General features: G+C 46.8%; 1 protein-coding gene across 2 annotated transcripts; it reads left to right on the top strand.

Moving 5' to 3' along the window:
* Positions 1-146,982: 146,982 nt before the first annotated feature.
* TFCP2 (transcription factor CP2) lies at positions 146,983-503,013 on the top strand. 2 transcript variants are annotated; one of them, XM_078688852.1, is made up of 16 exons: positions 146,983-147,712; positions 202,714-202,865; positions 211,744-211,820; positions 219,145-219,250; positions 236,168-236,274; positions 244,281-244,433; positions 283,259-283,369; positions 287,082-287,170; positions 333,260-333,343; positions 334,465-334,540; positions 335,168-335,261; positions 339,816-339,906; positions 341,338-341,450; positions 402,267-402,409; positions 483,664-483,715; positions 500,404-503,013. In XM_078688852.1, the coding sequence occupies exons 1-16, from the start codon at positions 147,591-147,593 to the stop codon at positions 500,439-500,441; spliced, it is 1,608 nt and encodes a 535-aa protein (XP_078544978.1). In that variant the 5' UTR covers positions 146,983-147,590; the 3' UTR covers positions 500,442-503,013. The 2 variants fall into 2 exon arrangements, with proteins under 2 accessions (XP_078544978.1, XP_078544979.1); XM_078688853.1 differs by lacking the exon at positions 211,744-211,820 and adding an exon at positions 217,786-217,862 and having other exon boundaries at positions 147,020-147,712.
* Positions 503,014-576,716: the final 73,703 nt, after the last annotated feature.

Below are 576,716 nucleotides of genomic sequence, written 5' to 3'. Positions count from 1 at the left end.
CCCCAATGATAATAGCCTCCTCATTCCTCACTGTGCCCGTGTTTACGAGCGCTGCAGATCCGTCAAAGTATGGCGGCGGGGCTCCTTCGCGGCCGGACGAGCCGCAAAACATCAAAAACAAGATCGCCCAAGGAGAAGGAGCCACACATGAGGAGTTGAATGCCATTTATTACTGGGCAACATCCGAGGCAGCATGCCCCCCAACTTCAATACAAATTGCCAGCTTGACGCGTTTCGGACATATAGCAGTCCTTGATCACAGGCTATTAAGGCAAGGAAACAGCAGCGATGATGTGTGCTACCTGATTAAATACCGTCCAGTTCCCGCCCAAATGGGCGTTGGCCGTGATGCCTGCTGGTCCTGGTAGTGCACCTAATATCGTCCAAATAGGTGCTGCTGTAAAAGTTCCAACAATGAATCCCCAATGGGTAAGTAAGGAAAGGCACACTGCTCCCGATGTCCTTGTGCCCCCAATGATAATAGCCTCCTCATTCCTCACTGCGCCCGTGTTTACGAGCGCTGCAGATCCGTGAAAGTATGGCGGCGGGGCTCCTTCGCGGTCGGACCAGCCGCAAAACATCAAAAACAAGATCGCCCAAGGAGAAGGAGCCACACATGAGGAGTTGATTGCCGTTTATTACTGGGCAACATCCGAGGCAGCATGCCCCCCAACTTCAATACAAATTGCCAGCTTGACGCGTTTCGGACATATAGCAGTCCTTGATCACAGGCTATTAAGGCAAGGAAACAGCAGCGATGATGTGTGCTACCTGATTAAATACCGTCCAGTTCCCGCCCAAATGGGCGTTGGCCGTGATGCCTGCTGGTCCTGGTAGTGCACCTAATATCGTCCAAATAAGTGCTACTGTAAAAGTTCCAACAATGAATCCCCAATGGGTAAGTAAGGAAAGGCACACTGCTCCCGATGTCCTTGTGACCCCAATGATAATAGCCTCCTCATTCCTCACTGCGCCCGTGTTTACGAGCGCTGCAGATCCGTCAAAGTATGGCGGCGGGGCTCCTTCGCGGCCGGACCAGCCGCAAAACATCAAAAACAAGATCGCCCAAGGAGAAGGAGCCACACATGAGGAGTTGAATGCCGTTTATTACTGGGCAACATCCGAGGCAGCATGCCCCCCAACCTCAATACAAATTGCCAGCTTGACGCGTTTCGGAAATATAGCAGTCCTTGATGACAGGCTATTAAGGCAAGGAAACAGCAGCGATGATGTGCGCTACCTGATTAAATACCGTCCAGTTCCCACCCAAATGGGCATTGGCCGTGATGCCTGCTGGTCCTGGTAGTGCACCTAATATCGTCCAAATAAGTGCTGCTGTAAAAGTTCCAACAATGAATCCCCAATGGGTAAGTAAGGAAATGCACACTGCTCCCGATGTCCTTGTGCCCCCAATGATAATAGCCTCCTCATTCCTCACTGTGCCCGTGTTTACGAGCGCTGCAGATCCGTCAAAGTATTGCGGCGGGGCTCCTTCGCGGCCGGACCAGCCGCAAAACATCAAAAACAAGATCGCCCAAGGAGAAGGAGCCACACATGAGGAGTTGAATGCCATTTATTACTGGGCAACATCCGAGGCAGCATGCCCCCCAACTTCAATACAAATTGCCAGCTTGACGCGTTTCCAACATATAGCAGTCCTTGATCACAGGCTATTAAGGCAAGGAAACAGCAGCGATGATGTGCGCTACCTGATTAAATACCGTCCAGTTCCCGCCCAAATGGGCGTTGGCCGTGATGCCTGCTGGTCCTGGTAGTGCACCTAATATCGTCCAAATAAGTGCTGCTGTAAAAGTTCCAACAATGAATCCCCAATGGGTAAGTAAGGAAAGGCACACTGCTCCCGATGTCCTTGTGCCCCCAATGATAATAGCCTCCTCATTCCTCACTGCGCCCGTGTTTACGAGCGCTGCAGATCCGTCAAAGTATGGCGGCGGGGCTCCTTCGCGGCCGGACCAGCCGCAAAACATCAAAAACAAGATCGCCCAAGGAGAAGGAGCCACACATGAGGAGTTGAATGCCGTTTATTACTGGGCAACATCCGAGGCAGCATGCCCCCCAAGTTCAATACAAATTGCCAGCTTGACGCGTTTCGGACATATAGCAGTACTTGATCACAGGCTATTAAGGCAAGGAAACAGCAGCGATGATGTGCGCTACCTGATTATATATCGTCCAGTTCCCGCCCAAATGGGCGTTGGCCGTGATGCCTGCTGGTCCTGGTAGTGCACCTAATATCGTCCAAATAAGTGCTGCTGTAAAAGTTCCAACAATGAATCCCCAATGGGTAAGTAAGGAAAGGCACACTGCTCCCGATGTCCTTGTGCCCCCAATGATAATAGCCTCCTCATTCCTCACTGCGCCCGTGTTTACGAGCGCTGCAGATACGTCAAAGTATGGCGGCGTGGCTCCTTCGCGGCCGGACCAGCCGCAAAACATCAAAAACAAGATCGCCCAAGGAGATGGAGCCACACATGAGGAGTTGAATGCCGTTTATTACTGGGCGGTTACTGCAAAAACAACAATGATGGACAGAATGTGGATCAATGTCACACATTCACCCCAGTCAAAAGATCTGGGCCCAAATCCATCGTTTTTCCACTCCACACCAACCTGGGTTAGACAATGGCGATATGCAAATCAGCGCTGACCCTGTTGCCCCATGGGAACAGTCCAGTCCGAACTACAAAAGCCATGTCCTTCCCAGAACGGAAACAAGCATCCGAGGACCGGCCCGGTTTCGAGCTAACACCTCTCATCAGCCCGGCTAGCTTGCTTCCAGTGGTGTGGAGTGCCTGGGACTCACGTCTGAGCATCCCCAGTACACTTAGAGCGGTTACTGCAAAAACAACAATGATGGACAGAATGTGGATCAATGTCACACATTCACCCCAGTCAAAAGATCTGGGCCCAAATCCATCGTTTTTCCACTCCACACCACCCTGGGTTAGACAATGGCGATATGCAAATCAGCGCTGACCCTGTTGCCCCATGGGAACAGTCCAGTCCGAACTACAAAAGCCATGTCCTTCCCAGAACGGAAACAAGCATCCGAGGACCGGCCCGGTTTCGAGGTAACACCTCTCATCAGCCCGGCTAGCTTGCTTCCAGTGGTGTGGAGTGCCTGGGACTCACGTCTGAGCATCCCCAGTACACTTAGAGCGGTTACTGCAAAAATAACAATGATGGACAGAATGTGGATCAATGTCACACATTCACCCCAGTCAAAAGATCTGGGCCCAAATCCATCGTTTTTCCACTCCACACCACCCTGGGTTAGACAATGGCGATATGCAAATCAGCGCTGACCCTGTTGCCCCATGGGAACAGTCCAGTCCGAACTACAAAAGCCATGTCCTTCCCAGAACGGAAACAAGCATCCGAGGACCGGCCCGGTTTCGAGGTAACACCTCTCATCAGCCCGGCTAGCTTGCTTCCAGTGGTGTGGAGTGCCTGGGACTCACGTCTGAGCATCCCCAGTACACTTAGAGCGGTTACTGCAAAAACAACAATGATGGACAGAATGTGGATCAATGTCACACATTCACCCCAGTCAAAAGATCTGGGCCCAAATCCATCGTTTTTCCACTCCACACCACCCTGGGTTAGACAATGGCGATATGCAAATCAGCGCTGACCCTGTTGCCCCATGGGAACAGTCCAGTCCGAACTACAAAAGCCATGTCCTTCCCAGAACGGAAACAAGCATCCGAGGACCGGCCCGGTTTCGAGGTAACACCTCTCATCAGCCCGGCTAGCTTGTTTCCAGTGGTGTGGAGTGCCTGGGACTCACGTCTGAGCATCCCCAGTACACTTAGAGCGGTTACTGCAAAAACAACAATGATGGACAGAATGTGGATCAATGTCACACATTCACCCCAGTCAAAAGATCTGGGCCCAAATCCATCGTTTTTCCACTCCACACCACCCTGGGTTAGACAATGGCGATATGCAAATCAGCGCTGACCCTGTTGCCCCATGGGAACAGTCCAGTCCGAACTACAAAAGCCATGTCCTTCCCAGAACGGAAACAAGCATCCGAGGACCGGCCCGGTTTCGAGGTAACACCTCTCATCAGCCCGGCTAGCTTGCTTCCAGTGGAAAAACGATGGATTTGGGCCCAGATCTTTTGACTGGGGTGAATGTGTGACATTGATCCACATTCTGTCCATCACTGTTGTGTTTGCAATTACCGCTCTAAGTGTACTGGGGATGCTCAGACGTGAGTCCCAGGCACTCCACACCACTGGAGTCAAGCTAGCCGGGCTGATGAGAGGTGTTACCTCGAAACCGGGCCGGTCCTCGGATGCTTGTTTCCGTTCTGGGAAGGACATGGCTTTTGTAGTTCGGACTGGACTGTTCCCATGGGGCACAGGGTCAGCGCTGATTTGCATATCGCCATTGTCTAACCCAGGGTGGTGTGGAGTGGAAAAACGATGGATTTGGGCCCAGATCTTTTGACTGGGGTGAATGTGTGACATTGATCCACATTCTGTCCATCACTGTTGTGTTTGCAATTACCGCTCTAAGTGTACTGGGGATGCTCAGACGTGAGTCCCAGGCACTCCACACCACTGGAGTCAAGCTAGCCGGGCTGATGAGAGGTGTTACCTCGAAACCGGGCCGGTCCTCGGATGCTTGTTTCCGTTCTGGGAAGGACATGGCTTTTGTAGTTCGGACTGGACTGTTCCCATGGGGCACAGGGTCAGCGCTGATTTGCATATCGCCATTGTCTAACCCAGGGTGGTGTGGAGTGGAAAAACGATGGATTTGGGCCCAGATCTTTTGACTGGGGTGAATGTGTGACATTGATCCACATTCTGTCCATCACTGTTGTGTTTGCAATTTCCGCTCTAAGTGTACTGGGGATGCTCAGACGTGAGTCCCAGGCACTCCACACCACTGGAGTCAAGCTAGCCGGGCTGATGAGAGGTGTTACCTCGAAACCGGGCCGGTCCTCGGATGCTTGTTTCCGTTCTGGGAAGGACATGGCTTTTGTAGTTCGGACTGGACTGTTCCCATGGGGCACAGGGTCAGCGCTGATTTGCATATCGCCATTGTCTAACCCAGGGTGGTGTGGAGTGGAAAAACGATGGATTTGGGCCCAGATCTTTTGACTGGGGTGAATGTGTGACATTGATCCACATTCTGTCCATCACTGTTGTGTTTGCAATTACCGCTCTAAGTGTACTGGGGATGCTCAGACGTGAGTCCCAGGCACTCCACACCACTGGAGTCAAGCTAGCCGGGCTGATGAGAGGTGTTACCTCGAAACCGGGCCGGTCCTCGGATGCTTGTTTCCGTTCTGGGAAGGACATGGCTTTTGTAGTTCGGACTGGACTGTTCCCATGGGGCACAGGGTCAGCGCTGATTTGCATATCGCCATTGTCTAACCCAGGGTGGTGTGGAGTGGAAAAACGATGGATTTGGGCCCAGATCTTTTGACTGGGGTGAATGTGTGACATTGATCCACATTCTGTCCATCACTGTTGTGGTTGCAATTACCGCTCTAAGTGTACTGGGGATGCTCAGACGTGAGTCCCAGGCACTCCACACCACTGGAGTCAAGCTAGCCGGGCTGATGAGAGGTGTTACCTCGAAACCGGGCCGGTCCTCGGATGCTTGTTTCCGTTCTGGGAAGGACATGGCTTTTGTAGTTCGGACTGGACTGTTCCCATGGGGCACAGGGTCAGCGCTGATTTGCATATCGCCATTGTCTAACCCAGGGTGGTGTGGAGTGGAAAAACGATGGATTTGGGCCCAGATCTTTTGACTGGGGTGAATGTGTGACATTGATCCACATTCTGTCCATCACTGTTGTGTTTGCAATTACCGCTCTAAGTGTACTGGGGATGCTCAGACGTGAGTCCCAGGCACTCCACACCACTGGAGTCAAGCTAGCCGGGCTGATGAGAGGTGTTACCTCGAAACCGGGCCGGTCCTCGGATGCTTGTTTCCGTTCTGGGAAGGACATGGCTTTTGTAGTTCGGACTGAACTGTTCCCATGGGGCACAGGGTCAGCGCTGATTTGCATATCGCTATTGTCTAACCCAGGGTGGTGTGGAGTGGAAAAACGATGGATTTGGGCCCACATCTTTGGACTGGGGTGAATGTGTGACATTGATCCACATTCTGTCCATCACTGTTGTGTTTGCAATTACCGCTCTAAGTGTACTGGGGAGGCTCAGACGGGAGTCCCAGGCACTCCACACCACTGGAGTCAAGCTAGCCGGGCTGATGAGAGGTGTTACCTCGAAACCGGGCCAGTCCTCGGATGCTTGTTTCCGTTCTGGGAAGGACATGGCTTTTGTAGTTCGGACTGGACTGTTCCCATGGGGCACAGGGTCAGCGCTGATTTGCATATCGCCATTGTCTAACCCAGGGTGGTGTGGAGTGGAAAAACGATGGATTTGGGCCCAGATCTTTTGACTGGGGTGAATGTGTGACATTGATCCACATTCTTTCCATCACTGTTGTGTTTGCAATTACCGCTCTAAGTGTACTGGGGATGCTCAGACGTGAGTCCCAGGCACTCCACACCACTGGAGTCAAGCTAGCCGGGCTGATGAGAGGTGTTACCTCGAAACCGGGCCAGTCCTCGGATGCTTGTTTCCGTTCTGGGAAGGACATGGCTTTTGTAGTTCGGACTGGACTGTTCCCATGGGGCACAGGGTCAGCGCTGATTTGCATTTCGCCATTGTCTAACCCAGGGTGGTGTGGAGTGGAAAAACGATGGATTTGGGCCCAGATCTTTTGACTGGGGTGAATGTGTGACATTGATCCACATTCTGTCCATCACTGTTGTGTTTATTACTGGGCAACATCCGAGGCAGCATGCCCCCCAACTTCAATACAAATTACCAGCTTGACGCGTTTCGGACATATAGCAGTCCTTGATCACAGGCTATTAAGGCAAGGAAACAGCAGCGATGATGTGCGCTACCTGATTAAATACCGTCCAGTTCCCGCCCAAATGGGCGTTGGCCGTGATGCCTGCTGGTCCTGGTAGTGCACCTAATATCGTCCAAATAAGTGCTGCTGTAAAAGTTCCAACAATGAATCCCCAATGGGTAAGTAAGGAAAGGCACACTACTTCCGATGTCCTTGTGCCCCCAATGATAATAGCCTCCTCATTCCTCACTGCGCCGTGTTTACGAGCGCTGCAGATCCGTGAAAGTATGGCGGCGGGGCTCCTTCGTGGCCGGACCAGCCGCAAAATATCAAAAACAAGATCGCCCAAGGAGAAGGAGCCACACATGAGGAGTTGATTGCCGTGTATTACTGGGCAACATCCGAGGCAGCATGCCCCCCAAGTTCAATACAAATTGCCAGCTTGACGCGTTTCGGACATATAGCAGTCCTTGATCACAGGCTATTAAGGCAAGGAAACAGCAGCGATGATGTGCGCTACCTGATTAAATACCGTACAGTTCCCGCCCAAATGGGCGTTGGCCGTGATGCCTGCTGGTCCTGGTAGTGCACCTAATATCGTCCAAATAAGTGCTGCTGTAAAAGTTCCAACAATGAATCCCCAATGGGTAAGTAAGGAAAGGCACACTGCTCCCGATGTCCTTGTGCCCCCAATGATAATTGCCTCCTCATTCCTCACTGCGCCCGTGTTTACGATCGCTGCAGATCCGTCAAAGTATGGCGGCGGGGCTCCTTCGCGGCGGGACCAGCCGCAAAACATCAAAAACAATATCGCCCAAGGAGAAGGAGCCACACATGAGGAGTTGAATGCCGTTTATTACTGGGCAACATCCAAGGCAGCATGCCCCCCAACTTCAATACAAATTGCCAGCTTGACGCATTTCGGACATATAGCAGTCCTTGATCACAGGCTATTAAGGCAAGGAAACAACAGCGATGATGTGCGCTACCTAATTAAATACCGTCCAGTTCCCGCCCAAATGGGCATTGGCCGTGATGCCTGCTGGTCCTGGTAGTGCACTTAATATCGTCCAAATAAGTGCTGCTGTAAAAGATCCAACAATGAATCCCCAATGGGTAAGTAAGGAAAGGCACACTGCTCCCGATGTCCTTGTGCCCCCAATGATAATAGCCTCCTCATTCCTCACTGCGCCCGTGTTTACGAGCGCTGCAGGTCCGTCAAAGTATGGCGGCGGGGCTCCTTCGCGGCTGGACCAGCCGCAAAACATCAAAAACAAGATCGCCCAAGGAGAAGGAGCCACACATGAGGAGATGAATGCTGTTTATTACTGGGCAACATCCGAGGCAGCATGCCCCCCAACCTCAATACAAATTGCCAGCTTGACGCGTTTCGGACATATAGCAGTCCTTGATCACAGGCTATTAAGGCAAGGAAACAGCAGCGATGATGTGCGCTACCTGATTAAATACCGTCCAGTTCCCACCCAAATCGGCGTTGGCCGTGATGCCTGCTGGTCCTGGTAGTGCACCTAATATCGTCGAAATAAGTGCTGCTGTAAAAGTTCCAACAATGAATCCCCAATGGGTAAGTAAGGAAATGCACACTGCTCCTGATGTCCTTGTGCCCCCAATGATAATAGCCTCCTCATTCCTCACTGCGCCCGTGTCTACGAGCGCTGCAGATCCGTCAAAGTATGGCTGCGGGGCTCCTTCGCGGCCGGGCCAGCCGCAAAACATCAAAAACAAGATCGCCCAAGGAGAAGGAGCCACACATGAGGAGTTGAATGCCGTTTATTACTGGGCAACATACGAGGCAGCATGCCCCCCAACTTCAATACAAATTGCCAGCTTGACGCGTTTCGGACATAATAGCAGTCCTTGATCACAGGCTATTAAGGCAAGGAAACAGCAGCGATGATGTGCGCTACCTGATTAAATACCATCCAGTTCCCGCCCAAATGGGCGTTGGCCGTGATGCCTGCTGGTCCTGGTAGTGCACCTAATATCGTCCAAATAAGTGCTGCTGTAAAAGTTCCAACAATGAATCCCCAATGGGTAAGTAAGGAAAGGCACACTGCTTCCGATGTCCTTGTGCCCCCAATGATAATAGCCTCCTCATTCCTCACTGCGCCGTGTTTACGAGCGCTGCAGATCCGTGAAAGTATGGCGGCGGGGCTCCTTCGCGGCCGGACCAGCCGCAAAATATCAAAAACAAGATCGCCCAAGGAGAAGGAGCCACACATGAGGAGTTGATTGCCGTGTATTACTGGGCAACATCCGAGGCAGCATGCCCCCCAAGTTCAATACAAATTGCCAGCTTGACGCGTTTCGGACATATAGCAGTCCTTGATCACAGGCTATTAAGGCAAGGAAACAGCAGCGATGATGTGCGCTACCTGATTAAATACCGTACAGTTCCCGCCCAAATGGGCGTTGGCCGTGATGCCTGCTGGTCCTGGTAGTGCACCTAATATCGTCCAAATAAGTGCTGCTGTAAAAGTTCCAACAATGAATCCCCAATGGGTAAGTAAGGAAAGGCACACTGCTCCCGATGTCCTTGTGCCCCCAATGATAATTGCCTCCTCATTCCTCACTGCGCCCGTGTTTACGATCGCTGCAGATCCGTCAAAGTAGGGCGGCGGGGCTCCTTCGCGGCGGGACCAGCCGCAAAACATCAAAAACAATATCGCCCAAGGAGAAGGAGCCACACATGAGGAGTTGAATGCCGTTTATTACTGGGCAACATCCGAGGCAGCATACCCCCCAACTTCAATACAAATTGCCAGCTTGACGCATTTCGGACATATAGCAGTCCTTGATCACAGGCTATTAAGGCAAGGAAACAACAGCGATGATGTGCGCTACCTGATTAAATACCGTCTAGTTCCCGCCCAAATGGGCGTTGGCCGTGATGCCTGCTGGTCCTGGTAGTGCACCTAATATCGTCCAAATAGGTGCTGCTGTAAAAGTTCCAACAATGAATCCCCAATGGGTAAGTAAGGAAAGGCACACTGCTCCCGATGTCCTTGTACCCCCAATGATAATAGCCTCCTCATTCCTCACTGCGCCCGTGTTTACAAGCGCTGCAGATCCGTCAAAGTATGGCGGCAGGGCTACTTCGCGGCCGGACCAGCCGCAAAACATCAAAAACAAGATCGCCCAAGGAGAAGGAGCCACACATGAGGAGTTGAATGCCGTTTATTACTGGGCAACATTCGAGGCAGCATGCCCCCCAACTTCAATACAAATTGCCAGCTTGACGCGTTTCGGACATATAGCAGTCCTTGATCACAAGGCTATTAAGGCAAGGAAACAACAGCGATGATGTGCGCTACCTGATTAAATACCGTCCAGTTCCCGCCCAAATGGGCGTTGGCCGTGATGCCTGCTGGTCCTGGTAGTGCACCTAATATCGTCCAAATAGGTGCTGCTGTAAAAGTTCCAACAATGAATCGCCAATGGGTAAGTAAGGAAAGGCACACTGCTCCCGATGTCCTTGTGCCCCCAATGATAATAGCCTCCTCATTCCTCACTGCGCCCGTGTTTACGAGCGCTGCAGATCCGTCAAAGTATGGCGGAGGGGCTCCTTCGCTGCCGGACCAGCCGCAAAATATCAAAAACAAGATCGCCCAAGGAGAAGGAGCCACACATGAGGAGTTGATTGCCGTGTATTACTGGGCAACATCCGAGGCAGCATGCCCCCCAAGTAAAATACAAATTGCCAGCTTGACGCGTTTCGGACATATAGCAGTCCTTGATCACAGGCTATTAAGGCAAGGAAACAGCAGCGATGATGTGCGCTACCTGATTAAATACCGTCCAGTTCCCGCCCAAATGGGCGTTGGCCGTGATGCCTGCTGGTCCTGGTGGTGCACCTAATATCGTCCAAATAGGTGCTGCTGTAAAAGTTCCAACAATGAATCCCCAATGGGTAAGTAAGGAAAGGCACACTGCTCCCGATGTCCTTGTGCCCCCAATGATAATAGCCTCCTCATTCCTCACTGCGCCCGTGTTTAAAAGCGCTGCAGATCCGTCAAAGTATGGCGGCGTGGCTCCTTCGCGGCCGGACCAGCCGCAAAACATCAAAAACAAGATCGCCCAAGGAGAAGGAGCCACACATGAGGAGTTGATTGCCGTTTATTACTGGGCAACATCCGAGGCAGCATGCCCCCCAACTTCAATACAAATTGCCAGCTTGACGCGTTTCGGACATATAGCAGTCCTTGATCACAGGATATTAAAGCAAGGAAACAGCAGCGATGATGTGTGCTACCTGATTAAATACCGTCCAGTTCCCGCCCAAATGGGCGTTGGCCGTGATGCCTGCTGGTCCTGGTAGTGCACCTAATATCGTCCAAATAAGTGCTACTGTAAAAGTTCCAACAATGAATCCCCAATGGGTAAGTAAGGAAAGGCACACTGCTCCCGATGTCCTTGTGCCCCCAATGATAATAGCCTCCTCATTCCTCACTGCGCCCGTGTTTACGAGCGCTGCAGATCCGTCAAAGTATGGCGGCGGGGCTCCTTCGCGGCCAGACCAGCCGCAAAACATCAAAAACAAGATCGCCCAAGGAGAAGGAGCCACACATGAGGAGTTGAATGCCCTTTATTACTGGGCAACATCCGAGGCAGCATGCCCCCCAACCTCAATACAAATTGCCAGCTTGACGCGTTTCGGACATATAGCAGTCCTTGATCACAGGCTATTAAGGCAAGGAAACAGCAGCGATGATGTGCGCTACCTGATTAAATACCGTCCAGTTTCCACCCAAATGGGCATTGGCCGTGATGCCTGCTGGTCCTGGTAGTGCACCTAATATCGTCCAAATAAGTGCTGCTGTAAAAGTTCCAACAATGAATCCCCAATGGGTAAGTAAGGAAAGGCACACTGCTCCCGATGTCCTTGTGCCCCCAATGATAATAGCCTCCTCATTCCTCACTGTGCCCGTGTTTACGAGCGCTGCAGATCCGTCAAAGTATGGCGGCGGGGCTCCTTCGCGGCCGGACCAGCCGCAAAACATCAAAAACAAGATCGCCCAAGGAGAAGGAGCCACACATGAGGAGTTGAATGCCATTTATTACTGGGCAACATCCGAGGCAGCATGCCCCCCAACTTCAATACAAATTGCCAGCTTGACGCGTTTCCGACATATAGCAGTCCTTGATCACAGGCTATTAAGGCAAGGAAACAGCAGCGATGATGTGCGCTACCTGATTAAATACCGTCCAGTTCCCGCCCAAATGGGCGTTGGCCGTGATGCCTGCTGGTCCTGGTAGTGCACCTAATATCGTCCAAATAGGTGCTGCTGTAAAAGTTCCAACAATGAATCGCCAATGGGTAAGTAAGGAAAGGCACACTGCTCCCGATGTCCTTGTGCCCCCAATGATAATAGCCTCCTCATTCCTCACTGCGCCCGTGTTTACGAGCGCTGCAGATCCGTCAAAGTATGGCGGAGGGGCTCCTTCGCGGCCGGACCAGCCGCAAAACATCAAAAACAAGATCGCCCAAGGAGAAGGAGCCACACATGAGGAGTTGAATGCCGTTTATTACTGGGCAACATCCGAGGCAGCATGCCCCCCAAGTTCAATACAAATTGCCAGCTTGACGCGTTTCGGACATATAGCAGTCCTTGATCACAGGCTATTAAGGCAAGGAAACAGCAGCGATGATGTGCGCTACCTGATTATATACCGTCCAGTTCCCGCCCAAATGGGCGTTGGCCGTGATGCCTGCTGGTCCTGGTAGTGCACCTAATATCGTCCAAATAAGTGCTGCTGTAAAAGTTCCAACAATGAATCCCCAATGGGTAAGTAAGGAAAGGCACACTGCTCCCGATGTCCTTGTGCCCCCAATGATAATAGCCTCCTCATTCCTCACTGCGCCCGTGTTTACGAGCGCTGCAGATACGTCAAAGTATGGCGGCGTGGCTCCTTCGCGGCCGGACCAGCCGCAAAACATCAAAAACAAGATCGCCCAAGGAGATGGAGCCACACATGAGGAGTTGAATGCCGTTTATTACTGGGCAACATCCGAGGCAGCATGCCCCCCAACTTCAATACAAATTGCCAGCTTGACGCGTTTCGGACATATAGCAGTCCTTGATCACAGGCTATTAAGGCAAGGAAACAGCAGCGATGATGTGCGCTACCTGATTAAATACCGTCCAGTTCCCGCCCAAATGGGCGTTGGCCGTGATGCCTGCTGGTCCTGGTAGTGCACCTAATATCGTCTAAATAAGTGCTGCTGTAAAAGTTCCAACAATGAATCCCCAATGGGTAAGTAAGGAAAGGCACACTGCTCCCGATGTCCTTGTGCCCCCAATGATAATAGCCTCCTCATTCCTCACTGCGCCCGTGTTTACGAGCGCTGCAGATCCGTCAAAGTATGGCGGCGGGGCTCCTTCGCGGCCGGACCAGCCGCAAAACATCAAAAACAAGATCGCCCAAGGAGAAGGAGCCACACATGAGGAGTTGAATGCCGTTTATTACTGGGCAACATCCGAGGCAGCATGCCCCCCAAGTTCAATACAAATTGCCAGCTTGACGCGTTTCGGACATATAGCAGTCCTTGATCACAGGCTATTAAGGCAAGGAAACAACAGCGATGATGTGCGCTACCTGATTAAATACCGTCCAGTTCCCGCCCAAATGGGCGTTGGCCGTGATGCCTGCTGGTCCTGGTAGTGCACCTAATATCGTCCAAATAAGTGCTGCTGTAAAAGTTCCAACAATGAATCCCCAATGGGTAAGTAAGGAAAGGCACACTGCTCCCGATGTCCTTGTGCCCCCAATGATAATAGCCTCCTCATTCCTCACTGCGCCCGTGTTTACGAGCGCTGCAGATCCATCAAAGTATGGCGGCGTGGCTCCTTCGCGGCCGGACCAGCCACAAAACATCAAAAACAAGATCGCCCAAGGAGATGGAGCCACACATGAGGAGTTGAATGCCGTTTATAACTGGGCAACATCCGAGGCAGCATGCCCCCCAACTTCAATACAAATTGCCAGCTTGACGCGTTTCGGACATATAGCAGTCCTTGATCACAGGCTATTAAGGCAAGGAAACAGCAGCGATGATGTGCGCTACCTGATTAAATACCGTCCAGTTCCCGCCCAAATGGGCGTTGGCCGTGATGCCTGCTGGTCCTGGTAGTGCACCTAATATCGTCCAAATAGGTGCTGCTGTAAAAGTTCCAACAATGAATCCCCAATGGGTAAGTAAGGAAAGGCACACTGCTCCCGATGTCCTTGTGCCCCCAATGATAATAGCCTCCTCATTCCTCACTGCGCCCATGTTTACGAGCGCTGCAGATCCGTCAAAGTATGGCGGCGGGGCTCCTTCGTGGCCGGACCAGCCGCAAAACATCAAAAACAAGATCGCCCAAGGAGAAGGAGCCACACATGAGGAGTTGATTGCCGTTTATTACTGGGCAACATCCGAGGCAGCATGCCCCCAACTTCAATACAAATTGCCAGCTTGACGCGTTTCGGACATATAGCAGTCCTTGATCACAGGCTATTAAGGCAAGGAAACAGCAGCGATGATGTGTGCTACCTGATTAAATACCGTCCAGTTCCCGCCCAAATGGGCGTTGGCCGTGATGCCTGCTGGTCCTGGTAGTGCACCTAATATCGTCCAAATAAGTGCTACTGTAAAAGTTCCAACAATGAATCCCCAATGGGTAAGTAAGGAAAGGCACACTGCTCCCGATGTCCTTGTGCCCCCAATGATAATAGCCTCCTCATTCCTCACTGCGCCCATGTTTACGAGCGCTGCAGATCCGTCAAAGTATGGCGGCGGGGCTCCTTCGCGGCCGGACCAGCCGCAAAACATCAAAAACAAGATCGCCCAAGGAGAAGGAAACACACATGAGGAGTTGAATACCGTTTATTACTGGGCAACATCCGAGGCAGCATGCCCCCCAACTTCAATACAAATTGCCAACTTGATGCGTTTCGGACATATAGCAGTCCTTGATCACAGGCTATTAAGGCAAGGAAACAACAGCGATGATGTGCGCTACCTGATTAAATACCGTCCAGTTCCCGCCCAAATGGGCGTTGGCCGTGATGCCTGCTGGTCCTGGTAGTGCACCTAATATCGTCCAAATAAGTGCTGCTGTAAAAGTTCCAACAATGAATCCCCAATGGGTAAGTAAGGAAAGGCACACTGCTCCCGATGTCCTTGTGCCCCCAATGATAATAGCCTCCTCATTCCTCACTGCGCCCGTGTTTACGAGCGCTGCAGATCCGTCAAAGTATGGCGGCGGGGCTCCTTTGCGGCCGGACCAGCCGCAAAACATCAAAAACAAGATCGCCCAAGGAGAAGGAGCCACACATGAGGAGTTGAATGCCGTTTATTACTGGGCAACATCCGAGGCAGCATGCCCCCCAACTTCAATACAAATTGCCAGCTTGACGCGTTTCGGACATATAGCAGTCCTAGATCACAGGCTATTAAGGCAAGGAAACAGCAGCGATGATGTGCGCTATCTGATTAAATACCGTCCAGTTCCCGCCCAAATGGGCGTTGGCCGTGATGCCTGCTGGTCCTGGTAGTGCACCTAATATCGTCCAAATAAGTGCTGCTGTAAAAGTTCCAACAATGAATCCCCAATGGGTAAGTAAGGAAAGGCACCCTGCTCCTGATGTCCTTGTGCCCCAATGGTAATAGCCTCCTCATTCCTCACTGCGCCCGTGTTTACGAGCGCTGCAGATCCGTCAAAGTATGGCGGCGGGGCTCCTTCGCGGCCGGACCAGCCGCAAAACATCAAAAACAAGATCGCCCAAGGAGAAGGAGCCACACATGAGGAGTTGAATGCCGTTTATTACTGGGCAACATCCGAGGCAGCATGCCCCCCAACTTCAATACAAATTGCCAGCTTGACGCGTTTCGGACATATAGCAGTCCTTGATCACAGGCTATTAAGGCAAGGAAACAGCAGCGATGATGTGCGCTACCTGATTAAATACCGTACAGTTCCCGCCCAAATGGGCGTTGGCCGTGATGCCTGCTGGTCCTGGTAGTGCACCTAATATCGTCCAAATAAGTGCTGCTGTAAAAGTTCCAACAATGAATCCCCAATGGGTAAGTAAGGAAAGGCACACTGCTCCCGATGTCCTTGTGCCCCCAATGATAATTGCCTCCTCATTCCTCACTGCGCCCGTGTTTACGATCGCTGCAGATCCGTCAAAGTATGGCGGCGGGGCTCCTTCGCGGCGGGACCAGCCGCAAAACATCAAAAACAATATCGCCCAAGGAGAAGGAGCCACACATGAGGAGTTGAATGCCGTTTATTACTGGGCAACATCCAAGGCAGCATGCCCCCCAACTTCAATACAAATTGCCAGCTTGACGCATTTCGGACATATAGCAGTCCTTGATCACAGGCTATTAAGGCAAGGAAACAACAGCGATGATGTGCGCTACCTAATTAAATACCGTCCAGTTCCCGCCCAAATGGGCATTGGCCGTGATGCCTGCTGGTCCTGGTAGTGCACTTAATATCGTCCAAATAAGTGCTGCTGTAAAAGATCCAACAATGAATCCCCAATGGGTAAGTAAGGAAAGGCACACTGCTCCCGATGTCCTTGTGCCCCCAATGATAATAGCCTCCTCATTCCTCACTGCGCCCGTGTTTACGAGCGCTGCAGGTCCGTCAAAGTATGGCGGCGGGGCTCCTTCGCGGCTGGACCAGCCGCAAAACATCAAAAACAAGATCGCCCAAGGAGAAGGAGCCACACATGAGGAGATGAATGCTGTTTATTACTGGGCAACATCCGAGGCAGCATGCCCCCCAACCTCAATACAAATTGCCAGCTTGACGCGTTTCGGACATATAGCAGTCCTTGATCACAGGCTATTAAGGCAAGGAAACAGCAGCGATGATGTGCGCTACCTGATTAAATACCGTCCAGTTCCCACCCAAATCGGCGTTGGCCGTGATGCCTGCTGGTCCTGGTAGTGCACCTAATATCGTCGAAATAAGTGCTGCTGTAAAAGTTCCAACAATGAATCCCCAATGGGTAAGTAAGGAAATGCACACTGCTCCTGATGTCCTTGTGCCCCCAATGATAATAGCCTCCTCATTCCTCACTGCGCCCGTGTCTACGAGCGCTGCAGATCCGTCAAAGTATGGCTGCGGGGCTCCTTCGCGGCCGGGCCAGCCGCAAAACATCAAAAACAAGATCGCCCAAGGAGAAGGAGCCACACATGAGGAGTTGAATGCCGTTTATTACTGGGCAACATACGAGGCAGCATGCCCCCCAACTTCAATACAAATTGCCAGCTTGACGCGTTTCGGACATAATAGCAGTCCTTGATCACAGGCTATTAAGGCAAGGAAACAGCAGCGATGATGTGCGCTACCTGATTAAATACCATCCAGTTCCCGCCCAAATGGGCGTTGGCCGTGATGCCTGCTGGTCCTGGTAGTGCACCTAATATCGTCCAAATAAGTGCTGCTGTAAAAGTTCCAACAATGAATCCCCAATGGGTAAGTAAGGAAAGGCACACTGCTTCCGATGTCCTTGTGCCCCCAATGATAATAGCCTCCTCATTCCTCACTGCGCCGTGTTTACGAGCGCTGCAGATCCGTGAAAGTATGGCGGCGGGGCTCCTTCGCGGCCGGACCAGCCGCAAAATATCAAAAACAAGATCGCCCAAGGAGAAGGAGCCACACATGAGGAGTTGATTGCCGTGTATTACTGGGCAACATCCGAGGCAGCATGCCCCCCAAGTTCAATACAAATTGCCAGCTTGACGCGTTTCGGACATATAGCAGTCCTTGATCACAGGCTATTAAGGCAAGGAAACAGCAGCGATGATGTGCGCTACCTGATTAAATACCGTACAGTTCCCGCCCAAATGGGCGTTGGCCGTGATGCCTGCTGGTCCTGGTAGTGCACCTAATATCGTCCAAATAAGTGCTGCTGTAAAAGTTCCAACAATGAATCCCCAATGGGTAAGTAAGGAAAGGCACACTGCTCCCGATGTCCTTGTGCCCCCAATGATAATTGCCTCCTCATTCCTCACTGCGCCCGTGTTTACGATCGCTGCAGATCCGTCAAAGTAGGGCGGCGGGGCTCCTTCGCGGCGGGACCAGCCGCAAAACATCAAAAACAATATCGCCCAAGGAGAAGGAGCCACACATGAGGAGTTGAATGCCGTTTATTACTGGGCAACATCCGAGGCAGCATACCCCCCAACTTCAATACAAATTGCCAGCTTGACGCATTTCGGACATATAGCAGTCCTTGATCACAGGCTATTAAGGCAAGGAAACAACAGCGATGATGTGCGCTACCTGATTAAATACCGTCTAGTTCCCGCCCAAATGGGCGTTGGCCGTGATGCCTGCTGGTCCTGGTAGTGCACCTAATATCGTCCAAATAGGTGCTGCTGTAAAAGTTCCAACAATGAATCCCCAATGGGTAAGTAAGGAAAGGCACACTGCTCCCGATGTCCTTGTACCCCCAATGATAATAGCCTCCTCATTCCTCACTGCGCCCGTGTTTACAAGCGCTGCAGATCCGTCAAAGTATGGCGGCAGGGCTACTTCGCGGCCGGACCAGCCGCAAAACATCAAAAACAAGATCGCCCAAGGAGAAGGAGCCACACATGAGGAGTTGAATGCCGTTTATTACTGGGCAACATTCGAGGCAGCATGCCCCCCAACTTCAATACAAATTGCCAGCTTGACGCGTTTCGGACATATAGCAGTCCTTGATCACAAGGCTATTAAGGCAAGGAAACACCAGCGATGATGTGCGCTACCTGATTAAATACCGTCCAGTTCCCGCCCAAATGGGCGTTGGCCGTGATGCCTGCTGGTCCTGGTAGTGCACCTAATATCGTCCAAATAGGTGCTGCTGTAAAAGTTCCAACAATGAATCGCCAATGGGTAAGTAAGGAAAGGCACACTGCTCCCGATGTCCTTGTGCCCCCAATGATAATAGCCTCCTCATTCCTCACTGCGCCCGTGTTTACGAGCGCTGCAGATCCGTCAAAGTATGGCGGAGGGGCTCCTTCGCTGCCGGACCAGCCGCAAAATATCAAAAACAAGATCGCCCAAGGAGAAGGAGCCACACATGAGGAGTTGATTGCCGTGTATTACTGGGCAACATCCGAGGCAGCATGCCCCCCAAGTAAAATACAAATTGCCAGCTTGACGCGTTTCGGACATATAGCAGTCCTTGATCACAGGCTATTAAGGCAAGGAAACAGCAGCGATGATGTGCGCTACCTGATTAAATACCGTCCAGTTCCCGCCCAAATGGGCGTTGGCCGTGATGCCTGCTGGTCCTGGTGGTGCACCTAATATCGTCCAAATAGGTGCTGCTGTAAAAGTTCCAACAATGAATCCCCAATGGGTAAGTAAGGAAAGGCACACTGCTCCCGATGTCCTTGTGCCCCCAATGATAATAGCCTCCTCATTCCTCACTGCGCCCGTGTTTAAAAGCGCTGCAGATCCGTCAAAGTATGGCGGCGTGGCTCCTTCGCGGCCGGACCAGCCGCAAAACATCAAAAACAAGATCGCCCAAGGAGAAGGAGCCACACATGAGGAGTTGATTGCCGTTTATTACTGGGCAACATCCGAGGCAGCATGCCCCCCAACTTCAATACAAATTGCCAGCTTGACGCGTTTCGGACATATAGCAGTCCTTGATCACAGGATATTAAAGCAAGGAAACAGCAGCGATGATGTGTGCTACCTGATTAAATACCGTCCAGTTCCCGCCCAAATGGGCGTTGGCCGTGATGCCTGCTGGTCCTGGTAGTGCACCTAATATCGTCCAAATAAGTGCTACTGTAAAAGTTCCAACAATGAATCCCCAATGGGTAAGTAAGGAAAGGCACACTGCTCCCGATGTCCTTGTGCCCCCAATGATAATAGCCTCCTCATTCCTCACTGCGCCCGTGTTTACGAGCGCTGCAGATCCGTCAAAGTATGGCGGCGGGGCTCCTTCGCGGCCAGACCAGCCGCAAAACATCAAAAACAAGATCGCCCAAGGAGAAGGAGCCACACATGAGGAGTTGAATGCCCTTTATTACTGGGCAACATCCGAGGCAGCATGCCCCCCAACCTCAATACAAATTGCCAGCTTGACGCGTTTCGGACATATAGCAGTCCTTGATCACAGGCTATTAAGGCAAGGAAACAGCAGCGATGATGTGCGCTACCTGATTAAATACCGTCCAGTTTCCACCCAAATGGGCATTGGCCGTGATGCCTGCTGGTCCTGGTAGTGCACCTAATATCGTCCAAATAAGTGCTGCTGTAAAAGTTCCAACAATGAATCCCCAATGGGTAAGTAAGGAAAGGCACACTGCTCCCGATGTCCTTGTGCCCCCAATGATAATAGCCTCCTCATTCCTCACTGTGCCCGTGTTTACGAGCGCTGCAGATCCGTCAAAGTATGGCGGCGGGGCTCCTTCGCGGCCGGACCAGCCGCAAAACATCAAAAACAAGATCGCCCAAGGAGAAGGAGCCACACATGAGGAGTTGAATGCCATTTATTACTGGGCAACATCCGAGGCAGCATGCCCCCCAACTTCAATACAAATTGCCAGCTTGACGCGTTTCCGACATATAGCAGTCCTTGATCACAGGCTATTAAGGCAAGGAAACAGCAGCGATGATGTGCGCTACCTGATTAAATACCGTCCAGTTCCCGCCCAAATGGGCGTTGGCCGTGATGCCTGCTGGTCCTGGTAGTGCACCTAATATCGTCCAAATAGGTGCTGCTGTAAAAGTTCCAACAATGAATCGCCAATGGGTAAGTAAGGAAAGGCACACTGCTCCCGATGTCCTTGTGCCCCCAATGATAATAGCCTCCTCATTCCTCACTGCGCCCGTGTTTACGAGCGCTGCAGATCCGTCAAAGTATGGCGGAGGGGCTCCTTCGCGGCCGGACCAGCCGCAAAACATCAAAAACAAGATCGCCCAAGGAGAAGGAGCCACACATGAGGAGTTGAATGCCGTTTATTACTGGGCAACATCCGAGGCAGCATGCCCCCCAAGTTCAATACAAATTGCCAGCTTGACGCGTTTCGGACATATAGCAGTCCTTGATCACAGGCTATTAAGGCAAGGAAACAGCAGCGATGATGTGCGCTACCTGATTATATACCGTCCAGTTCCCGCCCAAATGGGCGTTGGCCGTGATGCCTGCTGGTCCTGGTAGTGCACCTAATATCGTCCAAATAAGTGCTGCTGTAAAAGTTCCAACAATGAATCCCCAATGGGTAAGTAAGGAAAGGCACACTGCTCCCGATGTCCTTGTGCCCCCAATGATAATAGCCTCCTCATTCCTCACTGCGCCCGTGTTTACGAGCGCTGCAGATACGTCAAAGTATGGCGGCGTGGCTCCTTCGCGGCCGGACCAGCCGCAAAACATCAAAAACAAGATCGCCCAAGGAGATGGAGCCACACATGAGGAGTTGAATGCCGTTTATTACTGGGCAACATCCGAGGCAGCATGCCCCCCAACTTCAATACAAATTGCCAGCTTGACGCGTTTCGGACATATAGCAGTCCTTGATCACAGGCTATTAAGGCAAGGAAACAGCAGCGATGATGTGCGCTACCTGATTAAATACCGTCCAGTTCCCGCCCAAATGGGCGTTGGCCGTGATGCCTGCTGGTCCTGGTAGTGCACCTAATATCGTCTAAATAAGTGCTGCTGTAAAAGTTCCAACAATGAATCCCCAATGGGTAAGTAAGGAAAGGCACACTGCTCCCGATGTCCTTGTGCCCCCAATGATAATAGCCTCCTCATTCCTCACTGCGCCCGTGTTTACGAGCGCTGCAGATCCGTCAAAGTATGGCGGCGGGGCTCCTTCGCGGCCGGACCAGCCGCAAAACATCAAAAACAAGATCGCCCAAGGAGAAGGAGCCACACATGAGGAGTTGAATGCCGTTTATTACTGGGCAACATCCGAGGCAGCATGCCCCCCAAGTTCAATACAAATTGCCAGCTTGACGCGTTTCGGACATATAGCAGTCCTTGATCACAGGCTATTAAGGCAAGGAAACAACAGCGATGATGTGCGCTACCTGATTAAATACCGTCCAGTTCCCGCCCAAATGGGCGTTGGCCGTGATGCCTGCTGGTCCTGGTAGTGCACCTAATATCGTCCAAATAAGTGCTGCTGTAAAAGTTCCAACAATGAATCCCCAATGGGTAAGTAAGGAAAGGCACACTGCTCCCGATGTCCTTGTGCCCCCAATGATAATAGCCTCCTCATTCCTCACTGCGCCCGTGTTTACGAGCGCTGCAGATCCATCAAAGTATGGCGGCGTGGCTCCTTCGCGGCCGGACCAGCCACAAAACATCAAAAACAAGATCGCCCAAGGAGATGGAGCCACACATGAGGAGTTGAATGCCGTTTATAACTGGGCAACATCCGAGGCAGCATGCCCCCCAACTTCAATACAAATTGCCAGCTTGACGCGTTTCGGACATATAGCAGTCCTTGATCACAGGCTATTAAGGCAAGGAAACAGCAGCGATGATGTGCGCTACCTGATTAAATACCGTCCAGTTCCCGCCCAAATGGGCGTTGGCCGTGATGCCTGCTGGTCCTGGTAGTGCACCTAATATCGTCCAAATAGGTGCTGCTGTAAAAGTTCCAACAATGAATCCCCAATGGGTAAGTAAGGAAAGGCACACTGCTCCCGATGTCCTTGTGCCCCCAATGATAATAGCCTCCTCATTCCTCACTGCGCCCATGTTTACGAGCGCTGCAGATCCGTCAAAGTATGGCGGCGGGGCTCCTTCGTGGCCGGACCAGCCGCAAAACATCAAAAACAAGATCGCCCAAGGAGAAGGAGCCACACATGAGGAGTTGATTGCCGTTTATTACTGGGCAACATCCGAGGCAGCATGCCCCCAACTTCAATACAAATTGCCAGCTTGACGCGTTTCGGACATATAGCAGTCCTTGATCACAGGCTATTAAGGCAAGGAAACAGCAGCGATGATGTGTGCTACCTGATTAAATACCGTCCAGTTCCCGCCCAAATGGGCGTTGGCCGTGATGCCTGCTGGTCCTGGTAGTGCACCTAATATCGTCCAAATAAGTGCTACTGTAAAAGTTCCAACAATGAATCCCCAATGGGTAAGTAAGGAAAGGCACACTGCTCCCGATGTCCTTGTGCCCCCAATGATAATAGCCTCCTCATTCCTCACTGCGCCCATGTTTACGAGCGCTGCAGATCCGTCAAAGTATGGCGGCGGGGCTCCTTCGCGGCCGGACCAGCCGCAAAACATCAAAAACAAGATCGCCCAAGGAGAAGGAAACACACATGAGGAGTTGAATACCGTTTATTACTGGGCAACATCCGAGGCAGCATGCCCCCCAACTTCAATACAAATTGCCAACTTGATGCGTTTCGGACATATAGCAGTCCTTGATCACAGGCTATTAAGGCAAGGAAACAACAGCGATGATGTGCGCTACCTGATTAAATACCGTCCAGTTCCCGCCCAAATGGGCGTTGGCCGTGATGCCTGCTGGTCCTGGTAGTGCACCTAATATCGTCCAAATAAGTGCTGCTGTAAAAGTTCCAACAATGAATCCCCAATGGGTAAGTAAGGAAAGGCACACTGCTCCCGATGTCCTTGTGCCCCCAATGATAATAGCCTCCTCATTCCTCACTGCGCCCGTGTTTACGAGCGCTGCAGATCCGTCAAAGTATGGCGGCGGGGCTCCTTTGCGGCCGGACCAGCCGCAAAACATCAAAAACAAGATCGCCCAAGGAGAAGGAGCCACACATGAGGAGTTGAATGCCGTTTATTACTGGGCAACATCCGAGGCAGCATGCCCCCCAACTTCAATACAAATTGCCAGCTTGACGCGTTTCGGACATATAGCAGTCCTAGATCACAGGCTATTAAGGCAAGGAAACAGCAGCGATGATGTGCGCTATCTGATTAAATACCGTCCAGTTCCCGCCCAAATGGGCGTTGGCCGTGATGCCTGCTGGTCCTGGTAGTGCACCTAATATCGTCCAAATAAGTGCTGCTGTAAAAGTTCCAACAATGAATCCCCAATGGGTAAGTAAGGAAAGGCACCCTGCTCCTGATGTCCTTGTGCCCCAATGGTAATAGCCTCCTCATTCCTCACTGCGCCCGTGTTTACGAGCGCTGCAGATCCGTCAAAGTATGGCGGCGGGGCTCCTTCGCGGCCGGACCAGCCGCAAAACATCAAAAACAAGATCGCCCAAGGAGAAGGAGCCACACATGAGGAGTTGAATGCCGTTTATTACTGGGCAACATCCGAGGCAGCATGCCCCCCAACTTCAATACAAATTGCCAGCTTGACGCGTTTCGGACATATAGCAGTCCTTGATCACAGGCTATTAAGGCAAGGAAACAGCAGCGATGATGTGCGCTACCTGATTAAATACCGTCCAGTTCCCGCCCAAATGGGCTTTGGCCGTGATGCCTGCTGGTCCTGGTAGTGCACTTAATATCGTCCAAATAAGTGCTGCTGTAAAAGTTCCAACAATGAATCCCCAATGGGTAAGTAAGGAAAGGCACACTGCTCCCGATGTCCTTGTGCCCCCAATGATAATAGCCTCCTCATTCCTCACTGCGCCCGTGTTTACGAGCTTTGCAGATCCGTCAAAGTATGGCGGCGGGGCTCCTTTGCGGCCGGACCAGCCGCAAAACATCAAAAACAAGATCGCCCAAGGAGAAGGAGCCACACATGAGGAGTTGAATGCCGTTTATTATTGGGCAACATACGAGGCAGCATGCCCCCCAACTTCAATACAAATTGCCAGCTTGACGCGTTTCGGACATATAGCAGTCCTTGATCACAGGCTATTAAGGCAAGGAAACAGCAGCGATGATGTGCGATACCTGATTAAATACCGTCCAGTTCCCGCCCAAATTGGCGTTGGCCGTGATGCCTGCTGGTCCTGGTAGTGCACCTAATATCGTCCAAATAAGTGCTGCTGTAAAAGTTCCGACAATGAATCCCCAATGGGTAAGTAAGGAAAGGCACACTGCTCCCGATGTCCTTGTGCCCCCAATGATAATAGCCTCCTCATTCCTCACTGCGCACGTGTTTACGAGCGCTGCAGATCCGTCAAAGTATGGCGGCGGGGCTCCTTCGCGGCCGGACCAGCCGCAAAACATCAAAAACAAGATCGCCCAAGGAGAAGGAAACACACATGAGGAGTTGAATACCGTTTATTACTGGGCAACATCCGAGGCAGCATGCCCCCCATCTTCAATACAAATTGCCAACTTGATGCGTTTCGGACATATAGCAGTCCTTGATCACAGGCTATTAAGGCAAGGAAACAACAGCGATGATGTGCGCTACCTGATTAAATACCGTCCAGTTCCCGCCCAAATGGGCGTTGGTCGTGATGCCTGCTGGTCCTGGTAGTGCTCCTAATATCGTCCAAATAAGTGCTGCTGTAAAAGTTCCAACAATGAATCCCCTATGGGTAAGTAAGGAAAGGCACACTGCTCCCGATGTCCTTGTGCCCCCAATGATAATAGCCTCCTCATTCCTCACTGCGCCCGTGTTTACGAGCGCTGCAGATCCGTCAAAGTATGGCGGCGGGGCTCCTTTGCGGCCGGACCAGCCGCAAAACATCAAAAACAAGATCGCCCAAGGAGAAGGAGCCACACATGAGGAGTTGAATGCCGTTTATTACTGGGCAACATCCGAGGCAGCATGCCCCCCAACTTCAATACAAATTGCCAGCTTGACGCGTTTCGGACATATAGCAGTCCTAGATCACAGGCTATTAAGGCAAGGAAACAGCAGCGATGATGTGCGCTACCTGATTAAATACCGTCCAGTTCCCGCCCAAATGGGCGTTGGCCGTGATGCCTGCTGGTCCTGGTAGTGCACCTAATATCGTCCAAATAAGTGCTGCTGTAAAAGTTCCAACAATGAATCCCCAATGGGTAAGTAAGGAAAGGCACCCTGCTCCTGATGTTCTTGTGCCCCAATGGTAATAGCCTCCTCATTCCTCACTGCGCCCGTGTTTACGAGCGCTGCAGATCCGTCAAAGTATGGCGGCGGGGCTCCTTCGCGGCCGGACCAGCCGCAAAACATCAAAAACAAGATCGCCCAAGGAGAAGGAGCCACACATGAGGAGTTGAATGCCGTTTATTACTGGGCAACATCCGAGGCAGCATGCCCCCCAACTTCAATACAAATTGCCAGCTTGACGCGTTTCGGACATATAGCAGTCCTTGATCACAGGCTATTAAGGCAAGGAAACAGCAGCGATGATGTGTGCTACCTGATTAAATACCGTCCAGTTCCCGCCCAAATGGGCTTTGGCCGTGATGCCTGCTGGTCCTGGTAGTGCACTTAATATCGTCCAAATAAGTGCTGCTGTAAAAGTTCCAACAATGAATCCCTAATGGGTAAGTAAGGAAAGGCACACTGCTCCCGATGTCCTTGTGCCCCCAATGATAATAGCCTCCTCATTCCTCACTGCGCCCGCGTTTACGAGCTTTGCAGATCCGTCAAAGTATGGCGGCGGGGCTCCTTCGCGGCCGGACCAGCCGCAAAACATCAAAAACAAGATCGCCCAAGGAGAAGGAGCCACACATGAGGAGATGAATGCCGTTTATTACTGGGCAACATCCGAGGCAGCATGCCCCCCAACCTCAATACAAATTGCCAGCTTGACGCGTTTCGGACATATAGCAGTCCTTGATCACAGGCTATTAAGGCAAGGAAACAGCAGCGATGATGTGCGCTACCTGATTAAATACCGTCCAGTTCCCACCCAAATCGGCGTTGGCCGTGATGCCTGCTGGTCCTGGTAGTGCACCTAATATCGTCCAAATAAGTGCTGCTGTAAAAGTTCCAACAATGAATCCCCAATGGGTAAGTAAGGAAATGCACACTGCTCCTGATGTCCTTGTGCCCCCAATGATAATAGCCTCCTCATTCCTCACTGCGCCCGTGTTTACGAGCGCTGCAGATCCGTCAAAGTATGGCGGCGGGGCTCCTTCGCGGCCGGACCAGCCGCAAAACATCAAAAACAAGATCGCCCAAGGAGAAGGAGCCACACATGAGGAGTTGAATGCCGTTTATTACTGGGCAACATCCGAGGCAGCATGCCCCCCAAGTTCAATACAAATTGCCAGCTTGACGCGTTTCGGACATATAGCAGTCCTTGATCACAGGCTATTAAGGCAAGGAAACAGCAGCGATGATGTGCACTACCTGATTAAATACCGTCCAGTTCCCGCCCAAATGGGCGTTGGCCGTGATGCCTGCTGGTCCTGGTAGTGCACTTAATATCGTCCAAATAAGTGCTGCTGTAGAAGTTCCAACAATGAATCCCCAATGGGTAAGTAAGGAAAGGCACACTGCTCCCGATGTCCTTGTGCCCCCAATGATAATAGCCTCCTCATTCCTCACTGCGCCCGTGTTTACGAGCGCTGCAGATCCGTCAAAGTATGGCGGCGTGGCTCCTTCGCGGCCGGACCAGCCGCAAAACATCAAAAACAAGATCGCCCAAGGAGAAGGAGCCACACATGAGGAGTTGAATGCCGTTTATTACTGGGCAACATCCGAGGCAGCATGCCCCCCAACTTCAATACAAATTGCCAGCTTGACGCGTTTCGGACATATAGCAGTCCTTGATCACAGGCTATTAAGGCAAGGAAACAGCAGCGATGATGTGCGCTACCTGATTAAATACCGTCCAGTTCCCGCCCAAATGGGCGTTGGCGGTGATGCCTGCTGGTCCTGGTAGTGCACCTAATATCGTCCAAATAAGTGCTGCTGTAAAAGTTCCAACAATGAATCCCCAATGGGTAAGTAAGGAAAGGCACACTGCTCCCGATGTCCTTGTGCCCCCAATGATAATAGCCTCCTCATTCCTCACTGCGCCCGTGTTTACGAGCGCTGCAGATCCGTCAAAGTATGGCACGGGGCTCCTTCGCGGCCGGACCAGCCGCAAAACATCAAAAACAAGATCGCCCAAGGAGAAGGAGCCACACATGAGGAGTTGAATGCCGTTTATTACTGGGCAACATCCGAGGCAGCATGCCCCCCAACTTCAATACAAATTGCCAGCTTGATGCGTTTCGGACATATAGCAGTCCTTGATCACAGGCTATTAAGGCAAGGAAACAGCAGCGATGATGTGCGCCACCTGATTAAATACCGTCCAGTTCCCGCCCAAATGGGCGTTGGCCGTGATGCCTGCTGGTCCTGGTAGTGCACCTAATATCGTCCAAATAAGTGCTGCTGTAAAAGTTCCAACAATGAATCCCCAATGGGTAAGTAAGGAAAGGCACACTGCTCCCGATGTCCTTGTGCCCCCAATGATAATAGCCTCCTCATTCCTCACTGCGCCCGTGTTTATGAGCGCTGCAGATCCGTCAAAGTATGGCGGCGGGGCTCCTTTGCGGCCGGACCAGCCGCAAAACATCAAAAACAAGATTGCCCAAGGAGAAGGAGCCACACATGAGGAGTTGAATGCCGTTTATTACTGGGCAACCTCCGAGGCAGCATGCCCCCCAACTTCAATACAAATTGCCAGCTTGACGCGTTTCGGACATATAGCAGTCCTAGATCACAGGCTATTAAGGCAAGGAAACAGCAGCGATGATGTGCGCTACCTGATTAAATACCGTCCAGTTCCCGCCCAAATGGGCGTTGGCTGTGATGCCTGCTGGTCCTGGTAGTGCACCTAATATCGTCCAAATAAGTGCTGCTGTAAAAGTTCCAACAATGAATCCCCAATGGGTAAGTAAGGAAAGGCACACTGCTCCCGATGTCCTTGTGCCCCAGTGGTAATAGCCTCCTCATTCCTCACTGCGCCCGTGTTTACGAGCGCTGCAGATCCGTCAAAGTATGGCGGCGGGGCTCCTTCGCGGCCGGACCAGCCGCAAAACATCAAAAACAAGATCGCCCAAGGAGAAGGAGCCACACATGAGGAGTTGAATGCCGTTTATTACTGGGCAACATCCGAGGCAGCATGCCCCCCAACTTCAATACAAATTGCCAGCTTGATGCAATTCGGACATATAGCAGTCCTTGATCACAGGCTATTAAGGCAAGGAAACAGCAGCGATGATGTGCGCTACCTGATTAAATACCGTCCAGTTCCTGCCCAAATGTGCGTTGGCCGTGATGCCTGCTGGTCCTGGTAGTGCACCTAATATCGTCCAAATAAGTGCTGCTGTAAAAGTTCCAACAATGAATCCCCAATGGGTAAGTAAGGAAAGGCACACTGCTCCCGATGTCCTTGTGCCCCCAATGATAATAGCCTCCTCATTCCTCACTGCGCCCGTGTTTACGAGCGCTGCAGATCCTTCAAAGTATGGCGGCGGGGCTCCTTCGCGGCCGGACCAGCCGCAAAACATCAAAAACAAGATTGCCCAAGGAGAAGGAGCCACACATGAGGAGTTGAATGCCGTTTATTACTGGGCAACATCCGAGGCAGCATGCCCCCCAACCTCAATACAAATTGCCAGCTTGACGCGTTTCGGACATATAGCAGTCTTTGATCACAGGCTATTAAGGCAAGGAAACAGCAGCGATGATGTGCGCTACCTGATTAAATACCGTCCAGTTCCCACCCAAATGGGCGTTGGCCGTGATGCCTGCTGGTCCTGGTAGTGCACCTAATATCGACCAAATAAGTGCTGCTGTAAAAGTTCCAACAATGAATTCCCAATGGGTAAGTAAGGAAATGCACACTGCTCCCGATGTCCTTGTGCCCCCAATGATATTAGCCTCCTCATTCCTCACTGCGCCCGTGTTTACGAGCGCTGCAGATCCGTCAAAGTATGGCGGCGGGGCTCCTTCGCGGCCGGACCAGCCGCAAAACATCAAAAACAAGATCGCCCAAGGAGAAGGAGCCACACATGAGGAGTTGAATGCCGTTTATTACTGGGCAACATCCGAGGCAGCATGCCCCCCAAGTTCAATACAAATTGCCAGCTTGACGCGTTTTGGACATATAGCAGTCCTTGATCACAGGCTATTAAGGCAAGGAAACAGCAGCGATGATGTGCGCTACCTGATTAAATACCGTCCAGTTCCCGCCCAAATGGGCGTTGGCCGTGATGCCTGCTGGTCCTGGTATGCACCTAATATCGTCCAAATAAGTGCTGCTGTAAAAGTTCCAACAATGAATCCCCAATGGGTAAGTAAGGAAAGGCACACTGCTCCCGATGTCCTTGTGCCCCCAATGATAATAGCCTCCTCATTCCTCACTGCGCCCGTGTTTACGAGCGCTGCAGATCCGTCAAAGTATGGCACGGGGCTCCTTCGCGGCCGGACCAGCCGCAAAACATCAAAAACAAGATCGCCCAAGGAGAAGGAGCCACACATGAGGAGTTGAATGCCGTTTATTGCTGGGCAACATCCGAGGCAGCATGCCCCCCAACTTCAATACAAATTGCCAGCTTGATGCGTTTCGGACATATAGCAGTCCTTGATCACAGGCTATTAAGCCAAGGAAACAGCAGCGATGATGTGCGCTACCTGATTAAATACTGTCCAGTTCCCGCCCAAATGGGTGTTGGCCGTGATGCCTGCTGGTCCTGGTAGTGCACCTAATATCGTCCAAATAGGTGCTGCTGTAAAAGTTCCAACAATGAATCCCCAATGGGTAAGTAAGGAAAGGCACACTGCTCCCGATGTCCTTGTGCCCCCAATGATAATAGCCTCCTCATTCCTCACTGCGCCCGTGTTTACGAGCGCTGCAGATCCGTCAAAGTATGGCAGCGGGGCTCCTTTACGGCCGGACCAGCCGCAAAACATCAAAAACAAGATCGCCCAAGGAGAAGGAGCCACACATGAGGAGTTGAATGCCGTTTATTACTGGGCAACATCCGAGGCAGCATGCCCCCCAACTTCAATACAAATTGCCAGCTTGACGCGTTTCGGACATATAGCAGTCCTTGATCACAGGCTATTGAGGCAAGGAAACAGCAGCGATGATGTGCTCTACCTGATTAAATACCGTCCAGTTCCCGCCCAAATGGGCGTTGGCCGTGATGCCTGCTGGTCCTGGTAGTGCACCTAATATCGTCCAAATAGGTGCTGCTGTAAAAGTTCCAACTATGAATCCCCAATGGGTAAGTAAGGAAAGGCACACTGCTCCCGATGTCCTTGTGCCCCCAATGATAATAGCCTCCTCATTCCTCACTGCGCCCGTGTTTACGAGCGCTGCAGATCCGTCAAAGTATGGCGGCGGGGCTCCTTCGCAACCGGACCAGCCGCAAAACATCAAAAACAAGATCGCCCAAGGAGAAGGAGCCACACATGAGGAGTTGAATGCCGTTTATTACTGGGAAACATCCGAGGCAGCATGCCCCCCAACTTCAATACAAATTGCCAGCTTGACGCGTTTCGGACATATAGCAGTACTTGATCACAGGCTATTAAGGCAAGGAAACAGCAGCGATGATGTGCGCTACCTGATTATATACCGTCCAGTTCCCGCCCAAATGGGCGTTGGCCGTGATGCCTGCTGGTCCTGGTAGTGCACCTAATATCGTCCAAATAAGTGCTGCTGTAAAAGTTCCAACAATGAATCCCCAATGGGTAAGTAAGGAAAGGCACACTGCTCCCGATGTCCTTGTGCCCCCAATGATAATAGCCTCCTCATTCCTCACTGCGCCCGTGTTTACGAGCGCTGCAGATCCGTCAAAGTATGGCACGGGGCTCCTTCGCGGCCGGACCAGCCGCAAAACATCAAAAACAAGATCGCCCAAGGAGAAGGAGCCACACATGAGGAGTTGAATGCCGTTTATTACTGGGCAACATCCGAGGCAGCATGCCCCCCAACTTCAATACAAATTGCCAGCTTGACGCGTTTCGGACATATAGCAGTACTTGATCACAGGCTATTAAGGCAAGGAAACAGCAGCGATGATGTGCGCTACCTGATTATATACCGTCCAGTTCCCGCCCAAATGGGCGTTGGCCGTGATGCCTGCTGGTCCTGGTAGTGCACCTAATATCGTCCAAATAAGTGCTGCTGTAAAAGTTCCAACAATGAATCCCCAATGGGTAAGTAAGGAAAGGCACACTGCTCCCGATGTCCTTGTGCCCCCAATGATAATAGCCTCCTCATTCCTCACTGCGCCCGTGTTTACGAGCGCTGCAGATCCGTCAAAGTATGGCGGCAGGGCTACTTCGCGGCCGGACCAGCCGCAAAACATCAAAAACAAGATCGCCCAAGGAGAAGGAGCCACACATGAGGAGTTGAATGCCGTTTATTACTGGGCAACATCCGAGGCAGCATGCCCCCCAACTTCAATACAAATTGCCATCTTGACGCGTTTCGGACATATAGCAGTCCTTGATCACAGGCTATTAAGGCAAGGAAACAGCAGCGATGATGTGCGCCACCTGATTAAATACCGTCCAGTTCCCGCCCAAATGGGCGTTGGCCGTGATGCCTGCTGGTCCTGGTAGTGCACCTAATATCGTCCAAATAAGTGCTGCTGTAAAAGTTCCAACAATGAATCCCCAATGGGTAAGTAAGGAAAGGCACACTGCTCCCGATGTCCTTGTGCCCCCAATGATAATAGCCTCCTCATTCCTCACTGCGCCCGTGTTTACGAGCGCTGCAGATCCGTCAAAGTATGGCGGCTGGGCTCCTTCGCGGCCGGACCAGCCGCAAAACATCAAAAACAAGATCGCCCAAGGAGAAGGAGCCACACATGAGGAGTTGAATGCCGTTTATTACTGGGCAACATCCGAGGCAGCATGCCCCCCAACTTCAATACAAATTGCCAGCTTGACGCGTTTCTGACATATAGCAGTCCTTGATCACAGGCTATTAAGGCAAGGAAACAGCAGTGATGATGTGCGCTACCTGATATATATCAGGTGCCCTGGGTGGGGCCAGGGCACCCAGTATTGTGGCCTGGCCCTGGGGGATGGAGTCCCCGGGGTCAAAATCCTTAGGCCTCCTGAGGGCCTCAGCACTAAAGTGGACTTTTTCCCCAACCTGTAGCGCCCAAGGAGGCGCATTTGCAGAGTGGGACTTACTGGAGGTGACAGGAATGATAGTTGGCCCCCAAGGACCTTCAGCAGTAAAGTGGACCCCACGCCCCCTTTCTCCACCACTCTGCAAATGCGTCTCCTGGCACTCTACTGGTTGGAAATGAAGTCCTCTTGGATGTTGAGGGATGTTGGGACCAATAAGCCCTTCTGGTACATTCTGTTTGTCCTACACAGCAGGATGTCTACGAGCTGGTCAGAGGCCACGTCCCCTTTCTCCGCGGCCGATCTAAGTGAGTAATTAGAAAAAAGGATTTGATAACAAAAAGAACCAGTGTTCGGGAAAGGGTTGGCCCTGGAAAGACCACGAGGAACAGAGTCAAGACTGATTTGCATGTGGCCGGGTCTGAACTGGGGTGGCGAAGTGAGCTGAAGAAATACTCCATAAATTATCTAGTTAGCTAAGATACTTTAATAGAAATCCAATGTGTGTGACCCTGAAAATTCAAGCTAAGGTAGCTGGATTAATAACCAAAATGATCACGGCTGGTTGGAGGGTAAACCCTTTTTGTGGAAGCACATAACTTCTAACCAATTAAAACATGTACTCCTGGCTCCCAACACGTGGGCAGAGCAAAAGCCCATCTCCTGGTGATAATAACATAATTGTCTGGCGACAGTTGCACTGGCAAGCCAGACCATAAAAACCAATCACACAATCAAAAGAAGAAATGTTAATACCTCCCTCACCAGGTGTCGCTATCTCCTACTCCTGGGAGGCAAGTGAGAAGCAGATGGTCTGGGTCTAAATATCCACAAGATTCCACCACAGCTGACTTTTTCAAACACATGTTGCCCCATAGCTCCCCACCTCACCAAACCTAAGCCCAAAGCCGCCTGCCAGAAGTATCTCTTCAAACACGTCTCTGCCCCTTTTATTGATGAGGAGTCATCAGAGCACGAAAGACGACAACAGGAACAAATGAATTTGGAGCATGCCAAACAGGGGGAAACAGTGTAGAATGTGGCTAGAACGACCAGGGATCACAGGATGAGAGACACGTCCGAATGAGCTACAGCAGTTTGTCTGTCTGAGGCTGCAGGAGCTACCTGTGACATCTGCAGGACTACTGCAGTTTATACATGTGAAACAAAACATTGAAAGGAAAGCATCTGATGCTTTTCGTATTGATGTTTATACTCATGCCCCAGCGGTTGTGTGGAATTCAACGTGGATATTTCAGGGGGACAAAATTACTGACACTGGACATAATCTGTGTGTGCAATTCCTGCAATTATGAGTTAAACCCCCTGAATGGGGAATAACTGCGCAGACCAGGAATTACTCGCTGGATTTTTGCATGGTATTCCCTGTTCTGTAAAGCTGCTGTAAAACTTTTTTCTGATGGATACTTCTAACCATAGATTGCTCACTTTAGAATATTCCGCAGGTGCCAGGCTGGATCCAGGCATATGTCATAGCAGAGTAAACAAGCAGCAAATAATGTGAAATAAGACACAAGCAAATATACTGGAGGCCCTGCAAGAGATCAGAAAAATATATATATACATCAAATGATTACTTTGGATGTGCACTTCAACTCACTCACACATTACAAAGAAAACTGTCAGGACTCGGGCGCATGGTGTCTGCAGAAAATTAATGCGGACTTGCAACGAAGAAACACGCATCAGGATTCCTTCACGATTAATACGGAAACTACATCTCCCATGAAGCAATGGGTGCTTTTGTAGTTTCAATGGGCCAATCAAGGGCCTTATATACGGACACCGCATGTCGGACGGCATGCGTAATTCTTTAGTGATACTTTGTTTTCCCGCGAAGGTCTGGAGTTGGGATTCTTCGTATGGCTGTTTCCCGTATGATGTCAGGCTGCGGAGGGCTGAGGAAGCTTTTTTCGTTCCTTTCATGTCCGTGCCTGGCTCCAGAGAGAGGAGAGTAATGGAGCTTCATTGCCACAAAGGTGATCTTGATAAACTTTGGAAAAAAGAGAAACAGCCGCCTTTTTTTTAAATGTGTTTATTTTTTTAAAATCAGTTTTATTATTTTTCAGCAAAACATCGACAAGCATATCGGCATACATATACGCACATAGAGCAGCCGTCTTCTTGATCCATGCTGATTGGCATTTTTGACATACCGCTGCAGTGAAGTAAACGCAACGGGGTTGCTGTGATCGTGTCCTGCGCTCAGGAAACAAACTAATGTGGGGGCCCGAATTTAGTATTGACTGCTATGAGAAATGCTTTGACTTTGAATTCTCCTATATTTTTCCTCGGAGAAAAGAAGTAACTTGGGACTGTTGGATTGTTACATCTCGAATCATTCCACTAAGTACTTCGCTAATTTATGCACTTTAACTGGGACTACTTATTTCTTAATTTGGAGAAGGCTTCTGCATACCCTTTTGGATTTCTTTTTGAGGGGTATGTATGAGACCGAGTATGATGCAAACCCTTAACCCCTTGGCCGCAGCAGTAATTCCGCCGTGGCGCTGGGGGGAAGGGGGGTCGTGCGGCGCCACCATGCTTGCGACGGAACCACTCCGTCAGGAGCCACGGACGTGCTGTGCTTATGGCGGAGTGGTTCTGTCACGGATACGACCACTCACTAATTCGCCCGCACAGTGCCGCATGGGCAGAGCGGCCGCGGCATGACGGAACCACTCCGTCATGAGCACAGCCCGCCCGTGGCTCGTGACGGAGTGGTTCCATCACAAGCATGGAAGGGGTTAATGATGTATGGTAGTACATGTGTGAAGATTAATATCTCGGCTTGTTTTCTGGATTTAAGGATAGTGTATATAACATTGAGGCAGTGGCCTTGCGGCATGAAAGAAGTGAAAGGGTTGAGGTATGTGATGTTCCTTTCTTTAGCGAGTATTATTGAGAGTAGTTTCCTCCATGTGTTTAATCTTGTCTCTCTCTTCTTTCAGGTTTCTCCTTCTTCCCAGCTGTTCCCTTCCTATCCCATCCCTTGCTTGATCACCCTAAAATTCTGTTTCACACATCTGAATTGGGGGTATCAAGAGGTGGACCCATTTGATCATCGTTCGGATCTTGAGGAGTTCCTTCTTTCACCCTTGCCAGGTGAAAGCCTTGCCAAAAACATCTCAAATGATCAAAGCCACTGGCCAAACATCATAATGGCAATAATCAAAGCTCAAGCACCTCAAATGACCACAGCCACTGGTACCACATATCACAATGGCACTAGTCAAAACTCAATACTTCACCTGGTGCAAACACTGCATCTTAGCCCACTCCTGAATGGGGGAATTAAACAGCCGTGGTCAAGAGCTCAGCAACCAGGGTTCCATGCTCCGAAGTAGACGCGACTGTCCCCGTTCGGATTCCAAACTCCCAGTTTCTAAGTCATCAACCCTCAGCTTTATAATCTCAAAACACACTAGAAGGTTCAAGAGAGACCTCCCCCCACGCCAGAGGAATCTTACCAGAACTGGCCAGCTTCCAAGCAAGCATTCCCTGGCTGGATGGAGTTCCCACGCTCCCTTCTCCAATCTCGCATGTTCCAGCCTTTATCTTGACGAAGCTTACAAAGCCTTCCGGATACTTTGAACAATCTCTCACAAAAACAATCCTTGAACGTTATTAACCCGAATAACTTGCAAGCTCTGCTGTGCACGCAGAAAAGCTCAAGCAAGGCAAAGTCGGAATTCAGGATGACATGAGGCCATGTCAAAGCCAATAGTAAGAACTTCATAATTCTACCAATGTACAACACAATGCACATTTATGCACCACTGCCTTATAGCATCACATACTTCATCTCTCAATGTCCTATAGCATCACATACTTTATCTCTCAATGTACAACACCAAGCACATGTGTGCATCACTGCCCACAACACTGCACTTCGAGACCAAAAAGTACATTCCACACCTCTCTCTCCCTCTCATCCTTTCAAATGCACATCCCACACCTTCTGTTCTTGGCAAGGCTGTTCTACTCTGTGACAGCTCCCACTGAAAGACCGCAATATTACAAGAAAGAAACTTTTAAGAAAAACAGGCCTATGCAGGACGTTGTACATTCAGGCTAGGATAAAATAACACACTAAAGTCAGTTAAAATAATGGCAGTCAAAGGTCATCACAGGGTGTCAGACCACAAGAGTGCCTCTAGCACTACATTGACCTGTAGATGAAGTCCTAAAACAAAGTATGCCTAGATTTAGAATCCTTGAAAACTGAACATACCACTTCTAAATGTAAAGTGTTGCTCACAGTGAATTCCTCAAACAATGTATTATTTAGACAGGCACCCCTAATAATACCGTAGCATTAAAAAGTATTATAGTTAGTTTCCTCAATCTAATAAAGGCCTTCATCTATGTTTCTTCCTTGAGTTTACATTTGTTATTTTTGGTTTTGCGTCGTTTTTTAGCCACTTCCTTGTGTGCTGAGGACAGATGCTGTGGACAGGTGAGCACCAGAGGGATTTCCTTTAATTTAAAATAGCCCTTTATTTTCTCTCTGAAATGACGATCGGCGGGAGTGGCACGCTAACGTCATTTTAGAGAAAGTAAAAGTGAAATGAGCCAATGGGCTCATTTCACTTTCGCTACTTCGGTACTCGGGAGCATACCTCAGCCCCTTGAGCACCGAAGCACACAGGAGAGGTAACATTGTAAAGGGGAGAATCTCTGCTTAGGGATCGCCGGAGGAAGAAGATCCCAAAGCAGGGATCCAATCCACTAGACACTAGGGACAGGGAGCTGCCCCCTCACAATTGGATAGTGCTCTCCCCTCCCCCAAAAGTCTTTTTGCCTTCCCAGGACAGTTTGGAGATTCTAACCTCCAGTCTGACCCCTGGACCACTAGACACAAGGGATTTTTAATAGGGGCTTAAATGGGTGGGGCCACCCTTTTTAATTAATTGCAGCAGTTTTTCTCCCCATCGGGAGAAGATTGGAGGTGTCTTCCCCCAATCTGCCCCTGGCGGGTGCAGAAAGCCCACTAGACTACCAGGGACTATATTTGGAGGGGGAGCAAGGCCCCCAGCAATGGACTAGTTCTCCACCCCTCTTCCAGGCCCAAAAGTATTTCTGCCCCCCATGGGCAAATTGGATGTTCTAACTTCCAATCTGCCCACTGGGCGAGAGGGGCAGAAAGCCCACTAGTAACCAGAGATGTTTTAATAGGGGCATAAATGGGTGGGGGCTGCCCACCCTGGCATCGAGTCTAGCCCCCACCCTTTTTAACTAACCCCATCATTTCTCTGCCCCCGGCGGGGGCAGAATGTCTACTAGACCACCAGGGGCTATATTTGGAGTGGGGATGCAGCCCCCTAGCAATGGTCTAGTGCTTGCTCCCCCTCACCTAGGCCCAAAAGTCTTACTTCCCCCAGGATAAGATTAGAGGTTCTTAACTTTAATCTGCCTCGGGGAGAGGCAGAAAGCCCACTAGATACCAGGGATACATTTTTAAAGGTAGAATGTGTGGGGGCTGCCTGCCCAGGCATCAGAGCTAGCCCCCACCCTCCTGTATATCCCCCAGCAAACTTTCTGCCCCCCATCAGGAGCAGTTAGGAGGTATTTTTCTTCAATCTGCACCCGGCGGGGGCAGAAAGCCCACTACACCCCCAGGGATTATATTTGAAGAGGTAGCAGCCCGCCCTGACAATGGACTATGTTCCACCACCCCCAGGCCCAAGTGTCTTTCTGCCGCCCCAGGGGCATATTGGAGGTTGATACCTCCAATCTGCCCCCGCTGGGGGGAGGGAGCCCACTAGACACCAGGGTTCATTTTTTGTGGAGGAATGTGTGGGTGACCTGCATAGGCATTGGGCCTAACCTCACCCCTCAAAAGACCTGCAAGAGTCTTTCTGCCTCCAGGGGGCATAGCCACGCACCAATGGAGTAAGACGAGGAAATGGGACCTCCCAGCCGGGGCCCCATCCAGCAATATCCTGCATTGATCTTGAGCCAAAGGGGCCTCCCAGAAGCTTGGGGAAGTACCCCTTTGCCCCAGGAGTGAGGAGGCAGCAACTTTGCAGCCCCAGCTGTCCCTGAGTGGGACTTTGCGGTTGGAGCCAGTTCTGCGGCCGCGCTGACAAAATGTCGGCTGAGCAGGGCTGCTGAGAGTGTGTGCAGGTGCCAGAAAGCAAAAGAGGTGGCCCCCCTGGGCAGCGTAACCCAGGGAAAAGCAGCAGTGAGAGGCAGCCGGCCCATAGTAACACAGTGCGACTATTGTGGTGAGTTGCAGGGGTGATGAGAGAAAGCAGGCCCCTTACCTGTTCCGAGGGGTCCCCTCCCTAAAATCAGAAACATGCATGCTGCCCAGAGCTCTCAACAAGGCACCTGGGAGTAGGGTGCTGCTGGCGAGTGGGGGTGTGAGCCCACACACAGGACCCCAATAGATCGGCTGCTGATCTCGAGCAGAGGTGGGGGGAACGGCAGCCCATGGGCGGAGGACGTGTGGGGGACGCGGGGGACATATCCTCCCAGATTTTGTAGTGGGGGGACGCGGGGGACAAGGGTGGGGGGGACGAAAGAATTTCCCCTCTCTCTCCTGTCTGTGGCAGGGCTATTGGTATGTCAAAGCGCGAGTGCTTTGACGTGCTAATGGCCCTACACTTGACCTGTGACCTTCCCTTTTGTTATGCAGCAAAAGCTACAGGAATGTTTTCACACCTCTCCCTTGCCACCTCTGCTTGCAGTCTGCATTTCCAGTTCAAGGAAGAGAGGTAGTTTGTTGATTGCTGACTGCAGGACCGGCTTTAGAGTTGGTTGCGCCCATCGCGACAATCTCTGTGGGTGCCCTAACAAACTTTTTTATTTTGAGTTATGCGGGAAAACAATGCTGGTGTAATGCTTATTTAGGGACTCAGATTTATGGCGCTCTGATCACATGAGATGTAAAATGTGCTATTTACTGCATTCCTGAAAACAAGAAAGGTATTTGGGCTAGACTAGAGGCACACAAAGTAAAGGAATATGAAGAGGTTCCCAGAATGCATTAGGCGCACACTGCTGAAAGGCATTGTGCGGCACACACAGTGACAGGTGCAAGGCTACGTGAAGGACAGCTAGTGCACGTTGCTTAAACCAATGAGACTTCTAGAATGAAATGCAAAAAAATGACATCTGATGCTCTATAAAACACAAAGACAAAGAATTAGCAGATTAGGCCCTTGTGTATCAGACCATCACGAAGCAAAGGAGCACAGATGCCCAGTGGTGAAAGGAATGGAGAGTGGCTTCTTGAGTGGGAGGATACGTTCGGTTGCTATGATTTCTTAGCAGTAACATTTTGCCTAATAGCCTAACAGTCTGCCTGCTTAGACGACGCCTGGGTGGCAGGCCTGGTACTGGTGGCTAGAAAGCCTAGATTGTATTACAGAGGTCCTGGCTTTCGAGGGGAAGTCTGGGCATTCAGACATGTCCCAGGGTGTACACCCACCATTGTATCCACTTTTGTAGTTTTCTTATTGCGCAAACCTGGCCGAAGGGGATCACAGTGCTTCATGTGAACACTAGATTATAGTACACAAGTCAGATTCATGTTTTTTCCAGGTATGGGGAAATTAAATGCTTTGCCCAGAGTCACAGCATAGTGAGCCAACGCCGGGACTTCAACCTGAGTGCCCAGTTGTAAAGTCAGAAACACTATACGTTAGGCCACGTCTGGTATCCTGGCCACTTGAATTTGTCAGATGGCAGACTGTATATGCATGAAAGCGGCATAAAAAAAGTCCATTCCAGACTGTACACACCATGACAGTAGCGGAAAAATGGTACAGGGCAGACTTACACACCAGAGCAGCAGTCTAAATGTAGACAAGCCACAGCAGTGTAAAGATGGTCAAGAAATAGACTGCATATAAGGGATAGCAGTGTAGACACACATGTAAGCTGTACACCAGAAGAGTAGTGAAAGAGAGATGAGGGCATACTGTACACAGCACACTGGGTTGCTGGGACCCACTGGCCTGAAGGGCCCGTTTTCTTTCTTTCACTGGGGTCCATGACACACGATAGGCCTCTGGTAGCAGGAGAGCCATGTAAATAGGCACAGGCAGACTGTCTACCACTGTAAAGTAAGACAGTATAGATCAGAACAGCGGTGTAAAGGGGGCAGGCTGTTAAGTAAAAACATTGACAAGCAGACTGTTCACAATAAAACGTAAAGGCATGAAAAATGGCGAGACAAGGAAGGCTTGTGCATACCAAAAGACAGGAGCTGTGTTTTCAGCCACAGTGCTTTGCCTCAATTTCCTGTGATGGATGCTCTGGTGAAGGCCAGTGCTGTTCCTATCCTGTATCTGAGGGTTGCTCCTGCGCGGGCCCTTGGGCTTGTTGTCAGAAGCCCAAGGGTGCACGGCTGCTTAGACTAGCTGCCGGGCCTCAAGTCAACCATTTTTTTTTAGGACTTGTGCCCTGTTGGGAGATGTATATTAGAGAACTGGTGTTGGCGGTTGTGGGAGGCTGGCTTAGGATATGGTGCACATTCTCTGGAGTGATGCACCGTGCACTAATACAGGCAACCCTTATGGCGATTTTAGTGGTCTTTGATAACCATATAAAGTTCTCAAAGTGGTAGCTGTGAAGAGAAGGAGTGTAAAGCAGCTTGTTTTACCACAATTAATCAACAGTGTAGATTAGATGAAAAAGAACCACACAATGATTATAAAAATAAGGCTATTTATTATGCAACACAATCACTAACACATTGGTATATCTCCTACCCAGGGATATCAACAATACACACAAGAATACTTCAAAATAATTAGGTAAGTAGCACAAATCTACACTGGTGTCCAGGGGAAGACCAAACCATATGCGAAGAAAGTGGTATGCAGACTTCAAGGAGAACAGGACTTGGACCAGAAAACTCATAGGAGATGGAGACACAAGGAACTACCCAACGTAAGTACCCAGGAACCTCAAGGGACTGTGTGCAGAGTAGAAACACAGCCACATGCCCGATGGAAGTCAATGGAGAAGTCGCGGTTGTAGTTTTACAGAAGAAGGACCCTTCCCAGAGGACCCCGAAGAAACCCTTTTGAAGTTCGGGAGGTCGGAGAGTCATCCCACCCATGGATGCCCCAGGAACCAGGTTACCTGCACCAGGGAAGCCGGGTGCATAGGGGTGAATTGATGTCGGAACCTGCCATAGATGACAAAGGAAGACTTCAAATAAGACCCCTCTGAAGAAGCATGTGAAGGAGTCTGGCGGAATCCAATAATGGATTCTTGAAGAAGAGAACCTGCAAGCAGAGGGGATAGAGTCTATGCCACTAAGAAGTGACCAGGAGACACAGAAGCACAATCCCCACCGATGGTGGGAGGTTCAGGAGTGAAGACGGTGACCGTGTTTCTGCAGCTGCGAGGAACAGGAAATGCTGAGGAAGACCAGCAGCCATGCACGAGCTGTCCCATATTGGGTGTCGGTGTTCAGGTGGTCGGTGTCTAGTGGGAGGACCAACAAGCCTTGGTAGCCGCAAATGGCGTGGAAAGCAAAAAGATGCAAACATTGGGACCAGTAAGATCCAAGCGACTCACCAAGTGCAGGAGAGTCAGAGCAGGCCCTGAGCAAGCAGGGCAGCCCACTGAAGCAAAGGAAGACCCTCGAAAGGACCCACATGTCAAAGGCACAGGAGTTGCAAGAGGACTTCAGGCAGCTCACAAAAGATGGAGTCCCACGGTGCAGAGGATGCAGTGAGGATGTTGATCTTTGAGGGATGAGGTGCTAGAGGGTGAATCGTCTTGCAGCCCAAATATCTCTGGAGTGCAGAGCCAACAAGCCTTGGAAACAGCAATTCATCGCAGTGCACATGAGTTTGGTCCCAACGGCTTCGATGAGCTATACTGTCCTCAAAATTGCAGAGAAGACAGGTCAGGCCTCTAGGGGCTGTAGAACCACCACCTGTGTTGCTGGGTCGCGGGAAGTCCGTTGGATGACAGGAGCAGCAGACCGGTCAGCTTTGTTGCAGTGCCTGCAGATGCAGTGGAGTGACTCCTTCACGCCAAGGGAGATTACTACGGATGTCCTTGATGCCCACATGCCTTCTGGAGAACTTCAGTGATGCACAGACACAGACGACGCAGAAGACTTGAAGAACAGTGAGACCAGGAACAGCAGGAGCCTTTCTTGATGCAGTCTCATGTCCAGTGAAAGTCCGACGAAGTCCAAGTGCCCAAACGGTACAAGAGTGTCTTGGTTTCAGAGGTGAGTCTTGTTCCACGAAGAATCTGAGGACCTACCCACGGGGGCAACCTTAAGTACCCTAGGGAAAGGGTTGGAACGACTCGGGGGTCCCTCCCAGAGGAGGGTCTGGACAGAGGGGAGGATACTTCCCTTTTCCTTGTCCAGTTTTGCACCAGAGTGGAAACCAGGGGTTCCTGGACTGTCTCAAACAGAAGTATGCAAGGCAAGCACAAACATGGCCCTTCAAAGAAGTCTGGTGCCACTGGCAAGTGCCCCACCCCAGGCCAATACAATAAGTCCTGTATGGGAGGTGGTCAAACCTCCCTGTGACAGGAAACCTATTGTTCTACCTATCCTTGCTCAAGTTCAGCTCAGGAGAAGGAGGGCAGAATCGTGTCTGTGGTCAGCAGCACTAGGTTGCTGGCAGACCCTGAAAGGCTGTTACTTGGAGTACAGGGAAGTCATCTAAGGAGCCTCCAGTACTTGGGATCATTCTTCTAGCACCAGAGTCAGTGTTGGGGTAGGATTCCAACACGTTTGATACAAAACATGACCCGGTTCAGTGCAGCTGTTATTTAATTAGACATCTCATAATAACTGATGTCCACTATATACCTTAAAATGGCTGATTACTCTTCCAAAGCCTGGAGAATCAATTCCAGGGCCTGTAGGGGTGTCTTTCTCATGTAGGGGCACCCTCACATTTGGAACCAAGCATCCTGCCTACCATAGGGGTGACATAGTTTTTAAGTGCAGTGACCTCAGATGTAAGGAACTTATAGCTGTTTTGAGAGGTGCAAGTACTATCTCACACAGGCTGTAAGGGCAGGCCTGTAGTCAAGTTTAAGTGGACTACCACATGTGATAAAATAGATGCTGCAGCCCATTGGAGCCTCTGGTGTACCTATGTCCTGGGTACCGTAGTGGCATATACTAGCGAATTATAATGTTACACCAGTAGCCAATTGTGGATGTACCAAAGTACTTACCAGAGCCAATGTTGGGCATAGAGCACAGTTGCTGGCGTCCTGATTAGTAGGATCCCAGCAGACTACAGTCAAAACACACTGACCCCAGGAAAAAACAATGAAAGCAGATCCTACTTTCCTATACCCCCTGCCCCAAACATAAGGATGAGGCTAACCTTTCCCATTTGAGGCTTCATTGTCATAGTGGAAATATCTGGAAAGTCCATCTTTGTTGGCATTGTTACTCCCAGGTCTATGTTCCACTGAAAAGTCCATCCCCTGTAGGGAAATGGACCACCTCAAAAGTTTTAGTTTTTCGCCCTTCATCTGTTTCAGCCATAAGAGGGGCATATGGTCTTTCTAAACAATGAAGTGAGTGCCAAACAGGTATGGCCTCAACTTCTTCAAGGTCCAGACCAAAGCAAAGGCCTCCCTCTCAATAGCTGACCAACGTTTCTCCCTAGTGGTCAACTTTCTGCTTATAAAAGATGGGGTTGACCATGGCCCTCTGCATTAAATAGTGACAATACTGCATCTATCCCTATCTCAGAAGCATCTATATGGACAATGAATGGTTTGGAGTAGTCTAGACTTTGCAGAATTGGAGCAGAGCACATTGCTTGCTTCAGGTTCAATGCTAGATATGCTGCACTATAAGCTTCCAGACATGTTAAGACTTTATTCACCAGCCTCTGAAATGTGGTAGGTGCATTTTTGAAACCAAAAGCCATCACAATAAATTGATAATGTCCATTGGGGGTTGAAAATGCTGTTTTAGGTTTGGCATCCTCATTGAGTCTGATTTGCAAATAACCAGCAGTTAGGTCACATGTACTGAGATATTTGGCTGGGGCCAAAGTATCAATCAGTTCATTTGCCCTTGGAATTGGATGGGCATTAGCCCTAGTGACTGCATTGAGGCCTCTATAGTCCTCACAAAAACTCATCTCTTTCTTACTATCCTGCTGTGAGATTTTGGTACAAGGACTTCAAGACTAGCCCAAGGGCTATCTGAAGCATCAATGACTCCCAACTCTGGCATCTTTTGGACCTCTCTCCTGATGTAGTCTCTGACATGGTCAGGCTGTCTGTATATTTTACTTCTCACAGGCATGTTGTCACCTGTGTCTACTTCACGGGTACACCAGGTGGTTTGCCTGGGTGTCAGAGAAAAGAGACCAGAAAACTGAGAACCTGTCTACAATCAGCTTGCTGTTGATCAGTGAGGCTGTCTGCCAAGGCTACTCCTTCAACTGATCCGTCAACAGGGTCCTGAGAGAGGAGATTAGGGAGAAGTTCACTCTCTTCCTCCTGTCCCTCATCAGTGACCATGAGCAAGCTCATGTCAGCCCTGTTAACAAAAGGTTTGGGGCGTATCACATGAAGTACCCTGTGGGGACTTCTTGGAGTACCTAGGTCAACTTGGGGCCACTCCACTTGTCTTAGAGAGCTGCTGGGGCCACAGGCCACAACACCCACACTTCCTGTCCTGGCCGGTTAACAGTAAGTACAGCCTTTTGGTCATGTCAAGCTTTCTGAAGCTCCTGGCTGGCCTCAAGGTTTTTGCTGGGCACCTTCATATGCTCAGCCATGTAAGATTGCAGGCCCAGAACATAGTCTACTGTGTTTAGGAGGCTTGAGATGTTGCTCCCATCCTTCTTTGACCATACATAATGAACCCCTAACTGGATGTCCAAACAGAAGTTGAAATGGGTTGTAGCCACCCCTTCTGAGGAACCTCTCTGTAGGGAAAGAGAAGGCAGGTAGTAAGACATCCCATTTTCACTTCAGCTTTTTTAGGTGTCCCATGATCATACCTTTGAGGGTCTTGTTGAACCTTTCAACAACCCCATTGTCCTGTGGATGGTAGGGTGTGGAAAACTTACAGTTTACACCACACTCTTTCAACATAGCAGTGATGTAACTAGACATGAAGTTAGTACTTCTATCTGACAAGACCTTCTTAGGGAGCCCAACTCTGAAAAAGATTCCCAGGAGAGTCCTGGCCGCTGCTGGAGCTGTAGTGGTACTAAGGTGAATAGCCTCTGAATATCTTGTGGCATGGTCTACCACCACTAAGATAAAACTATCTCCAGATGCTGTGGAGGGTTTAAGGGACCTGCAATGTCTATCCCTACCCTCTCATAGAGAACTCTAACCACTGGCAGTGGGATTAAGGGGGCCTTTGTAGTGCCACCTGACTTACCACTGGCTTGGCAGGTGACACAGGACTGACAAAACTCCCTGGTGCCTCAGACATGTGGGGCCAATGAAAGTAAGAGACACGCCTGCACCAAGTCTTGCTTTGCCCAAGATGTTCTGCAAGGGGAATGTCATGTGCCAGGGTCAAAAAGAACCCCCTGAACTTCATAGGTATGACCAACCTCCTGGTAGCACCAGGCTTGGGGTCTCTACTTATAGAAAACAGGAGCCCTTCTTCCTGATAAGTCCTGTGGGACCTGCTGAATTGTCCTGCTTCCTCAGCAGCAGCTTGATGACCGAGTTGTTCAAGAGAGGGACAGGCCTTCTGCTCCAGACTGAAGTCTTCCCTTGAAGGACCCCTGACCATAGTTGCTCTGCCTTGACAGGCCCAAGCTCCTCTTGTACAGCTCCTTCACAAGTACTGAGAACATCTCCCTGAGGAGGCTGATTCTCATTGTAAGTCTGAGAGGAGTATACATTTGTATCCTTCTTGCTCCATCTCTTGGGAGCTGGCTGTCCCATTTCTTCAGGATCCAGGGCTCCCACAGTGCCTAACTTCTAGGCCGCAGCCCTAGTGGCAGCAAATACACTGGCTGAAATTCCCATCATTCTACATGAGTCATGAACTCCACTTTAGACCAGGCTGAAGTTTCCAAATGATTGCCCAGTAGACAGTACACAGGTTGGTCAGGGATGCCACAACTCTCTTTGGGCCAGTTACGCCTCCTCAGCTGAGATTGACATCTGCCATGGAATGATCTGTCCTGCTATTGTTAGCATTGGTCACTTGGTAAATCTATCCAAGTAGAATCTGCTCAGTAGAGACAAGTTTTTCTGTCACCATAGTGACACTGGCCCAATGTGTCCATGCATGCCACAGCTTCCTGACCATTGATGAGAGGCTGTTGTCTGTATTTGCCCAAGTAAGTGGGACTTTACAATAAGGGTGGTGAGCTCAGTGCCACCATCACAGACTAAAACAGCCTGAGTGGGTGTCCTGACTAGGCCAGAGTCCACTTTAGTACACAAGGTTAACCCAGCTAAACTCTTGGGGGCCCTACCAGTGCTATTGCTAGGGGCACTAGGAGGATTAGGAGTAGTAGTAGCAGTATTGGTGCTAGACTTAGGGCAATCAGCATCCTTTGCCCTTTTACCTTTTTCCTTACACAAATAGCACCAAGGTTTCTTGTTAGAGTAGGAAGAGGAATGGGACCTACCCCCAGAGAAAGATTTCGGAGGACCTTCAGAAGACTCTTCTCTTTAGATTTCTCCCCACCTTTCTTGTGGACCTTAGAATAATCTTGCTTCTTCTGGTCAGCACTACCATGAGACATTTGTTGCACTCTGGTACAGACCCACTAGTTTGCCTTCTTTACCAATACTTGGGGAGAGGTCAGATCCAATTCCACCATGTACTGGTGCAGTTGCTGATTTTGACAGTTGTTAAAGATGTGCTCCCACACAAGTAAATTGTACAGTCCCTCACAATCATGAACATGTCGTAAGAGCATTCAGTTTATTCTTCCTTTTTCGTCCCATCTTTGTTTGCTGTGTGCATGAAGATGTGAGATTCAAAAACATATTTTTTCACATTTGGTCTAATTACATTGTGAATCGAAGCATACTTGCAAACTGTGAATACATGCCTGCCTTTATCAATGTTCCACTAGAAAACTATGCAATTGTATTCTTTTAACGGAGCGTACGGTCCCCAGACAATGGTCGATTTGAATCGGGGCACTGGAAAGTCCAAAAGGCTGCCCCTGTCCCCCCCAGAAATTTAGTGTCTCCTACGCCCCTGCGGCAGCCCCCTGACTGAGATGTGTGGGTGGCACACCTGGGCAGTGGAAACCCAAGAAGGGCAGTTAGGAGAGGCAGATGGCCCGAAAACACAGAGTATTACTTGTTGTGAGTCGTGGGGGCAACGAAAAAGACCAGGGCCCCAGAAAGACCCCCTGCAAGCAGATATATCCATGTGGTCGAGAACTCTCAGCGAGACACCCGAGAGTAAAGTGCTGCTGGGGAGTGGGTGTGTGAGGCCACATGCAGGACCCCGATAGATCGCCTTCTGATCTCAAGCGGCAGCGGGGGTAACGGTGACCCCCTGACAAAGTTTAGCAGGTGTCACCCCTGGGCAGCAGAAACCCAAAAAAGAGCGGCATGGAAAAGCAGACGGGCCAAAAATACAGTGGGGATACAGATTGGGCCCAAGGGGAGCCTTCTCTGCACTGAGAGGCCCTCCCTGCCAGCGGACACCGCCGTGGGGCCCAGAACCCTCACCAGGATCCCGTGGATAGGGTGCTGTTGACGATTGGGGGGCTACATGCGGGGCCCGGATACATCCGTTGCTGATCTCGAGCAGCGGTGAGGGGAACGATGAGCAGGGGTGAGGGAAATGATGACCCCCCTGACCAAGCAAAGCAGGACATTGTGTATGGAAGAGGCAGACCCCACTCTTCGAGAAGAGCATATCGGACAGGGAGCGAGGAGGCCACTTGAGAGATAGGAAGTAGGGATGTGAATAAAGGACATTAAGCACTGACTCTCTGCTGGCGAACTGTGATCAGCAAAGGCCTACCACTCTATCAATCAATCAATCAGGATTTATAAAGCAAGGCTAATCACCTGATAGGGCATTTAGACACTTGCAGGTGCCGAAGGCTTATTCAAACAGCCGGTCTTGAGCGCCATTCAGAAATGCATGGGGAGGCTGTTCCAGGTCTTTGCTGCGATGTGGGTGAAGTAGCTTCCTCCACTTCTGCTTTGGTAGATGCAGGGAGTATGGGCAAGTGTAAGGGGGGTAGAGCATAGTCTTCTTGGTGGAAGTTCAGGCGTTGGTTAATGTAGGAAGCTCCTTGGTTGTGTACAACCATGTGTGCATGGGTAAGCACCTTGAATTGGTATCTCTTCTGTAGGGGAGTCAGTGGAGTTTCCTGAGGGGGGTGTGATGTGGGTTCATCGGGGAAGGCCGAGGATGAGTCTGGCTGTGGCATTCTGTATGGTCTGAAGTCTCTATGTGCAGCAATTCATACACAGAGGTAATTGCCGTAGTCCAGTCGGCTGGTGATGAGGGCTTGTGTTTTGGTGCATCTCGTGTGTAGGGGTAGCCACTTGAAGATCTTACGTCCCATGTGCAGAGTGAGGAAGGAGGTGGAGGAGACGGCGTTGATCTGTGATTTCATGATAAGCTTGTTGTAAATGATGATTCCGAGGTTTCTGGTGCGGTTGGAGAGAATGGGTGTGGGTTCTAGGTCTGATGGCCACCAGGACTTGTTCCATGTGTTGCTGCCGTTGCCAAAGGTCAGTGCTTCCTTCTTGTCTGTGTTCAGGTACAGGAAGTTGTTTTTCATCCAGTCGGTGACGTCTGTTATGCATCTGTGGAAGTTGGTTCTGGTGGTGGTGGGGTTGTTGGTGAGTGGAAGGATGAGTTGGGCGTCATCTGCAATATGGACTTGGTGGCGGCTACAAAAAATAGAGCCAGCCAGGAATCCTGTCAGCCCTGATCTGCTCTGATTTCAACTGATACAACACTACAAAACCCCGAAGGGTGTGCAAACAGATGTGGTGTGCCCAGCGGCCTACTCCCAGTGGTGAACCTGCTGACCATAACTGGACTAGTGGGGACCCCCCATTTGCCATATAAAGTTTGATTTAGGACACTATCAGGCTCCTGACCGATTGCAATACCCATTGAGAACTACCATAGGTAAGACCTCCAAAAAAAGGAAAGTGGACCCCAGGGCGCCGTCCTCGTTAGTGGCCAGTGAAATTAACGGGTGGCGATGAATCAACAGCCACCAATCCCGGTACTACTAAAGGGGTCACCCTTAAATGCTATATTGCAGGCAATACCTGACTCCCAGGGAGTATTGGAGTCAGAAATAGACATGATTGTGGCTGACATGGGGATCCTGTGGGATGACCAAAGGCATCTAGCAGAACTGGTCATGAACAAAGAACAAAAGCTGATGGATCCTCCCCAGACATGGAGAGCCTGAGAGAACGCCTTGCTTCAATGGAGAGTAGGTTCAGGATATTCGGATACAGAGCAGAGGATGTTGGAAATAGGACCCGGGGAAATAGTATTCATGTGATACGCCTGCCTCAATGTGCTGAGGGGCCATACATGTTGCTCTTCTTGTCAAAATTGCTGAGGGACGGCGTGGCACAAGATGGGCTCTCCCCTTTCTTTGCCTTGGAGAGGGAACACCGGGACCTGGCGCCACCCCCTCACCCTCTGGTGACCAAACTACTTCACTATAAAGACCAGGACCACATACTACAGCAGGTCAGATTGCATGGAGACCTGAAAGTGTAGAACTGTAGGGTCAAGATTTTCCTGCACTTCACTGGAGAGGTCCAAAAACAGAGGACCACATTCCTGGAAGCTAAACAGTGCCTCTGCCAGATGGGAGTCCAGTATGCAATGTTGGTTACTGCCAGGTTGCGAGTGTTCACCGCAGCAGGGGTGCAGTTTTTCAGATCACCACATAAAGTGTGGGAATGGATGGATCAGTTCCCACCCTCTGACAGTAACCTGGCTCTACTGTGATGTAAATCGGTTCAGAATAAGATGAGGCAACAGACATGGAGCATCGACAAGGTGGTCCCCTCAAGGGCGGAGGTCCAGCACGAACGGTGGAAGTGGTGTATCGACAATGAAGGAAGATGGCAATCTAGACTCTGAATCTGATCAAGGATCGATCTCTTTGAGGGGTTCAGATACAATATTACCTATATTGACACCCCGAGCAGCTGATGATTGAATTGGACTGCGTGTACATTTGGATCGACTGGACACAGCTTCCGGGTAGTAGAGGCCAATTGGGTGACCCGACAGGAACCCTGGAAGAGAATTTGGACCCCTCTGCAGTGTGGGTATACTGACCACATGATGCTAGGTGGTGAGGAATCCAGCCAGGAGGCATTGATATTGATACACTCCTCACTGAAAGTTTCACGTATGCTGCGCATGCATGTGGTTACAGTTGGAGTGCTAGTTTGGATGAAGGGATGTTGCCTACTTGTTCGGGTGTTGGGGCATTGGGATAGTTGTTGTTATTTTTGTTGCGCTGTGTTCTTGGGGGAGTATCACATACGTCCTGGATCAGGTAGGGCAAGATTCACAGTGGAGTCATCATTAGTAAAAGTCTGTGGAGGGAGGGGATAACCACTACATTATGGAGACCTCCCTGAAATATAAGTTCCTATCCTGGAATATCCAGGGGATGAACAACATGCCCAAACGGTTTAGGGCTCTTGCCTTAAGAGGAGAGGGTCCATATAGCCCTACTACAAGAAACACATCTCAATGCTAAGGAAGGATAGGTGCTTCACAGGCGCTGGCCAGGCCAGACCATTTACACCACATATTCAGCATTTTCAAGAGGGGTTCTTATATGGTGCACCCCTCGGTCCCATTTCAGAGAACTGGGGAACTTGTGGACCCGGTGGGATGCTATGTGTTGTTGACTGTCTGGGTGAGACCTGGTGGTGGTGTCTACGCCCCGAATGTAGACCAGGTTGGCTTTCTTGAGGAACTGTCCCGGGTTTTAGCACCTTATCTAATGCAATCTGTCCTTATTGGGGGGACTACTACTGTGTTGCTGACCCCACCTTAGATAGGTCTCATCGGCCATTAGGACACTCTCTGGTTATGTAAATGTAAATGTAAATGTAGTATACTTGTAAAGCGCACAGCTGCCCCAGCAACGGGGCGTCCCGGCGCTGTATAACTCTGGGGAACCCGTCCTGGCTTTCCCTGTGGGATGGTCCCTTGCTGGGAGTCCCCAAGGTGGAGCCAGGCATCCCCGGAATTGGTGGGGCCGTTGTGGAGATTAGGCAAGCTAATGCCCAGAGTTGCCGAGTGGAACCCCTGATTAGAGTAAGCACCGAAGCGAGAATTATCGAGTCCGCTGACCAAGGTCTACGACCCTGCCGCGTCGGGAATTGAACCCTGGTCCCAGGCTGACTTCTGCTCTCAGGCCTGCCGCCTCTAACCAGTGAGCCACACTACTCCACCGGTGGCTTGTAGATTTGCAGGTTGGCAGTCACAAGGGGGACTGTTGGACTCAAGGTGATGCACCCACATGATGACTACACACTATTCCTTTTTTTTTACTTTTCATTTTAACTGCATTTACACAGCACTTAGTATCCCTAAAGAGGTGTTGAAGAAACAGATATGTAAAAATAAATTGCATTACATACGCACTGGTATTGGATTCCAGCAGGATAGCGCCCGAGTAGTTCACCGTGCTTCCTGTCACCCACACCGTGTTTCTCAGTTACTCAGCCATCAGCTATGTGCTCTGGAGTCTGGCCTCCGATCAGAAAGCTGCTGTTCTTCACGCTGGGCAGACGCCGGCACTTTCCCCGCAGATTCGGATCTGAGCCGAGGGGCGGCAGCCCGCTCTCGCTGTACTGCTTCCTGACTGCTGCCGCAATTTCCCTTCTTCACTCTGTGGCTCCCGCTGAGCCCTGGCAGGCTATATAAAAAAGTACAACGCAGAGGTGCTACATGACAGCCCGAGGTGTGAGGGGAACCAAGACGAGAATTTTGCCTGCGAGCACTGGAGCCACTGGAATGGCTGCATCGGAGCTGGACTCCAAAAATAGCACCAGAGGTAAAAATTACACTGGAGGAGGTAGAAAGAAAGTGGCTCTGTGGGCGACTGGGGGGACCGCGCTTAAAGAAGGGGTGGGCTCTCAACCCTCCATCGCAAACTTGTATCCCCAAAGGGAGGAGAACGGTTGATTCAGATAATGCGGGGGTAGACCATGAAGCCCCTGAAGCAACTACAGAGCTTGTGATCCTGGGGCTGCCACCTGATGTGCGCCCCCTTACCCTATCCCGGAGGCTGGTCAAGAACTGGCCCTATGTTCTGAACTGGACAATCAGGTGGCCCGGCCCGACATTATCGCAACCCCTCTGGCTTCGGGTGATCCCAAGGGAACAAACAGCTCAAACGCTTCTGCAGAAGGTGTAACAACTGACCCTTTGGGCCAAGTTGGGAGGCCCCCAGCAGAACAGGGAAAAAGTATTCATACTTCTGCGGTCACTGAAAAGGGTACGTCAGCCGTAGGGCAGTATTTGCACTCGATTTCTTCCCTAGAGCTGGCGGGGAACACTTCTTTTCCATCACCGATGGATAGGATTCCTCTGTTGGTGGGAACTCTTCTTCAAGCGAGGATATACAGTCAGACTCAAACTGCGGCCGCAACACGAACAAGGTAGGCACCTTGCAGCGTCGGAGGACCACTTCTAACAAACGGAAAGGGAAACGGCATGAAAGTCACAGTCAATTGAAGTGGGATTTCTCTGGTTTGCAGCTTACCTTTCCTAGCGGAGAGGAACTACCCATGGCATCGGGATTGGACAGAGCCAAGGAAGGCACAGAGTTAGGAGAATAACCCTCTTTGTTGGCCATCCTGCTGTCAATTAAACAATTTTAAGAAGAAGCTTGGACGGACAATAGATAAGCAAAGGGTGCAGCCCAAAAGCTACAGGGGGGATAAGAAAACTGAACAAGACGTGCTCAGATATTGCGGAACGCTTCATGATGATTGAAAACCGTACTGAGAGCCTGGAAGTCGAAGTTACCTCTTTAAAAACGCAGAGTATCTCCCAAGGCACTTGCATGACGGATGTCATGTGGAAGCTGGAGGACCAGGAGAGCAGGCAGTGCCGGAATAACCTCTCACTTCTGGGAATCCCCGAAGGAGTGGAAGGAGACGGCCCTCAACGATTTATTGTGAAGCTTTTGAAAGGCGCATTCCCTGATCATCCCAACTGGAACTGGGACTCAGAGATACAAAGGGCTCATCAATTCCCTTTCACAATGAAAAAGCATCAACCTAACGAAGGAGCGAAGCCCAGAGTCTTTTTGGTGTTCTTCGGCATCTTTTTGCTAAGACAATTGGTTTATGAACATGCTCGTCTGAACGTCTTTGCCATCTGTTTGTTCCTTTTCAAATCAAATTCAAATTCAAAAGCTTTATTCGACAGCATTGTCATAAAAGCATTGATGCCCTAACTTATACATCGATAAGTACTATTCTAAAATACAATCACATTTTTAAAACACACATTAAATTCAAAACGCTGACGAATCATGACTAAAAGGAACACATTTACTGCTAAAAACTCACGTTCACTAGACATGATTAATTATAATCTACATAAAATCACGTTACATTTCCTCTGGCTCTATTGGCTAAAGTGCGAGTGGGAATGATCCACGCCCATCCCAGGTATTTTGCTACTGCAATTGCTAAAGGAGGGGAGCTGTTTGATTCCAAAATTCTAAGTGCTTCCCGGCACCTACGTGTCCCTAAATTCTGGCACGCTGGTTTTAACCACCTCCTTCTTGGAGAAGCATAAAGAGGACAGGCAAACAGAAAGTGCGAGATGTCCTCAACCAAGTCTTTGCAATGATTACATATATTAACATTGCTTGGGGACCACTTTTGTGTGAAAGCGTTAAGGGGCAAACTACCAGCTCTAAATTGGAAGTACAACTTTCTATCCATAGGTTTTGTAATAAAATCCCGGTATAATTCACAGAATGGAGTAAATTTGATTTCCAAATACCGGGATGTTAGCATGGAATGTTGGTTAGAGGTCAAAACAGATTGCAAAGTCATATCCCAATAAATTTTTTTCAAAATCTCCTTTGATGGGAAGGCAGTTGGGTCAGTGTTAGTCCATAAATGATCTAGATGGAGTTTTGTTAATGGGTTCCTGATCTCATTGAGCCATGTTATTGTATGGAACCGGTCCATCTTAATAATGTCCATAAGGGCGGAGGCATAATGACCTAGCTCCGGCGTTGACATTATTCGTCTCCAGAATAGTAATGGGCGCAGTCGAGCCAGGTCCTCAATCTTTTTCCTCCCCAGGTCGTACAACAGGGGAATTGTTGGTGTGCTCTGTGGAGCGCCAACCAGACGTCGCAAAAACTTGTTCTCAGCAGTAGACAAAATATTCAAGTTGGCAACACCCCACAACTCTGAGCCATACAAACAGGCACCTAGCACCTTCATACTATAAATCTCTAACACAGAATGGATTGGTTTGGTTAATGAAGATTTATGTTTAAGTGCTAGGGCCCCTGCTAGTTGATGGAACTTTAAAGCTGCTAAGTCAATATGGGACTTCCATTTCATATTGCCCTGTAGGGAGATACCAAGATAAGTAAAAGCCTCCACTTGTTCTAAGGCCGCCCCATTAAAAGTTATTGTGCCCCTAAATGGCTTTGCTGGATTCATACTCATAAACTTAGTCTTTGAAGTATTTAACTCCAAGCCCCGGATCTGGCAAAAACCCCCGAAAGCATTAATTGCCTTCTGGAGGCCACTAGGAGTCCGTGATACCAGCAACGTGTCATCAGCAAACATTAATACTGGTACACGAACCCCGTCAAGTATTGGGGCATCAGTAGGGGATTTATTCAAATAGTCCACTATGCCATTGATGTATAATGAAAATAAGGTGGGAGCCAGGACGCATCCCTGTCTAACCCCACGCTCTACAGGGAAAGAATCAGTTACCTCGCCCTGGCCCCCCCACCTAATCCTAGTATCCATAGTTATTTTCATGCATGCGGACTATCAATGTCAATAGTTCGGGCTGATACCAATTTCCGCGAGGACACTCCACAATTTTTGTCGCGGGACCAAGTCGAATGCTGACTTTAAGTCTACAAATACGGCATACAGTGGACCATTAATCAAAGTCACATTTCTCCAGTATAAAGTTAGAAAATAAAATACCTGGTCAATAGAACTTGTTAGGGGGCGGAAACCGGCTTAAGAATACATCGGCCGGTATTCCGTCCATTCCTGGCGCTCTCCCCGCAGACACCCCATCCAACGCTATGTTTACATCACCCAGGGAAAACACTTCGCCTTTGAAGGAGACCATCGGGGGAGGTGGGTAATGGCCTGGGTCCAGATTGCATGCATATTGTGGCTTAAAGAAATCTATCCATAAGTTCTTTGCAACGTTGTTTTGTGGACGCTCTGCTACCCCCCCCATCCCATTTTACGATTGACCAAAACTCTTTTTGCTTCTTAGCTGCACATGCTAATTTGAGGTCAAGCCAGTGATTTTCGTCCCAGAGCTTTTTCGCTTTGGTTTGTGCTTTTCTGTAGACATCCCTGGCCTTCCTCACTCCTTCTCTGTTTTGACTCCTAATCTCCAGACTAAGTTTCTGGCGTGCTCTTCTGCATGTTTGATCATACCACCCCTGTTTAGTGGGTGATTTTACCACCTTTTTTTGGCCTACTGGTTTTAAAAAGAAGCCCTGGATTTTAGAAAAGAGCACAGAGTGTGCCTCCTCCATAAATCTGGGGAGGTTAGGTTCGGTACAGTGTGCTTTCATATTGTTAATCTCAAAGACAACTAACTTCCTTAGATCTTCTAACATCTCTGGCTTCTCTATCCGCCTGCCCCACCTTACATGGCGTTGGTTATTTGTGGAGATAATATCCAAAGTCACTGTGCCCCTTCCCGGGCTTAAAGCTGGCACCTCCTGGTTAAATTGTATACTCAAGCACAGTGGATTATGGTCACTCTCTAATCTAGATGCGATGCTCATATCTACCAGCCTGTGCCAATCCCTCACATCCACTAGGAGATAATCTATTCGGCTTTTTGCCCTTCCATTGTCAAATGTATGGGCACCCAGTCGGTCAGACGGGGTCCGCCCATTAGCTGCTCTTAACCCCCTTGCTAAGCACAAGCTCTTCATTTGAATTGCTACCTCAGACCATCTCTTGACAAATGGCAGGTCTAACTGGGGGATTCCCCATTTATTATCCTCATCTAAGGACATTTCACCGTCCTCCGAACCCAAAGGTTCGAAGGTCGTATTCATGTCTCCACCCACCAAGATAGAAAAATGAGATGGGAGGAGATCAAGATCATTATCAAGTGCTGTTATTACCTCTGAGGTTTTTCCCCCTGCAACTCCCCTAGCATATATGTTATAAATGGCCGTCTCTTGGCCACTAGCCCAGGTAATCTTAATTGACAGGATGTCACTATTATTGAGGGATCTTTCCTGGATATTACAATACAAGGATTGGCAAACCCAGATAATCAATCCCCCTGATGGCCGCCCTTTGGGGTTCTTTTTTGCTGGGACATAAAAATTTAGGAAACCATGTCGATAGACTGGGTTCACTGCCCAGGTTTCTTGAAACATAATTATGTCATGGTGGTCTATAAATTCACACCATTCTGGGGAAATCATTTTGTTAGAAATACCAGCAAGGTTCCATGATAGAAGGTTTAGACTTCTATTATCTGGTATAGCTGAATCCTGAGACGGCACTATATTTTGCCGACTGGATACTAAGCCAAAATTAGATAATGAACTGCATGTCCTGTTGCTACTGGGATTATTAGAAGTAGAATCGAGGATCCTATCAACGTTTTCCGGAACTCCGTGCACAGAATGTACATTCACGTGGCGTTTCTCTTTGGTACCAAGCAAGACAGGCTCATTGTCCCTTTTCTCGACACTACTTGACCTAGTATTTATGAGGCTGACTGAATTGTAGTGGGCTGCAGCTTCTATCCCAAGAAGTCAGTCGCACTCATTGAGATCTGATAGAGCAGAGTATCTATTTTCAAGGGACACACCCCAACTATTTTTTGGGCCAATCGTATTTCCCTTTTTCGCCACAGTGTTGCATTTGGTTCTTAAGATTGTAGGATTCAAGATATTACCTCGTCTGGCATAAAAAAAATCTAATGTTAAAGGGATGATCTCAGCGGTTCGACGTTGGGGAGGGTATATATTCGACAGTATATTTGGCAGCACATCCGGATCTGTAAAGTGCAACACCACGCAATCCCCCCTGAATTTTTTGTGGCCACCCCCAATCCATTCCACTCTCCTTGCCTTCACTATCTCGTCTGCCAGCTGATGAATGCCCCCAGGTGAGAAAGCCATATTTTGAGATAGCCAGTGCAGGGCCTAACTCATTAGGGAGGGTGTATTTTCTATTTGCCCAGGTTTCAAATGGGGGACATTGGGCAAGACCAACACCAAGGGGGAGGCCTCCACAATTAACTCAACTGGGCCCTTCTCTGCCCTGGAATCTCCGATCTTGTCCCTTGGGCCTGTTCCTGGTGGTACCCCATTGTCTAAATCCTGACCCCCTCCCCCCGAATGAGTAGTCATAGTTGGGAGGGGAAATAAATTCTCAGTTAACCCCGGGCAGGGAACTTTTGGGATATTTTCGTTCTCTACTCTAGATGCTACTTGAGTAGGGATGTTTACCACCTCTTCTAAAGTCTGTTGTAAGAGCCCCCCCAATCTATGCACCTCCTCTGTAAGATGGTCAATTTTTGCCAGGAGAGGTTTTGTAATGGTCCTAATCTTAGTATCTAGAATATTTACTAATTTTATGAGCTGGTCGTCATCCAGGAGTATTTTTCCCCCATTTAGACCCCTTTCATTTTCTACATTTGGGGGTGTGATATCTAATCTTTTCTTACTTGAGCGTAACCCACCACGTTTGGATTAGCCCTTGTCCCCCCCTCTAGCGCCTCTAGGAGCTGGAACCGGCGCCGGGGGCTCATCCTCTAATAACACTAACTCTTCTTCATGTGTATTCTCTGAGTCCGACTCTACTAAGGCCACTATTAACTGTGTTAATGTATTATTATCGTGCTGATCCTGCAAGAAAACCTCATTGCTATCATCTGGCTCTGGTGTTTCGACAAGCATATTTTCTACCATAGACAATGGAGGGGATAAGCCCAAGCCCAGTGAGGATCTTCTATCATTGTTAATTTTGGCAACCACCTGGACTAGATAGTTGTCGAGGGTGTTTACTGCTAGGGGGGTTTTTGACTTTGACATGCTGTACAAACACAGTAGGTGACCATTTCCCCAAGAGACACACTAGATAGTAAGCAAAACAGGAAATGGGACAATTTGTTGCGCCAATATTAGAGCGTAATACTCCACGAAATCCACAATAATATCTAATATCAACAACAACAACTCACGGCTAGTAATTTGGGCAGCGTTCTTGGCCCAGTCCAGTATCTGCCAGTCTCGGACTGTCGCAGACTGTGCCGCCCTTGTCCCGGGCTTTGCTCCGTGCTTTGCCCCGCGCGCGTCCCGCTTGCGCGTCAGGTACTTCCTGCTTATAACGGGAGGGGGGCGGGAAGAGGACCAGCTGCTGCGAATCAGCAGGCGCAACGCCCGCTGGTCCTCGCAGTCCCGCAAGGGCAGTAAGTGTCTCCAGGCGGCTCCTCTCGATAACAGTGAGTCCCAGGTGATGTTGCTGTCGAGCGGCACCCGCGCAGCGGGGGCCGCGAGGAGTGGGTTACAAGATGCAGGAATGTTTAACCAGAAAGGCGGCAGGGAACCAGGTCGACCCTCTCTCAGTGACAAGCCATTCCTTTTCAACAGCTGGGCGCCAAGTTTTTTTAATGAATCCGGCTAAGCTTAACATAAATTTAAATGGCTCTTCTCCCAGCTTCACGTCAGAAATCAAGGCTCAGGAATATCTTAATGAAATCAAGGAAAAATCTGGGCACAGTTAGTTTTTTGCTTTGAAAACAGCAGTTGATATAATTCTTTGGGGGGAAAGAGAGGGGATGGTGGTATAAACAGTAATCACTCAAATTAATTTTGGCCGTGTTTGGCCTGTTGTTTAAATTGTGTTTTTGGCTAACACGGTAGGGTCGGTGGCGGGTTCCTATCTTTGGCATCCATCACTCAGGCAAGTCCTGATTACTCAGCTTTTTTTGGGAGGGGGTAGGGTGGGAGGGTGCAGAGGGAGGTGTGGGAGGCAAGGGAGGCAGTTCCAGGGTTCCACGCCATGAAGCATGTGTGTAAATGTGCAAAAATGATGCTTTGTTGTGTTTGTAGAGTGCTTTGAAATAGGTTTATTGTGAGCCTCTGGTTTGTGGCTCGCTGATTTTTGCTTCTGGGGGTTCATTCACTTTGGTTTGTTCTTTCTCTCTTTTTCTTCTTCCTTCTCTTTTTTTCTTCTTTGCTGCTTCTGGTATTTTTATCGGTCAAAGTGCAATGGAAAACTAGATAAACTATTATGTCAAATTTAGTGCATTTTAAAATTGTCACTCTTGATGTCTGTGGGCTAAACGATTTGAGAAAGAGGCAGAAGGTTTCCCAGGGTTGACAATTGTTGGGGGCAGATCGTGTCTGCCTTGCTAGAAACACACATTGAAGGGACACAGTCTGGTCTTTTAAACACACTGCAATATACTTTGATTGGAGGGACCTCACAGAGTGCTCGCGTCAGTGGGGTAGCTATTCTAGCCCGCCAAAGCAGCCTTTTCCAAATCATTCAAACTCAGGTAGACCTCCATGGGAGATGGGTGTTAACAGAGTGTAAGCACTCAATTAAGCCTTGTTTCACCTTATGCTCGATATATGGTAGCACAGCAGACGACCCCGGGGTAATTAATTAGCTTTCCGGAGAGTTGACTCACTGGCCTCTCCCCATTATAATATGCGGGGACTTGAATATTGACCTACCCTGCAATTGGGACATGGGTAACCAACGGCTTTATACAGGTTGAAAACGTAAAGTCTTACAGGCTTTGAGGAGTCTATTCCATGTTCACTGGCTTATTGATGTTTGGTCTCATCTGGGACCGAACCGCTTGGGGTATACCTATTATTCCGCCTCTCATCAATCACATGTCTGCCTAGACTACTTTTTAGTTTCTGCCTCACTGATTCAGGCTGCTAATATCAAGCTTATCTCCCGATTTATGTCAGATCATAACCCCCTAATCTTAGGAGTCCACCCGTGTGCATTGTAACTTGATGTGCATGGTTTTCAATAAAGGTTTTTGAAAAATTAAAAAGAAAAGAAAAAAAAAGTTTAGGGGTCAAGGGAACACCTTTCAGTAAAGAAATCTCGGCCTGGAGCTTTGAGAGGGCCTTATTATTTAACAAGGAATATTGTGACTATATGAAAGGCTGGATTCGGGATTTCTTGGAAAGAAATAATGGTTCTACTCAAATTGGGGTGGTCTGGGATGCCCTAAAGGCGTGTATACAGGGGGAAACGCTCCAGTTTTCACTGAGGAAGAATAAAAGGGAAAAACAGCAGACATAACAGCTCCAAAAGCAATTAGCAAGTGCAGAAGAAAAACGTATTGGGACAGTTCAACAAAAGAGGGAAATCGAGCCAGCACACTTGGAGGCTGCAGCAGTTAGAGTATCAATCAGCGAAATTTTAGCAGAAAAAGCTGCTTCCAAGTGGGCCCCTGCCCAATTTTGCGAGCAAATTGGCCACCAGTTAGCCTTGAGAACTAGACAGCACACTACGAATAACGGGGTACATTCCATCAGAGACCCGGCTGTGGGGGTAACCTCTGAGCCGGATAAAATTAGAACAGCTTCCCATCAGTTTTACCAAGCCTTTACACTGAGGAAGGCGCCGGTACAGTAGCGACTAGACAAAAAGCTATCAATAATTTTTTAGATCCAATTTTGATATCAAGTTTGAGTCCGTGGGATCGAGATTTTTTAGAAGGCTCCCCTTCTTGCGAGGAGATTGCCACCACTATAACTAGTTTACCGGATGGCAAAGCTGTGGGCACAGATCTTATTCCAGTGGAATTTTATAAAGTATTTATCGACCACATTAAAGATATATTTAAAACCCTGCTGGAACAACTTTTTAATGGCTCGGCCCCTCCTTCTTGGTCACTGACAAAAATCATTAATTTTCCAAAAAAGGTCAAACCTCCCCAGGAAATGGACGCTTATTGCCCAAAAACCTTAAGTAACGGAGACTCCAAAATTTACTCTAGCTTCCCGACTATCGGTAGTTATTGAAAGACTAGTCTCAAGATGGCAATTTGGATTCATCCCTATAAAAAAACCACTCCTGATCATATAAGGAGATCTATTATTATATTGTTTGATGCAACACAGGTAGAATGGGCTAGAGTCCGGTTTTATTCAGACTATTAAAGCCTTATATATAAATCCAGTAGCTGGGGTTGTGATAAATGGGGTGCAGACAGAACAATTTGCAATTACATGGGGGACCCGCCAAGGCTGCCCTGTTCCCCGGTGCTTTTTGCAATGTACATTGATCCTTTCACCAATTAATGAACCCGGGCATTGCCTTAAAACAAATACATAGACACGGATTTGACACCAAAATGATGGCTTATGCTGATGATTTAGCGCTCGTGACACCAGATCCCTCAAAGGCAATTGAGGCAATAGAACGTGAGGCTCTTAATTTTGGGGAGATCTCGGGCTATGCATTAAACAAGGAAAAAGCTCAGATAATGTTGAATGAGAAAATCAAATGGACAGACCACAGAATGGTTAGTAAGGCTAGAGATCTAGGGGTTAATATTCTGGCCACTACTAATACGGTTGTTGAGGAAACTCTAGCCCCTTTAGCCTCAGAGATGAAGAAGCCACTGCATCGGCTAAATAATCTACATCTCTCTCTATTGGGTTGGTGCAATGTTTTAAAAATGATTTTCCCAAATATTTTATATTTTTTACAGCTATCCCCCTCGAATTTACAAACTTAATGATAAAAAATTGTGATAATCTTTTTTCACAGTTTTTATGGGCTTACTTCCAGCCTTGATGGTCTTTAAAGTATTTATCATTCCCCAGAGAGAGTGGCGGATGGGCTCTCCCAAATCTAAAACTATATTATTGGGCCACCATCATGTAGATATGCCCCGTACTGCTGCAGGACCACCCCCAAGCACGAACGACGAAACTTCCTTCCCCGTTTGAGCTTTTAATTGGCCCAGAAGCTTGGGGATGTTTGAGGTGACAACTGGAATACGTATATTTTAAGAGAGTAAGGTTCAAGACCGTTATGGGGACCTATAAGGCTTTCACTGCAGTCCGAAAATTATTAGAGATTGGTAGATTGAATTACTATACTCCCACTAGGAATAACGAGAAGCTGCCCGACATATTTGGGGGTTATTACTTTTCAACTTGGTTCAAAGCAGGAGTCAATAAACTGGGGGCTTTCTACTCCTCTGATGGGGTTATGGCCTTCGAAGACCCTAAAATAAAATGTTGTTTTGGACAAAAAGAGTTTTTTAAATTTGGAATTTTTTACAACGAAAGGCAGGGGGGCCCGCAGGGTTTGTCAAAAGTGAGCTTATGGTGAAACTATCCGAACTAAATGCACCAAGAATTGCGCCTATTTATGGCATCCATTATAGCTTAATGCTCGATGACTTGATTAGGAGTTATGGGAAATGGCAGCTGAAATTAGACTTACGGATAATGTTTTCCTGTTAGCTCTCCACTCTGCACAAAGCGATTTACTTTCGGCTAACCTGCAAGCCCAGTTTTATAAATCGTGTTTTTCTTTGTATTACACCCCGAGTAAAATTGTGAAATGGGGGTTGGTAAAGGTACTAAGTGCCCCCGAAGTTTTGAACAGGGTGCAGACTCTGTACATATGTTTGCAACCTGTGTGAATCTTGGTCCCGTGATGGAAGATATCTCGGACTTTCTTAAGGTAGTCTTATCCCAAGATGTCTTGTTAACACCTTCTATTTTATTGCGAGTACAGGATACAATAGAAAGAGATAAGGGAGAGGCTCTGATTTTTATTACTATGGCTATACATAGGTTATGTATCGCTTCGGCATGGCTGGATTACAATCCCCCTTCTTTTCAGCAGTGGTTTGCCCGTCTACTCTCAGTTTATAATCAGGACTAAGCAATATATGCCAAGAAGGGCATTCACGCCACAGAGAAGGGATTGCTATTCTGGGAATCGCTGTCTAAATGGTCTCGCCAGCTGTAACCACAATGAGGGAAGCGGGGAAAACATTGCTGCTGAATCAGAAGCCCGGGCAAACAAACCTATAAGTACTACATACGTTTAGAAATTAATATTTAGATTTGTGCATATTCATTTGTTTACATGTGTGAGATTCAAAGATTGTTTTTGGCCTCTAGGGTGCCGCATTTGCACTTTGCACTTTTGCACAGGACACTTTACATACCGCTAGGTGCATATGTAGTTGGTTCTTAGCACTCAGCACTTTAGGACTTTGTGTGTTTCATGAACTGTTCTTGGAAAACATTTTCTACATTGTCAGCTTTCTATTAATTCAGTGGTATATGTAAGATGGAGTAATCTAAACAAAAGGATTATCTCCGGTTTGTTGTTTGCAACTGTTGACCTGTGTGGGGCTGGGTGGGTTAGGGTGGCAGGTGGGTGTGGGGGAAGATGGAGTTTTGTTGATTAATCGTATTCAGATGTAAAAGCATTTGGGTAGACTCGCAGGTTCACTCTTGCGACCCCGTTAAAGGACTCAGAACAATTGGGTAGTTTGTGGAAAAGCAAAGGGTTTGACTAATTTGACCTCATAGGTCTCTCGCGCATAGGCGATCTGTGGAACAAATCAGATATTAAGCCATTCACCACCCTGCAACAGCAATTCGAGCTCGCTGACTTGAAATTCTTCCGTTACTCATAGATCAGGCACGCTCTGCGTTCCCATCTGCAGCCTGGCACCACCCTTCCTGAATCTTCCCCACTGGAGGACAGATTCTTACGGCCACGTACCAGATAACACTATCTCATTGATATACAAAAAGTTGATAAATAACATGCCAGATCCTCTCCAATCGCTTCAGGAGAAATGGTCCAGAGATGGAATCAAGATGGACGATGAGGAATGGCAAGAGGCCATTTCCTCGCCTAGAGTTGTGGCAATACCGGCCCCCCTCTGACTAGTCCAACTTAAAGTACTCCACAGGATCTATGTGTCAGGACCCCAATCGGTACAGATGGGGAGAATGGACGGAGAGGATTGCAGATGGGGGTGTGGCCGGGTGGGTACTTTTATGCACATAATTTGGGAATGTGACAATATTCAACCCTACTGGCGCGAAGTGCACAACATCATTAATGCAGTGTTATCCACACACCTTAGCTGCGAAGCTCGTGGATTTCTATTGAATATTTGGGAGCCAGCTGATCTGAATGATTGTTTAACACAATGGGTCACTTTGGGGCTTATGCTTGCTAAGAGGAACATTGCGCAGAGGTGGGGGGCGTCTCAACCTCCTGCAGTGGGTGACTGGGAGAAAAATCTGGAAAGACGGAATACGTGGCCCGAGGTTGCCCTGAGAAGTGGGCCCATGTATGTGGCCTGTGGAACTCCTTTTGGGGGGACATATGTCAACTGCTCCATACCATCGATAGTGAAGACCCCCCCTTCACCCTAGACCTTCCAAGCAATATTTTGTACTGATTGATTGTACCTACTGTCCACATGTTGCCTGACTCATTGCATCCTCTGTAATGTACTTGATAAGCTTACGTGTGTTAATAAAAAGTTTTTTGTTTTAATAAAAATGAAAAATATACGCACTGGTATTACTAAAATCTACATTTTGGAAGCACTATTTTATTGTAAAACTATTTGCACGTTTTGCAGCTTTCTATCTTACACTGTGTATAATGCAAGTATAAAATAATGACTTGCATATTCACAGTGCTTTCTGTCATAGGCTGTGACCTTGTAGCACGAAAAATACACGTCACTATTCTCCACTGAAACAATCACGATTTAAGTCTGTGCTCCAGTCTCTCTCCAGGAAAAACATTAATCACCGGAGTTGTCATTTAAATTGATGCCTGAAAATTGCCGGGGCAATGGACAATGTACGCAGCATCAGGTGCTTTTAAAAAAATGAACATGGCACCCCCACCGGATTGACAGACTGATGGGATCTTTGCTGAGTATATGGGTAGGGGAGGTGGGTGGGTTTCGTAAGGGGGTATTATTTGGTTTTTTTCTGATTTATAGCATGCAAATAGAGGAATTGTAATTGCTGAAAACTGTCAAATAGGTCAGGATTCATCATTGCAGTACTGACTATGTAGAGATCACAACGAACAGATTACGATTAGACATGTGAAGTTTTGAATACCAAATTGTGTTATAAACAGAGTGTTATAGGATTGAAACTGTAGAGTGCCGCTTTGGGATACGAAAAAATGATGATTGTTACGTAAACTGTATGGAACTGATATGATTATAATGACTGTTATTTTGTTGTATAACGGTTTAATGACTATTCGATAAAAACATGTAAAAAAAAAACATGGCACCCCCACCCAAAATCAGCGCCCGGTGCGGTGGCACCGATCGCACTGCCCTAGAGCCAGCCCTGCTTAGGTACCTTTAGAATCGCCAAAATGTTGGACAAAAGGATGCAAATTTGGCATGGATAGCTTATGTGGACAAAATGTTTTGGAGGCCTAAGCACAAACTACCCCAAACAGTCCAAAAAAAGGGTTAATGGCTTACAATAATCATTACTATTTAAATAACATTATTTAAATTACATCAGTTATGTCAGTATGCATATTTTAAAGATATTCAATATTTACGAATTGTTATTCCAAGCATTTATTTTGTTACTTCTATTTTTCAAATTCAGCGGCCAAACATCATAAGAGTATTTACTTATATATTACATTTGTATAACCCACCATGCATAATAACGTAATTGCATCTAGGCACTAGCGAATGGACAGCAAGCAGTGAGACAATGATTTGCAGAGTGGGGAAGCCCTGCAGGGCAAAGTGGCAAGCATTCTGTGTTTAGGCAGGTGGCCAGATGTCAGAACAGGTGCCTTTTCATTTTCTTGTGACCTATTTAGATTCTAACATGAACACAAATACTCCCCAGACTTACAGTCTCCGCGGTAGTCCACAGAGCCGGCTGCTCTCGTATTCTACTTTTTCAAGAAAAACTGGTTCCACAAGGGTTTATTTACCCTGATACACAACATTCATGGAGCTATCTTTCTGTTGTCACCTAAACAAAAAGCTACCTGGTCAATGTGACAAAGTACTATGTCGGCTTTTGCCCTGACCTTTGTCTGGTGGCTTGCTGCCTTTCTTCTCTCAACGCGGCTTGTCCCGGGCACAGCTTATAAACTGTTGGCTGCAGCTCAAGGCCCTCTCCTAGCCGCTGTTGTTTCAAGAAACAGGCAAACCCAGGTTGTTTCTGTCCGTGCCTTTTGAATCCCTACCACTATGCACAAGTGCAGGCTGGGAATCCATATTGTATGTTTGCAAGTACCGAGCACTGTGGTTGGTCCAATTTGTTGTTTTTTGGAGCTTGTTTTACGCAAGTAAGTGGTTGTTATTGTATGTTTTAAGTTATTTTGTCAGCTCCATGAGGATATGTTCACACGGCATAGTATATGCTTAACAAAAAAACGTATAGCTATCACACAGTATGGGTTCCAAAGTAGCGTGCTACTCGCCGAAAAAGCACTTCAACACCCCATCAGGGGTAGCAAGTACTATGTAAATGCAAACCTTTTTCCCTTCTCTATCCCTCCACTATCCATCTCAATCCAAATAACTGACTAACATATCCACTACTCAAATTAGTTTTATATTTTCACTATACTAATTCACCACTACTCGTTTATGGGTTCAGGAGTAGCGTGCTACTCACCGAGAAAGCGATTCGACACCTCGTCAGGGGTAGAAAGCGCTATATAAATACAATTACAATACAATACAATCTCTATTCGGAGTACTTTATGCCCGAAGTGGGGCTACAGCTTTTGTGCCCCCCTTTTCTTTGAACACTCACGTAGCTGCACCTATGGTCAATGGGTACATGAGTAGCGGGTAGGGGCACGCTAAGCATCTGATTTTGTAGCTTACACATAAACACCCTTATACTACTTTAACCTATATTCGCTCAAGTGCTGAAATGGGCACGGACAATATTTGGGGCTAACCAACATTTGGACAATAAATATAAGCTAGACACAAAGCTAGTCTGGATTTTGAGCACCGGTAGTAAAATTGAATGCTAAACATAAAAAGCTGGTAAAAATTGTTTGTTGCCTTATTGCCCTTTTTTTGTGGAATGCTAAAGGCAGCACTGTTGGTCATGCACTGATACTTGATACCATCCCCTACAGTATCCAAATCAAGGGTTTGTTGGCTGGTCGTCTGGAATGGTTGAATATTGTCTGACTGGGAGAACCTTGTAGGTGGAGGTAGGCGATAGTTCCGTTCCAGTCAGTGGCGTCCACCAGTGGGGTGCCTGTGGGTTCTACCTGCACCCCGTGCTTTTTAATATACATTTTTAACCGCCAAATGATCAATCAGCAGGTAGCGGGATAGGGTTTCATTATATGCGAATGACACCCAGCTGCTGATCCCTCAGTCCCTACTGTCCAGTTTTTATCCTTTAGGTAGCGCCAGCTCCATTGCTTGATCGTACACATTGTGTTTACTACTCAAATATGGAGTCGAGGCAACAAGGTTGACTCTTGGAAGACATCATGATTAGGGATTCACCTGTAAATCTGTGTGAGAAATGAATTGTGGAAGAAATACGCAGAATGTAAATACTGACCCAAAAGACAGACGCGCAATCCCTTCATCTCATGGAGGCAGCAAAGAGTCTAACATCCCAAAACTAGTGCTGTCCCATTATGTATCCAAACAAAATGGCTGTTCCGTTATAATATCTGCAACCAAAGAAATTGTACTCATTGAATGAACGGAGAAAACAACCAGTTTATAAGGACATATTGGTTTGGGTGGTCATATCCACAATTCGGGGTGAGAATGATAGGCATAGACAATTACATTTCTTGCTAGAAAAAGAATGCTCGAACTGGCCTGCAGGCTGTGCAGGGGTGAAAGATGGCAATCTTTGCAGTCTGATATAGATTCTGAAGGCTTTTGATCAGTATAAGCTCTGGGTGCACTGCCTGTTCATACACACATGAGTTTTCAAACACTTTTGTTCTAGGTGCAAGTCAGCGAGTGGACAAACCTTAAACCACTCAATTGAGTAGAAACAACTACTACTTATCTAAATGAATGGGTTGCCGATGCACTCAATGTATTAGTATTTAGACAGTTAAGTAACACAGTAACAACAGTTCAGCACAACAAAAATGACAGAAGTATTTCGACAAAGCTCCAATGAAGGGTAAATCGAGGAGTCTTTAATGAAGTATACAGCCAGCCGACACGTGTTTCATCGCACTTGCGATTCCTCAGGGCTGAAACAAACAGATAAGTCACAATAGAGTATGTGCCTTAATATGTATATAGTTTACAGATAAGACCTTGGTATATGGTCTTTGTACAAACTTTAAAAGCTTCCTACTGCAGTGAACATACAGTGATTCACCTCGCACCTAATTGTGCCACCACAACACGTTCGTGTCGACAGTGTGTCCAATACCGATATTTCAAATGGCTGTGCTTGTAACTGGTGAGTTCGTGATGACATAAGGTGAGGGAATCTGATTGTCGTTCCTGAGAAGACTGATGTACAGCGTGTGTGACTGTTGCAGCGGAAAAACTGTACTATCCGTGTGCGACACATTCATACTACATGCATAGTGAATAGTGCACAGTGATGGAAACTGTGACTGAATGCACAGACGAACGCATACCTAGATGGCTGTGTCAACGTCAGAAGGTCTGTATAGTCAAATAACCAGTTCAAAAACACAACAAGGAGAAAAGGAAAAAAGAACCTCATCACTAAATATCATGAATTCAATCATGGGACAGGAAGGCATAACAGTGGTAAGGCTGTAGATAAAGTAAAATGGAGGCTCACCGCTCAGCTGGTGATAATTCCAACCCAGCCGGGCTCCTGACCGTTGGTGCTCGGGATGAGTATATGCGATGAGAGCTAAAATTCTTGCGTCTGTAACTAGACCAAAACGGACGAGTTACTATTAAGTGGGATTTTAATTATCCCAATTTGTTCAAATAGACGTTTCACATATGGATCATGTCTCCTCAAAATGTATGCATGGTATGTTAATCAAGATATACAACGTAATAGACCGTTCACAATCATAATTTACTCATGGACACTTCTGTGTCAGAAGTTATAGGCCTGATGTGACAATGCCTCAATTCTCCCTCCCAAACAGAATTGAGTATTTAAAAGAAGGACTTACATGTCTGTGGTGAGACCGTATCACCCCAGATCGGAGGTCATCATATATGATCTATATTGTAATCCAGTTATGTAGAAACCATCGAACAGGGTATAGTTCTGAAAAAGTTATTAGGGGCTCCGATGAAAACATATTCTATTTGTACCAATTGTCACAGTATCTCATATAAGGTGAGTGTTAGCACGAGCTTACCGATTTAGTGGTGCCAATCCGATTTGTAATGTCGGTTACGGCTCGAAAAGGACGAAAAGACCCCAAGCTGAAATAACAGCAATACACGAGTCAAGCGCATAATCCTATTAAACAGAAACAGTTCTTGCTACGAAATATCAATCACAGTATCTGTGTCAGTCTATTCTTACCCGTGTAAGGCAAAGAGGCGGCGTACAGCGTATCCTGACCTCCGAGCGGGTGTTCCTGTTTGGACACGTGACCCGCGTTACTGCTAACGTTATATACGTCACGCCGGTGCATCTTGGAAAGCTAGACTGTTTGTGTTAAAAACGATCGCGTCCATGTTGGGTTCCATGTTGGGCCCAGAAATTATCGTATCGAGTGTTTGCGTACAGAGTAATCAAAATATCATCGGTATTCTATTTGTGCCAGTGTGTATACATGATAGGATAACGAATCCTGTTACATGCATATCAAAATAGTGTTGCTCGTAATAAAGGAGACGACGGACAAACTCGGCGAACCTCCATGACCGGGTTGTGAGCCCTGTGAATGGACATAATCGCAATCCCGGTGTACATCCCAATCATACGTGGAACTAAATTACATTTCATTCATCAATTACAAGTTCACAAAAAACAATTGTATGTCTTTTTAAACACAACAGTTAGTGTCCACAATATTATTGTTTGTAAAACATAAACAACAGTATAGTTGAGTACAGGAAAGTTTTCAAAGCATGAGGAATGCACTTATTTTGCCATAGATTATGTGAATAGTTGACAATAATAGATCTGCATTTAGTGCATATGGTGCGACTTTTTATAAATTAACATTGATAATATACAAAGTAGCATGATTCAATCTCCCAGGAAATACTGCATTTCCTGGTCATAATTGAGTCCTTGTTCCACAGATTTCAAGCGCATAATCCAAGTTGCCTCAGTGCGCCTAAGTCTCAATTCCCGGTTACCCCCTCTGATGGCCTGGGGGACTGTTTCGACCCCAAAGAATTTAACAGTTTTGTTAGTCTTGTCTTTCTGGCATAAAGCTACGTGTAACGCCACAGGATACTTGGGATCACAGTTCAGTATTGCCCTTATATGTTCCATCATTCTATCCTTGAGTTGCAGTGGGACTCAATTTACTCCGAAGTGTGTTACCTCTTCTAAAGGAAATTTGAGGTCTGTCTGTAATGTGATTCGTTAAAGCTTTCTCTGATTTCAATAAACTCCAATGTTTAGTGAGACTCCTTCGTAATACCTCATGGAGTGAATTGAAGTCAGTCACCAATCTGATTAGTTCTTTACTTGTCGTAGTGGAATTATTAGTGGTAGTCACATGGAGTTTATTGAAATCAGAGAAAGCTTTAACGAATCACATTACAGACAGACCTCAAATTTCCTTTAGAAGAGGTAACACACTTCGGAGTAAATTGAGTCCCACTGTACCTCGGGACACAACACGTACTAATTGGATGACACAACATAGTCTTGGTTTTTACAAATGTGGATTCTGCAGCATGTGCAAATGGGCAAAACATGGTACAACTAAATTTACTGGTCCTGATGGTGTTACATACATTATTAAGAGCAACATCAATTGTACAACCAAGTTTGTGGTTTACATTATAGAATGTGAATGTGGCAAATTTTACGTGGGAAGCACGATCAGGCAACTCAAGGATAGAATGATGGAACATATAAGGGCAATACTGAACTGTGATCCCAAGTATCCTGTGGCGTTACACGTAGCTTTATGCCAGAAAGACAAGACTAACAAAACTGTTAAATTCTTTGGGGTCGAAACAGTCCCCCAGGCCATCAGAGGGGGTAACCGGGAATTGAGACTTAGGCGCACTGAGGCAACTTGGATTATGCGCTTGAAATCTGTGGAACAAGGACTCAATTATGACCAGGAAATGCAGTATTTCCTGGGAGATTGAATCATGCTACTTTGTATATTATCAATGTTAATTTATAAAAAGTCGCACCATATGCACTAAATGCAGATCTATTATTGTCAACTATTCACATAATCTATGGCAAAATAAGTGCATTCCTCATGCTTTGAAAACTTTCCTGTACTCAACTATACTGTTGTTTATGTTTTACAAACAATAATATTGTGGACACTAACTGTTGTGTTTAAAAAGACATACAATTGTTTTTTGTGAACTTGTAATTGATGAATGAAGTGTAATTTAGTTCCACGTATGATTGGGATGTACACCGGGATTGCGATTATGTCCATTCACAGGGCTCACAACCCGGTCATGGAGGTTCGCCGAGTTTGTCCGTCGTCTCCTTTATTACGAGCAACACTATTTTGATATGCATGTAACAGGATTCGTTATCCTATCATGTATACACACTGGCACAAATAGAATACCGATGATATTTTGATTACTCTGTACGCAAACACTCGATACGATAATTTCTGGGCCCAACATGGAACCCAACATGGACGCGATCGTTTTTAACACAAACAGTCTAGCTTTCCAAGATGCACCGGCGTGACGTATATAACGTTAGCAGTAACGCGGGTCACGTATCCAAACAGGAACACCCGCTCGGAGGTCAGGATACGCTGTACGCCGCCTCTTTGCCTTACACGGGTAAAAATAGACTGACACAGATACTGTGATTGATATTTCGTAGCAAGAACTGTTTCTGTTTAATAAGATTATGCGCTTGACTCGTGTATTGCTGTTATTTCAGCTTGGGGTCTTTTCGTCCTTTTCGAGCCGTAACCGACATTACAAATCGGATTGGCACCACTAAATCGGTAAGCTCGTGCTAACACTCACCTTATATGAGATACTGTGACAATTGGTACAAATAGAATATGTTTTCATCTGAGCCCCTAATAACTTTTTCAGAACTATACCCTGTTTGATGGTTTCTACATAACTGGATTACAATATAGATCATATATGATGACCTCCGATCTGGGGTGATACGGTCTCACCACAGACATGTAAGTCCTTCTTTTAAATACTCAATTCTGTTTGGGAGGGAGAATTGAGGCATTGTCACATCAGGCCTATAACTTCTGACACAGAAGTGTCCATGAGTAAATTATGATTGTGAACGGTCTATTACGTTGTATATCTTGATTAACATACCATGCATACATTTTGAGGAGACATGATCCATATGTGAAACGTCTATTTGAACAAATTGGGATAATTAAAATCCCACTTAATAGTAACTCGTCCGTTTTGGTCTAGTTACAGACGCAAGAATTTTAGCTCTCATCGCATATACTCATCCCGAGCACCAACGGTCAGGAGCCCGGCTGGGTTGGAATTATCACCAGCTGAGCGGTGAGCCTCTATTTTACTTTATCTACAGCCTTACCACTGTTATGCCTTCCTGTCCCATGATTGAATTCATGATATTTAGTGATGAGGTTCTTTTTTCCTTTTCTCCTTGTTGTGTTTTTGAACTGGTTATTTGACTATACAGACCTTCTGACGTTGACACAGCCATCTAGGTATGCGTTCGTCTGTGCATTCAGTCACAGTTTCCATCACTGTGCACTATTCACTATGCATGTAGTATGAATGTGTCGCACACGGATAGTACACTTTTTCCGCTGCAACAGTCACACACGCTGTACATTAGTCTTCTCAGGAACGACAATCAGATTCCCTCACCTTATGTCATCACGAACTCACCAGTTACAAGCACAGCCATTTGAAATATCGGTATTGGACACACTGTCGACACGAACGTGTTGTGGTGGCACAATTAGGTGCGAGGTGAATCACTGTATGTTCACTGCAGTAGGAAGCTTTTAAAGTTTGTACAAAGACCATATACCAAGGTCTTATCTGTAAACTATATACATATTAAGGCACATGCTCTATTGTGACTTATCTGTTTGTTTCAGCCCTGAGGAATCGCAAGTGCGATGAAACACGTGTCGGCTGGCTGTATACTTCATTAAAGACTCCTCGATTTACCCTTCATTGGAGCTTTGTCGAAATACTTCTGTCATTTTTGTTGTGCTGAACTGTTGTTACTGTGTTACTTAACTGTCTAAATACTAATACATTGAGTGCATCGGCAACCCATTCACGGCAATCTTTGCAGTATTCAAGCTGCAGGAGATGTTTTTTAAGGCGAGCTTGTATGATAGAAAGGAGACTGGAGCACGGAGAAAAAGCGACAGGAAGAGGTGCTAGTCGATTCTGGGTGTCTGTTCAATGGCTTGCTAAACACGAGCCGAGGCATTTCTCTTTCACAAAGTAAGGATCGTTTGCAAACCTGTTATACCAGCATGAAAGCACTTCTAAACCCCTGTATGCCAAAAAAACACAACGAAACCTGCACCCTCAATAATGGAGAAACTTCTGGAAGAAACCCAGTTACCAAAAGTGCCTAATATGCGCCAAATGGCACCGCTGTTTCACTATTTTACTCCCTGTTGTAATGTTCTGTGTTTCAGGATAGGACTCATTACCTGAAAGAGCATCAAACTTCGCCTGGAGCAAGGGCACCTACCTCTATTTGCAGTCCCTTTTGCAACCCTTTTGAGCAACTGCCACTCCTCTTACTGCTGCCATCCTGGGCTGGTACACATATTAAAAATATGTGTTTTGCCATAATAAAGAATGCTATTCAATTTTTATGCCTGGGGGTCAACGAATAAAGTTATTCAAAATATTTGATTTTTTTTATCAATTGGATGACTGATAAAATGAGGAAGCACTGGTGGGTAATGAAACAATATCATGAGATAGACAGATAGATAAATACAGACACTTATGAAATATAAAGAGTTGAAAATTCACGTTGGTCTGCATTTCTTTGTGTTTAAGTAACTATATATAAATTATATGTGAATAGAGATTTAAGCATGTATATTAGCTGTGTATCATTAAACCAAGGGTGCCCAACATTGGTCCACGAGAGCCTATTCCCAGTTAGATTTTAAAATAATCCCTATCCAGGTCAAACAATCAATCAGAACATTTGTAAAGTGCACTACTTACCCGTGAGAGTCTCAAGGCGCTGTGTGTGTTGGGGGCGGGGGGGGGGGGGAATGCTGCTACTGCTCGAAAAGCCAGGTCTTGAGGAGTCTTCTGAAGGTCAGCAGGTCTTGGGTCTGCCGTAGGGGAATGGGGAGGGTGTTCCAGGTCTTGATGGCGAGGTGGGAGAACGATCTGCCGCTGGAGGTCGCTCTTCAGATGCGGGGGACTGTGGCGAGGGCGAGGTCGCAGAGTGAAGCTGGCGGTTGGCGGTGTAGAAGCTGAGTCGTCTGTTGAGGTATGATGGTCCGGTGTTGTGGAGTGCCTTGTGTGCGTGGGTGAGGAGCTTGAAGGTGATCCTCTTTCTTGTTGACAGGGAGCCAGTGCAGGTCTCTCAGGTGGGGTGTGATGTGGCTGCGGCGAGGGGTGCCAAGGATCAGGCGTGCAGAGGCGTTCTGAATGCGTTGAAGTCGTTTCAGGAGTTTGGCTGAGGCTTCTGCGTAGAGGGTGTTTCCCTAGTCCAATCTGCTGCTGACAAGGGCCTAGGTGACCGTTCTTCTCGTTTCGGTGGGGATCCACCTGTAGATCTTGGGAAGCATGCAGAGGGTATTGAAGCAGGAGGATGAGACGACGTTGACCTGCTTTGTCATGGAGAGGATGGAGCCGAGGATGAACCCTAGGTTGCGTGCATGAGTGGTGGGTGTTGGAGCTGTCCTCAGTGCGGTCGGCCACCAGGAGTCGTCCCAGGCAGAGAGGGTGGATCCGAGGATGAGGACTTCTGTCTTGTCCGAGTTTAGTTTCAGTCGGCTGTCCTTCATCCACTCGGCGACGGCTTTCATTACTTCATGGAGGTTGGTTTTAGCAGTGTGGTGGTCCTTGATGAGGGAGAGGATCAGCAGGGTGTCATCGGAGTAGGAGATGATGTTGAGGTCATGCAGTCAGGCGACGTGGGTGAGCAGTGCCATATAGATGTTAAACAGTGTTGGGCTAAGGGATGAGCCCTGGGGTACGCCGCAGATGATCTTGGTAGCTCTGGAGCAGAAAGGGGGAGGCGGACGCTCTGGGTTCTGCCTGAGAGGAAGGAGGTGGTCCAGTCCAGGGCCTTCTCTTGGATCCCAGCATCGTGGAGGCGTGTGCATAGGGTGCGATGGCAGACCGTGTCGAAGGCGGCTGACAAGTCCAGGAGGATGAGGGCTGCGGTTTCTCCGTTGTCTAGCAGGGCCCTGATGTCATCGGTGGCGGCGAAGAGGACTGGGACGAGTCCAGAATGTTGTTCTCCTCGATGTAGCAGGTCAGTTGTTTGTTGATGGTCTTCTCCATGACCTTCGCCGGGAACGGGAGCAGGGAGATGGACCAGAAGTTCTTAAGGTCCTTCGGGTCAGCCTTGCTTTTTTTGAGTAAGGCGTTGATCTCGGTGTGCTTCTAGCTCTCTGGGAAGGTCGCTGTCTCGAAGGAGATGTTGATGGCTTTCCGGAGATGGGGTGCGATGGTGGTGCGGGCTCAGTTGAAGATGTGGTGTGGGCATGGGTCTGACGGAGATCCAGATTGGATGGTGTTCATGAGTTTGATGGTGTCGTCGTCGTTTATATTGATCCAGGAGAGCAGGGGACCGGTGCGGGTGGTGGTTGTGGGGGTGGAGGCCTCAGTGGTTGTCAGGGCGGGTGTGGCGTTGAAGCGGTCATGGATGTCTGCGATCTTGCAATGAAAGAAGGTGGCAAGGGAGTCACACATGTCTTGCGAAGGAGGGATGTCGTTGGTGTTGAAGCTGGGGTTGGAGAGTTCCTTCACGATTTTGAAGAGCTATTTGCTGTTGTGTGCATTGTTGTCTAGGCGGTCTCTGAAGGAGGCCCTTTTGGCAGATCTGATGAGGTGATGGTGTCTGCGGGTGGCGTTCTTGTGGGCTGCGTAGCTGTCCGGTGTTTGTTCACGGTGCCATTTCTTCTCTAGCTTACGGCAGGTTTGCTTGGAGGCCTGGAGGTGTTCAGTGAACCAGCTGGCTTTCTTGCTGGCGTAACTGTTGGAGGGTTTCTTGATTGGGGCAATGGTGTTGGCGCAGTCGTCGATCCACTGTCTGAGGTTGCGGGCGGTGGTGTTGGGATCGGTGGGGTCGGCGGGTGGGCTCCGGGCGAGGGTGGTGGTTAGCTGGTCTTCAGTGATTTTGCTCCAGCAGCGGTGGGGGGATCTGTTGGATGCGATGGTGCGTGGTGGGTTTCCTGAAGGTGTAGTGGATGCAGGGATAGTCGGTCCAGTGGAGTTCGTTGGTGTGGTTGAAGGAGACGTGTGAGCTTACGGAGAAGATGGGGTCGAGCGTGTGGCCGGCGGAGTGGGTGGGTGTTGTGACGAGTTGTCTGAGTCCGAGGTTGTCGATCAGGGTGGTGGAGTTGGTGTCGTTGTTGTTCTCGAGGTGGAAGTTCAGGTCCCCGAGAAGGATGTAGTCTGTGAAGGTGAGGGCGTGTGTGCCGATGAAGTCGGCGATAGAGTCTGTGAACTGTGGTCGGGGTCCGGGGGTCTGTAGACGAGGGATCCTCTGAGGGTGGTGTTGGGATCGGTGTGGATCTGGAAGTGCAGGTGTTCAGCGGTGCTGAGGGTGTCGTCGGTGTTGGTCGAGACTCTGAGACTGTTCCTGTGAATGACGGCGGTTCCTCCTCCTACTCCGTTGGTGCGGTCCCTGCGGGAGATCTTGTAGCCGTCTGGGATAGCTATGGCGATGTCGGGTGCAGAGGAGGGGTTCAGCCAGGTCTCTGTCAGGAAGGCAACGTCTGGGGAGGTTGAGTCGAGTAGGTCCCAGATTTCCTGGCATGTTTGCGGGCAGACCGGGTGTTGAGAAGAATGGATCTGAGGTAGTTGAGTTCTTTCCTGGTGGGTGGGTTGCTGGGTCGGATGCTGGTGAAGCTGCAGTTCCGGCAGGAGAAGTGTCCTTCGGTGCGCTTCAGGGTGGCCAGGCAGCAGGTGCGTGATCGTCCGGTGTTGAGTGCGTGGAGGGTGCTGGCGTTGTAGTGGAGAGTTGTGGCGTCTCCTGGGGCCAGGGGTTCTGGAGCTGGGCGCGGTCCAGGCGCGGACGGGCGCAGACGGGCGCAGACGGGCTTGCCTTAGGTATGTCCGCTGTGCGCGGTCGTGCAGCGGCCGCAATATAAGGGGAGGTTGGAGGGAGAAGCAGCTGGGAGGCGGGAGCTGCGAATGGGCAGCAGGGGGGTGGAGGCAGGGCCGCAGGGGACGTAGCGGTGGGAACGGCGAGCAGGGAAACAGAGGCAAAAGGTGCACAGAAAAGGAGGGGAGACGAGGGAAACAACAAAATGCACAGGCAGGAGTAAAAAAATAAAATGAGGCAGAGCGCAGAAAAGGGGAGGGAAGATGAGTGAAACAAAAGAACATGGCAGCAATCAATCAAATGAGGTAGATAACAATGAGACAAGGCAGTGCAAAATTGAGGCAGTACCGGATCTACCGAGGTGGAGGGGCCTCGAACCTGCGGCAGTGGCGGTGAAAGGCAGCAGGGGCACCCTGACTTACTGGTGGAGCTGTGCGGTGAGGGGGAGTGACCTGCCTTTAAACAGGGTCAAGGGTCGTGGCACAGCACGGCTCCAAAAATTCTTCATAACCCATCACCTTAACCCACGGAGCTGTTCACTAATTTCTCACAAATGGGCCCATACCTTCTACCATTCATTCATTCACACATTTATTCTGCTCCGAGGATTCATTGAAGCCCAAAAGGAGAGCCGCGAGGCTATAGCGGAGTGCCTAAGCTTAAGATTTATACATTATTTACACCTGCAGTTTTTATTTTAATACCATGTTTTTTTTCTATAGGAAAGATTTAAAAACCCCACTATTCATTTTTGATGGCTCAGCTAGTAAAAGTTAACTAAAGGACAACGAGACCTGCTTAATTCTCCATTTATTTAATCTTTATTTAGAGATTTTAATCTCCTAGCATGATCTCTACGTTTTACTTGAAAGAATAATTCAGTTATGCATTAATAATCCTGAAAGAAAAGGTAAATTCAAAAACATTCATTTATTAGCATGACAGTTTAGGAAAATAAGTCAAAAGTATATTACCCAGATGTAGAGACGCAGACATCAGCACATAAACAAAATAGTTCCCAAAGAAACACCTCTCTATCTCTCTTGATGTTCCCTTCTCATAGGACTTCGCACCCATTCAAAAGTTAAAGTTCCGAAAAATTTCAAAGTCCCTGCGCCATAAGTAAAATTGCGCAGACCAACAGTATCTCGGGGTGCAAAGATTACGTCGAAAAGCAAGCTCTCTTCAAAAGTCCCAAATGTCCTCTTTTATACCCTTTTTCACTAACTTATCTATCTAAATCCGTAACTCTTATGTCCTAGAATGTCCGTGATTGGTCAATTTAGAGTTGGATGAGCATCACCTCATCGCTTTACTGTTCAATTTATGCAGAGTCATCATTATGATTGAAAAATAGTGGTAGTTGTCAAAAAAGGGGAGAGAGTGATCAGTAGATCCGCAGGGCACTCGTTACCACTCAAATAAGTGGAAGGTCCAGTATCAGCCTGTGCCCCCACCAAGTCATTGTGAACAAAAAGGGTAGCTGAACCGTTCCTGGTAAAGAGAAAGCTGTGTATCAGGCGTGACCATGGGTGTGGATGTGGCACTCTTGGGCATCCATTATGTTGGAATTATTTGCCTCACACACCCGGATGAGTGTCATGCTTCATCATCGGCGTTGCTCCTCGTCGGGGAGGCGGTGCAATCCCCGACGGGCTCACCTCAAAGAGGGGCTCTTTGACGGAGATCTTTTCTTCCAACAGCCTTATGGTGAAGTGCGGGTATGTGGGCAATGGAATAAGGAAAGTAGAAGGTGATTAAAAAGTAGTAGGGAGTACCAAAAAGTACTACTTTATTCTGGGGGTCTCCCTCTACGGTTAAAAACGTGAGAACAACTAACTAAGTACCACTGAGTAAAGTATGGTGGGACTTGGTGTTGTAAATTATTTACATGGTCAACATGTTTCTCGCACTAGAAATTTTCCGCGATTCTTCAGGACCTATAAAAATGTGTACTATGCAGTCTTACAACAACATGCAGGTGTCATGTGTATAAATGCAAGCACTATCAGTGTAGTTTACCTCTGTGGTAATATCCTCTGCCTAGATAGGGGAGTAATGTAAACAAAGTTAATTGCATTAATACATAGCAAAAAAACTCAAGTGTGATCACGCCAAAGTCACACACAGGATGTTAAGCTCAAGGTGGCCAACAACATGTCTACTAGCTATAGTGAACTAGAGTTGCCAATTGGCAGCGTGCAGTGAGCATATTCCACCAACCATTCGTGTCTATGAGAGTGCTCCAAAATTAAAAACAAACTAGAAACAATTTAAAAGTAGCAGTATAATGAGGAACTTATGTACAGGTGCTTATTGGTTATAAACCATGCTGATATTGTGATGGTAAATTTCTTTGAGGGCAAGCACACATCCATCTCACCTAATGGTCTGGGGTAAAACACCACATGAGTCTTCGGCGGTAATCGAACATCAGGGGAGAGCCATAAGGTGTAGCTGCAGGGGGACAAATGTACAGGCTGAGGGGGACCGGACGGGTTCAAATGGAACAACGTCCGTTTAGATATCAAGAAAGTGGTCGTAAACGCGGGGACAAGGGTCAGAGATGTTAATATCAATACCGCTTCATGTCAGACCAAGTATATATATAAATAATATATAAATAATAATATCTATACCTCCGCTCCCCCATCTTGCAATCTAACTTGTGATCAATGGCAATGCGCGCAAGCAGGGAGGCAAACATCAAGGATGGCTCTGTGATAACAAATCGTTCCGATTAGGAACGCCAGCCCCAGTGAAGCGGTCTAAGATGTGGTATATATATAGCGCCATAGGGGGGTAGAGGTGAGGGACAGACCCGCCATGTGAATTCCGAGGGTCGCCTTACCTCTATCAGCCCGTGTTCCTGTTCCTTCACCTACCCGTGACCGCCGATCTCGAATAGGTAATGAGGCTCGGCGGCGCCCGCCATATCAACATTACGTGTTGATGGAATACCGCGGAACTCCGCCCATGAACGGGGGTCACGTGACGCGTCACGATATTGACGCCGCCATGTTGGAGTGGTAGCGATGTGCAATGTAACTGGTTGAGAATGGTGAAAGGTGGGTGGAATGGAGACGAGGGAAACAACAAAATGCACAGGCAGGAGTAAAAAAATAAAATGAGGCAGAGCGCAGAAAAGGGGAGGGAAGATGAGTGAAACAAAAGAACATGGCAGCAATCAATCAAATGAGGTAGATAACAATGAGACAAGGCAGTGCAAAATTGAGGCAGTACCGGATCTACCGAGGTGGAGGGGCCTCGAACCTGCGGCAGTGGCGGTGAAAGGCAGCAGGGGCACCCTGACTTACTGGTGGAGCTGTGCGGTGAGGGGGAGTGACCTGCCTTTAAACAGGGTCAAGGGTCGTGGCACAGCACGGCTCCAAAAATTCTTCATAACCCATCACCTTAACCCACGGAGCTGTTCACTAATTTCTCACAAATGGGCCCATACCTTCTACCATTCATTCATTCACACATTTATTCTGCTCCGAGGATTCATTGAAGCCCAAAAGGAGAGCCGCGAGGCTATAGCGGAGTGCCTAAGCTTAAGATTTATACATTATTTACACCTGCAGTTTTTATTTTAATACCATGTTTTTTTCTATAGGAAAGATTTAAAAACCCCACTATTCATTTTTGATGGCTCAGCTAGTAAAAGTTAACTAAAGGACAACGAGACCTGCTTAATTCTCCATTTATTTAATCTTTATTTAGAGATTTTAATCTCCTAGCATGATCTCTACGTTTTACTTGACAGAATAATTCAGTTATGCATTAATAATCCTGAAAGAAAAGGTAAATTCAAAAACATTCATTTATTAGCATGACAGTTTAGGAAAATAAGTCAAAAGTATATTACCCAGATGTAGAGACGCAGACATCAGCACATAAACAAAATAGTTCCCAAAGAAACACCTCTCTATCTCTCTTGATGTTCCCTTCTCATAGGACTTCGCACCCATTCAAAAGTTAAAGTTCCGAAAAATTTCAAAGTCCCTGCGCCATAAGTAAAATTGCGCAGACCAACAGTATCTCGGGGTGCAAAGATTACGTCGAAAAGCAAGCTCTCTTCAAAAGTCCCAAATGTCCTCTTTTATACCCTTTTTCACTAACTTATCTATCTAAATCCGTAACTCTTATGTCCTAGAATGTCCGTGATTGGTCAATTTAGAGTTGGATGAGCATCACCTCATCGCTTTACTGTTCAATTTATGCAGAGTCATCATTATGATTGAAAAATAGTGGTGCCATTGTTCAAGTTTTACTTCCTTCGAAGTGTCCTTTAAATTGTTATTCAATAAACTTGGCATATACTCCATGTAGCAGGCCACGCTGTCCTTGACCCATACTGCTCAGGCACAGGCAGCTCGCGCTTCCAGTCGGCGCATGCGTACTTAGACCGCTACCTCAGAGTCAAAGTCAGCTTCCATTTTTTTTTTGTCACATAGGCCTCAATTTAGGAACTATTACAGAAACAAACACAAATAAACGTAAATTTAAGAAATAAATCGTTTCTGTTTACTCCCCCTTCTAATAATATCCCAGTTAGTATTTACCTAGCTTTAAGCAACACATATGTGTGAATTTACTTACGAATCTTCATGATTTATGCCACAAATAAACAGACAAAAAGCACATTCATGCAATTTTCAATTAGATTACGACAAATGCGTACCCTTTATGACACAATATACGACAAATTAGTAAATTATGCTTGGCAATTTCATCCAAATTAATATCCCACATATATTTGTGTGTGTGCATTCTATTCTATGTTGGTTAATTTAAAAACCACACGTTTAGTAACTATTACTGTTATGGAAAGTTACTTTCACAAGGGGTATACAACATTTTTGTTTCCACCTTGCTCCATCAGTCGCTCTCTTCACCACGCAGCGGCTGCTATATAGGGGGAGGTGGGAGGGAGGAGCAGCTGGGAGGCGGGAGCAGGGCAGCGAATGGGCAGCAGGGGGGCGGGGCCGCTGGAGACGCAGCGGCGGGAACGGCGAGCAGGGAAACAGAGGCAACAGGGGCACAGAAAAGGAGGGGAGACGAGGGAAACAACAAAAATACACAGGCAGGAGTCAAAAAATAAAATGAGGCAGAATAATGAGGCAGAGTGCAGAAAAAAGGAGGGAAGATGAGTGAAACAAAATTACACAGCAGTAATCGATCAAAGGAGGTAGATAACAATGAGACAAGGCAGTTCAAAATTGAGGCAGTACCGGAACTACCGAGGCGGAGGGGCCTCTAACCTGCGGCAGCAGCGGTGAAAGGCAGCAGGGGCACACAGACTTACTGGTGGAGCTGTGCGGTGAGGGGGAGCGACTTGCCTGGAAACAGGGTCGGTCCAGTTGATACCATTTAGATGTAATATCTGTATACGTTTATCTCACGTGTCTTTCCTGGAAACATAGAATGAATGGCACTGCCCTAGCCATCCAAGACGTTTCCCGCTAGCATTAACAGTGATGATATGGAGTGGCAAAAATGCAACGCATACACTGAGTTGGGATAAACTGTAGGAATAGAGGATAATAGTGTTTTTGCTGAGCAGAGTGGGGAACCTGTTTCCATATGTTGTCAAAACCAAGAGCTGTTTATTTTGGGAAAAAGGCAATGGAGTTTGTTTTATGCACTCGTCTTACCCCAATAATCCTTACTTCACCTGCTCAATGAGTGTTGCACTCACAGAAAAAGGGCAGGCAGGTGAGGCTTTAGTGTCTTCAAATGTCTGTAAGGTGAGAGAAAAATGAAATAAACACGGCTTTAATATGAGATTCACAGACCTCGAGAATACCACAAGTATATTCCACCTTGCAAGTGGCGATGTAATTTAAGGACTAGCAAGTAACGGTTCTTTTTGTGCGTGTTATCTAACACTTTTATTGACATGAGGAAACTCGCACAGTTTGCTGTATTACATGGATGTCGATTCACCAAGATGCAAGGGGTAGCGGAAGTGACATCACAAGTTATTTTACCCCTAATTACATCATAGCAACTGACATGAAATGACCTTTGAACCATTGTCATTGATCTTGTAATATCTCACGTATCTTCTCTCTCATCTGTACTGTCTCTTTTTGTCTCTCTGACCCGTCCTAATATCACTTTCATATTTTCCACCTTTCTTTCTTGGCGCCTCTCCATTAGCTGTTTTTTCGAACTGGTCTGTCTTGTCATCACCACTTTTTCTCTCTCACTCTAAACTGCTATGTTATACCTATTTATAGAGAGCAACAAAATCACACCCGGAGCTGTATATTGGCGCTAGGCCTGTTCAAGTAATGCATCCAATCACTAAAATAACCACATATTAATTAGTCTCCTAAATCGGGTGAAATCCACACAGCTGCGAAGATCAGGAAGTTGATTCCATGCCCTTGGAGCAGTGTAAGAGAAAGCTCTGCCTCCATATCTTGAGGCACAAATCAGAGAAATAGTTGCAAGATCTAAGCGTGCCTAAAGGATGGTAGTAAAATAATTTGTCCTTTAGATACTGCTGAGATATTCCTAGTAGAGCTTTGTGGACAAGACAGCGTGTGTTAAACAAGCATTGGCATAGCCAATAGGTCTCGCCTTTGGGACCTTTTAAGTGTTTAGCCGTGCACCATTTCTTTTCTCCAGTTCAAATGAAGATTTGTTCAGATTCACCAGTTTGGTTGAATTAAATGCGGTTTAAAACTGACACACAAACACAATTATGTTTTTAAAATCAGAGCTATTGATCCCACAAGAGTATTAGCATTTAACATTTAACAATATTACAGAGCCAAAGGTAAGTTGTGGAGGCAGCAAGACACAGATGTATGCAAATAGTATACACGATGGAAAGGAAAGATGGCCGCCCATGAACTCTGCAGATAGTCGGATGTGAACTTTGCATAGATAGGATTCCGCATATGCCTCCTAATTTTCTATTCTGCAAAAAATGCAGTTTTAGAGCTTTGAGAGGTTTAGTTATTAGCGTGCGCAAATCTTTCCACTCATGAGACAGGGCCACACATTAAATCCCTAAGACACGAATTGTGTACAAAAAAACCCTCTCTCTGGTGTGTATTACACACACTTTAATCGCGCTGGCTTTGCCTTGAAACTGGGTTTCAAGTTGTGTACAGCACAAAATGAGACACATTAAATCAACAAGAAAAGGCAGATTGGACAGATGCCACGTGCTCGCTTTTGGCCTGTGCACAGAAGTGTTTTTAATTACATCCGTCATGTCATTTGTTCTTATTTTAATTGCGCTGGTATGTTGTGTTCATTATTTTCCCTTGTAATTAATCCTAGCGCCTTGGAGCGGTGTGTGCAGGAGTGTGGTCGCCCTAGAAACAAGGCACCAGCACTGGCTGGCACTGTTCTGAAGTGTTTCACAGCTCGCAAAATTAGCAAAGCACCGTCAGTTCCAGACAGGAGCAGAGATGAGGTCCAATCTTACCTTAAATCGCACCATCTGGAATATTTTAAAGGGAGACCGAGAACCACGTGCATAGCAAAACTGTCAATCAATTCTAGGCTCCGGAATTAAAATATATCGTGACCAACCAATCAATCGATTAATTGATCGTGCTCTCTATCACATGCTCTCTTTCCCTAAAGCGATACAAAAGGGGATGATGGACGGAGCGCTTGAGCAAATCAAACACTCATCCCCAGTCAACTGATCTGGGTTAAATCCATCACCATTCTTTAGCCCACTCAGCCACCCCATTTCAGACATGGCTATATGCAAATCAGTCTGACCCTGTGCCTCATGGGAACAGTGCAGCCCGAACTGCCAAGCCATGTCTTCCATGGACCGGAAACAAGCAACCCGGATCTTTTGACTGGGTGTGAGTGTTTGATTGATTCAGATGCTCCGTCCATCACCACCCCCTTTTGTACCGCTCTTTCCCTAAAGGCAGGGGCACTGGAATTATGAAATTGTGCGGCCGTGGCGATTTTCGGAAATATAGATTTGCTAGCTTTTGGCCTGTGCACAGAAGTGTTTTTAACTGCATCCGTCATGTCATTTGTCCTCATTTTAATTGCGCTATTTAGAACAAAATGGCGTCAGGCTGTCCACAGTCCGTACGGACACGCGCTTGCTGTCTGCTTTGGACAGATGGCGAGAGCAGCCATCTTTGTCCATGCAGATGCGTGCATGTAAGCCCACTGGGAGAATTGATTCCAAAAGGTTCTTTCCATGGTGAGAGCGGCGCATGCGCTACTTTCGCCAGGCAAGACCTAAAAAGATGAGCTTTCTGACTGGTAGCCAGTGGAGGGACCTGATGATAGGGGCGAAGGAAAGCCTGCAGAGAGGTTACAGACCAGTCGAGCAGAAGTATTTAGTATGAAGTGAAGTTTTGTTAAAAGGATGTTGTTGGCTGCCATGAGCAAGCCATTGCTGTAATCCAGGCGACTTATCATCAGCGCCTGGACCAGCGTTTTCCTACAGAAAGCCGGGAGCCAAGGAAAGACTTTCTTCAGGATAAGCATGGTCACAAAACAAATCTGTCTCGTAGTGGCTACATGGTTTTTCATAGACAGTTAATCAATTTTACCCCTAAGTTTTTTGCTGATTACTTGGGGCTTTGGGCGGTCCCTAATTTTGCAGGTCACTAGTCCGAAGACTATAGATGTTGCACCCTGCCAAACTGCAAGACCTTCCGTCTTCTCATTATTCAGTTGAAGACAGTTCATGGACATCCAAGAAGCAATATCTCTCATTAAATTTTGGAAGCAATGCTTAGTACTCCCAATGTCCCGTTTCATAGAGATGATCAACTGTGTATCATTGGCATATGAAATTATTTCGTAACCATACCTTTTAACAATCTGCGCCAAAGGAGCAACGTATATGTTAATCAACATTGGGCTCAACAATGATTCTTGGGGCACACCCTTGGTGAGAGGTACCTGTCAAGATTTGAAAGAGGCCAGAGTGATAATTTGGGACCAATCTTCTGGAAAATCATCTAACTACTACAGGAAAGCACCTCTGATACCGATCTCATACAGTCTGCTAATCAGAACTGCATGGGAAATGGTGTCAAACGCCACTGAGAATCTACTAGAACCAGTATAGCAGGGTCACCAGCGTCCAAAGAGACCCAAATGGAGTCAGTAACTGCTACCAATGCCGTCTCAGTACTATGGTCTGCTCGGAATCCCGATTCAGAGGGGTCACAAATTGCATAATCCTCCAGGAACACCATGAGGTGTTTGTTGACATGACATCCAAATTTCTTTCCTAATATAGGAAGAGGAGAAACAGGCCAATATTTACTCAAATGATTGGGGTCTACATTGAGTTTTTTTGTTTGGGAACCACCAAAGCAGTCTTCAATGCCAAAGGTACCTTGGCCGATTCCAGAGAAAGATTGAGCAAAGGCAGAACCGCTGGTGGTGTTCCAATAATTGAGAGGCTACAGTCCTCGGGGGACATCCATCCATCGGAGAGCCTGATTTGGTTCCCAGCAAGGCTGTTGAGACTTGCTCTGTGGGAGGAGTAAACCTATCCCAGTGTGGGGAAAGAGTGTTGTAAAGCAACATTTGGAGGTAGACAGATCCTGATTAATTGGAAATTTCCAATACATCGCCTCAACTTGTTCCTAAAAAATCTGCACAACGAGTTGCACAATTGTTAAGAGGCAAACTACAAATATGAGGGTGAACAAAATCCGTAAGCACTTTGTACAATTCTTTGGAAGAGTTACCCACATTATTTATTTAATTGCAGATACAACACGGCCTGGACTTTCTGATGAGAGCATGGTATGCAGTGAGATTAGGTTTAAAAGTTACTTTGTCATTCGAAGACTTTGAGCCTCTCCATCATGTTTCCAATTTCCTACACCCTGCCTTCAGCAGGCATATGTCATTGGTGAATCAGGAGGCATTAGGCCTAGATGATGGCAGTTTAGACATTTTATAGGGTGCGAGTTTATCCAATGTTGCCGCTAAGGCACAATTGTAGTTGTCTAGAGGAACATTAATGTTAGAGTTGTGGGTCACAGGCAACACAGCCCCAGAAAATTTCTCTGCTGTGATATTAGTCCAAATTCTGTAAGATTTTTTCTCTGTTATTGTCGCCTGCTTTGACCTGTCAGTCACAGCGATACAAAATTAGATTAAATAGTGGTCTGTCCATGTAAGGGGATCCTCGCTAACCAGGAGAGAAGAGTTTGTAAAGAGAAAGTCTAAAGTATAGCCCGCAATGTGTATGGGGAAAGTTATACCTTTTAGTCATATTCAGGAACCACATAACTTTAAATAGGCCAGGTTATGAAGCAATGAGAATTACACATTACATACAATTGTACATTACAGCATCTTGTTTCCTGGTCCCTCTTGTATTTGTGAGCCTCCCTTTTTAACTTCCCCATATTGACCTTATGGCAATCTCTCTGCGGCTCAGAACGGCTTCCCTCCAGTCCTTGTCTTCCAGGAACCTATGGTCTGATTCCCATGCTTCCCTCAAGGGGACTAGGAAGTCAGGAGAATTATTCATGATTTTCCGCTAGGTAAGGGACACTGCTTTGTCTGTTATCGGGTCAAGCAATAGCTTGTCCTCCTGTAGGGAGTATTCTGGCATTATATCCCCTTCTGATATGTGGCACCTTAGGACATGTCTTAATTGGAGATAACAAAATCTATCCGAATCCACTAGTTGGTATTCTTTTTGTAACTCTTCAGTCTTGAGCATTGTCCCCAAGCCGCTCTACGCCTATGAGGTTCCATTTGTGGAAGCCTGAGCTGCTTTACCTCCCTTAGCATGTCACTTTCCCAAAGTGGGGTCTGTCCCAATCGTTTTGTGGTCTCCCACAAGGCTTGCCTCACTGTCTTGCGGTAAGGTAGCCACCGTTCCCTATAGCATGCCGGTCTCCCCGGTATGCTGGCTCAGATAAAGTTGAGGAAACCCAGTTGTTGATAATAGTTCAGTTCAAATCTTTTATTCGGTTAACCGTTTTGTTAATCATAAAAAGTACATCACATATAAACATTTCATCATAAAATCACAATTACCGTTAATACACCTAAAAGTATAAAAATTAGAGGAATACATTTGTCCAGGAAGGTACGATTTTAAATCAAGTTACAGCGGAAAAAACATATGTTCAAGTATTCAAGGAGAATTCGTACCCAACATTTTTCGTGTGGTTATACATGATTTCAAAAAAAGAACTAGGCTCTTTGCCACATATTGTGAATCAAGATGTTGGAGGGCTAAAAGGGCCGGGCGACAGGTCCTCAATCCCATTTGACGCAGCAATGGTAGGACCCAACGCTTGCGCGTTTCTGCGTAGTAGTGGCAAAACAATACTACGTGCATATTTGATTGGGAGGAAACTTTGTCACAGGGGCACTTATCAAGGTCGCGGGACCAATTTAAGATTCTGGGGAAGGTAACCAGTCTATAAAAAATTTTAAAACGTAACCTAGTTAGTAGGTATTTTTCATAGTTAGAAATATGGTACGATAAATACGGCTGAATTCCTAAGGACACCTGAACCATCAAAATGTTTACATTTGTTTGTTTGGGGATTTCATTACACAAACGGAGATCCCTTAAATGAGAAAGACAATGGTGCTTCAAGGTTTTTCTACTCATTTCAGTGATGGAAGAGGGCTCAATGGTATACTGCGTGAGGTCAAGATCTTTAAAAAAGTTGACTACGTAGTTCAACCATGGGATGTTTTTCCAGCCCGACATCTCAAGACAGTCTAAAATGAGTGCACGGGTAAGATGACACTGTGGCTTTGTCCATATGCGGTGCCATAAGAGCACTGGTTGGCATTTTATATAATCTGTTAGGTAATCAATTCCAAGCTCTATATGGCTACCATATATGGGGGCACTCCGTGGTAAGGCCAAAAGGTACTTTAAAGAACCATTCTGGATTTTTTGGAGTTTGTCAGTATTTACGTGGCCCCAAACCCCGGCTCCATACGTAGCGATGCTCAAGCATTTTGCTTGGTGGATTTTAAGCAGTACTGAGGGAGATGGCTTACCCATTTTTCTTGAAAAAGACACGAGGGCGGAAGTTGCTCGTTGGTAGAGCAGTCTCCTAGTGACCATCGCCCTTTTCCAAGTCAGCTTGTCGTCTACTAGGATGCCCAGGTAGGGGTATTCCCTAACTCGTTCCAGCTTTGATTGGTCAATACAAAGATGTTTTGAGCTTTTTACCTTGGGCCCAGATTGCATAACAAAGGTCTTGGTCTTGTTGACCTTTAGGCCAAGTGAAAGCATAAAGTTGCAATATTTGTCGAGCTGCTTCTGGAGTTGGACTAAAGTCCTGGCAAAGAGTACGGAGTCGTCAGCATAAAGAAGTGCTGGGATTGGGCGCCTGTTGATAGTAGGTAGGTCCTGGCACCCCTCTAGCATGACTGCTTCTAAACCGTTGGTACATAGGTTGAATAGGAAGGGGGCCAGGACACAACCCTGCCTTACTCCGCGATTTACTGGAAAGGCGGGCGTTAGCTCTCCAGCCGTACCAAATCTTACGCGGGCCGAGGCGTTAGAATACAGCTCGCGCAAGAATCTGACAAGGGGTGGGTCAACGCCCAACTCTTCCAAGATGGACCAGAGCTTAGCATGACTTACACAATCAAACGCCGCGCTTAGGTCGACGTAGACCATGAATAAGTTGCCTCCTTTTACTCCAACATATTTCCCAATTAAGAGTGTGAGGTTTAAGGCCTGTTCGACAGTGCCCAGCCCCTCCCTGAATCCGTACTGCAGGTCCGTTATGATGTTCTTTTCTGTCGCCCAATCCTGTAGACGATCCAGAATTAGGCGACCCGCAACCTTACCCAACGAATCCAGGAGGGAGATGGGCCTGTAACAGGCAGGGTTATTTCTGTCTCCCTTTTTAAAAATTGGGAGCAGTATGGAGGAAGACCAAGAATCCAACAGGCCGTCTTTTAATGCTGCAGCGATTAGTTGAGTTATTAGTGGGGACCACAATTCTATATTTTGGAGGAAAATGTCTAAAGGCGCGCCATCGGGACCAGGGGCCTTTCCGCATTTAGAGGCCGATAGTGCACTTATGACCTCACCTAAGGAGAAGTTCAGGTTGATTGGGTACGTCCCTTTATCGTGCGTCCCGTGCGCTGTGGTGGAAGTTACAGCGCAGTCCGCCGGGGGGTCGCTAAAGATTTTGGAAAAATGCGCCACCCACTCGTCCGAGGATACAGCGACATCCAGGTGCTGATGGGAATTACCCTCGGATAAGAAGGGAGATTTTATTATTTTCCAAAATAGAGAGCTGTCCTTACTGTTACTGCTCTCATGTAGCTGAGCCCAAAGGTCATTTTTATGGTCTCTCTTACAGCTTAGTTGGGCCTGTTTATAATTGGATCTTAGGAGGGCTATTTTTGGTTTATCTCTGACTGGTTTATGGAGCTCCTTTTTTAGGGCATTTAGGGCTTTGCGGCACGCCGTATTAAACCAGCCTGGCTCGGTGTGGCTGCCTGATTTGCGAGTACGCAAAAGTACCTTCTGTATAACTTTCAGGATTTCTCCGAAACTAAAAAGGATATCCGAAGAGGACGTTGTCTCGTTCAAACATTTGTTTATCCAGGGGAGGGCTTTAGAAATCACGGAAGCAGATGTTTCTAGTGGGTCTATCCTTGACCACTTCACTGCATAGCCATTAGTTTTTGCCATTGACAGTGATTTTTGGGTCAGTAGGCTATGCTTTATAGTATTTGACGCCCGCGTAGGCGGTTTTAGCTCAATTTTAATAGGAAAGTGATCACCTGAAATCTCTGTTCCAGTGTTAAACTTAATAAGAGTACCCTTTAAAGAACCTGAGCAAAGTATGAAATCTATAGTGCTAAAACAACCCCTACCGTGGAAAGTAGGCCTAAATTCCACGGGGGGGTCGGTAAGTTCGTTGGCAAATGTTAAATCCATCGACATTAAAATGACATTAAGAGAATCACCCACCAAGGAGTGTGTAAAATGTGTCAAAGGGCAATCATTTTCATCAAGGAGGCCACAATCAGAGTTCGTATAATGAGAACACAATTGTACATTAAAATCCCCTCCCCAAATTACATACCAAGTAGTTGATGCCAACTTTGCACTTTGCTCGTCTATACAGTGTGAGATTTCAGAGACTAAACTTATACACTCTGTCGGTGGGAGATTATTATAGAAATTAATCAAACTATATGTTGTACCATTTTTAAAAATAATCGATAAAATTTGATAACAGGGAGTGTTGCACAGAAGGGAAATTTTCCTTACTTCTAACTTATTTGATATATATACCACAAGACCCCCCTTGGATCTGCCATGTGTGGAAGGGCTAGCGGGGGAGTGATATGTTAAATACCCTTGAATATGAAGAGGATCGGTAATCCAAGTCTCTTGAAAACACATTATTTCGTGAGAGGTAACAAAAGCTAACCATGATGCCGATAGCATTCTGGGTCGCAGACCAGCCACATTCCAGAATAATATAGGCAGAGTAGGGGTCGGTACTGGACCAATCGTGGGTGATGACCTCCTATTTTGGGACATGTTTCGATGCCTTGCTGGGATGTCATGATTAAAAGATGGCAACAGGCTTTCTTGGTGGTTGTCGCGTGGGTTGAAAGGATAAGGCAGACAACCAGCATAATCATGGGAGTGAGTGTCCACTGGATCAGGCAATGTATCCGGTATTACAGGGGACATAGATATAGTAGATAAACGAATCGGTGCGTGTGTTGGCACCGAAAAACTGATTTGCAGGGCTGGACTTGATAATATTAAGTTGGGACGCCAGGCAATAGCTTCTAATGTCGAGGACTGCTAGCTTGCCCTCGTAAACTCCTCGTTGTAATTTTCTCAGTGCAATGTGCGGAGGACCCCCTTCCCAAAGTAGGCTCCGAAGTTCTCCATCAATTGCCTTACAGAATGTGCTGAGGATTTGGTATGCAGTATTTTGCAGCACATACAGTAGGCGGGGGAGAGCCATCATTTTGAATAGCACCGCCCCTCCCATTAATGAGAATGGGAGCCGCCGCCAGTGGATCACATCATCACGTAATCACGCCAACTGCGAATTCAGATTAAGGGCCATGAAGTCATCCTCAGACTTGGCTATACGGATGCCTAGATATTTGAATTATTCCCGCTGCTCCAAGGCTACACAGGAAGTCGTAAGAGGCAGGAGTTCTACACTACTGATTTATCCCAATTTATCTGGTAACCGGTGTAACTGCTGAAAAGCTGAAATATATGGATAAGTCTATGTAGTGTCTGCCGCGGTTTGCAAGTGTAAAGTAGCACATCATCCATGTACAGGGAGCTGTGTTCCTCCCATCCACCCCAAATGTCAATACCGTAAACCAATGGGTTGTTGCACACCCACGCTGCAAGCGGTTGTAATCCCATCACAAAAGTCAAAGGGGAATGTGGACACTCTTGACGTGCCCCCCCTGTGCAACTTAAATGGTCTGGACAACGCCCCATTTACCCGTACTAATGGGTTCGCTGTACAAAAGGTTGACCCATACTCGAAATTGTGGTCGGAAATCCCATCTAGTCATTCCATCGAATAGGTGTGGCCATTCAATACTGTAAACTGCCATGCAGGCATCCAGCACCAATACCGCCGTGGCCTCTGCCGGTCTAAGTGCTGTTTCGTGCATGACTCTGAATACCCTCCGAAGTTTTAGCCTGGTGCTTCTATGTGGTATGGATCCCAACTGTCCGGGTGGATTATTGTCAAGAATATCAGCTGTAGCCTATCTGCTAGGGCCTTTGCCAGTACCTTCACTTCAAAGTTAAGTAACGAGATGGGTCTGTATGAGCTGCATTATTATTCTAGGGGTTTGTCCTTTTTAGGGATTACTGCTCTGGTAGCCATTCTTCGATCTTCTGGCAGATTTCCGCCTTCTAGTGTAGATTGGAACATGTTTAACATCGGTTGCACCACTTTATCTGCTACACATTTGTACAATTCAGCAGGAAGTCCATTTGGACCAGCCACTTTCCTAGACTGTAAGTCTCGTATGGCTCCCGCTTTTCTTCCACTGTCAGATCCCTGTCTATATCATCCCTGTCTTCCATTAAGAGTTCCGTTAGTCGGATATCCTTCAAGAGCTCTGCGCTGTCGTCTGCTTCCTGGCTGTGACCAACTGGTATAGGTCCATGTAGTAGGTTGCGAAGGCTTTAGCTATTTCCACGCTTGATTTGCTTATGGAGCCGTCAGGTTTTTGTATTTCAAGGATCCAGTTGCGATCTTTATCTCTCCTCTCTAGCCACTCTATTATTTTATTTGCCGTGTCTCTCACATTGTACAGTCGTCTTAGCATGGCTATTGTGTAAGATCTGGCTGCGTTCTCTTCCAGCTCTCTGAGTTCATATTCCCGGGGCTGCAGTTTATGCCCTAGGGTGGGGTCTAGTGTGTCCTCTCGCCCTATTTGCTCATCAAGGTCTGCTATCTCCTGCTCCAACTTCTCATGTCTGCCTCGCCTTTCTTTTCTTTGGCTCCCAATGAGTGCCTGGCCATGTTCCCTAGCCACAGCCTTGTATGCTTCCCAAAGAGTACAATGAGAACTGACAGTCCACGTATTCTCTTCGAAGTATTATTCCTTTCCCCCCTGAAATTATCAACTAACTCATTGTTCCTGAATTGCCAGAATTGTACACCAGGCGTGAGGTTGTAATCCCTAATGGGGCCCTGGGGCACCACCTCTACCGGTGAGTGGTCTGATAAGCCTCTGGCTTTGTGTTTTGAATCCTTGAACAGGCCAGCATGTATACTGTGTGTAAATATATAGTCCAGGTGGGACCCGCTGGCATGTGCCGCTGAGATATGTGTGTATTGCCTAGTGCTTGGGGTATGAGCTCTCCATAGGTCCGTTACCCCCATTGCCACCACAAAAGCTCGCAGTGGACCTGGTCCGATGGCTCTATCTGGCCTTGTGCTTCTGTCTGGCTCCAGGGAAATTATAGTGTTCATGTCACCACCCAGTATTAGGAGTCCTTGTGGCATATCAAGTGGTGTTTTGTTAAGCTCTGGAAGAGTCTCTGAGGAACGTTTCTGTGGTATATAAATGGAGCATTAAGTTGAGAGTTCGGCCCTCCTATGTCCCGGTTAAAGCCACATATCTGCCCTCGGGTCATGCCAGGCGCGGCCCATCGCAAAGGGGTTTGTGTTTTTGCTTGGTATCGCCATTCCTCATGAGCGAGATATGAATCCCATGTGGGCTAGTAACGTAAATCCATATCGATTCAGTGCTAAGTAATGGTTACCATTACTTACAGTACTCCTGCCTGGGAAGACATCCAGGTCCAGACTCCAATCTCTCCTTCCTCAGTGCCTGCCTTGCCCAGGAATCAGAACAGTGTCACATTGTCAGTCCCATTCCAACCACAGCGATCGTGCAGTAAGATGCAGATTCAAAATAAACTGAAGCCAAAAGTTCCCTCCCAACACAACCCGAAATACTTAAAATGTGGTGTTATAAATGAAGAAGAAGCTGTAATCCAGTAAGTGAAGTTTATTCTTCATAAAGGTAACTCCACCCGTCATGAACGTCTGGTCTCCGTGAAGCCGGTGGTTACAATGGCAAACGGAAAGACTCAGGCGTCCATGCGCGAGGGAAGTAGTTTGAAACATAACATAGTAAGCACGGGCCGTGGCTCGTGTATATACATTTTGAAAGGAAACAATATTAGTCGCAGGCTTTGGCTCGTGATGTAGACGCGAGTCAAGCTCACGAGCCAAACCCATGTCAAAGTGGCAAGGCGAGTCAAGCGTGAGCCAAGCTCAGTATTACACCACCTTCCCCCTTACAACAAAATAAAAAACAGAGAAAACACAGGAAATTTATATGTGTTTAATACAAGTAGACAAAATCTAGAATTTAATGAATTCGTTATACCTCTCAGGAGCCCTGATGTGCCTGCAGAAAGAAGAAACTTTCGTGTGAATAGGGGTATCTTGGTTAATGATAACGTTTGGAGGATCCAGTGAACTCTCCCTATGAAGCTGCTCTGAAGTATGAGGGTTTTGTGAGTAAGAATGGTTAGGGACACCTGAAATTGAAGGCGCATCCATCCAAAAACTCCATTCCAAATTATCAGATTTATCATTATATTTCCTATTTTTGATAATTTCTGCTTGGTGATCAGAGACTTTCACTAACTGGCGTTTGTTCCACCAACCCTTTTTTCCCAGAAAGGCTGCTCCTTTACTCACTTTAATTACCTGAACAGGTGCAAAAAATTTTGAACGTCCTTTAATTATTTTACCTGGGTTCTTGATTAAAACCCAGTCACCTGCCAGCAGGTCTACCAATTTACTATCAGAGGTGCCATCATACTGTAACTTCATTTGACACTGTTTTTCTAGAACAGTTTTCTTGATAGAATCCAAATCAATAGTTTTACTGGTAGAGTCTTGGTGCAACCAGGAAGGAAATAAAACAGAACGATTCTTTCTTCCTCTCAGTAATGAAAATGGGGTGACCCCAGTTACGCAATGAGGGGAGGTATTATAGTGCCAAACTTTTTGTTTTATGAACTCATTTACATTGTAACCGCAAGAAATCGCCGTCTGGACACCCTCTTTGATCACTTTATTCCCCCTCTCGACAAGACCATTCGACGCTGGAGAATAAAGAGAGACTTTGAGTTGTTTAATGTCCAATTTTTCCAAAAATTTGCACATTTTATCCGAGACAAAATGAGTCCCGTTATCTGTGACGATAAACTTGGGAGATCCCTCTAATTCAAACACTTTCTTGAGAAAGGTTATGGTGGAATCTGAATCAGGAGATTTAACAAAATCAAAGTACATCCACTTTGAAAAATAATCCACCAAAAGAATAATGTACTTATTCTCTTGTTGGATAATGGAATATGGCCCTGAAAAATCTATTCCAACTTTCTCCCAGGGAGAGTTAGGGAAAACCGTCGGATGAAGGGGGACTTTCAATGTGCGCCAATGTTTGTCGGATAATAAACACTCCGGGCAAGAGTCAATCAAATTTTTAACCTGTACATCTATTGCGGGCCACCAATAATGTTGTTTAATGCGCATGGAGGTTTTAGTTGTCCCCAAATGTCCTTGGTGGGCCTTATTAATAATAGACTCTCTCAATTTAAAAGGTGGGACAAATTTCTCACCCCTTCGTACTACGCCGTTCTCAACAGACAGTTCCTCAGAAATTTGAGCAAAACTGCGTAGATCGCCGCTCAAACTTCTAGGTTCAGGCCAGCAACGGGTGGTAAAATCGATAACTTTTAACAACACATTGTCTAAGGTAGTGGCTTCTTTCCAATCCTTCTCGGAAATCACATCACTAATTTCATCCACTGCATCTATAAAGGTTACGCATTCGACATCCTCCACAAGAAAATCCTCCTCATCATCCTTGTCCATAGCCATTCTAGATAGGCAATCAGCCCGAAAATTCTTGCCACCAACAATATGCTTAACAGAAAAGTTGAACTCTTGCAACTTTGAGACTATTCTCATCAGTCGTGCTGACATGGACGCTGAATTGGATTTATTAAAGATGTAAATTAATGGTTTGTGATCCGTGACCAACTCGAATTTCCTACCCCAAATGTACATTTTAAATTTGTGGACCGCCCATGCGCAAGCCAGGGCTTCCCTCTCGATAGTACTATATCTCTGTTCGAATTCTTTAAGTGCCCTAGACGCAAATGCCACAGTTTGTTCCTGACCATCAACCTTCTGTGTAAGTACTGCCCCTAGGCCTGAAATACTTGCATCCACAGTGATAACGGAGATGGCATCCTCCCTAAAGGCATGTATGGCTTTTGCAGAAATAATTAACTTCTTGATCTCACAAAAAACTTTGTCTAACTCCTGAGTCCAAACAAAACTAGACCCTTTCCTCAAAAGTTTCCTTAAAGGTTCAACTAGTTGTGAGTATGACTGGACAAACCTTGCATAATATTCTGCTAGTCCAAGGAAGGAACGTAAGGCGTCTTTATCAGGAGGGGGTTTTGCATCCTCAATGGCTCTAATGACTGAAAACTTGGGAGTGATACCTTGGTCAGAAACTGTATGTCCTAGATAATCAATCTTGTTAACTGCAAATTTGCATTTATTTGAGTGTACTGTCATATTTTTAGACATCAAAATTGAAAGTACATTCCTGAGGATAATGTTATGTTCGTCTAACGTTTTGGCAAATATCAAGATATCATCTAAGTATGCCTGTACACCCGTCATTCCTTGGAACAACACATCCATCAGCTTCTGGAAAACGCTTCCAGCAGACGCTAAACCAAAAGGGAGGCGAAGGAATTTGAAAGCTCCGAATGGAGTAATAAAAGAAGTAAGTTCTTGGGACTCCTTCGCTAAAGGCACCTGATGGTATGCTGACCTCAGGTCGATCAATGAAAACCATTTAGCGTCGCCTATGTTAGCCAGAAGCTCGTGGATTCTTGGAATTGGGTGACAGTCAATAATAATGTTCTTATTTAATGAGCGTAAATCCGCACATAATCTGATTTCACCTGTCTTTTTACGTGCGACTACAATTGGTGCGACCCATTGTGAGGAATTGATGGGGGAAATGATACCTTGTTTACACAAATCATCTAACATTATTTTTAACTCTGACCTGACGCTCAGTGGAACTGCTCTAACTTTATGTGTTATTGGTTGAGCTCCGGGTATCAGTCTAATCTTGTGTTCAAATCCTTTGACACTCCCTACCATTTTTTTGAACACCGGTTTAAATTCTGATATAATTTCTTGTACCTCTGTATTATGATTATCAACTACAGCAATGGGTAAATCAGTTTTAACAGTAGGTAATTTCCCAACTTTGATGGGATTCTCATCACCGGGGACTAAATAAAGACCCATCCTGGCTAAATCTTTCCAGCCCACGATGTCTTTACCTTTTTCTGCTACATAAATTTTAGTGACGGTCTCCCTCCCCAGACATTGGACCAATCCTTCGAAATACCCAAGCATGTTGATATTTTTCTCACCAAATGCAAGTGGGTTAACATCAGATTCAATCAATTCAATTCTTTTGTCCCATTTTTCATAAAAGGTTGAATCTCTAAGAATAGTATACGGGGAGCCTGAATCTGCCATGACTTGAAGGTGAACATTATCAATAATAGCTGTGCATAGAGGACCCTTAATGGAATCAATATCACCATTAGAATCAAGAGTTACAACAATGTTCTTAAAAGATTCAGAACATGCATCAAAGTCTACCATATTCACATTGGGGGGCTTCTTGGCGAATCTGCAAACCCCTTGAAAGTGTCCAATTTTTTTACAAATAGAACACCGCTTCTTGAGTGCTGGACAATTTGGAGCGTTGTCAATATGGTCTTTTGATCCGCACCTGTAACAAAAGAATGTTTTTTTCTTTTGGGTATTTTTATTGTATTGAATTCTGTTTTTATTAGAAATGGCACACAGAGTTTCTTCTTCATCAGAGTCATGACAGTCTATAGTATTTATTCCTTGTTTTGGTTGATCCATCACAACTTTGCTGGTTAGTGTAGAACGTTCAATGCTAAGAGCAAGGTCTATGACTTCGGTTAAGGATGGGTTCTTGCATCCCAGAATTCTCTGCTTAATCTTCCTTGAAGCGCAATTAAATACAAACTGGTCTCTAATAAATTTATCAGGGGATGGTTCGAAATTGCAAGTAATCGCTAATACTCTGAGTGCAGCGATGTATTCTTCTACTTTCTCATTTTCTTTTTGTTTTCTGGCATAGAAATTGTGTCTCTCTAGCATAATGTTAGGTTCATCACAAAATTGTTTTCTTAATCTTGCGATGGCTTCAGTGTATATGTTCCAAGGATTATCCCCACTCTCATCTTGTACAATGGGGGGTGCTATAGGAACGATACTTTTGAAGATTCGTTGGCCAGCTTGTCCCAAACAACCAAAGAGAATAGCGAACTTTCTTTTGTCAGAATAATCAGCGGCATCAATAGCAACTAAATGGTTCTCAAATAATCCCAACCACTCAGACCAAATTATGTTAGGAGTGCCTGGTTTGTCCAGGAAAGGTGGGGGTTGGGTAATATGATGCCACTGGTTATTAGCCATTTTCAAAGTCAATGCAGGAGTAAAAGGTTAATAAATATTAAAATCACAATTAATACTACCAAAGTATTCAGCTTTAAAATGAGTATATGTGATTTAAATAAGGAGTTTAAGTTTCTCAACTCATTAATAACGTTGTACATATGCTATTTCTATAACATTTTAAATATGCTAATTTAAGTTAAAAGCGTGCGTATCGCTGTTGTGATACGCTGAAAAGACACTTAATGGTTAACTGTAGTTCTCACTATGACATGCAATGGTTAAATTTAGGTCTAACAATAACGTGCGTATCGTTGAAGATGACACGCATAAGTGTTTAAAAGTAATTGTGTACCAAAAGCGTTGTATGTCGAAAGCGTGCGTGTCGCTGGAGTGACACGCAATGTTTTCAATTACAACGTGCGTATCGTTGTTGTTTTGCTTAATCCAAGGGATATTTTTAAATAAAACAGTACCTTGTCATCGTGTCTTGTCAATAGTCTTCACACGATACCTCAATAATGTTTCACGAAGGAATAACCAATGAGGTTGTTCGTTTTGAAGTAGATTGAAACCGCCCAATGAGAGTTGCTGGTAGAAGACGTTTTAGGAAAGCAACTCCGCTGATTGGGAAAGTGATAGCTTCATCCGACCAATGGAATTTTTGTCAATTGACGAGGTGCTGAATCGGGGAAAAAGATCAGCGTGGGTGGGGTGGAGTCTCCCGATCGTCGCCAAAATATGTTATAAATGAAGAAGAAGCTGTAATCCAGTAAGTGAAGTTTATTCTTCATAAAGGTAACTCCACCCGTCATGAACGTCTGGTCTCCGTGAAGCCAGTGGTTACAATGGCAAACGGAAAGACTCAGGCGTCCATGCGCGAGGGAAGTAGTTTGAAACATAACATAGTAAGCACGGGCCGTGGCTCGTGTATATACATTTTGAAAGGAAACAATATTAGTCGCAGGCTTTGGCTCGTGATGTAGACGCGAGTCAAGCTCACGAGCCAAACCCATGTCAAAGTGGCAAGGCGAGTCAAGCGTGAGCCAAGCTCAGTATTACATGTGGTTATTTTTAAAATTGGATAGAGGGAACCTGAGTAAAGAGGCTCGTCCACGCTATCATCTGGCTAAATAGCGTAGCCCAGTTGAGCGCTAGACCGCTAACCAATGGGGGTGTGTGCAGCTGCCAATGAGGAGCGACTTGCCTAGACGTGCCTTTTCCACTCAAACAGTGCATAATCACCACACTGTGGCGGACCAGAGGGTCTTCAAACAGTAAGACGAAGATTTAAAATAAACTGTAGCCAAATGTTCCCTCCCAACACAACCCCAACATTGGATACAAGGAACCCGAGTTAGGCTGTACAGACACTCTGTCTCCATTAAGCACTGGCACTTTATCACCACTCTCAAAATTGACTCCCTTCTTTCAGCTGTCATTTGGCCACTTGTCCACCTCCCCACTGGTCTTTTCACTATTCATCGTACTCTCTCACACCTATCTTTCCTTCTCTCTGAGCTGTCACTCATCATTGTTTCTAGCCCCTCTCTCAACTGTCTTATCAACCCTGTTCCTCTCCTCTCAGAACACTCATTCCTACCAGTCTCTCAACGTTCACTTGTATCCCCACTTTCTACTAGCTGCTTCTTTATTACTATTCTTTTACCTATCCTTCTCGGAGCTGAATCTCTCTAACGAGTCACACCTACCACACTCTGTCTCTCACTTGTCTATCACCAATTATCTCTTCATAATTTTTCTCTCACCAGTCTCATCTGTTTCTGTCTGTATCACATCTCTCATATTGACATCTCCTTTCACTGGTGCTCTCTGTCTGACTCTTAGCTGTCTCTCTGTCACCTATGTGTCGATCACCTAGTGCTCTCACCCGTCACTCTTTCACACCTGAGGTGTGGCCAATCACGAAAACACCAGCAGGTTGTTCAATGAGTATTTATTCATTGAATAAGTATACGCTATACAGAAAATGAGCCCAGGAGTGCACATCAAGGTTCAACAGCTTAGCTACTTCTGAAGGCATCACAAGGTTTCAATAGAAGCTGGGCATGTCATCCTAGAACATTCAATATGTCTTAGCTCATACATTATGTCATAGCCTAATGGGCTGCAAGCCAAAGCAGATAATCACTTGACTATACCACAACACCTATCTATATTCTCACACCCGTCACCTCACTTTGATGTCTTTTAAATTCCTCTCTCTCTTTCTCACTCAAACACGCCTCCCCCCACCTATTGGAGGCGGGTAGCACGGACGATCAGTCAAACACTAGGGTCGTCATTTTCGCATGACCCTCGGATATGCTTACTGAATGTGTGGGGTCCAACTGATCTGTCACCACAGGGGAAACGCTGGGCGATCATTGGTGTGATGCTGGCAAAGAGGGATATAGCACAGAACTGGGGGGCGCCGACTACTCCGACGCTGTCGCAGTGGTGCCGGAACATGGACATGCTTATGGTGACGGAGAGGGCGATTTACAAACAGAGGCTTAATCCACGCAAATGGAACAAGACATGGTCACCGTGGAATTCGTACAGGGGAGACATTTGTGAACCTTTGCCTGAGGAAGAGGATGTAGATAGCTCTGAGGAGGGTGAGGACATGGAGTAATGTTGGGACTACAGGGTACAGTTTAGAGGGGTGGGAATGCCCGGGCGTCTGACACTGAACATGTGGATGAACTGAATTCTGAACGACAATGTGAATGCTGCTTGTTATGCCTCTATTAACGCTAATGATATCATTGATTCGCGAAATGGTATGTTGACCCTGACCTTTTAAGTAGTAGGTTTTCTGTTGGGGAGAAAATGAGAAAATTTGAAAAGTTGCTATATTGAATGCATGCAGCTGAATGTTGACGCTGCGATATATTTTGATTGTGTATGCATAATTATTTTCTGTTGGCAACAATAAAAACACATTTAAAAAAAAAAAAAACACGCCTCCCCCGTCTTTTTGTCCATCTCTCTGTGGTGTAATCTTTTTATTTTTCCCTCAGTCTTCACATGCTCAGTGCCAGAAGGAAACAGCCAGGTACATGTTTACTTGGATCCAAACACCTTATAGCTGAGTGGCACAAAGTAAACAGGGCTCACCAGAACATTGTTTAACTTCTGTTTCGGTAACGAAACAAAATGAGGGCTCCATAGCACGATGATGGGCTGCATATCGACTGGCCTCCTCTTACTCTAACTATGCCCGGGGGTTCTCATCCTCATCAAAAAAGGGACGCCATTTCAGCCTATAGACTCCTGTACAGATCCGGAAGGCCACTGGGCGGTGGTACGAGGCAAACTGGGGAAGGTGGTCGTGACTATAGCTAATATTTATGGCCCTGTGGTTGACGAACCAGCGTCGCTATCCTCTTTGTTTCAGGTGCTGCGCACATGGTCGGAGTCGGCACTAGTGATTGGTGGAGACTTGAACACACACTTAGACCCACGGTTAGATAATTCTGCCCTGGCTGGCAGCCGTATGCTAAAAACTGCTAACTGTATCCGACAGTTTATGGAGGAGATGGGGTTGATTGACGCTTGGCGACTGAGGCATGTTGGGGTTATGGAAGGCACACACATTACACCGTCGCACAACACATGGTCCCATCTGGACTATTGGCTGCTGGACGGGCTGGCTAACGGCTGGGTGACTGAGGTCCGTACACTTCCTAGGACCTTATCGGACCACAGTCCGGTCCTGCTCAAATTTCAGGTCCCACATAACGTGCGTCCCCCTTCACGTGGCGGTTCCGAGCAGATGCCCTGTTAGATCCCGTCTATGATGACGCTATTAATAAGGCTATAGTCCAGTACTTCGACTTGAATGTGGGAACGGTTGACAGTGCAGCTACCTTGTGAGAAGCGTTTAAAGTCACTATACGGGGGGTGTGTATAGGCACGTCGGCAGGCATCCTTCGCGACCTGAGAGAACAAATACACGCGACCTGGAAACCTCCTATGACGCACTTCCTTCACCTGAAACGCTGGCGCACATTAGGGAAGACACTGAGGAACACAACTCCCTGGCGAAGTCAGAGATGAATTATCTATCAAACAGGTTTGTGGCGAGAGCTTATGGAGAGGGTGGCAGGTCGGGTAGAGTGCTGGCCAATCGATTGCGGGAGCGTGCATGCGCCCCTCCTATAGAGCACATAGTGGATGACACTGGTGCTGACCATTTCACTTCGGATGCTATACTGGACCAATTCCATAAATTCTACGAGCACCTCTATTCCTCTCGCGGCAGCAGGTCTGACTCCGCGCTTGCTGACTACTTGAAAGATACGGCATGTGCCTGGCTGTCAGATGTCCTAGAAAATATCTCAGCCTCCCTATTGATGAGGCAGATATGAAGGAAGCCATCATTGCCCTGCCGAACAAGAAAGCTCCCAGGCTGGATGGGCTGACGGCAGAATTTTGTAAGCGATATGCTGATCTGCTGGCGCCCCACATATTAGCTATGTATGCAGAGGCGCATAAGGTAGGACATCTCCCTCCGTCTTTACGGCAAGCGCTCATTATCACTCTACTGAAAAAGGACAAGACCCCCACCAGGTGTGAATCCTATCGCCCCCTATTCTTTATCAACATCGACGCCAAGATTCTCTTAAAAATCCTTGCCACCAAACTACATCCGCTGATGCCAATGCTGGTCTTGCCTGACCAGTCTGGCTTCATCCCAGACCGGTCTACGTCCTGGAACGTCCGGACGATTTTCGCCATGTTCCTTGTCCTTAATTCTGACCTACAAGCCGTGGCTGTGTTACTGGACGCAGCCAAGGCCTTTGATTCGATCGAATGGAAGTATCAATCAATCAATCAATCAATTTGTCTTTATTCGGTTCTTTTACACATAAAAAAACATAAAAGCGTTTTGTCATAGGAACAATTCAATTCATAACACAATTATACCGCTAAAATCAAGTCATACTAATTACTGTTTAAAAAGACCATAAAAACACCATAAAAACATTTATCTAAAATATAAGTGCAAATACAGTTTATAATGCCGTGGTAATAACAAAAAGACAATTCATGCTAAATAGGACAGGCCGAGGAACGAACAGGTTTAACAGTTACTCAAATCTCCCTTTTTCTTACCCATAATTCACGATGTGCACAGTGAGATAATTATTGAATATTATATATTTCACGCAAAGAGCACGCCTCCTTGGTTTTTCAGCATATTTAGAGATTCGAACGGTGCCGAAAAATACATTTTAGAAATTTAGCAATATGCCTCGATATCCCTTCCTGTTCCATGAACTGCAAGAATAGTAGTGCAGGACGACATCTTCTCAAGCCTATAAAGCGCAGTATGGGGACCAACCAGATCTTCCTATGTTCTTGGTAAAATTTGCAGAACAACACAGTGTGCATTGTTGTCTGCTCAGATCTGTCATCACAGGGGCAGCATGGTAGTTCTATAGACCATTTTTTACTTTCTGGAAATACCACCAAACGATGAAAAATGTGGAGCCTGAATCTAACCAGCAGAAATCTCTCAAACACACTAAAATTGTGTGTTAGATACGGCTCAATAGAAAATGTCGTTTGGATGGCTATAGAGTGTTGTACTGAAGGTTTGGTTACCTCCCTAGCCAACCTTACTTCGTCTAGATGTGCTAGGCACATAGCCTTCAGAGTTTTTCTTGGTAAGGAGCATATGTAAGACGGATTTAAGTAATATTTTTCTAAACCCAGGTCTATTAGGAAACGTTTTACGTAGAGTAACCAACCGATCTTATGGTAATGGTCAAGTGACATGCACTCTAAAATGATCCCCTGGGTGAAAAGGTTTTTATCAGTTGACCAGATACGGTGCCACAAAAGGAGTGGTTCCGTTTTTGCTATATCAGTCAGATAGGGGATACCCAGTTCATTATTGGCAGGAGTAAGTAGAGGTGCTTTTGGGAGCTACCAGGAGGAACCTCAGGAACGCATTCTCCACGGTTTGCAATATGGTGGTATTTGTATGTCCCCAAACTCCAGAACCGTACAATGCAATCGATTGACATTTAGCTTTGTATATTTGAAGCAGTTCTAGAGGGGGCCTTTTTCCCAATTTTTTCGAAAATGGAACCAGGGCCATTGTTGCACACATTAAGAGAAGCTTTCTAGATTCTACCGCGGGCTTCCAGTTGAGTCTATTGTCTATTAAAATACCCAAATATGGGTACTGGTCTGTGTTGTCTAATTTCTCCTCTCCAAGATATACATTATTGTGACTTTTTTTCCCTGGGACAATAGTCATGGTGAAAGTTTTTTGGACATTTATATGTAGGTCCAGGTTACCCATGAATTGTGCGTATTTGTTTAGGGCCTTCTGTAGTTCAATGTGGGTTCTGGCGAGTAGCACGGCATCGTCAGCATAGAGGAGAGCGGGGATTGAGCGATTTTTTACTCGGGGTAGGTCCCGGCTCCCATTGATCATTTCCCTCTCCAGCCCGTTGGTATATAGCATGAAGAGGAATGGGGCCAGGACACATCCTTGTCTCACTCCTCTCTCTATGCCAAACGATGCCGTTTGTTCACCTTGTAACCCGAATCTCACCCTCGCTGATGCGTTTATATACAGTTCGCGGAGGAAATTCAGTAATGGTAACTCAACGCCCATTTCCTCCAGGATGGACCATAGTTTGTTATGGGATACGCAGTCAAAGGCTGCTGAAAGGTCTACATACACCATAAAAATAGAGCCTCCCTTTGCGCTAACATATTTGCCCAGAATGAGTGACAGATTCAAGGCCTGGTCTGTCGTTCCTAGTCCTTCCCGGAACCCATACTGCAGGTCCGAGAGGATCGCTCCCTCCTCTGCCCATTCTTGGAGGCGCTCTAGTATCACTCTGCCCGCCACTTTGCCTAGGGAATCCAGCAATGATATGGGTCGATAACATGAAACTTCCTGGCGGTCCCCTTTTTTAAAAATGGGGACAATGATGGACTTTGACCACGACTCTAGTAAACCAACCTCACAGGATGCCATAAATACTCTTGTCACCAAAGGGGCCCATAGATCTAAGTTAAATTTTAAAAAGTCTATTGGTACCCCGTCCGGTCCCGGAGCTTTTCTACTCTTACTGGAAGTTAAGGCTGACCGCACCTCCTCAAGGCTAATATTCAACGGGATTGGATAGGGAGAACTAGTCTGCGCTTCCTCTTCATCGGCACTTACTTGTTCTGCTATGTTCTCTTGACATTTAGTAAATATTTTTGGAAAATGGTCTACCCAGGTGGTTTCGTCGATGGCAACGTCAATGCTTGGAGCCATATTATCCTCTGTTAAATATGGGGATTTGACCACGGCCCAAAATGCGGCACTATCCCTCTGTTGACAACTATTGTGCAATTGTACCCAGAGGGCTTGTTTTAGTTCTAATTTCCTTTCTTTTAGAGCAGCCTTATATTCCCTCCTTATTTTTGTAATGTCATCAGGGGCCCTATCTATTCTGTTGCGGGCCCTTTTCAGTTTAGAGTGAGCATCAGTGCATCTGTGGTTAAACCACCCTCGATTTTTCTGCTCCGACCTTTTCAATGTTACAGACAGCTCAATTTTTATTGCCTCAAGTATTCCCCTGAAGTTAATCAGAACGTCCTTGTCGGTGGTAGCCAGATCTAAACATTTCTCTACTTCGCTAGAAACCTTGTATAAGACTTTTTTCTCTATAGCTATGGGGTCAATTTTCTCCCACTTTAGAGAGAACACGTTTATTTTATCTAGGATTAGAGTATTCTGTTTTAAGGCACTCAATATAGAGTCCGTCCTCGAGTTCTGAGATGGGCGGAATTGGATGCTAAGAGCAGAATGGTCACTCAGTGTCGTGGTATGCACTGTAAACTTAGTTACCCGCTTTACCAATTCCGTGGATATGAGGATGAAGTCTATTGTCGTATATCTCCCTCCTCCCAGAAAGGTCGGATCATAGTAGGGGGAGATGGTTTCCTTGGGTTTACTATGGTGAGCCCCAGATCAGATAGTGTAGCATTTAAAGAATTTCCAATTCTGGAGTGGGAAAAATGCGCTATCTGATCCTCCTTATCATCTGTTATCCCACACATAGTGGGAGTGTTTGAGGCATATAAATGGTGATTAAAGTCTCCAACCCAGATGATGGTAGCTAATTTTACAGAGCCTCTCGTCAGAGTGGATAGTTCCTCATGTAGGTGAAATAACGTAGTCATTAACTCGCCCTCTGGAAGATTGTTATAGAAGTTTACCAATACTACGGTTTTCACCTTGTTAAAGTGAAGGATAAGTAGTTGGTAATTGGCTTCTAATTTTGTTGGGACTACTTTCAGGGCACCTAATATGTTAGAAACGTAAATTATTAGACCCCCTTTAGGTCTACCTGAGGATACTGCAATTGCTGGCCAAAAAAATGTCTTATAGCCCACTAAATGGATAGGCACGGTGGACCAAGTCTCCTGGAGACAGATTATACCATAGTTTTGCACACAATCCCGCCGGGTGACCATATCCCTTTTATTTTTAAGTCCCGCTGGGTTTCCCCCTGTCTTTATCCGCTGGATACAGATCCTGTACACAGACGCTTGAGCAAGGGTGAAGGTGGGGGGGTTTACCTCGGAACCATTGACCATTCAGCGTGGCACTAGATAGGGAAGCCCCCTATCCCCATTCCTCTTTGCTATTGTATTGGAGCCGCTGGCATGCAGAATCCGGCAGGCTCATAGAGTGGCAGCTCTAAACTTCAATAATAGACCGGTGGTCATATCTGCCTATGCAGATGACATGGTGGTATACGTGCGGGAGCTTTGGCCTTTTTTCAGGACTGAGCATAAATTGGGAAAAATCGGTTATAGTTCCCCTCACGCCAGCCACTACTGCGCCCGCGCTGGAATTCCCCCTGGTGTGGACGGTTGATCCGGTGAAATATCTAGGCGTCTGGGTCCATCGAGACCCCGCGCTCGTCATACGTGAGAACTACGGGAGGGCCTACACTGACTTTGCAGCAAATGGATCGGTGGGTCAGTCTGCCTCTGTCGTTGGCAGACCGCATAGCGGTCCTCAAAATGGTAGTACTTCCCAAATTCCTGTACCTATCCTGTAATGTCCCTATTCGCCTGAATAAACACTTCTTTGCGACGATACAGACACAACTACTCCGCTTGGTGTGCGGTGAAAAACCTCCACGCATTCGTTGGAACACTCTAACGTTACCATTTGAAAAGGGGGGTTTTTGTGCTCCAGATTTCTATGTCTACTATTTATGCGGACTGGCCCACTTTGCTTTCTTTTGGTTCTGACTGCAAGGCTTTATCTCGCATGTAGCAGTTGAGGAGGGGGACGTGGGTGATATCCCTCTGCAGGGCATCATAACACACGTTCGCAGACTCACACCTCGGTCGGAGATCAACACGATTGATGCCACAATCTCGGCATGGCAGGAGATTGGGAGGCGGACAGATAGGCTCCCTCTATATGCGCCGAATATGTATATTGCAGGGCACAGCGCTTTTTCAGTGGCACGTGAACGTGACCCGATGCGGACGCTTAAAGAAGCTGGCATTTCTGTTCTGGGAGATCTATATAGAGATGGGACCTATGTGTCAGGGGACGATCTGAGCTATATCTCTAATTCTTCACCTCAGTTCACATACATGTGCTATCGGCTGCGCAGAGCTGTGAGGGATCACAATCCCAGTTTTCCGCAGGAACCTGCCGTCTCCAACTAACTACAACTGGTGATAACGGCTGCCACTAAGAAATATCTACTTACCAGACTATACAAGACGGTGTTAACAGAACTGGTTCTCCCGGAAGACCGCAGTTTAGCTCGGTGGAATAGAGCTTTGGGGATACAGATTACGGAGGCCACATGGATGCAGATTTGCTCGATTACTGGCAGACTATCGTCTAACAGTAACTTGCGCATTATACACCTAAAGTTCATTCATCAGACATACCACACCCCCACAAAGCTACACAGAATAAGCTACAGAGACACAGACTGCTGTAGGCGGTGTGGGCGAGCCGGGGCCGACTTCGTGCATCTGTCGTGGCAATGTCAAGCTGTACACTCCTATTGGGTAGATGTTCTGAAAATTCTAGACGCCATGACAGGCCACACTCTGGACTGTACACCACTTTTATGTTTATTAGGATACGTGCCTGAGGCTAAAGGGGTACTGGGCCGGTTTGTTAGAGTGGCTCTGTTGCTTGCAAAAAGGAGGGTACTGTTCACATGGGATGGGAAACGAAGCCCTAAGGCATCCCAGTGGCTTAAAGACATGGTCTACTGCCAGGAGCAGATGCACTTATACTCGGAAGAACTTCCAAAGAACTCTAGACCTAAAGATATATGGGCCCCACTGAGAGAATATTTGCTAGCGTGCAGTGAGCAAGGAGGAGACACCGGGGACGCTGTACATGACTAACCCGATTTTCTTTTTGATTCCCTAGCTCCTGCGCTGCCCGATTCTTGTGTATGTAGGTATGATTGCCTTACTGTATATATTCAACAACCTGCAAAAGCGACCGAAAGGATGGTGACATTGCATGTTTCAGATTGCAGAGTGTAGGGACCGGGGTGGGGGGTTGATTGTTCTGTTTACAGTTCTTTATATACAAAAATTACACTGTATCTTGTAATCTCCTTGCATTCCCTCTGCTATCAATAAATAAATGTTTTAAAAAACTTCTGTTTCGGACACTGCCTTATTACATGTAAGGCTAGGGGTCCCAAGAAGGAAGCCAATGTTGCAGCTGCGACCCCTAAATAACGACTATGTTGTATTAAACCATGGCCTGTTCTTGAGGTAATATGAAATGTGCCTCAATATGACATAAAAGTGATGGATAGAAATCCATGGATTAATCAGAACCACCGGTAATTAGGGTTAGTGAATAACCTCAATCTGTGCTGTTGCAGCCAAGGATCAACCACAGGAAATTCAGTCTTGATGCCACCCAAAAAAAAATAACAGTTCCACATGGAAAAATCGGACATGGAAGAGGAACTCAGCCCAGACAAATTTGGACCTTGTTGCACCGCATCTGCGAAATGCAGCTTGAATCATTTGGCAGAGGGGCCTCAATATGCATATGTAGGTGCAGTCAGCCAACTCAAGGACACTCAATTAGACACTCAATTAGAAAGCAAGAAAATGATGGTTAGAAATGCTTGAAGTAATCTGAACCATTGATAATTACGACTGAAATGACAGGCTCTGTCTACTCTTTATGATGGGTATCCATGGCAATGATCATACACTGGCATTTCCGAGGATCCTATAATTTTAGTGGAATTGCTTGCAATTTCGTAATTCAATCAGCAGGGATGCGCCAGTTATTGTGCACCACAGCTCCGCCATCATGGATGCACCGCATTGTCCATGGGGCAAAAACATTGTGCATCGTGAAGCATCTGTGCCGTAAAAGTGGCGTATTGCTGGAGTTGGGTCGCAAGCGCGATGCAGCTCCAGTGCAAGGCTCGGGGGTGCCCTATCTAGTTGATGCTGCGTCAATCCTTACGCCTGCTTCAGGCAGGCACAGGGTTTTGACGCAGCATGGGCCTAAAAGTGACTGAGTGAAATCTTGTAGATTTCACTCAGCCACTTTTAGGAGGCGTTCCTGCGCCGTAACGCCCCCCCCCCTGCGCAGGAACGCCTACATGGGGCACAGGGCTTTACAACGTGACGCATCTCCCAGATGCGTCACGTTGTAAGTACCCTGCACCATGGCGCAAGATTTGCGCCGCCGCTGCGTTACAAATGTGATGCAACGGCGGCCTAAATGAGGCGCAAGGGGCTTGTAAATCTGCCCCTTAGTGTGCAACTTTGAAGCGCATTGGAGTAGTAAGGGGTGATATGAAAGATGACCACACATCTGTGAATGACAAGACCCCCAAAAGAATTACTGCATAATTCCAGCAGAGGTATCCTTCCTCACACTTATTGGTGCCGCTAAAGGCCGTCAAAGTGATAGTAAGAACACAATTTCAAAAATAGTTGTTGCAGTGAATAAAGCTCTGTAGCATCCTAAAAATGGAACGAGTAAACACTCTGTTGACAGAAATGTGTGAAAACATCACGCAATTTGCTACCTCTTGCTCAAAGATCAGTTGATGTTCCAAGTAGCTCAAGGAGGGCAACATCCATGCTTGATTTTTAAGTCCTATTTAAATCTAGTTTACGCAAATGTGTCCTAAATTAACACCTAAAAAAACCAAGATCACACGACCGGCACTCCGAGTTCTGGTCCAGACCTTGGTTCCACACCCACAGAATAGAGGTTTGTCTTGTTCAGCAAGACAACGCAGCACTATAATTATTTTTTAGAGGGGGGTGTGAGGGGTAAGAGGAGAGAACCCCAAATAATTAAGCAGAAAAGCAGACCAAATCCTGATATGTACCAATTCTACAAAAAAGGTCCAGCTGCATCAGTTGGAAATTGTCTTTGTTCAGGGAGGCAGGACCTGGGGGAGTATTTATCTCTTCTGAATTAACAGATCTAGCAAGTCACCAGGAGCAACATTATGTTACAACTCTATTGAGTTCCTCATTTAAATAAGCAGGTACATATACTTAAAACAGAGGCGCTCTGTGTTCCCACATTGAGCGCCCCCATCTTTGGACAACAAAGCTACTCCCATTACATCTTTTCGTTTTAAAGTGCCTGGTGATTTCTGTGTTGTTTTCTCTGTTCATCAAATGTAAGGTAGTTGGTTTGAATTCCAAAGTATACAAAGAATGATGTGCGTATTCACCAGCAGGACCATACTGACACTTGATGCAAAGGTAAACATATTTGCGCACTAAATCAATCAGAGCCTTCACTGTAACCATGTCTTGCCTGTTTCATGATGGTTTGGCAGGTTATTTAAATAAATGGAGCAATAACATTTTGTGTAAGTTAAAATAAATCAAAACAGAATTGTTTGATACATTTACAAGAAGTAGGAGAGATCTGGAAGCACTGCCACTGGGTGGTGAAACATTTAATCGACAAAAAGGTAGATTCATCAAGCATTTTTGCGAGGGCAAACGGTGCGAATCGCAAAATTCGGCCGTTTGCGCCCGCAAAAATGGCATTTGAGATTCATCAATGGGTCATGAACTCGCAATTTGAAAAATCGCAAATCATTGCGATTTATCAAATTGCGATCGCATTTAAGGAATCTCAATTTGAGATTCCTTAAATGCTATTCATTAACCTTTTAAAAATTACGAAATCGCTATTTTTGGCCGCTATTTACCACGAAGTCTGACTTCGTGGTAAATAGCGAAAACTTAGAAAAATGCAATTTAGTGCATTTTTCTAAGTTGTATGTTACACACACACATGGCCTTTGGACATGTGTGTGCGCAACATCAGTCTACATTTACATTTCAAGGGTGCTACAGGGTGTCCTTTGGACACCCCTGGCACCCTTGAAATCGCATCCTTATAGGCCCATAGGAATGAATGGGGAGTAATTCCTTATTTGCGATTAGCAATTTGCTAATCGCAAATAAGGAAGATGTAGGAATTGCAAATAAAATTGCGATTTCTACATGAATCCCGTTTTGCGAGTCTTTAATAGCGATTCCTTAATAATCGCTATTAAGGACTCGCAAAACGGGACAATGATGAATCTGGGGGTTAGCTTCTTTAAGAATAAAACCTCAATGCCAGTCATATCCTCACTGGAGAGGAATATTTTTAGCAAAAGGTAAAATGACAATGAACCCACAATTGTTTATGGAAAGCTCCTTCAATATGCGTCCTTTCCTCTGTTCTGTCACTTTGGTCAACACTGCACACGATTATGCAGAGAAACTGTCTCTTTGCAAAAGGGTGAGGCTAGACATAAAGAGACGTGCATAAAGCTTCTACCTAAAGAAATTCAGTGCATCCCAGAAGTTTAGGCGATCCTGCAACATCTTTTTGATGTACACATGGAACTCACTGAGTGATTAAACTGAGAGTTACAAGTGGGAGGGGTTCGCAAAAATGATGGCAACAAGTAGGTTGACTGTTACCACCAAAACCAGAAGTGGCTGGTCACAAATAAGATCCGAATGACAGAGAAAACTCAGTCTCACAGGATAGCTTAGTGAAAAAGCAGTGGCATTGCGTTATGCAGATTTCTTTTGTAACATTTGCGACCCTGCAACAGCAAAAGCTCCCGGACTGCAGCGTAGATGCCTACGACATATCAAAACCAGTAACCAGAACAGTTTGTTATCAGCAATATTACAAACAAAAGTCCAGACTTTAGTAGCTTATGGGACCATTGGTACTGTGAGAACGGGTAAAGAAAGATTGAACGGAATTTCCAAGATACCTTGGTTTCAACACAGAAAAAGTTGCACCAGAGTGATCTTATTCAAGCTTGCTTGGAACACTTCATGGAAAACAAAGATAGTTCTTTGAAACACCCTGCAGAATGCCCACTTAAGCAAGTGATCTGCTAATTCCAATGGGTACATGTATTTGCGTCAGATTCCATGAAGTAAAGGTACCCCCTATTAATTAAAGGCCGAAGAGAAGGGGAATGGGTAAATACAACAATGGATAACCTCTTGTCAGGCCTATCTAATTTACAAAATTGGCAATAGCTCTATTTGCAACTTTCAATATACAGCACAGAAACAACCCTTCAGATAGAGAGAGAAAGATGAATTTTCATTTAAATAGTGTTTTATGTATCAAAAAAAGGGAACATTGTCTCTCTCATTTTTTATCTTTTATGTATACAAATATTTTTTTAGTAGAACATTTTTAGTTAATTCCTCACAAAATATATGACAAGTAAATCATTACAAAAACAAAATGGAAAAAAATTGTTATTTCAGTGAGCCCCACAGAGAAAAAAGTATCATAAAATTCAACACATTCTCTCAATCAGACAGTCTCATCATTCAAACCTCTCAAACATACTAACTCTCATGTTATATACACACTAAAACAAGCTTTTACAATGCAATGGTCTCGTCTTTGTTAAAGTTAGAGCTATTGGCATTGCTCATGACATTATTTTTGTTTTTAAAACATATAAATAAATGGCATTGTCATTTACAATGCCAATAGCTTAATCTCTCGCAAATGCGAGACCTATTGCATTTGCACCCACACACAGAGCCTCACAGACAGAGCCACACACACACAGAGCCACACACACACACACACACACACAGAGCCACAGAGACAGAGCCAGAGCCACACAGAGACAGAGCTAAACACACACACACACACACACACACACACAGAGCCACACACAGAGACAGAGTCACACACAGAGACAGAGCCACACACAGAGACAGAGCCACACACACACACACAGAGCCACACACACACACAGAGCCCAACACACACACACACACAGAGCCCAACACACACACAGAGCCCAACACACACACACACACAGCCCAACACACACACACACACACAGCCCCCCCCACACACACACAGCCACACACACACACAGAGAGCCACACACACACATGAATAGAAGTAAGGTCACTTCTGCTCAGGCCCACTGCCCCAGCTCAATCTGCATTAATGGCCAGCTCAGCAAGAGACTGCGAATGACACCTCCACCTGTTGGCAAAACAGAGGTAATAGAGGCACATCTGCCTCCAGAAATGCAGCTCAGGCCCCCACTGGGCCGCTGGCACATCTGAACAGCAGAGCGTGGTTGCTCAAATCGTCCACCATGATGCCTGCTGAGACGCCCGGCGACTGGACACCATGGGAGGATGGGGCCAGCGCACAGTGCAAAGCAACAATTTGGAAAAATATGCATACCACAAAGACCAGCCGGACAAAACAGCGACAATCGCAGAACGTGGGGGTGGCCCACAGACCGAAAAACCTAAGGAGGTTACCCTGCAGGATATAATGGCCACCCTACACCAGGTACAAACGTCTATTGGTACGATCTCCACAGATATTACACTACTGCGTGCCGATGTTTAAAAAAAAAAATGAGCATGAGAATAGCGGAGGTGGAAACTACCACAGCAGCTCTTTCCACAGACACTGCGACTTTGCAGCGACAGGTGCGAAAACTGGAACTGGCGCATAAACAAATGGCGGACAAGCTTGATGATCAGGAAGGCCGCTCAAGGCACAACATTGTATGCCTGGTCGGGGTGCCGGAGAGCGTGGGGGGACCGGCCCTGGATCTATTTGTAGAAGACCTCATCAAGACTCAACTGCAGCCACGTGGACTGTCCAACTTCTTCTCTGTGGAAAGGTCCCACCGAGTGCCTGGGGGAAGGCCTCGTCCTGGGGCTATAGAATGCAAATTTAAGGGGATGACTTAAGGAGATCGCTGAATGGCTTTCCCCCTCACGCAAGTACAAAGTTCTGGGAAATAAGCACTCTGCTAAGTTGGGATGGCGGGTAGTTTTAAGTCCGCCGTGCAGGGAGGGGGTGGGGGGAGGGATCCGTTAAATGGGTTATGGTTTGCTTTGTTAGATACATTGTGATGAAATTGATGGCATACATGGTGACAACAGGGCACGCATAGCACAGGGCGCTCCTCGCTCCTACATAGATAATGTCACACGTGGCACAAATAGACATACTAACTGACGTTTTAACCACCCAGCCGTCGACCTATAGGGTGTCCCACCTTCCTTTCACTGTGATGTCATGGAATGTAAATGGTCTGGGTGACAAGATAAAAAGGCGACTGGTCCTCCAATACATGATACGCAAGGGCCCGGCTGTCACACTGATACAGGAATCACATTTAGATGGGCTCGGTTTGTAGGGCCCTGGATAGATAGGGCTTTGAAATGGCAGCATACTGAATTCACCTCGGGTTCTCAAGGGGTGGGGATTCTGATCAATAAACACTTCCCATGGATACTAACCAGGTCCTGGACGGATGACCAAGGACGATTATCAGCGATACCATGTCAGTGGGAGGGACGGTCGTACAACCTGGTATCAATCAATATCCCACCGACACTGCACAAGACAGCCTTCCCGGCCCTGGGAAAATTCCTGTTATCACTCCCGCAGGGCGAACTCATTGTGGGGGGCGACTTTAACGCTACAATTGACACATCCATAGATAGAAAACCCCCTAGGGACCCCAGTAGTGTAAACCTTAAATTAGTAGAATTTACCGGCGCCATAGGTCTCATTGATATCTGGCGAGCCAGGTACTCACAGGAGCGGCAATACACTTTCCACTCGGGGGTTCAGAACAGTCTTTCAAGAATAGACTACATATTTACATTGGCAATGGGGCTAGCACTTGCCCAGTGGAGTCTCAGACTACTTACCGGTGCTCATTACATATGCATCTTACACTCCGGGACGGTGCTGACTGTTTCCTGCTTTACCCCGCATATCTTAAAAAACTTAAGATTGGGAAAGGCCAAATTACAGCCACATAGCAATATTTCGCGGGAAACGAACAATCAGTTCCATCTCCGACGACTCTGTGGGAGGCATATAAAACTGTACTACGGGGCCATGCAATTTCCCTAATTGCAAGACATAAAAAGGTACAACGACAGATTGAGACTTTGGAATAGGGGGTATCCCAGACAGAGGCGGACCATGCCACAGACACCAGTGATACTACGCCACATAAGTTACATTTAGCACAACAGGAATACAGGACCTTTGCTTGGGAGGAGGCAAAAACTAAGCTCACCAACACGCAGCACACTATTTACGAAGTAGGTGATAAAGCAGGCAAGCTCCTAGCCTGGCTAGATAGAAGGGAAAAGGCTAGCGGATGGGTGGCGCAACTTAGGTTAGAGACTGTGATTGTAACCACAGACCCTCAGCAAATAGTTGATACATTGGCAGCCCGTTACGAAACGGTATACACACCCACGGCCACAACCACAATAGAAGACAATCTAGCCTTCCTAAAGGACATATAGATGCCCACACTGACCCATAATGCAACTCAAGCTCTGGAAGCAGATCTGACTCCAGACGAACTCGCGCTAGCAGTAGGCGCATTACATACCGGAAAGGCCCTAGGACCCAATGGTATACCTGTAAAATTCTACAAGTTAGCAACTACTCAGCTTATACCACAATAGGCTTAAGATGTATGAAGATAGTTTAGAGAAAGGGGAGTTGCCCAGGGATCAGCGCCTAGCGACGATAGTTGCAATACATAAGCCAGGCAAGCCGCCGCAGGAATGCATGTTTTACAGGCCGATTTCTTTGATAAATGCAGAAGCCAAAATACTTGCTAAAGCCCTGGCCATGAGGCTGCAGCCGTATCTCACAACATTGACCCACCCGGACAAATCCGGATTAATGTTGAACAGCAACACAGCGCTTAATCTAAGGAGATTACATAGTGTTATGGCGCGTATGCCTACTATTGAAGAAGACGCAGCCATTCTGTCCCTAGATGCAAGTTTGGCATTCGACCTTGTCGAATGGCCCTTTCTCTTCATGGTCCTACGCCACCTGGATTTCGGCCCGAGGTTCTGCGCATGGGTGCAGTTGCTGTACACAAAACCCCTGGCGCAGGTTATGGTAAATGGTCGCATCTCGGCAGACTTCCTTCTGGGAAGAGGGACGAGACAGAGCTGCCCTCCTCTTTGCGCTGGTGCTGGAATGACTGGCGCCGTAGATAAGATATGATCAGGTCATCCGTGGGTTAAAATGGGCTATGGGCTAGGAAGATCGCATTTCGCTATATGCGGATGATGTACTTTTGTACCTGGCGCCCCTGCACGTTCTATTAATTGCCTATTGGATGTATGCACGGCATATGAGCGAGTCTCGGGCTATAAAATACATTGGGCAAAATCGCTCATCTATATACTTCGCTGTCCCCCGCCGCGGCTCCCCCGTAACAGCGAAATCCAGATTGCTGACAAGGGATTCAAATATCTAGGCGTATACAGAACGTATCAGAACACGCAGTTTATTGAAGAAAACCTCACAGCCCCCTAGCGCGACTCCGCCGCGATGTCAAATACAGACGATCACTACCGTTCATGCTAATGGGAAGGGCAGCCCCCTTTAATATGATGGCACTCACCAGATTCCTTTACGTCCTACAAAATACCCCGTTCACGGTTTCCCAGCATACTTTGCAGCGATAAACACCGAAGTGACCAATCTGTTGTGGGACTGGAGATCTGCCCGTTTAGCCATGCATAAACTAGTGAAGGGCTGGTATGACGGCGGCATTGCCCTCCCCAATATAAAATTATACTACTGGGCGTCGCAGCTCACTGTAATACATCAATGGCTTCATGCACGTCAAAAGGAACCAGCGTTCCGCATGGATAGGCATCTCCTGGAAGCCAAGGGGATTATGGGGGCACTATACAATAAATCTAGGAGGACTACTCTCACAGGTCCAACGGCACACACTGTCCAAGTCTGGTTTGCAGCATGAGCGCTAGGCTGGGAGTTGGTCATAACGCAGGCCACACCACTATGGGAATACCGACAATTAGGTAAACTGCGAAATATAAAGGGATTCAGACAGTAGGACCTGATAGGCATCTCAAAGGTGGGGGGTATGTGGAAAAAAGGCGAGGTAGTCACGTTCGCCCTGCTGCATGTCACTTACGGGCTGGCACAGACAGAAACTTTCCGATATATGCAGATTAGACACGCACTCATGGGGGTAATTCCACCAGGCACACAACTGCCAGAGGCCTCACCACTAGAGGACAGACATCTGACGGACCACTTGAGCAAAAAAGCCATTTCCCAAAGCTACCGGAAAATAATAAATAATCAGCCGGACCCCACGTGTGGTTCCCAAAATCTGGACCCTGTGGTTTTCCCGATATCGAGGTCCAATACCCGTGTCACGAAACCTCCACGTACCGAGACGATTTTGGTGTCTACGAACCGATAATGATTAGGACATCATTCCTATGTATTTGCGTTACAATCGAGGGTTGCCAACACCCCTAAATCACAGTTTCCGTCCCATCCCTTAAACTCCATTTTGTGAACGGCATCCATCTTGCATCTTGCCCTCATGATAAGTCAATTAAAGGTCGAGCTTGATCCAAATAGACACGTCCACCTTTCGTGACTTTCCCCTGACCTGTCCCAACTGACTCCACTGTCTTCGGCCAAACCTGTTTAGGCAGCTCCTCGCCCAGTGGCCGAATACGATAGCATCTACGCATAACATTCCACGAACCATTCACTACATACAGCCCATGTTTCCTTCAAACACGCACCTGTCCCCGTATCTTGTTTATGGCCCTTTTATGACTGGGTTGTACCTTCCTTTATTGGTGGTTCATCTATATCTGATGGGAGTTCCCGATCCAACTGGGTAATCTATCAGCAAACTGGACATCTAAAATATGGGCTTGCTTACATGACTTCGCTCTTTGTATTGTTGTAGAAATATGTGTGTTGCCATACCATAAACTCAAGAATTCTTGCTTGAAGCCATATATTTGATATATAAGGAGACGGCTGGTTCTGTAAAAACGAACAGTCTCCCAAGAACCTACTCTCTGTGTGGTGTACTTCTGGGACACGTGTTACTTGGTAGCTACCAATAAAACTTGATCTTTGACTGCGACTAGAAGACTACGTGTTTCTGTGGTCCGGAACAAGGGAACTCAGAGGTCTTCGGGTGCTATCCCCTGACACCAGCGGGTTCCTAAAAACCCGTTACCTCAGTTGGCGCCCAACGTTGGGCGATATCAAGCGGTGACGGTCCAAGCCAGATGTTCGTGAGGAGCTTCGTGTGAAAATTACGGAGGACGGCCAGCCACTTCAGCGACCCCTGTATGTCGACGTGGTTCCGAAGGTCTTTGCTGCGAGGTTCCCCGCGTCCCGACGGCTACGAAGGACTGCTGCCCTGACTATCGCCTTGTTTTGGACCCAGTGATCCTTGGTAGAGCGAAACGATAGACGAGTCTTCTAGCGACGTCATCGATCTTCAAATACTTCAGTTAAGTATAAGTGGAGCGTCTCCTAGTCCTTAGTTTGTTCTTAGTTTTTGGTATCCTTGAGATACGACTTGATTTGGAACTTGCAAGCCCCAAAGCCGAAGGACTCGTGTATTCACGAGAAATATCGTAACAGATAATCCTTTGAAGTTTGAAGCTAGACCAGTGAGCGAAGATGCCTGGTTTTAGCAAACTTGGAAACTTGTTTTGTCTTGGTTGTAGTAAGGACTCCCAATTGGAAGATTCTTGTCCGGTTCCTCCAATTGGAATTCCAATGTATGAACTCTATGTGAAGCACGGCGTAGGTCCTATCACATATAACGAGGTATGGATAAAATACACCCGCAAGGATGGTGTTTTAAAATGGCCCCAATATGGTAGTTTCGACCAAGAAATATTAGATAACTTAGAGGTCAAATTGTTCAAGAAGAAAGCCCGGCCGGCAATGTTTGACTCTTTCCGCTTATGGCACAAGGAAGCCAAACAGAAAGAAATAAGACTAGCAAAAAAGAATAAAAGAGGTATGTCAATGGTGCAAGCTGCCGTTGCATACAGAGATAACGAGGAAGAGCAGGAGAGCGAACAGATGCTTAGGAGCAAGAAACTAGCGATAGATAAATGTTACCCAATGCTGCCAAATAGAGGAAAAAGTCAACAGGAAGGATCTGAGAAAGATCCATTGATGTCCCACCTATTAAATTCTCCGCCACCCTATGCACAAAATGCCACAGCACCTCCGCAACCTTTCGTTGCACCTTTGGTAGCTGTAATACAGGCTCCTTTACCGCACTCACCAGCTACTCTTCAGCTGGCTCCTGTTTCTTTGGCACAGCCTCCTCAAGGCTCACCGATCACATCTATTTCTCCTACCGTTCCTTCTAAAATTTCGCCTAGCGCACCTTCTAGTCTCTCTGATACTCGTTCTACGAACATTTCTGTTTCTGCTTTGCGTGACTCTGTTCTACTACCAGCTATTCCTCCACTTTCACCTTTCGTCTGGCATAAAAGGGCCAGCATTGTTACTAACTTTCCTTCACCACTTTTTCGGTCGCCTAAAACGACCCCTAACACGGAACGAAGACAATTACGAAGCCAAATGCCTGATTATCAAGAAAGGGAAGCATTGAATAAGTTAGCACGAAATTGGGCTATGGATACAGCGAGATATAATGTAGAGTCTGTCATGAACATTTTCCGTCAATGGGATGAACCAACGCAAAGATACGTCTTTGAGCAGATGTGTGTTTTCCTGTGTGAGGATTTGGAAGATAATGGTCAGAAGAGCAACCTGCAGGAGTTGTGTAGGTTACGATTTAAATTTGGGGAGGGTATGATAGTTGGTCCCGACGTTGAAAGAGCAGTAGAGATATTATTATCACATCGAAGTACAGGTGGTAATTCTGGGTCATCCTCTGACAGTGGTACGTATAGTAGGAAAAGAGCGAGACAGTACCCTATGAGAGAGGTTCCTCCGGTTTGGAGGGAAGGTGATGCAAACGCGGTTCCACCGGTTCTGCCTCATTTCCAGCGTGTATGGGTACATGTCCCCTGGAAAAGATCCGAAGTTCTAGCACTCAAGCAGACACTACCCGATCCCCGTAAAAACCCGACTGGGTATTATAAGGAGTTGTCCCAAACTGCAAGCTCATGTATAATGAATTTAGCGGATATAGACATGTTGTTTGGGAACATTGTTCCACATCCTTTATGGAGTAAGATACGTCATACGGATCATGACCAAGAATTAGGTGACTCATGGGCAAACATTGCGACTACAGATGCTAGACAAATCGGTGGTTTCAAGCCTGAGCCGTTAATAGCTGAACTTCCTGGTAGAATTATCGCATACATGAAGACAATTATGCCTGAAGTACGTGTAAACTGGGACAAGCTATCCGCGTGCAAGCAGAAGAAAGACGAGAATGTGTCTGACTTCTTCACGAGATTTGAGGAAACCTTCACTGACCATAGTGGTCAGGATATGGCTACCGAGGGTGGCCAAAGACTGTTTGTAGACAAGTTTGTACACAATTTGCTTCCTGAATTGTGTGCTAAACTAAAAGACTCAGAAAGTGCTTGGGCTGTCTCTACGTCAGCGCAGATTCTAGCAACAGCCCAGTACTATGAAAATAGGCGTAAAGACGAGTTAGACAAGGCAGACAAAAAGACGAAAGATTTGAAAACTAAAGTTCTTCTCCAACAGGCCTATCAGCCTCGTATGGCTAGCCAGCCTAATTATCAACAGAATCAGCAGTACTCTAGAGACGCGCAAGGAAACGAGCTTTCCCATCAGCGTCCTACGTATGGCCCGAATCAATGTGCGTATTGCAAAGAAGAGGGCCATTTTAGGAATAATTGTCCGGCACTTGCACGACGTTTAAACGGTGCACAAGGTGTAAGGGAAAGAGGTGTTCAGCATGCCTCTAGAGGTAGAGGCCGTGGAAATTTCACTCAGAATATAACTTCTTTTCCACCTCAGAAATCAATGAATAGCTTTGATCAACAGGGTAATTCATCGTCCAAGTCAGCTCAGTACTATGCTGACGACTATTACACCGAACACGACAATGAGGGTAACGATCGCTAGGACAGCCATGGACAAAGAGAGGGAGTTGTTTCAGTTCCAGTAGATCAGGATGGACCTTATGTCGAGGTAATTACCTCAGGAGTGTCAGAGCCATTTCTGCTGGATACTGGTGCTACAAAAAGTTCTATTATGCACTCAAAACTTCCTGGCGCACCTTTGTCTGGCGAAATGAATGTCTCAGTAGGCTTCTCTGGCGCCCCTGTTAGAAACCCGATCTCTAGTCCTGTTTCCGTTTCTGTTGGCCCCTGTGAATTAGAAGCACCCCTCATTCTTACAACAGGTTGCGGTGAAAATTTGTTAGGATTGGATTTACTAAAGAGGTTGTACGCGACTTTGTACTGTTCTCCCTCGGGAGTACAGCTTACTTTAGGGAGAAAAGTCATTTCTCCAATGTACTTGTCAAAAGAAGGTATCCCAACAGAATTGTCATCACTTCCAGATATACTATGGGCTAATGGTTCCAACGATGTAGGTCGTTTAGAGATAGCACCGTATGTCATAACTTTGAAAGCAAACGTCAGATTGCCACGTATTCCCCAATACAAAATTTCTAACGACTGCGAACAGGCATTGTTAACGATCGTTTATGATTTGGTCGATAAAGATGTTATCGAGGAAACAACAGGAAACATTTGTAACAGTCCAGTTTTACCGGTCTTGAAACGTACTGATCCTTCACAGCCCCCTGTGTATAGGTTTGTGATTGACCTCCGAGAAGTAAACAAGGTAGTTATACCGCAGTTTCCAGTCATCCCCGACATTACTGCTTTATTGACAATGGTTCCAGCTTCAGCAGCTTGGTTCTCGGTGATTGACCTGAAGAACGCTTTCTTCAGCATCCCGATCGCCGAAGAGAGTAGAGACCTTTTCGGCTTCAATTTAGGAGGACGAAGCTTCCGCTTCAAATGCGCTCCTCAAGGCTACTGCGAAAGTCCATCAATATTCAGTCAGGCTCTGAAAACACAACTAGACACAATTGTACTGCCAGATGGGTCAACATTGATTCAGTACGTAGACGATCTACTGATCGCTGCAGACACTGAAGAGATTTGCAAGGAAGCTACGTTGTCGCTATTACGTCACCTATGTGACATGAAGCACAAAGTCTCCCTTTCAAAACTGCAATTTTGACGACAAGAAGTAACCTACCTAGGTCACATCTTATCGAAGGAGGGAAGGAGACTGACACCAGAAAGAATACAGGCAATCACAGAACTAAGTGCCCCAAGGACACTGAGAGGTGTCCGAGCTTTTTTGGGCATTACATCGTACTGTAGACAATGGATACCGAATTTCTCACTACTAGCCAAACCCTTACTGTCACTACTCCGCAAAGACACGCCTAAACCTATGCCTTGGTCTGAAGATTGTCAGACGAGTTTCCGCGAGTTGCGCGATGCATTGTGTTCGGCTCCTGTGTTGGGAAACCCCAACTACAGTAAGCCTTTTACATTGTATGTCCACGAAAAAGAAGGTTGTGCATTATCAGTCTTAATGCAACTCTTTGGGGACAAACAGCGCCCATGCGCGTATTTTTCGGCAACTCTGGATCCAGTGGCTAAGGCACTGCCAAGTTGTCTAAGAGCAACAGCCGCAGCAGCTGTCTGCATTCGACAGTCTGCTGGATTAGTCATGAATAACACTCTGATCGTTATGGTTCCGCATGCAGTAGACATTTTACTAAATAGGACAAAGACACAACACCTTACTAGCGCTCGACTATCCAGTTACGAACTTACCCTGCTAGCAAGTCACATCCATATAAAGAGGTGTGATACACTTAATCCCGCTACGTTATTACCCATCCCGACAGAGACAGACAAGATTGACAAGCATGACTGCTGTTTCAGGACAGAGGAAGAGACAAAAGGGAGAGTAGACTTACAGGACACTCCCCTTCCCGAATGCAATGATACTCTATGGGTTGATGGTTCATGTTTCAAGTTGCCGAATGGTGATACGACTACAGCATATGCCGTAACGACGTTACACACCATTGTAGAGACTGCATGCATTCCCCACAGTTCTGCACAAGCTGCAGAGTTGATAGCGCTTACTAGAGCATGTGTGCTGGCGAAAGGAAAGCGAGTGAATGTGTACACTGACAGCCAATATGCCTTTGGTGTGGCTCACAGTTTTGGGAGATTATGGCGTGAACGTGGGTTCCTTACGTCCCATGGTGCAAAGATACAACATGGCCAGCTAGTTAATGAGCTCCTCGAGTCACTCACCTTGCCCCTACAAGTCGCCATTATAAAATGTAGTGCACACAGAAAGATTCAGGATGATGCTGGCCGCGGAAATGCATTTGCAGATGAGGTTGCGAAAGGAACTGCAAGGAACACAATGAATCGGATGTATGTCATGGGTCCCGCTAGATGGATTGCTGATGTAGGAATGTGTGAGGACACCATTGAAAGCGTAAAATCAATACAAGCCGAGGCCACTGAGAACGAGATGAATGAATGGAGAGAAAGCACAGGTAGATTGGATGCGAATGGTTGTTGGGTCGAACTATCGGAACACCAGCGATGGTTACTACCTAATGCATACGTACTTGCAGTGGTAACGATGGCTCACGGAATGGCACACATCAATTCGAGAGGAATATGTAAACTATTGGCCCCAGTATGGCAGAATAGCAATATCCCAAAGTACGCAGAAAACGTGGTCAGAAAGTGTATGGTATGTTTGAAGTACAATCCCGGTAGGGGAACGCCAACTCCAGCTGGTCATTTTGCGCCTCCAACGTACCCGTTCGAGGTTTTGCAGCTAGATTTCATCCACATGGAGAGGTGCAACAACCTGAAATACGTTCTCGTTGTTGTTTGCGCCTTTTCAAGGTGGGTGGAAGCATACCCCCTTAAGGACAACACCGCCTTATCGACTGCCAAAGCCCTTGTCAAAGAGTTCTTCCCTAGATTCGGTATGCCTAGAATTGTCTGGAGTGATAACGGAAGTGAATTCGTAGGATGCGTGATGAAGAGAGTGTGTGAGTGTCTAGGCATACACCAAAAATTCCACTCTGCCAATCACCCGCAATCGGCTGGATTAGTAGAATGCTACAATGGACTCTGAAACTCAAACTAGCCAAAATCCAAGCCAGTACAGGTCCTAAATGGCCTGATGCCTTGCCTCTAGCACTTTTGTCAACCAGGACGACTGTCCACTCCAGGTTAGGACTTAGCCCCCATGAAATCGTGTTTGGCCGCCCAGCCAACGTCTGGGGCGTGCCAAGACCCAAGAAACTGAGCGAGATAGAGCACCCCGTACTGCTTGACTATTTGTGCGAATTGACAACTAAATTGCGTGTTTTACACCAACAGGTTCACAGTTCTTCTCCACCAGCCTCTGACGATCCAGGTCACCTCATCGAACCCGGTTCGTGGGTTTTGTTGTGGAATTTTCAGCGCACCAACAACGGACAACCGAGGTGGACCGGACCGCACCTGGTACTACTTTCAACAAGATCTGCAGTTCGGGTTGAAGGCAAGAAGAACTGGGTACATGGGACCCACTGCAAACGGGTCCCTCTACCCCTTCCATACGACCGGTGGGTCAACAAAGGACTTGCTGACTCTGAGACAGAATCCGTACCGCGCTTCATCCCTTTCAGCGATGCCCGTTTGAAAGAAACTAGCACCGAAAAGAAGAGTGATCATATTTTGCAAGGACTTGTGTCACCATCCATGCAATTGGACACTACTGAACCTGAAACGCTGTTTGAAGATCACACCGTACCTGGGAAACGACGATACAACCTGCGGTCTAGACAAAAGAACTAATAAAAGCTTGATCTAATGTAATTTCCTTTTCTCCCCTAAGAACTATTTTTGAATTTTCAGCTCTCTCGTCCCAAGGGAACTAGCTCATTTTTGATTTTTCGAACCGCCATCCGGTTCTGCTGCTAGGGTCGCGGTTGAAGTCTGGGGAGTGCAACTGGGAAGTTCTAGGTCCACGGTTCTGATTGGTCCACGGGAGTTACCCCGGACTGAGCAGAGCGCGCTCCCTGGGAGCATCAATCAACCACCCCGGGCAGCAACTAGAGGATGGAGTTTCCAAGGGTAGAGAGAACTGTCAGACTCACGAACTTCGAAAAACAGTTATGCACGATACTGTCCAGAAGAAGATTCCTGATATTATGTGTTTTAATGTTATGTAGCATACTTGTGTTTTTTATTGGTTATACCTTGTTCGTATTTAAAGTTACCTTTTCGAATGACACCCAGACACCACCTCCTCCCACTATTTCTCCACACTACTTTCACCCTTTACCTGAACACGAGTCTGCCCGAAGACTCGAATTTGTAAACAACTCTTTCATCCAGCTTCTACACCAACACCAGTCCATAATGAACACGTCAAACTGTTGGATATGTGGACTTATGCCACACACAACCGATAAGGGTATCCCATACTTCGTTTTGCCATTTAGCTACTATGGTTCTCTGTGGGCTTTCCAGACCATGTTCCTATTCGCCCTAGAACCATACCCGACCCGTTCCGCTGCGAGCGACTCCAGTAACAAAGCACTAATTGCAGGGATAAGGAACATGAGTAGGGATATCGACACCTATCTGACAATCCCCAAAGATGAACTGAGTCCCTACACCCGTTGGAACGTGACCAAACATGGGGTTTACCTGGTCAAGAGCCAGGCAGCACAGAAATCTCGCCCAGTTTGGATAGTTCCCCACCGAGGTCACTTATGCTTACAGGGTATTGGTAGGAACCCCACAGCACAGTTAGGAAAGAGCATTTGCACGGAAACATATGTATTTGCTTCCCGAACTTCCCCGATACTCTTGGCAGCTAAAGGCACGTATTTCGTTTGCCACGACCAAGCCTACACTTGGTTGCCCCCTGATTTCTCAGGTATATGTTTTATTTCATTTCTGCTGCCTCCTACCTACACGGCCCGAGCAGATTACCACCGGACAAGGACAGCTAGAGGTGTCGTGAGTAAAGACGACACCGCGGGTCAGGAATTCGCTGACTTCGCAAAGGGTTTTCTGCCATTTTGGGGGCCTATGGTGAACAGCAGGAATATTCGCCAGTTAGCGAGGATAGTTGAATCCGCCGTGACCACAACGGCCGGAGCACTTGGCAATTTGACAACAGAGCTTCAGTCAGATCGACTTATGACCCTTCAGAACCGAATTGCCTTAGACATTATACTCGCCGATCGTGGTGGTGTGTGTAGAGTCATCCAATCCAGTTGCTGCATTTTCATCCCTGATAACGCACCAACAGTATACCAGGCCATCTCCAAACTACACGAAATATCTGGTTCCCTTCACATTGAGAAAGGGGATTGGTCCCTGCTGGGGTGGTTCTGGGAACTGATCACTGCCTGGGGATGGAAAACTTTGATTTTCATCGGGATGATCTTGGCACTTCTGTTCATGTTTTGCTTGTGTATACAGTGTGCTCCTGCACTATGTCGCCTCTGTGCTACCTCGTGTGTACGGAAGCCTGTGTCACAGGACGAGCTGAGTAGCAGAATGATGCTCCAGCAACATCTCCACGAATTTCTTCATACCGATTTGGACTCAGATTAGCATGAGTTATTGCCTTATATGAGGGCAAAAGGAGGGTCTGTGGTTCCCAAAATCCGGACCCTGTGGTTTTCCCGATATCGAGGTCCAATACCCGTGTCACGAAACCTCCACGTACCGAGACGATTTTGGTGTCTACGAACCGATAATGATTAGGACATCATTCCTATGTATTTGCGTTACAATCGAGGGTTGCCAACACCCCTAAATCACAGTTTCCGTCCCATCCCTTAAACTCCATTTTGTGAACGGCATCCATCTTGCATCTTGCCCTCATGATAAGTCAATTAAAGGTCGAGCTTGATCCAAATAGACACGTCCACCTTTCGTGACTTTCCCCTGACCTGTCCCAACTGACTCCACTGTCTTCGGCCAAACCTGTTTAGGCAGCTCCTCGCCCAGTGGCCGAATACGATAGCATCTACGCATAACATTCCACGAACCATTCACTACATACAGCCCATGTTTCCTTCAAACACGCACCTGTCCCCGTATCTTGTTTATGGCCCTTTTATGACTGGGTTGTACCTTCCTTTATTGGTGGTTCATCTATATCTGATGGGAGTTCCCGATCCAACTGGGTAATCTATCAGCAAACTGGACATCTAAAATATGGGCTTGCTTACATGACTTCGCTCTTTGTATTGTTGTAGAAATATGTGTGTTGCCATACCATAAACTCAAGAATTCTTGCTTGAAGCCATATATTTGATATATAAGGAGACGGCTGGTTCTGTAAAAACGAACAGTCTCCCAAGAACCTACTCTCTGTGTGGTGTACTTCTGGGACACGTGTTACTTGGTAGCTACCAATAAAACTTGATCTTTGACTGCGACTAGAAGACTACGTGTTTCTGTGGTCCGGAACAAGGGAACTCAGAGGTCTTCGGGTGTTATCCCCTGACACCAGCGGGTTCCTAAAAACCCGTTACCTCACACGCCAGCCCTTAAGGAGCGTGGGAGGCTGAAATGGGAGAACTGGAGGAGACAGACTGGCAGGAGGCAATCGCGTCCCCAAAAGAGATAGCAATATCTTCCAAATTAAAACTGATACAATTGAAAATCCTACATCGCACTTACTATACGCAAACACTTCTATATAGATTAGGCAGTATGGACACACCACTCTGCCTGAGACAGTGTGGCGCATCCAGCACATTTTTTCACACACTCTGGCACTGCTCGGAAATCTCACCTTACTGGGAGGCAGTTATGCGCACGATTTCGCAGGTGACTGGAGTTATGGTTCCGCCGGAACCAAAGAGATGTCTCCTTAACATTTGGGAGCCAACAGACCTCAACCATATGGCCCAAGACTGGGCGACACTGGGTATGGCATTAGCGAAGCGGAATATAGCTCAGCACTGGGAATCGAGATGGACTCCTAACCATCACCAATGGTGTTGTGACATGGACAACGCAATGATAATAGAGAAATCAGTCTATGTCCACAGGGGATGCCCCAAAAAATGGACTCGGGTGTGGGGCAGATGGAATGCTTTCCGGGGTAATATCTGTGAGCCCCCACATGAGGAATCGTTGTCAGACGTTAGTGAATAAAGGACTGAGGCGAGGGTGACTCTGCAGCTATGTTGTCAATGAGTGAGGGACAAAGCTTGCTGACTAATGTGGAAGGTACTCAACTCATGTATAATATCTTAACACCGTATATGCACCATTGAATATTATTGTAATGTATTCATTATCGTCAATTGCAAAATGCCAATACAAATGTTTTTTTTTCTTTTAAAGCAAAAAAATTAAGTAACTAAGACCATCTGGTTCGCCACCAAAACTTCAGGGAAAATAAATTTTTTCGACAAACGGAGTCCACAAAATAAATTGCACATGCCTCATACATCATGGTGCATATTACATGGGTAAACACAAGATGATGGACAGGGCGCTGAAACTTTTCAGACATTAAACCCCAGTCACTATTAGATCTGGGTTAAATCCATCATCTTTCTTCAGATCACTTCGCCACCCCGGTTCAGACCCGAAACTGGTCCCAGGATGCTTATTTCCTGTCCAGGGAGGGTCTGGCCTGGCAGTTCGGGTTGGACTGTTCCCATGAGGAACAGGGTCAAGGCTGATTTGCATATGGCTGGGTCTGAACTGGGGTGTCGAAGTGAGCTAAAGAACGACAATGGATTCAACCCAGATCTAATAGTGACTAGTGGTGAGAGTCTGAAAAGTTTCAGTTCTCCATCCATCATCTCCTTGTGTTTGAATATTACAAGGGTGACAACTTTTCAAAACGGGTTTGAAGGAGATCTTTGGAATGGAGGTACAGCTTTAACTTACCATTGCAGTACACAAATCGGAAAGTACTCCAACAAGAAAATCACACCACTAAATGAAAACATCTGGAGAGTAAATGTAGGAAAGTGCTCCTTTTAGCATGGTTACCCCCCACATTTTTTGTCTATCTGATGTACTATGACCGAGTGTGCACTAGGTCTCTGCAAATCAGGTTCCCAGTGCCCGTGTTCTTTACCCAAACTGTACCTTTGTTTCCACAATTGGCACGCCTCTGGCTCTCATGCAAGTCCCTTGCAAAAGGTACCAGTGGTACCAAGGGCCTTGTGACCTGAAAGGGTCTCTAAGGGCTGCAGCATGTATTGTGCCACTCTGAGAGCCCTCACCAAATACATACACACTGCCATTGAAGAATGTTTGTTTTGGTGCAGACAAAACTTAAGAGTCCCTGTGCCATGCCCACCAACCACTGTCTGTGGCATAGGTAGGCCACCCCTCTAGCAGACCTCACGGCCCTAAGGCAGGGTGCACTATAGCACAGGTGAGGGCACAGCTGCATGAACAATGTACCCCCACAGTGTCTGTGCCATTCACTAATATTGTATGTGCAGTGCAGCCCTCTATTAAGTACATGGGTTGGGAGGTTATCAGGACAAACTCAACATGTCCACGATGGCTTTACTGAATGCTAAGAAGTTTGGTATCAAACTGCTCAGTATAATAAACCTACACGGATACCAGTGATGGATTTATTACAAATTTACTCAGAGGGCACCGTAGAGATGCCTCCTGAAAAACGACCAACTACCTCGTGTCCAGCCTGCCAGACACACACGTTTCTGACCCCCTGAGTTTGTAGCTCATGTGCCCTTGTGGGTCAGAGATAAAGGCTGCTTGGGGTGGGGATCTACACACCAACCCCCAAGCAGGAACAGCATTCAAGGCCGGGAGCCTAAAAAGCTTCCAGCCCTTTGATGTGCTAGCCAGGGCCTTTCCAGCTCATAAGATGCCCGCTCCCTTGACCAAGCCCCACTGTTGGCGGCAAGGTCGGCGGGAAAATTAGTAATTAGAAGAGGTGTGTCCCCTCTTTGCCAGGACCACCACTAAGGTGCCCTGGTCCGAGGTGACTCCCTCCTTAGGAAATCGTCCATCTTGAATGGAAGGATTCAAACCCATCAGGTTAGGGTGAGGCCCCCTTCCCAAAGGGAGGGGACATTCTAAGGGTATGGTCACCCTAAAGGCAAGTAGCCCATTGAATACCATCTGCCAGTACCTGTAATACCCCTAAATTCAGGATGTAGGGGCAGCCCTGAACCTCAGATTTGATGGACCAAAGAAGAAGAAGGTAGACCGCTGCCAGCCTAGGAACTGAACCGCTGCACACAGAAACGCTGCAAGGCCTCCAAGAAACCCCGGAGACCTTTCAACCTTCACTGATTCACCAAGAACCTCCATCTGGGCTAGAGGCTCTAGTCCACAGTGTCCGCCAGTCCAGGTACCACAGCCGTTGAGGACCAGCACTTGTGTTGACACGACACACTGCTGTAAAAGAACTCCAAGCCCACAGTGGTAGAGGACAGACACTGGTGTCAGCGCGACTCTGCCCTGCAAGAAGAAAGCACCGCAACTGGACAGATTCCACGGCCTAGAGGGCCCACAGCTCAGTTTCCGAGAGCCCATACCCTTCTACTAGTGGTCCCGTCAGGCTCCTCCTGCACAACCGTTGCCTCTTTGCTACGATCCGATGACGGCAGAACTCCTCCATCCACTGCACATCTCTAGGACCGGGACTGCTGAGTTGGCGGTGCCAAACACTGGATCTACAGTATATTGCTGAGGATGACTGAGACAGTAAATACGTTGGCAGTCTACTGAATCCTATTTATCTTCATTGCCCTATGCTGACCACAAGGGTAAATATCATTGCCTTTATCAACTGCTGTGGTGTAGATACTGAATCCGGCACCTCTCCAGGTCCGAGTCTCCACTGACTAACACTGGGCTTGGTGACCACTGCACCCGGATGCCCCAGTGCCGCTGGTGATGTAGTACCTACCTTAAGCTGAACCTTGCCCAGTGGTGGTCTAAACCCTCGAAACTGTAAGAGTAAGTCAGGTACTTACCTGCTAAAGCCTAACACTGTTTTCCTTCAATGGGATTGCAGTGTTTTCTATCTATTGCATACAAATGTCGATTTCTTGCCAAGTACTAAATGCTACTGTTTCTGACTGACAATACAAACATATTTTCAAGACTGTAAATCATTACTACAGCTTTGCAAAATGATTCCGTCTGCATTTTGAAAAGTATCACCACTTTGAAAACGTATTTACCTGCAACGGGGAACTTCTTGGATCTCGAAATAACCAAATAATGTTTGATACAAAACTATTAGTCTGGATTTAGTATTTGAGTGTGCGCTATCATTTCTTGCCTAAGTGTGTATAATAAATGCTTAACACAGCCCTGTGATAAGCCCAACTGCTCAACCACACTACCACAAATAGAGCTTTTAATATTATCTACTTAAGCCTCTGGTGATTCACTGGACTCTGTACACACTATACATTACTTTGGTATAGTATAAACAGAGCCAGCTTCCTAGTTATTCTCTCATGGACAGTACTAGAGGAGCCTAAAAATGGCAAACGACTGATACTGCTAGTATGGTGATGGGATGCATAAAAGGTAGTCAGGAAGAAGGTAATGAACCAGGAGGATCCAAGCCTTAGACGAATGTAAAAAATAAATATATTGGGGCCATTAAAAAGGCTGAGAAACTACCACTCAGTGTGTAACTTAATTGTGTTATCAGACATATCAAGGAGCAATTAATGGTGGTATTTTCTGACATACAACTAAAGCACTGTCCAAAAGAATAGACAGGAATGCTCCAGTTACTTACCGGTTACCTTCTTTACCCTTAGTCCATCTCGTGCTTATAAGAGTAATTACAAGTGAGGTGATGTTCCCTCACAACAGGAACAAAGCAGGAGAATCCTGAAGACCACACCACCTACTCCACCTGGGTGCCATAAAGGGGGCTGGTACTCACAGCTTCTCCTGTATATATCCAAGCCACTTACCATGTGACTCAGGCCCCTGGCTGTAATCTCCTGTTGTCCCTAGGCACCTCTAACGTGCTCAAGCCCTGCGATCACATAGCTTCAATCCCTCCATTTGAAACCTTCACGATTACTCGAGCGCGACCCTCCCAGGCTGCTCGCTCGAAGGCATGGGTGGAACGTTTGGTAAACTACTTTGAAGCTGTTGAGGTCCCCGCGGCCATCCCTTGCTCCTACATCTAGGAGGAGCTGACATCTATAAAATAGTGAAGACTGTTGTCGAGGCAGGTCCCCCATGAAATGACGTCACCTTAGGAGAGGTCATCGCGGCGCACTTTGAGCCTTTTGCTAACCCAGACTACGAAAGGTTTCTCTTGCACCAGATTCGGCCACAACCAGAGGAACCAGTGGATGTCTTCCACGGTCTGCTAAGAGAACCTGCCAGTCCTGCACCTGTGGATGGTGTGGTGGCCCATATCCTCACGTCGGAACCTGTCCTGCAAACGGCAAAACCTGCAGTGTGTGTGGCAAACCAAACTGCATCTCCAAAACCTGTCTCTTGTTGCAAAGGCGATGACCTAAAGGCCCACAGAAAGTGGTCAGCACAGTGTAACCACACCCAGACAACCTATCAGATGATAACGGTGCAGCTGTTGTCCATATAATTAGAACGCTGAATACTCTCAAAGCTAGAACAACAATTAAAGAGTGTTACTTGTTTGGAAAACACAAGTATTTGAGCACATAGGAAAACAACACCTATTTGGTGTGTTTGGAAAGCCCTCACTCACCGACCTAGTCGGTGACATGCTTCTTCATCGGGCCCCACTGGGAGTGACCGAATGCCACCCCAGTGTGCTTCAACGCCAGATTTACTGCGGAGCGGGTAATGTGAAGATGTCAGAGCTAAGTGATAGACTATGTGAAATAAGGAAAAGGAGTGACGTGGTGAGTTTAAAAATTTCTTAATTGTATCAAAAATTGATTTAATGGCTGATCAAAAAGACATGTTAAAAATGTGTTGGCAAACTAGACCAACTAAGTTGAATGGTCTGTTTCCAATACTCTTAAGTGATGGTCAACATGTTTATGCCAATATCGGTGTTATTAACCTGGCATTCGTCAGGACCTATGGTGAATTAAACCCCGGCGGTATGGACACGCTAAGGCCCACCCTACCAAGGGACGTGAAAGTTAAAAGTCGTCTGAAAAAGTGCAAAAGGGGGAGGGGGGCCACACAAAATAAAAATATTGGTGGTACAAAACCCCTACTGGTCTCTGGATTAGAGACATCAAAAGTTAAAATGCACCTGTGGAAGCAAAGGAGACACACAAACAAAGAGACAAACACACAATTAGTTTATGCTCTCGAGTTTGGGAGTAACACAAATGTGACTAGTGCTCATGAGGACTGGCAAATACACACATCACTGAACTATCTGTAAAGTTAAGTGACACCGCCAGCAGGTGTGTGCTGAGCTGCGTCCCAGACAGCAGTTCGGTGTAATGCCGATCAAATTAAAAATGCCCGTGCCGGTGGGTAAAGAAAATCGCCCACCGGAGCGCGTGTGTGAGCCAATGCGCCAGGGGGGGCCAGAGGAATAAGTGACACTATGGAAAAAGGAGGCTATAGTAGTGAGCCCTTAGACAGCGCATGGCGCGTTGAATGTGTGTCACAGGCGGATCAATGGGCCAAAGGCCGGTGACCCCTCTCGCCCGCAATGACAAAGCAACAAGGCAAGGTTCTCACTTGGGAGGTGAAAGAATATCACCACATAGACCCCGGGAGGGGGGTGATGGCGTATTTGGCACATCCTGCAAAAAAACGAACAAGGGAGCAAGCTATAAAAGAAGCCATTAGAAGTACTTAGCTGATAAAGAATATGCAGACTCAGAAGCACTCCCGCCTACGACACCAGGCACCCGTGTGTGAACCTGCACGTTCCCTCTGAACCGGGTCTCGACGATGGGGACCCGGTACACAAGAGCGGAATAAGTAGCATGAACAGGGCGAGTGCGCTCGCATTTCCGGGGTGGGCGTGGCTACGTCGCGACAGCGTGGTGTACGCCAATGGGCGTGGCACTGAGGTAAACAGTGCCGTATCACTGGTAGGTAACTAGAGCGCTAAACGCTCACACTGGTACAAAACGGGGAAACTTTAATCAGTTTAATTTAGTAGACAGACGACACACGGCAGCGTGGCCGAATGATGGTAATACAGTGCACGCACTCGAAAGTTAAACAAGGGGGTGTGCTGGGATCCCGGCCAAGTAAATGTGTGATGGTTCGATCTATGTCTAGATGCCATGTGCAAAGACTAGTTATAAGTGGTGACAAAAGATAAGGAGCTACAGGTCTAATAGTCGTCCTAATTGTCAACCCGTCGAGGCTACTTAGTGCTCAGTCAGACGGGACCGCGTATACTGGAAAATAAATGGAGACTATGTGGATGTCCAGTAAATGTGGCTCAGTTAGCAGATATTGGAAGTAGTCCGCTGGCAAATAAGACACCAAGTGATGCCAATGGGCAACAGAGGTGTGTGCATGGATCTGCACGAAAAAGTAGGATGACTAGTACACAAGGGGTGCCAACGCATCGGCTACTTAATTGTTCATGGGTTTAAAGTGGGAAACCCTATTACAGACTGCAAAGTTCCAAGAAATCAGATGAACTCTATAGTAGTCAGGCGATGAACAGCGTTCAGTTACTTGAGGATTGAAGCCCAGGGTATATCATCATTGAGGCCATTGAGTTGGGTACAAAGGCGGTACACCCACCTCTGCTCCTTCTCAAAGAGTCTCTCTGCAATGTTAGAGCCCTCACTGAGTTGCTCTATGATTGTCCACCTCAAGTCATTGGTGGTATGATTGGCTTGTAAAAAGTGGTCGCTCATTTTGGTTGTGGCTTACCGACACCTGATGTTGCTCCTATGCTCACACACCCTCTGCTTGATTTTCCTTGTTGTCATTCCCACGTATCGACGCATGCAAGGGCATGTGATCAGGTAGATAACGTTGGCAGAGTTGCAATTCGTGTGTGACTTTTGCCACGAGGTTTTCCCAGGTTCCAGAGAGAGGGATTTTGTTGCAGTGGTCAGATGACACACAGAGCAGTTGGAGCATGGGAAATGTCCAGTGACCCTAGGTAGGTTCCATGTATCAGTGATACTGCGTATTAGTTGGGAGGGTTAATGCGTTAAAAATGTTGATGTTTCCCAGAGTACTGTACTTGTTTAGAGCCATTCCTCTATTTATTGATGAGAAAATTCTGAAACAACTAGAGTCTGTTTTTATTAGGTTCATATGGCAGTATGGCAAGGTTAGACGATCAACAAGCCTTACGTCCTTACCGAGGGATAGGGGCGGGATGGCACTCCCCAATCTGAGATTGTATCATTGGTCTTGTCTCCTGATCCAGATGTCTATCCTGTTCCAATCTGACACTGCCTCAGGTAGAGTAATTGGTAATCCAGACAGCCAGGGCCCCCCTCCAATTTTCAAACTGTTGTTGGGGGGGAAAGCAACGGGTCTCCTGTTATCGGAATTGGAGTATAGGTTCTATAAGAAGGCACGATTTAAGATCCTGCTTGGGGCATGGCAGGTCTGGAAAGCAACTTTAAAAAAATTTCAAGTCCCTAAAATAAACCCCTCTCTTCATCTGGAAAACTCGAGTATTTTTCCTCAGTTAAGAAATGATAGGAATCTACAAGTATGGAAGAGTCTAGGGGTTAAGACTATTGGAGATTTGATGGAAGGAGACAAGATAATCAGCTTTGAGGATATGCAGAGGAGGTATGGCCTGCCTGTAAGTCAGTGGCTTATCTATGGTCAAATTTCGCGCATTATACAGGCCTATAGGCCAAGACTGAAGCCCCTGGTAGATTTCCCAGTGATAGAGGCCTTGGGTAAAGGATCCAGAAAGATTAAAGTGGTTTATAACCTTCTGGTTTCTAGAATACAGGATGATGTAGGAAAAGTTGAAAGTGACTGGGCAATTAAATTGGGAAACCCGGATGTTGATCTGGATCTTGCACTGTATTTAAATAAAAAGATCTTTCGGGCTTCGAATTTACGTGCTCAGCATTTTAAAACAGTTTTTAATCTGTACCATACGCCGGCTAAATTATTTGCTTGGGGTGTTAGGAACGATGATCGCTGCCCGAGATGTAATAAGGGGCAAGCTGATTTAATACATATGTTCTATACCTGTGAGCGGCTGGCCCCAGTTCTAGAGGCAATTATGAAATTTTGGGAGGGGCTGCTAGGTCACAAGATCGATCTATCCCCAACACTGATGCTATTTGGCTCAGATTCTAAATTGGTTTTGACAGAGGATGAGGCCACTTTGGTTTTTATGTCGGTTGCCGTGCTCAGAATTCTGATCTTGGCAGGTTGGAAGGATGTTACAGCCCCCTCTTATCAAATGTGGATCTCTAGATTTCTAGGTATATATAATATTGAGTCTTGCCTCTATGATCTTAAAGGTGCTAAAAAACGAGAGATGAGAAGACGCCTTTGGGCCCCGGTCAAGAAATGGCTGGAGGACAGAATATGAACCTGATATGTATTGTACTGTCATATTTATTGAAAGCTCATCTGTATTTTTTTTACCCCCACACCATGTAATGTGTTTTATAAGCTGTTTATACTTGAGTGAATATTTATTTGTATCAGATGTTCTTATACCTCGAATGTGATTAATGAACTTTTGTCTTGCTGCACCATGAACTTCAAAAAAACAAACAAAAAAAAAGTATTGGCACGGCAGTAAGTTCCTTGGGCCTGGTGTGCACCAAGGAATCTTTCAAGCTCCGTCCCTTCCTGAACGAGAAGAGTGGTTTTTGCCACGTCTTCTTAGTGCTGGTGATGATTTTCCAGTTCTTATTGATGGATTTTTTCATCAGGTTGGACATGGTGCTGTAGGTGGTGACGCAGGTGAGGGGTGGTTCCTCCGGGGTTCTTTCAGATGGTTCCAGTAGAACTTCCCGAGGTTGGTTACGTGCCTGTTTTAGGCCTTTGTTCAGGATATGGTTAGGGTAACCTCTCCTTTGCAGTTCATTAGTAAGGTCGGTTGATTGTTGTTTAAAATCGTTAATGCTGCTGCAATTGCGTCTGATCCTTAGATATTGCCCGTAGGGAAGGTTCTCTTTTAACGGTCGTGGGTGAAAGCTGGTAAATTCGAGAAGGTTGTTTTTGGCAGTTGCTTTGTAATGTGTTCTGGTGGTCAATGCCGTTCCAGTAATGGTGACCACTACCTCAAGGAATACCACTTCAGTTGCGCTCACTGTGTGGGTGAACCTGAGGTACCTGTCAATAGTGTTGATCCATCTTAGGAATTCCATAAGACGCTCCATGCTCCCTTGCCAGATAAGGAGCACGTCGTCTATGTAGCGCCTCCAAAAGAAGATGTTGGCAAAGGGGTTGCTTGTGGGTAAGGTGTTTTTAGCCTAAAAAACATAGACATACAAACCTGCCACGCTTGGGGCAAAAGTGCTGCCCATTGAAGTACCAGAGCATTGGAGGTACACTTGTCCTTTGTATGTAAAAAAGTTCTCTTTGAGCGCAAGGGTGGCGCAGTCTACTATGAACTCTCTAGGAGTTGTGTATTCCCATGTAGCTGAATTTAGCGCTGCACTCAGTACTTTGATAGTCTCGTCTTGAGGAATACTCGTGTAAAGGCTCTCTATGTCTAGAGTAGCCAATATCACTGAGTTTGCTTCGAAGGACATGGTTTGTAACAGGTGGAGCAGGCTCTTAGTGTCCTTTAAGTATGTAGGAGTTTTTTAGGTCTCGCGACCTATCAATGCGCGCAAGCGCATTGAGCGGAGCGAGAATTCAAGTGCTCGAAATCCTCGTCAAACCAAGGGCTTCTTGGTGAGGTTTTCTTTAAGTTCACGTGAATCACGTGATTAAACAAGCACGCGCATCAGCCTCCCTCCCTCCCTCCTAGTTGCATTTTTTCACGGCCGCACAGCACATCAAAGGGCTTCTCCCAGCGTGTGCTGTGTGGCTTCTCCTCCCCTAATTATTCATGGCTGGCCGGTGGCCGGCCGTACTTTCAGTTTCCCGGCCGCTCTGCATTATCAGGTACGTGTTGGTGACGATTTACACAGCACTCTTGTTTTTACTGCTTCATGATGGAGGAAAAGTCCACAAACCAGCCTGCCCCCCCCTCCTCCTCTCCCCCCATCACACAGACTGTGGCTTCGACCCTGCATAGCGCTCTGCTGCAGTTCTGCTGGATTCGCGCTATATAAATATAGCATACTACCCTACAGTCCTGACTGTCGAGCGCGCTCTCTTTCTTATTTGCCTGTTCTTTATTCTTTCCTTCTTATATTCCCATCTTTGTTCATTTTTACATCATTTCCCCCATCAATTTACTCAAACCTAAAATTACTTGACTTGCTTCCCTCTCTCTCACTCCCCTCTTTCCTTGCTTTCATTCACCCTTCATAAAATATTCTCTCCTCCCTCCTTTCCTCCAAGCCAATTCTCTCCGCCCTTACTTCTTCCCATCCTTCTGGCTCTCAACCCCTGCTTCCATCTCTCCCTCCATTTCCTTCCCCAATTTTGATCTCTCCATGCCACGTCCCTCATACTTTTAGTGCCATTCCATGCGCCCCCTTCCAGGACACGCACACACATCATGCTATATGGGCCTATATGTGATACTTGGGGGCGGGGTGGGGGTATTGGCAGTAGAGGAACGTATGTATGCACACACGTTCCTTGTACCATTGTACCATAGTGTCAGCTTCTCTTTCAGTGCATTCATGCCTCCGTTATTTTAACACACTCGCGCTCCTCACCCTTTCCCAGAATACATAATGTCTCCTCCAGCGGGTAGGCACAAACAGGCAGGAACTGGCCGTGTGGACATGCTGTTCCTGTCCCTGGGTGCTTCTACCCCATTACAGGCGCACGAGCTCGCAGTATAGCCGCACCACGTGGCACAATAAATCCACAAGGTAAAGTGTGGAGCTATGCAGTAAAGGCCATGTATATTTATTGGGTTCTTGTATTTTGAGGGCTAGCGGTGGGGCTGGCCTCCTAGGGGGGCTGTCTCTCGATGTACGGAGGGAAATTAAAAATACATTTGTAGCCAAAAAGCAATTAGAACAAAAACCCTTGCCTTTATTTATTTTTTGCTTCAAAATAAAGTGTGTGCTACACAGCAGCCCCACAGTGTCGGCTTCTTTGTTTTCAGGGTTTTGCTTGTGCAATATTTATGGGCTCCCGGTGATTTCTGGGACACTTTTGTACTCACTCAAGTTCGCACTTCTTACTAAGCTGATGGCAGCGCCTACTGGTCGGAGGGGGGCTTAATGGTCAGAGGGCAAGCCGTAAAAACCGAGAAGGGGTGCCTCAGGTGAAAGGGCAAAGAGGCACATAAGAACCAAGCATTGGCAAAGCCAAGATCTCTCGCCTTTGGGACCTGATAAGTGTTTAGTTAAACAGCACAATATCCTTGGTGCAACAACATCAACTGTTGCATGGCTAAACACGTATAAGGTCCCAAAGGCGAGACCTATTGGCTATGCCAATGCTTGTTGTATAATAGGTTTCAAAAAATAGCCGCAGAAAGTGGACAAGGGTTCGAGTAGAGATCCAATGCCTGATACTATAGGGTGGCCCGGTGGTAGCAGCTTATTCTTGTGCGTTTTAGGAAGAGTATAAAAATAAGGGACAATGCCTTTGCTGGTTGATAAAAAGTCCGCCTCAAAGCTACTCCCCAGATGGCCCCTATGTGCTGTATTGAAGTGCAAGACCACAATGTTTCCGCTCTCATAGATACCAGTGCCTCAATAAAACTCATGGCCGCGGATGTCTACCACAGTCTGCCAGACCCATAGGCGCTCCATAATACTAAAGTGCAAGTGTACGCCTTTGGCAACAGCTCACCACTGCAGTTTTGTGGTGTATTCCAAGCAGACCGGTCCCATGACTCCACCCGCTGGAGGGCAAAAGTATACGCAGGAAGGGTCAGGACTCCTTCTTAGCTGTTGCACTGCCCAGGATCTCAACCTCTTACAATTCACCTTTGGCATGCATGTGCATGATCTGGACCGCCTATTGCAGGACTTCGCACCTCTGTTCGAAGGGATCGGCTGCCTGGTAGAAATGGCCATTTAACTGCACATTGACAAGTCTGTTGCCCCTGTGACCCTCAGATATCGAAGGACTTTCTTCTACCTCCGGCCAAAAGAGGAGGAAGAACTGAATCTCCTGGAGAAAGCGGACATCACTGAGCAGGTAAGAGGCCCCACCTTGGGCGTCCCCTATTGTTGTGGCAAAAAAAGCCCAAACAGCCATACGCAGTCTTGTTGATATGAGGTCCCGAACTTTGCGATCAAGCGTGATTGTCACCTTACACCAACCATAGATGGACACCATTGGGGAGCTGTTGGGCTCCAAATGGTTCACCAATATGTACCTCAGGACGGGCTGCCACCAAATCCTGTTGCTCCCGGACTACTGTTTCATTACTACCTTCTCAACCCATGCTGACCACTGCAGATACACCAGATTCAACTTCGCCATTTCCAGGGCAGTCAAATTTTTAAAAAACATTGTGAAGAACTTCCTCCATGGCCTGCCCAGGGTGCTCAATGTGAGGGACGACATTCTCGTTCATGCTCCCATGCTGGGAGAATATCTGACCCGTCTCCACACGTCTTCACACAACTCCAAGAACAAGGGCTCACGCTAAACCGCGATAACTGAGACTTCCTGCGAAAAGACATCAGTTTCTTCGGGTATGGCTTCTCGGATAAAGGCATCGGTCTCGACCCCGACAAACTAAAAGATAAACAGGAATCCCCAGCCCCTTCATCAGTGTCAGAAGTCCACAGTTTACTGGGCATGGTGACATACTGAGGCGCTTCCTGAAAAACCTGTCCGCCATCACTGGCTCGCTCAGAGAACTCACCAAGTCATCCAGCCCTTGGGTGTGGGGACCCGAGCAGGAATATGCGTTCCAACAGACTAAGGCCACCCTGTCAGTCGATATCATGCTAGTTTACTTCAACCCGCAAACACAATCACAACTAGTCCTAGATGCTAACCCACATGGCTTAGGAGCCGTGCTGGCCCAATGCCAGGAGGGCGGAGAATGTGCCTTGGTGACTTATGCCAGCCACAGACGCCCACGGAGCAGCGCCATTCTCAAATAGAGTATGAAGCGATTGCCATCCTGTAGGGCTGCAGACACTTCTATATCTACTTGTACGGCCATCCCATCACCGTCATCACGAATCACAAGCCGCAAATCCTGCTCTTCGAAGGGTCCTCATCTAGACCTCTGCCGAGGATTGAAAAGTGGATCCTGCAACTGCAGGAGTTCCAGTTCACCATGGCCTACTGACCTGGCACGCGGCTGATTTTTTGTCTAGGCATGCTCGACCAGCCACGCTCCCCTGGCACCCGGCTGATTTCCTGTCTAGACATGCTCAACCAGCCACGCTCCCCAAGACAGCCAAAGCTGCAGAAAGTAAAGAATATGTTTGGATGATTGTGGACCGATCCAAACCACTCCTGATGTCCCTGGCGGGAGTAGTAGAAGCCACCCAACACGATGATTGCTTAAAAATCGCTATCAAGGCAGCCGCCACCGGTGACTGGCAGCCACTCCAAAACCCGACGTCCTTCCGCACTGAGGCAGCCCAGTTATTCTTCAGAGCATTATACCACGACCGCCAGAAGCTGTTGGTTACTGGTGAAGGGAGTCCGTTGAAAGGTCAGAGGTTGGTATTGCCCGAAAGTCTTGCAGTGGCGTAACAAAACTTGAGGTAGCTCCCCTGCAAGGTATATGGAGGGTTCGCCTTTCCAGATTTAATCAGGAGGTCTCAGGGCAAAGTACAGTTCTGACGGGGACTCCTGCAGCTCTGGGCACCCCTGCTCTGCATGGGCCCATGTTACACCACTGAAGTCAGGCATAGAAAGCAGCACTCCTGGCACATGGAGCCCACAAAGACATTGTGAAGTCTAAGAACAGGTTAAGGATCGAAGTCTGGTTCCCGGGTCTGGACCAGAAAGTGGAAACAGTAGTGCGAATATGTCCGGTCTGTGTTGCAACTAACCCACTTGACCGCCCTGCACTGGTCATCACCAAAGCTGGCCCTAGTGCCCAATGGCAAAGAGTGATTGCAGATTTCGACAGCCTTCCTGGTGGAACACACATGGTAGTTGTGGTGGATGACTATTCACGCTATCCCGAGGTAGAAATTGTGGCGACGACCTCCGTCTCAGAAGTCATCCCAAAGCTGGAGAAGCTCGTAGCCACTCATGGCCTGTTCGGAGAAATCTGCACAGACAATGGCCCCCGTACAATGGCTCCAAGTGCGCACACTACCGGAGTTCTCATAACACCAAGCACTGCCTCACAACCCCTCGGTGGCCCCAAGACAACGGGAGGTAGAATGTCTGATGAGAACTCTCACCAAAGTAATCCAGATTGCGGTGGACAAAGGTACCAGCACTGAATTTGCCTTGTACCAATTCCTACGGGAATACAGACTCACGCCCCACCCCACAACAAGTGTCGCCACAAGCAAAGTGTGTGTCAGAAGATCCATAGTGGATACTGTTCCCAATCACCCTGCGTGGGAGGAAGTGCCCAACCACCCGAATCAGTCGGACTTCAGGAGAACCCGCAACAAAGCAGGGGGCTAAGGAAAGTCCACTTAAGGTGGGTGATCACGTTTGAGTGAGTCCGCCACCCAGGCAGAAAGATCAGACTACCCTTCAAACTTGATCCATGGACTGTCACAGACATCAAAAGCACGAAAGTAATAGCCAACAGGCGCCATGAGTGTGTCACAAAGAATACGTCCCAGTTGAATAGAGTACCTCTGAGGCCCACAACTGTCCCCAGATTTTCCAACCGGCAGGGAGACGCTGTGGCAGGTAACCCCCTTGACAACGATAGCCAGACCAGGCCATACAATCTGAAAAACTGTTCTCAACACCTTCGCCTGTACCCTCTCTGGACACCACAGACACACCACCATGGCACTTGCCCGACTCCTCGGCCAGGGGTGGCCAAGGACAGTATTGGCTGCGACTCCCAACCCGAGACGTCTCAGAGGTAAAATGACTTTGTGTGTGACTAACCAGGAACTGATGGCGGTGCTGCATTTGTTTAGTAGTCGTATCTATTCCACAGCATAAAGTAAGAGGGAGGGGTGAAAAAACGTATGTTATGTTAAGTAGTGGGATGCCATTGCAATTTCTGATATGTTCAATGTTTGTTTTGTTATCTCCTGGTAAAAGAGGAACGTAGTGCTGCCGGATGTTGGGCAACCCCATGCTATATGTTGGAAGGGGGGGAAGGGGTGGCTGTATCCTCTTGCTGGCGAACAGTCTGGCTTGGGCCAGGAAAGAGATTAATAGCCCAGGGAGCTGGGCGCGGTAAGTTCTCCGACCACCACATTAGTCACCGTGAAATCTTTAGGCCGAAGTCGTGGAGTCTACCCCCGCCACACTAAACGTAAACCCACTGTTAACACAGAAATGTCCCTACTGCTGCCTCGCCCGCCCCTCTACTAGGCACTTAAGACCGCTGCGTGTAAGCACACTAAAGCATGCATGTATATTTGGTATCACGTTTCGCCGATATCGCACTAAAGACACCCGAAAACACACTTTATTACATTTTTGATCCACGGTGGCAGAACAATTAATTATACTGTCCTCGAATATTTGTCCGAATTCCAATGCCTCCCCTCCGCCTTTGACGGGGGAAGTATAGAAACAGTGGTACTTCAGGGGTGCAACGCACGCCGTGAGGTGAGATAGTCGGGATCTTGCTTTCTGTCACCGGCTGTTGACTCGCAGCAGGAGTGTGCGGCCCTCCCCGGTGATCAGCCTACGTCGGCACCGCACCTCAGCTGCAAAGACACGGTTAACTCCAAAGAGATCGCAAACATGCCACTGGGCCCGTCTTCCGGGCCGGTAGAGCGGCTGCTTCCGGCTCTGCAACTGGGACTGTTTCTTCCGGCTGCTTAGGCCGCCTTTTCCGGGGCGGGGTTTTACCTACAACCAATGGCAGGCTTCGCGAAGAAGTGCAGCCAGCAAGACCCGCCAGTGCCGTCCTTCACTCTGCCAATCTGCATAAACCAGCCTTCCGGTCGCTGCTCTCAGCCTTCGCTCATTGGAGTCGGGTTAGAGTCCTTCATACATGGAAGTCTCGTAGAGCCCGCAGGGACAGCAGAGGGGCTCTGTGGGTTTTACATGCCCCCGCTGGGAGGGGGGAGGTAAGGCCCAGGGTCGGGAGCCTCCTGGCTCATTCTGGAGGCTGGGCAGGTATGCCTGTTGCAAAGCCCCCGTTCCTCCCTGTACACCCCGCTCCTCCACATTGATGTTTATTGAGCGCCTTACTGCTCAGAGCAGGGTTTGCAAAGCTGGCGTACACGCATTACCAGGCCACCACTTGCTTCCCAATAAAATAATCGTTACCTTTCGCCAAGTATCATTTTAGTCGTACATCGCCATTAATTGGCAGTGCTAAATCAAGCAACAAGTATGAGGATTCAGCCAGTGACGAACTGAAGGAGTGAAGTGACAGCTTTCATTTTTCTTTACTCACGTTTTTTACTTTGCATTATGATTTTTTCCGGGCTATTATCAAAAGGATTGTCTATGTAAACAATTTTTAATTATCAGAAAGGATTTTTTACTTTTGGGGCTGGTGGACGGAACTAGTGAATTAAAATGGCCTGGGCTCTCAAACTACCGCTTGCAGATGAAGTCATCGAGTCAGGATTGGTACAGGACTTCGATGCCAGTCTCTCCGGGATTGGCCAAGAGTTGGGAGCTGGAGCCTACAGCATGAGGTATGAGTTTACAAAATGTGCCAATTTTCTTTGGTATCCGTACCACTTTTGCGTACATAACTGCTAACGTAAAACATCTTCCCATTCCATTATCTCATCTGTGTCTGTGGTGAACTATTATATAGCGAGTAGTTGTCTGTTTTGTGCCATTAAATTATATACTTCTCTTTTCTGATTGATGATCTTTATTGGAAAGTTGGCGTTAAGAGCAATGAGGAAGGGAGAGAATGGCAAATCGACATTTATAATGGGGTTAATTTACAAAGCTTTTATCTTGTTTAAGTTGCTTTTACACCTGGAACAAGACAGTGCAAGTGGTTGTGATTCATTAAGGTGCCTTGTACTTGCACAAGTATGTGTTATATATTGTATTTTAATTTCATTTATATAGTGCTTACTACCCAAGACAAGGCGTTAAAGCGCCTGCTTTTCGGCGAGTAGCATGCTACTCTGGAACCCAAAAAGGATTAGTGGTGAATTAGTATTGTGAAAATTGAGTTCATTTGAGTGGTGGACATGTAACTGTTAGAATTATGAATTCCCATAATAACAATTGTATCTAATGGTATCTCTTTTATTTTGCCAGAATGACATGCTTACTATGAACTGCTTATTTTTGACTCTGGATTGGTAATTAATTGTTTTTATGTGAATGTGCTTTTATGGCTATATCTAGCCGCAATAAAGTTTCAATTGAATTGAATTGTAACTCTGTTAGTTGGATTGAAAAGGATAATGGGAGGAATGGTGGGATGGAAGAGGGAAGAGTCTAGAAAGTGTTTAATAAGAAATCATAGAAGTAAGATAAGGTTTGGGATTAGTATAAGGAGAGATGGAGGAAAGAATCTCTAGAAATCGTTTAGGCAGATCTTAGTAGTAAAATGAGTTTTGTGATGAGTCAAAGGAGGAATAGGTGAGGGAAGAATTTAGAAGGGTTGTTTTGGAAATCATAGTAGAATAATGGGGTTTGGGATGAGTCAGAGAGTGGAGGTCAAGGATATATTTAGAGCGGTATGGGGTAAATGTAGGGTAGTACATCAGAGGCAAAGTTTTTTTTTTACATTAGGAGTAAAGTAATAAATTAGATACATGAGTACGTATTTATATCAAGAAATACATATATCAAGATACATATGATCAAATTAAATGTTTATCTACCCAAGAATATGGTGTACATTTGTGATTTGTGTTGGAGTACGATGGTTATGTAGGAAAGGGCCAACTCTTGGGTAGTCTCCTGAAAAAAAAGATAGTTACCTGTGGATCTTATTTTTGGGGTGATGAATTCCATAGTATGGCTGCTTGAACAGAGAAAGATGTGCCACCTATGTTTTTAGGTCGAGCCTAGCGCATGCGCTGCTCTGCGAGACTTTATGTAAGGGCTTCAAAAATCTGACCACACACTCGTGCGTGTGCTTTTGTTTTTGTCAGTCTATTGGCCTTTGTGTGCGTCTTTCTAACAAAGACAGCACGCAATTGGGCAAAAGCGGGTGCAGGTCCAACCTTTGCTCTGCTCATGGCCTAATACTTGCGGTTACCCGCACAGGCGCCATCTGTTTTGAATTATCGTGCCCAGATGTGTGCGTGATAATTCAAAACGGATGGCGTGCTGTGGTGCGCGCTTTTTTTAAGCTTTCGCGCGGCCGCGCTTGAGCTGCTGAGTCTGGAAGTTGTAACTGGTTGTGCTCTGCCGCCTTCATAGGGATGTGTGCGCTCTGCCCCCAGAGCCAGGACTTTTGCAATGCTCCTGTAAGTGAAAAACACAGGCCACTTGTATGTCACACATGCAGAGAGTTACTTCTCCGGCTCATTCTAGCCCATCCATAATGATAAACGCCCTTCTCAGGCGGAAGTCCTATATTATTGCGTACGGCTTGTCCATACATTAGCAAGCATTGCCAGTGGAGCTTAAAAAGTAATGCAGGCCGTGCATGCAGGTCGCCAGTCACACCTTAACTCAACTTACTCCTACCGAGTGCTTTGTAAATAAGTTGCGAGTCCAGCGCTTTAATTCATACCGCAGTCATTGCTAGGCGTCTCGTATAGCAGCCGCAAGCCCCGGAGCATGCAGGAGTAGTTGGGCGCGTCCGGATTTGCCAGTGAAAGGTGCAGTGTTTGAAGGGGCTTGCAGGTCAGGTCACCGAAACAAAGCTCCTGTGACACCCGAGACAGCAGGCACGTTTTTGAATGAAAGACAAAGGAAAGAATCCAGGGCGCAAGCGTAGCACCAGGAAGGGCCCGGGCCTTGTAAAAGCACTAGCCTCAGATTGGTGGACTGCTTCCCCGACCTCTGCTTCATATAAATGAAGTGAGTGGACTTTTAAAGGCAGCAGCTCCTTAATCTCCTCAAGTAAGCACTGCATGTTTAAGACAAGTCTGACTTAATGCGGGGTGCAGCCGAATTAAATACTTAAAAGGGAGGGAGGAATGCGCTTGAATAATTGTTGTAATACGAATCAACGTTATGAGTGGGCCTCGTCATTCGTGTGTGTGCCTCTTCATTCGTGTGTGTTTGCATTTTGTTTCTGTGTGGGCACGCATTTATACATATTAGTGTGTTTGTACGGATGTGTGTATGTGTTCGTGCCTTTTCATTTAAATGTGTGTATGTGTGTCTACTCACTTGCGGGTGCGTGTGTGCCTCTTCATTCGTATGTGTTTCCCGAGTGTGTGCATTGTGTTTGTGTGGGCACTCATCTATGCATATTAGTGTGTTTGTAAGGATGTGTGTATATGTGTCTGTGCCTATTCGTGTCTGTGTGTGTGTTTGTATGTGGTGTATGTGCCTATTCACAAGCGGGTGTGTATTTGTCTGTGGTGTGTGTGCCTATTCATTTGTGTGTGTTTGCCCGAGTGAACGCGTTGTGTTTATTTGTATGCGCGCTGCACTCATCAATGCATATTAGTGTGTTTTGAAAGGATGTGTGTGTGTGTGTGTGTGTTTCTTTTCAATATGTGTGTGTGGTTACCTGTATGTATGCCTGCGTTTGCACGGCTTTAATGCATTTTTGTTTGTGTGTCTGCACTCGTCTTGATATACAAGTGTTTTTAAGGCGTTGCATGAATAAATGTGTCTCTGTTCTGCACCTGTGTGTGTGGGTGTATATGTTTAAGATTGTGTATTTGTTACGGCTACACTGTGAAATAATCATTTATGGAACTTAGCGATAATGAAAAATAAAAACAATACGACACATGTTCCAGGCCCTCCCCAAGCCTTGTTTACTCTTAATGTTCCTTTCAACAGTGTCATTTCGTGCCTACAGAGACCCACTTCGACGTGTTCCTGCCACGCATGGTATTCAGACTTTGTATGTGTAGTAAGCCTGTTCATATTTTTTAAACTGTATTTGATTTCTTTCCAGCTTTCACCAATGTTCTTGGCTTAAAGTGCGTTAGAATGATTTGCTACATATTTCGAGAAACTTGTAGGCCAACAGTCTTTCATATTATATTCTCTTTTCACTCATGTTCTTAGCACAATGAGCTTCAAAATACACACTTCTACTACTTTTTTCAGATAAATTTTGGGATAGAATACAATAATTGCAAAACACCATTAAAAGTAATTGTGCACTTCTTCAACGTTTCACAATAGTTTGTAATTTCTTATCAACAAAATAAATTAGATGACCCCATACTTTCCTCCCCTAAAATCCCTTTTGCATTGTTGTTGGGGTGGGGCATGTTCCCAATACATATACTCCTGAGCGCTGGCCTGGATTTAAGGTCTAATATATTGAATCTTATATTGATTCTTAACAATACTCACATAATAAATATGTACAGAATGTTGGGGGTACTTCTTGTGTGAACACTGACATTTATTTTGAGGGGTTGCATACACTTGTGTGACAAAAGAAATTGCTATGTTTCTAAGCAAACAAAAAAATTCTCTGATCGCAAATAGTATTTTCTGAATTGCCAGTGTTTTATTAATTAACCAATGCATTTTTTAATCTACTGCGTTCTGTTCAGTTTATTAGAATGTCATGATAGCTAGACAATAATGCAACAATGTACTGCATAAGTAGCGTTTAATAAGCTGCATTATTTGCATTTTCCATACCTCCTAATTCAGCCAATTACCACATTCAATATCATCTCTTACGCCGACGACACCCAGCTGATCCTCTCCCTCACCAGAGACCCCGACACCGCCAGAACCTGCCTACACGAAGGGATGAAAGACGTCGCCGAGTGGATGAAGGACAGCCGCCTGAAACTGAACTCGGACAAGACGGAAGTCCTCATCCTGGGATCTTCGCCCTCCGCCTGGGACGACTCCTGGTGGCCCCCAGCCCTGGGCACCGCACCCAAGCCAACCGACCACGCACGCAACCTGGGCTTCATCCTGGACCCCTCCCTCTCGATGACCAGACAAGTCAACGCCGTCTCCTCATCGTGCTTCAACACCCTGCGTATGCTTCGCAAGATCTTCCGCTGGATCCCGACCGAGACCAGGAAGACTGTCACCCAGGCACTCGTCACCAGCCGACTGGACTACGGAAACGCCCTCTACGCCGGAACCACAGCCAAGCTACAGAAAAGACTCCAGCGCATCCAGAACGCCTCCGCCTGACTCATCCTGGATGTCCCCCGACGCAGCCACATCTCCAGCCACCTGAGGAACCTGCACTGGCTCCCCGTCGACAAGAGGATCACGTTCCGGCTCCTCACCCACGCACACAAGTCTCTCCACGACCTGGGCCCCAAGTACCTCAACGACCGCCTGACCTTCTACATGCCCACCCGCCAGCTACGGTCCACCAGCCTCGCCCTCGCAGATGTACCACGCATCCGAAGAGCCACCGCCGGAGGAAGATCCTTCTCTTACCTGGCTGCCAAGACTTGGAACTCCCTCCCCATCCACCTTCGGCTGACCCAGGACCATCTCGCCTTCAGGAAACAACTCAAGACCTGGCTGTTCGAGCAGTAGCATACCCCTCCCCCCAAGCGCCGTGAGACCCTCCCGGGTGAGTAGTGCGCTATACAAATGACATGATTGATTGATTGATTGATTGTTTCAGGCGTTCTGCCAGTCACACAAGCTATATCAATTTACGCTTGATTTTAAAGTGATCCCTACGCCGATCACACTCTCACTTTGCTGTTGTAAATCATAACTAGCTTTGGCATAGCCAATAGGTCTCGCCTTTGGGACCTTATAAGAGTTTCGCCGTGCAACAGTTGATTTTGTCGCACCAAGGATATTGTGCTGCATAACTGAATACTTATAAAGTCCTGTAAGTGACACCTATTGGCTATGCCAATACTTGTTTCTCTTGTATGGTGGGATTTTGAGGCGAGGTGCCAATCTGGAGTAGAAGTTCCTTTTGTTGAATGTATTTGTTGATTTTAATCCTGAATCTTTTGACCAAGTTATCTGATTTATTTGATCACTGCAGGGGCTGACTGTTGTGTCACTAACACCTGACCTTACCAGTGTGCTTATAGCTTGCCCTTAAAGGTCATCTAGGCATTCATGGTCCATTGGGATGTTCTGAGACTTCATGCTGGAAAAACCTTCCACAGCCTTCACACCATTATTGCTGCTCATCTGAGTGAGGCCCTCTGATCCATTATGGTTTGCATCCAACAGATTCACTTCAATATAATTCTGACAATGGGCTAATGGTATATGCAAAGGGATCTCGGTGCAGAACAGACACTTGCAGAAAGGATTTAGAGAAATGCAGAAGTTTGGAGTGGTGTAACATGAGGAGCGATGCATCCAGCCTGCAGACAGTGAAGTTTGTGCCCCTGACATTTATACATTACAAACCTATAACTTGGGTTCAGTACATCCAGCATACATACAAAGTAGCTCACAGTTGCATTCATATACTCTTGGACCATGAAGGATGTTCTCACCTGCGTTCAGCATTGACTGCGATTGCTCTGGGCATATCATGGTCACCTCGTAGCACCACTCCAATGGATTCCTTGTTTAACCTGTGAACGTTGATTGTGAGTTCACATGTCCAGTACAATGTGTAGGTCTTGATAGATATTCTGACACAGACCGCAAAATAAAATATCCGACCTGCCAGCCAGTTGCTTTGGCTCATTTTACCATTGCCTTCACACTTCTTACACCAGCGCTACAACCTCTCTGTTCATTAGTCAACAATAAGTTAGCAATGAGTGGCTGGAGGCCACCTTAATTCCTGCTGACGTAAAACAGAATCTCCTTTAGTTTTTAGGTCTCGCCCGCATACGCTGCGCAGTCTCGCTGGCGAGATTTTATGATTTAGAGGGGCTTTGAGTATTGGTCTTTAAGCCCCACCCCTCTTTCACATTGGCTGGCATCACGTTTATGCTAAACGGGCCAGCCATTGGGAAAGAGCATTCCCTAAGTAGACTTTTCTGTTTTTAAGACGGCCCACTTGGACAGGCTTGCCTGATTTATTTTCGTCGTAAAAGCTTTCTTATCTTTATGGGGCCATGGCCTCATAAAGACAAGAAAGCTTTCAGAAGGACGAAAGTGAAAGCTGCTCTTTTGTCCGTTAAAAAATATATATATATCTGTTAGGATACTTATCTAAATACCTGTGTTAGTTTTAGTTAGCACACAAGTCAGCTGAGCGGCATGATTACAGAGGTATTCAGAGGCAGGGTGAGAGAATAAATGCCCTCTAACCGGTATCCGGAACAAGGCATTTCGATTGATAATCCTCACACGACCGGCCTCTCATCCCCCTACCCTGTGGACCGATGGAGGCCTTTCAGGTCCTAGGTACGCATGGAAACTGTCGGGAATGCACCCCGTCCCAGAGAAATGCCTATTTTATTTTACCTTCAATAATTCCGAGCAGACGCACAGAACAGCAGCCAAACCAAAAGGCAGTGTGGATTTAGAAGGCGAGTGGAGACTGCTCTCAAAGTTGCACAACAATCACAGGCGTGCTGTCCTGAGTTGGGGCTTGTAAGTGTGATGCGGTCGGCTTGTTCCTAAGAAAACTCAAGATGCAGCTAATATCGTAAACTTTAATAATCAGTACAAAATAATGGGGGGAGGTGGGGTATTAATTGTAAAAGGGCAAGAATTTAGAATGAAAAGGACCGCAGATCTGCTCCTCCTCATGAAAGGTTGAGTTGGCCTTGTCAGGATGCTAAGTAATAACACGCAAAGTACACCAGATGTCAAAGGTAATCTCCTATTTTGCTCAGCCAGCTTTCTGCTTAACTCGCTGAGCCATCCTGCAGATTAACTCTCTCAGAGCAATCAGTGCCTTGTGTGCAAAGAAGCCTGGTCTATACCTTAAGCATCCTGGGCGCCTAGAGCCGATACGTTTGTGCGCTTTAGAAAAAGTGTGTGTTGCTTAGTCAGGTAGAAAATTATCAACTTTTTGAGAAAATAAACAGCTTTTAACACGACACGGTTATTTTGACATCGTAGAACTACACTTCCCCGAGACAGATGAAACAAGAATATTCATAAATGAATCGTGCACCTTTATAAAAAAAAAGTGATCCCATTTCAAGGCACCAGAGTGCAAAACAAAAAATCTGCATATGCAAAGTCAACATAAAAATTAAGCCCACATGGTAGTGCGAGCACAGAGAGTGCAATTATGGAAAGAGCATAGGCTTTCTCGGAATAAACAGCGAATAAACACTGCATAATGCAAAAAGCCAGGACAAGGCATTACCATAGCGGCTTATTTGGGTCTAAAATCTCAACACTTCTTAAAAGAGCCCGATGCGGGGTGTGTGAGGGTCTTGTGTATTAAAAGGGTGCGTTTTGTATGTGGCACATGCTGCAGACACAATCGCCTCTTGGTGTTTGCAAAATAGGCGCTATTAATGTGGTATGATGAAGAGCTGAGGCGGCCCTGTCCAGAATGGTAGCCTCTGACGTCTGCATTACACCCCTCTCCCACCCCACACACACAAACACTGGACACCTTCATGTTGTAAGCCCTCCTCCCACCATAGTAACGCAAGCACTGTGAGTGCAGGCCGCCTGGGTCAAGGTTGTTTTGCCTTCTTCATTGCATAATGTATTTCCTTTTAGCGGGCGCAATGCACACGCAACTCCCGGGCTTCTCCCCTCCGCTTCATGTTGTAAGCACTCCCCCGCTATCCTAACGCAAGCGTTTGCCCTCATCATACCTGGATACTTGTTATCCAAGTGAAGACTGCAGGCTTGGTACGCCCTCTGGTTTGCTGTTGATTAAACCCCCCCCCCCTCCTCTGCCCTGACCCCATCAAGTATGCCAGCCCTGACTGACCCCACGTCACCCAAGGGGGGGCTTGGGGCGATGCGTACCCGGAGCCCACCCTGAGTGCCAGCATCTACTGAGGTGCTAGAGCTAGTCATCTCCGTCTGGTGCCCTCGTTGTAAAGAAGAGATATTCCAGGAAGCCGAGGTCATTTGTTGTAAGTTGATCTTTATTTTAGTTTAGGATATAAATTGGAGAACCCCACCAGGAGCGGTATGACATCTGCTCAGCCCGAACTTCAACTGACATTCAACACACCATTCGAACATTCATGCAATCAACATTCATACACACGCGCACAGGCTGAGCAGCACTCTACATCTTCTCCCTTGTTAACACAGAAAAGATGACCTTTCACAATATAATTATAAGATGTTACTATACAAGGTATTAAGCAAATATAAAATATAATTAAGAACATTTATATATTCAATAGAATTAAAATCAAGTGAAGAGGTGGAGTGAAATCCTTAAACTGTAAAATGCGGTAAAACCATTTTCAGAACATGCAAAAAAGGACTTTGAAACAACACAATCCCTCTTCCCCCTTTTAATGAGACAATAAGTGAGCCAAAAGGGGAGTACGCAGAAGGTAGAGATACAAAGAAATGAGAAGAAAAATGAAAGCAAACGGTGTAAAGATCACTAGAAGAGAAAAAGATGAGAAGAAGAGTGAAAAATTTGTGCAGCAAAGAAGGCACAAAGACACAGTAGAGAAAAAGTTAACACAGCAAGAACCACCAAGACACACTGATTGGCCAGACCAGAGCGAAGGAAGCTTGAATGTTGAAAAAGAAAAACAAGTGCAGTATAGAGGAAACAAGACTTAGTAGAGTGGTTAAAATGTAAGGTGAAACATACATAAAAATTGTGGAAGAAACACAAGTAAAAGTAAAACATGAAGAGAAAGGCATCAAGTCTCCACACGTCTTTAAATAAGACCCATATATATATATATATAGCTGGAGAAAGCTTAGTGTGGATAGTGACGCACTTAAAAAGGAACTTGACCCTCTTTTTTTTTTTTTTTTTTTTAAAAGAGACCCACACGTCTTATAAAAAGACCCAAATAAATATATAGCTAAAAAGCTTAGTGTGGATAATAGTACTGAAGAATGTATTTGCATTTTTAAAGAGACCACACGTCTTAAAGTAAGACCCATATACATATAGCTTAAAAGCTTAGTGTGGATAATAGTACTGAAGAATGCATTTGCATTTTTAAAGAGACCACACGTCTTATAGTAAGACCCATATACATATAGCTTAAAAGCTTAGTGTGGATAATAGTACTGAAGAATGCATTTGCATTTTTAAAGAGACCACACGTCTTAAAGTAAGACCCATATACATATAGCTTAAAAGCTTAGTGTGGTTTACAGAGTATAGAAGAAGGAACCACACGTCTTTAAAATAAGACCCATATAAATAACTTAAAAAGTTGGTGTGGTGGAATGCATTTGCATTCTTCCTTTCAAAATACTAGAAAATTTTTAAAATATATATTCTTCCTCAAAAGAGACTGCATTTGCACTATAGCTCTCTTTTTTTTTTTTTTTTAAACAGTAGTGTTTTAGCCTACTTTAAAACATCAAAAATATTTGATGAAGCATGAAACTAAGTATGACTGTAAAATCATTTCATTTTTAAACATGCCCGTATATAAATCATGTAAAGATTATACTAAAATTACTCATTTTGAAATCACTACAAAATTCGAATAATTAAATACTTATAATAAATGTAACTATAAGGATAAAGCAACTGTAAAATTTATAGCAGAGAAAGGTGATAACATCTGCATAAAATAAAACTTCTGCTAAAAGAAACAGAGATAACACTTTACGGAACTTTCGACGTCTGCATTATCAACCTCTAATTCATATCATCATCAAAGTGCAACGATGGAAAATAACCATTAGGTGGTAGTGTTGTGACAAATAAAAGTATTGTACTTTGATAAACAGCAGATCGAGGTGATGAGTTTCCAGAGAAAACGACTCCAGTACTTGTGGAAAAATAATGGATAGAAAGTATGCCGGGAATCCGTGGAATGCAAGACTGGAGAAAGGGTGTCAGAGTAATGACGGAAACCAAGTGAAAATAAGGTTTGATGGTCTCGAATATATTCTGCATTTTGTTTATTGTATGAGGCTTAAAGTTCTGTTCAATAAAAATGAAAGAACTGCAGCTCGTGTATTTCCTTGAAGGAGTGCTCTCAAGCGTGAAGAGAATCCAATGATTGATGAAGTGTCACTGGTGTTATCTATGTTCAGGATTGCTGAGCTTAATTGCTCTCGGAGACTTTGAAAACTGAAAAACAATTGTAGAGCAAGTATTTCCTTGAGCTCGTGAACTTCAAACTGTATGCGATAAAGTTAATCGTATTTCATGTTCATAAATTGCGCGTTGCTGGGCAACAGTTTAACAATGCCTGAACATTTCCTGAAAGATGGAGGCACGCACAGGATTACGTGATGACGTGCAAGAGAAGTCGTCACAGTGTAAGTAAGGTTTGATGCGTGGAGATGCCTCGCGCTGATTTCGAAAGAGGCAAACATCAACGGTAAGAGCGCGAGCAATATCTATTGCTCTTAATTTTTAACATATTAGTAAATAATAATTAAGAAAATTCTCACGTTAAACACTTGACGCACTGCTGCTGAAGAAAATGTAAAACTCCCTTCCGCCTGCTGCTGAAGTAAAAGGAAAACTCTTTTCTTCACTAAAAAGAGCAGGTCAGGAGAAAGCAGAAAACAAACAGTTGTACTCCGGTTGAGAGTCACTTGTTCAGTTTTCTTGTCATCATGCCGGTCAGTGAAAGGGTTGTTGCACCAGAGCACATACAAGGTGGCAGGACGGTGTTGACAAGCAGCTGGCGCTTTATAGTTGCAGGTGATCGGTCTCGAAGGAATTGGTATGTCGAAAAACCAGTAGTGCGCCCTTTAAAGTTTAATTTTAGCCGCTTTCAAAATACATTTCACTGTCCTTGAGAAACTCTTTATCGGCAATAAGAGTTTTGTTTCAAATTATTACAGCTTTAAAGTTCAGATAAACGCTGCTATGAAAATAACTGGCACTTACTTCTAGGGCGACCGGTGAGAGGTCACTGGTGGGGTTCTGGGTGCCAGTACTTTGTTGGAGGTTTCCTTTTCAGTTTGGATCCTTTTCTTAAGGTTTCACTTTTCGTTCCGTTTCCTTTTTTTTTTTTAAATGTCTTTTAAATTTGCACGGAGGTCCGTTTCTGAAGCGTCGCCAAATGTAAAGAAGAGATATTCCAGGAAGCCGAGGTCATTTGTTGTAAGTTGATCTTTATTTTAGTTTAGGATATAAATTGGAGAACCCCACCAGGAGCGGTATGACATCTGCTCAGCCCGAACTTCAACTGACATTCAACACACCATTCGAACATTCATGCAATCAACATTCATACACACGCGCACAGGCTGAGCAGCACTCTACACTCGTGCACCCTGTTGGCTCTCAAAAGCTCCTTTCCCCGACATACTTCTCTGCCCCCAGGCCCCGTGCCCCTTCCGCTTCCTGCACGCGCCCTTCACTCTGTATCCTCCGTTCCCGTGAGAGCGAGTAAGACGAGGCCTTGTCCAGCACACCAGCCTCCGCGCTGCACCAAGAGCTGCCCCCTGGAAGCTGAAGGGACAGGCCCGCTCTGCAGACATCGCTGTCCACCTTCCCCAGCGCTGCACACTTTGGCAGAGCACCTCCTGAGAACATTCCCAGCGCTGATCAGCTTCCCCTGGTGTTGTCCACCCTCCCCGGCACTGCACACCACTCCTGTGCTATCATAGGGCTCTTCAGGCGCGATAGGAAGGAGTCCAAGGAGCAGGAGATGGCCCCGGTGGAGCCTATGACCAGAGACCGGCGCCTGGAGAGCAAGGCAGAGAGCGAGATGACGGAGGGGGACTTCAGCTACTACTCCAAGGAGAAAGATCGCCTGGGGTGGAGAGTGGGCAAGAGGCTGCTGGGCGTCCTGAAACATGAGTGCTGCGGTCCAGGCGGGTCAATGCATGGCCACCTTTCTGTAGCTCGAAGCGGCCGTGTGAACTGTGTCTCCACCGTCTGTATCTGTAGGCACTACCAGTGTGTGCATATGGCATTATTTCACTCCTTGTGCATGTTTAAGTATAGGTTAGAATCTATTCACCTACATACACTATTCTCCTCAGTATTTTAAAGTGTATCTGGTTCTTAATAATGTCCATATGCGTGCCCCTGACCCAGTCTCCTGCCCGGCCTCTGCGGTTGGTTTTGCCGTCTTCCTTCCCTAGTCAGCTTGTGGACCCTCGCCCTCAGTTGTCTGTGTGTGCTCTTTCCTCGTGCCCTCAGTTCTTTGTCTCTGTGTGGATCCCTGCCTCTTTCCTCGTGCCCTCACTTCTTTGTCTGTGTGTGGATCCCTGCCTCTTTCCTCCAGCCCTCAGTTGTCTGTGTGTGTGTGTCCCTGCCTCTTTCCTCCTGCCCTAGCGCAGAGAAACCCCACTGTCAGGAACAGAAATCTCAGAAGTGGCCTGCCTGCAAAACGGCGCCAGGCAGCCGACCGTCACCAACCCCATCATGAGCCAGTGGGGGTGTTTGTGTGTGTGTGTGTGGGGGGGGGGCGTGGGGGTGGGGTGGGGGCGGGGGGGGGGGGGTGTTGGAACACTCTCGCCACGCCAACAAAAGCAGCTAATATCAAGGTAGGACGGATTAACTCAAAGTATTTTCACAAACATGGATTTTCACTCCGTACTCTGCTTTCATATTTGATTAGATTTCGCTCCTAATGTCCCAAACAATTAGAATAAAATGCAGCACATAAAAATGGCAGAGTGCATGTTAGCAAACGCATATTTTGTGTCCCCTGGGTGGAGAGGATTGTCGTTTACTAACGTTAGAGGAACAAAGTGTCTTCCCATACATATGTAATATGTACCACAAGAAATACAACAATCAAACATGTTATATCCTAAGGTTTACATGTATATGTAAATCAGCCTAGGTCCTCCTAGCTGCCAAGCCAGAGTGAGAGATGGTGACGGAATGTTGGTGTGACTGTGATGAATGGAATGCCTGGGTGCCTGTGTGGATGAGTGGTGACAGTTGGAGATGGGCTGAGCAGCTAGGCAGGCTGCTCCGTGTGGGGCTGGCATAGGATACATGAGAGCTGGGTTAAGAGCTGTTACATGGCTGATCCTTATTTGATACCTCTTGACCTGGATTAATAAAGAAGACTTTTAGAAACTTACAACCTGGCTACCAGTGTCTTCATGTACAGAGTACAACAAAACATAAATCAAAATAAGATGATTTCGGAGCTAAACAGCATATATACCGGGAATATACTTGTACTGTTTCAAATTAATACAGACACAAAACCTATTTCAATAAAATAATATACAGCGCTCATCTCTGAGGACGATGTGCTAAAGTGGCAACAATCTGATCGATAGACCGGGAGATTGGAGCCCAAATCCGATGTTCACACGCAGGTGTGATCCTGGGCACATACTTTTTTTTCCTGTTTGCATTGGTCCCCATATTTGTCACAATTTGTAACGCCAAGTAGTAGTTACCTCTCCTCTCACGCATCCAGGCACACAATCCGCTTTGAGACCTTGGGGTCTCACCTGTATATGTTCACAGTCCTAGTATAAATGTGGCCTGTGCTCCGTCAGTGGGTGGGTGCCCGGGGGCACAGGTGATTGGCCGGCAGGAGCAAGGCTCTGGCCCAAGGGGGGTTGTCAATGAGCGCTGGGGAGATCCGGACGTGGTGTGTGCTTCAAGGCTGTCTCCCGGAGATGTCTCCGGCTGCTGCTGCCTCCTCTCGTCTGTTGCAGTATCATCATTTTTGTATCCGTTTGTAAATTGAATTGTACATTGTTGTCTTTGTATTTCATTGTGAGGAAAGGGGATATGTGGGGGAATTGGGTGCCTGCATTTCAGAGCTGTGTGTGTGGAATGCCGGCACAGGTGGATTGAAAACGTGACGGGGATCGGCAGTTGCTGCCTGATCCTGGATTAAAGCTTACCTTCCTTACAAGATGTCTACTTTTAATGTTGCTAATCCACCAATGCCTACTGCAATAAGTCCTGCCTCCAAGCTGAGATCTATGGTGGCAAGGGTGCTTGCTAACTGGTAGTGATCTGGCTTCTCACTAGTACCACCCCAGCGCTATCATTCGGGCCAGCATCTTTTCTGAGTGTCCAAAGGGGCAAGTCCTCGGCATAGGACGCTCCACACAACACCACTGTAACTACTCTCTGGCGGTATTTCCTGAACTTCCATTCCCAGTGCAGACCTAGCTAGTGTGGGAGTTTCGAGTCCCCCTGCACCAATCCCACCAAGGGAAACATTCTAGAATTTGTCCTGTTTGTATGCAACAACAAGAATGCATTAAGTTGCATCATTAAGTTAAAGCCATTTGCTTTGCTTTACAATACCGTTAGCAAAGCAAATGGCTTTAACTTAATCAAAGACAAGACCTATTGCAAATGATTGTTCCTTCTTGTTGTAGAGTTTGGCTGTATACAAATTTGTTTTATGCCTAGGATGCAACCCCAGAGATGCCAGTGGTCATTTCACAGAGTGTTACTTTATAGTCCTTCAAAATGAATCTTTCCTTTTGTAATGTTATGCTTCTTATTTGTTGGGATAATTTGGGATAGTGTAGTGCCTCCATATCCAAACAAATATAATAGTCTATCAACACTCCACTCAGTTTACATCATCTTAGTGTTTCCCAAAGCTCCCAAATTCAACTTTAAAAAGTTCACAGCAAATGTTAATAGTCTTTGATGTATTCTAGTTTTTTACACATAGTCCAACAAAGAAAAAAGACACATCTCACTGACAGGTGTTTTGTTCCCCAAACTGTTTTTGTAGGAACTTAATCTGGGCTTGAAGTGATTAGAAACATAGAATACATATTCAGCCTAGACATCTAAATCTCTTTAAAACTTTAAACCCGTCACCACATAAAAACTAGCAGGTGATAACCAAACTTTACCCTCCACCGTACTTACCAGTTCCTTTCATGTGTTATGATAAAATAAATATTGTATACCAGTGTGCACCACTTCATTCGTGTACATCCAAACATGATAAGACATCCTCTTTTGCACCAATAGCGGAGTACAACTGTTCCTCACAATTTAATTATCGCATTCAAAGACATCAAAGCTTCTTATGTTACTGATTTAATTTCCAAGTAGTTGGTATTATATCGATTCATAGCTTTAAAATTGTATTTAAATAAATATAACTTAGATGGTGTAGACTCAGTCTCCTAAATGAACACATTTCTTACTGAAAACTCCAGAGTAAATCAGTCGCCACAATTGATCTGAGGCAGCACTTCAAATAACTGTTCTAATCCTTAATGTGCTTTGTCCAACCCAAGGGACATCTGTGATTCAAACTAACAAATATCAAACTTCCTATCAATTAACATTATCAAAAGAACAGATGCTTTACCTTGATTGGTGTTTAGTATCCATGTCAGATTTTATGTCAGATTCTGGGCCATTCAGTTCCTTTACTGAATGACCTGTACGCATTTAAGTGGCTTTCTTTTTTTTGTCTAGATCTAAGACGTGTGTATATAAATTTGAGGATTTGATTAAACTTAGAGATTCAAGACTGTCTCTTCAACACCCCTCTCATATCACAATCTCCTTGTGGATTGTTTTCTGAACAACAGAGTTGATATAAGGTTGTCCATATCATCAATGATTCCTTGAACTGTATATGTTGAAAGGATCGCCCATCCAGATGCCCTGATCGCCTGGGGTGAATAATCGCAAACCAGTTGCAAAAACGGGTGGGGTAAAGCTGTCACTTGTGTTTGTGTGTGGTGAGGTTCTTTTTTTGGGGATGCAGGTGGTATCTGAGAGCAACTTACAATGGAGGTAGACATGCGGGTGTCGCATTTAACAGCTCTTCGAACCAGTCCTATACTAGCCTATTCCTTCTCCGCCAGGCTATTGTATCTATTTTTAGGTCTCGCCTAGGCAGCTCGCAAGCGCTGCGTAGGAGTGATCTCTTGGAATCACTCAGGACTTTTTGGGAAACTCGTGCATGTACTGCACTGTTTCCAATGAGCACTCGTGTATGTGCTTTACCTTGCGGGAGCAAGCAGCGGCACCATCTGTTTCCAATTATTGTGTCCGCGCTTGTTTAAATTTGCCTGTCTTGCAGTCACTTTAATTGGAAACAGATGGCGGTGTGCTCTGCAATGCCCGCCTGCTTTCTCTTAACTCGAAACTTTGTCTGTCTACTTGGACAAGCCAGGCGTTTCCTGCACTGCTATCAATTCAGGGACCAGATGCTTCACGTCGGACGCAAGCGGCTGTCTTAAAATATCCAGGTGGGTCTCTTCGTGTAAAGGCATTGGAGTTATTTTAATTAGGTATGTGTATTTAAACACCTGAGCGCTACATCCCAGGCATGCTATTTTGGAAAAGCGCTTGTTTTCACAAGCGAGATAGATAACTAGTGCCCCAAGTCTCTAGGACGATTTTCGACTATGCTTTAATTCGTCAACCTTGTTTTTAAGACTCAAAATATCGACCGTGCCGTTAAACACAGCAGGGCGTGAACCTGGACAGGACCACATTGACAAAGATGGGGTGCAAACACTGCTTCAGAAAATCGTTCTTGAAGAGACACGGTGCCACTAACACTCCACTCGCTCTGCGTATCCCGGCGCGAGCAAGGGTGTTCAATATTACCATGGGAATGCCACAATCTGTTCCATGAGGGCGCGCCACCGAGCCCCGCTACTTCAAGGTCGTTGCACATATCAGATCTGTAAGGAGCTCTAGAAAGGCCAATAAAAGCCAGAGTCTCCTGTCACCACTCCGGCAATTAAGACTTGCTTTAAAGGGAAACACGCAGGCAAGGTCAGAGGTGGCTCACCGAGTCAAAAGATGGAAGAGGCTTTTTTTGTGGCGAGTGCATCAAACACCCAATAAACAGCAACGGCCAAGATCTGCAGCCACATTTATTTCTTTTATTGCACCGGGACGCTTGATTTTGCTGGCAGTGCAGTTAATTTACGGGTTTCAGAGTGACCACAAGAGACGTGCCAACAGTTTTCTGACCTGGTGTGCTGCCAGAGCTTGCATACTTCACTTTTTTATTTCACTTTATGAAGAACGATCGGCTTTTATAAAATGGGTCTCCGTCCACCACACATGGTCCTGAAGTTCAACACTGGGGTGTTCTTGAGATTCTGCTAATCTAAATCTTTTTTAATTAATGTCGGGCCTTTACCATTCATGGCTCTGAGTGATGAAGAGTGATTTGAACTCTATTCTGGCCTTTATTGGGAGCCAGTGTAGTGTCCTCAGGACAGCCTTAGCTGACTGCTGTCTGGGGAGGCGGAGTAGTATCCTGGCTGCTGTAATCTGTTTATGACGTATTTGGGTGCGCCATGATACAAGGAGGTTCCATAGTCCAGCCGTGACAGTACTAGGGCCTGTACCACGGTTCTCCGCATGGTTTCAGGAATGAGCGGTAGGATCTTCCGTAGCATTCGCAGTGCTCCGAAGCATGACCCTGATATTTTTCTAGCTTGAGTCTCCATGGACAGATTTTTGGTCCAGCCAAATTCCCAAATTCTGTACCCCTGTCTTCGGGATCGGGGGATCTCCCAGTTCTGGAGGCCAATTAATCGTGTTTCTTGGGACCTCCTTATTGCCCAGGAACATGAGCTCTGTTTTGCCTCCGTTCAGTTTTAGGCATCCATTGTTCATCCATTCTGCTACTTTCACCGTGCAAGGTGCCAGGCTGGGGTGCCTCGATTGGGGGCCCTCCGTCACAGACAGTATCAGCTGGGTGTCATCCGCGTATGACACGATTGACAATCCCAATTACTGCACGATTTCTGCTAGTGGTTGCATAAATAGATTGAATAGTGTTGGGCTTAGTGAGGAGCCCTGTGGGACTCCACAAGACAGTTGGAGGATATCAGAGTAATGCTCACCTTCCATTAGCTTTAAGGATCTGTTTTCTAGGAATGAGGTTATCCATTTTAGTGCAGAGCCTGTGATCCCGGCTTCCTTTAGCCTGCTTATCATTGTCTTAAGGCGGCGCTGAGCTCCAGGAGCAGAATAGATGCTGTGCCTCCCTGGTCTAGGATTCCCTTCAATTCCTCTGTCACCACGAACAGAGCTGATCAGTGCTATGTTGGGTTTGAAAGCCCATTTGAGTGGCATGCAGTATCCGATTATCCTCTATGTATTGGGACAAAACCTGATTTACATGTTTTTCGGTTATTTTACCTAGTAGTGGCAGGAGTGAGATAGGTCGGTAGTTCCCTAGTTCCGATGGATCTAGCTGGGGCTTTTTTAACAGTATTCGATCTATAGTGCGTTTCCAGGGTTGGGGAACGGTCCCTTGTGTCGGAGAAAGTGATAGAAGTACTGCGATTGTTGAGATATATATATATATATATATATATATATATATATATATATATATATATCCATATATCCATAACGCCAGGTCCCACGATCCTCGGGACTCGTTTCCAAGTAAAGAGCACTCAGCGCCAATACAGCGTGGTTTCGCCAAGTTGTTTAATAGCAGAAACTACTTGCAGTTTTGATTTCGTCAAGGTTACAAACACGTTTCGGCGTTGCCGCCTTCGTCAGTATGTATATATATATATATATATATATTTTTTTTACCTCCTTGCCTCAAGATATCTGGCGGCATTGGGTCTAGCGGGCACATTGTAAATCAGCATTCCCTCTTTTGCTTCTTCTTGGGCTCTGCTGGAGTATGATGACAAGCTGGCAGGTGTGAGAGAGCAGATTTAGCTTCCAGTGACTTCAGGCAGGGCAAAGGTGAACTTTCTAAAAGTCCAGTTCCAAAATATTCATCACAAACCCGCCTTTACTATAAATTCGGCTTATTTAAAAAAGTACAACAATCTAATTTGTAGTTGTTTCCTAGCCAGAGAAAACCTTTAGTCAAACGTAATATTGTATCCCAATGCTTTCCTATGGAATAGCCAAACCTGCTACCTTGAAAATTGCTTTGAGGTGCTAGTAACTGGAAAAACATGTCTTTAACATTAACATTTTCCATGTCCTACTTTTTAAATACCATGCACCTTGCAGCGTGCAGTAAGGCCAACTTAGGGGTGACATACTAATATTTTCAAGGAAGGATTAGGCCTGTCAAAAACGGGTTATTTTGACAGGTTGAATTTGTACCTTGCAGTGCCACTGCAGTGCATGACGCATTTAGTGCTTCAGTTCTCTGGTAGCATTTAATTAACAGGCCCATATACTAGGAACTTATGGGCAAATTAAACAAGCATTTGCAGTGCAATAGGTCTCTAATTTACTGAAAGTTTGAGTTATTATTATTTGCAACGCCAATAGGTCAAACTTTCAGTAATGCGAGACCTGTTGCATTTGAAATGCTTGTTTAATCTTGATCTTACATCTGGGATCGCATGACGTTCTTCAGCAGGCCAGTGGCTTGTAGGAAAAGGCCTTCATGTTCTCTCTCCAGATAATTGATCTGGATGGACGCTGCTTTTGCATGTGATGGGAGTGGGGGAGGGTGTGTGAGCGAGATTCAAGAGGTGGCCAGAGCTGACTAACCAAAATAATCAATTGGTGATGTCTGCTGGGTGGAAACCAAGCACCGAAAGACGGGACAGATGCACAGTATTAACCAACCTGAGAAAAGGAATTTTTAAAAGCAGCCAACTAACCAACCAAAAGTAGTAGCACGTCCAAACGCGCCGATAGCCCATATACCGAATACAGCATGCCTTGCAGTGCATGCGCTGGCCAGGCTCAACCTAATAAACTAATCTGGTGTATACCAATTTTACCAGGTTTGAAGGGGCAGCATAAGTACTTTACAACTGGTTATGAGGGTTCAAGGGCACAGGGTGCCAGAGCCAGCCAAAATGGGGCTCAGTAAAGAAGCAAGAATTCTGGGTAATGGACGAATTTCCAACACAAATAAAGCAGAGTTTAAAATATGTAATCTATGAATGCTGAGGCCAAGATCTTGGCCAAAATGATAGCTAACCGACTGACCCCACATCTGGAGAAGTTAATCCATCCTGACCAGTCTGGCTTCATGCCAAATAGGAACACAGCTCTTAATCTTCGTAGGGTCCATGCGGTGATGGCCCAAATTCCAATTCTTTCGGAACCTGCGGTGATCCTCTCACTGGACGCCCGAATGGCGTTCGACATGGTCGAGTGGCCTTATTTATTCGCGGTACTCCGGCATCTTTCTTTTGGCCCCAGTTTCTGTGCGTGGGTGAAACTGCTCTATTCAAACCCACTAGCGCATGTGGTAGCTAACGGCCACATCTCCAGAGATTTCCCGCTCTGACGTGGCACACGCCAGGGGTGCCCTTTGTCACCCCTGCTCTTTGCTCTAGTCCTGGAACCACTGGCGGCCTGGATCCGGTGGGACCCTAGTGTGAAAGGGCTTAATTGGACCGCGGAATGGGTGGACCGCATTTCGCTCTACGCGGACGATATCCTTTTGTACCTTACCCAACCCAGGCGCTCGATTATATTTCTTCTCCACATCTTCGAAGTCTTTGGGCGAGTGTCGGGGTATACTATTAATTGGTCCAAGTCGGTGCTCTTTGTTCTTAAGGGCCCCCCGCCGCAACTCCCGACAGACTGCCCAGTGATTATTTCTGAGGATTCTTTCAAATATTTGGGCGTGTGGGTGGCACCCACTCCGAAGGTCTTCTTTACACGTAACTTGGCGCCCCCACTTGACCGTTTCCGCTCTGACGTGCACCACTGGCGCACCCTGCCCCTGACACTTCTGGGTAGGGCGGCGCTCTATAAAATGAAAACACTGCCCCGGCTGCTCAATATCCTGGAAAATACCCTTTTTCGGTCCCCCAAAAATACTTTCGGACCGTGGATACTCTAGTTTCCGGCCTTCTGTGGGGGAATAAACCAGCGCGCATTTCCCGACAAACTAATTCGGGGATGGTATGACGGTGGTCTTGCCCTCCCTGATATTCAGTTGTCCTACTGGGCGGCACAGCTGAAGATTATCAATCAATGGCTCCACGCACCTCAGACTGAACCCGCATTCAAGTCAAGTCAAGTCAAATGATCTTTATTCGGATTGTCAATACATCCATAAAAGTACATAAAAATGCATTAAGAACAGTTTAAAACATATATAAATAAACAGATTTATCAAGATAGCATTTAAGCAGCATATATCATAAAGTGCGGTAAGCATAGTATAAAGTGCAAAGAAGATAATAAAGGGAGAAACATTATACTACTAGCAACATACACATAAAATTCAAGTTATGTACTCCCAAAAAATGATCCTTTACAACAGAATACATATACAACTAAATCAACGGGCAATTAAAATAAATAATTAGGTGCAAGAAGTGCAACAATACCATAGTGCTATTAGCAATTATCCAAACTCCATGCATGACCTCGATTTGACACATCTTTTTATAAAGCAGTTTACAGTGTATATAACTTCATCAGTATGTAGCATTTGGAGAAATTTTAAAGCAAGATTAAAATCTCTGAGGTTATATTTACAAAGGGTCGGCCTTAAGTATTGACAGGTATATAATTTATAGAAGCCGCAGAAGAAGAAATAGTGCAATAGACTTTGTTTCCCGCCCTGAGAACAGGGGCAGTCCAATTCTTCCAGTTTTTTGTTGTAGCCAAGGGGGAAGCTGAGCAAATTTACTATGCTTCCATCCCGAAACCTGAACAAAAGGCTCCTATTCCACTTTCCTATGGGTATTGACAAGTATCTATAAAAATTTTCCAAATTAATCAAAGTATCACAACTTAGGTCAATAATGAGCTGATATCTAATGACACCAGGTTTAATAGACTCAGACCTCAAGCGATCCTCTTTGTATAGGTCAAGTAAAGCCCGTTTAATACTGTGCTTATGGGCGGGGACAATAGAGTTCGGGGAACTAAACAGAGAACCCTGACCCACGCTCTGCAGGCTATCCTTGACTGCATTAAACCAAGGTATGTGATGAAAACTATCACTTAACAAACAGTCAGATATTATACTGCGCGTTAAGGACGCTGCTGGATTTAACCATACCTTGATCCAAAAGAGAGCAGGCCTAGACCTAATGAAGTCATCAATATAGGACAATCTCAGTTTGTTATGACAGATAAGTGTAGAGGCGCAAGGGACTCCTCCCAGCACCCTCCTACAGAATCTATTTTCCTCTGACTGAAGACCCGTGCTTTTGCAGTATCCCCACACTTCAGCTCCATATGTCCCAGTTGGTCGACATTGGGTGCGGTATATATTAAGTAGGGGTGTTACCACATCTGCCAGTTTTGGTTGTCGGAGGGATAAGATTGATTTAATTGACTTGCCAATTTTATTTCTCGCATAAGCGGCATGCGGCTGCCAAGAGCCAGAGTTGGAAAAAAGTAACCCTAAATAGGGAAAAGTGCTAGTGCATTTTAAAATATTGTTGCCGGATTTAATTGAGGTAATATTGTACTTTTTAGGTCCGCAGTTCATGATAAAGGATTTTTTAAAATTGGTATTTAAACCAAGATCAGACATAAACGCAACAAACCCCGAAATTAAGATGCGTAGAGCATTCGGGGTTCGCCCCATTAGTACTGCGTCATCCGCATAAAGTAGAGTAGTAATGGGGACGCCATTTATAATTGGAACGTCCTTAGTAATTTTATTTAAACTGCTGCTCAGCCCATTGATATATAAAATAAAAAGCAGGGGGGCGAGTACGCAGCCCTGTCTAACTCCTCTGCTAATAAGAACATCATTGGACAGATCGCCATCATTATTTATCCGTACTCTTGCTTTTAAGTCCCTATGTAACTCAGACAAAAAATACACCAGAGAGTCATCCAAACCATAATCAAGCAAAAGAGACCACAACCTAGAACGATTAACAAAATCGAATGCGGAACTCAGATCCATGAAACCTAAATAAAGGGGGGATTTTTTAACAATAATGTATTTAGCCATAATCAGATTTAAATTTAGACACTGTTCAACTGTGCCTACGTGGCTTCTAAATCCCAGTTGACTACAATGAAGAACATTGTTGTCCTCAGCCCAGTTCCTTATCCGTTTAAAGATTACCCTACCAAGGACCTTTAACGTATTGTCGATCAGTGAGATCGGACGGTAGCAGGCAGGATCCGACCTGTCACCTTTTTTGAAGATTGGTACGATAACACTGTTCGACCAGGATTCAGGAATTGAGTTTTCACACAGGTTATTAAATAGGTTGCATAGGAGAGGGGCCCAGAAATTAATTTCTGATTTAATCTGATCGATAGAGAGACCATCGGGGCCAGGTGCTTTGTTACTTGCACTATCAATTATAGCTTCCTCGACCTCTATTAATGAAAAGGTCAAAGGTTCAGCGCTATTGGATAGGGGGGCAATAACTAGAGAGGTGGCTGATATGGCATAAATTTGAGAAAAGTGCTCAACCCAAGCCTCACCGGTTATGTTGCAGTTAATTGGGTTGAGACTAGAGCCAAAGGATCTTAGGGACTTCACTTCTCTCCAGAAGCCGGCTGTATCCTTTAGCATGGCAGTGCGTGTGAGAGATTCCCAATGGTTAATTACCAGAGCCTCAGATCTGGTATGTAGGGCAATTTTATATTTTGATCTTAAATCTCGTACCAATGGCACATCCCTAGGGTTAGTTTTTAGGGCAGCCCTCAATTCCCTATTGGCCTTGGAGCAGGCAGAGTCAAACCAGCGTGGACCTTGAGCTATATTCTGCCTAGCTGGTTTAGAAGAATCTTTTTTAATGGCTCTGCATAAATTGCCAAAGGCCTCAACCACCACAACAACACAGGGGCTCGAGTATGATAAGCAAGTCTCTACTACCACAAGATGTTTTCTAATTACTCTAGCTAAAATGTCTTTATTGTCTACCCCTTTCCACACTAGTCTTAATCTATCGGTCGATAAAGACAGATTTTTTGGCCCACTCTCTACTTTTACTGCAACCTTCCAGGTCTGAGGATTATGTAAATATATTCTAATTGGGTAGTGGTCGCTATAAGCGGAACAGATGACTTCTGCTTTTAAAATAATGTCACTTAATAATGGGCATATAAATATGTAATCTATTGTGGATGCACAACCATGACCCACGAAAGTTGGGGTTGTTATGCTATCAACACTTGAACCCACGATTTCCATTGCATTTAATAAATCACGGGAGGCTAAAAGATTTTTCAACTCTTCACCGTTTTTACATGGTGGGCTGCTACGATATATATGGGCATTAAAATCCCCTCCGATGCAGATACCGTCAAAAGGCCCATACTTATGCCCTTCCATAATATCATCAATAAATGCAAACAAAGAAATAAAATTGTCATTAGGATGAGTTACGAAATCATTATTATAAAAGTTAATAATGCACAATTTCATTCTATTAAAATACTTAATGGCCATAAAACAGTTACCTAAAGTAGGGATCAATGTAGTTTGGACCCCAGGTTTTATTTTGGACCAGATGGATAAGCCCCCACTGGGCCTGCCCATATGGGAGGGGGTGGCTTTTAAATTGTAACAACAGAAGCCCTCCATCGATGGTGACATTATACACCAAGTTTCTTGCAACATCAATATATCACAATTATTGTCAACCCAAGTTAGCCATTCTGGAATTTTTAATTTCGATTTTAGACCTGCTATATTCCAACTTACAACCAATAATTCGGAATCCAGGTTCTTTCGTTTTGGAATCAAAATTTTTTGACTCGTAACCGGTCGAGTCAAAGGTTGAGGCAAGTATTGGGGAACAACCTGGGATTCAGAAATTGGCGACATAGATGGTACAACAGAATTAGGCAGAGATGGTCAATCCTGCAAATCTAAGTCCGACAAAGGTGCAAATCTATTGAACATATTAAGAGAAAATGGGGCCGGTTGGAATTGCATAGGCGGTGGCTGAAAGTACATGGACGAAGGGTGAAAGTGCATTGGTTGAGGTAGTGGTTGTGATAAAAATTGCACTGGAGGAGGCCGTGGGTGTCTTGCCATTTGTCTGTAGAAATAACTCCAAGGTAGCATGGTTACAACAGTAGAAATGGCAGAGCAGTTACTGTTTCTATTAAGAAGGTTTCTCACAGTCCCTGGGTTCTGGAAATTAAGAACTATGCAGTCGCCTTCCTTATCTTTAGTTAAAGGTCCAATCCACGACACCCTACGTGCCGATAAAATCTCTCTAGAGATATCATAACCAATGCCTTTATGTTTAGTCAGCCAATCTATGCATTTGTTTCTTAATTGCACCCAAGACTCCCCCTGGCTCTCCCTCAACTGTGGTACGCCTGCAAGAACTAAAACATAGGGACAAGCATCTGGAGGCAAGTGTAATGCCGGCCCTTGGTGCTTAATTGATTTATTTGGCCCTTGTTTACGAATGTCCTCAGTATTACTTACAACAGTTGATCTCAACGCTGTCGCTGGTTGGGTAGAACCATTCTCACAGTTCGAAGCAGTGTTGGTGCAGTTAGTGATGAGGGAGGTTGTAGTTTTCCTAGGGGCAGGTGTAGGGGTAGGCCTAGTAGTCAAATCTGATTTTGTTAAAAGTGGCCCTCCATCAGTAGGTCTTAATGGAGCTGTAGGTAGCACAGTAGACAGCGGCAAAGTTCCGGGGTTACTCACAACCCCGCCCAGGAGAGTAGAAGTTTCCTGTTTCTTTGCAGACAGAGTGTTCTTTACAGATTCCAGTTCTTTTATAAGACGATCGGCCCTAATTTGGTCCAAAACAACAGACCCCTTCTTTTTTGTTTCTCCGTTTTTGACCAAATTGTCAAGTCTATCAAGTCTTTTAAAAACATTATTAAACTGACTGATCATTTGCTTTTCTATCCGATTAAAAATAGTATCCACTATAGTTTCTATAAGGTTCACATTCTGTCTTGAAAGATTGTAATTATCTCCCATTAGTGTTGTTTGGGTCCAAACAGTATTAGAGCTCTCACTGGAGTGAATGGTAGATGGCACGATAGTACAGCCCATATCTGCTTGATCTTCTTCCTCCATAGTAGCAATTTGCATCCCTGTGGATTTCTGTTTATTCCACAGACTTTGGGGTGTGGGCTGATTCTTATGGGTTGGCGGTTGTTTCCTTTTGTTGGCACTTTGCTTAGTGGTGCCTCTTTTGCGTTTTTCACCTCCCTGTTTGTTGCTACTAAGTTCTAAATTGTCCAAGGTATGAGCCTCATCGAATGAAGCTATTGTGATTGTTGTTGGAACGTTTTCATTTAACGAAGCTACAGTAGGTACAGTAGGTGAAGATATATGTGCTGGTTTTAAGGCGACAACTGCCGGGGAAGAAAAGGCAGAGTCCTGTGCTATATAGGTGATAGTATCTTCGTCATCTAAGACAATGGGAACATCGACAGGAGGATGTGACGGCTTAACAATAGTTACTGCGGGGGTTATGTGCGTATTCCCATAAGTACTACTTGTACTGTTTGTTATTACACTCGAGTTAAAGTTGGTAGAAAATGGACCCATAGAAAACCTCCTCTCAGTCTCCACAATCTCGTTAAAAGCCGTGTCTATCAGTGTCTCAAAAGATGTGATGAGAGAGACGGAGGTATCAACACCCTGGGTGGAGACTTCATTGCTAATGACAGTGGGCGTATTGTCGCCCATTTTTGTGTCCAAGTACAGTGCTCACCTTAAAAGAGAAAGACTTAGGGACGTGGCCCGCCCGACCACTGTAGACCACAGACGGCCACAGACGGTCCCGCCCTTGTCCCGGGCTTCTCCCGCGCGCGACTCGCGTGTGCGAGAGGCGTTCCCTGCTAATAAGGCGCCTCCTGGCGCGTGGCCGCCGTCACACCCGCCGCGTCCACCCCCGGGGCAGCTGGGTGATGTAGTTCCCCAGCTGCTGCTGCACCGGGTGGATGGCGGTGGATGGCGGTATGGGCGCTGAAGATTTCAAGCGCTGGCCGTTTCCCTCACGGCGCGGTTCGGGCAGAGAGCAGGCGGTGAGCAGGGGCAGAGAGCAAAGCAAGTTGGCCGTTCCCCTCACGGCAGGTAAGGCGGCGTCTGAAGTGTCCCAAGAGCGCTTCGGCGCTCCCTGCTAATAAGGCGCCTCCTGGCGCGTGGCCGCCGTCACACCCGCCGCGTCCACCCCCGGGGCAGCTGGGTGATGTAGTTCCCCAGCTGCTGCTGCACCGGGTGGATGGCGGTGGATGGCGGTATGGGCGCTGAAGATTTCAAGCGCTGGCCGTCCACCCCCGGGGCAGCTGGGTGATGTAGTTCCCCAGCTGCTGCTGCACCGGGTGGATGGCGGTGGATGGCGGTATGGGCGCTGAAGATTTCAAGCGCTGGCCGTTTCCCTCACGGCGCGGTTCGGGCAGAGAGCAGGCGGTGAGCAGGGGCAGAGAGCAAAGCAAGTTGGCCGTTTCCCTCACGGCAGGTAAGGCGGCGTCTGAAGTGTCCCCGCATTCAAAGCTGATAGGTATGACTTGGGTGGGGGGGGTGTGATGGCTGCACTCTGACTGAGGGGGAGCGCCGCGGCCCTGATTGGCCCGACGGCCCACACGGTTAAGTTGTGGTATGAAGCCCAGACCCGCCTTAAATGTAAAAATGTTATTACGCAAATGACTCCACTTTGGGCATCGCGCCAACTTGGCTGTCTCCGCAAAACTCGGGGCTTTCAGACATGGGATCTAATTGGTATCTCCACAGTGGGAGAGCTTTGGAAAAGAAGTGCCATGCTCACATTCGAGCTCCTTGTGCAGCAATATGATCCGGCTCCCACGGAACGATTCCGATATCTGCAAATCAGTCATGCCCTGGTATCCCTTCTCAAACCCGGAGACGATGTCCCGGAATCCACCCCACTGGAAGATAGGCTCCTCACGGAGCACATGCCCAGAACGGCGACCTCTTTCGTGTATCGTAAGCTTATCAACAACCTGCCGGACCCAACGCTAAGACTTAAGGAAAAATGGATTGTGGAGGTGGGAGAGCTTGACGAGTCAGACTGGCAGACGGCGCTCTCCTCCCCTAGAGAAGTGTAAATGTAAATGTAATGTAAATTGATACTTGTATAGCGCACTACTAATCCGCAAGGGTCTCAAGGCGCTTGTACGAATACCGCTGTGGAACCCATCCTGGCTTTCCCTGTGAGGTGTCCACTCCTGGGCACCCCCAAGGTGGAGGCCAGGCATCCTTAGCGTTGTGGGGGCCGTTGTGGAGATTAAGCAAGCTATTGCCCAGAGTTGCAGAGTGGGACTCCATGATTGGAATAGGCACCGAGGCGAGAATTATCAGGTCCGTGGAATTTTTGAGCTCAAGACCCGCCGAGGCGTGGAATTGAACCCTGGTCCCGGGCTAGACCTCTGCATCAGGGTCTGCCGCTCTAACCATTGAGCCACACTTCTCCAGTTGCTATTCCATCCACTCTCCAGCTGGTTCAATTGAAAATACTGCATAGAGTATACTATACCAGGGTTGCATTGCATGCGATGGGGAGAGCTGACCATCCGTACTGCCTGCAGAGGTGTGGGGAGGAAGGGACGTATTATCGCACTATTTGGGATTGCCCGGTCATTGCAGATTTCTGGACTACGGTGATGAGGACGATGTCGCAGGTCCTTAAGGAATTCATATTGCCAGACCCTAAATGCTGTCTTCTAAATGTCTGGGTGCCCAATGACCTTACCCACTCAGCTCAGGATTGGATGGCGTTGGGAATGATGTATGCAAAGAGAAATATAGCTAAGTCTCGGGGGGGGCTCAGAGTGTCCCGACGCTCAGGGATTGGTGTTCAGATCTAGATGTTGCAATGCTGGCTGAACGTACTGTATATGTCAATCGGAAATGCCCGCGGAAATGGCTGCGGTTTTGGGGTCGTGGAATGAGTACAGGGGTAATTTGTGTGATCCTCCGACACTTGACCCTGAGAGTGACTCTGAATAGGGGCTGGGGTTGGGACCGATTGAGGGATATGTCAATACTTGACTGTCTTTACATGCTCAGAGTTGCTGGTCACAAGATACTCCTTATATGTACCCTATTCAGACTACGTGATTGATGGCCTTAATGTCTGCACACAGTGATTTCTTGTATGCCCTATGACTGTTTTGTATTTTCTTTTAATAAAACTGTTTAAAAAAATATGTAATATATATATAGAATGTAAAATAACACCCATGAAATACAGAATGTAAATTATGCATATATGTATATACAACTAACTGTATTATAAGCCAGCCGTGTAAATAATTGTCGAGTATTAAGTGTGTACTGTGGACACTACAATATGGCCGCCAAGTAGAATGACTTTACATTCATTGAACAGTCTGTTTTCTATGTTTATGTAACTATGTAATACTTCCTAGTAACGCCGACACAGTAGTGTGATCAAGTCAGGCAACTGACGAAACGTGTCACGGCGAAATAAAACAATTTGGTATTGACTTTGAGTGCAAGTTCTTCTTTCAAGAGGATTGTTGTGGTGATATTTAAACCGGGAGACCTGCTTGGTTTGTACTTGCCACTTGTCTATGGGACACAGACTCCGGAAACAAGGTCGCTTGTAGAGAATATATATATATATATATCGTGAACAAGGTATAGCAGATACCGGAACGCGTGGGTTGGTCCTGTAAATGGCTAACAAAATGGATTGAAGAATAAATTAAAATACCCTGCAAAGAAGATCATTGGTGTGCGGCTTCATTTGTTTCTTTTGGGAGACTTTTTGTTTGTATATGTGTGTGTATATATATATATGTGTGTGTGTATATATATATATATATATCCAACGAAGAATCAAAAGTTGATATTCACACCAACAAAAACAGGTACGAACCACTTGATGCCGATATACAAATCAGTGCTCTTTTCCATTTAACGCTCCAGCAGCATGACGCGTTTCGACCGGGGCAACCCGGTCTTGATCACATGATGCATATTGAGATCACCCAGTTTAAGTGCAGAATGTCCACAATAGCTCCACCCCCACAGGTATAGACAGTGAAAATATACTATTGCCCAGACACTTGATAATACAAATTGCATCTGATATACGATACAAAATAGCATCTGTGTACTGAAGAAAGATAATAAAGGGCAAGTGCCCAAAAATCAATTCATTCTCCAATTAATACTCATACATTGGGCTATATAATACAATATAATTAATGCCAACTGTGGAATGGGCTAATGTGCAAATAGCAATTAGTGCAAGTGAAATTAACAATTATGGAAAATTGAGTTCTTAACATTAAAACTCAAAATTTCTAGAAGCGGATATTCGCCTGACCATCATAGTACAAAATACTAAAAATAGGGAAAGACAATCATAAAAACGGTTATAGTGGCGTCCAAAAAACTTTCACATGGAAAAATACTAATACTCCTAGTGAGATGATAACTACAAGGTTAAATCCATACTATAGATATTGCTCAATTCATTAATAGTAATATAGGCACTTTTCTCAGCAAAATCTCACATCACCAAAGATAAAATAATAGAATAGAATATTATTTCATCCTTCCACACAAAGCGGCAAATTCTTCACAAAAATAGTATAAACCAATTCATGGATGTTTTTGTCATAAATTTTCTCTTCAGTGCTCAAATTTATACACTTGTAACAATTTCATATCGGGTACAGAGATATAATAAATAGTTTATAAATAATCCATAAATATTCATAAAATTCCATAAACCATTCATAGAAAATTCACAAAAAATTATATAAATCGACCCCAGTGTTCAAACCGTTCGGGATTTTGGTATCAAGAAGTAATATATAATGGCTCTCCAATTGGCGTAATTTTCGTTCTCTGTCCCCACCTCTCTTTGAGCTAGGAACAGCATCCAGAACAATATAACTTAACTTAAATCATTGAGATTGTTCCCATGCACCATTTTAAAGTGGCGAGCCACTGGGTAGTTTGGATCGGAGTTAACGATAGCTCTAAGATGTTGCAAAATTCGGTTGTGTACCTGAAGCTTAGTGCTCCCAATATAAGTCAACTTGCAAGTACATCGTAAAACGTATACCGCATAGTCCGTTTTACAGGTAAACAAACCTTTGATTTTAATTGCCTCTTGATTAAAAGCATCGTGGTATTCTTTAGGATTAACTCCGAATTTACAGGCCCTGCATGAACTGCACTTGAAAAAGCCAGTACGATTGGAGAGCCAGTTATTAGGTTTTACTACCTCGGGACTAGATCTAACCAAGGCATCCCTCATAGAGGGTGCTGTAGTGTAGTTCCTATATTCCCAATAGGCTCTGCGCATTGGAATAATATATTCAGCAGTGTAGACGTAGGACTGAGGTTATCTAGGTCTCTACTGACTATATTAGACTTAATGTTTGCCAGCTAGCTCAGAGGTCACTAGAAACTTTCTCGAATAAAGGAGGAGGAGTTTAACCTCCCTGGATACACAAAAAGGGATTAGCTTCTGACAACCATAAAACATGACAACTTTGCTCTCCCTGAATAAGAGTGTATCTCTAGAGTCGTGTGAAAACAATAGACAGCTATTTCACTCAGTCAAATGTGCGTACTTCGTTTCACCAGAATGCAGAGAAAAGAGAGACGGGCGTTTTCAATAAAAAGGTGTTATTTATTGAGCAGTCGTCTTCCTCATACAAGAGAAATGAATTGCCACGATTGTAATACTCATGGTAAAGTAAAGTGCGTACAGTAAAAGGAGTAGTATAAAATAATACTGTAAAAGCATTGATATGGTTTCTTAGCCGTATGATACTTTAAAATAGATAAAATATATACATACATATATACATTGACTAATCGTACTCAACTGGTACTTCTAAATACGCCTTCCCCGGTGTACCTGACCTAAGCCTAATACGTGGGAAGGAGTAAGTAAGTAGCAGTTTAAGTTAAGGTTGTTTTGCCAAGAATCTGACTCAAGAATTCTCGGTTTAGTCCGTTCCGTACCGGGGTAATAGAAAGCAGGAGGTCTTGTATCTCTTTCTCAGGACTCGATATCCCAGTAACCTGCAAAGGTATCTGGAAACACCGGAGCTGGATTTCTCGGCAGTAGAAAAGACAGTGTCTCTCTCAGTGCGTCAAGGAGGAGGGGCAGCGTCCGTGGGCTCTCGCATCAGCTGGGCTCTCGGGCAAGTAGATAGCTGCTCTGCTCCAGAATCACCACCGTGTGTTTGCTTAAGGCAACGTTGGTATATTTATACCTGAAAGGTACCTGGGTTTGACGTAAGGTTGGACATAAGACGTCAATAAAGATGTCACTAAGAACTGGCCATTCTTACAGTGCTTTACAGGAGTTCTAGGACGAAATCAAAACAAAAGCAAGGGGGATTTCCCAGGTTGCTGGAGGCTTGTTTTTTTTTAGAGAACTCGGTGTGCTTACTAGGGGGCTGGAGGAGTAGCCTTGCTTAATGTGACAGCATGTGCTACGACTGAATTATGGATATGATTATTATGCCGTTGTATGGATAGTATTGATTATAACCGGACAAGGGCATAAAATAGAAATATCGATTCAGGTTCCTAGATAAAACACTACACCCACTCCACGAATTAATGTCCATCATTACTAAAACTTAAGCAATAGTAAACATAAAAGGTGCATGTGTATACCAACCCACCCCAAAATACAGTTTTGCATTTGAAATGGTGTATGTGAAATACATGAAAATGATTATAGGTACTGTACGCTTTTCAAGCAGGGTAATCATTCATTAAAAAGGATGCATATATATATCCACATGAATGATTTGCGAAATTTACACATGAAATGGCTCTTAATACAGAAAAAAGGGTCGAGACCATTCCATCACATATAAATACAGTTTGCTGTAAATGTGCTAGAGGCTGACGTGATATATTGTCTTTAAGAGTTCCTAAAATAGAAGCTCTGTTCTCTAAGAATAGTTCTACTTCAAGCAGAGTACATGTGCCAGAAAAAAGGGTAAATATTTTGGAATCTGGGAAAAAAAAAAATTTCGCTTTCAGGGGAGAGAGAAAAAATATAGTTCCAAATATATTCAGTAGCTTTTGTTTATCAAAGCCGAAGGCCGAATTCAGAGTTCAGGGAACGCTGTGTACTAGTTTGCTTAAAAGTTATTATTTTTGTTCGGGGGAAAACATCATTTTAGACAGACTTTCAAAAAAGTGGTTTACCGCTTCAGGTGAAAGTTCGACCAAGTTGGAAAATGCCGCAACTGTGCAGTCGTGAGAATGATTACCATCATCGATGTCAGGATCAGCAATGCTCACAGAAGGTCGTACCTGGGTGATGTTGCTCTCATCTCGTACTTCACTACCCTTTAATCGCAGTGGTGAAGTCTCAACGAATGCCGTCATCAGGATTGGTAACCGCTGGGGACAACACGATGCATGAGCCGTTACAGGACTTAGCAAGGTATCTGTATCCAATGGTACTGCTGATTGTAGTGTAAGACAGACGTCCAACACGCATTCTTCTCCGCATAGCATACATCGAAGCACAGGTAAGATACAATTCTGCCAGATTGGTCTGAATGAAAGAAACCAGGTCATACTCAGATCTCGTACCCGGGCTAATCCAAGGACTTTAGTTATGCGGTCCCGATAGCGTATAGCTAGGATCGTTTCTTCCATCGTGGCTGGAGATTTGTCTGCGTTTTGGCTTGCCATAATGAAGCAGAAGTATCAAAAATAAAATGCCTCCTATGAGTCCCAACAGGAGTGGTAGGCCGCCAAAGACCGAATGGACAAAATTAGGAAAAATGCCCAGAACTGTTGTGAAGGGGGTTAACAGTCCCGAAAAAATTGTCTTAAATACATGTGGGATACCGCTCGTATCCGACATATTTAGGATTTGGCTTAACATTTCTGCGAAATGTAGGGGGCAATTTGTTGATAAAAGGCTATGTATCTCTGCCGTTGTCCTTGCGACTTGCAGATCATACGTTTCTTTTGATGACGTTAAGGGCACAGCCGTCTGTAAAAGAACAGACTTCATTCTGCTTAAAGTATCAATTCGAATAGAAGAGATATTAAAAAATGGCCAAATTTTTGTCTCCCTGTCTGGAGTGCTGTTTGGAAACAATACTTGCATACAGCAAGTGACCATGGAACTAACGCTCACGAGATAAGCTTTTCCTGGCACCTTGCCACAACATCTCCGATCCACTATTAGAATATAGCTCCAGTTAGAAAGCCGTCTAAAGAATTGCTCTATTCGAGTTGCAGGTGTGCCATGCTGGTGACATGAAAGGTTATTTGAAGTCCCCTCACAGGCCCCATGCAGGTTAATACCATGACACAGAAGTATACCACTTAGTGACCTTTTACAATTATTACCACTAAGAAATACATTCTGTTCATTTTCTCTATAACATGTGTGAGTGTAAGGTAATTTCCATGATGACTTAATGTACCCATTACCCAACCTTTCATACTGGCCTGCTGGTATATACTCTTGACATAATTTAAATTGGAAAGTTGTTAACGGAATAGTTAATATTCCGTGTATTATCCATTCAATGACAGGTTGTTCTGACATTGTCAATGGTAATCTCTCCAGTTTTTCAATGCTCAGAATTGTATATTCTGCTCCTTTCTGTGCCAAGCTGATTTGTGTATCAGTAAGGTTAAAGATAGAGAATAATGACGTTGTGTTGATTAAACGCCAAGGCACGTAGCCTGAACGCAGATTTTGTAACGTCCAGCCAAGCTGTACAATAGAACGTAATTGGGACTGACCGTGTTGTAACATTAGCAAGTCCTGCTCTATTATATCTATAGCAGATGATACAATACTGTCCAGTGAATATATTCTGGAAGACAATCATTAACCCATTGTCTACAACAGAAAGTGATTTTTCCAAATTAATACGGTCAATTTCCCGTATTTTTTCTGCTGCATCAATTTGCATTACTTTCCAAGCTTCGTTGTAAGCTGCGTATATACTGGCCGCTATGAAACGTTTTTGACGCTGTTTGCGTGGTCCCATTATGAAATCACGCAAGTCAGCACCATCTTTAAGTAAAGTCAAGTGTTGCTTAATTTCTGCCAGTGTGGATTTCTGTAGCCATTCAAGGCAGAGTTTCCCTACACTGTATGTTGTGACTATCCCTGGATGTTGTCTCTGGGAGTATCTAGGGTCTGGCCTGGTCAATTTGAACCCCTGTATTTTGTTCAGGAATCTATCTTGACAGTTATTTGTGTCTGTGGGCCAGATCAACCATTTTTTCCAATCAGGATGTGTTTGTTTTGGTTAAAAATATGGGATACGTCTATCTCAACATCTGTAGTGCTATTACTGTCAGGTGTTGGCTTTGGAATAGACGGTTTGTTCAAATCTTTAATTTTGGCTAGGCCAAGACAGGTTGTCTGTTGAATGGTATCATTCAAGAATATAATTTGTTCTGGGATCATGCATGCTCTAAATAATGATTCTATACCTTGGACCTGCCAATCTTTGGTACCCCAGATGGTTTTTGTTTCAATATGGTTGTTCCAGAAATCAAAACAAATGTAGTCATTTGTTCATAAAATGCTTCTGAATAGATTAATTTAGTGTTTGTCAGAATTGTTTTCATTCCTGTCTTATTTAACATTTTGAAATAAAAGGCTTCTGCTTCACTTGTATTAAACCCTGAGAAGTATGGGAATTTCTCATAAAATGTTTTAGAACTGCCTTTTGGTGGAGTTGCACAATGTTCCCATTGATTATAATTTAAAACATTTCTAGGTTGAGCAGATTTATGCAAATAGTGATGTGCATAGTGGTTGTAGCAGTACAATTCTTCATAATTAGATGAACCCTGCAAGTAATCAAGTTCTGTAAATTTTGCTGACATTACTAAATCTGACATCATATCATTAATACTTTCGAAGTCCCAATCATCAGAGAATGTGCTCGGTTTTACAAAGTCACTCAATGAAATCTTAAACTGGTGTGGATACTTCAAGAGCTCGACCGGGCCATAAATGTCATAATCTGTTTTGTCCCAAGCTACCCCGCCTGGTATTGGATTGGCTGTGACATTCACGGATGATGGTTCTCTTTTCTCGATGTGAGATGACTTGTGTGGCTTTAGGACCAAGTTGATGTTCTGACTTGCTGTGTCCATTGTACTATATTTTCCCTCAATGAATTTTCCCAAACAAAGAACCATGATGAGCCAAAGCAGGAGGAAAAATACACCTAACACAATCCAAAATTCAATCCATGGAGAAATCAGATAGGTTTCTTTGAGTTGATGAAAGAGTTCTGTTACTTTGTTTTTAAAAGATTTAGTTGTTGGCTGTTCTTCAGGCTCGCTTGGATCCTCAGAAAAGTCATCGAAATTGATGAAGTAGCCAGATGCAGTTCTGTCAATTGTTGGAATCGCTTCCGGATTTTTATTTGCTTTTGGAATTTTCTTTGTTTCATTAGCATAGTCTGTGGCTACATCGACAGGTGTTTCTTGATGAACTGTTGCAATTTGGGTTTCAAGAGACACAAGTTCCATGGCATTATTGCATAGTCCTTTTTTATTCACTGCAGGTTTATCAAATGTGATTAGTCTCTCAGTTTGAACCTCTTGTATTGTAGCAAACTTTGGTGTTCTGCTATTTTTTGGGAGTCCACTGGGCCTACTACTTATTATCGGCCACATGATTGTGGTTTTACCAGGTCGATGGATACAACTCGGTTCTCCTTTTTACCAGCAAGGGGCGGTAGTACAACTGATCTTGTTCCGTTGACAGCTAAGACAGGTACTGCTTTTCTGTAAGAAGGCCCAAATTCCTTCTTCACCGCGATCTTCTCTCTGACCAGATCCCCAATCTTTGGAATCCAGACAGGCCTTGCTGGGACAGGTGGTTTCTCTTCAGTGGCTGTTGGCTGCTGTTTTAGCTTTACGTTGCTCAGGTCTTTTCTTGTTTCATTTAAGTCCTGTAAAATAGCCAAACGATCTTTGATATCAAAGCATTTTTCTTCTACCACTGAAGTCTGACTATCGAGGTCCTGAATGTACATTCTAGTCCCGAATAATAGTTCATACGGACTGAAACCTTTTAGAGAATTTCTTGGCAGATTGTTAAGACTACGTTGGACACTTGTTAAATGTTGGACCCACCCAGTACCCGTACCTAATACCCTCGCTGTTATAGATTGCTTTATGTCTCGGTTTTTTCTTTCCACAATCCCGTTTCCCCTCAGGATGGAAGGGACAAGAGTACCGCAATGCAATGCCCATGCTGGTCATGGCCTCCTTATAAGCTCGAGAGCTAAAAGCAGGACCCTGGTCAGAATGTAGCATGCCAATTGCGTATGTGCCGATATAGACTCGCAAATCTTTTATAACCGTTCTGGCGTCAGCCGAGCGCTGGGGACTACATTGTAAGTGAATCTAGTCCTAAAAAATAACGGGACGCTTGATTTTTGCGTATAGATAGCCTTATGCTATTTAAACGAAGAGCCATGGCAATACTCCGGCCGGTTTGCCACTGCGATCTCTGTTGCAGTTTGGACAGTTTATTGCAAATTTGTGTTGTTGCAGGCTCATTCCCGGCCACCAGTATTCTGATTGTAATTCTTTTAGAGATTCCTTGATCTCTCAATGCCCTAGACCTTCTCCCATGTGTGCATCTGCTATTAGTAAGACTCTCCTGTTCGTGTTTGGAATTACTCTATCCCCCACTCCAGGGATTCGAGCAAAAGGAACGGAGTTTGCATCAATTTATGTATGTATAATTGAGTGGATAGTTCACGGGTAATGCTGCACAGTCGCCTTTTGAAGACGTTTTTACCGCCAGCATGGTTTCCCCGTCTATGTATTTTTCTGAACGCTTTTTTGTGGCTACGGAAGCCGGATTAGTTGCTTCCGCTGTGGCTGTCTCAGCCAATGAATTCCCTGCTGCGTGAACGCCATCACGCTGATGACTCAGTGTATGTATCACGTGAGTCTTTTGTAGTTCTTTCTTCAAAAGAACTACTTGTTCCTAAAGCTTTTTATGCTTTATTGTGGCACCTGTGTCATCTTTGTAATCGTTTTGAACCCAGTTCTGCAAGTCATTATTGTAAGATTTGACGCAGTATTGCGAATCGCACACTATTAGTGTGGGGAATTCGCGATCCGCATTTTCGAGCGCCATCTTTAAAGATCTTATTTCAGCTTGCTGAGCTGAACAGTTTCCGAGTGATTCAGTTTTGGTAATTAACGGTCTGAATTTACCCAAGCGCCAGCGACCTTTAACAATTGCGCACGCTGCGTTGTAGGATCTTTTCTCTACATCGTAGTGTTGTGCAAATCTGTCCATATAGATTACACATTTGTATTTTTCGAGAGGCAGAATGTCGATTTGGCAGAGGATATTCTTCTTCATATTCTAGATTTTCTAGTTTTTTCATTTCCGGGTCCAAATAGTATTTCACTTTTTCTGTAGCAAGAGAATTCTCCCATTGTATCCATTTTGGATCTAATGCCACTGTAGTTAAATTGCGTGGGCTTGTTAATGCCTCGAAGGCTGATTCTGCTGTTAAAACAGTTATCCTTTTGCCTTGGGCTTGGTCTCTTTCGTTTGCTACAGCTGTTTGAATCGCATTTACAAAATTTTTCGCGAGACTGAATGTTTTTTCAGCTTGTGAGTACAAGTGTGATTTGTATGCTATTGGTACCTTTTCTCCCTCATTAGAGGTCAGGTACGTGAATCCGCATCTTCCCGGGATGACTCGGATTACAAGGTTGCGTGTATTATCGCGAGTTTGCAATTTTGTTTTTGCTAACATGTCTGTTTGCAATGATCTCAAAATTTCTGTGTGTTTTTGAGTCCAATCGATTGGTTTAAAATCAGGTTTTATTAATTCATAGAGAGGTTTAACCCTCTCTGCATAATTTAGAATGTAAGTCCTTCCGAAATTCAGGAAACCTAGTATTGATTGTAAGTTCCTCAGTGTTTTTGGGGCTTGAAGTACAGCACACTTCTCTAAGAAATTGTCTGCTAGGCTTTTGCCTTCACTTGATAATTCATATCCCAAAAATAGGACAGTCAGATGGGCAATTCGTGACTTTTTAAAGTTGAATTTGTAAGCCTCTGCTGCGAACCCAAGTATTATGGTGTTCACTCTTTTCAAGTGAGCATCCAGGTCATCATCTGTCAGATAAATGTCATCGACATAAGATAATGCCTCATCATCATACATTTGTAGTAACTCTGTTACTCTTGCTGAGAATAATCCTGGGCTATTCTTGAACCCCTGTGGGAGTCGACAGAAATTTTCTGCGAGCCCATTATTGAGAAAGCGTTCAAATACCTGCTTTCAGGTGCAATGTTTTGACAAAAGAATCCATTAGAGATGTCTAATGTTGTTTTGTATTTTTTGCGCACGATGTTATTCATTAGTGCTGCACTGTGTGAGTTTTGTACTGCAAATGTTTTGCAACATGAGTTAAGGTGTCTGTAGTCCAAAACTAGACGATATGAATCGTCTGGCTTGGAGACAGGAAACAAAGGATTGTTCATTTGTGAGGTGCATGTTTCAATCACCCCCTGGTATTCAAGTTGATCTAAGATCTCCCTGACCTGTTTTTTTAGCTTCTTGCTTAATTGGGTACTGCCTTTGTGCAGTTGGTTGACATTTTAATTGGATTTTGTGAGGAGGAGAGTCCTCATCCCATCCTACATGATTTTTATATAATGCAGGAGCTTGGGCTACTGCCCACTTTCTTGCAAGTGTATATTTTTTATGAATTGGAATGTGATTTGAGAAGGCAGGCATAATCATTTCTTCGCCATGAGGGCACTCCCTGACAAACTCTGGTGGCCAGTCCTTTTCAGCTAAAACGATGTCATAGCCTTTGGAAAGGTTATCCCAAAATAGACCCCTTACTTTCCTAGTCTTATCCCCCTCTATACGTAATGTTATTTCGTATATTTTATGAGGTTTGCTAACTCTGCTGTCTGCAGTTTCAACTTGAATGTATTCATTCGTGTCCACTGTCTCCAGATGATTCATCAGGATCTTGCGAGCTATGGTCACTTCTGCTGCGCCGTCTAGCACTGTCTGGGCCCACTCTCCGTTTTTCAGCTGTGTCCTCAGTATCCTCGGCATGTTTAACTATTTTAATGCTGGCTACCTTCTTTCTTGGCAATTGTAATTTTTTACTTTGATGAGCAGGTTCTTTGTCTTTGGACTTGACGTGCTCTTCCCTTTGTTCTGATCGTCCTCTTCTTTCCGATTTCTGCGAGGAAGTCTGAAAAGATCGAGAGGGACGTGTATCAAAATCTTGATATCTATCAGGTTTCTTTAGATTATCCCTATTTCTAAGGTTGTATCTTTTCTGAGAGGACTCCCTCTGGGTAGACTTGTGTCCTTGGTCCGGAGATCTTTCTCTCCGCCGAGGAGACCTTCCTCTGGACTGGAATCTTTTTTCTTTGGGAGTGGATTGTTTATTTCCATCCCAGCTCTTTTTTGGAGTGTTTAGATTATTTTTAATAAATATTTTTTCAGGATTTTCAGTTAGTTTGGGTGGGAAACCAGTAAAACCCCAACTATCTCTTCCTAGTTCTTCATAGGATTTTTCTATGATTCTGGCAAGTTCAAATGGTTGTTCTGCTATATCTGTTTCTTTCAATTTCTGGCGAATCGCCACAGATGCTGCTTCCCCTTTTATGTTGGCTAATAATATAGCCGAGACCTGCTTGAAGTCTTTTAGTAATTTCATACCCAGAGTTAAAGCAGGTTCTGGACCGTTTTCATTTTGAATCTGTCTTAGCACATCGGGTATTACCGCCATGGACGGAACACCCTGTGTTTTTGTGTAAATGGAAGCAAAGACTTTGCCCCAAGTGTCACAGTCCTCTACATGTGGTGCGATCCCCATTGGAAGACAGACAGTCAGAATTCTGTGTTTCTCAGTAGGGGTAGTATCCGGAAACACTGCCTCTATTTGAGTGATTTTTTTTGTGCTAACCAGAATGTAATTTGTTCCCGTTTTATGGGTACTTTACCCAGACATGATTGTATGTTCTGTGGTGTAATTTTGTTTGTGTTCCCCTGATGAGGGGTCAGCTGTGGAATGTTAATAGCTGGTTGGACTGTTGAAGTCCGTATTACATATTGGACTAATTGTCTATGTATTTTAATCAGTTGTTTTAGCTGTGCTAAAAGTTCTGGTACTGACATTTTTTCGATGTCGGAATGTGGTGTGTAGCTGGCTAGAACCGGCCACGTTGCTCCTGGTCTACCTAGTGGACCGAGCCTGGTGATGTGATCATTATGTTTTAGGGCGCCTTTAAACCAGAGCAGGTGCTCTAGGTATTTTAATGGGATTTCCACCTCCTCGAAAGGAGTGTACTCTTCCGGAGGTTCCTCTATTTTGTAATAGTGGAATTCGTGTGTGACAGCGTTTGCTGCTGGAAAGTTTATCCATGAATAGAATACCTCTGTCTGCCGATATTCATGTGCCTCAATTACGAATATGACTGTACCACCTCTCGATGTTAGTCCATTTTCTATAAGTTTAAGAGTTATAGTTTTTCCTATGTTGACCGGAATGAGTATTGCATTCGGGTCATTCTGTAGGAGACTTGTGTCATCCTCTAGGAGTCGAGCTGCTATTCTAGCTGTCTCCCTCTCTTCTTCAGTTTCTGACATTTTTACTGACAGAAACGTTTTTGTTGCAGATCAAGTTTCAAGGAAACAAAGATTAGGTGCACAATAGTTTTGGAACACTGTATCCTTTAACGTTGACTAAACCAAAAACTATACATAGAAATCTCTTCCTACTAAGTTCCGGCGGATTTTTAACCTTTTACCCACTCCAGACGTCTTTTGGAGTATTTACGGGAAAAGGGTCTGTGTGAAAAAGCACGACTGAGTTACTCTAACGTCTTGCGTTAGAATTATCGCCTTACCAAACGTTGGGCGCCATGTAGTGTAGTTCCTATATTCCCAATAGGCTCTGCGCATTGGAATAATATATTCAGCAGTGTAGACGTAGGACTGAGGTTTTCTAGGTCTGTACTGACTATATTAGACTTAAGGTTTGCCAGCTAGCTCAGAGGTCACTAGAAACTTTCTCGAATAAACGAGGAGGAGTTTAACCTCCCTGGATAGACAAGAAGGGATTAGCTTCTGTCAACCATAAAACATGACAACTTTGCTCTCCCTGAATAAGAGTGTATCTCTAGAGTCGTGTGAAAACAATAGACAGCTATTTCACACAGTCAAATGTGCGTACTTAGTTTCACCAGAATGCAGAGAAAAGAGAGACGGGCGTTTTCAATAAAAGGTGTTATTTATTGAGCAGTCTTCTTCCTCATACAAGAGAAATGAATTGTCACGATTGTAATACTCATGGTAAAGTAAAGTGCGTACAGTAAAAGGAGGAGTATAAAATAATACTGTAAAAGCATTGATATGGTTTCTTAGCCATATGATACTTTAAAGTAGATCAAATATATACATACATATATACATTGACTAATCGTACTCAACTGGTGCTTCTAAATACGCCTACCCCGGTGTACCTGACCTAAGCCTAATACGTGGGAAGGAGTAAGTAAGTAGCAGTTTAAGTTAAGGTTGTTTTGCCAAGAATCTGACTCAGAATTCTCTGTAAGGGTTTAGTCCGTTCCGTACCTGGGTAATAGAAAGCAGGAGGTCTTGTATCTCTTTCTCAGGACTCGATATCCCAGTAACCCGCGAAGGTATCTGGAAACACCGGAGCTGGATTTCTCGGCAGGAGAAAAGACAGCGTCTCTCTGTGCGTCAAGGAGGAGGGGCAGCGTCCGTGGGCTCTCGCATCAGCTGGGCTCTCGGGCAAGTAGATAGCTGCTCTGCTCCAGAATCACCACCGTGTGTTTGCTTAAGGCAACGTTGGTATATTTATACCTGAAAGGTGCCTGGGTTTGACGTAAGGTTGGACATAAGACGTCAATAAAGATGTCACTAAGAACTGGCAGTTCTTACAGTGCTTTACAGGAGTTCTAGGATGAAATCAAAACAAAAGCAAGGGAGATTTCCCAGGTTGCTGGAGGCTTGGTTTTGTTTAGAGAACTCGGTGTGCTTACTAGGGGGCTGGAGGAGTAGCCTTGCTTAATGTGACAGCATGTGCTACGACTGAATTATGGATATGATTGTTATGCCGTTGTATGGATAGTATTGATTATAACCGGACAAGGGCATAAAATAGAAATATCGATTCAGGTTCCTAGATAAAACACTACACCCACTCCACGAATTAATGTCCATCATTACTAAAACTTAAGCAATAGTAAACATAAAAGGTGCATGTGTATACCAACCCACCCCAAAATACAGTTTTGCATTTGAAATGGTGTATGTGAAATACATGAAAATTATTATAGGTACTGTACGCTTTTCAAGCAGGGTAATCATTCATTAAAAAGGATGCATATATATATCCGCATGAATGATTTGCGAAATTTACACATGAAATGGCTCTTAATACAGGGATATCGATTCAGGTTCCTAGATAAAACACTACAGTGCCCTCCGAAAAGTAATGCAAGGTGCCTCCCTAAGTAATGGCGCCAGAATAATGTCAGTTTTTAATATAGGCCAATTGGATTTTAAAATATTACGAATCTTTCTTTCTTGGTTACAAAAAGTCGCAATTAACCTAACTGTTTGATCTTCTTTCAATGGGACCACAGTATTACTGGTGGGCTCACTTTCAGATTGAATGGTTTTCTGAACAATATCAAAAGTTAAAACCATTTTGTTAAGAGCATTTTTAAAATCAATCTGTCTGTAGCCGCGTTTTAAAAATCTGTCAAAAGACTCATTTAAGCACTGTTCCAAAACATTATCATCACTGCAAATGCGCCGAATTCTTAAAAACTCCCCATAGGGCAGGGGCACTCATAGTACGGCCCGCGGGCCGCCAGCGGCCCGGCAAGCCTTCCTTGGCGGCCCGCGGACCTTCGAGACAATCGTACCTGTGCTTAAAAAAAAAAAAATGTATTAGTGTTGGCAAACACCGCCGCAGCAGTGCTTGACTCGAAGACTTTGATAATCACTGCTCCCCCGGCCCCCACAGAGCAGAGTGGAGATGCAGGGGCGCTAAGAGGTGAACTACGACAAAGCCTCTGCTCTGTGGGGCCGGGCGAGCGGTGATTGCCAGAGTGGAGATGCAGGGGCGCTACAACAAAGCCTCAATAATATGTAAATGGTCTTTTAAAGACCTGCTAAGTACTTTGCTGCGACTGATGGACGGCTGTCTCTCTGTCCCCCCCTTTAATGACCCTGATGCCGTGTCCATTCACTCACAGTCGCGTGGACACTCCTGTAATTATCAGAAGGGCGCGCGCAAACTGCATTTTAGTCATGAGAAACTTCTTGCCAGATAGGGATCTTGATGTATGTGCGTGCTGAGGAAGCTGTCTCAGCCCGGGCTGAAGGCTGACACAGACAGACACACACACAGTGAGATGGGCGAGGGAGGGCAGGAGGGAGAGGGAGGGCAGGAGGGAGAGGGAGGGCAGGAGAGAGAGGGAGAGAGAGGGAGGGCAGGATGGAGGGCAGGAGGGAGAGAGAGGGCAGGAGGGAGAGAGAGAGAGAGAGAGAGAGAGCAGGAGGGAGAGAGAGAGAGAGAGAGAGAGGGCAGGAGGGAGAGAGGGCAGGAGGGAGAGAGAGAGGGCAGGAGGGAGAGAGAGAGGGCAGGAGGGAGAGAGGGAGGGCAGGAGGGAGAGAGAGAGGGAGGGCAGGAGGGAGAGAGGGCAGGAGGGAGGGAGAGGGGGAGGGGGAGAGGGAGGGCAGGAGGGAGAGGGAGAGAGGGAGGGCAGGAGGGAGAGGGAGGGCAGGAGGGAGAGGGAGGGCAGGAGGGAGAGGGAGGGCAGGAGGGAGAGAGAGGGCAGGAGGGAGAGAGAGGGCAGGAGGGAGAGAGAGGGCAGGAGGGAGGGAGAGGGCAGGAGGGAGAGGACAGGAGGGAGAGGACAGGAGGGATGGAGAGGACAGGAGGGAGGGAGAGGGCAGGAGGGAGGGAGAGGGCAGGAGGCAGAGGGCAGGAGGGAGGCAGAGGGCAGGAGGGAGGCAGAGGGCAGGAGGGAGGGAGAGGGCAGGAGGGAGGGAGAGGGAGGGCGGGAGGGAGAGGGAGGGAGGGGGAGGGAGGGCAGGAGGGAGAGGGAGAGGGAGGGCAGGAGGGAGAGGGAGAGGGAGGGCAGGAGGGAGAGGGAGGGCAGGAGGGAGGGAGAGGGCAGGAGGGAGGGAGAGGGCAGGAGGCAGAGGGCAGGAGGGAGGCAGAGGGCAGGAGGGAGGGAGAGGGCAGGAGGGAGGGAGAGGGCAGGAGGGAGGGAGAGGGCAGGAGGCAGAGGGCAGGAGGGAGGCAGAGGGCAGGAGGGAGGCAGAGGGCAGGAGGGAGGGAGAGGGCAGGAGGGAGGGAGAGGGCAGGAGGCAGAGGGCAGGAGGGAGGCAGAGGGCAGGAGGGAGGCAGAGGGCAGGAGGGAGGGAGAGGGCAGGAGGGAGGGAGAGGGCAGGAGGGAGGGAGAGGGCAGGAGGGAGGGAGAGGGAGGGCGGGAGGGAGAGGGAGGGAGGGAGAGGGAGGGAGGGCAGGAGGGAGAGGGAGGGCAGGAGGGAGAGGGAGGGCAGGAGGGAGAGGGAGGGCAGGAGGGAGGGAGAGGGCAGGAGGGAGGGCAGGAGGGAGGGAGAGGGAGGGAGATGGAGGGAGGGAGAGGGCAGGAGGGAGGGCAGGAGGGAGGGCAGGAGGGAGGGAGAGGGAGGGAGAGGGCAGGAGGGAGGGCAGGAGGGAGAGAGAGGGCAGGAGAGAGGGAGAGGGAGGGAGAGAGGGAGAGGGAGGGAGAGGGCAGGAGGGAGGGCAGGAGGGAGAGAGAGGGCAGGAGAGAGAGAGAGAGAGAGAGAGGCTAAGAGGGAGGGCAGGAGGGAGAGGGAGGGCAGGAGGGAGGGAGAGAGAGAGAGTAGGAGGGAGGGCAGGAGGGAGAGAGAGAGCTGGAGAGGGAGGGAGAGGGCAGGAGGGAGGGCAGGAGGGAGAGGGAGGGCAGGAGGGAGGGAGAGGGAGGGAGAGGGCAGGAGGGAGGGCAGGAGGGAGGGCAGGAGGGAGGGCAGGAGGGAGAGGGAGGGCAGGAGGGAGGGAGAGGGAGGGAGGGAGAGGGAGGGAGAGGGCAGGAGGGAGGGCAGGAGGGAGGGCAGGAGGGAGAGAGAGGGCAGGAGAGAGAGAGAGAGAGGCCAAGAGGGAGGGCAGGAGGGAGAGGGAGGGCAGGAGGGAGGGAGAGAGAGAGTAGGAGGGAGGGCAGGAGGGAGAGGGAGGGCAGGAGGGAGGGAGAGAGAGTAGGAGGGAGGGCAGGAGGGAGAGAGAGAGCTGGAGAGTGAGGGCAGGAGGGAGAGATAGATGTATGTATGCTGGGTCTGGTGGCTCAGTGGATGAAGGCATCTGCTGCAGGGACCTGTGTGCAACCTCATGGTCACACGTTTTCTTTTTGTTTTAGCCCCGCCCCCTCCCCCTCTGACCCCGCGCCCACTGGCGAGGCCCTTGGCCACAAACCACACTGTAAATTTGGCCCCCGAGACAAAGTTTGTGAGTACCCATGCCATAGGGGATACTTTTAATAAGGTGATGGGGTGGGCACTGGAAGCATGTAGGGTAGAATTTCCTGCCGTGCTCTTTCTATGAAGTTTGGTTTTCAATCTTATTCTCACGGATAAATACCTCTACATCTAAAAATTCAACCCGTTGCTGACTGATGGTTGCAGTAAATTCCAAATTGAGCGTATTTGTGTTGATGTTTTTTACAAAATCTTCTGCACTGGCTAAAGTCCCCTTCCAAATTAAAAATACATCGTCAATAAAACGCCAATACTTGATAATACCTGTATCCACATTATCATCACCGTTTAAAGCATGACCCAGGACATGCTCCTCCCACCAGCCCACATGTAAACACGCGTAGCTGGGGGAGAAGCATGCACCCATCGCCACGCCCCGTAACTGTTGGTATACTTCATTGTTAAATAGGAAAAAATTGTTTTTTAAGCATAGGTCTATCATCTTGACAAGCATTTTACTATGTTCATAGAATTTGATGTCTCTACTAGATAATGTTGGATTGCATGTAGCCCATCATGATGATTAATGGAAGTGTATAAGGAACAGATATCCATAACAATGAAGTGAAAATCAGAATTCCAGGTAACCTCATTCAGTTTAGATAAGAAATGGCCCGTATCTCATATATATATATATATATATATATATATATATATATATATATATATATATATATATATATATATATATATCATTAGTAAATATATAGCTTTAATGCCTTGCATATACTATTGTTGTACATTGTGTTGTGAGTATTGTAGTCATGTGGGGAAGAGTCAGCTCTTGACTAAGCTTTTGAAGCTGAGATGGTTGTCAATGTTTGGGGGTAACAAATTCCATAGTTTGACTGCTTGGACTGAGAGAAATGTTCCACCCATGGTTTTTTTTCTAGGGTGGGTGGAACTTGTGGGGCTTCACACCGGAATTCTGTGGAGCTACATAAAAACTCTGCACAATTCCACAGAGTTCCTCCAACGGCTGGAAAATGTGCTGCTTTCACTGTAATTTCGCACCAATAGCATGAGCAGCTCTAAAAAATATTTGCTAACAGCAGCTTTGCGCAAGAGCGCGCACCAGTTTGAGTTAAATTTCCTGCCACTTGAGTAGAAAAATGTACTCGGGCGGCAGCTATCTGACTGTGACCAAAATCACGTTAGGGGACACCAAATCTCGCTCGCATTCTCTGAAGCCTCGCGTGAGAAATTTTTACCATGCACTATTGCAGAATTTGGCCAGAACTGTGCTTTAAAGAGTAACATGAAGTGGCCAAAATTCAGCGGTGGAATGAAACACTTTGCCCACCCCTAGTTTTTTAGGTCTTGCCTAGTGACACAGCGCATGCGCTGCTCGCCATGGCGAGATCTAATGTAGTTGATTTTTCGGTGGAAGGGGGACAGGAGATGTACACACGCCCGGACAGGCGATGTGTACAGCTCGCATTGGCTCTCGTCATTTGAGCATAACGCACGCATGGCGCGCTTTCACTTTCCTAGTTTGGATCTGATCAGGCACGGGCACAGAGAAGCCACCTCATGGCCGCGTTGTCACTGCGTGCCCCTCCGAGCCGGCTGAACGGAATATTGCTACGTTGTAAAGGATTATACAAACCACTGTCGAGAAGGTGCTGGAATGGGCACCAACCACCATCGGATTTGCGATGGGCTCTAAAGTCAGTGGCTGGCTTCAGGTCGTGCGGTTTATAACAATCTATGCTAGTTCCTCAGCACTTTGCTGCACTCATTTGGAAGTGTGAATGACGCAAGTTTCACTTTGGCACTTTCTCGTTGCGATACCTGTAGTATTGCGTTGGTGACACACCACTTCCTTTCTGAGGCTGCGCATGAAGTGTGCTGGGCCAAGCGCAAGTGAGCTGTCTTTTGGAATTGAACTAGGAAAACTTAGACCTGTGGCCAGGAGGAGTTCTAAATAGCAGTATGTACCAGGCCTAAAACATGCGATTGATTTGTGTTCACGCTTTAGTTCCGCAGCTGTTGCATGTTTTTTGCAGCTTGTTTGAAGCAGCAGTGTAGACAGGGTGACTAGCAAAGACACCTTAGAGTGGAAGTGCGCCTCTGGTTGCACATGCATGAATATGACGTAAACAACTACATTTTGAAGGACGGGGCAAATCACTGTTCTGTGAGAAATGAACAATTAAAGTGTAAATTCGGTTAAGGCCTTTGAAAGGCATCCATTGTGAAATTTCTAGCCTCATGGAGTCTTCTTCTGTTCTCTTGTAGGGTGAGGTTTGCACTACATCATTTCTTCCCCAGCGTGCCTGAGCATGGCACATTTTCAGGTCCATATGAACTTTTTTGTGGATTCTCTGTTGTCCAAGTGGACAAATGTTGCTGAGTAGGAGCAAAGTTAAAACCCTGCCTCATAGGATTTTAGTTTTGTCCTTCTAAAGCCTGCATTTGATGTTATGTGGCCTGTCCCCAATAATCCTGACAGTTATAGGCCTAAAAGTCATGCTTCTATAGTGGGGTCGCCGTTGCATAAGTTTCCCTAGTCTGTTGGTTGGTCACGCATTTCCTCTTGGTAAAAAAAAAAAATTAATTCATCTTGTGATTGCTTAAGTTGAAATATGCAGCCCTAACGTCAAACCTTTATTTTGAACTACCTCGACACCTGTTTTTGAAAGATGCTTTTCCTTTCCATCGTAACTTATCCTGTTTTTGATATGATGTCTTTGTTTGCGATGGTTGGGCCTCGCATTTCTAAATCCTGCAGACGGGGGGCTCCGGTTGAATTTCTCGGTTTTATTTAATTCCCCCATGCAATCTATATTAAAGAGTTCTATTTTTTTATACAAAAAATGACCACAAATACAGGTATATGGAAAAGTGTATTGGGTAATTCCAAAGTCCAGTGTAATAAACCTCCCAGCTCAAGAATAAAGCAAACTATAACCTAACATTTTCCCCTTTGTCTTCCATCAAAACTCAGACAACCACACACACTCCCTCTCTTAAATAAACCCTGTAGTGGCCTTACATTTTCTGTCCCCTTCTATAACTTATTCCCCAATAGTAATCCTATTTTAAAGCTACTTCCTTCCACATCTGCCCACAGCCGCCTCTATTGAACTGTACTGTCTTCCATCCAACGTTTTTCATCATTCCTAACTACTTCAGAACATGCCCTAGCAGCAGTAAGGTTTACACCCAAATAACTCAGACCTGTTCCATCAACAAAGTCTGCAAATTTAGTCAGACGTAACTTAACCAGACAACCCAAGCCTTAACCCCACAGTAGCAGAAAACAATATTAGGCAGCTGTTGGGGACTGTAATAAAAGACTAAAGCTTCCAGGTGTACAGGATTTCCCAAAAACAGGCAGTCCTGCATGCGGGGCCCCAGCTATGTCCCACTAAGCCCCCCCTGTGGCCCCTCACCTAGTCCCTTCCCCAGTGGCACAGTGGACCGTGCCATCAGCCAAAAAAGCTGGGTAGTTTAAAGTTTTACCTGACCTACACTCCACCCAGGGATTCATGTTATCTCATTCAGCCTAAAGGTGAAATGTTAAGTCCTATATATGACGTGCTTGGAGGGATCTCGCTAGATAGCTTATCCATAGTATATATGGATGTAGAGCAGGAATTTTAATTGATGTATATCGGGCCTTGGTGGAAACCTGCTAGGGTGCATGTTGCTGCTTTTGACATACTCTTTGATGGGCCTCTGCCGACTAGAAGAGGGTAGCCTTCTCCTCCTCTGGTGTTTGATCATTTGATTTTGTGCTCACTTCGCTTATTTCACCTATACAAAATAATGCAAACCCAAAGAGCCCTTTACACTAACGTTTATATGCTCCTATGCCATTAGATTTCTCTCCCCAGGCAAACTTTGAACCTTAGTGGCTACATCCCTGCTTTTCCTGGCTCCCCAAAGAACTTGGCTTGCTTCTTACCTGAAGACTTATCTTACTTTACTAATGTTCAGATCATCAGTAAGCATCCATTGTCTCCTCCAATCCTCACAAGGTCCAATCAAAGTGGTAACCTGCCAGCCTCCAAGCAAGAGGGAGCTTTGAGAAGATACAAGAAGAAACTGAGGAATTCTTAATTTGGGTATCAAAATTCTACTCGTGCATCCTCGAACATAATTATTATATGTATACTGTGGGGATGCCAAAAGAACATTATTCATCTATACTGTGGGGATGCCAAAAGAACATTATTCATCTCCACTCTCCCTTAATCCCACTTGCTGAAATGGAACTTTTTAAAATCATAATGATTTGAACATTGGCAGGGACTTGTCTTAAATGTTGTTCCTTCTCAAAGTTTGTGACTCGCTCTGCGTTTTAAAAGGTCAGTTCTATCAACTGAAGAGAGCCGTTAATTTGTGAATTATATAATCTGTTACCCTGCCATCGTAACTTGTTAAGGAGTGCATTCACTTGAGTAAACCATGAGTAGGGGACATACTAGGGAAAGTTCTGTAGGCAGTGTAATAAGCGGGGAAGAGAAACCATTTTAAAAATGGTTGATCGACCATATAATGATAGGGTAACTGTGACCAAATTGTGGTTTCATCACGAACAGCTGGGAGCAGTGGGTGATATTGTGGGTCCATGAAGTCGTAGGGCATGATGAAATGAATACCCTCAAATACTGTAGTGTGGGATAACTGCGCGGCCCAAGTCTTTTGTTTCTGGTCAATGCATACCGGGTAAAGTATAGACTTGGAGGGATTGGCGCCTAATCCAGAGGTCTCTCGAAATACACACAAAATCTGAAGGATACGGGGCCCAGAGGACCAAGGGTTCGTCATAAAAAAGAGACATCGTCGGCATATAGTGTGATTCTGTTGGAGCATTCACACGACCATTAAAACACGCTAATCGGTGGATCCTGACCCACCCAAATGGCTAGAGGCTCTAAGGCCAAAGCAAATTGTAGCGGGGATAGGGGACTGCCTTCCTGTGTGTCCCAGTGGATGGAAAAAGGGGTCGACGGATGCCCCGCCACTCGCACCGAGGCCGAGAGCTCCGTATATAGCAGTTGGATAAATGCTAGCAATCTAGGTCCGAAGTTGATGGCGTGAAGAAGTTTAAAAATATAAGGCTAGCTAGAGCAGTCCAATGCATTGTCAATATCGGCCAACAGAACGGCTGCGGGCCGACCAAGTTCTTGGGCCTTAGCGAGAGCATTGTGGACCAGTCTTATGTTATGTCTAGTGGATCGTTGTGGCATAAAGCCAGATTGATCTGGATGGATGAAATCTTGAAATGCACGAGCAGAGGCGATCAGCTAGGACTTTGACAATCAGCTTAGGCTCAAAATTGAGCAAAGAAATGGGGCGATATGAAGCGGGATCTACGGGGGCGGCCGGGATTTAAAAATACTATGATTTCGGCATGGCGCCAATCTGAGGATAGACTGTGTTGTTCAAGTGCCTCTTGAAGAGCGGCGGGATGTGGGCCCAATGTTGTCATTTGTGGCCTCAAAAATTCACTGGAGAATCCATTGGGGTCAGGTGTTCTACCAGGGTAGGTGTTGGTCAGTGCTGCCCTAAGCTCGCCTAAGGTTATAGGGGCTTCTAATGTATCTCGTATTTGATCCAAAATTCTGCTGTGGGGTATATCTGATAGGAATTCGCCAATAAGGGTCTCAGATATGTATTCTCTTTGTTGATCTTGGGAGGCATAATGTGCGGCGAAGGCTTGGGCCACCATTTCTGGGGAAGTGCATCGTTCTCCCTCAGCATTTTTCAGTGCCTGAACGGGGAGTGGGGCCTACTTGGCCTGGCATAGCCGGTGCAGCATTTTGCTGGACTTGTTGCCCCACTGATAAATCCTGTGTTGTGTGGCCAACCAGGTCTCTTGCACCTCCTTGGTAAGGGTTGGTGTATTTGTTGCTGGATTTGGAGGAGGATACGTCATGATCCCGGAGCGGTCCCAGTTACTACTTGTTGCTCAAAAGATCCTCCAGGTCTAGTATTTGGGTGTGGCGTTTACATTTTTCGCCTGTCCAAAAATGTATGTTGACGCCTCGAAGTGTACTTGTAAGAGCCTCCCATGAGATGGATTTGGACAGGACTGTGTCAGTGTTCGTGGAAATGTAGTCAGTGATGGCTCGTTGAAGGACTTCTTGAATGTTATCATTTTAGCTGTCAGTTTCCTGCTTAGATGAGGGGAGGTATGCAACAACAGTCGGTTCTGTGGAGAGTTAACAAGAACATGAATTCATTCACAGATACTTTATGTAGGTTTGGTAACTCAATCATGCCTTGTTACGTAACCTTGTACTGGGATGAATGTATGACATTGTTCTACATTCTGTCCATCAACTGTGTTTTTTGCAATTTTCACCCCGAGTGGGCTGGGTATGCTCAGACGTGAGTCCCAGACTCGCCACACCACTGGAGTCAAGCTATCCAGGCTGATGAAGGCTGATAGCCAGAAACCGGTCCTTGGATGCTTGATTCCGGTCTGGGAAAGACATGGCTTGGTAGTTCGGACTGGACTGTTCCCATTAGGCACAGGGTCAGAGCTGATTTGCATATAGCCAGTGTCTAACCCAGGGTGGTGTGGAGTGCAAAAATCGATGGTTTGAGGCCCAGATCCTTGTACTGGGATGAATGTATGACATTGTTCTACATTCTGTCCATCAACTGTGTGTTTAGCAATTCTTACGTAACCAGGCGTGATTGGGTTACCAGACCTACATAAAGTATCTGTGAATGAATTCATGTTCTTGTTAAAGAAATATAACTCCCCACAGCACCAATTGTTGTTGCATACTATTAGATTTCCCAGGTTCTGAGGGATGCTGGGTCACCCCATTACAATTAATGGTCTAGAGGGGCAGGGCTGGCCAGAGCAGGAACCAGGGGGAGGAGTGGTGAGCACACTTTAAAGTGTGAATAACTGTTTGGCCGGCCTTTTTGAGCCGGTCAAACAGTCATGCCCACTTTGCATGTTCTACACCGGCTGTAATGCACAGCTTGGGTAGTGAATATGCGCAGGCTCCCACTCCGAGCACCGAACAACGGCGCTCAGACCAACCACAACGCTGCTGTAAGGCAACGTTGTGAATGGCTAGGCAAGTTGGGACGCCTGTGTGCTTCCTGGTTCCTGCTGTCTAGTAGCTGAAGCGGACCAAGAGTCATACAGGTAAGTTTTTTTTTTTTCCCCCTCTCCCGCCACCCTCATTGAGTAGCGGCCGCCACTAGGTAGAATAATGTGTAGTTTCTGCCAATTCATTGCCCTTTGTTCGCATCACCCAAATCACCCCGCTGTAGAACTCTGTACCCACTTTCTGCAACTGTTACTCGTTTCCCTGCATTGCAAGACTGCTGCTGACCTTTCTGCAGCATACTCTGTACCACTCGTTTCTGCCCTCCCCAGTGTTTCTCTTCTACTTTGCACACATTTACTCATGTCAGTGCTTTGATATGGCAGTTCTCTTTGAATGATTTTCCATCCAGGTATTTGATTTTGACGGTGCGACTTTTTGAGGCGTGTTTTTTTCCCTTGCCCTTCACTTTTTGTGCCATTTTGCATACTGTACTATGCTTATTTACGTTTATTTTGTACCGCAGCTTTTTTTCAGCATTTGTACTGTCAACTAGAAAATCCCTTTATCATGCGCACCTAAAGTAAGGCCTGTGAAAGTGGAGTGTTTTGCCTGTTTTCAGTGAATGTTTTCATTGATACAAAACTAATAATTTAACAGTTCCAAAAAGGAATTGAAGTACATTAAACTGAAAGTGTATAGATGGAGAAAAGGCAACGGTTGAACTCCGAAGAGTTAAGTTAGACCACAAAAATGGGACTCTGGTGTACTGGTGAAACTAAAGGACGTATTGAAAAGGCTTTCCAACCTGTACAGTTGGTGTTTGATAAAATGAGAAGCAGAGTTTCTTTTAGTTATGCTCTGCATTGATAAATGGTTTGATGTATTACTGATTAACATTTCTCTGTGTTCCATTGACCATTTCTGTGTGTGGCTAGGGTCAAAGGATCTGTGGGAATCCTTGAAATCCACAGTATAAGTTTCAATTAGTTGTTTTACATCCATAGAATCTGCCATAACTGAAAACCTAGATCATGTGAACACTGGGAATGATGCTGTAATGATTGTTTTTTTTCTGTTTTGGATGAAATCATGCTAGCTGTAAGTTGTGGTTAGTTGGTGACGCAGCCGCGTCTTTTGAAGTTTTGTATTCATAGTGCAGCTGAACAGTTGAACACTTTATTTTTTGTTCCAGCGATGTCCTCGCATTGCCAATCTTCAAGCAGGAGGAGTCCAGTTTGCCTTCGGACACGGAGAATAAGATCCTTCCTTTTCAGTATGTACTGTGTGCTGCCACGTCTCCTGCTGTCAAACTTCATGACGAGACATTAACATATCTAAATCAAGGTAAACTACATTGCCTTTAATTATTGCAAATTACTTGCCACACTGATTCTCAGTCTCCCACCGAGGCCCCACCTTAACAAACAAAAAAAAATGAACCTAGGTTTTGCATGTATTTGTATGTCACACACTGCGTTTGAATAATGATATTGTAAACCTCCATCTCATATTTAATTTCATTTAGGGGCTGGTCTTTGAAAATATCCCTGAAATGCTGTTCTTCAATAGTAGTTGAATAGTTTGTTTAATGTTTTCAGTTGTTGCTGCAAAGTTCTCCCCTTTCCACTTGATACAAGTTCCTCTTTAATGTAGTATTCTGCATGGAACTCTATTTCTTAGAATGTTTCCTGTTGTTTTTTCTGTGCCTACTTAATAAGAATTTTCTCCCAAACACCCAAAGCAGCAAACAAATGTTTATAGAAATAGAGTAGGCATGTAGTGTAATATAAGAATACTTTACAAAACATGAGCCCAAAACAGACCATATAGACTAGGAATGGCCAGGAAGGCCACTGAGAGATGTGGTGCAGAAGGACAAAATGGACAGATAATTGGAGAATTTGAATTGATTACGTTGTCAAATCCTTCTGGGGAGCATACATGTTGATGCATTCTTAAAGCCTCCTTGAGAAGGAAACCGATATAACATGGTGGCGAACAACATAAAATCTTAGTGTAATATGGTGATCACGTTTCACTGTTTTAGTGCAATCTTTTGTCGAGCTAATTTACCCGTGCATGAATATTGGACAAGATCTGTGTGTTCACAGATCCGAATCTGCATATATCCACTTTGTGCCAAGAGCGAAGAAGCTGTTGTGTAATCCATATAACCCAGGATTGCTTGCCTGACCCTCCGAAAATTCTCTTTTCATTGTGTAGGGCAGAGGACATCACTGTAAAGTTAGTTAGACATTTAGAATTTAGCATTTTCCAGCCATTTGCATATCTTCCCTAATACTCTAATATGACATCTCCTCCTGTAACTTCAGCCATTTTTATGTTGCATATTTGTGAATGAACAAAAAACCACTGGGTCTGGGCTCCCACCGGCATTGCTTGCCACAAGCGTATAATGAACAAACACAGTGCAAATGCCGCAAAATTCAAAACTGCAAACTTATTTGTATAAACATACGACTTAAACAATATGTTTATTGAATAAATCAAAGCTGATTTTTTTATAAATTTTTCAATTTTTCACTTCTATTTTGATAGTGACTTACACAAATTTGGTACGAATATTAAAAAATCTGGAGTGCACAAAAAACGTTATTTACAGTGATTATAAACTCGTTATATATCAGTCAATCCTCATTCATACCTCACTCATCCCGCAACAAAACAACAATTAACAATGAAAACATAAATGATTCAATAAATGCTGTAAACATGAACAGCAAAGAAAGCCAATGTTGATTTCACAGTAAATTTGATGTAAATTAATGTTTCTGTGTCAATTGTAAATAAACCAATTTAGGCTATTGAAAGGTCTACGCGTTTCGAACTAACATAACTGTGTAGTTCTCATCAGGACCGATCTTGCACTTGGCTACAAGAAGCTGGGAAGTTCAGTAAAAGATTGATTTCAAGCTGTGGCAAGGCGTTTGAATTCAGCCCGTCCCGCCTGTCTCTGCTGGCAAGTCGGGCGCCTGCGTTTTTAAAAGACGGATTGCCGATGTCAATAGATGTGCTCTGTCGGCGTTTAGTGCGCAGTGTACTTGTGAAAGGGAACGTTCTCCTGTTGCCGATCAGTACGTCAGGAGATTGTCATGCGAGCCCATCTTGCTCCAAAGCCGTCCAAACGCTGTATCATGTTTATACAAATAAGTTTGCATATTTGTGAATGGCATGTTTTCCTTGCTGCTCCTTAGTCTAGAGTATGTGATCATAACCAAGAACCTAAATAAAAATATGCAGTACATGAGGTTACTGCTGATTGTTGTGTACATTTACATTTATGCTCTGGTATTTGTCACGTTGTCTTGTATTCTTGGTGATATTTATCCTCCTCTTTGGTGGGATCTGATAAATGTATAACTCTGAAAGGATTCTGCAGATCAGTTGCTGCTATGGTGTTCATGATCAGGTCAATAAAGTATGCAGGGGAAATAAAGTATTTATTTTTTTATTTTTTTAATTACATTTTATATTTGCATGTTGACAGACATTTTCAAGACATACCGCATTGCGATCATTCTGTTACATTGCATTGGATTCATGGTCATTACTGCATTTTTACATCAGGTTAAACAAGTCTTACTCTGTATTGGTTACATGTTCTACTTTTGTGCACATACTGTTTGTTACTGCAAGTTTCAAAACTTTGGAGGCGGATTGGAACGGGGACAAAATAATACTTAACCCCTTCCGCGCTCATGACGAGCTCAGCTCGTCATGAGTTACGACGCTCGTACGCTCATGACGAGCTGAGCTCATCATGTAACGCGGCTTTTGAAAAAACGCAGCGCGCAGCGGGAAAACCGCTAGCGCGCATGCGATTAATAGGTGTGAAACTTGGGACCGGCTCTTGTGTGTTCCAGACTCTACCTCTACATTATTTATTGGGTATAATCTCAAATAAATGATGAAGAGATTCTTGGGAAATGGGTGACTTTTCCCCACAAATGGTGATCATTATGTATTAATTTATTGAATTATTGGTCCCAAAAAATAGTAATTGACATTCCAACTTCGTTAACTGGAATTAGAGTGGGGCTTCTGACAGTTGCGATTTGTGACTATAAATATAACATTTTGCTAGGTATTATTGAATCTCGCAGGGGACTTTGCGGTTGGTTAATCTATCCTGGGGATCAGATGTGTTTGTTCTGTCAGGTAAATTACTAAAGTCCCTGGCATAGGACTGGGCCATACAAAGCTAATTGAAGGAGTGAATGGAAGTGTTCACATCAATTTGGGTCCTACTTGTTGTTTTGTGGTCTGGCTGCTAATGTTTGAAGCTGAGCACAATAGAAAATCTTAGGTGCTCAGTTCATAGGACAAAGAAACTGTATTTCATCAGTAGCTGTAACGCTTCTTTCTAGGCCTGATGGGAAGATACAGTCACACCGCTGCCCCTGGAAAGTGCCTAGTCTCTCTTGGAAATGATTTGCACTCTTTGTTCACATGTTTCTTGCAGAGTTTTTGTTTGTTTCCAGTTTTATCAGGGAGAGTGCGGCAACTCCACACATTTCTGCTGCAATTCCTTGAGAGAAGTGGTGTTTGTATTGATTGTAAGTGGCTATAACCAAGCAGACTACCATGTTGTGTTGAAGCTATGCTGGGCTATCTGTGGTTTGGCAGACTTTTCTGATCCCTCTTTTTGAGCTCAGTATTTTGTTTGCACCCATCGTCTTGTCAGTAGCGTGGCTCTGTTTATCTGTTAGGGTTTGCTAGTTACCAAAGGGCTGCATTCCGGATTGAAATTGTGGGTTAGTTTATGAATAGCGCATTGTTAACCGAAAAGCCACAAAAAAGATAACACTATTAGTGTTTGGTATCTTTTTTTTTTTTGTATTCTTTTCCTTAATTTGATTTGTTATTTGTATGATGTGTTCTACCCTTTTACTTTGTTCATGCCGTTCTTGGGCAAGAAAAATGCCACCATCCCCATCTCTTTTACAGCACTATAGAGCTGTTTCTTTTGTGGGTTTTGTTGAGCAGGTTAGAAATTGCTGGATAAAAAATGGTGGGTTATTAAATGTACGAAATGCCACCTTTGGTGACCTTGCTGTGGCGGATGAGCATTGCTATTGGCTAGTGAGGACTGATGTCACTAATTGAATTAAGTAAATTTCCGAATTGAATATTTCTCACAGAAGTTAAATGCAAATATAATGCTATTTATTTTTGCAATTGTGACATCTTTATATGAAAAGCTTTACACACTTTTATTTCATAGCACTCTATTTCTCTACATGGCTTTCTTAAACTGCTCTTTTATTTTAAAAAGTAAGCACAAAATCTAGTCATTGTGTCCAAATTTAGGCCTTTGCTCTCACGTGTGTAATTCAGAACAGAGAGGTTTGCACCCAGCATGTGAAGTACCAAAGCTGCTCTCCATAAATTCTATGTCCGGATCGGAGGCGAGGATTATGCTTTCCTTATTCGCTTTAATATTTAAAACCAAGAAACACATCCATTAAAACATCAAAAAATGACTTTTCCCATGAACACAATGGAAACAACAATGTTAATTGGTCCTTCCAGAGTTTATGCAACCAGGCACCCATAAAGTCTTCTGTTGCTGTTCCATCCCCTTCTTTCTTCGCTGCTCAGCAGCCAGTTAAGAGGTGTTTTTTGTGTCTCCTGAATTCACTGTGGTGGTGTGGGTTAATGTTAGCCTGCTCCGCTTGTTATTATTGTTCTGCGGTGCTCTGATCGTAGTTATTGCCGAAAATAGTGGTTGTGAGTTTTCTTGTGCCGCAGCAGTGTTTAGTTTTCTCTTTCAGATTCCCTATACGCTCGCAGGGATCATAAGTGCTCCTTACGCTGTCACGCAGGGGGAATTGATTTGGGGCCCCCTTTGTTAAGGCATTGGGTACATTTGTGGAACATTTACGGTGCTTGACAAGGTGCAATCCAATGTCAAGAGTATTTACCCCTCATGTTTTGTCTGGGGCCGGCCGAGGCAAGGGCTGCTCGGTCAGCTGCTTCTATCCTCCCCCGAAAGGGAAGGCTCCGGGTGTGACCAATATCAAACAAACCCAGTCTTTACCACTTCTACCCTACCAGAGGACAGCGCTTTCGTGGCCGGGGATAATTCAAGGGAGCAAATGGCAATGCCGCAAAGCTAAGTGCTTATCCATCCACTCTTATAAAGATAGCGGGGCGTTTGGCTCAGTTCCTCCCAGCATGGGTGGCCATTACTTCGGACGCTTGGGTCTTGCAAACAGTGCAGGGGTTCCATATCGAGTTTTGTGGTTCCCCTCATCAAGTCTCCTGCCCTCCCCCAATTTGTTTCTCCTCCCGCAACGCAGCACTCCTAAACAATGAGATTCAGGCCCTCCTTCACACAGGGGCCATCTGCCATTCAGAAACTCATCCCAACGTTTTCCTCCGCAACCTCTTCCTCAGCAACCTCTTTCTGGTCGACAAATCTAACTGGGGTCGCAGACCGGTGATCAGCCTCCAAGATTTCAACGAGTGGCTGGTATACCGCTACTTCAAAATGGAGGGCATTCGCCTCCTCTGAGACGTCTTGATCCTGGCTGATTGGCTGGTATGCCTAGATCTGAAAGATGCGTACCTAACAGTTCCAGTGTTCCCAAACTTTCGAGTTCATGAGACTTCCCTTTAGCCTGTCGTCAGCACCATGGTGCTTTACGAAGGTCCTCGAGCCCACATTAGAGTTCCTAAGGGCACAGGGAATCCGGCACTTTGTCTACCTGGATGACATTCTCCTGTTGGCCCAGTGCCCCACAAAACTTCCTCCAGGCGGCGATTAATCTCTTGCAGGACTTGGGTTTCCTAATCAACATCACAGAAGGCGACCTTCCTAGGCTTCGTCATCGACTCCACTTTGGCGTCTTTGAGCCTTCCCTCTTGGAAAATGGCAAAAATCCAGCACCAGCTCCACCAAAAGCTGGCCAAGTCTCGCACATCCATCAGGCAGCTCGCTTGTTTGGTGGGTCTCCTTTGTTCGTCGATCCAGGCGATCTTTCCAGGACCCCTGCATTATCGGAATGTGCAGTGTCTCTAGGCACACCACCTAAAGAAGGGCCTTACGTATGCGCAACCTGTTACACTGTCGGGCAAAGCCAGAGAGAAAATAGAATGGCGGGTCATGCACATGGGAGCGTGGAATGGGAGAGCAATCTTGAGTTCGGCTGCCAATTTGGTCATCGAGTCAGACAGCAGGTTAGGCCGAAGAGCAAGTTATAGAGAGTTCTCCACAGCCAGCAGTTGGTCACCACATAAACCGAATTTACAAATAAATTGTTTAGAGCTCCTGGCAGGGATAGTCGCTGTTCAGTGTTGGACCAAGGACATGGTCCAGTCGTTGGTCCTCCTAAAAATGGACAATGTGTCAGCGATGTTCTATATCAATCACTTGGGGGGCACCAGATCTTGCACATTCGCAGAGATGGCAAAGGAATTCTGGAATTTCCGTCTAGAGAATCGGGTCTCCGTCACAGCGGAATACTTGCCAGACTGGGCAAACCAGGTAGAGGACTCACATTCTCTGCCCCTCAAGGATTCCAGCATATGAAACTGGATCCTCAGGTCTTTCACAGATTAGCTAACAAAGTGGGATCATTTTCGATTGATCTATTCGCATCCCGCCTCGATCATCAGTTGCCACCGTTGTTCAAGTGAAGATCGGATCCCCAGGTGGTGACTGATGCTTTCCTCCAGGATTGGGGCCTGGAGAAGGGCTATGCTTTTCCTCCCTTTTCGATGATCACTCGGGCTTCAGCTCAGGTCCACAGGTCTCAAGTGTGGTTTCCAGTTCTTCTGGATCTTTTCTTGGATTCTCCAATCCTTCTCCCCCAATTTCCTCACATTCTGATGAGCCCGGATCTCAAACCACATCGGTTGGAGGAGGAGGGCTCTCTATCACTGATGACTTGGTGGATTACAGGCAATGCTGTATGTTCCCGGCCTTTCGTGTCATGCTGAGTTTCTCCTCTCCAAAGCCTGGTCTGACGGTACTACCAAATGTTACCATTTATCCTGGTCTAAGTGGGTACGCTGGTGTGTGCGACGGGGAGTGGATCCTTGAGCGCTGATGTAGTGCAGATACTGAATTTCCTGCCAAGCCTCGCATAGGAGGGTCTGGTGTATTGGGCAATTAATACCTTTCGCTTGGCAGTTTCAGCACGACATGCCCTTGTATACGGGGCTCCGGTGGGTGAGCACCCCTTTATAAACTGGCTGCTTTGGGGGATTCGGCTCTCTCTCCCTTCAGAGCCGTGTTACACAACCCTTTAGGACGTGAATATTGTGCGCCATTGTTTTTTTGTCATGGCAACGGAGTCTGTTTTTATCTTTGAAACCGATATCATCAAAGTTGGCCATGTTGCTTTGCTTGTCAATCTTGTAGAAGAGTGTCAGATGTTCGAGCTTTGGACCCAACGAGCCGTGTGTTTTCCCCCAACTGGGTGTTTTTTTGCAGTCAGTAGGCGTACTAAGTCTAATACTCTAACAATTTCCTATACAGCTTTTGCAGAGTCTCCCAAGCTCCATGTGTGTTGCAATGTCTAAAGACTTATGAGTAAATGACTGACGAGATGCGATCACCCAGGGGAGAGGCCACTCCTCATTGCTCTGAGAATGCCCTATAAGGCGGTGTATTCCTCAACCATAGCCCGGTGGGTCCGTTGGGTGATGCAAGAAGCTGGAATAGATACCAAGAAGTTTGGGGAACTTCTGACTAGGGGAGCAATGGCTTCAAAACCTTTTCGTTTAGGTGCACTTCTTGAGGACTTCATGCGTGCTGCCGACTGGTCTTCAGACTCTTCCTTCAAGAGATTCTGTTTCAAGCCGGTGGTGGATTTCATCCAATTTGAACTAGCAGAATTGTCGCCTCCGCTCCTGACACAGAATGAACATTTACCTAGCAGAAGTAAAGGTAAGTTTCAATTCTATTAAGGACACGGAGGCGAGGATTATCCCACCCGGCGCTCGACACAATGCAACCCTCCCCATTCTGGAGTGAGTAATTTGGTTTTGCATTGTAGTTATTGAATTGGTGCTTTGTACCTGAAAGGTTCAGAAAGGCCATTGTAATGTTGGTTTTACTTTTATAGAGATGTTTACTGTATGCAGTGAAATTCATTACAGTGATTATTCTCGATTTCAAAGGTGGTGAAGTGGTCACTGATAATGTATGTCTTTGCAGGGAATGATGGCTCGAAACAAGGTGCGTGAGATGAATGGATTGCGAGATTCGCACAAAGAAAGAGGGGAAAAGAACAGCAACAGAGGACTAGATCGGTGCCTGGTTGCAGAAACTGTGAAAGGACTTATGAACTTTGTTGTTTCCCTGATGTTCACGGGAAAAGTAGTTTTTTTGATGTTTTATTGGCTGCTGTTTCTTGGTTTTAAATATTAAAGCGACGAAGGAAAGCATAATGCTCACCTCAGTATCCTTAATAGAATTGAAACTGAACTTTACTTCAGTTAAGCAGTGATTTGTAACTGATTGTTCTGCAACCCACCGGGACACCGGACTCCTGATTTTCTTTATTTTGAAGTTATTGATATAAATGTGTACTTTTTTTTTTTGGTCTGCAATTAGCCAATAGTTTTTGATTTTTCTAAAAGTATATATGTAATACAAGTGTGAGCAGATTCAGCCAGCCCTCCTCATCCATTTGGTCTGTTATTGAGGCCTTGACATTTTTCTTCCAACCGCTATAGAATACAGCATGGGGCAGCCCACTTCAGACATATTTTTTTTTGGAGATTTTTATTGCGCAACAATTACCCTGAGGTGTCTCGGCGGATATAGGCTGACAAACTTAATTGCAAGTGATGGCATTCTTCCCTTTCACAATGAGCACATCCACACACATGAGTACTAGGAACTGCTTCAAAAATGTTTTTTTTGTTTTGCAGACCAAAGAAGGTTTTTCCATTTATCCACTGCAATTTTTTTATTTTTTTTAAATGTAATATTAACGAGGACCTGGTCGATTCCCCAACAGTCACTTTTGTACAAACCGTGACAAAACAAAGCAAGGACTAAAAAAAACAAAAGGCTGCCAGCTAACACAAGGATTATTGGCTTTGCCAGTGCTTGTTCTTATGCCCTCACAGCATCTGTTCAGTCCTATAAATTAATCTGCATTGTGGCAAAACGCCACTTGTTAATGATGACTGTCTTGTATGAATTATCAATATAACGTGCTTCCATTTGATATGCATTCCACAGGGCAATCCTATGAAATCCGGATGCTAGACAATAGGAAAATAGGCGAACTGCCCGAAATAACTGGAAAATTGGTCAAGGTAGGATACAAAATCTATTGATTAAAATATATTCTGTTATTTAATTGAAATTTGAAAAGGGAGAAAATAAAATAATTTATATACAAGTGCAAGCTCCAGCCCTGCAATTCTGAAACTGCATAAGCCTCCACCAGAGTTCTATGCTAGAGTCAGTTGTGTGTCCTTGGACGTTCTTTCCCTGCTAGCGGATGGGAACTGGTCCAAAAGATTTTGGCATCCATTTTCTTGTTATCTGTCGTGAATTGATTGGGATTGCTTGTGCCTTCACATTCCCCAGCCCCAAACACAATATTTAGGAGTGGGTCTGTACAGTGTTCCTTTGTTTAAAACCAGCAGGTTAAGGTCATAAGCATGCTTTCCAGAGATGTGTAGTAAAATTGTGCCTTGCTTCTTTGCCTAGCAAATGTATTCATTGGGCTGAAGGCCAAGCTTTAGTGCGCTCATAATTCTGCAAAGCCTAGTCTAAGAACTCCTGGCTTGACTTTAAACAAGATAGATGGCTGCTCTATGTTCTTGGTTGCATGGAGGTGTTTATTTTATTTTATTCAGAGTTTTATATAGCGCGAACAAGATCCTTACAGATATCAGAGCGCTTCACAATGAAAGGGGTAGGGGCAGTAGGAATGAACAGAGGTAATGGGAGCAATGTAGTAGTCACTAACATGAAAGGATAATAATAACATACATAAAACATATCAAAATACAGTCAGGTAAACAAGTAATATAAGACGTCACAAGTCATTGATCCCACTACTGAGGTGTTCAGGTACACTTTGGGTGTGTGGAAGGCTTATAACAGTGTTTTAGTATAGAGAGAGCACTGAGTGGGGGCACCGGGAGGGTGAATCAGTGACCCAACGTGTATCATATATTGGTTGGTAGTAAGAAAGTAGCGTAGTAGTGTCTCCCTCAAGTAGAGGTATAGTGCCAAAGGACAAGGTGACCATTGACACAAAGCAATGCAGAGTCTCTGATCCAACACCTATAACGTTCAGGAGATCTTGGCCAGAAGGATGGTTTTCACCTCTTTCTTGAAGAGTGCAGTGGAGGAGATACGCCTGGTTTCAGGAGGGAGCGCATTCCAGATCCTGGGTGCCATTCCTGAGAAGGAGCGCTTGTAAGTTTTCTCTTTCCGGAATCTACGGGGTTTCAGGAGTAGATTTTTTGAGCTTCTATTGGATCTCGAACCTCCTGATATAGACAGCTTTTGAGCGAGGTAGTTGGGTGCATTGTGGTGCACTGCCGCGTGTGTCATAACTGCAATTTTTAGTTGTATTCTGGCTTCAAAAGGCAGCCATTTTAGGGACTTTAAGTCTGGGGAAATATGCAAATGTTTTCTTGAGCCAGTAATGAGTCTTGCGGCAGCGTTCAGGGAGGCTCTTAAGGGTGCTGTTGTGGATAGCGGGAGTCCGCTGAGGGCCACAATTCCGTAGTCTATTCGAGGGATGACTAACGCTTGTACAGCAGTTTTCAGCAGGGAGGAAGGGTTTAATTTTCCTCAGTGTGTTGATTTGGAAATTAGCTGATTTTGTGGCTTTGCTGACGTGCTGCTGCATGTTGAGCTTGGCATCCAGTGTGATGCCAAGGGATTTCGCTGAGTCCACGATGGTGGGTTGGACATTGAGTGCTGTTAGGTTGTTGAGCCATGTTTGGGTGGTTGAAATTTTCGCCGGGGGTGAGATGAGAAGGAACTCAGTTTTCAGAGCATTTAGTTTGAGGTGATTATCTGCCAGCCAAGATTGAGTGTTAATAAGCGTGGAATTCAGAAGTTTGATATCTTCCGGGGATTGAAGCTTTAGGTACAGTTGAGTGTCGTCGGCGTACATATGAAATTGGACATTAGAAGCTTGGAGCAAGGTGGCGAGCGGTTCCATGACTAGGTTGAACAATGTGGGGGAGAGGGAGGATCCTTGTGGAACACCTAGATCTGCAGGCACAGGTGAAGATAGCACATTGTCGATCTTGAACTTCTGAGACCGGTTGTGAAGGAAGGACGAAAACCATTTGAGAACCGTTCCCGATAGTCCCATTCTAGTGCTTAGCAGCTCCAGCAAGTTCTCATGTTTGACCGTGTCAAATGCTGACGAGAGGTCAAGAAGGATGAGGAGGCAGGACTCATTGCGATCAAGAATTTGGAGGGCGTCATCAATTATGTGTGTCATAGCTGTTTCAGTGCTATGTTTCGCTCGGAAGCCTGATTGATGAGAGTTGAGGAGGTCAAATTGGTCAATGTGTCTTGTTAGTTGGAGTTGGACACATTTCTCCAGCAGTTTGGCCAGGGTGGGGATATTGGTGATGGGCCGGTAATTGTTTAGGTCAGACGTATCAGCTGTAGGTTTCTTGAGTATAGGCGTGACTTGCCCCACCTTGAGGGAGTCTGGAATGAGGCCTTGTTGCAGGGAGCAGTTGATGATTTTAGTCCAGAGAGGGAGGAGCAAGGGGATGAAGTCTTTTACAGCATTAGCAGGTAGAGGGTCTCTGAGGTGATTAGAGGGCTTCAAGGTGCAGAGCAGATTGTGTATTGTTTCTTCCGAGTAGGTATCGAAGTACAGCCAAGATGCCATGTTTTTGGGTTGAGTGTTAGCCATTCTGGTGTGGTTGGGGAATCGGCTTACATCCATGATGAGGTCATTTCTTATGTTGTCAGTCTTTAGCTTAAAGAAAGCAGAGAGGTCTTCACAGTGTGGGGAGTCGCTTGTTGTGCTATTTGATTGTAAGGGTTGTGCCTTTGTTTGGGTCTTGATTATTTCGAAGTTTTCTTGGCCTGTTTTTTGCTTGGTCCAACTGGCGGCTGAAGAAGTCCAACTTTGTGCGCTTTATTTTCCTGAAGTAGGCATTTCTCTTGTTTTTAAGCCTTTTGAGGTGCAGTGCTGAAGGGTCCGCTCTCCAGGTGCGCTCTGCCATTCGCATCGAACGCCTGTCGTCATTGAGTCTGTCGTCATACCAGGGGTTAGAAGTTTTGGTGGAGACTCTCTTCAGTTGCAGTGGGGCGACTTCATTGACTAATGTATTCATAGATTCAAGGTAGTGGTCAGTCAGTGATTGAACATCCGAGGCACCTGAAGGGGGAAGGAGGAGATTGCCGATGTGGGAGGCAGAGTAGAGGGGTTGAGATTCTTCATGTCCCTTTTCCATGTTTTGGATTTGATTGGTTGAGCCGGGTTAGGTTTAACTTTTTCATTGATAAAGAAGGTGATAATGTGGTGATCTGACCAGTCGCAGGGTAGAATCGTCTCCAGTTGTGTAGAATTCTCTTTGGCAATGATGAGATCAAGTATCGCGCCTTTGTCGTGTGTTGGTCTATCGCATATTTGGGTGAGGTCAAGCGCATTAAGGAAAGTTTTGAGACTATTCACCACTGTGTCTTTCTGATCGCTCCAGTGGAGATTGAAGTCACCCAGGTAGACTTGGGTGGTCTGCCGACCGGCATTGGAAGTGATCATGTCCATGAGTTGTTGGGTGAATATGAGATTGTCACCAGGCGGGTGATAGATGAGATGTAAAGCACAAACTTGTTTGCCCTCGCTGGTGATGTCGAGGCAGAGGAGTTCACAGGAGGAGAGGGAGGGGGAGGTGACTTTAGTAACGGAGAGGTTACTTCTAAAAATGCATGCAATTCCCCCGCCCGTCTTGTCTGAAGACCTTTCTAGCCTAATGATGTGATAGTTGGGGGGGACTAGTATGTCCATAATCGGGGTAGAGGCTTCAGTGAGCCAAGTTTCTGTTAGAATGGCCAGGTCCAGATCCCTAGCTAAGACGAGATCAGCGATGCCGGAGGCGTGTCTCTGGGCCGATCTGCAGTTGAGTAGGATGCATTTGAGTTTGGGAGAGAGAAGGGTGGTCGAGCTTTCTAGAGTGAGGGGAACTTTTCTGAGGTTGTTAGGGACGGAACCTCTGTTGTTGAGTGTTGGGAGCCTCAGAGGGTTTGTAAGAATTGTGGGTATGGGGATGTGTGTGCTGGATATGTGTTTTTCCGGACCTGGGCCATAAGAGCGTAGGAGAGAGCATAGGTCGCGGTCCGACAATGGGTTGAGGACACGGCGGGGGCGGTGGGAGTTGTTGCGAACGGGGATAGTCGGCCAGCGCGGATTTCGTTGGAGGCGAGGGTATGTAGGGCGGGTGCGTCCATTGTAGGGTAGAGGGATGATGGGAGGTAGACTGGGCTGTGATGAGAGAAGGTCTTTGATTGCGTGGACATCTTTTTTGATTTGTAGAATATCCTCTAACTTGTTGGAGGGTGGGTAAAGTCAGGTCAGGGGGTGCATTGGGGCTGGCGTAGGTGGTGAGAGCCCTTGGTGAATGGTTGTGTAGTGAGCTGGAAAGCGGGCAGGGAATCGAAGGGGGGGATATACTAGCATTGTTGGAATGTTCTGCGGAGCAAATGGGTGGGATGGCATTCAAAGAGTGGGCGTGTTTGTGGGCGGGGGGTGTGGGTGAAGTAGGCGGTGAAGGCGGTGGGTGGGAGGCATAGGTGGTGCCGTCAGTGGGAGACGGTGCCGGTGAGTGGAAGAGTGAGTGAAGGCTGAAGACAGTGGGGGAGACCGGAGGGTAGTGAGGGCTGAGAATAGGTGGTGGGAGAGAGGGGGATGCTAAGGTAGGGGAGGTGGTATGTTCTGTGTGTGTTGTTGGGAGGGTGTGAGTGTCGTGGGTGGGAGTGGGGAGGGAGCTGGGGGGGGGAAAAGGTGTCCGCCGTGGGGGGTATGGGAGGGGGGGGTGGATAGACTCCGAGTGGTGATGTTATCAGATGGTGGTGTGTTGTGGGTGAGAGTTGTTCTGTCAGGTGTGAGAGTGTCGTGGGTGAGAGTGGGGAGGGAGCTGGGGAGGGAGAGGCCTCTGTCGTGGGGGGGATGGGAGGGGGGGGTGGATAAAGTCCGAGCGGTGTTGTGTTCAGGTGGCGTGTTGCGGGTGGGGGTTGTTATGTCAGGGAGGAGAGGGGTGGGGGGATGTGAGTGGGGGTAAAAGGGATCATGTTAGAGGGGCGGTTAGTATAAGAGGTGGCGTCGATTGTGTCTGTCCTTGGGGAATGTAGGGCGTTGACAGCAAGTGGGCCATTTACTGGGGCGCTGGGGGTAACTGTCCTTGGGGAGTGTGGGGTGTTAACAGCAGGTGGGCCATTTACTGGGGTGCTGGGGGTAGAGGTGTTGTAGGTGGGGGCTGCGACGTCAGGGGTGATAGTGCTGGTGGAGATCTGGGTGGGGGTCCGCAGATTGGAGAGGTGCTCTTTGAACTTGGGGAACAGGTTGTCTAGTAGTTCCAGGTTCTTGTCCGTGGATTGAATTAGGACAATCCCGTTGTTATAGATAGTAATGGTAGTCCTGCCAGGGAAGAGGTGGGAAGGTGTGATAGAGAGAGTTAGGCCATGAGTTGTTTTCCTGGTGGAGGAGACGGTGAGCAGGGTTAGGAACGCTTTTCTCCATTGGGCTCTGCATGAGGTGTGGAAGATGATATCGGTATTCAGGGCTCCATTGCCCGGTGAGAAGTAGGTGTCGGCAAAGGGTGTTTCAGGGTGCGACCTCATGAAGTTATGTTTAAAACGTTTAGTGGCTTTTTTGGTGAGGGTGGAAGGGTAGTTAATTCTAAAAGTGTGCTTGCCGTTGCGCTCCATTTTAGAGGCTGTAATGTTGGGTGTAGGAGCTAGGGAGTCCTAAGTGACACTAGTGAGCATCCAAAAGAGATATGAGGTAGCGTCCAAAAGAGATATGAGGTAGTATGTATCTAAATCTAAATCACTGTGTCTAAATACAGTAATCATAATCAGACTCAGCGGTCGTTGTAAACATGGTCAGAATCAAAATCTAAATACAATAATCACAGTCAGACTCAAAATACAACGAAAACAGGATGTAGGAAGTGGTAATTGGTGCAGTCCAAGGAGAGGAGTGGAACGGGTTCACCTTACCACAAAGGATGGAGACAGATAGTAAATCAAAAATCAATCAATGAGGTATATGGATCCATTCCACAGGGCAATCCTATGAAATCCGGATGCTAGACAATAGGAAAATAGGCGAACTGCCCGAAATAACTGGAAAATTGGTCAAGGTAGGATACAAAATCTATTGATTAAAATATATTCTGTTATTTAATTGAAATTTGAAAAGAGAGAAAATAAAATCATTTATATACAAGTGCAAGCTCCAGCCCTGCAATTCTGAAACTGCATAAGCCTCCACCAGAGTTCTATGCTAGAGTCAGTTGTGTGTCCTTGGACGTTCTTTCCCTGCTAGCGGATGGGAACTGGTCCAAAAGATTTTGGCATCCATTTTCTTGTTATCTGTCGTGAATTGATTGGGATTGCTTGTGCCTTCACATTCCCCAGCCCCAAACACAATATTTAGGAGTGGGTCTGTACAGTGTTCCTTTGTTTAAAACCAGCAGGTTAAGGTCATAAGCATGCTTTCCAGAGATGTGTAGTAAAATTGTGCCTTGCTTCTTTGCCTAGCAAATGTATTCATTGGGCTGAAGGCCAAGCTTTAGTGCGCTCATAATTCTGCAAAGCCTAGTCTAAGAACTCCTGGCTTGACTTTAAACAAGATAGATGGCTGCTCTATGTTCTTGGTTGCATGGAGGTGTTTGGCAGAAGATCTTGAATTCTGCTTGTTTTGCTCCAGGATTTCTGGGTGATCACAAACCCAAGTATTGCAGAGTTGCTGAGACCTGCCATGCCCCAATTACTGTGCCGAGTAGAAATGTTTGCACCAGCTAACAAGACAATGCACCCTTAAGCAATACCTGTGACAGCTGGCTCAGATCAGGCAATTGTACCCACTGCTCTACTTCTGAGCCTTATTCACACATCCGCATTACACTTATCCAGACCCTTTAAGAAGGGGAATAGCAGAAAAAAAGTTTAATTTAATAAAATTGAGTAATCAACAGCGTGGAAGACTGTAACGTGTATCCATATTGTATTTAAGATGGGCACACTGCTTCTACCCTGGCCTCATGCTTTAGACTAGTAATGCTCAATTTCTAGGTTCACAATAAGGTGTGCTCTTAAATTTGCGGGGAGTGTTTCATTGTCCTAAGAGTAGATAGAGTTAAAAATAAGCAAGAGATTTTCACTGTTCTATAACATTTTGACAGTTGCATTGTTTTCAGTACCATAACCGAATTTCAAAGTTTGGTGGGTGCATGTAGGTCTATTTCAGTACTCTGCAGGGCTCTTAAAACTGGACAACTGTATCACATTCTGAATGAACCCAGTTCTGTTTCAGTAGCAAACATTTAGCTTAGAGAGGTGGGCTGGGAGGGGGAAGAGAAATTGAAGCTTTTCTTAGTTTTGTACTTCTAATTGTATTGCTATTCTCTTACTTTTCACTAGAGTATATTCAGGGTTGTGTTCCATGACAGACGCTTGCAGTACACGGAACATCAGCAGCTTGAAGGTTGGAGATGGAACCGACCTGGAGATAGAATACTTGATATAGGTACGTCTTCTATACAGCTAGCATTGTGTGTAGTCCTCGGTGACCGGTTCAGTCAAATACCCACTATGACTATGTGTATCTTTCCGTAACTCTTAAGACCACTAAACTTGTTTTAATGTCTCTGAGCACTTGTGCTCTTTTGACTAGTCATTGAATGTAGATAGCATGGAGGTTTATTAATGAACAGTGCAATTGTTGGCTGCCATCAGAAGATGTTACTGCATTTGCTATTTATGGAACTTGTTCAAAGAGACCCAGAACCATTTTTTTTCCCAGAACCATTTTGTTGACTTCTTAAGCACCAGTGGGAACAGAGCCTCCTGTTTGAGAGAAATGAGCACTCATTTTGAATGTTGTGGGATTAATTTATTATCAAGCTTTTTTTAAGTTTAGCAGTTAACTCCAGTTTAAATTTTGTTCTTAATACGTAGATGTGGGATGTAAAACGTTTTGGCTGTAATCAGTTGGCGTACAGCAGCGCTCTTTACTACTTGAATGCTAAAGAGTGACATAAGGGGGGTTTAACAATCAAGTATGCTGTTTACAAACTCATTACTGAGGTGACACTGGGGATAGGGAAAGATACAGTGGAATACTGCATACTGGGACTATGTAAAAAGTGGAAGTCACAGGGAACACAGGCTAGGTTTGCCAATCTGGTATTAATATTGGTGAAACTGGCAATTACAATGCGTTGGAAATCTGCACAGCCCCCGGCGGCGCTAACGTGGCATAGCGAAGGGGTCAGATGGGGGAGGGCTGAATGTATGGAGATAAGAAGAGAAGAAAATAAAGGACTGAGGAAAAATTAGATTTCTCTGGCATAGGTGGACAAGGTAGCTGACTACAGCGCGAGCGCTTAGCGCGCTGTGTTAGAGTGCTATTTTTAAATTGTATTGTGCATTATTCTGGTCACTTGGACCTTGTTTTTAACCTGCCACTTACTTGCACTTTAATCTGTGCCCCCCACCGCCGTTTGGGCGGGTCTGGTCCTGGGGTGGGTGCCTTATTAGATCCTGGTCGCCATCTTTGAGTGGGGTCATTGGTTGGAGGCTGTTCGATCTGCCTGCGCTTTACTGTGCATGCGCGGACTTGGAACACCTTTTTAAGGCGAGTCCTTCCTCACCTCGCCCCCTGACAAGGTAGCTGACTACAGCGCGAGCGCTTAGCGCGCTGTGTTAAGAGTGCTATTTTTAAATTGTATTGTGCATTATTCTGGTCACTTGGACCTTGTTTTTAACCTGCCACTTACTTGCACTTTAATCTGTGCCCCCCACCGCCGTTTGGGCGGGTCTGGTCCTGGGGTGGGTGCCTTATTAGATCCTGGTCGCCATCTTTGAGTGGGGTCATTGGTTGGAGGCTGTTCGATCTGCCTGCGCTTTACTGCGCATGCGCGGACTTGGAACACCTTTTTAAAGCTCATCCCCCTGCGCAGCGGGATCGCGCAGCGGGCGCGTCCTCGCGTGGCCGGAGTCGTGCCAGAGTCCTGCCCGTCTGCGCCCGTCCGCGCTAAGGACGCGCTGGACGTCGCGGTACTCTGGCTAGGGACTATTACTCTATCCTGGCTCTACCATGTTGACGTACTCGCGGGATTGTCTGTTTTCCATCGGTCAGGTAAGCCGCTGCTGTACCCTTCCACCGGTACACCCATTGCGTGGCCCTTATCATTGCCTTTGTAATGGGTGGGCTCTTGACTCTCCGCGTCCTCTCTCAAGGACTATTTCCTCTGAGACTCGCCGCACAGACATCCCTACTACTTTGAAGATCCTGAATCTTAACGTCAGGTCTGCGCTGAAACACTATCAGCACATCTATGACCTCATTGAGGAGGAAGCTCCTGACGTATTCGCCATGACGGAAACATGGCTACAGGACGCTGATACCGCTATTACCAATCTAGCCTGCCCACCCGGCTATTCTATGTACACCCTGAATAGGCTGTCTAGGGGTGGGGGTATCGCGTTAGTGGTAAAAACTATCTACCCTTGCGTCTGGAGTGCCCTAAACATCTCGGGATGTGAAAGTGCCATGTTCAAGGTCTCTGTCAGCCCGGAGTTTACCCTGTCCGGGATGGTCGTCTATCGCCCACCCGGCAGTGATGTGGGGTTTAGAAAGGCCTTCCCTGATATTGTTGGCCCTTTGGTCGCTGACTGTGCCAACTTTTCTATCATGGGCGACTTAAACCTGCATTTCGACACCCTCTCTGGCCTCACAGTGCGTTCCATTTCTTCTGACCTTGAGGCCTTTCAACTTCTCCAGATGGTTTCCCAGCCTACCCACCTGGGTGGACATATTCTGGATCCCCTGTTTACCAATCTGTTGGGGATTCTAGTTACTTCTGTCTCTCCGGTGGACTGGACAGACCATTTTTTGGTGTCCATTTCCTGCCCTGTTTCGGCCACTTTTTCCACCTCTATGGCTAGACGGGTTCAGAAGAGGGCTTGGAAAAAGCTTAGGTTAGAGGACCTTCATCGTCTTCTATCAGAGGAGCCGCTGGGTCTTTTGACGGATGTGGAAAGGGGGTATGACCTCTTCTGTTCATGGATAACTAGGGCCTTGGACTCTCTGATACCTATTGGGTCTACTAAAATCAATCCCAGAGAGTCGAGCCCCTGGTACGATGGCACTCTCCGGGCCCTAAAGGGTGCCTGTAGACGAGCAGAGAGGGCCTGGAGGAAAACCTATGCGGCTGATCTAAAAGCCGTATATACCAGGTCCGTTAAGCTCTACCATCGAGCTATCTGCCGTGCTCGTGCGGCCTTCTATGCCACCGAATTCCGGAACAGCCCAAATCCGTCAAAGGCTATCTTTAAGGCCGTAAAACAACTTATGGCGAAGCGGACTACTACCACGACCGTAAGCTCCCTTTCCCATTGTGAATCCCTTGCATCCTACTTCTTGGGGAAGGTCCAAGCTATTTATAGGACATTCCCTAGCATAGGGTCCACTGCGGAAAGGATTAATCGGGTTCACCATCAGACCACACTGCTTGTTTTCCCCCCCCTTACCTTGGACGGTTTTGACAAACTTGCGTTGCAAGTCAAATCTGGGTCTCCATCCGACCCAGTAAGGCCTGCTCTCTTCCGAGACCAAGCTTTTATGGGGCGTACAGTTGTATTCTCCCTTGTCAATCTCTCCTTGGAAACGGGAACTGTACCATCTAAGTGGAAACAAGCCGTGGTGTCCCCGATTATTAAAAAGCCCACCCTGGACCCCTCTAAGCCTGAAAGCTATCGCCCCATCTCGTTGCTGCCCTGGCCAGCCAAGATCACTGAAGCCCACGTCAATCTGGCCCTGTCTGAACATCTGACTCGGACCAATGCCCTCGACCCCACACAAAACGGATTCCGTGCTGGGCACAGTACGGAAACTGCGTTACTTGTGATGGTGGAACATCTCCGGGCAAGGTTGGATGCTGGTCAAACGGCGGCGCTTATCTTGTTAGATCTTAGCGCCGCCTTTGATACGGTAGACCACAGCATCCTCCTGCGTCGGCTCGAGGAGACTGGTATTGGCGGTCTGGTATTGCAATGGTTCCGCTCCTTTTTAGACGACCGCTCCTTCTGTGTTGCCATCCCTCCCTTCAAGTCCAGCTACCAACCACTGGCCATGGGGGTTCCGCAAGGGTCCTCGCTGAGTCCCACGTTGTTCAATCTCTACGTGAGACCGCTGGCTGATGTCGCTAGGCAGTGGGGCCTTACTTTGGTCTCATATGCCGACGACACTCAGCTGGCGGTTACTCTCAGCGGGGATGCGGAAACTGAGGCCCCCAGGTTTCAGTCCGGACTGAAGGCGGTGGCTAGTTGGCTGACAGGCAACTGCCTTCAGCTAAACGCCACTAAAACAGAGGTGATGGTCGTCGGGAAGGGAGTGGAGCTGTGGGGTGACCACTGGTGGCCCCCGGAGTTGGGTCCCACTCCGATCCCGGTTTCGGAAGTGAAAAATCTGGGGATATGGCTGGATGCGGGCCTCTCCTTTATAGGCCATACTAAAAGAACTGCGGCCTGCTGTTTCGGTCTCTTGAGGGGCTTGAGACCTGTGCTCAAGTTCTTTGACGCCCCGACCAGGCAGCTGGTGATCCAGGCCACTATCATCTCTCGCCTGGATTATGCCAGCTCTCTCCTGGCTGGGGCCAACCAGGCTGAACTAACCCGTCTACAACGGGTTCAGAATGCTGCGGCGAGGGCGATTGTTGGCCTACCAAGATTCTGTTCAGTGACCGGTGTCCTTCGCTCCCTACACTGGCTCCCGGTTAGGAAGCGTATTCTTTTTAAAATCTTGTGCCTTGCTTTTAAAATCTTGAGAGGTACAGGCCCGGAAATCCTGTCGAACTGTCTGTCATTCTATGTCCCTGCCCGTTGCCTCCGTTCTCAAGGTCTGGCCCTTGCGGTGGTTCCCAGATTCAGGCTCAGCCGTATGGGAGGCCGCTCGTTTAGGGTAATGGCTGCGTCAGCATGGAACTCCCTGCCTGTTGAAATCCGCTTGCTGGAGGACCTTCTGACCTTCCGGAAGGCGATAAAAACCTTCCTGTTTTAGCTGTTTTTAGTCCCTGTTTTTGTTTTAGCTGTTTATTAGCCTCTTTTCTGCTTCCCGTTGTGTTACGCGCTACCTTGTCTCTGCGCCAGGACGCTCCTTGGCTGGAGTATCTGTGCGCACAATAAATAGACGTAACATAACATAACATAGGATGCACTGTTCGAACAGTTTGTCTCTGCCGAACATTCACTGCATTAAAGAGCTGTTAGTCATGGGGCATTACCAATGTCTTACAGACCCAATCAATAGTAGACCCCATAGGAACCTTCATCTCATTGAAGCCAATTGATGTGTTCTTATTTTGTAAAACCAATAAAATGTGTTAATTAAAAAAACATTCAAGTATGCTTGGGACGGATACAGAGGATTGTCCATAGAGCAGAATAAAAGGTTGAACTGTACAGAAAGAGTCTAGTTCTTGCCACTAGCAATGAAATGGGAATTGTGTATAGTATGGTTCTCACAGCGAAATCAATGTTTGTGCATCACATTGTGGTAATTGGAAGCAGTACAACAGACGTCATTAGCCATAAACAATGCCTGCATCTGTGCTGCTTTGCGCAGAATCAGAACAAATGTAAAGATGGTGTTCCTCTTAAAACAAATATATGCATTTCTACTCTGCAGAAGGTATTTAAAAACTGCATGACAAATGCCTCTGAAATTAAACTGCTTTATCCACAGTGATGGGGTTACTAGATAAAATAAAAAGGTAAAGCAATACTAGCAAATTCCAATCCATAGTATGTAGGATGGCAGGATTGTTTTTCCTCAGTCTTATTTATTTATTTATTTTATTTATTTAGAGTTTTATATAGCGCGAACGTGACCCTTGGGTATCAGAGCGCTTCACAATGACATATACATGATGAGGTATAAAATTAGCAAAAGACAAACAGATTGTTATATCGCGAGTGAGGTAGGTAAGTATGGAGCTATATGGTAAACATATCCCACTGATAAGAGGTAGATAGGTAAAGGTCATATTAAAGTTCTATAAAGTACACATTAACATTGCTCTGAGGTAGGATCGGTATAAGTCTATCAGGGACATATCATAGCATATTAGTAATGGATTCGTACGAATAGTCTAGTGTTTGACATCGGTTTACACATTACTAAGTACTTTCAGCCTGCGTCTGAAGTTATTCGATTATATTTGAACATTGTATTCCTGTGTATATAGTTCAAGCATTGTCTTTGTCTGTGTATTCTTCTTCTCGGTTTTGGGTCAATAAAGCACTTGAGGCTAGTTCCCATCTAGTTAGCGACTCTCACTTTCTTCTTCTCTAAGTCCGAAGAGAAATATTTAGCACGCAGTGTCGTTGAGGTCATTTCCTGGCTATGTAAGGAACGTACTCCTTAAGAAGATCTTAGTTTCCTTTTTGAATGATGCCGTGTTTGTAATTTTCCTGATATTTGGAGGGAGTGAGTTCCATATTCTGGGTGCTGCCCCTGAGAAGGCTCTGTCGTATGTTTTCTTTTTCCGGAAGATGGGTGGTTTCAGTATCAGCGACTTGGCGCTCCTGGCTGGTCTGATTCCTCCCGATAGTTCAATCTTCCGGGCCAGATATCTTGGTGTTTTGTAGTGTAGTGCTTTGTGGGTGACACATGCCATCTTGAATTGGATTCTAGCTTCGTATGGTAGCCAGTTTAACGCTTTTAGATGTGGGGAGATATGGTCGAATTTCCTCGATCCGGTAATAAGCCTTGCTGCTGCATTGAGGCATGCTTTCAGAGGTGCAGTGGAAATTTTCGGTAGACCTTCTAAGGTTGTACATCCGTATTCAATTCTTGAGATAACTAGTGATTGAACTGCCAGTTTGAGATCTGCCGACGAGATGAAAGGTTTCATCTTCCTTAAGTAATTCAGGTGAAAGCGGGCATTTTTTGCCATTGCATTGATGTGTGCTTTCATGTCTAGATTTTTATCTAATGTGATTCCCAATGATTTCGCTGATTCCACTAGTGTAGGGGTGCAGTTTAAAGCTGTGATCAGTCTGGTCCATTCTTCTACCTCAGAGTGGCTCTTCGGAGGAGAGATCAAAAGGAATTCCGTTTTCTGTGCATTGAGCTTCAGGTGGTTACTGGTTAGCCATCTTAGTGTCATTTTCAAAGCCTCATTTATTCAGTAGCTTGATGTCCTCCAGGGATTCGATCTTGATATACACTTGTGTGTCGTCCGCATACATATGATAGGATATGTTTGCGTCTCGTAGGATTTCAGTCAGAGGTTCGACGTAAAGGTTAAAGAGTGACGGAGATAGTGTCGATCCTTGAGGGACTCCGATCGAGTTTGGACTTGATGTGGATAGTGACTGGTTGACCCAAAGTTTTTGTGTTCTGCTCTGAAGAAAGGATTCAAACCATTTTAGCACATTTCCTGACATTCCCATCCTGTTGTGAAGTCTGTCTAGTAGTTTTTCATGATTTACAGTGTCAAATGCAGATGACAAGTCAAGAAGCACTAGTAGACATGTCTTATTGCGGTCAAGGGCCTGTACTGCGTCAACTATATGTAGGATCGCTGTTTCCGTGCTGTGACCTGTTCTGAGTCCAGATTGGCAGTCGTCCAGTAGCATGAAATTAGCGATGTGTTGGCTCAGTTGGTTTTGTACGCATTTCTCGATTAGTTTGGCCAGTAGTGGAATATTGGTGACTGGGCGGAAGTTATTGGGGTCTGCTGGGTCCGCTGTTGGTTTCTTGATGATCGGGACCACTTGGCCTGTTTTAAGCAGTCTGGCAAGATCCCTTGAGATAGGGAGGCGTTTATTATTCTTGTCCATATTGGGATGATGATGTGGTTTATTTTTTGTATACATTTTGCGGGGAGTGGATCATTATAGTGGTTATTCGGTTTGATATCCGCTAATGTTCTGGCGATGGTGTTCTGATCATATATCTTGAAGGTGTCCCAATGCGCTTTGTTTTTTGCTTCAATGTGGTCGACTGTCGGTGTGGTCTTGCTCAGTTTGTGTGGTTGGTTGTTCAGTTGGTCCGCTGCCGTCTTGAGCTCTGTTTCCAACTTATTTGCCTTTTCGGTGAAAAAATTTGAGAATTCTTCACAGCTTAACTGGGTTTTAGTTGTTTCTTGGGCCGATTTTGCTAATTTGTTGGAATGTTGCCTTAAAATTTCAAATAGTTTCCGTGGTCTGTTTTTTGCATTATCCAATTCTGATCTAATATATTCTTTTTTGGATCTGAGGATCTTTTTGTTGTATTCGTTTCTGATTTTTCTGAGTGATTTCAATTCTGGTGTTGCAGGATGTTCTCTCCATTTTCTTTCGGCCATTCTTAGTTTCCTTCTATCCTCGTTCAATGTACCATTAAACCATGGGTTTTTGGCCTTTTCTGCGATTCTTTTCAGTTTGAGTGGCAAGGTGTTGTTAACTATGTTTGTTACTGTCGTAGTGTAGTGCTCCGTTAGGTCATTCACATTCCGCAATTTGTTAGGTGGCTTCAGATCTTTCTCGCAATTTTCCACTAACCGTTCGATATTAAAGTCTTTAGTGTCGCGAGTCCACTTTTTGATTTTGCTGGGCTGAGAGATATTATTCCTTTTCAGTTTTGGAATTTGGAAGATTATTGCATGGTGATCCGACCAGTCGCAAGGCACAATTGAGTGGATCGCTATGTTCTTGTTTCTTGATATTATCCAGTCTAGTGTTGCACCTTTTGAGTGTGTAGGTTGTGTACACGCTTGAGTGAGATTTAGCTCCGTCATAAAGTCTTTAAGAGCGTTAACCTGTTTGTCCTTCCTGTCTTCCCAGTGTAGGTTGAAATCGCCCAGGAATATGTTGTTAGAATGATTATTAGAGTTATCTGTGATAATCTCCATTAACTAGTCTATGAAAGCCGCATTATTTCCCGGGGGATGGTACAGGGCATGTAGGGTGCATCTTTGATTGTCTGTAGATTTTATATTAATACCTAGGTATTCACAGGATTCCAGAGGATCTGATTGTATTTGTTTAATTTCTATGTCAGTTCGGTGGATGCATGCTATCCCGCCTCCTGTCTTTTTCAGTCTATCCAATCTCAATATGTTGTATTGTGGGGGCACTAACAAATCCATGCAGGGAGAGGATGATTCCGAAAGCCATGTTTCTGTTAGGATTGCTATGTCAATTTCTTCGTTGATAAGTGCCGCGATGTCTGAGGAGTGTTTTACAGCGGATCGACAGTTGAGCAATAGGCATTTCAGAGGATTTCTTGTAATGCTCGGGTCCCGTTCTAGCTGGATGGTGGATCGCTGGACCTGCTGTAGGTTAAGGTTTGGTTTTCTTGTCTTATGTCTTGATGTTCTATTATTGTCAATCGGAACTGTCTTAATTTCCTCCCCCCTCAAGTATTCTGTGGGCTCGTACGTATGAAGTAGAGGAAGGGTTTCTTCTTCTGTTATGCAACTATGCTATGCTATGCTATAGTGATTTATATAGCGCACGGCTGCCTCAGCAAAGGGGCGTCCCGGCGCTGCGGAAGGACAAAATACAGTGAGGTGGAGACGCTAAGGAGGGAACTATTGTTGAAAGAGGTGTGTTTTGATAGCCTTTCTGAAGACTAAGAGATCCTGAATCCCGCGGATAGCTACAGGGAGACTATTCCATAGCTTGGCCGCTAGGAAACTGAAAGAGCGGCCGCCCACTCTAGCCAGTCTGGTGCGGGGGACGATCGCAAGATGCTGCCCCTCTGTCCGGAGCAATCTTCTAGGGACGTACTCTGACAGAAGTGGGCGAAGCATTGGGGGGGAGGAGGTTTTGAGAATTTTGAAAGCGAAGCACAATGCTTTGAACTGGACCCTTTTGCCCACCGGGAGCCAGTGCAGTTTCTTCAAGGTTCCTGATATAGAGGAATGGCGCGGGAGACCAACCAGAGCCCTGGCGGCCGCATTCTGAACTCTTTGCAATCTAGTGATTTCAGCTAGATTCGCTCCCAATAGAAGGGAGCTCGCATAGTCCAGTCTGGAGAGAATGGTCGCCTGGACGATAAGTTGGCGCGTGCGGCAATCAAAAAACTTCAGAATGGGCCTGATGTTACGCAAGACGCCAAAGCATGTGGCGGCAACTTTTTTGGTGTGGTGCGTGAACTTTAAAGCAGAGTCCACCCAAACTCCCAGGTTTTTGACACATTCCTTAGGCGTAGGGGGAGGGCCTAGCACATCCGGCCACCAGTTGTCACCCCAGGACGAGGTATTTTTGCCCAGGAGGAGAATCTCCGTTTTCCCGGCGTTTAGTTGGAGAAAATTCGCCGTCATCCAGTTGGTGATGTCAGTGAGTGTCTGTTTGAAGTGTTGAGCCTCCAGACCACTGTTGTCATTAAGTGACACCACCAACTGGGTATCGTCGGCGTAGGAAACCAGGGCAAGACCATTTCTTCTAGCTACCTCTGCCAGGGGGCGGACATATACATTGAAACTAAGGTTTCTGTTTGGCCGGTTGTGCCTTTCTGTTAATGTCATGGCCCTCTCATTTGTTTTTCCTAGAGACTTTTGCACTACTTCTTGGATGTGTTCAACTTTGGAGTGTGTGCCTGCAGCAATTTCTAGGATATTTACCAATGTTTTCAATGCACATTGGATGTCTTGTGCCATATTGTCAATTTGTGTTTGTATTCCTTGTATGTCTCTCCGGGTCTCATCTTGGCTCAAAGCATTGGTCTTCAGGGTTTGTGTTGATATGTTTCAGCTCCGTTCCTTTTAGTCTTCATTGGTTTGTAAACTTAAGTTTTTCTTTTGTCCCGGCACCCCAGTGAAATTTGTCACCTTCATTTCCCATTGCAAGGTTAAAACTCATGCTGACACTTTATGTATCTGCGTGTTTTAAACTACTCTAATTATTGTATCCCAGTTTTCATTCTTCTACCTGTTCATTACAACAAAGAAATTATTCTCCCATTTTCGGTACTGTAACCTCTTCTCTAAATAATCTCTCATAATAGCTAGACTAATGATTAACCATGTCGGGTTCCCCCAAGCCACAGCACGGATATTTTACATTCTTTGAATTTTAAGTGCTTCTTACTAGCATGTAAAATGTAAAGACTGGGAAATGGCAGAGATGTATTTAATCTGATCGGTCCACGATAACAACTGGAGTTATGGCTTAGTTTTGCTTTTCATTTGAAAGGTGGTTGTTTATTCTTGCCTTCCTAATAACTTTGGCACTGTTTGACCCATGTGCATGAAATTTGGCAGATAATTAGCGCAATTAACCAAGTTCTGGCATGTCTTGTTTCATGCAGATGTGTGCGGGGAGAGTTCAAGAGTTAGAAGGGAGTGGGGTCAAGAAATAGTTGCACTTAACGTTTTAGCTCCTATAGGAAGTGCCCTTTGGAATTTATCTAGTCTGCTACAACAAAACCCGCTGAACTGAATTAAAAGCAGATGTTGCATGAAACTAGAACTTTACTCTGAGTGGTGACTTTTTGACTTTGGGCCTTTATCTGTTCAGTTGTTTTTGAGATTTTTGTTGCAGAGTGATTAAATTAATTTTATATCTTAACCTTTTGCAAACAATCATAAGGTCTGGGATCGTGGTTCGAAATTTGAAAAATAAACCACATTTTTCTGAGGGATACTTCTAACTAGATTTTATACCTTGTGAATATTCTACCAGGCATCAGACTGGAACTGGAAAGTCAAAAGTAGTACTCCGTCAAACGGGTAGTGATGTCATGCAGCTCTGCACTGACTTCATTCTGCTACGGCAGTGGAGAGCGTGGCCACATATATACCCCACCAGCGCGTGGTTACGTTTGTTTCTTTTTTCTGCGCATTCAGATGTAGATCCAAATCTCAACTTCTCTCGTCTGACGAGTTCTTTTCCAACTTTTTTCTTTTTACCTGTGTGAAAGAGAAATAGGTCACCTCCCAAAAAACAAGGCATAAACCTTTCAGGGAGTGTTGCAAACACATGTCTGTGACGGTTTCCCCACAAGGCATGCTTGTGGTGCCTGGGCTCGAAACAAAACTCTGAGGCTTTCGAAGATTAAATTCAGATGAACCTAACTTTTACATGACTACAAGGCAAAAACTCAACGTTGCCAAAATAGAAAGACTCCAACGTGTGGGATAGTTTTAAAGATTATATTTTTGTGCATTAATAATGTATAATATGCAATTTTACATATGATCTTGCAACTATATTAATTCAGTCTATATGTTATTGAAACTAATTTCATATGAAGTATAGAAGTGAAGTAATTTCTATAAAAAGTGAAGCATTTTAGTTAGGCCACATCTCTATATGTATTTCCAATTTGAACAAGATGGATGCCATCTCTGTCACTCCTGTTTCAGACTCTCCCTCCTACCTCTGCCACCCTTACCCCACGCACATCTTTTCCCAACAGGTCCCGGAGAGCACAGTCAAGCTGAAGTGTAGTGTTCATTTCCACAGTTATGATAACATTGTTTTCGATTCATTTTTCCCTGTTTCCTATGATGTAGGAAGGTGGATATCTGACTATGGTTACCCCCAAACTTTTTGCCTGGTGTTTAGCTGGTTTTTTACTTTAGTTGGCCTGGGATCCTGCTATTCAGGGCCCCAAGCTAATTGCTCTCTCCTTAAAATGGACTCCATGTACCTTAGGTACATACACAATTGGAATTGGTTCACCTTATAGGCCCCTGTAACAGTGTACCCCAGGTACCCAGGGCATAAGTGTTTCCAAGGCCTACCAGGGGCTGCAGCACGTATTGTGCCACCCCTGGCCTGGCCTCCATATTTGACACAACTGTCTGATCACTCAGCTGGGGTAAGTCGGTGTAATCACCCCTTACTTAGGTATAGTATGCCTATACCTAACCTAAAATGGACACACATTTTCCTATCAGCCACTCCTATGGAAGGCCTCATCAATCCTGGAGGCAGAGTGCTTGGAAATATGTGAGATGGTGCTCTAGCATGAGCTGAGCCGGTCTGCAGCTTTTGGAACCACTTCCTGTAGCTGTTCCATGATACTGCCATACCATATACTCTTAAGTGCATTATAACCCTCGCGGTTATTTGCTAACTTTGGTTTGGCTTTATCAAAACATGTCGAGTAAGGTGTCATACGAATTGGAATACTACCCCCTCGCCAGTTCTGGCGACGGGGGTAGCATTCCACCCTTCTAGAGGGACACGACATGTACCTAACCTGAACCCCGGTTAAAGTTAAACAGAGCCTCAGCATCACAAAATGGATGCTGCCACCACAGACACAAGTCTGACCTCCTGCTGCTGGGAGTCCTTCCAGCGAGGGAGGCTTGGACAAAGGGTTTCCTGCCTTGGGAGGTGCTAGCACCACCCCAGACAGGATTTTGTGTATTGGGTAGGACAGGGCTGAATAGAATGAGACATGCCTGGGGCACACAAGGTGTCCCTGTGCATAGGCCAGTTCAAACCGGTCCTGGGGCTCTCCACCCCCAGTCCTGGCGCGAAACTGGACAAAGGAAAGGGGGTGTAACCACCCCCTTCCTGGTCCCACCCAGAGGAGGGACCTAGCAGGTAATCCGGCCCCTAGATTTGGAATAAGAGTAGGAGCTGTGTCCCAAGACTTCAGATCATCCTGAACTCGACTTGAAACTAAGAAGAAAACTGGACTTCGACATTCTGCTGCACAGAAGACTGAAGAGAATCTCCCTTGTGGCCAAGGAGTGACCACCCTGTGAATACAGGCACCAACCAGCAACTCGACGTCTGCTTTGCCGCCGCCTCCCGCTGGAGCCCAAGCCCAGAGCCTGACAAGACCCAGACTCCCAGACATCTCAGAGCCCGATCCACAGTCCCTGAAAAGAAGAGACCCGTGGAGGCACCGAGAGACGTGGGACCGGCCATCTTGAAAGACCCCCGAGAAGCTGACTGCGCAGCACCCGAGGCACCCTCGACGCTGTGCTTTGGGGTTTGAGAAGCCCCACCACCGAGCAGCATTTGCACCGAAGATCAGCTCCCCAGCATCTCCACGATCTGCGTGGGGCCCTTTTGCACTTTGCCACTCGACGCGCCATCCCGGCCACTTGCCACGTGGCTAGCGGCCATCTTGGCGACGAAATCTACAAACTACACCGCTGGTCTGGTTGCTCCAGACTGGCCCTTGCTCCCCTGAAAAGGAGCAACCGCTCTGACCTGGCTGGTCCGAGTAATAAGCTTTTTCCGCTTCCTGCGTGGCTTGCATTAGCCAAGGCCTGTTTGCTCCAATCAAGTTGCCGACACCGCCATCAGCTAGAGCCTTCGTGGGACAGCTCGTGATCGACTCCTGGACGTCCTTGACCTCTTCGTGGCTGCGGAGACAAGCTGCAGCTCTTCACCTGTTTGCACCCGACATCGCCTGGTTCCGTCCTGGTTCCACTGTAGTCACTGGCTAGTGACTTTGAACATTGTCCCCTCTGCTTTCAGGTCTTCACATCTTCAGATCCATCCTTGGATCCACCGGAACTCTCCTCGACGACCCGCCTGCAGCATCTTCATCTCCAGGCACCATCGACCTGCGTGACGAAACCCGACACGACTTGGCACCTGTGCACCCGCTTCCTGTGGGTGAGGTAACTCCGCAACGCCGGTGTTCCTACACTGGTACACACATCTAGTGCCTAGCTCTAAAGTTTTGTCCTTCTAGGTCCATCGAAAGGTTCCTTAAACACTAACTTTGTAACTTTTACGCACCATTGACTTAACATTGGTGCATGCGTGCACTTTAAGCACTGCACCCGAGTCCCGCGGGCCTTTCCCGACTTCATCACTGCTAGTCCCAAACAGCTCCAGCGATTCCCCAGGCCCTAGGCCTCTTTCCTTTCCCATTGGTGGTTCTTATACCACTATTTTAGTATATGGTTTAAGTGGCCCCTAGGGCTCATCCATATTGTGCAACTTTTGTGTGTTTAAACTGTGTTTTGTTTTAACGCATTTGCTTCTGTGCTCATAAAGAGTATAGGGGATATTTGTAGTAAATATATATATATATATATATATATATATATATATATATATATATATATATATATATATATATATATTTTTCAATATATATCTGTGTGGTGTTCTTTCATTTGGTATTCAAGGGGATTGTGTATGGTAAAACAGCTTGCTTCACATGCCTTTACAGAGTTTAGCCTAAGACTGCTTTGTCCACGCTACTAGGATAGCTGGTCTATAAGGTTGACTTACAACCAATCATCATAAGGGTTGCTTGGCATGGTACAAGGTGATCACTAGAACTTGTGAGCATCATATACCAGGCCAACTTCTCACATATGACTCGTGACGTTTGACAAGATCCCTTCCTCAGTATTCATTTGCTTAAAGTGTTGATTGTTCAATGTGTCATATTTGTTTGAACATCTCTGAATGAGATTAGCATAGCAGCGTGCCACTCTGTTTTTGACTCCTGAAGTCCTGATGAGCAGATTATGCATCTGGTCCCAATGCAACCCGAATTTCTGGGTCTGTATGCGACATCATAGCAGATCGTGACTTTTAGGGGAGGCCATGCTGCGAGTATTTGGCACCCATCCACTTCGCTTTCACGCGCTTTATGGCACCAAGGAACCACAGAGGCCTCTATTTCGGGTCCCCCAAGCAGGTTTGCCATCTTTGCTTTGTGAAACTGCTTCAGTGTCCATCAGAAGAACAAGTTACTTACCTTCAGTAATACTCTTACTGTCTAATCATAGATTCCTCACTGGCCCTCGTATCTCCCCTTTCCGTGGCATGGACTCTTTTCCATATAAAAAAAATCCCAAACTAGAGATCTGCATACTGGTGAAGCCAATTTGCAGATGTGCCTACATTGTGGGGTGAAAACACATCTTAGAATTATTATTATTTTATCAATTTATAGGGCGCAACAGCTACCCAAGAAGGGTTTCCCGGCGCCTAGACACAGCTGGAAAAAAGGACAGAAAGGAGGGAAACTGTGTGAGGTGGTTATTGTTCGTACAGCCAGGTCTTTACAAGCTTTCTAAATCTACAGTAGTTTTCTTCCTTCCGGATGCCTGGAGGAAGCGTGTTCCACAGGGAGGGTCCAAGATAGGCAAAAGATCTGCCCCCTGATCTTGCCCGTTTAAACCTAGGTATACAGAAGCATGCTGCTGTCTGGGACCGGAGGTTTCTCTTTGGCGTGTAGAGGCAGGCAAGGGATTGGAGGTATTTTGGAGCTACTCCTGTTTTTATTTTGAACATGTAGTTCAAGGCCTTGAAGCGAACTCTGCTCTCTATCCTGAGCCAGTGAAGATCCCGACGATGGTTCGAGACTCCAGCGTTCTTAGGAATCTTACATAGGAGTCTGACCGCAGCGTTTTGCGCTACTTGCAGTCGTCCAATGACAGATTTATTTGCGCCTAAATATAGGATGTTGCCGTAGTCAAGCCTTGATGTGATAAGGGCATTGACTACGGTCTTTTGTGTTGACATAGGCAACATCCACAGGATTTTCCTCAACCATTTAGCTATGGTGAGACACAAGCCAGTAACTTTACTGGCCTGCTTGTCCATGGATAAGGCATTGTCCAGTACAAAGCCCAGATTTCGAAGCCCAGATGTCCAGTACAAAGCCCAGATTTAGAAGGCAACTGATGTTAGCGCTACCTTAGATGCAACCCAACTTATCACTTGCTGTACAACACCACCTCATGGCATGCAGCAGTGCTTCTTTTGAGTTTCCAGATCCAATCTAACGTAGTCACAAGGTAGGACTTTGTGGTTAAATAACGTATCCATCAGAAAGAGCATTACCAAAGGTAAGTTACCTGTTCAACAAGGGTATTGTTTTTTCCAGTTTGCTCAATGCAGAATCAACAGACTCTGAGGATCTGCAAATTTGCAGTTACAGGAGGCCAGGCATTGAAGTCTGTATTATTGTAAAAGTTGGGAGGACGTGAGGATGAAGCATCTCCTCATCATAGTAAGTATATGTTGAAAAAGAGGTTTCTAAAGCGGCAAATACTGGCTCCAAACATTTTTTAAAAAAAATCACTTTTTTCATAGGTTTTGCAGACCAAAAGTGCAACTATATATGGTCTAAGAATGGGCTATTTAGCACTGTAGAGACTAAAGTTAGCCAAAGGCCAAGTCCCATGCTAAGACTTCACTATTCTGTGCCGAAAGCTTAACACTCGATTTGGTGGCCAGCGAGCTTATAATGGACACAGAAACGTGAGGCCCCGTTATGGAGGCTTATCGTTTCATGCAATCACTCATTGATGGGGGGGTTTCCTTTATTAGGCTTTTGTGGATGTGATGGCTATTATTGTGTGAACAATCAGGAATGTTTGTACAAAATCAATAAACTACGTTTTGAAAAAAAAAAAATGGACACAAACATTGGTCCTTAAAAGATGACCTCAAATACATCTCTCACTTAAGCTGTCGTTTTGGTAAACATTTTTTTTTTGCTGTATTTCAGATATTCCAATGTCTGTGGGAATCATTGATCCCAGGTCAAATCCAACACAACTTAACACAGTGGAATTCCTTTGGGACCCTGCAAAGCGGACTTCTGTGTTTATCCAGGTATGGAGATGTGGCTCTCACATGAGGTCTGGAGGCATTGTACCTGCTGGGAGGTGTAAAAGCATTGGTGAATCCCCCTTTTATCCCTGTAATTACTGGAGAGAGTGTGCCTGCTGAGTGATCTGAAAGCATTGTTAACCCCACTGGTCTGACAAGGCGTGTGCTTCTGTATGAATATATGTAAGCAGGCCTATACCGGCACAAACATAACTACAAAGCAGCGCAGTGCTGTGTGGTGCGATTAGGATTACAAAGATTCAATAAAAGAAAGGTATGCAATAAAGGGGTGCAGTTTACTAAACTTGATTTTCAGGAGGGTGGGTAGTAGGCTGATTGTTAGCAGGATAACATCGAGTGGGAGTTGTTGGCAGTTACTCCAACAATATTAGAAGTACTTTGCCAGCCCACTCAGACCATTCATATGCCACAGCTGCTATGCCACACTTTTCCGTTCAGGGATTAATCGAGGGAACGACATACACAGTAGTAGAGACAGTCCCCAACATCCTGTGCAGGCTGTGCATCTTCTAAATCTTGCTGACTTCTCCCCCCCCCCCCCCCCCCCCCCAAAACACTAGTCACCCAAAGCTAAGCCCTTGCCGCCCTTTTCGCTTTCCTAGACCATCCAACGTCCTTCAGAGCGTGATGTCTGACGCACACCCCAGTCCTTGAGGTGAAAATATTTGCTTTGCTGAATAAAGGAACCATCGATGAGAAAGGAGCTCTGCATTATAGATTCCTAGTCTTTCTTGAATCTAGTTTCATATTAACAGCTTTACAAAGACAAGCAGCCCCACACACAAGCAGCCCCACACACACACACACACAAGCAAACCCCCCCCCCACACACACACACACACACAAGCAAACCCCCCACACACACACACAAGCAAACCCCCCACACACACACAAGCAAACCCCACACACACACACAAGCAAACCCCACACACAAGCAGCCCCACACACACACAAGCAGCCCCACACACACACACACAAGCAGCCCCACACACACACACACACAAGCAGCCCCACACACACACACACACAAGCAGCCCCACACACACACACAAGCAGCCCCCCACACACACACACACAAGCAGCCCCACACACACAAGCAGCCCCACACACACACACACACACAAGCAGCCCCACACACACACAAGCAGCCCCACACACACACACAAGCAGCCCCACACACACACACAAGCAGCCCCACACACACACACAAGCAGCCCCACACACACACAAGCAGCCCCACACACACACGCAGCCCCACACACACGCAGCCCCACACACACACACACACGCAGCCACACATACACACGCAGCCACACATACAAGCAGCCCCACACAAGCACCCCCACACACACAAGCAGCCCCACACACACACACAAGCAGCCCCACACACACACACACAAGCAGCCCCACACACAAGCAGCCCCACACACACACACACACACACACACAAGCAGCCCCACACACACAAGCAGCCCCACACACACAAGCAGCCCCACACACACAAGCAGCCCCACACACACAAGCAGCCCCACACACACAAGCAGCCCCACACACACAAGCAGCCCCACACACACAAGCAGCCCCACACACACAAGCAGCCCCACACACACAAGCAGCCCCACACACACAAGCAGCCCCACACACACAAGCAGCCCCACACACACAAGCAGCCCCACACACACAAGCAGCCCCACACACACAAGCAGCCCCACACAAACAAGCAGCCCCCCACACACAAGCAGCCCCCCACACACAAGCAGCCCCCCACACACAAGCAGCCCCCCACACACAAGCAGCCCCACCCACACACAAGCAGCCCCACCCCCCCCACACACACACACACACACAAGCAGCCCCACCCACACACACACAAGCAGCCCCACCCACACACACACACACACAAGCAGCCCCACCTACACACACACGTAGCCCCACCCACACACACAAGCAGCCCCACCCACACGCAAGCAGCCCCACCCACACGCAAGCAGCCCCACCCACACGCAAGCAGCCCCACACACACGCAAGCAGCCCCACACACACGCAAGCAGCCCCACACACACACAAGCAGCCCCACACACACACAAGCAGCCCCACACACACACAAGCAGCCCCACACACACACAAGCAGCCCCACCCCCACCCCCACACACACAAGCAGCCCCACCCCCACACACGCAAGCAGCCCCACCCCCACACACACACGCAAGCAGCCCCACCCACACACACGCAAGCAGCCCCACACACACACAAGCAGCCCCACACACACACACAAGCAGCCCCACACACACACACAAGCAGCCACACACACACACACAAGCAGCCCCACACACACACAAGCAGCCCCACACACACACACAAGCAGCCCCACACACACAAGCAGCCCCACACACACAAGCAGCCCCACACACACACACACTTGAGCTCTTGCTCTCACAGATTGTTTGTAATTTAAAATCTGTTTGTTTACTGCCAACACATCAAAGAAAAAGTACTTCACAGTTAATGAACTCGTTCAGTATAGATATAGAATTGATTATTTTGCCAGGTGAGATATACATTAAATACAATCCCCGGAATGGCTCAGCTGCCCAGGCCGCTGCATGGTATTGTACAAACACGGGACTCCCTCTGCCCATCTGGGTGGTAAGGACACCCACCTGCTCACCTGCTGGTTAAGGTCGACGCCCGTCTGCAGCTGCCAGAGAACGAAGAAGGCCTGCCCCCCGCAGGTGGCCAGGTGCACGGGGGACTGTCCCAGGCCATCCCCAGCAGAGTTGACGGCACTGCCCGTCTCCATCAGGCTGCAGGGGCTGTCGAACTGAGGAGAGAAAGAAGGCGGTCAGACACGAGCCGACAGTACACTCTGCCCTGACCCCGGGCACACCGCTCTCCGGCACGGAGCACTTGCTTCATCACCGTTAGTTAATGCAGCGCGCCGTGCCGGGTGACAGTGACACCACGGGTTACAAATGTATAAAACGGCCATTTCAAGTCCACCCTCACACAATGATTTTTGATACCCATCTGCGCCCCCACACAAAGCTGCATAACCCTTTCTACTGGGAAGCAGGATAACAAAGGTGGGTGTTGAAGAACGCACCTTGCTGACGCGTGGGAGGACCATCCCTCACCTTGCGTGCAGCCATTTTTGGGACCCTTGCAGAGCACCCTTCCGAAACGCCAAATGCTTCCAGTGGATTAGCGTGCCACTCTCTAAAAACAGACCACCCACAGTAAACGTGGCCTTTCGGCACACGTGGAAGTCAACAAGGCGAGAGGTGTTAAATGTAATATTCGAATGCTCACACGTAGCGTTCTTACTTGTTAGCATTTAACATGATCAAATTAATGGGTTCTAAGCAAAGGAAACGCTCCCATAGGCACGAAGAGTGCACTGAAAACATTCTTAGATCATGGCTGCAGGACTGTCCATACCACCCCTCCAACGCTCCCACCACTTTGTTTGTGTTAGTGAAATTAAACGCCATTTTAAAATTATGCACACCTGGAACCCTTCCATTGTATATCTACCCTAGCGGGTAATTGAAAGGATATTGATGCTTACCTCTGCATTGCATTCCAAGAGCAGCATGTCTGACGCTATAGCACCCGAGCACGTAAGGTGTGAAAAAGATATAATCTGCAGGACTCGGGTGGTACTCGCTGCAGGTTGTAGACGCTTGGCGCAGGCAGGCTGGATGCACACTGTGTAGAAGAGCAGTGATGTCCTTTCCCGCTACTGTTCTTAGGCTGATTGTCTAGGAACCCTCCACTGAACCCGGTTCTCATTCCAACACTTTGTGACGGCACCTAACAGCCGCAGCGACTCAAAACACGAGCACGCAGAACACAGGCAGCCGAGGGCGGACCTGCATTGTCCCGTGCCCGCCTGTGATTGGTCGGGCGGCCCTTAGTTTTGGCAAGCTTTCGTTACGAGCTTCCCCCGTGTCTCCCCTTCTGCTTCTCACGTAGGCGCCCGTGCCTGGCTGCCATGGGACTGTCTGCAGTGGCGCACGTAGCAGCAACCCTTTAAGAATAACAAGAAACAGAAAAACAGCGCTATAGCACCAGAGCACGTAAGGTGTGAAAAAGATATAATCTGCAGGACTCGGGTGGTACTCGCTGCAGGTTGTAGACGCTCGGTGCAGGCAGGCTGGATGCACACTGTGTAGAAGAGCAGTGATGTCCTTTCCCGCTACGCTACTGTTCTGAGGCTGATTGTCTAGGAACCCTCCACTGAACCCGGTTCTCGTTCCAACACTTTGTGACGGCACCTAACAGCCGCAGCGACTCAAAACACGAGCACGCGGAACACAGGCAGCCGAGGGCGGACCTGCATTGTCCCGTGCCCGCCTGTGATTGGTCAGGTGGCCCTTAGTTTTGGCAAGCTTTCGTTACGAGCTTCCCCGTGTCTCCCCTTCTGCTTGTCACGTAGGCGCGAGGCGCCCATGCCTGGCTGCCATGGGACTGTCTGCAGTGGCGCACGTAGCAGCAACCCTTTAAGAATAACAAGAAACAGAAAAACAAAAGGCATTAAAACCAGGGCACAAGTCTTAACAAGGGATAGTTACCTCATGTCCGACGCTGCTCGAGCAGCAAAATGGCAGCCCCAAACATCCAAAGATTTTGGATTCGGGGGCGTGTTTTTGGGTTCTGAGTGACTGGTGACGTCACAGGGCGAAAGAACACCAAAAACACGCCCCCAAATCCGAAAGAGACGGGGCTTGATTGGAGTGACGCCTCTCTCCTCCAATGGCTGGCCTCCGTTTAGGAAGCCAGCCAATGGAAACGAGGTGGAGGAGAGAGGCGGGTTCCAAGCCCCGTCAAAAAATCATTAAATCTGCTACCAAAGACTGCGCAAGCGCAGCCTTTAGGTCCTCGACCTAAAAAACCTTCCTGATTACATTGGTTTGAATTTCCTCACTTTTTCCCGGTTGGGTCCATTATTTCTCTTGTACAGAATTTGAACTAAAAGCCCAAGAAATCTTTAATTGTCAAATTCTTGCAGATCTTATGACTTCTTCAGTTGTACCTGGATTTGGCTCTAGGTAATGCGACTTCAGCATTTATTTTCTAATGTAGGTTCTTTGATGCTTTGCTGAGCCCCTCCTGTCTAGCAGTTGGAGTAGTTTGCAAATGCGTTCACAAGCAAACAGAATTCATGGACCTCACCTCAGCCTTTGACAAGGTTAACCACAGGAAGTTGTGGGGTTTGCTTCTTGCGATGGGGGTGTACCCAGACATTGTGTTTCTATTATCTGATTTGCATGCCTACACCTCCGCCTTGGTGTGGTTGTCCCAGGGTATGTATTGCACTCAACCATTTAGAACATGCAGGGGAGTCCGCCCATGGTGTATTCTTGCTCCTTTCTTGTTCACCCTATATATTAGTGGTCTTGAAAAAAGGCCTTTTCTTAGTGCATGTGGGTTGTCCAAAGGTAGGATCTAGACCGCTCCCGGTTCTATTGAATGCCAATGACGTTTGCATGGCACGGACCGCTGTGTTCCTACAGTTATTGTTAAATAGGTTTGTTGCCTTTATGTTCAGTTTGGCTCTCGCAGTTAATTTGTCAAAATCCTATGGCATAGTTGTCTGGCCACGGACTACCAGCTCTAAAACCTTCGAGGTGGGGAAAAATATCTTGGTTAAAGTCCCTGTTTTCTCATACCTCTGGGTGTTCAATGTGCAATTGAAAGCCCATGATTGAGAGGAGGAAGTGTGAGCTTGTTAAGGCCAGTGGTTAGCTTCGCCCAGGGGTTGGGTTCTAGTGCCATCAGCACTTTAATCGAGATTTACCAAGACAGATGTGTTTCAAAGGCTTTGTATGGTTGTAATATTTCGGTATACACGAAGGTTGGTCACATTCAGACTGGTAAAAACATGTTTTCAAGAGGCTTTTTGCAAGTCCTAAAAGTACACTGACTTTCTCTGTCGTGATGAGCTTGGAATAAAAGATATAGGAGACATAATCGCTCTTAGACCATGGCTATGCTGGATTAAGAGCTGGACAGGGAAGGGAGCTCGGCTGAATAGGCAGATCCTTTCTGATTGTTTACCTCTTGATCAGGTGCCTAAAATTCCTCATTATCCCGTTCCTGAAACCCCTGAACCTCAAGCATACTCGTCGTGCTCTTATATTTTTTCACACTTATCCAACGAAAATGTCATTTGCTGGTACCCGCTGTGTTGAGATCAAGACATTCTTGACTTGATTAATTCTGTTGCCACTATTGATGGATTTAAAAACCAATGTATCTTGTTTGTCTCTAAATCTTTAGGGACTTTCTACTATCTTTTTTATGGGTTTTACTGGTACTGTGTGTATATTATCTTATCTTTTGACATGCATGTATAATAATCTTTTTATGGATACATTTATAACTGAATTCCCTGAACTCAGCTGGGCTCTTAATGTTACTCCCCTGGTGGAAAGGGTTACGGCGGACGTTCTAAAATGGCAAACACTGCCTCTGAATCCCATGGGGAGAGTCGCACTTTTCAAAATGATGATTCTCCCCAGATTCCTCTACATGCTTCAAAATATCCCCCTCAACTTCCCGAGGACCTGGTTCCGGGAGCTCGACAGCATGGCTTCCAAATTCCTCTGGGGGAAGGGGAGGGCCCGATTGGCTCTGGGTGTCTGCAGGATCCCTTCCTTCGACGGGGGCCTAGGGATGACCCATTTATATTTATACTACCTGGCCACACGTCTGCTCTCTCTGCACAACTGGTTTAATGGAGGCTTGTCCGATCCGGCATATAGGCTGGACGTCAGTGTACTGGGATTGTCCAATGTTCAGTCGATGCTGTATGGGGAGCCTATTTCGTCCCATTTGCCTGACGTGACGCGTTCGGTGCTACTGGCTAGGCAGGCTGCGTTGCGCCATACAAAATGGACTCACACATTGACCCAATGTACACCCTTGTGGCAGGGCACTTGGCTCAGGGAAGTCAATGAGCTGCAGGACTTTCGGTCCTGGGACCTTATAGGTATTTCTCAACTGGGCGACGTATGGGTGGGTGATCATATGCGCTCCTTTCAAGGCCTTCAAACTCTATATTCTCTACACCACTCGCAGTTTTATAGATACTTACAGCTGCACCTCACGACTGGTACAGAGCTTCCAGATCATAGCCCTCCTGAGGCGCAAATCATGCTGGGGGATCTGGGTAGGGGGGCATCTCTGGCATTTACTGGACACTGATTAACAACACTCCGACATCCTTAGATCGTCTGCGGGCTCAATGAGTGGATTGGGTGGGCACCTTGGAGGAGGAGGACAGGCGGGACGCCCGTATGGCCCCCATGACAGTTACTACCTCCGCCAAACTGCGCATGGTACAGCTTTATTTCTTACACGCCGCCTGCTTGCCCCAGCGCGCCTGCATTGCACAGAACTCCAGTCGACCCCCGCCTGTGCTAGATGCGGTCACGAACCCGCTGACTTTCTCCATATGGTATAGGCCTGTCCTTGCTTGGCGCAACATTAAGGAGGAACTCACCGAGGTACTAGGGTGGGATATCCTGCACGACCCGAAACATGCGATCTTAGGCATCATAGATGGGTCCAGAAATGAAAAACTGTTGTATACCACGGCAATGGTGGTGGCTAAAAGAGACCTAGTGACTGCTTGGAACCCCATGAGAAATGGCGAGCCGGAGTCGACTGGTGCGTCACGCAGGAGAAGACCATGTACGAGGCACGTGGCTGCCCCAAGAAGTACCGTAGGGTCTGGGGGAAGTGGTTGGGGGGCATGGTTTAGCCTCGCTGGGGATAATCACAAATTTGTCTCTTTGAATTTGTACGTCCTTGTCATATGGGTTGTCCAGAACATTGCATATATTCCTATGTTATCATGGTGTCTTGATGATTGGCTGTTGCTTTTTGTGAAATCAATAAAAAAAATGTGTAACTGAATAAAGATTTATAATGATGATGATTAACTCCCTAATAGTGCCAACATAATTAATATGCTTTTTTAGGTGCACTGCATTAGCACTGAATTCACAATGAGAAAGCACGGGGGAGAAAAAGGGGTGCCCTTCCGGATCCAGATAGATACCTTCAAGGATGACGAGAACGGGGAGTACACGGAGCACCTTCATTCTGCCAGCTGCCAAGTCAAAGTCTTTAAGGTAAGGGATGTAGAAGAGTCAGTGAGTGTCAGAATGGTGTTTTCTGTCTTACAGATTGTTTTCGTTTTTTCTGCATGTTTACAATGGTATCTCTGTTCTGTGGGTGTTGCTCATCTTGCAGTGCATTTCTGGAAATGAAAGCTCACAATGCAAGATTTTTCATATTTTTCTAATGACTACTGTCATTTAGGGCCTACTTTTTGTTCAGTTATGGGATGTGGCCTTATACCACAAGACTGAAGTATGATTAGTGATGTGTGTCTTCTAGTATCTTATGTTATAGGATTTGTAGAGTGTATACCTGCCCCAACAATGGGGCTTTCCAGCGCTAGGCCTATAGAACACAACTGCAACCGCCAACATCCCAAAGGATCTAGATGAGCTAGATGAAGAAAAGCCATGTCTTGAGAGATTTCCTGAAAAATTGATGGTTTTGAATGTTTCTGATGGAAGGAGCAAGTGGGTTCCAGAGAGAAGGGTCCTGGGCTTCGAAGGATCAGCCCCTTCTCTGACTCAGGGAACAGTGGCCAAGTTGAGGTTGACGGAGCGTAGAGAACGTGTGGGCCAATAAAATGAAATAAGATGGTTCAGTATCGGGGGTCCCCTGGAAGTAAAAAAAATCTTATGGGTGATACAGAGAGTCTTAAAATGAATGCGCTTATCCGCAGGGAGCCAGTGTAACTTGTGAAGAACACCAGAGGCAGAAAAGAACTTGGGGAGAAAAGCAGCCTGGCAGCCACATTTTGGGCAACTGGAGTCTTTTAGTAATGGATGTATTGACTTCTAGGTACAAGATGTTACAATAGTCCAACCAGGACAAGATAACCACCTAAATGATGGTTTGACAGATGAATGAGTTAAAAAGGTCCAGGATCAGTTTGAGGCTTCTCAAGAGTCCAAAGCAGGTGCCAAAAACTGATTAAGCTTAAACCTCTGTGGTAAAGGTTTTATCCAACCAAACTCTAAAGCTTTTGATGGAGAACTTGGGTTTGGGGAGAGGCCCAAGGGAGGAAGGCCTACTATATGGAAAGAGTCTTTGCAGTGCATTAAGTCTTGAGCTGTGGTGTGTTTGTATTGCATCCAACTTGGTGCTGTTGTAATGCATTTTAGTGCTTATAGAAGTATGTGAGTTGAATGGTGGGCATGTCGAGCAGAATTTATTCTATGTGCATGATTGAAGAATAGTAGCATGGTGAGTGTGCAATCTCCTCCTCGTGTGGGTGGTGATGGGTTCTCTGGGTCTATGTTAAAACGATGTTGTACATGTGTGGGTTTACCGAGAACCATGGGACGGCATGACTAAAGGAAATCCACAAACAACCTCAGTTGAGGTTCTAAGTTGTTGAAACACCCCCCTGTACTGAAAATACACTGTTGTGTCGTTTGTAATAAAATATAGTAAATAAAACTGGTAGTATGCTTGTACAACGGCATGCACATATAAGGGTTTCTTAAGAGTAACTCCATCTATATAGAGAAAAGTGCTGCAGGATGCTGCATATCGGTGGACCCTTGCAGGCTCCCTGATTTTAATAAATAACCTAATATCGAACTAAACATGCAAGCGCATTGCCCTAAAATGCACGTGCACAGCATCAAATCGCCAGCCATCTGTTCCCCTGCAGCTCTTCCTGCTCCGCCCCACAAACTTCCCCCAGCGTGTGCTCTGGCTCAGCCGAGCCGCACTCCTCCCACACCTTTGAAGTGAAGCTTCACTTCAAAGGCCCCTGCTGCTTCACACTGTGTCGCATTTCTCCTCCCCCCTCCCCACAGCAATGCCCTCCGCCGTCCGTACTTTCACTTTGACGGCCGCAGGCCGTCTCGTGTTTCTCCTCCCCCCTCCCAGTGGTTTTATTTTTTTTTTAAACTTGTTTTACTTGTTTTTAAAGCACACATCTTTTGCTTCTTCCTGCGTTTCATCTTTGAAATGCTGACAAAAACAAATCTGTTCCATTTCTTTTCACGTGAACGCAGCAAAATACTGCGTCAACAACGGCTTCGTTACCTATGCTGGCGATACATATAATGTGAAGCAAAACCCTTTCACCCGTTTCCTATGGTAAAGGATGCAAACGTATTAGCTAGATATTCAGCACATATTCAAAACGATTACAAACATGGCCCTGAGCAAAGTCGTACAAGAATTTGGCAACTGCAAGCAGCTAACTTACGAGATCACCATAAAAGGGACTCGGAATGGTGCACCCTAAAGACTAACAGTGATTTTGCCTAGTGTTTCGGAAAGCGGACTAACAAGCATTTGCAATGCAACAGGTCTCGCAGTTGTGAGTCTGAGCTATTGGCATTGTAAATGGTAATGCGTTTATTTCTGTGTTGGTTTTCAAAACATAAATAAAAGGCATTGTCATTTACAATGCCAATAGCTCAAATCTCGCAAATGCGAGACCTATTGCATTGCAAATGCTTGTGTTTTTTTATTACAAAGCTACAGAGGACCTAGAAAGGCTACTTCATAATTCAAGGATTAACTATATCTGCCACTGTTTCTGCTTTGTCTGGGCAACTACATTTGGTCTAATCTAGATGAACATAGTGTGTCTTAGGAAACGTGGGTGCTGAGGAGAGTGTCCAACATATGCCAAGATCACCGGCCAATTATGGAAATGGAATACCTTTACAAAATTTTATAAGGTAGCTAGAGGAGGGCACTTTTGTTATAAAGGCCCCTCTAGCCTCCCGCATTACTTGCCCTCAATTGTCAGTATGGGAGAAGGCGTTTTTGCCAATGGTCAGCTGAATTTATTTATTTATTTATTTATTTGGTGTGTTTTGTATAGCGCACAGCTACCCCAACGGGGTGTCCCGGCGCTTCTGTGTGTATGCTGGGTCTCACTCATAGGGAATTTAGCAGAAGAGGAATGTTTTCAATGCCTTGCGAAAAGGCAGCTCTTCCTGAATCAGCCTAATGGAGTTAGGGAGTTTATTCCATTGTTGGGAGGTACAAGCCTGAAAGGTTTTTCCCCCAGAACGTGCTTTTTTAAATCTGGGTGTACACAGCAAATTTGTTGAGCTGGATCGGAGGTGTCTCGCATTGCTGTAAGGGCGGAGGCAGGAAGAGAGATATGCGGAGCCCTTTCCCTTGATTGCACGATGTGCCAAGGTGAGTGCTTTGAATTCTGCCCTTTTTTGAACTGGCAACCAATGAAGCCTTCGTCGATGTGGAGAGATATGTTCTCGAAGGGAGATGCCACAGACCAGCCGGACTGCAGCATTCTGGACTGTCTGTAACCGGTGGCAAAGGCCAGAAGCAAGTCCAAGGTACAGACTGTTGGCATAATCCAAGTGGGAAGTTATTAATGCCTGGACAATGGTTTTTCTGGTATTACTAGGAAGGAAATTAATAAATGTTTTGATCATCCTAATTTTAGAGAGGCATGCAGCAGTCACCGTCTGGACTTGGTTTTGGAAAGAGAGGCTAGAATCCCATCTAACCCCCAGGTTTTTTACTGATTTCTTGGGGGAAGGGGGCATGCTCAAGTCATGAGGCCACCAGAGGTTTGAGTCCAGTGGAGAGGATTGGTGGAAAAAGAGGACCTCGGTTTTCCCAGCGTTTAATCGAAGGAAATTATTGTCCATCCAACGGGCGATGTTGCGGAGGCAATCTTCTAATGGGTCAAAAGTGGTCTGGGTAGAAGTGTTATTAGAAAATAAGAGCTGAATATCATCAGTATAAGAGGTTGCCTTAATTCCTGACTGAGCAATGATCTCAGCCAGGGGGGAAAAATAAACATTAAACAAAAGGGGGCTCGATGAAGATCCCTGTGGGACTCCCCATTTTAACGGACGACTTTCGGAGGTGTAGGGGGAGCGGGCAGTAAGGAGATGGGCCTGTAGTTAGCTGGTTCATCTGGATCTGCATGGATTGTTTTGAGGATAGGGACTAATTGGGCATGTTTCCATGCCTCTGGGAATGTACCTGTCTTAAGGGAGTCGTTCCAAATGCAGTTGAGGGTGGGGTTTAGAAGAGGGGCCAGTGCTTTGTATTGTTTGGCCGGCCAAGGGTCAATTGGCGAACCTGATCTACATTTTAATAGTTCTGCCAGAGAACGTTCTAAGGAGATCTCCTCAAAGTCTGAGAAAACAGGAGCGGATTCTGGAGGATCTACAGGTTTATCATTAGTATTGGGGCTGCTGTTACAGGGGAAGGAGTCGTAAATAGAGGCAATTTTTTCCTCGAAGTAGTCAGAAAGACGAGTGCAGAGGGATTGTGATACCGGGGATTGGAGTTTGAGGGCCATAGGATTTGTGAAAGTTCTAACTGTATTGAAGATTTCCCTAGTGGATCCTTGTGCTCTATTTATTTTCTCCCCCAGATAGGTCTTTTTATGATCAAGTATCTTCTTCCGATAGTTTTTAAGAGCTGTTTTATATTTCATTTTACTATCTGGGGAGTACGAATATCTCCAACGGCGCTCCAGGAGTTTGCAAGCGGATTTACACTTGCGAAGTTCGACGGAGTACCAAGGTGCCAACGGGGCAGAACGAAAAGTTTTAATGGGCCTGATAGGAGCGATGGAGTCGATGGCGGAAGTGACCCAGCTGTTGAAATTAGCTAGCCTAGAGTCCAAGTCAGGGGCGTCCACAGGGGCAGTGGTAGAAAGATGTGCAGCGAGGCTGTCTGGGGAGATCTTACTCCAGTTACGGCCGACCAACTTGGCCGGAACCCTAGGCTTGTTTTGGTGGCAGAGGGGGAAAGAGAAAGGAATAAAAAAATGGTCTGACCAGATCACTGGGTAAGGTTTACTGATGGAAATGTCTTCCAGGTTAGAGCAGATAAGGTAGAGTGTATGCCCGGCCTTATGGGTAGGGTGGGATACCAATTGATTTAATCCGCCATCAATTAAGGTGAAGAGAAAATTGAGGTTGGTGGGGTCAGAGGTGTCCTCTACATGCAAATTAAATCCCCAAGTAGGGTGAAATTTGCGTAGCGGGAGCTAGCCTGAAGGACAAAATCCAAAAGAACGGGAAGGAAGGATACCTTGGATTTAGGAGGACGATATACAAGTAGGCCTGAGCATGTAATATTAGCAGCAAGTTTGATACAAAAAGGTAGTGCTTCGATGGATTTGATTTGGGTGTAGGGGAAAGAAGAGATGGTCCATTGCGATCTATAAATTATAGCTACACCCCCACCATGATTGTGGCTTTGTCGGTTGGCACACAAGATGTTATAATCAGGGGGAATGGCTAGACATAAAGCTGGATTGGTTTCATCCCCCAACCAAGTTTCCGTTAGGAAAAGGAGGTCCCACTTGTTGTCCATCAGGGTTTGGGCTAAATCCAAGGAATGTTTTACTAGTGACCGACAGTTAATTAGACCCGCTTTAAGAATAAAATGATCCCAGCAGGGGCAGGTCCAGTAGGTGCCTGTAGGAGTGGGCATTGGAGTAAGGGGTTGTCAACTTCATGTCCAGCGCTGCAGGGCTTGCATGGGTAAGAGGAAGTGGAGAGGTCCGGAGGGATGGTATGTGAGAAGACACAATGTTTAGGTTTTAGCAATAGTAGAGTCTCCCTGCCGTAAGAAAGACTGGAAGGGGTGCCAAAACCAACAGAGTCGGTGGCCACGGCCGCGTCATGGTCGCAGACGGGCAGGACTCTGGCACGACTCCGGCGCAGATCCGGCGCTTCCGCTGGTCGCGTCCGCTGCGCGGAGACATGCCCGTCTTCTTTTATGCTGGGCACTAGAATGCGTGCAAACGATTCCCCCACCCAAGATGGCCGTCACGAAATTCAGCCCGGCCGGGACAGAATGACCTCAGCGCCTGAGTCGGGAGAGGCTGGCCCGGGTAGCATGGGAGTGCGGGGGTGGGTAAGTAACAATTCAGCGTTTGTCGCTTCAATTCGAGCGGGATGAAAGGTGCCAATACAATTCTAAAAAGCTTAGTGAATCAAGCAGGGGTACAATACTAATTTAAAAATGCTTAGTGAATCAAGCAGAGGTAAAATACAAATTTAAAGCGGGGCAATGAAAATAAGGCATGAAATGTGGTAAATAATGATCCTGTTGGCATGATACTGCCAAAAATGTAATTGGATTGCTGCCCAGTTAGGGGTGGCTGTCCCTCTGCCATTTTCAATGACCTCACTTCTTTTAGCCATTCAAAGGCTGCAACAGAAATCTCCCATAATGTCAGAGATTTTCAGTAGCTACATTTTCTGAAATTTTGCATCAAAAGAAAATACGTTCTTGGCCTGTTGGAATTGTTAAGGCCGAATGGAAAACCGAAGTATCGGAAAATGACAGTTCTGGAAAGGAATCTGAGGGCATACATCTGACAAAAATCTATTTAGCCACTGGTTCTTCAGGCATTTGATTCAGGTGCATGCTACTTACTCCAACTAAGTTTATGTTCAGCTGCGCGTAGGAAAGTGCCCCTTTTTGCGTGGTTGCCCCCACTTTTTGTCAAATTGTTGATGTACTTTAACTGGGTGTGCCCAGGGCTCCTGCCAACCAGGTACCCAGTGCCTATGTTCTTTCCCTAAACTGTACTGTTGCGAAACCCAATTGGAAACTCTCTGGCCACATACAAGTCCCTTGTAAAGGGTACCATAGGTACTGTTGGACCCGGTCCTTTGGGCAGGTCTACCCCGTGACTTTTTGCTTTTTCCTAGCCTGTTTTTGGAACCTGGATTGGTGATTGTAGGCCTCTGCGCACTTTTTCACTGTGGTACAGTGTAAAGTGCGTGTGCTTTCTGTGTATGGATGGTGAGTGACCTGCCCTCCCATAGGAATGACTGGGAATATGTATGCCCATGGTAGATTCCTGATGCATGGGGAGTGCAGGGTCGAGTTTGATATGTATGAACTCGTGAGAATGAATGCTGCAAAATGATGTATGCAGCATGACTGTGTCTAGTCCAGAAGTACCACTTTTGGAAGTTGGCATAATTGTGTAAGTTGGTGCTAGCGTGTGATTGGCTGGTGAGTCTGCCCAGGCATGCCTGGGCCTGTTGGTAGATGGACTGTCTGGTTTGAGTAGAACAGGGTCTGCAGGGTCCGCAAGGCCCCGAAGGAGGGCGTAGATGAAAGGCCCCCCATCTGCTGTTAGGGAGGAGTGGAGAGAGCTCTGGTGGTGCCAGGCTGTGTCTGTCGGCCCACCCTGGATGACTCTCCCTCCCGATGGCCCCCTGTCACCTCTGACCTGAGGCTGACAGGGGAGGGAAACCAGATACTCCCAGAGCTTAGGGCTCGCCTTGCACGAAAGCTTCAAAGGCTTCAAAGCTTTTTCTGTGGATAAGAAGAGGCTCTGCCCCTTCCAAAATGTTCTTGTCCTGGCTCTTGTGGCTGACTGGGATCTACCAGGGTGGGGCGCTGCCCAGCCCCTGGACACCTGGATTCCTGGACTCCTGGGGGACCCTTCTGCCTGCCTGGGCTGAAGGGGGGACTTGGCTTTGCCCCTGGGGAAGTTCTGGGACCATGGCAGCATGGAGAAGCTGCCCTTTTCCTGTGGAGAGCGCTGGAGTTGGTTTCTAGCGCCTAGAGGCGCTGGGCTTCGCCTTGAGCGCCTGGGAGCGCTCTGCCTGCTGTCTAGCGCTTTGGAGCGCTTCATTTCCCCCAAGCGCATGAGAGCGCTGTCGCTGGACTTTCTAGCGCTTAGGAGCGCTTTTCCTGCTTGTTTATAGCGCTGGATGCGCTGAGGATTCCTGCCTGCATGGATATAATTATCTACGAGTGCCCACCTCGATCTGTCGCGGAGGAAAACAAACCGCGAAGGGGCCGCGACCGGATTGGCCGAGACCCGAGGAGAGCCGTGCTCTGATTGGCCCGTGGATCGGCGAGGCCGCGCTGCCATTGGTTGGCGGCCTCGCGTCATGAGGGGCTCGGCGCAGGAGCCGCGACGTGATTGGCTGGGCCGCGCCGAGGAAGAAGGAAGATGGCGCTGCCTGCCGGCGGGTCGGCCGGGCTCCCGTGAGCTGAGGGAGCCCGGCGGCATCTGAGGAGAAGTGCCGGGTGATCACCGCCGGGCCCGAGACGAGGAGAAGCTGTGTGGCCGCTGCTGGGGGCTCCCGGGTGTCAAGGGAGCCCCGGCGAGGGAGAGGAAGGCCAGCGCGAGGTTCCCCGAATGGAGGGAGAGCCTCGAGTGTAGAGAGCAGCTGAGCTTGCAGGCGGGGCTCCGTGGTGGAAGAGGAGCCCCGCGCTGCCCAGAAGAAGAAGAAGCCGCCCGGAGGAGCCCCGCACAGGAGAGCCCGGTGAGTTGAAGGGCTGGGAGGCTCCGTGTGGGCCGGGGGAGACGGGGGCAGTGCTGTTGCTGCTCCGTGAGGGAGCAGATGGAGTTTTGTGGCGTCGGGGCACATTACCAGTGGCCGCCCCCCCCCCGTGGGCTGCTAGCATGTAGGGCGGCCCCAGATGGCAGCGGGCCGCCCCACCGAAGAGGGCATTGTTGGTGTTGAGCCCTGAGAGAGGCTCGTGGGGGCATTTTGGTATGTTTGGAGCCCGAGGGGCTCCCTGCCGCATTTCTTTTGCTCGAGGCCCCCGTGAGGGACTCCAACGACCCCCGCAGTTTGAGAGAGCCTGTGTGGCTCAGAGGGGCCATAGTTTGTTGAGAGCCTGAGAGCTCCACCGTTTGGGGGACATGTGGTGTCCAGAGCCTGTGTGGCTCCAGCGTGGCGCAGTTTGCGCCTGAGGGCTAGTGAGAGCCCTGTCGCAGTTCTGCATCCCAGCTGCCCAGCAATTAGTGGGCGGTTGCACCGTTTAGGCGCAATTTCAAGGGAGTCCCTGTGTGGGACAGAGAGGGCACAGTGGTGCCCGGCCTTCACAGCTGCGCAGCACTTAGTGCCAGCTGCAACGTTTAGGCCCTTGCGAGTGTTCCCAGGGGCCCAGCAAGTAGTGGGCCCCTGCATCGTTTAGGCACCCTGACACTGAGACTCAGGGCGTCTGAGCCCCAACAAGGCCGTTGGCCTAGGGACTGCCACAGGTAGTGGCTCATGTGATAGTATCTGCCTAATGGGAGCTTTGCGCATTGTGATGTGGTGCTAGGAAATGTAATGCTTTTAGTATGATTACGCACCTTGATCTTACACCTCTGAATGTTTTTAGACATCATGTGATTCTTGCGCTATTGCTTTACTTTGACACCCCTGAATGTTTCATGCATTATGTGTCTTTCTCTTCTTGCGCTACACCTCTGAATGTTTAGTCATCATGTGTCTTCTTGCGCTGCACCCCTGACTGTATTTTAATTGCATCACGTGCTCTGTCCTGAACACCGCTGAATGTGTAGGTCTATACATCATGTGTTTTCTTTCTTTACTACTCCTCTGAATGTATATTCATGCATCATGGGTAGTGCGTTTTGAGCTATACCCCTAAGTGGATTTCATCCTTAGGTGGTTGTTCTTTCTTAGTACAGGTGGTCCTAGTGAGGTCCTGGTCCCCTGCGTGACAGTCTCCCAAGGAGTGTAGGGTTGCGTAGGTGGTACTTACCTGTCCCCAGTAGTTACTGGGGGTGATCTATAACTGTTCCTTTGTGGTACAGTGATGTTATACACTTTTATTCTAAGTTCTATAAGTACTATTTCTATTTTAGAAGTGCTGATTATGACAGTGGCCTATGTGGCCCTGTCCTGTGTACATAATCCCTTGTGAATATTGCCGTGCCAGTTGGCACAATGTACATGTGTAATTTCTATCTGATATGTTTTTACAATACAAAAGTTATTTTAATATAACCTTGTGTGGAGTCTCTTTTGTGGTGTACCTAATATGTTGTTGCTGTCGTGCGCTGACGCAAATGCTTTACACATCGCCCCCGAGTTTAGCCTAGACTGCCCGCGCCATGCTACCTAGAGGGCGAGCAGGGGTTATCTTGGCGTGTGACTTCCTTGCCCTGACTGGAATGGTGGTTTCTGCCTGGCTTTGGCATAAGCCTTAGCCTACCAGAAATAACCGGTTTCTAACATTGGTGTTTCAGCGGTGCGGATTTGGACTTGCATTTGCCCGGTGCCATAGCGACAACCGGCTACATTACAAAAACTCTGCGTTTTTCAGATAGTCACATATTTGGGATTATTGTTTTTGATTTTATTTTTCCTCAAAAGTGTCATTTTCAGATGGTGTTCCTGCGCTTTATGTTTAGTGGCAGATGAGAGAAAATGACAGGGCGGGACGCCAGTAGATAGGGGAGGTTCCCATAGGTTAGGAATCCCTTGCTGGGTCCAGTGTCCAATCCCTATTCCTGTCCCTTTGTGGGTAGATGGAAGAGAGGGAGGGTGGAGGAGAAATTGCTTGCTCAGGAGGGTGGTTAATCCCTGAGTGTAGTGTGTGTGTGTCTGGATTCCCCAGTATGGTAGGATCCAGTGGTGGCAGCTTAAATGTGTCCAGTGCGTGAAGTCCCATTCCCATTTCCCAGAGTATGGTGCCTGGTGCGCTCAGTAAGAGAGTGACAGGTTGAGAGTCAGAGGCAGTGAGGAACTGTCTCACCAGTCTGGAGGGGGAGTGTGTGGATGAGTGGTGTCTTGAACTGGAGGAGTTCGTGTGAGTTTTTTTTTAAGGAGCTTGCACGTGAGGTGTACCTCTGGTGGTGTGCAGGACGTCCTGCAGAGGCATTGGACAAGAAGGTGGATGTCTGGCGGTGTGCTGGATGTCGTGCAGAGACATTAGAAAGTGATTCTAAAAGTAGTGGCTTGTGTATCTGATGATCCTGTGTAGGTGAAAAGGTTCATGTGTAGCCCAGCTATGTCCCATTAGGATGGTAGGGGTGTAGGGGCTCACGTCCTGTCTCAGTGGAGGTGGAGTGAGTGTGGGACGGTGTGTCCCACGTTGGCCCGAAACCCTATCTCAGGTCCTGGAGGGTTCCCTAAGGGAGCGCCAGGTCAGGGGCCTAGGCTGTACTTACAAGTCATTTGAAGAGGATGTTCCTGTGTCTAGAGGACGGGGAGTTTCTGTAACCAGAACTCCGGCGGTCCTAGTGTTGGGCTGTACCGCTCCTAAGTGGAGGGTGCAGAAGTCCTGGCTCGCTGAGCATTTGACCGTCTAGAGTGCTTGACCATTTTTTTTTGGGGCCTCTGGAGGTCGTTCCCCGAGGAGGGGGGAGGCCAGGTTCAGGTTCAGCCTGACCTGGAGGGAAGGGCATCGGTAATCAGTGTCCTGACCGGTTGTTGGCTTCCAGGGGTACCGCTCCCAGGTGGGAGGGTGCAGAACTCTGGAGGGGGGTGCAGAGGGACGGTGTCCTTACTTCTGACCCCGGTGGGAGGAAAGTGTGTTGCTGATACGCCGCTGGCGTGTGCTCTGTCTAGCCTGGAACATACTGAGAATCACCCTGTGATAGGGAGTACTGGAGGAGAGTGTGTCGCTGCTACGCCGCTGGCGTGTGCTCTGTCTAGCCTGAGACATACTGTGCCTGTGATAGTGGAACTGGAAGGGGGTGCAGAAGGACGGTGTACTTCTGACCCCGGCGCAACTTAAGGGTGTAAATCCTAGGTTGGGAGATTAGGAAACTTCTAGGTCAAGAGGAGTCTCTACTAAGGTGGATCAACTGAAGAGACTGAGGAGGCGGCCCTTGCTGTGTGTTCTGGGGCCCACCTGCAGTTTGTTGTTTACACTAAGGTAGAGGAAAGGGGGCTTTGCTGTGTGCTGTGCCCCACCTGCTTGAAGAGGGACTGTGCTGTGTGCTTTGTACCTCAGAAGTGTAATCGTTTCCAGGTGATAGACCAGTGACGGAGTGAGGTCCTGATCTGGTAGGAGAGTTGTGTTCTGGTGAGTGCTTCGCTGTGAGGGTTATTCCTTCACCATGACTGGAAGCAAGGGTCCCTACTTGGTCTAAGGTACTTACCTCTGCCAACATGAGACCCCCAGTTCTAACATTGATGGAGTAGAGGTAGGGTGGGGCATGCTTGCCCGTGACCTCTAGTCAGCCGAGGGTGTGGTCCCTAGGTTGTAGGATCAGTGGTAGTGTAGCTACCCTGAGAGAGAGAGTGGAGATTGGCTATTGTGTGCCAGGGGCTTCTGCCCCCACTCTGTGGATTGGTTAGGACCTGTGATCTTTGGATGGCCTAGGGCCTGGTCCTGGCTGTGGATGACTAGAGTGTACCAGTGGGGTATCATAGTTGTGTCAGAGAGCTTATTGTTGAGGGAAATCCCTGTGGGTTCCGAGTGGCGAAAAACGGTAAGGTGGCCCTGCCCTGCAGGCCCGTCTCCGTGGTTTTGTCGCCCAAAGCATTGAAGACCATCAGTGTATTGATTGGTCTACCCTGCGTTTTGGCTGGAAGGGGGATGTGTTGGACCCGGTCCTTTGGGCAGGTCTACCCCGTGACTTTTTGCTTTTTCCTAGCCTGTTTTTGGAACCTGGATTGGTGATTGTAGGCCTCTGCGCACTTTTTCACTGTGGTACAGTGTAAAGTGCGTGTGCTTTCTGTGTATGGATGGTGAGTGACCTGCCCTCCCATAGGAATGACTGGGAATATGTATGCCCATGGTAGATTCCTGATGCATGGGGAGTGCAGGGTCGAGTTTGATATGTATGAACTCGTGAGAATGAATGCTGCAAAATGATGTATGCAGCATGACTGTGTCTAGTCCAGAAGTACCACTTTTGGAAGTTGGCATAATTGTGTAAGTTGGTGCTAGCGTGTGATTGGCTGGTGAGTCTGCCCAGGCATGCCTGGGCCTGTTGGTAGATGGACTGTCTGGTTTGAGTAGAACAGGGTCTGCAGGGTCCGCAAGGCCCCGAAGGAGGGCGTAGATGAAAGGCCCCCCATCTGCTGTTAGGGAGGAGTGGAGAGAGCTCTGGTGGTGCCAGGCTGTGTCTGTCGGCCCACCCTGGATGACTCTCCCTCCCGATGGCCCCCTGTCACCTCTGACCTGAGGCTGACAGGGGAGGGAAACCAGATACTCCCAGAGCTTAGGGCTCGCCTTGCACGAAAGCTTCAAAGGCTTCAAAGCTTTTTCTGTGGATAAGAAGAGGCTCTGCCCCTTCCAAAATGTTCTTGTCCTGGCTCTTGTGGCTGACTGGGATCTACCAGGGTTGGGCGCTGCCCAGCCCCTGGACACCTGGATTCCTGGACTCCTGGGGGACCCTTCTGCCTGCCTGGGCTGAAGGGGGGACTTGGCTTTGCCCCTGGGGAAGTTCTGGGACCATGGCAGCATGGAGAAGCTGCCCTTTTCCTGTGGAGAGCGCTGGAGTTGGTTTCTAGCGCCTAGAGGCGCTGGGCTTCGCCTTGAGCGCCTGGGAGCGCTCTGCCTGCTGTCTAGCGCTTTGGAGCGCTTCATTTCCCCCAAGCGCATGAGAGCGCTGTCGCTGGACTTTCTAGCGCTTAGGAGCGCTTTTCCTGCTTGTTTATAGCGCTGGATGCGCTGAGGATTCCTGCCTGCATGGATATAATTATCTACGAGTGCCCACCTCGATCTGTCGCGGAGGAAAACAAACCGCGAAGGGGCCGCGACCGGATTGGCCGAGACCCGAGGAGAGCCGTGCTCTGATTGGCCCGTGGATCGGCGAGGCCGCGCTGCCATTGGTTGGCGGCCTCGCGTCATGAGGGGCTCGGCGCAGGAGCCGCGACGTGATTGGCTGGGCCGCGCCGAGGAAGAAGGAAGATGGCGCTGCCTGCCGGCGGGTCGGCCGGGCTCCCGTGAGCTGAGGGAGCCCGGCGGCATCTGAGGAGAAGTGCCGGGTGATCACCGCCGGGCCCGAGACGAGGAGAAGCTGTGTGGCCGCTGCTGGGGGCTCCCGGGTGTCAAGGGAGCCCCGGCGAGGGAGAGGAAGGCCAGCGCGAGGTTCCCCGAATGGAGGGAGAGCCTCGAGTGTAGAGAGCAGCTGAGCTTGCAGGCGGGGCTCCGTGGTGGAAGAGGAGCCCCGCGCTGCCCAGAAGAAGAAGAAGCCGCCCGGAGGAGCCCCGCACAGGAGAGCCCGGTGAGTTGAAGGGCTGGGAGGCTCCGTGTGGGCCGGGGGAGACGGGGGCAGTGCTGTTGCTGCTCCGTGAGGGAGCAGATGGAGTTTTGTGGCGTCGGGGCACATTACCAGTGGCCGCCCCCCCCCGTGGGCTGCTAGCATGTAGGGCGGCCCCAGATGGCAGCGGGCCGCCCCACCGAAGAGGGCATTGTTGGTGTTGAGCCCTGAGAGAGGCTCGTGGGGGCATTTTGGTATGTTTGGAGCCCGAGGGGCTCCCTGCCGCATTTCTTTTGCTCGAGGCCCCCGTGAGGGACTCCAACGACCCCCGCAGTTTGAGAGAGCCTGTGTGGCTCAGAGGGGCCATAGTTTGTTGAGAGCCTGAGAGCTCCACCGTTTGGGGGACATGTGGTGTCCAGAGCCTGTGTGGCTCCAGCGTGGCGCAGTTTGCGCCTGAGGGCTAGTGAGAGCCCTGTCGCAGTTCTGCATCCCAGCTGCCCAGCAATTAGTGGGCGGTTGCACCGTTTAGGCGCAATTTCAAGGGAGTCCCTGTGTGGGACAGAGAGGGCACAGTGGTGCCCGGCCTTCACAGCTGCGCAGCACTTAGTGCCAGCTGCAACGTTTAGGCCCTTGCGAGTGTTCCCAGGGGCCCAGCAAGTAGTGGGCCCCTGCATCGTTTAGGCACCCTGACACTGAGACTCAGGGCGTCTGAGCCCCAACAAGGCCGTTGGCCTAGGGACTGCCACAGGTAGTGGCTCATGTGATAGTATCTGCCTAATGGGAGCTTTGCGCATTGTGATGTGGTGCTAGGAAATGTAATGCTTTTAGTATGATTACGCACCTTGATCTTACACCTCTGAATGTTTTTAGACATCATGTGATTCTTGCGCTATTGCTTTACTTTGACACCCCTGAATGTTTCATGCATTATGTGTCTTTCTCTTCTTGCGCTACACCTCTGAATGTTTAGTCATCATGTGTCTTCTTGCGCTGCACCCCTGACTGTATTTTAATTGCATCACGTGCTCTGTCCTGAACACCGCTGAATGTGTAGGTCTATACATCATGTGTTTTCTTTCTTTACTACTCCTCTGAATGTATATTCATGCATCATGGGTAGTGCGTTTTGAGCTATACCCCTAAGTGGATTTCATCCTTAGGTGGTTGTTCTTTCTTAGTACAGGTGGTCCTAGTGAGGTCCTGGTCCCCTGCGTGACAGTCTCCCAAGGAGTGTAGGGTTGCGTAGGTGGTACTTACCTGTCCCCAGTAGTTACTGGGGGTGATCTATAACTGTTCCTTTGTGGTACAGTGATGTTATACACTTTTATTCTAAGTTCTATAAGTACTATTTCTATTTTAGAAGTGCTGATTATGACAGTGGCCTATGTGGCCCTGTCCTGTGTACATAATCCCTTGTGAATATTGCCGTGCCAGTTGGCACAATGTACATGTGTAATTTCTATCTGATATGTTTTTACAATACAAAAGTTATTTTAATATAACCTTGTGTGGAGTCTCTTTTGTGGTGTACCTAATATGTTGTTGCTGTCGTGCGCTGACGCAAATGCTTTACACATCGCCCCCGAGTTTAGCCTAGACTGCCCGCGCCATGCTACCTAGAGGGCGAGCAGGGGTTATCTTGGCGTGTGACTTCCTTGCCCTGACTGGAATGGTGGTTTCTGCCTGGCTTTGGCATAAGCCTTAGCCTACCAGAAATAACCGGTTTCTAACAGGTACCAAGGGCACTATGCCCAGGGAAGGCTTCTAAGGGTCGCAGCACTTATTGTGCCACCCTTCGAGGCCCAGTACCTCTCTCTCTCTCTCTCTCTCTCTATATATATATATATATATATATATATATATATATATATATATACACACACACACACACACACACCCCACCACCCCCCCACCACCCCCCCACCCCACCCCACCCCACCCCACATTGCAGGCTACGTGTTTTTTTGCTGAACAAAGTGAAGAGTCGACATGGCACACATCCCTGTGTGCCATGCCTACAATCCACTGCCCTTGCAAGGGTAAGCCACCCCACTAGCTGGGTGCACTATACCAGTGGTGAGGGTACAGGTGCATGAGCCCTGTTCCCTGCAGTGTCTAAGTGAATTCTTAAACATTGTAAGTGCAGTAATGCCATATAGAGTATAGGGTGCTGGGAGTTTGTCATTACGAACTCCATAGCACCATAATGGCTTTACTGAAAACTGTGACGCTTGGTATCTAACTTCTCAGCACAATAAACCCACACAAATGCCAGTGTGGGATTTAATGAAAAATGCACTCAGTGGGCATCTTATAGATGCCCCATGAAAAACGACTTGAGTCTAGTGTCCTGGCTGAGTGGCTGCTTGCCTGCTGCCACCAACAGACATGTTTCTGGACCCCTGGCTCGAAAGCCTACCACTCATCCTGGGATGAGGTGCCAAGTCCTCCCCCCACCCCCCTCCCGCCCAACCACCACCGCCCCAGGTTGGGCAGGGTCCCCGAAAGGGAAGTTTCAAAGGCTTGCCACCTTTGTGAGCTACCCCAGCCATTTGCTACTCCCAGCAACTAGCCCCCACCGGTTCTGACCCCCACTTTGGGCGGGAGAATCGATGGGAAAACCAAGTTAGGAGGAGATGTGTGCCCACCATTGCCAAACCCATCCCTCAGGTGGGGGAGGCAAGGTGAAGCACAACTCTCAGTCCCTGCCATCTTCCAGATGGGGGGACCTAGCCAACCTGAGTGAGGCTTATGCTCCCCTCCCACTGGAGGGTGGCATAATAGGGGTTGTATCCACCCCAAGGAAGGGACCCATTGGTGCCGACCTGTAACACCCCTAAATCCAGCATTTTAGGGGCAACCTGGAACCTTTTCTCCTCAGAGAAGAAGAAGGGCCAAAGAAGCTGTTCTGAAATAAGAAGAGGAGGACACCAACTGACTTGGCCCTAACCCTACCGGCCTGCCCCAGCCTCAGTGTATCCTGCAGCCAGCAGGCCCCAAGAACCTGGAGGATATGTCCTGCCTTCCCAAACCAAGACTTTGTCTCCTGTGAGCACTGGATTTGCTCACCAACAGACTCTGGCTCTGGCCAAATCCGCGAAGCTGCACCATACTGCACCCGACGTCCATGGCCTGAGTTCGAGTGGCCGAACACCACGAGGAGGTCTCCACAGCAATCCTGACCTGGAATCTGGTGATTCCTGACATGCCTCAAGTCTCCAACTGATGCTTGCAGCCCCTTTTTGGAGGATCCCGCTGACCGCGACCGGAGCCAGCAAGAAAAAACGATGCCTAAAGACACCCCTGCACCCGACGTCCCACAGCCTTGCTGGCCCAACCGGAGTCCCAGCATCCCCAGGCATCCCAACTTGCCTCTAGCCGGTGGTGCTAAATCGAATTCCCCTTTGCCCTGACCCTAACGGGAGCTTTTCTCCCACAACCTTGTGGCCTGCTCGTGAGCAGCCACCAACCGAAGGCTCCCTGTCCCCCATTGGATAACATTGTGCCTCTGCACTCTGCAACTGGCCGCCCTAGTACTGCTGAGGGTGCTTTGAGAGTGCATCCTTGACCGTGGGGGAACCCTGGTTCTAACCCCAGAAACCCAACTCCCACAACCAAGTACTTAGCTGTAAACCGATTACTTAATTTCCTCCCATAGGATTGTTTTGACTGGTTTTGCTTGAAAATTCTTTTAAGTGAGGAGGTGGTTTGTATGAAACCTTGAAAAACTGCAAATATACAAAAACTGAATGACTTACCTTTTTGTCTAGGAAATGTCATAGTGTGATATCTAGGCATATCACACATTTAGCAAAAGCAACTTAAAAAGTAATCCAAGAAGTAACATGGACAGTAATCTACAAAGTAACTGAAAAGTAATTTTGACTGTAATGCACTACATAAACCTTTCAAAGTATTGTTTCACTTACCTTGCTTGGTTCTAGAAATAACTAAATATTTTTATACAAACAAAATTGGTCTGAGTTCAGTCTGAGTGCATGACATAATTTCTTGCCTGAGTGTGTGCAATAAAAGCTTAACATTACCCTCTGATGAAGCCTTACTGCTCGACTACACTACCACAAATAGAGAGTAAGGTAATATCTACTTTAACCTCTGCCTACCTTTGGGGTTCCATTGTCTTTGTGCACGCTATACCTCACTTTGGTATAGTATGTATCTGAGCCAGCTCCCTACACTGCGTCAATATGAAAAATACCACATCCACCTTGCCACCGTGCAGTACTTTATCTCTTTGGAAGGTGTTGACTGTGGTTCGTATTTTATGTTTAACTGGTGTTTGCAAAAAGGCAATTAATGGATTTGTGAAACTTTAATGCAGGGAGACAATAATGGAGCAAATCCTGTGGCATCAAAACTATTCCATATTTTACATAGGTTTGCAAAGACACCAACCAGTGAGCATTGAGGAGTATTCAGGATTTGAATTCAGGAAATGGGGTGGCTCATTCTTGAATTTGTAGTTACTGAAATGTTTTTTTTTTTTAAACTTTATTTTTGGTCTTTCAACAAGAAGGAAAACAAACAATCCCCCCTAGAATTGGCATCAGTCATGTAGAACATGCATACAGTTCGACCATCTCATTATGGCACCAGTAGGTAGTGAAATCACAGTTTAGGCCGTATTCATGAGCAACTTAAAAACAGAGAGTGTGACAATCATAACACGAAATGCATTTGAGGGCGAAGCATAGGACTAGTCTTGAACAGCTTCAATTTCCCCGGTCCCCTCTCCTTCCCCATCTGATCCCGACCCCCCTGATGAAAAGAGTTCAGCACTCATGCCGTCTGAATCACTGTGGTGTAATTCTGAGGTACACATGAGTCTCCACGCAAGAAAATCCTCCTGCAACTTCACGTCCCTGCGTGTGTGCTGCATATGCGCGTTACTGGAATGTTAGTAGTGGAGTAGTTGAAAGGAGTGAAAACAGGTGGGGAGTTCCTAATGAAGTCCTAAGTGGCCAGGCAAATTATTGCAGTTTCTTATTAAACCAATTAAGGGGCTTTTCAGATGATCGAAATACAAAATTCAGTTAGCCCAAAGGAATGATCAAGTACATGCTTTATTAAAATCTGAGATGAAGAAGAGGACCCTTTGAATAAATCTGAAAGAACTTGTGTGTTGGTTCTTTGTCCTGACAAACGATAACCAATACCTACTATCAATCAGTCAATAAGCCTCCAGTTTGGATTCAAACACCTAAGTGTTTCCAAAACTTGTAGAACCTAGAAATACAGGCAAAGGTGCCGTCTCAACGCAGACAGCCTATTGATTTACAAATATTTAAAGAAATTGGTCCCGAAAGTTGCCCATGCACTGCCAACTTGACTCTGCCCATGGAGCCTCCTCCAACCAAAGGGCAGCATCGAGGCGAAGATCAGTGTTTGGTTGAATAATGTGCTTGAAGCTGATGGGCAACAAAACAGGTTATCTAACTGATGCACATGCCAGCATTGTAAATCCAGGAGGCTAATGTTTCAAAATTGAGCATAGCACCTAAAAGATGAATTTTTGAGGAGGATACCACTCCTGATATACAGCATTTTCAAGAAGGAATAGGCTGGTAAAATAAGTTTAATCTTCTGAAGCCTCAAAAAGACCTTTACTTAATTCAGGGTATAGACCATATGTCCTCACACAAATTAAGTATTAGTCACGTTGGATTGAACTTTTTCATTAATTGATAGTAACATTTTATCATTTCACAGGTTGCCAAACCAAACAATTCTGTTCTTCTCTTGTTTTCGGTTCTCCTATTGTACATTTCCTGTACATTGTTCGCTCTTTATTTTCCTCCTGTGTTCTTACTCTTAACCGTTTTTTACTGCACCTTGTTTATGAAAGCATTCGATTCTTGCTACTTTAGATGCCTGCTGTATGTTTGTGGAATCTGTAGAAAATGTGCTCAGAGTGCTTTAACCCCTTCCATGCTCATGACGAGCTCAACTCGTCATGCAGTACACTGCTCGTGTGCTCATGACGAGCTGAGCTCGTCATGAACAATGGGAAATCATGAGTAACAGCACTCAGGGGGAATTGCTGTAGCATTGATGAGGTTAAGTGCACCAGTTGGTCGTTTAAATGCCTGAAAGGTGAAATTGCTTGAAGTTGCAATCGTACAACATGGAATAAAGCCTGATCTTATTAGGCGAATTCTTTTCAACAACTTGGCCAGTAACATTTAGCAACCTTTATATTCTACCAATCGGCCAATGGGTATTCTCTGTTCCATTAGTTGTTCTTAATCAAGTGGTCTCCGTTGTAGAAATGCCTTCATCTTTACATCTTGATACAGTTATGGGCTTCTCTTACTTACCAAACTAGTCTCCCATCCAAAATAGAGCAACTTGTTTTAATTATAATAATGTGATTTAGTTTTCCTGCAAGCAAATATCCCAATGATTTTAAAAGTATGCATGTCTATCATTGGTGTATGTGCAAAATCTATCTTCCATTTTTTCACCCCAATCTAAGAGCTTTAGCGTAAAGGTTAGACCAGTGGTTCTTAACTTCTTTACATCTGTGGACCCCCACTTAATCATTAATGGAGCGTGGGGACCCCAACTGAATCATTATTTGAATCCGGGGTTCCCACCAGGCCATTACTGGAAAGTGAGGACTCCAGTCTAAACATTTTCGATCATTTGAACCACAAAACAATACACACAAAAAACAGACTACAAACATTCATCAAACTTAGTATTTCATTATTGGTGTAACTATTTAATTCACAAACCAATATGAAAAAAGCTACATTTTAAAGGAAAGTTTGGAGCTTTTGTAAATTCAATTTAAGCATCACACTGTCCATAATATAAACTATTTGATGCACTTGCACTGCTCCCACTAATTAATCTGAAGATACAAATTGGATTTTAGCCCCCAATTTCAATTTTCTTCACATTTCGAGCCTGGGCAGCTTATATGCTGCTCTGCACGGCATGCTGTACTCGGGTATGGAATTGGCGCTCCGCCCACTATCCTCCCATCTTTTCAATTGGCTCCTGTAACTGTTGTTTCTAAATGGTCGCTTCTGATTAATTAATTGGCTTGTTAGTCCCTCCTTAGTAACGCCTTGTCTGTATTTAGAACCTCCCATAAGGAGTGGACCTTTTACTTGTGTGGTTACACAGTATATTTTTTTGGTCTGTAAGAACTATTTTCTTTCATTATTTTGTCCTACTCCAGACACGACGGGCTTTCATGCAAAGGCTGCACGACTTTATTTGTTTTTCCAGGGCAGTCCGCTTTCAATAGAGAGGCCGCGTGCCTTTCTTTCTTTATTTTTCTAGCGTGGTCCCCTTTGAATAGAGCGGCTGTGCTCCTTTCTTTCTTTATAATTTTTTTTTTAAGTGCCCCATGTGGCTCTTTCACTTTAATATCAGCCAGACACCCTCCTTTCACGAGCCGCGTCTAAAGAAATGGGCGTAGCTGACATTAAAGTGAAAGCTCGGCATGGGGCGCTTTTACAAAAAAAACTGTCATCTTGACAAATGCTTTTTTTTCGTAAAAGCACCCTGTGCAGTGCTTTTACTTTAATGTTGGCCACACCAATTTCTTTTGACGTGGCTCATCTAAGGAAAGGGGCGCGGACGACATTAAAGTGAAAGCGTCGCATGGGCGCTTTGACAAATAAGCATTTACAATGCAATAGGTCTCGCATTTACAAGAGTTTCGTTAATACGAAGACCTATTGCATTGCAAATGCTTGTTTAAATCTGTTAATTTGATCTAATTTTCTAAGCAGCTGTGGACCCCCTGAGTAAGCTTTGTGAACCCCCAGAGGTCCCCAAGAACCACTACGTTAGACAGTATAGAATTCGTCACATCTCATAAACAAGTGTTGTAGCCAGCATGACGGCTCAATGAGGTGCCTAATGATTTCTGGCTCAGTGAGGGGAGAATCTGTACCTTACAAATAGTGCTAAATATTTCAAAAACATTGTTAGTCGGTGGAAAGAATTATTAATGAGCATTGGCAGAGCCCGTGAGTCTGGCTTAATTTGCATGTAAACCGAAGCATTCTCAAATGTTTTTTACATGCTATGAATGCCCAAATGCTGTTTATCACATTAAAGCCTGTTTTATTGGCTTTATCGATGCTGAGAGAAAATAGCAAAAAAAAGGATTGCTTTCTGTATGGAATGCATATAGGATATAATTAAGGCTCCCTGTTTTTCCGTTTTTATGGATTTTTACAGATAAATACATACAGAAAGCAATGTGTTTTCGGTCTGCATTTATTTTTAAAAGTCTATAAATGCAGAAAATTGTGCTTCTTTTAAGTGACTCTCAGTGCTATTTTTCATGAATTGTAGCCCAACAGCTGAGCAGATGTACAACATGGGAAATTTAAAAGCAGGATTACATTTCTTTAAATAACGACATATGTCATCATACATTTGTGGTATAATGCTAATATTTAATTTTGACTACCTTGGGATAAGATTAAGTGACTCACTTGGCTGGGAATAACAAGTAGACAGGAGTTGTCTGATCCTATTCTATAAGTGCAAATCAATACCGTGATACCATAACCAGTCATATACTCAATCATTAACCACAGCATTAGAAGTCTACCGTGCGAAAGCCCAGAGTGGAGCTCTATATGGAGCAGAGATATGGGGCCATATTTATATATAAAACTTACTAAATGCAAAAATATTTTTGTCAGATCACTTATCTCGGTACCCATCTCCACCCCACTGATTCTCGTGTTCTGTGATCTAGGGATGAAAAGAATAGGTGACATAGCCTCACTGAAACCCCTAATTTATTGGCTACACATGTGGGCAACACCCCAGCTCTCTGACTACTGTAATTCTATGAGTGAGGTTTTGAATATCAGTGGTGCTAAAAAACAACTGTGGTTCAAGCATATTGCAGGATGGTGTAGATCGATGGATATGTCGGAACTAAGGGAACACCCACAGAGGGCAATCGGAGGGAATTTACCGAGATTGAAAGCCAGGGATTGGGCGGTTGTGGGGGAGCGCTATGTCACTAGATCCGCAAATGGCCATTTAACAGCACAATTCTTAAATGTTAAGCCAAAGCCCAGATTCAAACCCTTCCTGGATCAAATCACACCTCCACTTGCTAAAAGCCTATATGTTAGATTCAGATATGGCAACCTACTCCTAAGGTTTCCCAGCAATCGGGCTGCTGGGTTATCAGATCTATGCCCTGCCTGCGCTAGAGTAAAAGAGACTGAAGAACAAATACTCTTCTTTGTGTCAAATAGCAAATGATTCGCAGGAGGTGTGTAAGACCAATCTGTTTAAACCTTTGAGCTAGGCAAATCAGGTTGCATACAGAATCTTAACAAGCATTTACAATGCAATGGTCTCGGCATTATTAAAGGTAGAGCTATTGGCATTGCTCATTGTTTTTTTTTTTTTAATCAAAAATAAATGGCATTGTCATTGACATTGCCAATAGCTTAATCGTTAAATAAATGGCATTGTCATTTACAATGCCCATAGCTAATATTCTCGCAAATGCTAGACCTATTGCATTACAAATGCTTGTTGTGTTATGGGATCAGTGTTCTCCACTTTCTCTGGGAGTAACAGCTGTTGCGTATTTTGTGACTGCAGTCAGAAATGACTAATAAGCAACAGTTAGTATTTCCTTCGGCTTTGCGTTATTGATACGCGCATGGCCCGCAGTGACTGGAGTTACTCGGCCTTGCGTTATTGGCATGGTATGGCCCGAAGTGATTCGGGGTACAGCGTTGCGTTATTGGCATGGCTCGCAGTGACTGAAGTTACTCGACCTTGCGTTATTGGCATTGTGTGGCCCGCAGTGACTGGGACTGGGGTGCATCGTTGCGTTATTGGCATGGTATGGCCAGGGCTCGAGTCGGGGTACCACGAGGGTGGACGGCGTCCCCCCCACTTATTTTACCGGGTGGACGCCATCCCCCCTGCCCAAAAGCTGTGAAGAAGATACTCTCATACACGGCCCTTCGATGCAATGTAATACATTTACACATTCCAAGAGAGCCGTCGGCGTTTCTGACACCCGCACTGTACATGCCCGCCCGCTCCCCAAGGGGGGTAAATCTGCGTGTTTTTGTTATGGGTCCCCTGGCCCGTAACTTACTTACATACCTATTCACAAGAATAGATCATCAATCACCTGCAGGTGACTCTGAGGTCTACTGTAACACTTTGGTTATTTGAAGGTTGAAATGCGTGCCATCAAGACTGATGGGAAACCATTTCTTTTCACTCTGAGACTCCACCAGTGACCAGTTTCTTTTCTAAGCGGTTACTAATTTCGATAGCGACCTTTCACACCTGCGAGCGCTAAGAGGCGATTTCAGCAGCAGTTAACAATTTATCGGCCGCCCAAGAGGGCTTACACGTTTGCGCACGTTACTTGTTCTGGAACTTGCAGGTTTTTTGAGAGTTGTGAAAAAACATAACATTGGTTGGGGGTTACATACATTAGACGCAAAGGGCAAAAACAGAACAAAGTATTCGTTTTCTGTTACCACGAAGGAAATACATTTGCCAGCCACAGCACCGGCGCACACATTCCATGCCAGGCGGCAGCCGTGCTATACATCCATTCCTGGGACTTGCCTTTACAAACATGTGCCCTTCTGCATTTTCTGGAGAAATGTTCTTCAAATGAACTCACTGGAATAAGACACCCAGATAAAAGCGATTTGGAAATAGAAACCACAAACTGTCTGCCCAGTATCTGGAGCAATGCAGCGATACAATGGCAATATTAGCCAACTTTGTCTTCTATTTAATTTTACCAACAGGTAGTTCTAAAATGTCCTAGGTCCAGGTGCGAGCAGTTCACCCAGTTCCTGCATTATCAGAATTGTAGCCCTAGCGATCTCGTTATAAAATTGGACTATTACATGTCCTAAAATGCAAAGAGAAAACGTGAACTGCACCAGCTACTCGTGCATGGGCCTGGGTGACGTAAGAACCCTGCCACTGCCCCTCCCCTCCCCCCCCCCCCCCCCCCCCCAATGGCTCATCCAATCACATAAAATAAAGTAAACTGGTTTATTATCAATGACGCTACATTCCACAGTGGGTTAATGACGTGTCGTTCGATGAGTCACCTAATGCATCGGCACAAGATCACACAGTGAGGCCTTGCGCCGGTGAGCAAGGGTCGCTTGCGGTCTGCGCAGGTAACCGGGCTCACACTAGCATGCTTGTTCTGTGTCAGCATAGCAACACTGTCCGGAGCTAAGCCACTCCTGGGCCTGCGGTTTGTGTGAAGTGAACCTGCTCCGACATCTTCTCAGCTTGTCACTGTTCACACTTACGGTGGCACGTTTCACCGCCACTGACTCTTCTGCCCTCCCAGAGGGGCTGGTGCTGACCACAGGAAGTGTGCACACCCGTGTGTATAAATAGTGCAAGTGGCGCTCAGGATTGAAAAAGTTACTGGGAGGGCGTCGTCGCGCCAGTCCCTGCCTGGACTGCGGCCTAATGTGAAAAAAATTACGCCGGGTCCACAAAATGGGGTCCAAGAAATGGCAGCGACGATAGGGTGGCAGAGTCCGCCAGACCAGTCGCCCATGCAAGGGCCGAGTCACAGACTCATTTATGAGTATGGGTAGAGTACTCTTTGACGTACAGTACGTGCCTTTGTCAATCGTCTGGAAAGGTTCAATCTGCAGATACTGAAGTATAAAGAAGGCACACACTTTCCTGTTTGTACTAACTGCATACGATTATGCTGGAATATCCCATTATACGATTATAGGTATATTTTTTTCTTACAAATGCGTATAAGAAGAGCACGTAAAACAGTACCACCGCAATACTGTTTTACCTGCCACAAAATTCCTTTGTGATAAGGCCTATTTTATAGAAAAAAAAAACCTTGCCCCCAAAGAAATTGACAACAAGTACAGTTGTGACACTAAAGTTTTTGGGGGTTACTTAATTGTTCACAAACAGGCAGATTTAAAAAAAAAAAAATCTTGCAGGGTTATGGCAGCTGGTGCTGAGATCTTTCTATTCCCACTTCCCAGAACATTCAGAGGGACAATACCTGAAAAATAGCTCTGGCAGTTAATGCACTTGCTGGGCACATCGCTGTGCAGTCTAGCCACAGATCTGACTCCTCACAAAACATCGTAGCGGGTTAATGCGCCTGCTGCAAAGCATAGCTTGTAACATGCAGGTCAAACACTGACTATGTGGATAGCTCAGTGGGTTATTGCTATTTTTGTATACATCCTTGTGTTACTTACAGGTTGTAAGCTTTGTAATGAATCTGAGTGTTAGTAACCGGCATTGAGAAGCCACATGCAAACTGTGTGGCATAAGTTTTTAACCTTCCTGTGTTTTCACAAAGTTTGTGTTTGAGGTTTTTAAAAGAGTTCTTTGGGTAGTAAATATACACGTTGTAGCTCCAACCAGCTCCCAGCCAGGATGACACTGGAATAAAAGGAGTGCTGGGGTCCTCTCTGTGGGGTATTTATGTGGGACTGGAATTAAAGATACCAGGCCTCCCTCTGTGCCTGCTTGCTGCTCTGAAGGCAAAGAAGGGGACGCGCAGGCGCTGCTGAATGTGGCACAGTGGTGCAAACTGCACAGGGCACAGCGTATAGCACGGGGGCCCCTCACTAGCAGCAGCAGACGGTGACCCGGACCCTCACCGACCCTCAGTGACTGGCCTCTACAGACGTGCACCGTTTCCTATTGAGGAGAGAGACTCACGCGCACAGTCACCCAGGCCTTCGTGGGCACCCCGCTTTACACACTCACAGCCTGGTGACCCCCAGTTTCACTCACTAAAATCCACACTTTTAGATGGTTAGGGCTGAGGACGGTTTTGCGGGCCAACATGGATTCTCCAGTCCGAACGCAACTGCGCGGGATAGGACTCCAAATTAAAAGAAATAACCATCGGTCCTGCTTTTAAAAAAATATATTTCCGGAGTATAGCGAGGTCAAGAAGGGGACGCGCAGGCGCTGCTGAATGTGGCACAGTGGTGCAAACTGCACAGGGCACAGCGTATAGCACGGGGGCCCCTCACTAGCAGCAGCAGACGGTGACCCGGACCCTCACCGACCCTCAGTGACTGGCCTCTACAGACGTGCACCGTCTCCTATTGAGGAGAGAGACTCACGCGCACAGTCACCCAGGCCTTCGTGGGCACCCCGCTTTACACACTCACAGCCTGGTGACCCCCAGTTTCACTCACTAAAATCCACACTTTTAGATGGTTAGGGCTGAGGACGGTTTTGCGGGCGAACATGGATTCTCCAGTCCGAACGCAACTGCGCGGGATATGACTCCAAATTAAAAGAAATAACCATCTGTCCTGCTTTTTTTAAAATACATTTCCGGAGTATAGCGAGGTCATTAATTTACGCTGTCAGGCCCGGCTGTGTGGGGAGGCGGCGGCTCCTCTCTGCTGCGGGCAGGGCTGCTGGGCTTCTCCGGTCGGCGGCGGCTGGGGACGGGCTTCTTCTCCTTGCGTGGCTACGATTTTCGGGTGTCCTGGGCTGTGGCGGTAATGCGGGGCTGATGAGGGGTAGGCTCCCTCTTTAATTTAAATATACAGCGGGGTGAGCACCCGATGGGGGGATACCCACGCCGGGACTTCTTCCGCCGGCGGCGGTGGTCGGGCAGAAATGGCTGCCTCAAAGCTTTCTAAATTTTTCGGATTCGGGGGTGTGTTTTGCTGTCCTGAGTGACGGATGACGTCACGAGCTAAAGAACAGCAAAATGTACGCCCCCGAATCCGAAAAAGACGGGGCTTGTTTGGAGTGACTCCCTTCTCTTCCAATGGCTGGCTTCCTTTTAGGAAGCCAGCCAATGGAAGCGAACGGAGCTGAGAGGCGGGTTTAAACTGCCCTACTCCAAAACATAATTTTTCCGGACCGGAAGCTTTGCACAGCTTATAGGTCCCTCGACCTAAAAAACCGGTACATCTGGGCCAATAGTTTTTGCAGTTAGTCGCTTTTAATTCTCCTTTTAGACTAATCAACAGAAGTTTTTATCCTAGGCCTCATTGGTTGGTAGTACCAGAAATTAATTCTTGCTAATGTGATATGTTGGTTAATAGAACTAATGTACTGTATGTAAGCTTATTTTTTCTTAATATCTTTCTATGTGACGTGGCTTTTTAACTGGAAGGCTGTCAACTGGAAGCTTGCCTGTTTTTATATTGTTTTAATGTTTTTATTCCTGCTATTTTAATGTACATTTTAAATGTAGTCTTTGGAATGTATTCTCTTGTTTTAGACTGCAAATTGATGGATCTTTTTGTATACTTTGATGGTTAAAACAAAACAACCGAATAAAGATTATAGTGAACAGTATTGGATGTACTGTTACGACGTATTATTTGGCAGCTTGAATAGCTAAATCACGACAGAGCTCAAGTTAGAGTACGCGTCTATCAGTTAAATAAATATGGAAATGTACAGTTTTACAACTTGATTTATACACAAAACGCAAAATAAATATTGATAAATACAGATGAAAATGTTGAAAAAATAAATACCATAAAACCGGGAGCCCCAGATATAATTAGTTGAAAGTAACACACTGATGATTGATTGTACTTTTAAAATATAAAATAATCCTCGTGAATTCATGTGAAAGGACTTCCTGGAAGGTGGAAATATGCCAAATTGCCAATAGCATGAGGTGAGCGAGTAATACTCATTGGAGTGGAACCAAAGTCACTGTTTACTTTAAAGAATTGGCAGCCATCTGTCTTGCAAACAGCTGCACTGTCAACCCACAGTTCAAAACAAATGGGATGGTCATCAGTGTAGTGTGGTTGAAGCAACAGAGATCTATGTGCATCTGCTGTGCCTAAACTCTGCACTAAATCTGTCAGTGTTTAGTCTGTTGTGAACTTCCTCTCTATTTTTAAGAAAGAATCCTGGAAGACTTTAAAGTGTTCCAGGCCTAAAACTCTTGCAGATCACTTTCTAAATCCGATGATGCCATCGAGGCTGCAAATGCTTCAACTTATGTACAATTTAGATATTTTTTTTTTCATGACTGATGAGGGTGGAGAGGAAACCAGGGACCTTTTAATATTTAGTGTTAGATGACCCCGCAGGTTTTTATTTTGTTCATTGGTGCTTTCTGTTTCTTTACAGGGCTACCAGTTGGAGTTATTTCTTTATTATCAAACCTTATGAAAGCAATCCGATTAAATGAGTAGTACGTAAATGGCTTTCAAAGGGTATAGTGATCTTTTGTTGTAAATAAAGAACATCCAAATTTGGTACAGTTTATTATAAACGCTTGTAGAATACGCTGGCACCCCTAAGAGTTTCACAGGCTTAAAAGCTGGAATGTACAAACAGAAATCCAATCGCAATACTGAAAGATAGGGCAACTGTTAGGTTTTTAGATATTTTCAACAAAGGGGCCATCAGGAATGGGACTCAGATATCAGAACAAGTAATTCCAAAGAGAACAACCTAGCACTGAGAAATTCTGCATGACCAACATGTACCTCTTGCTCTTGCAACATTCAGACTTTTATGGTGGTAGTATTTGTTGTACAGCATCATTTGATATTTTATCCACAGTTCCATTGGAACCATGGATGTACTCACTGGAATATTCTGACCTTCAGGTTATGGGAGGCATAATCTAACCAAGACATGGAAGATGAACGGTCTTTTAGAGATATGGAGGATGGCTCACCAGGTTGGTAGAGAACATTTCCTTACTTGGATGTTCTCACCAAAACAGTAGGGATTGTTTTGCCAAAAGTGCATTCACTGGTATGGCGGAAGCCTTTCCGCAAAACTCGAAATTTTATTTTTGTTTTGCAGAAGTAAACCACCAAAGGGGGCATCTATTTCTGCTAGACAAAAACCCTGTAGTCCTGATACGTTTTCCACTGGTGGGCGCAGCAGACACTCAAAAACCTGACAATTCCCTTTTTTCTAAATAGAGCAGGGTAGCTGCGTGTTTGGTTTACGGGGCATCCACCAACCTATAAATGTGACAACCATATATGTGTGTTGCTTTTAGGGGTTGCTGGAAATTATTATAGAAATGAAAAGTTCAAGTCATGTCAGAGGTCCCTATTAGTTCCACAACAGACAACTGTGTTGTGTCTCAGGAATCAGTTGCATTGAAGATCACTAGATATCTAGATGCTGAGCATATTTCCTTTAGCTGCTTTACAATCGTCATACAGAAAAACAGACCAATATATTCAATAGTATCCAAATTATTAAAGTCACTTCTGAAATTTTACATTAGTTAGTTTTTGTACAGTATATTTTGGTCGTTGTCCATACCACACATAGTTATCCTTGTCTACAAAGAGGCATCTTGAAAACCAAGTTGAATTGCCTGATGAAGGTTTCTCCTTATTCATGTGAGTGGGGTACTTTCTTCTGAATATTCTTCCTGAATTTGCTGTTTTCTCTTTGTAACTCAGAATTATTCCTTGAAATACCCTTTGCCTTTCAAAACTGGTATTTTTCTGCATTTATTGTTGAAGATAATATATTGCTAGACTCTTGAGAGTCTGGCGTAGGAATTTCAGGACAGTCTTAGAATTGGTGGTTAACAAGTGTATAGTAATTACACTTGCGGTGTTGTTAAATACAAACATTCCCAGAAAGTGTAGGAAAACACAATAATGAAATGAGCAGAGTATCTATTCCAATGTATTGTAGTAGTATTTGTTTATCACCTTTTATCCCTGAAGAGGCTCCACAGCACTCTTGTTGGTCAGACCCAATCTCTTGCAAGCTGAGGGTGCTGCATACATTATTTGGATTAATCTTCCTGATTAAGAGTGCATGCTGCACGCAATATGTATTGAGGACTCTACACTTTACTAACCGTTGATTAGGAGGTTAGTGGGCAATACTGTTTCAAAGAATATACATTTTTGGAAACAACAAACATTTGAACTACAATACAAGTGATTTAATAACAAACTAACAGATACAGTGTTTTAAATTTTTATAATGAAGGCTGTTAAAATGCCCAGTGTTCATTTGCTGTGCTCATGATAACTGCAAAAACAATTATTGATGGACGGAATGTTGCACAATGGCAACACATTCATCCCCAGTCACAGATTTGGGTTTAATCCATCGTTATTTTGCTCACCCCACCACCCCAGTTCAGACATGGCCATATGCAAATTAGTCTTGACCCTGTGCCTCATGGGAACAGTCCAGCCCGAACTGCCAAGCCATGGCTTCCCTGGACCGGAATCAAGCATCCTAGGACCGGTTTCAGGCTATCAGCCGTCTTCAGCCAGGATAGCTTGATTCCAGTTGCATGGAGATCACGGGACTCACGTCTGAGCATACCCGTCCCACTCAGGGGGACGGGTATGGCAAGGGTAGGTAGACAAGGCACAGAAACAGTCTATCAACAGAGAGGATAGTCAGAATACTTCCTATTTTTGGGGCGCCCCATATATTAGCAAGGCATCCAAGAACCACTTTCATCTATCTATGAGAGAGGAAAAAAAACAGCCTGGACCTATTGGCAAGTATAAAAGGAACTCTTTGGTGAACGGACGAGTAATACATCACCCAATCCCAAGCAGCCAAGGAAGTCTGTATTTATTTACTAAATTGTGAGGAAAAGAGAAAAACAACACAGACATACCCTAAACCCTTCCATTTGTGTATTCCTGTGTGCTAATCTGAAAACCCTAAAAAAAGGAAATGTTCTACACTTTTGCTCATAAACTTTGCATTACTTGTACAGGACTCCAGACACTTCTAAAATTATTATTCTTAATAAAACCACCTACATTGTATGCTTTAGGACCATGCTCTCATGTTATAGGAGCAGCAGGAAAATCTAAAACTGCTAATTTCACAGGAGTTTCTTATCTATAAAACAAAATTTCCTTGAAAACATTTTTTGCAAAGGATCACATGGGCATCTTCCCTGTGTTCTTCTTTTCATGATCCAAACTATACAACATCAGCTGTAATAAGGACTGTCAGTTTATTTACACAGACTAGCTAATAAAAAACTAGCAATGCCCTTGCAAAACTATGTAGCATGGAAAAACATACAATAATGGTGTTATCACCTTAGAATTTCAGAACAAAAACTACCCACATCTAGCTCCCCTCAAAGGTCAAAATAAGGGAACAACAATCTAGACTATTTATCCTGTCATAATTTCATCGAACAGGATGGGCAGTAACATAACATATATTTATTCATTTTATTAATGCTAACAATGTTTAAAACAGTATTACTGAATAGCCAATTAAATGTCTCATTGCTATTTCACAGACAATTTAGACAGGCTAAAAAAATTGATAAAAGGAGAGAGCAACATGCATATTACCTAGCCTTAATTTGTAGAGGAGCTATCCTCCTTCCCCCATTTTGACAGTGGGAAACCTGAAACAGGTTTAACTTCTGTCAACACTATCAACCCCTATTTGTAGCAACTGGCCATAAACAAAAGTTATAGGAGGTACATAGCACTTTTGAGGAGGTAAAGAATATGAAAACCCAAACCCCAATCCTTTTAGCAAATGTAACATGAGGGCGAATGAATTGAAACTAAATCCTTTTAGCTCAGCCCTAGTAAGCACCAAATTAAAAGCATTAGTGCTGTATATATGGCCAAGCTCACATATACAATTGTATTGTGGTATATGAATATGAGTGCATAAAACTTGCTTTTGCCAAGAAATAAAATAAGCACAACTCCTCTTTCTTTCCCTGCGCTGCCATCCTGTCTTTCAAAAAGTTTCAGATGTCAAAATGTCAAAGCAGAACTTGCTCTGGTAGCCCTGCCAGGCTTCTAAATATAGAACTGACTTTTAACTCTTCCCAGCTGTCCTATTTTGTGTGCACATTTTCCATGCAGCTTTCTCTATTCAAAGTCACCCTAAAAACAGAAAGCTGACCCATTCCCCTGTTTGTCAGTTTAATAACTTCTGCTGGTTTTGTATACATATTTTCAATTATAAGCAGTGTGCAGTAGACTTGTCTAACAATGTATAAGTCAGCTGTTTGTATTATACCTAAATGTATGCATTTACTGAAGCCTAAGGCACTTTAAAAGCTGCTCTGAATGGAACAAATGCTGTTTAAATAGTGAATTTTGCCCAAATTCGACTTTGATATTTGGGGCACTTAAAAATGAATATCCTATAATGTTTTTGCATAATAGTCATCCTCAAAATGTTCTCTAGATAGCCCAGGAGTGAGAAAGCAGAAATAACCATATATACCTTTATATAAATTTGGGACACCTTGTCCTTCATTCAAAAAAGTGGATAAAGTTTCTGACTTAGTCTAACTTTACCTTGGTGATGGTCCGGCCTCTAAGCCTCTGCAGCCTGCAGAGGTATTTCCTTTTATAATGCTTCGGGCAGCTGTCCTTACCAGTGACCAGCAGTGGGTCAAACAAGAAAGTGTTGTTCAACTGCTGTGCAATGAGTATTCATGACATAACGTCTAGCCATATTGATATAACTATGTAACTTTCTTCTCCCATGCTACAATTACAGGTTTCCTCATGGACCTTGCGTCACACATCTACCTGTCCCTGCACTCTCACCTCTTGCTGCCTGGTGCCACCATGCTTGTTTTCCTGCAGCATGCCTGTCACACACTTCCGGTTCAACAGGCAGTTCATAAGGAGGGGTGTGACATAATGTTGACTGAATACAGTTGTCTCTTCGAGCCTAACACAAAGAACAGTAACACGCAACCGTCGGTCGGGCCTCAGGAGATTGGACCCAGTAAATAGAAGGATTGGGTGTTAGGGCAGAGATGGCATATTGGGTTTTGTTTAGAGTATACCTGGAACCACAGGTGTCACCACTCTGATTCTGTGAAACAACAGGAGTCGGGGTGGAAGCAGACAGCATGGGGAGGGAGGACCTAAAGGCAACAGAACAAAGGGGGAAATTAACAATGGGGAAATTAACAATGGGGAATGGAATGGCTGCATCAGCCTTAAAGTAAAGCTGGTCACTGGGATCCAGGCGCTAGCCCCGAAATAACTACATAATGAGCGGATACGAAGAGAGACCAGTTACGGGGGAAGGTGATACGGCACGCCAGTTTTTTTTGTTCTGTTTTTCAGCCGCAGGCATGACCCGTTGCCCCCACCCTTCCCGTGCACAGCAGCAGGTCTTTTCCGGTTATGGCCGCAACGAGGAAATTAAAGGGGGCAGAGTTAAAACAACAGTAATTAATTGCCCTCCATTCCAAGCCGAGCCTCAGGACTGCCTTTGGGATGAATACAGGACTGCCTTCAGGATGAATACAAAAGAATGTCAGCCACAGGGAAGAAACCAGGAGGGACAGATGCTGCAATAAAATAAAAGCAACTCAGGGCCTGAGCACCCATAGTGTGACTCGAGGTGGAAAAATAATGAGAGTCCCTCCACGAACCGATAAAAACAACAAAGCTTAATGATATTATACTTAATCCCTGCTCCTGGGAGGAAAAGGGGGGGCCAAAGAGGCAGGACTGACCTCTAGCAACCAGATTTTTATAGGACATTAAAACACAAATGCGAACCAGGGAGTTGGCTTTAAGCCCACAGAGATGTATACTAAAGTGTACAAGAAGCCGTACGCTTAAGCTCAACCTAAAAATGGGAACATGGGATGCAGTGGGGGGTCAATAAAAGTGTGACTGTTTGTGAGCCTCCACCTACACAAACTAGTGCTGAATCAGCCCCCTGGGAGGAGTGCTGTAACAGTTTTAGTATGTTGCCAAGGGCCCAAATTGTTGCCGTTTTTATTTTTTTTTTATTTATTTTTTTTAGCTTTTAGGTTATATTTAAATCGCCGTTGTCAACTGTCCTACTTAATAGCACACTGATGAGGGAACTTTCTCAGCCCTCCGGCACCTTACCAACTGCCTCACTGTTAAACCTGCCTTTTGGCACTGCTGAAACTCAGTTGTGTCCTACATCCATAGTATTGCTTAAAGCCCGTTTATGAATGGATTAAGCTACTGCCGGTTGCACAAATGGCAAGCTTTGGGCTCAATTGATAAGGCTATTAGGACTTTAAGACCTGTCCCTAAAGCAATGGCCAGGCCATATATTAGCGATCCCTAACGGACACCACACCAGAAAGCAGAGAAAGCTCGAAAGCTGGACTTCTTGAATTTGCCTCTCTGCAATTCTCCATGCTTTCGTTTTGGCAGACGTTTCCCCACTTAAATGTGACTGGGGATTGTGAGGGCGAGAGGAGAACAACTGATACACAAAGCCTTGCATTGGTTATCTCAGAATAGGGGATTTAATGTCTGACAGAAATCAGATCCTCATGGCTAGAAGCATGGATAGAGTGGGCCCCTCCAGAAGAAGTCTAAATGGTGATTGTATTGTAAATCTTAGAAATCCTGCTTTTGTACCTAACTTGTTAGCCTTTTGCTAATGATTTGATAGAAAACATGGGAAGGATTATTTGTTTTAAACGTCCTTTGGACACTTTTTTTCATACAACACACAGCAAAAGCCAATCCACCCAAATTGAATGTTTGTCAGCTCACCCCATGAGGATATGACCTGCCTTTGCATAATTGTTATGAAGCCCTTCAAAATTTAGCAGCAGTCGATTGACTCATACAGCCTCTTACCAGTTTCTTTACATGGGGAATCCCTTGCACTACCATCTATTAAAGGTTCTTTAAATGGGGAAACTTTGACTTCTCCGTGTGCATACGATTAGGCAAAGTTGATACAGCGAAAGAAATTCTGCATTCCATTAACAAGTGCTGGAATGCAGGCAAGATAAATTCAAAAATATCCTAGTCTGTTTGGTTATCCCTGGTTATTAATTACATTCTTTTATTCTAGGAAACCTGGGCATTATCTCCCTTGTTATGCAATGCATTTACTTGTTGTTCCATCCCAGCCACTCCCTCTAATTCCAGGCTGGCTAAAGGCCGGCTCTAGTTGGATTAAATTCACCTGGAAATACTGTTGTAGAGACAAATTCTGCATAAATAGAAATTCTTTTAGTGAACGGTTCTTGGAACTTCCACTATTATTTAATTAACGTTTATAAACATGATTTTGGTAATCCTTTTAATGTATATTTTGCCATGCTGTAAAGCATTGTAGACAACTTAAAGTTCAACAATAGATCAGACAAGCAGGTGTTTCAAATAACTCTCTGCCGGGACTTTACTGAAGAATTTTATAAGAGTACTCTTGGCATTGGCCAATAGGATACCATGTCTACAGGTTTCCCTCCAGTGAGCAATTTAGACTGTAGTGCTAAAGAGCTTGGAAGCTACACCTTAGCCTAAGTTTGGATTACCGCTCTTGAAATTGAAATAGTGGTGATAATAGGATGCCCTATTTCCATGGAAGAGGCTGTGCACACACACTATAGAGTATATACGCTTGTTACTCCGCATTGTCCATTTATTTCAATGGGAGTGCGTTCCTTGGATGCTAATTTTGGGGATTGCAATCCATTGACTGTATGCCTCTAATAATCTCTCACCAGCCATCCCCAAAAAATTGTTAGTCCCCAGTGTCATCATAATGAACTTGTGCTTTCATGGAACCTTCCCAACCCTAGTTTGTTGCCACCTTGATAAAGACCTATTGTAATCGATTTTGGATCCGCTTATCTGAGGCAGACAACGGTAACCAAGTCACCACACTTTTACAGAAGTAGTTAATAAAATTATATGTGCTTTAATATTATATTTACTTTATTAAAGTCTGTGTGCAAGCACAATGATTCTACTATACAGTGTCTGGCGTATCCTGCTCTTTTGCAAACAAATGCCTATGGAAGTGTTATCCTCAAATCTTAGGGATTCCAAAGAGGTTTCTGTTCCAGCAAGCTTTGCAAATTCGCTTTAAAAAGGACGGCTGTTATCAATACCGATAATTGGGAACATTTGATATTAGCAACTAGCATGAACAAATTTTGAGATATTCTGGCAGTTCCATTAGAGCAAGCGTCACATAGATGGAGATCAGTGGGCTGCTCATTTTGAGGTTATTTGTCCATTCACAACAAGCCATATCCCTATTGATTTTAGTAGTTACTCTAATGCAAGCTCTAAGCTCACCTTCAATATAATGGAAATAACTGCAGCTATTCTCAAGAGTCCCTCGGTTAAATCCGCTGGTCCAGATGCAGTACTTATGGACCTGATGAAATCTAATACGGATTTGTGGGTTCCGCTCTTGACCAATGTTTTTATCTGCTTTCTTGAAACGTATGTAGCCTGCACTTGGCGACATCAGTTATGACTGATATGTAAAAATGGAAATAGAACAGAAACCAATTGTTACAGGCCTATCTCTCTCATTGATTTGTAGTTAACATTTTAGAGAGGATCATTTTTAAAAGGATGCGGAAGTGGGCACAGGATAACAATGTCCTTGGCATGTGCCAATATGGTTTCAGAAAATGGCTGGCTACAGTGGATCAGTGCTTAAATCTCCGTCTTTTAGTTGGCAAATTAACTTATCACCAAGTGCTGTCCACTGTGCCTAGTCTTTATGGCTTTCCCCTGTGCTTTTGATAATGTTGACTGTGTGAGATTGTGGCAACTTTTTGTGTGGTTTAGGATTAGATGCTACTTTGGTTCACTGTATATCAGTGCTTCGTGAAAATCCTTCAGCTAGGGTGAGATATTGCCAGAGAGGGGAACTATCCAATACATTTATATTACAATGTGTCAGGGATGTGCCCTAGCACCCCTTCTATTCATCCTGTATGTTAACAAACTTAATTTGCCTTTGACCACTGCTAGCTTTGATGTACCCTTGATTAATGCAACCTCACTCCTGTCATCTTGTGCACGGATGACGCGGTTTCACTGGCCCGCACCCCAAAAGCCTTTTGCCCAGTTAATGACTGACCTGGACTTAACAACTAACTTTTCTAAATCGCACACAATGGCTTGTGGCTCCAAACGTTTGTCTATAAGCACTCTTACAACTGCTAAAGATAGATTGGAAAGGGGTATTAAGTTCCCTTATCTCGGGGTGGTCTTTGGTTCACCTGAGATGTAGGCAGCCAACATTTCCTACCACTACCTAAAGTTTATCCAAGCCATAGGTGCTCTTTTTTTTCACCTATCTTGATCCTTGACTAGCAAACCAATCGCACCATTATTAGAGATCTGCAAAACTCAGTGCGCACCCATGGTGACATATGGGGCAGGGAAATGTACTTATGATAATAGCACTGCATTAGAGGCAGAAGTAAAACAATTTTATAGATGTCTCCTTTCACCCCCTCTCCCGTGCATGGAGGATTTGATTTGGGCTCAATACCTTTGTGGTTGTCTATCTTGTTTGTATCACTTGATGAAATTGTCCTAGTTAGTTTATGGTAAGCATTGCTTATAAGGGTTCACTTTTTTGAGAATCCATTCTTACTACTGTAAAGAGGACAAATTGCACATTAAAGAAGTGTTTCTGGTAAGAAGGCTTTCAACAAGGGAAGAATTGGAACTCTGCAAACCCACAGGGCAGCTCTCTACAAATTACTGCAGCTATTGAAACCTGCTGGTCAATGGGAGAAGGCTTTATTATTTATATTTAAATCTTTTGTGCTTCTCTCCAAGGCAATATAGTAGGTCTAGTATCTGTGTTTGTCCTTGTGACGAAACCTCTGATCAATCCTAATTGTATTTTGTTTCTTTGGCGGTATATATGTAGGTCATACTAGACCGTTAATTTGGCCCTTTTATGGAAATACAAAATCACTAAGTATAGAGTTGAATTACATTACCTACACTAGTTGAACGAGAAGGATGGTTGTTTTAGGGTGGGTGCGTTTTTAAAATCAGATGTACATTGTTGAAACTCTGTGCTTTTTCTACTACTTTAACATTTTTTTAATCTTGTCTGTATTATAATGTACTTTTATTAATGTCTGATTTTCATATAAAGTTGTTTTGACTGTCTGAAGAATCTCTAAAGTACTTAGTAATACGTTTTTATAAGGGTGCTTCTCAAACATAACTGCATTTCTTGCAGCCCAAAGGAGCAGACCGAAAGCAGAAGACCGATCGTGAAAAAATGGAGAAGCGAACGCCACTGGAGAAGGAGAAATATCAGCCTTCGTACGATACCACCATACTCACGGAGGTAGCATGCTATCTTGGTTTGTTAATGAATGAAAGATGTAGGACATTTTTGAATGGCTGTCTCGTCCTGTGGCTATGCTTAAAATTGATCAAGGAGGTTCTTTTTCTAAAACAATGAAGGTCGGTTATGACACTAGGTCCTATTACTTGGCACTTTGTACATGTGATAGTGTGGTGAAAGTGTACAGCCGAATATCCAGTTATCAAGTAACAGAGAAAACGCCAGTACTGCTACAATTTTCACAATCTATTAGCAGTGCATTGAAAAACAATGTCACACCAACCACTTTTTCCGTTGTATTTAATCTCAGAAAATGTATCAACATGTACATAAATTCATCAAAAACACAATGAAGTACAAACATTTTAGAGTTTCTGATTATTGAAACAATAACCAACGTCCCATTCTCCCTCACATACATGCATGCAACTTCACTTCTGTGCATTCTCTAAACTCCATTCGCTCTACCAAATTAATTACCTCAGTCATTCTATCATACCACACCTCTCACTACACACTACACCACCTATCATACATAAGCCCAACACACTGTACAGTATATTTCCAAAACAAATCTTTGACAAAACCAAAATAAGGCACAGGCCGTCAATAACATGAATTTAGCCAAATTCAAGACATGTGCGACATTTGTTTCTGTTTGGCCTAAACGCTTTGGTCTACGCGTTTCGAATCCCTTCCAGTGTGGGTATTCTCATTAGGACCAGAGTGGCTTTAATCAAAGCTTCGAAGTCAGTCCTTCCTGTTCACAACTCTTTCAAACTGGAAACACGCTGAGGGGGGCCTAGAGCCGATTCTCGGTGTTAAATGGCGTTTTTACATCTCTGTAAAACGGTCAGTCTTTGTAAATACTTCTTAATTGGGAAGCTGGAAAAGGGCACTCAGACAGTGGCGATCATAAGTTGTACGGGGGAGTCTCGCAGTTACTGCTCCCGGTTGTCGGTGGTGTGGTATAGTGTGTAGTGAGAGTTGTGGTATGATAGAATGACTGAGGTTTTGGTTGGCAGTATAGAAATAAGACATGTAGCCAGCATGGGGTTCAGTTGTTTTATGTATTTATGCCTTAATCTACAGGTGGTTTACTCACTGAAGGCCATGAATTTCTTCCAAGGATATTCTCCAAATTTGCATCTAGTGAATCTGGATGGTGGTTATTTGCATACTTAAAGATAGTTCTAAAAGTTGATTAGAGGGCCCCCAAGCTCTGCAAGCACACACCCATTCAGGACACATTGCTTCAGTTGTTTAGTGTAGTACCAGTAACCAATTTCAACATAGTTGAACAGCGCAGTACGTAAACAAAAGGAGACATGAATTCTAAAAGCACCTCAATGTATTTTTAGTCCAGGCAGTGATTGCACCTTTACATAGTTACAATTATTTAAATGCTGGCCAAGAGCACTGTTTAGCTAAAAGACCGGTTTGATGTCTTGAATGCCATTTTAAGGTGTAGAAATCTTTGTGCTGTCTAAAGAAGTCAGAACTCGTAGAATCTAAATTCAGTGCAAACAAACCCCAGGCACAATTTTTGCCCAAGATCCTTTAGTTTTCCATTTCAGTAAAATCAATGCCTCAACGCTATTACTTTGCCACGTCTTGACCTAGTGCCACTGAGGTGAAGGAAAGAAAGGAAAAGTATTTGAAATACTTATTCTGCAGTCATTTAGGTGTGAAAAGCATTGTTGACAGTGAATTATTTGTAATGTGTGCATTCATTTGTATGCGCCACTCCTGCATGGGAGACCTGTGACTGCTCTATGGAAAAGCTGTTTGACCTCCAGGCCTTAAAAGGCATCAAGCGCCCATGCTGGGGGTTTATTTGTGTTAGTCTGCTAATGGCATTGTGGTTAAGAATGGCTCCAGAATGTGATAAATTGAAATGGCATCAAAAGAAGGAAAAGCATAACCTTTCATTTGTTCAAATTACTATTGAGTAGCAGTCTTTGAAACATATATGTTGAGATAATCTTTGTTCTGAGTTAATTGATTCCTAGGCTTCAAGTTATTCTTCCCTAAGAATCAACAATTAACTACATTAGCTAAATATTTGAAAAGAGACTTTTTGGGCAGATGGTGCTCTGCTAAGAAATTGGACCTATATTCATCAATCTGGGTGTGGATTATGGAGCCTTGTGTTCTCAGAGTGCTGCACTCTACTGTTAAACAGAAGCAGTGTGTGGAAAACCGTTTGAATTCTGTGGCGTTTCAGAAGAGAATATGCTTTCATGCTTAACGTTTTTCCTCTACCTTTTGACTTTATTTACCCATGTTTCGTTAGTTGCCGGTTCTTGTAATTAAGCTGCAGAGACTGCAAGAAATTCTTCCAAACTTACTTTATTGAGAAATAGATTAAGCATATCTCTCTAAGAACCCATCTGGTCACTCTTCCTTCTCTTGCTCAATTCCAAATCTTTGTCTGCTCTTTCTGCTTCACAAACACAAACAACTGTCTTATGTTTACCCTCCACCATTATTTGAACCAGTCCAGGAGTGTGGTAGAACTTATAATGCACAACACCATGTCATGCTACCATGGTAGGGCACTTCTGGTAGGTTAGACACTTCACGGGTTTTTTAGCCATTTGCAGACTCTTTCATGGTCTTCCAAAGACTCTCGTATGTGGCCCCAATATTCTGCTGCTTAACCTTTATAAATTAAGATGTGGCTCATGAGAATGTGGGTGCATCCCTTTAATGTTTGCACTTGTAAGTCTGAGAAATTGGTAATTTCACTACTCCCTTCAAATACAAATAAAGTGGACTGTCTGGAATATTCCAGTTTAAAGCTAATGTGGCCAAGTTATGTCAGCATCAATGTGCTGTCTGCACCAAAGATGTGCCTTATAAAGGTCAGGCACCCATCCAAATCCCCCTATACCTCACAGTAGTGTGCACTTACTTTTGAGGAACAACTTCATTGATGTATCATCTTACTCATTAAGTATAGAGTAGAGTTAATGTGTTGACATTCAACCTGCCTTGAATCATCTGCTAATGTCCTCTGCTGTCACTCGGTGGGCAAAGATTAGACTGAGGAGGAAACACCCTTATGAAGAACTAGTTGCATTTTTAAGGCTATGATATGGTTTGATTGTGTTCCTGTAGAAGCACCACAAATACTATTCAGTTGTAAATCACATTTCCCATGCCTATTAATGTATCTCCGAGTCTTTCGCTCATTGCAAAGTATGAGGCGGTGAGTACACTGAAATGTAAGGAAGAGCAGACGTACAATGTAACATTCCTTATGTACTTTGTCTCTGTCGTTCAGCATGATCTCAATTTGGTTTTTAAAGCAGGCTGAAGTTTCAATTGGGATGGAAAATGTGATTTATTGGAGCTGTTCATGGCACGTAGTGGCAGTCTGGAATTCTGCATTTCTTCTGGAAAGCCTACAAATATCTATTTAGACTTTTCGAATCAGTTCTCCACTCCTTAACATGATATCAGACACACTAAAAAGGTGGTATTCTGTTCAGTCCTGGTAAAATGTAGGGAATTTGTTTCTTTTCAGTTGCTGGTACGTTTTCCCACATGCCTGAAAAAAATTATTGTGATCAATGATTCTAGTTGAGAGGATTATAACTATTGTTGCAGGTTAAAAGTAAATAGCATACTGCTGTGTTGTTTCTGCAGATCTTCTGTAGTTAGGCATGTATGATTTGCGGGTGTTATAGCTTATTTTCCTTTTTAGTGCTCTCCGTGGCCAGAAATAACCTATGTCAATAATGCACCCTCACCTGGCTTTAACAGTACGCACAGCAGTTTCTCCCTTGGAGAAGGGTAAGTCTTGGCAATTTGACCTGCTTATCCACATATAACTACTTTAAAAGTGCTATTAATTTCGTACTGGTACCTTGGTTAAAGGAGTTAACACAAATGTCCATAACTGAGCTTGTGCTGAAGATGCACATTGTAGAATGATTTATGCAATTTAAAAAAACTGACTTGAACTACTACCAGCCTAATCTCAAAAAGAAATTAGTACAAAAAAATAATACTCTACCTTTTAAATGAATGCCCACTTTTATAATTGTGATTGTTCAGTAAGCCAAGAATGTATTCTTTGCTTTTCTTTGTGCAACTATCTTTTTATGAAATTGAGGACGAATTGCTTCCTTTGTCCTGAAATAGCCTTTTTTATTTGTTTTATAAATGTGGTGCTTTTTATGCCCAGTTGACGATACAGAAAATGAGGTACATGTACTGAGGCACAACCTTGAAAGGTTTGTTCAGTGTTTCTGTGCTTTTTCCTTCTGTCCATTGACTTCTGCAAAGTGTAACCAGTTCTGATGTGTGGGAACTTTGAGAGAAATTCTCCACTAAGTGCAGGTCGGATACTGGCATTAACGAGTTTAACATAGGGCTTCAGAGGCATGAGAAATTGTCACTTGATTATATCAACCAGAATTAAGCTAGTACTGTATTGTAGATTTTTCTGGAATCCTAGGCAGTAGAATATTCCTGCCTGCCTGCTTGCCTGTAGTGATCCCAGAACATTTCTATAATATAAACCTAAATCTAAATAGTGTACAACTGGCATTTTTAAATACAGGCTAATATAAATAGCAGTCTAAACAAAGCTACTTTTTCTGAATTGTTTTCATTTTCTGGTTTAGAAAAAGTACATTAAACTACATTGCATCATGATTGCTAACATGTTTGCTTAGGGATAACATGCAGAAATGAAGGGAAATTGTGGCCACATAGGCAGTACTCTGAGGAAAGTTGAACACACACTCCTGCTTTAAAGAACCCTACTGCTTCCATATCACCTCATGCCTTGTACTGAGAGGCGCTTCACACACTGTTCATTTTGACATGCTCATATGGATCTCGTATGACCTATCATTTTAACATACAAAGCTGAAGTTAGAGTGGTGGAGAAGTGTTTATGACCTCTATGAAGATTCCCACGAAGCACGACTAGTTTGAAACATAGGGTCTTTTTTAATCATTATGACTAGTTAAAGAGTATAAAAAGCATGTTCCGAACCAACCGTGGCTTCAAGACTCCGGATCGTAAAAATGGCAGGAACTAACCGTTTTTAAGATAGCTAACCAAATAATTTCCTCACACCTGCCTTCCTTACTATGTTGCTATGAAGTCTATTTTGGCATCTCTTCATGAAAGGAACCGTGCTTCAAGAAAGGAAGAATGGATGTGTATGTAGCTGCCTTACAGATTTCATTACAAAGTGCATCAGTAGCAGCTTTGTCTAGGGTGGACTTAGCTTTTGGCTTACCTGGCAACACTTCATTGGCTAACTGGTAACAAAGCATGACTGTTTTGAAGTAGAAACAATGCCCAAATCAGGCCACAGTCGACAAAACATGTACTAGTCTTTTATCCTGCTGACATAAACTTAAATACGTTGCTCCATACTTTACATGTGAAGAGGAGGCATCTATTGGTGTAGTAGGATTGTGAAAATCTGCCAACAGCTAAATTGTCTGTTTTGCGGTAAGTAAGACACTCTCACTAACATGGTATAACAAGCATTTACAATGCAATGGTTTTGCCTTTGTTAAAGTTAGAGCTATTGGCATTGCTCTTGACATTATATTTATTTATGTTTTTTTAACATAAATAAATGGCATTGCCATTTACAATGCCACTAGCTTTATCTCTCGCAAATGACACACACAGAGCCCCCCCACACACACACCCATACCCCCCCCCACACACACACCTTCAGCTGACTGGTGTAAAAAACCTGCTGTGAATTATATAACAGTCGGCTTAGCCACTCACTCATGATCGGATGGCTTTATCGTCCATCCCCCTTTCGTGCTTCTGATTCCCAAGGCTTTCCTCACTAGTCATATGTTTGTCCTGCAAATAAGCATTTCAGAGTCACAGGGTTTAGATTGGATGGAAGGTATCCTTCCACTGCCGACATCAGACTGAAGTGCATATCAGGAACTATTGTGCTTCCCTACTGCCCCTAGTTCCCCAGCCCTTCGCTTTAATAAACCTTTTCAGTCCTCCCAATCCCTTTATTTATTAGAACCCCCTTTACCTGTGGCCAATTGCACCAGCACCCTCGAGCTTTGAGTGCTACCTCCTGCACCATCAGTAGCAGACATATTAAAATGGCACAGATGGTCGCTTTGGATCAGCCAATCTGTGGTGGACATTTTTGAGTTTCTTAAAGCATAAGAAAATTAATTCAAAGATAACCATCAAGGATGCGCTCGCCATCGCGGATCCATCTGGGAGAGAGAAAAAACCATTGGCAAAGTCCAACAGATTTCACAAGCAAGACCTACGGGCTTTGTCAATGCCTGTTGACAGAAATATAGGCTTTGAAGTCAAGACATGTTAAATGATGTTGGTTTATAAACCAGTTCTGAGTGTAACATACTTGACTTGGGACCACTTAGCAGAGTTGTAACTAACTGCTCCCCTACCCAACATATGTCAGAGGCAAGTTATACATCGGTAGTCTTAAATGTAATAAATACAAAGTTTGATAATGGCAATATCATACTGGAAAATGTGGACTAAATAACAATACGGATTACTAAATTAAAACACCAAAGCTTTTATTGGCAGTTTATTTCCTTGAAGTTTGTCCACATCTGATTTACTTCCTTACAAGCACTTTAAATGAACTCACCTACAAACGGTCTGGAGAAGGTCTTTAACAATAGTGCTCTCAAGGATGCAGCGTTTCTATAGGTTCAAAGGGACACAGTTACTGACAACTGAGTGAAGTAAAGACGACGGCAAGCGTTTCAACATTGACTTCATTCTGGTTGCCAATGACAAGGAAAATTTTCAAGGCCTGCCTCTGCATAATGTGATCAGGTCCTGACAACGTTTTCCATACAACTCACCATTCATAGAACGGACACACAGAGACATAAGACCAGAGGATGAGTGTAACCCGCAAAACACTTGTAAAGTGTTGTCGTGGAAATGAATGAAAGTAATTGGGCGACCAAAATAAAATAAAATACAAAGTATGTCATTGATAATGTTCTTTTGATGCGGGTTCTACCGGAATAGAAATTCTTAAGGATTTGTTGAGAGCAAGAGCACGAGGAATCTTCACAGACGGAATGTCCATTCTAAACATGCAAAGGGTGCTTCCATTAACTCCAGCACATGCTTTGCAAAACTTTAAAGCAGAAGCTCCAACTCGCAAGCATAGAGTTTCACTTTTACCTCTGCCCCTCCTTGCTCAATGACAATCAACGCTCTCTAAAGTCAGCCTGCTTAAACCGAAGTACGGCCGCCGGGGTCAGGTCTGCGGGAGGACATGACGAGCGACGAGTGAAGGTAGGAGACAGGGGGAGAGAGGTTGGGGCAGGAAGGCAGGGGAAGAGAGGAGGAAAAAAAAAAAAAAAAAAAAATCGACTCACCTGCACCTTGCGACGGCGGCACTTCTCCGGTCTCCCTCTTCGGCATGGGAGACCGGCAACGTCGACAATCTCTCTGGCACTTCTCCGGTCTCCCTCTTCGGCATGGGAGACCGGCAACGTCCTCCGCATCTCCCGGGGTTCCCTCCAGGCCACGGGAGCCCCGCGGGCGCCGCCATACTTCTTGCCGTCTTCCTTCTTCCCCCGGGCTGCGGGGGGCGGGCACTTCCGGCCGGCCGCGCTAGGATTGGCCGGCCGGCCAGTCACGGGGCGGGAAACGGGGGAGGAGAGACGCAGAAGTGCCGGCAATGCCGGACCAGACTCGGGGGCGTTCCCGGCGTCGCGTGACGTCGGCAAAAGCCAAAGAATGTCAGGAACGCCCCCGTGTCTGGTCCGGCATTGACGGACAGGCCCCTCATCCAATGGCTAGGCTCCATTTACGGAGCCAGCCAATGAATGACGAGGGCCGACCCAAAGCACACTACAGTTCTCATCAGGTTTTCGCCTGCGCGAAAAAGATGCGCAGAGCGCATCTTTTTGGCGAGGTGTGGAAAAGTAAAATTTGCCATGTTCTGTGTCCCTACGCCTCATCCATCATGTGTTATGTGTGCATGACCAATATGCATATGTTATTCCCCATTTCTGATTAAAGACGCAATTACAGTTGTGTCCACCTCTAATATGTTAGTTTCCAGTCCTCGTGAATACTACGAATATCAGGCCTATGTAAGTAATGTTGCCACGTTTCTCAGTGTGCACGTTATTCAATTATAAAGTCTCCGTTTCCAGGCCTCAAAAGGGCCCGGACCACAGATTCAGCTCCTGTCTCCTGAAAGCCTCGCTGAGGAGCGATACAGCCCCCACCTGTATCCTCGACCCTTCACTTACTTCCTGCCTTGCAGTGCCCGGTGCACCCCGGCTCTGCCTCTGAGTCTGCCAAAAGTATGTTATAGTTCCTGCTATCAGTTCAGTCCTCCTCTTCTGCATTCCTAAGCTACTGAACTGCATCAATAGTTTCCGTCATTGTCTAGCCTTCTCGTCTCCATGTTAGAGAAATACTGTATTTAATGGTCATTTAATATTCTTCACGCACTACATGTAGAATAATGCATGGTCCAGTCTTAGAATCAGGTTAGCCTTTCCCCTCATGACTTCTAGTTTATATCAACATGTTCCCTAAACAGTAGATACCAGATAGGGTTTAGGTACATGTCGCTCCGACCCTCCAGACTCCAGTCTCTGCTCCTAGCACAGAGTTCATAGCCCCCAGCTTCTCCTAGTAACACGTCATTGCCAGTTTTCGCGCACCATTAGGTTAGAGGTCCCTGCTCCTTAGGTAGCCCCCTCCTATGTGTCCGCCCATTCATGACATATTCTGTTACGTTTTGCATCACATGTCTAAGTAAACTCCCCGTTACACCTCTTATTACTGTTATCTCTCGCGACTGCTACGCGTCACGCCTTCTACTCCACCTACTGTTACGCCTACTGCAATGTAATGCTATGTGTTTGCGCTATGTATATAAGTCAATGTTTTGTTATTAAATGTTAGCGCGCTCATCCCAGACCCAGCCCCGGCAGCTGTCGGGCCTTATTGTCCTATTCCCATGCAGGTTGTCCTGATCCTGTCCTTATGCTGTAATAAACCTGCAGAAACTCCTACTACCTCGAATCTTGACTCTTATTTATTGAGCTATCTGTTATGCTTTAAGTCTAGTCAAAAATAGGGTATTATTTATTTATTTACCACATAATGGCGCCCGAATAGGGACTTGCCCTTTCCCCACGCGTCGGTGAAGCCACGCCGACCCCCTGACCCTCTGCAGTCGTGACGGAACTCTTCTGCGCAGTGGCAGATATTTCTGCTCAAGTATCCCTCAGGCCCACGGAGGAGACGGAGGAGGCGGTCCAGCATCCGAACGAGACGGTGGAGGAACGCGGCGAGTCCCGACCAGAGCCCAAGCCGAGAGTCCAAGGTCCGAGGTATCCGGAGGTCCACCCGTAATTGAAGTCCGAAGTCCGAAGTTCGTCGTCGTAGTCCAGTCCCGTCCGAGGCTTTCCGTTCTGTGCTGCCCGGTGAGTACCATTGCTGGGGTAGTGTCTAGACAGGGTCAGTCTAAATTGACTCTGGTCCGTGGGTTGGTGGTACCCAAGCCCACAAACAAAGTGTTCACCTAGGTGGATACGGGTCTTGATGTGTTCCTTTATGGGACCGGTATGTTCCGTACTGTTACAGCAGTGCATCCAGTAACTCTAGTCTGTTCCGTTCTCGGAAATTCTGTTCTGTTTCTGTTTTCAGTTTTTTCAGGTAGTATTCTGTTCGAACTGTTATTTATAATGTTGTTTAATGTATTTCCAATGTCGTGGTATGCCTGAATTGTTTTCCCAATTGTTACTGTTTTTCGTGTATTATATTGTGTTCCGATTCAAGTTTAGAATGCCGCTCTTTTCCAAGCTACGTCAGTTAAAAACTAGAAAGGGTCTGCTGGAAGCAGCAGTTCCTGTTCCGCCTAGGGACAGTCCAGGTCACTTTATGTATCAGAAACATGGCATAAGCGCCATATTGTATCTAGATTTATGGGTAGAGTATACCAAACAGTTAGAAGAAAAGTATAGATGGCCCGTATCGGGTACATGGGATGCCGAATGTATCATGCGAGTAGAAGAAGCATTATGGAAAAAGAAAGCCAGACAGTCACAGAAAGATGCCATCGAGTTATGGCGCAAGGAAGCGCATAGAAGAACGGAAAAGGAAGTCAGAAAGTCAGAGTTAAGTAGAGAATCCCAAGAACGAGCCCAAGAAAGAGAATTAATCGAGATAGGTGAACAAGTCAAAGCCGAACAGTCAGACAGACAGAGGCATGCCCTTATTAAGGGTATGTATCCTCTCCTTGCCGAAGGCTTGCCAAAAACGACCCCAGAGGCACCCAGTAATTTCCCGCCACCATTAGTTCCGACCAAGCTACGTCACAAACCGACCGCAGCTGATATTTTTATTTCGTCCTATTTGGACGACACAGTTCCAGAATATGCCAATCCTGTTCGCGCTCCGCCTGTCCCTGTAAATCAGGCACTTCCCGTTCCTCCAGACACCGGAGTACCTGCTACGGTACCCCCGGGTCAGCCTGCCATACAAGTTCAGCCCACGTTACAATTACCGACCCTGCAAGCACGAAGAATGTCAGTCGACGATTCAAGTCTAGGGGCCGCAGGAGGAGGTCCTCCTCAAACCCCGCCGCCACACAAGCGTTTGTCAGCACTCGAATTACATGCTCAAGCATCACAGCGTACTCCAAAAAGTAATAGGTCAGTTACAGAAATCAGACAAGCCCTTGCCGAATGCGTCTATGACACAGTTCCAGGCGAGTATAATATGGTTTTATATTCCGTACGCGTAAGAAGGGTGACCGAGTATCTAGTCACCTTACCAAATATGAAAGAAGATCTAGACAGAATATATCGTTTCATCCGTACAGGGGATGATCCAGAAAGTATAGGCGAGATTATGTCTCAAAGGAAAGCCGAGATTCAGCTCATGATATTAAAGTTCCTGATCAATTGTCTAATAAGAGAACAAGATTACCCGTCTAAAGATCCCGCCGAAATAAGAATCCTGACAAGGTGGAGTGATAATATAGCCGAGGGTAAGCACAAGACCATTAGTGCCATGGAAAGTATGTACAAGAAAATTCGTAAAGAAATAATAAGGTTACACGAACAGCGTAAAGCAGCACAAATAAGCGAGAAAGAAAGTGTCTCTGATCCTGAAGAGGAAGACGAGAATCCCGCCAGAATAGCGTATGTAGGAAAATCCAGATTTCCAGATCGCCATTTACGTCTAGAACCTATGTCTATTTTTCATCATCCAGCACCAGAACGAGGTTCTCTAGAACAAGTATTTCAAGCTACCGATCACATTCTGAAATCACGAGTCGGTTATAGCGAATTAAGTACCATGCATGAACAAGAACTAGCCCGATCAGCAGTCCGATGGATTACTGATTCTACCACTTTTCCAGACGAAATAGTGGCACAAATGTTTCTGAAACTGCCCCCAGCCGAGCAACGACTGGTGGGTATGTATATGATCCAGCACCTCATTACCCTGTATGAGGGTCAACATTCTGATCCAGGCCCGTTACATGATATCCTGAACGAGTTACTCCAGTACAGATGGAGAGGTCTAGGTACCGATTTAATAAGTGTCATTCTAGAACAGCGTCACAAATATAGAACGTTTCTGAATCCGCATTTTGTTCATGTCTCACCCCCAGAAAGTAAACCATTTTACATAGACAGACAGAATCCGCTACGAGAAGTCCACCCAGTCCAAGGGGCGGGTGGCGTAATGCAACGAGTGTTTGTATACACTCCGATTTCAAAGATGGAACTCCTTGAAATGAAGAAATTAATTCCCAGTCATGACAAAGATCCAGCGGGGTTCCATAGAGAATTAAAAGACATGCTCCGTATGGGAGAATACACTTACCCAGATATCATTAAAATGTTAAAGGTCCTGCTACCCGCAGGGGTGTATGAAAAGTTAAAGGAAAAAGAATGGGAGGTGGGAGAGAAAAAGATCGATTGGGCAGCTCTAGAAGCTGAAGACAAGGCACGAGTACCAGGTACCGGTCTTGGAGATAAATGTAAAGAATTACCAGAATTATTGATTCAAGTTTTACCCAGATTATTGACAACTAGGAAAGAAGACTGGGATGCAATCTCAGCCTGTAAACAGAAGCAAGATGAGGACATTAGTGATTTTTATTCTAGATTTGAGAAATGTTTCAGTATCAACAGTGGTCTCAAGACAAGTAGTGAGTCGTACCCTCATCTTTTCGTTACCAAATTAGTCGAGAATTCAAGTCCACAAATTAAAAACCGAGTTTTGAAAGTCGAAAGCACCTGGCAAGCAAATACTCCGTCCCAGATGCTCCAGATGCTCCAGTATCACCAGAATAGAATCAGAGAAGAGCAAGAACACGAAAGAAAACGTATGAAAGACACGAAAATGAAAGTGCTAGTTGCACAATCTATTCCTCAAGACAGTCAGAAGAGGGGTCCGAATCAAGCCAGTCATCTTGCGGCTCCCGTTAAAGGGAACTGCAATTATTGTAAACAGCCAGGTCATTTTATAAACGAGTGTGCAGTTCTGAAACACAACATAGCTACTGGTAAGACTAAAGAAAGACCACGTCCGCCTAGACAAGAACAAGTTTCACAGACTCTTCAGTCACAGAATGCACAACAGACAGTTACAGTACCGCAGCCTATTGCTGCAACACAGCACGTTACATCGCAGATGTACCAGTATGCACAGTCCGAGTATCCAGAGTACCAGTCATATTCATGAAACAGCCTAGAGAGGGAGGTAGGCTTGCCTCTCATCGAGATACCTGTAGACCAAGAAGGTCCCTATGTTCACAGTCAAGTATTAGGGAAAGACAGAAAGTTTTTGATCGATACAGGGGCAAGTAGGACCACAATTAGTCACGCCGAAGTACCAGGGGCTCCGCTCTCAGGCTCAAGAAATGTTTCCCTTGGATTTTCAGGAAAACCCATAGTTAATGAGATATCTAAGCCAGTTACTCTAGAAGTAGGTCCATTGTCCCGTACTACTGATCTGTTACTTACTAAGTCATGTCCAGAAAATCTATTAGGCATTAAGACACTGAAGGAATTAGGTGCAGTTATTTGCTGTTCCCCAGAGGGAATACGTCTGTTCCTACGTGACTTTAAGGGTCACTATGTATTACGAGATTTTGATTCAAGATTGTCTAATGTTCCGCAGCATTTATGGGCGCAAGGTCCAACTGATGTAGGTTATATGCAAATCACACCCTATCGTGTGACTCTTAAACCAGGTGTAGTGTTACCACGAATCAGGCAGTATAGATTGCCACCTGAGGCTGTAGCAGCCTTATCCAAAATTATTGACGAGCTCATGGCTCAAGGAGTAGTTGTAGAAACTGACTCCAATGTATGCAATTCTCCGATCATTCCAGTCATGAAACGTACTGATCCAAATGCACCCCCGGTATATCGATTAGTGATTGATTTACGAGAGCTTAACAAATGTATTATTCCTCAGTACCCAGTTGTCCCAGACATTTCTTCCCTGTTAACAGCCATTGATTCCGAAGCCATGTTTTTCACTGTTATTGACCTCAAGAATGCATTTTTTAGTGTTCCAATTCATCCAGACAGCCAGTTTCTTTTCGGATTTTGTTTAAATGGAAGGAGCTATATGTTTACACGCGCTCCTCAAGGTTTCACAGAAAGCCCTAGTATTTACAGTCAAGCACTCAAGAGACAACTAGACAACATTCACATGCCAGCTGACACTGCCCTGCTCCAGTATGTCGATGATCTACTGATCACAGCCCGTTCTGAACGTGACTGCGAGCGTGCATCACTTACAGTTCTGTATTTTCTAGCCGAGATGGGGCACAAGGTGTCACCTTCGAAGCTTCAATTCTGTGTCCAGCAAGTGGTATACTTAGGACACTTGCTGTCCAAGAGGGGTAGGCAGTTGACACCCGACCGTATCCAGTTAATAGCGAGTCTTCCCCAGCCCAGAACCCAGAAGGAGGTACGTGCCTTTATCGGCCTTACTTCTTATTGTAGACAATGGATTCCCCAGTATGCATTCCTAGCCAAGCCACTGATACAGTTAACGACACAGGAGGCAGCCGTATCGACTGTCCTCCCTTGGACATCTGACCATACACTTAGTTTCAACGAGTTAAAGAAAGCCCTATGTCAAGCTCCAGTTCTAGCTACACCGAACTACAGTAAGCCTTTTACACTTTTCGTTACTGAACGCGAAGGTACAGCATTATCTGTTCTCACACAAGATCAAGCAGGTCAATACAAGCCCTGTGCTTATTTTTCGAGCACATTAGATCCAGTCGCCCAGGCGTTGCCTGCGTGCCTCAAGTCAGTTGCAGCCACAGCACTAGCTATCAGACAAAGTGATTCTATAGTTTTAGGACATTCCCTGACAGTACAGGTCCCACATTCAGTAGAAGTTCTTTTAAACCGAACACAAACTCAGCACTTGACAATTGCACGTTTAACAGGTTATGAATTGACACTGTTCCAGCCACACATAGAAATTAGACGCTGCAACGTTCTGAATCCTGCTACACTGTTACCATCAGTTAGTTCAAATCCAGACACACATGATTGTGTGGAAGTAGTTAACATTACGACAAAGCCAAGACAAGACCTGACAGACATTCCGTTACCAGATCCTGACCTGACACTTTATGTGGATGGTTCATGTATGAGAACTAGTACAGGAGAACTAGTCGCCGCGTATGCAGTGACTACTGACACTGAAGTTATTGAAACACACCGTATTGATACCCTGTCCGCTCAAGCAGCAGAGCTAGTTGCTCTGACACAAGCCTGTATACATGCCAAGAACCTGAAGGTTAATGTTTACACAGATTCACGTTACGCATTCGGAGTTGTACACGACTTCGGAGTGCTCTGGCAGGAGAGAGGTTTCATGACTTCTCATGGAACCAAGATTCAGCATGGTCTCCTTATTCAAGCCCTGTTAGATGCCATACATTTACCGACATCTATTGCTATCATGAAGTGCAAAGCACATACGAAAGTTACTGACATTATTTCCCAAGGTAATGATTTAGCAGACCGCACAGCCAAGCTTACAGCACAGACTCCAGACATTCCAGTTAATCAGACACATATTCCAGATCTGATTACATGCATGACAGTTAAGGACCCTACTCAAGATGTCATAGATATCCAGTCACATGCTACTCCCGAGGAAATCAAGAAATGGTCTGTACAAGGAGGGGTCCAGACAGATCAAGGATGGTTAACGAAGGGTAGAGCCACATGGTTTCTCCCCGATTCTATGGTTCAAGTCATTATCAATACCGCACATAGTCCAGCACATTTAGGAGAAAAAGCTATGTTAGACAGTATCCAGAACATTTGGTTCAATAAGCATTTACGAGCTGCAGCCAAGCAGAAAGTCCGTACCTGTATGATATGTTGTCAGTTTAATCCAGGTAAAAGTGTCCCGGTGGAACAAGGTGGTTTCCAGCCCCCTGACCACCCTTTTGAGGTCCTCCAGATGGATTATATTCAGATGGAGCGATGTCGAGGTTTCAAGTATGTCCTTGTAGTTGTATGCGCTTTGTCCAGGTGGACAGAAGCATATCCAGTCCCAGATTACACAGCCGCGACCACTGCCAAGCAGTTGGTTCGTGAATTCTTCCCTAGATATGGACTCCCTAGAGTCGTATATTCTGATAACGGCCAGCCATTCTCATCCGAACTCATGAAACATGTTTCCCTTTTGTTAGGGTACCAGTGGAAGTTCCATTGTGTACGCCATCCAGAAGCAGCTGGACTAGTCGAAAGGCATAATCAGACTCTGAAAATCCGTATAGCAAAAGTCTGTAAAGACAAGGGTGTGGACTGGTTAGTAGCTTTGCCAGTCGCTCTGTTTTACATGCGTATGGTCGCACATTCCAGATCAGGTCTGTCCCCGTATGAGGTCGTTTTCGGCCGCCCCCCCAATATGTGGGGTACTCCTAGATCCCGAAGTATTACCGATGTTTCATGTAATATGCTGACAGATTACCTAGCTTCCTTGATGTCTGCCCTCAACTCATGTCGTTCACAGGTTGCCGCCGCATTTCCAGACAATACCGAGGTGGCACCGCACGAGATCGTTCCAGGATCCCTTGTGATGATCAGAAATTTCGACAGATCAAGTCCGCTGGAACCACGTTGGAAAGAGCCACGTCAGGTCCTCTTGACCACCCGAACTGCCGTCAAGTTGGAAGGCAGGAAGGGGTGGGTCCACCTTTCTCATGTAAAACTTTTCAATCCATTGAAACCAGTCTTCAAAAACATTTCCAAGAACATTTCCCAGGATTTGAAGGACTGCCAGAACATTGTTTTAAAGGACTGTCCCGCACAAGACATTATTACAACCCCTCCCTTGTTAGAGAAAACTCCGCAACAGGAGTATAAGTTAAAGCTCAGGTCTAATAAGTCAGCCAGTTTGATTGTATAAGTCCTCCCCTAGGTGAAACGGTTAGACTGTTTCTGACATGTATAAAATAGACCCCCATAGTGAGAGAGTCAGTCAAAGCTCAATCAAATGTATCGTTTTTCTGAGTTTCGTATTATTCATCAGCATAATGATTTCCTGCACCAGCTATGCTTTCTATCTGTGTTTTTCAGTTCCTCATGTAAATATGTCTGCTCATGCTACAGTAGAGCACACGTTTAGTGATCTGCCCCCTCACGAATATTCATACCGCCTCGCTATGCGTAATAACACATTTATCCGTATGTTACATTATTCACACCAGACCAGCAATGCCACTAATTGTTGGGTGTGTGGTCGACTCCCCCCTTTCCAGACACCGAAGGGAGTTCTGCCACTCTTTCCTTACCCATTCTCACACAATGGTTCGTGTGGAGCATGGTCCACGTTAACGTCATCCTCAACAGATATGTCTTTTCTTAACAGTACATGTTTTCCAGACAAGCAAGGTCTTCCCCACAGAACAGGTTTAGATTTAGAAAATGAAGTATATAATTTAGGAAATTATTCGTCGAATTTCATGGTCCTGAATGTTCAGTCTGATACTACTCCAGACTCACCCGCTATTTCAGTACTACCAGTCAAAGGCGAATTATGTGTCCGTAGTTATGGTTCTGTACATATAGGTCATAGTGAATGTACTACTGTTATCGAGTATAGTGACAGTAGGAAATCTATTTTTAAAGCTTCACGTCATTCTTATTTTGTTTGTGGTCAAACTGCATATGTCCGTCTGCCCCTCGATTGGGAGGGAACCTGTTACATTGCTTTCCTACTGCCACCTGTTTTTCTAGCCCCACCTGACTATCATAGGAATTCTTTCTTAGTACACACTAGACACAAGAGAAATCTCCCGATTGTCGATTATACTGAAACTGCCGCAGAGCAATTCATTGATATTGATAAAGGTGTTTTCCCTTATTTAGGTACAGTTGTAAATAGTAAGCTCATCCGTAGGTTAACAAGAACCCTTGAAGCAGTAGTAGATGAGACTGCCTCCGCTCTAGGTAATTTAACTGAAGAGCAATCCTTTATGAGAATTGTCGTTTTACAGAATCGTCTCGTCCTTGACGTCATACTGGCCGATAGGGGCGGGGCCTGTAGAATTCTCGGATCCAGTTGTTGTATTTTCATTCCAAATAACGCGCCGTCTGTTTATTCAGCTATAACCAGACTTCATAAAATTGCCCATCTGTTACACCAAGATCCAGGCACCTGGACATGGTCCGGTTGGTTCTGGAATATAATTTCCGCATGGGGTTGGAAAGTCCTGTCCTTTCTAGGTATTGCAGTAGCGATCATATTTAGCTGCTGCCTCTGTATACAATGTGGCCCTGCGATTTGCAGCATGTGTACTACCTCTTGTATTCCCAGTCCCAAGCCCCGTTCTAAATCCCGCTCCAAGACAATTCGAGACGAGCAAATGGTACTGTATGAAATGATAGACGGTATCATGAATATTGATGTTTCCTGATGGAAACGTAGTGACAAGGAGGGAATGTGGAAAAGTAAAATTTGCCATGTTCTGTGTCCCTACGCCTCATCCATCATGTGTTATGTGTGCATGACCAATATGCATATGTTATTCCCCATTTCTGATTAAAGACGCAATTACAGTTGTGTCCACCTCTAATATGTTAGTTTCCAGTCCTCGTGAATACTACGAATATCAGGCCTATGTAAGTAATGTTGCCACGTTTCTCAGTGTGCACGTTATTCAATTATAAAGTCTCCGTTTCCAGGCCTCAAAAGGGCCCGGACCACAGATTCAGCTCCTGTCTCCTGAAAGCCTCGCTGAGGAGCGATACAGCCCCCACCTGTATCCTCGACCCTTCACTTACTTCCTGCCTTGCAGTGCCCGGTGCACCCCGGCTCTGCCTCTGAGTCTGCCAAAAGTATGTTATAGTTCCTGCTATCAGTTCAGTCCTCCTCTTCTGCATTCCTAAGCTACTGAACTGCATCAATAGTTTCCGTCATTGTCTAGCCTTCTCGTCTCCATGTTAGAGAAATACTGTATTTAATGGTCATTTAATATTCTTCACGCACTACATGTAGAATAATGCATGGTCCAGTCTTAGAATCAGGTTAGCCTTTCCCCTCATGACTTCTAGTTTATATCAACATGTTCCCTAAACAGTAGATACCAGATAGGGTTTAGGTACATGTCGCTCCGACCCTCCAGACTCCAGTCTCTGCTCCTAGCACAGAGTTCATAGCCCCCAGCTTCTCCTAGTAACACGTCATTGCCAGTTTTCGCGCACCATTAGGTTAGAGGTCCCTGCTCCTTAGGTAGCCCCCTCCTATGTGTCCGCCCATTCATGACATATTCTGTTACGTTTTGCATCACATGTCTAAGTAAACTCCCCGTTACACCTCTTATTACTGTTATCTCTCGCGACTGCTACGCGTCACGCCTTCTACTCCACCTACTGTTACGCCTACTGCAATGTAATGCTATGTGTTTGCGCTATGTATATAAGTCAATGTTTTGTTATTAAATGTTAGCGCGCTCATCCCAGACCCAGCCCCGGCAGCTGTCGGGCCTTATTGTCCTATTCCCATGCAGGTTGTCCTGATCCTGTCCTTATGCTGTAATAAACCTGCAGAAACTCCTACTACCTCGAATCTTGACTCTTATTTATTGAGCTATCTGTTATGCTTTAAGTCTAGTCAAAAATAGGGTATTATTTATTTATTTACCACAGAGGCAAAACCTAAAAAGAGGGAGGTGTTCTTATTAGTACTCCGTTTGAATAGAAAATGGTGCTGGGTTAGAGAATGGAAAGGTTCTGATGCACACTTTCTCCGTGTGCCATAGAAATGGTAACTAAAAAAAAAAGATAATTTTCGTGATGCTACAGTTGAGCCTCATTTTTGGGCTCATAAATGCGAAGGTGTCAATGTAGTGTTCTGGGATCCGGCAAGTAGGTAGGATTGTTCTACATTTTATGACTACAGTAAAGATTCCCAGGTGCAAAACGGGTATTATAAATGAGTAACTATTCTTAATAAACATGTGGGAGGGCAGGTCGGATAAACAGACGAAGAGGCTGAATATACTTTCCAAAAGTGTGTTTTTTTATTTCAGTTACAGGGGTATCAGTTGTTACATAACCGGTGTTTCTTCTCTCTCTTCTCTTGATTCCATCTCGCGGAGCTTGGTTGGGAAGTGGAGATGGTTGGTCCCGGCTCCTCCGTCTCGTTGGTGTCACCCCGGAGGCTCATAGAGAGGAGAAAGGAGAGCCGTCAATTAATATGATGGGGAAGTCAATTATATCTTAGCCATCACCACACCAAGAAGTACTTGTTTGTTTCGGGAGTCGACAACTCTTGCCAACCCCTTGTCAGGGAATGTCGGAGTACCTGGTAGATGAAGGGAAGAGCGAACGTAGATAGAACTTAATCAGGATTAATGCTAACACGGTATAAAGAGGATTCCAGTTAGACAACAAGAGTCAGGATGTGTGAAAACACACAAAAGGCATAAAGAGGATGTGTCACATGCCAGGGATTTTAGGGTGTGTGAGTCCGTACTTATTCTACCCGTGCCCGTTACTATGTTTACCTCCCACTTCCCTCTAACCTTCCCTCCCTGTGACGTAGTCACTCACCGGCTCCGCCGCAACTCTCCTGAGTTGCGGCCGCTCTTCAGCCTCCTCCGGTGGGCACCACCACTCCTCACTCTCATCCGGGTCTTTGTCTGCTCTAGTGGCGTCGTCGTTCCTCGATTAGTCCTAGTCTTCTCTCCTGCAGTCTGCCGTCTTCTCTCCTTCCCGCTCCTTCGTCCGTCTTCCCGCTTGGTTTCACTCCGTAGTTGGTCCAAGCCTCTTCCTCTCTTCGTGCCGCTCTTTTCATTGGATCCTTGCAATGACTTCCTGGTTCAACACCTCCCGCTTCCGGTCTCTGATTGTAGTACCGCTGCGGAGAGACAGAAGAGGTGGGCGTGTTTCATGGTTTTGGGCTGATTTTAGTCTTCCGGACTACACCTCTCTGATCGGGTGTCGAGGAAACCCCTGGGTCTACTGATATGGTCCCTATATGCAGGTAAGAACGGGACCCCCGAGTTTACCTTCTCACATCCCCTTTCCCTTGCTGTCTTTCTACTAGAGTTTTGGTCTTGGGGAAACCTAGACAGGTAGTCCACATTTCCTTGTTCGATTCCCTTCCGATGTCTGGTTTGGAACTGGTATGGTTGTAAAGATAGAAACCATCTATGCACTCTTTAATGGTTGCCCTTATTCCTTGCTAGGCATTCTAGGGGGGCGTGGTCGGTGTATAACGTAAATTCACGACCTTCCAGGTAATAGCGCAAAGTCTCTATTGCCCACTAGGCTAGGGCTTCTTTTTCTATCTTATCTTAACAAGAATTTATACAGCGCACGTTCACCCGTGGGTTTCTTGGCGTTAACCAACATATCCAGGAGACCACCTGATGAGGGGCCGGAGAGGGACTCGGCTAATGTCTGGACAAATAGCCAGGTTTTGAGTTTCCGCCTGAACTGTAAGAGGATGGTACAGGAACGAATCTCCTGGGTGAGAGAGTTCCACAGTTTAGTGGCAAGCGAAGCAAACCTACGGCATCCTTTCCGTTGGAATTTATAGTGGGGGACAGTCAGGAGGATTTGTGAAGCAGAGCGCAGGCTGCGTGTGGGAGTATATCTAGGCAGGAGTGCCTGGATAAACTTGGACTGCGTGCATGAAGGGCCTTGAAAGTTATACAGGCGTTTTTAAAAAGTACACGCTGTGTGATCGGTAGCCAGTGCAGTTGCTTCAGCAGGGGTCTTGCTGATTGCCACCGCGGAATACGGTATATGAGCCTAGCTGCCTGGTTCTGGGCCATCTGAAGGCGTTTACCAAGAGCAATAGGGAGGCCCAGGTAGATGGCGTTGGCGTAGTCTAAATGTGACAACACCAAGGCCGACACAACCTGGGTCAAAGCAGGCTGGGTAAGCATCCGACTAATTTTTTTTTTTTTTCGGAGCGGAAAGCACAGGATGAGACCACCGAATTAACTTGAGGCCTTAATGAAAGCTCTTCATCGATGAGTACCCCTAAGCTCTTCACCGTACTGGATGGAATAGGGGGTGAACCCAGTGTGGGAGGCCAGTAGTGTGGGCCCCACAAAGATTTACTTTTTCCAAAGAGGACCAATTCTGTCTTCTCGGGTTCAATTTTAGTTGGTTGCTATCCATCCAGTGGCGTATGAAGAGCATGGTGGACTGAAATTGATGGATAGAATCTGGGGAGTCATCGATAGTGAAGGTGAGTTGCAGATCGTCTGCGTAATTAAATGTAGTGACTTTAAAAGATTTTAGTGAGTGAAGTAGGGGAAGCATATAAATATTAAACAAAAGGGGTGAGAGCGACGAGCCTTGGGGGACCCCACAAGTGGTGTGGAGTTTAGGAGACAAGAAGGGGGGCAGGCCCACTGCTTGCGATCGGCCATTGAGAAACGACCTGACCCAGTCAAAAGCCGGGCCACAGATGCCGGCTAGTCTGACACGGTCGAGAAGGATGTCGTGGTCGACCGTGTCAAACGCAGCTGACAAATCAAGCAGGACCAAAGCCTGAGGAATGCCTAAATCAGCATTATGGCGTAAGGAATCCAGAACTGCTGTTATGGCCGTTTCAGTTGAGTGAGCCGGACGAAAGCCGACTTGAGCAGAGTCCAAAAAGTCGGATTGCTTGATGAAGCTTGAAAGATGAGATGTTACATGGGCTTCTAACAGTTTGGCCAGGTACGGTAATAAATAAATAGGCCTATAATTAGATAGAGTAGTGGCTTCCAAACTAGGTTTCTTTTGTAGGGGCATCACTAGTGCCTCCTTAAATGAATTAGGCACTATACCTTCGGTCAAGGAGGTGTTAAGAAGTCTTAATATAGGAGAGGGAAAGGCGGTAATCACCTCTCTTAGCACATGGGGAGGACAACAGTCATATGGAGAACCCTACTTGACCCTGGTCATAAGGGCAGACAACGACGGAACATCCAAAAGAGGAAAGTGAGCCATTGATAGTGAACTCAGGGGTGTGAATGGGGTCAGAGGGAGCAGGGGAACAAATAGGGATACTGGATTTAATGAGCGCAATTTTATCCAGAAAGTAATGGTTGAGGGTATTGCAAAAATCCTGTGTGGCTTCAGGTTTTAGTTGAGTCCTGGCAGGGTTCGTGAGTTTATCAACGATACAAAAGATGTCCTTCGATTTATTGTTAGACATTGCAATGATTCTAGAAAAAAATTCCACTTTAGCTAGAGAGATGGCCTTCATGTAATCAGAGCGGGCGGCCAAATAGTGGGATTTTTCGAGAGGGTGTAGTTTCTTCTCCAGTCCCGTTCCTTCTGGCGGACAATTAGCTTTTTTGCCCTCAAGTCAGGAGAGAACCATTTATGCACGTCAGATTGATGCAAGGTTTTCAATTATTTCAGCGGGGCATGTATATCACTTGCATTTGTCAGCCAGTCTGAGATATTAGTCACAGATTGGTCAAGATCTACATTGTGAGCAGGGATTGAATTTCTCAAACTGCCCAAAAAAAGCTGGAGTATCAAGAGAGCCCCACTTTCTAATTAGGCCTGCTCTGGTGTCAGTGTTTGTAGTAGGCTTAGAAATAGAGATGCTAAAGTGGATCAAAAAGTGATCAGACCAGACACATGGGGGAAATAATAGGAAGTGAAATACTAAGATTGCAACTCCAGATCTAGTTGAGCGTATGCCCTTTTATATGAGTGGCGGTGTTGATATGGTGACTAAAGTTGAGCCCTGTAAGAAGATCCAGTAGCTCACTAGGAAGGGGCCGCCATATGGACTATTGAGCCAATAATTAAAATCTCCAATCAACAAAATCCTGGTGTAATCAGTTACTAGTGTTGCCAGTTGGTCACACAAGGAAAAAGGAAACGTAGGCATGCTCTGGGGGGGGTCTGTAAATAAGCACACAAAGAAGTGGGGCCGACTTAGAGTCTAATCTGATAACCAGGTTGTCCGCTACCAGGAGGTCGAGAGACGTCGATTTAGAGAATGCTAGGCATATATTAATAATAGCAGCTACCCCACCACCCATTTTGCCTGAGGCACGATCTACCTGCAGAATGTAGTAGTTATCAGGGAGCGCTGCTAAAATGTCCGGGGTAGAACCACTGGTGAGCCATGTCTCTGTGAAAAGCAGAATATCTGGTTTTTGGCAAGCAAGAAGCAGGAAGATATCCAGTTGATGTTTCACAAGAGATCTGGTGTTAAGATAAAATATATTTATTTGTTGATTTTCTACTGGAGCAGTCCTCATTTGCGAAAGACCGTGATGTGTCTGTGATGGAGATTGGAAAATGCCTAATTGGAAAAGGCGGCTAACCGCGGGTGGACTGGGAGGGCCGGCGAAACTTTGAAGGTTCACCAGGCTCTCAGATGAGTAAGTCAGTGGAGATGCAGAGGATGTGGCCCCTAGCCCCGGCCTGGCGCAGACGTCTTGCCTTTAGCGCGCCTTCGGTTGATGCACATTATATACAGATGAGGAGCCGGTATGAGGCAGACTGCAGCGTCAACCCTGGGCTACCCCCAAGATGGCAGATCCCCTGCCAGTCCCGGTGACAGCACCTAATCGGCTGTGCGGGCGGAGCAGGCAGAGTGAGGAGTGGAGGGAGGGTAAGTGCGCCAAAGTAAACAATCCGGTATTTTTTTAAAAATAAGGCTAAACAGTTAAAAATTAGAACATTCGTTGCTCCCGGCTTTCGCCTCAGGAGTTTACCGCAGATAGGTGGTGCATGTGCGCGAGGCAAGAGGCGCGGCTTAAATAGCTAATTGCAGGAGCCGGTGCGAGGCAGACTGCAGCGTCAACCCTGGGCTACCCCCAAGATGGCGGATCCCCTGCCAGTCCCGGTGACAGCCCCTAATCCGGCTGTGCCGGAGGAGCAGGCAGAGTGAGGAGTGGAGGGAGGGTAAGTGCGTAAGTTTCTATGGTGGCGTATTTTTTTTTCTCTTGGGAACAGCTTATGGCTGATGTATAATATACCGCCCCTAGTCCCTGATCTGATGCCTCTGTCTGAAGGATGAAGGGAAGAGAATAGTCAGGACTGACTAGTACAGTATCCGATGTAAGAGATGTTTTTAGGGACTCAAAAGCATGGACTTTGTCAGGAGGGGGATGTCTCAATATCTCTTCCGTTTTAACGTTCTTCTGGAGTAAATTGGTGAGAGGAGCTGCTAGTTGTGAGAACCTGGGAATAAAGCGTCTGTAGTAACCGAGTAAACCCAGGAAAGCACGGAGGTCTTTCTTTGACCGTGGTAGGGGTATTTGGGAGATAGCAGAACGTTTACTGTTTTGGGGTCTTATAACACCTTCCCCTAACAAATATCCAAGATAGCGAACCGTCTGGGCTTCTAGGTGGCTTTTGGCCGGGTTTATTTTGAGAACATGTCGTCCTAAGGTCTGTATTACTTGGGAGAGATGTAATAGATGTTGCTCCCAGGTGTCGCTATAGATGATAATGTCATCGATATATGTCCCTGCGTAACTCTCATGGGGTCATAATATCGCATTCATGGCTCTCTGAAACGTGCAGGGGCCCGTGTAATCCGAAGGGTAACACCATAAACTGATCCCGAGTTGAAAATGCTGTCTTCTCCCTATCTTGTTCTCGCAAGGCAATCTGCCAGTACCCTTTACACAAATCCACGGTACTGATATATTTGACCCGGCCTATTCTTTCGACCATTTCATCCACTCTAGGAAGGGGGTATGTGTCGAACTCTGAGGTTTTATTGACTTCTCTAAAGTCAATACAGATGCGTACCAAGCCATGAGCATTACTCGTCATCTATATCAGTCATTCTGGACGACCTTGCCCCTCTAAAACTAAAAAGAACACAAATCGAAGACAGGAACCCCTGGTTCACTGGTTCCCTCAACATGGAGAGGAGATCCCTACCTCAATCTAAAAGAAACTGGAGACAACACCCCTCTGCTACGCATCTAAAACTTCTCCGCCAGGCGTGAAACTCCTACAACAAGCACATCCTCAATTCAAAAAAAGAATATTTCAGATCGGAAATGGGGAACGGCAAGAATAGACCCTGTAAGCTCTTTGACCTGGTCAAACACCAATCTAATAAACTGGCTAAAACACCGAAAGAATCCCCCAAATCTCTAATATCGTCAGAGGAATTCTACTCTTTCTTCGCTGATACAATCACGGCATTAGGAATTGAACTCAGTACGGCAACCTACTCTCAATCCCTTCCGGACCTGCCCCCTTTTTCCGTGCCACCCCCTCTGGCCTCACCTAAAAACCAAGCCTGCTGGACTGACTTTGAATATTATTACGAAGACTCCTCTCCAAAATCATCTCTACCCTAAACCCAAATAACCACTTTAATGACCCACTACCTTCCAACTGCCTCACTGCTGCCTCCCAATCCATTGTTCCTTGCTGCACTGCAATAATAAACACCTCTCTCCAGCAGGGCTCGATTCCGGACCCCTTGAAAGCCGGCCAAGTCCTCCCTATTTAAAAAAAAAAACATCACTCGACCCAGCCTCCCCGACAATTTCAGACCTATCTCTAATATCCCGCTATTAGCCCAAAGTATTGGAGAAATGTGTACAACAGCAACTAAGTCAGCACATCAACAACTTCCACCTACTTGATGACTTCCAGTCTGGATTCAGACCGGGGCATAGCACTGAAACTACTATGCTCCACATCGTGGACGATGCACTCCAAGCCCTAGACCAAGGAAAAACATGCCTTCTAATCCTCTTAGATCTATCCTCCGCCTTCGATACGGTCAGCCATGATAAACTACTCTAACGCCTCAATCTCAGGATCTGTCTGGATGGTGTGGTCCTAGAATGGTTCAGGTCCTTCCTCTATAACCGATCTCAGAGATTCCTCATTAACGGCAACCTATCAGCTCCCACCACGGTCAGGGTTGGAGTCCCCCAAGGTTCAACCCTGTCCCCCACCCTCTTTAATCTTTGCTTAGAACCACTCACCGAAGTTCTTCGTACCGCCAACATCTCTTACCATATGTACGCGGACGATACCCAAATATACATCAATATCTCTTCGCTCAAGGAGATTCACTCCCTTAACGAGACCCTGAAACTGACTGTCCAATGGCTAGCTGCTAACCAACTCAAACTCAATGCAAAGAAAACTGAATTTCTCCTAATCTCCCCTTCAAAAGCCAACCCAGAGATTCAGATGTGGATCAAGGCCATCACAGCCCTGACTGACTGACTGAAGTATTTGTTAAGCGCACTTATGCCGTGGCGTCTTGGCGCTGCGAGGAGGGTAAGGCTACTACTGGGTGACTAGGCCGTGATGAAAAGCCAGGTCTTTAGTGCCTTTCTGAAACAGCTCCTATTTGTTTCTAGGCGAAGCCTGATGGGCATGGTGTTCCACAGCTTAGCTGCCTGATATGAGAAAGACTTGCCTCCCCAGCGTGCTTTCTTTATTCTTGCGATGGTGATCAGGCCCAGGCCGCCGGATCTTAGTGTTCGGCTAGGGGCATAGCGTGGAAAGAGAGCTTTCATGTCCTCGGCTCCTCCTCCAACTATGGTTTTGTGAACTAGACAGAGGGCCTTGAACTGTACTCTTTGCCGGACTGGGAGCCAATGGAGTTGGAGTATGGCCTTGGATGTTGAGTGGTGTTTTGGAAGGTCCAGCAGTACTCTTGCCGCGGCATTTTGCAGTGCCTTTCACCCATTCCCAGGTACATAGCGTTACTGTAGTCAATGCGGGAAAGAACTAGAGCACCGACCACCATTTTCCTTAACGTGGGTGGGATCAGGGGCAGTATTTTTCTTAGAGTTTTGATATTAAGAAGCAAGCTGATGTCACTTGATTGACTTGTGAGGTGAGAGTAAGATCTTTATCTATCCAGAAACCCAAGTTTCTGACTTTTTGTGCAGGCACGGGGCAAGTGCCTGCCTCTGGAGGCCACCAGAGTTGGCTCCAGATGAAGGTTTTATGTCCGAACTCAATCACCTCTGTTTTTTCGGTGTTTAATTTTAGGAAGTTCTTGTTCATCCAGCTCTTTATGCTTACGAGGCAGTTTCTGAACTGTTCCGCAGTGATTTCTATCGTTTGCGTGAGTGATACCATCAATTGTGTGTCAGCGTAAGACACCAATTGCAGGCCATGAGCTTTTATTATTGAGGCTAGTGGGGTCACATAGAGGTTAAAAAGGGTAGGGGAGAGCGCCAAACCCTGTGGGACCCCCACACGGGAGAGAATTCTTCTGACTGCAGGCCATCCCAGTAGATTTGTTGGATTCTAGTATCCAGGAAGGATTTGAGTAGGGTCAGGGCTGTGTCTCTGACTCCTACAGATTCTAGCCTATCTATTAGCACCCTATGGTTGACGGTATCAAACGCTGCTGTAAGATCCAGAAGTATTAGAACAGTTCTACCTCCTTTATCCATGGTTCTACGAGCTTCCTCTGTGGCTATTAGAGCTGTCTCGGTGGAGTGACACGACCTGAAGCCGTGTTGGGTGTTATCGAGGATATTGTTGAGGTTGACAAACTCCATTAGTTTCTGGTTTAAGGCTTTTTCTAATATTTTGGTTGGTAAAGGGAGACAAGATATAGGACGATAATTTTTTGTCTCCAGTGGATCAAGGGAATCCTTCTTCAGGACAGGTCTGATGCTGGCCTTTTTCCACCTTTGACGGAAGACACCGGATTTAATTATCTAGTTGAGGAGCGGGGTTAGGGTCTTGCTAATTATTTCAGGGGCCAGATGAAATATGTAGGGGGGACAGGGATCTAGGGGTGACCCCGATTTGGCTTGTGTTAACAGCTCAGAGATCTGGTCTGCCTCAAGATATGAGAATTGGGATATACGGTTTTGGGGGGCTTCAGTTTGTTCCCTGTTGTCGTTTCTCCCTAAGTCGGATAAGCCCTAAACTGCCCACCGACCATTGTGGACTCTGCCAAATCCCTAAGCATAATCCTCGACTGTAACCTGAACATGTGAGACCACATTAACTCGATGGCTAAAGCAGCTAGATTCCACCTGAGCTACCTATGGAAGCTGAAACCTTTCATCAATGCTCCTGACTTAAAAATTATTAACAAGCCACAGGGGCTGTCCAACAACCCTGAACCAGGGACAATTGATTATAACAGGAGGTTCAGGTGAAGAAGTCAGAGAAACAACCAAACTTCAAGCGTATGAACAAAATTACAAAGTAAGAGAATTAAAAAAGGAAAAGAAAGAGAAGAAGCCTATAAATACACAGGAACAAATTCAGAAACAGTTATAATTTATTATACATCTATTTTTAAATAAAGTTCAAGAAAGAACAATAGCGCTCAAGAAAAGGTGTTGGCAAAATAAAAACAGACAATTCACATGCCAAACAAGTGGCTCACAAACAAACATTACATGTGCGAAAAAAGAACAATGAAGACAAAATAATGTGTCCTTCACAAATTATGGCCACAAAAAGCGTATAGACGGTTTTTCAACCGCTGGGTTACTGTGCGGTCATCATCAGGACAGAAGATTACTTGAGCGTTAAATTGCTGTGCAAGAAAAAAAGGTTGAAAAGTACTTGAGTAATTACATTTGGAAGGTAGGCTTCTTCAAAGAAAAAGACTAGAGAAAGGGAAGTACCCAGTGAGAAGTCAGAAAAGTATTTGGAAAGAAAGAACTAGCACCACACCTATCGTGATTCCATTAACCAAGGAAGTGACAATTAAAATTCACCTTTATATAAAAATGGGCCAATCATAAATAGGATGGCTTGTTTGAAGGGGAATTCGAACTCTGCATTAAGAAAACAAATTTACATTAAGTGATAGACCACCAAATAATAAATGAAGGGAAGGAATTATTCTTGTGGACCAGTAACTTATTCGGCATGGTCATTTATACGAGCATTTCAATACTTCGGTTCAGAGGGTGTTATCTAAATTGCGACCACGAGTGTGCCCAATAAATGGATTCGGTGGGTGGCGAGTCAATTGCGCCCACGGATATGCCCAGTAAATCGGCTGCAAAATAAGGGGGAGAGTAAGTTAACCAAACACTCACCCGACAAACTCGACAGAAGGCTTACACAAAGGAACCCCAAAGGGCTGAGATCATAAATCAATAAACCATACCCGAGTCGGTACTTAAAAAACGTAAAAATGGCAGTTCAAGCACTAGTCATCTCTAGACTGGAATATGGATGTTCCACCCTTACTGGTCTACCCAAGATCTCCCTAGCACCTTTAAAAGCTTGCCTCAACGTGGCCACCAGACTACTCACCGGCTCCAGGAAATACAACCACTTCTCTCTACATATGCGCTCAACTGGCTCCCTCTAGAGGCCAGAATCTGAAAGAAACATGTTAGTGTTAGATTCCTTAACTTAATATTCCCCAGGCGTCAGACTGGATCCGGAATGTTTTCGTCAGCAGTATGCCAGCGCGTCGGTAGGCGTCGTCTGCGGCTCCGTCGTCGGCGTCGTGATCGCCGGGATGACGGCGCTGGAGTACTTTGACGCCGCCCTCGCGCGCTGACGTCCGTCTTTTTTTTTTTTTTTTTTTGCTCCAGCAAGCGCAGATCCAGGAAAAGCGTATCCTTAGTAATTTTTTGGCTACATTTTTGGACATTTTTGTCTATCTTTTTCGAGTCGACTCGACTCCTGGTGCTGGGATGGATGCCAGGGTTCAAGCCGTGTGACGCCTATCACCGACTGATGTCGGTAACCGACCCCCACCGCCGGTGTCTCTACTATTTGGGGGCCGACCACAATGACAAGTCTTGTCCTGACTGCCGGGCCTTGATGTCGAAGGCTAGACGGGAGCGTTACCGTAAGCTCCTCGAGCTCCGGCAGTCTGCTCGCGGAGCCGCAGTCATCGCCGATCGTCTGGATCCAAGTCCTTGCACTCGGGTAAGACGAGGCATGGCAAAAAGAAGTCGAAGAAACACCATAGTTATTCGACCTCCCCTCGCCGGTCGCGCGACTCGACCGAGGGTTCAGGTGGCGCCGCCCTTGCGGCTTTGGCCGAGCTCGAGCAGTTGCATCCAGCTCCACACCCTCCGGTCCCTGGGCTCAATGCGACTCCGGAGCAGATTCGAGGCTTCCTCGTGGCAATGAGGACTCTCTTTCCGCCGTTGAGACCCGGCGGGGCGCCTTCGGGCCCCAAGTATCCAACTGGGGGGGTCCTAGCCCTGTGTTGGCGGCGGCTTCGTCCTCGGCGCCATCAGCGACTTCGTCCCGGCGCCGCAGGACCCTGTGGGATCCAGGCCTGGATCCCGGTCGACAGCGGTTGACCTCACGACTCCTCTGCTGGCGCCAACCCCCTCTGAGCTGCCACCGGCGCCGTCCTCTGGCGACGGTGGGCACGGTTTCATCCTTGGCCCGGGCTTCGCATCGGACTGGCGCCGACTGGTGAGTTGTTCTCCTATGCCCACCTCTGTCATTTCTGCCTGTTAATCAGGACACGGATGAAGGGGAGGACTGGGCGGGGTCTGAGGACCCTCTGGCACAGCTTTGCCAGTAAAGTCAGGACTGGGCAGATGAGCTAGGGGAGGCCAGAGGTCTAGACACTTCACCTGACACTGGTTTCCCCTCTCCTCTTTCCGTGGCTATGGAGGAGGGAGCTACTTATCCTGTGGTGCTGCGCAAGGCGGCCAAGGCCACCACCCAAGGTGGCTACCGCCTTTCACATCATTACCTTGCCCACCTTTTTCCGCCTCCGCATCCTTCGAAAGAGGATGAGAGGCTCCACCGTCTGGACCCAAAATGTGCGCTTTCCTTTTACCTAAACTGCACACAACAGCTACGGGTGGACAACCAACTTTTTGTTGGCTACGTGGACGCTAAGAAGGACCAGGCGGTTCACAAACTGATCATCTCTCGGTGGGTCGTTTTGTGCATCAAGATCTGTTATTCCTTGGCTAAAAAGGATTCTCCTGAGGGGCTGCGCTCCCATTCCACTCGAGCCACGGCGGCTACTACTGCCTTGGGACCGGGAGTCCCTTTGCAGGACATTTGTCAGGCAGCTACGTGGGCCTCGCTGCGCACGTTCGCCAAGCATTACTGTCTGGACAGCCAAATACGGAGAGACTGCTTCTTTGGCCGTTCAGTGCTCCAGGACTTTCTGGTGTGATTTTGGTTCGAAGACCCACCACCGGGGTTGGTATTGCTGGGGTATCTGTTCTAAGGTAAGGAATCTAACACAAACGTGTTTCTTTCAGATGCACAAGATACTTACCTTCGGTAACAATATATCTGTAAGAAACATTAGTTAGTGTTAGATTCCTTACCGTCCCACCAATCCTCCCCGTTCTGCGAACCGATATCTAGGGTTAAGGACATCCCTTTCAGGGCCCTAGTTTCATGGCACCAGTGTTGGTTTCTTGCATGGCTCTGCGTTCCTGGCGCGGAAAGCTATGTACAGAACTGATGTCAGAGCGCAAGGGCGACGTGTAAGTACTCCAGTGACGTCATCCCGGCGATCCCGACGACGGAAGCGGAGCCGCAGACGACGCCTACCGACACGCAGGGGTACTGCTGACAAAAACTTTCCGGATCCAGTCTGACGCCTGGGGATATTCTAAGGTAAGGAATCTGACATTAACTAATGTTTCTTACAGATATATCGTTACCGAAGGTAAGTAACTTGTCATTCAGTTGAAACTGGCATGCATTACACACAAGGCTCTATACTCAAACTCCCCTGCTTATCTGGCACAGAAACTAGTGGTATCTGGAGGAAGCAGGAACTCACGGTCCGCCAAAAACCTTACTCCAACCCGCCTTTTTTCTGAAAAAAAGAACCTAGAATAGGGCGTTCACTGGGGCAGCACCAAGAATTTGGAACTCTTTCCCACCCGCCATCAGAAGAATCCCTTCTCTAGCACGTTTCAAGAAGGCCAACCCTTCCTCATGGGAAAATTCCTAGTCTAATGCCTGCCCTCAACCACCGCACAGTCCCTGATGAATCTAAGACTATCGCTTCTTCCCCAGATCACCAACTCTCCCCGCAGAGAATATGTGGGGCCTTTGTTTTTAATGACTTTAACTATGATTGCAATCATACATTTGTATACCCCTTTTTCCCTATGTTCTCAACACCCCTGCCCCTCGCCAACCTTTTGTATAGTTTTGTATATTTCTGCACTTTAGACTTGGTTTGTGCACCTCTGTATATCATGTAAAGCACTCTGATACCCTCACGGGTCAAGTTCACACTCCATAAAACACTAAAATAAATAAATAAGCTTCTGTACAAGGACAATGGATGAGTTCCACTCACTTACAGAGGGTTTGATTATATTCATCTCTAACATCTTTGGTACTTCCTCTCTAATGTTTTGACGGTGAGCCTCAGGGATACGGTAAGGTCCAAGTCGTAACCTTTCCCCAGGGGGAGTTTTTATGGTAAGCTCAAAGAGTGTGGTTCTACCTGGAGAAGTGGAGAAGATATCCCGAAGGAGATTGAGAATTTCTGATAGATTACATCTCAATTCTGAAGGAAGATCTGGGTCTATACACTGGTGGAATAAGGGAATCTGTGTTTCCGCTACACTCACAAGCGCCGGCAAGGGGCCCTCCCATTTCTTCAACAGATTGACATGATAGACCTGGGAGGTATGCCTGGCTGGGTCTGTCTCGACACGGTAGGTCACAGGAGTTACCTTCTGAACTATAGTATAAGGACCCTGCCACTGCCCTAGCAACTGATGATCTGATAAAGCCAACATTAGCAGCACCGAGTCGCCTACATCGAAGGATCTTGCTTTTGCCCCTTTATCGTATTGCCCCTTTTGTCCATCTGTGCTTCCTCCAAGTTATTCCTAACTATAGCCCTTATTTGTCCCAGGTGGGTCGGTAGATTAGAGACCTACTCTACCAGAGGTTTTGAGTCATTTGGTTCTGATTACCATTTCTCTTGGGTGGCATAATCGATCATAACAAGAAGATAATGACATCCACTATGGGACGGTAACAAAGGACCGATTATTTCCATGCTTATTCGACTGAATGGCTCACCTATGATGGGAAGCGGTTGAAGGGGTGTTCGGGGAGGATGATACCTGTTATTTCTTTGGCATATCGGGCATTCCCTACAGTACTTTTTCACGTGCTGATATATGCCAGCCCAATAAAACCGTTCCACAATCTGTTTTTCGGTTTTCTCTGTACCAAAGTGCTCCCCCAGTAGGTCAGTAGGTGGCTGTGAGCCAGATATAACACTTTCTCTCTGAATGGGCCTGGTATCAATAGCTGGTTTTTTAGGTCTCGCCTTTTCCATTCCGAAGGAATGGGAAATGGCGAGAATTCAAGTGCTCGAAATACTCGTGAAACCACCGCTTTTTTCGTGCGGTTTTCATCGAGTTCACGTGGCCACAGGCACGCGCTTTAGGGCCATAAACTTTCCCCCTCCCCAGCCAGCTTTGCCAGCAGCATTTGCCTCATCAATGGCTTCCGCTGCCCCGCCCTCACTTATTCACGGCCGCAGGCCGTGACTTCAAAGGGTGCATCTTGCTTAACAGGCCGGGCTGCACGCATGTCTCGCGCTTTAGAGGACCAACAATATAAAACCGAGCAGTGCACACCAACGTAAAAAGTAAAAAAGTGGCTTTATCTGAAGAATTTAGAGTCACTGATAAGTATTAAACACTCATGTACACAAAATAGATGAATAATCAATTGCCTACTATAGACAAACCTCGCAGGAAAAAAAACTCGCTACTGACACGGAGCCGAGGAGTCCTATTTAGAGAGCTGCCTCCTGAATACAAGTAACATCGCAGGAAAAACAAGCACTGGCGTTGCCAATAGGTCTCGCATTAGGAAAGTTTATGTCATTTACAATACCAATAGGTTAAACTTTCCTAATGCGAGACCTATTGGCAACGCCAGTGCTTGTTGTGTGGGGTTCCCTTTTCTATATAATAACCCATTTCTTTTGAAGTAGGGACCTACATGGTGGGTGTCTTTGTCCTCTAGGGCCTTATTCCATGCTTCTTGGAGTACATGGTCTTCTCGTTGGGCAGCACGGAAACTTCTATCGGTTTCCCAAGGATTCTCATCTTGTAGGACGGGTAAAACCAACAGGTTTTTCCCTTTTTCGGCCCTCCTGTGTGTTCTGCTTTTTTTGGGTTTTGACGGTGGCCAGTCCTTGTCCGCTTCTTGGGAAAAAGGCGCAGTGGACCACCATTCTTCTTCCTTGTCGGTGGTACCTTGTAACAACTGAGACAAGTTAGGGTAATCGTTTCCAAGAATGGCATGTTCGGGTAAACTGGGTATGTGTGCCACACTCCGAGTAGTTCCCGAGTCATGGAGGTGTATCTTTACTTGTGCCGTGGGGTATGGTTTGGTATCACCATGATCGCCAAGTATGGCGACAGTCCCATCGACTGGACCGATTCTGGATCCGTGGTCTTTAGGCCTAACCACGCTGTGTAGGCAGCTGGTATCAGCCAACGCTGTAACTGGGTGTCCATTTACTTCCACTCCACAACGGTAGGGTGGTAGTTTTTTCTCCTGGGGAGAATAGTAGTAGTTGCGGGCCACTCCTATTTCCATGGGTTCTTCCTTCTGGGGACAAAACCGAGCAATATGTCCCATCCCTCCACACTGGAAGCCTTGGGGTCCCATAGAAGGGGGGCGAATGATCGGAGTTCTGGGTATGATGGTTACGGGTTCAGGTTTTTTCACCAGAAGTGGACGGGATGGATGTGTATCCCCGTACCCCCAGACTTCCCAGTCTGTTCCTCCCACCCTTTTTGGATCTCCTGGGCTCTGCTGTATGCACTGGCTATTTCCACAGCAGTTTTGAGGGTTAGATGAGCCTGTTGTCGCACCCATCTCTGAGTGGGTGGATGAAGGGAGGATAAATATTGTTCCAGATATATTTTAGCCATGATCCCATCTTTATCAGTCGTAGCTGGTTTTAACAAGCGATCGGCCATGTCTTTGACCCTGAAGTAGAAGGCTAGAGGTGTCTCTTGTGGTCCCTCTTTTATTTGTCGTAACTTCAGTCGGTAGGTCTCATCATCTACACCCAACCGTCCATGATTTACCGCTTTATATCGGCTTAGGAAACCACCTCGTGAACCGTGGTGGCCTGATACGCTGCCTGCAAGTCACCGGACAGGAGATGTCCCAGGTACTGACCCCATTTATCGGATGGCCATGAAGCTGCGGTAGCCATCCTTTCAAAGTTGTTGACAAAATAGTCAGGATCTTCACCACTCACGTATGGTTGTAAGACCACAGAGGGAAGAGTGATGGGTCCTCTCTGATGACCAAGGGCCTCGGTAATCTTATCCATAGCCGCTCCATGTGTCTGGCTCTGTCCTGTGAGCACTTGTTGGAGTTTACCCCAAAACTCTTCAACCACTGTCAGTAAGCCTTCCATTACTTTTCCCAGGTGTTCCTGGTTTTCTGCCATTTTAGCAAAGGCAGCCTCCATGTCTCCTTTGGATCCCACTTCTGACACCACTTGTGGGAGGGCAGGTCGGATAAACAGACGAGGAGGCTGAATATACTTTCCAAAAGTGCGTTTTTTTTATTTAAGTGACAGGAGTATCAGATGTTATAACCGGTGTTTCTTCTCGCTCTTCTCTTGATTCCGTCCTCGCGGAGCTTGTTTGGGGAGTAGAGATGGTTGGTCCCGGCTTTCTGTCTCGTTGGTGTCACCCCGGAGTCTCATAGGGAGGAGAAATGAGGAGCCGTCAATTAATATGATGGGGAAGTCCATTATATCTTAGCCATCACCACACCAAGAAGTGCTTGTTTGTTTCGGTAGTCGACAACTCTTGCCAACCCCTTTCAGGGAGTGTCTGGGTACGTGGTAGGTGAAGGGAAGGGCGAACGTAGATAGAACTTAATCAGGATTAATGCTACCATGGTATAAAGAGGATTCCAGTAGGACGACCAGAGTCAGGATGTGTGAAAACACGCAAAAGGCATAAAGAAGATGTGTCCCATGCCAGCGATTTTAGGGTGTGTGAGTCCGTACTTATTCTGCCCGTTACTATGTTTACCTCCCTCTAACCTTCCCTCCCTGTCCCTGTGATGCAGTCACTCACCGGCTCCGCCGCAACTCTCCAGCCTCCTCCGGTGGTCACCACCACTCCTCGCTTCACCACTCATCCGGGTCTTTAGCTGCTCTAGTGGCATTGTCGTTCCTCGATTTTGTCCTAGTCTTCTCTCCTGCAGTCGCCGTCTTCTCGTTCCTTCGTTTGTCTTTTCCCGCTTGGTTTCACTCCGTAGTTGGTCCAAGACTCCTCATATTCATGCCGCTCTCTTTTCATTGGATCCTGGCAATGACTTTTTGGTTCAACACCTCCCTCTTCCGTTCTCGGATTGTAGTCCCGCTGCGAAGAGACCAAAGTGGTGGGCGTGTTTCGTGGTTTTGCGTTGATTTTTGTCTTCCGGACCCCATCTCTTGATGATCGGGTGTCGAGGAAACCCCTGGGTCTACTGATATGGTCCCTATACGCAGGTAAGTACGGGACTCCCGAGTTCACCTTCTCACAAACCCACAAAGAAAGGAAATCGCCAAAAGGGTTGAAACTCCTGGTGAGATTTTCTGCTAGACAACTCCATCTACCGAAATTTGCTTTTCAAACCCCTCTGTACCACATTAGGAATGTATCTTTTCTGGAGTGGGGGCTTTAGCACTTCAATTGGGTTTAGAAGCCGAAAAGGACCTCCCTTTTTTTTTTCTTATGGCCATCCCCTGAACAACCCCAGCCGGGGCTCGGAAATCTCATTACACCCGGATTTCACCGCAAGGGTGCAGGAGGCGCGTGAACACTTTGCTCCCTACAAGAAGCAACTCAGAGAACAGGGGCTGGACTATGCAATGCTTTAGCCAGCTAAACTGAGAGTTAACAGGCAGGGCCACTCCCACTTGTTTACGGAACCACGGGCCCTGCAACAAGCCCTGAAGAACTGGGCGAAGGAGTGTCGCGGGAACGCCACGGAGCAGCACGCTGCGATTGAGGTGGACAGTAATCAGGAGCAGGAGTAGGGGAGTAGAGGCCCTACTGAAGCTGGCCAGGTAAGGTGATGAGGTGCTGGGGGGGATCCCCTCCTGGGACTGCTATTCCTCGGACTTGATCCATGGACAGTGACATATTTGCCGAACAGCTCCACTGAGGTAGGGGACAGTACGCAGTGGTGGGGCGCAAGTTCTTGATCATAATGTACTTAATAGTGTTAATGACCATTATGGTCTCTAGGATACAATGTGGGGGCACCTTCGGGATGTCCTCTCCCCCTGGTTGCTAGGGACATGTTGATTTCTGCAATGTCTTTTGATAACTGAAAATGTTACGAGGCCGCTTTTGGTTCCCTGCCTGCTGGTTAGTGTCGTTATGGAGCCCCGGCGGGAGCTATGCGAGGCTGCTGAGAGGTTGTTTGTTTAAACATTGGTGGATGGTGACATGGCAACCTCGGCCCCTGCTCACGATGCTCCCAATTGACTTTTGAGTCACCGAACTTGAGGGGAGGGAATGAGGGAGAGTGGGTTGGACTAGGGGTCGGCGAGGCCAGGTTGGGGGAGGTCTGCTGTGGGTGGGGGTGGGTCAGTTTGAGGACTATTTTTTGATAGCTGATGGGTTGAGGAGTCCTGAGGGACGTTTTTTGGTGTCCCGCTGTGCGGGAATGGGGCTGGAGCTGATGATAATTAATGTATATGGCCAGAATTATGATTCCCCAGAGTTCTTTCACAAAGTGACAGCTGTAGCACGCAAATACCCTGATGCGCGACTTCTGTGGGGGGGAGACCTGAATCTAGTATTAGACCCAGCGCTGGATAGGTCGGCAGGCCCACTACGCAGGCTCTCAACTGCGGCGCAGGCGCTACAGCAGACTATCACCACACTTGATTTGGAGGATGTATGGAGGTATAGGCACCGCGAACAGGGGGGATACACACACTACTCGGCTTATCATAACATCCACACCAGAATAGATTATTGGTAGGCCTCCTCCTCCATGATGGGCCAAATCAGTTCCTGTATGGTGTTGCCTAGGACGTTGTCTGATCACTCCCCCTGTTGCTGGAATCCCCTAAGAAATCGATCCCGCCATTCACTTGGCGCTTCCCACCTTACTCGCTGCTAGACCCAGTGTTCAGGGGAGAGCTGGCGGAGGAGATAGATGTCTTCTTTGAGGCGAATATAGGTTCTGTGGATAGTTTCCATACTGTGTGGGAGGCCTTTAAGGTTTACATTCGCGGAGTAGCGATGTCGAAGCACTCTAGTGTGCTTAAATCCATGCGACAGCGGCTAGCGGTGTTGGAAAAACAACTGGCGGCCCTTGAACGGAGACAGCGGACCACGCCCTGTGACGAGGTGACTGAGGAAATCAAAACGCTGATCTCCGAATATCACGAGGAGGCTGATAGAGAGGTGCAGCACATGGGGAAATATGTCACCGCGCGCACGTACGGAAAGGGGGAATGACCGAGTTCATTATTGGCCAGGCTACTCAAGGGGAATAGGGGGAAGTCCCTAATCTCGGAATTACGAACCTCGGACGGACGTAGGGTGACTGAGGAGTTGGACATTGCGGAGGAATTTAGGAGGTACTACTCTGATCTTTATTCCGCTAAAGGAGGGGACCTCGCTGATGAGGCGGCTGATTATCTGGACCACATTGACCTACCACAACTGACCAATACTCATAGGGAATTCTTAATGCTACCCATTGATCGGGATGAAATTACGGAGGCACTGGCGAGCATGCGCTCCGGCAGCGCGCCGGGAGCCGATGGGCTTACTGTAGCATTCTATAAAGCCTTCCAAGATAAGTTACTCCCCCATTTAGCCAAGCTTTTTGATGACATTTGTGTGGACGGTACCATGCCGCCCTCGATGAGAGAAGCCCTCATAGTCACCATACTTAAGCCAGGGAAGGATCCTGGTGAGTGCAGCGCATACAGACCTATCTCGTTGTTGAACGCAGATGCCAAGATTTACGCTAAAGTGTTGGCGACTCGTCTTGGCCCATAAGCTGGTTGCGCCGGAACAGGCTGGTTTCATCCTCAGCAGACACCTGACGTATAATATCCGAACGGTCTTGGGCACCATACAGCATGTACGGCAGGACGCGAAGGCAATCGCGGTCTTCCTGGACATGGAGAAAGCCTTTGACTCTCTCGAGTGGCCCTTCATGACCTTGGTGCTGCGGCGGTTTGGCTTAGGCGAGCCGTTTCTCCAAATGTTAGGCGCTCTGTATCATAGGCCGACGGCGCCACTTCGTTTGGGAGATCTGGTCACTGACCCTATTCAAATTTGTAGAGGAACGAGGCAGGGACGCCCCCTCTCTCCACTGCTATATGCCTTGGTGGCTGAACCACTGGCCTGTGCCTTACGGGAATACCATGGGCGTGAGGGAATCAGTTTCCCGACTTACAAGATCGTTGTCTCGACATACGCCGATGACACTTTGTTATATATCCGCGACCCTGAACACAACCTGTCCTCCATGCTTAGAGAGGTGGTCCACTTCGGAGCTCTCTCTGGTCTAAGAGTCAATTGGTCGAAGTCCGTCGCCTTCCTGCTCACCCCGGTAACGAGACCATTTGACATGGAATTCCTTCTGCAGTGGTCCAGCGACTCGGTTAGGTATCTGGGAGTCCGGATCCATACGGATCCAGAGACACTACTACGCGAAAACTACGGGGTTGCCTGTAGTAAGTTGGAGGATGATGTTGACGCATGGTGCAAGCTTCCCCTCTCACTCATGGGGCGCATTGCTATCATGAAAATGGTGGTTCTCCCCCGTTTCCTCTTCTTATTTAGCGCAATCCCGATGGTGCTGTCAAAGTCTTTCTTTCAGACCTTGACACAACTTATAATTAAACTCGCCTGGGCGGGTAAACAGCCCAGAGTACGGTGGTCTCTCTTGACACTTCCATATAACTTGGTTGGCCTAGCGGCCCCGGATCTTGAGCTATACTATAGAGTGGCGCAGGCAGCGCACCTACACACTTGGATACATGGGGATGAGCATATTCCCCACGTGCGGATGGGGTGGCTCTTTGCGGACCCACTGCCCCTACCGGCCACGATATGCCGGCCAACGGACCGTAGGACTGGCCTATTGGACTCTATCACAGCCACGAATGATGCTTGGCACTCCCTCGCGCAGGGGGGAGCCATTATATACTCGCCTTCTATGCCCATCGAATGGGCCCTCTGGCTTTCGCCGCTTACAGAGCGTGGCGTAATTGAAGCGCTTCACGGCTTAGCCATCTTCACCATGGGCGACTTGTTCTGGGAAGGCAAGGTTAAGGGGTGGGACCAAGTGGTGACGGACATAGCCCATAGCTCATTGTTACAGAAGTTCCAATACCACAGGGTCCGCAGCGCCTTTCTGGAATTGGGACCGGATTTAGCGGAGCCGCCGGAGATGCCGGAACTTACGTATGTAATTAAAGCAGAGACACCCCGCAAGCTAGTAACTGCGCTATATAAAACTGCAATGACACTTTGGGAGCACCAGTATATGAGGGCTAGATCCGCCTGGCAACAGGACTTGCAGACCGTTGTTGACGACAACATGTGGAGATACTGCTTCATGAGCACGAAGAGGATATCGCTCAATGGTAGACATAGGTTGATTCATTTTACATTTCTTCAGAGTTTATTACACCCCAGAGCGACTGCATAGATATGGTCTCCGGCACTCGGCGGAATGCGAACGTTGTCACGTGCAGGTCGCGGATTTTTTGCACCTGGCGTGGACTTGCCCGGGGATCAGTAAATATTGGAACGAAGTTTATGTGAAATTAAATGAGATCCTAGGTACAGATCTGACCCCAAACCCGGCGTTGGCGCTAATGGGATACTCCAAGCCTCTGCCGGTGGCTGTTAGGCGCCTTGCGGACATGGGAATGCTAATGGCCAGACGCGTGCTTGCGCTGTGCTGGATGAGAGGGCCACTGCCCACGATGAAAAGATGGGCGCATGACATGATGTATTGCTGCACCCAATCGGAGCATTACAGTGAGCTATTGCCACCAACCAGTCGTCCGAAGAACTTCTGGGGCCTTTACAAGTCGCGCCTTCAGATTGGGGAGGCAGATGCAGTAGAGGATGAGGGGACACTTGAGGTTGAAGGAGCGCTCGGGGAAGTGCTGACTGCTGAGGAGTAGTAGTTCCGGACCCGTCAAAACAGTTCTGGACGACGGTCCGGGGGGGGGCGGGAATCGATGTGGCTAGTAGATGGTACAGGGCTATTCTTGTTTAGCTCCCTGAGCAATTCCCTGTTGTTGGGGGGCGGGAAGCTGGATCGGGACCCCCCGTGTTTATGCTGCTAGGCGCAGGAGGGAGAGCTATGACCATTACGGTGATCTTGGGCTGTAGATTAGTGCTGATTTAGATGTAGGAAGTGGCGTACATTCCTGAATTGACTGGGGACAGATGTGCATGAACGGGGGGGGGAGGTGTTACTTTTGAGTTTCTTAGTTGTGTTCAGACCTAATTAGGAACATAGATGACGGATATGGTGGAGCATGGTATGGGAGACTACACACACTACTGGACACAGTAGGGCTCTCATAGGGCAGTGAGTATGTTCCGCACTCTTGTATCATTTTGCCGCCGGAACTTCGGATTGTCGGCTAAAAGGCTGTGTTGTGCGAGATATGACTTGTTATTTCCCCTTACTAATCAGAGCGGCCGGCCTCCGGGTTGTAGGCCATGTGCTGTGTAAGACATGTGCAGTAACTAATAAAGGTCTTTGAAACCTCAAAAAAAAAAAGGGTGGATCGGTGAAGTGAAGATCCTGAAAGCTGAGGGGACAGAGTCTGAGTCACTAGCCAGTGACCAGGAAGGAACCAGGCAATGTCGCGTGCTTGCAGGTGAAGGTGAACTTGTCTCTTCAGCCACGAGGTCCAGGAGCCATCGACGATGACCAGGAGCTGGAGACGAGCTGTCCCACGATGGATCTAGTTGAGTGCGGAGTCGGTATCCGGATTGGACCCAACAAGCCTTGGCAACCGCAACCCACGCAAGATGACGAGATTGGCTCTGTTGCAGACCAGCAAGGTCTGTGGCGCTTCTCCTTTGAGGGGAAGCTGGAGCAACCAGGAAAGCAGTTTAGTTCAAAAGAAAAGTCTTCAGGGGGCTCACTAGCCAATAGGCAAGGAACCGGGAAGAAGCGTTGAGCTGAACTGCAGGAGCAGGCCCCACGCGGCACTCGAGAAGTGTGGAGGGCTGAGCTTCGGTGCAAATGGCGCTCGGGTCTGGGGCTTCTCGTACCCCAATGCACAACTGCGAGGGTACCTGGGTAGTCGAGCAGTTAGCAAAATGCAGGATGTCCAGGGTGTCCGGTCCCACGTCTCTCGTGTCCGCCACGGGTTTTAGCTTTGCTGTGGATGTGGGTCGGAGTTGGAGAAGTCTGAGAGTCCAGTTCCTGTGTCGCTGAGTCTTCGGGTTCCGGCGGGAGCGTCAACAAAGCAGACCGGCAAGTTACTGGTGGTGCCTGTTTGCACAGGTTGGTCACTCCTTGACCACAAGGGAGGTGTCTTCCGTCTTCTAGTCAGGATAGAATGTCGAAGGTCCAAGAGTTCTGTATCAAAGTTTCTTTCCAGGATAATCTAAAGTCCTGTTGACACAGCTCCTATACTTATACTAAGCTAAGGGGCTGGATTACCTGCCTAGGTCCCTCCTATGGGTGGACCTGAGAAGGGGGTGGTTACACCCCTTTCCCTTTGTCCAGTTTTGCACCAGAGCTGGGGCTGGAGTGCCCCAGCAACTGGTTTGAACCGGGCTATGCATGGGGCATCATGTGTGCCCCAGGCAATGTATAGATGCATTCACTGAATGCAGCCCTCCCTGCCCCAATACACATAACCCCTGTCTGGGGAGGTGCTGGCACCTCCATGGACAGGAAACCTATTGTCAGGCTGCCCTTGCCGGAGTTTCCCCCCAACACCAGGTGGTCAGACTCATGTCTGTGGCAGCAGCATCCATTTTGTGATGCTGAGGCTCCCGTTTAACTTTAACTGGGTAAAGCAGTAACATACATGTATTTTCCCTCTAGAAGGGGGGTAGTATTCCAAAGTGTTTGACACCTTACACGACATGTTTCGATAAAGCAAAACCAAAGTTAGCATTGACCGCGAGGATTATAATGCACTTAAGAGTATATGGTAGGGCTATATCATAGAACAGCTGTAAGGAGATGGTTCCGAAAGCTGCAGAGGGGCTCAGCTCATGCTAGGGCACCCTCTCACATAAAACCAAGCACTCTGCCTCCAGGATTGTCGAGGCCTCCCATAGGAGTGACTTATAGGTGTATATGTGTCTATATGTAAAGGTAGATATAGGTATACTATATCTAAGTAAGGGGTGATTACACCACCTTACCCAAGCTGAGTGATCAGCCTGTGGTGTCAGTTTGGAGGGCCAGCCAGGGGTGGCATAATACATGCTGCAGCCCCTGGTAGGCCTTGGATGTACCTATGCCCTGGGTACCTATGGTACACTATACAGGGGCTCACAGAGGTGACCCAATACCCAATCTGGTATGTACCTAAAGTACATGTTATCAATTTAGAGAGAGAACAGCTGGGCTGTGGGTCTGATTAGCAGGCCCACAGCCACACTAAAGTCGAAAAGCCAGAGAATCACAGCAAAAAGTGGGGGTGGCCATAGGAAGCAGACCCTACTCTCCTACAGAGGGGGTGGCTATCCGAGAGCTGTGTGATGTCTTGGGGAGGGGGTGTGAGCAGAGGGTGGGAATGGTTGGAATCATTGGGTTTGTTTGCAATTGCCCTTTAAAATTCAATGAAATATATATATTTTTTAAAACAACGAAATAGGGAAGGCCTCTGAATCGCACCAGACTGGGTTCTGAATATTAAAAAGGTCATGTTCCTTTTGTGTTTAACACACCCTGACAGTGAAAATAAGAAATTAATGCAGTTAGTCTGGTAGACCCATTGATATGGAGTTTCACTAGCCACCGCTTTAAGTGCTATCTTCCATTTGGGACTACCAAAGATATTACTCCAAGCTATCAAATGAATTGTCAAATTAAACCAGAGTCCTTGCAGAGATCGGATTTAAGCTAACTTGTATTAAAAAGGTGACTTTAGAAAGCCACCACTTTATAGCCCAAACCTGCGGTAGACTTTCCGGTCGATCTGCAGCAATTGTTACCCTATAGAATATGCTGCCCACTGCTAAGAAGAGTGAAGTGCTCCCAGGAACAGTGAACAAAGAGAATTGCTGAAGGGAGGAGGTGTGACCTCCTCCAGCAGGATGGCTGCCGGGCGGTGGTCGCAGATGGACCGACTTCAAAGACTACCCAGTCAGTGAAGCAAATGGCTTTCACACCTATGCCTGCCTGCTCCTTTGTGAATGCAGACAGGCTGGCATCTCTTCCAGAGGGAGAAAACCTGTTGTAGAACTGCTTTTCCTGGAGAATGGCTCATTATGCTGGGTACACCCCGGGGTGTGCCCAGGGCTCCTCACAGGGAAAGAAGGCTTGTGCCATCTTGGATTTGGGTAGAGGAGAGTACCCCATGGCTGTTTGGTAGCCAGACCCCCAGGAAGTGGTGTAAATTGAGAAGGGTTGAGTTCTAGGAACTATTGCTCCTTTTGCTATTGAGTTTTTCCCCCTGATAAACAACATGGTGGCGTAAAAGTGGCACCCCAGGCACCGTCTTCAGATCACCACTGGACTGGGGGGAAGTTTCCCTCCTGCTCCTTAGACCCAGCAAAGAGATGCTGCACCAAAGACTGGACTGCACCTGCTGCGCCCAACGGACTCGCAAAGAGATCTATACCTTCTGTGCTCAGTTGTGGAAAGGAACTCCACTTGTGCCAGGACGAAAAAACTGACTCCAAGGAGTAGTAGCCAAGTTTCCTGTTAAGTTTCAGGGCCACCAAAAGTTAAGGAACGTTGCACTCCTCGAGAGCCCTGCTGCCAAGGAATGCCTGACTGGTGGTAGACGCCGAAATGCCGGATTGGAGATTAGAGTCCTGACCTTCCCGAGATATCCCCAAGTCCATGTGACCTAGGTTGAAGTGGATCCTGGTCCCCAGAAAGAAAAGATGTGCTTACTTCTAAGCAACCATTGCAAAATCTGTAAGCGGGAGACCAGTTAACCAGTGGCGTATGGACCTGCACTGAACTTCTCTACTGCATCGTGGGAGATTGAGACCTGAGGCCGGACACGACCCTTGATGTTCTGGATACCATGGAGGCCCCAGGAACACTCACCGCATCTCTTCAGCATCCTCGACATCTTCTGCTTCCTGCATCTGTAGCATCAAGACTATTTCTTGGCTGGACTGTGATGCAGTATAAACGTTCAGAAAATACCCTGACACAGCTGGACCTGGCAGTTAACTGTCTCCCTGGACCTCAATGATCTCTGTGACTGGCCCCAACCCATTTTGACCTGTTCAAGTGAAGAGAAGCTGCCTCTCTAGACAGTTGGCTAATAACTGCTTACCGCTTACAGCAATTTATTGCATTTCCCAAGAGTAAAACTAAAGTGATTTTACTTAACTTTAAAACTTAATATCTGCGAATTCCAGGAGTTTAGGTTGACTTGTGATGCGCTGTTTGAAGGCACTAACAGACATGAATCTAAAGCCTAAGTACTACTTAAATTCAACATCATTTTCTGTTGGGCTAAATGTTGCACCCAGTAAAGTTGCTGGTTCAGTTATTGCTTCTGCTCTTCAAACACCTCACCTGCATTTCTCAGTTGTTCTGGTTTGGCCCTCGGTTTGTCAGGCATCTGATGCCAGGCACTGTCAATTTGTGTCTGGTATGGAACTTAACAGAAGGTTATTTATTCTTCGATTTTCCTCTCTTTCAAGAGTTGGGAAAAACTGTGTTTCCTGTTTTTTAGACCGATAATTCAGGGTACTGGCATGAGCCATCTTCTTGCTCTATCAAATGTTAGAGATGGCCCTGTCCTCATGGTCTTGCTGGCAGTTAAACTATGTGAACTATGGAAGCCAGCTGAGCAGAGTTCCAAGAGAAATTAAGCTCCTTCTAGATTGCTTTTTTCTGTGGTGATAGCGTGGCACAGCTATGGCTTCCTACTTTGAGCCAACAATCCAAGTCTCCTGAGCTGACTCAATATGTTTGGTCACTTAAATAAATATACAGAGGGGAGAGAAGGCCATTTTTTAATGCTAGACAAAAACAAAACGTCAAGACTGTAACACTATGTGCTTTACTTATTCATTTTCCCACTCACTTTACCTGCCTGCACTTACTCTACACCCTTTAGAGCCAGTGCAAACGTATCGGAGTCTCTCTGTTATGCCCTACAACTGTCAATTTCTCCCTTTGGCGCCAAAGCGTGATTTTGGGCAGGTCCCCAGTGCCAGTGTTCTTTCCCAAAACCAAGGTAACTGTGCAATTGTTACACAATTGGCACTGTCTTTAGTACCCCGTCAAGTCACTAACGAATGGCACCCCTGGTACATAGGGCATAGGTCCTAAAGAGAGTCCGTAAGAGCCACAGCGTGTGTTGTGCCACCCTAAGGGACCCGCCACCAAACTTCTGCAGACTACGTTTGCAGGTTGCCTGAAATGATGAAGACAAAAGTGAAAATGTGACCCGACACACACCCTTTCTACCATGTCCCAAGACACTGTATGAAATATATGTAAGTCACCCCTACAGCAGGCCTTGCAGCCCTAGGGCAGGGTGCATTATATTACATGTGTGGTCATATCTGCATGAGCAGATATGCCCCTGTGCTGTCTAGTTCAATTGCTAGGTAGTACAGTGAACAGGAAATCTAACTTCAGTACATGTACTGGGCACTAGTCTTTACGAGTTCCACAACTATATGATGGCTTCACTGAAACCTATGGTGTTTGGTATCAAACACCTCATCTCAATAAATCTGAAATGATGCCGGTACTGAATTTATTATGACATGCTCCCACAGGGCACTTCAGAGGTGCCCCCTGAAAATTTACCAACGTTTAGTGTGCGGTCTGACTGGTATTGACCAGCCTGCCACCACAGGTGCGTTTCTGAACCCCTGGAATTGAAATTGCATGCTTTTTGAGGTCCGAAACAATGTCTGCTCTGGCCGAAGGTGTTGTCATCTTCTCCAAGCAGGATGGCTAGTAATCAGCATATCAAGGCAGGAGGCTTCAAATGCGCTGTCACCTTTAATGTGTGACCCCGGCTTCCCCCAGATAGGGGAAATGCCACCCCCTGCCCAGGGCCCATTTGGCACCAGGAGACGTGGGAAACTTAGCCCGTCAGGAGGTGTGCTCACTATCAGGCTAGTTACACCCCTATGGTGGGCTACCTGAAAGGAACACAAAAAGCAGAATTCCACCATCTTGGTTTTTAGTAAAATTATATACACTAGGTCAGGGTTTTGCCCACTCCCCACAGGAAGTGGACATATAAGGGGTGTAGGCACCCCAAAGCTAAGTAGCCCATTGGCTACTACCTTACACTCCACTTAATGCCCCTAAAGTGAGAATTTAGGTGACACGCCTGAGACCAGGAACCCAGATTCGACAGACACAAGAAGAGGACAAAGAAGAGCAAAGAATAGGGAACCAAGGACCAGATGCTGACTTTCTGCCGCCAAACCTTGCCTAGCTGCACCTGTCCCGACAACCGTGACAAACCGACTCGTCGAGATGCTATGCATCTGCCAAGAACCCCGGTGGACTGCCAACCCTTTTCAAATTTCCAGCAATCTCCCGTGGAGTAGAGGAGCTAATCCCCTGGAGCTTGCAGGCACCAAACAGCAAAGTCCGGACCCCCGTTCGGCCGTCCGTAGCCCCAGTTCCACCAGCACAGCAGCCACCCAGAAAGAGGTCTCTGTGCTCCATAAGGTCAGATTTATCTCCCCACCTAGTAAGAAGATGCCGGGACCACCCAGAGACGACAGCACCAATACTCGGGGTACCGGGCCCCTTGCAGCAACTAAAGCCTGTTAGTGTCTAATCCAGACTCCAAGACCGAGCAGCCGTCGAGGGACTTCAGCACCACAGAGACTCACTTTGAGAGTGGCCCTGCTGTCCTGTTTGCCCCTCTTCTGCAACACACAGACCAAGACATGAGTCAGTGACCACAGCATCCGTACGCCTCAAAGCACCTATACACCAGTGCTCTAGAGCCTGTGTCCAAGGGAGGAGACTGTGCCAATGGGGTCCTCAAACCAACAAGAGCTAAGCCCATGCTTTGGAGTGCCGAGACCGGACTTCCAGTCGCTGCCTGCAGCCTCTTTCTTCAGGCTCCCTCCAACCGCAAGAGACTCCTGCACTGGAATCGAGCCCCAAAAGACACACTGCACCCGAGCCCCCTAGCCGAAGGAGAAATGGACCAAGGGTGTACCTGTGTGCCAGAGGATCTCAAGGATCAAGCCCTCCTGTGGGTTCACCCGCACTGGATCCCCAGTCCCTACTTACTTCCACTTTGCAATCAGACTATTCTCGGATTGAAGTGAATGGGACACCCGAGGCAGTGACAAACCTCTGCACCTAGATACCCCAGAGGTCCCCGAGGTGACCTGTTGGTGTGGTCTTTGACCTTGCCCCACACTCACCTTAAGTCCAGAAGATCAGTCCCGCAAGTCGCTGACAAGTGCCCAAATGCAATACATGTTTTTCCTCCTTCGAATGACATTGCCCGTCCAGAAAATACACCATGTCTGTTTCTGAAAACTGTAAAAATGTATAACTCGAAAAGTACTTACCCGAATCCAATGATCTTGGTATCTAAATTTATATAAAAGCACTTGTTACTTTTATAAATTGGCCTTTGATTTATTGTGTGTCTGCCTTTGTGTGTGTGTAATAAATGCTTAGCACTACCCTCTGATATTCCTAACTGCTCGCCCACACTACCACAAAAGAGAGCACCAGGGTGTCATTTGTTCCTCTGTGATTACTTTGAGATTTGCTTGTACTCTCTGCACAATGCATCTCATTTTGGTGCACTATATAGAGGGCCAGCTTCCTACAATTGCCTTCATGTTTTCTCCATTATACCAGCCTTTGACTAAGCAGAGAGTTTGGTTCTTTTGGGAACCATTTCAAAACATAACTTGACTCTGTCAACTTGTTTGGTACTTTGCAAGGGCTGCAAGAGTAGTTGGGACAAATATTGCATGAAGTGCTTCTTATCCCAGGAACTTAATCTGCTTTTATTTAATAAACCTTTTCTGTGTGTCTACCTTGCTTGTCTTTGTCTCTAATTGATATTGGGTGATAAATGTGGCTTTCTGTTGTAGAAAGGGCATTTCATTTCTTGATTTCATTTCTGCATTTGTAATGTTCACAAAAAACACCATACTTGACTGACTGAAACTTAGAGCCTATCTGAAATTTATAACAAACATAAATAGTTTTGGGGAAAAAATTGAGCATAGTCTAGTTGTACCCCAGCATCATGTGCTCAGTCTATTTTCTCCCTCTACACAGTGAAGCTGAGACTGTCAAGCCACTCCGAGAATGGAAGCAGACGCCTGCAGAGCCCCAGGACTACAACAGGATCTTCATCTTGGGGTGAGACTGTGATGATGTGCTTTAGCCAAAATGCAAGAATTGAAACGGAAACAATTTTTTGCTTCCATTAATAACTTTTCCCCTAAACAGATTCCAATATAAAATGTTCACATTTTTGGTCTAATATTCCATTATTTAAAAAGGTGTGTATTTTAAAACATGTTATCTGTGCAGGTGTATTTATAGTTGGGTGTGGTAGGGTAGATAATGAAGGCAATGCATGGTCCTTTCTACAACTGATCGTATTCAGTCAAATGCTCTATGTGTACTATCTTAAAAGTAGCTTTGATTGTGAGCCACATCTGGTGAATTCTTAAACTTGCTGTTTGGAAGGATATCTAAATACATACTGGCCTGCATGATTGCTCCCACAAACAAATTCTCACTTTCTTGAGGTGTGCACCGGAGAAAGGAAAGCAATCCATTGAACTTGCTTCTGTTAATGTCCCTGGCCAGTTCCATGAATACAATACTTTAGGTTACTATCTCCCTTTCAGGTACAGTTTGCCACCAAACGTTTGCTTTCTGTTACAGTGTAAGCAGTCTGCAATGTAATCATTAGGTCCTTCTTTAATTTCCCATTTCCCTGTACCTCTGTTCCTACTATGTTGCTTCAGGCTGCCACTTTATCTTCACCCAGCCTGCTCCTATGTCTTCTGTGTTGTTCTGTTTGCACTCTTCTATTGTCCCCATGATTTCCACCTGTTGAGGTTCTCTATTTCTATGTGATCTAGAACCTCTTCTACACCATTCAACCTTTGTCCGCAGCCTGGTTTCTACAGAGCGTTGGATGATATCCAATTCTTATGTGTTTGGGTTGCAGTGGATAAAATGCTTTACATATTTCCTTTCTTGAACTCTCATTTGGTTTTTTTTGCGACACAGCTCTTCCACAAGTAGAAAAAATAATGGCTTCCTTACAGAGTTAACTGTTGCAGCCAACCAAAAAACGTCTTTTAGTTAGATGAAAACTTATACTGAACGTGAGGCCTTGAGCTGCCATTTTACTGCATATTATTTGGATTGTTCACTAGCACGTAAAGTTATTAATATCGCAGAAGTCACAGAGAGGCTTGGCAAACCATTTTTGTGATTCTGAACCATTTTATCTTTTAAATTAGGAATGGCTCTCCCAACCACCAGCCGGAGCCGGCAGCTCCAATTATAGATGTGAGTGCTAGCTTGAATACGATGCAGGTATGTACTAACGATATACATTTCAGTATTCACTGTGCATGAAAAATTTTAAAATGGCCTAAATATATTCTTCTTTCTTTTATCCATATCTTAACAATGGGCAGTCGCGTTTCATTTTTAACAACCTGTTCTTTGCACAGATGCTCTTTTTTTGTAAGGATAGTTTAGCCTGATTACATCCTCTCTATTTAATTTAATTTCCTTGGATATTTTTGCCTGGTTTAAGCTATTGTACATTGTGTGTTACTGCAGCATATATTTTGAGTCATGCGAATTTTTGATTTTGTACGCTTGTTGAAATGAGAGTGTTTTTTTACCTTTTTGTCTGTGTTTGTACTTTCTAAGGCCTGGTACTTTCAAAAGCATGTATTGTTTTTAAAATGTTCTGTAGCATCAGCATTTGTTTTTTGTAATGTTCTAGACTGAGGTGAATGAGCTACGCTAACTGTGGGAAAGAAAATGCAAAAACAACTAGCTCTTTTCTAGATCACTTGTGATGAACAGTGATATGTGATATCAATTAATCTTGTCTATGTTTTTGAGTTCCTTTAATGTGGTTTTTGAGCTTTAAGGTTCATCAGTCTAAGATTAATTACATCCATCTACAACATGGTTGGCTTCTTTCAGAACCTCCTGCCAACAGCAACTCCTCAGGATGCTCAGCTATGGTTACAGCGAAACAGATTTGCAGCTTTTGCAAGACTCTTCACAAATTTCTCAGGTTTGATGTACATGTGATATTTTTCTCTCTATACACATTCTGAGTTTGTGTAAAGCAGTTTTATCTACTACCTTTTCTCTGTCATGTCTCTCTGATTTACATAAACATTAGAATACATGCACCCACATCCATGATCCCCTGAATACCATTTTAAAATACATTTGGAGAAAAAAAAGAAAGATTTTAGAGAAGCAATAAAGTTACGAGAGGTGAAAGTAGTGAATGTGAGTAAACTCCAGAATATTTCCCTATTATGGAGGTGTCACTAGCCCCCCATGGAGACGTAAGACTGGGGAACTTGAGTACTCAGGAGAGGAGCATTGAGATGCAGATTTAAATGGGTGATATGAAAATATATATCACTATATAGTCACCAGATTATGAGGCAGAGGCGAACTTTATAAATAAATTAGTTGTTCTATTGTACGATGAAGAGAGGATAAAGAAGAGTATTGTTGTCCATTGGAGACACTCAGTCATTGCAAAAGGAAAGGCAGTGTGTGATGATGCTGACACATCTTGTTCTATAGTGAAAGTGCTATTCGTAAATCATGCAACATCTAAGGCAGTCCCATATAAAGTGGAGCAGAAATGTAAGACTTCTCCAAGAGTCTGTGTACAACTATCCTCGTATAGCGCCACATTTTATAATGGGTCGTCACGGCAAGAAAGAGGGTGCTGAACCCACCAGTCCCCTCCCTCACTTGACAAGGAGTGTAAAAGATAGGAGACACTGGGTCGGAAATTTGATGTATCCGTGTCTACAGAAAGGACAATTGCAAATTCTGCCTTTCTCCTTAGCCATGTAGACATCAACAATGATAAAAGGTAGAGGAATTAATGCAACACCTTCTTGAAAGACATAGGGAGAGAGTTGCTGCTTAGGTCCAGGAAAAGAAGATGATCTACAAAGAATGCTTAATTTTATATCATCATTGTGCAGCTACATTATGCTCTTAGCTTAGTACCTTTTCGATCATTAGAAGATATGCCTGGCTGTGTACTTCAGGGTTAAAACTTGTGTCATAAATATATTATTGGAAGGTGAACATTTGTCAAACTAAAAACCAACTGAGAAATGCTGAACCAAGGGAAACAAGCATTTGCAATGCAACAGGTCTCACATTTACAAGAGTTAGAGCTATTGGCATTGTAAATGACGATGCCTTTAATTTGTGTGTTGATTTTTAAAACCTAACTAAAAGGCATTTAACAATGCCAATAGCTTAAACTTTCGCAAATCCAAGACCTATTGCATTGCAAATGCTTGTTCTCCTTGCACACATGACATTTCCTCACTATTTAAACTTATAACACATAAATGTACTTTATCGATGCCAGAACATTGATAACTAGCATTTTAAGACAGAGGACACCAATCTTGTGGCAGTAAATAAAAACAAAGTTAAATATAAGAAAAGACACCCCTCTTAAAAGTGTATTTATATTTTTTGTAGGACTGTGATAGGAGGGACAGCAGCACAATGCAGGAGTGGATGGGGAGAAATAGGATGAGCAGTTGGGAGTTTGGGGAGGGCGAACAACGGAGGTGCTTAAGGCAGAGAGAGGACAAAATTCATGGACAAAATGGCAGGAGTTTGTGGGAAACAACAGACATGGGGGAGTAGCACCAAAGGAGAAAGAACAATCCAATGCATTCATTCACTGTCATGCAGCGTTAAAAGAAAAAAGTAATTCCCTGAATGAATGAATGTGAGCAGTGAAAGGATACACATCCTCTAATAAAAAGAATGGTAAAGACATAATTCGCATGGAATGGAAGCCCTCTGTAAGAAGCATGCATATTAGTTTGTTGTCAGCCAGTGGTAATCAACGGGCTGGCCCAAACCCCACTGTATGCAATGCTGTTGTTTACGATAGGTCATTTTGACAATACACAGCTTAAAGCTGTACTTAGACGAAACTTGAAAAGGATGCATTTGCAGCTGGAGTCCTAACATCATGTACAGATGAATGAATACCTAGATTATCTGTGGCAGGTAGATAATATTGTGCGAGTCCCCATCCATTTGCTTCCACCTGAGCAAGGTCACACAGAGTGCCAGCGAGATACGAGCCCAGTATATAGGCCAATTTATACAGTTGCTTTCTTCTATCTCATGGTTAGCAACTATTAGACCAATAGTAAGTGTTGATTTCATCAGTGTGTGTTGCACATGAAACTATTTAAAAAACACGCACACAGTAATGGAAAAAAAACACCTTTGGAATTAAAAATATGTTTATTTAGTCACAGTGTCTTGCGTTCCTCCTGTGCCATCTTGAGGTCTTTGTGACATTTGCAAACACTCGATCTTCGCTGTGGGCATTTTAGCCTGACACCAGAACCATGCAATATTGCAATAGGGGACGATACTACCCAGTAAGTATTCTCCCTAACGCGCTGCAGGTTCCTTAGGTCTGGGTATGGACATATAAAAACAAGGTATGTTTAGATAACTGGATCAACAAGCGAACCAAGCATGGGTTTTGTTTATCAAGACTAAAAGGCATACGCCTTTTAGGATTCCCAGTGTTTAAGTATATGAAGTGTCTTTTCAGGATGGACGCATGCTTAACAAAGCAGTTAAAATTGCTTTTTCAGACCACGATTTGCATTTGTCGTTTGTTGACACTACCTTAAGTAGGTAGATACTCACAGACCAGTGATTTTAACAAGCACCAGGAGTAACTCTTAGACCTGTAAGTGTGACTCCCTACACCGGATCTTCTAAAACCGTGCCAACTGAGAGCTGATGCGAGGAGAGGAATTATTATGCATTAGCTCGTCGCAACCCGCAAATCTATTCGCGCGCTCATTAAGAGCTACAAAGCTCATTAAGGATGTCGATTGGATACGTTATCACCCATTCGGGGACAGACTGGCGTTCAGTTCACATGGCCCAGGGCTCAGTCTACAGAGAAGGATGACAGACTTTCTCCCGCATACTTTAATTTGAGCTATTTAACACAAACGGGCGCCAACCAGCACTTTGAATAAATACATCACTGATTTAACAGAAAATACTATCAAGTCAGCTTCAATAATAAATAAGCCTGCGAGTGGTGCGCGCGAGCAGCCCACCTCTTTCCTTCTTTCATTTAGTTGCTTCCCTGTGAAATGGATCCAAAAAAGTACAAGCCCGCAAGTGGTGCGTGCGCACCACACGAGCCATGTGGTTTCAATTATCGCGCCCATGTCTGGGCACAATAATTGAAACCACATGGTAGCGCTGTGCGTAATAGACACCAATAGGCCTTGGGCGGAGCAATGCGCCCGCCTTTGGCCAATTGCGTGCTGTCTTTTATATAAAGACGCACACAAAGGCCAATAGCTTGGCCCAAAAGGAAAAGCCCCCACACGAGCATGTGCGATTCCTAGGGTCATTTTCAAACCCCTTACAAAAAGTCTCGCACTGCACCGCTAGGCACGAGACCTTAAAAGGTTTAACTTGCAAAGGCAGTGGGTGCTTTGCAAAGAAAAGGCACATGCCCCAGCTCAAAGGAGGCCAGTGGATATTCAAATATACATTCAACAGGGGCGTGGCCTGCAGCGGATTCAGTATGGGCTGCTTTCTTCATCTGCCTCAAGTTAGTAAGGACAACATAGCAGATGCAATGGCCATTTCATGCTCGAGGAAGTGGGAGGGAACAAAGCTTCCAAATGGCAATCTATTTTCTCCCTGAGACATACCAGACCTGCCGGGAGGTATTGAGTTTTTTTTTTCACTGACAGGAGACCAGTAAATCTAAATAACCTCTGAGCGTTGCTGGCCTATGAATAATAAGGCTCTACTTTGCACACTGCAATCTGATCAAAACCACCAAGCATAACAGTACTTTTCTTATGTGTACAGTCCACTGTTAGTGAAAGTGTTGCAGGCGCTTAGAAAAGGAGGAAGGAGAAAAAGTGCCATCCCTAGAACAATATCCGAAATGTTTTCAGTATTTTCCCTCATCCCAAAGAACAAACTTTGAAATTCTGGATTTGCATCCAGTCATCAAGTATTGCAGAACAGCAGCAGTCAGTGTGATATTACAAGGCGTTTATACCAGTGCTGCAGAAAGACCAACATTTGGCATCAGTTGACTTAAGGAACTGTTTGTCCACATTACAGCGCCTCCAAAGCACAGAAAGTATCTTTCTGGAGAGTGGCATTGTGAAATAAATTTTTCTCCATGGATGCACCAAGTCATAAAACATAGATACAAGTTTTCCTACATGATTTTCTTGATGACAATCCATTGTTGAAGTGGATAAATTACCCAAATGACTGTGTGGGTGCCAGGCTGAAAATGTATTTTTCTGTGAATCTTTAGAAGGGTGGACGTCCTTGTGAAAGCATGTCACTTTCTCTGCTTTTCCTATGTAATGTTTTGCTACAAACCTCGACATGAAGAGTTAAGAACTTGTGATTTAAAATCATTTTATTTGGTAGTACCTTCTGTTATTTATCATTGGATTATTCTTCTTTCATCTGCGGCTTTGTGACATTGATAATAGTGTGCCAAGTGTTTGTATTTAGTTTAAAAAGTTGCTTTAATTCAATACAGGAGCAGATTTACTAAAGTTAACCAGAGATGATGTCATCCAGATCTGTGGGCCTGCTGATGGAATACGGCTGTTCAACGCGTTGAAAGGCCGGTGCGTAGCTCTTAATGCAGTTTTAATGCTTTTGACATGGTCAGTGCATGAAATGTTAACGTTTCAAAGGCAACCTTAACTAATGTGTATACCTAAGTTGCTGAATTAGTTGTTCGAACAGAGTTTCACTGGAGCTTATAGTCCAGAAATCGTACCTTTACAATTGAACCAAATTTCTTAGTTTGTGCTAGATTATCAAGAGCATTAGGCAAACAATGACACCGTATACAAATATATATCCTGAAAGTAGGCCTCCAATGCTGCTAGCCCTTTTTGCAGCAAAGCACTTTCTAAAATTAACATTTCTAACATCTAGACCTGGAAAGAGGGCAAATAAATAGTAAAGTTCAGGCATTAATGAACGTATTTCATCTTTTTAGTAATCCGCTCAGCCAGTTGCAAGAATTTAATTCTTAAGAACCACTTTAAAAAAAAAAGAAAACATTTTTAGGTTAGGATCCGTGAGTGTCCCATTTCTCGTATGAGCACATAGATTTTGTTAACGGCATATTTGTACAAAAATGTTGCGTTTCATGACCCCCAAATAGGAAGCCTCATTTATTTGCAATCGTGGAGTACGATGTGTCTTGCATAATAGTCCACAATCTCCTAGTACATAAAAACTCCAAACTATGGCTAGGTTTGCAGTATTGGGCACCTAGATGACTTTTGTTTCACTCCTCTGCACAGCTGTTGGGCAGCGTCTGTCTCGTACTTTCATCAGGCTTATTCCCAAACTTTTATTCAAAACTCAGTCTTCTCTTGTTTTGCCCATTCTTCAGCATCCTCGCTGATCACCATTTTTTAACTTCCACTGTAAACTCTTAACACTCCTAGTGACATAAGTGACGTGCTTCTGCCGCTTTCTCTGCCTCATCTTGGCACTCTAGAAAAACCCTACAGTCTCTGACTGCATCGCATCTCTGTTTCTTATTGCTCTTTCACCTTTGCTCCTCTTGGTGTCAGCTTCCTGTCAGTCCTTCTTTTTTCTGGTCTCCTCTGTCTTGCTCGGAGTCTTTCTTCACTTAATCAGTTATCCTAGACCTTCGCTTTTAGACAGGCTACTTGCCAAACTCATTACGTCTGTAAAATTACTTTTTGCCTCTTTAACACTACATATCCAAAGAATGATTGTGATAGCATGTTCCTGCGGCAGGGCAGGATCCCTCGTGACAGGATGTTATTATGTGCAGAACGTGTTTGCTAAGTCACGGTCTATTTTCACTATTCTCTTTGATGTTGTTACTGTGCCCTTCAAACATGATCATTTAAAAAAAAAAAAAGAATTAGATTTAGGATTTTCATGTTTGCTTTAGATGGTAAATCAACTGTTCCAAGGGTCAGAACGTGCATTAGTTGAATTTGCAACACAGAAAGTAATTGTTTGCCAATGCTTTTGATAGCAGATGACCAACCATCTTTTCTCCCTAGGGTGGTGAGGCCACGTCTTACCATTTATGTTTGCCAAGAGTCCCAGCCCGTGCGGGAGCAACAGCAGCAGCAGAAACATGAGAATGGGGAGCCCTCAAGCAGTACCTTTTTTGGTGAGTTAGGTTTGTGTGATGCTTTTCAAAATGGTGTCTCGTGTTTTAACATGCTTGCAGTCTTTTGGGGAAATCCCAAAATTATAAGAGGAAGACTAGTATTCCTTGATTGCTCATGTGGGTATGTATTCACAACATCAACTTTTGCTTTAAAAGATGAAATTTGTTTTGTTGGTTGTAGTTTGTCATGCACACTATTTCTCAGATATAAATAAATAATTTTAGCTCATGTAGGCACCAGTTTTAGCTTTCTCTTGTGAAATAGTAAAATGTGGCCTTCTGCCTACCGTGTGGTCTGTATAAAACCTCTGTTTAATAAATAGAGTATGTTGTCATTATTTGGAAAAGAACAGCCAGGTAGGGTTTTTTTTTTTTATACAGTTGAACGTTTTGGTGTTTATGCTTTCAGCTGTTGTAGAAAGATCTGTTCCAGACTCAGGGTTGTTGATATGCACCTCCATGCGACCTTTCCCTTTTTTTCCTTCTGTTTGCCTGGCTTTGTGTTTCTTCTTGCCTCTACTTCTAAGGCATATAAATGTCATTAACGAAGGCCAGGAGCCAGATAATGACAAGTGATACTGTCCAGTTTTCTCTTATTTTCAACATCCAGTACTTAGTAAGTGCAAGAAATTAACATTCAGGCCCATTCACTTTTCTTTGGCCAGGTCTGCAGGGTTCCAGCTCTGCCGATAGGCTCAATGCTTTATATATTGTGTCCTCCAGTTAACAGGAGCTAGCGTGAACTGTGATTAATAATGATTCCTATGAAGACGTGAATCATCAGTTATAAAAGGCCACTCACTGCAAGTTGTGCTTCTACTTTCGAGGTATCTTCGGATGAATATCCCAATACTCTGGATGCACCATGGAAGGGCTACCATCATCATTTGCTGGGAACTACCTTGTGTTGTCTGTCATTTCCACCCTGACTTTCTGCGTTCTTAAAATCTGCAAGTAAAAGAAACTGTTTTCCAGTTGCTGTAGTTACAGCCTGTGCTTCCAGCTAAGAAGGCTTGATTCCTCCTCTGGCGTCCTACTCTACAGGCGAAGCATGCACCATTCTTTACTTTCCGCGAAAGATGTGGTGTTCTGAACATTTATGCCCCTGGGCTGTGAACTGCAGGTGACTTGCTTGGAGGTGGAAAAACAGCATTTCTTTTAAGAAAAAAGGAATTTCAAGATCCAACTGACTGTAAAGATTGCGAGGTCAGAAAAGGTTGTTTTACCCAATCAACAAATTAACTAACTATTCAACCGAGCCTAGTCTTACAGGTTTTCTGTTGAGAAAAGTGCATTAGAACTTGCCCTGTTATTTTGCTCCAATACATCAGTGGAATTGTGCTGCCTGTTAAACTAAGCTAAGACCACAAGCAGAACAAAGTTTTAATGCCTGTGGCGAAATTGACATTCCTGCCCAGATTATTTGATGAAAATGTGACTGTTCAACGGCATTTAGGATTGATTAGGAGATTTGGGACTCGTACTTAGTTGTTCCATGGACAAGATCATTGAGAAAATGTGCGGTATTGCATTATGAACTGGTGACCTATCCCATGTGTTCTTTGTTTTTGTCTGGCAATCTCTCCAGAGTTCCAGAGGGATTCACTTTTCAAGCATTGTAAACAGTGCTTTTTAGATCTGCCTTCTCTCTCTTGCCATTAAATTGCATCTTTCCTTAAACATAAATCTTCTCAAACCAGGAAAAATACAAATCCTTGGGGGTCAGATAACTTCTATCAGTAATGCATTTGATTGCAGGATTCTAGCAGTGTGCTAAGTTATAAATTGATCTGACTAAAGCCACTGTTGAATTTGCCTGATCAGGCCGTTTCAATTTCAGGACAATGAAGCATCCATCAGCTTAACAGAAGAGTTAGAGACCCAAGTTCACCGAGCCATTGATGTAGTTTGCCCAGAAGACATTGGATTTGTTTAGTTTAAGGTATTGAATTGAATGGGACTGTGGCAAAAAAAAGGGATTATATATAAATTTCTTTATTCGGCTTTTCACAAAGGAAAACCATAAAAGGAACATTTAAAAAATACAATTTACATATTTGCGCAGAAATACAAATTACAGAAATAGGTTCCAAAGAAATTCATACGAAAACGATTTTATAATTTTAAAAGGAAAATATCAAAACATTTCAGTTCGTCGAAGTAAAATTCCAAGGTGCTTTTTACAGGTTTTTCCTATGCTTCATAATACATTTTAAAAAATTAAGGACAATGTAGCAAACGGATTCAGATTCCAGCATTTGGAGGCGAAGGGTTGCAGGCCGACATTGTGTAAGGCCCCAACGCCTCAGTGTTGGTAGTAGCCAGATTTTCCTGTGTGCGTGATGGAATTTGCAAAACATGATAACATGTATATTGGACTGGTTGGATTCCCCATCACAGGGACACAAGGGAAGACTTGCGTCCCAGCTATTAATCACGCGGAAAGCAACCAGTCTAAAAAAAAGTATCCAATCTGAATCTTGTCAACAGCATTCTCTCGTGTGTGGTGACCTTAAGGGTTAAATACGGCTGAATGCCGTAAGTTGTCTGAACCAGGTTCGCATGGAGAACCGAAGGTTTTGACGACTCGGAGGTCAATCTCAATGTCTCTAAATGACCGAGTGCTAGTTGCTTTAGGGCTCTCTTCGGAAGGTCAACTATGGACTCTGGTTGGAAATAATATTTCTCAAGACCGAGGTCTTTGAAGAAATTTCTAATGTAGCACAGCCACTTTACTTTTGAGGACTGGTCAAGAGCCATTGTATCAGCTACAATTGACTGTGTCAGCGCATTTTTGACAGAAGTCCAAATGCGCCGCCACAGCATCAATGGTTGAATCTTGAGCAAATCCTCTAGGTAAGGAATTCCTAGTTCCAAATGAGAGGCATAGGTTGAAGTGCCTCTCGGGGTGGCTAAAAGGAATCTTAGGAAAGTGTTTTCTGCTACCTGGAGGGCACTGGTATCTATGTGTCCCCAGACTCCCGCTCCGTACAGGGCGATGGCCTGGCACTTGGCACTATAAATTTTCAATAGCTCCGCTGGTGCCCTCCTCCCCAATCTCTGGGAGAAGCTCATCAGGGCCGCTATGGATCTTCTGAACAAATGGCATCTTGTCTCTACTGCTGGCTTCCATGTCAGTCTTTCGTCTATCATGATTCCAAGGTATGGGTACTGGGGAGTTACCTCTAGTTTTTGGTTGTCGAGAAAGATGTCTTTTACTCCTTTTTTTCCTAGTACCTGATATCATGACAAACGTTTTTTTGACGTTCACTTGTAGATCGCCCATAAAAGTCGTATATCTATTCAGAGAATTCTGCAGTTCGCGCGGTGTGCGCGCGAGAATGACAGCATCATCCGCATAGAGCAGAGCGGGAATCAGGCGCTGTTTTACACGTGGGAGGTCCTGGGCCCCCCTCAACATCTGTGGCTCCAGGCCATTGGTGTACAATGAGAAAAGAAAGGGGGCCAGGACACACCCTTGCCTGACTCCACGCTCTACTCCAAAAGATGCCGTCAGCTCTCCGTTCAAGCCAAAGCGCACTCTTGCCGAGGCTCTAGAGTAGAGTTCCCTCAGAAAATCTAAAAGGGGGGAGGCCACTCCCATTTGCCTTAAGACCATCCATAGCTTTGCGTGCGAAACGCAATCAAAAGCTGCGGACAGGTCTACGTAGACCATATAGACCATGTTCTTCTTTGCCTGTACGTATTTACCCATAATCAGACTGAGATTGAGGGCCTGCTCTACCGTTCCGAACCCCTCTCGAAAACCAAACTGGAGATCGGAAATAATGCCTCTCTCCTCACCCCATTGCTGAAGTCGCTCAAGGATTACTCTCCCGACAACCTTGCCAAGTGAGTCCAGCAATGAGATGGGGCGATAGCATTTCACATCCTGGCGGTCCCCTTTTTTAACAAGCATTTGCAATGCAATAGGTCTCGCATTAGGAAAGTTTGAGCTATTGGTCTTGTAAATGACACATTTTTTATTTATGTGTTTGTTTTCAAAATAGCGAAATTAATAGCTTTGTCATTTTCAATGCCAATACTTTTATCTTTTGTAATTGTGACACCTATAGGCATTTGTAATGCAACATGTTTTGTATTTACGTGACTTAGATGTATTGATATTACAAATAACAATGGCTTTTAATTTTTTTCAATAATTAATACTTAAATAAAAGTTATTGTAACTTATAATGGCAATATCTTAAACTTTTGTAAATAACTTTTGTGAAGAATATGTTCAGTGTATTTTATTGTGATGAAAATCCAAGAACAGAAGTGAAATATTACCAACTTTTTGTGACATTTGTAATAAAGCTTGAAACATTGAGAGAACATATTTGAACCAGTTGTTGTTGAATGGTTGCACAGATTGATACTGTGGTGGCGCTGAGTGATGGTGTGGCGTTTAGTGATGTTATGGTGCCCCTGAGTGATGCTGTGGTGCCCCTGAGTGATGCTGTGGTGCCCCTGAGTGATGCTGTGGTGCCCCTGAGTGATGCTGTGGTGGTGCCATAGATTGAGTGAGGGCGATAGATAGGGTCAGGGCGATAGATAGGGTCAGGGCGATAGATAGGGTCAGGGCGATAGATAGGGTCAGGGCGATAGATAGGGTCAGGGCGATAGATAGATGTGTGCGGTTGTGTGTGTGCGGTTGTATGTGTGCGGTTGTGTGTGTGCGGTTGTATGTGTGTGGTTGTATGTGTGTGGTTGTATGTGTGTGGTTGTATGTGTGTGGTTGTATGTGTGTGGTTGGGCGTGGTTGTGTGCGTGGTTGTGTGCGTGGTTGTGTGCGTGGTTGTGTGTGTGTGCGTGGTTGTATGTGTGTGAGGGTGTGAGTGAGGGTGTGTGATGGTGAGGTGTGAGGGTGGGTGAGGATGAGGCTGTGAGGGTGTGTGATGGTGAGGTGTGAGGGTGAGTGAGGATGAGGGTGTGAGGGGGTGTGAAGGTGAGTGTGTGTGGGGGTGTGATGGTGTGAGTGAGGGTGTGAGGATGTGAGGGTGTGTGATGGTGAGGAGGTGTGATGGTGAGGAGGTGTGATGGTGAGGAGGTGTGATGGTGAGGAGGTGTGATGGTGAGGAGGTGTGAGGGTGAGGAGGTGTGAGGGTGAGGAGGTGTGAGGGTGAGGAGGTGTGAGGGTGAGGAGGTGTGAGGGTGAGGAGGTGTGAGGGTGAGGAGGTGTGAGGGTGAGGAGGGGTGAGGAGGTGTGAGGGTGAGTGAGGTGTGAGGGTGAGTGAGGATGAGGGTTTGAGGGTGAGTGAGGATGAGGGGGTGAAGGTGAGTGAGGGTGGGTGAGGGTGCGAGGGTGGGTGAGGGTGCGAGGGTGGGTGAGGATGTGAAGGTGTGATGGTGAGGAGGTGTGAGGGTGAGTGTGTGTGAGGGTGTGAAGGTGAGTGAGGGTGTGAGGGTGGGTGAGGGGTGTGAGGGTGGGTGAGGATGAGGGGGTGAGGGGTGAGAGGGTGGGTGAGGGTGTGAGTGAGGGCGTGAGGATGTGAGGGTGTGTGAAGGTGAGGAGGTGTGATGTGAGTGAGGGTGGGTGAATGAGGGTGTGAGGGTGACGAGGGTGAGTGATGGTGTGTGAGGCGGAGGGTGTGAGGGTGAGGGTGAGTGAGGGTGAGTGAGGGTGTGTGAGGGGTGAAGGTGAGAGGGTGTGAGGGTGAGTGAGGGTGGGAGGGTGAGTGAGGGTGGGAGGGTGAGTGCGGGTGTGTGAGGGTGAGTGCGGGTGTGTGAGGGTGAGTGCGGGTGTAGGAGGATGAGGGGGTGAGGGGTGAAGGTGAGGGGGTGTGAAGGTGAGTGGGGGTGTGAGGGTGATGGGGTGTGAGGGTGAGTGATGGGGGGGTGAGGCTGAGGGTGTGAGGGAGAGTGAGGGGGGGTGAGGGTGAGTGAGGGTGTGTGAGGGTGTAAGGGTGAGTGAGGGTGTGAGGGTGAGGGATGGTGTATGAGGATGAGGGGGTGAGGGGGTGAGGGTGTGTGAGGGTGAGGGGGTGTGAGGGTGTGAAGGTGAGTGAGGGGTGAGGGTGAGTGCGGGTGTGAGGGTTGTGAGGGTGAGGGGTGTGTGAGGGTGAGGGGTGTGTGAGGATGAGGGGGTGAGGGGGTGTGAAGGTGAGTGATGGTGTGTGAGGGTTGGTGAGGGTGCGAGGATGTGAGGGTATGCGATGGTGAGGAGGTGTGAGGGTGAGTGAGGATGAGGGGGTGAGGGTGTGAGGGTGGGGGGTGTCAAAGTGAGTGAGGGTGTGTGAGGGTGAATGAGGGTGTGTGAGGGTGGGTGAGGGGGTGTGATGGTGAGGAGGTGTGAGGGTGAATGAGGATGAGGGGATGAGGGGATGAGGGGGTGAGGGGGTGTTAGGGTGTGAGTGAGGGTAAGGGTGTGTTGGTGAGGGTGTGTTGGTGGGTGAGGATGTGAGGGTGTGTGATGGTAAGGAGGTGTGAGGGTGAGTGAGGATGAGGGTGTGTGAGGGTATGAAGGTGGGTGAGGGTGTGAGTGAGGGTGGGTGAGGGGCGAAGGCGAGTGAGGGGGTGAGGGTGAGTGAGGGTGTGTGAGGATAAGGGTGAGGGGGGTGAGGGGGTGTGACGGTCTGAAGGTGTCTGAAGGTGTGTGAGGGTGTGTGAGGGTGTGTGAGTGAGGATGAGTGAGGATGAGTGAGGGTAGGGTGAGGCGGTGTGAGGGTGAGGAGGTGTGAGGGTGAGGAGGTGTGAGGGTGAGGAGGTGTGAGGGTGAGGAGGTGTGAGGGTGAGTGAGGGTGAGTGAGGGTGTGAGGCCTGCAGTTTTGGCCTGCAGGTGGCGATAGGCGACCACGTCCCGAAAGAAGGTTCACATCACAGGAGGGGGATAAAAGTTTGCGGCATTTAAAAACCAGTGGCTTACATAATGTCATCGACTTTCACTTAAAATAGTCACTCTCAGTGAGAGACGGGTAGATTCCATGTGCGGCAAGAGGGCCTGTAAGCCGACATCACAGGGTGTGGATAGAGGGGAGGGTGTAAGTAGGGAGGGAGAGCGAGAGCAGGGAGATGAGAGAAGAGTTGAAGAGAAAGGCAGAGGGGAAAAGAAATTGTATTGAGGCGGTTGATATAAAGCAGAGAAGAGAGAAACAAAGGGGCAATATGTAGGAAAAAAGGCTTCATTTGTGTAGCTTTCGTGAGTGTCTGCCACCAGGACAATTAAATTCACTCAGTGAAGGCGCTGTTTAACAGTGGGCTATACAAAACTAATCTATCAGGTTTTTTTTGCTTAAAGTCCAAAATCATTGTGTTGTTTGAAAGTTTATTTGTTCAGGCAGTCCTGTATTTTTAGTCATCGCCACTTGTATGTTGGACCGGGGAAACCCATGCTTGAATGGGAACAAAGCTAAGTGCCTACTGTAACGCACAAAGGAATCTATTTCTTATATTCATTTTATTACAACGACATAACTGCCGCCTTCTACTCGCAGTGAAGTGCCTCTCAAAAAGTTTCATACGTTATCAAAATGTCACTCATATAGTGAGATGCGTGATGAGAGATAGCATATGCGGGTATGGGATAAGAGAATCAGTGCATAGGCTAGTAATAGTGTTTATAAAAAAAAAAATTAAAAAGACATTTACCGTAAACCTCTTGTGCTCGTCTGATGGCTCTGATCGTCCAGCGGCTGTTCCAGCGAAAGCAGGCCGGGCTGGGCGGAAGTCAGGCAGCCCTCCTCGAGACAGAGGCGGGGCCTGACCAGAAGCAGGAAGTCGACCGCGACCGGAGCTTCCCAGGAGGCAGGCTGCAATGGCTGGCGCAAGGCTCCGGAGCAGAGAGAGGAGAGCCCTGCGTGCAGCCGGCGTCCGCCCGGGAAGCCAAGGAGCGGAGTGCCAGTGTCCCTGTGCCCGTTGACGCCGGAGGGAGCAGCCCGGAGCGGGACGAGTAGAAGTCCGGGTGAGTGGGGCTCCGTGCTTGCGTGTCTGTGTGTATGCAGGGGGTGCAGGGCGGCAGTGTGTATGTGTGTGTGTGTGTGTGCGCCTGTGTGTGCGTGCGTGCATGCAGAGGGGTGGGGGCCACTCATTTAAATGTAAAAGTAAATATGACGCCAAAATAATAAATAAATAAACCAGCAGCTTGACCCATTTATTCACTGTGATGCTTCCGATAATTAAAAATGTGCCTTTACAAAGAAGTGTTTTAAAAAGAATACCAGCGTGCATGTTCATTACAAGACGGCTAGAAATAATTACTCATGATGTTCAAAGCAAGCCTGTTCATTTCAAGCTACCCTCAGCCAGCCTCGGAAAAAACGAAAGTAATACAAAAGCGAAACTGACACTGCCACTGCAGACAATGCTGCGCGCTCCCGAGGTGAAATCCGGCACTGAACACGCTCGTAACACTTTGGTGTCCACTCTCCTAAAAACGGATCACATTAGTTGTCGAGCTGACAGCATTCATGCTTCGCATGAATGCTAACGTCAGCTCGACCTAAAAATGGGGACCATGATAGACTTAGTCCAGGAATTTAGCAGTCCCACATTTGCGGCGGCTGTACACACTCTCGTAAGAATAGGGGCCCAGAGGTCCAAGTTGTGTTTAAATAGGTCCACCGGGACCCCATCTGGGCCTGGGGCTTTCCCATTCTTACTTAATTCCAGAGCCACTAGTACGTCGGGTATGTCAAAAAGCAGCGGAATTGGATATTCTACTTTTGGAAGTATGTTAGCAGACCCAACTATGATTGAATTGTTTTTAAAAATATTAGTGAGGTGGGCCACCCATGTTTCTTCGTCTATGGCCACTTCGATCTTAGGACTATTATTATCAGTGAGATAAGGAGATCTAACAGTTCGCCAAAAGGCCTCACTATTTTTTGAGACGGCGCTCGTGTGCAGGTCTTCCCAGAGTTTCTGTTTGCGTTCCCTACTGTATTGGCACCTAAGGAGTTGGATCTGTCCCACGTCTCTGGGTTTATTATGTAGGGCGAGTTTTAGTTTAGAAAGGGCTATGGTGCAGCTATGATTGAACCACCCTTTTTTAATAGGATTCTTGGGCACTGGTTTTGTAGTGAGTAGTCCCTTGATTTTCTCTAAAATTTGTCTAAAATTATTTAGGACTTCTTCGTGGTTTACCGAAAGATCCAAGCATTTAATTATATTGGGATATGCCACTTCAACCAGTTTTTTTGTGATTTCATTTGGATTAATTTTTCCCCATTTTATTGTGTAGCCATTCTGTTTTCCTAGCTCTAGCTTGTTCTGGGCAAGAGTTTTTGCTATTGCTATATTTTGGGGCTTATACTCAGTTAGATAGAGGTCTATCCTCAGCGCGAAATGGTCGCTCAGTGAGTTGGCAATGACCTGAAAAGCTTTAGCTATGTCTAGCAATCCAGGGGACAGGAAGATGTAATCGACTGTCGTTTGATGACCCCTGCCCACGTAGGTCGGATGGAGGGAGTTTTGATCCGGACTTGGACGATTAGCTATTACAAGGTCCAAGTCAGAGAGCAGATTGTTCATAACATTCCCCACCTTGGTGTGAACAAAGTGCACTAATGGGGCCTCAAATTCTCAAATTCATCCACTATCCCACAGCAGTGTGATTTCGCCTGTGGGCATGGATGGAGGTTAAAATCCCCTCCCCATAAAAGATGAGTTGCCCCTTGTCCATCCTTCAACTGATAGAGTTGTGTTAATCTCTCCTGTACGTTACGCAAAAGAATCAAAAATGATCTTCCTCTAAGTTGTTATAGGAGTTGACCAAAAGTATAGACTCCTTATTCGCAAAGAAAAGAGCGAGAATTTGACAATTTGGGTCAGAGTGGACAATGGACACTTTTAGATGGTTCAAGGTATTTGCAATGTACGTTATCAACCCTCCTTTAGGCCTGCCTATTGAGCTACGCACAGCTGGGATAAAATAAGTTTTATAGCCCAAGAGGTGAAGCTCTATTGTGGACCATGTCTCTTGAAGACAAATTATTTTACATGGTTCCAAAAAATTCAGGGCCGTCGCGTCAATCTTTGGGCGTAAACCCGCCACGTTCCAAAAGAGGGTAGGTATGGGCAATGTATCAGCTTTATTTGCTGCGGCTTCAATGGTTACCGGAGGTGTTCTTATTTTAGGGGTCGACTAGGGTGAACTACAGTTAATAGCTTCAGTTTCCATTGATGGTCAATCGACCATTTCAAGGCCGCTAAATCTATTACTCAACGGGATGTTATACCAAGGGTCCCAGCGGGGCGGTTCTCTGTGCACGGTCCTCTGAGTATGTGGACCCCATTCTTCCCAACCTCCTCCCTGATAACGCGATCCCACTAGATGCCAAGAATTATCATACTCACGATAACGGGGGCCCCCATATTGTCTAGTGTTAGAGAAGTCGACCTGACGGGGGGGGGGTGGTGCAGCCCAGGGAGAGTCATGATCATGATAAAAGCCATTGGGTTGTCTTGAGGGGTAGAAAAAGGAGAGTGGTTTAATACCTATGCCTCCATTTGCATTCGTGTGGTCCCAGGAGCAGATATAATCTGCTACGCGGGGATCTTCAAAAGTAATCACGATGCAATCTCCTGGAATCGTTTTCTACCTTTACCCACCCATGGCGTCCTACGTACTGTCAAAATCCTTCCATGCCAAGTTGGAGGCATGGGACGGTTAGTATGTAGCCAGTGTTGTGCCTTGTTTTTCAAGGACCACGTAGGTTCCGCATTATGGTCCGCTAGCGCAGGGACACCAGTCACTACCACTACATAAGGTGATGCGTCCGGTGGCAAATCTACAGGGAGTCTAACCTCACCGGGTCCTCTAGAAACATTTCTATTAGCTACTGGGACCGGAGGATTAGAGGCTAAGGTTTGGGTCACCGGAGTTTTAGCTGTTGCTTTATTTGTTGCCACTGTCTTCGATGCAGGTGGTGTTGTTGACAGGGCATTTCCCTGTAGCGGGGTAGTGGCTACATTGATAGTTGGATTCAATGTGCTCTTAGTGTTCGTTGATATAGGTGTTACAGCCAGGGATACATTCTTTTGAATAATTGCGGGTTTCGAAAGGGTATTTACAGGCTAACGGGAAGGTTGTTTGTTATGTTTGTTTCCCCCCGTTTTTAGGTTTTGCCTAGCGAAAGCTGCGCTCTGCGCAGCTTTTCGCGCAGGCGAAATCCTGTTGAGAACTGTAGGGTGCTTTGGGTCGGCCCTCGTCATTGATTGGCTGGCTCCGTAAACGGAGCCTTGCCATTGGACGAGGGGCCTGTCCGTCAATGCCGGACCAGACACGGGGGCGTTCCTGACATTCTTTGCCTTTTGCCGACGTCACGCGACGCCGGGAACGCCCCCGAGTCTGGTCCGGCATTGCCGGCACCTCCCTTGCTCTACTGTCATCACCACAACACTGCGCCCATTTTATCCCAAGCTAAACACTCGGAGAGGCGCAGTGACCGGGTCTTTGAAGGCCGCTCTCCCAATGAAAACAAGTTTTCTCTCCGAGTCAGCACGAGCAGGAAGACGAGCAGCGCGCCTCCCAGCTGGCCTCTCGCATCAGCATCCAGAGCTGCCCTGCGCGGTGTGTAGCTTCAGTGGAGCTTCAGAGTGCAGAGTGGAGCTTCAGAGTGGAGCTTCAGAGTGGAGCTTCAGAGTGGAGCTTCAGAGTGGAGCTTCAGAGTGGAGCTTCAGAGTGGAGCTTCAGAGTGGAGCTTCAGAGTGGAGCTTCAGAGTGGAGCTTCAGAGTGGAGCTTCAGAGTGGAGCTTCAGAGTGCAGAGTGGAGCTTCAGAGTGCAGAGTGGAGCTTCAGAGTGGAGCTTCAGAGTGCAGATTCAGAGTGGAGCTTCAGAGTGGAGCTTCAGAGTGCAGAGTGGAGCTTCAGAGTGGAGCTTCAGAGTGCAGAGTGGAGCTTCAGAGTGGAGCTTCAGAGTGGAGCTTCAGAGTGGAGCTTCAGAGTGGAGCTTCAGAGTGGAGCTTCAGAGTGGAGCTTCAGAGTGGAGCTTCAGAGTGGAGCTTCAGAGTGGAGCTTCAGAGTGGAGCTTCAGAGTGCAGATTCAGAGTGCAGAGTGGAGCTTCAGAGTGGAGCTTCAGAGTGGAGCTTCAGAGTGGAGCTTCAGAGTGGAGCTTCAGAGTGGAGCTTCAGAGTGGAGCTTCAGAGTGGAGCTTCAGAGTGGAGCTTCAGAGTGGAGCTTCAGAGTGGAGCTTCAGAGTGGAGCTTCAGAGTGGAGCTTCAGAGTGGAGCTTCAGAGTGGAGCTTCAGAGTGGAGCTTCAGAGTGCAGAGTGGAGCTTCAGAGTGGAGCTTCAGAGTGCAGAGTGGAGCTTCAGAGTGGAGCTTCAGAGTGCAGAGTGGAGCTTCAGAGTGGAGCTTCAGAGTGCAGAGTGGAGCTTCAGAGTGGAGCTTCAGAGTGGAGCTTCAGAGTGGAGCTTCAGAGTGGAGCTTCAGAGTGCAGAGTGGAGCTTCAGAGTTCAGAGTGGAGCTTCAGAGTGCAGAGTGGAGCTTCAGAGTGCAGAGTGGAGCTTCAGAGTGCAGAGTGGAGCTTCAGAGTGCAGAGTGGAGCTTCAGAGTGCAGAGTGGAGCTTCAGAGTGCAGAGTGGAGCTTCAGAGTGCAGAGTGGAGCTTCAGAGTGGAGCTTCAGAGTGGAGCTTCAGAGTGCAGAGTGGAGCTTCAGAGTGGAGAGTGGAGCTTCAGAGTGGAGAGTGGAGCTTCAGAGTGGAGCTTCAGAGTGGAGCTTCAGAGTGGAGCTTCAGAGTGGAGCTTCAGAGTGCAGAGTGGAGCTTCAGAGTGGAGCTTCAGAGTGCAGAGTGGAGCTTCAGAGTGCAGAGTGGAGCTTCAGAGTGGAGCTTCAGAGTGCAGAGTGGAGCTTCAGAGTGGAGCTTCAGAGTGCAGAGTGGAGCTTCAGAGTGGAGCTTCAGAGTGCAGAGTGGAGCTTCAGAGTGGAGCTTCAGAGTGCAGAGTGGAGCTTCAGAGTGGAGCTTCAGAGTGGAGCTTCAGAGTGGAGCTTCAGAGTGGAGCTTCAGAGTGGAGCTTCAGAGTGCAGAGTGGAGCTTCAGAGTGCAGAGTGGAGCTTCAGAGTGCAGAGTGGAGCTTCAGAGTGCAGAGTGGAGCTTCAGAGTGCAGAGTGGAGCTTCAGAGTGCAGAGTGGAGCTTCAGAGTGGAGCTTCAGAGTGCAGAGTGGAGCTTCAGAGTGGAGCTTCAGAGTGCAGAGTGGAGCTTCAGAGTGGAGCTTCAGAGTGCAGAGTGGAGCTTCAGAGTGGAGCTTCAGAGTGGAGCTTCAGAGTGGAGCTTCAGAGTGGAGCTTCAGAGTGGAGCTTCAGAGTGGAGCTTCAGAGTGGAGCTTCAGAGTGGAGCTTCAGAGTGGAGCTTCAGAGTGCAGAGTGGAGCATCAGAGTGGAGCATCAGAGTGGAGCATCAGAGTGGAGCATCAGAGTGGAGCATCAGAGTGGAGCATCAGAGTGGAGCTTCAGAGTGGAGCTTCAGAGTGGAGCTTCAGAGTGGAGCTTCAGAGTGGAGCTTCAGAGTGGAGCTTCAGAGTGGAGCTTCAGAGTGGAGCTTCAGAGTGGAGCTTCAGAGTGGAGCTTCAGAGTGGAGCTTCAGAGTGGAGCTTCAGAGTGGAGCTTCAGAGTGGAGCTTCAGAGTGGAGCTTCAGAGTGGAGCTTCAGAGTGGAGCTTCAGAGTGGAGCTTCAGAGTGGAGCTTCAGAGTGGAGCTTCAGAGTGGAGCTTCAGAGTGGAGCTTCAGAGTGGAGCTTCAGAGTGGAGCTTCAGAGTGGAGCTTCAGAGTGGAGCTTCAGAGTGGAGCTTCAGAGTGGAGCTTCAGAGTGGAGCTTCAGAGTGGAGCTTCAGAGTGGAGCTTCAGAGTGGAGCTTCAAAGTGGAGCTTCAAAGTGGAGCTTCAAAGTGGAGCTTTAGAGTGCAGAGTGGAGCTTCAGAGTGGAGCTTTAGAGTGCAGAGTGGAGCTTCAGAGTGGAGCTTTAGAGTGCAGAGTGGAGCTTCAGAGTGGAGCTTTAGAGTGCAGAGTGGAGCTTCAGAGTGGAGCTTTAGAGTGCAGAGTGGAGCTTCAGAGTGGAGCTTTAGAGTGCAGAGTGGAGCTTCAGAGTGGAGCTTTAGAGTGCAGAGTGGAGCTTCAGAGTGGAGCTTTAGAGTGCAGAGTGGAGCTTCAGAGTGGAGCTTTAGAGTGCAGAGTGGAGCTTCAGAGTGGAGCTTTAGAGTGCAGAGTGGAGCTTCAGAGTGGAGCTTTAGAGTGCAGAGTGGAGCTTCAGAGTGGAGCTTTAGAGTGCAGAGTGGAGCTTCAGAGTGGAGCTTTAGAGTGGAGCTTCAGAGTGCAGAGTGGAGCTTTAGAGTGGAGCTTCAGAGTGCAGAGTGGAGCTTTAGAGTGGAGCTTCAGAGTGCAGAGTGGAGCTTCAGAGTGGAGCTTCAGAGTGGAGCTTCAGAGTGGAGCTTCAGAGTGGAGCTTCAGAGTGGAGCTTCAGAGTGGAGCTTCAGAGTGGAGCTTCAAAGTGGAGCTTCAAAGTGGAGCTTCAGAGTGCAGAGTGGAGCTTCAGAGTGCAGCTTCAGAGTGCAGAGTGGAGCTTCAGAGTGCAGCTTCAGAGTGCAGAGTGGAGCTTCAGAGTGCAGAGTGGAGCTTCAGAGTGCAGAGTGGAGCTTCAGAGTGCAGAGTGGAGCTTCAGAGTGCAGAGTGGAGCTTCAGAGTGGAGCTTCAGAGTGTCAAGAGCAATGCCAATAGCTCTAACTTTAACAAAGGCAAAACCATTGCATTGTAAATGCTTGTTTGGGCTCCTACCAGTTGGTTATGGTGTGGAAGGTTGACAAGCTTGGATAACTGAGTCTCCAACTGCACTAACTTTTGTTCTACTGGTTGCAAAAATTGTTTAAGAAGATCAGCGATCTTGTTTAGAAGCTGTGAGTTGTTACTATCTATTGGTACCTTACTAGTGGATAGGAAAGTAGGCGATTCCAAATTGATAGGGGTAGGAATTTCGTGATCAAAGTGATGGATCAACGCAGGGACTACTAACTGTTCTGCTCTAGGGGGTGGGTTCTGTGGGATCCTAGAAGTATGATCAGTCTCATTAGGGGTAGGGTTTTTCGGATCATTCTTTCTTTTACTTATTGCACCCTCCCTCCTCCCCCTTGCTTGGATTCTTTCCTGTGATGTCGTTTGCGGGAAGCTTTGGGGTAATAGCTCAGGTGTTCTTTCGAGATCTGAGCTTATCTGTGAATCTGAAAGCTGGGAGGCCGACAAGTCCACGTTATTAGGCAGACTGCGTCTGCCCTCACAGAGCACCCTTGGCCCTTCATTATTATTGCCAGGTGCGGGTGTTCTAGCGTCTGCTAAGTTACCCAAGGAGGATCTTTTGGCAAATGCTAAGTCCAGGGAAACCCTTTCCTCCATCAGTGAAATACTTTGGTCTATGAATGTATTAGCCTTTGTAATAAAATCATCCATAGGACCTAGTAATTTACCCACGCTACCAGGGGCCTTAGTTTTATTTCCTCTAGTCAACACCATGTTACTTAGAAAGTGACAAAAAAGGAAATAAGATGGGAATGAAAGGGGTGGCCCAGTCCAGTCTCTCCAGTCCTCGAACGGCCTCAAACGGCCCGCCCTTTGCCCAGGCTTAGTCCCACGCGCGTCCCGCGTGCGCGGTAAGGACGGGGTTAATGTAACGAGGAGGAGGAGGAGTCCGGGAAGAGGGAACAAGTGCGCGTGATGTGGTGAGCGCTAAGACCTGTGGGCCTCGCAGTCCCGGGCTCGGTAATCCAGCGGCGGTTGTCTCAACACCCCAGGAGTCACAGGCAAAGACGAGGTAACAGCACCAGAGGGGCTTCTTCACAGATCAGGAAGCGGCATAAAGGGCAGAGTCAAAGTAGCGACTGCGAGCGGCACCCGCGGAGCAGGGGCCGCGAGTCGTTGTTGTAGACGCCCAGGTCAGCTGGGAGGAGTCCGGGAAGAGGGAACAGGTGCGCGTGATGTGGTGAGCGCTAAGACCTGTGGGCCTCGCAGTCCCGGGCTCGGTAATCCAGCGGCGGTTGTCTCAACACCCCAGGAGTCACAGGCAAAGACGAGGTAACAGCACCAGAGGGGCTTCTTCACAGATCAGGAAGCGGCATAAAGGGCAGAGTCAAAGTAGCGACTGTGAGCGGCACCGGCGGAGCGGGGGCCGCGAGTCGTTGTTGTAGACGCCTAGGTCAGCTGGCAGGAGTCCGGGAAGAGGGAACAGGTGCGCGTGATGTGGTGAGCGTAAGACCTGTGGGCCTCGCAGTCCCGGGCTCGGTAATCCAGCGGCGGTTGTCTCAACACCCCAGGAGTCACAGGCAAAGACGAGGTAACCGCACCAGAGGGGCTTCTTCACAGATCAGGAAGCGGCATAAAGGGCAGAGTCAAAGTAGCGACTGCGAGGGATTACATTTAGGTGTTGCAGCTGCAACCTCCAACTTGCTCCTTGCGACTACTGGCACTGCCTTTGTGACTCTTGCCTTTAAAGGTGGCAAACTAATGCCAGGAAGTTAGTGGCAGCTCGTCCTTATGGACTACGGTTAAGGCTCCGCTCTTTGTTTTCTGTCAATTTCTTTATTACACTAATATGGAAGAATGTTTCATTATTCTTTATTAGTGTAATTAAATAATGGAGTACAATTAGTTGGAATAGTTGGAACATAACCTTCCCTGACAGCTGAGGTACGTAAAAACAAAAGAAGCTTTTAAATGTATGTTGTGTGTGTTTTTGCAAGTGAGCGTGTGTTTATGTGAGAGAGGGAGAGGGCGTGTGTATGGGTAGGCGTGTGTGTGTGAGGGAAATTGAAGGTCAAAGGGCGTCTGATGTCACTTCTGCTACCCCAGGCATTTTGGTGAATTGACATTCATGGACAATACCATCTATCGCTGATTTGGGTTTTGTGTGCAGATCACTGTTGGCAGAGTTTTAACGAGTACTTTCACATTACAATAGTTTGAGCTATCGCTTGGGACTAGTAAAACTTGGTACACTGTCAACATGATGAGCTTTTCTTCTTGACCCAAACGATAGCTCAAACTATTGTAATGTCAAAGAACTGGTTTAAAGTCTACCCACAGCGATTTGCACACAAATGACCAACCAGCTGTGGTTTCATGTTTACTTTGCCCCAAGTTTTTTTGCCTTAACAGGGACCATATTTGATAATATCACTACATCTCCAAGATGCCCATTTCCGCATTTTCAGTTAGCTTGCACAAAATGTAGATATGTTTCAGTGTAGGGGTCGCTACTTTGAAAATTCACTGTTCTGCCATTCAGTTCATTCCTGCATTACTAATCTTGACATTGGTCATGGCAGTCATGAAGGCCTTATTTAAAAAATAATTAATATAAAAAAGTTTACTGGTTTTTAGGTCTCGGGCCTAGTGTTGCAGCGCAGCACTGCTCGTGCAGAGAGAGACCTCATGGGGGTTTGAAAACAGCCCTAGGAATCGCGCACACTCGTGCGTGTGCCTTTCCATTTGGGCCACGCTATTGACCTTTTGTGCGTCTTTTTATCAAAGACAGCACACAATTGGCCAAAGGCGGGCTCATTGCTCCACCCGTGGCCTATTGGTGTCTGTTACGCGCACCGCTGCCATGTGGTTTCAATTATCGTGCCCAGACACGGGCGCAATCATTGGAACCACATGGCTCGCTGTGGCGCTCGCGCGCGCACCACTCACAGGCTTCTTCTTTTTTGGATGCATTTCACAGGGAAGCAACTAAATGAAAGAAGGAAAGAGAGGTAGGCTGCTCGCGCGCACCACTCGTTTCCTTTTCATGCTATTCTTCCGGTTTGGGATTTGTAATTGGCTCTTCGTATTTTCTTTCAAGGAAGAACAAGCATTTACAATGCAATGGTCTCGGCAATATTATAGGTAGAGCTATTGGTATTGCTCATTATTTTTTTAATCTTTTTTGTATCCCTAAATCAATGGCATTGTAATTTCTATTAACATTAGCTTTTTTTTTTGCATATGTGGTACCTATTGCATTAGCAGAGAGAGAGTGAGGTATTGACATAGAGAGAGAGTGAGGTAGTGAGAGAGAGTGAAGTAGTGAAAGAGTGAGGTAGTGAGGGAGAGGGATGTTGTGAGGTAGTGAGATATAAGCACAGAGTGATGTAGTGAGATGGAGAAAGAGGTAGTGAAAGAGAGTGAAAGTGAGTTAGTGAGATAGAAAGAGTGAGGTAGTGAGATAGAGAGTGATTGAGGTAGTGAGTTAGAGAGAGAGAGAGAGCGTAGTTGTGAGCTAGAGAGTGAGGTAGTGAGAGAGTGAGGTAGTGATGTTTTGAGAGAGAGATAGAGAGAAGTTGTGAGATAGTGAGAGTGAGGTAGTGAGATAGAGTGGAGTAGTGAGGTAGAGTTATGTAGTGAGGGAGAGGTAGATAGAGAGTGAGGTAGTGAGAGACAGAGAGTGAGGTAGTGAAAGAGTGAGGTAGTGAGGGAGAGGGATGTTCTGAGGTAGTGAGATAGAAACAGTGAGTGAGGTAGTGAGATAGAGAGAGAGTGAGGTAGTGAGTTGGAGAGAGAGTGAAGTTGTGAGGTAGTGAGGTAGAGAGTGAGTTAGTGAGAGAGTGATGTAGTGAATTTTTGAGGGAGTGAGTCGTGATATAGTGAGGTAGTGATAGTGAGATATAAATAGATAGAGTGAGGTAGTGAGATAGAGAGAGAGTGAGATAGAAAGAGAGTGAAGTTGTGAGGTAGTGTGTTTGAGAGTGATGTGGAATGCATGCTAACAATAAGCAACAAACAAACATGCTACAAATACCTCCCACCCCAAGACCGGCACTTACCTCTCATGCCGCTGATCAGCACACAAAAGCTGTCAGGAGAAATAAGAACAATCTATCCCAGGCTCATTAGTGCTCGTTCCACTGCCCATCATGGACCGGGCATAAAAGGCAACAGTTTCCTGATACACCGCCAAACTCTCCAGGCAAAAGAGAAACGAGAGCGGCGACCTCATCAGCGGGAGGGGGCGGGAAAAAGACACGGACCGCGGGAGGGGAGCACCCCTGGGAGTTGGAAGGCCCGCTTTGGCCTGTCTCCATCGAGAGAGCCTGCTGTCACTTGGGAGCAGGCCTTGGATTAGAGGGATCCCTCAGAGGCTGCAGCGCCTTTTGTAAAGTGATCTCCTCCAAACACATTCCCAAAACCCCAAACAGGAGGTGAGGAAGGACCAGGGCACCACAGCGAACAGGCAAGGCCCAAGCTAGTTAATGGGGCTTTAAGGGGAAACAAGAGGCCCGGACTGTATCACGTCTTCGGAGGCATGAGAAACATAACTGAGGCTATTGCTCCAACAGCCACAAACAAGCTTTCCCCTACAAGGTTTTTTACTGTCTTCTTTTTTGCCTGACACTCAAACAGTTGCTTCAAATAACACACTTAACACCATAATATGCCACCTTTTTTGACAAGGATTTATGTATATCAAGAAAGTTGAGTTTTTTGTTCATGAAGGAAAGATGCACCCGCCTTGCCTAAATAACCAGAAATCATCTTGCAAAATGTTGCTAGGCTCAGGAAAGCCAATTTCGATGAAACTGCTAAATCTTTGTATCTCCTTATTCACATTCCACCTGTCCTTCTCCACTGCATTATGCTTGATCACCCAGTGCACAAGCCTTTGCGGTACAACCTCTGTCCACACCACATGCGTCACTGACCATAACCTCCATATCCTCTTTTATTCGCCGTTCATTATTTTCAGCAGAGCTACACCAGACCATTGAACCAAGTCATTTAAAGGAACATCTAAGCATGTGGTTTGCCTGAAGCCTCTCGCGGATTCAATAGTTACCCCGCCCCGATCTACTACAGACGTGACCGGTCACTGCCCAGTTGGCCTCACCCTAAAGACCTCTTGCCGGTAACAGGACAGGCTTGGCTCCAATAACTTCGGCTCCACTCCACACTGAGAAATACCAAGTTCTACCCAAAATCCAATACCATATTCCAACACACACAGTCCCAAACCCCCTCTACGATTCTTCAATCAACCTTATATTCCAACATTAGTTACCGACAACGCTCCTCCAAAATTCGTTACCGACTAAGCTGTTATCATTTCTCATACTGCTTTTCTGTAAACACAATTATCACACTCGCCCTCTACACCTCCGACCGTACCTTATGGATCCGTTTCAGCGCCATGCTGGGTTCGTTCCGGGGCTGCCTCTGGTCCTAGCTCTGGTGAGTGCAGGGGAGGGTCAGGTGAGGTCAGGGCACCGCGGGAGTCGGCAGCTGGTCTACCGGCGGCGGGCAGGCATGGCTCCTGCACACGGAGCTGCTGCTGCTGTTTTGAATTGGCGGGGGCTGCTGCACGCGCTCCACCGCCTCGCGGCCCTCGGACTCCGCCGCTGACAAGTCACCGCTGCTACGGGCCGCGCGCCCTGCTCCTCCGCCGCTCTTGCCTCTTTATCAGCGGCGCGAAAGGCCTCTCTTGTGTTTCTTGAAAACGCACGCTCTGCCGTTTGACCAGTTGGCCTCGCTTGTATTAAACTGAGTTTTCAGTTTGCCTTTCATAACTCGGATTACACTTGAAAGTATGCCCCTCCGGCATGTTCTAACTTGTTTCCGATTGCATTCTTTCTCCAGGTTTTGGTGGTGTTCGGCTACATGGGCGAGAAGTTGAATTAAAAAAAAGATGAATTCAAACAAATATATTCTGGACGATTTAGCGAGGGCAAATCACATGCAGCGGCTTTGCTCCAAGCAAGCATGCTTGTTACCTAAAGTGCCTTTCAGTTCCTCCTCCCTCTCCTACCGCGCGGACCTAGCCTCTGCTGTGACGTCACCTGAAAGTCCAGCGTTCAACCCCAGCAAGCTGCCTGGTGTGCTAAACAGACAACAGTTAGGAAGCTTACCTGGGGGCAGAAGGCAAGAACGAGGAAGCGAGAGTTTGTGCCTCCGACGCCTGGAGCTCGGAACGGGAGGAGGGAGAGCTCAGGGCGACGAGAAAAAATGGCGCCGCCAGCTTCTGAATTTTTTGGATTCGGGGGCGTGGTTTTGCTGTCCTGAGTGACGGACGACGTCACTGTCTAAAGAACAGCAAAATCTACGCCCCCAAATCCGAAAAAGACGGAGCCTATTCCGAGGGACAGCTCACTCCTCCAATGGCTGGCCTCCGTTTAGGAAGCCAGCCAATGGAGGGAGAGCCAAAAAGAGGGAGGGATAAAGCAGCCCTCGTACTGACCATAATTCTCGGACTTCCGGTCTGCCTTCGGCAGACCGGATATTACCGAGACCTAAAAAGGAAATGGGAGGTTCTTTTCCTTCGGTCACGCTCTGCCCACTTGTCCCGGCTTCACTCTACCTCCATGCACTTTCCTCGCCTTAACCCGAGAGATGTCCCGAATAGTTTGTACCATCCACCGTCCCGGCTGTTTTCTACATTAACCACGCCTCTGCTTTATACCACCGCCTTTCTGTTTTTCTTCCACGCCCTTTCTACCTTATAAGTCTATCTCCTTTCGTTACTGTGCCGTATTCCGGTTAGGCTCGTCACATTTCATAGAGCCAGCCTCTCCCTACTCTCTGTCTCATGTAAAGCGCTCCAATACCTTCGAGTCGAGCTTGCGCTATATAAATTTTAAAAGAAAAAAAAACACCTGAATCTGACCCTGTCCCCCCTTCGTTCTGACAGTTCTGTCGATGCCAAGCCGGGCGCTGCTGCCCCCTCAAATTGAACAAACATTCAGGGCAGGAAGTGCCAGAGATACAGGGATAAGAGCAGTCACACTGCAGTTTCCATGAACTCCGCCTGTGTCAGGCACCACCAATGCGCGGCTGACCACCACCTCTCTACAGCTCTGAGGCCCTTGTCTAGGCGCTTTTCCATCACAGCTTTTACATGGTGGGTCATCGGTTATCGCTCCTAAAGACACCCCTTGTGTATATATGTAATATATTCGTGGAGCATCAAGGCGCTTTACTCCTCAAATACACACGTCACATGTCGACGTTCGAAAGGCTTCTAAGCACTTTAATCCCCAGCTATTTACAAGTTTTCAAAGGCTGCCCTCCGATATATGCACACTGTATTCACAAATCTTCCTGCTATTATACTGTGCTCCATATGTACACATCGTGTCTATGCAATGCTTCCAAGCACTATTCTCCTCAAATATACATTTAGTATATTAACAAGACTTCCAAGCCATATATTCCTTCGCTTTACGTTTACGGCGTTGCCTCGCTTCTGGGCACTATTCTCGTCTGTATCCACATAATGTATTCACCAGTCAGATATCTTAGAGCTATACTCCAAATGTGTGTACGTTCGGTATTCATATGGTTTCGAAGTGCTCAACGCCTTGAGTACGGTGTTCACAAGACTTCTAAGCACTACACTTCTCCGGTATGCACAAAAATATGTAACCACAATGTTTTCAAGTGTTGTATGCCTTTAGGATTTAAACACATACGTTTGTAGGACTTTTAAACTATGTTCTAGAGAATAATTATTCGCAAGGCTTCTAAACGCTACACTTCTCCGGTATGCACAAAAATATGTAAGCAACCACGCCCTCGCCGCCGTCCCCCGCATCCGAAGAGCGACGACAGGAGGAAGGTCCTTCTCCTACCTGGCCGCCAAGACCTGGAACTCCCTCCCGACCGACCTGCGCCTGACCCAAGACCACCTCTCCTTCAGGAAGAAGCTGAAGACCTGGCTGTTCGAGCAGTAGCGGCACCCTCCCCCCCCCCCCCCCCCCCCCAGCGCCTTGAGACCCTACGGGTATGTAGCGCGCTCTATAAGTGCCACTGATTGATCAACAGGTTTTCAAGTGTTGTATACTTTTAGGATTTAAACATACATTTGTAGGACCTTTAAACTATGTTCTAGAGCTTAATTATTCGCAAGGCTTCTAAGCGATATGTGACCCTGGTACAGAGGTATTATAAACATACGTTTCTCAACGCCACATAAACATGGAATACATATCATGTATTTATAAGATTCCAAGGGCTGTGCATCTTGGGTACAGATGGAATTGTTTCACAAATGCTATTCGGAGACGGCAGAATGGTTTTGAGTATTAATCGCTCCCTCCTGTCTTCTGCTATAATCTCAGTCACAATTCGAACGTCAGCCTCGCAGTGCCAACTGTTCACTCTTCCAGTGTCACCTGATTGGACACTTTATTATTTGGAATTAGGAATAAACATATTATGTACCTCTTAGGAATTGCAAAACTACGACACCGAGCTCTGTTAAGCGTAATGCATTCACCTGGCTTCTAAGTGCTATAAAACTCGAGTACAGGTGTTTATTTTTAAGGGTACTAAGCACCACACACCTTGAATTAAGCCTCAATGTTTTCATAACTTTCTAGGCGCTATACACAGCAGCAATAGACAACACGATTTCTATATTCATATAGCATCCATGTCTCGGGGCAGATATTATCTATTATTCATTACGTTTGTAAACGCTATACGGAGTATAGATATTATGTATTCATTAGACGTCTAGGCAGTATTTGCGTTCGGTTTAAACATAAAACGTAACTGGCTTAAAAAACGTAATGAAAGTATTAAGTATAGATAATATGATAAGGCATCTAATTCATCTAAACTTCGTGCACAGGAAATACATTCATGAGGTTTCCAAGCGCTATACATTTTGTGTATTCATAAGGTTAGTATGTGTTTTACAGCTCGGATACGAATATAATCTATTCATAAGGTTTCCAAACTCTGTAGCACCCAGGTACAGACATTGAATATTTTTAGTGCCTCTATGAACTATATACCTCATCTAAAGACATTATGTTTTGATGGACGTTATAACGTCATACACCTCGGACAGAGACAATGTATTCACAAGAGTTCTAAGTTACTGAATAATGTACTTATAAGACTTCATAGCTTTGTATATAGAAAGTTTTTCTAAGCGCTATACATTTGAGGCATCAAAAATGCATTTCTATGGCTTCTAGGCGCTCTACAGTTCGGATATAGACACTGGTTGCAGCACTGCTCTCCTTTGACGGTGATGGTGATGGATCAAGCCCTGATCTTTGGACTGGGTAAGAGTGGTCTGCTTAATTCAGGCACTCTGTTCATCACCACCTCCTTTTCTGAATCATTTTGTCCACCATAAGCGTGGAAGGGTATACTCAGATGTGAGTCCCTTGCTCATTGCCCCATCAGGATTCAAGCAAGCCGGGCCGACGACGCCTGAAATGGCAGAAACCGGTCCCCGGAAGCTTGTTTCCTTCCCAGTATAAGAATTGGCTTGGTAGTTTGGTTTGCCCTGTTCCCATCATGCACTGGGACAGGAACAGACTAATTTGCATATAGCCAAGTTCTGAGCTGGGATGGTGCAGTGAGCTAAAAAACGGTGATGGATCAAGCCCTGATCTTTGGACTGGGTAAGAGTGGTCTGCTTAATTCAGGCACTCTGTTCATCACCATCCCCTTTTCTGAATCATTTTGTCCACCAAAAGCGTGGAAGGGTATACTCAGATGTGAGTCCCTTGCTCATTGCACCATCAGGATTCAAGCAAGCCGGGCCGACGACGCCTGAAATGGCAGAAACCGGTCCCCGGAAGCTTGTTTCCTTCCCAGTACAAGAATTGGCTTGGTAGTTTGGTTTGCCCTGTTCCCATCATGCACTGGGACAGGAACAGACTAATTTGCATATAGCCAAGTTCCGAGCTGGGATGGTGCAGTGAGCTAAAAAACGGTGATGGATCAAGCCCTGATCTTTGGACTGGGTAAGAGTGGTCTGCTTAATTCAGGCACTCTGTTCATCACCACCCCCTTTTCTGACTCCTTTGACTTCATAGCACAACTCAGTTCGTTAAAGTCAATGTATTTTATGTTACATCGATGTATGCATGTCGCATGTAAGTATGATGCATATATGTATGTCGGAGCATTCACCAGTTACTAGGCGCTATGTACAAACTTTACTCTGCAATTGTCTTTCATTAAGCAAAGCTTCTCCACCGTTGGGAGCTGCCCGTAGACATTGTATCTCAATTCTTTATTAAAAATATAAAACATAAGGACCAGTAGTCAAATACCATTGCAGGAACATAATGCACTGGTGATGCATAAACGCATAAGCAGAACAATAACAGAAGAAGAACAGACAAAGTTTCAGAGGACCGCATGGACAGACCTAAATGACCAGCCGCCTCAGCAATAAATAAATGTATGCACCAAAGCAAAAGAGATTATGTAAACATTACTTTAAATACATATAAACCCATTAATAATAAGTGGATTCTAAAAGATTATGCAGTAGGTCTCGCATTTGCGAGAGTTTGAGCTATTGGCATTATAAATGACAACGCCTTTTATTTATAATAATAATAATAATAATCCACATTTGTATAGCGCACAATCACCCGTTAGGGTCTCTAGGCGCTGGGGGGCCGTCGGGAAGATTAAGCAAGCTATTGCCCAGAGTCACATGGTGCTGGGCTAACCTGCCGCCGGAGCCGGGGATCGAACCCTGATCCCCAGATTCCAGCGTCAGTCGCCCTGGCCGCGGCGCCACACCTCTCCCACTGTGTTTCGAAAACTTGCAAATGGTGTGTGAATACGCACTCTGTACTTATAGAAGCAAGGCTGGCAGTAAAAGAGGTGCAGTTACTGCCAGCCTTGCTTCTCGTAGGCAAGGACTATAAATACCGCTTGTTCTTTTATCCAGCGTGATGCACACCTCACTTAATCTTATGTTTTTAGGCATTAGCTGCAATAATGGCGACTACACCTTTCTTTTCTTATGTGCAGGTCGCAGAACTTTATGTTGAAACTACACAAAACATAATACATTTTTTAAAAGCAGCGCAACACGCCACACTTTTTAAAAAGCTTGTGCTGCACTTTTTTATTTGTATATTTTCAGCCACGCATAATCTTATGTTTTAATTTTAGCAGTACGGTACGCCGCGCTTCAACTTAAACAATAGCGCCTGTGCCTTTCTTCTGCATGGCTTGACTAACTTAATCGAAGTGTCCTTTTTAGATCTCGGCTGGGCGTGGCAGGGCAGAGCCCTTCTCCGCCACTCCGAGAGATCTTGTAAATACAAGATTTGTAAAAGGGACTCTAAGCACCGCCCCTCTTTTCCATTGGGTAGCGTCAGTGTTTATGGTAAACGCTGGCTTCCCATTGGAAAAGTGGGTTTTTGGTTGACACCCTGTCCGCTTTTCCGACTGCCCCTCCGGACATGATAGCCTGCTTTGCGGCTGTCGTGACCAACTTTTTCAGTGGAGGCGTGTAAAGTCGTGTAGTCAGGGGTTATGTTTCATCATTATTGCTTTGTGTACTCCGGGCAAGCAGGCAACAAGCGGAGAGGCGCCGGGGTCACAAGGAGGATAGGGGGATTCCGGCAGAGGCAGCAGCGTGTTAATTTGTTTTTGCATTGCACTTTCACTTTAAAGCGCGTTGCAAAAATAAAGACGCTGCTGTTTTCGTAATGGTAAAACTCTATTCTAGTCATTGTTCGGAGGAGTTTTGGCCTCTAGTCTGTGGAGCATTTCTTTCTCTCTTGGTAGACAGCACTGTGCACTCCACAGTAACCGGACACTTAAGAATCGAAGCCAGTGCTCTGTGAGTGGCGCAGCCCCTTTCAGTGAATCCACGGGCCACACTATGAAACCGAAAGCAGCTGACAAACATGCTGTAGCCAGCCACGCTTTCTTGCCTCTCCATCCATCATTCTCTCTCTCCTTCGCGCCTCTCTCTTCCCTTTCTGAACTCGAACTCTCTCTCCCTGCTGCTAGTAATCTCGGTGAGCTGTGGAAAGAGCTGCTAGAGGTACCAGCAGCAGCCCTGGGCTTTCAAACTTGGCCTGAGGCCTCCAGAGCTTCAATCCACCTCACAGGATAAAAGGCCAGGCCAGGTGCGGGGACGCATTTCAAAACGGGACCGACTGAGCTCGGCGGTTTTCCGACAGGGCAGTGGGACTGGGAGAGAGTCAACCTTATGTTTTTTTATTTGTGTAAGACGTAGGAAGGTCCACTGCTAGCTGGGGCAGAGCGCTGACAGGCTCCCCTGCAAGCCAACGGTTAACTGCATAGGCCTCTCGATGAGTGCACTGACAAATTTTGTTTTATTTTTTATTTTTTTACAATTTAAGCACAGACATACCAGAGATGAGGGAAAACATCACCCAATGGAGAGTTTTCTCTGTCCTTACCACTTGCATGCGAAAGATGTCTTTGTCATGAAAAGTTCCAAAAGTTGATAACGTTGCATGCTGGCTCCTTGGACAATCCGTGTGGAGGGCGTGGAGCTGACAACAATGCGCCATGAAGCCCCCACATTGCTGGCAGAGGACGCCCTGATAAAGATCGCGCTGATGGATGTCTTGTCTGCCCTCCTGGCATCACTTTCCTGGCACCAGGGTCCGTGCCCACTGCCTCCTCCCTGATCACACCTTGGCACAAGTGCTCTGGCTAACGAGGCGGCAGAGGCTCGTTACTAGCACGAGTCACCCCCGGACACTGATTGTGGCACTCAAAGTATTACTGGGTGAACCTGGAGCCTTCCAGGTGCTAATGACGGAGACGTCAACAGCAGCTCGCGACAATTCCTGCTGCACACTGTCTGCTGTTAGCACATCTTTTAGGAGCCAGGACAACGTGTGAATATTTTAGTATGGGGTGGGGGGGGGGGGTGGGGGGGGGAGTAAAAAGTAGCAGGGAAAGGGGTCTACTGTAACCCCTGGTAGCTGAACTCTCACCTTCACCAATCACAGAAGTTTGTAGAGAGAGGCGGGAAAGACGGGCTCATGGTTCATAGATGGTGTGGCACTTTCTTGCCATGTATCTGGCCTCAAGGTGCTATGAGGTGCCAACTGCGTTTACGAATGTTGGAATGTTGTTAATCGCAGTCAGAGTCGTCTGGTGAAATTGTATTGAACTTTGGTACTGGTATAGCGTCTACTACTCACATGTGGAGCCATAGCTTTCAGTGTGATAAACTGGAGGGTCTCTAAAAGGAGTGGGCAAACATATTAAAGAAAAACCAAAGGTGGTGATGGATGGAGCATTGACAATACAAACACTCACCCCCAGTCAACTGATCTGGGTTTAATCCATCACCGTTCTTTAGCTCACTCCGCCACCCCAGTTCAGACATGGCCATATGCAAATCAGTCTGACCCTGTGCCTCATGGGAACAGTCCAGCCCGAACTGCCAAGCCATGTCTTCCCTGGACCGGAATCAAGCTTCCCAGGACCGGTTTCTGGCATTAGAGCCGTCTTCAGCCGGGCTTGCTTGACTCCAGTGGCAAAGTGAGCAAGGGACTCACGTCTGAGCATACCCTGTCAACTTAGGGCGAACAAAGAAAAACCAAAGGTGGTGATGGACGGAGCGTTGACAATACAAACACTCACCCCCAGTCAACTGATCTGGGTTTAATCCATCACCGTTCTTTAGCTCACTCCGCCACCCCAGTTCAGACATGGCCATATGCAAATCAGTCTGACCCTGTGCCTCATGGGAACAGTCCAGCCCGAACTGCCAAGCCATGTCTTCCCTGGACCGGAATCAAGCTTCCCAGGACCGGTTTCTGGCATTACAGCTGTCTTCAGCCAGGCTTGCTTGACTCCAGTGGCAAAGTGAGCAGGGGACTCACGTCTGAGCATACCCTGTCAACTTAGGGCGAACAAAGAAAAACCAAAGGTGGTGATGGACGGAGCGTTGACAATACAAACACTCGCCCCCAGTCAACTGATCTGGGTTTAATCCATCTCCGTTCTTTAGCTCACTCCACCACCCCAGTTCAGACATGGCCATATGCAAATCAGTCTGACCCTGTGCCTCATGGGAACAGTCCAGCCCGAACTGCCAAGCCATATCTTCCCTGGACCGGAATCAAGCTTCCCAGGACCGGTTTCTGGCATTACAGCCTTCTTCAGCCGGGTGAGTGTTTGTATTGTCAACGCTCCGTCCATCACCACCTTTGGTTTTTCTTGCCAGAGAGGAGATGCATGCGTGTGCAAATCGCCTGTCCGTGCGCGCACCTGGTTTGTCTCCCTTCCAGCACCAAACCGACAACAATAGTCTTGCCAAGGTGAAGCAACGCATGCGCTGTGTTCGCTGTGCGAGACCTAAAAACAGCCCCATTCCAATAAAGTGAAATTTAAAACGCTGCACCCCTTGCTAGTTGCAGTTTTTCAAAAGTAAAAGAAAACAGAACAGATATCTGGCACAAATCTGAATTCCTATCGCTGCCACATTTGTGACCAGATAAAGAACCAGATTTACAGCCCACGTACAGTAACAAGTCTGTACACTGGGCTGTACAGTGTACAGTCACTCGCTTGGAGTAATTGAGCTCCGAGGGAGTGAAACATAATTTGTACTAAAAACGAAAGTTTGGGTGAACGAAAGCGGTTGAGTAAACTCCCATTTCTAACTTTGTGACTGCTCAGCTCGATCTTCAGTGACCCCTTCCCCGTGTAGATCATTAGTGAAAGCCAGTGCTTAATTTGAGCTGGTGGTTTGCCGCACCGGGGCTTATGACAGTCTGCCACATGGTGGCGTTGTTTGGCTAATTTAGGTATTGGCACAACAACAGCTGGGTGTGATGGTTAGTAGCTGTGTTTGTACTGTCATTGCCAGCTGGTAGGAGCAATGTGTGGTGCAAGCTGCAGTGGCCTCCCGACGAGAGCCCCAGCACTTATTGATTTACAAATTAAGCACTGGAAAGCTAAGCTTGTCCTAAGGCAACCAATTCAGACAATTCAGTGCTTCTTATGCTTTACTCATGCGCTTGCACTATTGAATCACGTCCTATCACAACACTGAGCCTTTTAAATATTTAAAACCAGGCTTCGGGATAACCTTAAAGCAAAGCATGAGGGTGTGGAGTCATTCTATGCAAGGGGCGATATAAGTCCATGAGCCTCAGCCGGGCACAGCGGTGGAAGGAAAGCCTGCACTGGTGGAAAGCAGCTCACCTTTTAGAAGAATATTTCCAGGACGCCATTATGGCCAAGCTATTGGTCTTTGCAACACGCAAACCACTTAACCAACATGTAATGTGCACCAATACTCACCAAAATTAGTTTGAAAACACTGCTGCAAATGCTTCTAAAAAAGCCCAACCACTAAACTAAATAAAAAAACATTATTTAATAACCAGGATGGGGGTAGGGGGTGGTGCGAAGGGGAGAACACACGGAGAAACTGACAGTGGGTGGGCGGGGAAAGTATTAACACTGGTGAGCTGCATGTGTTTGCAACGTGTCCTGAAGAGGAGTCAGACAATCGGAAAAAATAGTGCCTGAAACTAACAGAACCGGACAGAAGGGAAATGAGCCCTGTAACCGAGCTATTTGCTATGGAAGGGAACGACAGACCAAAAGGACATCAGATGGGTACGATTTACCATTCAAATGTAAGGAATTTAGAGAGGCACCCAGAACAGCCAATGATAAGTGATGGGTTGCCTTGAAGCCCATGTACTGAATACACCATGCCTCGCAGAGCAGTGCATGCGTGCTGCTAGGCTCCACCTAAAAAAAAGCTTTTAAATGTATGCTGTGTTAGTGCTTGTGAGTGAGTGTGTGTTTATTAGAGAGTATATGTGTGTATTTGTAAAAATGTGCGTGTGAGTGAAATTGAAGGTCAAAGAACGCGTGATGCCACTTCTACTACCTCTCATTCTACACACAACAGCTGTTCTTATTGGAAAAATATATGTATACTTAAATTAACAAGAGCACAATCGCATAAATGACACTGTAGGTTCAAGGCATGTGGGCTGCTGAATTTATATCTATGCATAGATCGCCGCCTAGTGTTGGGTCCGGATGATTGCACATTGTTGTCCTGGAAGAGTCTTCGAAGTATCACGAGATAGGTGGCTCCTCCCCTGGACTACAGTGCGCATGGGCATCTTCTCCATGCTCAGATAGTTTTTTTCCGCCATTGGGTTCGGATGTACTTTCTTAACTCAAGTTCGGAATATATATATATATAAATACTCTTTCTCAAGGCCAAAAGGCCTTCGGGGCGTCGGTATTGTCTTTCGTTCGGTGCCTTATACTTGTTTCCAGTTCTTCGAACGGGACGCCGAAGACCGATTGTCTTTCGACAGCAAAGGCCCCATCGACGATCGACGATGGAACGGAGTCCGTTCAAGCGCTGCCCCGTTTGCAACTCGAAATACCCTCACATCGATGTGCACCCGGTGTGCAATAAATGTCTCTCACCGGACCACGACGAGGCCAGCTGCATGGCCTGTTCAAAATTCAGATCGAAGAAGACTCTTCGTCTTCGGTGCGCTGCACGACAGTCGGCACGGGAGTCGGGACCCGATCCAGAAAACATCTTCGGGGGTGACGACGAGGAGGGTGTACAAGAGGAGGATCCTGCTCAGCACTCGGATCCCGCATCGGAGCAAGACTCCCACTACAATGAGGACGAGGGAGAACTCTACGTCCATGATGAAGACATCGTCGAGGTAGGAGACGACGCACAACCTCTCGGAGCCGTCGACGACGACTCAAGCGAGGAGCTAGGCCAACCGCAGTAGAGGGGCCCCATACAGACTCTTCCACGGCTCAGGTCGAGGCATCGCCGGAAGGCCTTAGCCAAGATCTTCATCCACGTTCTCTAGTCCCGCTTCAAGGCCCGACTAAGAACATTTCTAATGAGCCATCGGTCGAACGGCCACAATCAGTGGAGCAATCGAAACAGAAACATAAAGACACTAAATCGAAACCGAAAGTGGTGAAAACAACCATCGGCTCGACGACTTCGGAACCTACCAAGTCGAAACGTGTGCTCGACCCCTCGGGTCGACAGGGGGCGTCAACCAGAAGATCGGAGCGACAAAGCTCGTGTCTACAGTTAAACACGTCACGCTCACGTCGACGTCCGGCTCCAAAGATGGCGACTCTTCCAAGGGACTCAAGGCACAAAAAGCCATCGATCCGAAGATTCAGAAGCCGCAGTTAGTCAAGGCCTTCGAGCCAAAATCCAAACTCGGCTCAAAGGAACAGACCTCGTCGAAGCACACAAGCGTACCTGCTGCGCAGCAACGGCTCGAGTCGACAAAGAGCCACAAGCACACGGACCTGTCGGAGTCGGTCGGATCGAAGACAAAGTCTTCAAAGCCAGTCGGTCCATCACCGATGCTTACGGTGCCGATAAAATACAGCCTGCCCCCGACGGCACGGCCTAAAACTGTCCAACTCCCAAAGGCTACAGACTCATCCAAGTCACCATCGGTAGCTGCACCCACTCAGCCTCGGACAGAAGACGTTCTGTTCCAGCCACCGTCCTACGACGAACAGTCGAAATTAAACATCGACTCCGAATCAGGTCGACTCACCGTCTATAAATGAAAAATCAGGCATGAAACTCCTATGGAGTCTTACAGGATACCACTAAAGAAAAAGAGGGACTCTACAGCCTCTCCTACCCTTTTTGAACTCATACAGCCATATGGGCAAGACTATAACTACTCTCCCACACCAGTCACTGAGGATGTGGAGGAAGGGGACAATGAGGACCAGTTTAACTATCCCATTGACACAGATCAGGATGAGTCCCAGCCATGGGCTGACACTGTTGACCCTGATGAACCACACACCACCCCTGACACTCGGTCATATGCGGTCAAAACTTCGCCTACTGAAGATACTGCTGCGTTTAACGCACTAATTGAAAGGGCAGCCCTTAACTATGATGTCGACATGCACGCTGACCCTGTGGAGGAAGACTTTCTCTTTGATACGTTCTCAACATCAGAAAGATCTGTGGAAACTCTGCCTATGCTCAAGGGTGTGCTCAAACATGCTAGCGACATTTTTAAAGAGCCCACTAAAGCGAGGGTGGTGAACCCCAGAATTGAAAGGAAGTACCGGCCTGCGCCAGTGGACCCTACGTATATCAAGGGCCACCTCCCCTTGGACTCCTTAGTGGTGGCTAATGCTCGTTAAAGAGCAAACTCTCAAACGACTGGTGATGCTCCTCCTCCGGACAAAGAATCCAAGATCTTAGAAGCTTCTGGGAAGCGTGTAGCGGCTCAAGCAGCTAATATTTGGAGGATCTCTAATACACAAGCCCTGTTAGCAAGATATGGCAGGGCCCACTATGACACGTTAGAGCAGCTACTGCAACACCTGCCAGATGCTTCTAAGGGGGGAGCAGAAATGCTTATACGAGAAGGGAAGTTGATCTCCAACGCGTCCATTAAGTGTGCGTTAGATGCAGCTGACACAGCGGCTAGGGCCATAAACACTAGCGTAATGCTCAGACGGCATGCCTGGCTCCGCATCTCTGGTTTCAAGTCGGAAATCCAAACGACTCTACTTAATCAGCCAGTTAACCCTGACTTCCTGTGGTCCTGAGGTAGACACCACTCTAGAAAAAAATTAAGAAAGACATTGAAACTGCAAAATCCATGGGAGCTCTGCAGTCTCAACAGTTATGGGGCAGTTCCTTTCGTCGCTTCGGTAACAGGGGAGCTTCTAGAGGTCAAGCGTCGCAACAAGCCCAATACACCAAGGGAGGCACACAATCCACCTATAACAAGAACAATAGGGGTGGATACCGTGGGAACAGCACCAAAGGCAGAGGACGTGGAAATAATAATGCCAGATCCTCCGCCACTAACATACAGTGACGTCTTGTCACTGCCCCCCGACCATACCACACCGGTCGGGGGAAGACTTCAGCAGTTCCTGCCAGTCTGGGAAAGCATTACCACGGACAGGTGGGTGAGACAACTTATACATCACGGCTATTGTCTGGAATTAACCTCCACTCCACCCAACATACCCCCAAGGCACCGTCCTATGTCCGCAGAGCACATGCACTTATTGCAGCAAGAAGTCATCTCCATGCTGCAAAAAGGGACCATAGAACTCGTGCCTTTAGAACAACAGGGTACAGGGGTGTATTCACTGTACTTCTTAATCCCGAAAAAAGACGGGTCTCTCAGGCCCATTCTAGACCTCAGACCCATAAACCAATACATCCTATCAGAACACTTTCACATGCTCACTTTACAGCAAGTTCTGCCACTACTCAGTCAGGGAGATTTCCTGGCAACCCTAGATCTGAAGGATGCCTATTGTCACATTCCCATTCACCCCAGTCACAGGAAATATCTCAGGTTCACCATCAACAACCAGCATTACCAGTTCAAGGTCCTGCCTTTCGGGGTCACTACTGCCCCCAGAGTGTTTACAAAATGCTTAGCGACAGTGGCCGCGCATCTTCGGAGACAACACATCCATGTCTATCCGTATCTCGACGACTGGCTTGTCCAGGCAAAATCGGCCCAGCAGTGTGCCAGCCACATGTCCCGCACAATTCACCTCCTACACAGTCTAGGATTTTCACTTAATTACCCGAAGTCTCATCTTCAACCCGCCCCTGTCCAACAGTACCTATGCGCAGAAATAAACACTCACTGCCACAGCGCAACCGAACTCGGCGAGAGTCAACAGCATGCAGGTGCTGATTCAAAAATTCAGGCCACAACACTCACTCCCAGCGCAAGTGTTCATGCAACTAATAGGCATGATGGCCTCCTGCATCTTTTTAGTCCCTCACGCGAGGCTTGACATGCGTCCGCTTCAGGAATGCTTGGCACGCCAGTGGAACCAGGCTCAGGGACAGCTGAAAGACCTAGTGTTGGTAACCGGTCGTGCATACAACTCTCTGCATTGGTGGAACACACAAAACCTTTGCAGGGGACGACCGTTCCAGGAGCCTGTACCACAGGTGGTGCTAACAGCGGACGCATCTCTCCAGGGCTGGGGAGCTTATGTCCTCCATTATACTGTGCAGGGACTGTGGACCACACAGCAGAAACGGCTGCACATCAACCTCCTGGAATGGATGGCAATCTTCATGGCGATGAAGGCATTCAAGTTGCATCTCTGCAACAAAGTCGTGCTTATCCGGACGAACAACATGACTGCGATGTATTACATTCAAAAGCAGGGAGGGACACACTCTCCACAATTGTCACACCTAGCACAGTGCATGTGGAAGTGGGCCATTCAGAGGAACATGTTCCTCATGGCGGAACACCTCCCAGGCAAGGACAACCAGATGGCGTACCTGCTCAGCAGACACAGCCATCAGATGCACGAGTGGGAGATGCATCCCTCAGTGCTCCGACCATATTTCCAGCAGTGGGGTCATCCAGAGATAGACCTATTCGCCACACAAGAAAACGCAAAATGCCACACCTTCGCCGCCAGGTTCCCACACCCGCAGTCTCAGGGCAATGCGATATGGATGAACTGGTCGAACAGATTTGCGTACGCTTTTCCTCCGGCACCACTCATACCGCTGGTGGCGCGCAAACTGAGGCAGCACTCCATGACACTCATCCTGGTTGCTCCAACGTGGGCAAGGCAAGCCTGGTACACCACGTTCCTACAACTTTCAGTGGTGCCCCATCAGCGACAAAAACTCACACCCAGTCTCCTCACTCAGAGCCATGGAGACATTCAGCACCCAGATCCGCAACAGTTGAGCCTTGCAATATGGCTCCTGAGGTCATAGAGTTTGGCTACCTGAACCTGCCCCCTGACTGTATGGACATCATCAAGGAGGCTGGACGACCTACCACCAGGGCATGCTATGCGGCGAAATGGAAGCGTTTTGTCATCTATTGTTCCAATAATGACATTACTCCACTGGATGCTTCCACGCAAAACATCATATGTTACTTGCTGCACCTATACAGATGCAATCTAGCGTATAGTTCCATCAGGATACATTTGGCTGCAATGGCCGCTTATCGTCAAAATAGACAGCACCTCTCCCTTTTCAGAGTGCCGGCCATTAAAGCTTTTATGGAGGGACTCAAAAGGGTCATTCCTCCAAGACACCCGCCTTCGCCTGCCTGGAACCTCAACATAGTCCTCCCCAGGCTCATGGGTCCACCATTTGAGCCTCTTCACTCTTGTGAGATACAATTTCTCACATGGAAAGTGGCTTTTCTGGTGGCGATCACGTCGCTCAGACGAGTTAGTGAGCTGCAAGCCCTCACTATTCAAGAGCCTTTCATTCAAATTCATGCTAATAGGGTAGTGCTGCGTACCAACCCTAAATTTATGCCCAAGGTAGTGTCACAGTTCCACATTAACCAAACTATTGAACTACCAGTATTCTTCCCAAATCCTGATTCAGTAGCAGACAGAGCACTACACACACTAGATGTTAAAAGGGCTCTCCTGTATTACATAGACAGGACTAAAGATTTCAGGAAAACAAAACAACTGTTTGTTGCCTTCTCTCCACAGCACAAGGGCAACCCAATTTCTAAATCAGGTATAGCAAGATGGATTGTTAAGTGCATACAGATCTGTTATCAAAAGGCAAAACGCACATTAACAGTTCCCCCAAGAGCGCATTCCACACGCAAGTTAGGGGCATCTATGGCTTTCCTTGGTAACATTCCTCTAGAGGATATATGTAGAGCAGCCACATGGACCACCATACACACATTCACTAAACACTACTGCGTGGATGTACACTCAAAACAGCAAGCTGCTATAGGTCAAGCTGTTCTCAAAACTCTTTTTCAGACTGCTGCAGCTGGCACGGGCAACCGCCGCTAGGGAGGGTACTACTATTTATTCTATGCATAGATATAAATTCAGCAGCCCACATGCCTCAAACGGAATATGCTACTTACCAGTATGCATCTGTTCTTGGCATGTAGGGCTGCTGACATTTATATCGCCCACCCTCCTCCCCGGTGCCTGTCGCAGCTGTAGCACTCAGAATTATTCTCAAGCATGGTCATCACTTACTGTATCATACTCCATCTCTGCCACAATGGCGAAAAACAATCTGAGCATGGAGAGGATGCCCATGCGCACTGTAGTCCAGGGGAGGAGCCACCTATCTCGTGATACTTCGAAGAATCTTCCAGGACAACAATGTGCAATCATCCAGACCCAACACTAGGCGGCGATCTATGCATAGATATAAATGTCAGCAGCCCTACATGCCAAGAACAGATGCATACTGGTAAGTAGCATATTCCTTGTACGTAGTAAAGGAGAGCTCCACAATGAGATAGCACATACACAATAATGCCATACATAGAGATCTATATGATTTTATTTAATATATATTGTCAAAAAACATATACACATTACAAAGTGTCCCATGTGAGACAGAACCATAAGACATAAAATGATTTTTATAAAACAACAATATACAGTATTCGATAAAACAGAAACGAAAAGAAAGGGTTTAAAAAATCACAACAAACAACCTCAATTTTGTTCACACATAAATCTCAATACAACCCTTCTGACATTCCGGCGAGAGGCGGTAACCTCATGAGTACTCTCCGAAAGATGGAAGTGAAGTGGATTAAATGATGCATAGACGAAGGATTGAATATAACAGAGGGAATGGCACACGTATGTGGCAGAACTAAAGGGCTGAGAAAATGCCTCATTCACAATATATGGCTTTATGGACTGATTATAGCTGTAGTCCAGATGCCCAAAATTGACTAACTGGATAGTGTATAATTGTAAAAGACACTACATGAGTTGGTGGTGTTTTATCATTTTATTTTTCGTTTTCTGGCTTTGGGCAGGGTGGCGATGCTCCTCCGCCATTGTGGAGGAGCCACCGCTGCTAATGCCGCTGTTGAATCTGCCTGATGAGGCTGTTTCTGAGCAAGCTGGTCAGTTGGGCTCTCTTCCTCCGAGTATGGAGGATTTAGAGCTCTGTGAAATGTTCATTGATGGAGAAACTGGTCTGTGAGCAGCTCATCTCAAGGAGTAGGCAAATAAGAGAACAGGCTTTCTAAGCAGTTTCCTGCTGCAAGTGGCATCTTCATTCATAGGTTGTTTGTATATTTCAGAAAATGGGAGTTCCAGAATCCAATTTTTCTGCCACCAATGACCGCTCACTTTGTCAGTGATATTGCATGAGGGATTATTCATCTGAGTCCAGACGATCCAACTCTGATATGGGATTTCATGCTTCATTATATGTCCAGTACTGTGATACCAGTTAATTGTTAACACGAGGAGATAATGGACGGAGCGCTGAAACTTTTCAGATGCTCACCCCCAGTCCCAGATCTGGTTTGAATCGAACATCGTCTTTTAGCTCCGTTCGCCACCCCAGTTCAGACCCAGCTATATGTTAATCAGTGTGGACCCTGTTCCTCATGGGAACAGTACAACCCAAACTGCCAAGCCAGGTCTTCCCAGGACCGGAAACAAGCATCCTGGGACCGGTTTCTGGGTAACACCCCTCATCAGCCAGGCTAGCTTGAATCCAGTGGCAAAGTGAGCAAGGGATCCAAATTAAAAGGGGACGATGAGCCCAAACATTCTTCGTTGCTTTTAAACACATTGTGTACAAAATCTTCATGAGTGAAATACTCTTCCGCAAGAAAAAGGAAAAATAACTACCATGATTTAATTGGAAAACCTAGTAATATATGCCATCTTAGAATGGGGTTCCATGGAAGGTTCCAGTCTTTACCAGGCTGAACCTTTATAAAGATATTAAGCACCAGTTTACCCTTTTCAAGGGAGCCTCCAGGCAACCGGCAACAGTACCTTGTCCTGCATCCACTACCAAGCACCTTGCAGAGAAACTTCATCCACAGGTAAGAGAGGAGTGCAAGGTGGGTGTGTCCTCAAACAGTATTCAAGCAGAGGGCTGTGGGCACTAGAGAGATGGGGAGCTGTGATGAGTCTCAATTCAATAGTGAGGTGCTGCAGTCTTGTCTTATGTAAAGAGGGATATATCCTCAAACTGCCTTATTTTGGGTTTATTTGGGAGTGTTCAAGTAAGGAATTTGTAGAAACGTATATCCATTTTAGTAACAATTACCTGAAAACCCTTTCAGATGAATGAGTGCCGCTGATTTGCTTTAGCCCTCTCAACTTCCCCATTTGCAGATGCACATGTTTTTTGTAGAATTGTTGCTCTGTCTTTGTCTTTAACTTTGAGAGTCTTGAAAATAGACTGAATTGATATCACTGGTGCATGTAGTGTATGATATGATGTGCAACATGTAATTTCCCCTGGAATCACGGGATATATTTAGCATCTCTGATCAGTTTCATATGACACCAGGGATGAATGATGGCTAAGAGAAAATCCTGGATGTGGTCCGGGGTGTGTAAGAGATTCAAATAAGAAATCTATTGATGTCATTAAATGCATCAGAAATTACATTACAGAAAGTAACTCATTCTTTCAAGTCACATTTTTCTGCTTAATATGATGGGAAGACTCAAAGTGATTAATATTTTGGAGACAGTAGATTGTTTTTGGAAGAGACTGAAAGTGGAGTGTTGGCTAATCCTAACATACCCAACCTTACTTCGACATATAGATATTCTAGGGATACTAGTGACAGAAGAAATGGTCCAAAGCAATAAATAAATAGGAGAATATTCAAATATAGGGAGATTACATTTACGATAATAAATTTGAAAAATTAGAGAAGGTAAAATAGGGAAAATTATGAATTTACCTAATACAACTTTAGACATGCATTGTTCGGTCTACTGGAGAATTTCCGGACTCTGCTTAAGACTTTTACATTACTTGATGCAGCCCTGTGTATACATGGTTTAGGCATGTAAGTCATGAATATCTGTAAAGGTGCAGTTTAAACTTGCTCAGTAGTAGTGGTGTGCGAAATTTGTGTAATTTGCTTCTGCCTAATTTTGTGAAATTCTGGATAAAATGGTGAACATAAACATAATTACGTAAAATTCAAAACTGGCATTTGGCAATGTATTGGTGTGCAAAATGCATCCACTTCAAAAGTAAGAATGGATTGCATGCAAATAAATTGTCCAAAAAGCAGAAGCACTGTGAACAGCAACCGTTTGCATTCTTTTGTTCGCATACATTTTTACTGCTAACAGCTTGTACTTGTGCAAGATGGAGTAATAAGGACATTTTGTGGATTTCACATGACAAGAATAATGCAAAATTATACAAGATTAATCCAGCGTATCTTAAATTGCTCCTGGGCCGACTCAGAAGTAGAAGTTGTTATCAAGACTAACTGGGGCAATATGCCAAAGTCTAAAATTCCAGATAAAGACTTATAATATTAACATGTACTGATAAATCTGATCTCCTATAGTTGTGATTGCTTCAGCCTAAAATTTTGCATAAGTATATCACTCCCCGCACAAGCTGAACAAATCTACCCTTGCATTTTGTCTGTAAGCATACTATGTGCACTTGGCTTGTCAGAAGTACTAGAACACCGTCCAATCTGATTGAGGCCAAGTGTTTCAAGTAGCCATGGAAGCTCTGTGATGACAGGATTGGCAAAACATTCCAAAATGCTCAGGCATTTTATAGGAGTTGCCTTATTCCTTTACAAATGCTAGTGGTATGCTGGTTGAAAAACTGCACCCCAGGAAAAAAGACTGACTACAGGAGATGATCAAATTCATCTAATTGAAATAGACCAACATTGAGTCATCCACAGGATTCCAGATGCTTTATTAACTTAATGGTATTCCTTTATTACTGAGCATGATAGTTGTGAAATAATTCATATTGATGACTGTTCATTACTTCCATATATAACACACTCTCTTTCATGCTTGCAATGGGTTTCATTCAGAAAGCAGATTCATATTCAGGTCTCAATAATTGTATTTTTAATGTACAGTTATTTGAAAGGAGATGCATAACTTCGTGAGCTGTTAATGCTCTCCAAATCGCTCCAGTTTACCAGAAAGGTGGCAGGTAATTTTGAAAAAGTGTTTTTGTTTTCTCAGTCCAAAACTTTACATGTTGCATTGTTTAGTATTCATTCTTAGGTCTAAGCCTACCAGACCGCATAGAGGTCTGGTTTGCAAACACATCTTGGGACATTCTGAAAGCGTCCCTGTGAAAGCATTCCGCCTGTTGCTTACTATTAACATGGTGGTTTGTAACTCACATTTGCTCATTTTCTGTGTGATGGCTTTATTTGTTTTAGGCTGTCCAGCATGTCTTTGTCCCTCCCGTGGAACATCTTCGGTTCACCATCGCTCCTTGCATTCTGCCACAAGTGCTCGCTTCCTGTAAACAGGTCTTTACATTTTGTTCTTATCTTGTCACATTTGCTGTTCAAACTTCCTCACTACACACCGCACCCCAGAGACCTTAGTAGTCCAAGCCTCTACTTCCCATGACTGTTCCTGCTGCTTCCCCGGACACGGAATCCAAGATGTTGGACAGCTGGGACAAGAAAACGCTTTCTGCCCCAGCCTTGCATTGCTGTCTGGTAGCACTGCATGCTTATTGGGCCGTAATTTCCCCAGAGTTAGTTGGGATCTTTAGAGAGAGTGGAGCGGATCTGCAATGGTGCGATGTGTCTGGCAACCTGACCTGTCTCAAGGGAAGCCTTTTATTATTATTATTATATTTATTTTTGTAGAGCGCACAGCTACCCTAAGGTTTCCCGGCGCTGGGGACGAAAATGAGCGAGATGACAAAGAGGGGATTAGTGGGCTATTAAGAACAAAGTTATTGGTTGAACAACCATGTTTTCAAGTTTTTACGAAATTGAACGTAACAGTCGTTCGTGCGAAGCTGAATTGGGAGGGAGTTCCATAAGGAGGGGGCCAGGTAGGAAAAAGAGCGACCACCCTGTCTGACTCGATTGATCCTAGGTATCTGGAACTTGTGTTGGGTCGAGGAACGTAGTATTCTTGGAGGAGCATATTGATGAACAAGAGAGCGCAGATAGGTAGGGGCCTTGCCAGCCTTGATTCTATGCATGAAACATAGAGCTTTAAATTGTGCTCGTTGTTCGATACGGAGCCAATGGAGGCTCCGAAGACCCGATGAAGTTGGGGATTTTTTTGGTAGCATGCATATAAGCCTCACTGCTTCGTTTTGCACTGTTTGCAGTTTCTTAGTAACCTCTTTACATGCCCCCAGATATAAGATGTTGCCGTAGTCCAGTCTAGATGTAATTAGAGCTTGGACTACGGTTTTTAATGTATTCTGGGGGAGCATCCACCTGATTTTCTTGAGCCACTTGAGTATGGTAAAACAAGTGGCTGCCACTCTGACCGCTTGTTGTTTCATGGACACCCTCACCCTCCTCCTCCGGTTCCACAGTGATAACGGATGCCTCTACTCTAAGGTGGGAAGCTCATCTGGGGGATCTGGGGGTCGAAGGTCTTTGGTCTCCAGAGGAAAGATTGTTGCACATCAGTCATTTAGAATTGCGAGCGATACGTTTGGCTCTCAAGGCCTTCCTCCCTCCCCTTTGCGTCAGTCAGTTCAGGTCTTAACAGACAATACTACCACAATATGGTACATCAAGTCAGCCCCCAGAACTTACTCGAAGTGCATGGCAGTGGTAGCTGGCTCATCAAGGCGTTAACTCCTCAGGAAGCCTCTCTCCATTACCAGTGAACCAGTTGTGTCCTTCAAAGATCAAGGTTACATATCAATCTCAGCAAGTCAACGTCTACTCCTGTTCAAACACTGCATTGTTTAGGGGCCTCCATGAACACCAGTCAGGCAAGAGTGTGGCCTTTGGAGGAAAAACTGTTATCAGTCTGTCCGAAGTGTCACTTTCTCATGATAGCTTGCCATCTGTGGAGAAGTGTGGCTCAATGGTTAGAGCGGCAGACCCTGATGCAGAGGTCTAGCCCGGGACCAGGGTTCAATTCCCCGCCTCGGCGGGTCTTGGGCTCAAAAATTCCACGGACCTGATAATTCTCGCCTCGGTGCCTATTCCAATCATGGAGTCCCACTCTGCAACTCTGGGCAATAGCTTGCTTAATGTCCACAACAGCCCCCACAACGCTAAGGATGCCTGGCCTCTACCTTGGGGGTGCCCAGGAGTGGACACCTCACAGGGAAAGCCAGGATGGGTTCCACAGCGGTATTCTTAGAAGCGCCTTGAGACCCTTGCGGGTGAGTAGTGCGCTATACAAGTATCAATTTACATTTACATCTGCTTGGTTCGAGGGCTTCATGTATCTTCCTAACGCTGAATGCCCATCTCCACATGTGTCCTCTTCAGGAATGTCTTGAGGATCAGTGGAACCAACTCACAGGCAATTGGGAGGACAGGATCACCTTCCGACCTTAACTATATACAGGTTTGCAACAGACCCACTCACTCCAATAGTGCTATCCTCAATCATATCATAGCTAGAGATCACATCATTCAACTGGAAGACATAGTACCATGCGATTGGTCGGCTCATCACCAAATCTACTTTCACATCCAGGAAAAGGTATTGCTCAGACAAGGTCAACCGCTCAAAAGCAAGCAACTGTCTTGTAACATGAGATATCAACGTCCCTAACCTCACCAACTTGAGCAAGAATCTTCTAGAACCTCCTACTAAGATGAATAATTTGGAAGAAGAGTTGACGGATCACTACGTCAATGCCATGACAAACATTCTAGACTCTGCACCCTGAAGCAACTCAAAAGGATTCCTTGCAAACAATCCAAAACTTGGTTCACTGGTGCCCTTAATGATAAAAGACGCAATTTAAGGCTCTCTGAGAGACATTGGAGAAATGCCCCCTCCACTTCTAGTCTCAAACAGTTAAGGAAGAAGAGAAGCTCTTATACCAAACACATTCGCATTGCTAAATCAGATAATTTCAGAGCTCAGCTTAACAGTGCTAAAAACCGTCCTAAAAACTGTTTGATATCATCAAACAGGCTAATCCTTCTCCTGCAATCAAAGCCATTGGTCCCAGTGAAGAAGACTTCTCAGCGCACTTTTCTGAAAAGTCTAGGAGTATTGATCGGGAACTGCAACGTGCCGCTGCTAACCTGCTGTCGATGAGCTCCCTGGGTTTGACAGTACCTGCAGCAGTGAGTGCTCTGCCTTACCCCACAGAGTACACATCCAAAAACAATGCCTGCTGGAACACCTTCATACTCCCGGACTTTGGAGGAGGTATCACATTCATTGGCATCTCTTAAATCCTCCAACCTTTCAGTGATCCACTCCCCGCTATGCTGCTCAAAGACCTCAACCCGGACATTTAGCCTCTCTGGTCCAAGATCATCCAACAATCTCTCTTACAGGGGAGGATTCCCGACTGCCTTAAAATGGGGCAAGTTACACCTATCCCCAAGAAGCCCAATTCAGACCTAACAGATCCCAATAACTACCGGCCAATCACCAGCATAATGTCTTGAGCGAAGTTTCTCGAGAAATGCGTTCACACAGCTATGCAAACACATTGAGAAATTTCAGCTGCTAGACCGACATCAGTCTGGCTTTATACCAGGTCATAGTACAGAAACAGCCCCAACACACATTGTGGATGACGCCTTGAGAGCTCTGGACCAAGATACGCCTTGTCTTCTAATTCTTCTGGACTTGTCCTCTGCTTTTGACACTATTTTTTTTGTTTTTTTTAAACCTTTATTGTACAGAAGGCGCGCACAGATACGGGCCTACAACCCACCAGGCCGGCCACCACAATAAAGAAACAAACGAGGCAATACAGGAGAGACAACAGGATTTCTAAATAGCTCATATGAAAGGCAAAGGCAACAAGTCTTTGAGTCGCCATCACGGACAGGATAAAAGTAGGTTAATTTTATAATAGAATAAAGGGTGTCACAGGATAATGTCAATCTGTAAAGTCCAGAGGGCCGTGGCGGGCCGTGAGCAAGCCGAAGTCTCGAATACAGGAAAAGACCAACAGAACAATACATTTTGGCAAAGGCAGAACGTGAGTCCCACATCAAGAACAATCACAATCGCTGCTTAACACCCACCCGCCACTATCAGGGCACATAATAATAAAACAGCGAAAAATACGTTTACAAAACTAAAAGCCCTCCGTTACAACAACCCAAGGGAGGAAAAGAAAATGGGGTGGGGAAAAGGAAAAAAAGGGAGGAAGAGGACATCAAAAAAGGGGAGGGGGAAAGTGAGGGCGCAGCGTCAGTGCACGCCCCCCACGGCTAACAAAGCACCCAATACTAATTCGGCACATGGAACTAGTGGCAACAGGAGAAATGAATGCGTAGTAAACCGTGACAGCAGACATACCAAAAGGGCCATGCCAGCACAAACACCCCGGGGGGCTACGTGCCGACACCGCACCACGAAATTAGGGGATACATAAGAGCCATAGAACCAAAAAGAGGAACAGGGAAAGATACAATAAACAGACCCCCCCACCACCCCGCACAGCCCACCCTGCACCCCTGCAGAAGGCTATGGCCTACCCCCCAGCAGCGTGCCTGTCGCCCTAATTAGAACCCGAAATATAGAGAAATATAAGAAAGAAAGAATCACTTAGATGAAAAAAAGGGGGGGAAGGGGAAACATGGAAAAAACAGCGGGAGAGGAGCCACATAATCAAAACCCCTTCAGCTCCCACCCCCCCCGCCCGAAAATACTCAGAGCCCACGGGAAGATAATAAACACACGGATAAGCTCCAGGAACGTAAAGACGTATCAAACATAATCATACAATTATGAACGGATCACCCAACCATACCACAAAATAACAGTCCACAGAGGCAAGATCAGCTCAACCCTGCCCTCGTTTTTGGTAAACTGTAATCGTCCAGCGCACCAGGAACCAGATCACATAAAACAGGAGGTGAAGAACAGGGAGTCGAATCAAAAATACACTCAAGTTGTAGCGATCGTGACCCTGATGATCCAGAAAGTACAGTAACCACTTCAGGCAAAGCAGGCAAAGTTCCGATGAGAATACGGAGAAAGCCGGTCCAGCGGCACCGTCACAGGATCTTCATACGGCCATGTGAGGCAAAAGAGGAAAAGGAGACCCATCGAGGTCGGTCCAGACGGGATCCAGCCGGGGAACCTCCGGAGCAGAAGGAGGCACAGGACGAAGAAGGGCAGCGGACCCCCCGCACATCCACACCATCAGCAGCCTCCAGGTCCACGACCCCAAGGAAAGTTCCAGCAGCACACAACAGAGATGAAGCCGAACAAACCGAGGGGGGGTCCGGCAGGCCCAACAAAGGGACCCCCCTCCAGGATAGCGGTCGGTGCGGTCATGGGTGCCCCCCAGGAGCGCAGGGCGGCGAGGATGTCGCGGAGCGTAGGCTCACCTTTACAGTATTCAGCAAACGTGCCGCGCGGCGGACTCACATCGCCGGTCCCCGCAAGGCCGAGAATCATGGGGCCGGCCGCCATCTTAGAAGCCCGGCGGGGCCGCTGCGAACACCGACCCCCGCCCGGATATCAGCGGGGCAAAACAGGATACCGGCAACCACCAGCGGAGGTGCCACCTGGGCAGGAAGGGGAGCCACCAGAAGAAGGCGATGCGCCGGCACCCCACACGCCGCCGGCAACGTTCTCCGAGTCCGGGCGGAGGAACTCAAAATGGCCGGGCCGGAGAACAAAGGGGAGACGAGCCAGATGTACGGTCAACCCCGTCCATGGAAGTCAGCTCCCCAACACCAGGCCGCAGGACCGCCGGACCAGGCTCGGGAGGCCGCAATCGGTCTAGTAGCACATCGGCCCTCCGACCGACTCCACACCACCACCAAGGGCCGGCCACCGCGCCCTGTCCAGCCCGGGCGCCGCCAAGGAGTGCCAGGCCCGGCCGCTCCGGAGGCCCCGAAGCAGACAGGGGCGTAACTCAGGATCCGTGACACCAAGGAATCACCGGAGCAAGCGGTAAGTGCCTGTGAGTTATCGTCGTTCCACTGCACATCGTGGAATACTTCCCGGGGCAGGATAAAGTACAGGATATTTGTTGCAGACAGGAGAGTGATCGGAGCCGAGCTAAAACGCGGCCATCTCGGACCAATTCCTACATTCTTGCTTTTGACACTATTAAACATGATAACTTGATTAACCTTCTGCAATATAGGATGGGGCTATCTGGCCCTGTCTTAAAATGGTTCTCCTCCTTCCTGCACAAGCGAACACAGAGAATCAAAGTCAACCAATCTTTGGCTGCAAGCACCCCGGTCATTATTGGGTACCTTAGGGATTTGCACTCTCGCCCACGCTCTTCAATCTCTTCATGGAACCGCTAACTGCTATTCTGAACGGGTCAAACATTCAATAAGATATGTACACGGATATGTACACGGACGATACCCAACTGTATTTGAAGATCTCCTCTCCAGATGACATTAAAACTCTTAATAGAGTGCTCCAAAAAACTCAAGAATAGCTAACACATACCTATCTGTTACTAAACTCCCTCAAAACCGAAAACAGAGTTTCTCCTGATTTCACCCCGCAAGCAAGAGACCCCAATGCAAAATGTTATCAAAAATATCTCTGCACTCAGCTGCTCCCCGCACGTGGTGGACTCCGCTCGCTCTTTAGGTGTCATCCTGGACAAATATCTAAACATGCAAGGACACATCAGTGCCACTACTGAGAGTGTCAATCATCAGCTCAACACTCAGGAAAATCAAACCTTTCCTACATCCCGACACTCTGACACATAAAGTTATACACTGCAATAGCCCCGTCTATCTGGCAAATAAACTCTAGCTCTCTGGTTCCAGTCAAAACTTAAGAAGCTCCAATACCTTACTCCTGAAACCACCCAAATTCAACAAAAAAGGACTTACAATCGCACCTTTTCAGGGATGGCTCCAAGAATCTGGAATGCCCTACCGACGGAAATCGGAGCCAATGCCTCAACTACTTCATTCAAGAAAAAAGTCAAATGGCTATTCTTGGAAGAACTTCAGCAGCAATAGCTTCTATGTCATGTGATAATCACTTCCCTCAAGTGCTTGACAATCATTTTTACTTTGTGTGTTGTAAAGTATGCCTGACAATCATTTTCACTATATGTTTTGAAATATGTACTCTATACGAAATGTACAGTTTCATTCTTGGGGCGTAGGGAGCTGCTTACACTGCACAGCCTCGTCTAGTAGGGCCTTCACCTGGTTCCTCCTATGCTACCTTTTTTGTATTGTATTTTTACTGTCTCCTTCGCGCTTATAAAACTTTGACAAATAAATTCGCCTGATCCTGTTGATTCTCATCAAACTGTCTTACTCGAGAGCCAGAATGATCCTTATTGCTCCAGAGTGACCACGTCCATGGTGGTTCACAGACCTTCACCAGTCAGAGCAGCCACATCTCAAGCTGACTTGCGGACCGGATCTAACAAAATTCTGAGGCCAGATGGTTCACCCCAACCTCTCTTCCTTGAATTTAGCAGCATAGCTAATGAGCTAGTTCAGTATGGACCCTTGGACCTTCTGTAAGACTGCATGAACATTCTGAAGGAGGCTTAACAGACATCAACGTTCAGCCTATTCCTTCAAATGGAAGAGCTTTTGCATTTGGTGTTCTAATAAGAATATGGACCCAACAACCTGCCAAGAAGATGTCAGTCTTCCTTACTTGCTCTACTTGGCAAAATCTGGCTTACAATTCTCTTCCATGAAGTTTCATTTGGCAGCTCTTATTGCCTACAGAAAATATCCTTTACAAAGCTCTTTTTCAAAATCCCCGCTATCAAAGACTTTTTAAAAGGTTTCCTATTAGGCGTCCTTCTCCTCCCTGGACATAGTTCTGTCACACCTCATGCAGGACTCTTTTGAACCCTTTTACAAATCATCCTTGCAACATCTCTCATGGAAGACTGCTTTCCTCGTAGATAACACATCAGCACATAGGGTTAGTGGCATCCAGGCGTTGTGTTCTCAAGAACCTTACACTGTGTTTCACTCCAGTAAGGCAATTGTGAGGACTCACCCGGAATTCCTTCCAAAAGTCGGTCAGATTTTCACATCATTCAGACAATTTTCTTACCAAGCCTCTTTCAGCATCCTTCCACTGCGGCTGAAAGAGCTCTCCATTCCCTTGACATTAGACAAGCCTTAACGTTTTATCTAGATAATACTCTAGAATTACGTAGATGGGGTCAATTGTTTATAAATTATGGCCTGGTCCGTACTGGTCTAGCCACTTCCAAACAATCCATTTCAATGGATAGTATCTTGTAACCTTTTATGCTACCAAAAAGCAAGTAAGACTTTGTACGCTAGACCTAAAGCTCATTCTTCTAGGGGCAAAGCATCTACTGCCGCTTTGATGAGAAATGTCCCTGTAGCTGAAATGTGCAAAGCAGCTACATGGAGATCTGTTCACACACGTTTACCAAACAGTGCTTGGACTCAGATGCTAGAGCAGATGCTCAAGTAGGACAGGCCTTCCTGAGAAATGTATTTGCTTGATTTGGTCATTCCTCTTTCTTTTCCCCGCCCTTGGTGGGGATGCTTGCTACTCTATTCAGTGCTTATCACTATCAATGGAGATCCCCTGAGAGAAAAGGAATGGTTTCTTACCTGTAATCCCAATTCTCTCTCAGGGGAATTTCCATTGAAGTCATAAGAAACCCTCCAACCTCCCCAGTAGAGATGAGGCGATGATTACGGGACCTATCTATCACTGCCACATCTCGTTTAAAAGAACTGAAGCAACTGCCACCTGCTGGTCATGATGGGATACTTATGGTCTCTAGGACCTTAAAGGCATAGATGCTGTTTTTACACTTGCATATTAACAGCCTATAGGGCTACATTGTACACCTATCCTTTATCTTTCTACTTTTACCAAAAGGGTTTGCGAAAGATTTAAGCTGTTTTTAAAAAGTAGTGGCTTTAAATATAGATGTATATGGGTTTCTTTACCCTTTTTTCAGTGCAATCGGAAGTATTTGGCCCAATGTTGCCTTCTTATGGGCTACATAATGTTCTTCTCGTACGTGTTTCTTCAGGCCTCCCTGAAGAAAGGCAAACATCTACACTTAAGAATGGGAAATAGTGTTTACAACGCAGTCAAAACTACGCAGTGCCTTTACAAGGCAGCCTGAACAACGACTGCGTCTTTACCACGCATTCCTTTACATGCAAGTATTTACAACAACTTGATTTAGAGAACCCGTTGTTGGACTTAAAATCCAACACTCTCCCTAGTGTGTGTTAGACTGGAGTTGGATTAGTAAATTATACTATTCGAAGTCCAGCACTTTCCCTAACGCGAAAGTCATTGTAACAACTTGTGTGGTAAAGACACATTTGTTGTTAAAACCACATTTTTTAAAATCGCGTTGTAAATGCATACTTGGTTCCAACATACAACCCTTAAGAAGATATTCTTTGGGAAAGTGCTCTTGGAACCACGAACATGGGCTGGACTATTTGGTGCTTATGACTTCAGTGGAGATTCCCCTGAGGGAGAACTAGGATTACAGGTAAAAAACCATTTCCTTCCTTACCTTCAGTCACGATCTTTCTGATAAATACTCAATCTACCTGCATATTCTTCCGTTTCCTCGTCCTGTTCCTATGCGGAGGGCTGTTTCACCCTGTTAGTTGGTCAATTGGCTTAAGGCTCCTGCAACACTGAGCTTTTTTTCTGGGCGGTTTTTGCTTGGTATTTTATCTATTTTCATAAGGTTGTGTTATTGTGGTCTTGTTGATAGTTAGGATTCTTGTGAGGTCTATCACAAGGAAGTTAGAGATGTTGCTGTTCATTGGCATGGTACAATGCATTGCCTGACTTGTGACATTCTATCAACATGTAATGTTCTGCTTCTGGCCCTTGTCCAGCCTCTTTTCTCCAACAAAAGAAAACAAAAACTTGATTGAAAAATAGGTTTCTATTACAATTAGAAGTTGGAATAATGGGTTTTCTTAGAACTCACATGATATAGATTTCATCCTGTTTGTTGTGGATATCTTTGTTCGTTTTGTAGAACTTCATAATGTTTTCTGTTGGATAGTATGCCTTCATTTCTCTCTCTTTGTGAATTACTAACAAGTGCATGTTTTGGATAACGGCACAAAATGTCTTCCTTTCTTGTCAGAGTTTTATCCCCAGCTTGAACTTCTGAAGATGATTTTTTTCATGGGTCTGAATGGCACTGTTCTTGCATTTCATAAGACTCTCATCCTGGAGTTATTACTTTTGTTATTAAGTCAAGAGGTGAGGAATCTGCAGTTACTTGTAGCCATTAGGAGAATGTTACTTTCAGTAACATTGTTTCTGGTGGATTATTTATCTACCTGCAGACAAGTCACTGTCCCGCCTGCCTTCTCTCTGTTCTGAGAATCGTTGTATACTTAATAAGGTTCCACATCAGTTTTGTGCACTACTTTTCGGTGATTTTGTTAATCTCTTATTCACCTAATGGGGATGGGGTGAGATGATGTCAGTACTAAGGGGTGGTTCAAAATGTGACTCTGTGACATTGCATCTTGTGGGCCACCCAAGTCTTGTTGAAGCCACAATGCCACTTATCGGTGCATGAGGTTTTTTTTTATTTTTTTTTATTTTTCCAGATTAAGTTTGTCACCTGGAGGAGATTCAAGAGGTGAGGAATCCACAGTTAGAATATCCACTAAACACATTTTTACTGAATGTGACTTCCACTTTTCTCCTTCACTAAAATGTGTGCTGAATTTGACAGTTCTAATATGCCCTAAAAAATTTGTGAAACTTGTAGCTACTGAATTTTCTAGAGCATGTTGTTTTCTTGGGCAATCTCTTGTGTTTTTAAATATTATGGAAAATCTCATGATGGAGAGGAAACAGTTACTGACATTTAATCATAATGTGCCATCATTAGAATCTTTATTAGATTCCTAAACAACCTGTTAGACCTCTTAAAACAAAGAGGGTGGGAGCACACTGCCTCACATGCCCGCGCCCCGTTCGCTCCATACATCATACATATTGCAGTGCATCATAACATTTACTTTAGGGAAAATCTTTAGTTTTCACCCTTGTTTGTGCATCCAGTGCTGCGCAGCTCTACAACATGTTTCAGGCTAGTTGTGCTTCTTCAGGAGAGAACACATTATTTTGGGTGTTCTGGAAATGCACCGCAAAGTCAAATCAGGACTCCGTACCACTTACTAGGCACATGTGCATCTGTCCGAGCTTGCCAGCTCATTAGCTCATGTGCGCCTTCTCAAACAAAAAGAGGGTTGGAGCACACAGCCTCACGTCCAAGCACTCAGTTAGCTCCAGTGCATCATTGTAAATGCAGTGCATGAGAACACTTACTTCAGTGACAGTCTTTAGCTTTTCACCCTTGTTGTCAGACCTGCCCAGATAAGCATGGTGATATCATTGAGTTATCGCTTGCCAGTCAAAATGAACTAAAAAAACTGAAACATTGTGCTTCAATTGAATTCGGAGTTGGTGGAGAACAGCCTCTATCTGAAAGTGGCAATGTCCCACAGTTTTTAAATTTTTTTCAAATTCTTTTTATTGAATTTTCAAAATAGACCATCGTCATTGCCGCCATGCAAGGCGATACAGTAATAAAAAGAAGAAAATCAGTAACTTCTCACGGTATAGCTGCACCTGACCCTTGATTACCCCATATCGGTACCCATACTCAGGACGAAACACCTGATACCCAATTAGCATTTGTCAACAGTCCTAGCATTTGTCAACAGTTCTTCTGCATACAATTCAAGGTTTTCGCCTGCAGTACACCTTATCTTTGATCCACCTGTCAGCACGAGGTGCCAAAACGTTCTCCCGTGTTAATGCTATGTGCCTCTTTGCCAAAAAGAGTGATTATCACCAATTTCCCTAATGTAACTTTTATCTGGGGCACATAACAGAGCAAGCATATCAGAGGTGTACATTGCAAAGAAATATTCAACATAGCATGTATACGCGTCAATACAGCTTCTCAGTATTGGAATACAAGCCTGCAGCTCCAAGCTAGGTGCCAGAAGTCGGCATCTGGTTGGTCGCACCTCTTACAATTACTCGTGTCTCGGAGGCCAAGTTTGTGTAGTTTGAGAGGCATGTGATATATTTGATAAATGTATTTAAAATGAATAATTCGTAAATTACCATTGGGAGTGAGTTGTTCGGTCAGTTTGCAGATGTGTTCCCATTCCTTTAGTATCAGTGGAGGAGTTAGTTTATCATTCCATCGAGCTAGACTTCATCATTTCATCGAGCTAGACTTCTATCCACCTCCCTCACTGTTTCATTTCGCACTGCTTTGTATAGTTTGGTGACCAGCTTGCGGCGAGTAAGGGCAACCTATAAAAGCTGTAGGAGGGGGGGGGCGGTTCCACGGGAACAGACTTGTAGTGCATCTTGACTGCGAGCTTCATGCTGTGTAGAGTGAATTGAAAGAGAGGAGTCTGGTTAGTGATGTATGCAAGCTCCTCAGATGTAATGAAGTTCACATCTGGGTATAGGTCCTGCATGCAGTCAAGACTAGCCTCCCTAAGCAAACGCCTTAGGCCAGCCTCCTCCATCACTGATAGTGACAATGATGACAATGCGATCTACCAGGGACAGCAGGAGAGGCCACCATCTATCCACCTGGTGCTCAAGCTTTGTGCAGGCCTTTCCATAATTTTGTCTTAGAACAATCTCCGGGTCACGATGCACCCTCACCCCCAGATATTTCACTGGTTCAGTTGACCATACAAACGGATATTCCATAGATGGCGGGGTAGTATTCGCGGTCAAGGGTATGATCACTGACTTGTCCCAGTTGATCGTGAGACAAGAAAACAGGCAAAAACGAATATATTCGTGCAAAACAGGGGACACATCTGTGCTGTTCTCCGATGAAAAGCTCCATATTGTCCGCATACAGGGATATACCAACAAGGCGATGCATGAAGTTTAGTGCTGATTCCCTATGATGCTGTCTGATCACACACGCCAGTGGTTCTAGCATGAGAGCGAATCAAAAGTGTCGATAGAGGGCAACCTTGTCGTGTGCATCCCACAGTTCTTTAGCAAGACTACTGCCTGTAGACCTTTTTTGAAAAAATTATTTTGAAGACGATAATACAATGAAATTGTATCATCTTAATAGCATTTATTTTTAATTCTGATTTAAAACACAGTACATGTATTTAGCTAGGCAATGTTTTATCCTGGGTTTTTTAAAGTATGTTTTCTGTTTGAAATGTGCATTTCTGGTATTTTTTTGTATCTTAATGTTCGAGGCATGTGGGCTGCTGAATTCACATCTTGTGCATAGATCGCCGCCTAGTGTTGGGTCCGGATGATTGCACATTGTTGTCCTGGAAGAGTCTTCGAAGTATCACGAGATAGGTGGCTCCTCCCTCGTGCTACAGTGCGCATGGGCATCCTCAGATTGTTTTTTTCCGCCATTGGGTTCGGATGTACTTTTCTTTACTCGAGTTCGGAAACTTTCTAAAGGCCAAAAGGTCTTCGGGGTCGTCGGTATTGTCTTTCGATCGGTGCAGAGTTCTTGTTCCAGTTCTTTCGAGCAGGACGTCGAGGAGAGCCGCGTGGCCTTTTCGACACGAGAAGCCCGATCGTCGATGGAACGAAGCTCGTTCAAGCGATGCCCCCTTTGTAACTCTAAGTACCCGCACATCGATGTACACCCGGTGTGCAACAAGTGCTTATCACCCGACCACAATGAGGACAACTGTCTAGCTTGTGCTCGATTCCGGTCCAAGAAGACGCTTAGGCTCCGACGTACGGCGAGGCAAACGATGTCGAAGCCAGCGCCCGACCCGGTGAATATCTTCGGTGAAGAAGACGATGAGGTCGTCGAGGCTCAGGATCCAGGACAGCAATCGGATCCCGGTTCGGAGCATGACTCCACCTATTATGAAGACGTCGATGATGAAGGCGATAATGAAAACGACGTCGAGGTAAGGGACGACGTATCCCCCATCGGAGCCGTCGATGACGACTCAAGCGATGAACCAGGCCCAACTGTGGGTACGGAGCCCAGAACAGACACTAAAAGGCTTCCAAGGGCTCAGGTCGAGGCATCGCCGGAAGGCCTTAGCCAAGATCAAGAGGAACGTTCGATAGCCCCGCGTCTCGGCCCGGCTAAGAACATATCACACGAGCCACCGGTCGCACTACTAAAAGCGAAACCGAAAGCCATAGAGTCCAAATCGAAACCGCTGAAGACAGTCTTCGGATCGAAGAGTTCGAACATGTTGGATTCTACAAAGAAGACCAGTGTCGACGACCCTACGAGGTCAAAAATGAAGCCCGTCGAGCCAAAGATCGGTGCGCTGAAATCCATCACCAAAGTCAAGCAAGTCGAACCGACGAGGTCGACGTCGACGGACAGCGACACTAACAAGGGACTCTAGTCTCGGAAGGTTCTCGATCCGAAGCAACGAGTCGACAGGCCGAAGCTCGTCAAAGCCCTCGAGCCGAAAACAAAAGGCGCCTCGAAGGAGCACATCGAACCGAGGCAAAAGAGCGCGCCTCCGACGCCTCAAGCACCGAAGTCCACGCAGAGCCTGCGGCATACTGACGAAAGGGCTACGTTGGTTGGACCTCTAAAGACTCTCAGCCGCCGATAAAGTTTGGACTGCCCCCAACTGCAACGCCCTAAGGCGCTCGATCCGAAAAAAGGGGTCTAGACACCCAGGTCGGTGTCAACTGGAAAAAGAAGTCATCCCCCAGAGGAGGACATTGTATACCAAGAGCCCTCCTATGATGAACAGTCAAAGCTGTATATCGACTCTGAAACTGGTACACTTTCCATCTACCAAAGGAAAATCGGGTCGGAAAATCCTATCGAATCATATAAAATTCCACTCAAAAAGAAAAGGGATTCTTCTACATCACCTGTCCTTTTTGAGACTGTAAGCTACCATGGCCAAGACCCTTCTGCATACTCGCCCACACACACTAATGAGGATGTGGGGTATGACTATGGGGGACAATATGATTACTCTGCGGACGCAGATCAAGATGACCAAACTCAGCCATGGGCAGACACTATTGACCCTGGGGAGTCACAGACTATTCCTGATACTCCTTCTTATCCTGTCAAAACTTCCCCGACAGAAGATACAGCTGCGTTTAACGCATTACTGGAAAGGGCAGCACTGAATCATGATGTGGAAATGCATGCTGACCCAATTGAAGAAAACTTCTTGTTTGACACTTTCTCCGTTTCAGAGAAATCTGTTAAGACCTTGCCAATGTTGAAAGGTGTTCTTAAACACGCAGGAGACATTTTCAAAGAAACCACAACAGCAAGGGTTATTAACCCCAGGATTGAAAGGAAGTACAGACCGGCGCCTGTGGACCCTACATACATATGGGGACAGCTGCCATTGGACTCTTTAGTGGTCTCAAATGCTCGTAAACGTGCCAACTCACAAACTACCGGTGATGCTCCTCCTCCAGACAAAGAGTCTAAGATCTTAGAAGCATCTGGGAAAAGGGTGGCTGCTCAAGCAGTTAATATCTGGAGAATTTCAAATACACAGGCCCTATTAGCCAGATACGATAGGGTGCGTCATGACACACTAGAGCAACTGCTACAGCATTTGCCTGATGCCTACAAAGAGGGAGCAGAAACACTTATTCAAGAAGGGAAGCTAATATCCAACGCATCCATTAAATGTGCGCTTGACGCAACAGACACCGCAGCCAGGGCCATCAACACAAGTGTCATGCTCCGGAGACATGCTTGGTTGCGCATCTCTGGCTTCAAACCTGAGATTCAAACCACATTATTGAATCAGCCTGTGAACCCTGATTTTTTATTTGGTCCTGATGTGGACACAATCTTAGAGAAGATTAAAAAGGACACAGAGACAGCCAAATCCATGGGTGCCTTGCAGTCACAACAATTCAGAGGCGGCTCCTTTCGTCTCTCCGGTAACAGAGGAGCGACAAGAGGCCAGGCATCCCAGAAGACTCCATACAGTAAAGGGAGCATGCAAACCACCTATAATAAGAACAATAGAGGTGGTTACCGTGGTAACAGCAACAAGGGCAGAGGACGAGGGAATAACACCAGATCCTCCGCCAATACTAAACAGTGACGCCTTATCACTGCCCCCAGACCATGTAACACCGGTCGGGGGACGATTACAACAGTTCCTGCCAGTTTGGGAAAGCATTAACACAGATAGGTGGGTGAGACAACTTATTCAGTACGGCTATTGTCTAGAGCTAACGTCCACTCCACCCAACATACCCCCAAGACACCGTCCTATGTCCGCAGAGCACAAAGACTTATTGCAGCAGGAAGTCATCAACATGCTTCAAAAAGGGGCCATAGAACTCGTCCCTATAGAGCAACAGGGTACCGGGGTGTACTCGCGGTACTTCTTAATCCCCAAAAAGAACGGGTCTCTCAGGCCAATACTGGACCTCAGGCCCCTAAACCAATACATCTTGTCAGAACACTTTCACATGCTCACTTTACAGCAGGTTCTACCATTACTCCGTCAGGGAGACTTCCTCGCAACATTAGACCTAAAGGATGCGTATTTCCACATACCAATACATCCAGCACACAGGAAGTATCTCAGGTTTACCATACAAAATCAGCACTACCAGTTCAAGGTACTGCCTTTCGGGGTGACAACTGCCCCAAGGGTGTTTACCAAGTGCCTAGCGACAGTAGCGGCGCACCTGCGGAGAAACCATATTCACGTCTACCCCTATCTGGACGACTAGCTTATCCAAGCAAAGTCAGCCCAACAATGTGCCGACCACATGTCCCGCACTATTCACCTCCTGCACAGCCTCGGATTCTCATTAAACTACACAAAGTCTCATCTCCAACCCGCCCACGTACAACAGTACCTGGGAGCGACAATAGACACTCTGGCAGCAAAGGCTCAGCAAGAATCAACAGCATTCAATCGCTGATCCAGGGATTCAGACCCCAACACTCGCTCCCGGCACGGGTATTTATGCAGTTGATAGGCATGATGGCCTCCTGCATCTTCATAGTCCCCCACGCCAGACTACACATGCGTCCGCTTCAGGAGTGCTTAACACAGCAGTGGAACCAGGCTCATGGACAATTGAAAGTCCTAGTGCTGGTGACCGGTCGCGCATACACCTCTCTGCATTGGTGGAACCCACAAAACCTTTGCAAGGGTCGACCGTTCCAAGAGCCTGTACCACAAATAGTGCTGACGACTGACGCATCTCTCCTGGGATGGGGAGCGCATGTCCTCCATTACACTGTCCAGGGGCTGTGGACAACCCAACAGAAGAAGATGCACATCAACCTGCTGGAACTGATGGCAATCTTCATGGCAATGAAGGCGTTCAAAATACATTTGTGCAAGTCGTGTTGATCCGGACGGACAACATGACTGCCATGTACTACATACAGAAGCAGGGAGGGACACACTCTCCACAGTTGTCACATCTAGCGCAAAGCATGTGGAAGTGGGCCATTCAGAGGAACATCTTCCTCATGGCGGAACACCTCCCAGGCAAGGACAACCTAATGGCGGATCTGCTCAGCAGACACAGCCACCAGATGCACGAGTAGGAGATGCATCCCTCAGTGCTGCACCCGTACTTCCAGCAGTGGGGTCACCCAGAGATAGACCTGTTCGCCACAAAGGAAAACGCAAAATGCCAAAGCTTTGCCGCCAGATTTCCACATCCGCAGTCTCAGGGCAATGCGATATGGATGAACTGGTCAGGCAGATTTGCGTACGCTTTTCCACCAGCCCCGCTCATACCACTAGTGGCACGGAAACTGCGACAACACTCCATGACACTCATCCTAGTTGCTCCAACGTGGGCAAGGCAACCATGGTACACCACGTTCCTAGAACTTTCCGTGGTGCCTCATCAAAGGCTCAAATTAACACCCAGTCTTTTAACGCAGAGCCATGGCGACATTCAGCACCCAGATCCGCAACAGTTGAACCTTGCGATCTGGCTCCTGAAGTCATAGAGTTTGGTTACCTGAACTTGCCTCCTGACTGTATGAATATTATCAAAGAGGCAAGAAGACCTACTACCAGGGCATGCTATGCGGCAAAGTGGAAACGGTTTGTCATCTATTGCACCAATAATGACATAAATCCTCTAGATGCATCTACTCAAAACATCATATGTTACCTGTTGCATTTACACAGATGCAATCTGGCTTACAGTTCCATACGTATACATTTAGCTGCTGTGGAAGCTTATCTTCAGAACAGGCAGCACCTTTCCCTCTTCAGAGTGCCGGCTATTAAAGCTTTCATGGAGGGACTCAAACGAGTAATTCCTCCTAGACACCCACCTTCACCTGTCTGGAACTTGAACGTAGTTCTCACCAGACTAATGGGACCCCCTTTTGAACCGCTACACTCGTGTGAGATACAGTTCCTAACGTGGAAAGTGGCCTTTCTAGTGGCAATTACATCCCTTAGAAGAGTTAGTGAGCTGTAAGCTCTAACTATTCAGGAGCCATTCATACAAATTCACGCAAATAGGGTTGTGCTACGAACAAACCCTAAATTTATGCCAAAGGTGGTATCTCAGTTTCACATCAATCAAGCTATAGAACTACCAGTGTTCTTCCCAAATCCAGATTCAGTGGCAGAAAGAGCTCTGCATACCTTAGACGTTAAAAGAGCTCTCCTGTTCTATATCGACAGGACAAATCTTTTCAGAAAAACTAAGCAACTGTTTGTTGCCTTTTCACCACAGCACAAAGGCAACCCCATTTCCAAATCAGGTATAGCCAGGTGGATTGTTAAGTGCATACAAATTTGTTATCAGAAAGCTAAACACACATTAACAGTACCCCCAAGAGCGCATTCAACACGCAAATTAAGGGCATCCATGGCTTTCCTAGGAAACATTCCTCTAAAAGACATATGTAGAGCAGCCACATGAACTACCATACATACATTTACCGAACACTACTGCGTAGATGTACACTCCAAACAGCAAGCGGCTGTAGGACAGGCTGTTCTCAAGACTCTTTTTCAGACTGCTGCAGCTGGCACGGGCAACCACCGCTAAAAGGGAGACTGCTATACATTCTATGCACAAGATGTGAATTCAGCAGCCCACATGCCTCGAACGGAATATGCTACTTACCAGTATGCATCTGTTTTTGGCATGTAGGGCCGCTGATATTCATATCGCCCTCCCTCCTCCCCGGTGCCTGTCGCAGCTGTAGGACTCACAATTACTAGCTAGCATGGACATCACTTCCTGTATCATACTCCATCCCTGCCACAATGGCGAAAAACAATCTGAGGATGGAGAGGATGCCCATGCGCACTGTAGTCCGAGGGAGGAGCCACCTATCTCGTGATACTTCGAAGACTCTTCCAGGACAACAATGTGCAATCATCCGGACCCAACACTAGGCGGCGATCTATGCACAAGATGTGAATATCAGCAGCCCTACATGCCAAGAACAGATGCATACTGGTAAGTAGCATATTCCTTATCCACGTTGGGTACCTAAGCTTATAGGGCAATTCCCCGACGAGAAAATCAACTGCTCAGGACTTTATTCAATAATTATTTTATTAATAGTCTGTATAATCATACCTCATCTCGCCATTCAAAATGAAAGTACCTGAAGCACTATTTACATATTTGTTTACGTGTACCATTTTACAAAGTTATCTTTTAACCCCTGATTGGGTGCTAGTTTTTGTTTGCATCTATTCATCCGAACTTGTTTTTTACACTACCTTGTTTTAAATTTAATACAGCTAACAAAAACAAAGTAATGTAAATGGCCGTTAATTCCTTACTGACTAGTTGTATGTTAGTAATTCTAAAAGAGGTCTTTGACAAACTTTTAGCAGAGTACAACTATGCTTAGGCTAATATTAGATTATCTTAATGAACTTTTGTTTCAGTATAGAATTGGAATCCGAAGCAAAACCATTGTTCCTCTAGAGCTGGGCTAATTTCTTTACTGTTAAACATATATAACTAATTCAGATTTCCCAAAGCCTTACATTCCCAAAGGGGTAGAAATGTGGCTTCTGAAGAAATGGGGTGTTAGCCTTTAGGAATTACAGATGTACTTTTGAGAATCATGAATTGTCAATCATGCAAGCTACCTTTTTAATGAAAATTGAGTTACAGTAGATCTTGTCTGTGCTCTATTGTTTTTTCTTGGAAATAAACATATGTAGTGTTAGTGTTCATCACTGAATTTCAATTAACAATATCATCTCTTATTTTTTGCAGTGTACCATGCAATATACATGGAAGAGCTGACGTCTGTGGAACTTACTGAAAAAATTGCTCAACTCTTCAGCATTTCACCTCGGCAGATCAACCAGATCTACAAGCAGGGGCCAACGGGCATACATGTACTAATTAGTGATGAGGTAAGGGTTGCATAGAAGCATATGTGAACATTAGTCGTAGAACTGAGTGATAATGAGCTGACTGCTTTTCGTTTGCTTTTTTATTAACTGAATTTTTGTCAGCGAGCTGTCCACTAATTTTGTAAGTGATGGATCTTGAATTTCAACATAACCAAGTTTCATATGTGTGAGGACTAACTGGAACAGAATTATGCTGTGATAAGGAGCTTAACTCTTGTTTTTTGTCTTGCTCTTCCACTCTCTGTAAATGAATAATCTCCCATTCAGGGTTAAATATTGTCCTTTGCTTTTAGCCACCAGTGTTTAAGTTGGGATCTGGTTGGTGGCAAATATGTTGTAGAAAAAAAGGGGATGCACTTGGCTTTCATGGACTGTAAACTGTGTTCCTTCTGTTTATTAGGGCATACTTGGGCAGATTTTGGTTTCCTTGTGTGTCGAAGATAATCTGAAGGGGTTGTGTATGGGGCCCATACCTTTTCTGGCTGTATACACATACAAATTTCTGATAGACTTCTATTTGCATATCCCTCACCTTTTGAATATTCCTGAAGCGTCAAACTGGATCTGAAAACTTTTTAGCAATGCCTCTTTGCACCCAAAGGCGGCTCCACTTTGAAAATGACGTGCAGACCCTATATAGGCGCTACTCCCTCGCATCAGTTTCTTTCTTTCCACACCACCAGATGTGGATCTGGAGCTACCTCTCATCTCTTTAAGACCCGTACCTCAATCAAAATTCACTTTTTCAGTGCTCAATGGACATCTCCCCCCCCCCCCTCAATCCCCCTCCCCCAAAGTTTTTAAGCCCTTTAAGAACTGTTGTAAACAACCATCGGTGACCGATCCTCAACAAATTTGCTTGTGGTGCCTGGGGTTGAATCACAACTCTAAGATCTTCAGTGACTGTGCAAATTGTGCGATGCCACTGCCCTGCCTTAAGCGATTCGGCATTTCTGTCTCTGCACCATTCACTTGAATGCTTGAATGCTTGGTGGTGCAGGTGTCCGCAGGCAAAACTGACCCAAACACTTAGCAGACTTTTACCTTGGATAGTGAGTCAAAACAGGTGGAGACATTCGAGAAGTCTTCTCGTCTCCCAGTTTGGTGCTTCGGTCAGTAAATGTCACCAGTCTGCTGGGCAGCTATTCCCACTCCTTTGAGATTCATTGACTTAAGTCCTCCTGGGTGTCCCCGAAGATATTGAACCTGGCCCCGCCCAGGACATGCAGGACAGTTGTGACAAGGCCAAGTTCACAATTCATTGTGGGTTGGACACCACTGACTCCATCGGGCATGCCATTGGACCAGTGTTGCCATGTGAACCCATGCTTGGCTGCCGTCCACCAGTTTTTCAAGTGATGTCCAATCCTCCCTCATGAACATGTCATTCTGTAGTAGGGGATCTCTGTGTATAGTCATAATCTAGTGAATAGTCCCGCCCATGTGCGTGGACCCCGGAGCAATCAAAAATAATCTCTTACAGAGTCAAAAAATGCAGAAAAGCATAGACACTTAAGAGAGAATTTAAAGACAGATAATGCAGCCTAAAAAGGCTACACTGTCCAGTACTTCAACTAGAAATTCCACCATAAAATCCACAAAACAGCAAAAGCCTGTACAGATTTTCCTTGCTTTACCAGCAAAATCCCTCAGGAATGATAGAGAGAAGAACCTGGACAGACAAGCCCCATAGGCTGCCATTATGTGGCTCAAAACAGGATACTGTGCCTTTAAGAGAATCTTCCAGAACCTTCTCCCAGTATCCCAGAATGCATAGCAGGTCCAACTTAGTTTCAGTTCTTTTTTCCGGCTCCTGCAAGCAGGACCCTGGAGCATTGAGCTCTCCCTTTTCAAGGGTTTTGTTGGTGTTTTCTCACTAAATTCGATTTTGTGTACTTTTAAAGTACTTTGGTGACTTTCTTCTTGGTTTTCTGCACTCTTTTATTGTCCATAATGCCTGCATTATTCGATAAATGCCCGGAGTGCTCCAGGAAGAAGGCCAAGTCAGACCCCCATGAGGTGTGTATCCTCTGCCTTCCCTCTTCCCACATCCCAGAGGAGTGTGTGATCTGTAGAGGCTTCTCTGGCAGGACCCTGAACGACAGGAGGAAGATCAGACTTCAGGGACTTGAAGAAAGAAGACTGAAGGCTCAAGGTGGGTCTGGAGGGGCTTCTACTGCCCATGCTGAGGCCTCTGGGGGGCTCCCCAGGGGCAGGAAGTCCAGCAAACGTCCAAGATCTCCGTCTGGGTCGGTTGCCATGACCACGACGTCGAGAGGACGGTCCACGGCCAGTTCCCGGTCTCCCCAGGGCTCTGGGTTGAGCAAACGTCGCCCGTCGAGGGACTTACACAGGCCGCCGTCGAACCCGGTGTCGATTTCCTCGGCGTCGAGTGGACGGCATCGGAGGGCCCGGCGTCGGCGCTCGCCGTCGAGGCGACACCGCCGTTCGCCGGCGAGGACATCGTCGTCGTCGAGGGGATCCTCGTCGTCGAGGCCGCCGTCGAGACGGAAGAGGTCTCCGGCGCTGAAGAGGTCGACGTCGAGGCGTTCGAAGAGGTCGCCGTCGAGGCGATCGAAGAGGTCGTCGTCTAGGTCGCCGTCGAGGCACCAGCGACCGTCGTCGAGGTTTAGAGGTTCGTCCATCTGGTCGGGGTCGACGTCGAGGCATAGAAGCCGGTCGACGCCGAGGAGTGCGAAACGGTCGACGCCGAAGGGCCGCTCGACGTCTAAGGAACCACGGTCGACGTCTGAACACCGGTCTTCCGCGTCAGGGGGCCGTAAGGACAGGCCGAGGACTGTGGGGGGCTCCCCGCAGTCAGAACAGGATGGTGGCTCGCCGGGAACGGCGTATTCAGATGTGTATACACCAAGGAAGACTGTTATACAGCCTCCTGCCCCTCCTTTGCCTAGAGGGCCTCCTCCGAGGACTGCGACGCCTCCTCCGTTGCCTCCTCTACCTGCTCTTCCGTCAGGACCACAGGCCCCGGTGCCGGGTGCTCCTCCTCCGGTTCCACCGAGATCGGTGTCGATGCCCAACCTTCCGACACCTCCGAAGAAGACTCCGAAGTCGAAGGTTCCTCCTAAGCCCAAGACGTCCGACCCGGGGAACCTGGCGGAGCGTCCCAGACCCAGGAGATCGAGGTCACGCTCAGGGAGAAAGGACAGATCTAGGAGTGGACATGGATCCTCCTCGAGATCCAGACATCGCCATAGGAGGCATCGGTCCAGGTCCCATTCGGCCTCTGGGACCCGTTCGTATTCGCCTACATTGTCGGATTCACCGGAGACGAGGGTGTCTCCGATAGATGACATTGGCACGTTCCAGGAGGTTCTCCTGAGAGGGGCGGCGAAGTTGGGGATCAAGGTGACGGCCCCTACGCCCACAACTTGTGTGATCTTCGAGACTTTGCACACGAAGCACCTGTCTCGCCCCCTACTGCCTTTGGTGCCAGGACTGGTCGAGCCGGCGGAACAGCTATTTCTTACGCCGGCGGTGGTGAAAGCGGCTCCCTCCAGGCTTGTCAAGAAGTACAGGGCTCCTGAGTCGGACCCGGCCTTCTTGCGGAAGGACCCAGTGCCTGATTCAGTGATTGTGACGGCGGCTCGGAAACTACATGCTACCTCCCCGTCCTCCACTGTGCCTCCGGATAAGGAGAGCCGCTGGATTGACTCTGCTGGACGGAAAGCGTGTGGCACGTCTTCCACGACGATGAAGGCCTCCAGTGACTCGGCGTTGTTAGGACGGTACAACCGTGCACTGTGGGACTCCATGGAACAGTTTGCGGACCTTGTCCCGCGGGACAGGAAAGAGGACTTCATGGAGATCGTCCAGGAAGGGATGCTGGTTTCGAACCAGGCCATCAGTGCCACGGTGGATATCTCCTTGCTGGCCGCTCATGGATACTGCCACGGTATCAATCAGAGACGCCATGCTTGGCTCCGGCTGACGTCGCTCAAGCCTGAAGCGCAGCAACGAGTGGCTAATCTGCCGTTTTCCGGCGACACCCTCTTCGGGAAACACGCAGATGACGAAATGGCCAGGATGAAGGCCGAGGCTGAAACCCTGACGGCTGTGGGCTTGGAGAAGCCGAAAGAAAAGAAACCCTACCGCCAGTTCCAGCGGCGGTTCGGGTCGCAGGGTAGAGGAAGAGGACAGTCTTCTGGGCAACAACAGCAGCAGCAGCAGCAGCAGCAGCAATACAGAAGACCCTTCCAGAAACGTCAGAGGGGTAGAGGTGGACAGCAGTCCTCTACCGCGAACAAGGGCCCGGCTGGGTCTCGCCCCTGAGCGGTTACTTCCCCTTCATCCGTTACCCGCTCCGGTGGGGGGAAGCGTTCAATTTTTTCTGGCAGAGTGGAGAAAAATTACTCAGGACAAGTGGGTGCTGAATATTGTTTGCAATGGATACAGTCTTCGGTTCATCAGCCCTCCTCCATCGATTCCTCCGGTCAGCTCCCAGTATCAACTGCGCGAGCTCCAGGCGGAGGCCGACATCCTTCTGAGGAAAAGGGCGATAGAAGATGTACCTCTGTCTCAAAGAGGAAGAGGTCTGTACTCCCGGTTCTTTCTGGTCCGAAAAAAGGACAAGAACGAATTCAGGCCCATTCTGGACTTGCGACAGGCAAACAAATGGATTTGCAGAGAAAAGTTTTGCATGCTGTCGTTGCATCAGATTTACCCTCAGCTGCAACGGGGAGACTGGCTTTGCGCCATAGACCTGCAGGAAGCGTACTTCCATGTGCCCATTGCACACAAACACCGGAAGTTCCTGCGATTTCAAGTCGGCACCAATCACTATCAGTACACGGTACTTCCGTTCCGGCTGAAGTCTGCGCCCCGGACGTTCTCGAAGTGCATGGCAGTGGTAGCGGCACACCTGCGGAAGAACAAGGTGTTTGTCTACCCATACCTGGACGATTGGTTGATCAAGGCATCCTCCTTCTCGGAAGCTCAAGCACACTTCCTGAAGACGTGCGTTCTCTAGAACAAGCTGGGGTTGCACATCAACATGTCCAAGTCTGTCCCGACTCCGGTCCAGTGCATCCAGTACTTGGGAGCCTCCATCGATACGCTGTCGGCAAGCGTGTCTCCTTCGGAAGAGCGACGTTTATCACTCCTTCGGAAGGCTCAGGCTCTCCTGTCCGCTCCATCCACGACAGTGAAGACGGTGTCTTCTCTGCTGGGATCGATGGCTTCTTGCATCTTCCTGACGCCACATGCACGGCTGCATATGAGACCGCTGCAGGAGTGCTTGGAAGATCAGTGGGACCAGAGGAGAGGCTCTTGGGACGACAAGATACGACTGTCTCTACATGCTCTTCAGTCTCTGAAGTGGTGGTGTTCAGCGGAGAATCTCCTCAGAGGGGTTCCCTTCCACAAGGACATTCCCACTCAGACTATCGTGACGGATGCTTCTCTCCTGGGATGGGGAGCGCACTCCGGAGATCTGCAGATTCAAGGGACGTGGTCCCCGTCGGAGTCCACGTACCACATCAATTTCCTGGAACTCAGGGCTGTTCACTTGGCGCTGAAGGCCTTTCAACCGTCCTTCCGGACCAACTCTCTGCTTGTACAGACGGACAATACGACCACAATGTATTACCTCAACAAGCAGGGGGGCTCGAGATCGCGCACTCTGTCTCTGGCTGGGGAACGCGTTATGGATCAACTGGTCGAACAGCTTTCTGTACGCTTTTCCGCCCATTCCCCTGATTCCAGCGGTTCTCATCAAGCTCTCCCAATCCAGGGCGAAGATGATTCTGATTGCCCCGGAATGGCCCAGACAGTGGTGGTTCACGGACCTGCTTCACCGGTCTCTCCTTCCTCACATGAAGCTGCCGTGCAGGCCGGACCTTCTCACTAAGTTCGGGGGGCGGATGGTGCACCCCAACCTCTCGTCTTTGAGTTTGGCGGCATGGCTCCTGAAATAGTGCAATATGGCCATTTGAATCTCCCAGCGGATTGTATGGACATACTGAAGGAGGCTAAGCGACCTTCCACTCGGACTTCTTATGCTTACAAGTGGAAGAGATTTTGCATCTGGTGTAAGTCTAAGAACTATGACCCTACGACATGCAAGGAAGATGTCATCCTTCCATATCTACTACATTTGGCGCAGTCTGGCCTTAATGTCCATTCCATTAAGGTTCATCTGGCTGCTTTGACTGCCTACAGGAAATGCCCTTCACAGACTTCCTTCTTTCAGATCCCTGTGATCAAAGATTTTTTGGAAGGCTTGAAGAAAGTGTTCCCTCCTGTCCGGCTTCCTTCGCCTTCATGGGACTTGAATGTGGTGCTGTCCAGATTGATGAAGGAGCCTTTTGAACCTATTCATAAGGCTTCGTTGCAGCACCTGTCCTGGAAGGCGGCGTTCCTCGTGGCCATTACATCGGCCCGCAGGGTGAGTGAAATTCAGGCGTTGTGTTGCCAAGAACCTTATACTGTATTTCATGCTGCTAAGGTTGTTATGCGTACTCACCCTAAGTTTCTTCCCAAGGTTGTTTCTGATTTTCATATCAACCAGACTATAACTTTACCTACGTTCTTTCAGAATCCTTCATCTCAAGCGGAAAGGTCTTTGCATTCCCTGGATGTTAGGAGGGTGTTGAAATTTTATCTGGATAAAACCAGGGATATTCGTAGGTCAGACCAATTGTTCATCAATTATGGATCTGTCAGGACGGGTCTTGCGACCTCTAAGCAGTCTATCTCTAGGTGGATTGTGTCCTGCATACAGCTGTGTTACCAAAAAGCTAATAAGACCTTAGGAGGTAAGCCTAAGGCTCATTCCACCAGGGGCAAGGCTGCCACGACAGCGTTGCTCCGTAATGTTCCGATTGCAGAAATCTGCAAGGCGGCCACTTGGAAGTCGGTTCATACCTTTGCTAAGCATTACTGCCTGGACACTGATGCCAGGGCAGACGCTCAGGTTGGGCAGGCTTCGCTGCGAAATCTGTTCGCACAGTAGTGGCGTTACTTCTGTTTTCTCCACCGCCGCTTTGGTGTGGGGATGGGCTTGCCATTCTATTCACTAGATTATGACTATACACAGAGATCCCCTACTACAGAAGGAGTAGTTTCTGTCCTGTAACTCCAGTTCTGTAGTGGGGGTATCTCTGTTATAGTCATAAGCGCCCTCCCTCCTCCCCGGTGGAGAGAGACATATTCCTTTGTGGAATGCTACAGGTCTGGCATGTTACGCCTTCAAAAAGAACTGAAACTAAGTTGGACCTGCTATGCATTCTGGGATACTGGGAGAAGGTTCTGGAAGATTCTCTTAAAGGCACAGTATCCTGTTTTGAGCCACATAATGGCAGCCTATGGGGCTTGTCTGTCCAGGTTCTTCTCTCTATCATTCCTGAGGGATTTTGCTGGTAAAGCAAGGGAAATCTGTACAGGCTTTTGCTGTTTTGTGGATTTTATGGTGGAATTTCTAGTTGAAGTACTGGACAGTGTAGCCTTTTTAGGCTGCATTATCTGTCTTTAAATTCTCTCTTAAGTGTCTATGCTTTTCTGCATTTTTTGACACTGTAAGAGATTATTTTTGATTGCTCCGGGGTCCACGCACATGGGCGGAACTATTCACTAGATTATGACTATAACAGAGATACCCCCACTACAGAACTGGAGTTACAGGACAGAAACTACTCCTTCCATTGGATTCACCAGACCACCAGTTTTTCAAGTGATGTCCAATCCTCCCTCATGAACATGTCATTCCATTGGATTCACCAGACTGGGGACAAGACAGACTCTATCCTCTTGAGTGGTTCAAGGAGTGCAGGGCAATGTCACACTCACTGGGCTTATCTGCCCCAATTTGCCAATCACATTAGCCCTACCCTTCCTTTCACACCACTTTCTTTCACAACGCAGTACCTTCCACTGTCCATCCCCAGTGACTGACAGAGAACCACCTGGACATTTTGCGAGAGGAAGTTCATGCTCTTTTGGCCAAAGGGGCTATTGAGAGGGTGCCCTTGCCAGAAATAGGACGTGGTTGTTATTTCTACTATTTTCTGGTGCCCAAGAAGGACAGAGGCGCCTTTATCCGATTTTAGACATGCACTCTCAACGCCTTCCACTGGAAGGAAAAATTCAAAATGCTCACGCTGGCCCAGGTCTTTTCTCCCCTTGACCCTTGAGACAGGATGATGTCTGGCTTGTAAAACTCCTGTTTCTATATATCCGTCTTGTTGGCCCATCGGCGCTACCTGGCTCCCTTTCATCAGAGCCTTCTGAACAAGGTTCGGTGTCGTGCCTTTCCCCTGAGGAAAAAGAGTACTGAACTTTCAGGCTATGATCCCGATCTTTTGTTCTTGGCTCTGGATTTCAGTGAGGTCAATTCTTGAGTTTGCTGGGGCTGATGGCCTCCTGCAGGTCACGCAACCCAAGTAGCATATGCCGACTCTGCAGTGGGATCTGAAGACTACATGGGTCCAACATCAAGAGGCATCTCTGAACACATTAATATTTCAGAGGAGACTACAAAATATCTGTAATGGTGTTTACTGGACTGCGGTGGAGTCAAGTGAACAAGCTCAGCTATCGGCACCTAGTGTTTCAAAAGTTGCAGTTATAGCCAGGTGTTGCCTGAGGTCTGTTGCACGACTTGGGGGAAACTTGGCTTGATCTGTTTGTCCATATCAGCAATTCTGCGCGTTGGAGTTTCCATTTTGTCTCTCACTCAAGAGCCTTGTTCAGCCTAGCGTGGAACTCTGGATGCCTTTTCACTGGTACCACTCCTGCTCTGAGTTCTCAAAAAGACTGACCGGACCCTAGTAATCTTATTGGCCCTGGACTAGGAACAAAGAGTTTGATCTCCAAAACTCCTGGTTATGAGCATCTGTCCTCCAAACAGGCTGCCCCTCTGAGTGGATTAGCTGTCACAGCATCTAGGCAGGGTTCTGTTCCTGGGCCTTCGCAATATCCACCTTTATGCTTGGAGTTTGGGCAGCGACAGCTGATTATCTTAGACCCTTCCTCTGGGGGTGGTTGATGTCATCTTGGCAGCCAGGTGCCCCTTGACAAAAACTGTTGTTGGGATATATTTGTGGCTTTGTTTGGTACTCTGCAGCTAGATACCCTCCGGGCACAGTTATCTGACATTTTGTTGCCAGCCCGATATGGCCTTGCTCTGCATACAGTTAAAGAGTATCTTTTGGCTCCTTCTTCCTTCTTACAGTCACCGGATCAGCCCTCTTAGTTTAAGTCTCCACTTGTTGTTATGTGCTCTTTGAAAGGTTTGCCCGGTCACTCGTTTGTTGGTTCTGCTCAATTTTTATTTAGGGCAGAATCTTGCACTCAGGTATTTAATCCTTCTGTGCAACCTATATATTTTTTAGGAAATTCAAGAAAAGTGAATGTACTGATTTTTACAAATACTATGACTGTCCGAAGAATTACTTACTGTCCTGCACAAGGACACATGTATTTACATATATTTACAAACACAATTTACACATCACTTAGAAATACACAAAAAAATTTAACATTTAGATAATATATACAAGACAAACATTTGGGAGAAAATGACTCATTTAAGATTGAGAGTACCCTGTCCACATACTTTCTGTCAGGCCACTAAAGCTGAATATTTTTTCTTTTTCTTTTGGCCTGATAGCGCAAGAGGCTACTGGTGCAGTCAATGTTCAATGTATTTACCAAAGCACAAAAGCCTTATGCGCAAAAAAACATTCGGACTTAAGACGAATGAAGGTCAAGAGCCTGTAAGCCGACGCGTTTCTGAGCCTGTCTGTGTACTTGGCAGGCTCGTCTTCAGGGCTTTGGGGCTGTTAAATTTTTTTGTGTATTTCTAAGTGATGTGTAAATTGTGTTTGTAAATATATGTAAATACATGTGTCCTTGTGCAGGACAGTAAGTAATTCTTCGGACAGTCATAGTATTTGTAAAAATCAGTACATTCACTTTTCTTGAATTTCCTAAAAAATATATAGGTTGCACAGAAGGATTAAATACCTGAGTGCAAGATTCTGCCCTAAATAAAAATTGAGCAGAACCAACAAACGAGTGACCGGGTCTTCTTTTTTCTTATAATTATAATTGTCCTACCCGGCCACACTTTTTGGACAAAACCCCCCTTGATAACAGACTTTGAAAGGTTTGCAACATGTTTCCTCGCTCTCCCTTTGTCATGCCACAGTGGTACTTTGACTAGCTCCTCACATTTGTCATCTGCGCTCCATTTCAGACACTTCACAGCTGTTCCTATCGCTCCTCACCCTCAAGACTGTGTTCTTCGTTGCCATAACATCAGGTGGTGTGTGGGTGAGCTTCGAGCTCTTTGTGTCAACCTGCCACACACACCACCTTCTTCCCAGACAAAACTGGTTTTGCGGATCTTTCATGACTAAAGTTGTGACACTGTTCCAGGTCACTTAAAGCATCACCTTGCCGACATTCATTGTTCCTCCTCAGTAATCTAAGGAGAAGACACTACTCCTATTGATCCCAAAATAGCATTGAGCTTTTACATATTTACATTGATTGTACCAAAGAAAACCTGGTGAACTATCAGCGCTTTGTGGGATTCTCTGGAGTGAAAAAAGGCAATGCTTTCCAGAAGAGAACCATATCTGGCTGGATCGTGCTTTGCCTTAAGATCTGCTATGCAATGGTTAGGAAGCTGCCATCGGAAGGACTGCATGCTCACTCCACCAGGAGCAAAGCTGCTGCCACTGCGTTTGCATGCAGAGTACCTGTCCTAGACATTTGCTTGCCAGCTAGGTTGGCATCCCTGCATATGTTCATGAAGCACTATTGTCAGCATAGTCAAGTCTGCAGAGCGGGGCATTTTGCACAGGACTTTCTGGTTTGAGCCCATCCACAGGCCCACCTCCCAATGGATATTGCTTTGGTATCTATTCAGAAGATGAGGAATCTGCACCTATAAGTCTCTATCAGAAGAACAAGTTACTTACCTTCTGAAACTCTCTGTTCGGGGCATGTTTGGCTGTAGATACACACGCTCTACACACTTCCACCATCTGGTGTTGGGCCCGGATGTGTGCAAGTTGTTTTTCTTCAAAGAAGTCTTTCTAGTCACAAGACAAAGATACTCCTCCTCTTGGTAATAATGCACATGGCATCAACTCCATTGTTAGATTGTTTTCTCTCTGGCATTGGGTTCGGACATGTTTTGTGGCACTCTGGTTAGAGACTGTCTCCGGTTCCTTTCAGTTCATTGTTAATCACCACCCTCGTCTGTATTGTTTCGGTCGTGTTTTCTATCCTTGTGTCTGGAAAATCAGAGAAATTCTGACCGTCTATTCATCCTGCTCCCACACGGCCTTTGGGTCTCGCCCTTTCGGGCCTACTCTTTGTTTTAGCCAACTTCGACCGAGAATGTGCTGTTAAGGGAACAAACTCCATTTATATTCTGCCCCAGCTGCCACGCAAAGTACCCGAGAACCGACCTCCATCAGGTTTGCAACTTATGTCTGTCTCTGGACCATTAGGAAGCAGAGTGTGAAGCGTTTGATCGAAAAAGACATTATGGGACTGTAGGGCACAAAGAGACCGAAGAGACACCGGACATCTACGGTCAAGATGTTGAACAGTAACAAGAAGAACTTCATGAGGCCTCTGCAGCGGAGGAAGGCGCCTTCTCCATTGTTAACTCGGAATCTGACTTCGCCTCTGATTCTGACCTCCACTCTGGACTCCAGATACACAATTTTCTTTCGGGCCAGCATACTGCGAGTGCACCTGCCCCTTTTCCACCTCCCCAAAAATATTTGTTTTTGACCAATTCTTTGGCATCCAGGACACCACTGGCAGATTTAGTGAGCTAAATAACGGTGATGGATCAAGCCCTGATCTTTGGACTGGGTAAGAGTGGTCTGCTTAATTCAGACACTCTGTTCATCACCACCCCCTTTTCTGAATCGTTTTTGGCCACTATAGGTGTGGCAGGGTATACTCAGACATGAGTCCCTTGCTCACTGCTCCATCAGGATTCAAGCAAGCCGGGCCGACGAGGCTGAAATGCCAGAAACCGGTCCCCGGTAGCTTGTCTCCTTTCTGGTGAAGAATTGGCTTGGTAGTTTGGTCTGCCCTGTTCCCATGATGCACTGGGCCAGGGACAGACTAATTTGCATATAGCCAAGTTCTGAGCTGGGATGGGGCAGTGAGCTAAATAACGGTGATGGATCAAGCCCTGATCTTTGGACTGGGTAAGAGTGGTCTGCTTAATTCAGACACTCTGTTCATCACCACCCCCTTTTCTGAATCGTTTTTGGCCACTATAGGTGTGGCAGGGTATACTCAGACATGAGTCCCTTGCTCACTGCTCCATCAGGATTCAAGCAAGCCGGGCCGACGAGGCTGAAATGCCAGAAACCGGTCCCCGGTAGCTTGTCTCCTTTCTGGTGAAGAATTGGCTTGGTAGTTTGGTCTGCCCTGTTCCCATGATGCACTGGGCCAGGGACAGACTAATTTGCATATAGCCAAGTTCTGAGCTGGGATGGGGCAGTGAGCTAAATAACGGTGATGGATCAAGCCCTGATCTTTGGACTGGGTAAGAGTGGTCTGCTTAATTCAGACACTCTGTTCATCACCACCCCCTTTTCTGAATCGAGATTGCCATGGTAGGCACCGATCATCCTCTACGGACACCCCGCCCAGGGCTCGACACTGAAAGCTAAGCTGAAACCGATCCCGACAAACATGACGCCAACGACGGACGTGGAGTCGACCGACGCCACCTACCGATATGCAGGGGTACTGCTAAAGGATAAATCTCTGGATCCAGTCTGACGCCTGGGGGTAATTCTAACGGTAAGGAATCTATAACTACATATGTCTCTCACAGATACATTGTTACCGAAGGTAAGTAACTTGTTCGACAGGGCGCATTGGGATAAAATCCAGCATCTCCCTGTAGAATATAAACAAGCATTTTTAATGCAATAGGTCTCGCATTTACACAAGTTTAAGCTATTGGCATTGTAAATGACAATGCCTTTTATTTATGTTTTAAAAACAAAAATAAAAGGCATTGTCATTTGCAATGTGAGTAGCTCAAACTCGCGTAAATGCGAGACCTTTTGAATTGCAAATGCTTGTTTAGGTAAAAGTGCCTGCTTTTCACCAAAACAGAACCAAGCTTTGCATGACGTGCCTGGCTCTAGCGCCGCCTGTGCCCCTCACGCAGAAGAAAACAGCAAATTAATTAAATAACCAAGCGTGGCAGCTAAAGTGAGCTGACTGCGCTGCAAATTAATTAAATAAATAAGCGCGGCCGCTAAAGTAAAAGCGAACCGTGCTGCAAATACATTATTTTTTTTAAATAGCGCTGTTAGCCATGATAAAACAGACCGTGGAACATGACTAGTAAAAAGTCCGGTCCTTATTTTACACCCTCAACTTCGCAGTAGTGTGCCTGGGTTCAGTCCTTCTAAGTTCTACCGTGGTCGAAACGCCGGTTCACAAATGAAGATAAACCACATACGTCTGGTTCAATTTTTTTATTTCAAGTGAAAGAAAACACAAAGACTTAAAACAGTGTTTAGCTGATGGTCCATGCTTAATACTTGGACATACAACACTTTTTTAGTGGGAAAAACTTCAAACATATTGTTCCTGTACTGTAACATAAAGATCTGATAGAGACTACTAGCCGCAGATTCCTTAACGTAGAATTATCCCCAGGCGTGAGACTAGATCTGGAAAACTTTTTTGTTTTTTGCCACAGCATCCCTGCTTGCCGGTGGGTTGGCATCACGCGACTCCGCCCAGGAGGAGTCTGCGTACGTGACGTCGGCGAGGTCACCTAAGTCCCACCCCGGCGCGCCTACGTCAGTTTTTTCCTATTCCGCGTGCAAGGTTGATCCGGGCTATGTTCTGGGCCTGTTCGGGCCCCTTTGTCTTTCTCTTTATCTGTGTGCAACAATGTGCGAATGCCTTCAGGCTTTAAGTCTTGCACGTTGTGTGGACGTCTTATGTTGGCGACGGACCCTCACCTCATTTGTATGTGGTGTTTGGGGGAAGATCACGGCTCCCCTGACTGTAAGGTGTGCCAACAGTTGAAGCCGAATTCGCGGCGGGAGCGCCGGATGAAACTGCTCTTGGCGAGTCTTTCCAGGTCGGCTACTTCCCCTCGTTCAGCTTCGGCGGAAGGTTCTCGAAACGGCCGTCGTCCTCATCCTTCTCCTGCGCCACACGAGCGTCGCTCCCCGGTGGGTAAGTGTCACAGTTTGTCCCAGAGGGATGGTTTCAGTCCTGTTGGGGGCGTGGGCTCTCCGCGGGTGATGCGGCCCCGCGTCTCGTCCTCCTATCCACTGTTTGCCGGTGAGGGGGCGTTGAGAGCCCAAATGGAGGCATATGCGGCGGCTTTGCAGGCCTCGCTGGCTTCTCCTCCTCCTCCTCCTCCTCCTCCTTCCCCTCCTGGGACGTCGGCGGATACCTTGCATGGTGCGGGGCTCTCCGCGTCGCCGGCAGCTCCGGCGCCGACTGGTTCGGCTCCAGCCTTGGAGCATGTGGTGCCGTTAGTGCGGCCCTTCGGGATCCCTCCTTTAGGCCACAGCACCTCTGCTTTGCCGCAAACTCCTGTGGGGGATTCCCTGTGGTGTCGCGGGAGGTCGCCGGGGCTCGGATCGCATCCCCGATCCCTTCTCGGGCCTCTGGACAGGTAGTGGCCTTGTCTACGGCTGAGGTGACGCCGCTTCAGTGCCGGCAGCTGCTGGCCCGGGAGGCGCCACAGGGGTCGGCGGACTCCTCTCGTCCCGCTATGGGGCGAGGCTGGAAGGGATCTCCTCATCCCCCTCCGGGCCCCTCTCGTCCCTCCATGCAGGCAGCTGCCTCGTCGGAGGTCGAGTCGGAGGTTGAATCGACCTTGGCGGCGCCATATGGGTCGGCAGACCCCCTAAGCCCCATTCTGGGTCGAGGCTGGCAGAGGACTCCTTGTCCCTCCCCGGGTCCCTCTCTCCTCCCCACGCAGGCAGCTGCCTCGCCGTAGGTCGAGTCGGCGCCGTCCCATGGCCTCCTCAGCCTTCTGGACCGGAGCTGTGTGACGTGGGGGAGGCATGTCCGGTGTCTCCTTCAGCACCGGACGGTGATGACGTCCTGCCTCAGACGGCAGACTGTACTGCGTCGAGTCGCAGACTCTTATTCGGACGCTCCCTCTTCTCTGGAGGCTGGGTGCTTGCTGGTGTCGTCCTCACCAGAGACGGGCCGCCGCGTGGTGGCTTTTTCCCCGGCGTCATCGAAAGGCGGCTCCCCGCCTGTCCCCAGGCCGCGGTTTTCGCCAGAGCGACAGGTTCCCCACTCCTCGGTCCCTCCTTCTACTTTTCAGTTCTGCCCGCCCCGCTTGGTTTCAGGGGCATCCGCCTTAGTTTGCAGTCGTCGCCCATGGAGGAGCTGCTTTCTCCACCGCGGGGCCCTACGGAGGCTGGTGCGGCCTTCGCCCGTGCTCTGTCCACGGCTGTGGGTATTTTGCGCATGGGTGATCCAGCTGACCATTTCCCCGCGGATCATCTGCTGGAGGTTCTCCACCCGGGCTCTGGTGGGAGAGAGCTGTTGCTTCCTTTTGAAGGTTTGCTCCTTTCTTCCCTGATGAGGACTTAGGGGCGTCCCGCCACACGGGACCCGGTGCCCCTACACCTCCGGCACCTTCCAGCAACCCCTCTGCCTCCAGCCCACTTTTGCGGACTGCCTTTCCTTCCTTGCTGCCGGAGTTGTCTCTGCCGTCCTGGGAGGCCCGCTGGCTGGACTCTTAGGGACGCAACATGTGCGCCTCTACTCGTGCTGCTTTGAGGGTTCTAAACACATTGTGTGTTGGCTAGGGTCACCTCTTGTTTGTGGGACTTGGCCGAGTCCTTGGGATCCGCTGCGTCACAAGAGACTGTTCAGATTGACTTGCGGCACCATGTGCTGGATGGCCGGGAGCGGGCGGCGTTTATTCTTCGCTCCGCTTTGGACATTTCGGAGGTGCTGTGTGGCCCTTCACTGCCATGCTTGGCTTCGGGACGGTGTGTTCCCGGAGAATGTTAGGGAACGGCTGGTTGACCTTCCCTTCGATAGCACTCTGTTATTCCATGCCCCGGCGGACTCGGCTATCCAGAGGTTCTAGGCAGGGCGTCGTCCTCTTCCTTCTCCCCCTCAGTGACTGGTGAGTTGAATTGGTTCTTGGGCCTTCTTTTGGGTAGGTCGCCCTTGTAGTTCTGTGTGTTTTATGGCCACTCGAGTCTTCCTTGCTGAAACTGTTTTGTTGGCTGCTTGACGGCCCTTTTTTGACTGTGTGTGTTTGGCTGGAGTTATTTCCACAAATTGGCCCTGAGATTAGGCCTTCTGTTTTCTATTGGGCTGCTTGACAAGCCTTCTGCGTGTTTTTTTTTCCTCGTGGCTTTCGCTTGTCCTCTGCTGCGGAAGTTTCTTCCAAAGAGGGTTCCGATGTCTTGGGACTTAGCGTACCCTATGTGGGGTAGTGGTAGCTGTTATATAGCTAGGGAGTTGTGGTTGCCTTCTGGCCTATGCTCTCCGGGGTTTTTATGTATGTTGCAGATGCAACTCTCTTGCTGGATTGGTATGCCGTGGTGGCGCCCCGGGGTGTCCTTCTCCAGGGTCGCAGCGTGGTTCGCCAGGTCTGGCCCGCTGCCTGCAGCCTGGCATCGTGGCTCTGGTTCTGCTTCTTTGAGTAGTGTGCTCGGCCCCTCTGAGGTGTGTCCGGGTTCCTTTTCGTCTTCATATTCTCTGTCATGGGGGCTGAGATAGTTTTGTGCTCCTCCTTTCAGGCATCGCCTGTCCGGTTCCCCGGGGGGCTCCGGGATATTCTTCCTGCTTTTGACTGCTTATGGCTGCAAGCGTTCTGTCTGGTCTGTTGCCTTCCGACTGTGGTAGGCTCGCCTTCTTTTCCCTTGTCTCCTTGGGCCCTCTAGGTTCTTCTTCTCCTTCTTCCTTGCCCTGGCGTTGGATGAGGTTCTGTGACTTTTAAGGGCGTGGGGTGGTTTGGCCTCCCCCGGCCCGGCCCTTGGTTCCTCTGTTGAGTGTGAACTGGCTTCCTCTTTCGAGTGTGAACTGGCTTCCTCTTTCTTCTTTTCTTCTCCCACACCCCTCTTGGGGTCGGTGGTGTTCTGCTTGTGGAGGTTTCCCTTACCTGGAGGGCGGGGCTCCACGCCCTATCTGTTGGACTAGTCCCCAGTGGGGCCCCCTGTTATGTCCAGGCTGGGTGGGGTCCTTCGCAGACCCTCCTCCCCCGTGGGTATGGCTAGGGTATTATTCTACATTAAGGAATATGCGGCTAGTAGTCTCTATCGGATGTACGAGTTACATACCTTCAGTAACGATGTATCTGGTAGAGATGATTCAAGCCACAGATTCCTTCCGGCCCGCCCTTCCTCCCCGTTCTGCGCGAACCTTTGGCTTCTGCACTCACCTCCCGGTGGGTGGCTATGTCTTCTGTGAGTGCATTCTTTTGTTCTTTTGACAGGATGATTTGTCTTGTTTCTTGTTCCTCTCCTCCTCTTTGGCACTTTGGAGGATGGGTCTATAGGTGCTTCTGTGCCCCTCTGCTCTGGTTGCTCCAGGGTTGAGGCTTGCCCTTACTCTCGTCCCTCCCCTCCCTCCCTTTTTGTTGCTAAGGGTCCTGGTCCCTCTGTTAACCTATGGGATGGGGTCATCTGGCTGTGCCTTGCCCTTTCTTCCTTTGGGGGGTTGTCACACTCTGTGCTGGGGTTGCCCTGGAGGTTTGTCGTTCCCTGTTTGTCTTGTAACTGGTTCCCCTTCGTTGTTCTTGGTTGGGGTTATACTCCTGCTACATGTTGTCATGACATTTTACATATGTTCCTTGCCTTGGGGGGGGTACTGTCTACATGTTGGCAGGGTGGCTGCTCAGGGCTGTGCTCTGTTCTTTCTTCTGTCCCTGCCTCTGGGTACTGCAGTGTTAGCACTGCTCCTTATGGTGTTGTTCGTCACCATTTAATTTTCCACTTTCTGCTCTTTTGCACACTGTTCCCATGCTCAAGTAGTTGTCTGGTGACACCGCATTGTGACGCGGAAAAGTTCTCTGAAGAAAACTGACGTGGGGGCGCCAGGGTGGGACTTATGTGACCTCGCTGATGTCACGTACGCGAACGACGCCTGGGCGGAGGCGCGTGATGCCGTCCCCCCGGCGTGCAGGGATGCTGTAGCAAAAAAAAAAAAAGTTTTCCGGATCCAGCCTCACACCTGGGGATAATTCTACATTAACCAATCTGCGGCTAGAATAGTCTCTACCACATACATTGTTACCGAAGGAAAGTAAATTGTACTTTAAATGTACTATTGTAACCAACTGGTTTCACCTGCCCCTACTCTGTAGGCAAGAGGAGTACTTTGCAGAGGTGTCAACTTATTCCTGGAACCTAAACTTTGTGAACACCTACTTCGAGCTAACGGAAACAACACTTGCAGGTAGTGTCGCTGTGTGAGGGTGTCACTTTACAAATGCTCACGACCAACTCATTGCTTTTTACAACCAGGTAAAAATATTATGATCTGAATATAACTCACGATGCAAGGGTAAAAATAGTATAATTACGAAAATATTTAAAAAATACAAATATGTAATCAATTTCCTTGTACTGACTTCAAACACCGCTGTCCAGATGACCCGCGAGGATTAGCTTTCCTGCCTGCAAAGTAAACAGAGCAGGTTAGGCGCGTAGGGCAGAAATCGGGGCCTGCAGTGGGACCAGGGCGCAGCCTCCCATTCCCAGCCAATTAACCACTTAGGGAGCAGCTGTGAAGGCACCCCTGGGAATCCGCCAGCACCAGACCCCGGCCGGCCGCAGATAGAGCGGCAGGGCGCAGAGGCGTAGACTGGCACCGACGACGCACGAACCAGCATGCCTCGCCTTTGGGGCTATAATGTGCCCCAAGGGAAGCCCACTCCCAGCCCCTTAAAGTGTACTTTGCTCTTAGAGAGGGTGCCCTGAAAACTAAACCGGAACCCATTTTGAGAACCCAAAAACCATTTAAAGAGCAAGAGCCATGCGCCTCGAAGAAGCCACGTCCTCCCTGCATGTAGCGCTTTAGGGCCATTAATTTAAGCCGAAACTTGGGAAGCGAGAGAGATACCTTACAAAAGTGTTATCGCATTTTAAAATACATGCGCTAGACGGCAGAGAACCCTTTCTTTATTTCAACTCTCTGGCGTAAATTCTGTGCAGCCAGCCACACATTAAACTAGGACGTAAATATAGTATGATAGGATGCAACATAAGAGGCAGAATATTACCATTCTCACATATCGCTCCACATCCGGGGAGTTGGGAAATATGTGTAGGGGAGGGCGGGTCAACGCATCAAAAGCCCATTTTTGGCACCTGAGAAGTACCAACGCTTTAAAAGTGGTTCACACGAGGTCTCTAGAGGCCCGAAGCCGTCAGTTGCCATAAATCTGACAGTACTGCCCTGGTGTCTTCTGCAGGAAGAGGGAGGCAACCTGAACCTTGCGTGACATGCCTGGCACTAGCCCCGCCTGTGCCCCTCACGCAGAAGGAAACTGCAAATTAATTAAACAACCAAGCATGGCCGCAAAAGTGAAAGCGGCCCGCGCTGCAAATTAATTAAATAAAGAAGTAAGTCGGCGTAAGTGAAAGCGGACTGCGCTGCAAATAAAAGAAATAAACAAAATAGTGCTGTTTACCATGATAAAGCAGACCGTGTAGCATGACCAGTGAAAGGTCCATTTCTTATAAGCGGTAACAAATGGAGACAAGGCGGTCCCATGGAGGAACTAAAAAGCCTATGTTCGCGGCATATGAGCTGCAGATAGTACACTTAGTATTAGATCGCCACCTGGTGTTGGGCTCGGATGATTGCATGTTGTTGTCTTCTTGGAAGAAGTCTTTGTAGTCACGAGATAGGTGACTCCTCCCTTGGACAATAGTGCGCATGGGCATCGGCTCCATCCTTAGATAGTTTTTTTCCGCCACTGGGTTCGGATGAAAGTTTTCCGCTCCGGCTAGAAATAGACTTTTCAAGCACTTCGAAGCGCAAAAAAACTTCCCAAAACTCTCTATCGACTAACATCGTTTCGACTCCCATCAGCTCGATTCCGTTCGTCGACGCGGGCCGTTGGGCCTATCCACGCCGTGAGGCCTACACCACATGGAAAGGACCCCATTCAAGAAATGCCCCAAGTGTGGAGCACAGTTTCCACACAGTGACCACCACGAGGTCTGTAACCTGTGCTTATCGCCAGAACACGACAAATCCAGCTGTACAGCCTGCGCGTCCTTTCGATCCAAGAAAACCATCCGAGATCGGAGGGCCCGTCGACACGACATACAGAGATCAGCTCCGGAACCGGTGGATATCTTCGACGAGGAGGTTCCGCTCATTCCCGAAGAAGATTCCGATGATCTCCAGATCGTATCAGAGGCCGGCGACTCAGATGACTCCATACCATCGGGTCAGCAAGTGAGTACTACTGCCCCTGTACCACACACAGCACCCAGATCGAAGGCAAAGGTCAACACTCCACCTCCGGAGCCCAGTCGCGACCGAAAATCCACTTGGACAGCCCCGGCTCCGAAGAAAATAACTAAGCCTTTCGGTAGCTCGGTTCCGAGCAAGCCGCACGTGCCGATCCCACCAGCTCCCTCGGCACCGAAACCGAAAGAAGCCTCTGCTCCGAAACCGTCGACTTCTAAAGACAAGGATACGAAGCCAGCGTCTGACGCCTCAAAGCCGACAAGACCAGCTTCCACTCCGAAGACACCGTCTTCGATGCCGAAACCGACAAGGCCTGATTCCGATGCCTCGAAACAGTCTACGACACCGAAAACAACACCTTCGGTGCCGAAAATTACACCAAAGGACACTGTAACCACTCCTAAGGCTAAAGACAAGCCGCAACCTCGTCCGGTACCGAAAAAATCGACGCCGACAAAGGTTCCTCAAGGAGAAGAACTCTTCCAACCAGATGCTCTCCAAAAGAAGATCTACATTGACCCAAAGACAGTTCATGTGTCCACTACACCGCACAAGAAAAGGAAGGCAGATGAAACACCCACACCTGTGGTTCCTGCCAAGAAGAAGGACTCTGCCACATCCCCTATGCACCCTTCTTCATCTATACTTCCTTCTCCTTCATCTCCTGCTCCTCCTAACAATTCACAACAAATGTCTCCTTCACATTCTCCTCCTTTATCCTCACACTCACCTGAAACTGATGATGAGTATAGTTTAGGAAGAGGGGTAGACACAGATGAGCCTTTCCCAGACCCTATACATGATACAGACTGGGAGTTCCCAAACCCACAGGATATACCGGACATTCCTGACCCACAGTCATACCCATCAAAACCTTCTCCCCCAGAAGATAACATTGGCTTTGGGCACCTACTGAACAGAGCTGCCATGTACCATAAAGTCACTATGCATTCTGATGAGGCAGAGGAGGATTTTCTGTTAGACACATTCGAACAATTGCAAAGATCTGTTCAAATTCTTCCAATGATCAAAAGGGTCATCAAACATGCTACAGAAGTTTTTAAAGACCCTGTACGTACTAGGATTTTAAACCCTAGAATTGAGAAAAAATATAGGCCTGCACCTACAGATCCTACCTACATTAAGGGACAACTACCATTAGATTCATTAGTTGTATCAAATGCTAGGAAGAGAGCAAACTCACAAACTTCAGGTGAAGCACCCCCACCTGACAAAGAATCCAAGGTCTTAGATGCCTCAGGCAAAAGAATAGCTGCGCAAGCTACCAACATATGGCGTATAGCTAATACACAAGCCCTACTTTCCGGTATGATAGGGCTCATTATGACCAGTTAGAGAAACTGCTAGAACATCTACCTGACCAATATAGGACACAGGCAAATGGTCTTATACAGGAAGGCAAGCTTATCTCAAATGCCTCAATCAAGTGCGCACTAGATGTAGCAGATACTGCATCTAGAGCTATAAATACCAGTGTTGTACTTAGAAGACATGCGTGGCTACGCATTTCAGGGTTTAAACAGGAAGTTCAAACTACCATTTTAAACCAACCATTTCATCAAAACCAATTATTTGGACCTGAAGTAGATGCAGCACTTGAAAAAATGAAGAAGGATACAGACACCGCCAAATCTATGGGGGCTCTACAGTCCACACAAACTAGAGGTTCCTTTCGTCGCTCCTTTTATAGAGGAGGCTCCAAACAAACAGGTGCAGATAATACACCATCCTTCAAATCTAACACACAAACATCCTCTAATAAGGTGTACTTTAGAGGAGGATATAGAGGAAATAACAACAAAGGAAGAGGTTGTGGTAACAATAATCGAACCTCTTCCGCCTCAAAACAGTGACTTTCCTCTGCTCCCCCAAAAGCATTCCACTCCTGTGGTGGGCAGATTAACGCAATTTCTGCCTGTCTGGAACTCCATCACATCAGACAAGTGGGTAAGACAGATTATCCAGTATGGCTACTGCCTAGAACTTCCAGCAACCCCTCCACACATACCACCCAGACAACGTCCAATGTCTGCAGAACACCTTACTCTGCTCAAGCAAGAAGTTCTGTCACTTCTTCAAAAGGATGCAATACAATTAGTTCCTTTACAAGAACAAGGAACGGGAGTTTACTCGCTGTACTTTCTAATTCCCAAGAAGGACGGGACACTAAGGCCAATTCTCGACCTCAGGCCCCTCACCCATTACATTCAGTCAGATCAATTTCATATGATCACTTTGCAACAAGTGCTCCCACTGCTGCAATAGGGTGATTTCCTCACAACACTAGACCTAAAGGACGCCTATCCCACATTCCTATACATCCTGCTCACAGGAAGTATCTAAGGTGTGTACTGGAAGGCCAACATTACCAGTTCAAGGTCCTTCCATTCAGAGTGACAATGGCACCACAAGTATTCACAAAGTGCCTAGCAGTAGTAGCAGCACACCTCAGAAGACAACAAATACATGTCTTCCCTTATCTGGACGACTGGCTCATAAAAGCAAAATCATTCAACCAGTGTGTTCAACACACACATCAGACAATGCAAACATTGCCCGACTTAGGGTTCACAATCAACTACATCGCATCTGCAACCCTCTCATATACATCAGTATCTACGGACCACAATAAACACGTCTTCAGCTCTAGCGTATCCCAGTCCAGCAAGGATACAGAGCATTCAAGCCTTAGTCACAGTTTTTCAACAGCAACACTCTCTACAAGCCAAAGTGTTCATGAGACTAATGGGCATGATGGCATCTTGCATCTTCATAGTGCCATATGCAAGACTACAAATGCGTCCATTACAGGAATGCCTAGCATAACAGTGGAACCAGGCTCAAGGTCAACTAACAGACCTGGTGTTGGTACACAGCCGCCCACATCGCTCTCTGCAGTGGTGGAACACCAAAAACTTGACAAAAGGGTGGCCGTTCCTCGAACCTGATCCACAACTAGTGCTCACAACAGACGCATCCCTCGCAGGATGGGGAGCCCATCTCCTACATCACATAGCTCAAGGACAATGGAACAGTCAACAAAAATTGTTCCATATCAACCATCTAGAGCTGCTAGCAATATTCTTAGCACTCAAAACATTCCAAATACAAGTACAGAACAAAGCTGTCTTGATCCGGACGGACAACATGACAGCCATGTATTATATACAAAAACAAGGAGGGACACACTTTCTACCACTGTCCCAGCTTGTACAAGACATTTGGAGATGGGCCATTCCACAAAACATACATCTGTTAGCAGAGCACCTTCCAGGGGTTCATAATCAGATAGCAGATCTGTTGAGTCGGCAGACACAACAAATTCATGAATGCGAACTACATCCACAGGTTCTTCAACCCTTCTTTCGCAAGTGGGGTCATCCAGACATAGATCTGTTCGCCACACAAGAAAACACAAAATGCCCAACCTGCAATGCAATATGGATGAACTGGTCAGGCAGATTTGCGTACGCTTTTCCGCCAATACCACCAGTAGTACGCAAGCTCAGACAACAGTCTCTCAAACTAATCCTAGTAGCTCCCACATGGGCATGCCAACCGTGGTTCACCACACTACTAGAACTGTCTCTAGTTCCACACCAAAAGCTACAACTGACTCCATCCCTGCTAACACAGAACCATGGAGACATCAGACATCCAGACCGAAATCAACTGAATTTGGCGATCTGGCTCCTGAAGTCTTAGAGTTCGGTTATCTTAACCTACCACCAGACTGTATGAACATTATTAAAGAGGCCAGAAGACCTACTACCAGAGCTTGCTATGCCGCTAAATGGAAGAGGTTTGCCATTTAGTGCAACAATAACCAAATTGATCCAGAATATCATTTGTTACCTTCTACATTTACAAAGGTGTAACTTAGCATATTCATCCATACGCTTACATCTTGCAGCAATTGCAGCATATTTACAAAATAGACAACATTTGTCTCTTTTCAGAGTGCCTGCAATTAAAGCATTTATGGAAGGATTAAAAAGAATCATTCCTCCCAGGTTGCCACCTTCTCCAGTATGGAACCTAAACATTGTTCTTACAAGACTCATGGGGGACCCCCTTCGAGCCTTCACATAAATGTGAACTACAATTCCTTACATGGAAAACAGCTTTCCTTATTGCTATTACCTCCCTTAGAAGGGTAAGTGAGATACAAGCATTTACAATACAGGAACCCTTTTTACAACTACATCGTAACAAAGTGGTTTTACGAACGAATCAAAAATTCCTTCCAAAAGTCATAACTCCTTTTCATTTAAACCAATCTGTCGAGTTACCTGTGTTTTTCCAAAACCCAGACTATGTGGCAGAAAGGGCTCTACACACATTAGATGTTAAAAGAGCTCTTCTCTACTACATAGATAGAACTAAGTATTTTAGAAAATACAAAACTACTGTTTGTATCTTTCTCTCCACCGCACAAAGGCAACCCCATCTCTAAAGGTGGAATTGCAAGGTGGATTGTAAAATGAATACAAATATGCTATCAAAAAGCAAAACGTACATTAATAGTTCCTCCTAGAGCGCACTCAACACGCAAACTAGGAGCTTCTATGGCTTTCTTAGGGAACATCCCCCTAGAAGACATATGCAAGGCAGCAACATGGTCTACAACACACACCTTCACTAAACACTACTGTGTTGATGTGCAAGCCAAGCAGCAAGCTGCAGTTCGCCAAGCTGTCCTTAAAACTCTTTTTCAAACAACTGCAACAGATACAGGTGACCACCGCTAGGGGAGACACTGCTGCACAATCGATGCTAAGTGTACTATCTGCAGCTCATATGCCTCGAACGGAAAATGCTTCTTACCAGTATGCATCTGTTCTTAGCATGTAGAGCTGCAGAGTAGTACACGCCCTCCCGCCTCCCCGGGACCTGTATCTGTTCCAGTTTATCTTACTTAGATGCACATGCATGGACATCTTTTCTTTACTTCTAATAACTCCATCATTTCCCATCATTGCGAAAAACAATCTAAGGATGGAGCCGATGCCCATGCGCACTATTGTCCAAGGGAGGAGTCACCTATCTTGTGACTACAAAGACTTCTTCCAAGAAGACAACAACATGCAATCATCCGAGCCCAACACCAGGTGGCGATTTAATGCTAAGTGTACTACTCTGCAGCTCTACATGCCAAGAACAGATGCATACTGGTAAGTAGCATTTTCCTTACCAATCAGAAGCCAGCATTTAGGAAGGACAATGATACAAAGCCAATAAACAATATGGGCGGAGAGTGGATGAGGCTTCCACAGCATACCCTACTACAGCATGCCTGGCAGAGCGAGCAGCGCATGTGCGCTGCCAATAGGCTCGACCTAAAAAAAAAAATATGAGATTGTAAATGATGGAAAATGTATCTCTAATAATTCCATTTAATGTGCCTTAGACTCAACAAACACAGGAGTCAGGAGAGTCAACACAAGTGCTTTGTTGCGTAGGCATGCTTGGCTATATATATATATTTGGCTTGAAGCCAGAGGTGCAACAAACACTATTCAGTTTACCTTTTGATAAAGAGCATCTATTTGGTCCCCAGGTAGACCAAGCGTTAGAAAACAATGAAAGGCCACCAAAATAGCTAAATCAATTGGGAAGCTACAAACCCCTGCTTCGCTCCTTTCACCATACCTTTTACAAACAATGTGCCAAAACAACACCTGATTGATCCCTCTACCTCCTCCTATAGGCAACAACAAACCTTCCCCCCTCAAGGGGATCCTACCTTGGCACATACAGAGGAAACAAGTCAAAAGTTAGTGGTAGGGGTGCCTCATCATGTTCTGTCCCCTCCACCTCCACCTCCAAGCAGTGACTCTGCTTATTCCCCCATTTAACACCTGTCGGGACAACTACTTTTCTTCCCCATCTCGAAAACCGTAACATCAGGTCATTGGGTGTTGGACATTATCCAACATGATTATTGCCTGGAGCTCATAACTACACCTCCAAACATTCCACCTCGCCTATATAATCTCTTCACAGAACATCAAAACCTGCTCACACAGGAATTGGAGGCTCCTTTACTCAAAAGAGTCATAGATTCTGTCTCTCTTCAACATCATGGTTCAGGGGTGTACTCCCTATACTTTCTAATTCCCCAAAAAGATAGCTCACTATGGCCTATCTTACATTCAATACTATCCGAACACTTCCATATTGTCACGCTTCAAGACCTAATCCCACTACTTCAGTGAGGTGACTTTGTAAACACTATACATAAAAGACGCTTACTTCCACCTTCCAATCCACCCAGCTCATCGCAAATGCCTCCGATTTTTTTTTTATATAGCTGGAAAGCATTACCAGTGCAGAGTTCTTCCATTCGGAGTCACTACTGCATACACCCCTAGTGTGTACCAAATGTCTAGCGATAGCAGCAGCACATCTGCACAGACATCCATGTCTTCCCATACCTGGATGACTGGCTCATCAAAGCCAGTACACGTCTCCTGTGTCAAAAACACACACGGACTACTCTCCATCTTCTCGATCAACTTGGTTTTACTATCAACATACAGAAATCACTTCTCCAAACTCTACAGATTCAGCTGTATTTAGAGGCTATACTCAACACATAGTTGGGTTTAGCATACCCAAATGTAGCCAGGGTTCAAAATATCCAGACATTGCTACAGCAGTTTCAACCCAACAAACACATAAGTCAAAACAGTTATGCAGCTCTTAGGCATGATGGCATCTTGCATCACAATGGTACCACATGCTCAACAGCATATGTGACCGCTGCAAAAATGTCTGGCATGCCAATGGTCACAGTCAAAGGGTCATCTATTAGATCTAGTATTGGTGAACATCTGCATTCGTCACTCTCTGCAGTGGTGAAACGCACAAAATCTATCAAATGGGCACCCATTTCTCGACCCTGTTCCGCAGATCATTATCACAGTGGATGTATCCCTACAGGATGGGGTGCTCACTTTCAGGATCTCACAGTTCTGAGTCTCCGGGATACCAGTCATCAGGTTCTCCACATCAAATACCTTGAGCTCGAAGCTGTTCACCTAGCAATGAAAGCTTTTCTAACTCACCTGGCAGGAAAGGTGGTCTTGGTCTAGACGGACAACATGACAACCATGTACTGTTTACAAAAACAGGGGGACACAGTCTCTACAGTTATCAAGCCTTTCTAAGACAATTTGCCTTTGGACAATACATCACAACATCCTTCTGCTGGCGGAACACCTCCCAGGAATAGACAACCACTTTTCCGACCTCCTCAGCAGGGTGAGGTAACATGTCCATGAGTGGGAACTCCACCCACAATTCCTTCTCCAGTGCTTTTTAGAAGTGGGAGTTTCCAGAGAGGGACCTGTTCGCATCCGCAGACATCGCAAAATGCCCAGACTTCGCCACCAGGTTTCCACACCCACTATCCAAGGCAATGCTTTATGGATGAATTGTTAGGGATACTTGCCTACTCTTCTTCCTCTTCTTCCATTTGTGGTTCGGACGCTCAGGCAAACGTCTCTCACCCTCATTCTAGTAGCCCCCACTTGGGCTTGCCAACCATGGTTCAATACACTGTTCGAACTTTCTGTAGTTCCTGACACAGACCGCCTCACTCAGAACCATGGAGAAATCAGGCAGGAGGTGGAAATGCAAACAAACTAAAGCATTTACCTGCCACCGCCTCATCGCTGCTCTTCTGCTCCTCTGGCGCCAGTCCACTACAGGCACAGACTCCCCTGCAGCCAATCCAGACGCTCTTCTCATGCAAGAGAGCAGCATCAGGATTGGCCTGAGTGCCCTGGATTTGTGCTCCTACAGAGACTGGGATCCTATCCTTGCTGTCTCCAACCCAGCAACGCAGTTCGGGTTGGAGCCATCTCAGTGCACATGTTAGTTTGGCTGTCTTAAGATGACCAGCCAAAGGTACATGCGCACTGACAGCAGCGCGCACCACTACTCCTCCAGCTTGTCACCTATTATGCCCCTCCCCCACAACTCGGCCCAGGAAAGAAAATCGAACCATATTAAACCGGTTTTATTACAGTTTAATATTTTGAGGTGGGGGCAATGTTCCTCCGCTGTAAAAGGACTTTGCCTACACCCCCTAGGGCGTATACTACTCGTAAAATAGGGGCTTCCATAGTTTTCCTAGGCAATATCCCAATAGCTGTTATTTGTAAGGCAGCTCCATGGTCTACTTCCACACACTTTCATCAAATAGTATTGAGTAGATATTTTAGCTCACCTGGGGCATACAGTGCTACGACTCTTTCAAACAACTGCAACACCCACAGGCTAACCACCGCTTATGGAGAGAGACTGCTTTACAGTCTATGCAGAGCATGTGCATCTACAGCCACACTGCCTCAAACAGAATGTTAGTTACCCTGTAGTAATCTGTTCGTGGCATGTAGTGCTGTAGATTCAAATGTGTCCACCCTCCTCCCCTGACACCTGTGGTCATTGCACTTCCTTTATACTATTTAATTTACATGGACATCTTTTTACTGATTCTTACTTTCACTCCATTCTCACCTACCTGCAAGAAAACAACTTATCAATAGAATTGTTGCTCATGCATATTATCACCAACAGGAACTGTGACTCAAAAGACTTCTTGGAAGAAAAACAACTTGCACTCATCCGGACCCAACACTAGATGGAGTAATTATGCAGCACATGTGAATCTACAGTACTACATGACATGAACAGATGCTTACAGGGCAAGTAATATATTTCTTCTAGTACAGATTCTAACTAGCCCAAGATCCCCAGGTCATTTCTGGAGTTGATCTGCATCAGTGCAGAGCCATAGGGTGCCACCTACCAGGGCGCCTGGGTAATGCTGAAAAGTTTCTGATCCAGTCTTGACACCTGGGAAATATTCAAATGTTGAGGAATCTGCTGCAAGATGAAGTTTCTACCTAAAAGGAGCATTATCAAAGGTAAGTAACTTGTTCTTTAGGCTTGTGCACGTTGTGTTGGTGTTTAAGGGAGAGTGTGTACATAGATACTCAATGTAGACCACAAACGTCTTGTTAGAAACACCACCATTAGTTTGAAATGACTAATATAAAAGTGGTTTCCTTCATAAATAACTTTGGTCTCATGGGTGGGTAAGTAGAACGATCGATAACGTGACTATTAAAAAAAAAAACAGTTGGGTAAAATAGGTAAAGGGAAAGCAATAAAGGTTCACTTCAATATATAGTGATAGTGCCTGCGTAGTTATGCTTCAGTCAGACTTTCCTTTGAGAAGCTATTTTTTTTGTTGTGATGTGAATCTACAGAAGCTTTCAAAAAGGTACATCGAATTTGGGTTCTTCGTGGCATGTTTCGTGTAAATCTGTTAAGCGGGGATCAAAAAAGAGGATGGGGTTCAAGAAGTGACATTTCCTGTTTTAACTCCAATAGGTTTCTTTGCTTCTTGATGCAGAGAACATGTCTGTAAGAAATTATACCAAACTTGGCATGAAAGTAGAACTCAAAGTGTTGTGCCATTTATTAATTTGCTGTAAATTTGTTCAGTTGTTTTCTGATCTGACTGGAGAAGGCAACTTTTTCTTTTGTTGGACTTTTCAGTTCAGCAAACCGAATGCCCTGTCCGTAGAAGTGAAGCACTCTGATTGTCGTATTGTAACAGAGGAAAATGTTGCAGCCAACATTATGGGATGCAGGGATTTAGTCTCCCTTTCCTGAAAAAAAACAGATTTACATTAAATAGAACATAAGGGGGCAGGGTGAGTACACGCTGACCCCAAGACCCATGTGGTTGGCGTAGGAAGGTAGTGGTGCATGACTTGGCAGTTAGTCATGCTTGCACCCGGTACTTCCTGTGCTTGGCTGTTGTGTAATTAGGGGTTGGAAACCCATGGATGGTTTAGGCTCAAGTCCTGCCTGTAGATCGGGCCCTGCAACCAGCTATCTTTGTTCAATGTTGAAGGCAGTGTGCATTGGTAGCTCACACAAGATTGTTCACTGGCTTTAGTCCTGTGGTGACCCTCGCTGCACATGGCCTAAGTCAGAGTATTTGGTTTGTCTGGATGATGTCATCAGTGGTCATCATTTAACTTGTCATTTGTGATTTTAAAATGCATTGCAAACCATAACTGTGAAATTTCTGTGGTTTTTAGGTTTGATTTTGTAGCCATAAACTGAACTTCAACTGCTTTATTTTAAGTGAATGTAATGTGTGAGGTGCTTTTTTTTGTTTTTCCTTTTTCACTGTACTTTAAGGGCTTAAAACCAGGGTTGACAATCACTTCACTTTAACATTTGCTTTTCGTGAAGATTAATCAAACGGTGCAAAAGTTATTAGCAAATAAAACAAATCTTTCCTATGGGAACTCCTACTCGTGTGTGTGTGTGTGTGTGTGTGTGTGTGTGTGTGTGTGTGTGTGTGTGTGTGTGTGTGTATATATATATATATGTATGTATGTGTGTGTATATATATATATATATATATATATATATATATATATATATATATATATATATATATATATATATATATATACGAGACTGTCTTTCACATATATATCTGTGTGGGAGTGTTGGTGGCATGTGTAGCTGTAGAAACACGTGCTCTGTATACTCCTGCCATCCAGTGTTAGGCGTGGACTTGTGACTTGAAATGACTTCTTCAAAGAAAAACAAGCATTGAAAATGCAATAGGTATCGCCTTTGATTAAGTTAAAGCCATTTGCTTTGCTAATGGTATTGTATAGCAAAGCAAATGGCTTTAACTTAATGAAAGGCGAGACCTTTTGCATTCTTAATGCTTGTTATGTTAACCATTCCCGGTTCAGTGGGACGTGGGTGGACTTTCTATAAAATGTTAAAATGTGAGACCAATAATAGCCCCTAAAAGTGCTCCCGAGCTGTCCCAGCACCACCCCGCTATGTAGTATTTGTGTCTTTTTAGTACTAGCGCCGCAAGTATCAGCTCCGGCAGAAGACATCTGTACTGGATGTACTTGTCACACTGATAGAGGCCAGGCTGATGCTACTCTTAACTAATGATGTGTTACTCCTTTCATCAACTTCATAAGGATGAAATGAGCAAAACTAAAGCTTATGTGGTCCGTCGGCTAGACTGCTGACTTTGGTGCTGGAAACCAGGGTGCGAGCCTCTGGATCACATCCACATCCTGTGATTCTGGGCAAATCACTTAATCTCCCTGTGCCTGAATGTATAATGTAAATACGGTGCTCATGTGAAGCGCTCCAACACCTTCGGGTCGAGTACGCACTATATAAATATGCAAAAAAAAACAACAAAAAACGCTGGCACTGATGGACACTTATGAGTGGAAAAACCAGTCAACATTGTCCTCAAAGCCAAAACGGCCCTCGGCACCCTGTTGGCCATCCACGGAAGATTCTGAAGATCAGGAATTGCCAATTCTTCAGTGCCATCAGGTGGAGCTCGACTCTCAGAAGCGGAGACCGTTTATCCATCCACAGACTGGGAAGATTACTCCAAAGCCTCTGTGATACAGGAGACTCTACTTTGAAATAGGAAGTTGACTTTTGAGGAGCAAATTGCTTTGAACCCCCCCTCCACCTCCAAAGCTTATGATGCACCAAGACTGGAGCACAAGCCTTCTGTCCCCAAAGCCTGCTCTTCCCCGGGGGCGCTAGGTGGCGCCAGACCAAGATGGCCGCACTGTAGTGAGGCTCTCGCCAGATCGGGCCTTTGACTGATCCTGCTGACCATCCTGTCCGAGGATACCAGTTCTGTTTCCCCACCGAGGTGACCGCAGCGCTTTCCTGCACTCAGCGGTACCAACTGCGTCGGCGTCGCCCGCCTGGAAGCGGAGATATCGGCGGATTTGCCCGGAGGCGGCTTGGACTGTCCACCAGGGACCCGCCGCTTCGGGACTGACTGGCCAGGAAACACCGGGGATCTGCGGCCTAACCGGAGCTGCGGACATAACAACTGCGGTGCTCAAGATCATCCGCCGCTGCCTCTGCGCCTGTCTTTTGCTACATGGGGGCCTCCACGCATCGACGGTGAGCCCTTCTTCTTGCCGCCGCGTCCTGGGAGTGACTGCGGGCGGCAGCTGACGGCGGAAAAAGGCGCGAACACGGCCAATGGCGGCGGAGCAAATTTCGGCGAGCAGTGCCAAGACGCCCTATCTGTAGCCGCTTCCCACACTGCTCAGGGACTGTGGAGGTGCCGATAAAGCTGGGACATACCTGAACTCTTGTAGGAGGTAGCCTTGTATCCTGCGCTGTAGCGCACTGAAATTGCGCTGGTCCCACCTGCTATTTCCGTCCCTCCCGCCGCCCTCACAGCATTGTGGTTTAACTGCCTGCTCCCTTAGGGCTGTGGACTCGATCATGCTGCTGGAGTGACCCTGCGGACATTTCATACGACGCTATCTGCGCCCGCCTGCTCCCCTGAGGCGTCCTTCCTGCCTCTCAACGCACGGGGAGCACTGCCTGGAGGCAGTCTGCACACCGGCCCAAAGAGCACAGCGTCCCCAGCGCACATTGACAGGGCGCAGAGGCCGCCTCACAGATCCTTCACATGCCTACGTGACCTTGCCCACCGGCTGCGTTGACCGACGGCACAGGGCCGGCGATATCTGCCCCAAAAACGCTTGCTTTTGCTACGAAACGCAGCCCGTGACGAGATCTGGCCCCCCTTACAGGTACTGTTTCCCTAGCTGCTCTTATGGTTGCTTTATTGGTGTGGTCCGCACAAGGAGACCCTTGCTGATGTGTTGAGGGGCGGTTTAGCTATTGTTAACTGATTCCCCTGCGGCACCGGTGGCTGGGGTAACATTGTTCACAGGCCCTGCCGCACTTCTAAGGGCTCGAGAGCCGAAGATTCCCAAAAGACGTCGCCTCTGATCTACACTACGCCCATAGTGCCACCTCCACAAGTGTTCTTTCTCGTCCTCCCACTCCGCCCCGACACACTGACGATACTTCACGTCGCCGCACACTGGCTGCTACTATCACGCCGGCTGCGCGTGCACCGAGTCACGACATGGGCCGCAATGACGCCAAGCAGACCAAAATACCGTTTGAATCTAAACGGGCCTCCAGAACCATGCATGAACCCGCAGGTAGCCCTCCTGCCCGTGGACCACCGGGGGACGACTGGAAAGCCTTGCTGCTGACTATGCAACAAAGTCTGACAAGCATTGACGCCAAGGTTGACTCGATCAATACTCGCATGGACAGTGTGGTTACCAAACTGGAACAGCACGACACCAGACTCAAGGAAGCTGAAGATAGAATATCGGATCTGGAGGATGGGTCCACCACGAACGCCAGGCAGGTAACCCAAATGGACAAGCTCTTAAAAATCATCGCGGAGAAAAACGAGGATTTAGAAGCCAGGTCCAGGCGCAACAACATCCGCGTCCTGGGCCTTGCAGAAACCACCAACACTGGGAAAATGGAGGTGTTCATTGAAAATCTGGTCGTCGAACTCTTTGGTAAGGAGTCGTTCTCCTCGCATTTAATAGTAGAACGAGCCCACAGATCCTTGGCCGCACGCCCGCCGCCAGGTGCCCAACCTCGTCCCATCATAGCGAGATTCCTCAATTATAGGGACCGGGACACAGTGCTCCGCCGAGCGAGAGAGATTGGCACGGTGCGTTATGGCAACACTACACTCTCATTTTTCCCGGACTTCACCCAGGCGGTGCAGGAGGCCAGAAGGAAGTTCATAGGGGTAAAGAAAAAGCTCCAGGATCGAGAGATGACATACGCCATGTTGTACCCGGCTAAATTAAAGATTTCCTATGGGGGCAAACAGCACTTCTTTCAAAATCCTCAACAGGTGGAGGACTTTCTTAAACACCACAGGGCGGCCGAAACCGGAGGAGGCGCTGAATCCCATCGCTCCAGATCCACTTCGCCTATGAACCAGCAGGAATAGAACGAATTCACAATGACCGCTCCAAGGCCAAGAAGTGGTGACGGACTAGAAGCCTACACCACGGTGAGATACATATTGATAATGATGTTTGACTCGGTACACATATTTGGCAGGCTCGATCGCCCACCTCCGTCCCACGCCGAGAAACCGGGTCTTTGCCTGGTTCCAAGTGGGTGCAAGTAGGGAGGTGGATGGCAGGTTTGGTGCCCCTAGTGCGGTACCCCAATGGGCGAGCCCCAAACCCCCCTTCTTGGGATAGAATGGAGGGATACGTGACATTTCTAGGGTTTTTAAGTTGGGGAATGGGAGGGTTAATGGGGATTGGGTGGGTTCAGAATGCCCGGCTAGTTGGGGTTGCCGGAGTGGGTGGGGGAATGTTCCAACATATTACCTGCAGGACAGAAATGTTTGTTGTCCACGTTAGCAGTGGGACATTCCGAGAAGGAAGTTGGGTTTTGATTTTTATATTCGCTGCCATATGTTCTTTGTGCATGGATGCTGTGGATGATTGGCGCTCATTTTTTCCGTTCAAAAGATGGGAGACGTAACTGAACCACTGCCCGCTTCACAGTTCCGAGTAGCCTCCTGGAATATACGGGGGCTGAACAACCCAAAGAAAAAAAGACAAATACTAGGGTATCTAGACAGACACGGGATATCTGTAGCTATGCTGCAAGAAACTCACCTGATGCCTAGCGGCTCCCCTCCATTCGCTTCTAAATGGGCTATGAGCAGAGTGTTCTCTTCCTACTCTAATTACGCTAGAGGGGTGGTAATACTGGTGAAACGAGGAATACATTTCATTCCAGCTGGAACTGAGATAGATGCTGAGGGGCGCTACTGCATGCTATGGGGGAAATTACACACACACACAATACTGTTTGCATGTTATTATGGTCCTAACACGGATGACCCTGATGCTCTTCTCACCCTGTGGGGGAAAATACAGGCTTTGGGTATAGATCACGTGGTGCTGGGGGGAGATTTCAACACGGCCCTCGTTCCCGCGCAGGATAGATCGCACCCACATGCCTCTCATTATACTAATACTCAGAGATCACTAATAGGAATACTGAAGGAGCACCGCCTGGTCGATTCGTGGCGACATATGCATCCCACCGCCAAACAGGGTACTCATTGCTCTGCGTTCCACTCCACATGGGCCCGCCTTGACTATATCTTTGTCTCAGCAGGTCTATCCCCATGGTTAACCAAAGCAAGTCACCTGGCGCGCACGTACTCGGACCACTCCCCGGTTCTCCTCTCCCTAACCATTCCCCTCACTACTTCCCCTTTCCTAACCTGGCGCCTAAATCCCGCACACCTGACTGACACTGCATTCACGGCTGAATTAGAGCAGGAAATCACGGAGTTCTTTGAACGTAATATTAATTCAGTTTCTAGTCTCACTACAGTTTGGGAGGCCTTTAAGGTGACAATGAGGGGGAGCTGTATCGCCAAAGGGGGGGGGGTTCTCAAGGCGCTGCGTACAGACATACACAAACTTGAATTAGAGCTCCGTCAGCTGGAGCGAGAAATGGCGAGGGGAGACTGGGATGGTGCAATACATGCTCAGATCAGGGACAAACTGAACGAATACTCAGAGGCAGCGGATAGGGAAGGTAAATTTCTGGGTAAGCCCTATACTGCTCGAATATATGGTGAGGGAGACAGACCTGGCAAGGCGCTGGCCAATGCAGTCAGGACCCCTCGATATCAAAATTATGTCCCGACTTTATTGGACAAACATGGCACACCGCACCACGATACCATGACACAGCTCCAGGTGTTAACTGAACACTACACCTCGCTTTACACCTCCCATAGGAACGACACGCTCAATTTGCAGGAATATCTAGAGGACACTGCTATTGCCTGGCTGGGACCTTCCCAGCAAAAATTCCTTCATCATGAGCTTGAACTTGATGAGATCAAAGATGCCATCATGTCCATGAAGTCAGGGAAAGCACCGGGGTCGGACGGCCTTCCGATAGATTTTTATAAATCCTTCTTACATGTACTGGCACCCATACTGAAACAGGTCTTTTATGCATCATTGGAAGAGGGCTCACTCCCCCCCTCGATGAGGGAAGCATTAATAACGTCGCTGCTGAAACCAAATAAACCACCTGAACATTGTGATTCCTTCAGGCCCCTCTCATTATTGAATACAGACAGCAAGATTTTGGCTAAAGTTCTTGCCACACGTCTTAACCTCCTTATGGAAAGATTAGTCCTCCCAGATCAGGCGGGGTTCGTCCCGAACCGTGCCACGTCCCATAATTTGCGTACCTTACAAGCAGTGCTGCAAGATATTAACCCCAAGTGTGAGGCTGCTGCCATTTTCCTAGACGCTACAAAAGCGTTCGACTCCCTGGAGTGGGACTACCTACTTACACTACTCGAGAGGATGGGAGTCCCTTTCAATTTTCTGGACTGGATTCGGCTGTTATACTATAAACCCCAAGCTACGGTGCTACTCAACGGTGCGCGCTCCGCTCCGTTTGAGATCTATCGGGGTACCCGACAGGGCTGCCCTCTGTCCCCGATACTCTTCGCTATCGCCATCGAACCCCTAGCCGCGAAGCTTAGACAACACCATAAACATCGTGCACTAGTATACCCGGACCGGCAGCTTCTGATTGCACTGTACGCTGATGACATGACCCTCTACGTAGACAATCCACGAGATAATCTAAATCCCTTATTGCGCGAGATTACTAAATTTGGGGCTATAGCGGGGATACAGATCAACTGGGCGAAATCCGCTATGTTCCCCTTGACTGACAAGACCTCGGAATTTCCTCTTGACTACCCACTGGTGTGGGAATCCGATGAAATAAAATATCTGGGAATCAAAATCACTAGGAATAGAGAGAACCTTATCCGATCTAACTATGGGACGGTCCTGGACAAATTGACAGACAGCGTTACAAGGTGGCTACATCTTCCTCTATCCATGGCGGGCCGCATATCACTTATCAAGATGGTGGTCCTCCCCAAATTATTGTATCTTTTTTACGAATATTCCCTATAGCCCGGGGTCCTGCTTCTTTAGGGCCCTCGACTCCCAGCTTTCGCGACTGATCTGGGGAGGCAAGCAAGCTAGACTTAGTTTGAAAACCCTGACGCTACCTTACCACCAGGGTGGGTTTGAAGTCCCGGACTTCCGAAAATATTACGATTGCGCTCAGGGCCACTTTGCGGCGTACTGGTTCCATCCCCCTCCATTTATGGCCCACCTGGCGGTTGAGGATGGTTATATGAGACCAGAAAAACCTTCTGGATATCTCTACACTACGGTCAGTATGACCGACAAGGACCCGTCAACTGTGGACTGTACTGTCAGGGCCTGGAAGCGCATTGCAGGACATATGGGAGTACTATTCGCCTACTCGCCTCTAATGGTGATGGCAAATGACCCCAGAGTGAGTATCGCCCGAGAAGAATTGGGGCGTAAATTCCTAGCCAAATACGCCATAAACACATGGGGGGATCTTTACCTGCAGGGTGCCTTCCGCACAGCTGTGCAGATATTTGGGGACGACACCCCCACGATGATGGATACTTTCCTCTACGTCCGCCTCCGACAAAACGTAAAATCCGTCACACCCGATTTTCCGGACGAACCAGAAATCATGGCACCACTGCACTCCCTGCTCCAGGCCACGGTCCCGAAGCATGTAGTCTCCATGTTGTACAAACATGTCCAGGTGGCTCCTTCGCCTCCCTCCTTTAGAGCCCGGCAGGACTGGGACGCTGACCTACCCGAACCCATATCGGACGAGCAGTGGGAGACGAGCTGCTCTCACACACATGCTGTTACCGGAAACACCCGTCTCCGACTGATTCATTATAAATTCTTGCACCGGCTCTATTTCACGCCGGCAAAATTGCACCGCTTAGGCCTCAAAGGCGACGATAGATGTCTCCGATGTGGCATCCCGGGGGCAGACTTTATACACCTAGCATGGGGATGCCATGCGGTCGCCACGTACTGGGTGGAAGTGTTTGACGCTCTCTCGGAAATGCTCGGGCTATCCATAGACCCGTGTCCTAGGTTAGCGCTGCTCGGGCTAGCTCACCCTGCTGTTAAGACGAACCGCAAATTTTTTGCACTGAGCCTCCTCCTGGCCAAACGTCAGGTGGCATGCAGATGGGGCAGAGGGAGAGCGCCTAAATTTAAGGATTGGTTGAGTAGCATGGCTACCTGGCAAGAACAATTACATAACTATGCTGACCTCTTACCTCCTAAATCACGACCCAAAGATCTATGGGGCCCCCTTACCGCTTACCTACTTCACTTACACAATGATGAGCATTCTGTGGAAGAGGATAATTGAGAGGTAGACTGTAGAGATAACTGCTCCGTTCACACACGGAGGTATGCCCATTCACACACTTTCGAAAGCACTACCCCAACACACGCCTCTAACCTATGCTGCCCCCTGCTGACATGGCTCACTTTGGGACCTGCGTACATGAACACGCGCAGCGCATACTGTTACGCCCCCCCCGCTCCATAACATACGGAACGAGATGTGACGGGATTACGGGGTGACGATAGTCCTCCTGTCCCCCTCTCACCTCTTGTGTTACTCGGACCTAGATCGGAACGGATATTCTCACTTAGATAATCGTCCACTACAACACATCCATAGCAAGACACAATATCGCACTCTCTGCACGGCAAGCGAGCACAATACCTTCCCCGTGGTTGAGTCACCATTACTGCGACAGTAGTGACACGGCCAGAATTGCCTGACATCCGATGCAGGATAGTGACTTCGACCCTGCGCCCCCCCGCACATCTGTGCTTCATCATTCCACTGCTCCGACACAGAGGCGTCACTGGGGGAAGGGAAAGGAAATGTTATGTTGTTATGATGTTTTAAATGTAAATAATAACCTCATTGCTTTGCTGCTCAAAACCTACAATGTAGTCAAGTTGATCTCCTGCATTTTTCTTCACAACCCATGTCTCATACTAACGCGGCCGGCCCGGTTGGGTTGTAGGCGGCTTGCTGTGTGCATCCCATGACCTTCTTAAGACTACATGTCCATCCTCTTACGTGACACTGGGGAAGCCGGCCCAAGAATGTGGGTTGTAGGCGCTGAGCTGTATTACATGTGTTTATGACCAATAAAGGTTTTCAAAAAAAAAAAAAAAAAGCCTGCTCTTCCCCGTTTTCCTCCTTGCTGTGCCCTTCTCCACTGCCTCCTTCTCCACCACCACAGGGGGCCCGTCTTGCTCATCGGAAGGTTCTGCACGTTACACTTATGGGGAGGAGTGTCCTCAACCTTTAGATCCTTACAACACTCCCTATGATCCAGACCACCAGGTTTTGTCCCCCCAGTTGACAATGATCCTGACCTTTTTCCAGCCAAACCTTCACCTCCTGGTGAGATTAACTCTCACTATGAGGTACTCCATAGGGCAGCCACCTTTCACACAGTGGACTTGCACACCATCTCCCACACTCACTGTGCCACCCAGTTTTTGCCTTTGCTTAAGGGAATATGCAAGAGTTCTTTAAAGACCCTGAGTGATGTAAAAAAATACACACTTCCCCCTCTTACCCATCCTACATTAGAGGACAGCTACCTCCAGGCTAGCTGATGGTGCATGGCGCCCAAAAATGGGCAAATGCTCAAGGTACTGAAGATGCCCCGCCACCTGAAAGAAAAGCAAGAATATCAGTGCAGCAGGAAAGAAAGTTGCCTCACAATCTGCAACTCAGTGGCATATCGCCAACTCTGTGGGGTTGTTGTCAAGATATGAATATGTCCAATTGTATGAAATGGGGGAACCTAATCCATCTCCCGAACAAGTACAGGTAACAGGCACAGGAGATTATAGAAGAAGGGCAAACAATCCAACACCACCATCAGGTGTGCTCTCAATGCAGCCAACACTGCCACCAAGTGCATAAATTCTAGCATACTAACTCACAGGCATGCTTGACTTCGTTCTCTGGCTTTGAGCCAGAAGTCCAGCAGCATCTGATGAACATGCCCTTTGATGGGCAACCTAATTTTTGGGTCTACTGTTGGTCATTTGCTCGAAAAATTCAAGACACCGATACGGCCAAAGCAATAGGGACTCTCCAATCTCCTTCGCCTGCTCTAATTTTTGCAGAGAGACCTCATTCCAGACGCAGCAGCACCAACCCCAGCCCTCTCTGGAATATTTCAAGAGTACCTATAGGGGAAAATATGCCAATGGCTGAGGTAGAGTTGGAGCAGCTAAGGGAGCCGCCCCCTCCCCCCCACACACACACACGAACAATGACTTCCTCATGTCCTCACCGGTATCATACAGCACTTGTCGTGGAACTTCTGCAGGGCTTCTTTTCACAGCGATTAAACACCACCTCAGACCAATGGGTTCTGTCCATTGTAGAGCATGATTACTGCCTGGACTTCACTGCCCTACCTACACATATTCCTCCTGCAGTGGCCTTCGTCCTATCCTAGAGCTGTGCCTTCGCAACTTCTTCCTCAAAAAGGAGAAATTCAAAATGCTCGTGCTTGCTCAAGTTCCGTCTGCCCTGTACCCAAGAGAACGGGATGGTGGTGTTGGACTTGCAGGGTGCATATTTCCACATCCCCGTCCTGCCTACCCACAGATGTTACCTGGGGTTCATGGTGAGCCACAAGCACTATGTTTGCCGTGCTCCACTTTGGACTTACCAATACCTCTCAGGTGTTCACCAGTGTGATGGTGGTTGCAGCTCATCTGCAGAGATCGGGTGTACCAGTCTTTCCCTATCTTGATGACTGGCAGTTGAAGGCAGGCTCACCCCATGCATTCGTGTCCTACCTCCAGACTACGGCGGATCTCCTGCACCGCTAGAGTTCACTATCTGAGGGGCCTAAGTCACACCTGTCTCCCTGCCAGGTGCTCCCTTTCATTTGAGCTGTTCTGGCAATGGTGCAGTTTCATGCTTATCCTCCGAAACAGCGAGTCCAGAATATTCAGGCTACAATACCCATGTTTCAGCCTCTATCCTGGGTTACGGTGAGGCTGAATTTGAGGCTGCTGGGCCTCATGGCCTCCTGCTTGTGCTCGAAGGGAACTGTAAACGATCTGCAGTGGTTCTTAAAGAACGTCTGTTCCTTGGTCATCCTTGTGACTCCGGACTGGGCTTGAAGAGTTTGATTTCCAGAGCTGTTAAGCATGGCCAACAGTCCACCGATCAGGCCGCCTCTTCGGGAGAGTCTTCTGTATCAGGAGCAGGGGAGAGTTCTCCGCCCAAACCCGTCAACACGCCGCCTTCATGCATGCAGATTGAGCGGTGACAGTTGACAGCTTTTGACCTACCACCTGGAATCTGTAATACTATCTTGCAAGCCAGGTGTCCCTCCACCAAAACGGTGTACTCTGCCGCTGGGGCAAGTTTGTGGCATGGTGTGCAGAAGAACATGTGACCCTCTTTCTGCTCCCCTTTCTCAGGTTCTTCAATTTATTATTTCTCTTCCAGCAGGGTTCTGTGTTGGGCAGCTTAAAGGGCTATATTTCTGCCATTTCAGCCTTGTTGTGGTTACCTTTTCAAATCCCCTGTTGTAAAGAGATTTTTGAAAAGGTCTCCAACACGTTTCCACCTTCACTCTTTATCATGCCTCAATGGGACCTCAATCTTGTCCTTAAATTTCTAATGTGTGTTCGCTTAAATCCACTGCATAACTGTCCTTTCAGGCTCCTTACCATCACAACAGCCTTCCTAGTGGTGATAACATCTGCACGGAGGGTCTGTGAGCTCCAGGCCTAGTCATCTAAGCCTCTACAGCGAACCATCTTCCCAGACAAGTTGGTTCTTCGCACTAGAGCTTCCTTTCTGACTAAAGTTGTCACTCCTTTTCATGTAGGCCAGTCCATCACTCTGCCTACCTTTCATGCTCCTCTGATCCCTCTAAGGAGGAGGAACGACTCCACCAACATTGTCATTCTACCTTGACTGCACAAAAGATTTCCAGATGGACAGACAACTCTTTTTGGGATATGTCTGGACCAAGAAGGGGAAGGCTATGCACAAGCGGGCCATCTCTCAATGGATCATGCTCGGTAATGGCTTATATGGTAGAGACTGTATCTAGCTGCAGATTCCTTACTGATCCAACCAACCTCACCTCTCTGCGAACATCTTTCTAGGGTCAAGGCCGTTCCTCTTACAGGGCCTTAGTTTTCCACACCATGGTCAGTGTTCTTCGTGGCTCCGCACTCCTGGTGTAGAAAGTTGCAAAGATAAACTTTATTTCAGCGTGCTGGAGTGGCACCTATGTAGGTACTACGTACTGCACTTTTGGGCAGACAACAGCACATAGAGCCAAATGACGACACCTACTGGCGCGCAGGAGTACTGCTCAGGAAAACATTTCCGGATCCAGCCTGGGGATAATTCTAAGGTAAGGAATCTGTGGCTAGATAGTCTCTAGCAGATAAGGGATAACTGAAGGGAAGTAACTTGTTCATATAAACTCACACATAAATGTGTGTGTGTAAATATATATATATATATATGTGTGTGTGTCTGTATATTTATATGTTCTATATTATATATCTCCTTCTCACCAAGGCGCTATGAAGCATGCACTCCCTTCATGCCAAAATTTCCAGACAAATCAGGTGCAAGTTCAGGAGTGATTTATTCTCGTTGTTAGGCTATAAGAATCAATCACTCATGAACTTGCACCCGATTTGTCTGCAAACTTTGTCGTGAAGGGAGTGCGTGCTTCGTAGCGCTTCGATGCTTGTTGGTGAGAAGGATATGTACAGGGTTCCCTCATACCCTGGTAAGCACCATGGCGGTTGGACCCTGGCACTAATGAGGACGATATATATATATTTCAGAAAAAAACTAAAGTTACAGGGATGTTACAGTTTGGAAATATAAAAAAAAATTAACCGAGAAATTCACATCCATCATGACATCTCAAATGACATCATCCACAGAACCACTTGCATCCCTATAGAATTTCTCGTATACCTAATCCGACACAACCATTCACAGACCCATACCAGTACTCACACAGCCAGTCACTCATTCATAAAGCTACTTGCACATCCACTCACTCATGTAACCACTCACCCACCCACTAAATCACTGACACAGACACTCATGCACCCACCCACTCACCCACCAATAACACCACTCACATATCCAGTCATATAGACACTTACACACCCACTTAATCAGCCATACAGAAACTCACAGCCACACACACTGCAGCTCACTCACCAATACAGCTACTCACACATCCACTTACTCGCCCGTTCAACCTTTCACACACCCACAGAACCACTTACATACCCATTCACACATCCATACAACCACTCACACACCCTTACAGCCACTCATACAGACATTCACTCTCCAATACAGCCAATCACACACCCATACAGCTACTCACATAACCACTAACACATCCATAAAGCCACTCATGCACCCATACAACCACTAGTCACACAGCCGCTCAGGTGAGATGTTAAAAATAGTATGATTAATTACTAGTACAGAAAGAATAGTAATTTAACTTGTGCTGTAGCTTAGTATTTATTTTTAAGTCTTAGTAACATTTACGAAACACACTCACTGAGTGGGAGCATCATTGTCTGAGTGGGCCTGTGAATATATATATATATATATTTTTTTTTTCGCCGATATTTGTGAATTCGCCTCAACGTTACACTGCAAATTCACAAATAACGTGCATGAAAAAAAACCTGTTCAGAGACATATTCTACACATTTGGAGTCCCTCAAAGACATCTTCTTTGACATCATTGACAAGATCACTGTGCATGGCAGAGGCACGAGTTATAGTAACTTGAGATAACTAGAACTAGTAAATTTCAGTGGTTTTTAGGGTTTAAAAGTTACATTGTTACTGAACATTTCACCTAACTATAACATTAGTGTGTATATATATATATATATATATATATATATATATATATATATATATATATATATATATATATATATATATACATATTCAATGAAAAAACGATAGGTTTCAGGCCTTATATAGTTAGGAATTAGCATTTTAAAAAAACTTTGAAATTCACTCAATAAGCTATAAGTTTTAGGGGTGTTATAGTTAGCTGGACATTTCACTCATACAAAACCATTGAAATTGCTCCTATATAGTTAGTTGGACTAACTATATTTCGCGCACCCACAATCCACTGCTGATGATGTCACATATTACATAATTCATGACATGGTCAGTGACATCACTGATGACATCTCAAATGACATCATTGATGACATCATCCACATGACAATCACATACACCTTTTCATACACTAGTAAAATCTTTCATCACTCTTTGTAAAATACAGAGGATCATATTTGAATCCATTGACACAGCAATACAAGTATCTAAAAACCCACTCAGTGATTCTTAGATGTATACACACATCTAATCACTTACCTGTAGATTCAATCATACATGCTGTCAATGAAAAATAGAACAATATCAAAAATACTTATACACCTATATCGTCATTGCACACCAGCACACAACCTATTAAAATATGAAGTTATCCTACTCACTTATGCAAACAATGGATCATACTTACATACTTACTTAGCTACACACTTATACAAACACCACTTCATCTATTCATTGACATAGTAAGTCATACTTACTGTATTATAAAATAATTATTACAAGTATACAGTCATCCATATAGTCACTTACAGAATCATTGAGTCTTATGAATTTCTTATTTATATACAAAAACTGACATATACACTGCCTTTTATTTTTCTACTTTGTTGGACATGCACCAAAGAGAAATATATTTGGTCATCACCACTCCTATAAAGATATTCACTCACCCAAACAACTATTATAACATGTAGTTTTAACTTCATATATCTACTGAATCAACTATTCACACATCTTTGGGCACTCACCCCCCCCACCCCCCCACCAAACCACACACACATTTTACTAGTGTATGAAAAGGTGTATGTGATTGTCATGTGGATGATGTCATCAGTGATGTCATTTGAGATGTCATCAGTGATGTCACTGACCATGTCATGGATGATGTAATAGGTGACATCATCAGCAGTGGATTGCAGGTGCGCGAAATATAGTTAGTCCAACTAACTATATAGGAGCAATTTCAATGGTTTTGTATGAGTGAAATGTCCAGCTAACTATAACACCCCTAAAACTTATAGTTTATTGAGTGAATTTGCAAGTTTTTTTTAATGCTAATTCCTAACTATATAAGGCCTGAAACCTATGGTTTTTTCATTGAATTTCAAAGGTTTTTTTAATGCTAATTCCTAACTATATAAGACCTGAAACCTATGGTTTTTTCATTGAATTCGCAAGGTTTTTTAAATTCTAATTCTATTAGCGGATAAAGTTTTTATATATTCAAACGTTTTTTTAATGCTAATTCCTAACTATATAAGGCCTGAAACCTACGGTTTTTTCAGTGAATTTCAAAGGTTTTTTAAATGCTAATTTCTAACTATAAAAGGCCTTAAACCTATAGTTTTTTTTAAATGCTAAATCTATTAGCGGATAACGTTTAAATATATTAATATCCTACTGGGACCACCTGAGCAGCACTAGGGGGTCAGGGTGTTTCTACCCTGCCCCCTTTTTGTGTTCTACACATTTGTTTTTGGGTTTCGCCTGCCGAAAGGCTGCGCTCTGCGCAGCTTTTCAGCGCAGGTGAAATCCTATGTCGACACTAAGCACTTCGGGAACGTCCCCCGGCTCTCATTGGCTAGCTCCATAAATGGAGGCTGGCCATTGAGTGCCGTATCTGTCCGTCAAGGCCGGACCAGATTCGGGGGCGTTCCCGAGATTTTTTCCCAGGGCGGAGTTACGTTTTTTCCCGTTCCCTCCCCTCTCGCCCCCTCCGTGTGCCTCCCCGCCCCCTCGCTGTCCTGTGCACGTTTTCCGCCTCCCTCCCGCCGTCCGTGTCCTCTCCCGCCCTCCTCCCGCCGTCCGTGTCCTCTCCCGCCCTCCTCCCGCCCTCCGTGTCCTCTCCCGCCCTCCTCCCGCCGACCGTGTCCTCTCCCGCCCTCCTCCCGCCGACCGTGTCCTCTCCCGCCCTCCTCCCGCCGTCCGTGTCCTCTCCCGCCCTCCTCCCGCCGACCGTGTCCTCTCCCGCCCCCTGTGTCCTCGTAGGTGCTTTGCTGTTGAGGACATACGTTCTTAAGGTAAGCGGGATGCTTTACTAATTTGTTCTAGGTTCCATCTCTGAAGCGAGATTTATTTGGTATTTCCGGGATCGGTATCGCAACTTGCGTTATGGGGTTGACTTGGCATTTCATTTCCAACCCTTTGATTCATACGGAAGTGACTTGTGTAATTTTACAGACACTTCCCCCTCTTTCTGTAACGCGATTTAGCTTAGTTATGATTCACTATTTCTTTTTGGCAAATGGAGGTTGTACTCTAAACCACTACCAATTATATAATTGTGTTTGAGGATAGCGCTTTTTCAGGCATGGGGATAATACACGACACTCCATGTGACCTAGCGCTCGATCATTTTTAGCTATTTATGCGTTTTCAGTTTGTTTTCAAAGTCTCGCTAACCTCTCCTGACATAACTCTCCTAGGTGGTATTTGTGAAGGGGGGAAAGCGATACAGCATGCGTGTTCGCCCACCTGTAACATAGGGCTCAATCTAAACATACCTCATCTTTTTCAGGTATCACTGGTTCACGCCCTTGATTTCACATCATCAGCTTGAGTTAAACATTACATAATATCTTGAAACGTAGAGCTCCGGAAGTAATCTGTGCATTTCCTGACTAACGTATTTTTAATTCTTTATCGGTATGCACGATTCTTCGCTGTTTGGTAACGTGCAAATTACTGTTTGCATAAATTTTTTAAATGTGGGATTTGTTTCCAAAACATCATCTTCTTGGAATTAAGACAAAGCGTGTGTGATGTATGTAGATATGAATACATGCATTGTATGTATGATCTTAAAGTACTATATCCATACATCACCTATTGTATCTCTTCTCGGACCGTGAACTGACTATTCCTAATAATGAGTGACTAAAGGGAGTGTGAAATCACTTCATGTGATGTTACTCTGCGCAGTTATATAATGCATTGCTTATGCTTTTAACCCCGGCACTGTTTACTTGTGTCCTGGCCCTACGGGGGTGCTTCTGGTGATGGTGAAAATGGCTGTCCACAGACTCAGTAAGTTGCGTGCCTTTCCCGCTCATGCCAGCCCTCACTAGAACAGGCCTTTCTTGTTCATATTTGCAAAGAAAAAAGAAAATCAACATTGCACGCCTCCTATTGGCTTTGCCAAAGGTTGTTGAATGCATGAAGCTGGCGAAACGGGTAAAGCACCTATCTAGACTGCAGACTTCAGGCAGTGATGACAGGGAGTGCAGAGCGCTAGGGAGTGCAGAGCGCTAGGGAGTGCAGAGCGCTAGGGAGTGCAGAGCGCTAGGGAGTGCAGAGTGCTAGGGAGTGCAAGGGAGCGCTAGGGAGTGCAAGGGAGCGCAGAGTGGCTAGAGAGCGCAGAGTGGCTAGAGAGCGCAGAGTGGCTAGAGAGCGCAGAGTGGCTAGAGAGCGCAGAGTGGCTAGAGAGCGCAGAGTGGCTAGAGAGCGCAGAGTGGCTAGAGAGCGCAGAGTGGCTAGAGAGCGCAGAGTGGCTAGAGAGCGCAGAGTGGCTAGAGAGCGCAGAGTGGCTAGAGAGCGCAGAGTGGCTAGAGAGCGCAGAGTGGCTAGAGAGCGCAGAGTGGCTAGAGAGCGCAGAGTGGCTAGAGAGCGCAGAGTGGCTAGAGAGCGCAGAGTGGCTAGAGAGCGCAGAGTGGCTAGAGAGCGCAGAGTGCTAGGGAGCGCAGAGTGCTAGGGAGCGCAGAGTGCCTAGGGAGGGCTAGGGAGTGCAGAGTGACTGCAGAGATTAAGCTAATAGCAAAGTAAATGACAATGCCATTTATTTATCTGTTTTCCAAAGCAACACATAAATACAAACTTTGTCATTTTCAATGCCAATAGGTCTAACTTTTCCAAAGGCGAAACCATTGCATTGTAAATGCTTGTTATGCTTTCTTGTGCCTCAGTCTACTAAGACCCAAGATGGATGCCAACACTTCCTGGTTAGAGGTGTTGACAGCCAATGAGCATGCAGCTTTCTCTGGAAGGCATGCTGATTGGCTGTCACTGTCTGTCAACACTAGCTCAAGATGGATGCCAACACTTCCTGGTTAGAAGTGTTGACAGCCAATGACCATGCAGCTTTCTCGGGAAGGCATGCTGATTGGCTGCCACTGTCTGTCAACACTCCAAACCAGGAAGTGTTGGCAGCCATCTTGTGCCTTGTTAGAACCAAGGCACAAGAAAGCAGTGAAACAAAGGTGTGAAACTTGCAAAGGGGCCAGAGTAGAAGCACCATGACCCCCTAGACCTGCTCAGGGGGTCCCACAAGGACCCCGCAAGGCAAAGATTTTGCCTTGGGGGTCCTTGTGGAACTCCCTGAGCAGGCCTAGGGGGTCAGGGTGATAGAGATCGCAGGTCACCCGGCCAAATAATTTCACCATACACGTACCAGACCCATATACTTGTTTCAATTTATCATATACATTAATCGGGTGACCTTACACTCTACTACCAGTAACCCTGGTTCCTTCCTATTTATTCCTCATGTACCCGACTTACCAATCCACCGTTACGGGTACCTATGATCACAATGGATCAGGGAGCTAGCTGTAAAAGAAAGGCAGGCAACACAATACCAACTTTATATTTCTCTTTGTATTCATAAAATGACCACAAACTACTGGAAAGTTTTAAAAGTTTATCTAGAATTCAGATTCGGAGAGCATACAATTTACTACCAACAGGCAGTCAATAATCAACATAACAAACAGTATGTAACCATAAAGGAAGAAAATTAAGGCAACCATTTATGAGTCTATAGGAAGGTAAGAACAGGGAACATGCTAAGCAGTAAATCAGGAATGGAGTTTTCAAAAGGGGAAATGATTATAACTGAGGAAAGTTTACTTTAGACAAACTCTAGAATTTCACTACTGGGAAAATACTATAACGTTTAGGAGATCCTATTTATCTATAGGAAGGGAAAAGAGAAGGAACACACTATAGTTCTAGAAACCTTACTTCAATCAATTCGAGAGGAGAGAAATTATAAAGCACATCTATATTTCATAAACGGTATGGAAAAAATTGTACTAAAGGAAAGGTAACATAGGAACATGCTAGAAAAATATCAATAACGTATTAGCTTTCATTCAGTAGCTTTGCGAAAGCATGGAAAGTCAATTATGTGCAAGAGTATGTCTTTATTAAAGCAAAAGACAGAAAATAAAGGTGCAGTATAGAGTCTCAGCACTATATATTTACCTAGAATGGTGTGAAGACCAACCCTGGCCACTGATCAGTCAAGGACAGGAAATACCCCAAGGAAGGACAGTCATCTATGGGACAGCAGGTGCAGATTGGACACCCCAGGACAGGAAAGGAAAACCAGATTAGGATCAGGACAGGACCACCAAGGCACGACCAGCACCCGCAGTTCGGAAGCAACGCCTGCGCTCCACCCTCTCTGCAGCTATCAGTCAGAACCCCGATTGGGTTAGCGAACTCTCCAGCAAAGTGCTCCGCCAGTACTTAGGTTTAGTAAAACCTCCAGAGTTTATGGTATATTTCGGACAGAGTGCTCCGCAGCACCTCTGTATCAGTCACCTATTGAGTGCGTTGGGTCAGTGACAGGTCAGCTATTCAGACAAGTCGGACAATTTCTCTAGCTAAACCTAGGCTAGTTATACTGTTTTCGGGTCAGTGTACCACCCCCCAAATGTTGCAAGTGTCAGAATCCCCAATTTCGATTGGTCCCCACCTAGGATAGGTTAACACACCAATCACAATTTACGTCTACAAGCCTAAATTTGCATACTCTGGGGCCGCCTAGTGATTTTGGGGTTCGAACGAGATATTTGACAGAATACAATCGAAAATAACATTTGTAGCAAGTTAGGAACAGATCAGCTCCATCCTGCTGGGTCAGAGGTTGCGTTCACAGGAGCATCTTGACTGTGGCTGCCAGCTGGCTGAGTTCCACTGCTCAAGGTTGCCTTCTCTCTGCCTGCGCGACATGCGCAGTAGGGACCTTCAAGATGGTTTGCGTCTCCCTCAGACCCCCAATATCGCAGTACATGAAAAGTAAGCGAAAACACATTAATAGCGTAAAATATAATGACTCATGAATAGCTACTCTATACCTCTTACTATAAAAATATATGATGCCATTATGAATTAGTGCAACAAACAATAACGTAAAGCGTTTTGCGCAAGCTTCACCATGTGAGTGTACAGACAGCCTTTTTAGACGCAAGTGCACAGGCGCAAGAATTCCCACCAAAACTGCAAATACGCCACGTCACGTGAGTGTGACTAACGCATGCGCAGAAGAAACCCATCAAGCGGCGGCCATTTTTAGGAACAAGGGTTACTTGAATTAGTACACATAGGCAAGCGTCACTAAGATACACAAACATCAAAAATAAAGGGAAATTAGTAAGACGTACAGGTTGAGTTATAGGATTATTAAGTTATTCGAGGTTCTTGATTTCAAGCAAGTTGCGTAATATGCAAATCTTGCTCCATCAATACCCTCTTTGATGATATTTACTATCATCACAAACTAATGGAACCAGATGCCAACTTTTCGAACTTTGTGCATTTCCATTTCTTCCAACATTCGATTCAATTTCTCTTTCACATGTTTATCAGGGTGAGAATTTTTCATCTTTTTGCAAATTTTATTATTTAAGTCTTCCAATTCAAGTTCATCCACACTCCGTTTCACACCTCTCTTATTCACAGTGTATTTCTTTGTGTGTTTGCGACATTTGCAACAGACAAATATGAGGAATATGACGAAACCTATCACTCCAATTGGCATCAGTACCTTAAACAATAAACCTTTACCTAAATTAGCAAACCAATGACCTATAGCGGAGAGACCATCAGTAAGTCTCTTCCAGGCACTATCAACCTCCAGTGGTTTGAGTTCTTTTCCCAAATTAGTGATGTTCTTCACATACTTTTTGATTTGTACACTTTTGTCCGGTATGTAAGTGCAACAATGTTGCGCTTTCAACATCCGGCAGACTCCGCCCTCTTTTGCTAATAAGGTGTCAAGCGCAAGTCTGTTCTGTAAAACCATAGATCTGATCGCAACCATTTCGGTATTGACCAGCAGGAATCCATGAGCTGTGTCAGTAGACAACACATCCACTATTGTGGATAATTTGCAAATTCTGTGTGTGTTCAGAACCACTCCCACTCCAGGTATCAGTGCACTAAAAATACTACCCATTATTTCACCTACGCTTTCTCTTTTACTACGCACTAAGCCATTAGTGTTTTCACTGCTTCCAGCAATTTCATTCACATGGTATATTTTCGGGAAGACAATGCCAAAATAGCAGCTTCCATACCAGTGATCCGGCAATTTGAAATAAGCCTTGTTTCCACATATATAATAAATTCCGGGAAACACAGGTTCAGACCCATTTTTGAAACCCCAACCTCCAATTACCTTGTAATTGTGCTCACATTGACTGGAACCAATGAAAATGTTATTATAATAACTAGTCTTCTAGCGGTGAAGACAGAGTTTCCCTTTTCTCTCGAAATCCAGCAATAAAGCAGGACCACTCCCACCATTTGAGGTGCTTTCCATGTTTTCAGCCCATTTAGGAGTTTTCTGTCTTTTATCATTTGCCTTTCTTTGGAAACTCTCCCTTCTTTTCTCTGCCATGTTTAAAAACATTTTCTCTTGTTCATGTAATGAACAGGTCAAATTATCTCTGTGTTCTTCACCTAAGTCTATGGTACCTATAGTCAGAAAGTATTCTCCCATATAACGTGTAACGTCACTTTTAGTATGTACAGGATTCAGATTTCCACGTATAGGAAGTTCAGAAAATATTACGTCAGAATTTGAGTAGTAGTACTGTAACGGTCCTCTTTTGTAGAATAAGCTAGCTAAAATACTACAGGAAATTCCATAAGTCAAGGGCAGGTGATGATAAGTCACGCCTTCAGCTACAGAAGTGGGTAGCTTCATGCAGACATAGCAGTCTTCTATCTCCATCGTTTCTACATAATGCACTAACAGGTTTGCGAATACATTTAAATGTGTCTGGTTCTTAACTCCGTGATAATGTAGTCCTTCCTCATCTGGTGCTTCTAAGTCTGATTTTGTTTGTCTAAGTGCTTTTTCACGTCTTTCTACACTTCGTGTTGTCAGTTCTTCAGTGTCAGTGGTCACAGTCTGTGTAGGGTCAATATTAGTATTTTTGCTCACCATGTAAGGAATGAAAACTGTTAGTCCTATCCAAATTATTAACACTATAGCTATGATACATATACATACTTTGCAGCATGTTTTACAACAACTGCGTCTAGGCCTTCCATTCACACTTGAATCAGACATTTTCGTTCAGAAGAAGTTTTCAACCCCTCTTTGTAACTTTGCACGGGTAGCTCACACTGCGCAACTTCAGGGTGGTTCGTCTTCTTCGGCAGAATTATCAGCTGTCTGTTCTTCGTCACTTTCGTCAGTTATATCAAGATCCTCAAACTCCTCCAAGATCAAATATGTACATTCAGGATCTTGATATTTCTCGTTCAGTCTTTTTATTCAATCACTTCTTCTTTTGGAACTTTCTCCAGCTTGCTCTGCAATACAGGAACTTTTCCTTCTTTGCTCGAGCTTTTCTTCTACTATTTTTAGTCTCAGTCTCTTAATATATCTGGGTTCGATATTTTTCTTTTTCTTAAGACTTTTAGCTGGCACTGTGATTTGGCTTTCTTCTAATGCTCTTTTATTTTCGTTTGTTTGTGGCACTTCTGCTTCTATTTCTTCCCTTCCTGTCTGACTAGTCCCAGGTCTTATGTCTATTTCTTCTGCCTGGTTACTAAGCTGGCCTTGTTCAGGTGGATTCTGGGTTTGGCTTTCGGGTGTCTCTATTTCTGTGTCCTGAACACGTTCTTCTATTTCTATCTGGTCCTGTTCAAGCACTTCGAACCCTTGATTTTCTTCTGCTTGAACTTTTACACTAGTTCTGGTCTGTCCCTTTTCAACTTCAGGAGTTTGTGGAGGTGTATCAATCACTTGCTCTGTCCCTGTCTGACCTTCTTCGTCTTCAGATTTTACATGGATTTCGATAATCTGATTGTCTTCGCCTGTGCCTGTCTCTTTCTCTCTATACCACTCTCTGTCTGTGTAGGTTTTACTTCTTGTTCTGATGGGGTCGTCAGTCAGGTCGATTATGGGTATCCACTCATCTCGACTGGTGCTCGGTTGTTCGTCATCAGCTACTTCAGCACCATCGTCTGGAGACCCCTCAGCTGGACAACCTTCAGCGTCAGTCTTCTCGTCTCGGATCACCTTCTGTGTATGGCTAGCATGGATCCACTTTGGAACGCCGGCACACTTCACCGCTGTCGTGGTCACCAGTATCACTTGGCGTTGTCGTCCCCACTTCGGTGCAAGGCAATTTGTGCGAGTATGCTTCTTTATTACAACCCAGTCGCCTGGAACCAATTTATGGACTGGAGTTGTCGGATTGGCGACGGCGTCTTCCCCAATCTGGCGAGAGATAGAACGCACTTGGTCACCTAGTTGCTTGCAGTACTCAAGTACCAAATCATCAGAAATGTTTATCAGTTTATGTCCTGGTACCCATGCTTGTCTCATTACTCTTCCCATTAGGATTTCATAAGGGCTCAGGCCTGTTTTTTGGTCTGGAATACTTCTGAGTCCCATCAGAACAAGAGGCAAAGCATTTATCCAGTTCATGCCTGTAGATTCACACATCTTTCCTAATCTCGATTTTATAGTGCCATTTATTTGTTCCACCACTCCAGAAGCCTCTGGACAATATGCACAGTGCAGTTTTTGTGTGATCTTGAATGCTTTACAGAGCTGATCAATCACCTCATTCTGAAAATGTCCGCCTCTATCTGATTCAATTGTGACTGGCACCCCGAACCTAGGTATCAATTCTCGCAGTAACAATTTGGCTACAGTTATGGCGTCATTCTTTTTAGCAGGGTAGGCTTCCACCCATTTTGAAAACAAGCAGACAATGACAAGGACATATCTCATTCCCTCACAACGAGGCAGAGTGATGAAGTCAATCTGTACTCTTACAAAGGGACCTCCTGATTTTCCAATTTTTCCCAATTCGACTACGGTTTTCTTCCCAGCGTTAAACTGCTGACATGTTAAGCACCTCTGGCAGAGTGACTCTGCTACTTTCCTGAACTTCGGATTGTACCATGTTTGTTGGAAAATCAGAACCATGGCGTCCCTACCAATGTGTGAATTTCCATGTATCAACCTGGCCATTGAAGCAAGCATATGTCTAGGCAACACAGGCATACCATTTGGGCCCACAATGACACCATCCTCACTTTTCTGTCGACAACCAAGTTTCCTCCATTTTTCCTTTTCCTTTGATGGCACAGCATGCTGCCAATCTCTTAACTCTTCCCAGGTAGGCACATCATCAAACACCATAAGTTGGCAGCTGGTTCCAGGTCCCCCCAATTTGATATTTACAGACATGCGATGTTGGGCACAATGTTGGGCCACTTCATCAGCAAATCGATTTCCTAAAGTCACATGGTCAGTGCCAGATTTGTGAGCAGCACATTTGACCACTGCCAATTCCTTTGGTAATTGGATTGCCTCCAGTAAATCTTGTACTATTTTTCCATTTCGGATGGGAGTACCTGAAGAAGTCAGAAACTCCCTCTGTAGCCACAATTGGCCGAAGTCATGCACAACCCGATAACAGTATTGACTGTCAGTATATACTGTTATTCTTTTGTTTTTCCCAATTTTACAGGCTCTTGTTAATGCAATCAATTCGGCTACTTGTGCAGACTTCACTCCAAATAAACAGGATGCTTCTTCAATTTGTTTTACTGAGACTACAGCATAAGCAGCACTTAGGCCTACAAGTTCGTGTCTCATACATGAGCCATCCACAAACAGTTCTTCATCTTCCACAGGCAAGGGCACTTCCTTGATGTCTGGGCGTGGTTTAGTACTAAATTCTGTCAGGTCAATGCAGTCATGCTCGTCCTCTCCCTTTGCTTCTGCGGTCATTGAGTCAGGTAGCAATGTGGCTGGATTCAGAATGTTGCACCGAGTAATGACTACATTCGCAGCACCCACGAGAATCCTCTCGTATTTAGTCAGCCGACTAGGGGTGAGATACTGAGTTTTAGTTCTGGTCAGTAAAATCACAACTGCATGTGGAACATACACAGTTACAGGATGTCCCATAACAATAGATTCACTCTGTTCTAGACTCGTGCAAGTTGCAGCTACTGCTTTCAAACATCCGGGTAATCCAGCAGCCACTGGATCCAAAGTGGCAGAAAAGTATGCCACTGGACGTCTAGTTAAACCATGCTCCTGGGTTAAGACGGATAATGCACAATTATATTGTGTGTCACATAACAGTGCAAACTCCTTGGAATAGTCAGGCATCCCTAGAGCAGGGGCTGTACACAGACATTCTCGTAATTTAGTAAATGCGGTTAAGCTTTCATCATCCCATTCCACTGGGTCCTTCGCTCCTTTCTTTGTCATTTTTATTAAAGGCTTTGCCAGGACTGCAAATCCCACAATCCATTGCCTGCAGTAACCTACCACCCCAAGGAACATTCTGACTTCTTTCTGAGTACGGGGTAACTGCATGTTCCGAATTATTCTGACTCTCTCTGAGGTAACTTTTCTGACGCCTTTTTCTATCTGGTGCCCCAGATATTTTACTGACTTTGTACAGAATTGCAATTTGTCAGGAGATACTTTATGTCCCTTTTCACCCAGGTGATTTAGTAAGGCAATGGTGTCAACAACACAATCTCTCTGACTTTTAGACGCCACCAAGAGGTCGTCTATATATTGCACCAAAACAGATTTTCCAGGTAAGACTAAAGATTCAAGGCACTTTTTCAAAATCTGATTAAAGATAGAGGGACTTTCCGTGTACCCTTGAGGGACACGATTCCAAACGAACACGTGACTGTCGAAAGCAAATGAGAAAAGAAATTTGCTGTCTGGATGCAATGGGATCGAAAAGAATGCGTGACAAAAGTCTATCACAGTAAACCACTCAGCATCCCAGGGAATCTGATATAGGATCACTGCGGGGTTTGGAACAATAGGACAGCAAGGAACAACTATTTTGTTTACCTTTCTCAGGTCCTGCACTACCCTGTACTTACCACTAGGTTTCTTGATTCCAATTATCGGTGAGTTACATGGGCTACTCATCACTTCTTGTATGATGTTTGCTTCTAGCAGTCTTTTTATTTCAATGGCAACTCCTGCTCTCACTTCTACACTCATTTTGTATGGCTTGGTATTGGGGTAAACTGCGTTTTCTTTCATGGCTATTTTAATTGGGTCTACATTTGCCATTAATCCTACATCCTTTCCAGTAAAGTCCCATACTTCTGGTTTCACTGTCTTTTGGAGTTCTTCGGGTAAGTCTTGTATAGTCATTTGTTTAATTTCTGAGTCCGGTCTAATTAGCATTAACTTGTATATGCCATCCTCGTCTGGGGTTTGAATTTCGACGCCTTTTGGTGTGCGAAAGATGGTGCAGCTCATTTTGCACAACAAATCACGTCCCAGTAAGTTTACTGGACTGGTATCACAGACTACAAATCTATGCATTTCTTTGAAATTCCCTATTGTGATCTCCATGGGCTCAGTAACTGGGGTACTAATCAATTGATTAGACACGCCCACTACTTGGATTGCTTCTCCCGAGAGGGGTAGGTTTGGAACGTCCGCTGTTCTCACAGTAGAACGGGTAGCACCAGTGTCCAATAGAAAGGTGACATCATTTCCGTCGACCTTTCCTTCAATGTATGGCCCTGACTGGTCTACCGGCAAGGAGGCGCCAAGTACACACTCCTCGTCCTCCCCTCTCAGGCCCCGTCAGTATTGATCGTCACAGAGAAAAGTGTCATTCAACAAAAATTGCGAAGTTGCTGCATTTCTATCCTCATGGCCTCCCCAGATTTCTATATCATCACCTCTGTGGTGTTTTCCCTTTATAATTCGGTTTAGGTGCTCGGGACAATTGACTTGCCTTTACCTGATGCTGGGTCTTTCTCGGTTTCTCATTCTGCGTCTGTGGAATTAAATCAGGTGTTTGGGGGTTACCATGTTGTAAATATGGACATTCGTCTCTCCAGTGCCCAATTTCTCCGCACTGGTGACAGGGGAATTTCTTTTTAGCTTCTTCTCTACTCATTTTTACTTTGGGCTTCCCTCCACCCCCAGAGCCTTGATTTTGGGAATTCTTATTCATTTTATTCAGTTGCTTTTCCTGTTGTTCTGCCAACTTTACCTGTGCCCACATGACCTTCTCTTTCAGAGCCTTTCGTTTGTCTGCCATCTCATCCTCGCAGTACTTTGCATATCGTAAAACCTCATCCATTTTCTTAGACTGCCAACAAATTTTATTATCTTTGATCCACTGGCAAATTTCGGGTCTTAAACCGTTTACAAACCTGTAAATGAAGTGGGTCATATCCTTCATCTCGATATTATTTATACCACTGTATGTTTTAAACACCTGTAACAGTCTCTCATAAAAGGAGTGCACAGTCTCATCCCTTTCCTGCGTGGTTCTATCTATCTTGGTCCAATCAGTTTCTTTTGCCGGCACCTATCCCTTTAGGTGTAATATGACCTGGTCATATTTTCTCATCACTTCATCGGAAGGAGCTCCTGTTTTTGAGTCCCTCGGGTATTCCTCACTAGGCCAACCCACTGCAACCTTGCATTCGGTCCATAAATCCACAGGAACCACTATGTCGAAAAACCCATCCAGGTCTTTCCACAAGCACTTTTGCTCCTTTACAAACCTTTCCACCTGCCTGTACCAGTCCACAGGCTTTTCTCGTAATTTGGGAAAGTCATTGGTAAAGGACACAATATCCTGTCTGGACCATGGAACGTGCACATACTTTCCACCTGGCACTTCACGCATGGGGTATAATTGCTCTGGCTTGTCAGCTTCCTTTAGAACGAACTCAGAAGACGTCTGTTTAGATCTAGCCTCATCTTTCTTCTTTGCCCACCTGGCTTTCCATTTTTCTACGTCTCCCCATTTTTGCAACAGAGTCAATAATTCTTTGACCTGCGCCTTCTTCCCTGACACATTCATATTTTCCAGATCTTTGTCTGAAAAATCAGCTCTATAGGGTTTTTGCAGTGGCTTTGATTTTGCAATATCTATTCCCATACTAGCTGCAGTGTCTGTTAATTTCTCATGGAGCACTCTGGTATTTCTGGTAAAACTCTTGCCGATAAACAGCAGCTCTAATTCAGAATAGGTATTTAATCTGTCTAAACCTACATTTCCCGACATCAATTCTTCCATTTCTACTCTGTTTGAAGATATCTAAAGGTTTCGACTGAGGAGTTTGTTTTTCTAATTCTCGACTCCATCTTTCAATCTCTTCAGGAGTCACCAATGTGACTCTCTTGGTACCCGAAGTCGTTTCCATTTGAATCTCTCGTATTAAAAGGATTATGTCTTTTCTGTAACCTTTTTCCTGCACCCCTAATGGGCAAATCCATTAACGAGACCTCAGACTCACATTCACTGGTCTGGTCATCCACGATTAAGGGCTCTGGTCCTGGCGGTGCTATAACTGGAGTAATAACTGGAGTCTTTGGACTTCCCTGTCTATCCCCATACAGCGGAACCACGGGTCCAATAGTTACTTGGATTGTCGAGGCCTCAGGACTTGTATTTAACTGGGAGATTTTCTGAATTATTTCGGCTCTCTGTTTAGCTAGAGCCTCTCGCTCCTTTTCCTCCAGTAACCTGTCTAATGATTTTTCATATATTACCTGCGGGGTCAAAGTTGGAGCATAACTCGGGGCAGTGGAATGTGTCTCACTTGGTCCCTCACCATAATTAGGTTTTGGGAACAAACTTCCTGTGCCTAGGGATCTTGGTTCTTCCTCATACGGGGGTCTTGAGAACGGAATTCCTGAAGTTGAGGGCCTTACCTCCCCTTCATAGGGAGGTCTAGAGCAGAAGTCTCTTTCTCTCAAGTATCTTGACTCCCCACTAAATGGTGTTCTTTGACAGATATCTCTAGCACCTATGGGTCCTAAACCCTCATTATAGGGAGGTATTTGACAACCCTCTCCTACACTTACAGATCTGGCCTCCTCCCGGGGAGGAGGTCTCTGAGAATTATCCCCTTCACTAGAGGGTCTGTGTCCTTCATTATAAGGAGGCGGACTTCTCATAAACAGGTCCTCTAATAATTCATCATCCGACTCCCCAATGGGCACCCAATGTTTGCATTTTTCGGTTTTCTTCTCCCCCGCAGGAGGACCACCCATTGACATAATTGGAAACAGTCCTTCTACAATCATATTCTGTCTCCACTGTTTCATCTTTTTATCTCGGGTCTCTTGCTTTAACTTCGGATAAAATTTTGTTAACCCTTTATCCATTCGGGGCTTATCTCTCTCGAAAGCCTCGATCTCCCATTCCTCTAATGCTTCGTACTGCGTTAATCTTGGTCTGGGATGTAAATCATTCATTCGTGTTCTCAAATTAAATAGAATTCTGCCATTAAATGTACCCTCTAACGGAAAAGCCAAAACTCCGTCATCCTTTGTGTATTCCGCCCAGTTTTCCAACCATACACACGAGAGTGGTACCCTTTATCAAACATCATGAACGATGCAGGAGTATTAGGTGGCGGAATGACAACCCCTTCTCTGGTTCTAATCGGTTTGTCCTTTTTGAAATAATTCTTTACTTTATTCACAAGAGACAATTTTCTCTTATTTCCGTACATAATGCTAGTGTTATGCCCTTTCCACTGATCGTTTTCAAACCCTAAATGTCGTGGATCAGGTCTAGTATTCGGTCTATACGTGTGCCACATACGATTTCTGCGAGTGACTTTGTTTACAAATCACTCCCAATCCAAATGCGCCTTTTATTGTCGTGCAACCAATAGGATGCACGAATTCAAATAATCTCGACCAATGGGTGCGCGACCTTTTCGTGAGACAGGTTCTCACGCTTCGGCACTCACCCCTCCTTTACAATTTCAGCTCCGCTACACACCCGCTGCAGCTACCAATCCCAGCGCGGCACAGAGTGACGTCAGAGCAGCTCCGCACTGACTCCCTCCTTCACAAGGTAACGGAAACTTAATTTTTCTCTAAAAGTGCAAGTGCTTTTGTTATTTAACAACGAATACACATTCACTACTGTACTCGAGTGTCCAGAAAGAAAAGATACTTTTCACTGCAAGTAAACTTCTTTTGTCCACTTTTCACACACTACGGATAGATCTCTTCTGCCTACCCTTCACTCAAGCACTAGGGAACCTGCTACTTCTTTGACCCATCCACTTCTTTTCGGGATATATACAGAGCCTAAAGTTTCACCAGCGAACCCATTTGCTATCACCCAAGCTCCGATGAACCTGCTACTCCTTCCGATGTGACCCTTACTAGGTTATATCACGATAGAAGTTTTGCCAGCGAACTCGTTACTTATCATTTATTCAAACATACATTCAGAAAAAAAAAACTAATTAGTGCTTCCAGTTCTGCCTAACCTGCACTAACTTTCCTTAAGCCAGTGACCTCAGAGCGAAGTGGATTCTCTTCACCACTCGCTATTCAATTCCCCGGGGATTCCCAACAAACATAAAACTCTTTACTAACGAGTGGGTTAATACATATATCAGTATAATAATAAGAAAAACAATTTAAAACATTTCAGAATTTTTCAAAGCAAACATTTCACGTGATTGATCAAGTCACAAAAATTGTTTACCTTTTTAGCAGCAATAAAATGTTATCATTAAAAAATTTTTTAGCAGCATCCAACCTATCTAGCTTAACTAGTCCTACCTAACTTTAACTAGTCCCTAACCATAGCTCTGCTACCAGAAAATTACTGATAGAGATCGCAGGTCACCCGGCCAAATAATTTCACCATACACGTACCAGGCCCATATACTTGTTTCAATTTATCATATACATTAATCGGGTGACCTTACACTCTACTACCAGTAACCCTGGTTCCTTCCTATTTATTCCTCATGTACCCGACTTACCAATCCACCGTTACGGGTACCTATGATCACAATGGATCAGGGAGCTAGCTGTAAAAGAAAGGCAGGCAACACAATACCAACTTTATATTTCTCTTTGTATTCATAAAATGACCACAAACTACTGGAAAGTTTTAAAAGTTTATCTAGAATTCAGATTCGGAGAGCATACAATTTACTACCAACAGGCAGTCAATAATCAACATAACAAACAGTATGTAACCATAAAGGAAGAAAATTAAGGCAACCATTTATGAGTCTATAGGAAGGTAAGAACAGGGAACATGCTAAGCAGTAAATCAGGAATGGAGTTTTCAAAAGGGGAAATGATTATAACTGAGGAAAGTTTACTTTAGACAAACTCTAGCATTTCACTACTGGGAAAATACTATAACGTTTAGGAGATCCTATTTATCTATAGGAAGGGAAAAGAGAAGGAACACACTATAGTTCTAGAAACCTTACTTCAATCAATTCGAGAGGAGAGAAATTATAAAGCACATCTATATTTCATAAACGATATGGAAAAAATTGTACTAAAGGAAAGGTAACATAGGAACATGCTAGAAAAATATCAATAACGTATTAGCTTTCATTCAGTAGCTTTGCGAAAGCATGGAAAGTCAATTATGTGCAAGAGTATGTCTTTATTAAAGCAAAAGACAGAAAATAAAGGTGCAGTATAGAGTCTCAGCACTATATATTTACCTAGAATGGTGTGAAGACCAACCCTGGCCACGGATCAGTCAAGGACAGGAAATACCCCAAGGAAGGACAGTCATCTATGGGACAGCAGGTGCAGATTGGACACCCCAGGACAGGACAGGAAAACCGGATCAGGACAGGACCACCAAGGCATGACCAGCACCCGCAGTTCGGAAGCAACGCCTGCGCTCCACCCTCTCTGCAGCTATCAGTCAGAACCCTGATTGGGTTAGCGAACTCTCCAGCAAAGTGCTCCGCCAGCACTTAGGTTTAGTAAAACCTCCAGAGTTTGTTATATTTCGGACAGAGTGCTCCGCAGCACCTCTGTATCAGTCACCTATTGAGTGCGTTGGGTCAGTGACAGGTCCGCTATTCAGACAAGTCGGACAATTTCTCTAGCTAAACCTAGGCTAGTTATACTGTTTTCGGGTCAGTGTACCACCCCCCAAATGTTGCAAGTGTCAGAATCCCCAATTTCGATTGGTCCCCACCTAGGATAGGTTAACACACCAATCACAATTTACGTCTACAAGCCTAAATTTGCATACTCTGGGACCGCCTAGTGATTTTGGGGTTCTCACGAGATATTTGACAGAATACAATAGAAAATAACATTTGTAGCAAGTTAGGAACAGATCAGCTCCATCCTGCTGGGTCAGAGGTTGCATTCACAGGAGCATCTTGACTGTGGCTGCCAGCTGGCTGAGTTCCACTGCTCAAGGTTGCCTTCTCTCTGCCTGCGCGACATGCGCAGTAGGGACCTTCAAGATGGTTCGCGTCTCCCTCAGACCCCCAATATCGCAGTACATGAAAAGTAAGCGAAAACACATTAATAACGTAAAATATAATGACTCATGAATAGCTACTCTATACCTCTTACTATAAAAATATATGATGCCATTATGAATTAGTGCAACAAACAATAACGTAAAGCGTTTTGCGCAAGCTTCACCATGTGAGTGTACAGACAGCCATTTTAGACGCAAGTGCGCAGGTGCAAGAATTCCCACCAAAACTGCAAATACGTCACGTGAGTGTGACTAACGCATGCGCAGAAGAAACCCATCAAGCGGCGGCCATTTTTAGGAACAAGGGTTACTTGAATTAGTACACATAGGCAAGCGTCACTAAGATACACAAACATCAAAAATAAAGGGAAATTAGTAAGACGTACAGGTTGAGTTATAGGATTATTAAGTTATTCGAGGTTCTTGATTTCAAGCAAGTTGCGTAATATGCGAATCTTGCTCCATCAATCCCCTCTTTGATGATATTTACTATCATCACAAACTAATGGAACCAGATGCCAACTTTTCAAACTTTGTGCATTTCCATTTCTTCCAACATTCGATTCAATTTCTCTTTCACATCTTTATCAGGGTGAGAATTTTTCATCTTTTTGTAAATTTTATTATTTAAGTCTTCCAATTCAAGTTCATCCACACTCCGTTTCACACCTCTCTTATTCACAGTGTATTTCTTTGTGTGTTTGCGACATTTGCAACAGACAAATATGAGGAATATGACGAAACCTATCACTCCAATTGGCATCAGTACCTTAAACAATAAACCTTTACCTAAATTAGCAAACCAATGACCTATAGCGGAGAGACCATCAGTAAGTCTCTTCCAGGCACTATCAACCTCCAGTGGTTTGAGTTCTTTTCCCAAATTAGTAATGTTCTTCACATACAAAATAAAGGGAAATTAGTAAGACGTACAGGTTGAGTTATAGGATTATTAAGTTATTCGAGGTTCTTGATTTCAAGCAAGTTGCGTAATATGCAAATCTTGCTACATCAAGGGTGCTTCTACCCTGCCCCCTTTTTGAGTTCTACATGTTTGTTTTTCAGCTTTCCTGTACCTCACTCTACCGAGGCACAAGATGGTTGCCCACAATTTCTGTTTTAGAGTGTTGACAGACAGTGGCAGCCAATCAGCATGCAGCTCGTGCACGTAGGGGTACGCGTACGGTACGCGTACCGGTAAGCTTAGGAGTAAGCTTAGGGTGAGCTGCTATAGATATATATGTGTTTTTGAAGTTAATTTTCATAAAAACCACTGGAGCAATTTTCACCAAACATAGCAAAGGCACATCTGCGTACCAGTCCCTACAATTTTCCCAAGTTTGGTGTAATTCCGTTCAGCGGTTCGGGCTGTAGACTCGTCAGATCGTCCTATGGAAATTAACATGGGGAAAACATGTTTTGGGACCCCCCTTTTTTCTCAGCCCCCACTTCACGAATCCCCCCGAAACTTCCAGGGAAGGAGCGCAGCGGAGCTGGCCAAAATTTTGGAAAATTACACGCAAATTCCTCAACCGGCGCCAAAGTTATTCCCAATAGAATGTTGCGGATTTCCTATGGTAGCCAATCCTAACTATATATACCTACTGGCTATTGCCAGTAGGTAATATATATATGTATATATATATCTCCAAAAACGCCTAGAAGCTTGAGGCCGCACAGCACTCCAGGTGAGTAACAACTCTATTTAAAACAAGCAGGCAGCTTAACATCCCTTTGAAGTCCATGGCCTGACGCGTTTCGATTCCGCTGTTTGCCGCTGCTTCTGGGCGTTTTTGGATATATATATATATCGTTTGTTTCCAATCAGCAGCACGCCCACCATCAGGAACCTAGCAGAAAAAGAAACGGAAGACCCAGAATGCAGGTGAGTTTTTTATTTTCGGGCACACCTCGTCAGCATAACGTTTCGGCCTACACAGAGGCCTTGGTCACATGAAGCACTGAGGGAAGTGAGCTAAATTTAAAGTGCAAGTGCAAAAGTGACAGTACAATTGATTGGCTGACAACTCGGAAGGGGGATGTGTCTTATGAATAACAACATAGAAAACATATTGTATAAAGTGCTAAAGCGGGGTAATCCTCCAGCATTGAAAACATTCACTGTATAAATACATAGAAATACCGACGTCTACAAAACCTATATCGTATATAGTACAATACCACGATAAAACCCAATAAATAGACAAATCTAATTCTTAAATTTTATAAAACAAATATATACATATATTATTTTAAATGTCATTAGGTTAGGCACATCAGACCTCAAAATGCTGTGTTTAAATACATGATTACCCTCAATGTCCGCTTCTGTACTTAAAAACCCATAGTGATGGCTATGCTGATTTTTGTAAAACAACAAAAGAGTGTCGTGGGAGAAGTGTGTAAGCACTAGACACAGAGAAGAAATCTCCCTGAAGAAGTCACAGTGGAAATCAACGTTTTTTTTTTAGGAAGCCCTCACTCACCACCCTGGGTGGTGACATGCTTCATCATCGGGCCCACCAGGAGAAGCCGAATGCCTCCCTGGTGTGCTACAACGCCAGATTACTGCGGAGCAGGTTCTTTGTGGCAAAAGTGTCAAAAAGAAATGTGAATTAAAAATGTCAGAAACTGTACCATACGGAATTTTTTTTATTCAATGGTCAGTTTGACATAAGTAAAATATGTGTGGGAAACTTACCAGTTAATGACTCGGTTGTTTCCACTTAAAGTGGACACTCTTTTGTTGTTTTACAAGATTTAACAGGGGGACCAAGAGTGTCCTTTTCCCTCTCTCTCAATTTGTTATTACTATGCTGATTTTTAGGTCTCGCCTGTCGATGCGCATGCGCATCGAGCAAGCGAGAGTATTGGGACTTATCCACTCTTTATCCACACTGCAAGGAATCGTGGCGATTCCTTGCAGTGCCCGTGACTTTTAAGCTCAATGCGCATGCGCATTGAGCTTAAAAGCGCGTGCACGTCCGTCTTTGTTTACCCGCTCCGCCCCCTCCCCTTCCCGCCGTCTCGCATTTCCCCTGCCGCATCAAAGGCTTTCACGGCCGGCCGGCCATGCTTTCAGTTTCACGACCGGCCGGCCGTGTCAATTACATTCCAATGCCCGCTCTCCCTGCTCCGCCCCCTGCTCCGGCCGAGACGCATTTCTCCTCCCCCCTCCCCTCTCTTCCCTCCGTCTTGTTTCCTTTAGCTGCCCTGGATGATCTATTCTTACTCAAACTTGCACCGCTTTTACTAAATCTTACCCTTTTAACCTTCGCGATGTTTCCCCCTTTTTACCTCCAGTGCTTGATATATCGTTCTCCCCTTTTTAACTCGGTTTTGCGAGGTCTCCGTTTATTTATCCTCTTGCTGGCTCCCCTTTTCTTTACCCCGCCCGGTCCGGAGGATCTCCTCTGCCATAGCCCGGTGCTGGATCTGTCCTCGTTAGCCCGGTGCTGTAATTGCCACGCTCCCCCTTAGCCCGGTGCTGGATCGCCCTTCTCTTATCCCACACATGAGTTGCCCGACCGTGCTAATCCTGACTGCATGAATAAAATCCAGCACAGGCAAACGCACCCGTTCTCCTACTGTAACTTCAATATACTCGCAGGCTCGCCACCTCACCCAAACGTGCTCCCCCAAACAACGCGGCCTGCCACGCAAGGACATCAAACCTGGTTGCTGGTGGTCCCTACAGCTGCTTGAACCAGGTCCCGAGCTACAAAGAAACTCCAGCATTCAGCACCTCCTCGCCTCACCGCCTCGGTCTGCCTCTCACCTTCGTCGGCATCAGGCCTCCGCCCGCATCCCATAACTGCCATCTTGGGAGCGTAGTGCACCACAGGAAGGTTAAGGCGATCTCGCCCTCCAGACTTCTCCCCCATGACTGCCGCCTCCGCAGTTTTCCGCTGTGAGTCTGCACGCCGAATCGCCTCCCAGCCGCTCACAAACAGAGTGCACATCTCCCGTTGCCGCAGCCGGTGGAAGTCTCCCCCTCAGTGCGCTGCCGTCATTTTAGATGCGCAGCGCCCAGCGCTCAATCGGGTGATTTTGCTGCACTTACACCCTTGTAACAGCACCAATGCGCCCCAGCAGCAGTCCAGCTCATGCACCAGGATTTCCGCAACCAGTTTTGCAGTAAGGGGCCACCTTAGAATCGCCAACCCCTCACCCTCAACACCTCACCCTCACTCACTCACCCTCAACCCCTCACCCTCAAACCCTCACCCACCCTCAACCCCTCACCCTCACTCAACCCCTCACCCTCACTCACTCACCCTCAACCCCTCACTCTCACTCACTCACCCTCACTCACCCTCCACCCCTCCCCCTCAACCCCTCACCCTCAACCCCTCACTCACCCTCAACCCCTCACCCTCAACCCCTCACTCACCCTCAACCCCTCACTCACCCTCACTCTCACTCATCCTCACTCACCCTCAACCCCTCACCCTCACTCACCCTCAACCCCTCACCCTCACTCACCCTCACTCACCCTCAACCCCTCACCCTCACTCACTCACCCTCAACCCCTCACCCTCAACCCCTCACTCACCCTCACTCTCACTCAGCCTCAACTACTCCCCCTCACCCTCACTCACCCAAAACCCCTCACTCACCCTCACTCACCCTCAACACCTCACTCACCCTCACTCACCCTCAACACCTCACCCTCAACCCCTCACCCTCACTCACCCTCACTCACCCTCACTCACTCACCCTCACTCACCCTCACTCACCCTCACTCACTCACCCTCACTCACCCTCACTCACCCTCACTCACCCTCACTCACCCTCACTCACCCTCACTCACTCACCCTCACTCACCCTCACTCACCCTCACTCACCCTCACTCACCCTCACTCACCCTCACTCACCCTCACTCACCCTCACTCACACTCACCCTCACACTCACCCTCACTCACACTCACACTCACCCTCACACTCACACTCACCCTCACACTCACCCTCACTCACACTCACCCTCACTCACACTCACCCTCACACTCACACTCACCCTCACACTCACACTCACCCTCACACTCACCCTCACACTCACTCACACTCACCCTCACACAGTGCAATAGTTCTCAGACCATTTCAGTTAGAGCTTTTAGAAATGTTTATGGCTTTTTTTATTTGTAATACTTTAGCATTGGCTACAGGAAACAAAAATGCTAAACATTTACAAAAAAACCCCATAAACAATTCTAAAAGCACTAACTCTAATGGTGCGAGACCTATTGCATTTCCAATGCTTGTTGACAATTGTAATGCCACGTTACAAATATCATACACTGGGTTATAACTTTCTCGAGTACTTAACCCCCCTTGCCAATTATTTGTACTGGTATAATAAACATGAAAAATTATAAGTGCAGACAAAACCAAATGTGGTAAAATCTTAAATTCAGGTTATACATAACCTTTGCTGCGTGAAACACACTCCGATAAAAATGAACCAAACTTATTAGTTTCATATATACCCCACTATATAACCTAGCTGTTACTACATTTATAGTTATAATAGGGATAGGGTACATAATTACTGATAGTAAGCAACACGGTCAGGTATCTCCTTTGATTGGGGAAGGTGGCAGACTGTTGGATGACATTAGATGTTTAACTAAAGGCAAGTGTGGAAATCCTCCGTGGAATTGAGGCCTATGGGGTCTTGCTATCCATTTCTAGAATGTATCTAGTTTCCAACCTTCTCAAAATGCCCTCCCTGTTTCCGCCTCTCCTCAGTGGACCTACTGTATCTATGGCATAATACTTAAGGAGTCCACTGTCATTATTGTGGTATTCCCTAAAATGCCTGGCAACAGGATACGTGGCATCATTAGTATTGATGGCCCTTATGTGCTGGAGTATCCTCTTGTGAACCTGCAATTTGGTACTACCAATATATTGCAGGCCACACGGACACTCCAGCACATATACCACGTATTCACTCTTGCACGTTAGTTGTTTGTTGATTTTACGGGGCACCGTGGAAAATGCAGTTAGGAACTCGGTTTTATTGAGTCCATGTAAGCAAGCCTTGCAGCTGGAGCATTTCCTAAACCCTTTGCTGGCGGCCATCCAATTTTTAGGGGGGGATCACCCCAGGACTGGATTTAACCAGGGCATCCTGCAAAGAATACGCCTTCCTGAAAGTGATCGCTGGCTTGCAAGGCATGTGTTCACCAATTACTGGGTCTAACCTAATTAGGTTCCAGTGTTTGTTGACTATCTTCCTTAGTGCACCCTGTTGTCTATTGTAGGTCCAAATGAGTCTGGTTGGTTGAGATATTTGAGTCTCTGTGAGTCTCTGAACTCTTTTATGGGTCAAAGCGTCGTTACGTGACAGGGCATTTGCTTTGTTGATAGCTACGTCAATAAGACTTTCTTTATACCCTCTAGCCAGAAACCTTTGCTTACTAGCTGCTTGCGCTGTTTTGCACTGATTGTCTGTGCTGCAAATGCGCCTAATTCTAAGCAGCTCCCCGTAGGGGATGCTTCTAATTAGGTGCGGTGGGTGGTGGCTATCAGCATGCAATACAGTATTGCCTGCAGTAGGCTTCCTGTAAAGTATGGTGTCCAACATGTTCTGTCTGACCTCTATTGTAATGTCCAGAAAATGTGCTTCTGTTTGACTCAGATGAGATGTAAATGCCAAATTATATACATTATTGTTCAGGGTTTCAATGAATTTGATTGCCTCCTCATATGTCCCACGCCAAATCATTAGGACATCATCGATGTACCTATACCATCGAACGATATGGCGGGAGCAGATTTCATGGTGATCACCATGGAGGACCTGTCTCTCCCAGTAGCCCATGTGCAAACAGGCATAACTAGGAGAGAAACAGGCCCCCATAGCTACGCCCCTGACCTGCTGATAGTATTGATTGAGGAACATAAAGTAATTGTGGTTTAAACAGAAGCTGGTCATGGTAAGTAACATTTTGTTGTGTTCAGCGAGCTCAATCGGGCGCTGGCCTAAGTAAAACTTGGTAGCTCTCATTCCGTCTGTATGCACAATACTGGTGTAAAGAGATGTTAAATCAAGTGTAATCAGCCAGTAGTCTTTTTCCCATTTTACATCATTGATTTTTCTTAAAAAATCACTCGAATCCTGGATGTACGATGGGAGTGCTGTAACATATTCCTGAAGGAATGAGTCAATATACATTGTGGCATTCTCTAGCAACCCCCCACATGCCGAAATTATAGGTCTTCCAGGCGGCCTAGTGGCATTTTTATGCACTTTGGGGATTAAGTACAACACAGGGGTGATTGGGTGGTCATTCTTTAAAAATTTCAACTCATCCATGCTAATGAGCCCACTCGGAAGCCAGCCCATCAACATGGAATGGAAATCAGATTGCGCTTTTCTCAATGCTCCCACATCACAGTGTTTGTAACAGTTTAAATCATTCAGTTGCAAGTACGCCTCCTCCATGTAAAGATTCCTGGGCCAGAGCACGACGTTTCCGCCTTTGTCAGATTGTCTGACTATTGTGTTACCATCCTTTTGAATTTTTTTGACCAGTTCATGGTATTCATTGTTACACCTTTGGTTATGATGTTTAGATTTCAATGTCTTTTTATGCAAAGTCTTGACTTGTTTGATAATGGCATCATGAAATATGTCGATGTTGTCATAAGGTGTTACCGGTGTAAATGTGGAATGCGGTTTAAACTTAGTTAACCTGCCAACTGGGGCAGTTGGCTCCCCCTGTGTATTCGATAAGGAAGAATCTTCCAGTCTCAACGCTTCCAAATCCTGCATAAGCGGGATATCATTTACTGCTAACCCCATAGTAGTCGACGCAACCGTAGATCTTTTGGCTGTGTTACGTGATATACTACTAGCAAAATGTTTCTGCAATTTAAGTTTACGCGTGAATTTGAAAAGATCAATTCTTGTATTAACGTAATTAAAGTTGCTTGGGGGACTAAAAGACAAACCCATCGACAAAATACGAATTTCTGAGTCAGTAAAAGCAGTAGGAGATTAATCACAGATAAACCATTCTCCAATGAATTAGATATATCGCTTACTTCTTTTTGTTGGTCTTCCACCGTTTGTAGTTCCTTTTCTTGGGCTTTGCGCTTTGCGTTGCATTTCCTGCGTTCTCGCCGCTTGGTGTTTGTGCTTTTGTTTGAGCTGAAACTCTGGGTCGTAAGGTGTCGCGCCTGTCCTGGCGAATGCATTCCAACTCTTGTGCCAGAGTGAACCGGGTAAACCCCAACCGCGCCGACCCTCAAGGCGCATCCGATTCAGACCCACTATCCATATTTGAGCTGAGGTCTGTATTGGTGGAATTCTCAGGTGATTTGGAGCGTGAGGGAACTGCAGCTGGAGTGATAGTTTGAGCCATACGCGAGCTGGATGCTTTTGTTGCCTTAATAGCGTCGAACTTGCGGGCGAATGTAAAGATACGACCCTCATTGTAATCGGTCTTATCTCGCTGGAATTTAAATGCCTTACGTTTGCGAATCACATCCTCCTCATTTTGGACTCTTAACTGCATTATCTCTCTGAGTTTTTTACATTCCAACGTGATGTCCGCATTATCCGTGCACAAACTCTCGATTTCAGCTTCAATCTCGTCAATCTGTTCTTGAATTTTCACCCGGTCACTGTCTGCATATCGCACCAACATTACCACCAAGCGCCGAGACAAGTCTAGACTCCATTCTGCCCAGTCCTTGAGCAATGCTGGGTCCATGTACTCGTAACTCGGGGCCAGCATAACTCTCAACCCCCGAGGGATCCGATTTACCTCAAGGTATCTACTCAGGGAACGGTGTTCCCACCACTTGGACTGTTCACGTTTAAGGAGTTTTTCCAGGATTTTGAACTTCTCACGGACACCGGAACAACCCGTAGCGCCTGGTTCCTCGGAAGTGCTCACCAGCGACTCCCCCAACCGGGGAGTCGTCAAAAGCTTCGAGAGCCGCCACCTCTCTCCCTTTGCGTGCGTCTGCCGACATGGTGTTTGCCAACTTAGCGATGTAAATATTTTGCTCACTCGTTACGGGGATACGGCCACAATAGCTGCCAAACCACCGTATGTGCACAACTTTCCCACCGGAACAGTCCTTGATTTACCGCTTAGTAACGGGTACTCGGCACGGTTTCAGGACAGCCGTCCCACCATACCAGACCCGGTCTCCAAGACGGCGAGCTTGTTCGGTGTCCAGGGGCTGGAGCAGTCTCTCCCCAACGGGAGAAATAAACGACTTCCGGTGAACCGGAGGTCACGGCTTCCTGCTGCTCTGCCGCTTTGCGGGAAAGGGGTCTACCAACACCGGATAAACACTTAACCGGTTTGAATAATAATCAGTTCGTTTCGAATCAGCAGCACGCCCACCATAAGGAACCGCAGCAGAAAAAGAAACGGAAGACCCAGAATGCAGGTGAGTTTTTTATTTTCGGGCACACCTCGTCAGCATAACGTTTCGGCCTACACAGAGGCCTTGGTCATATGACGCACTGAGGGAAGTGAGCTAAATTGATATATATATATATATATATATATATATATATATATATATATATATATATTTTTTTTTTTTTTTTCCGAGGCATATGAGCTGCAGATTACACAATGTGCATAGATCGCCACCTAGTGTTGGGCCCGAATGTTTGCAGTTGTTTTTTGTCTTGAAGTCTTCGGAAGTCACGAGATGGGTAACTCCTCCTTTGGACAATAGTGTGCATGGGCATCGCTCCATCCTTAGATTGGTTTTTTCCGCCATCGGGCTCAGATGTGTTTCCTTTGCTCCGGTTTGGAACCGATTTTCCTTCGGCGCGCAATCCTCACCCAGTTCGACGGTATTGTCTCGATCACACTTCCCATTGACGCGACTTCGAAGTCTTCGATTCTGGTCGTCGACAAAGGCCTTCGGGCCTACCTGGGCCTTACTCTCTGGCTCATGGAAAGGACGCCATTTAAGAAGTGTCCTCAATGTGGATCGAAGTTTACCCACACTGATCTACATGAGGTGTGCAACCTTTGCCTCTCACCGGAGCACGATGCCAGACACTGTTCGGCTTGTGCTTCCTTCCGCTCCAAGAAGATGATTCGGGACCGACGAGCTCGAAGAACCATGGCTCGCTCGTCATTTTCGATCCCGGATGACATATTCCAAGAGGGCGTTGACGTGCCAGAGCAGGAGCAACAACATGGCGTCAACAGCGACTCCGAGGCCGACAACTCATACAACGAGACATCACTCCGGCACAGAGGTTCGTAAGTACATACGTCAACACCGACCCTTCCTCGACACCCTCCAAAAAGGCTTGCCTTCGGGCCCGGGTACACACCGAGAGACTGCTTCCCATGCCCCGCTTTCGGGCTCGGCAAAGAAGCCTGCTAAGCCTTCAGGCGCCTCGGGCTCGAGTCAGCCTACACCCGTTGCCGGCACACACCTACCAGCACCAAAAAAGAAGCCATCTTCCACCTCAGCTGCATCCACATCTGAGCACTAGGCGCCGAAGACTGGCACCAGCTCCTCGCCACCAAAACCACACTCTGAGCCGAGCAAGAAATTGCCACCAAAAGCACCCGACTTCCATGCTTCGGAGACGAAAAAACCACCGGAGCCGAATTAAGCTTCGGAGCCGAAAAACCACACGGCCCACCGGACAAAGACACTACAAAAGAACATGCTTCTACCCAAAAGATGTTACCGGTTCGGTGCCCGAAAAAGCCTACGGAACCAAAAACCTCGGCACCGAAGGATCTACCTCCCACAGAGGAAGTATTCCATCCAGATCCTACACAAGACTCTGGTTAAATATTCCAAAACTGGTCGATTGACTCTTAGTTCTAAAAAACGACCATTAGAGACGCCTGCACCGGCTCCTCATCCTAAGAAGAAGGACATTGCGACTTCTCCTTTAAGAATACCTTCTCCTCCTCCTCTTCCTCCACCACCTCCTCCCTTGCCACATCACTTCCCTACACCATCTCCTAATCCATTAGAAGATGATGATGACGGAGATAACACCTCTGATGATACAGGGGATGGTGCAGATAATGAACCACTAGATAATCCTTGTCCTCCTGGCTCACCTGACCCGTGGGATGATTATAGTACCCCAGACGTCCCTAACATCCCACAAGATGACCTATACCCCTCCAGGCCTTCCCCACTGGAGTACACTATATGATTTAACAAACTTGTCCATAGCGCTGCCGAATATCATGGAGTTGACCTACATTCTGACCCAGTAGACGAAGACTTCCTTATGGATACCTTTTATACAACACAAAGGTCCACCTCAATTTCACCTATGCTTAAAGGGGTTATTAAGCATGCGCCAGAGGTCTTCAAAGATCCAGTTATGGTTCGAATGTACGCAAAAGAGCCAATTCCCAAACATCAGGCGAGGCTCCCCCGCCAGATAAAGAGTCTAAACTCCTAGATGCCTCAGGCAAGCGAACGGCTTCCTAGGCAGCAAACATTTGGCGTATTGCTAATACTCCGGCATTATTAGCAAGGTATGACAGGGCACATTATGACGAGTTAGAATACATAATGCAGCACCTTCATGAAAAGTACAAAAATAGGGCCAATGAACTTATACAAGAGGGTAAAACCATGACCAATACCTCTATTCGTTATGCCCTAGATGCAGCAGATACAGCTTCAAGGAAAATTAATACCAGTGTCCTTTTGCGTAGGCATGCCTGGCAACGCATTTCAGGTTTCAAACCTGAAGTACAAAGTGCCATACTCAATCAACCCTTTGATGAGCAACACTTATTTGGGCCTTATGTGGACGTATCCCTTGAAAAAATGAAAAAGGATACGGACACAGCTAAATCTATGGGAGCCTTGCAGTCGCAAGCTCCCACACATTCTTTTCGTCGCTCATCCTATAGAAGCACCACTAGAGGCTACTCCTCAGATAGTCCCTCTACTTCTTAGAAAGCCCCTACACAATCCACCTACAATAGGGGCTATCAAAGAGGGGGGTTACAGGGGTAACAACAATAAAGGCAGAGGCAAAACTAACAACTCCCGCTCTGCCTCCATCCCTGCCCAATGACTTCCCTCCACTTCCCCCACCACATTCCACTCCAGTTGGGGGAAGACTACAACATTCCTTCCTGTTTAGACCAACATCACATCAGACAGGTGGGTGCAACAAATAATTCAAGCAGGTTACTGTCTCGAACTAACCTCTACCCCCCAAACATACCACCCAAACAGCATCCAATGTCACAAGAACATTTGATATTGCTCAGGCAGGAGGTAATATCCCTCCTACAAAAAAGTTCAATAGAACCAGTTCCACTGCATCAACAAAACAAGGGAGTGTACTTCCTTTACTTCTTATCCCAAAAAAGGATGGCTCTCTCGGGCCTATTCTAGACCTCAGACCACTAAACCTGTACATACAATCAGACCACTTCCATATGGTCACACTCCAACTGGTCCTTCCTCTCATTTTACAAAAAGTCTTCCTTGCCACTATAGATCTCAAAGACACCTATTACCACATTCCCATTCACACAGCTCACAGAAAGCATCTCAGATTTGTAATAGACGGTCGCCACTATCAATTCAAGGTACTCCCATTCGGAGTCACAACAGCACCAAGAGTGTTTACCAAGTGCCTAGCAGTAGTAGCAGCACACTTAAGAAGACAGCACATTCACGTCTTCCCATATCTCGACGACTGGCTCATAAAAGCCAGCTCATACAGTCAGTGTGTACAACACACTCACACCACCATCCAATTACTCCACAACTTGGGGTTCACAGTAAACCACACCAAGTCCTATCTGTAACCGTCCCACGTACAATAATATCTCGGTGCCACAATAAACACCTCAACAGAGCTAGTTTCCCCCTCTCCTGCCAGAATAGCAAATATGCAAGCTATTTTAACCAAATTCCAACCGCAACACACTCTTCCAGCTCGAGTGTTCGTGCAACTCATAGGAATGATGGCCTCTTGCATATTCATAGTGCCTCATGCAAGACTACAGATGCGTCCTCTTCAAGAGTGCTTAGCACGACATTGGAACCAGGCTCAAGGTCAATTAACAGACCTAGTGTTGGTAGACGGTCGAATTCACCGCTCTCTGCAATGGTGGAACACCAAGAACCTTTCTAAGGGCCGACCGTTCCTAGAGCCAGTTCCTCAAATAGTTATAACAGCAGAGGCATGGCTCTCCAGCTGGGTAGCCCACCTCCTATAGCACACCATGCAGGGCAGGTGGACACAACAAAAGTTACTCCACATCAACCACCTGGAGTTACTAGCCATTTTTCTAGCCCTAAAAGCATTCCAAAAGCACATATCGGGCACAGCTGTCTTAGTCCGCACAAACAACATGACAGCCATGTACTACATAAACAAACAAGGAGGGACACACGCTCTGCAACTCGCTCAGCACAGCAGATGTAGAGATGGGCTATACCTCTCAACATCTTCCTCTTAGCCCAACATGTTCCAGGAGTACAAAACACCATAGCCGATCTGTTAAGCCGTCAGACACAACTGATCCACGAGTGGGAACTTCATCCACAAGTTCTTCAACCGTTCTTTCAGATGTGTGGACAACCTCCGATAGACCTCTTCTCCACCCACGAAAACGCCAAATGCCCAAGCTTCGCCGCCAGGTATCCACACCCGCTGTCCAAAGGCAATGCGATATGGATAAACTGGTCCGGCAAATTTGCGTACGCTTTTCCACCTCTCCCACTGCGTCCATTAGTGGTGCGCAAACTTCAGCAACATTCCCTCACTCTCATTCTAGTTGCTCCAACTTGGCCAGACAACCGTGGTGCACCACACTGCTGCAACTTTCTGTGGTACCGCACCAAAAGCTATACCTGACTCCACGCTTCCTAACCCAGAACCATGGAGAGATCAGACACCCAGACCCAGCTCAGCTCAACCTAGCGAGCCGGCTCCTGAGGTCCTAGAGTTCGGTTATCTTAACCTTCCTCCTGACTGTATGAACGTTATTAATAAAGCTAGACGTCCTACCACTAGAGCATGTTATGCAGCCAAGTGGAAACGTTTTGTAATATACTGCCATAACAACGACATCAATCCTCTAGATGTGTCTATTTGACACACTTACTACACCTCCAAAGATGTAACTTAGCATACACATCTATTAGACTGCATCTTGCTGCCATTGCAGCATATCTACAAAATAGACAACATCTATCACTTTTTTGAGTACCTGCCATAAAAGCTTTTATGGAGGGCCTCAAAAGAATAATTCCTCCCAAAACACCTCCTTCACCTGTGTGGAATTTAAACCTTATTCTCACACGGTTAATGGGACCCCCTCTGAACCTTTACATAAATGTGAACTGCAATTCTTAACTTGGAAAGTTTCTTTCCTAGTAGCTATTACTTCTCTAAGAAGAGTTAGTGAGCTACAAGCATTGACCATTCAAGACCCTTTTCTGCAAATGCATCATAATAAGGTTGTTCCCAGTACCAATCCTAAATTCCTTCCAAAAGTCATTTCACCCTTCCATCTCAATCTGTAGAGCTGCCCGTATTCTTCTCGCAGCCACAAACAGCCTCAGAAAGAGCTCTTCATACCTTAGATGTCAAAAGAGCATTGCTTTACTACATTGAAAGAACACAACCTGGAGGAGCCAAGATGGCGACCTGAACGGACGTGTTGATTCCCGGCTCCGCGAGCCTGTGCACCCAGCACCGACATCCTGCCTTTTATCCTGACTTTTGACCGCTGCGTGGCGATGCTATGACCGCGCTGCTTCTATCTGTGATCTTCCGAGGTCCCTGCGTGCTGTATTGAGAGAGATATCGTCGTGCTGCCTGGACGACTGCCGTAGCCCTGGCTCTGGGACCCGTTTGCTTCCTCTCCGCCGGCGGTCACTGGCCCGGCAACGGCCTGCTGAACCCGAGGTGCGCCGGTGCGCTCATCCCTGTTGCTGTTCAAGGGGGAATCTGACGGATCCTTGACCACCCGAGTGCCCCGCTCCATAAGGACGACGCGTCGTGCAGCCGTTTGCCCGCTGTGGCTGCCTTCCCTGGGTGACACTGCGACTCTTCGCAGCCGCTCCATCTTGATGGTCGCCCCTATGCTCGCCCCTATGCTCGCCTTCGCCTAGATGCGGAGCGGCAGTGGCATCCCCCGTGCGGCGCTCCCAGGCCGTGTGTTGTGCTTGCAACGGTGACCCGGAGTGCGCTTAATTGAAACCGCGCTCGCCCCCTTCTCCGTGTACATGTCCCGGGGCAGAAGAAATGGCGGCTGCCTTCCCTGAGATGGTGAGGGCTGTCTCGTGTGACGATTATACCACCCTGCCCGTTGGCGAGCCGGATACTGCGCCTAGAGAACCATTCCCTACTGTGGAGCTGGAGTGCCGGCAATCGATGCCAACGTACGGGGCCATCCTGGCCGAACTTGCCGGGCTCCGCCGTGATTGGCGTGCCTTCTTCGGTGAATTGGGTGAGCGGCTCGACGGTATCCCTCTCTCGACTCGGGGGAGTTCGACCACTTCTCGGGACTATACTGGCTCGCCTTTGTCTGTCTCTGTTGGGGACGCCGGGATTCGGAATGAGCGCGGGAAGGTGTTGACTTTCCCTATTTGCCGTGATGCCTGTGAACGACCGTCCAACTGCTTCACTGGCGCTACAATGTTTAACCTTTTGTCGGGGTCTGAGACTTTGTCTACGGAGAGGTTAGTGTTTCAAACTTTGACTTTGTTAACATCGGTCCCCTTTGAACCTGCAGCTTTGCAAACATTTGATTTCTGGCGACGGATTGGATGTCTCTTCCTGAGTTCGGGGGTGATTATCCTGTGTGCCTGCAGCTCGGCGAGTGACTGGTGGTGCCCATTTTGTCTCTGCCTCCCTTCTTTTCATCGGTGGTGGCCATTTTGTCCTCCGGCTTTTTTGAGTTGGACCTCCCCCGGTGGCCATGTCGGAAGAAACGCTCGAGATCTGGCCAGGGCTGAGGGAATCTTCATCAATGCTCTTTATGGACTGGCTGACGGAGACTCTACTCGGACTGCTCTTTTGATGTGTTCCTTGTAATTATGTGCGTTTACTGTGTCAAATTGCTTGAGTCGTGCTGCTGCATTCTTATTTTGTTTATGTTCCCCCGAACTGCATAATTTTGCGCTGCTTTTATCTCTTGGCTGGCGTAGACCTGAATGGAGCTGCTTTCCTGGTACATTTGTACGCGCTATTTACAATGATCCTTTTCTATTTTAGGTTGCAATGGATGTGTCCGATTTTTGATCCCTTTTCACGGGATGGATGTTTTGGTGGGCTGGGGGTCTGGGGGTGAGTCTTGCTGTCCGTGATATTGTAATTTGTGTTGATCGGCTGGTGGGGACCCGGACTGTAACGCTATTTCGGTATACTTAGGGGCGCTATTTTTGATATCCCTTTTCACATATGGCTGTAATGACTGTCTTCTTTTTGACCTTGTGTAAGGGGCGGAAGTTTTGTGCGGGCGGTGGAGTCCGGGAATCGGTGATTGTGGCCCTCCTCCGGGGTTAGGTGTTACATGGGAGTTTTAGATTAGGTTGTTCTTTTCTTGCTCCCTATATCTTCGGTGTTATGATACTTTTCTTCTTTTCTTTTCTTATTCTCTTATTCTATATTTCGGGTTTATTGGGCGACAGACACACTGCAGGGGGGGGGTAGGCCGTAGCCTCTGCATGCTTGTAGGGTGGGGGGTTGGGGGTTGGGTTTTTCGGTTTCTTCTGTTTCTATGGTGCCTTGTTTTTCTTCTTTCTTTTAGTTCTTCTTTTCTTTTCTACCTTGGGTCCGTGTCGATGTTGCTGGTGGGCGGGTGGCGGTAGTTATTTATTGAGATATTGGCTCTGATACCCTTGCTGCGCATTTTCTGGGCCGCCATGCCGCCTGAGGGGACTCGACATTGGGTTGCTGGCTATGTGTAATTCTGTGGCTATTGTTATGTCACGCCTACATGGACCCCCTTTTTTCTTAGTTTATAGTTGCTATTTCCAATTAAAACGGAACAGTTGGACTTTAATAGTTGCTACGGAACCTTTAAAATTAACCTTCAGTGCTCCTGAGGCGCGATGGCACGTGATTTACAGTGTACCTCCTGACTGCTCGATTATTGATATCGTTGTGCTATTGCGTCGCCATGTTGCATGCGCTCCTGCTCAACATATTTGTGGCCGGCCTGAAGGTTGTAGGCCTGTAGTTGTACTTTGTATATGCACCAATAAAGGTTTTCAAAAAAAAAAGAACACAACCTTTTCGTAAAACTAAACAGCTTTTTGTGTCTTTCTCACCACCACACAAAGGCAACCCCATATCAAAATCTGGGATACCTAGGTTGATTGTCAACTGTATACAAATTTGCTACCACAAAGCTAAACGTACATGATCTGTTCCTCCTAAAGCCCATTCTACTAGAAAGATAGGGGCTTCAATGGCCTTTTTAGGGAGCATTCCCTTAGATGACATCTGCAAAGCAGCTACATAGTCTACACCGCACACATTCACAAAACACTATTGTGTAGATGTGCAAACTAAACAAGCTACTGTGGGGCCAGGCTGTACTAAAACACTGTTTCAAACTACTGCAACAGATACTGGTGGTCGCAGCTAAGAGTGGGTACTGCTATACCATCTATGTACTGTGTGTAATCTGCAGCTCATATGCCTCGAACGGAAAATGCTACTTACCAGTATGCATCTATTTTTGGCATGTAGAGCTGCAGAGTTACACATGCCCACCCGCCTCCCCGGCTACCTTTATCTGTTCCAGTATTATCTTAATTAGATACAGCTTACATGAGCATCTCCTGTTTCTTACAAAACTCCATCATTTCCCTGCTGGCGACAAACAATCTAAGGATGGAGCCGATGCCCTTGCTCACTATTGTCCAAAGGAGGAGTCACCTATCTCGTGATTTCCAAAGACTTTTCAGGACAAAAAACAACTGCAAACATCCGGGACCAACACTAGGTGGTGATCTATGCATAGTGTGTAACTCTGCAGCTCTACATGCCAAGAACAGATGCATACTGGTAAGTAGCATTTTCCATATATTCCCCAAAATGGACAAATGCACATTCAGATGTTTAAAACCAAATTTTGCTAAATTGATTGTGTCTGTTGTCCTGTTCCAATCCAGGAAAATTATTCCCTTTCACATGTTTTTGTTTCTTGCAGATACATTAATAACCATTCTCACTGCCGTGCATTTAAAACAACTTTTTTTTAAATATTTCAGATGATACAGAATTTTCAGGATGAAACATGTTTTGTTCTCGACACAATGAAAGGTAAGAAAGAAGTAAATTGAATCTATAATATATATGGACCCTATAACAGCTAATCTCCTTCACCGTTACTGTGAATGACACCAACCTTGTTATCTTCTCAATCGGTTGAATGTGAAGGTGATGTTAAGCTTGGTTCTTTTTGAAAACTAGAAGGACCAAGAGTGGTAAAGTTGGCACAAATCAGTGACCAGTGTGCTGCTGTGCTGTATTGAAACATAACCATGATAATGATTATGAATGCTTAGGCACAGGATTGCAGTGTGCAAGTCATTGACCTATGTCAGTGTTAATTCCTTGTATGCCAATATGCATGATAGCTATGGTTCAACTTTGCATGTTTCCACTAACTACTATGTGTTGTGGTTCTTAGTATGTAGCATGTTCAGGAAATTGGCTTTCTTTTGTCTCATAGTTTCCCAAGTTACCCATTTATCTGGAACAATGTATCTAGGGAGAAAATATCTCTAGGGGAGGCTTCTCTCTTTGACTAGTAGGGGAAATTCTTTAGGCCTTCTATTCCAGTCACCTATTCTTCAAATTCCACATAGGTTAAAGAAGTCCTACAACTCCCAGGTGATCATGGTCAGGCCTACTTCAATTCTTAATGTCTCATAATAAATTGATCAAACCCATTAAATCTGGCATGACTTCCCAGTGAACAGATGTAGCATATACCCTTTACTTTACACCGGCCTATTCAAGTGCACGGAAACTGCCAAACTAAATGCAAAAGGTTATAGAATTGCAAATTTGTATCAAAAATATAAAATAATACATCTTGAAAACAATGTATAACTCCTCTTAACAGGCCTTCACAAGAATCATCACAAGGTTTGTCAGAGTGGGTGGCAGTCAACAAAACGTTTGCCTACTACAGAAATCTGTGAGATGACATGTAACAAAAACCCTGTCGATAGCTTGTTACCCAGTGTGATAACCAGTGTTAAATGCTTATTGGCTTTAACAAATGTTATGCACACTAAATAAGCTAGACCAACTGACTTTGTCATGACGTTTCATAATAAGCAGACCATACCGATCGCATTGGACGGAACATTTCCCAGTGCGCAAATCAGGCCTCGAGCTGGTCACTCTAATCAACTCAGGCCTGCTTTATTTATTTTTTATTTTAAAAAAAATTTATTTATCGAGTTCAAAGTTATAAAAACATTCAATAATACAAAGTGATAAAAAGCGAGAAGGTCAAACAACCCCCCCCCCCCCCCCGCCCTCCCTCCTAGGCAGAGCAGTATCATAATTTAAGTACATTTCGGACACATCAAGAAATACACTTATGTAAGGCAATAATGTTAATGTTAATGTTAATGTTATGGTGATTTGTATAGCGCACGGCTGCCCCAGCAAAGGGGCGTCCCGGCGCTGCGGACAGACAGTTTACAGTGAGGTGGAGGCGCAAAAGAAACTATTGTTGAAAAAGGTGAGTTTTGACAGCCTTTCTGAAGGCTAGGAGATCCTGTATCCCGCGGATAGCTTCAGGTAGCTTCAGGTAGACTATTCCATAGCAAGGACAATTATGAAAAAAAATCTTACATATAGTCCACCACTATGGGCCGGGAAATGTGAACACACCAATTCCAGGGTATCGTTTTGGGAGCTACAAATGCCATGGCGACAAGCAAGCACCTCCACAGGGCCATCGAGCTGTAGATGAAAAAAGGGGGGTTGTAGCACAAAGCGTTCACAATAGGTCTGGGTGGGACACCAAATGTGCCGTAAGGGGGGCCCTAAAATCTTTGGGGCAGGATGACTCTGGTAGCTCCTCCTCTTATATCTGTAGCTGATCTCTACAGTAAATCAAGTCACGGAGCCATTTTTTTTACATTGGGTGTTGTCTTAGCTCCTCAGCACTGCGCAACCGCCCTTTTTGCGAAGAGGGCAGAAACTGCAACGATGCGCCTCTTCAGGCATGCTTTGAGTGTAAACTTTTACACAAAGCACCCATCAGACACCGTCTTAAAATTAAAACGATGTACAAAATTACGATTGGCTAATTTCCTTAGAGGGCCTAACTGGTACTCTCACTGAGCAAACCCTGTAATATCCATGATGTATCACACAGAGTAACCAACAATAACATTCTTGCCTGCTAGGGTAATCTGTGAGATTCCATGTGACATAATATCGATCTTGAGCTTTAAAGTAGAGTAATAACTAGCTGCTCTTAAATGTCTATTGCCTTTAACATTTGCTTTTCACAATAAATGTGAAGCATAAGGCCTTTATCATAGCATTGCATAATAAACCGACCAGGCCTATGGCCATAATAATTGTCTTGCCCCCATGATGAACTCAGCCCTGCTGTATTAAGTGTAAGCCAAAAAGAGCAATACGTCTTCTTAGTGAAAGCAAACAAATTTGCTTCCTTCAACTCCCATACTTGGGGGAAACCAGCATGTGGGTAGAGCCAATGCCCCCCTTTCAGTAGTGCTCTAAAAGCTCTTTTGTGTTATGACATAAGGTCAAATAACAGCCAGACCTAAAAATCCTTGTAGTTTAGTATAGCCGATACTGTTTTCAAACACAAAACTGTGCTCCAAAGTTATTGATGGAAGGGGAAAGTGCTGGTACTGCACTACATTCCTCATGACTACATTTCTCCCATCTGTGCATCTGCCAAAAACACAGTAAATTATGTAGTTGTCTAAAACATTAAAGGCTTTACAAGCCATGTGTTTTCTCCCAAAAGTCCCACTCTGCTACCGGCTCAGGCAGCTGAATACATCAACAAAATAATCATGCAGTGCACTGGAAGCACTATTCAGTTCAGACAGGCTTTATTCGACAAAAGTCATAAAAGCAAACAGTACATACAAATAAAGTTTAGACATATAAATAAGACTTGATCTTGAAAAATCTGTACATATATACATATAAAACCCAAAAGTTCATTATACAGTTAAAACATTTCATCTATATAATTAGCCAGTTATATACATAATTAAAAATAGATTCCGGTATAGTGATTACATGTTAATCTTTGAGCATTCTACTTCTGATGGTCCATGCCCAGCCCAAATACTTTGCCACGGCTATACAAATTGTCATATCAGTACAGGAACATATGATGCGTATTGCCACTGACCCCCGGTTGGTGCCCAGTAATCTACACATTGGACGAAGCCACGTTCTTCGGGGCTCCGAGTATACCGGGCATTCAAAAAGCAGGTGTCCAATAGTCTCCGGGCGAGCTGAGCAAGATGGACAAACAGCTTTAGCCACCGGAGACCACTTACTAGTGAAAGCCCCTACTGGTAGGCTCCCAATCCTCAATTGAAAGTATAATTTGCGCTGAAGAGGTTTTGAGATCACGTCCCAGAAGGTTTCCAATTTAGGCACATCCTTAGTGGCTAAAAACATTCCGGTCAAGGACCCTGGGTCTGAAGACCTGTAAGCCCCAGAGCCCACAAACTGCCAATACAAAGTCTTTAGAGTCTTCTTAGGGGGAAACCTTGAATTTGTAGGATCCTCCCACAAATTCCGCAGGCCCAAGTTAATCAGAATGCCCCGAACATGGTCTAGCCACTTGATCTTATGGAAGGTGTCGTTATGAATAACATCAAGCAAGCCTCTTGCGAAAATCTCAAGTGCCGGCGTAGTCCAAATCCTCCTCCAGTATAAAACTGGACGAAAGGATGCTATAAGCGCTATTGGGAATAACCCCAGATCATAAAAAAGTGGATTCATAGGGGTACTCTGAGGACGTTTTATTAAATTCCTTAAAAAGGAATTTTCAGAGATTGACATCCCCCTAGGGCTTTCACATCCCCATATCTCAACCCCATACAGGGCAGAACTAACTGCTTTACCATTATAGACCGCCAGTACTGGAGATATTGGCTTAGTGAGAGACTTCTGGTGTTCTAGGCACAGTGCTCCAGTTAACTGCCTATGTCTTAATGTGGCCAGGTCAATTTGTTGTTTCCAATTCAACTTGCTATCAATGCAAACACCCAGGTAAGTAAATGCTTGGACCCTTTCCAGAGGACGCTGATTCATGTTCACGGTACCCTTAAAAGATTTGGAAGCATTAAAAGTCATAAACTTTGATTTCTGTACGTTTACTTCTAGACCTCGAGCGGCACAAAAATCTTCAAAAAGCTTGAAGCCCTTTTGAAGCCCGCTGAGAGTTTTTGAGACTAAAAGACAGTCCTCGGCAAACATTAAAATGGGGACTTTTGCTCCAGCAAGGAATGGTGCATCAATATTAGTGAATTAAAATCTTTGCCACATCATTGATATATAAGGAAAATAGAGTTGGTGCCAGGAACAGCCCTGGCGTACTCCAGTTTCCACTGGGAACTGCGGAGTAACATTCCCGAGACTCCCCCACCTAATCTGTGCATAATTTTGTTCGTGGAGTCTTTTAAATAACGATAAGAGAGGCCCTGGCAGACCCATGTCACCAACGACTCTCCATAAAGTAGAACGTGGAACCAGGTCGAAATCTGCTCTTAAATCTATAAAAGCAGCATATAGACTTCCATGTCCAATCAGCACGGTCTTCCAGTACAGCATAGCAAAATGCAGCACTTGGTTGACCGTGCTGATCATGGTTCTAAACCCTGCCTGTAGGTGGGATAAGATCTTATTATTACTTTCCCAATCAAGAATTTTGTTTAAAACCAGCCTACCAAATATATTTTGGGAGGTGTCTATCAGGCTGATGGGGCGATAATTGCCTGGCTGGGTCTTATCGCCTTTTTTAAAAACGGGTATGATGGAAGCACTATTATCTTGGGAAGCACACAGCTTCTGCTCATTCAAAACGTGCTACTGCCTACCAACATGTGAGCACAGCCAAAGCCCTTCACTGTAATAATCCGGATGAATATGCCTCCTTATTCCGCAGTCTTTTAGTATGCAGGGAATCACAACGTGGTCGTTACAACGACTGCGTTGTGATTACGCATACCATTACTCCGCAAGTCGTAACAATGACTTGCGGAGTGGGTGGGGGGGGATTGGCGCTGGATATTGGAATAGTATAATTTACTATTCCAACTCTAGTCTGTGCGGACACTAAGGAAGGTGTTGGGATTTTGAATCCGACCCCCCCCCCCCCCCCCCCACGCAAGTCGTTGATCCGACTTGCGGAGTAATGGTATGCGGACCGCGTTGTGATTCCCTGCGTACTAAAAGTTTCGTTATAAACGTTCTTTACCAATCCGGATATATACATTTTTTATGTTGATCACATTGCGTCGGGCAACAGCTGTGTTCCTAAGCCAGAGGGAAAAAAGGGTCCATTGAATGAGGACATCTGTGCCTCCTACAAAGAACACATCCAATAAAAGGCACTTTACTCCTCTTCCACCAGCTGAGGCACCCAGTAAGAGACACTTAGCTAGTCCACGAAATCTCACTTCTTCAGATAGGCGTACGAGATACCAGTTTCTAATTACTGAGTTACTAATTCAAAGAGACCATATAAAATATCCATAAGTAATCTCACCAGCACTCTGCACCTGCAAGGGCTCGGACGGGAAGACTGCAGGCTGCAAGAGCTAGGCCAGCATGCCCCATAATGCAATGGTCTGGGTAAAAATTGCCTTAATTGATGATGGAAGCAGGCCAATTATATCGCTCGGGCCAAATCCCTCAAAGAGATCCCTCTTTTGGTCAGAACATGTTGAATCCCTAGCATTATCAAGTTTATCTTCCTTCCTGGCAACATTGGCCTCACCTGAACCTTGTCAACCTGAAAAAACCCAGAAATGCATATACCCTTGAAGAGCTCACCACCAGTTTTTACTAATTGACTGAAACCCAGACTTTTGAGAAGACATCTAACCATTTGCTGATAATCCACCAATTCTTCTTGACTTTGCAACATTATCAAACTATTTTCAAACTAAAAATGAAACTAACTTTTCTTTCTTTAAAATCTCTCACTGGTCTCGACTTCTGTAAACACAAGGGTGCTGACAAAAGACCGAAAGGCACACACCAAAACTGGTACGAGTGACGTTTCCATCTGAAAAGCAGAAAATGACTTACTCTCTTGCTCCATAAGTACCATGAAATAGACACCCTTTAAGTCTAATTTACCTAGCCAACCGCCCTCTTATAACATCTCTCAGTAGAATAACTCTTGAAATGCATGTGAACTAAAAATGAGTTAAATTCTGTAAAAAAAAATTACAGGGCGCAAACGTGATTTTTGTCACCCAAAAAAGGTGCACATTTCCTGTACTCGTCTCCTACTTGAAGGATTGAGCCCTTTAGTATTTGCCAAATCTATGTTCGTAACATTAATTCCCTGGTTTAATTTTCCTCCTGTGGGACTAACAAAATCTGTTATGAAACCTAAAATAGTTTTCAACACCCACTGGTTCCTTGTGAGACCTTGCCATTTCTTGTAAAAAGTTTTCAAATGACCTTCTGGAAGGAAAACTGGAAATAGACCACTACACTCATCTTGGAAACCTCTGCCAACCTGTGCTCTTCCACACAAACCCATACTTCTCCCTACTCTTCTCTTTTAGGGAAAGAAGCCCGTTATGACTTCAAGACCTTTTCCTAATCGCCTGGACTGATCGTATAATTGAAACATGGATGCTCCACAGCTGGTAATCAGTTGCATCCTACAAGGCCCTACCAAAAACACTTCCACCAAGTAATATTCTCGTATTACTTGTCGCTTTGTCCAGCGCCTTAAATAATAAAACCTATTTCCCTAAACTCCTAACCAGGCCGCCTTGTAAAATAGAAGACCCTATGCATCTTCATAATTTTACCTGCTAGCCATAGCACCCAGTTTTTAGTTTTCATATAGTGCTGCCTCTCAGCTATGAGCCCAGTGTTTGCATTTCCCAGGAAACCAATTGGTGTCTGACTCTTGCCTCTCAAATGTGCGCTTCTCCTGCCCATATCCATTATTTGCTGCAAACTACTCAAAGCCTCCAAAAGCCTTTGTGGATCTTGTTTCAGTGACTGTTCCAGACCTTTCCAATGGTCTTTTCCCAACTTAACGAGAAAAGGTATCAACTCTGGATTGAAGATGAGTTATCGTGGTCCTTGAGCACGCAGCCCTCATAACATTCCTCACTCCCCTTTCTAGAGACTTCCTGCTCCATTCTTTTGTAACTTTTTCAACATGCTCCAATGGCCACCAGTGCACTTCTCAAGGGCTTCATGCCATAAGGTGTAAATGTTTTCTTGCCCAGAGGATCCTTTAACACATTTTTTGCTGAAGGATATGGTTAATCATGGACCAGAGTATCATTACTAATATCATCCTGTTGGAGGTCTAAAAAATACTCATCAAATTCCTGCAAATCATTTTTATTTTGTATGCCAACAAAATCACCCTTATCAAACTCGGACTCCAGCTTTCCATGTATGTCACAAAGAACATCTTTCTTTCTATTGGCATTAAAGCCATACTGTCTGTTTTTCCCTTTGGCTTCCTTTCCATTCTTTCCAAATGTTTCATCTTCCTCATATGCTTTCCACCATAGAACCCTTTTTTACCACTTCCACCTCAGATAGGGACCAATATTCATCCTCCGAAATGTCATCCTTCCTCTTGCACAGACTGAATAGCATCATTAAACAGAAGCTATTTCTGATTGGATCAATTTTTTAATCAACTCTGGGTTTACTGCCCTCTGTAAAATCTCAAACGTGTGTCTCCTGCCTTTGTTATAAACCAACTTTCATCTATTGTGCCTTTGAAACAAATGTTTCTGATGGACACTTGTAAATGAAGATTCCTCATTTTACGAATACCCCCTGGTGCAAGGCTGGATCAGGACAATTTTCATTGCAATTGCCTTGCAAGTAGATATGTAGCATTGTGCGTTTCCGTGTCTGATCAGTCCCGCAACAGATGTTATGTCTGGGCCACTATATCTACATGATCTCCTTGCACTGACATGTTTCTTTCTGATCTCTGTCTGCGCCATCAGTCACAGAGCCCATAGAAATCAAAACGTGTCAGTAGGTGGGGATCTTATTAATGGACCATGTGAGTCAATTCCACAGAATGGTAAGGAGGGAGTTTCGGTGAGGAATCTGTGTTTAGATGGTCTGTACCAGAAAATACGTTACCAAAGATAAGTATCTTGTTCCTCTGATAGAAACTTTTAATTGCAGGTTTCTCACCTTGTGAAGATACCAAAGCAGTACCTCCCCAGGTGGTGGGCCTGTGGAATGGCTTAAACCATGAAATTCTGGAGGACAGATCGTGTGACCCACCCTTCACGCCAGACCTGACTATCAAGGCATTAATGCTTTGTCAACATGTGGAGGGACGCTCATGTAGCAGCCTGGCAGATGGCCAAGATTGGCACACCGCATGCTAGCTCAGTGGTAGCAAACTTTGCTCTGGTGCAATGAGCATGCAAGCCTTCTGTGGCATGCTCCTTGGCTAGCCGATAGCAGATCCTAATGCATAGAACTGCTTGTCAGAAAATGGTTCTTTTTTGGACTGCTTTTCCCTTTTTCGCTCCAGAGAAGCCCACACATTGATTAGTGTTCAATCGATGGTTTCTGGTCTGATCGATGTGGAAACAGAGGGCCCTCTTAGAGTCAAGACTATGAAGCTGTTCCCCCTGAATCAGAGCGTAGAAAGCTGACTTACATGGAAGGGCGTCATTACTTTCATCAGGAAAGCCACTTTGTCCAGAGGATCAGTTGGCCCAGAAAGGATGTACATGGCTGTTGTACAGTTGAGGTCTGGAGTTTGCTCACTTAGTTTAATAGTCTCTAACAGAAAAATAAACTAACCGAAAGTAGTAACTTGTCTTGTCTGTAATCCCCCTACGTGCATTTAACTGCAACTTCCAGCCGCCACCTCGCTGACTTGGATTAAAAATGATTCCAGTCAGAAGAAAAAACAAAAGAAAAACACACAGAGGTGTAGAACCTTGAAGTTTCTTGTTACGAACCTCTAAAAGATCTTAACACTAAATTGGGGAATCAAATGAACGATCTTTACAGAAAATAGTTGAAATGCTTCCAACTTTCATAATCCTGGTTAGGAAGCCTATCCCCAACTGGACCTTAGCCCAAAGCTCCCTTGACCTAGATGATTGCTCCCATCCAGTTATCTTACCTTTGACTATCAGGATCTGTTCCATTTACCATTTACATTTTCTTCCTTTTAGCATTCACCCCCTGCTCCTCCATGTTCTCTACTGTAGGAAATGGACCTTTTTTGCATGGTTACTCCCTAACTTTTTGCCGGATATCTGATGCCAACTTGATTGAGTGTGTACTGGGACCCTGCTAACCAGGCCCAAGCACCTGTGTTCTTTCCCCAAACTCTACCTTTGTTTCTATGTGCTTGCTTCGGCATTACATATACTCAAATTGGAACGATCCCTTTGTTTCCACAAGTGGCCCAACTCTGGGCCACATGTAAGTGGGGAGAGGATGAAGCCATACAGCTAGAGCGGTCGACCTCGAAGCTAGGAAACTGGTTTCGAGTCTCGGCAATGACGCTCAACATCCTGTGGTTCTGGGCAAATCATTTAATCTCCCCGTGCCTAACAAAAAAAATTAATGTGTCCATCTGTACCAAACTAGTGCTCAAGAAAAGCGATCTGATAATGGATATCTTTGGGTCCAGTTTGTGCTATAAAAAAGTCTCTTGTAAAAGGTACCCATGTTACCAAGGACTTTGAACAGAGAGGGCCTCGGAGGGCCTCTGCGTGTAGTATGCCATCCTCTGAGACCCCTCACCTTAACACCACCACTGCAGCCTGCATGTTTTGGTGCAGACCAAACTGAAGAGTCAACATGACGCATCTCCCTGTTTGCTATGCCTGCCAACGCTGCCTGTGGCTTGGGTAAGTTATCCCTCTGGCAGGACTTAGAGCCATAAAGCAGGGTGCACCAGATCTCAGGCGAGGGCATAGCTGCATGAGCAATATGCACCTATAGCGTCCATGCCATTCACAGACATTGTAAGTGCAGTGAAGCATTTTGACTACAAGGGCTAGGAGGCTGTCATTGTGAACTCCCCAACTCCATGATTGCTTTACTGAAAACTGGTGTCAGGGCCTGTGCAGCGGCCCCCAAGGATGAGCGTCTGGAAGGGAGGTAGACCTCAGATAGGCGGCGCTCTGATATAGCAATCTCCTTTTCTATTACAGCCGCCACCCTGGTGATAAAGCGGTCCATAGTTCCAATTACTGGGCTTCCGCCAACAACTCCCCTTTCACCCTCAGTCCTGAGCAGTTTTCCTGAGCGGGTTGACATGGTTAAAGGTAGATCCTGTTTTCGGGTCAGTGTACCACCCCCCAAATGTTGCAAGTGTCAGAATCCCCAATTTCGATTGGTCCCCACCTAGGATAGGTTAACACACCAATCACAATTTACGTCTACAAGCCTAAATTTGCATACTCTGGGACCGCCTAGTGATTTTGGGGTTCTCACGAGATATTTGACAGAATACAATAGAAAATAACATTTGTAGCAAGTTAGGAACAGATCAGCTCCATCCTGCTGGGTCAGAGGTTGCATTCACAGGAGCATCTTGACTGTGGCTGCCAGCTGGCTGAGTTCCACTGCTCAAGGTTGCCTTCTCTCTGCCTGCGCGACATGCGCAGTAGGGACCTTCAAGATGGTTCGCGTCTCCCTCAGACCCCCAATATCGCAGTACATGAAAAGTAAGCGAAAACACATTAATAACGTAAAATATAATGACTCATGAATAGCTACTCTATACCTCTTACTATAAAAATATATGATGCCATTATGAATTAGTGCAACAAACAATACCGTAAAGCGTTTTGCGCAAGCTTCACCATGTGAGTGTACAGACAGCCATTTTAGACGCAAGTGCGCAGGTGCAAGAATTCCCACCAAAACTGCAAATACGTCACGTGAGTGTGACTAACGCATGCGCAGAAGAAACCCATCAAGCGGCGGCCATTTTTAGGAACAAGGGTTACTTGAATTAGTACACATAGGCAAGCGTCACTAAGATACACAAACATCAAAAATAAAGGGAAATTAGTAAGACGTACAGGTTGAGTTATAGGATTATTAAGTTATTCGAGGATCTTGATTTCAAGCAAGTTGCGTAATATGCAAATCTTGCTACATCAAGGGTGCTTCTACCCTGCCCCCTTTTTGAGTTCTACACGTTTGTTTTTCAGCTTTTCTGTACCTCACTCTACCGAGGCACAAGATGGTTGCCCACAATTTCTGTTTTAGAGTGTTGACAGACAGTGGCAGCCAATCAGCATGCAGCTCGTGCACGTAGGGGTACGCGTACGGTACGCGTACCGGTAAGCTCAGGAGTAAGCTTAGGGTGAGCTGCTATAGATATATATGTGTTTTTGAAGTTAATTTTCATAAAAACCACTGGAGCAATTTTCACCAAACATAGCAAAGGCACATCTGCGTACCAGTCCCTACAATTTTCCCAAGTTTGGTGTGATTCCGTTCAGCGGTTCGGGCTGTAGACTCGTCAGACCGTCCTATGGAAATTAACATGGGGAAAACATGTTTTGGGACCCCCCTTTTTTCTCAGCCCCCACTTCACGAATCCCCCCGAAACTTCCAGGGAAGGAGCTCAGCGGAGCTGGCCAAAATTTTGGAAAATTACACGCAAATTCCTCAACCGGCGCCAAAGTTATTCCCAATAGAATGTTGCGGATTTCCTATGGTAGCCAATCCTAACTATATATACCTACTGGCTATTGCCAGTAGGTAATATATATATGTATATATATATCTCCAAAAACGCCCAGAAGCTTGAGGCCGCACAGCACTCCAGGTGAGTAACAACTCTATTTAAAACAAGCAGGCAGCTTAACATCCCTTTGAAGTCCATGGCCTGACGCGTTTCGATTCCGCTGTTTGCCGCTGCTTCTGGGATATATATATCGTTTGTTTCCAATCAGCAGCACACCCACCATCAGGAACCTAGCAGAAAAAGAAACGGAAGACCCAGAATGCAGGTGAGTTTTTTATTTTCGGGCACACCTCGTCAGCATAACGTTTGTCTTGTAAGCCCGGTGTTTGGATAACTTTATCTTTACCTCTGTAAGCCTGAGGCTGTACTTGTGGGAGTGGCTTAGGTGTAGATTTAGCACCCTCTTCGAGTGTTGGCGTTCCCTTGGGTTGGGGCCCTGCTTTTGGTGGGGAAGGAATTTTGGGTGCTAGAGCTTGTACTCTGCTAGTTTCAACCTTATTTGATTTTTTGGGGGAATTAGAAGCTGCTTGTGATGGTAAGGCAGCTCTGGGGGCGCACTCCCCTTTGATCCCATGTCCTGGTTATTACTCGCTCCTTTTAGCTGTTTGAATGTGGTTTTAAGTGAGTAGAACCCATCGAGGGTTGACTGCTCTAATTTATCTATTCTAGCCCCCAGGGCCCTAACCTGTGTCAGTATAGGCGTCAAAAGGCTATTTACCCTCTCCAAGATAATTTCAATAGTCACAGGGTCCATAAGCTTGGGGACATTATCAATGTTATTACTAGTAGGTTGGCAGTTGTTTAAATCCCTGGGAGAGACCGCAGCATCCCCCTCTACCTCGTCCTCTGGGAGCAGGCCCTTTGCATCTTTTCCACCTAGGCCAAAGGGCTTTCTTTTTCTTTTGTAGATCGCGGCCTGTCTCACCAGCCTACCCTTTTTAAGGTTACATGACTTTTTGCTTTTTTCCCTTTTATTCTGCCTACTCACATCAGATTCAGTTCCAGAAGGCGCCCCATCTAGAATCACTATAGTGGGGGTGGGCAATATTGGTAGTAATGGCAGGGTTATAGCGTTGTTTAAGGGCGTTGGTGATGCAGGTGGAGATGGATTGGTAGGGCCACCCTCTTCCTCAATGCCACTAGGAAGAAACGCGACCAGATGTTCCGACCTGTCTATATTGTGCCCTATTTCTAACAACTGAGGGGGGGTCTATAGAATAGCCAGGGATATCAACAACGGGGGCAGATTGGACCCGCTCACAAGCCGGTGTCAGGGCCTGTGCAGCGGCCCCCAAGGATGAGCGTCTGGAAGGGAGGTAGACCTCAGATAGGCGGCGCTCTGATATAGCAATCTCCTTTTCTATTACAGCCGCCACCCTGGTGATAAAGCGGTCCATAGTTCCAATTACTGGGCTTCCGACCAACAACTCCCCTTTCACCCTCAGTCCTGAGCAGTTTTCCTGAGCGGGTTGACATGGTTAAAGGTAGATCCTTAGAAAAAGACTTACACGGCCCACCTATACTTAGTGTTGGTGAAAAGGGACGTGGCCCAGCCCAGCCTCTAACAGCCCCTGACTGCCACAGACTGCCCGCCCTTTGCTCGGGCTTCGCTCGGCGTCCCGCTCGCGTCCCGCTGCGCGTCGAGCAGGCCGTAAAATAGGGACGTTGCAGGCGGGGGGCGTGTCTGTTGGAGGGCGCGTCCGCTTGCACCTGGGGAAGCAGGGACTCCTGGACTTCCGAGTCCCTGCTACAGCGCCGTCTTGATTTTCTCCTCAAGCGCCTCCCAGTATCCAGCGCTATACCGGCAGCTCTCCCACCTTTCTGAGCCGCGAAGCGGGTGCGGCGAGAGACAGCGGCAGCACAGCCCAGCACAGCAGTCGGTCCCAAGATCGAGGAGACTAGCAGCAACCTCCACAAACTCCCAGGTGGGTCCCCTGCTTTATTGTATTCTGCATTCTAAGGTGCTTCCACAAAGCAAATTAAATCATTTGTTGAAAACCCCAGGTTCATTTGATGAGGAGGAAGGTAAATAGCACTGTCTTCCTCAGAAACTGCCTGTTGCTGAAATCTGCAGGTCAAATATGACGAAATCAGTCCACCAGTGTGCGATTTATTACCTAGACTTGAATTTAAGAGAGAATGCCTAAGTTACACTGTCTGCAATTGTTTGGTTAGTTGGCAGTTTTCCTTTGGCTGTCTATCCTTTTACGCTATCTTTGCATAGTGTTTACTCCTAGAAGAGTTGGAAATAAACTTGCGATCTTAATCCTTGTTCGTGAAGATCCCATGGTGGACAAGGAAATGTTAGTTACTTTTATTCACAGTTAGTTCTGTGTAATTTGAATCTTTCCCCACTGGGTGGACTGCCTTCCATTAAAATCTCAAGACAGTACTGGAGTTACACAATGAGCTGCCGATTAAGCCCTCTTTGATTGCAGATACTGTTAGGTGGCCTAAAGGCACTGATGTTAACATTTTTCAAATCAGCCGATCTCTAAGCCGGATTGGTGTCAATGTTACCTGATTGTTACTTGGTAAGGAGCATCGTCTGAAGTTGCAACAGCAATTGTTGCAAAGAAATCGCAGGAGATAAATGAAGCACCTAATCTACCAGAGTATGAACACCACAAATATATTATAGAACAGCTGGTATAGCTAGTCAATATTAATCAGTAGGTGTTCAGTTATTACTGTTACATTGTTATGTTAATTAAATTTAATATAACACTTGAATCGCCCTGGGGCATCTCGGTGCTGCACACCGTAGCAGGAAGGCATCTACACAAGAGAATTTATTGGAAGAGGTAGGCTTTCACTAGTTTTCTAAATTGGCAATAATTCGAACAGGCATGATTATGCACTGGGAGTTTGTTCCAGTAGACCGGGGCCAGGTAAGAAAAAGACCTCCCTCCGCATCTGAACACGTGGATGCGGGGCGCACACAACAAGGATTTGTCCATGGATCTTATATTTCTGGTGGGTACATAAAGTTTAACTTTCTTTTGGAGATCGCTGGGGCCATTGCCCCCTGATAGCCTTATATGTAAAGCACATCTTAAAGATGCTCCTTTTCTTCACTGGTAGCCAGTGCAGAGATTTCAATGAAGGAGCCGACTGAGTACCTGGGGAAGATTAAAAATGAGTCTGGCTGCCATATTCTGTACCACTTTGAGCTTGGCCACTAGTGTCTCAATAGCTGCGGCCAATAGAGTGTTCCCATAATATAGTCGACTCACTACTAGAGCTTGGACTGATATTCTCGCAGAGAGCGGTAGAATCGGATTAAGATTACGTAGCAGTTGCATATTATGGAAGCACCTACCAGGGGTATCCAGAATATGGGCTTTCATAGAGAGGGCTTGATCAATTTTTATACCAAGATTCTTCACAGATTGTTTACAAGTTGAAGCTGATCCTAGGTAGAAGGCCACCACTCAATTGACCACAGAGTGTTGGCTTTGCCAAATAGCATGCTCTCGTTCTTATCATAATTGTTGTAGGTAATTGTCAGTCATCCACCCAGAGATGGCAAACATTCCTTTCGCAAAACGATCTTTAGTTGAATCTAAATCAGGTTCAAAAGTGAGAGTCCGCTGCGTGTCATCAGCATAGAATATAATTCCAAAACCAAAAGGCTCAACAATCTTAGCAAGGGGTGCCTTATATATGTTGAACAGAGTGGGGCTCAAGCATAAGTCCTGTGGAAACCCTTATCCCAATACATCTTACAGGAGGTGTAGGGGCCCAGAGTGATAGTTTGGGATCTGTCATCCAAGTAGTTATGAAGCCATTTGAGCACAGTCCTTCAAATGTCAATCTCATGCAGCCTCTTTAAAAGTCTAGAATGAGAGACCGGATTAAAAGCTGCAGAGCGATCCAACAGCACTAGCGTGGAAGGGGTTCCTACGTCCAGAGCGAGTTTCAGAGAGTTGATAACTGCCAAAAAGGCTGTTTCAGTGTTATGGCCTGGTCTAAATCCGGACTGCGAAGAGTCCAGAATTTTATTATTTTCTAAATAAGCTGTTAGTTGGTTATTAATTAACCCTTCTAGCACTTTACCCAAAAGATGAAGCAATGATATGGGACGATAGTTAGGTAGGATGTTAGGGTCCAGGTTTGTTGTCTTTAAGATCGGTATAACAAACGCTGCTTTCAAATCACAGGGAATAGTGCTCATTTCCACCGTGAGGTTGAATATAGATTGAATTGCCAGAGCAAGATGTCTAGCTAGAGACGCCATCATTTTGGGAGGGCAGATATCTGAAGGGGAGCCTGAATTAGCTGAAACGAGAGACCGCTGGACCTCTTCCAGAGACAATGGTTCAAACTTAATTAATTTGGGAGTCTAAACAGCTCCCGGGGGTCAGATTCCGTGCGGGTATGCAGGTGTCAATGGTAGGTTTTATTCTGGAAAACAGTAGCGCAAGAGTCACACAGGTCGGGTGGTGCACAGTCCTGAGGGCTGGTAAAATCATGAATAATTTTAAAGAGAACTTTTGGTGCATCTCCTGCCTGTTCAATTTGGTTGGAGATAAAAAGCTTACACGTGGATCTGATATTACTATGGTATCTAGACAAAGCTAATTTGTAGGCGTCTTTGTCCTGCAGAATTTCGGTTCTGCGCCATCTTCTTTCTGAATTTTTACAAGCGGATTTCTCAGCTTTGAACTATGTAGTAAACCAAGGCGCGTTAACCTTTACTCAAGATTTTGGTGTCTTACACTGACTCAAAAGTTCACATGATGGGAATGTGATCAAATTATTAGACTCTGGACACAAAGTAGATGAAGGGGTGGAATAACTTGACTTTCTGATTTATAGTTCTTTTATCTCAGACTTTTTGTTATAAACAGTGTCATATGTTATATTAAAAGCTATGGTACACAAAGCGTAGGCGGTTTGACCCAAACAGTTCTTTGTAATTAAGCATCTCTATAGTTTACATTTTAGGAAAATACTGTATATTAAGTTATCCTGGGTGTCATGACTACTAACTGTTTGTTTCTTTTGTTCACAGCTGAGACCAATGATAGCTATCACATCATCCTCAAATAGTTGAGTCGACGATGGACTCTGCTTTCTATTCCTTGCAATGAAGTTTGATCACCTGTTCCAAAAAAGCTTGAGTGCAACTCGGGACTATAGGTTCAAGGGTGGAACCTTAAAAAAAACAATCCTTTTATTCTCACGTTGGCTTGTTTGCCCAATGAAACACGCGGTGGCTTCTCTGGCATGCAGGCTGAAACATGACATGCAACTTTAAATCTAGTAGCATCTCCATTTCTGCATAAACAAACGTCCAGAATTTCACTGTCTTCTTGGGGGATGTATTCCCTTGCTACAGCCAGAAAGGTCCAGTTGTCACAGAATAGATGCTTGGGGTGTGCTTTTGATACTGAAACTTGTAAGAGATTTTTATAGACCTGTCTGGACTGCATCACAGAAACGTAACAGCTCCCCATTTTAACGTTATCCATAGTACTCCTTCTCGGATTGAAATGACAAATGATTTCCCTGCCGACTGTCCTTTGAGTTTGAGGCTCAAAGGAAACCAAGGTACCTCGGTCCCTGTGTTTAGCACATGCTCCAGAGTTTTTCATTTTGTTTAGTTGTTTTCAATCCCCAAAGGCCTTCCAAAGCTACATTCTGACCCATGTTTTTCCACTTTGTCTTTTATCAGTGTGAAGTTGTGGATGATTCTGTTAGCTTGACTCCATTCTCTTATGGCAAAGCCTAGTCCCTGCTCATGGAGCTTCCTCTTCCCACCCCCTTTTTTATCAAATATTTTTCTGTGTACCATTTTTTTACTCCTTTTTGTTTTAAACATTAGTACCTGTACTTCTTTCTGTGTCCATACCTAGAGAGCGGCATCTGAAAGCTTTGTGTGCCAGAGTATTATTAATTTTATTCAAATGTTTTTCATGTTAAGTTGTTTTTTTATATATCCTTTCTGCTCCATATTTGTTTTTTAGAAACCATATCTGTTCCACTGTCTGTGACATTTTATGTTCTTTGCCTAAAAACAAAATGTGACCGTATTTTTTTAATTCCTTTTTTTTCCATTAAGGCTCCCATTGTAGTTCTACTTCTTGGGAGATAGTGAATAATTATATTTTGACGATGATGGTCTTTTTATTGGTTCAAATTTAGGGTGAGACATGTAAGAAGTAGCTGTGATTTCATGATCATACTAAGACCTAATAAATCGAACATGCCAAAATGTATGTGCAATTGTTAGACACATGAGAGATTCTCAGTAAAACATAGAACAAAGGGAAACCTATGAAACTGGGCATGCAAGAGGTCTTACCATTCTTTTGGAAATGTAGAATCTCTGCTTTCTATTTGGCTGACTCAAATTAAGAGCTGTTGTTGCTTTTGAGATGCAAAGTGATTTTGTCCGTGATCTGCCATTCGGACAAAAAAACGCAGGGGTTCTAAAGTTCTAGACACACCATTGTTAACTTTGAAAAAACAAATTGATATGAGTGAACTTTTGACAACACAGTGTGGTTCAATTAAATTAATTTGTTGAAGCAGGTTATTGGTTATTAAGTGTATGCATTTCCTGGGGCAAGTGTAGTCCATTACAAAGTAAGGCCAATATCCTTAATGAACTGATCCATAAATGATTTAATATGTTCTGGATCCCAAGTGAGGGGGCACAATGCCATGGAGAATCCCATGGAGAGGGGATTAAAGGTTTGGATAAACTTTTCCAATGAAGTAGTCTTATTGGGTCTGAAAAATCGGTTTGTGCCCACTGGTGGTACGAATTAGTATTTTTTCCTAGATATATACATTTTTGGATTGTTGGTCTTCTAACCCAGTGCATCTGCATGGCTAGCGTTATTCTCCAGTGATCAAACATGCTTTGGTGGAAGTGTTGTGATTCTCGAACTGCCATTTCCTCCGAGGTGAACCTTTCCACTGTACCACACCAATATCTGCAGCATCCTGTAAGGTGATATATAATCAGTGAAGCAACAGAGTAAGCTATTTGACTAATCTGAAGCAACCTCTTATTTGCTTGCAGGTTTCCTCAGGGGGCACAGTTGTGTATAAAATAAATCGGATATAGGGCATTTGAGTTGTAATGTTGATGTCTGTCTATTCTTTGTATATGTATATTGTACTTTATTGCTCTGTAGATTGACATTTTGTACCTCTTTCAATTTGTATTCTATAGAGTATGTTTGGAGAAGTAGTCTTGTTGAGTAAACAGGGACACCCAAACACACATGCAAACACACTCTTAAAAGGTCTTTTATAAACATAAAGGTCAGATAATTCATATTTTGAATTTAGTATGTATACAATGTACCCAAGTGCATGTGTGTGTGGTCACCTGTTAGCAGCACACCCCTCTTTTTTTCCTTCAGCGTACTGAAGGGGCATTGATGTGGGAGCGAAACCTTGTTAATAATAAAGGTTGCATTGTGTGTGTGCAGGATACAACAGGGCGAGGTACTAACCAGGCAACAGATTTCAAGTCTGTTTAGTTGGTTTTCATATTGCCTTGTAGTATGGGTGACAAGTGTAAATATCGTGAGCTAAATGTTTAATTTCTGATGAGATTTTGTTTGACTTACAACAGAAAAATAAAGATACACATTTTTCACATTGAGATAATCCAGTTTTTTGCAGTAGGTTTTTTGTGTGTGCTAGTTGCCTGCTCTTACTTAGGCAGGGTTTCCTCACTGCCCTCACACATAATTCTTACCATCTCTCCAGTTACATTGGTGATGATGTTTGCCTTTTGATTAGCTTAAGTTAATTGTTTTTTCAAAAATGTAGTTGCAGTATTAAAAGGGGTACGTAACACATAAAGTGAAATATAAAGTAAGTATCCAGTCTGTAAAGGAACATATACTATTTGCATCATGACATTCTGTGCACAAAATGGACTAATTCTAATCTGGGCTTTATTAGAAATCGTGAAATAGCCATGATTGGTAGATGAATCATTGTGACAGTCATATGTTCTGGGGAGAGGAATATTTTGATGGCATTTTGGATTTTAAAGCTCTTGCCTCTCTCTGCTGCAAAACCATTAAACATGTAGTTCAAACTGTGTATCACATGCAGTAAACAGTTTTCGATAGCTTCTGGCTTTCACAATTCTGCATTTTCTCCCTATGGAACAGTGTCTTACCGTGCTGAAATTCACCAGAGGTCTATGAGAATCTTTTATAGATTTCCTCAAAGGGCCCCTTACCAAAGAAAAACCCTGGACTTCCCAGTGGGAAAGAAGCTGTTACACTTGGGTAAGAATATTTGGTACCAGGTGCCATCACCGATTCAGCATTCTCTATTACGATGAATCAGAATTGCAGCTCCGCCCTTTTTAGGTACCTCCATTTAGCTGATGGGAGGTTTTGACATGCCTGCATGTAAGTACCTCTTGATAAGAATGCTATATTTTCTTTTTCTTCAGATTTTTATATAGCGCGAACTTGACCCAAAGGTATTGGGTGTCAGAGCACTTTACACGAGCACCAGTTGCTTACACAAGGACACATTAATTTTTGTCCGGCATGGGGACATTAAGTGATATGCCCTGAATCACAGGATGTTGAGCGTCATTGCAGAGACTCGAATCCGGTTCCCCAGATTTGAGATCAACCGTCCTAGCCGTTAGGCTACATCCTCTCCCCAATGTCATAAAAAATGGATCCTCTTGTACCAGTCGACCGATTCAAGCGTGGCTGTGTGGTACCAGAAAGCAGTGCCCCTCCCTTGTAACTCCATGATAGCGAATAACGAACTCTTCGATCAATGGTGGCGCTGTGGACCTCCAGTGCTTGGCTTCGTCCTGTTTGGCGAGTATTCACCCAATTCCCACTAGTATCTGCTGTGCCTTGAGGCCGTCCCACCTGGGGTATACTCTCAATAATCCTACTTTGGGACCTTCTCTATTAGGAAATCTATCACCTCCCCTAAAAAATGCTATCCCAGTATTTACGTATGAGGGGGTGTTCCCACACGGTATGTATCAGTTCACAATTGGGGCTCTACATTGGAGGCTCTGATTTTGGACCGTACCCATCTGCTATAACCTGTGGGGTGTAAAGTAAACCCTGTGCAAGAATTTTAATTGGATCAGTCTGATGCATGCTGGAATCACCAACTGCCTGACTGCCATTTTAGCTTCCACCCAATCTCCCACATCCAACTCTCCAGTGTTGGTGACCATTGGTCTCTTAGGGCTGCCATGGTATGAGGCGTGTTAATCTGAAAGAAACAGGTTAGTATTAGATTCCTTACCTTAGACTATCCCCAGGTGTCAGCTGGATCCGGAAATTTTTGCGTAGCAGTACCCTTGCGCATCTGTAGGCGTAGTCTGCGGCTCCGTGTCCGTCGTCGGCGCCGGGATGACGTCGCCGGAGTACTTAGACGCCGCCCTCGCGCGCTGACGTCAGTTCTTCTTTTTTCCACGCCAGCAAGCGCAGATCCGGAAAAAGTGGTACCCGTAGTCAATTTTTGACTAAACTTTTTTGATCATTTTTGATCCTTTCGAAGTCTACTCGACTCCGACGGTGCCGGTAGAGATGCCCGGGTTTAAACCCTGCGAAGACTGTGACCGACTGATGTCGGGTACCGAACCCCATCGCCGGTGCCTTCACTGTCTGGGTTTCGACCACGACGACCAGGCCTGTCCCGACTGCCGAGCCCTGACAACCAAAGCTAGGCGGGAGCGGTCCCGCAAGCGGCTCGAGCTCTGGCAGTCGGCCCCGCGCCGCTCGAGGTCCCGGTCCGGACGGAGGTCGAGGGACCGGTCGCGGGGTCAGAGCCACCATACCTCCGGTAGAGTAGTCATCGGTCTTCGGGCTCGAAGTCCTCGGGTAAGCTCAAGAAGTCGAAGAGGCAACATCGCTCTTCTGACTCTCTCTCTCTCCCCCCCCCCCCCCCCCCCCGACGCTTGCGAGATGCGGCCGGGTGTTCGGGTGACACCGCCCACGTGGCTCCGTCGGAGTCGCAGGCATCGCGGCCTGCTTCATACCCACCGGTCCCTGGGCGGGACGCGATGCCGGAGTAGATCGAGCGCTTCCTCATGGCCATGAGGTTGCTCTCTCCTCCGTCAGGTTCCGTGGTGCCTTCGGGCCCAGCGGCCCCGTCTGGGGGTCCCAGCGGGTCAGGGGCTTCGGCCTCGACGCCGTCTGGTGCTTCGGCCCCGACGCCACCGGCGACTTCGGTCCCGGCGCCGCAGGGCCCCACTGGATCCGGATCCGGGTCGTCGCCGGTCGACCTGACGACCTCACGGACGCCGACCTCCAGGGTGTCACCTCCGTCTCACCGGCCCCGTCCCCGATGCCTCCCTTGATTCGGTTCCGGCGCCGCTCTCGACGTCGCTTGGAGATTTCTACTTAAATGAACCGGCCCCATCCTTTGACAACCCTGACTATCAGGAGATGGGTGACGAGGAGTATTGTGAGGGTCTGAGGACCCTCTGACACAAGAGTGTCAGTCTCAGCAGGACTGGGCAGGTGAGCTTGGGGATGCCAGTGGTCTGTACACTTCGCCAGACACTGGTTTTGTCTCCCCTCCTACCGTGGCTTCGGAGGAGGGGGCTACCTACAGTGTGGTGCTGATGAGGGCAGCCAAGGCCTTGGCCCTTGAGCTCCCCGTCGCGGCCGTGAGGACTAACCTCCTCACTGAGGTCCTTAAACGCAGTCAAGCTCGGCCGAGCCTCTGCTGCCGTTTAATGAGGCCTTGACGGACGTTCTTTTGGGCACTTGGTCCAGGCCCGCTACAGGTCAGCCTGTAGATAGGAACGTGGCCAGACGCCACCGCCCGGCTCCGGGTGACCCTTGCTTCCTGTCCTCCCACCGCACCCCCGAGAGTCTGGTCATCCATGCCTCTAACTCCCAAACCGCATTCCCGACGGCTCCGCCCGATCGGGAATCCAAGAGGTATGAGCAATATGGTAAAAAGGTATTCTCCTCCCTGAGTTTCGGACTGCGGTCAGCCAACACCGCATGCCTCTTGGGCCGCTACTCCCACTCTCTGTGGGACACGGTTGCGGACGTGCTGCCACAATGTCCGGCGGAGGTCCAGACTAAACTCGCCCAAGCCCTTGCGGAGGGTCGAGATGCGGCACGGTTTTCTATCCGGTGTGGGCTGGATACCACGGACTCACTGGGCAGAGTGATAGCAACGACAGTGGCGAATCGCCGCCACGCCTGGTTGAGGTCCGCCAACTTTTCGGCTGATGTCCAAAACACCCTTATGGACATGCCGTTTGATGGCCGTCGCCTCTTTGGCGACAAGGCAGACCATGCGCTTGAGCGCTTTAAGGACTCCAGGGCTACGGCCAAGTCCTTGGGCCTCTCGGCCCGACGCCAGCAAACGGGTGCCTTTCGCTCCTTTCGTGGCCAAGAAAGGGGCGCTCCCACACGTGCTGCCAGCCACGCACCGCAGCCCAACATCCAGCGTGGTGGCGGCCGTGGAAACCGCCGTGGCGGCGGTCGGGGACAACGGCGAGGCCAGTCCACACCTTCCCCTGCAGCATCCGCCACTAAGCCCTCCTAGTCCGTGCTTTCAGGCCCATGTGACGCCAGTGGGGGGCAGGGTTCGCCATCACCACTTCCACTGGCGCACTGTCACTTCGGACAGGTGGGTGCTGCAAATCGTCCGAAGGGGTTACTCCCTCCCCTTCGAGACGACCCCTCCAGCCATGCCACCGCAATACCACCGCGTGTCAGGGGATCACTTGAACCTTCTACGAGAGGAAGTTACGGCCCTCTTGGCCAAGGGGGCCATCGAGCGCGTTCCTGGGCCAGAAGTAGGGTGTGGTTGTTACTCCCACTACTTTCTGGTACCCAAGAAGGGCAAAGGGGGGCCTGCGCCCTATCTTGGCCCTTCGGAACGTCAACGGCTTCCTCCGGAAAGAGAAGTTCAAGATGCTGACACTGGCTCAGGTCTTAGCTGCCCTGGACCCAGGCGACTGGATGGTAGCGTTGGACTTGCAGGACGCTTATTTTCACATCCCCGTCCTGCCGGCCCACCGGCGCTACCTGCGGTTCACGGTAGGCCACGAGCACTTTCAGTTTACCGTGCTCCCCTTTGGCTTTACCAGCGCCCCACGGGTGTTCACGAAGGTGATGGCGGCGGTCGCAGCTCATCTGCGCAGGTTAGGGCTTTCAGTCTTCCCCTACCTCGACGACTGGTTGTTGAAGGCCGGCTCGCCCCTGACAGTCGTCGGCCACCTCCAGACGACAGCAGACCTCCTGCACCAGCTGGGGTTTTCCATCAATGTGCCGAAGTCACACCTGTGTCCCTCTCAGAAGCTCCTCTTCATTCGAGCGGTTCTCGACTCGGCGCAGTTTTGGGTTTATCCACCCGAGCAGCGGGTTCGGAATATCCAGGCTCTGATCCCAATCTTTCAACCTTTATCCCGGGTCTCGGTCAGGTTGACGCTGCGGCTTCTGGGGCTGATGGCCTCCTGCATCCTTCTGGTGCATCACGCCAGGTGGTGGATGCGGGCTCTGCAGTGGGACCTGAAGTTTCAGTGGGCCCAGCATCAGGGCAACCTGTCCGACCATGTCCTGATCTCGGAGGGCACTGCGAGACAGCTGCAGTGGTGGCTCGCAGACCGAGATTGGGTCAGCGGCAGAGCCCTCTCCCTACCCCAACCGGAGCACGTAGTTGTGACAGACGTGTCCCTCCTCGGTTGGGGAGACCACATGGGAGAGGCGGAGATCAGAGGCCTCTGGTCTCCGGCGGAGTCCCGGCTCCATATCAACCTTCTGGAGCGGAGGGCGATTCATCTAGCACTGAAGGCATTCCTCCCCTCTGTCCGGGGGAGTGTAGTGCAGGTGTTCACGGACAACACCACCGCCATGTGGTACTGCAACAAACAGGGCGGGGTGGGGTCGTGAACCCTCTGCCAGGAGGCTCTGCACCTCTGGCAGTGGCTGGAACATCAGGGCGTTACCCTGGTGGTTCAACACCTGGCAGGTTCTCTGAACGCCAGGGCGGACGAACTCAGCCGACGGTGCATGATGGATCACGAATGGCGTCTGAACATGGACGTGGTGCAAGGCCTCTTTCTGCAGAGGGGAGAGCCTTGGTTAGATCTATTCGCCACCGAAGAGAACGCGCAATGTCATCAGTTCTACGCGTTGGAATTTCCAAGGCGGCACTCGCTCGGAGACGCTTTTCGTCGCGAGTTGAGTTGCGGTCTGTTGTATGCCTTTCCACCTATACCACTTCTGCCCAGAGTGCTGAAGAAAATCAAGCGCGACCGGGCCCAAGTCATCCTTGTGGCTCCAGACTGGGCGTGAAGGTACTGGTATCCCGAGCTACTCCGCATGTCTGTCGATCCCCTGATTCGTCTGCCTCTTCAGGAGGACCTTCTGTCGCAGCAGCAGGGGACGGTCCTCCACCCGAACCTGTCCAGTCTCCACCTCCATGCTTGGAGATTGAGCGGCGACAGTTGAGGCAATTTGACTTGCCTCCTGAAGTTTGTACTGTGATTCTGGCAGCCAGGCGTCCCTCCACAAAGTCGGTATACGCCTGCAGGTGGAACAGATTTGTGGCATGGTGCACAGCAAAGGCTGTGGATCCTCTCTCTGCCCCTCTTTCTGAGGTTCTCCTCTTCCTTCTTTCTCTTGCCCAGCAGGGCTCTGCTCTGGGCACTATCAAGGGCTACCTTTCTGCCCTTTCAGCCTTTTTAAGGCTACCTGATCAGCCATCTTTGTTCAAGTCCCCAATTGTAAATAGGTTTTTGAAGGGCATCACACACACGTTCCCTCCTGTTCCATTCGTGATCCCTCAGTGGGACTTGAACCTTGTACTTACTTATCTGATGTGCGCTCCCTTTGAGCCACTTCATAACTGTCCTCTCCGCCTTCTTACTCTGAAGACTGCTTTCCTGGTTGCCATCACCTCTGCCAGGAGAGTGAGTGAGCTCCAGGCTCTTTCTTCCGAACAGCCTTTCCTTTCTGTCCATCCGGACAAGGTTATGTTGCTTGCCCAAGGTAAAATGTAAAATGTAAATGTATTTGAGCTTGTAAAGCGCACTGCTACCCGTCCGTAGGTTTCCTGGCGCTGTATAACTCTGGGGAACCCGTCCTGGCTTTCCCTGTGGGATGGTCCCTGCTGGGAGTCCCCAAGGTGGAGCCAGGCATCCCCGGAATTGATGGGGCCGTTGTGGAGATTAGGCAAGCTAATGCCCAGAGTTGCCGAGTGGAACCCCTGATTAGAGTAAGCACGAAGCGAGAATTATCGAGTCCGCTGACCCAAGTCCACAACCCTGCCGCGTCGGGAATTGAACCCTGGTCCCGGGCCAACTTCTGCTCCCAGGTCTGCCGCCTCTAACCAGTGAGCCACACTACTCCAAGGTAGTCACAGCCTTCCACATCGGGCAGTCCATCACCTTGCCCACCTTCTTTCCGCCTCCGCATCCCTCAAAGGGGGAAGAGCGGCTCCACCGTCTGGACCCAAAATGTGCGCTCTCGTTTTATCTGGACCGCACACGCCAGTTCCGGGTGGATGACCAACTCTTAGTTGGTTACGTGGGCGCTAAGAAGGGACGGGCGGTGCACAAGCGGACCATCTCTCGGTGGGTCGTGTTGTGTATCAAGGCATGCTACTCCTTGGCTAAGAAGGAACCTCCTGTTAGGCTGAGGGCCCATTCCACTCGGGCCACGGCGGCTTCTACTGCCCTGGGCCGGGGAGTCCCCTTGCAGGACATATGTCAGGCAGCTACATGGGCCTCGCTGCACACGTTCGCAAGACACTACTGCCTGGACAGCCAAGTCCGGAGGGATGGCTTCTTTGGCCGTTCAGTCCTCCAGGACTTTCTGGTGTGATTATTGGTTCGCAGACCCACCACCGGGGTTAGTATTGCTGGGGTATCTATTCTAAGGTAAGGAATCTAATACTAACCTGTTTCTTTCAGATGAACAAGTTAATTACCTTCGGTAACAATATATCTGTAAGAAACAGTAGTTAGTATTAGATTCCTTACCGCCCCACCCAACCTCCCCGTTCTGCGAACCGATATCTAGGGTTAAGGTCATCCCTTTTCAGGGCCCTAGTTTCAATGGCACCAGTGTTGGTTTTTAACATGGCTCTGCGTTTCTGGCGCGGAAAAGCTGTGTATAAGAACTGACGTCAGCGCGAGGGCGGCGTCCAAGTACTCCGATGAAGTCATCCCGGCGCCGACGACGGACGCGGAGCCGCAGACGACGCCTACCGACGCGCAAGGGTACTGCTACGCAAAAATTTCCGGATCCAGTCTGACGCCTGGGAATATTCTAAGGTAAGGAATCTAATACTAACTACTGTTTCTTACAGATATATCGTTACCGAACGTAAGTAACTTGTTCTTCACAAGCATCCTGTACAACTGAGAAATGCCCCTGCCACCAATTAGCCCCATCGTGAGTTTAGGCTCCATGGGTTAGTATTCTAGAAGAGGATCGGATCCATTCCCCACGTGTTCCAGGGTGTGTCTCAGCTGTAGCTATTGGAAGAATGGTGATCAGTTTAGATCGTATTCTGAGATCAGGTGTTCAAACGAAAGCGTGTGCCATTGTGCCCACACATCCCCTAACTTTGAGATACTTATCTTATCCAATTTATGAAACCCTTGCGGGCGTGGTCTCCGCACAAGCCAATTTACCCAACCACAGTGGTGTTTCCCTCATAAGTTTCCTATGGCCTGTGCCAGCACTCCCCAGGGATAGCTGTGACGGATGACATCCATGAGGGAATAGTTGTGCCATACAGCCAGGACCACAGGGCAGAATCTTGGAAACTAGCCACCTATAGTCTAATGGTTGGGTCTCCCATGTAACCAAACACCCAGTCATTTATGAGAACCATCTGTGCGGCCCAGTAGTATAATTGTATGTCTACGCCCCCAACTTCCCATCGAGTGCCTATTGAATACACCTGGTGCGCGCCACCCTTGGTTGGAAGTCACCCCCAATATAGCCGTTAATCTCGGATTGCAATCTACGGAACCACTTAGGTGGTATCCTATATGGGTAAGTTTGATGGGTACACAACAATTCAGAAATCGAAATCAATTTAAATAGTGCAGTGCAACCCAGAAGATTGAGGGGGAGGGAACTCCATTGTGACATATGGCCCCTGACTTTGTGCTTGAGGAGTGCTATATTGTTCTCCCAGCAGGTTTTGGGGTCGGCTGATATCTGTATCTCCAAGTACATAAACAGGTCCTGCACCTGATGGAGATCGAGGTGCTGGTATGAGTGACCGGCAGGTGGGAGTAGTCAAGGGGACCAGTCTCGATTTGTCCCAATTCACCCTAAGTCCTGACACGTCACCCATAGACCCACAATGTGTGTCAATCGGGGAATCCAGGCCTCCAGCTTCTGCAGGAACACCAGGACATTGTCTGCATAGAGGGATATGCAGTCCTTTGCACTGTTTGCCCACTTCCGACCCCACAGTTGAGCATCCGTTGTAGTCCATCTTTAAGTTGTTGGATAAAGGTAGGTCTTGAGGTAGGCCTGAACATTGTCTTATATTTAGTCAGTCTAATACCAAGTTGAAGCTTATTTCATAGGATAGAGCCTAAATTTGATCTGTATTTTCTGCACAGTTGCTTGTGGGTTTGAAAGATGTTGCTTCCAACAAAGAATAAATATTTTGTTGAAATATACCAGCTGCATTCATTTACCCCTTGTAGTGAGTGGGGACAAATCATGAAAGAGACCAATGTGTAAACAACCAAAGTAAGGAGCTTCATTCTGGCATGAATTGAAAGCCAGTGTGGCAAGTACAGCAAATGTACAAATTTTGGATCGCCAAAGGTTATCATGGCTGCATTTTTTGAAGTCTTCTGATTAGTCTTCCAGATATCACATGAACAGAACCCCAACATAATTGATGTGAGAACTAAATATTGCCCTAGCAACAGTAGCACTGGCTTGTTCATAGTTTGTTGCTATTTGTTTTCAACCTTCTTCTGCCTTCGGCGACTTGTCTGCATCATACAGAAGACTCACTGTTCCAGTCTTTCTTTCCTTAGTCCATCCTCAACCCTTCATTGTTGCAGCTTTTCCTGCTCGACAGCCACCATGTGAATGCTGCTTCTTCTGGCCCATCGCCTTTTCTCTTCTTTAATTCTGGGGCTGGATAATTGGTCATGTCCTTAATTTTGGGTGTTGTGAACTTTGATTTGGGCTGCCTGGTACATTCTTGCGTCTTCAAGCGGTGGATACTTGTTGGGCCACAGTTTTCCATTGCGACATCGCATAAGAGCGTGAAGACGTCACGGTGCATTGCTTTCCGAATTTCATAGCTCATCCTGGCCTGACCAATCATCATCACACAGGAGCATGATGATGTCTTAATGCTTGGACCATGACCACCTTGTGCTGTCTTGTTGAAAGAGTACCCCTCGGTCACACGTATACCTGCTCATCCCAATCTTAATACGTGGGATTCTTCTGAAGTATTGATGCTGGCTCACATACCTGTTATTGTACAAACAAGGGGAACACTGAATGAAGTAAACCCTTTGTTAATGTGCAAGTACACACCAACCTTGATGTTAAGCACTTTGTGTAGGTTTCATCAAATCTTCTGATATGCACTCATATTAAACCCTGAATCAATGTTCTCAATAAATGGTTCCGGGTTGTTAGCCAACCATTCTGTTGTTCAGGAGCATTGGTAATTCGCACACCTGCTTATATTATTTATTCTGATAAATATGATTTTATCTTAATTTGCATCGTTTCATCTTTACTGTGATTCTTTACTCGGTGAAAAGATGTTTTTTCCATTTTGTAAAATGCTTACTGACACCTTTGTATTTACACAGGTGGCTAAGAAATACAGACTGGATAAGTGTTTCCGCACCTCTATTCTTTTTATGTTTCCGTGGTGAGCCTCCTATCAAATGAGTTAACAAGGGAAAAGGTTTTGGCCACAACACTCGTGTGTGTTATAATCCTTTTTCTGTGAAAATAAAACCTGTCTTTTGGTGCACTGTTTGGCTCCAGAGGGGCAAGAGAATTTTTAATAATGCATCATCATTTTCAGAACAGGAATCCTAAAATGAGTGAATTTGGATATGCATGGAAAAGTTTGATTTGCACTATTTGCTCAAATTACTGTCTTTTAACATTACTATTTTGGCATTTGCATTCAACATGAAGGATAATCTATATATGACTACTTAACTGAATTAAGAAAATTAGTTGCCACCTGTAACTTTAGTCAGTATCTAGAAAAACATGTAAGGGCCCAGCATATAGTTTGTCATTTGGACAAAACGTGTGAGTCAATTTGGCTAAAAGATGACACCCTGCTATCTGAGGTTTAAGAAACCGCTAAAAGAAAAGAACACTCATTGAGATTTGTAGACCAGCTAGAAATGAACTTTCCAAACGCACAAAAGTTCCTCAGGTAGGAGTTAAAAAGAAAGATTGTGAGCAGTGACTAAAAGTAAATTGTAGATTCTTTTTTCAGATGAGGTTTCAGATTTTGGAGATTTACAAAATATAAAGGATGTCCTTTGAAATTTATTTGAAACATTTGCATTAAAAGAAGGAGGTATTTCAGTAAGAGCTGCAAATCTAGCATTGGGGAAGCACAGATCTCTGAAGTAACTGATTTTAATGAAACCTAAAGTACTGCATATTGGGGGTTGGTGAAAGGAAATCTCATCAATCAGGATTTTTATAGCACTTCTAATCACCCCGTGTCCAGGCGCTTGCAGGTCCTGGAAGACTCATTCGTACAGCCCTGTCTTGAGGGCATTTCAGAATTCCGGAAGCAAGGTGATGGTTCGGAGCTGCATGGGCAGGCTGTTCCTCGTGTTTGTTGCGAAGTTGGAGAATGAGCGTCCTCCACTTATGCTTCAGTGGATGCGGGCGTGTGGGCAAGTGATCGGGAGGCAGAGCATAATCTTCTCAATATTAGGTGGAAGTTCAGGTGTTGGTTGATGTAGGCCGGTACTTGGTTATGTAGAGCCTTGTGTGCATGGGCAGCAGCTTGAATTGACATTTCTTCTGTACCGGGAGCCAGTGGACTTGCCTGTGGTGGGGTGTTTTGTGGGTGTGTCGCTGGACGTCGAGGAAGAGCCTGGCTACAGTGTTCTGTATAGTTTGAAGTCTCTGTACGAGGTGTGCAGCGATTCCTACATAGAAAGCATTGGCTTAGTCCATTTGGCTGGTGGAGGGCCTAGGTCACGGTGCGTCTCATATGAAGATCTTCCGCAGCATTCCCAGAGTGAAGAAGCAAGCAGAGGAGACTGCATCATAAGGATGTTGTTAAATTTCATGTCCAATCTGTGGAGGTAGCTATGAACTCTGGGGCATTGTCAATATTAATTTCACATGATATTTATCACAAGGATTTTCAAGATGTGGTATATTTGTTAAGCCCTGACCTAACACCACAAAGTTGTGATGGTTGGCACATTGAGCTATTGTGTTTAATTTAGGCTAATATCAACTTTTGTTGAAGTTCTTGGTGTTAATGTGTCCGTTCCCAAAGTTGGTTACAGCATTCTCAGTTGACCGCATCAGAGTGACCTGGACATGCAACTTGACCCTGGTTCACTGAAACCGGTTAAACTTGGGAATGATGTATGTATGACTGCTTTGCCTGCGCAAGATCTAATAGATTCTGAGGTATCCAATTATCTATGTGGGATGCTTGAAAGAGTACGTGCATACAATTAATTCTAAAGTTGGATTCATACCTGTGATGAGCAAGGATAGCGGGATGCCCCTCAGTGGAAGAGAAGGATGGTTGTCCCCTGTTTTTGTGCCACAGAACTGTTCTGGCTTAAATTGACTTAAGGGCCCCACATATGTGTGATTCTGGGTCACTTTTCCCAAGATCTCTGAAATTATTTCATCTTTAACAGGTGTGAGGTTTTCCACCACCCTTGACCTTTCATTAGCATGCCACCAAATTAAGCTACAGTCAAGAAACGTAATCATGGTTATCCTTTAGCACTAACCAGTTTGCCAGAAAGCTATTTGGATTAGGATCATCCTCATCTGTGTTCCTAAATGGAATGTATAGTGTTACAGTGTGAACCTTTCTGGAATCAAATGCTTTCGTTATTCCGCCATCTAGTGGTTGGGTCTGGAATTGTCTGTTTTTCCGCATTTTTAGGTCTCGGCCTGACGTCAGCAGTGCATGCGCTTCTTGGAATCGATAAGATTCCAGAAGCCTCGTCCCAGCTCTGCATTCAGCTTTCATTTGTACGCGTCATTTGGCGTCACAAATTATGCCTAAAGCAGTGCAATGATTGCACTGAAGGCATGCCAATCATTCCTTGTTGCCACCCTGTCTCCTTTTAGGTACTCCTTCTGGGATTGGATCGTTTACGGGCGGATTTACACTCTTTCCTTTAAAGGACTTGAAGCACTTTTTTTTTTTCTAATTTGCAGCGCCGTCCACAGGCTTGTAATGGCCGCTGACAGCCTCTCCTGCTTCAGCCCCCCCACCCTTGCAAAATGTGGAATTCTGCTGCATCATCAAGGCCCCTTATCTCTCTGGTGTTTAGCTTTATAAAGCAATCTATTCATGCATTCATTTGGGCATTATGATGAGCTGACGAGCATATTTCGTGTGAGGCGGGGTTGGACTACAGATGTTTGAATGGTCAGACCCTTTTGAGCCAAAGAACTAGGTCAGCAGAGCTGCTTTAGAGCCAGAGAACCAGGTCAGCAGAGCTGCTTTAGAGCCAGAGAACCAGATCAGCAGAGCCGTTGTGGAGCCAGAGAACAGGTCAGCAGAGCTGCTTTAGAGCCAGAGAACCAGGTCAGCAGAGTCGTTTTAGAGCCAGAGAACAGGTCAGCAGAGCTGCTCTAGAACCAGAAAACCAGGTCAGCAGAGCTGCTTTAGAGGGAGAGAACTAGGTCAGCAGAGCTGCTCTAGAGCCAGAGAACCAGGTCAGCAGAGCTGCTCTAGAGCCAGAGAACCAGGTCAGCAGAGCTGCTTTAGAGCCAAAGAACCAGGTCAGCAAAGCTGCTTTAGAGCCAGAGAACCAGGTCAGCAGAGCTGTAGAAACAGAGAACCAGGTCAGCAGAGCTGCTCTAGAGCCAGAGAACCAGGCCAGCAGAGCTGCTTTAGAGCCAGAGAACCAGGTCAGCAGAGCTGCTTTAGAGCCTAAGAACCAGGTCAGCAGAGCTGCTTTAGAGCCTAAGAACCAAGGCTGCAGAGCTGCTTTAGAGCCTAAGAACCAGGGCTGCAGAGCTGTTTAGAGCCTAAGAACCAGGGCTGCAGAGCTGCTCTAGAGCCAGAGAACCAGGTCAGCACAGCTGCTCTAGAGGCAGAGAACCAGGTCAGCAGAGCTGCTCTAAAGGCAGAGAACCAGGTCATCAGAGCTGCTTTAGAGCCAGAGAACCAGGGCAGCAGAGCTGCTCTAGAACCAGGTCAGCAGATCGGATTTAGAGTCAGAGAACCAGGTCAGCAGAGCTGCTTTAGAGCCATAGAACAGGTCGGCAGAGCTGCTCTAGAGCCAGATAAACCAGGTCAGCTGTGCTGCTGAGGAGCCCAAGAACCAGGTCATTAGAGCTGCTGTAGAGCCAGAGAACCAGGTCAGCAGAGCTGCTATAGAGCCAGAGAAACGAGGTCAGCAGAGCTGCTTTAGAGGGAGAGAACCAGGTCAGCAGAGCTGCTTTAGAGTGCGAGAACCAAGTCAGCAGAGCTGCTTTAAAGCCAGAGAACCAGGTCAGCAGAGCTGCTCTAGAGCCAGGGAACCAGATCAGCAGAGCTGCTCGAGAGTCAGAGAACCAGGTCAGCAGAGCTGCTTTAGAGCCAGAGAACCAGGTCAACAGAGCTGCTTTAGAGCCAGAGAACCAGGTCAGGAGAGTTGCTGTAGAGCCAGAGAAACCAGGTCAGCAGAGCGAATTTAGAGCAAGAGAAACCAGGTCAGCAGATCTGATTTAGAGCCATTGAACCAGGTCAGTAGAGCTCCTGTAAAGCAAGTGAAACCAGGTCAGCAGAGCCGTTGTAGAGCCAGAGAACCAGGTCAGCAGAGCTGATTTAGAGCCAGAGAACCAGGTCAGCAGAGCTGCTTTAGAGCCAGAGAACCAGGTCACCAGAGCTGCTTTAGAGCCATAGAACAGGTCAGCAGAGCTGCTTTATAGCCTAAGAACCAGGGCAGCAGAGCTGCTCTAGAGCCAGAGAACCAGGTCAGCAGAGCTGATTTTGAGCCATAGAACCAGGTCAGCAGAGCTGCTTTAGAGCCAGAGAACCAGGTTGGTAGAGCTGCTCTAGAGACACAGAAACCAGGTCAGCAGAACTACTGTAGAGCCACAGAACCAGGGCATAAGAGCTGCTGGAGAGCCAGAGAACCAGGTCAGCGGAGCTGCTTTAGAGCCAGAGAACCAGGTCAGCAGAGCTGCTTTAGAGCCAGAGAACCAGGTCAGCAGAGCTGCTGTAGAGCCAGAAACGAGGTCAGCAGAGCTGCTTTAGAGGGAGAGAACCAGGTCAGCAGAGCTGCTCTAGAGCCAGAGAACCAGGTCAGCAGAGCTGCTCTAGAGTCGGAGAACCAGGTCAGCAGAGCTGCTCTAGAGTCAGAGAACCAGGTCAGCAGATCTGATTTAGAGTCATTGAACCAGGTCAGTAGAGCTGCTGTAAAGCAAGTGAAACCAGGTCAGCAGAGCCGTTGTAGAGCCAGAGAACCAGGTCAGCAGAGCTGATTTAGAGCCATAGAACCAGGTCAGCAGAGCTGCTTTAGAGCCAGAGAACCAGGTCAGCAGAGCTGCTTTAGAGGGAGAGAACAAGGTCAGCAGAGCTGCTTTAGAGTCGGAGAACCAGGACAGGGGAGCTGCTCTAGAGCCAGTGAACTAAGTCAGCAGAGCTGCCTTCGATCCAGAGAACCAGGTTAGCAGAGCTGCTTTAGGGCCAGAGAACCAGGTCAGCAGCGCTGCTTTAGAGCCAGAGAACCAGGGCAGCAGAGCTGCTCTAGAACCAGGTCAGCAGAGCGGATTTAGAGCCAGAGAACCAGGTCAGCAGAGTGGATTTAGAGCCAGAGAACCAGGTCAGCAGAGCTGCTTTAGAGCCATAGAACAGGTCGGCAGAGCTGCTCTAGAGCCAGATAAACCAGGTCAGCTGTGCTGCTGAGGAGCCTAAGAACCAGGTCATTAGAGCTGCTGTAGAGCCAGGGAACCAGGTCAGCAGAGCTGCTGTAGAGCCAGAGAAACGAGGTCAGCAGAGCTGCTTTAGAGGGAGAGAACCAGGTCAGCAGAGCTGCTTTAGAGTGCGAGAACCAAGTCAGCAGAGCTGCTTTAAAGCCAGAGAACCAGGTCAGCAGAGCTGCTCTAGAGCCAGGGAACCAGATCAGCAGAGCTGCTCGAGAGTCAGAGAACCAGGTCAGCAGAGCTGCTTTAGAGCCAGAGAACCAGGTCAACAGAGCTGCTTTAGAGCCAGAGAACCAGGTCAGGAGAGTTGCTGTAGAGCCAGAGAAACCAGGTCAGCAGAGCGAATTTAGAGCCAGAGAAACCAGGTCAGCAGATCTGATTTAGAGCCATTGAACCAGGTCAGTAGAGCTCCTGTAAAGCAAGTGAAACCAGGTCAGCAGAGCCGTTGTAGAGCCAGAGAACCAGGTCAGCAGAGCTGATTTAGAGCCAGAGAACCAGGTCAGCAGAGCTGCTTTAGAGCCAGAGAACCAGGTCACCAGAGCTGCTTTAGAGCCATAGAACAGGTCAGCAGAGCTGCTTTATAGCCTAAGAACCAGGGCAGCAGAGCTGCTCTAGAGCCAGAGAACCAGGTCAGCAGAGCTGATTTTGAGCCATAGAACCAGGTCAGCAGAGCTGCTTTAGAGCCAGAGAACCAGGTTGGTAGAGCTGCTCTAGAGACACAGAAACCAGGTCAGCAGAACTACTGTAGAGCCACAGAACCAGGGCATAAGAGCTGCTGGAGAGCCAGAGAACCAGGTCAGCGGAGCTGCTTTAGAGCCAGAGAACCAGGTCAGCAGAGCTGCTTTAGAGCCAGAGAACCAGGTCAGCAGAGCTGCTTTAGAGCCAGAGAACCAGGTCAGCAGAGCTGCTGTAGAGCCAGAAACGAGGTCAGCAGAGCTGCTTTAGAGGGAGAGAACCAGGTCAGCAGAGCTGCTCTAGAGCCAGAGAACCAGGTCAGCAGAGCTGCTCTAGAGTCAGAGAACCAGGTCAGCAGAGCTGCTCTAGAGTCAGAGAACCAGGTCAGCAGATCTGATTTAGAGTCATTGAACCAGGTCAGTAGAGCTGCTGTAAAGCAAGTGAAACCAGGTCAGCAGAGCCGTTGTAGAGCCAGAGAACCAGGTCAGCAGAGCTGATTTAGAGCCATAGAACCAGGTCAGCAGAGCTGCTTTAGAGCCAGAGAACCAGGTCAGCAGAGCTGCTTTAGAGGGAGAGAACAAGGTCAGCAGAGCTGCTTTAGAGTCGGAGAACCAGGACAGGGGAGCTGCTCTAGAGCCAGTGAACTAAGTCAGCAGAGCTGCCTTCGATCCAGAGAACCAGGTTAGCAGAGCTGCTTTAGGGCCAGAGAACCAGGTCAGCAGCGCTGCTTTAGAGCCAGAGAACCAGGGCAGCAGAGCTGCTCTAGAACCAGGTCAGCAGAGCGGATTTAGAGCCAGAGAACCAGGTCAGCAGAGCGGATTTAGAGCCAGAGAACCAGGTCAGCAGAGCTGCTTTAGAGCCATAGAACAGGTCAGCAGAGCTGCTTTAGAGCCAGAGAACCAGGTTGGTAGAGCTGCTCTAGAGACAAAGAATCCAGGCCAGCTGAGCTGCTGTAGAGCCTAAGAATCAGGTCAGCAGAACTACTGTAGAGCCACAGAACCAGGGCATCAGAGATGCTGGAGAGCCAGAGAACCAGGTCAGCAGAGCTGCTTTAGAGCCATAGAACACATTCAGCAGAGCTGCTTTAGAGCCAGAGAACCAGGTCGGCAAAGATGCTCTAGAGCCAGAGAAACCAGGTCTTGCAGGCTGGTGACCCTGTGGCAGGGGGTCCACGCCTGTTGTTGAGGAAGCAGCAGAACTTACTCACGTGGAAGACATTAACTTTTTCTATTTTGCTATTTTAACCGGCGCTCCGCCGAATTTAGCGCAGAGGCGCGCTTTTAACCTACGCACTTTTTATCTTGTCCTAAATTCCTTTCCGGATTCTGAGCACTACAGGACGCTCACCTGCTCACTCCTCCTGAGAGCACCGGCGGCCGGCTGGGTGCTGATCGCTTCGGCGGGCTCTCAGTGGCCGGGGGCGCCATCTTGGGCTGGGTTGCTCAGGCGAGGCGAGTGACCTCATTGCCACACCCCCCGAGTTCCGCCCCTATATAAACGGTCCCTCATGTGTCAGCGCAGCGGACGAGCGCAGCGGGCGCGACGGAGGCGCGCCGGGGTTGCGCCTGAGTTAAGCCCGTCTGCGCCCGTCCGCGGCCGACCGGGACCCGGGCCCACTCCCCCTGGCCAATTTCTCAGGTACTCATCTTTGGAATTACAAACCCTGCGTTCCCATACACCCCTTGCACCTTGCCTCTATTCCTTGCCCCCGCACACATTGACACGTATCCAACAGTTAGGTCTTTCCTCCCTCCCTTTTCCGGCGGACGACGCTCAGTCTATCTCGCCATCGAAGCCTGAGCGTCGGTCTGCATCTACAACAATTCACAATCTGTGTTGTTACTATCTTAACACCCGGTCCCTGATTAAAAACCAGGTCGACATTTTTCTATTCTTGAAGGAGGTAAAACCTGACATCCTTTTACTATCTGAAACCTAGTTAACCCCTCATTCCCTCCCCGACATTCTTGCTGCACTCCCGTCAGAATATTATATTTTGACAGCCAACCGCACATCCGGGAAGGCGGGAGGTGGCGTAGCAGCTATCATCCTTAAGTCCCTTCATTTCAGGGAATTACCCTCTCTGACCCTTCCGGACACGGAGAATCTGGTGATCAAGTTGGACACTGAAAGTGGGGCCCTTATCCTGGTCTTGATATACCGCCCCCCCCCAATATATGGCCAACTATCCATCTCTCTTGGCAGAGCAGCTGGCCTCACATATAGTCAGCTACTCTAAAACGATTCTAATTGGGGACTTAAACTATTGGTTCGATAGCATAGATACAGACACTCAAGCTGCAGAATTAAGAGACCTGTTCACAGATCTTAATTTAACCCAGCATATCTGTTCACCTACCCACCAAAAAGGTCATAGCCTTGACCAAATTTGGACACACAACCTATCACTACCTAACCCTGTTATCAGTCCATGTGTTTGGTCAGACCACTTTGTCATTCAGTTCACGTTAGAAATACGAGGGAATGTTAAGGCCAGATCACTCATGGGCAAAGAATTCCGTAAATGGAAATCTATGGATCTTCCTGGATTCATTGATGTATTAAGTAAATCCATACCTTTGCCACATGATGACCTGGACTATAGCGAAAAATTATTGTCAAACTGGCTACGCCACGCAGCTGACCTTTTTGCCCCCCTGGTACAGGTCTCTAGTATTAGAGGGAACGATGCCCATAAATGGTTCACCCAAGAACTGAGAACTCTTAAATTAGGGGTACGACAAAAGGAACGGAAGTGGAGAGTAAACTACTCCCCACAAGACAGAGAAGTGTACTGCGCTGCTAGGAAGGAGTTCCAAAAAATTTTGCGCCAACACAAAACTAACTACTTTTCTCAGAAAATTTTAACCTCATCCAATAAAACTAAAGATATATTTAATATAGTTAAGGAGCTTTGTGACGATGATAGGACAGCCCCTTCAATAGTCCCCACTAAGAAGCTGTGTGACTCTCTGAATGAATATTTCAGAGAGAAAATTGTCATGATAAAACGCAACATTGCGAGCTCCCCTACATCATCTCCCTTGGATGATATTTTTAATAACCCTGTCACGTTAGATTCCTTCCCGGCTATAGACTCTAAAACTTTTTTCGCACTCCTGGCACGTGTCAAGTCTGGTTCACCCGACGACATTTGTCCACCCCACATCTTTACAGAAATAGGGCAAACTATACCTCAAGGGATCCTTCCATTGCTAAATGATTCACTGGACCAGGGAAGGGTACCTGTAGGTTTTAAACATGTTCTACTTATTCCCTTGATCAAAAAACCTGGCCTGGACCCCCACGATCCATCAAATTACCGTCCAATATCCTTGTTACCATTTCTTTCAAAAATCCTGGAGGCACATGCTTCTAGCTGTCTCTCTAGCTTTGTTGAATCCACAGGATATTTGGAACCTAATCAAGCCGGGTTTCGACCAGGCCACTCTACCGAGATGGTGACACTGGCGGTCCAGGATGTACTTAGATGCAATGCGGACAAGGATATTCATCAAGCACTAGTACTTCTGTACCTGTCGGCCGCGTTCGACACGGTCGACCACACCATCTTGGTCGACCGTGTCGAGCAGGCGGGCCTCAGAGGCTCGGCCTTGGGATGGCTGAAATCATTTATTTCGGACCGCACCCAGGCAGTGAGACTGGGAACCTTTACAGCCCCTAAAATTAAAAATGAATGCGGAGTCCCTCAGGGATCGTCCTTGTCCCCACTTTTATTTAATTTGTATCTACGGCCTTTGTTGTATTCGCTGAGAAAATTTAAAGCTTTAATTTTTAACTACGCTGATGACTTGCAATTGATTTTCCGCCTGGATTCCCCTGGCGCTGCCGCCGAATTTCGGGAGGCCATGGTTCACATCCAGAGATGGATGAGTCTTAATCATCTAAAACTAAACCCAGGCAAAACTGAATTGATTTTGCCTGGGAAGAGTGAACTTCACTGGGGGCCACATTTTTGGCCTCCAGAAATGGGAAATCCCCCGGCCAAGTCTCATACAGTGAAAAGCCTAGGGGTCACTTTTAATGAAGATCTCTCTCTTAAAAGTCAGGTAGGGACGGTGGTATCCTCAAGCTTTTTCCAACTTCGTAAGATCAGGAAAATTGCCCACCTGTTAACTTACTCTGCTCTGATCCAAGTTGTGATCGCTCTCGTGCTGTCCCGACTGGACTACTCCAATAGCTTGTATTTGGGTCTTCCAGTCGGGCAGCTCAAGAGACTACAGCTGGTTCAGAACCAAGCGGCCAGGCTGATCTGCAAGTTACCCAAGTGGCAGTCCATCAGGCCGGGTCTTGCTAGTCTCCACTGGTTGCCAGTAGCGCAGAGAGCAACCTTTAAAGCTGGCTGCATTATCTTTAGGGCTCTACAAGGTAAGGGCCCCGGATTTATTAGCAGCCTGCTTGTTAGGTTTACCCCCTCACGTGCTCTTCGCTCGGGTCACAAGAGCTTGTTAGTTGTGCCTCGCATTAGGAAACAACGTCAGGGAGGCAGCTCTTTTCACTTTCTAGCTGCCTCCCTGTGGAACTCTCTGCCACTGACACTGAGACTCCATGAAGACATTCTGGCTTTTAGACAAGCCTTTAAAACTTGGCTTTTTAGGCAAGCTTATCCATAGTTAATTCTGTCTTTTCTTTTGCTGTGTTATGTTTCTGTAAATCTTCCAATAGCGCCATGAAGCCTACGGGCGTACGTGCGCTCAATAAATTTTATTTAACATAACATAACGGGTCAGCTGTGCTGCTGGAGGGCCTAAGAACCAGGTCAGCAGAGCTGCTGTAGAGCCAGAGAACCAGGTCAGTAGGGCTTCTGTAAAGCAAGTAAAACCAGGTCAGCAGAGCCGTTATAGAGCCAGAGAACCAGGTTGGCAGAGCTGAATTAGAGCCAGAGAACCAGGTTGGCAGAGCTGCTCTAGAGCCAGAGAACCAGGTTGGCAGAGCTGCTCTAGAGCCAGAGAACCAGGTCAGCATACCTGATTTAGAGCCATAGAACCAGGTCAGCATAGCTGCGTTAGAGCCAGAGAACCAGGTCACCAGAGCTGCTTTAGAGCCATAGAACAGGTCATCAGAGCTGCTTTAGAGCCAGAGAACCAGGTTGGTAGAGCTGTTCTAGAGACAGAGAACCAGGTCAGCAGAGCTGCTTTAGAGCCAGAGAACCAGGTCAGCAGAGCTGCTTTAGAGGGAGAGAACCAGGTCAGTAGAGCTACTGTAGAGCCAGAGAACCAGGTCAGCAGAATTGCTGTAGAGCCAGAGAAACCAGGTCAGCTGTGCTGCTGGAGAGCCTAAGAACCAGGTCAGCAGAGCTGCTGTAGAGCCAGAGAACCAGGTCAGTAGGGCTTCTGTAAAGCAAGTGAAACCAGGTCAGCAGAGCTGCTTTAGAGCCAGAGAACCAGGTTGGCAGAGCTGCTCTAGAGCCAGAGAAACCAGGTCAGCTGAGCTGCTGTAGAGCCAAAGAACCAGGTCAGAAGAGCTGCTGTAGAGCCAGAGAACCAGGGCATCAGAGCTGCTGTGGTGCCAGAGAACCAGGTCAGCAGAGCTGCTTTAGAGCCAGAGAACCAGGTTGGCAGAGCTGCTCTAGAGCCAGAGAAACCAGGTCAGCTGAGCTGCTGTAGAGCCAAAGAACCAGGTCAGAAGAGCTGCTGTAGAGCCAGAGAACCAGGGCATCAGAGCTGCTGTAGAGCCAGAGAACCAGGTCAGTAGGGCTTCTGTAAAGCAAGTGAAACCAGGTCAGCAGAGCTGCTTTAGAGCCAGAGAACCAGGTTGGCAGAGCTGCTCTAGAGCCAGAGAAACCAGGTCAGCTGAGCTGCTGTAGAGCCAGAGAACCAGGTCAGCAGAGTTGCTGGTGAGCCAGAAAAACCAGGTCAGCAGAGCTGCTTTAAAGGGAGAGAACAAGGTCAGCAGAGCTGCTTTAGAGCCAGAGAACCAGGACACGGGAGCTGCTCTAGAACCAGGTCAGCAGAGCGTATTTAGAGCCATAGAACCAGGTCAGCAGAGCTGCTATAGAGCCAGAGAACCAGGTCAGCAGAGCTGCTTTAGAGCCAGAGAACCAGGTCAGCAGAGCTGCTTTAGAGCCATAGAACGGGTCAGCAGAGCTGCTTCAGAGCCAGAGAACCAGGTCAGTAGAGCTGCTGTAAAGCAAGTGAAACCAGGTCAGCAGAGCCGTTGTAGAGCCAGTGAACCAGGTCAGCAGAGCTGATTTAGAGCCAGGAGCCATAGAACAGGTCAGCAGAGCTGCTGTAAAGCAAGTGAAACCAGGTCAGCAGAGCCGTTGTAGAGCCAGAGAACCAGGTCAGCAGAGCTGTTTTAGAGCCAGAGAACCAGGTCAGCAGAGCTGCTTTAGAGCCAGAGAACCAGGTCAGCAGAGCTGCTTTAGAGCCAGAGAACCAGGTCAGCAGAGCTGCTTTAGAGCCATAGAACAGGTCAGCAGAGCTGCTTTAGAGCCAGAGAACCAGGTCGGCAGAGCTGCTCTAGAGCCAGAGAAACCAGGTCAGCAGAGCTGCTCTAGAGCCAGAGAAACCAGGTCAGCAGAGCTGCTGTAGAGCCAGAGAAACCAGGTCAGCAGAGCTGCTGTAGAGCCAGAGAACCAGGTCAGCAAAGCTGCTGTAGAGCCAGAGAACCAGGTCAGCAGAGTTGCTGTAGAGCCAGAGAAACCAGGTTAGCAGAGCTGCTTTAGAGCCATAGAACCAGGTCAGTAGAACTGCTGTAAAGCAAGTGAAACCAGGTCAGCAGAGCCGTTGTAGAGCCAGAGAACCAGGTCAGCAGAGCTGATTTAGAGCCAGAGAAGGAGGTCAGCAGAGCTGATTTAGAGCCATAGAACCAGGTCCGCAGAGCTGCTTTAGAGCCAGAGAACCAGGTCATCAGAGCTGCTTTAGAGCCATAGAGCAGGTCAGCAGAGCTGCTTTAGAGCCTAAGAACCAGGGCAGCAGAGCTGATTTAGAGCCATAGAACAGGTCAGCAGAGCTGCTCTAGAGCCTGAGAACCAGGTCAGCAGAGCTGATTTAGAGCCATAGAACCAGGTCAGCAGAGCTGCTCTAGAGGCAGAGAACCAGGTCAGCAGAGCTGCTCTAAAGGCAGAGAACCAGGTCAGGAGAGCTGCTTTAGAGCCATAGAACCAGGTCAGCAGAGCTGCTCTAGAGGCAGAGAACCAGGTCAGCAGAGCTGCTCTAAAGGCAGAGAACCAGGTCAGCAGAGCTGCTTTAGAGCCATAGAACAGGTCAGCAGAACTGCTTTAGAGCCAGAGAACCAGGTCGGCAGAGCTGCTCTAGAGCCAGAGAAACCAGGTCAGCTGTGCTGCTGGAGAGCCTAAGAACCAGGTCAGCAGAGCTGCTGTAGAGCCAGAGAACCAGGTCAGGAGGGCTTCTGTAAAGCAAGTGAAACCAGGTCAGCAGAGCCGTTCTAGAGCCAGAGAACCAGGTTGGCAGAGCTGCTCTAGAGCCAGAGAAACCAGGTCAGCTGAGCTGCTGTAGAGCCAAAGAACCAGGTCAGCAGAGCTGATTTAGAGCCAGAGAACCAGGGCAGCAGAGCTGCTCTAGAACCACGTCAGCAGGGCGGATTTAGAGCCAGAGAACCAGGTCAGCAGAGCTGCTCTAGAGGCAGAGAACCAGGTCAGCAGAGCTGCTCTAAAGGCAGAGAACCAGGTCAGGAGAGCTGCTTTAGAGCCAGAGAACCAGGGCAGCAGAGCTGCTCTAGAACCAGGTCAGCAGAGTGGATTTAGAGCCAGAGAACCAGGTCAGGAGGGCTTCTGTAAAGCAAGTGAAACCAGGTCAGCAGAGCCGTTCTAGAGCCAGAGAACCAGGTCAGCTGAGCTGCTGTAGAGCCAAAGAACCAGGCCAGCAGAGCTGCTCTAGAGCCAGAGAAACCAGGTCAGCTGAGCTGCTGTAGAGCCAAAGAACCAGGTCAGCAGAGCTGCTGTAGAGCCAGAGAACCAGGGCATCAGAGCTGCTGTAGTGCCAGAGAACCAGGTCAGCAGAGCTGCTTTAGAGCCAGAGAACCAGGTCAGCAGAGCTGCTTTAGAGCCAGAGAACCAGGACAGGGGAGCTGCTCTAGGGCCAGAGAATCAGGTCAGCAGAGCTGCTTTAGAGCCAGAGAACCAGGTTAGCAGAGCTCCTTTAGAGCCAGAGAACCAGGTCACCAGAGCTGCTTTAGAGCAATAGAACAGGTCGGCAGAGCTGCTTTAGAGCCAGGGAACCAGGTTGGCAGAGCTGCTCTAGAGCCAGAGAAGCCAGGTCAGCTGAGCTGCTGTAGAGCCTAAGAACCAGGTCAGCAGAGCTGCTGTAGAGCCAGAGAACCAGGGCATCAGAGCTGCTGTAGAGCTAGAGAACCAGGTCAGCGGAGCTGCTTTAGAGCCAGAGAACCAGGTCAGCGGAGCTGCTCTAGAGGCAGAGAACCAGGTCAGCAGAGCTGCTCTAAAGGCAGAGAACCAGGTCATCAGAGCTGCTCTAAAGGCAGAGAACCAGGTCATCAGAGCTGCTTTAGAGCCAGAGAACCAGGGCAGCAGAGCTGCTCTAGAACCAGGTCAGCAGATCGGATTTAGAGTCAGAGAACCAGGTCAGCAGAGCTGCTTTAGAGCCATAGAACAGGTCAGCAGAGCTGCTTTAGAGCCAGAGAACCAGGTCGGCAGAGCTGCTCCAGAGCCAGATAAACCAGGTCAGCTGTACTGCTGAGGAGCCTAAGAACCAGGTCATTAGAGCTGCTGTAGAGCCAGAGAACCAGGTCAGCAGAGCTGCTGTAGAGCCAGAGAAACGAGGTCAGCAGAGCTGCTTTAGAGGGAGAGAACCAGGTCAGCAGAGCTGCTTTAGAGTGAGAGAACCAAGTCAGCAGAGCTGCTTTAAAGCCAGAGAACCAGGTCAGCAGAGCTGCTCTAGAGCCAGAGAACCAGATCAGCAGAGCTGCTTTAGAGCCAGAGAACCAGGTCAGCAGAGCTGCTTTAGAGCCAGAGAACCAGGTCAACAGAGCTGCTTTAGAGCCAGAGAACCAGGTCAGCAGAGTTGCTGTAGAGCCAGAGAAATCAGGTCAGCAGAGCGAATTTAGAGCCAGAGAAACCAGGTCAGCAGATCTGATTTAGAGCCATTGAACCAGGTCAGTAGAGCTGCTGTAAAGCAAGTGAAACCAGGTCAGCAGAGCCGTTGTAGAGCCAGAGAACCAGGTCAGCAGAGCTGATTTAGAGCCATAGAACCAGGTCAGCAGAGCTGCTTTAGAGCCAGAGAACCAGGTCACCAGAGCTGCTTTAGAGCCATAGAACAGGTCAGCAGAGCTGCTTTATAGCCTAAGAACCAGGGCAGCAGAGCTGCTCTAGAGCCAGAGAACCAGGTCAGCAGAGCTGATTTTGAGCCATAGAACCAGGTCAGCAGAGCTGCTTTAGAGCCAGAGAACCAGGTTGGTAGAGCTGCTCCAGAGACACAGAAACCAGGTCAGCAGAACTACTGTAGAGCCACAGAACCAGGGCATCAGAGCTGCTGGAGAGCCAGAGAACCAGGTCAGCAGAGCTGCTTTAGAGCCAGAGAACCAGGTCAGCAGAGCTGCTGTAGAGCCAGAGAAACGAGGTCAGCAGAGCTGCTATAGAGGGAGAGAACCAGGTCAGCAGAGCTGCTTTAGAGTGAGAGAACCAAGTCAGCAGAGCTGCTTTAAAGCCAGAGAACCAGGTCAGCAGAGCTGCTCTAGAGCCAGAGAACCAGGTCAGCAGAGCTGCTCTAGAGTCAGAGAACCAGGTCAGCAGAGCTGCTTTAGAGCCAGAGAACCAGGTCAACAGAGCTGCTTTAGAGCCAGAGAACCAGGTCAGCAGAGTTGCTGTAGAGCCAGAGAAACCAGGTCAGCAGAGCGGATTTAGAGCCAGAGAAACCAGGTCAGCAGATCTGATTTAGAGTCATTGAACCCGGTCAGTAGAGCTGCAGTAAAGCAAGTGAAACCAGGTCAGCAGAGCCGTTGTAGAGCCAGAGAACCAGGTCAGCAGAGCTGATTTAGAGCCATAGAACAAGGTCAGCAGAGCTGCTTTAGAGCCAGCGAACCAGGTCAGCAGAGCTGCTTTAGAGGGAGAGAACAAGGTCAGCAGAGCTGCTTTAGAGCCAGAGAACCAGGACAGGGGAGCTGCTCTAGAGCCAGAGAACCAGGGCAGCAGAGCTGCCTTCGATCCAGAGAACCAGGTCAGCAGAGCTGCTTTAGGGCCAGAGAACCAGGTCAGCAGAGCTGCTTTAGAGGGAAAGAACAAGGTCAGCAGAGCTGCTTTAGAGCCAGAGAACCAGGACAGGGGAGCTGCTCTAGAGCCAGAGAACTAAGTCAGCAGAGCTGCCTTCGATCCAGAGAACCAGGTTAGCACAGCTGCTTTAGGGCCAGAGAACCAGGTCAGCAGAGCTGCTTTAGAGCCAGAGAACCAGGGCAGCAGAGCTGCTTTAGAGCCAGAGAACCAGGACAGGGGAGCTGCTCTAGAGCCAGAGAATTAAGTCAGCAGAGCTGCCTTCGATCCAGAGAACCAGGTCAGCAGAGCTGCTTTAGAGCCAGAGAACCAGGTCAGCAGAGCTGCCTGCTTTAGAGCCATAGAACAGGTCAGCAGAGCTGCTTTAGAGCCAGAGAACCAGGTTGGTAGAGCTGCTCTAGAGACACAGAAACCAGGCCAGCTGAGCTGCTGTAGAGCCTAAGAATCAGGTCAGCAGAACTACTGTAGAGCCACAGAACCAGGGCATCAGAGCTGCTGGAGAGCCAGAGAACCAGGTCAGCAGAGCTGCTTTAGAGCCATAGAACACATTCAGCAGAGCTGCTTTAGAGCCAGAGAACCAGGTCGGCAAAGATGCTCTAGAGCCAGAGAAACCAGGTCAGCTGTGCTGCTGGAGAGCCTAAGAACCAGGTCAGCAGAGCTGCTGTAGAGCCAGAGAACCAGGTCAGTAGGGCTTCTGTAAAGCAAGTAAAACCAGGTCAGCAGAGCCGTTATAGAGCCAGAGAACCAGGTTGGCAGAGCTGAATTAGAGCCAGAGAACCAGGTTGGCAGAGCTGCTCTAGAGCCAGAGAACCAGGTTGGCAGAGCTGCTCTAGAGCCATAGAACCAGGTCAGCACAGCTGCTTTAGAGACAGAGAACCAGGTCACCAGAGCTGCTTTAGAGCCATAGAACAGGTCAGCAGAGCTGCTTTAGGGCCAGAGAACCAGGTCAGCAGAGCTGCTTTAGAGGGAGAGAACCAGGTCAGTAGAGCTACTGTAGAGCCAGAGAACCAGCTCAGCAGAATTGCTGTAGAGCCAGAGAAACCAGGTCAGCTATGCTGCTGGAGAGCCTAAGCACCAGGTCAGCAGAGCTGCTGTAGAGCCAGAGAACCAGGTCAGGAGGGCTTCTGTAAAGCAAGTGAAACCAGGTCAGCAGAGCTGCTTTAGAGCCAGAGAACCAGGTTGGCAGAGCTGCTCTAGAGCCAGAGAAACCAGGTCAGCTGAGCTGCTGTAGAGCCAAAGAACCAGGTCAGAAGAGCTGCTGTAGAGCCAGAGAACCAGGGCATCGGAGCTGCTGTAGTGCCAGAGAACCAGGTCAGCGGAGCTGCTTTAGAGCCAGGTAACCAGGTCAGCAGAGCTGCTTTAGAGCCAGAGAACCAGGTCAGCAGAGTTGCTGGAGAGCCAGAAAAACCAGGTCAGCAGAGCTGCTTTAGAGCCAGAGAACCAGGTCAGCAGAGCTGCTTTAGAGCCAGAGAACCAACCAGGTCAGCAGAGCTGCTTTAGAGCCATAGAACAGGTCAGCAGAGCTGCTTCAGAGCCATAGAACAGGTCAGCAGAGCTGCTGTAAAGCAAGTGAAACCAGGTCAGCAGAGCCGTTGTAGAGCCAGAGAACCAGGTCAGCAGAGCTGTTTTAGAGCCAGAGAACCAGGTCAGCAGAGCTGCTTTAGAGCCAGAGAACCAGGTCAGCAGAGCTGCTTTAGAGCCAGAGAACCAGGTCAGCAGAGCTGCTTTAGAGCCAGAGAACCAGGTCAGCAGAGCTGCTTTAGAGCCAGAGAACCAGGTCAGCAGAGCTGCTTTAGAGCCAGAGAACCAGGTCAGCAGAGCTGCTTTAGAGCCAGAGAACCAGGTCGGCAGAGCTGCTCTAGAGCCAGAGAAACCAGGTCAGCAGAGCTGCTGTAGAGCCAGAGAAACCAGGTCAGCAGAGCTGCTGTAGAGCCAGAGAAACCAGGTCAGCAGAGCTGCTGTAGAGCCAGAGAAACCAGGTCAGCAGAGCTGCTGTAGAGCCAGAGAACCAGGTCAGCAGAGCTGCTGTAGAGCCAGAGAACCATGTCAGCAGAGTTGCTGTAGAGCCAGAGAAACCAGGTTAGCAGAGCTGCTTTAGAGCCATAGAACCAGGTCAGTAGAGCTGCTGTAAAGCAAGTGAAACCAGGTCAGCAGAGCCGTTGTAGAGCCAGAGAACCAGGTCAGCAGAGCTGATTTAGAGCCAGAGAACCAGGTCAGCAGAGCTGATTTAGAGCCATAGAACCAGGTCCGCAGAGCTGCTTTAGAGCCAGAGAACCAGGTCACCAGAGCTGCTTTAGAGCCATAGAGCAGGTCAGCAGAGCTGCTTTAGAGCCTAAGAACCAGGCCAGCAGAGCTGATTTAGAGCCATAGAACAGGTCAGCAGAGCTGCTTTAGAGCCAGAGAACCAGGTCAGCAGAGCTGCCTGCTTTAGAGCCATAGAACAGGTCAGCAGAGCTGCTTTAGAGCCAGAGAACCAGGTTGGTAGAGCTGCTCTAGAGACACAGAAACCAGGCCAGCTGAGCTGCTGTAGAGCCTAAGAATCAGGTCAGCAGAACTACTGTAGAGCCACAGAACCAGGGCATCAGAGCTGCTGGAGAGCCAGAGAACCAGGTCAGCAGAGCTGCTTTAGAGCCATAGAACACATTCAGCAGAGCTGCTTTAGAGCCAGAGAACCAGGTCGGCAAAGATGCTCTAGAGTCAGAGAAACCAGGTCAGCTGTGCTGCTGGAGAGCCTAAGAACCAGGTCAGCAGAGCTGCTGTAGAGCCAGAGAACCAGGTCAGTAGGGCTTCTGTAAAGCAAGTAAAACCAGGTCAGCAGAGCCGTTATAGAGCCAGAGAACCAGGTTGGCAGAGCTGAATTAGAGCCAGAGAACCAGGTTGGCAGAGCTGCTCTAGAGCCAGAGAACCAGGTTGGCAGAGCTGCTCTAGAGCCAGAGAACCAGGTCAGCAGAGCTGATTTAGAGCCATAGAACCAGGTCAGCAGAGCTGCTTTAGAGACAGAGAACCAGGTCACCAGAGCTGCTTTAGAGCCATAGAACAGGTCAGCAGAGCTGCTTTAGAGCCAGAGAACCAGGTCAGCAGAGCTGCTTTAGAGGGAGAGAACCAGGTCAGTAGAGCTACTGTAGAGCCAGAGAACCAGCTCAGCAGAATTGCTGTAGAGCCAGAGAAACCAGGTCAGCTATGCTGCTGGAGAGCCTAAGCCCCAGGTCAGCAGAGCTGCTGTAGAGCCAGAGAACCGGGTCAGGAGGGCTTCTGTAAAGCAAGTGAAACCAGGTCAGCAGAGCTGCTTTAGAGCCAGGTAACCAGGGCATCGGAGCTGCTGTAGTGCCAGAGAACCAGGTCAGCGGAGCTGCTTTAGAGCCAGGTAACCAGGTCAGCAGAGCTGCTTTAGAGCCAGAGAACCAGGTCAGCAGAGTTGCTGGAGAGCCAGAAAAACCAGGTCAGCAGAGCTGCTTTAGAGGGAGAGAACAAGGTCAGCAGAGCTGCTTTAGAGCCAGAGAACCAGGACACGGGAGCTGCTCTAGAACCAGGTCAGCAGAGCGTATTTAGAGCCATAGAACCAGGTCAGCAGAGCTGCTTTAGAGCCAGAGAACCAGGTCAGCAGAGCTGCTTTAGAGCCAGAGAACCAACCAGGTCAGCAGAGCTGCTTTAGAGCCATAGAACAGGTCAGCAGAGCTGCTTCAGAGCCAGAGAACCAGGTCAGTAGAGCTGCTGTAAAGCAAGTGAAACCAGGTCAGCAGAGCCGTTGTAGAGCCAGTGAACCAGGTCAGCAGAGCTGATTTAGAGCCAGGAGCCATAGAACAGGTCAGCAGAGCTGCTGTAAAGCAAGTGAAACCAGGTCAGCAGAGCCGTTGTAGAGCCAGAGAACCAGGTCAGCAGAGCTGTTTTAGAGCCAGAGAACCAGGTCAGCAGAGCTGCTTTAGAGCCAGAGAACCAGGTCAGCAGAGCTGCTTTAGAGCCAGAGAACCAGGTCAGCAGAGCTGCTTTAGAGCCAGAGAACCAGGTCAGCAGAGCTGCTTTAGAGCCAGAGAACCAGGTCAGCAGAGCTGCTTTAGAGCCAGAGAACCAGGTCAGCAGAGCTGCTTTAGAGCCAGAGAACCAGGTCGGCAGAGCTGCTCTAGAGCCAGAGAAACCAGGTCAGCAGAGCTGCTCTAGAGCCAGAGAAACCAGGTCAGCAGAGCTGCTGTAGAGCCAGAGAAACCAGGTCAGCAGAGCTGCTGTAGAGCCAGAGAAACCAGGTCAGCAGAGCTGCTGTAGAGCCAGAGAACCAGGTCAGCAGAGCTGCTGTAGAGCCAGAGAACCAGGTCAGCAGAGTTGCTGTAGAGCCAGAGAAACCAGGTTAGCAGAGCTGCTTTAGAGCCATAGAACCAGGTCAGTAGAGCTGCTGTAAAGCAAGTGAAACCAGGTCAGCAGAGCCGTTGTAGAGCCAGAGAACCAGGTCAGCAGAGCTGATTTAGAGCCAGAGAACCAGGTCAGCAGAGCTGATTTAGAGCCAGAGAACCAGGTCAGCAGAGCTGATTTAGAGCCATAGAACCAGGTCCGCAGAGCTGCTTTAGAGCCAGAGAACCAGGTCACCAGAGCTGCTTTAGAGCCATAGAGCAGGTCAGCAGAGCTGCTTTAGAGCCTAAGAACCAGGCCAGCAGAGCTGATTTAGAGCCATAGAACAGGTCAGCAGAGCTGCTCTAGAGCCTGAGAACCAGGTCAGCAGAGCTGCTTTAGAGCCAGAGAACCAGGTCAGCAGAGCTGCTCTAGAACCAGGTCAGCAGAGCGGATTTAGAGCCAGAGAACCAGGTCAGCAGAGCTGCTTTAGAGCCATAGAACAGGTCAGCAGAACTACTTTAGAGCCAGAGAACCAGGTCGGCAGAGCTGCTCTAGAGCCAGAGAAACCAGGTCAGCTGTGCTGCTGGAGAGCCTAAGAACCAGGTCAGCAGAGCTGCTGTAGAGCCAGAGAACCAGGTCAGGAGGGCTTCTGTAAAGCAAGTGAAACCAGGTCAGCAGAGCCGTTCTAGAGCCAGAGAACCAGGTCAGCTGAGCTGCTGTAGAGCCAAAGAACTAGGTCAGCAGAGCTGCTGTAGAGCCAGAGAACCAGGGCATCAGAGCTGCTGTAGTGCCAGAGAACCAGGTCAGCAGAGCTGCTTTAAAGCCAGAGAACCAGGTCAGCAGAGCTGCTTTAAAGCCAGATAACCAGGTCAGCAGAGCTGCTGTAGAGCCTAGGAACCAGGGCAGCAGAGCTGCTGTAGAGCCTAAGAACCAGGTCAGCAGAGCTGCTCTAGAGCCAGAGAACCAGGGCATCAGAGCTGCTCTAGAGCCAGAGAACCAGGGCATCAGAGCTGCTGTAGAGCTAGAGAACCAGGTCAGCGGAGCAGCTTTAGAGCCAGAGAACCAGGTCAGCAGAGCTGCTTTAGAGTCAGAGAACCAGGGCAGCAGAGCTGCTCTAGAACCAGGGCAGCAGAGCTGTTTTAGAGCCAGAGAACCAGGTCAGCAGAGCTGCTATAGAGCCAGAGAACCAGGTCAGCAGAGCTGCTTTAGAGCCATAGAAATGGTCAGCAGAGCTGCTTTAGAGCCAGAGAACCAGGGCAGCAGAGCTGCTTTAGAGCCAGAGAACCAGGGCAGCAGAGCTGCTCTAGAACCAGGGCAGCAGAGCTGTTTTAGAGCCAGAGAACCAGGTCAGCAGAGCTGCTATAGAGCCAGAGAACCAGGTCAGCAGAGCTGCTTTAGAGCCATAGAAATGGTCAGCAGAGCTGCTTTAGAGCCATAGAAATGGTCAGCAGAGCTGCTTTAGAGCCAGAGAAACCAGGTCAGCTGTGCTGCTGGAGAGCCTAAGAACCAGGTCAGCAGAGCTGCTGTAGAGCCAGAGAACCAGGTCAGGAGGGCTTCTGTAAAGCAAGTGAAACCATGTCAGCAGAGCCGTTCTAGAGCCAGAGAACCAGGTTGGCAGAGCTGCTCTAGAGCCAGAGAAACCAGGTCAGCTGAGCTGCTGTAGAGCCAAAGAACCAGGTCAACAGAGCTGCTGTAGAGCCAGAAAACCAGGGCATCAGAGCTGCTGTAGTGCCAGAGAACCAGGTCAGTAGAGCTGCTTTAAAGCCAGATAACCAGGTCAGCAGAGCTGCTCTAGAGGCAGAGAACCAGGTCAGCAGAGCTGCTGTAGAGCCAGAGAACCAGGGCATCAGAGCTGCTGTAGAGCTAGAGAACCAGGTCAGCAGAGCTGCTTTAGAGCCAGAGAACCAGGGCATCAGAGCTGCTGTAGAGCTAGAGAACCAGGTCAGCGGAGCTGCTTTAGAGCCAGAGAACCAGGTCAGCAGAGCTGCTTTAGAGCCAGAGAACCAGGTCAGCAGAGTTGCTGTAGAGCCAGAAAAACCAGGTCAGCAGAGTGGATTTAGAGCTAGAGAAACCAGGTTAGCAGAGCTGCTTTAGAGCCATAGAACCAGTTCAGTAGAGCTGCTGTAAAGCAAGTGAAACCAGGTCAGCAGAGCCGTTGTAGAGCCAGAGAACCAGGTCAGCAGAGCTGCTTTAGAGCCATAGAACCAGGTCAGTAGAGCTGCTGTAAAGCAAGTGAAACCAGGTCAGCAGAGCCAGAGAACCAGGTCAGCAGAGCTGATTTAGAGCCAGAGAACCAGGTCAGCAGAGCTGATTTAGAGCCATAGAACCAGGTCAGCAGAGCTGTTTTAGAGCCAGAGAACCAGGTTACCAGAGCTGCTTTAGAGCCATAGAACAGGTCAGCAGAGCTGCTTTAGAGCCTAAGAACCAGGGCAGCAGAGCTGCTCTAGAGCCAGAGAACTAGGTCAGCAGAGCTTTTTTAGAGCAATAGAACAGGTCAGCAGAGCTGCTTTAGAGCCAGAGAACCAGGTTGGCAGAGCTGCTCTAGAGCCAGAGAAACCAGGTCAGCTGAGCTGCTGTAGAGCCTAAGAACCAGGTCAGCAGAGCTGCTGTAGAGCCAGAGAACCAGGGCATCAGAGCTGCTGTAGAGCTAGAGAACCAGGTCAGCGGAGCTGCTTTAGAGCCAGAGAACCAGGTCAGCAGAGCTGCTCTAGCTGACACTGACTGACACCGACCTCATCAGTCATATTCTTACAAGAGGTACGGATGGGCACAGTTGGAATATAAGAAACTTTATAAAATTGCAATATGCTCCGCATGTGGATTCACAGACAAAAATGAAGAACAGATGGTTTAAAGTTGATTACTGAACAGTTTACTATGACTATCCCCTTTAAATTGAAGGCAATTATTTGTTATCAAATTTATTAACAAATTGTTATTTGTGTGCCCTGCCTACACAGTCCCGCGGTACAAAAGGTGGTGGTGATGGACAGAGCATCTGAACCAATGAAACACTCCCACCCAGTCAACAGATATGGGTTTAATCCATCACCGTTCTTTAGCCCACTCTGCCACCCCAGTTCAGTCCCACGGCGCACATAGTTGCCCCCTATTTGTCGAGCCCTGGGCATTCGAAAATATGATGTTGCACTTAGATTAATTCATACCGAAACGTGTTTGTGGTTACCACTTCTCATTGCCATAGCCAAATTTTTACGTTGGGCATGGATTATAAGATCTAAGGCGATTGCGGCATTATAACCCATGTATATTGCATATTGTATTTTCTTAATTTCTATATATATGTATACAGTTAATATCATATGTGATTGCGTCACTCCAATGAATTCAGATTGTATGCTGCATCCTTTATTACTTGTATATAGTGAAATGTTTCTAAGAGGCGTATATGAATTTTATCACTGTTGTTTTTATACTTTTTTTATGGGTTGTTTTTATACCTAAGGTATAATTTTCTTTTTAACAGTTTTTTTATAATTGGATTTTCAATATGTATTGGATTCTGCTTTTATGACAATTTGTCGAATAAAGCTTTGATGACTGACTGACACTCTGACTGACACTCTGACTGACACTCTGACTGACACTCTGACTGACTGACACTGACTGACTGACACTGACTGACTGACACTGACTGACTGACACTGACTGACTGACACTGACTGACTGACACTGACTGACTGACACTGACTGACTGACACTGACTGACTGACACTGACTGACTGACACTGACTGACTGACACTGACTGACTGACACTGACTGACTGACACTGACTGACTGACACTGACTGACTGACACTGACTGACTGACACTGACTGATTGACACTGACTGATTGACACTGACTGACACTCACTGACTGACTGACACTCACTGACTGACTGACACTCACTGACTGACTGACACTCACTGACTGACTGACACTGACTGACTGACACTGACTGACTGACACTGACTGACTGACACTGACTGACTGACACTGACTGACTGACACTGACTGACTGACACACTGACTGACTGACACACTGACTGACACACACACTGACTGACTGACACACTGACTGACTGACACACTGACTGACTGACACACTGACTGACTGACACACTGACTGACTGACACACTGACTGACACACTGACTGACTGACACACTGACTGACTGACACACTGACTGACTCACTGACTGACTCACTGACTGACACACTGACTGACGCACTGACTGACGCACTGACTGACGCACTGACTGACGCACTGACTGACGCACTGACTGACGCACTGACTGACGCACTGACTGACGCACTGACTGACGCACTGACTGACGCACTGACTGACACACTGACTGACGCACTGACTGACACACTGACTGACACACTGACTGACACACTGACTGACACATGCGGACTGACTGACACTGACTAACATTAGGTCTCACCTTTCATTAAGTTAAAGCCATTTGCTTTGCTATACAATACCATTAGCAAAGCAAATGGCTTTACCTTAATCAAAGGCGTGACCTATTGCATTTTCAATGCTTGTCTCTTTTTGAGTAGGGCTGATTGTAGACCATTTAGTGCTACGGTCTTCCTCGAAGACATCAGACGTACACCAAGAAAGCTCTATTGCGTAGTTGCGGTCTTAAGAATTTTTCTTTTCTGCCATGGGGTCTGAATCAGTAGAGGTAGAAGTTTTTTTCAGGAAAATTATAGAACAGTCGGATGAAGACTTTGCACAGCGAACGAAACCAAAGAGAAACACCAGTTCATAATGACAGCTCTTGTGTTTTTCAACCTTAACTAGCGTACCACAAGGTCATCAATCGCTTGGCCTGGACAATTAATTTGGGATATTAGGCACATGCCGGGTTGTGCCCTAATTGGCATCACAAGTTTGCAGAGAAGGATAATCTCCAAGTCTGCAACTTGTGTTTGCCTAAGGACCACACGTTAGAAGGCTGTGCACAGAGTTCCAGCAAAAGACCCCCAAGGAAAGGGAAAAGTTAAGTATCATATCATAGCGAAGCTTCAAAAACATACCCAAGGAGAGAACAGGCCTACAACAATGGATCCGGCAGAGGAACAACAGGAGGAAACCTTTAACTTAAAAAATAATTTTGAGGAAAGCTCCTTGCAGGAGGGGATGTTCAAGGAAGATGCTTCGGTTAACAGACAGGGTGTTGAAGCTGACTGACCAGAGGAAGGTATAAACGCATACCCCTCAAGACGACATCAGTATTCAATGTGTTGGTGAAGCGGATAGCATACACCCATGGCACCAATCTAGACGAGGAACAGGGAGAATCCTGCTTCATGCTAGAAACTCTGCTGCCATTGCAGCGGAAAAGCCAGTTCCTACCAATGCTCCCAAGTGTGCTCGACAAGGGAAGGGAAGCCTTCAAAGAACCAGCTACAGGAAGACAGTAACTTCACCTGTGGAGAAAAAATACAGGCATCGTACACAAGATCACGCCTACATCAGGGGTTTGATGGCTACCGATTCTGTCATTGCGTCCACTGCTCGAAAACGAGATAGCAAATGGGTAAAAATAGTTGGCAGAAAGATGAAACGCTCATCATCAGTCCAATGGAGAATGGGCAATTTAAACACACTCCTTAATCAGTACGCCCAGGAGGTGCAGGTGGCAGTAGAAAACGCGCCCTTCAAGAGAGACTCTCTTCGGAACAGCAGTGGACGAGTCACTTCAGAGGATGAAGAAGGACAATGATACAATGGGTTCACTACAGTTCAGATGCTAATTCAGAGAAAGAGCTGTTCCACAAAAGAGAATGGTGTTCTGAGAGGGGTTACAGCCTTCATTAGGCTTTGGTGCAAAAGAGCTAAGCCTCAGCACAGTGGAAGTACACCCGACCATGAAGGCAGTCTTTTTTGAGGAAGGCACATGGAAGAGGTACAGCGCCAAGTGGCACTGGACACACTGGCAAGTGACTTCGCCATGTAAAGCCTGGCAGGGGCGAAAATTACAGGATTCTTCAGGGAATGGCACATCACCTTTGACAATTGGATACTCAATATAGTTTGTCACGGTTATTGTATAGAGCTCTAAAAACCAATGCCCAATAGCAAACAAAGAACTAGTCTCCAAAGTAGCCAAGACTCCAATCACTTGAGAAAGAAAGTCACCAACCTATAGAAAAGGCTATGGAAAGAGTCCCAATAACTGAAAGGAAATGAGCAGTGTACTCCCTTTCCTTCCTAGTACTAAAAACAGACCTCTCCTTATGGCGCATACTATATCCCTGTGACCTTCACGGGTACGTTAAGACACAAGTTCTCGAAGGCAACAAGTCAAGAACTCATCCCACTCCTTGGGGAAGGGAATTACATACAGCAACAGACTTCAAGGATGTGATTCTACACATGCCAATGAAAACAGACATTGGAAATGCAATAGGTCTCGCATTTTCTTAAGTTAGAGCTATTTGCGTTGTAAATGGCGTTGTAAATGACAATGTCTTTTATCCATGTTATGCAGTGTATGTGGTGGGTAGTGAAGTTCACAGTTTTAGATTTGCTTGTAGAGCTGTGCAGTGTTTGAAATAATAGTTCTTTTTGCAGACTTCTTTATTGGTTTTTTCAACAAAAGTGTGTTACTGTAGCAGAGAGATCTCAGCAGTGCTATAAAGGAGAGGCACAACGACCATGTCAGCGGCATGCGAGAGTACAACATCCGACTGTGGCTGTGGTGTTAAGTGAGTGGCTATGGCTGTGCTGTACTGCAGGGGGAATAGTTGTATTAGTCTGAGTGGTGGTGGGGCTAAGGGTGAAAACGGCTGAAGAAAGAATGTTGGTGTAGTCGAGGGCAGCTTATGCACATAACCTGGTTAGCCTTTAATAGATTCCCCTTCATTGTTCACCTGGCTAAAGCTCTTATACCTTCTATAAGGTCCAGATCGCTTCCGCTTGATATTGGTTTAGTAGCCACACAAGTACATTCTGTGTTAACACGTTAAAGATGGCCCTGATATTCTTTTTGTACCAGGGTGGCATTTTCATGACGGGCATCACAGAAGTTAGCTGATGTAGCACCTCTGTCCACAGCTCCCCTCTCCTCTCCAGCACCTCTCTCCTCGACTCCCCTCCCCTCTCCAACTCCTCTCTTCACAGCTCCACTCTCCTCTCCAGCATCTCTCTTCACTGCTCTGTCACCTCTTTTCACAGCTCCAGTATCTCTCGTCACTGCTCTCAGTCACCTCTCTCCAAAGCTCTCATTCCCTCTCAAGCATCTCCCTCCACAGCTCCCTTCTCTTCTCCAGCATCTCTCTTCACTGCTCTCCATCACCTTTCTCCACAACTCCCATCCCCTCCCCAGCTCTTCTCTCCTTAGCTCCTCTCTCCTCTTTAGCAAGTCTCTCCAGAGCTCCCCTCTCCTCTCCAGGCCCCCTCTCCAGCACCTCTCTCCACAGCACACCTCCCTCCAGCCCCTCTTCTAAGCACTGAGCACCTCTCTTCATTCTGAGCCGGCTTTCTATCAGAAGTTTCCCTCTTTCCTCTAAACCACTAACCCCCCCCCCCCCCCCTCCCGCGCTCCCTCTTCCCCGGTCTCTCAGTCTTTCTATTATTTTTCTGGTGTGCTGGTTCCTGAGTGGTCTTTTTGCATGTGGACAGGCGATGTGGTAAAAGCTGCATCTCAGGCAAGGGGGAGGGGCTAGCTAAGCCCGCCATGGAAGAAGCCTGCTGCCTCTTGTGGCGGACAGATAGAGCCCCTCCTCCCCCAGCACACAATCAGGTGCCTTTCCACACTTGAGAGGGGTGTGGAGGGACAGAGACAGCCCTCCAAGGTCAGAGACATACAGACAGAAGGACAGGCAATAGAGACAGGGTGCGCAGATAAGGCTAGAGAGGAAACAGCATGCGAGGCTGAGGAGAGAACGCAGAGCCAACAGAAACATGGAGAACACACATTGCGAAGACACAGGTAGAAGCAACAGAGAAGACTGCGAGAACGACTAAGAAAAACAAGTTGTTAACATGAAGATAAGTGTTAAAACATAATGCGTGGCAGAGGGACAGGCACGGGGAGGCAAGTGCGCGGTGGGAGCATGCGGAAAAGCTAAATCAAGCGCGCCGTGGGAGCAGAGAGGAAATGCCATGCGCGTGCACATTGCCTGTCCGTGAGCGCACATGGTTTGTCTCCCTTCGTGCACCAAACCGACAACAATAGTCTCGCGAAGGAGCGCATGCGTTGTGTTTGCTAGGCGAGACCTAAAAAGGACACAAAGTTCTTAAGATTCATGGTAGACCAGGTGAACTACCAGCTCACAGTGCTAGCAGGGTACTGTGAGGGGAATTCACACCTGCCTGTATCTAGCCTGGTTGAAATGCTGTTATGACCGGGCATTTATCAGAGACATTAAGGACAAGGTAATGGAAAAACTGTACAGCCTTGGGTTCTCCGTCAGGTTTGCTTCTACCAGAATGGGCAAGCTCTAACAGTGAGGAAGATGGGGACACTCATGGGCATGAAGGCAACATGTATAGTGCTCATGCCAAATCCCATACTCCATGTGAGACTAATTCAAGAGTGGCTGCACAGATACCTCAAAAGGGAGCTGGGAGAATCTAGTAGTTGCAACAGAAAAAGTACACATTAAGATACAATGGTGGAACATTAGGAACATCACAGTAGGCAGACTAGCCAGATAACCTACACACACTTTTGCCATAACAGACACTTGCGACATTGGTGGGGGGCACACATGAACAAACAGAACATTGGGTGCCTGTGGAGCCCGGAGTACGCAGTGAGATTTATACATTTCTTGGAACTCTAAACTGTGTTTCTAGGCCTCAGTGCTTTCCAACCACAAGTTTAAGGGAAAGTGGTATGAATACAATCAGAAAACACTACCGCTATGTTCTACCTGAAGAGGCAGTGGTGGGAGGGGGGGTTCAAAATCACACACACTATTCATTCTGGCACAGGAGATATAGTCATGGGCAATCTGAAGGAACAGAACACTAGTACGCTCCATCTACTGGGATTGTAAAACACCGGGGTAGGCAGACTGAGCAGGCAAAACAACTCTTCCAATGAGCGCGAGTCAAACTCACAAACACTCACTGGATCATCATAAAGTGGGGAACCGAGCAGGTGGACCTGTTCACAACCCAAGAAAATGAAAATGCAAGGCTTTGTGTCCAGGTACCCAAACTACCATTCCCGGGGGGAAAGCCTCATCAGTAGAATGGTCAAGCAAATTTGCATACGCTTTTCCTCTAGTTCCCCCTGTATTAGAGATGTACAAACAAGCAACCATGACCCTCATCTTTGTCGCTCCTCCAATGGGCCAGACAAGCATCGTTCTCTGACTTAAATAGAACTGTCGTGTGGAAAGATTACGCTGCTATCACGTTTTGAGCATGCAGGGAGCAAAGTGTTCTACTTGGAAACCAAAACTCTAATATTGGTTGCATGGCTCCTGAGGAAATAAAGTTTGGACATGTCCATCTACCCAAAATTATCATGGACGTTTAGAAAGAAACAGGAATGCCAGCAACACGAAAGAGCTACTCCAACAATATAAATAGATTTCTAAAATGTAGTACCTGATTAAATGGGGCACAACTTGAACAGAGGATACAAGAGCCCTAAAATATGATGGACCTATTGGACAAAGGGCTTTCCTGTGTCACTCTAAACATACACTTAGCAGCCATTGTGTATACAAGAGGTAGTCAAAAGGCTTCTGGGGGGGGGGGGGGGGGGGTTAAAAGACTCTTACCACGCAGAGTGGAGCTAACACCCACATGGAACCTCAATCTAGTATTCGCACAACTTATGAAGCCACCCTTTGGGCCTGTGCAAAGTTTATCACCTTGAAAACTGTCTTCCTACTAGCCATAACATCTCTGTGCAGAGTGAGTGAGCTACAAGCACCAGCAGTGCAGGAACCATATTTTAAAACCCATAAGGACAGGATAGTTATGTGAACTAACCTTAATTTTCTGCCGAAGGTGGTATTACATTTCCATATCAACCAAGTAAAACAACTGCCAGGTTGCTCCCGGCACCTAAAATCCCCCACATATCGCACTCTGAACACCCTTGACTTCTGGAATGTTGTGATGTACTACATACAGGAAAAAAGGTAATCAAGAAGACAATTTCATTTCATTCGCTCCAGTAACCAAATCGCAAAGGGAACTTCAGTAAGTTGGATAGTTCAGACACTACAAAGATATTTTATACAGCAGTTGGGGTGCGCTGGAGAAAAGACCCAGTGCACTTTCCACAGGGAAGAAGTGGGCAGCTCTCGCCTTCATAGCTAATCTCTCAATCAACAACATCTGTAGGGCTGCCACATGTTCCTCCATACACCCTTTCATCAGGCATTACTGTGTCATCATCAAAGCATGCAAGGTAGCACAGGGGGTACGAAAAGTACTTAAACACCTTTTTGCAAAAAGAAAAATCCTTCTCTACCCATCCTCACACAGGACAAGAGAACACTACTACATAATGGAATGGACAACATGTTAATCTAGAAAGATTTACGTCGCAAAACAAAATGGTTACTTACCCCTAGAGATAGTTGTGTGGCTTGAATACTTTCTAGATTCACATGCGACCCTGCCACCTCTACCAGAAAACTAGTCCAGAAACTTGCAATAGGTAGGAGAGAAATTTAAACCCAAAGAAAGCTAACGGACACTGTCGTAGGGTAAACAAAAATCAATCTGAACATGGCAGCCATGCAATGGAGGTGCCTGGGTGTACATCGTAAATCATAAAGGAGGTACATAGCACCAAATAGTCAACACCTTCTCAACAAAATAAAAACAAGCATTTACGATGCAATAGGTCTTGCATTTGTCGGTTAGAGCTATTGGCATTGTAAATGACAATGTCTTTTATCTATGTGATTTGGTTTGGAGTGTAGCAGATGCATGAACAGAGACACAGCTGCAGCACTGCCTAGAGGACCTAGAATGAGGAATTACCAATGGAACCAGAGAAACAGGTGGCAACACTGACTAGGAGACTACGAATGAGCAATTACCAATGGGACCAGAGAAGCAACTAACAGCACTGGCCTGAGGGCTAAATGTGGAATTTCCACTGGGAACAGAGACACAGCTGCAGCACTGCCTAGAGGATTTAGAATAAGAAATTACTAACTGGATTGCCTAAATCTGGATATGGTATATACCCAGCTAATGCCGGCCAAGTAGCCCCCTCATTACTGAGAGGACACATTCAAACTGGCGGGACAAGAGAAGCAGCTAGCAGCACTGCATAGAGAACTAAGAATGAGGAATTACCACTGGTAACATGACACAGCTGCAGCACTATATAGAGGACTTAGAATGAGGAATTACCATTGGGAGCAGAGATGCAGCTAGCAGCACTGGCTAAATGACTAAGAAAGAGGACTTGCCACTGGAACAGAGACACAGCTGCAGCACTGTCTAGAGGACTTAGAATGGAGGAATTACTGACAGGACCAAAGAGGCAGCAGCAGCAGCATTGTGTAGATGACTTGGAAAGAGGAATTACTGATGAGACCTGAGAAGCTGCTTGCAGCACTGTCTGGAGGACTTGCAATGAGGAATAACCATTGGGAACAGAGACTCCGCTCCAGCACTGTCTAGACGACTTCGAATGAGGAATTACTGACGGGACCAGAGTAGCAGCTAGCAGCTCTTCCTAGAAGTCTAAGAATGAGAAATTACCGATGAGACCAGAGAAGCAGCTAGCTGCACTGTCTAGAGGACTAAGAATGTGGAATTACCGACGGGACAAGAGAAACAACTAGCCACACTTACTAGAGGATTTAGAAAGAAGAATTGCCAATGAGACAAGAGAAGCAGCTAATAGCACGGGTTAGAGGACTAAGTATAAGGATTTACCGCTGGGAACAGAGAAGCAGCTGCAGCAGTCCCTAGAGGTCTAAGAATGGGGAATTACCACTGGAACAGAGAGACAGCTGCAGCACTGCCTAGAGGACTTAGAATAAAGAATGACCGACTGGCTTGCCTAAATCTGGATATGGTGTATATCCAGTTAATGCCGGCCAAGTAGCTCCCTCATTACTGAGAGGACCCATTCAAACTGTCCCAGGGACACTGGAAAGGGCACCATTAAACCAAGTATGGTGTTCCCAGACTGTATGAGGAATTTCAACAAGTGCATTATGTCTATGCAGCAGGTACAGGGGGTGTAGTGTATTCATGAATAGCGTTAGTATCTACATCTGGAAACGTGACCCAAGAATAAAAAAACGTCAAAGCGGAATGCAGCATCCGCTTCTACAACAGAAATTACAGGAGCTCCCGCATTAGGGACTCCATGGTGTGCTGAATGAGCATACACTGCCGGTCGGCAGTAGCAATAGGTTGCGCCATAACTAATTAATACTTGATTCAAAGTGTAACACAAAGAAGGTTGTAACCATTTAATATTCAAGCTTGAAAAACCAACAGAACTAGGTGTTCCCTAAAAACAGTGGAGGATTAATCACTAACTCCACAAACGTCTCCGGCAAAGGGTGCTACGGTATTGTGGACAAGCTGAGCACTACTCAGGGTTCCCGCAAATAAGTACCTGACCAAAACATTGGCGGCACCATGTTGCAGGGATTCTGCTCGGGAACAGAACGATGCTTGGACCATAGAACATGAGCATGAAGGGACAGAGTCACCATACCAACTCAGTATCTGTGAGCCCGAGTACAACTAGCTTTAGTGCCTCACTTGTTCTAAACTTTCGAGAGTAACCAGTAAGTTGGCACCCCAGAACACAACACACTCGACCCGCTCATAGACCGCGGTAACCGGACACACCCTTTCGCTCTCTCACTCATACTTGTTCACAATAAGATGAACAAGAGACGCAGAGGAAGTTTATAATATTTCTTTAAACTATTGTGCTATAAGATGTAGTATTTGCGCCACAATTACAAAGCAAATGCCTACCAAAAATATAATTAGCATGGTTATCAGACCATATAATCATAAAAAGCCCCGTCATGTTTGAGACAGGTTAGCTTAACCCCCCTTCTGCTGAAGCCAAATGATTATATATATATACATATACGTACATGTGCGTGTATATATATATTCACTGAAAAAAACATAGGTTTCAGGGACGTTATAGCTGGTTGGACATTTGCCTCGTACAAAACCTGAGAAATTCGGCCATTATAGTTAGTTGAGCTAACTATAACTCGCGCCCCCGCAATGCACTGCTGATGACGTCACATATTACAACATTCATGACATTATCAGTCACGTCACGGATGACATCATCCAATGATTGTGTGTTTCTGTAAAGTTTAAATGTATTATATTACCTACTGGCAGTCGCCAGTAGGTAGTTATAGTTAGGACCTAGTTACATAGGAAAAACGCAACATTCTATTCCCAATAACTTTGGTGCCGATTGACGAATCTTCGCGAAATGTTTCAAAACTCGTGGGGCGCTCCGGTCCGCTCCTATATTGAAAGTTTCGAGGTGATTCAACAAGTGGGGGCCGAGAAAAAAGGGGGGTCCCAAAATGTGTTTTCTCCAAGTTAATTCCCATAGGAAACTTTAGACATGGCTACAGCCTGAACTGCTGAACGGAATTACACCAAATGTGGCAAAAAGGTAGCCCTTGGTTCAGAAAGAACTATTTTGGGGAAATGGTGTAAATCCGTTCAGTAGTTCCTGAGAAATTTGAAAAAGAAAAAATATCGGTATCTGGGCGGAGCCAAACCACACGTCATCGTGAGATCTTATTGGCTGTCAGCACTTCATCCTGGAATTGCTGGCAGCCATCTTGGAACCAATATACATGATAGTACCCCATTGAAATGCATTGTAGTGAATCGAAGATTTTGAGGGTTACCAAAAGGAGAACTATAAAGGGTGATAACAGACTTTAGTTACATTAGAATACATTTGTTGATGGTACCATACAAATTTTAGGAATTGTGCAACCTTCTGCTGGGATATCATGAATCATGTTTGAGAGAAAACTATTTTCACATGCTTGTCCCATAGATTTTTGGAAGGTGCTTCAGAAGCTAAAATGAGAGCATATTTTCTGTAAATTCACATTATCTTTCTCAGTCATGTGAAAATGAAGTCTGACATTCTCAGTAAAACATGTACACCCTACAAGGGCAGAGACTGTCAGTTGATTCCTTTATGTTCTACTGCAGCTTCCCAGAGTGTTCTAAAGAACAACTAGAGCGCTAACAGCATTACCTATGACAAACGTATGGCACACCTGAAGCCATCTTGATTGGAATAAACCGATACCTCTTAAAACATTTAATTTAAAAAGGAACAAAATGAGGGGGTTCTTTTTGTAATAGAAATTATGGTTAGTGCTGTAGAAAGAAAAATTAGGACGTTTTAAGTGAGATCTCAAATATCTTCCTGTTCTATTTCAACAGGAGCAGCCTGTCAGTTGATGCCTTTGTGTTCTACTGCAGCTTCCCAGAGTGTTCTAAATAACAACTAGAGAGCTAAGTCTTACTTATGACAAAATTATGGCACACCTGAAGCCATCTTAATTGAATAAACTGGTAACACTTAAAACATTTAATTTAAAAAGGAACAAAATGAGGCGGTTCATTTTGCCATAGAAATTATGGTTAGTGCTGCAGAAAGAAAATTTAGGGCATGTTTTAAGTGAGATCTCAAATCCTCTTCTATTTCATTAGAAAATTCTGACATGCAGACTGAAACAATCACTTTCAATACCAGCAGTAGACTTCCAGTTACCTCCCTGGTGAGCGTAGCTTTACTACGGTGATCTAATGAACAACTAGAGTGCTAACATTCTGAATTTATGGCAAATATGTGACACATCTGAATGCCTTCTTGATAGAATCAAAGTAAAAAACTGAAAGCATTTCCTACCGAGGAGACTGCTGTAAACGAGGAAATTAGGAAACTTCATAACAAATAAGTCTCCCAAGATGGCCACCAGGGAAAAAAGAGCCCAAATGTAGCACAAATATCACGCAGATGTATCCCACATATAGCCCAATGACAGAAGTGTGCAAAACACTTTTTATTTTTAGTTTTTCTGCCGCTTTATATAGTGCAGACTGGTCAGGTATTGGAGTGTTACTTGGACCCCTTATTGCATATTTTGCACGAAGTACATGAGATTGATCTTGCAAAACATTGAACTTTAAGATTCTGTTAACCTGAAGTTGCCCTGAACCGAGCTTTGTAACACATGTTGTTACCTACTGGTTTTAATTAAGTCTCACTGTATTGTATTACGAAAGAGGATTTACTGTTTTTATGTACACTTTTATGATCTATGTTTCTAAATCAGATCGAATAAAGTTTAATGAATTCAATGGCAGGACCGAGGTGAGGATTATGCATATCTTTCCTCACTTTATTTGCATAGCTGTTCAAAGAAAACATAACACAACAATCATTAAACAAAAGACAACACAACCCGTGAACCATTAGGGGGGTATTTTCCAAGGCAACTATAGTCCAATCATATCACAGTCCATCGTATATAACATTGTGACTTCCCTTCCGCTTCCTTCACTGCTCTTCAGTTAAGTGCATTCCTTACATTCTTGGCTTAATCTGACGTTGTTGCTGTTTGTATAGCGGTTTCTTGTGCACGTTATTAGCATAATTGCCTTGGTATTGTTTCATATTCCCTGCGCAGCAGGCTCTTGCCAGAGTGCGTTCTCCTCCTCGCAGTTTCTCCCGCTGTGCGCGTGGTGAGATCCTGTCAGGCGCGTCTGGTCCGAGCGAGGCAGCTAAGTCGAGCGCTCCCGTTGGTCTTTACCCGCGTTTTGGAATCCGGTCACTCCTTTAGTGTCCGTTTGATTCCCGACCAATCCTCGCCTAATTTTGACACTGCTACGCGGTGATTTCCCCACACTGCCACGTTAGTGATCAGTGCCATCTGGTGGTGGTAATTGGTATTGCGCCTCAGTCTATTCTTATAACGGCTTCGCTCACACCCTCTGCTATCATGTTTTCTCCAGAAGACCATTTTTACTCCTCCTACCAGGTGATGGAGGAGGAATGGCCCCCAACTTCTCCCTCCAGCAGTGGACCAAGCCCTCTCTCTGGCTATTTATAGGGCACTGGCTCCTCTTAGGGATCAGGTTGATAAGCTGGCGAAAAGCATCCCTGGGGTGTTCAGTGACCCAGATCTGGTGGTGGCGGGTCGCACTAGCTCCCAGATGGAGAATAAAAGGGATGTTAAGCATAACGTGGGGCACTTGGAAGGATTTGATAAACTTAAAAAGACCTTCCTCAAGAGTGCGCAAACTCAAAAAGATGCACCCTGCCAGGAGGAGGAGGAGGAGCCTGGAGAAAATTGCGACGCTATCACCACTATTGTAGACCTCGACAGCGGGTTGCCCTTAAAGGGAGAGGGTGTATCGGAGGACGATTTCTCCTCCAATGAGGATAAGGACTCTGGCGTCCCTGGCGTCCAGAGTTCCACTCCTCTCAGTCCCCGGTTGGTGACTGGATCCACTTGAACATATTCAAGCCTACCCAAATTTACCATCCTGGTCGGCGGAGTGAACCCCAGACACCAAAGTGGCAGAGTATGTGGTGGGGAAAATCCATCACCCCTTGAAAGAGAGGTCAGGACTAGGATGAGGGGAGAATGCCCCAGGCCCTCACGGAAGGGAAAGATGGCACACACGCCTGAAATTGATGAGAAACTATGTACCTTTTTCTCCAAGTATGTGAGGGATCCCAAGAAAGGAATTGATAGGTCTTGGACGTGGTAGGGCCCTTGACCCAAATTATTCAATTGGCGGAGCGTTCAAAAGAGTCAGGAACCCCTTTGTCCACGGATATTGTGGCTGCTGGGCGCACTACCCTAAACCCTAAAACACTACCCCCTCCACTACCCAAACACCACTGTACTACCCTGAACCCTAAAACACTACCCCCAGCACGACACCCCGCATTACGCAAACATAACTGCACTACCCTAAACCCTAAAACACTACCACCAGCACTACTCCCTATACTACCCAAACACCACTGCACTACCCTAAACCCACCCCCAGCACAACCCTTACACTAAACAAACACCAATGCACTACCTTAAATCTACCCCCAGCATGACCCCCTACACTAAACAAACAGCACTGCACGTCCCTAAACCATAAAACACTACCCCCAGCATGACCCCCTACACTACACAAACACCAGTGCACTACCCTATACCCTAAAACACGAACCCCTACACTACACAAACACCACTGCACTACCCTAAACCACTACCCACAGCTTGACACCCTACACTACACAAACACCACTGCACTACCCTACAACACTACCCCCTACACTACACAAACACCACTGTACTACCCTAAACCCTAAAATACTATCCCCAGCATGACCCACTCACAACACACACCACTTCACAACCCTAAATCTACCCCCAGCATGACTCCCTACACTGCCCAAACACCACTGCACTGCCCTAAACCCTAAAACACTACCCCGAGCACTACACAAACACCACTGCACTAACCTAAAACACTACCCCCTATACTACCCAAACACCACTGCACTACCCTAAACCCTAAAACACTACCCCCAGCACTACCCCCTACACTACACAAACACCACTGCACAACCCTAACCCTAAAACACTACCACCAGCATGACCCCCTACACTACCCATAGACCACTGCACTACCCTAAACCCCCTGAAACATTACCCCCAGCACGACCCCCTACACTACTGCACAACCCTAAAACACTACCCCCAGCATGACCCCCTACACTACCCAAACACCATTGCACTACCCTAAACCCTAAAACACTACCCCCAGCACGACCCCCTACACTATCCAAACACCACTGCACTACCCTAAACCCTAGAAAAGAAAACCCCACCCCATGCCCAATCTCCCTTATCTCTCACTCCTCATGGTTCCTGCTTCACATCGTCTCTGAGGGGCAGTGCACGTCATTGTGAGGAAACTGAACAGCCTCTGCTTCCTTACAATGACGTGGATCGTCTACATGTTTTTTAGAACGCATGGGTATTTACCATACATACCTTTACGACAAAATTTGGTGTAAAGGCATGCATGGTAAATAACCATGCGTTCTAAAAAAAATGTGTAGTAATGACTTCGCGATGTACAACGTGGTAATGCGTGCGTTGTATTGGTATCACGAAGTAAAAAAGTCATTGTAATGGCTGTTTCCCGATCGAAGCTGGCCCCTGTTCTTCAGTGAGACGTTTATTTGATTAATTAGGAGGAAGGAATGTGTTTTTTTACCGAAAAGTGCATTCCCGGCTGTTGTATTGGGAAAGTGTCCGCTGGCCTCGTTTCACTTCCGGTGAGAGAGTGGAAGAGTCTGTTTGGATCTAAAGGAGTTCTCTTGTTGGACGGGGCCAGCGCGACACGTCATCAGAAAACCTAGCTAATGGAAAGCGTCCTCCCTGAAGTGTGGAGCAGTGCCATGAGAGATCGAGTGTGCGCCCCTCCGCAGTATGACCGTACCGCGTGACCCATGTGCCGCCTCCAGGGTATCCTGCCAGATACAAAGAGAAGATCCTGTGTTATTCAGTGCCCTTGTTACCTTTTTGTGGGTTGTGGTGCTTGTCACTTCGCTGCCCCGCCGGTGCACATGACTGGGCACCCCACTTTGTGTGCCATCTGGAGGGTCTCTGCCCTTGGATCACTGGTTTCGGTTTCTGGAGTGGCAACATAAACAGTTGCTCCCACAGGACTAGCCTGAACAATTAGGTGAATATCCCCTGCACCAGCATTCCACGGAAATTATTTCTTAGCTCTCCCATGTCGACGAGGACGTCATAATAGCAAGGCTCTGCTCGCGACACCGTATGACGTCATCGGAGCCATAAGAGGACCTCGTCTGCATGCTGACGTCTGTTTCACCCATTTTTTCCATGCCACCAAGGCAAACAGGTGGACCGAGACATTTTCACATGTATACATAGTATAATAAATATATATATATTGAAAAAACAATAGGTGTAAGGCACTTTATAGTTAGAAATTAGCAATTAAAAAACCTTAGAAATTCACTGAAAACACCATAGATTTCAGGCACATTATACTTGGAAATTAGCATTTATAAAACCTTAGAAATTCACTGAAAAAAACATAGGTTCCAGGGGCGTTATAGACATTTCACTCATACAAAACCATAGATATTCCCCTGTTATAGTTAGTTCAGCTAACTACAACTCGTGCGCCCGCAATGCACTGCTGATGACGTCACATATTACATCACTCATGACCTGGTCAGTGACATCACTCATGACATCATTGATGACATCTCAAATGACATCACTGGTGACATCACTGATGACATCATCCAGTGAGTGTGTTTTTCTGAAAATTAAATATGTTTTATATATGTATATCTCAAGGTCGATGGAAGAATAAATGGGTATATAAGTGTCTAAATGGATGATTTTTTTGTAAAATTGATTTTATAATTGACTGATTAAGTGCATCTTAGTGAATACATGGGTTAGTGAGTAATGTTTAAATATGTAAATATCTGAATCAGTCCCTCACTTTGTGTATAAGTGGCTGCATGGGTTGGTGAGTAGCTACATGAGTATCTATATGGGTTATTAGTTGTTTTTTTGAGTATCAGTATGAGTGTCTATGGTTCGGTGGGGGGTATTACTTAGTACATAGATGCATGAATGAGTGACTCACTGTTTGTTTATGTTGAAGACCGCATGTGTGCAGGACTTTACAGGTCGATGAGTGTGTGAATGGGTGTTTTAGTGAGTGAATGACTGTCTCAATAGTGTCTTTATGTGTAACTATAAATGTTTTAAACTAGTATATGTGAGTATTGGTGTATATAAGTGAGTATATGTGAGAGATTGGAAGAGTTCCTGTACAAATAAGTCTGTGTTTCTATAAGTGACTGTTTAAGAGAGTAAGTATGTGTAAGTTTCTGTAGAAGTAAGTGTGGCAGTGTGTGTATAACTGTGTATGCAAGTAAATGGATGTTTGATACTTTGCATGGGTGACTATGTGTGAGTAACTCTATGGATAAGTGGCGGTGTGTAACAGGATGTATAGGTGTATGAGTACATATGATGAGTGACTGTATAGGGACTGTTGGTGAATGAGTGGATGTGTGTGTAGATCTTGGAATTACTGAATAGATGTGTTATAGCTGGTATTGGTATGTCCATTGTTTTGAAAATGTTAGTTTGTATTTTTGAGTGTGTATCAAAGGTTATATTAGGATGAGAGGAGGTCTGCCACTCTATCACAAGGATGATGTCATCATGTCATCAGTGACGTCACTGACCATGTTATGAGTGATGTAATATGTGACGTCATCAGCAGTACATTGCGGGCGCATAAGTTATAGTTAGATGAACTAACTATAACGGGGGAATTTCTATGGTTTTGTACGAGTGAAATGTCCAACTAACTAACGCCCCTGAAACCTATGGTTTTTTCAGTGAAACAAAATATATATATGTGCCAAGATGTATCGAAGAATGAGTGGATGTATAAGTGTCTGAGTGGATGATTTAGTAGGTGCGTGACTGACTGTATAAGAGAGTGATTAAACGTGTCCTACTGAATGCATGGGTTAGTGACTAAACTGTGTGAATATCTGTATCAGTCTCTCTGTTGGTGTGTAAGCGGTTGCATAGGTTGGTGAGTAGCTACATGAGTGTCTATCTGGGTTATTGATTGCTTGTCTGCATATCTATATGGGTGCCTGAGTGTCTGTGTGGGTGGGTGGGGGGGGTGTAACCCACTGCATGGATGTGTGAGTGGGTGATTCACTAGGTGTATGGGTTCCAGAGTGCTTCTGTGAGGGGCTGTATGGGTGGGTGAGTGTGGGTATGGGTGTGTTGGTGAGTGAATGGATGGCTCAGTGGTATATGTGTGAGTAACTATGTGAAAGGAAGTATATGTGAGTGTTGGAGTATATAAATGACTATATGTGAGAGTGATTGTGAGAGTGGCTGTACTGATGAGTGTGTGCTTGTATCAGTGATTGTAAAAGAGAGTAAGTATGTGTTAGTATCTGTATGAATAAGTGAGGTGGTGTGTATATAACTATAGGTGAGTAAATGGGAGTGTGAATGATTATTTGCATGATTGACTAGGTGTGTGAGTAACTCTATGGATGAATGGTGATGTGTGAGTGTCTGTATAGGTGTATGAGTGCAAATGATAGTGCTGTATTGATAAGTGACTGCATGTATGAATGACTGTATGAGTGGACTTGTGTGTAGACCTAGGAATCAGTGAGTGGGTATGTAGTAACTGGTATTGGTGTGTCTATGGTTTCGAAAATGGTAGTCTGTATTTTAGAGCGGGTGTATCAAAGGTTATATTACGGTTTGAGGTGCATCAGATTATCATGTGGATGATGTCTTCACTGATGTTATTTGAGATGTCATCAGTGATGTCTCTGACCATGTCATGAATGATTTAATATGTGATGTCATCAGCAGTGCATTGCGGGGCGCGAGTTATAGTTAGCTCAACTAAGTAGAACGGCCGAATTTCTCGGGTTTTGGATGAGTGAAATGTCCAACTAACTATAACATCCCAGAAACCTACCTTTTTTTCAGTGAATTTCTATTGTTTTTTAAATGCTAATTTCTAACTATAACGTCCCTGAAACCTATGGATTTTTCAGTGAATTTCAAAGGTTTTTTAAATGCTAATTTCTAACTATAATGTCCCTGAAACCTATGTTTTTTCCAGTGAATTTTGAAGGTTTTTTAAATGATAATTTCTAACTAGCACGTCCTTGAAACCTATGGTTTTTTCAGTGAATTTCGAAGGTTTTTTAAATGATAATTTCTAACTATGCCTACAGAGGTAGGACATATGAAGAAAGAGGAAGAAAGGCACAGAAAGAAGCAAGAGAAATGCAGAAAGAGGCAACAGAAGTCCAGAAAGATGACAAAAAGTGCAGGAAGAAGCAAGGAATCTGCAGAAGGTACCACAGAGGCACAAAAAAAGGCCTTGTTGCAAAGTCATCCTGTGTCCCCAACTTTTTACTGACTGGTACTGGCAGTAACTGACTCTGACTAACCAGGCCCGGAGCCAGTGCTATGCTGAAAGACACTTAGAATATTAGAATACAGTGAAAACACCTACACACACTAGGGTACACTATGGGTTGTGGTTCCCCTGTGATTGGTATGGCCTCCCCTGTAAGGCCCTAGTACATAATAGGACAGGGGGATTAAAACTACTTCTAACTCAGAGGTGCAGAAAGAGGCAAGAGAAGTGCATAAACAGGCGGGAAAGGTGCAGAAACCGGGAACAGGGGTTCAGGAACAGGCAAGTGAGATGCAGAAAGAAGTAAGAGTAGTGTAGAAAGAACCAACAGAGGTGCACAAAGAGGCCAGGTGGGTAAAGAAAGAGGTAGGAGAGTTGCACAAAGAGGCAAGAGAGCTACAAAAAGAGGCAGGAGGGGTGCAAAAAGAAGGAAGGGAAGTGCAGAAAGACGCAAGAGAATTGCTGAAAGAAGCAACAGATGTGTAGAAAGAAGCAAGAGAAGTGCAGAAAGAGGCAAGTGAGGTGCTGAAAGAAGCAAGAGCAGTTCAGAAAGAAGCAAGAGCAGTGCAGAAGGAGTCCCGAGGGGTGCAGAAAGAAGGAGGCGGAATGCAGAAAGAAACAGAGGTGCAGAAGGAGTCACGAGGGATGCAGAAAGAAGTAAGAGTATTGCAGAAAGAAGCAACAGGTGCTGAAAGAGGCACGAGGGGTGCAGAAAGAAATAACAGGGGTGCTGAAAGGTGCAAAGGGTGCAGAAAGAGCAAGAGAAGTGCAGAAAAAGGCAACAGGGGTACAGAAAGAGGGGACGGGTGCCGAAAGAGGTAAGTGAGGTGCAGAAAGAGAAAAGATGGGTGCTGAGGCAAGAGATCTGCAGAAAAAAGCAACAGAGCTGCTGAAACAGGCAAGTGAGATGCAGAAAAGGCAAGAGATCTGCAGAAAAAAGCAACAGAGGGGCTGAAAGAGGCAATTTAGCTGCAGAAAGAGGCAATGGAAGTGCAGAAAGAAGCATCAGAAGTGCACAAAGAGGCAAGAGGGGTGCAGAAAAAAAGAGAGAGTGGTGCAGAAAGAAGCAAAAGTGGTGCTCTAAGAGGCAAGAGGAACACAGAAAGAGGCAACAGCAGTGCAGAAAGAACCAAGAGAAGTGCAGAAAGAAGCAACAGAGGTGCAGAAGGAGGCACGAGGAGTACAGAAAGAAGCAACAGAGGTGCTGAAAGAGGCACGAAGGGTGCAGAAAGAGGCAAGAGAAGTGCAGAAAGAAGCAACAGAGGTACAAAAAGAGGTAAGAGTGGTACAGAAAGAGGGAAGACGGGTGCAGAAAGAGGCAAGAGGGGTGCTGAAACAGGTAAGAGAACTTCCGAAAGAGGCAAGAGAATTGCTGAAAGAAGCCACAGAGGTGTAGAAAGAAGCAAGAAAAGTGCGGAAAGAGGCAACTGAGATGCAGAAACAGGCAAGAAAGGTACAGAAAGAGGGAAGACGAGTGCAGAAAGAGACAACAGGGGTGCAGAAAGAAGCATGGAAAGTGCAGGATGAAGCAACAGAGGTGCAGAAGGAGGCAAGAGAACTCCAGAAAGAGGCAAGAGAGTTGCAGAAACAGGCAGACAGAGGCAAGAGAGGTGCAGAAACAGGTAAAATGGATGCAGAAATTTGCAAGAGCAGTGAAGAAAGAACAAGAGCTGGGCAAAAGAACCAACAGGTGCAAAAAGAGGCAAGTGAGGTACAGAAGGAGGCAAGAGAACTGCAGAAACAGGCAAAGGGTACAGAAAGAGGGAACTGGTGGGCAGACTGAAGCAAGAGAAGTGCAGAAAAAGGGATCAAGAAATTTGGAACAGAGGTGCAGGAAGAAGCCAGCACAGTGCAGAAAGAACCAACAGAGGTGGAAAAAGAGGCAAGAGGGGAGCTGAAAGGGGTAGGAGAGGTGTACAAAGAGGCAAGAGGGTACAGAAAGAGACGGGAGGGTGCAGAAAGAGGAAGAGAACTGTAGAAAGATGCAACCGGTGCTGAAAGAGGCACAAAGGGTGCAGAAAGAGACGAGACAGGTGAAGAAGGAAGGAACAGAAGTGCAGAAAGAGGGAAGAGCGGTGTAGAAAGAGGCAAGAGAGTTGCACAAAGAGGCAAGAGAGTTGCACAAAGAGGGAAGAGGAGTGCAGAAACAGGCAAAAGGGGTGCAGAAAGAACCAAGTGAGGTGCTGAAAGAGGCAATAGAGGTGCAGGAAGAGGCAATAGAGGTACAGGAAGAGGCAAGTGAGGTGCAGAAAGAAGCAAGATAAGTGCAGAAAGAATCAACAGAAGTGCGGGAAGAGGGATGGACAGGGAGAGACAAGGGGTGCAGAAAGAGGCAAGACAGGTGCAGAAAGAAACAAAACAAGTGCAGAAAGAAGCAATAGAGGTGCAGAAAGATATGAGGGGTACAGAAAGAAGCAAATGAGGTGCAGAAAGAGGCAACAGAAGTGCAGAAAGAGGGAAGAGAGGTGCAGAAAGTACAAGAGATTTGCAGAATGAGGTCAAGAGAAGTGCTGAAAAAGAAAGAAATGTGCAGAAATGCAGAGAGGCACAGAGGGAAGCAAGAGTGGCTTGCACACCATTACTACCAATTTAACACCCACATTTACCAATAAGTAACAGGTGACCATTCTAGGTTTGCAAAGGGCCTTCCACCACGCATTTTTGGTAACGTTTGAGCTAGAAACGAGTTTTTTTTTTGTTACAAATCTGCAGATTAGGGTGCAGATGATTATTTATGTGGCTAATGCAGAAAATTTATAATTGTGCGAAAGTTGGTGCAGCCAAACAGTAACATAATTCCAGTGGCCATGCTCATACCTCTGACTAGGTCCACAAGTGCTCCTCAGTGATTCCATCTTTTTTTGTCTCACTGAGATCATACTTGAGCTTCTATGAATAATTCCTATACACTATATACCACATACTTTCTATCCACATAATTTCACTGCACATCATACCACATAATTCCACTACACACAACGTACATCCACTCCACTTCAAAAAACATTCGTAAAAAACCTTTGCATTTACAACGCCAATAGCTCTATTTCTAGCAAATGCGAAACCTATTACATTGCAAACACTTCTTTAACTAGTAGTCACGTTTGGAGAGTGGTGGAGAAAGGGTGCTGGGCCTCCAACCAGCGCTCAGGAATTCCGCTGCATAGGGCTTCTTAGCCCCCAAAGTCCCTCTGGAGTAAATTGGACTTCATCCCCCATCCCAGGATTGCTAAGTTCTCATAGCTGCAATACCCCGTTTGCCCACCACTCTGCAAACGCGCTCCCTGGCGCGCTCATGGATGGGGATTGAAGTCCCCTTCGCTGCTGAGGGTCTTTTAGGGGCCAACAAGCCCACCTCTTACCTCCAGTAATCCCCACACAGTGGGATTGCTGAGAGGTGGACAAAGGCCACGCCCCCTTTCTCCGCCACTCTGCAAACGAACCTCCTTGCGCAAGTTGGGGTATTAAGTCCCCTTCATCCCTGGGGGCCAACTAGCCCACCAGGTACCTCCAGTAAGCGCCACACACCTGGATTGCTGAGAGGCCATGCCCCCTTTTTACAACAATCGCAGCTCCTGGCGCTCGGCTGCTCGGGAGATGAAGTCCACTTGTGTCCTGAGGTCCTCAGGACACAAGAGGACCGCATCTCCCCACCAAGAGGCGTGATTGCAGAGAGGTGTACAAAGGTGCGTTGCCTCGGACCACCTCTCTGCAATGCAGCTCAGTGGTGCATACTGGAGGTACCCGGTGGGTTAGTTGGGCCGCCAGGAACCCTCCGTTTTCAAGGGGAATTAATTCCCCAACCAACAACGCGCCAGGGTGTGCGTTTGCTGAGTGATGGAGAAAGGGGGCGGGGCCTCCGGCTACATGTCAGCTTTTTTTAATATATTTTTTTACAAGGGGGGTTGTGTGGCCCCCCTTCTTTTACATTTTTGGGGCCCTGTGAACCTCATCCCCCAGGGTCTGCACCTTTATATATTTATTTTTTTTAAATCTGGAAGGGGGCCGCTTTGCCCCCTCTTGAGGCCAATTTCTGCCCGAGGACCCCATCTCCCGGGGCATGACACAACTTTTTTAGGTCTCAACCTGCCAATGCGCTTGCGCATTGGCAGCTCGAGACATATAGCGGTGCATCAGGAAAGCTTACCAAGTGGGCTTTGGCAGGCGGATTACGCACAGTGCATGTGCTCCGTGCACGCGCTTGACATTTGCTCCCCGACGCTCGGCATCAGACTTCAAAGTAATCCCTTCTGCTCCCCTGTCCCCGCCACACCAGCCACATCAACCTGTTGTGAATGTATCTAGGACCCTATTTAAATATTCCCGATTCATGCCCTTATGTGGTTATAACAAATCATATCCTTATAAAGGCATACGAATCATATCCATATTTAGTCATAGCCAATGCAGTCCAAATACGGCAAGGCTACTCCCATAGACTCTTAGAAAGTACAACACATTCTCTAAACAAACCAAGCCTCCAGCAGCCCGGGAATTCCCCCTGCTTTTGTTTTGATTTGTACAAGAACTCCTGGAATCCAGAAAGAACTATAAGTTCTTAGTGACGTCTTATGTCCGACCTTACGTCAAACTCGGCACCTTCCAGGTATAAATATACCAGCATTTGCCTTAAGCAAACACATGGTGGTTTGGAGCAGAGCGACTATCTACTTGCCCGACGCCCTGCTGATGCGAGTACCGAAGGAAGCCGACCCTCCCATTGGCGCACTGAGAGAGACGCTGTCTCTTCTCCTGCCGAGAAATCCAGCTCCAGTGTTTCCAGTCACCCTTGCGGGCTGCTGGGAGATCGAGTCCTGAGAGAGAGATACAAGACCTCCTTCATTCTATAACCAAGGTACGGAGCTGATTAGATCCTTAGAGAATTCTTGATTCAGATTCTTGGCAAAAACTAACTTAACTTAAACTGCAGCTCACTTACTCCTTCCCACGTACTAGGCTTAGGTTAGGTACACCGGGGTAGGCGTATCTTAGAAGCACCAGTTGAGTATGTTTAGTCAATGATTTTATGTATGTATATATTTTTTCCGTTTTAAGTATTATATGGCTCAGAAACCATATCAATGCTTTTACAGTATTATTTCATAATACTCCTTTTACTGTACGGACTTTACTTCATGATAAGTATTGCAATTGTGGCAATTAATTTCTCTGGCATGAGAAAGAAGACTGCTCAATAAATAACAACTTTTATTGAAAGCGTCCGTCTCTCTATTTCTCTGCATTTCTGGTGAAACTAAGCATGCACGATTGACTGAGTGAAATAGCTGTCTATTGTTTTCACATTACTCTGGAGATATACTCCTTATTCTGGGGGGGAGCAAAGTTGTCATGTTTATGCGGTTGTCAGAAACTAATCCCTTCTTGTCTAATCAGGAAAGTTAACTCCTTCCTGTTCATTCGAGAACGTTTCTGGTGACCTCTGAGCTAGCTGGCATTCATAATTAAGTCTAACATATTCAGTAGAGACCTAGATGACCTCAGTCCTACGTCTAAACTATCGTTTATGTTATTCCAATGCGCAGAGCCTATTGGGAATATAGGAACTACACTACAAACCAGCCACGTCACAAACAACCATTTGTCTGTGCCTCCCGCCTCCCGTCACTCTTCAAAGCTGCCGCTCCCCGCCCCCCGCACCAGACTTCAAAGCAATGCGCTCCCGCCTCCCCCACAGCAATGCCAAGAGCTACTCGCATCTGACCACTGCTCAGCGTTCTGTTTACTTACTGAATGGGCTTAATGAAATGCTTGTGGCTGCTGCTTCATTTGCTGTACAGACCTCGCTGCCCCTTTATTTCCGTGGTTTGTTGCTCTTACACATATATCACCTTGCTTCATGTCTCTTAGGTCACTTACACTTTATGCTAACAAGCACCCCCCCATCCCTCCCACCTCCCCGGCCACGCAATCCTCATCAGCTCTTCACTTCCCTTTCACGTCCCCTCTCCATTATGCAGCCCGTCGGGACCCTCGTCCAATCATTATATGTTGCTGCTGGTAACATAAGCAGCCGTCTTAAAACTTTTAGCAGAGCTATACCAATATTATTACAATGGAGCATTACCCCACGGAGTAGCGTATTAAATATAGTCCTTATTATAATCCCGCCCACCCATGCACTCCCGTTGCTGCACTCTTAGGCTCTTGCCTGCTCTCTCTGCTCCTAGCGCCTACATGCGGGATACAGACCTCGTGCCCCTTTATTTCCGTGGTTTGTTGCTCTTACACATATATCACCTTGCTTCATGTCTCTTAGGTCACTTACACTTTATGCTAACAAGCACCCCCATCCCCCATCCCACCCTCCCCCCACCACGCAATCCTCCTCCGCTCTTCACTTCCCTTTCGCGCCCCCTCTCCATTATGCAGCCCGTCGGGACCCTCGTCCCTCCATTATATGTTGCTGCTGGTAACTTAAGCAGCCGTCTTAAAACTTTTAGCAGTGCCATACCAATATTATGACAACAGAGCATTACCCACGGAGTAGCGTATTAAATATAGCCCTTATTATAATCTCGCCAACCCATGCACTCCTGTTGCTGCGCTCCTAGGCTCTTGCCTGCTCTCTCTGCTCCTAGCGTCTACATGCGGGATACAGACCTCGTTGCTCTTACACATATATCACCTTGCTTCATGTCTCTTAGGTCACTTACACTTTATGCTAACAAGCAACCCTCATCCCTCCCCTCCCCCCGCCAAGCAATCCTCCTCAGCTCTTCACTTCCCTTTCGCACCCCCTCTCCATTATGCAGCCCGTCTGGACCCTCGTCCCTCCATTATATGTTGCTGCTGGTAACATAAGCAGCCGTCTTAAAACTTTTAGCAGTGCCATACCAATATTATTACAATGGAGCATTACCCCACGGAGTAGCGTATTAAATATAGCCCTTATTATAATCTCGCCAACCCATGCACTCCCGTTGCTGCGCTCTTAGGCTCTTGCCTGCTATCTCTGCTCCTAGCGCCTACATGCGGGATACAGACCTCCTTGCCCCTTTATTTCCGTGGTTTGTTGCTCTTACACATATATCACCTTGCTTCATGTCTCTAAGGTCACTTACACTTTATGCTAACAAGCCCCCCCATTCCCCCTGCCAAGCAATCCTCCTCAGCTCTTCACTTCCCTTTCGCGCCCCCTCTCCATCTCAGCTCTTCACTTCCCTTTCGCGCCCCCTCTCCATTATGTAGCCCGTCGGGACCCTCGTCCCTCCATTATATGTTGCTGCTGGTAACATAAGCAGCTGTCTTAAAACTTTTAGCAGTGCCATACCAATATTATTACAACGGAGCATTACCCCACGGAGTAGCGTATTAAATATAGCCCTTATTATATTCTCGCCAACCCATGCACTCCCGTTGCTGCGCTCTTAGGCTCTTGCCTGCTCTCTCTGGTCCTAGCGCCTACATGCGGGATACAGACCCCGGTGCCCCTTTATTTCCGTGGTTTGTTGCTCTTACACATATATTACCTTGCTTCATGTCTCTTAGGTCACTTACACTTTATGCTAACAAGCACCCCCCATCCCCCCCTGCCACGCAATCCTCCTCAGCTCTTCACTTCCCTTTCGCGCCCCCTCTCCATTATGCAGCCCGTCGGGACCCTCGTCCCTCCATTATATGTTGCTGCTGGTAACATAAGCAGCAGTCTTAAAACGTTTAGCAGTGCCATACCAATATTATTACAATGGAGCATTACCCCACGGAGTAGCGTATTAAATATAGCCCTTATTGTAATCTCGCCAACCCATGCACTCCCGTTGCTGCGCTCTTAGGCTCTTGCCTGCTCTCTCTGCTCCTAGCACCTACATGCGGGATACAGACCTCGTTGCCCCTTTATTTCCGTGGTTTGTTGCTCTTACACATATATCACCTTGCTTCATGTCTCTTGGGTCACTTACACTTTATGCTAACAAGCACCCCCTCTCCCCCCGCCACGCAATCCTCCTCAGCTCTTCACTTCCCTTTCGCGCCACCTCTCCATTATGCAGCCCGTCGGGACCCTCGTCCCTCCATTATATGTTGCTGCTGTTAACATAAGCAGCCGTCTTAAAACTTTTAGCAGTGCCATGCCAATTTTATTACAACGGAGCATTACCCCACGGAGTAGCGTATTAAATATAGTCCTTATTATAATCTCGCCAACCCATGCACTCCCGTTGCTGCGCTCTTAGGCTTTTGCCTGCTCTCTCTGCTCCTAGCACCTACATGCGGGATACAGACCTCGGTGCCCCTTTATTTCCGTGGTTTGTTGCTCTTACACTTATATCACCTTGCTTCATGTCTCTTAGGTCACTTACACTTTATGCTAACAAGCACACCCCATCCCCTCCCCCTCCTCCCCCCACCACGCAATCCTCCTCAGCTCTTCACTTCCCTTACGCACCCCCTCTCCATTATACAGCCCGTCGGGACCCTCGTCCCCCCATTATATGTTGCTACTGGGAACATAAGCAGCCGTCTTAAAACTTTTAGCAGTACCATACCAATATTATTACAACGTAGCATTACCCCACGAAGTAGCGTATTAAATATAGCCCTTATTATAATCTTGCCAACCCATGCACTCCCGTTGCTGCGTTCTTAGGCTCTTGCCTGCTCTCTCTGCTCCTAGTGCCTACATGCGGGATACAGACCTCGGTGCCCCTTTATTTCCGTGGTTTGTTGCTCTTACACATATATCACATTTCTTCATGTCTCTTAGGTCACTTACACTTTATGCTTTTTATACCTTACACAATATTTTAGGACTCGGTGCTTCCTTCTCTCCCTCCCCCCCGCCTGCTTCTATTTATTATCCCCTTTTACCCGTTGCTCCTTCTGTGCTCCTAACGTCTGTATATACGCCCGTACACCTCCCCCCCAACCCCCCGTGACCGCACCCTATCTATTGCTTACAGACTTGCCCATGGTACTCTAGCCTGGGCACAGTGAACTGTGGAGAATGCAAAGTCGGACTCGCATGTTCAGCAACCCCCCCCCCCTCCCTAAAAAGGCACAAGTTTCAAAATGCTCCGTTGATTATCGGGATGACATCAACATCATATTTCGGGCTATGGCTCCTCACACTGTCTCATTAAGCATTAAATTAGATTAACCCCTGAACTCTCTGATTAATGCTACCTGACTAGCTGGTTATGTAGGAATATTTATTGTCTGTGTAAAGATGGTTCGTTCCAAATTAAGAAGAAAAAAAAGACAGAAAACAACACTGTGGCAATATGTGAAACTGCTATCTATCTATCTATCTATCTATCTATCTATCTATCTATCTATCTATCTATCTATCTATCTATGTATCTATCAATCTATCTATCTATGTGTTTATCTATCTATCTATCTATGTATCTATCTATCTATCTCACTCTATCTATCGCCCTCACTCTATCTATCTATCGCTCTCACTCTATCGCCCTCACTCTATCTATCGCCCTCACTCTATCTATCGCATCACCACAGCATCACTCAGGGGCACCACAACATCACTATGCGCTACCACATCATTACTGAATGCCACAGCATCACTCGTCGCCACCACAACATCACTCAGCGCCACCACAGCATCAATCTGTGCAACCATTAAACAACAACTGGTTCAAATATATTCTCTAAATGTTTCAAGCTTTATTACAAATGTCACAAAAATATGTTAATATTTCACTTCTGTTCTTGGATTTTCGTCACACTTGAATTTTCATAAACTGAACATAATCTTCACAAAAGTTATTTACAAAAGTTCAAGCTATTGCCATTATAAAAAATTAAAAGCCATTGTTATTTGTAATATCAATATATCTAAGTCACATAAATACAACACATATTGCATTACAAATGCTATAGGTGTCACATTTGCGAAAGTTAAAACTATTGGCATTGTAAATGACAAAGCTATTAATTTCGCTATTTTCAAAACCAACACATAAATAAAAAATTTGTCATTCACAATACCAATAGCTCAAACTTTCCTAATGCGAGACCTATTGCATTACAAATGCTTGTTTTAAAAAAAGTCATTAATTGGAGGGGGCCGCGGGCCCGCCTCCTCGGGACAATTATGGCCCCGGGGACCCCATCCCCGGGGCCGGCCTCTCCCTTTTTTTTTTTATTGTTTATGGGGAGTTAGACCGCGTCCCCCAACTCCCTCTCCCTCCCACTCCGAGTCACTTCTGGCCCCGGGGACCCCATCCCCTGGGGCCTGGCCTCTCAGTTGGGGATCATGGGTGGAGGCCCAATGCCCCCACGGTCCAGCCGGCTCCACGCCTCGTGCGGGAGCCGGCATTGCTTTTGGACAAGGAGAGCTGCTGACATGCAGCTCCCCTTGTGCAAAAGCAATCCTGCTTCGCTTCATTGAAGCGAGAGCAGGTTTTCCTGCTCTCGCTTCAACGAAGCAAAGCAGAGTTTGCTATGACAGGGCGGGAGACGTGCTCCCGCCCTGCCATAGCAAACGGCAATGTCCTGGGATAGGCACCCCGGGACATTGCAGGAGCTGGCACTGGGGGGCGGCGGTCCCCAGGGCCATCAAGGGCTCCAGGAGGGGGGCCACACAGCCCCCCTCCCAGCATTTTCAAAGCCCCGGGGAGGTGGTGGTCGCCAGGGCCTGGTGGGTCCGCTACGGACCCCCGCAATAGAGTATTTAGTGGTGGTGATCCCCGGGGCATGTGGAGGGGGGCTCCAACCCCCCCCCCCCCCCACACACACACACACATCATTTTTTTTTTAAACAAAGCCCCGGGGAGGTGGTGGTCCCCGGGGCATGTGTGGGGGGGGGCTCGAGCCCCCCTACACACATACTTTTGTTTAAAAAAACAACAGAGCCCCATGGAGGTGGCGGTCCCCGGGGCCGTGGGGGGCCATGTGCCCCCGTGTTTAAATTGCAAAAGCCCCGGGGAGGTGGCGGTTCCCGGGGTGTGGGGGGGAGGAGTCGCAACTCCTCCTCTGTGCTCAGATATTAATTTCTAATTTCTCTGGAACTACTGAACGGATTTACACCATTTAAAACAAGCATTTACAATGCAATGGTTTCGCCTTTGGAAAAGTTAGAGCAGCGCAGCTATGCAGTTTAAATTCCCTTTATTGGTATGTCCGTGTGCTACATACAGCACCTGGTTACACTAGTGTGCTAGGTCCTTTAACGGTAAAATACACTCAATCTAATCACCCTACAAATGGGGTGCCAAATAGCACAGCTGAACGCCTTGCGCCAATATACTGTGTGATTCTTGACAAAAAAAATCACATAATCTCCCTGGGCCTAAAAAACATGCCTCCTCCCCTCTATTATATAATCCAAGGGCTCCAACTGCCGTGGCCAAGTTTGTGCTTCTTAAAACTGCACAAAAGTGCCTTTAGTGTTCAGAGAGGGGCAGTGCGCAGGGGCAGTGGGCAGATTGTAGGCCTCATGCGTGGGCAGTGTGCGGGGAGTGGGGAGTTTTAAGGGTCACTCATAGGAAGTGTTTAGGGGCAGTAAGGCGTTTTTAGGGTCGGCTCAGGGTGGCAGCTAGCTACAGTAAGGTGTTATTAGGGCCCAGGGATGGATAGGGTATGGCTTACCAATGTGTATTTTAGTGTAATTAAACCACAATCATTAAATAACATTTTATTTAGAAAAAAAAACGTGCAGACTATGGCTGTCAAATGACAAGCGTTTCCACCGCCTGTTGAAACGCTCTACCGTCACAAAAAACAAACTGTAACTTATTAGATGAGCAAGTGTCATTCCCCTCGCAACAATCGCGTGTCAAAGAAAGGGAAAGCACAAAGTTAGGCAAAATTCTGGAGCTCAATTAAGCTTCCCGTTTCGTAGGGGTGGCAAGTCCTCTTCTGCCTCCCCCGTCCCCCTCGATTCTATTAATTTCATCTAGGACTGAGACAACAGAAGTCTGCAGTGATTTGTCGTGCGGGCAGCATTGGGCTTCCCCCTGCTCGCCAGACTGACTCTCCGCCCCCTCCGTGCATGCTCTGATCACAGCTCAGCCACGACTCTCACTTCGCACATGCCACCCTGTGTGTTTGCTGGAGGCAATGGTCGCGCGCGCATGCCGTCCAGAGAAATCGACGACTTGTCACCAGGGCGAGGAGGGGCAGGCGTAACCCGCAGTTCTCACTTGTACTTGGAGACCCCACGCAGCCTATAAGTCAACAGGAAGGCTTGGTGCATGGGTACCTTGTACTCGAAGACACAGACCAAGACAGAATGGATCAAAAATCACTCAGCATCTGGAGTGGCACTAAGGTACACGAGCAGTATCCTATAACTAGTACTACGCGCCTACCGACCATTACCATCGCCACCAGGCCAACAAAGAATCCGAAAAACCACTCCGTCAACCACTCCACGAAGTTATGTCACACATCACTTACCACTACCCTGTCAACTCCTGGCGCTGAACACATATAGTATTCATCCTAACTATAGCGTCACACCAATCATAACCCCAGAAGCACACCTGATCCCCTCCATACTGACTGAACAAACTGTCCAGGAACCATCTACCCAACCTCAATATAATAGCTAATTAATAGACGGATCCGACGCTGCTCGGGCGCCCTGCGGTTGTTGGGCCGGCGGGGAGGGCAGAGGCTGCTGAGGCCCAGCCGGCACGCTGACGTACCGCTCCGGTGGGGGCAGGCAGCGGCGACAGAAGGAGTGTAAACAGGGTAGCAAGCAGGGTCCGCGTGATGTTATATTCTGTTTGCATACTGCGCAGGTATCCAGAAGGTTCAGTGCGGCCCGCTCCAGATTTATGCTGCACCGGCAAAGGCTTCCCCCAGGCAGGGGGAAGCGGCAAACAGCAAGGCTTCCCTTTCCCTCCCCCGGGCTGCGGGTGCGGGACTTCCGGCTGGCCGCGAAGGGATTGGCCGGCCGGCCAGGTACTTCCGGGTCGCCGCGGGCAGCGCGGCGGCCCTCGCTAGGCAGGCAGGCAGGCGGGCAGAAATCGCGAGGTGGGCACTCGCTGGGGGCGTGAGAGGACACGGACGGCGGGAGGGGGCGGGAGGGGGCGGGAGAGGTCACGAACGGCGGGAGGGGGGCGGGAGAGGACACGGACGGCGGGAGGGGGCGGGAGAGGACACGGACGGCGGGAAACGTGCACAGGACAGCAAGGGGGGCGGAAAGGCACACGGAGGGGGCAGGAATGGACAGCGCATCTGAATTCACTTTCAGTGAAAGGGGAGGGAACGGAAAAAACGTAACTCCGCCCTGGGAAAAAATCTCCGGAACGCCCCCGAATCTGGTCCAGCCTTGATGGACAGATCCGGCACTCAATGGCTAGCCTCCATTTATGGAGCTAACCAATGAGAGCCGGGGGACGTTCCAGGAGTCCTTATTGACGACATAGGATTTCACCTGCGCTGAAGAGCTGCGCAGAGCGCAGCCTTCGGCAGGCGAAACCCAAAAAGGGCTCTTTCTGAGTCAAGATCTACCTTTTTGCCAAATTTGGTGTAATTCCATTCAGCAGTTCGGGCTGTAACTTTGTCTAAAGTTCCTATGGAAATTAACATGGGGGAAACGTGTTTTGGGACCCTCCCTTTTTTCTCAGCCCCCGCTTGATGAATCAGCGCTAAACATTCAAGACAGGAGCTGACCGGAGCACCCCATTAGTTTTGAAATTTTCGCAAAGATTCGTCAACTGGCGCCAAAGTTATTGGCAAAAGAAAAAACTCTTTTTGAATAGAAACAAGGTCCTAACTAGAACTACCTACTGGCGACCGCCTGTAGGTAATATAAAAGATCTATGGGATTAGTGGTGGACCCCGTACCTTAGCCTACATAGATAGATGTTCTATCTCGCAGTTGACGCAGCACTCTTGCCTTAGGAACTTCACTCAGTGTGTTTTTTCAGAATTCCTGTCCTCAGTTAAATGACAAGATGTGTTCACAACCAGCTGCTGCATACTCCTATTATGTCTAGGTGCTTGTATCTGACCAGAGAGAATAACGAGTGGCATTGTTGTTTGAACTTGTCAAGCGTGTTCAGATTAAATCCCAGGAAAAAGAATAACGCTTGAAAACGTGGAAGTACAACATGGCACAAAAACAAGCACCCTAAGTAGTAACGTGTGCAAAATAAAAGCGGCCTACAGCATGCACAATTAGGCTAGCATAGGGAAAACAACAACGGGCCAAGCAAGAAACACACATCTGAAAGAAACACGTTAGTGTTAGATTCTTTACCTTAGAATATCCCCAGGTGTCAGACTGGATCCGGAAAGTTTTCGGTAGCAGTACCTCTGTGGGTAAGTAGGTGGCGTTGTGCGGCTCCGCGTCAGTCGCTGGCGTCGTATGCGCCGAGATGATGTCACGGAGACTACTTAGGCGCCACCCATGTACGCTGACGTCAGTTCTTTCTTTTTCCGCGCCAGTAAGCGCAGATCTGGTTAGAGCACGTACCTTAGTCACTTTTTGACTATCTTTTTGCGACTTTTGGCTCCTGTAAGTCTACTCTGGTGCACGTAGGGATGCCTGGTTTTAAATCTTGTGGGGCCTGCCATCGCAATATGCCAATGGCGGACCCCCATGACGTCTGTCTCTACTGCCTGGAGAGCAACCACGACTCTCGGTCCTGTATGGACTGTCTGGCCATGGCCCCGAAGACCTTGAGGGAGCGGCGCCGGAAGCTGCTTGAGGTCCAGCACTCGTCCCCACGCTGTTCACGGTCCAGGGGCCGCCCCAGAGAATGCTTGCGGGGCCACCATCGTCGCTCCTCGGGCTCCAAGTCTTCACCCTCGGATTCGGGGAAGAGACGACACAAAAAGGAGTCGAAGAAGCGTTGTCGCTCTCCGATATCACCACGTTGGTCCCCAGATGCGGATGAGGGGGACAGGTGTTCTGCCCCTGCGGCTCCTTCGGAGCTCGGGAGTCCCGCGGGCTACCCACCTTATCCGGGTCCATTCGTTGATTCCCTCACAGGTACAAGAATTTCTTGCTACCATGGGACCACCTGTTTAGGCCTTGGGCTCCCGCCACAGGATTCTGCACTGTTGGCTCCGGCCCCAGCGCCACCCTCAGCTCCGCCTCCGGCACCGCAGTGGATGCAATTTGTTCCACCCCTACCTAGGTTCCAGGACAATTTTGTCCCTACCTGGGATCCGCATTGGGACACGACGCCGGTTTGGCCCCGTCCTGTGCCATTCCCGGCGCGTTTGTTCCTTCCCCTGTCCCTGCCCTGCCGTTGCGGTCTGTACCACATACGACGGAGGTGGAGGACTACTGGGAGGGTTTCCGAGGACCCTCTTGCTCATCAGTGTGACTCTGAGCAGGACTGGGCATTTGCCTCTCCCCGCCTACCATGGAGGAGGGCGCTTCTTACATGGTGGTGCTCGGTCGGCAGCTGAGGTCCTCAAACTTGATCTCCCTACGGCGGCCCTAAAAACTAATCTCCTCACTGAGGTGTTCCAGACGGCGTCCACTTCATCGGAGCCCCTGCTGCCATTTAATGATGCCCTCACTGACGTCTTACTGGGCACTTGGCTGCGACCAGCCATAGGGGCCCCCGTGGATAAGAACGTCGCATGGGGTCATCACCCAGCCCGGGGACCCTGCCTTTCTGACCACTCATCCTACGCCAGAGAGCCTGGTCATCCAAGCTTCGACGTCCCAGAGTGCCTTTCCCGTGGCTCCGCTGGATAAGGACTCTAAGAAGCTGGAGCAGTTCGGCAAGCGGTTGTTCTCTTCGGCCAGCTTAGGGCTGCGGTCGGTGAACACCGCATGCCTATTGGGCTGCTATTCCCACGCGGTGGGGGATACAGTTGCACAGGTGTTGGCTCAGTGTCCTGCAGAGATCCAAGCTGTGTTGTCCCAAGCTGTTGCTGAGGGTTAAGATGCGGCTAAGTTCGCCATTGGGTGTGGTTTGGACACCGTGGACTCACTCGGTAGGGCAATTTCTACAACTGTGGTGTTTCGACGCCACGCCTGGTTGAGATCTACTGGGTTCTCGCCAGATGTCCAAAGCTCACTCATGGACATGCCCTTTGATGGCACTCGCCTGTTTGGCGATAAAGCCGACAGTACGCTGGAGCGTTTTAAGGACTCCCGGGCCACGGCCAAGTCCTTAGGTCTTTCCACGAAAAGCCCAGCCACTCCTGGTTTTCGTTCCTTTCGTGGACGCGGTTTCCGCAGGGGGGGATCTGGGAATCAGCATGGGGGTCAGACCACCTCTACCCCACTGCTTCTACCTCCAAACCTTCTTAATCCGAGCTATGGGGGTCACTCCACACCAGTGGGTGGCATGATCCGCCATCACCTCCCCCATTGGCACGCTATCACATCGGACAAGTGGGTGTTGCAGATCATCCGCAAGGGTTACTCCCTTCCCTTTCAGTCCACCCCTCCAACCATGCCACCTCAGTACCACCGAATGTGGGGGGAGCACTTGGCACTTCTCCGAGCAGGAAGTCACTGACCTCTTGGCCAAGTGGGCCATCGAGTGCGTTCCTGGGCCAGAAGTAGGGAGTGGTTGTTATTCCCACTACTTTCTGGTCCCCAAGAAGGATAAAGGGGGTCTGCGTCCCATCTTGGACCTCCGGAATGTCAACGGCTTCCCCTGGAAGGAGAAGTTAAAGATGTTGACTTTGGCTCAGGTCTTGTCTGCTCTCGATCCAGGTGACTGGATGGTAGCGTTCGACTTGCAGGATGACTATTTTCATGTTCCCGTCCTGCCAGCCCACCAGTGTTACCTGCGGTTCATGGTAGCCCACGAGCACTTTCAGTTTACCGTGCTCCCCTTTGGACTTACCAGCGCCCCTCGGGTGTTCACAAAAGTGATGGCTGAGGTAGCAGCTCATCTGTGCAGATCGGGGGTCTCAGTCTTCCCCTATCTAGACGACTGGTTGTTGAAGGCGGTCTCGCCCAAACGGTCATCTCCCACCTCCAGACTACGGCCGATCTCCTGCATTTGCTGGGGTTTTCCATCAATGTGCCGAAGTCGCAACTAAGTCCCTCTCAGAAGCTCCACTTCATCGGAGCGGTTCTAGATTCGGCGCAGTTTCGGGTCTATCCTCCCGAACAGCGGATCCGGAATATTCAGGCTATGATTCCGATCTTTCAGCCTCTTTCCCGGGTTTCAGTCAGGATGACCCGCCGACTCCTGGGCCTGATGGCCTCCTGCATCCTGCTGATACATCTGCCAGGTGGCATATACGGGCTCTGCAATGGGACCTAAAGTTCCAGTGGGCACAGCATCAGGACAACCTGTCCAACCCTGTCCAGATCTCAGAGGGCACTGCACGACATTTACAGTGGTGGCTCACGAACCACGATTGGGTCCATGGCAGATCCCTCTCCCTTCCCCAACCGGAGCTCACAGTGGTGACGGATGCGTCCCTCCTGGGATGGGGTGGCCACATGGGAGAGGCGGAGATCAGGGGCCTCTGGTCTCCGGCAGAGTTCCAGCTCCATATCAACATTCTGGAGCTGTCGGCAATACGACTTGCTCTGAAAGCCTTTCTTCCCTCTGTCCGGAGACAGGTAGTGCAGGTGTTCACGGACAACACCACCCCCATGTGGTATTGCAACAAACAGGGCGGGGTGGGGTCGTGGATCCTATGTCAGTAGGCTCTGCGCCTCCGGTCATGGCTGGAACATCAGGGCATGTCTCTGATGGTTCAACACCTGGCAGGCTCCCTGAACGCCAGGGCGGATGAACTCAGCCACAGATGGATGTTGGATGACGAATGGCGTCTGACCTCGGATGTGGTGCAAGGTCTCTGTCTGCAGTGGGGAGAGCCTTGGTTAGATCTATTCGCCACCGAAGAGAACGCGCAATGTCATCAATTCTGTGTGATGGAATTTCCAAGGCGGCACTCGCTCGGAGACTCTTTTCGTTGTGAGTGGAGTTGCGGTCTGTTGTACGCATTTCCACCTATACCACTTCTGCTCAGAGTCCTAAAGAAGATCAGGCGCAACCGGGCCCAAGTCATTCTTGTGGCTCCGGATTGGGCAAGACTAGTATGGTATCCTGAGCTACTCAGTCTAGCAATCTGTCCTCCGATCCGCCTGTCTCTTCGGGAAGATCTTCTGTCACAGCAGCAGGGGACGGTCCTTCACCCGAACCTGTCCAGCCTCCACCTCCATGCGTGGGGATTGAGCGGCGACAGTTGACAGCTTTTGACCTTCCTGCCGAAGTGTGTGATGTTATCTTGGAAGCCAGGCATCCCTCCACTAAGATGGTATATGCCTGCAGGTGGAATACATTTGTGACATGGTGCACAGTGAAGGCTGTGGATCCCCTTTCTGCCCCTCTTTCAGAAGTTCTTCTGTTCCTCCTTTCTCTGGGCCAGCAGGGCTCTGCTCTGGGAACTATCAAGGGCTATCTCTCGGCCATTTCCCCCCTTTTTAAGGCTTCGAGATCAGCCTTCTCTTTTCAAATCCCCTGTTGTTAGTCGTTTCTTGAGAGGCATTACACACACGTTCCCTCCGGTCCCCACTATAATGCCTCAGTGGGACTTGAATCTTGTGTTGACTTATTTGATGTGCGCTCCCTTTGAGCCACTTCACAACTGTCCTTTACGTCTTCTCACCTTAAAGACTGCTTTCCTGGTTGCTATCACCTCTGCCAGAAGAGTCATTGAGCTCCAGGCTTTTTCATCTAAACCTCCTTTCTGTTCACCCAGACAAGGTGATGCTAAGGACCCGTCCTTCTTTTCTGCCCAAGATTTTTGGAGGGCCCTACTTTCCCTGCCCAGCTGTGCCATAGTGATTGCCTAGCTCCTTTCTGCTGACCTGTCAGCAGTTAAGTGGCAATCAATGGCTCCCCATCCTGTCAGCAGTGAAATTCACCTCTAGTCACCCACTTGCGATTCACCCCTGAGCTACCAGTTTTCAACTTAAGATTCCAGACTTTGGGCCTCATCTACAAGAAAATGAGAGCGCACTGCAAGCCATTGTGCTGCACCATGCTGTGTTATTTTCATAACACAGGGATGCGTTGTATTAACATAAATACGACTCATACCTGTGCTTTCCCATGTGCTGGGGCACAACTGGCTGCCATGCTCGTGCGCAGGCACCCTTGCTTCATATTGCAAGGGTGTGTGTGTTGAGGGGATGATTGTTTTTGTGCAGGAAGGGACACATTCCGGCACAAAAATAATCATAAATGTAATTTTTGTTTTACTATGAGTGCTGCAGAATGCAGCACATATAGAAAGAGGAAATCTGAAAGAGACTATTAGTTATAGATTCCTTACCTCCAGGCGTCAGACTGGATCTGGAGATTTTTTCTTTATGTAGTACCCCTTAGCGTCGGTAGGTGGCGTCGGTCGACTCCCCGTCCGTCATTGGCGTCGTGGTCGCCAGAATGACATTGCAGTGTCTACTTAGACGCTGTCCCTGCGGGCTGACGTTAGTTCTTTTTTTTTTCGCACCAGCTGGCGCAGACCCGGAGAGAGCGGCACTGTTAGTCACTTTTTGACTCACACTTTTTCGACTTTTGTTGACATTTTTTCGAGTTGTTCGACTCCTGGTGCTCTAAGGGATGTACCATCATCTGACCGGCTTCAAGCCTTGTGACTCCTGTCACAAGTTGAAGTCGGCCCCACAGACTCTGCTGGGGGGGCTCTAGGCCTTCGATGCTAGTGGCTCCTGCCTTGGCGCTGCAGGGCCCCCAGGGATCCTGGACTGGATCCAGATCGGTGCCGGTCGACCTCACGACACCTCCCCTGAAACGTATTACTCTGATGACGCCTCCGATGCCGGTTGTGTCCCCGACCGGCGTTGACCCCATGCCTCCCCCTCGACTTGGACACGGAGCCGGAGCAGCGTATGTCGACGCAGGAGGGTACTTTTGTACCGCTGTTCTACCCTTATTGCCCTGAGTCAAAGCCAGAGGAGGGTCAGGAGGACTGGGAGGGGTCTGTTGACCCTCGGGAAGACAAGCTAGAAGAGCCGGACTGGAGAGAGGAGTTGGGTGATGCCAGTGGCCTGGATACTTCCTCAGACCTTGGTATGCTTTCTCCCCCTACCGTGGTTGTGGAGGAGGGAGCTTCCTACGCTGTGGTGTTGCGTAGGGCGGCAGAGGCCTTGGGCCTCGAGCTTCCTACGGTGGTGGTCAGGACTGACCTCCTAACTGAGGTGCTTCAGCCAGCAGCAGCCTCTTCGGAGCCCTTGTTACCTTTCAATGAGGCCCTCACTGACATCCTTCTGGGTTCCTGGTCCAAGCCCAGCACAAGGGCTCCTGTGGATAGGATGATTGCCCGAGGCCACCGCCTGGCATTGGGCGACCCACTTTTCCTCTCCCAAAACCCTACCCCCGGGAGCTTGGTGGTCCAAGCCTCAACTTCAAAAGGAAGCTCTTTCCCTACAACTCCTCAAGACAGGGAATCCAAGAAGCTGGACCATTTGGAAAGAATATGTTTTCTTCTGCCAGCTTAGGGCTGCGGTCGGTGAACACCACTATCTCTTAGGTCGTTACACACATTCTGTGTGGGACATGGTTGCGCAAGTGCTGCCACAGTGCCCGGAGGAGGCCCGGGCCGTGCTCACCCGCGCTCTTGCCGAGGGTCGAGATGCTTTGAAGTTCACCATCCGATGTGGGCTGGACACTGCTGACTCGCTGGGTAGGATGATTTCCAACTCTGTAGCTATACCTGGCTGAGAACCTCTGGCTTTTCTGGGGATGTCCAATCTACCCTTTTGGACATGCCCTTTGATGGCCGTCGCCTGTTTGGCGACAAGGCAGACAACGTGCTCAAGCACTTCAAGGACTCTAGGGCTTCGGCCAGGTCCTTGGGCCTTGCAGTGACTTCTCGCCCTATGCAGTCTGCCTTTCGCCCCTTTCGTGGCCACGGAAGGGGTGCCCTGCCACGTGCTGCCCAGAGCCACAAGGCCGCACAAGCCACACAGCCTCTGCACAACCGGGGATGTGGGATTCAGCGTTGTGGCTCAGGGGGCCAGAGAGCGGGTCCTACCCCCCCCCCCCCCCCCACCCCCCCCCCCCTCCAGCTGCCTCCAAACATTCCTAGTCCAACTTTTCAGGGCCACCAGTTGCCAGTGGACGT

Source organism: Lissotriton helveticus, chromosome 1_1, assembly GCF_964261635.1.
Source record: "Lissotriton helveticus chromosome 1_1, aLisHel1.1, whole genome shotgun sequence".
NCBI lineage: Eukaryota > Metazoa > Chordata > Amphibia > Caudata > Salamandridae > Lissotriton > Lissotriton helveticus.
The sequence above is the reverse complement of the archived record's forward strand: the minus strand, read 5'-3'. Positions and strand labels throughout refer to the sequence as shown.

What these genes read in the sequence shown, in the direction of transcription:
- TFCP2 (XM_078688852.1), top strand. Translation starts at nt 147,591, where the DNA reads ATGGCCTGGGCTCTCAAACTACCGCTTGCAGATGAAGTCATCGAGTCA. An exon ending in AGATAGAATACTTGATATAG is followed by an intron (nt 219,251 to 236,167) that starts GTACGTCTTCTA and finishes GCTGTATTTCAG; the next exon opens with ATATTCCAATGTCTGTGGGA. An exon ending in ATACCACCATACTCACGGAG is followed by an intron (nt 283,370 to 287,081) that starts GTAGCATGCTAT and finishes TTTCCTTTTTAG; the next exon opens with TGCTCTCCGTGGCCAGAAAT.